Below are 570,945 nucleotides of genomic sequence, written 5' to 3' on the forward strand. Positions count from 1 at the left end.
GAAGGCAGAATTAGGCAGAATGAATACGGATACCAACGGATACGGAACAGGACATTCGACATTGGAAAGAAAAGGACACAGACAGCTTCTGTCTTTCTTTTGCTGTTCCCGTGTCCGTCTTCATCTCTTCATTCTGCCTTGGCCCAGAGGTGCTCAGAGGCATTTCGTCCCCGACTATTGTGCTTAGGGCTTTACGTCTGATTTCCGTATTTCGGATGTTCTACTGTAGTTTGTGTGGCAGACATTTTGTGAAGCGGCTCGAAAATGTAACCTTTTCTTAAGTAACACTATCTCTGTCTACCTCATGAAAATGTGTTATGACTTTCACAAAAGTTTCGTAGTAATAATGACAAGTTGTAAAAATGCAGTTTTTAACGCCTATTTTTTACCTACGAATAAATCAACAGCCTAATTGATTTTGTGTTGCATTACACTATGAAACGAATTTCACCGTTTGAAAATTACCCACACGTAATGATATAATTCGAACACATTAATTGGTGTCGAGCAAGTCGGTCCTCATCCTCATATAATGACTAAATGAGACAAGTGTTATTAGCATCGGTTCTGGCACTAAAGAAGCAATTTTCTAGTATTTTCACAGATCAAACATATCATTAAGTGAATAGACAATGTGAGAATTCTCTTTTCGTTCTTAGGAGAGAACATTTAAACCCCATCTCTGCAAAAAGTTCGTTAGCTGTGGATTACGCGGAATAAATATCACGAAGATTCTGCTGGTTAATATTGAAGGTAAATATGTGTGTTTTCTTTTACATTGTTTACATTTAATCTTTCGCACACGATTAAAATTAATTGAGCAGTTGCATATTACTCCAGTGTTTAAAAATAATAATAAATCTTAAATATCAGCGGACAAACAACTAAAGTGAATTCAAACCTAGAATGCAATATTGTGGTGGCTGTGGAAAGAAAGTTGCGCACAGTTTTTCTAATTAGTGACAATTTGAATCTGCATTCGGCAGCATAACCTCGAGCTTTTTCAGGGGATAATAGGATGGAACAATGTAATTTCGCACTCACCCTTCATCTGTTGATATTTTAAATTTATATTTTCTCAAAAATAGAAATTTCAAGTTTATCGGTGTTCTTATTTTGATGTTGCTTAATACGAATCTAGCATTATATAAGTTGAATAACTCGGACAAATTACGGGATTCATATTACATCTAAATTTTGTGTAGATTAATTTTCGACATTTCATACTTTTTAGTTCCAAATTTAACTATAATTATGTAAATAAACCTACAAGGCTCAATCCATTATATTCATCACAGTGTCTTGTTGGCCTATTTTTAAAAAACTTGATTATTTCTGCAAATATTTTTAAGTGTTTGTTGGGTAACATTTCTTATGACCGTTTTTTAAAAAATCTCATTTTTTTATTAAAAACGTCCGACTAGACGGACGAAATAAATTTGTCCGGATATTGATGATCCGAATAAAATATTTGGAGTCTAAAATGTCGCGATAAATTATTAAAAGAAATTTCATCCGCATAGTGAGATAAATAATTCACTTAGATGTCATATAATCAGAGTGGCCACAAAGTTTCATTATCTAAATTCCCTGTCTTATTTTTCATTTTTCCGGTAGTATTTTTATTTTCTGGCTTTAAAAAGAACATGAAATTCTGTAGAGTAACTGTATCAGGAAATGAACAGATAAATGAACCACTGAATAAACAAAGTTACACTTTTTGAAAAAAAATGGTTAGTTAGTCATGATTCAATTACTAATTACTTTTAATCATAACTATTTGATTAAAAATATGGGGCGCTCATTCAACGTTGGTGAAATTTACAACGATTATAATCAACGATTTAGAAGAAAAAGTATTTTTCTACTTATATTTTTATATAAAAAATGATTTGCATAATTATTTGTTTATTAATTTGAAAAAGAAAAATTTGTAAGTAAAACATTTTGTTATTTTTGTTAGAAAAAAATTTTTTTTTTGTTCAATCGTTGATCATAAACGTTGTGAACTTCACCGAAGTCTCATTCACTGGTGCTTCCATAAATAACTAGTATTTTTATTAATTTTTCAGTTTCTTTTTTCTTATTAATAACCAATAAAAATTTCTATTAATAAATTACAGTCTTCAGGAGTATAAATCCAACTTTTTTAATAACAATTCATCTATCTTTTAAGAATGAGAAGCAGACAAATAAAAAATTATTAAAAGTGCATCCCCTGGTGTACGAACGCACAAATAGTAATTTCCTTAATTTTGTCTGCTTTTTATTCTCAAAAAGTGGATAAATTATTATTTAAAAATTGGTTGATAATTAATATAATTTTGATTAGGGGTCTAGTGATGAAATTATATAAAACAATTGAAAATTAATAATTGGAGAAAATTGATATTATAGTTGTCAAAGTTGAGCCCTTTTCGAAATTCCTGAACAAAATTTTATCGTTTTAATCATTAAAATATATTATTTAAATGTTTTACTATATAGAGAAACAATTTACTTATTTTTTTATTTCATTTTAAAACGTATTACATTTTTTTAACTCAAATACAATTCATGCTTGTCATCTATCAAGTAAATTGTTTACATGTATGTAAAATCGAATTTCATAATTAATAAAAAAAGAACCTTTTTTCTCTAATTGAAGCTCCGGATCTTAAAAGGGCACTTTTACCATTTAAAATCAATACTGAAAGTGGCCTTTTAAAATCCGGAGCCTCAATTGCAAATATAATTAATAAAATTGTAAAACCTATAATTTAAAAAAATTTTAAATAATAAAGAATAAAAACATATCGTTATATATATTCACGATAGTAATAATATATACTAGGGGGATATACTAGATTATTGAAGTTATCATCGATACTCAGCATCGACTTCATGTGACAGGCCTTTTAATCTATAGGTCAAATTTAATTTTATTTTTGACGTAATGTAACGACCCTTATGGAGGGTTTTAATGAGGTTTTAAATTAGGCCATGGGGCCTACTTTTGACCTGTAGGTAAAAATAGATCAAAATTGGTATAAATGTTAACTTATCGTAACAGCCTTTTACGGAGCCCTTATAGGGTATCTTTTTGACCTGTAGGTCAAAAATTAGGTCAAGTTTGACATAGATTTTGACGTATTGTGAAAGCGCTTATTGGTCAAAAAATAGGTCAAATTTAACATAAATTTTGACTTTATTCGGACGTCTTTTAGCCTGTAGGTAAAAAAATAGGTTAAATTGTACATTGATTTTGACGTAATGTTAGGCCGTTATTGGGCCTCTTTTTGATCCTCTTGGGAGAGGGAGCCCTTATAGATTACACAGGCACACAAAAAAATAAAAAAGTCAAAACCCAGAGGTCACACCCCCCTATCCCCATGTTTTTGGGGTCGCTGAAACCGAATATGACCATGAAAATTTTTTTTCATCGGCCATTTTCCCGCTACCACCCCCTTACATCTGCTCCCGGGGGTTGGAATTTCAGTTTAAAAAAAAGTGGAGTAGGGTGTCTATTCCTATGTTTTTTGGGTCGCTAAAACCAAAAAAGACTACTAAAAACAAATTCTTTCCTCACTTAACCCCCTTAACACCCGAAAGGTGGGGGGTCGGAATTCGAATTTCCACGAAAAGTCGATTACGGTGTCTAAACCTACGTTTTTTGGGTCGCTTAAACCAAAAAAGACTACCAAAATCAAATCCTTTCCACCCTCGACCCCCTACAACCCCCTGAAATAATTTTTTTCAAATAAAACGAACCGATTTTTGGGAAATTGAAAAGGAAATATTAAGTATCAAAAATTATTGCAGGGGGTTGTAGGGGGTTGAGGGTGGAAAGGATTTGATTTTGGTAGTCTTTTTTGGTTTTAGCGACCCAAAAAACATAGGTTTAGACACCGCAATCGACTTTTCGCGAAAATTCGAATTTCGACCCCCCACCTTTCGGGTGTTAAGGGGGTTGTAGGGGGTTAAGGGACGGAAGAATTTGTTTTTGGTAGTCTTTTTTGGTTTTAGCGACCCAAAAAACATAGGAATAGACACCCTACTCCACTTTTTTTTAAACTGAAATTCCAACCCCAGGGAGCAGGTGTAAGGGGTTGGTAGCGGGAAAATGGCCGATGAAAAAAATTTTTCATGGTCATATTCGGTTTCAGCGACCCCAAAAACATGGGAATAGGGGGGTGTGACCTCTGGGTTTTGACTTTTTATTTTTTTGTGTGCCTGTGTTATTATTGAAACCAATTGAAACAGCGAAGGCGGCGATGTCTGTTTGTAATGTAGGTAGACAATAATAATGTTTGACCTTTTCATTAAATAATAAATATATATTAATAAATCAATTTATTATTATTTCATATCGTATTCTCTAAATATTCAAATAAAAATTTTATTATTAAATAATATGTGATTTTAACCCAAATAACCAAGGAAAAATTGCTTCTTTCAAGCAATTTTTCCGCAAAGCAATTGCTTTGCGTGCATTGCTTTTGTACTTAGACCAACATTGTCTGAATAAAGAGCACATTCTGCTTATTCTTTCAGTGCACAGGAAAAAGTAAATCTCAATTTAAGACCAGTCCTAAATTACTTAACATTGTCTTCTTCAATGTCAGATTCTCCAAAACCCATTGAATAAATTCAGCATTGGCTGTCTTAAACATGTTGCATCTTAATGTAAGGAAGGATCTGACAGACAGTCAAAACGGTTTATTATTAAATAAAAGACTGGGCCAAGAGTGTGAGAGAGATGGAGATATATCTGCACTCATGGCCTAGTTACAAAACACGGGGCAAAACGCTGTCATGGGATTCCACCCTTAGCATAACAATGCTAGTAACTTTCGTGGATAACGAAAACAAATTTAAAGACACTTTTAAGTTTTATGTACAAACAACTCCACACAGCTCTGCATATTTTCTGTTTTGAGCAACATTATACATATAAGAAAATTGAAACCTGTAGTATACCTACACCTATTATATATACAATTAATATTTTTCTGTTTCAGGAGTATTAACGTACAAACATGGTATGAGGGAAAACTCTGGCAACATAGCTGAGGTGGTATGTAAATATTATTTTCCACATTGTAATTTATTGAATAGACATAAACATAGGAAAACTTAAACTTGCAAAGCTGAGAGTAGTGTTTGCGCTGAAGAATATCGATGTCATGAAGAAAGAATTTAATTTTCCTTGACTTTGCAGAAGAATCTCGGATTTAGAGGAACATGTGTTTTAATTTCTAAAATTAAGCAGGTGCCAGTTTCAGCTTCATCATGTATCATATTTTTTTATAAAGAGCGAGAAAAAATATGTGAAAGTCCACATGAAAAGGGCCCATTCTGGAACTGTTGGACTTATCTATATGAACGAATTCCTTGCAAAATTTAGAAAATTTTTAGCGGTCTTGGAACTTTTTTGGTGAAAAATTCGATAATTAATTAATTAATAATTAATAAATAATAATATTATATTATTATTATTATTATTATTATTATTATTAATAATATTTATTAATTAATTAATTAATTTTTTTAATTCGTAAAAAATTCGATGAGTTACAGAGTTTCAAAGTTTAGAATGCCAGAAACCTCATTTTGAGAAAAACGGAACTAAAGATAAACTAAAGATTGTGAATATCTTTGGTTTTTCTGGGAAGATATTCAAAAAAGAATTCTTTCCAATTCTCAGAGCACCTTAAAGATGAAAAACCAAAAAAATATGTTTGCATTTTTAAAATTATTTTACTGTTAATAAGATTGTATTAAATTTTTTGAATTTTCTAAGAAAAAAATTACACGTTAATGCCTGTAAGTAATTCTAATTCTGTAGAAAATGACCTTTAAAATAAGCCTAAGATTATTTTAGAAGTTATTCAAATTTTTGTTAAACATTCAATTTCGACCAATATTGTAAATTTATCAATTTTTTATTATATACTTTACTGAAATAAAGATCTATTACAAATCAAAGTCATTAGATAATTTAATTTAGATATTTTTATTTTGTTTGACAATAGTTACCAGTTGGCGGGGGAGAGGCTGTGCTTCTGCTCAGCGAACTTGAAAGCATGGCATCTAGACAGCAGCGAGAAATTGTGCAGCAAAGGCGAATATTGGAACAGAGAGAGGCTCGACTAGCTGTACTTCGAGGAGCACAGGTATTACTTTCATAGCGTTCTTTTAACGTTTCCAAATAAAAATAGACTTAGAGGATTTTGGCAAAAAACTATAAATACACTGAGAAATTTATATTGAGACTTACCATTGAAATTAAATGGACTGCGTTTGATTCTTTCATCAAGACCTCCGACTATCACCCAAGAAGATCTAAATTCGTTAATCAAAAATTATATGTTACAATTTTAAACTTCATTATCTCGAAAAGTAGCCTCAGGACCAACGCGAATTCTTTTTCAGTGTGTGTAGTCATCATTTGCATATTTTCCAAGTTTTGTAGTTATTTATTTTTCTGCAAGGAAGTTATTTACATTCAAAAATCCCGAAAATCAGTAAAGTGGCAATTTTCAATTCTTGTTTCTTTACATTTATAAAGAAGTAAGAAAAAATGCTACGAATTTGGTATGGCTCTATTTAATTTAATGATTTCCCTTTCTCACAATTAATGGATAGAAATTGCAAAATTAGTTTTTTTGACAGGTGAACTTTAAAATCATTGTAACTACCAGAAAAATGGTCATCTGTGCTTAAGCGTTTGTATTTAAATGAACTTCAAGTGCCTGTACATGTTCGCTTTAAACTTAAGAAATTAAGTTATTATTAATTAAATAGTATTTCAGATTCTCGGACTGGACATAAAAATGACATTTTAATTTTAATCACCCTTGTACTTTAATAAATTTAATATAAATTAAATTTAATTACAACAAAATTGTGACTAACTTATTACAGAACAATTCTGCAATTGTGATCGAACACTATTTTGTCACAGTTACGTAACAGAGAGATCGAAAATTTATGTAGCACATTTGTAATAGTTGTTATTTTTTACTGTCTGTGGGGAAACGGAGAAGTTCATTTCTTTAAAAGTTTTATCAAATTAAATGAATTTTTTAACCATTTGGTCATTCATGTTTGAGTTCTTTGTTCTTTTTGTTTTAGGAGCCATCTCAACAAGACAGACTTGCAAGACTTCGACATCGCTTAGATCAACAGCAAACGAAATTGAATCGTTTACGTTTAATAAGATCACAAACAGATCAGTCTCGAGTTAACAATGCCACCTTAAGTAAGTTAAATATTTATAATTCCTAGCAAATTTACGGACCTCATAAGAGGTTCATTAAAATGTATTGACCCTCCGTCCGACACCTGTTCCGACCTCTATCAGATGCTATATTTCTATGATTCATAAAATATTCTAGAGACAGATTTTTTCGATTAATTTTTTTGCAAATCCTTAAGTGCCGTCCATATATTACGTAACGCTAATTTTTGAAAATTTTGATGCAGAATCTGAAGAGTTTTCGAATAATATCGTTGGAGTTATCATTACTTTATTTGTTTACATGTACTTATATTTTTACAGCCTCTGATTTGGACTGCATAAGAGCTCTTTTCAATGAAAAGGAAAAGGAATTATCACTAGCTGTAGCTAAGGTCGAAGAACTAACTCGTCAACTGGAAGAACTTCGTGGACGCCACAGTCTCAATGGAAATAGTATCGGTATTCATTTACCAACATCTGCCAGTACCGAACTGGAGAAGTTGCGGAGGGAGTTACTGGTAATAAAAGTTGCATAATAACATTATTTTTTTCAAACGAAAATTTGAAATATCAAAAGGTCCTCATTTCTGAATATTTACTATGTTTCTTAGTATCGTAACAAGATGAATGAGCAACAGAATCAAGTAGTGTCTCAACAGAGATTGGCTTTAGCTCAGAAACAAGCAGAAATGGCCTCAATTGACGCGCGAATTGCTCAGCTCCAAGGTCGACTTCAGCGTAAGAGAGCTTTAAATCAGCGATTGAGTCAACAACTAGGATCTATTAATCTGTCCACTTCGAACCAAACCTATCTCGACTCTAAAGTTGATTTCTCGAATGGCGGAAAGTCTCGCCCAATTGGCAATATTGCTGCGATTGAGCCTTACTCTCATATTCCGAACGACGATTTCGCCTTGAATAAGAACGATCCAAAGTACCAAACACTACCATACAACACCAAATTCACTGTTAATTTTAAAAATTCAGAGGATGATTGTAATATTAATAAAATTCAACACAGTGCAAGCGCTTTGCAAATTGGACAAAGGTCGACATACTATCAGTTGGGTCATCAGATTGTTCACAGTCAATCTCAATCTCACATTAAAGGTGAGTAAATTTTATAAGCAGTTGTAAATTTGTAATTGCAAGAAGAGCCTTAAATTATGTTAATAATATTTTTCTCATTTCAGACAAATTGCAACCTCTAGGCACAAATCAACAACATTTCTCCTACAATACGAATAATAAGAACAACAATAACATTTCTAACAATAATAATGAGAATTTCATTATTGAAAATCAAGCTTCCCAAGGTCTTCGAATACATAACATTCAACAAGCTCAGCAGCATGCAAACTTGCAGCAAAAATATCACAATTGTATGAATTTGTCAAACTCCAGTGCAGGCTTAAATACTCAAATAATTTGCACCAAACAAAATCTTCGAAACATCCAGTTGCACCAAAAGCCAATATCCAGTGTTGCACCGAGTTTCCCTGTAAAGTCGCCCATATACAAGACGTCGTCGACTAAAATCCATCCCGTCATGCCACAAACTTTGAATCTACTAAGCAGAGGCCACACTGGATACAACACTTTAAAGAATCAAAATCAATCAAACGAAAATGTTCAGAATGTAACGCAGGAACTGAATTGTGTAATAAAGTCTAATCCACCCAGTGTTTCAGCAGCGACAATATCGGTTTCCGAACAGTCAAATGAAAAGCCACTGTCGAAACTCGAAGTTCAAGTACGCATCGAACAAAACGGAGTCAAGTATGAAAATAGTGCAGCGCAAAACAAGTACGAAATGCAACAAACAAAGGTGTTCGACAGCAGTGGAAAGCACGAATTGAGTGGCAAGGAAGACGGTAAACGCGAACCGCCTGCCAAGTGTGAAACAGTAAAGGGAGACTCAAATGCCAAGTTTGATTTGAAATCGGACCAAGTTCTCCTAAAGAACGACTCAGTAGGAAGGCACGATTCCTCAGTGGAGCTACAAGGAAAATTGGATGCAATAAAGTACGATAAAAGTCAAAACGCATTCGACAATTCTGCCTTGTACGATCACAATGTCGAGCTTATACATGCAGACGCTAACGCTAAATTCGAATTATCAAGTAAATTGTCAGAAATGGTTGCGGATCAAGAAAAATTCAAACCTGACGTTGAACGAAAGATATTTCTTTATAATGAGATGAAAAACGAGGACAAACCTAAGCCGACACTGCCGCCGAAGCCAACTAAATCTAATGCTCCTCCCAGACTAATTACTCACGAGAAGCTTGACTTCGCCACTGATGTTGACGAGTATGCAGCAAACATTGACAGGTATTTGTTATGATTTTTATTTACTTCTGTATATACATTAAGGTTGTTCGAAACCTAACTCCTTAATAAAGGAGTCAACAATATGAATTTTAATAATGTCATAAATTGAGCTACCGGATCAAAGAAGGGCACATAAATTCTCCGCGATGAAAAACTTTGGCCCCCGGACACTTGAAATTCAACTACATAATAATTTTAGATATTTGTTATGCATTTATAGAAAATTTTAATTACGCATCTTTTTTTCTAAAGAAATTTTTTTCCATCTATTACCGCTTTCGAAATAGATATTCAAGAAGACCCATTTTTTTTAAAACATAAAATTGTTAGTAATTTTTTTCTGAACAGTTGCAAAAATCGTACAATTGAACAATTAGTAACAAATTGGTGAATGTTTTAAGTTGCGCGCGCGGCTAAACCTTTGAATGCGTCAAAATGGGATTGAAAATAAAAAACCATCCTTTTTGAAAAATTACAGCTTGGGATATACCTTTTTTTAATTAAAAATTTTTATAAGACAATATAGCGTTATAGATAAATAAATGCTAACAAACAAAATGAATAGATTGTTTCAAAATTTTCAAATTTGATCGAATTCGCTTAAAACTTGTTACTCGGGATTTTTTGGGGTCGCTGATTACAAATCTGAAGTAATTTTAAAAAATTTTAAATGGTGGAAAAAATTTTCAAATTTGTTCCGATTTCCTTAAAACGTATTACTAGGGGGTTTTCAGGGTCTTTGATTACGAATATAAAGACACTTTTTAGATTACGGTTATTATCGGTTTTTGAAAACTTGCTGATATTCATTCGTTTACTGGAGTAGAAAATAAAATACTTTTCATTGATTGATTAAATTTAACATGTTTAAAAATTTGTTTATTGTAGAGAGGAAAAGAAAGAAGAAATTCCACCTATGCCAACATCAGAACCTCCGGAATCCCCAACTGACGGTCAATGTCTAAATAAGCAAGCTATCACATCTCGCCCTTTAACACTGAAAAAAGTACCATTCTTAGAAACTCCAAAACTTAGATATTCTAAATCCAATATTCACGTGTCAATAAATCGGCGAATCGAAATGCCACCTGCTTTCCTGTTTCCTGAAACAGAGATTCCAGCAGATCTTATGCAAACCGATGTGAATCAGTATCAACACGCTCAACAGCAATCTCAACAAGCTATTGAAGCACTAGATTCTAATATGAAGAAAATATTGCCAAATGTTCTAACAAATAAGGAATTAAATCAAAAAGAGAAAGTAGAGCAAGTTGATATTGTAGATGCTATAAGCGTTATTAATATTGAAGAAAAATCAAAGTTGAAAAGTGACAAGGACAGAAAGTGTGAAGCGGAGTTGGAGTGCAAATCCATAGAGGTTACTAAAAGGAAAAAAGGCAATTTGAAAATTTCTACGGGAAAAGCAAATCTTTCGAGGCGTGTTTCATTTGATCCTTTGGCTCTTCTATTGGATGCCAGTCTCGAAGGTGAATTAGAATTAGTAAAAAAGACTGCAAAGGAAGTGTCCAATCCTAGTTCCGCTAATGACGAGGGCATAACAGCTCTTCACAACGCCATTTGTGCGGGACATCTTGAAATCGTCAAGTTTCTTGTGGAATTCGGTTGTGACGTCAATGCACAAGACAGTGATGGATGGTAATATTTTCTTATCATTTCAAGTAGAATATATTTTCAGCAATTGTACTGCATTATCAGATCAATATTAAGAGGCAGAAAAAGTACAATTTCAAAATTACGTATGTAAAGATTGATCTAATTTTAAATTTAAAAAACAATTCTCAACTAATCCGGTTGATAAAGAAATTCAATACTTTCCAACTCGTAATTTAGCGAACTTTTCAAGACTCTGGTGAAATGTCCTACCTTCTTTCAGTAACGTACACATAAATTTACCAAAAGTCCATATAAAATCTTTAACATAATTTTTTAGGACACCACTACACTGTGCTGCCAGTTGCAATAATTTAGCGATGGTTAAATTTTTGGTCGAACATGGAGCGTGCATATTCGCTACTACCTTATCGGATCACGAAACAGCTGCAGAAAAATGCGAAGAAGATGAAGAAGGTTTCGATGGCTGCTCTGAATATCTATACAGTAAGTACTGACTCTTGAATGTACATATACACAATTTTAACGGATATTGTTAATACCTATGCATTTCCTTGTTTAGGTGTCCAAGAAAAGTTAGGCATCATTAACAATGGACAAGTGTTTGCAGTATTTGATTATGTGGCACAACATAATGATGAACTTTCCTTAAAGAATAGCGATTCTCTGGTTATAATCAGGAAAGGCGACGATGATGAAAGGGAATGGTGGTGGAGTAAACTGGGACATAAAGAGGGATATGTACCACGAAATTTACTTGGCGTAAGATAAATCTTTTAAAAAAAATTTTAAATAAAAAAAGTAAATTTTTTCTAAGTAATGAATTTTATTTTTCAGCTCTACCCCAGAGTTAAATTACCTAAAACGGACTGAAGTCTTTGCAGATCTACAAAACATAATTTTCATTCAACACGTACTAGAAGCAGTATTGAGTTTGCAATTTAATTTTATTGTATAGTGTGTAAGTTATTCAAACATTTATAATTTAATATTTCTGGGCGTCAGCATATTGTAGATAACATTCGTCATATATTGTTTCATATGATTATGTAGAATTTTCTAATAATTTAAAAAGTCGATTTGAATAAAGCTTTAAATATAGTTTTTCATAAATACGTTTCATATGCAAAATGCTTTTCAGGTGAATGACAGTTAAACTTTCTGCAGTTTTTCTATAAAATTTAGATGATATTAATTTATTTAACATCCTTAACTTACTACATACTTGACGGCTGTCACACAAATTTTTACAAAGATGTAAGAGTTGCACGTAATCAAATGGAATAACTTAAATGGAATATTAAATTATCAATAAATATGAGAAGTATTGTACAATACAAATACAAATATTTTTGTATTGAAAGTAGTTGTAAAGATTATTATTATCTTTTAGTGCAATATTTCTTATTATAAAATTGTATTAATTATCAAATGATAAATATTGTATTACAAAATATATATTATGTTTTTAACCTTGTTATGACGTTTTTCATTTAAGTTTTAAAAGCATTTTTCACAATATTCTCAAGGTATAGTAATCTTTTTCCATTCTACACTGTTTCGCGATTGCGAGCGGTGATAAAGAAATTTAAAAAATTCATAATTTCTTTTAATACTTCATAATAAAGTTTATTACAATGTAAAATATTCGTTCATAATTGCTTTTATAGATGTACAGTGGAACTTATGAATACATATATGCAGTACGGTCGCGCTAATCCTAATCCGAGTTAGAGGGAGAGAGGGTATAGAGTTAAATATTTAATTAATTAAAGGTGCTAAACTTGCTAGTATTCATTGACACTTGAATTTTAATCTAACGTTCTGTTTTGATTTAGTTAAAAAAAAACTAGTGAATATGTATTTGAATTATTAAAATTATATTATCATGTCGCAAAAGAATGGCAAAAGAAATCAATTAGTTTTATATTAGTCCGAACTGGAGGAGTTCGTATAAGTTTTCAGTAATCAGTAATGATGCTTCAAAAAGATGACATATTAGACTAATTATAGCTCATACTCAATACTTCACAACACTATGTTTGGCTAGTAGCTTTCACCAAGTTCCAATAAAAGATATAGCTAAAACCCTTCGATCTGAAAGATGCCCTTGCCTTTCAAAGACTCATGAATTTGATTCTTTTTGGTTAGAATAAAAATCAGTGTTTTGTGGAATCCATCCAGTGATGCTCTTTCGATGATTTTAATATGACTTTATAATATAACAATAATAAACAAGTTGGTAACGATAATTTTAAAGTTACTTCTACATTTCTCAACAAAATTTTCAAAAAAGTCTTATTTTCCAAAATTTTTTATATTTAAAACTTTAATATCTCCGGTAAATATGGACAGAAAATGTTCAATAAGCGCTCAAAAAATATGTCTAAAAAGACTCTACAAAATTAGAGAAAAACATTTATAGGTGTCCTAACATTTTTTTTAAGTTATGGCCAAAAAACGATTCTTTGAAAAATTAAAAATCCAAAAAAATATAGTTAAACTTTATGAATCGGTCAGAAAATACTCTTATATTATGTCCTCACGTGAGACCTACAATTTAAAAAAAATTCGTCCCTAAAGCTCTTCATAATCTTGAGATATTTATGAAAATGTAATGTTTACATACACATACGGAATGACATTTTTTAAAAATGTCATTTTTGAACGCCTGAGGTCAAATAACTAAGTTTTGACTTCAGCTTCTGAAAGTACTTATCAAAACTAGCAAAAACCTATTTCAGTTTTGCTAGATTAACTCGGATTTGAATTTTATCGACATTTGAATTTTTTTTTGAATTTTCACATTTTTCAGTTTTCTGATACGGGCGAATGGGAACACTGGCTATTAAAAGTTTATTAAAAAAATTCGCAATGGTCACAATTTGAAAAGCTACACTGAAAAAAAAAAAGTATTGAACCAAGAAAATTTTTCTTGGTTGAAGCAAATCGTGGGATTGAATACGGCCAAGACTATTAAAGTATTGATTCAAGAAAACGATTTTCTTGACATAGTATATTTGGGAGAAGAACATATATTCTTGATCCAAAAAAAAGGAATTCGACCAAGAAGTTAATCTTCTTATACGAAGTATGAAATGTATTAAATGAATAAAATATTTTCTTGTTCTAAGAATATATATAGATAATTGAATTATTTTATTTGATTCATTCAATTTTTTGTAACATTCGTTCAAGTAATTCAAGATTTAAATGAAGAAAAAATTTATTTTGTGAGAGAACGCAGATATTCTTGATCCAAGAAAATATGGAATTCGATCAAGAAGTTAAGTAGCATGTAAGAAATGCAGAATATATTAATTCAAAATCATTTATGTATCAAATCAAGAAAGTATGTTCTCTGTCCAAGAAAATATTTTCTTGATTTGAGAAAATTTATAGATTTCAATCAAAAAAATACTTTCTCAATACAAGTAAATTATTTACTTAAATTACCCCCCCCCCTTACCCCATCCCATCTTTTCTAATACTTAGGTCAAACATTTTTATTATTTAATTAATTAACATTTATATTTTTTATTTAAATAATTAAATAATTGTTATTTTACATATATATTTACATTTAATTATTACTTAACACAAATACAACAAATATACCTTGAAAGAAAATTTTCCACGGTCGGAGGAATTGAACTCGGGTTGCACGCACCAGAAGCCGTCACGCTACCACTATGCCATCCTAGCCTCAATGGACAGTTTTCAAAAACTGATATTTAAGTTGCATATACATTTGAAGAAAAATATTTTCTTGGATCAAGAACACCGGCATTGTGTTAAGTAAAAAAAAGTTTCAAAGCAAATAAATAAAATGATTCGATTCAAGAAACATGAATTCTCCACACAATACTTTATTATTTCGCTTAAGAACATGATATTCTAGATTCAATACTTTTTGGTACTTCGGAAAAGTAAAATATTTGGTTGAAATAATTACATATTGAGTTCTGACAAATACTAAATTGTTAATTCAAGAATTCTGTTCAATGCTAATAATTACTTGACACAAGAAAATGAATTTCTTTCTTCAAATAAATATGGGATTAATTGAATGTAATTTTTAATCAACTTGAAACAAATATTTACTTATATTAACCTTCGTATTTTCTTGAATCAGGATTATATGAGCGTTGAATTAAGTAAAAACTTTTTTAAAGGAAACAAAAGAATGATTTAATTCAAGATCTTACACTTAATTGAATTGAATAAATAAAATATTTCATTCCAGAAAATATAACATTCTCGCAAGAAATTAATGTATTTGAAACATGAGAATATAGAGATGCTTCAAGTAAAAGAAATGCTTAGATTAATTAATATTTCTTTGAAACAAAATAATTTTTAATTGAGTTGAAACAATTATTAACTTGTATTAATCTTCCCATTTTCTTGGCTCAAGACTATGGGTGTTGGATGAAATAAATAGTTGCTTTAAAGGAAATAAAAAAATTATTTGACTCAAGATACCAAATGACTCAAGGAAAATTACTTGACGTGAGAACATGATATTCTTGATTCAATACTTTTTCGAGACTTGGCGCATGTAAAACAGTTCGTTTGAAACAGTAAGATATATACTTATGTCAAACCCACATTTTCTTATTTCAATAACTTTGATCAATGCTCAAAATTACTTGACACAAGAAAATAAATTTCTTCCAATAAGAAAATATGGGTTTGTTTCAAATAAATCAGGTCAAGAAAATGCATTTACTTGATTCAATGAACTTTTTTTTTCAGTGTATAATCCCTCTTTAATTACAGAGAAAGAAAAAAAATTTGGTCGAAAATTGTTCCAGTTACGAATTTTTTTTTGGCTTTTTTACATTTTTTGGTTTTATGAAAAGGGCGGGTGAGAAAGCTGGCTATTAAAAGATTATTAAAAAAAATTTCGCAGTGGTCACCATTTGAAGAGCAATAATTCCTCTTTAATTTCTGACATTGAAAAAAAATTTGGTCGAAAATTATTTGAGTTATGAATTTTTTTTTGTAATTTTTCAAATTTTTCGGTTTTTCTAACTCTCTAAATTTGAATCAGCGAAAAGTCGCTGATTCACCAGCCCAGAGTATGCAGCTGATGAAATAGCGTATATACACTGATGAAACAGCGTATATGCACTGATTTTCCAGCGTATATACGCTGTTTCATCAGCTGCATACTCTGGGCTGGTGAATCAGCGACTTTTCGCTGATTCAAATTTAGAGAGAATACGAGAGGGTGGGAACGCTATCTATTAAAAGTTTATTACACAAAATTCCCAATTGTCATAATTTGAAAAGCAATAATCGCTCTTTAAATTCTGATAAAGAAAAAAAAAATTTGGTCAAAAATTGTTCGAGTTATGAATTTTCTTTTGACTTTTTCACATTTTTCGGTTTTTTGATAAAGCGGGTGGAAACGCTGGCTATTAGAAGTTTATAAAAAAAATTCGCAATGGTCACCATTTGAAGAGCAGTAATTCCAACCTAATTTCTGACATTGAAAAAAAAATTTGGTCGAAAATTGTTCGAGTTATGAATTTTTTTCGTACTTTTGCAAATTTTTTTTGTTTTTGATCCAGGCGGGTGAGAACGCTGGTTATTAAATTTTTCTTTTTTAAAAACGCAATGGTCACATTTAGGAGAGCAATACTTCCTCTTTGATTTCTGACAAAAAAACAAAATTTGGTCAAAAATTGTTCCGCTTATTAATTTTTTTTTGACTTTTTCACATTTTTCAATTTTTTGATCAGGCGGGTGGGAATGCAGGCTATTAAAAATTTATAAATAATTTCGAATGATCACAATTTAAAGAGCATTAATCCGTCTTTAATTTCTGCCCAAGAAAAAAAATTTGGTCAAAAATTGTTCAAGTTATTAATTTTTTACTTTTTTTTAATTTTCGGTTTTCTGATAACGGAAGTGGGAATACTGAATATTATAAATTTATAAAAAGAATTCGTAATGGGCACAATTTAAAGAGCAATAATCCCTATTTAATTTCTGCCCAAGATAAAATATTTGATTCGAAATATTTGGTTTCGAAAAAATTAAAAAAAAATCAAAACCCTCGGTTGCACAGGACCGCGGGTATACAAATGTACAGAAATAAATAAATAACACGAATAATTTTCTACCAATTTTTTTTCATTTATCAGAAATTAAAGAAGGATTATTGCATTTTAAAATTTGACCGTTGTGAATTTTTTTAAATTCATTTTTAATAGCCAGCGTTCCCACCCGCCCGTATCAAAAACCGAAAAATGTGAAAAAGTAAAAAAAAAGCATAATTAGAACAATTTTTGACCAAATTTTTTTTCTTTGACAGAAATTAAAGAAGAATTATTGCTCTGCAAAATGTGACCATTGCGTTTTTAAAAAAGAAAAATTTAATAACCAGCGTTCTCACCCGCCCAGATCAAAAACAAAAAAAATTTGAAAAAGTACGAAAAAAATTCATACTCGAACAATTTTTGACCAAATTTTTTTTTCAATGACAGAAATTAAAGAGGAATTATTGCTCTTCAAATGATTACAACTACGAATTTTTTTTTATAATCTTTTAATAGCCAGCTTTCTCACCCGCCCGTTTCATAAAACCAAAAAATGTAAACAATCCAAAAAAAATTCGTAACTGGAACAATTTTCGACCAAATTCTTTTTTCTTTCTCTCTAATTAAAGAGGGATTATTGCTTTTCAAATTTTGACCATTGCGAATTTTTTTAATAAACTTTTTATAGCCAGTGTTCCCATCAGCCCGTATCAGAAAACTGAAAAATGTGAAAATTAAAAAAAAAAAAATTCAAATGTCGATAAAATTTAAATCCGAGCTAATCTAGCAAAACTGAAATAGGTTTTTGCTAGTTTCGATAAGTACTTTCAGAAACTGAAGTCAAAACTTAGTGCACATTTTATGTGTTGCACTGTGTTATTTAGATAGGAAATAATTGCTGGATTATTGAATTAAACGTCTTTTTCTTCCAAACTTTGAAAAAATAAAAATTTTTATAAATTGAAATATTATTTTCTAAGTTCAACTAGGATTTAGAAAATGCTAAAGATAAAACTGGGTACAACGTTATTTTTCAGATGAGAACGACAATCTCTCTCTTCCTTCTGCTTCCATAGCATTTATCCTTAATCAATTTTATACAAATTTTATACAAACCATTAAATCATACAAGTGGAATTCTTTATGACAAAATGGGAACAGCCTGAATATCTAATTCAAAGCTAACTCTTCTAGCTCACATTAACTTTGGACATTTAAATGACGACGCCCGTATGATATTAGCTAATAATCTGATCCAACGTCAATATCGTTGCAAAAAATTATCAAACATGCCTTTTTTACGAGGACATGTTATTTATAATTACGGAAAATCTTTACGATTATTATTCGAATTATTAGATGAAATAAACAGAAAAAGATGATCATCTAGCAATTGATTATAAGAACGTACAAGCCGCGGATTAATTAACGGTGTTTTTACGCAATCAATTGGCTATTCGGTATACCCGATGCCAAATATTATTCTGAAAATATTCAGAAGTTAGTTAATGATAATAATCAAGTACAAACTCTTTTAAAATCTCAAATGCAAGTTATTTCTAATACTATTAAAAATTTCAACAATTGAGCTTGTTCTCTAAAATCTCAAAAGGGAATATTAAATTTTAATTCATAAAAGATTAATGATTTCGTGACAAACATTAATTACATATCAATAATTTTAGAATTAGCAAATAAACTTTCTAACGATTGTAGTGAATATAGGGTGAAGGAACCAGTTGTCGAGTCGACACCAGTTTTCGAGTCCTGGTGACTATTTATGTCTATAAGTAGTAAATTATATTAAATACGTAAAATAAAATAATATAACAATATTTCCAATTAATATAGTTATTCATAAAAAAATGTTTTATATTGTAATGTTAAATTGTTTTTCTTAAAAAAAATAATTTTATATGCAGTACTCACGAAATCAGAGGACGAATGACACCATTTGCTATTTTCATTCGTAATGTGACTTGTGTTATTAAACTTCTAAAAACAGTATATTTTTTAATATTTGAAAAACTTCTTTAATACCATTAAGTTCAGAAGAAAACAAAGAGTATCTAACTGTTGATAATTACTTTATATGACTATTTATTAGTTTAAATAAAATTAATACTCGGTAACTGGTACTGAATTTTTATTGCTCTCCAATTGTCGATTTGTTGACACTCGAGAAATGGGTTTGGCATATTTTATTATTTGACACAATTTTTCGATTGTCAATTAAAACCGTAAGCATAAATATTATCTGACATTTTCAAAGGTTAATATATGGTTAGGTTTATGTAAACATCATCTATTAATTAATTTAATTTTTTAAATACTTGAATTTCGATAAAAAAATTTGTATTAAAGAATTAAATTCATGGAAATTTTGTGAAATTATATTTAGAGTAATTAAATTTGTTATATATACAGTTTTTTTTAATTTCTATTATGTGACAGAAAAACGACAACTGGGTCAAGAAATCGAGCAATTGGTATCTGAGCCTCGACAAATGGTATTTTACAAACAATTTCTTTTATATTAATTATTTAATAGATAATTTATTTTTTTAAACGAAAGTTTATCAAGTATACAAGCTTAGATACTCCTCTTACTTAAATCATATTTTTTAATTTACATGGATGGCCTTGATTGCATTGAAATTCCAAACCTTCTATTCTTACTAATTCAATGGACAAGTTTTGGGGCCTTTAATTTTTTTTAATTCGTCAGCACGAATTCAATGCATGCCTTGGTCATTTCTTTCGAATGCGAATTCGTTTGCACAAATTCAGGCAAATTCAATCGAATTCAATCGAATATACAAAAAGCTTGAATGAATCCCGCTTTCTACCAAAAATCTTAATTCATTTCAATCCGTTTGAATTAGTTTTTTTTTACTGGGTATTGGTTTTTAATCTTTTAGGTACCCTGAACTAAAAACAATTCTTATCTGAATAACTTCCCAGAAGAACCAGAGATATTGATGTTAGAGTCTTTTTTTCGTAATTGTCGAAATGAAAATTTGGTTATTGCGTCAATTTTTTCATAAGAGGTCGTCCATATACCACGTGGACAGTTTAGGGGGGAGGGGGGATTCGCAAAAAATCCACGATTTTCCACGAGGGGGGAGGGGGGGGTCAATACAAATGTCCACGTATGGACACAAAAGTTTAATTTTATATCTTTTTTTTCTTTTTATTCAACTTTATTATTAGATTGTGATCAGACAATATTTGTAATCCGAAATTTATTTAACTGTCAAAAAAACGCCAAATTCTTTTTTAATTTATATTACAAAATCATTATCGTAAATGCACAAATATGAATATATGCAAATTTGACAATTAGGAATACAAAGCAACCTCTACAAACTCTTACAAATTCTAAAAAAAATAATTTCTATTATTGTTTATGTGAAGGCTTAAAGCTATTGGATTTTAGAAAATTTAAGATTTGTTACCGAAGAGATTAAGTATTTCTACTAATATAATAATTGAAGATATATATTATGCTGCCAAAGTCCTCTCCATAATACTAAAAATGGTATATTTACCTATTTAATAATATTTTAAGATAAATAATTTAATCTTTATTGAATTTTAAAGAAGTTTGTTATAAAAAAATTTAAGGATTTCTTATTAATTATCTTTTTATTATTCACTATTTTAAAATAAAAAACCCGATTGTCCACGTGGACAATCAGGGGGGGAGGGGTTCGTCAAAAATCCACGATTGTCCACGAGGGGGAGGGGGGGGGTCAAAAAGTGTCTAAAAAGTGTCCACGTGGTATATGGACGACCCCTAATAGAGACTGTCAAAAACTTTTAAATAAGTTTAATATCTATTCTTTTTCTTTGAATGACACAATAAAATTGTACCCAATCATCTTGTACGAAAATGGTTTTTTAATAGAAAAACTGTCCTTTTTAGAAAAGGGCCCATATTGTCGGTTTCTCGTATTTTTAAAATTAAGAGGGGGTGGTGGTTTTAAAAATTTAAAACCTGTTGGTTTTTTATCTTCAAGGTGCCCTGAACTGGAAACAATTCTTATCTGAATAACTTCCAAGAAGTTTGTGGCGTTCTAAACTTTGAAATTCTGTAACTCAGCGAATTTTGAACCAAAAAAGTTCTAAGACCACTCAAAATTTTCCAAATTTTGACAGGAATACGCCCATACAGATAACTCCAATAGTGCCAAAATGGGCCCTTTTCATGTGGACGTCCACAAATATTTATTAAAGTTTTATTAAATTCATTTTTTTATCATCAAGCCTAATTCCGAATGTGTCACAGTAATGTTACTCATTGAAAGATCGCAAAATTCCGTAATTACTAACATTATATGTGGACGTTCACATGAAAAGGGCCCATTTTGGCACTATTGAAGTTATCTATATGGGCGTATTCCTGGCAAAATTTGGAAAATTTTGAGTGGTCTTAGAACTTTTTTGGGTAAAAATTCGCTGAGTTACGGAATTTCAAAGTTTAGAACGCCAAAAACTTCATTTCGAGAAAAACGGAATTAATAAAGATTGCGATACCAAATAATTGTTGTATCTCTCGTTTTTCTTGGAAGTTATTCAGATAAAAATTGTTTCGAGTTCAGGGCACCTTGAAGATAAAAAACCAACAGGTTTTAAATTTTTAAAACCACCCTCTTAATTTTGAAAATACGAAAAACTTTTTTTTTTCTAAAATGGACAGTTTTTCTATTAAAGAACCATTTTTTTACAAGATTAATGATTGGGTACAATTTTATTGTGTCATTTGAAGAAAAAGAATAGATATTAAACTTATTTAAAATTTTTAGACAGTCTGTATTATGGAAAAATTGACGCAATTTTACAGTCCAGGATACCTTAAAGATGGAAAATCAAGAGGTTTTAAGGGGAGACCCCACCTTAATTCTGACCCCTTTAAAATAAAATTATTAAACGAGGTAATATTTTTTTTCTTACATCATTTTTAACCTGAAAACATATAAGATGGTCAAAAATATTTAATTTTAATTTTTGAAGAGGTTAGAATTTTTTTCTTCTGACCTATTGCATATTATTGCAAATCCATGCGAGAAGTTGTTTAGAATGGTAAAATATGCGTGGAAAAAAATTTTCGTTAAAAAATATTAAAAACTGTAAGAGAAGATCGATTTTTAATATTCAAATCTTTAAATTTTGCCGAAATTTCGGAAGTCCTGAACCTTTATTTTTTTCCACTTTGATGCTCTGAGTCGAAAAAACATCGTTAAAATTGACGATTAGCTTATTTTCATGGTAAATACTATAAAAATCATGCCTTTTTGCATTTATTTCGGTATAATAAAGTATACCATAAAAGCTTCGGACTATGATTTTTATGGAATTTACCACGAAAATGAGCTAAATATAAATTTTAACAATGTTTTTTAATAGTAGCATCAAATTACGTAAATATACACAATTTGGAAAAAAATTAAAGATTTACGGCTTCCGAAATTTCGGCAAAATTTAAAGATTTGAATATTAAAAATCGATCTTCTCTTACAGTTTTTAATATTTTTTAACGAAAATTTTTTTCCATGCATATTTTACCATTCTAAACAACTTCTCGCATGGATTTGCAATAATAAGCAATAGGTCAGAAGAAAAAAATTCTAACCTCTTCAAAAATTAAAATTAAATATTTTTGACCATCTTATATGTTTTCAGGTTAAAAATGATGCAAGAAAAAAAATATTACCTCCTTTAATAATTTTATTTTAAAGGGGTCAAAATTAAGGTGGGGTCTCCCCTTAAATTTTTCCACACCACCATTTTTAAAATACGGATTACTTTTGCAAATGACCGACAAAATGGGCCCTTTTCATTTTTCTAAAGAACCAATATGAAATCAAACAGTTAAATTATCGATAAATTAATGAAAACCGCATGATTCGACTTGTCAAAACATGTAGATTCAGCACCAAAAAAGAGAAACTTCCATGACGCCTGAAACGTGATTTTTGAATCGAATTGATCTCTAATCACCCTTGAAGCGAAAAAAGAACCGTGGTGACTTCTTATAGCTGTATAGTGAACTTCAAGATTATACATGTCATTTAAATACTCGAAATAAGAAAATAACATTCAAAAAAGGAAAGCACTCTTTTCTTCTTCTCCTTTCTAGCTCACTGCTGCCTGACTATATAGTATTAGGACATGCGTCCGAACGTTGATCGAGTTCCTCGAGTTATAGAATAATACATAATCTACAAGTAACTCAAAGTTCGACACATTCCATGTAATACAAAGATTTTTTAATTTAATTGAGAAACATTGGTTCACAGACTGATTCAAAAGCAAAAAGAATCATTTATCAATAGGCTTTCAAGTTTTCAAGTATTAAAAATCGTTTGTTTATGTAGAGACAAGTAAAATTTATTTTTTAATCAATCTTTAATCATCCTATAATCTCTACTTTTCAAACATATGAGTATATTTAACTTAATTATCACATATTTTCTAGCACATAATGTTAATAATAAGTTCGCTTTCTATAATACACTTTTAAATTGAGAATTTCGAACAGTGAATACGGTCAAAAACGTGCCTTTCAATTAGCATTAATATAACATACCCTTTAATTGGTAAGATGACAATTTTTTCAACTTATAGTGACAGCCTTGAAAAAATTTGTCTTGGAAAATAGTATGATATTAAAATATCAACTGCAATTTACATTTTTGGTAAATAGAAAATAGTAAATAGAAATGTTGGGGGCATCCACATTTCAAGGAATAATAGATTTTCAATTTTCAACAAAAAAATAATGCATTAAAAGAAATATTGACTTTCTGACGGACAGAATGTTTGTTCTTAATTGCCTAGTTCTACTTACTTATTAAAATTACATTAAATTCACTAAAACCTGAGAATCAAAGCCACATGAACTTGCAGCTAATCGTCCTCACTCTCCTTTGTACGTAAAATATAAATACTTTTTATCATAGAAATACATATTTACATATTTAATATTCTACTGGGAAGGCGATTTGCACTGTTCGCAGTTTTCCATTTTCTCGTTAAATTCTTCTATTTGAAGCGTCATTTCAAAGAAATTATACTTTTCATGAATACTTCTTGTTGCCATTCTTAAAACGTGTTGAGGACTGGTACCGGGTTCTGAAACAAAACAATTAGAAAAGAGCTACAAATCAGTTCAGTTTTATAAACCTCAGTTAAAAGTTTCTGTTGAATTGTGCAACACTAAAACTAGTTTTTGTTAATTATTTTAGATGTAATGAAGACCTGAATCCACTTACGAATTGCGAGGTGAGCTGAAAGGGCTGTTTTGTCTAAGGAAAGAGCCCAGATTCTTAAGTTGTGAACCTTAACAACGCCGCTAATTTGCATGAAAGTACTTTCAACTTGAGAATAATCAAAACCTTTTGGAATTCCCTCCATGAGGACGTTCATAACATCTTTAATAATAGCCACTGTGGTCAAGACTACCAAAATGGAAAACAAGAATGTACAAATTGGATCTACTATTCTCCATTCAGGCTAGAAATTAAAACACATTTCATTAGTTTTTTCTAACAGAAATAACATATTATGATAATAAATTCCGAAAATTGTTACCTTAAAGTAAATGATAAGTGCAGCAACGAAAACTCCGACGCTTTGGATAAAGTCTCCGAGTACATGAATATAAGCTGCTCTAACGTTTATATTTCTTTTCTCTTTCTTTTCCGAAACTCCTTCTTCTCCACATTTATCGTTATTGCTCTTTTCTTCATGTTTGTGCTGATCGTTACTGTGACCATGACTGTGACCATGACTATGGCCATGACCATGTTGATGCAAGGTCAATCCCATTCTGCAAAAATAGATGATTCATTTTCAGCAACCAAATAAAATACATACATATTGATATTGGTAATCAAACTTGGAGGACTGTTAATTCAACTTACACAAGGTTCACTGCGACACCTATCGCTGAAGTTATTAACATGGCAGTAGAGTCTAAGTTGAAGTTTTCATTAATAATTCGGTCTACTGCAAGGAAAAATAAAATGCCAGTAACCACCCATATCATCAGAACGGATGTTAATGCACCTATTACCTATAAGTGGAATCATTTTTTTGGTATACAAGTATTTTTAGACTAGAGAATTCAAAGTGGCAAATTTAATTAATAATATAAGATACAACAAAATTCAAAACTGTAATTCTAATAGAAACCCATTCAAACTTTGTGAACAAGTGTGTATGGATTTACTTATTAAAATTTTATGGAATTTAATAAATCGATCTGCAGCTAACGTCAGATTTTTAACAACAAAAGGCTTGGAATATTAAAATATTTATTTATATAAACATTTATTAATGTTTATTTTTTTAGAAATATTTTTTATCATCTTAAGCTTATTTTAAAGGTCATTTTCTACAGAATGAGAATTACTTATAGGCATTAACGTGTAATTTTTTTCTTAGAAAATGCAGGTCGTCAAACTTGGACCAAAAAAATTCAAAAAGTTTCAAACAATCTTATAAACAGAAAAATAATTTTTAAAATTCAAACATTCATTATTTTAGAAGTTATTCAAATTTTTGTAAAACATTGAAAATGACGACTTTTAAAAATATCTAAATAAAATACTGGCCAAATGACTTCTGTAAGGTCTTATTCTCATCTTTCAAAACATACCGAAAAAATTTTAGTTTTTATAAATTTTATGTTTAAAAATTGTTTTCATTCCCCTGAAAATGGGTGGTCTGTCAATTTTGACCGGTACTGTAAAATTTGAAATTTAGAAATATTATTTAGCTAATTTCAATTTACACTCTTTACAAAAATTGAGTAAATGCTACATTTTAACTGCTACAAAGAATTGTTTACTTTCAAAAATATATTAATTAACATTTTCTCTCTCTAATAGTTAGTAATGTGTTTTTCCTTGTTACATAACTTTAACTATTTATGTTAACTATTAACTTAAACTATTATTAACTATGTCTTTTCTTAGTTGTTTTTGAACAATAAACAGCAAATATACAAGAATAAAAATAAAAACTACTACGAAATAAAAAAGGCAAAACTTACTTCTGCCCGATACCATCCAAATGGCATTTTTCTTGTTGCAGGTCGACTTGCCATCCATATTGAAAAAAGAGATATCATAAAGGATGCGAAATCTGTTAACAAGTGTGCAGCATCTGTAGCGATTGCTAAACTGTTTGACCAAATCCCACCTATGAAATGTAAGAATAATAGTTGAGTAGGTGCATTAAACGGATTTGTCGATATAGCAAACTTAACTTTTTGCATGGAACTGAACGCGGTATTGAATGCTAGGCAATATCAATATTTTACTGCAAGTCTGAGGCAACATTGTCAGGTAACATTCATACAATACTGAGGCAATATTCGAGTGACCTTTAGTTTTTAAGAAAAGAAGACTTGAACTCTCAAACTATAATGCGCATTTCTCCCGAGTTTAACGAATGAAACAAAATTACTAGTGTACATATTTACATAATTTACGAAGCATATACCCGGTACTAAGGCTATAATGAAAAAGAATTTAAATTTTTTCATATTCTCTAAAATTTCATTTTTTTTCTTTTATTTAATCTCGAAAATTCTCCTTTAATTCTCTACCCTCAATTCGGATAGAATTTATGCGAAAAATTAATTCCTTTCTATTCCAAAATGCAACTTGTATTCCATCAGTAGAATATGTACGTTGTAAATTTTGAATTCCAAAAACTTTCGTTGAATAACTTATAAAACTAGATGACTTTAAATGACATTAATGAAGAATATATTTATAATTTTTTTAATTCTAAAAAATTCCATTCTATTCCAGTTTTCATACCGCACCGGGTGTTTTTATCCTAAAGTAAAAAGTCATTGTAATATTATCTTAGTATTACCTTAGTGTTGCAATACAATAATACCAGAAAATGTTACCTGGCAACCCACACACTATCGAAACTTTCATAAAATTTTATTGGAGAAGAGGCGAATGGGTGCAAACATTCTTATGTTCATAAAAGAATTAATTACTTACCTACAATTTCGCCTATCATAAATAGTACACATAACACACTGGCAATTAGTAATTTTTTCCGTGCTTTCTTATCTATATCTTCATTTCTATCTCTATGACAGTGATCTTCACCTGAAATTTAAATTAATGTTTTCAAATTTAAATTATGTAAAACATCAAAAGGTGAATTTGTTAAAACAAACATTTTGTTGTATATAAATGTTGCCCGTATTTGCTCTTTGAAATCCCTTTCAAAAGAGGACTTTTACAGTGGTCACCATATATTCTAACTGCGCTTAATCGAAAATCAAAAAACCAAATGTTTTCTGTAAGTGGGTGAGCAATTGAGCATAGCTCGTGATTGAACCAAAGAATTTTTGTTGTTGTTTAGAAATAATTTTATTTGGTTTAAATGTCCGTTAAATCGTAAATTTTTATAAAAACGCTTGAAATTTTTAAAAATTCGTTCAATCACGAGCTATACACATCCACACAGAAAATATTATTTTTATTTCAATTGAAGCAGTCAAAAGGTATCGTAACCTGATTTTTAATATTTTTTGACAACAATTTTATATGCTGCATATTTTATAGTGTGCTTTCAGATATGAAAGTGTTTAAATAAAAAATTTATTTATTTAAAACAAAAAAGATAGTAAAGCTTCCAGTGAAAATAATCATATGTGTAGATTTGGACATGTGTAATGCACGTGTAAATACACGAGGAAAAGTTTTTACAAGTGTAACAATTTTTCCTCGTATATATATACGTGTATTTGCATGTTCAAATCGACACATGATTATTTTTAATACACGGAGAAAAATATAATGTACCTTTTACTACTTTCATAGTAAAACATTTCTGGTAACTTTTACTACTTTCGGAGTAATTTTTGCCACGTTCGAAGTAAATTTTACTACGTTCAAAAAAACATATTTGTAAAAAATTAATCAAATTTACTTCGAACGTAGCAAAATTTACTCCGAAAGTAGTAAAAGTTACCAGAAATGCTTTACTATAAAAGTAGTAAAAGTATGTGAAAATCGACTTCAATGTAAAATACACTTGAATTTTTTTTTTAATTTTGAAAATTGGAAAAGTGGATAAAAAAGAAAAAGATAAAAGATGATGTAAACTTAAATTAGTGAACATACTGAGAATCGGATGTTGATAATCATTGACTCCTTTATCATCAGTCTCACTGCCCTTTATAAGAGTACAGCAACCAGAAAGTTTTCCATGCACACAAAAAATAACTTTTTTCGATGTCATAGCACTGTCATTAAGTTCGTTGTTATTAGGAGCAACACTTGTTCCATAGCCAAAAGTGGCTTTATCTTTGAATCTGAAAAGAGTGAATGATTAAGTATAAAATACTCCTGTACCAAAAAAAGTTAGAGAAGTGCTAAAAATTCAATTGTAAGTTTAAAATTTTACATAATATAGGTATACACCGGTGGTAATTGTGCGATCTTTATCTTTTTTATGACTTTTTTTTTTTTCTTTAGGATTTAATAATCACTGTACCTATACTTGAAAAAAATAATATCTAAAATTTTTTCCTTTTTATAAAAAAAACTGATAAAATTCTGAAAAAAATGACACCTTATTTAACGACAAGAAATGTTAATTATTCTATCAGATAATACTTGAGTGACTTGCCTATAATTTCTTCAGAACTCCCAAAAAAATTAACGTTTTTAACGTTCATTGGCTTATTTTAAACGTATTTTTCAGTATAATTGAGATTTACTGCAAGAATTTATCTACAAACATTTCTTTAGAAAGTGCAAGTCATGAAAGTTGTTTCAAGAAAAAAAAGAATTTGTAAAATGCGTTATTTTAAAAAAATGTTTAAACTTCGAATCAAGTTTTGGATATTTTTATGACATATAGTATCTTGTAAAGGAATGTATGTCACACAATATTACTGCCAGTAGTGTATTTTCTTATAATACAGGATGTGGAAAAAGAATGGAACCCCTTAAATAATTTTTAAGCCCAACAACTTTTGTTTCAAATAGATTTTGCCCCGAAATATAGATTTTAAGAAATATTTAAGAGGTAAACATATAATTGTAAACTAAATTCCACTTTTTTACTATCGGAAGATTCAAAAACGGCGAGATTCACGACCTGAATTAAAAATATTCAAAACCGCACACAAATTTTGAATAACAAATTTATTCACCAGGTTTCTCCTCATTGCTTTGTGTTTATGGAAATTTTCTGATCCATTCGATAAATATTTTGAACCAAGATCATCGATTTCGATTTACTCTCTATATAAATGTGAAGATTCACTCTAAATCTACTTATGGTAGAAGATGAATATTAATTTTTACTTTTAAACCTGATAAGAATGCACTGGTTTTTCCAAATTCTTCCCCAATTTTATACTTTGTTTTATTATTAACAATAAATAATTATATAGAGTATTTTAATAATAATATTAGCAATTATAGTTATGAAATTGAGAATGTAAAGTACACAATGAAAATAAATTATTACTGTTCAAAAATCAATCATAATTAAAGCATACTTTTTAGGGTTCTGAACCCGATAGGAACCCTATTGAAACGGTTACGAAAATGACAATGTACACATCAAGCGTAGATTTCAGAAAAAATATAGCGAAATACTAGAAATTTTTTTCGATTAAGTAAAAAAAGTGTTTACCCTTCCTGGCGCTCACAATTCTTGGCCTAGTGGACTGCAGTTTTACATTCGTGTATATTTTTATATTTAGACTTCAGAAAAAATGTAATGAAAATGATTAGAGTTCAGTACGTGCACGGCACCCTCGGCTTTAGTACGAGTTCAACTTTGTCCAGTTTTATATCTTATCTTGGTAATTCTTTAAGAAATTGTCACTTTTATACCTGACACTACTTTAAAAAACATTTTTCTGTTAAGTTTTTTCAAACTAATATTATCACTCTATAAATTTGAATAATAAGCGAAATTCACTCACTCGCACAACGTTCACAAGCATTTTTCCCGGTTTTTCGGAAATATTTCCCTCTATTTTCTACCTACTTTTAGAAAAAGCTCCAATATTTTTTACAGAAATATCCACTAATTTCAAAAAGCGTACATGCGCTAATTAATCAGTGAAATTTCACAAATTGGTAGCGTATATACACTAAATGGAAACTGGTATACCTTAATTCTCATCCTTTTCCAGATTTAGAAAGCGTTGCTTAGTATGAAAATAAATAATTTAATAATTTGATTTTTTTTCGATACTTATATAAAACTAGCTGTCGTACCCGTCTTCGACGGGTTTTAGTTTCTACCAATACATTTAAGTTTCTACCAATCTGGAAAATCAGGAAATAGCTAGGGAATTTAATTTGACCGGAAAAAAATAATAATTAGTTACCATTATAGCTATTTTAGTAGGAAAATATTACTATTTGAATCAGTGATTGACTTTTCGTTATCAAATTAGTTATTTTAACCAATTCAAATGCAGAGAACAATATTTATCAATTTGTAGTACTTTAATTAATGTATTAAAAAAATTAAATTTTCCATACAGTTTTTGGAGTTATAGTAGAGTCTAATTGGAACTAATTGTATCGCAAGTAGACCCTACGTTACGACTGCTAAAACCTAACATAAGACCTAAATTTTAGGCTGAAAGTAGGGCTTAAATTTTGACTCGGGTCTGTTTTCATAAATATTATACATCAATAAAAATTGAAGTAAAAAGCAATTTTTTAAAAGCGAATTAATATAATGAAACTTTTTCTTAATTTGATAGGAAAATTCCCGGTTCGGCATATTCCCAGCTTTTTACAGTTTTTCCCGTTTGGTAGATACCCAGTTAAATGTATTAGTATAAACAGAAAACTGTACGACAGCAAGTAATACAATCTATATTTATATGAACTTAAGAAACAGTATTTTCATAAAATAAGTAAATTTTTATAGCCATTTGTAGATTTATTTATGGATAAAATCAAGTAAATTTAAATTTGACAAAAAAGAGATAAACCGTGAAAAGTTTGGACAAAGCAGGGAATTTTGTTAAACAAAAATAGACACCGTGTTAACTTTTGTCTTTACATTGCTCAAAACATCTCTTAAAGTTAAATCTAGAGTTAAAATGAAAAAACGTTTTAACATGTAAGTTTTTGCCTAGTGGCATAATATGCTTGTATTGTATCACAGGTGACTTACAATTCTTGACATCCTGCGAAATCATTTTAATCATAAAAAATTTCCATTTTCAATATTTCTGAACTTCTTGAAAATATTAGATTGATTTGATAAATAATTTTGAATTGCACTATTTTGACATCAAAATATTAATCAGAGACTCCAAAAATACTACTGAATTATACTTTATACTTCATATAGTAATTAGTATCGATTTTTTGATATATTGAAAATTTTTTTATATTTCTTGTAGGATAGTATTTTTTGCAAAATTATGATAAAATCTGACTAAATAACATATAATATTCATTTTTAGAAAGTTTAAAAGCTATCCATTAAAAATTGTGAAATTTGGAAATTTTCCATTTTTCAAGTTTTTAAAAATATTTTTATATTTACATCTTAGTTGTAGAATAGTATTTTTTGAAAAATTATGCTAACATGTAATACTCAAATATAGAAAGTTTAAAAGCAATCCATAAAAAAATGTAAAATTTTGAAATTTTCGATTTTTTGAAAACATTTTTATACTTACATATTAGTTATAGGACTTTATTTTTTGCAAAGTTATGCTATAATGTGACTAAATAACATATAATACTCAAGTATATAAACTTCAAAAGCAATCCATGAAAAATAAAAAATTTTGAAATTTTCGATTTTTTGAATTTTTTGAAAAAATTGAATATCTCCCGTTCTAATTAATATTTTTTAAATCTGTAAATTTATAAACCTTCCTTGGGTCAATACCTAATAACCTACCAAGTTGGACTTAAATCGATTCACATGTTTTTGTGTGATTGGGGTACAAAGTTTTTGTGACAGACAAACATACATACATACATACATACATACATACATACATACATACATACATTAAATTTTTTAAGAACATTTTTGGAATCTCTGATGTCCATAATAACTAATCATGTTAACATTTTGAAGTTTTAAGCAATGTACAGACAGACATCTGATTTTATTAATAAGGATTTATTATCAGACATTTTTTCTTTTATGTTTAAATATTAAACGAGCCAATATTTTTTCTCAAGCAAGAGAGGATGTTTGATTTTTCATTAATATAATAATCATAAGTACTATACCTACATTTGCGATTGTATTAATGAACTTTACTGAAATATTCAAAGAATTGACCTGAATTTAAATTGAAGATTACTATTGTAATATAAAATATCTACAAAATAAATTTATTCCAAAACTGCGCATATTTCCCAGAACTTCCAACAAAAAAATATTTTTTAATTTTTATTATATTATTTAATTTAAATTTTTGAGCTTCCTGAAAGACAATAAAAGTAATATAATCTATATAATTAATGGTCCAATAATTGAAGATTTGTAAAATTTTGGCAATGTTTGCTCTAAAACATTTCGTCTAATTATTTGTGGCTTCAAAAAAGCAAATTAACATACTCTTGAAAAATAGGTGTCTTTGATTCATCTGTGCTGCGCGTCGATGCTCCAAATCTTTGACTAAAATCACAGGTAACCTTGGTATAACCACATGGTTTCCCATAAATTCGAGAAATGCTCGATATCCAACGCCAATCGGAATATTCACGTTTGCGCCTCCTTTTGTATGGCCTCAAATAGTCTCGCGAGTACGAAAACTCATTTCTTTTTATTAGGTGCGCCATTTTAATTCATTCAACGACACTCTTGCACTTGGAATCTTCGTTCAAATTTTTCATTACGTTTCAAGTTGCAAAATTCATTCACTTTTCGATATTTCTATGACTTTGACACTAATAAAAAGCGCACTGGTATAAATGAGAATGAGAATGCCACTGTTTTTGGAGAATAATTATTTTTGCTGTTGTGTAAGAATAAGAATGTCTTCCGCGAATCGCTTTTCAATTCATGGTTCGTACTTGTTAGAGACACTGCGACAAACAAGCCGGTTTCCTGGTTGATGAATCTTTATCTGTGACGGCTTTGAATGTTAAACATCACTAACCGTTTTCATCCGTGAAAGTTGCGAGCAGCAGTACCAACTAGGTGTCCTTGTGCAACAAGGACGGTACAGAGATGTATTTTTATTAAATATTACTCAAGCAAAGAAAGTTTTTCAGCATTTTCGGAATCGAAATCCTATGAAATTCTTTTTCAATAACGCTATATTAAAAATAATATAAAATCTCAAGAGGTTTATTATTTCTTCTATTCATTTTAACTTATTTATTTTTCACTTTTAACTCCACTCTGAGAACAAAACTTTAATTGAATCGGGAAAATTTTACTTGGTTCAAGTAAATTTTGGTATTGCATATGTTCTAGGTTCAAGAAAATATGGAATTCGATTGAGAAATTAATCAAATGTAAGAAACAATGACATAATAATATCATTAGGTCAAGAAAATATTTTCTCGGTCAGAGAACATATTTTCTTTACATGAGAAAATTTAGAGACTTCAATAAAAAAAAATTTATTTTCAGTAGAATTTCACTTTAGAGTGAATTTACTATTGCCAGTAATTTTTTTTTACTACATGAACCAGTTAATCTGTTTTATCAACATTTAATAAAACAGCTACTGACTACTGCCTCTCAGTGACAGTGAAATTTCACTGATTGTCAGTAAAGATTTTACTGAATGATTTGGTGGAAGAGTTTTCATTATTTCATCAGTAATGAAAATAAATAAAACGATCTAATTTAGGAAATAAGAATGATACAAATTTTGCACAAATTTGACGATTTTTTAAAGTGTTAATTAGTTGTAATAATTAATATTCTTATATGGGTAGTTCTACAAACGAAGGACGAAAATGAAGAAAATTTTGGCACAATATTTTTTTTACGTTCAGGTTTTAAAAAGTAGGTTAAATTAAAGTTAAAAGTATTATCAAAGTTACCTAAAAGTGGCCAGTCAAAAAAATAAAAATTGTAAATTTTACATCTTAAGCACATGTGTATTCTGTCAGAAAGTGCCAGGAAACTGAGAATTTGGTCATTTTTCATCTAAAAAATTTAAAAATAATGCTTAATAAAAAAATAAAGCATACTGGTCAACAGGGAATAAGGTTCTACGACACCTCGAGCAACAAAAGTATAGAAACATAAAATATTTTTTTTAAAAATGCGTGCCAGGAAACTGAGAATTTGTCTGACCAAATGCCCATTTCGATCACAAAGTACAAAATTTTAGTTAATTGAACTGCAAGTTAAGTAAAATGCAAGTGATATCATATTTAGTTAACCTTTACTAAGCACTGTGAAAAATGGTGAATTAATCGGAATGAAAATTCTTAATAATTTTAACGTTTTTTATGATGCCAGGAAACTGAGAATTAATTCGATGGACAAAATTCAAGATAATATCTTTTAAATAAAATATCAAGTAATGTAACAATTATTTTAATCTTTGTAAAGTACAACTATTTGAAATTATTATCAAAGTGTAAATTTGTATTTAATCGCTTAAAAATAATATTTATATAATTTATTAACTTTCATTTTCACATTGGGACATGCCAGGAAACTGAGAATTTAGCACTTGAATGCTTATTTTTTGCAAAAAATATTTTTTGAAACCGGGTAACGTTTTGTGGGATAATAGTAATTATTAAGTACTACAGTTCCCATTGAAAATAATTTTATTTCTTTCAAAATTAATGTAGAAAAAAAACCTTGGACATCATATATTCCCTCGTTTGTAGAACTACCCATATTTTAATAAATTAATTTACTTGTAAATTAGATTTTATATATTTTCTTATTAAATTTCAATTGACATCAAATTGCCGTCAATTTGATGAAACAAAATTTTTCAATTTAATGATAAAGTGTAATATAGAAGTTTATAAATTAATAATATATTCTAATGTTCATTACAAGATTTTTATTTAAAATTAAAAATGACAAAAAATTTCGTAAAAATAAAAATTTTTTTTTGAAAATAATCACTTGTAATTTCTAAGATTAAATTTTGTTTTTTAACTGAAAAGCAATTACTTTAACTATTATTATTTATTTTACAGGTCTTGATTAAAGTTTTTCATCTTTAAATAAAAATTTGAAAATGAACAATTTATTAAAAATGAATTTAGTACTGAAAAATATTATCGTTACATTAATGTCAAAAAATGGTCAAAATGTGAGATACATTTTTGTCAATACGAGTAATCAATTTGATGTTAATTATAGACATCAAATTGATGAGCCACTTCTGATTGGGCAAATAGATCCAGGTTCCTTATAAACGTACTTTTTTATTGTTTATAAAAGAAATAAATATTGAAATAGATAAAATGATAAATAGAATAGATAGATAGAAAAGTAGATAGAATGATAGATATGAAACAAAATATCCGATAATATGACTGAAATAGAAAAGAATTCAAAAATTTTAACATCCTGTGAAATTTGAAATTTTTTTATTCTTTTTAATCACGAAAATTATTTTTTCATTTCTATACTCTCAAATTCTGCAGTATATGTAAAAAATTAATTCCTTATTTCTATTCCAAAATATATACATATGCAACTCTTGCAATTCTAAAAACTTTCGTTAAATGATGATGTATAAAAATAGATGATTCTAAATTCCGTGAAAGAGAATACATTTATAATCTTTTTAATTCCAAACAAGGCCTTCTAGAAACAGTACATGTAGGTATTTTCTGCTCCAAAAATGGAATAGATTCAAGATCCTTCTAAATACCTTTTTATGCTGAAATGAAGAAATCTCCGTTCATATTTTGTCTCAATCTCAAGTGAATTAAAAATTAATAAAAATGTGCAATTTTTTATTTTCAATGACAGTTTACTCTCTCGATTATTATTTTTTTCATATTAAGTTCACTAAATCTATTCATATTAGTTAAACTTTGTATGAAATAATTTACGATAGAGGATTATCTGATGCATATAGTGTCCCGTATATAGCTATAAAATAATAATTATAACTTTACCAGAAAATTACGTTTAGATTGTATGAGGTAAGAAGCTTGACATTTTTACGAAATCAAACATGAAAGAGCCGTGTGAAAACAGATATCACGAATGTAGTACCGTCTGCAAAATGCAGACATATCTACTGTCAATCTGTTTTTGTAAATCTTTTATGCATGTGCTTATTTTATTTATTAAAAGCGTATCAAGCATTTTTACATTATTTTCTTTAAATGAAAATTAAATGGTTTCAGAAATAAATTACTTCTGCGTTCAAATGAATTTAATGAAATTTCTCATTTTTCCACATTTTTAATACTGCATTATACAGACTTCGCACTCGATAATAAATTTTAAAAAAGTAACTTTCAAACTAAAAAAAGTAGTCAAAAAGTAGCTATCGAAAAATTAAACTTGACGACCAAAAGAACTCGTTTTAGACACTTCACAAAACTGACGAAAATTCCATTCCATATTTTTTATTTTCCTGACTTTTTCCTAATTTTCATCAAAAATATTTACTTCTTTCTTATCCTGATAATAAATTGAATTCCTACAACGAATTTTATTATTCATGAAAAAATTTAAATATTTATGAAAATAATTGAATTTTGCAAAGGATTTTATTAAAATGCCTCAAAATAATGGAATTTTCGGGAATAATTTTGTTATTTATCTTTATTAATAATTGAATTCTTCGGAAGAATTTTATTAAAATATTTGAAAATAATTTAATTCCTGTGAAAAATTCTAATATTTTTGTACCTAAATAATTGATTTTTTTGAGAAATTACAATTAAGTTTTTAAAAATAATTACATTTTTTTTATCAATTCCTGTAAAATTATAGCTATTCAAAATAATTAAAAATCCTGCGATCAATTTTATTATTTATGAAAATAATTGAATAGAATAGAATTTTAAAAACATTGTTTTAAGGGGTTAAACCACTCTAGAGCGTCAAAAAGAGCTTCTAATTTCAACATTTTTTTTAAAGAAAAGTTTAAAAGTAATGAAAAATATGTTTACATATCTCTATTAGGTACACTTTAAAGAGAAAAAAATATACTTTATAAATTTTTTTTTTGTTTAAAAACAGCAGATGTACATGTACGTGATGGAAACCCTTTGTAAAAAGAATTCCTTCGCGGCCGGAAAGGTTTTTGGTATAATTTTCATCCTAGAACAGAAAACAAATTTTTTTCTATTTTTACATCTCAAAAGCTAGAGAAAGACGTAGGGGATTTTTTTTAAATCGATTTTTGCAAAAATGGTGAACATTTTATGGAAAAACTGAGTTTTTGACTGAAAAAATAGGCACTAAATTGTTTATAACTAAAAAAATATGCAACATAAAAAAAATCCCCTACGTCTTTCTCTAGCTATTGAGATGTAAAAATAGAAAAAAATTTGTTTTTTGTTCTAGGATCAAAATTGTACCAAAAACCTTTCCGGCCGCGAAGGAATTCTTTTTACAAAGGGTTTCCATCACGTACATGTACATCTGCAGTTTTTAAACAAAAAAAATTTATAAAGTATATTTTTTTCTCTTTAAAGTGTACCTGATAGAGATATGTAAACATATTTCTCATTACTTTTAAACTTTTCTTTAAAAAAATGTTGAAATTAGAACCTCTTTTTGACACTCTAGAGTGGTTTAACCCCTTAAATAATTAATTTTTTCGAAATTTAATAAATATTATGAAAATTTTATTTTAAACAATTGAATTCTTGTGGAAATCTTTATTTGTGAAAATAATTGAATTTTTCGATTAATTAAGTTAAAATATTATTAAAAATAATTGAAATTCTACGTTGAGTTTTACTATTTATGAAAATAATTGAATTCTTACTTAGAATTTCATCAAAATTTAAAAAAAAAAATTGAATTTACATGTAAAATGTTATTATTAGTGAAAGCATTTGAATTATTGTAAAGAATTGTATAAAAATTTTGTTAAATAATTGAATTCCTGTGGAAATTTTAATATTTATGAAAATAATTGAATTCTTTTGCGCAAAATTATATATGAAAATACTAGATATTGTAAATAATTAAATTTCGAATAGTTTTTGAAAATAATTGAATCGTTTTAAAGAATTTGATTATAATTTTTGAGAATAGTTTTTTGATTTCTAGTATTAGCAAGTTTAAAGTATTCGAAAGCAAAAAAAAATAGAAATACTAGTTTTTAGTTGCTGAAATAGAAAAAAAGTACCCAAATAGTAGCATAAAAAAGTAGTAAATAGCAGGTTTTAGTAGATGAGTACGAAGCCTGAATATATAAATTTTGTTAAAGTTATTTTCATTCGAAAGTACACTAAAAGATTAGTGTGATTACAAAGTTTAAACCAAACATTTTAACGTTTAATATTTGTTAAAGATCGCACAATGTTCATTGTCATGAAAAATTAATAACCCTATATGGTTTCTTCACTGTTACTGACTTATTTTTAATAAGTCAAGTTAGTAATTAATAACTATTTGTGTGTTGAATGATATTTTATATTCACAGCTTGTAGGGAACTTTTACGTGATGGGGACAACAAGAAAAATTATTCTCATTCTTTTTATAGAGACCTAAGGGGCCATCCACACATTACGTCACACTATTTCTGGTCATTTTTGACCGACCCCCCCCCATCCCCCATGTCACACTCTATTACATACATTAGCGCCATTTTTTCTGCAGAGTGTCACAAATTGTTTGACCCCCCCTCCCCCTTAAAGTGTGACGTAATTTGTGGAAAGCCCCTAATAAGGCCTTTCTTGGGGGCAGCTCTTTCGACCTACGGCTGATTGAGGGTGCTTGTTATTTGTTTCTTTCTTTTCTTGCCTATGAAGATCAATTTACTTTCACTATTGATACTCGATGGGAATACAACATTTATTTTCTATTTCAGAATACATACAATAAAATAAAATAATTTTAAGAGTGAATTGGGATAACAAGACTTGTATATTATAATCTGGTAGTGCCAAATTCTGACAAGATTTATGCAAAGCAGAAAAATCATCCTATACAACAAGCTTGCATAGCCTTAAAACAGGGACGATATTATAATAGAAAGTATCCGTTGTTAAAAACTTGGTTGTTGATCAGTTATATTTGTTATTTTACATGCAGTAACATTCAGCATAATTATGAATTCAAAGTTCAATTTTAAAGCTAGGAAACTGTATTTAATATTGCTATAGCATTGCAGAGAATAAATAATTTCCTTTCGCATAGCATAGTAAGCATAAGAACATTTATTTGACGAAGAACCATTAAAATGAGGACTTACTATTATTCTATTCAAAGTTATTAGTCTTCTAATTAGTAACAAAATATTGTCTGTCGGTAGTTTACTGAAGAAAAATTTCTCCTTTTGAATGATCTATAATTGAAAGTGAAGGTAGCTAAGTCGTGCAATTTAACTGTTGACTCATAGAAAGACACATTAAATGAATCATAGAAAGTCATATCAGCCAATGTCAATGTTAACAGTACTTTACATTTGTACTTTTAATCTTACACTTGAGTGAATAACTATAATTTACTGTGCTACTTGCAGTTATCGTTTGTAAATTTTTGAAATTGTAAATAAAAACCTTATAACTACATGGTTCGTTAAAATGTTTCTCGAAAAAAGTATTACTTTAACAAAAATCACCTGATAAAAAGAAATAATTAAATAATTGAATTTTGAAACGAAACTAAATAATAAAAAATATGTATTTTGTTCGAGTTGTGTGTTGGAGTGAAATTTAAAATTTAAAAATAAAAGTCCAAACTCACAGAGAGATATTTTCACCGTCCATGTCTAGCATTTAATTGTCACTACACTGTAAACCAAAGGGCGAATAATATTAAAGTAGTTGAAAGCAGACTTTATCCAAAGTTGTTAAAGGACTGCGCACGCCACTATTTAAATAAATAAAAGGCCACATCATATCAAAGCCTTAAGAAGAATGCCTGGACTATCCAGTTGTTCTAACTAGATAGTCCCTCTGAAAAGAGATAGACAGATAGAATCTAGAATGGAGGGACAAACTGAGAGGAAGAACAAGAGGGAGGGCAAAGATATCGTTATCCCTCTTTGTTTGATAAATCACGTCTACATACCTCTCCTGCATTTATGTTTCATTTATCTGATATTTTCATTTATTTATGTACATACTGACTCTATAGACTCCGCTCGCTTGTCGACAGATATTTCATTTCATTTCACTTTATTTTATTAAAAAGCAACAGTCATCAATTTGTACCATTGCATATGCTATTGTTTCCTAAAGATTTAGTGAGCTTGCAACTTGAAACTACACTTAAACTTAAACGACTATTTGTATCAAAAATAAGGTTTAGAATCAAACTTTAATTAATACTATTTTGATACTATTAAATATGTAGAATTTCTCGCAACTAAAACGAAACATTTATCTACAATAATTTATAAAATTATGTTTGTAATCTAAGAAGTAAAAATTATTTGAAAGTTACTCATGGAAAAATAATCATTTTTTTTAAATCCTGGCGATTATCTGAAAGTAAAGAACAAAGTTATGTTTCCTAAAGTTGAAGGAATTGTCTTGAAGAGATAAATTATCAAGACACTGAGACTGCGTGATATTCCGTGAGGAATTTTATCGTGGCTCTATGACGCTTCCATCCAGTTTGGCTGTTTACTATATTGGCACTACAAAGTCCAACAGACTTGAAGCAGGCAATGAAGGAAACGATCATGTATGCGTTAACTAAAAGTCTTACATCTAGCAATTAGTTGGTAGTACTAGACAAACCAATTTTTGTGTTCAAATTTCATTTTCTATCTTGTTTTCATCCAAAAGAATCAACATGAAAACATCGAACATCTCAAGCCCACATATAGCACGTTGTCTGAGCACAGAAACTTGCAGCAACATTGGCAATATTGCTGCAAGTTTCGGTATGCTGCTTAGGACTGTAAGTTTACGTATTTTTGTGAAATACTTTATACATGAAACGCATTGAAAATAAGCTTTAAAACGTTTTTTCGACACTTTGAAACGGCATCAAAAAATACGCATTCAACTTGATGAAATTGAATACAAGCCAACTATTCTGAACTGTTCTGGATTTTTTTCAAATTCAGCTATCGACTAAGTCCGTTTTTCATTAACGACTTTTCCAACAAAACAAATTGGTTTGTAAACAGTTATTTTTAGGAATTTGGTGTTACCTATAATTATAATACAACCTTCTTAACAAGTAATTTTACAACTAATTTTATCGGGTCCAAACCGCAAACGATCCTAGCCAAGAGTCGAAGTTACCCAACATTTTTGTAATTCATATTAGACTCGTTGAAAAAAATATAATAAAAAGTTCAAGTTTGTCTGTGATTTCAAATATTGCATCAAAAACGTCTAACCATTAATCGAAATTTGATCATTTTTATTGTAAAACGTAACTACTTTATAAATTAAATAACTTTTAAACCATAGGTATAAGATGCCATTCTGCCTGCCTATAATCTACATACTTTAAACTATTTTTTAAGACATTATCAAATGACAATTTTTTAAGTGGTCGAAGGTCTATAAGAATAAACACGAAACTTTCGTTTTTACTTTTTTCAATGAAAATTTATAAAATTTTAAAATTAAAAATAATGAAATTAAAGACAATTAAATTTACTTTAAAAAAGTGCCTTAATTATTTAATTTCATGCACTTTAATGGAAATAACAACAGCATTTTAAAAATAAGGATTTTACAATAATTAAAAGTTCTTGGTTGTCCGCTTCACGCAGAATGCCCCAAATGGATTTTAGATGAGAATAAGATAATATTTTTTGAAAAGTGAGAATCTTGACGAATACAGTGATTCACAAATAGAAAAAATATAATTTTTCTTCATAAGCAAACACAAATGATCTCCTTTTTCCTAATCGCAATGATTCTTAAATTTAAACTTTCAACTGAGTACCATTTCTCCAAAATAGGAAATTTAACGCATGTTTTTGTTTCCACCGCATTTAGAGCGGATAAAAACCTTCAAGAAGGTCGATATCCTATAAGTATATCCGAATTATTTTTAAATAAAATATTGTCGACCTCGTCGGCGTTTCATTTGATTAAGTATCTCGGTCACTGAGTTAACTTAATTAAACAGCTAGCAATTTATGTTTCCTTCTCCCTCATTCATATTTATTATACAAATTAATATAATTAAATCAATTACTGTCCATAATATTTAATTCATATATGACAATTTTTCTTATAAACAACAATCATAATAAACCAGTTTAAACAAGTATTTCACGAAATTCATATTTTTTCTAATAATTAAAATTTCATTCAAATTTAGTAGAATTCATGGAAAAATTCTATAGAATCGTTCTAGCGAAATACCTATCTGTGACCTGGTTTATGAAAAGGGACCTTACGTGTTAAAAAATCATTTTTTACTTTTTTGTTGATTCGGATAGAGTTTGAAACGCTCTTTAAGATGGTGAAAACCAAAAAGTCATAAGTTGATTAGAAGTTTTTTTAAAGTCAAAAGAAACAAGAGTATAAATTCGAAAAACTGATTTTTTTGTTATTATACAAATTAAAATAGCGAAGACGATAACTTTTTATTATCTAGAAAAGTTGACAGTTTATTTGACAACTACTGTCAACAGTTAAAATTCAAATTTGATATCATATTTCGTAATCAGCGACCTCAAAAACCTTATTACTATCTTTTTTTATAAAAAAACGATCACTTTTTAGAGAAGTTGGCAGCTGTCAACTGTCAACTGTCAAATTGTCAATTTAACATCATATTCGTAATCAGCGACCTCGAAAACCTTTACAAACATGTGTCACTTATTTATACTTATTGTTGCTATTTAGAAAACTTTGATTATTTTTTCTGTGTCTGGGGAGTTTGTTATTAATTTATATAAACAATTATAAAAAAATTTTTTTTATTACTTGTATGTTTTTTATTTTGATACTATGATCCACGATGAAGAAAATAAGCCTAACTTGATTAAAAATATTAATATTTAAAAAAGTTACAAGGGTTTTTCTAAGTTAAACTTTAACTGCTGTTTTCTCGAAAACTTGTTTTCGCACGTAAGGTCCCTTTTCATAGACCAGGTCACATATAGTATTAAATGCAAAATTAGTGATTTTTTCTTCATTTCATTCATTTAAATATATTTTTTTGCTTTTCTTTGGCAAAATACATTTTTGAAAATAATAAATTGTACTACAAAAAAATTGAACCCCTGATAACAAAGTGTTTTTCAACAGTCTTCACAATGAGAAACTTTTATCAATTTTTAAAATAATCTGGAGTGGGTTATGCTTAGAGGAATAATAATATTCAAGGGATTTATGAAATGATTAGAAAAATGACAAATGAATATTAAACTGGTTCAATTTAACAGTGGTTTCGAAAATTTGTTTTAAAAAAACTTTTTAAAAAATTCCAACAGTTATTACACTAAATATTTAATTTCTTAAACATATTAATAATAATAAGATAAAGAAAAGTTTGAATAATTACTCAAATTCGTCTACTGTTATGTCCATCGGATAAATTGGAAACTGCTAAATGTGAATTCCTTTAAACTAACTGTAATACTGATCTGTTTCAAGTGGCTTATCTTTTGCATCCAACTTTGAAAACATTAGATAATGTTAAGATATCATAGGATACTTGTACGTCTAAATTTAAATACCTCAACATATTGTTCTTATATTGTTTATAATGAGGTTAAACTGGGTATCTGAACACGGAGAAAAATGAAACTGAGTTTCGAGTAAAAGCTCTTATGAAATAGTAATAATAAATTATATTTTTCTGTTAAAAATTACTATTTTGTTTAAAAAGTACTTTCCGTGAAGTAAATAGGTATTGCAAATTCTGTAATAAATGTTATTAATAGTAATTATTACAGTGGGAAATTTTAAAAATTGATGCACTTACAATAGAAATTACTTTAGGGTCATTAATTTTTATATGACCATTTAAATTTAAATAATTTTTTAAAAGAATGGTAAATCTTGTGGCCTACTGGCTTTTTAAAAGAAGATAATGTTAATCTTCGGAAAAATTTATTCTTCAAAATTAAGTAATTAATATTGGAGAATATACAGATTGCTTCTGCGAGAAACAATTTTTAGGGGAGACCGAGGAGGAAAAAAAACGCTTATAACTTTTAAAAAAATAAGTGGATTGAAATTATTCTGATGCAGTATTAACCGCAGCAGTGGCTCCTTCAATTTTCTTATAGTGTGTGAAAACTTCTGCGGTCATTTTATGTCTAATTTTGATGTAGAGTCGAAAAATTTTTCAAAAATATAAAACAGGTAGTTTTATCAAATTGTTTGAAACTTCATATTTAGTTCGATTTACAGTTTTATAAAATCTTCCTTTTGTTTTTTTGTAGCTTGATTATTAGTTATCTTTCAATTGTATTATAGCGAATAATCAAATAGTCTTTAATACTTTCAATATACTCCAATTTTACTCCAATTTTTCGAGTACTCGATTGGATTCGAGCGTTTAAATGACTAAAAAACTAATAATAAGTAGAAAATTTTCATTATTATTGGTATTTTTTTATTTGCATCGCTGAAAATCGAAAAAAGTGATTTTTTAAGTTTTGCTGAAATTTGCAAATAAATTATATAACAATTTTTTCTGAATATTTTTATAGTTGCAGATGAAAAATAATTTGAAAAAGTATTACAATTGCGATGTCCTGGTGAAACCTTTCTTCCTGCTCATCTCTTTCAGCTCCTAAGTTTGCAAGAAAAACATCTAATTAATTGTTTAAGGAGTGCATTTTCAAAGACATGCCACATGCGGGCACCTGTATTTAATACATAAATAACAAGAGTTATAAACTTCAAGCTCTTCCCCCGCTGTCTTCTTTGAAATACTGTCCTACAGTGGAGATCTCCGATGTTCCAAATTCCCGTCCAGAAGTTGATACGAATAAAAACGGGAGAGAGAAAATACTTATTCTTCATCATTTTTATAATGTAAATAATGTATACTTTCAACAGGTTAACAGGTTTTATATTCAACACAATTATTAAAACAGTTAACTTTTCTTTGCCTAAAACATCCAATATAAATCCGTCGATGTTCATGTCTCAACTGAAAGATTAGATCATTTATTCAAGAAGTAAAGGGAAAATTTAATATCGTTATTCAACAGAGAGACAACGACTCTATGCATTCCATAAATGCCACAGCATGCCACAGTGTTTAAGAGGACAGTTTGCTAATAAATATATAATTCGAATAAAAGAAGGCTTTTTAAAACTTGCATTTCTTAAAAAATAATTAATTAATGATGTTATCGGATGTTATTATTAGTAAAAGGTTAAAGCCTTTTATTTAGTGATAAACACAGATCCAAAAAAGTACTATTTAAGGGGAGACCCCACCTTAATTTTGACCCCTTTAAAATAAAATTATTAAAGGAGGTAATATTTTTTTTCTTGCATCATTTTTAACCTGAAAACATATAAGATGGTCAAAAATATTTAATTTTAATTTTTGAAGAGGTTAGAATTTTTTTCTTCTGACCTATTGCATATTATTGCAAATCCATGCGAGAAGTTGTTTAGAATGGTAAAATATGCATGGAAAAAAAATTTCGTGAAAAAATATTAAAAACTGTAAGAGAAGATCGATTTTTAATATTCAAATCTTTAAATTTTGCCGAAATTTCGAAAGCCGTAAATCTTTAATTTTTTTTCAAATTGTGTATATTTACGTAATTTGATGCTATTATTAAAAAAACATTGTTAAAATTTATATTTAGCTCATTTTCGTGGTAAATTCCATAAAAATCATAGTCCGAAGCTTTTATGGTATACTTTATATATACCGAAATAAATGCAAAAAGCCATGATTTTTATAGTTTTTACCATGAAAATGAGCTAATCGTCAATTTTAACGATGTTTTTTCGACTCAGAGCATCAAAGTGGAAAAAAATAAAGGTTCAGGACTTCCGAAATTTCGGCAAAATTTAAAGATTTGAATATTAAAAATCGATCTTCTCTTACAGTTTTTAATATTTTTTCACGAAATTTTTTTTCCATGCATATTTTACCATTCTAAACAACTTCTCGCATGGATTTGCAATAATATGCAATAGGTCAGAAGAAAAAAATTGTAACCTCTTCAAAAATTGAAATTAAATATTTTTAACCATCTTATATGTTTTCAGGTTAAAAATGATGCAAGAAAAAAAATATTACCTCCTTTAATAATTTTATTTTAAAGGGGTCAAAATTAAGGTGGGGTCTCCCCTTAAAATCAATTTACACTGTCCAAAAATCATCAACAGACAAATTGCTTTTCTTTTATCTATTTGAAATCTTTATTACTTAAGAAATGATGTATAAATTCTCAAATTGAAATAAATGTACAAACAGAAGTCTAATTCTATTAATAAAGATAGTTTCTGTTCTGAAGGTTTACTGGGTAGAAGTAAGACAAAAATATGTACAAGAAGGAAAATACATGTCGTTTAGAAAAATTCTGTTGGCTTTTTACTTACACAATAAAGATAAAATTACAAAGTCTTGAAAAGTATAAATTCAATCAATTACACATGTATACACGTTGTAAACCATTTGTTACAACAAATTTACCTACATTTTTAGAAGAGATACCTTCACAAATTTCAAATATCTAGAGTTCTTCATGGCTCGTGAAGGTGTCAGGAAGTTCTGCAAATTAGCAAATTTCAAAATTTATATTCTTACTTTTTAAAATATCACGATATGATAATAATTATGATAGGTACCAGTGCGTAGAGATTGTGATTATACAAATATGGAATTTGCAGAAACTTTGCATGAAAATCATACTTGTGAAATAAACTTTTACGCACAAGTGTCAATAACATTTTTTGCAACGTTCACTGCCCTCCAAAAACCAACTTTGTAAATATAAATATATTTCTATTTAAATCAAATAATTTCAAGACCTTTATAAGTAAGGGGGAAAGAACAGTTGTAAAATCCCATTGAAAGGTGCCTATTTTAAGGTACCATTTTCTCAGCTCCAAATGATTATTTTTCATCAAACTTAATTTTTCTGACGGTTTTATATACAAACGACTGAAATCTTATCGTTCGATAAAGCCAAATTGTTATTTTTTAATTTTCTATGCCATTTTGAACAAATTATTACTCGTTTTCTTTATTTTTTTGTTAAAGAATCAAATAACTTTAAATAAACTAATTTATTTCCAAAACCGAACAATCAGATTACAGTCCATTAATGTACAAGTATTTAAAAAAAGATAACCATATCCGTTAAGTTGTTTTTGAGAAAATGATACCTAAGTATGGAAAAATGTGATTTTTCAGGAGGGCTGTAACTGTTTTTTCAAAATGGCACAGAAAATTGAAAAATAAAAATTTGCCTTTATCGAACGACCAGATTTTAGACCTTTGTATATGTCGTAGGCAAATAGAAGAATCAGCCAATTAGCTAAACGCCTAGGCGACTAGCTAAGTGGCGGCCAATAGACAAATATGCTTGGAAATTATTTGTATTTGTCTACTGGTCTAACAAAATTCGTCATTTAGCTAACTGGCTAGGCAGTTGTCTAATCGCCTAACACGTTTTAGGCGAATAGAAAATATACATCATCCAATGCATGTAAGATTAAAGAAATATTTCACTTTCTCATTTATTATTTTATATTTTAATGTAATATACATTGATACATGTCTGAACTAAACGAAATGTCAATTTCAGCAAAATTATATTGACATAAGTTTTTAAAAATTTTCGTAATTGAAAAAGGAAAATATTAATATATACTAAAATAAAATAAAATTTATTTCATAAATTCATAATTTTTGAATTCTTGTTTTTCATTTTATAGTTTTGTTTATTTTTCTCTTTTCAAAATTATTTATTCTTTGTTTTCGTAGATATATTGTTTACTTTTGCTATATATTTAATAACTCGTATATTAGATTTAATAAATTAGCATTATTAGTATTTTCTGCACAGCCGTTGAAAGTAGATGTATATTGACATCTTTATTTTATACATGTATTTACTTTTAAAAAATATTTGACAAAGTGCTTTATACTTATTCGAATAAAATATGAGTGAGTGCAGTGTAAACAGTGCAGAATTTAACGAAAAATTAAAATCATTTTATTCCAATAAAAAAAGTAATAGAACTGTATGGAATAAAAGTCGTTTGGAAACTGTGATAGAAAGTTTAAAACATTTTGAAGGAGCGGAGTCGAAGAAAAGTTGTTCTTTCTATCACTATACAAAATTATATGAGCTTTTAAAGGTTGGTGTGGAGTACTGAAAATGATTCATTTATTTATGTGATTCCAATCGAAGATTATTACGAGAAGTTGTTGGAAGCACATATCCAGACTGGTCACGGGGGAAGAGACAAAATGTTGTACTACGTAAGAAATAAGTACAAAATTATGAAGTATGCTTGCGAATTGTTTGTCCAGTGCTGCGAATCTTGCACTCGCAAAAAAGCTCTTCCAAAAAAGGTGTTATAAAGCCCATAACAACAAAAGGATTTAATATGCTCTGTCAAGTGGACTTAATAGATTTTCAGTCCTGTAGTGATGGAGAATATAAATGGATTTTAAATTATCAAGACCACGCTACTAAATTTCTTCATTTGCGTCCTTTAAAAACAAAACATGCGATAAATGTAGCTGATGAGCTGTCAAAAATATTTTTTATAGTGGCAGAAGAACACTTCCAAACATAGAGCAATAAATCGGACTCCGTATGAAGCAGTTCTAGGACCAATTCGTGCTGGATTGTGAAGTACTTTTTTACCGAACGATATCTTAAATACACTAACCACGGAAGAAGACTTGGAACACGCTTTAGAACAATTTTCGAATTCTAATACTGATGAACAACCATCTGCTAGTTCAGTTAATCCTCCTGTTGTAAATGAAATTTGTAGTTGTAAATGAAATTATTTCAACTTTTATGACTTGTGTAATTTCCAATAATCCATTAGAACCAGATCTATCAACTAATTGCACAAAATTTAGTTTGCAAATACACATAAATTTTGCAGTTCTAAATTTAAGTACTGAAAATAGCCTAATATGTTCTTTGCGTATTAGAGGTCAAAACTTAGTTGATGTTCAAAATGATTGTTTTGACAGGCAACAAATTGAAGCTAAAAAAATGGTAACTTTTTCTGAACAAAATTTTCCAGTTTTGAGTGTAGGTGACTGTGTTACATTAGTTGTTCCTGCAGTAGATCGAGGACCACTTGACTATAATAATATTTTAGGGGTTATTACTAATGTCCAAAATGATGTTTATCAAATTGGCACAAAAGATGGTTTACTTAAGGGTTGGTTTCCTCGAACCGAAATTCAGAAGTCATCAACTGCTGCAATGAAAATTAGTGACGTGCTACAAACTACTTCAATTACTTTAAGAGAAGTGTAAAACAAAAAGATGCATTTGCTATAAATCAGGCACATTGTGCAATTCTCGTTGTCATCAAAGCTTGTCGTCTTGTTGTAATATATAACACAATTCCAAGTAAAAAAAGTTAACTTAAACTGTTATATATATTTCTTTTGACATATCATTTCGTTTAGTTCAAACATGTATAAATATATATTACAATAAAATAATAAATGAGAAAGTGAAATATTTCTTTAATCTTACATGCATTGGATAATGTATATTTTCTATTCGCCTAAAACGTGTTAGGCATTTGGAGCTGAGAAAATGGTACCTAAAATAGGCATATTTCAATGGGATTTTACAACTGCTCTTTCCCCCTTAAAGGGACATTTTATTCTTCTTCTCTTAAAGTTATTGCCCTCCCATCATGAAATTTACACGAGTTATTTTTAACATTATAAACAATAAGAATAACTCGTGTAAATTTCATGATGGGAGGGCAATAATTTTAAGAAAAAAAAATGTCCCGCTTTGCGCTTTTAAAACGAATCCGATGTCGCGTCATGAATACAACGGTAGGTACTGTATTATGAAAAATCAATTGCAATTCCTATTTCTTATTCGACTCTACTGCTTTAGCAATACATATGTATAGGAATAATTTTTTTGAATTAAAAAAATTAATGTAATTAAATGTTACTGGACAGGGTTAAAAGCTTTAAGCTTTTAACATTATATCTTGTTTTATGCTTTTTGTATTGTTGAAAAACGTTTGATTAGTATATCAGTTCGTGAAACGGAAATATTTCAAGTTCAGAATTTTTATAGTAATCTACAAACGGATAAAAAGTAGCTTGACTACTAGTCCAGTGATAGCTTTGAGTACAATCTCGAATGAGAAAAGAATAATTTTTAGCGAAATCGCAAATGACTAAAAATTCTCCTTCATGTAATGAATTTTTAATTTCTTCGAGAAATTTATTTTGCTCTCTCGCAATAAAGCTATGTAAAATTAATTTTTTGCTTTTGTACTAGATGCTCAACAAACTCTTCGGTACATTTTTCCATTCTTGTAAGATTAGAGCGGTCAACTTGAACCTACTGTTTAAAGTTAATCGTTTCAATACTATTTTTTATATACGCCGTTTGCAAATCGTGGTTTGGTTTTAAGTCATGCGTGCACTGAAGTAGCACTCTACTTGTGGAGGATTGCAAATAGATTGTGCTACCCAGTGTTGATAATTATGTGGGAAATTCTAAAGTGTAACTTTTGGCTAAAATATATATCTTTCCTCCTGAGAGCACTAATTTTACGTTTTCGTTTCAAACTCTTCAGTTTTAGGTTTAAAACTTTTAAAATCTTATTTTTTCACTGGGGCATAAACCTTTAAAAGATTTATGCAACTCTTTAAGATTGCTCCTACTGATGCTGTTAATAAAGGTGTTGTACAAATACAAATAGGTACAGAAAAATTAACTTTTAGCCTGCAAGAGTTGTTATGGTAATATATAAGAGCAAGAGAGTCAGTGCATTCAAATCTGACTTTACTGACTCAATCGAATAATCAAATGGAAAAAGTGAATACGACTTTAACGTGTATTACATCTTCAAATACTTAACTTTTTTGTAATGAGTTTTGTGACTGATACTAAATATTTGAGTTTTCCAAACTTTAGTTTCTGATCGACATGAAAGTAAAGTTTTAGTTTCGTTTCGGCATCGATACCCATTTTAAACAATACATTACCAAATTAAGATTTTTTAAGGTATTAGTCGCGCAGCTGGCTCTGGCCAAAAGTTTACCGGGCCTGAACGAAAAGTGTGTTATTTCGGCCACTTAAGACGGGCGTAAAAGTACTTTTACTTTTTACTTTTCTTTAATAAAGTTGGCGCAAAATAAGAAAAAGTCCTACGTACGGATACGGTGACAACTCGTCAAGCAACTCAACTATTTAAATTCCCAATGCCAATGTACATCCAAATGCGTTTTCTGTGTTTTTATTTGTATTACTCAGAAAAGTTGAGTCCCTAATTGACATACTTTTCGTGCAGGTAGGGCAAAAAATTATGTTCGCAACATGGGCGCAAAAGTTTATTCCGACGAAGGTGAGATGAAGGGACCTCGACACCTTCGGTCCCTTCATTTCGCCTTCGTCACAATCACCTATTTTTTGCCCTTGACTCGAAAATAATTATTTTTTAGTATGTTTAAGTTAATAATTTTATTTGTATTTTAAAATTGTAGGTAGGTACTAATTTTCTTACCATCTTTCACGCTTTCACTTTCTACAGAAGCATTTTCTATTTTTTGTTGCAATGCTTTTATTTCCTCATCGTAACCAACCCATTCTGGTAAAATTCGCATAGCTGCCTGTAACTTAGCTTCCTTGGTCATTGGATTATTGCACTAGAAAAATAAAAACAAATTAATCTTTGCGTATAGATGTGATTTTGAAAAATAATTAAAATCATTTGAATTTTTGACAAATTTAGGATGAAAATGTATACACTTTTATAAATTGAGCTTTGATCCTTCTAGTAAACTCCACAAAATTTTTGTGAACTTGTAGAGATTTATCGTTCTTTAGCCCTCAAAAAATGTTTATAATTTTATAAGATTTTCAAATGCTTGTTACATTTTATTTTATATTACACGATGAGAATGTGCACAAATTACTTTTGGTTTCAGGAAGTTACTGATGGTAGAGACTCACAGAAATTGGAAAAACCTTAAAATCACAGAAATCCAAAACTTTCTCATTGCCAATGGAAATGGATGCAGTAAAGAGTAGCGAACTTGATTTTGGATATTCTAAAATACCTCGCTTAACACATTTAGCTTAATGCTTAGGCAACAATAAAAATGATTAACTAAATTTACGCTAATAAAATTTTAATACAATTTGTAGTTTGTATAAACCAATCGACTTTTTGATAAAGTCAAAAAACATTTTTTTCTAAAGGTTTTTAAAAACTCTTGTGTACATTTAGAGATATTAATATGATAAATATACCAACCACATTACTGAAATACCATTTACATCGCTAAAAATGTCAAAATTTCAAAATACGGATAGATGATTTTATTACATTTTGTACAGTAAAAATGAAATGTTTCTTACCAAATCAATAGTCTTGGCATGTTTCTTTGATGAATCGTCGCACCAAGTTTCACACCACAGCCACTCTTGAGGTAGTGATTTTATAGAAACTTGGTGAATCATGTTGTTTGGAAGATCCTGTTTGTAAAAAGCATTTAAGTATTAGGATTTATGAAAATTAAAATAAACTTAGTGTTAGAATGCGTTAGAGATTAACCTGATCCAAATTAGAAAGACTGTTAGGATCCTGACTTAGAGCTTGGTACTGTCCTCTTAACCTATCTCCGGCTGCAATTCGACGAAAACGTTTCAAGTCGACAACATACAAAGCACTAATGTGGTAAGAGCGACCTTGAAGGTGAGTCCTCCAATAACCATGCTTCCAAAATCGAAAGCCTTCCATTTCTTTCCTGCTGTCGCAGAACGGAGTGTAAGCGTACGGAGATCCCCCTAAATCTATATTCACAAGTTCTTTCAAGTCTGCTCTGACAACCTTAAACAGACAATAATAATAATTATTCTTTTTAGATCTCAAGAATAATTTCATTTTCAAATTTCAAAAATGCATTAAAATTAAACCAAAAGCAATCATTTATTTTCATACATTTAAAAAATTAGTGTTTTTCAATAATCAAACATTATTTCAAATACCTGATCAGCGTCTACGAAAATGATTTTTTTCACATCAAGAGGAAACAGGACATCTAAGAACAATATCTTGTAACCCCAGATAGTTCTTTGTTTTTCTGTTTGTTGGTGAAGCCAACGAGGCCATTTGTATTGTACAAGTTCATACTCAAATCCATAAGCTTTTGACATTTCAGGAAGAAAATCCTGAAAAAATTAATTCTATTGAAGACATCTTGTATCTGCCTTTTGAAAAAACAAAAAAACTGAATAAACTGCACCCATAGAAATTAATATATGAGGCATTCCATTTCAAAACGACCCCCTTCGTAAACAATTGCCAATGTAAGACAATTTTTAAATGAATATTTCTTCCATTCTGTAGAACCAAATTACTTTTTATATTAGTGATTTCGAAAGTAGAATTTCTGAACTTTCTGATAATAAAAAAATATATTTTTTTAATAATTTAATTTAAATAGAAAATTGAGTTTAAAAGTTAAACTTTGAAAAATCTCAAAACACGTTACCTCCGATTTTAATAAAATTCATATCAAACGAAAGCTTGAATATTCTTCTTTTTATTTATCAAACGATAATAATGGACATTTCAGTGGATTTTGAGAAAATAATTAAATTTCACAAACATTTCGAAGGTTATTATGCATAAATTGGGAAAAACAAATGCCGCCCTATACTTAATAAATGCTTTTCTCAATATAACCTTCGAAATGTTTGTGAAATTTAATTATTTTCTCAAAATCCACTGAAATGTCCATTATTATCGTTTGATAAATAAAAAGAAGAATATTCAAGCTTTCGTTTGATATGAATTTTATTAAAATCGGAGGTAACGTGTTTTGAGATTTTTCAAAGTTTAACTTTTAAACTCAATTTTCTATTTAAATTAAATTATTAAAAAAATATATTTTTTTATTATCAGAAAGTTCAGAAATTCTACTTTCGAAATCACTAATATAAAAAGTAATTTGGTTCTACAGAATGGAAGAAATATTCATTTAAAAATTGTCTTACATTGGCAATTGTTTACGAAGGGGGTCGTTTTGAAATGGAATGCCTCATATACTACGCGGAAAAAGAGAATGTGAAATTATGCTTGACTTTTGAATAGGGTTTTCTTTTTACAGAAATAACCATTTCTTTGACATGCAAGGTACTAGAAATTTTCTAGTACTGTGTCTTAGTTACCAATTAAAATGTTAGAATTCTTTTAGGACTTTAGGACCTATCCAGAAGTCAAGCACTGAGTCAATGGAAATTTCAGGTACTTTTGTCCCGTGCAATTGTATGCAAGTTAATTTTTAAATTAAATGCAATACATTATAATTTTGCCGTACACAGATATTAATAAACCCAATTATGCTAGAAGCTTACAGAAAATTATTTGAAATTATGAGGAAATTTCGCTACTTGCAGTAATTATTTGATTTAAGGGTATGTATTAATTTGTTAGCGATTTTTTGCACATTTTCTTATTTTGTGTTAATCGAGATGGTATTTTTACTAGATCTACAGTTCAATATTGGGAAAATTGGAGCTTTACTTTATCTCTTGAACAGTTAAATGCAAAATTATAAGAAAACCATGGAGTTCTTATTTCTTATAAATCTTCATTAAATCGATTTATGCATTGCGTATTTCGAAGTTGAAAATAACAATTTAATTAATACTTACTTTTAAAGTAGGGGACAGATAGTTTTTGAGAAACCAAAATTTGACAGGCGTCTTTGTGTGTTTAATAACACTCAACATCATGATTTTCAAAAAACGTTCATATAAATGTCCAGATGCGAGAGAAAAAATGTTAATTTTTTCATCTTGTTCTTCACTCTCCTCATTTGTAAATGTCCTGAGAAAAAACATGACAGACAAGTTAGTAAATATTTTTGCGTTAAATTAAATTTTCCATTAAAAATATGCCCCCACCAACCACCTACAAATGCGCCCTTGTTGCACAAATAACTATTGTTCTTCTGATAAAAAAACTGATAATAATATAAAACTGCAAACTTTTTTCAATTTTGAATTAAATATTTCTACAGGAATTATTAACTATTAGATTACACATTTTGATTTGTAGGTTCAATCAATTCAATCTTTATGAAAATCGAATAAAATAAAAAAAATATTTGAAAAATAATTTATTGTATAATTGACACCGGTATGTTACTAAAACAGCGTAACATTGTGTGAAAGTGAGTTACGCAAAGTTTTTTCTATTATGTACTTTCTCGAAAAAAATAAAAAAATACTTGATTACCTGGAAATAGAGTTCCAAATTCCAGAATTATTATCATCATCCGAAAGTAAGTCCATTTTAGCTTTGTCCGGTTTCTTTGAAACTTTCAGTTTGAGAACATGACTCCTGAGAGAACTCAAGAGAACTTTAACTTCATTTTCCTTATGAATAATATCTTGACCATCGACAGTTACTATGTCATATATGTCAGAAGATCTTCCCTGTCTGAGGCGCAAGCGCCATTCACCAGGATTGGCTTTCAATTGGAAATATCCTAAATTCGCCATCACAATTGTGTCCACCATCGTTGGAATTCTTTCTGTGCCTAAATTTATTTGCAAACCCCGGGGAGTGTTTCCTACTGCTGCTTCGAAGCAATGCCCTTCAAGAAGCAAATGTTCCAACTCGAATTCACTGCAATGACACGATGATAAATTATTTTTTGAATAAGACTTTTATAACACTAAACCTAATAAGACTAAAGTTGAATCACTTACCTGTGTACGCCCATTGCAACATTGTCCAGTTTAATGTTGTCCAAATCGTAAACACTGCGAACAACTTCTACAAGCCAATTTTCTGGTGCATGAATATGTTGAGTTAAAAGTGAAGAAGTCGGTAACTTGGTAAATGTAGCCACAGCCCCTTTCATTTCTCCATCTGCACCAAACTGAATTTCCGGTTCCAGGACGAAGCGATAAAAGCTGAAAGTTAAAAAGAGTTTTCTAATTTAATTTGCTACGAGAAGCAAAGAGTGAAAGTATCTGATTAGATGCTTTGCTGATTTCAAATCTAGTGTTAGTTTTTAAAAATTCAAAATCTAATTGGATTTGCTTAAAATTAAGTACTTAAGGTTTTGTGAGGTAGCCGATTACAAATTTTAAGGCAAATTTTTGAAATTTACAATAGTGAATTCAATATGATAGATTTTTCGTAACTAAAGTGATAAATACGAAAAAAGCGACATGGGTAAATTTTAAGGATGTGGTTGAAAATTATCTTGGGAATCATAAGAATCATGATTATGAACAAAGAGTTACGAAAAGGCTTGAGAACTATGGAAAACAACGAACAATTTGTTCGAAACATTTCAGAAATTCGACTTAATGTAAGATTAACGATTCCAAAAATCCCTGTATACTAAATTTCAAGCGAATCAAGGCTGTGTTATTAGAAAAACATAAATCGCAGAATTGAAATTTTACCAGTTTAACAAGAAACATAATCAACATAATTAATAATAATAATATTTCAAAAATACGTAATTTTTATGCCATAATTTAAAATGGGAAATGTTTTTCTCGTTCATAGGACACGTTTGTGTTTTGTTTAAAAAAATCTTTGCATTATTTGAGATTAACCCTCTATCCGTCGCATGGTGAGAATTTCCCTCACCCAGTTTCTTTTTTAGGGTTTCGTGGCCAAGGGCCAAAACCCTTATAGCGAGACTTCGGTGTCCGTCCGTAGTTTTTACGTCTTAAGTCTTATGTAATAAGTCTTAAGTCTTATAGCGAGACTTTGGTATAAGAAGGTCTTAAGTCCTAAGTCTTAAGTCTTATGTCTTATGTCATATGTCTTAAAAGTCTTAAGTCTTAAGACAACATAACAATCGTTGCCATGGTGACCGTTACTATGTTAATGGTTGCAATAACAACCGTTGCAACTTTAAAAAACTTTTTTTAAACAACTTTTAAAATTAGAGCTGTGCAAAATTCGAACCGAACCGAGTTTAGTTCGGTTTTGGGGCGCCGAAATGTCGAATGTCGAATATTCGACATTCGAACTGGGCGACTGAAATGTCGAATTTTAGAATTCGACATTTTAGCGTACCAAAACCGAACAAAACTCGGTTCGGTTCGAATTTTGTAGTAACTCGAATGTCGAATATTCGACATCCGTACTGGGATAGTTCGAATGTCGAATATTCGACATTCGAACTGGGCGAAAAAATTCGAACAGTTCGGTTCGAATTATTTTGCACAGCTCTATTTAAAATACAAAAATTATAATTTCTTCTCAGCTTCTCAGTACCTTTCACAGCACTCTTCTTATTTACATTAAAACAATTTTTGTGTTTTTTTATATTTTAATTTCTTTGTTATTGAATTTGAAAGCAGCTTGTAATCATTTATTTTAAAGTTATTACGAAAACTTGGAAACAAGTTTTCAACATAAATTTTTTAAATTTTACTTAGTTTTTATACATTTCAGTTTGGCATTTGAGTAGAAAGTTATATTTTGTAACAGTTTTGAGATTTTGAGAAATATTTAAAGATATTTTTGAACTAACCTTTTGAGTGGCATATCACTGTTTTTGTCCAAGCAATTCAAGAATATTTTTATGTTGCAATTTAGAGACTTCTTTAATGCATCTAAAATGGGACCTAACTTTTGAGCTCCTCTTGAAACTGGATCAACTATGCCGACTATGTTGAAAGCTACCTCGTCTGGTATCGGCGCTGAAATCTTTATGGCACTAAAAATTAAAATAAATAGTTTTTCAGTGAGAGGGTTAATTAAACAACTTTAAGGACAATTTTAAGACTTCAATGTCTAGATTAAACTTTTATGACTTTGTTTTAATTTTGTAAAATATTCGAAAAATATTTTCAGATTAAGTTATTAATTTATTACCGTCCAACATTTCGTTTTTTTAAATGGCAATAAAGCCAAGTAATTGTTTCATTTAAGATAAAAAATAAAGATCATTTTATTATTTACCTGTGCTCATCGCCATTAAACAGTACATCGTATCGACTTCGTGTTTGTGGTCTTGATACAAGAAGAGATGAAATTTTCATTATCACATCATCTGTCACTTCATTTTTTCCTTTAAAAAATAATAATTTATTCATTGGGATAGGTTTGCATACTGTTAAGAATAAAAAATTGAGAACCCATTTTCATGATACTTTGAAACAAATTAGATATATAAATTGTATATTACCATAATCGTCATCGTCTTCTTCAAGAAAATTGTTTTTCATCAAAATATTAAATAGTTTATCGCCATAAGTATTTTGACTGTATCTTTCCAACAGAGAAAAATCTTCAGTTGTGAATTCCTCATTTTCGTCAAATGGGCCAATTAATCGACCGTTACAAATGACCGCTCTTTGACTTGAAGAAACTCTCAACACGTTTCGTGCATAATGACTATGTACGTTATTAATGCCCCACAAAAGTTCCACATCGTTTAACATATTTAAAATTGATTCATCCTGTAAACAAGTACAAGGATTAGATAAATAAAATTTCATGACTGCAGACTTCGCACTCAATAATTAGTTTTAAAAAAGTAGCAAAAAGTAGCTGTCGGAAAATTAAACTTGACGACAAAAAAAACTCGTTTTAAACACTTAAAAAACTGACAAAAATACCATTCTATATTTTATTTTTCTGACTTTTTCTTAATTTTTATCAAAAAAATTTACTTTTTTCCTATCTTGCTAATAAATTGAATCCCTGCAACGAATTTCATTATTCATGAAAGAATTTAAATATTTATAAAAATAAAATTACTAGATATTGAAAATAATTGAATTTCGAATATTTTTTTAAAGGAATTGAATCGGTTTAAAGAATTTGATTATAATTTTTGAGAATAGTTTTTTGATTTCTAGTATTAGCGAATTTTAATGTAGTGGAAATTCTAAAAAAACAAAAATAGTTTGTTTTAGTAGATGAGTACGAAGCCTGTAACTGTAAAAAAGTAAAGTTTTCTAAGCATTACCTCTATCTCATAATTATTGTTTTCAATTTGAGCTACAACTTCATCTTTGATTAAATTCCTTAAGAAGTTTATTGCCTTTTCTGGAGGCAGAACATTCATAGCGGCAACTGCTATTGCATTAATAGAAGATTTCGATAAATCCTTACGAGCACTATTTACTATTATTGAAGCTCTCGCATACGCATTGCCTTCCTGTTGAATATGAGCAAAGAAATGTTGGTAAATTACGTTTAAACATAGACACGTTTTGTATTAATTAATGAAACTGCATACCAAATACTCGAGTGTTTCGGCGAGCAGCTTTCTACTGTCTGCCTCTTCGAGGTCAAGAACAATCCACAAAGAATACAAATGACGAGTGGTACTCTTCCGCGAAACGTAAAGATATCGCGAGTTCTCCATAACCCAAGCAGAGGAATCTTCTTTGCTCCATTTTGTAAACTCCTTGTCCTTGGGAACATTTCCATTCAGCTGCATCCACATGTCCTTGTCCATCTTGAGCACTCGTTCATTTAATCTCGGCATCACATTCGGTAAATTCATCAAGTATTCCACTATATCATCTCTATCAGTCACTTCGCGTTTGTACACCGCTTTCTGAATCGACGGTGTCTGAGTCATCACAGTAGACAGAACGGCATCTTCGAAGGAGTCGGAGTGCAATTGGCTCGAGGAAAGAGGCACTCCGTTCAGTAATGCCTGAGGAAATGTCTTGAATCCCGTGCGCTTCACAAAGTCACAAGCTAAATGTCGACCTACATCATACTCAGATTCTTCACTTAGAATATAATTAACGTCTGCTTTCGGGTCTCTGTCCTTTATTGCTTTCTTAATGTCATCAACTGTTGCTCCATCAGGCCCAATGAAGTTTCTCAACTGTAATTCACATGCGCAATTATAAAACATTCTTTTCAATTGGTAATTAGTTCTTAGTGTACTTACATTGGATAAAAAGTATAAAGCCTCTTTGGGTTTCTTCTGGCTCTCGACAAAGTAATGAAAGGCATTATTCACTGCAATGCTGGGATCTTGGAGTCCAGTGATTGAAGTGTTGTAATTTATGACAAAAACAAAACCGATTCGAAGAGGAGTGTAATGTGCATAAAGGGATTCAACGAGGGAAAACAGAGCCATTGAATCCGAGTTCAGAGGGTCAATTATTAAAACTAAATTGTATAAATTACGACGAATACTCCTCAACATTCCAGGAAAAGTTGGACGCAGAAGTTCAGTGAGAAATTCTGGCCATCTTCTGTACTGAGAGTCTTTTTCAATGTCGTTTACCCAGATGATGGCTGAATCTCTTATGTCTATTGCAAAGTCCTGGTTGTCCGCATCAGTAGATGAATCCAAGTATAAAAGCTTCTGAATTTTCTTATTACTAAAACCTAAAAAAATGCAATGCTATCGTAATGTAATCGTAATGTAGTTTTCAAGGACAGATACTAAAATGAAACTCAAAATTAGTGACACGTGAATATGGTTTCGTGTCACTTACATCTCAACAGATTTTTATTTTTTTCGCTTATTTCTTAATTTAGTTTTGATTTAACACAAAACTAAAACCGGTTAATTGTTCATTTAGTTTCGTGGTAACTAAAAAACTAGAACGAAATTAAGCTACTTTTATTTGTAATCTAGTGGTTCAAAAATATTAACAATAATATCAAGGCTCCAACAAGTTCAAGTATTTAACAATACGGACTTTACGGACCAATTACTGACAAAAATATAATATAACCAGTCCGAGTCAAATAAAAGAACATTTTACTTAAAACTAGAAATTCAATTTTTTTTCTTCAAAAATTTATTTTCAGCATTTCAATTCAATTATTATTTTCTACAATTTTTAACTAAAATTGTATTAAAAATAATTGAAATTCTGCAATGAGTCTTATTACTTATTTATGAAAAGAATTGAATTCTTAAAAAGAATTTTATTATTTCTAAAAACAATTGAATCTTTTTAAAAAATATTATTATTTAAGAAAATAATGAAATTATGGCGAAGAAATTTATAAAAAATTTGTAAATAATTTTTTAAATATTTGAATTCTAGCGAAGAATTTTATAAAAATCATTTTAAATAATTGATTTATTTCGAAAAATTTTATGAAAATTGTGTTTGAAAATAATTAAATCCCTGTGAAAATTTTATTATTTATGAAAATAATTGAATTCCTAAAAAGAATTTTATTATATAATTTACGAAAATATCGTTTTTTAGTAATTGGAATTAAACATTTAATTCTTAAATTTTCTTGAAATTTTTTGAAAATAATTGGATTCTCAAAAATTCTCCAAATTATATCGTTCAATTTACCAACTTTTCTTGCTTTCTCAATGAAATTACGGACTTTACGGACCTTTTTGAAAAAAAATTGACTTTTACAGGATTTACAGACCTAGTCCGAGCCTTGTAATATTAATTGAAAACGAATGCAACACGTAAAAAACTACTTTATTAAATAGAAAATTACCAATTCTATAAAGAGGCTCCATGACTCTAAGTTCAGCTCTCAAACATTCTAGGAGAGTAAGAATATCAATTGTTTCAAGATCAAAGAACAAGCCATTAATAAATATGGCTGTATCAGTTGGTTGAATATTTAAAGTTGCTGAAAAATTTTGCTGATTCAAGTTCATTTCCATTTTCATGTCAGCATTCACTTTTGTTTTTATCAGCGACTTTGCCTAAAATGTTCAGATTTGGAAAATGTTTTTGCACATAATGTTCCCAGTAAAAAATGTAATTGAGAATCGAACCTGCATTGGAAAATTTTGAGCAATATCTAATAGAATTTGAATGGCTTCATTCGACGGGGAATTCATTATTCTTTCTGCCGCCTGATGACTTAAATCCTGAAACTGCCAAACCTTAAGGGCACCGATTTCATGGCTAGTGTCTAAAAGATGATTTTGCAGCTTCTCTAATTCCTCCTGTTTATCCGCATAAAGTTTTCTAGAAATTTATTACAAATTCTCATTTTCATTTAATGTGTTGGAAATTAAATGAAAAATATTCTATGTTTGTACACATTTCTCTTTTTTCTCAAGTTAATTAAATTTTGTAAATTGTTTAAAAGTTACTGGTTCAATATTATATAAAAATAAATTCGATTAAATTAAATTTCTTTTGTGTTTTCCCATGTATTTTGAGAAATATCAGACCGAGAATACAATTAGTTTTACAGTCTTTATCTCATTTTATCTTCAGGCTTATTATCACTTATTATGACTTTTACAGGGGGGCCAGCAAGGACTGAGAAAAAAATATGGTTAATCACACACTGTTTGCAATTTTGCTGCAAATGTTGAGGGAATACCTCGAGGGATACTAAAAATGTAAAAGTAGTTTCGTTCACTAAATCTAGTGTAGAATTATCATTTTGCATCCAATCCGGGTTAACAAGGGATCCAAATTTTCATAATATAATGAAATAGACTATTAATACAAAATTTAAAACCCAAACATCTTTTACTGCTGGATGTGGAAAAAATTAGTAGAAGTTACTCGAGTGTCTAAAAATCATGAAAATTGTCATAAAATTTTATCTTTAATCGACTGTAACTCTTTCAATTTTCATTGAATTTTATTCTTTGACCGATGGTTCGAAAGGTAATTTAGGACCAGTTTTACCAATACCGATTGAAAGTTAATCAATGCTTAAATCCTCAATTATTCAATCATTGATTAACTATTAATTGAGGTTGGTGGAATTAGTCCTTAATTACCTTTCCAACGGCAGTTAATCATTATATTTTGATAAGCTGATATTCCTACAGGTAAGTTTAAGTGATTTCGTGCCTCGAAAATGAAAAAAATTGAAACTACGATTTTCTTACTCAAAAAACACCTACTAAGCGAAAAAAAATATGTTTTGTTCGAGTGACAATTTCACTGTAAACCAGTGTTACATATCATGTCGCCGAGTCTCATCGATAAATTTAAGGGGATTTTTTCATTTCACGTTACATGTTTTTCTGATAAACCTGTGGAATTAATTCAGAACTTGATTTTTTCGGTATTCGAAATTCTATTCGATATCACATGAGTTTTATAAGGTAGAAATAGATTAATATTTTTAATAAATAAGAACATTTTATGATACTTACTTTAAAATGGAAAAATTGATTCCATCCAACTCCTCAACGCCTTTATTTCCTTCTTCTGATTCTTCCTTCCTATTCTCCTTAATATCGGAATCATCTGTTGCTTTATATTCCGTAGATTTCATTTGTAGCTCCACTCCATATCCAGACAATCGAAGCTTTCTATCCGGCCTATTCTATATTTATTAAGGAATTTGGAGATATAAATTTTTAAATTAATTTTAAGCAATTCTAATACTTGAAAACATTAAATTAACTTTTCATTTATGCCGTGTAGAAATTTCCATACGTTTAACCGATCCTGGTTGGAACACGATCACGAGAATAGAGTCATCAGATTTTTAATTATTATAACAAAATAAAAGTAACAGATTATTTATGATAAATAAAAAACTTATTTAACAGTAATTACAATCAAGGGGCGTTCATCAGTTGCAACTTTCGAAGAAATAGTGAAGCTACACTGATTCATTAGCGCGTATAAGCTAATTGAAAATGGCGGAACCAATATGGCGACTGAATTTAAAACAACTTAACGGATTCGCTTAAAAATTTTGATTCCGGAGTTTTTAGAGTCTCTGATTACGAATCTGATATCAGATTTTCAAACTAAAAAGTGTCGAGTATAATAATATTATAATATAATTTTAGATAAGTATTATCTTTCCGTGCATTCAATGCAGTATTTTTATTTGTATAAAGTCGAAAATCATACTCTTAACTTTGACTTTTCGCCATTTACCTAAATATGTATATTTTTTAAATCTTTTGATTAGGAACTAGATAATCTTATAATAAATGTTAATCAATTTCATTTTTACATTTCAAATAAACTATACTTGCGGAATGCTGGTGATTGCGGGACTTGATGGTTTTCGCGAAAACGTCTTATACATAAAGTTCTTGATAAAAAAAATTTGTTTTAAATTAAAGCTCTAGACATGTACTTTTAGATAATAAATAATATTTAAAAAAATTTAATAAATTATTAGAAAACATTTTTTGAAAAAAGCTTTTTTTCACGTTACAACTAGAGGGTCTCCCTTAAGAGCAATCTTTTAAATTTTTATTATTTTTAAATTAATACTTTCATTAAATCATGTTTTACTAAAAAAACATCAAACCTCTGTTAAAATTTTTTACGGTCGCGACCAGGAATTTTGACCGATTGTGCCCTGATTGAGGCTCCAGTTGTTTTTCTACACATAAATAAACCTTTTTCTGAAAAACAGTTAAAAATTAATTTACCTTTGCATAGTGACGAATAACATAATTAATTTTCTGCTTGTCAGCAATAGATTTCAAAGCCTTGTGAAACTTAGCAAAGTTTTCAGTTCCCAACTGTCCGTATAAAACAATGCATTTGTTTGTATTTTGTTTTCCTGAGTAAAAGTGATCTATGCTATAAGTATCTATGTGTTCCCATTCATCCTATAAAGTAAATTTTGTTTAATCAAATAATTCGTCAAATTTAAGCCACTTAGTCCCAAACTTGAAAAATTTATGTAGGATAAATCTTATGCATATTATACGAACTTATACTCCGACACAGGCGAACTTACCCGCACCTCAGACTATTTCGACAGTATTATCATCAATACTTTCATTGGAATTTAATCAATGCTTTCATTAATAAATTATTCGAAGGTTGTCTGTTTAGTATATAAAATGCTTTGTTTGCTAACAAACTAACAATAAATAACTTTTTTATTTTTAATTTTTTGGGAGAACTTGCTCGACTCTCCCCACACATAAGATTTATTCCACAATTCATTAAACTTTTAAAATAGTGCAAATATGTAGAAAATAAAATGAAAATTTGGGACTAAATGGACAATTTGCAAATTGTGGGGTACAATGCATGTGAATATACAAAAATTTATAATTCCTTTTTAGAAAAAAATTAAATAAAACAAAAATTTTCAAACCTTTTGTAACAACTCTTCCAAATTTTCTAGGGAGCATGTTAATTTCCCTCCAACATCCACAAAAGCATCGCAGTTCAAATTGAGATCATTCTTATTTTCAGCCATTTGATGGAACATTTCAACACGAGCCGAATAAATTCGCAATGATAGGCCCAATTTAAGTACTGCCATTTCGGCAGACGAAAGAAATTGGGCAGCCAATTGAATCGCTGCTTCATATTGGTCTTTTTCAGTTCCTGAAATTAAATTGCAAAAATCTTTAACATTACAACTAACAATATTATTCATAAATATAACAAATTTTTTTTAGATAAGCTAATATGAAAACTTTATAATGATTCATTAGATATTTATTTACTCGCATATCATATAAAAGAATAAAGAATTTAATTTTCAACAATTTAAATTTAAATTTTTTGTCAGTCAGAAATATTTGTAAAATATTAGATTATGTTACTTAAATTATTGATAGAAAGTTGTTTATTAATTTATCTTTTTCATACAACATAAGCAATCATGGCATTAGATTAACTTTTCTTATGAAACTGAAGTTAACAATGTTTACGTTGACGCAAATTAACTTTAGAATCGAAACGTGTTTAAAAATTGAATATTATGATTTTAAATATTTTAAAGCAAGGAATCACTTAAAAGTAACACCGCAGATTAACTTCAAGATCTCTTTAAAAAATTATTAAAATTTTATTGAAAATTAATAAAAATTAAAATCTAAAATAAAGCTTTGACTGTTCATAAAAACATTCACTGTTAATGACTTTAAGTTGTATCTCGAACAAAGAAAATATTTTCAATGATACATTTTTGGTTATAACGTTTTCCTGGATTTATTAGATTAAATAACCGATAAAACCCTTAGAAACCGATATTTCTTATTGGGAAAAGTGAGATATTCTTTTTGCATTTATTTATATCTCTTTTAAAAATTCACCCAATAATTATGATCTGAGGATTTATCGTGATTTTATCTATTAGTGCCTTAAAGAGACAGGAGATGAAGCTGTTTTGGAAACGTATAAAACTTTTCAAATTTTTAATGAAAACATAAGTTTGAAACATAAGCCTAGCAAAATATCCACCAAGTATAAAAATAGTAAGTAAACAACTTAAATGTGAATAGAAACTAACCATCACTCTGAAGTCCATTTTCGTTTTCGGTCACTGCATCGACAAATCTCCAGAAATAATTTGCGTTTTCATCGTTCAGATACTCAGCTACCTCAAGAACAAGAGGAGTGTCATTCCATTTAGCGTTGATTAGTGTAGTTACATATTTATTGATTTTCCTATCTGCTTTAATTGGTTCTAGTCTTAAAAGTAGTAGAGGAAGTATAAACAAAGAAATCAACATCTGAAATTTTAAAAACAAATTCATTACAGAAAGCACGGTGCTTATTTCATTTGCAAAGAATACAATGCAGAATTAAAGTCAAAAATAATAATAATTTTCTTTCACAAAGTCAATTACAAAGCATAAACATTATGTCTACCTGGACAACAAGTTATTCACAAAAAGAAATTAAGAAAGATAGAAAACTGTTGTATTTAATGATTAGGAATAAAGTAATAGAGCTTTGTTGTTACTGCACATACGTACCTTTAATTTTTATATTATCATTTATTTAGAAAAGTTTGATAAACAACAACAACCAATCCACAGAATGCACGTGCCTCCATGCCGCAATGCCACAGGGGTGCTACTCTCTGTACCAAAAACATAAGTTCGAATGCTCATTATGCCGAATTTACAATTTAGAAATGACCAGATACGCGAATCCTCAATAACCTAAATTGTATATTGAATGAAATTCAAAAGTAGGGAATAATCATTTGATATATTCTGCATATGGAGAATATTATTTTAAACTAATTCTTTTTTTCCACAATTTGAAATTATTGCAATTTTTATTTTTGGAATTTCCACTTTACCTACATTTTAATAGATCGAAATGTAAAATATCAGAATTGACATTTAATTGAAATATGATGGAGAATAAATATATATTCACTGAATAAAAAGATTAAATAATTATTAAATGTTTGAATTTAATAAAAACATATTGTTCAAAAGTTACAGTGCGAATTGTACAGAATATATATTAATAAGAAATATAATTTGGCAGAATGTCGATTCGATCGATTTTATATTTGCAAGAAATTCAATTTGACAGAATATCAATTTATAAGAAACACGTTTTCGTAGAACTTTAACTTGTCAGAATTGTAATTTTGTAGAATATTAATATTGGCAAATCTAATTTTGGTAGAAATCTGCTTTATCAGAATGATCACATGTTCGAATCCTCAAAAGTTAGAATTCCATTTTTACCGAAAATGGATTCCACATAAATATTTGGCGCAAATTTTAAAATTCTGATTTCTGATTGGTCGATTTTAAAATTTGCGCCAAATATTTATGTGGAATCCATTTTCGGTAAAAATGGAATTCTAACTTTTGAGGATTCGAACATGTGATCATTCTGATAAAGCAGATTTCTACCAAAATTAGATTTGCCAATATTAATATCTTAGATAAATATACTAGATGCGGCGAGGGTCGATGGTGGGGACTACCGATATATATAGCATACTAAATTTTCAGTGTATGTTAGTGCTGCCCTCTTCAACTTTTCGCCGTTTCCAAGGATACCGCTTGGAAATCGCGTTTTTTGAGTCGTGAAAGGCTAGAATTTCATTTCTCGCCAATATCACTACTTTTTTTTTTGAAAACAACGTGTTTTTCAATAAAAACTAATAAATCAATTTTTTAAAATAAAATTTTTAAAAATAAAGAACTTTTAATTGAAAATAAAAAAACCTAATTATTATTTTTAATTAACTTTCTTATAAATAAAATAAAATATTTTGATTATTAATTGTAATTAATTTCCTTTATATAATAAAAAGTTATTAATTAGTTTTTTAATTGAAACAAAATTTTTTAATTATTAATTAAATTAATTAATTTAGTTATTAAATGTATTATTAAAATAATTTATTTAATTATTAAATTAATTATTAATTAATTTTTTTAATTAGTTAAATAACCCCACATAACCTTGGAGTGTAGAATCCAAGGTATCTGTAGGCAGATTTCCCAAAATTCCCTAGGCAAAAAAATAAATAATAATAATAAAAATAATTTAAAAATAAATAAAATAAAAATCAATAGATAATTATAATGTTCATTATAATGTAATGACTCGATAGAGTTTGGAGCTCAGTTTTAAATTTGACGTTGCAGTTTGAAATACGTAGCTATATTTTTACTTAATTTGAGAAATTACATATTTTTATTTTATTAATTTATTTTATTATGAATTATTGTATTGTGAACCGTTATTTATTTATTTATTTATGGTATTTTATTATTTATTTTGCATGTGCTATTTATTATTTTTATTTATTATTAATATTTTCATAATTGTATTTTTAATGTTTCATAAATTTTAATTTTTTTTATTAATTAATTTTTAATTTGTTATTAACTTTTTACTAAATTTATTATTGATTATTATTTTTCACAATTTTAAATTTAAACAATTTTTTTCAATTATTTTTAAATTTATTTGATGAATATTAATTTTTTTATAATTTTCTTTTACTCGAGACTCTACTCCATCGTCAGGGCATAAAAATTTAAGTCTTCATCTATTTTAATTATATTTTTTTTTTGGTAAGATAATTATCCATTAATTTTTATTTTATTTATTTATTGTTAAATTATTTTTATTTTAATCATGTATATAATTTTTATTATTATTTTAATTTTGTATATTTTTTTGGATAGACTTCCTGAAGAGGAAATCATTTAGATTTCTGAATTTTAATTTAAAAATTTTGTTTAATAGAATAGGAAAGGCTAAAAAAATACATAAAGTTTGAAAAATGAGGAATACTTTATAATAAACGATAATAAAATTTCTATAATGCAAAAATTTTTAAATTTTTAAACAAATATTTTCTGTCTGAAAAAATTTTACACTGAAAAAAATGTATTTGATTCAAATAACCGATTAATTGACCGATCAATTAAATCAATGTAAAATGTAAAATTTTTCTTTTGAAAATTGTTGATTGAGAAATGTTTAAAAACATTTGTTTGGAAAAATCGCCCCCAAAAAGTGTTTTCCCGCGTTTCATATCTCACTCCTAAATAATTAGAGATACTTAGTTCCGATTTATCATGATAATTAGGGGAATTCATGATGATAAAGAATATTCTCGGAATTTGCAAGTAATTTTTGAAATAAATATTGAAAAACAAAATAACAAAAGTTGGATTTTTGGCAAAAGTGAGATCGTTAATAAAATAATTTTCTCGCAAAATTTTATCCTCTCAAAATGAGACCGTGATATCAAACCGTTTCTCTATATTTACCAAAAAACCCTGACTGAAAATATTCTTTTCTTATTTCTTTTTAAATGAGAACGATGAGAACGCGATCACGAAAACATTATTTTTTCCCGGATTCACACATTTAAATATACAACGAAATAAAAGAATTTAATTTACTATAATTAATTATATATAGTTAAGAAAAACAACAATTTTTTTTATAAATTGTATACAATTTTAATCTTAAATTTGAATGAGAAATGATCGCTTTGTTAGTATTTTCAAACATTTCCGCCTTTAATAGACCGAAGATTGACGAAGTAATCCGATTGGTCCGATTATAAGAGGCACACGAAGGGCACATGTGGGCACATGATCTACACTAACGCCACCCTGGATTCATGTGCCTAAACTAACGCCTCGCCGCATCTAGTATATTTATCTAAGTTAATATTCTACAAAATTACAATTCTGACAAGTTAAAGTTCTACGAAAACGTGTTTCTTATAAATTGATATTCTGTCAAATTGAATTTCTTGCAAATATAAAATCGATCGAATCGACATTCTGCCAAATTATATTTCTTATTAATATATATTCTGTACAATTCGCACTGTAACTTTTGAACAATATGTTTTTATTAAATTCAAACATTTAATAATTATTTAATCTTTTTATTCAGTGAATATATATTTATTCTCCATCATATTTCAATTAAATGTCAATTCTGATATTTTACGTTTCGATCTATTAAAATGTAGGTAAAGTGGAAATTCCAAAAATAAAAATTGCAATAATTTCAAATTGTGGAAAAAAAGAATTAGTTTAAAATAATATTCTCCATATGCAGAATATATCAAATGATTATTCCCTACTTTTGAATTTCATTCAATATACAATTTAGGTTATTGAGGATTCGCGTATCTGGTCATTTCTAAATTGTAAATTCGGCATAATGAGGAGCATTCGAACTTATGTTTTTGGTACAGAGGGTAGCACCCCAATGCCACACAGGCCAAAATAATTTATATTTACACTCTAGCAGGAATGGGAACGTACATCAGCAGAATTGCACAATTAAAGTGCGTTTCCAATATGAACCTCATGGGGAATCCACACTTCTGTCACAGCTTGGCTGCCTCATGCCTGCACTGTAAAAAAATCTGCTGTAAATTTACTATGTCCGACGTTGGAAAGTTTGGTCACTATGTCCGACGTGGTATTTTTACACGCCGACTGTAATCTACATAACCTGCAAATATTTTTTGAAATAATATTTTCAGTCGTAACTTTTTGTATTTATGAAATATAGCCCAAAACTTTTTGTTATATTATTATTTACTTATAAATTAGCATATACTTTCTATAAATGTACATTATATACACTTTTTTAGAGTTATTTATAAAAACTTGAAAATTTTTTGAAAATCTTAAAGGAATAAGAAAATTACATTCGCCATGTAATTGTACAGATCGTGCGACGTAATATTACGTCAAAGTGTAGAAATACACGCAATGTAAAAATACCACGTCGGACATAGTGATCAAATTTTCCTACGTCGGACGTAGTAAATTTACACAAAACTATTAAATTACATAGTCGTATAATGTAAAATTATTAAAAATAGTAAAACTACTTTTGGAACGAAATAAATTTACTACGTACAACCTATAATTTTGATGTGTGAAATTACAAGTTTCGTGTTATTTTACACCAGATTTTTTTACAGTGTGCCTGATGAAAAGAACAACAATACCTACCTATCTCTTTTGCACTCATCATTTTCTGCTTTTGGTCGACGTATTTGCTCACATGTGATCGCACCCTTATTCAACGCAGACTTTTGGGATTCTATTGGAGAAAGGCCTTTAAGTCCAACGCACAATAGGTTCGTGAAAGTCGTTCGCGAAAGAGACGCATGAGATAGACAAGGACACAAATATATCTCTGTCCTTTTCTAACTCATGCTTTGCGTTCGCGAATGACTTTCGCGAACCTATTGTGCTTAGGCCTTTAGGGAAGTCTCGAGAAAACGAGCTGTGTTGTGCCTGCACCTTTAAGCACCTTTATGTTTGTTTTGAAAAATGTTTGCTTTTTATCCTTTTAATCCTTTTAATCAACAATCACTATAGTCAATTAGTGTGATATGTAGATGTTTATTTCCTTGGCTACCTGCTATGCAACAAGCCATGTAACCAACAAAAAAAAAGATGTTTATTTCTTAAAGAAAAAATAATACTTTTCTTATTTTTAAATATTTATTGCATCAAGTAATAATAATTTTTTTATTTTAAAATAAGTTCCAAGTGTATTTCAGCTATACTATAAAAACGTCAAAAGCAATCCTCAAATGCTTCCTAACCTCAAAATTGTACTATAAATGTTTAAATCATTCTTTACATTAGAAGCAGAGAAGTTCGTACTTGTAAATTCATCTAAATAGGTATTTTATTGTTTTATTTTTATTTTATTACTTATTTAATTTGAAATAGAAAATAATTGTAAAGTGGAAACATACCTACGAATTTTATGTAAAAATTCTAGATTTATTCTAATTTTTGCTAGATTTTAAATAATGTTAAAAAGTAATACAGATTATTGCAAATTTGTTTTAGAATTACTTTACAATTTTACAAGCGTTTAAAAGTGATTCCTCTGTGTAGCACATTTTGAAGGCGACAATATTTTGGAAAATCAACAATTGCAGGACAATTGGGTATGTATTGTGAATAGATTCTATTTTTACTTTAAAGTACAAATTATAATTGACGAATACAAGTGCAGTTATACTTTAATGGATAAAATTCAAATCTTTTATATATCATGAAAAAGTTGCGGCAAGATTTATGTAGAATTTAACATTGCTAAGTGTGTATAAACGGGACTGAAAGATAGTTTTTGTAAATGAAAAATGTACCGAAGAGAGTGGTATTATTGTGACTTTGGTTATGTCAGTGAAAATGAAAAGAACAGTGATGAATCGTATTTTTCTTGCCGTTCACAATGGTGATTTAAATCGCTTTAGTATTCTACTAAGTGAAATTGATTTAGAAGACAATGTATTGAGCAGAAGAATGTTGCACGAGGCCACCTACACATTGTTGATTTGCTGATAGAAAAAGGTGCTACAATTAATGTCAAGGATTCCGGAGGAGGAACACCTTTATTCATTGCCTTACACGAAAATAAAATTGAAGTAGCCGAATTTCTTTTGGAAAATGGTACCTGTCTGGATATTCCAAGTAAAGACAGCATAAAGATCCTTAATGTCGCGGTTGCAAGGCAAAGTATTAAAATTGCCAAACGTCTTTTTAAAAAAAGTGTCAATGTGAATGAATCAAATTGTCCATGCTTCTGGAAATCAATGGACATTGCTGCTAAATTTGGAAATTTAGAAATAGTCAAATTATTAATGTCGAATATATTTGACAATCGAATATATTTAAAAAAAATTATGAATGTTCAAAACCTTTACGTTTGGCATTAGATAATCGTCATTTAGACATTGTGAAATATCTGCTTGAAAATATATCAAAAATAGATACAAAAAATCCTCTCATATATTACTGCACAACAGATTGTCATGTATATATCTTGAAATGTCTACTTGATTTCGATTTAAAACAAAATGTTACTACAAATTTAAAAAATACTCTACTTCATTCATCATTTACAAGAGGCTCATTATGCTCCCAGGAAACTGAACTTCATTCCGCTGTACGTGCGAGTCAAGTCGAAAATGTGAAAGAAATCCTTCGCAAAGTAGAACTGAAGTCTAGCTGGTGGATTGGGACGATTCGCTGTTGACATTGCCGTTGAAAGGAAACGTCCATAAACTACGTAGACCAATTTTTTGGAAATTTTAACCCCCCCCCTCCCCCCACGTGGACGCAATTACATGTATTAGCGCCATTTTTTCCTCTTATGGTAGACAATTGCTTGACCCCCCCTCCCCCTAGACGTGCTACGTAGTTTATGACCGTTCCCAAAGCGGTAATGAGGAAATTTTAAAAATTCTTCTAGAAGCAGGTTGCTCAGTCGACAGTTGTTTTCGTGACAATATAACTCCTCTCCATACTGCAGCTACCTTCGAACATACACGTTTAGTTGAAATTCTTCTGAAGCATGGTGCAAGAATTAACTCAGAAACAAGAGATGAATGCATTGTACCATTGGATTTTGCAGCAGCTGCGAAACATTTTAAGATGATTAAATTTCTCTTAGCCTCTGGTGCTAAGCCCCCTAAAAAGAGAGAGAGAGAGAGGGGCCAACACTAGAACATGTACTATGTAAAACACGATCAACAATTACACCTTCGATGTTTCAAAGTATATTTAAAATAACAGAGATGTTATTAATTGCCGGAGATCTCAAGGAAGAGGACATGCTCATTGTAAATGTTTTATTGGATAAAGTCATTAATTTAAGAATTTCTGACGAGAATGATCAAACTTCGATCAGTGACAATAAAGAGATTATAAATATAGTGAGGGAAAAAATGGGAATTTTGTACTGCAATTGTCACATGCATTCTGAATTATTTGAGGAAAGAATTAGTTGCATGTGTTCTAGATTTGCTGTTAGTGCAACGTAATAATTTAATTATTCTTGAAATTATTAGCGAATACTACGATTTTAAATGACTCCTAACCGAAATTGGTTCTGCTGTATATAATTGGAGTTATTTATTTATAGTCATGAACGTATATTCCAGTGTTTTAAGAGGCAAAGATAATGCACTTTTAAAGTTGATAATTGGACGTCTTGAATTATTAGCGAATACCCAGGGACAAAAGAATACTTGAATATTTTAATTCAAGAAAAGATGTAACAAAAATTCAAGAATTTCAAAATGAATGTCGACTACAGATAATAAATATGCAGAAAACAAAAGTTGTCGATGAATTAAATTTTTACAATATTTTGGTAAAGCCTTTTGATATAATTACGAGGTGCATAAGAGATGAGACATTATTACACAGGAAAAAAGTCTGACTCTGTTTGCACCTTAAATTCAGCCTCAAAAATAGGCTAAAAGTAAAACTTTTTTTAGTGTGTAAACACCATTCGATTGTCGTACCGTAGAAATTTTTCCTTAAAAAACATTCTTAAATTACTTAATACTAAATTTTTTTTTGCGCCTACAGAACGACTTGAAAATTAGGAATACTCGCATTTGCCTGGACCACCCGTCTAAAGGCGCTCGCACAGCTCTACTGCCTGCCTGCAGGTCGTCATGGTAACACATAAGAGTAAGAGAGTCAGAAAATTCAAATTAAATGTTTTTCCTCCCTTACTCTTCTTGCGCCTGCCTGCGCAGGCAGACAGTCAGTAGAGGTGAGAGAGTACCTTAATACAAGTCAAAAATTGTCTAATATTTTATTATTGCAAATGTTAAGAAGATTTTATCCACAATTATAATTATTATTTTTCAACATTAAATTACGTTTCGATTTTTATTGACAAATGATGACTAATCAAAATACTAATCAAAATATATATATATATATATATATATATATATATATGTGTGTCCGTCGCGAAATATTACATAAAATTAATCTCTAAAAACCATTCATACTTAATTTTACACACACTACATACAAATGTCCACAATACAATTATTTTAATTTTAACTAATGTTGACTTTTATTTATAATTTTGTCAATTTAATTTCTCCAAATAAATCTCTAATATATTTTTGCATAAACTCACTTATTGCAGCCTGATTGGTTTACTAACTGTCAATATGGATGACACAATAATCCAACGTGGAGTCGTTCACCGACACTTCATCTGGTGGAATTAAGTATCCAATTGCTCGTAACTAACTCGATAGCATAAGAAAACGATTTGAGGGGATTGGAAAATCGTGTTCTTGCAACTTTTGATACGCAAAGAAAACCACACTGTAACAATTTCAATCACAATTTCCAAATATAACATTGTTTCGATATAATTTATATTACACTTCCAATTGCAAAATATAGCTTACCAATTGATGGTGTGGCTTTCTAGATTTATTTCGGTACCTCCGCTTTCGAAGCGTTGTCCTTATTATTTTAATTCGAAATTTATATTTAATTAATAGCAATTTTCAATTTAAGTCAACTTAAATTTGTATTTAAATTTATTTATTATTTTATTTATTTAAATTTTAATTTGTACGTCAAGATATTAAGTGATTGTCAGTGCCGATTACATTCAAATTTACTCTCTATGACAATCTCCACCTTTGACTTGTTTGTGGATCCACACATATAATTCTCAACTCTCATTCGTCCATATCCCTCACTCTTATTTATTCTCTTATTTACTATCATATTGATATCGTTACAACCTTTATGGGTTTTCTCGACAGTGGAGAGGGAAACTGTAAAAAACCTCTCCTGACTAATGCATACGAGAAAACTATATACAAGTAAATTTAAAAAATAAAATTATGTACACTACCGTCCACGAGTATCAGGACGGTTGCACATTACACTATGAAAAAACATACCATCACTTTTTCAATCATATCTCGGAAATAAAAGGAGGTACAAAAAAAACTTAAACACGGTTAGAAAGCTGATTACATTCTGCGTAAAATAAGCCATCTCTGAAGTCATTTCGTTAATTATTTTTTAAGTTGTAGAGTGAGAAAGAATTAAAAAAAATTATCAAATTTTCTACTTTTTGTCTCTTGACTTCAACTTTTTCAAAAATTTAGATAACATTTTTCTAAAAACACAATAATCTTTGTTAGAATTTTAGCTTTAAAATAAGCCTTCGAAAATTAAGGGGTTACACCACTTTGAAATTTTCAAAAAATTGAAAAAAAATTTTTTTGCTTAAAATACTCCTTATGGTCACCAAAATGATATGTCATTAGTTATATATCGATATCTCAAGTAAAAAGACAATTTTCGAACTGTTCAAGCAGGGTCGCGCGCCAACGTTTACATTGTAATGAAAACTTTAAACGCGTTTTTCTCAAAACTGTATTTTAAAAATCGGTGGACACTTTGGATGCCACAAATTTCAATCGATCCTCTTAGTTCTTTTTTATTTTGTTTGTGATATAATTATCTAGCGAAATACGTACGGATTTTTCGAAATATTAATATTTAAATTTTCTAGACAACTTTAAATAATGAAATTTAGGCAAAAATACGGACTTTTTCCTTCAAATCGATGCCATTTTGTGAAAAATAAATTTGTTTTAAAACGGATACGTATTTTGCTAGATTTTGAGCTACAGAAACTAAAGCATTTTTACTTTTTGGTCTAGCTTAATTCTGGACCGAGTTATAGTGTCTACCTTATGGCGATACATTTTTAAAGCACTTTAACATATCATCTGTCAAACCGACAATTTAAAAAAAAGAAATTTGTATATATTTTTTTGTAGTTCAAGAGTAGTACAATACCCTACTGTAATTTAATTTTCCTAAAAAAATTTCTATTCTTCAATAAAAATGGTTGAAAAAGCTTTATGTTTTGAACGGGTCAAAGTGGTGTAACCCCTTAAAAAAGGTTAATCCGTCTTTGATATATCATTAAAAATGTGAAGCCGTGTTTCGACCGATTGGTGCATTGAAATTCAACTGTGACGACTCGATTGTGGCTTCGCGCGGCAGCGAATGAGAGAGAAAACAGGGACGAATTCATGCAGGGAAACGATGAACTTTTGAGTTTCTTTATATTACTCGTGAAACATCATTATTTAGTATTCCCCAGTATAAATTCGTCCCTGTTTTCTCTCCCTTTCGCAGCCCCGCGAAGCCAGAATCGAGTCGTCACAGTTGAATTTCAATGCACCAATCGGTCGAAACACGGCTTCACATTTTTAATGATATATCGCCTTAAATGAAATTGTCCTTTTTTGGGTTGCTCATTTCGTTGACTGTGAGTATCAGGACGATTACATTCGACTCTATGAAAAAACATGCCATCACTTTTTCAATCATATCTCGTAAATAAAAGGAGATACAAAAAAATCTTAAATACGGTTTGAAAGCTGATTAAATTTTGCGTAAAATAAGCCGTCTTTAAAGTCATTTCGATAATTATTTTTTGAGTTGTAGAGTGAGAAATAAATAAAAAAAATTATCAAATTTTCTCATTTTCATTGGACTTTTTGATCAGGACAAAAAATCCGAAAAATAAGTCCAAAGTGTACACGGAGAGAAATTTATAGTAGTGGGTAACATAATTGTGGTTAGGGTGACCATCTTTAATGCTACGTATACAGACAGCTATCTAGATAGTCACCGTTACCATCAATATCATCAGGAGTAACATCTTGGTAGTACGGGGTAGCATAACTATATTTTTTTTAGCATCTGTGATGGTTGGCAGTAGCATAATGATAGTATCGTGTAACATCATCTTTTTAACATCAAAATCTGACTATCCATTTCTCTCAGTGTAACTATTTTTTTACTTTTTTGGATTTCTTTTACTTTGGAATTTTTTAATTGACTTCTTGTCCGGATAATATACAGTTAAAAATAATTTAATTCTTCATTAAAATTTGTAATTTCTAATAGTGTGCAGTTTTCTCGTGGTTAGTTTACCAATTTGTTAAAAAATTTCATTAGAAATTAAAAAAAACCAAAGTCTCAAAGAATTTTTATTTAATAATTTATAAATAATTGAATTGATTTCTACAAAAAGTTACAATTACAATTTTTATTAATTAGTAAATTTTAAAATGATTTAAATTAGGTAATTTTTTTAAATAAAAGTCTCGAAAAATTTTATTTAAAATTCTAAAAATTTAAGTTTTTAAAATATTTTAATTTTGTTATTATTAATTAAATTGAAGATGATTGAAATTTTATAAACAAATAATTGGAAGTTTGTAAAATAATTTTAATTTCCTAAATTCTATTAAAATTTATTGAATTTTTAAAGAATTTTATTGTAATTTTTAAAAATAATAGACAGAAGTTTGGTACAGTAACAAATTTTATTTTTAGCTGTTTCAATTTTTTAAAGAGGGATCAGGGAAAAAGTCAAAATTCTATCTAGAAAACGTACACTTTTCGTTAGAATTGACCAATCATAATAGAGAAAGTAATGTTATTTCTTCTTCTTCTTCTTAAATGACTTTAGGCTTTGCCAACTGTCAGAACAAACACTTAGAAGAATAAGAGTTAAGAATTAAAAGTTTCCATGAAATTGGTTAATGTGAACAAAAAAAAAAAATGGCGTCAAACGCGATTCGGTAAACTATATAAATCTATGGCGGTTGATGAACACGTGTTGTGAGGTAAAAATGTGAATTAAATGTTTATGCTATTGCAAACATGAGTTTAAGTTAAAAAAAAGTCTGTTTAGAATCATTTCCTCCGAATACTTGAAGTTAGACACTTTAAAATTACAAATAATAATCGAACCTTTAACTATGAGTTGGTGGAACAGGGAATAAATATTTAAATACACCATTTACAGTTATCGAGTAATTTCCATAGAGATAATATAAATAGAGTGGGGATGGTTTGCATGTATGCGTCTGCTTGATAGAAAGAGAAAGAAGATTTAGCACCAGTAGGTGTCTCTCTTGCACTGGAGCTCATTGAAGGACAGATACTGGTGTTAAATCTTCTTTCTCCCTCCAACCCATTCTGTTTATAGCAGGACACTTCCCCCACACGCTGCCGCCTATACCTTCCCCACTCTATTTATAATATCTCTATGGTAATTTCTCTTGGAGGGAAAATGAGTTTATGCCGGAAGGACAAATTAACCATCTTGAGAAATCCCTTCTTTATCCTGCGCGGAATGAATAAATATGGCAACCTAACCCATAAATTAAATACATTATGCTGGGTTAGTAGAAATGAAGAAAAAAGGACACCTCGCTTTTTAGTTGAAGAAAAGGACACCCTGAAAATATTCATTTAAAATGCATTTTTGTTTGACGATAACATGGGTACTGTAATTGATTTATGAGATTTTGTGTTCAAAAAACTATGAAGACAATATGTTCTTAAATCTTCTATTACAAAAACTCAAAAAACAATTACATTACACATAGTATCCCCAAACGAAAATTGATGTAAAATGAATATTTTCGACGTGTCCTTTTCTTCAACTAAAATGCGAGGTGTCCTCTTTTTCAACCAAAATTCGAGGTGTCCTTTTTTTCCACTAACCCAGACATTTAATTATTAAATGTCACAAAAATAAACAACTACACAGAAAAAAATGCGAATGGTAAAAACAACCACATTTGTGTAGTTAGAAAAAAAGTAGTTAAAACTACCATATTCAGCAGCATTTTAACTACACTTCCTCAGTTAGTGGAACCAAAATGAAGTAGTTGGTTTTATGTAGTTAAAATAACTACTTTACGTAGTTGAAATAACTAACAGATGCTTGTAAATGGCTCAACTATAGTGTAGTAGTAAAAACTATTGTTAAAAATAGTTAATTTTACTATTGTGGTAGCAAAAATAACTATTTTGTGTTAGTTGCAAACAAAATGAGACTTACTGTTTTTATATAGTAAATACAACCTCTGAAAGTTGTTACTTTTATGATTTATGTAGTTAAAACAACTATTTATTACTAGTTGCAGAGAAAGAAAGAAATTTACTGTTTTCATATAGTAAAATCAATTGTTGAAAATAGTTATTTTTACTATTTATGCAGTTGAAAAGATCATTTTTTTCTACAGAGAAAAAACGTGAGTGGTAAAAACATCCACATATGTGCACCCAACGGGAAGTTGCCAATGTTAACGATTGGTTCAATAATGGGCCATGCTTGGTACCCAATGGTTTTTTCTTGGCAAAACAATTGGCAACCATCATTGGACCACCAATGGTTTAAACTTGGGATGATCACGCTACTGCCAATGATCGGTAGCCAAGCATCGGGCCAATATTAGTTGCCAAGGAATTGCCAAGGAAACAAAATCGATTTTCAAAAGCTTGATTTTTTATTGGCAGCCAACAAAAAACCAAGGTTTTGAAAATTGATTTTTTTAAATTATTAATTAAAATATATTTTTCAAAAATTTATTTAAAAAAAAAAATATTTTTCAAAAATATATATTTTTTTTTTAAATTGATAGAACATATTAATTTAATTTTTCACCTCTGGTAAAACAAAGATGAAAGACTGATAAATTCCCTCACTTTATATTTTACAGTGGAGGGATAACTGTGAATGTCTTTGCGGGAGAGGAGCAGGTACTTATAGAGCCAGTGTAACAGGTCACAAGCGAGAAGAAATCACTAGCATGCACTCTGGCGGCGCTTGTCGGAACTGTTTTCTGGCGCGCATGCATATCGTGGCATTATCGACACAGCGCTTGGCAACCAACGTTGCGCCACTTCCGACAAGCGCCGCCAGAGTGCATGCTAGTGATTTCTTCTCGCTTGTGACCTGTTTCACTGGCTCTATATAAGTACCTGCTCCTCTCTCGCAAAGACATTCACAGTTATCCCTCCACTGTAAGATATAAAGTGAGGGAATTTATCAGTCTTTCATCTTTGTTTTACCAGAGGTGACAAATTAAATTAATATGTTCTATCAATTTAAAAAAAAATATATATTTTTGAAAAATATTTTTTTTTTTAAATAAATTTTTGAAAAATATATTTTAATTAATAATTTTAAAAAATCAATTTTCAAAACCTTGGTTTTTTGTTGGCTGCCAATAAAAAATCAAGCTTTTGAAAATCGATTTTGTTTCCTTGGCAATTCCTTGGCAACTAATATTGGCCCGATGCTTGGCTACCGATCATTGGCAGTAGCGTGATCATCCCAAGTTTAAACCATTGGTGGTCCAATGATGGTTGCCATTAATGTTCCAATAATGGAACGGAGTTCGCCAAGCATGGCCCATTATTGAACCAATCGTTTACTTCCCATTGGGCAGTTAAAAAAATATAGTTAAAACTACCATATTCAGCAGCATTTCAACTAAACTTCCATAGTCAGTGGAACTAAAATTGAATAGTAGGTTTTATGTAGTTAAAATTACTACTACACGTTATGATTGTGAATAACTCAACAATAGTGCAGTAGTTAAAAGTACTGTTAAAAATAGTTATTTTCGGAATTTCTGTAGTAGAAATATCCATTTCTTGTTATTTGCAAAATAAATTAAAATTTACTGTTCCAAAGAGTAAAAACAACCGCTGGAATTTGTTATTTTTGTGTTTAATGTAGTTAAAAGAACCAATTCTTACTAGCTTTTAATAATTTATCTCTATGGTGGTAAGAAACATTTATTTTTATAACTACAAAAGTCATAAAAGTAACAATTTTTATGTTATTTTTACTATATGAAAATAGTAAGTTTAATTTTTTTATAACTAGTAAAAAGTGGATAATTTTACTACAGAAATTCTGAAAATAACTATTTTCAACAGTACTTTTAACTACTGCACTATCGTTGAGTCATTTAAAATCATATGCTGGCTACATTTCAACTAAGTCCTTGAGCTTAAAAAATTAGTTACTGCAACTAAACGGAGTAGTTACTATGACTGAATATAAGAAGAATGTCCTCAGGTACAATGTGAGTCATCGTAGCGAGCGAGCGTGGTTAGGTGGTTAGGTTATCGGTTTGCGAATGTTTTAGGGTCGTGCGTTCAATCCCCGGCGTTTGGGGATTTTTCTCTGTTAGGTGTATAAGAATTTAATATATAAATTATATATGAACAAAAATAGGTAAGAGAAAATATAAAAAAATGGAACTCAATAATAATAAAAAACAAATAAATAAATTCATTTTACTACTTTAAATAGTTAATTTAACTATTTTTTACAGTTGTTACAACTATAATTTGTTACGGGCGCCTATAGGAACTATGAAAATTTAGTTACTGCAACTAAATGAAGCAGTTAGTATGACTAACAACAAATAGTTAAGATAACTGTTTTAGTAGTTAAATTTACTGTAAAAATGGTATTTATTACTACATTTTACAGTTATACTAACTATTCTGTCATAGTTCATTTTACTAAATAATGTTACGGGCGCCTATAGGAACTACAGGAAATAGTAAAAAAGTAGTCAAATTTACCATATTTTTTTTGTGTGTATTATATTAATGTTAATCAATTATTAAGGAATCAATAAATTTATTTAAACATTAAGAGGGGACTGTTTTAATTAATGATTTATATTTTTTATTTAGTAACCCATCTATTAAACGACAAAGAAAATAGAATAAACATTTTCAATAACCTAATCTCATTATCAGTGGCATATGGTGCTTCACCTTGATAATGTTCACGCGCATCAGATTGTTTGCATTTTTTGCGCAGCTTTTAACCCTCAGATATAATGGGAGAGAATATGCAACCAGATTTCCTTTATCAATTTAAAATTCATTTTAGAAGGACTATCCAACTCTTTTCATAAGCAAAAGAAACATACACTTTTTGAACCTCTGAATTTGACCATCCAGTTTTCTCAGTGTGGTACTTGTCAAAGTTGGACAAACTTTGTCAACCAAAACTTAGCTTGCCGAAGTTAGGCCAACCTTGGGCCAACCTTCAAACTCTGTCGGCCAACCTAAATTCGTACCTGGGAGATTGAAAACTTTAAATCTAGTTTAATATGATTTCCCCCGTTTTTCAGGAAAATTAAATTAATTTATTAATACTACTATTAATAATTAATTACGACATATTAAGATTAACCATATTTTAGCACGTAAGTGTGTGTTTATGTCTTTAATTTAAACGGAAAGATAAAGTGAATAATAATCCTATTCATAATACAAAGCTGATAATTATGTACTAATGAATGGACAAAGCCACATTGATTGTACTAAATTTCAACTCAAGTTTAGATTATTATATAATGTCTGTTATTTCTTACTAATTTTGTAAGAATATACATACCAGTCTAATTTCCACGCGAAATTTAAAAACAAAAGCTTTTGTTCGTAATTTGTATACGAAATTATAACGAAATTCTACATAAAATGCAAGCGAAGTCCGCAAGGAATTTGTGTAGATCTACACAGCACCAAGAATTTACTGGAAATTTATTAAAGATTTCAGTTCAAACTTTGAAATACAATGTTTTACCATGTGTACCCCATGTAATATTACCTCAACATTATCATATTTAATATTACCAGATAGCACAACATTTTTCATCAAGTTTGCAATGCAAAGTTCGAAAGTTTCCAGGAAAGTTTACAAAAAAGTTCCAAAATGTTTTTCGTTATGATACATTATATGTACTACAGAGCATGTAAGTCTTCATTTCGGAAAGATGATTAAAAATTAGTGTGCAGCTGTAGATATGCCGTAAAAAATTACTGCTCATTTGAATTTTTACTTTTTAATCCAACCTTTTTGCAAGTTTACACCGCAAACTTGTCTCCAAACGACATTTTTCTATTTTCCATAAAGGGCTTATGGGGTTAATTGTACAAAAAGTGCCCCCTCATCTTTTTTCCTCAAATAAAGTAAAATCAAGAAACTTATTTTCCTCGAAAACATTTCGTTTTCTGAATGTAGACCTATTTTTAATGTCAGACAACCCGAAAACTTATATAACTTTCTTCGCAGAAACATTATTTTGCTAAAGAAGCTACAATATTTTTAAAATACTAGTATTAAGTTCTTTGTGTACGTGATTTGTAAATAACAATTATTTGATTAAACTATTGCTAAAATTGATAAATTCATACAATATCTTCATGCTTTTTTGCCCACCTTAATTATTTGCAAAATTGAAAAATAACCTTAGTTTTTAGGTGCTTTATATAAAGAGCTTAATGAACTAATAAGTATTTATTTCTTTATTACTTTTATTTATTAAAAACAAAAAACTTTACGAAAAGGGTATACATGAAAAAAAATTAAAAAGAATAATATTAAATTAGGCTATAAAAAAAACACGTAATTTATTGTTCTAAAATCTAAAAGTACATTAAATATCTTAAATTAATGGAACCTAAAGGTGTTGATGCAAAAAAATAAGAAAAATTTAAAATTTCAAAAAACGGTTAAAAGATTTTGTTACATTGTTGTAAACTACAGATTTTTATAAAAGTTTTAACATTTCTGAAAATTAATTGAAATTTTTCTAACATAGTTGAGCTGGACTGACCCAATAACTTTAAAAAAAAACCCAAATTTGACTTTCTATGAAAAAATGTTATGGAGAAAAGTTGTCAACAGCAAAGTTGTAGCTGATGGTAAGACGAGAAAAAAAGTCTGCATTACCAAGGAATATGGGTTTTTTGTTAAAAAAAATGATAAAATATATATATATATACAGCGGTTTTTCCGGAAATTACTACACGGAAAAAAAAAGTTCCCAGATATTTCAGGAATTATTTCCTAACTCTTGGATACGTGGTAACAGCTCTGAACTAGCGTCGAACATTCAATGGTAATCAATGAATGTTTGAAAGAAATTCGGGAACTGTATTAGAAAACGCTGTAAATAGTCCAATAGTCTTTTTTTCATTTCTTTCTCATGTAAAGTCCATGGCACTGGCCGCAACTGTTTCTGAAATTTTCGGGAACTCGTCAAGGAATCTTGGTGCGCAGAAACTGTGCGCACCAGTCTCAACGTCAGTAAGACTTGCGTGCCTTATATATTTATTTTATGCTGAGGTATTTAACGCTCCTGTTTAGCTCACGTGGATAAGACGCCGGACTTCTATTCCTCGGGTACGCGAGTTCTGTTCCAGCCGCCGTCGATTTTTCTCTCATATGGTTTTTTCTATTTCAGAAACTTAATAAAAAATAAAAATTGTATGTGATCTTCAAGGATAAATGTGTGTGTGTGTGTGTGTGTGTGCGGACGTGTCAAGGAGGGGAAGTGGGAGGGGGGAAGCAGAATCCATTTTTTCTTGCATTCGCCTAACTTTTCGATTTTCTTGAACAGTTCCCGACTTTTTCAAGAACAGTTTGCCGAGAAGTGGTGAAATAGTTATAATTTCTAGAGAAATAGTAAATGACATATTTAAACGAGGGAACCTTTAGTTATCTGTGTACTACCCGCCGTATCCAAGAGTTAAGAACGAAGTTCCCGAATAATCCTCGAACTTTTTTTTTCCGTGTAGTTTTTGGTTAGTGTGTGTGTAGGGTATCCCAAAACGTCGAGATTTCATGAAATTAGCGAAAGTCAATTTTCGACCAAAGCTAATACTTTCTCACGTGACGAGAATGTAAAATTTTTTTATCATATCCAAAGTTAAACAAAAATTTTCTTTTCTTGTCAAAAATTGAAAAGAAACAATATTTTTCGAGAAATTTATGATATTAAAAATAGGTCTAGATTAAAAAAACGAAAATTTTGAAAATTCATGACTCAAAAATTTTTTCCTATTTACATTAATGTATTTTTCTAATCACTTGAATGCTTGGACATATTTCCTATTGCTTTGACTAGGATTCTAATTATATAGTCGGTTCTTCTCGTAACTTGGAAACCTGGTCAGTTTCCGGTAAACGAGTCCTAGGAATTTTTTTCGTTAAATTAAAACATTACATTTTTTTGAAGTACACATATAAAATAACAATTTTTATATTTCTAGTTTCTACGCACTAAAAACATTTCTTTAGGTAATGAAAATTACCTCACATATAAATTATATAAATTACCTCATATAAAAAAAGTATTTTCTGAAAATTTTAATGATGTTGATATTAATGTGTTTATAGGTTTTTAAACAAAATTTTTGTTTATGTTGCTATAAGTCAAAAAATACTTGCAAGAGGAAAATCCTCATATGTAAAGAATATTACTTTTGATACCATATATATATATACAAAAGGAAAATATGCAATACCGACTCCTGCATGTCCTTAAAATGAGATGAATCCTCTGGAATGAAGTGTAACTTATTTTTCTAAGTTGGAAGAAATATGTTAAAATAACGTAGAAAGCATCTTAGCAATCAACAAGATTGTTGTATGTGTATATAATATGTTAACATTATGTATGATGATCCATGTTACTTATCCCCTCTCAAGTTTTAATTCTTGAGGACAACGCATGCCATGCTCCTCACTTAAGAATGATTACTTATATTTACGTCTTAGAAGAAGAAGCTCATATCGTGCTCATGATTTTTTGAATGATGCTGTGAATATTATTCTATAATATATCGATATAATGGCAATAGTTTTAGTGTCCGTATTAATTTTAAGTCACTTGTTAGCACCCGAGGGATTTAAAATTTTAGGAATTTGTCCCAGTGCTAGTTACAGTCATCAGCAACCATTTCAAGCAGTAATGAAGGCACTTGCAAATAAAGGTCATCAAGTTACTGTTATTTCACCAGTTACACTTAAGGTAAGTTAAAATTATTTTATTATTAATATAATTATTCATAAGTAATATTCCTGATATTGTTATTGGTTTCAAATTAATTATTTTATTCAGTATTTAAAAAATGATTGTTTCCTCAAAGGGAGCTTTGTTCAATTTTATTATAAATCAGTTTCAATATCAAACATAAAAAAATGTTTTTTAAGAAATATTTGAGAAGAGGCACAAATTTTGTAGCAAAATATTTTACATTAATTACAATTATTTTATATTAATTACCTAATCTATTTAAATCAGGGTGGCCACCACACCTAGAGAAATGATTTATTTGAATTAAATAAAATTCATTTCAAACAAATAAAAAAGGATATTTGTCACAGAACCAACTAAACTTTTATTTAGCTCAAATAATATTTTTTATTTGAATTAATATATTTCGTTTAAATATCCATTTTTATTTAAATGAAAAAAATTTTATATTTTCTTTAAATATATTTTATATTTAGAGCAAATAAAAAACACTTTTCATTTTAATAAATCCTGTAAGCATTCTAAAATATTAAAATTCATTTATAACCTTCAAATAAATTTAACAATCCCAATCACTAATGGAACTTTTAATATTCATTAAAATAAATGTTTATTTTTATAAGAATATTTGTTAAATAAAGTCAGGTTTTTTTATTGTTAGTCATTTTACTTTACTTTTTCACTTCATATGTAAAAGTCTACTGTCACATTTTTCTCACAAAATCTCAAATAAGACACTAAAATGTAAATGAAATCACATACAAATCTGTTACTTTGTACTAATTAAAATTTTCACTTAAAAAGAAAAATTCTGTACTTAAATCAATTAAATTTGTTAACTATTCATGATGAATAAACCTCTTATAATTGTACGCGTTAAACTGTTAAAAGCAAAACATCTTATTGTTTTACTATAGCAATGCAATATGCGCAGGCGTCTACATAAGTCAAACAAACATTTATTTGAATCAAATATATTTTTTATTTGCTACAAATATACTATTTCATAAATTGCAAATATATGTCTTTATTTTAGATTAATTAGTGCATTTATTTGAAATAAATATTAGTTTATTTATTTTAAATAAAATATTTATTTGCAACAAATAAATTTTTCTTAAATATACACTTTTAGTTAAAATAAATAACTTTTTTCTCTGGGTGCAAAACTCGTGAATAAAATTCATGTCTATTTCCCGGTTTTTTCAAGGTTTCTAAGAAATTTTCAAGGTTTTTTTTATTGGTTCAAATTTTACTATATATATATAGTAATACTTCAAAAATTTAACTACTTCCACATTTTTTATTATTTTTTATTGCCGAATTTTTTATAGGCTTTTTCACGATTCTGAACAATCAATAGTACAAAACTTCAATTCAATATTTAAATTAATTTTTTTTATAAATATATCACTTCACAATTTACTTCCTATAAATTCACTTTAATTGTTAAATTCACAGATCAACCCTTCTTTTGGGGATAAAATATAAACCTCCAACTTTGCGGGAAATACAAAATATAAACTCTACCGATTTTCGGTAGAAACAATATATTACGCAGCCTTACTGCGGGAGGAACAAATTCAGACTCAATCGTTTAATCGATTGAAGTTATGGATCATACCCTGAAATTTCATAAAAATGTTAATAGTGGGGAGACTGTTGCACACAGTTCATTAAACTTCTTTATTGCCAGGCAAGCTTTTCGCAAGCTTGCAAATTCCTAAAGTTGGCTAACACGAGTTCAATGCTCTAAATCCACTATACTTTTAATATGCATGTTTCTTTTCTTGGTATTTAAGGTACTACTACACTTTAGAAGGCTCTTAAAAGACCAAATTTAAAGAAAAAATTTTTAGGTCTTTTATTATAAATATTTTTAAAACAAGATTGACAAATCGGAAACAAAAAATCCAAAATGCTTTTTAAAAAGGAAGGTGTGTTGCATAGAAATCCACCACCATTAATGAAAAATAGACTAAAATAAAAAAATAGCAGATGTTTCAATAATTTTTGTCAAAATACACTATATTTTTCAGTATTTTTCAAGTCTGCAAAAATGTTTTTTTTTTAATTTTTTGACCATTTTCTGGTGAATTCTCACACAGGACATGCTAACAAACAAAACGAGTTATTATTTATTAAAATCAGTTCAGTAGATTCAGAGATAAACTGTCCGCAATTTGAGAAAACGTTATTTTGAGAAAAACGCGTTTAAACTTATATGTATCGTTAGAGGCCATCCATAAATTACCTAAAATTCTTTTGCAAATTGAAACCCCACCATTTTTTTTATGTCAGACACTGTTACATACATTAGCGAAAATGGCGTTCCTACTTGAACTCAATTTCAATATTAGTCTGTAGTCAAGTTAAACTTGCCAAAATTAAATATTCTTATTATTTTAGATAAATGAAGATGAATAGAACAGGAAAAAATTATTATTTGGAGGCCTTAAATGGTTCTATAAAGGTTTTAATGTAGGCAAGTTTTAATACTTTTTATGAATGGCGTTCCAATATTCACCCAAAATAATTCACAATATTGGATCCGCCTATTTGAATTTTTGAAAATAAATTTAAGATTCATAATCTCAAATAATAAAAAACATTTGGTTTGGTAAACTTAATTTGTTTACAGAGTTTAAAAATCAAGTTTAAATAGGAATGCCATTTTCGCATTTTTTGACGCCTCTGTCACCTACTCAAGCGACGCCAATTGGAACGCCATGCAGCTGAAGTGGTTGACGATTCTTAATTTTAATAAAATAAAATGTCATTTAATATTGTCGGTACAAATAAAATAAATCCAAATTACTATTTAGGTAAAATTAAGAATAACAAATAGTAAATTTGTTACTTTTCAATGATAGATAGTTTAAGAAAAAACACATGTTTTTATTCAGAATATCTCTTATAAATAAAAAAAGAGTTGGAAATGTTCCAGTTTTTGATGTTCCACTTATAGATATGATGACGATGAATCAAATGCCGTTAGATTTTTCAAAATCTTTATAAATAAGATCAGACTTTTGTCTGTACATTGCATAGAATTTGAAAATTCATGTTTAGTTTTTCTATTCGAGTAGTAAGAACTCCAAAAATGACAATAAAAAAAATTATGTATGTATGTATGTATGAATGTCTGTGTGTATGTATGTATGTATGTCTGTACGCAATATTTTGTCCGGGATAAACACAAAGACTACTTGACCGATTAAAACGAAACTTTACAGGCTCTTAGGTATTAGTCTAACTTAAATTTATAGCCATACCCGATTGAAAAATATGAAACTGAACAAAAGTTATGACTTTTTCAAAAAATATGAAAAATAAAAAAAAATTAATATTTTTTAACTTTTGACGGATTGATGCGATACTATTTGTAGTTAATTTTTTTTAGATAAATACAATTCCTTTTTGCAATAAAATAAAAAAAATAATGAATGTAAATTTTTAATTAATTTTTTTAATTTTCGAAAAAAAATTTTAATTAATTTTTTTGATAAATAATATGTAATCTTTGTAAATAAGATCTGAATTTTGTCTGTACATTGCATAGAAATTGAAAATTCCTATTTAGTTTTTCCATTCAAGTAGTAAGAATTCCAAAAATGCCAATAAAAAAAATTATGTATGTATGTATGTCTGTCCGCGATATTTTGTCCGGGATAAACACAAAGACTACTTGACCGATTAAAACGAAACTTTACAGTCTCTTAGGTATTGGTCTAACTTAAATTTCTAGCCATATCCGATTGAAAAATATTAAGCTGAACGAAAGTTATAGCTTTTTTCATAAATTTCAAAAAATTGAAAAAATGAAAATTTTTTAAATTTTTGTCAAATTGATGTGACACTTTTTGTAGCTACTTTTTAATATAAATACAACTAATTTTCACTATAAAAATGAAATATAAATAATTAATCCGAATTTTTAAGCCAAAATCATATTTTTGATTTTCGACCAAATTTTTAATGAGTTTTTTTCAATATTGTTTAATTTTTTATGAAGTTGGTATTGATATCGGTTGATGTTTTAAAATTTTAAATTACATTCATTACATTTATTTTATTAACAAGTTTAGAGTCATGAATTTGATGTCTATTACAAATTGTCTAAAATCAATTAACGTGAGTTTGCAAATAATTTATGTATTGTTATTTTAATGTTTTAAGTTTGGAAATTTCATAGCATGTATTTTATTTAACTTCAGCGGGCACGGTAACATATAAAGTCCTTAAAACGCCATTAGGGCAAATTGGGATTTATGAATCAAAATTTTCTTATATTTGAATTCTAGAAATGTTTTAAAAATGACTATAAAAATAAATAACAAATTCCTATTTATGAATTAAAATTTTGTTTCTTTAATTACATTCTCATCAAAAATGAGAAAGTCTTGGATTTGTGCGATTTTGAGCAATGTCTAATTTTGCTAAATCTTTACGTTTCATGACCCCCTGATTCCAAAAAAATGGTTTTTAGAAAAGTGTCTGTCCGTCTGTCTGTCTGTCTGTCTGTCGTCTGTCTGTAGAAAAATTTGTCGCCACGATAACTCGAATAAATTTTTATGAATCGTCTTGCAATTTGGCACACTTTTTTAGTCCATAAAAATGAAGCCTGAGTTCGTTGGGCAGCCCATTTCGTCAAAAAACAACAAAAATACAAAATTTTGAAATTTTCAAAATTTTGTATTTTTTACAATTTTCAAAAAAATATTTTTTTAAAATTTTTTCCTTAAATTTGGTGCAAAAACAAACAACTTTTCCTTTAGACACTTTTCAGTACAACAAAAAACATAAAAGTTATGAATTTTTTAATTTTTTAAAAATTTGCTATTTATTGCTTTTTTTGGACTTTTTGTCAGCCTTCTCTTCAGTAGAAAATTTGTCATATTGGGGCCGTGTTAATAAAAATTAGTTCACATTATGCTAATACACCTTTCTTAACATTAGAATCGACAATTGCATCTTTTACACAAATTAAAAAAAATTTTTTCCAAAAAAGTGCAAAAAATTGAGATTTATAGTGAGTGAAGCATTAGCCGAAACATGAGAAAACATTAAAAACATATCGAAACCTTACTTTTTTGCTTTTAGATGCCAAATTTAGGTAAAAATACAAAATTAGGAACAAGAAAGAACTCAAAAGTTTCAAAAATTCTGCCTTTTTTTGATTTTTTTTTTACATTCTCATCAAAAATGTGAAAGTCTTGGATTTGTGCGATTTTGAGCAATGTCTAATTTTGCTAAATCTTTACGTTTCATAACCCCCTGATTCCAAAAAAATGGTTTTTAGAAAAAAATATGAAAAATAAAAAATAAAATTGTATTTTTTACAATTTTGAAAAAAATATTTTTTTAAAATTTTTTCCTTAAATTTGGTGCAAAAACAAACAACTTTTCCTTTAGACACTTTTCAGTACAACAAAAAACAAAAAAGTTATGAATTTTTTTTTTTTTTTTTTAAGTTCTTGGGCCAGGTATATTTTTTAAGTTTTTGGGCCAGATTTAGCCAAACGGTTTATCTAGAATTAAAAAATTTTATTTTCATATCAAAATATTTTTTTTTGTCTCTCAACATTGTTTAGAAATATTGCTTTACATATTACTCAGAAATTTTTTTTTTAAAGTTATTAAAAATTTAATTTTTTAGTATTTCTAAATTAAACAAATTTTTTTTGAGTTCTGGTTAACCGATATAAAATTCGAAATATGATTTTTTCATTTTCAATTGCACTATTTGAATATATTTTTTGTTTTTAATCATTTTTACATTATTACCACATGAGAAAGTATTAGTATTGGTCGAAAATTGACTTTCGCTAATTTCTTGAAATCTCGACGTTTTGGGGTCCCCTGAGTCTGTTAAACATGGTCTAGAAAAAGTGTCTGTCCGTATGTCTGTCTTCGTGTCTGTCTGTAGACACAATGGTGTCCCTACGATAACTCTTGAAAAACTTATTGCATCAACTTGCAACTTTGCATGCACAAAGTTACTGTTAAAATACAGATCGAGTTCGTTAGCCAGCCATTTTCGTCGAAAACTACACAAACTACAGTAGTTTCAAAATTTTGAAAATTCAATTTTTTCAAATTTCAATATTTTTAATTTTATATTACTTTCGATTAGAAAAATACAAACAACTTTTCTCTACAACATTTTTTCATAGAAACTTAATTTTTTTTTAAGTTTTTGGGTCAGGCGAGGTCAACTGGGTTAAAAAAATGTTATTGGTTTTCTAAAATGTTATAACTAAAATATATTCATAAAAGATATAACATTTTAGAAAATCAATGAAATTTTTTTAATACAGTTGCGCTGGTGTGACCCCTTTTTACATTTCAATTTTTGGTCCTATCTTGTTGGAAATGGTTTTTTACATTCTCATCACATATGAGAAAGTAATATACCAGAGTAACTTTTCTAGGAGATAAACACTTAATTAAAACAAAAATGTCTGAGTAAATAAACAAAGAGTGAAAAGTTAGTCATTACGCTCCGGTCTACACTACATAAAAAATTTGATACTAATTCTTTAAAAATATTTTAGCTGCTTCTGCAAATCATGTTTTTACTAAGAGAGTTAGTATAATTAAAAATAACTTTACAATTTTAATCATCAAGACCAAAAATATACATTTAAATTCACTTAATATCGCAATCATCAGCAAACTAAAACATGTGATGAGAATGTAATCCTTAAAGTCGTAGTAACTTTAAGAAAAAAAAACTGTTTTATGAAACATATAATAGAAAACAAGAACATAAATAATGCACAACAATTGCAGACCCCGGCGAGCGAAGCGAGCCATTTGCGCGCGAAGCGCGCAACAACACACGGAGCGCGAAGCGCGACGTGCGAAATAATTGCCGGAGCGCGAAGCGCGACGATCAATAATCGCGCGCCCCGAGGCGCGCTGAAACTTGCGAGCGAAGCGAGCCCCCGCGCGAAGCGAGGATGAGAATGTGTCCGCGCTTGCGCGGACAGATTTTTTTAGAAATGTTTGGGGTATGTTGTTGCTTTCCAAAATTCTATCTGGGCATTAAGCAAAAACGGGTAAAATGTAAAATCCCATGTGGAAATTTTCAATAGGGATATGGAAAAATTATACCTACCTAAAAAATAAAAATAGATTTTACATGGGATTTTTTCTTAAATAAATATAGGCTTTTTGGGTTTATTTAAGGTATAATTATCACTCAAAATCGTGTCGCAATTTACCATACGTAAATGTAAATTCGTTTTTAAAAATTGCTTTTTGCTTTACTTTTTATTGATGTAATATTTTTATTTGTCAAAATTTAAGCCCTACATTCAGACTATAATATAGGTCTTATTTTAGATTTTAGCAGTCGTAACGTAGGGTCTACTTGCGATACAATTAGTTCGAATTACTCTACATAACTCCAAAAGCTGGTGGAAAATTAGGATTAATTTTTCATATATTAATTGAAATACTACAAACGCATAAAGTACTACAAACTGACAAATACTGTTCTGTAAATCTGAATTAGTTGAAAATAGTATTTGATAGGAAAAGTCATTTACTGATTCAAACAGTAATATTTTTCTAATGAAATAGTTAATGTAACTAATTATTAGTTTTTCCCAATCAAATTAAATTCCCGATTGGTAGACACCTCTTCAAATATATTAGTAGAAACTAAAACCCGTCGAAGACGGGTACGACAGCTAGTCGCTTCATAAAAACTCGAGATATCACTTTTACCAGATCAAAAAAAGACATTTTGAGATAAATGCACTTATAAAGTTTTGATTAATAAGTTTAAACAATTTTTTAAAAAAGTCATCGGATTTGCTTGAAAACCGTTACTCGGGGGTTTTTGGGGTCGCTAATTACAAATATGGTATCAGATTTTAAAAATTCAAAATGGCGGATCCAATATGGCGGACAATTTTTTTTTAAAATCACCGGATTTTCTTAAACATCGTTACTGGGGAGTTTTTGGGGTCGCTGATTACGAATATGATATTAGATTTTGAAATTAAAAATCGATTAATTTTGAAAAATTGTCTGCCATTTTGAATTTTTAAAAACTGATGTCAGATTCGTAATCAAGAACCCCGAAAACCCCCGAGTAATGATTTTTAAGCAAATCCGATGATTTAAAAAAATGGCCGCCACATTGGATCCGCCATTTTTAATTTCAAAAATCTGATATCAAATTCGTAATCAGCGAACCCAAAAACTCCCGAGCAACGATTTTCAAGCTAATCCACTTGATTTTTAATTTTCTCTTCCGCCATATTGGATCCGCCATTTTGAATTTTGAAAATTTGATATCTAATTTGTGATTAGCAACACCAAATACATTTTTGTTTGTCTTTTTTACAAAATGCAAATAAGAAAATATTTAAATCATTCGATTGGGTTCTGCTTATCCGCGTACAAATCATCTTTGACATGGCGAAGAATAACCTTTTAGCTGCGGGAAAATTTCAAAACAAATTTACCTACACAAAATTTAGAATTTATATATAGATTTACTGGATATATCAGGTAGAGTCCCCGACCTGACGTCTGGTCGATATATCGACCAGCCCCGCAGGTTAAAGGATAAGTATGTATAACTTTTGTTTTACTTCGAATTTTGCAATAAAATTTTTGGAGAGTATTCTTGACACTATAAGAAATCTGAAAATAAAAAAAGTCGATTTTTTCACATTTTGAACTGGAATGTCCTCTTAAGGAACAGATGAATCACGAATGAGTCAGTCACTAAATTATTACTACCGTTATCACTTGAACCGCCGGCGACCAAATGGCTTACGCGTGACTTTCGTTGGCCCCGCGTTCAGTGAGTCTCCGCTTTTCGAGGGGCCAACGAAAACCGTGCGTAAGTCCTTTTGGTCGCCGGCGGTTCACTTCTTCTTGCAAAGTGTACGTAATATTGATTTTAATAAAGCTATAGTTCTAAATGTAATTATTTTGAACACTGAAAGTTATTTTATATCAGTACTTTCTACAGTGTGGACTGAAGGTTATATTTAAATCAATTTTAATTCTTTTTGTCTGTTGCAGAATCCTATTGAAAATTACAATGATATCGATGTTTCATTCACATATCGGACAAAAGATTGTACAAGATTAAGGTTACTTCATTACAAATAGTTAGATTATCAGATTTATTTTTTGAATAGGCTAATCTGATCTTAAATTTTAATAACAGAAATAAATACTTACAAAAGAAAGTATGTTTGTCGATTATTAAGAGTTTGAATAAGTGAAGTTTCGGTGGGTTCCTCTCTACTGGAAAATCCCATATCCTTCGCGCTCCGGAGCGGTCACCCGGGGTGACCAAGCAATAAATATAATGTTGTAAATCTGCTCGACTTTTGCATCAATCGAATCGCAATTTTAATTCACTAAACAAACTATTATCTACTTTTGAAAAATGACAAAATTATTTTTTTTTACATTTCTTCTTTTTTATCTGTAGAAATTAAAAAAGTATGTACGAGACTAAAAAAATCGTTGGTAGCGCGAAGGATATAGGTTTCTGCAAGGAATCCCATGTATATTCTTATAGGATTCTTTATAGGAACCTATGTAAGTTCCTATGTAGGAAATTTCCTACAGAAACAAAGAATATTTCCCTAGTCCACAGCCCCGGGCACGGATTCGATTATCAAGGAAACAGTTATTTTTCCAAGAAGCGTGACATCTACCACTGGTAAAACCATTACAAGTGCGGTTAAAGTAAAATTTTTACCCACTAAAAGCACATGCGCATTTGACTTCCTAAAAATTTCATGCGTATTTGTTTTCCTCTAATGTAATATTGTAATGAAACTGGGGAATTAATATTAAATTTGAAGAGAAATAAATAGAAGGTTAAATAAAACAATCACAAATAATAATTTTGGTCACTGAATTATAATAATTTATTCAAAAAAATTTTAACGATTATCAAAATTTCCCTTTACAGTAATTTGCTTTTCTAAATCCCATTACTTTATAGTTAATTTTCTTTTAAAAAAATGATATATTCAAAAATAAGAAAACAATTGATCTACTAATAAGACGAGATATTCGCAAAAACATAAATCATTACTCATAAAACTGAGGGGATAAAAGTTTTACACGCATGACTACAACAATGGCTGAAATATCACGGATTATCGCAGAACAATCTATCATTAATAAAATTCACACACAATTATAAATATACATACACATACGCACACCTTTAAATAAACATATCAAAAATACAAATTAGGTACTATAAAAAAAATACTTAGCGAAATTCGTCGTGAGATTCAGTATGGGAAATTGGTGCACCGTGTTGATGGCCAGATGATAAAATAAGATGAAATCCTTCAAAACATCCTTATTAAGAAATCCAATTGTTAGATTGCTCGAATATGAAAATGTTGATCGTTGAAAAGTCCAATTTATTAACTTTGGGTGATATCACAGTTATAATTGAATACACAGTATTAGTCAATTTAATTTGCTGAGTTGCAAACTATCACAATTTATTCAGGTGTTACCACCGTCGTAATATAAAGATTATTACGGGAAATAGAGTATATTTAATGCTAATGTATCACTTCACAAATAGCAATCACTAAACTCGCGGATCCGCGTTAATTATAATATTGTTTATTAATAGATAATAGTTTATAAATGATCATAGTTTATAATATAATGTAGAATTTCGATTCTCATAAGAGTATAGTACACGTGTTAATTATTCAGTTTTTCGAAAAGATGTGTCCCTTTTCTCACACCTCTTTATAGATCTCCCACCATATCATCTTTCCCTGAAGCCAAGCGATATATCGGCGTCATAATTGGACATCCCCCTTTCCGGTGAATCCCCCAAAAGCATTCTGGAAGTAGGAACTCCCTGTATACTTGGCAAGCAATAGCGATATCCTCACAATATATTTAATGATGAGTTTTGATAAAGTGGTATATTGGGCAGAGTAAACAATATTAACCGAGATCTCTAAATGATAAAAGTTTATTTAGAAAAGAACAAACTGCGTGAACAGACTCAAAGACTCTAATGGAGCAAGCTTCAGCCTTCGTCAAACAGTTGCGCACATGTGCGCTACTGAGATTGACTCTTAACAACTATTAGCTTACGTACTAAGTTTATAAAAGTCAAACTAACGAATTTTTAACTTGTATGATCTTTAATGATCACAAGCTAATCACAGCTCCTTGGTTATTCGAACATATGGTTGAGTCTCCGTTCATTTATTTTTTATCCCACATGCACAAAAATGGCGCTTTTTGATAGCTGACGACAGGGAGTAAAGTCACTCATTTGTTCGACCATATGAAAATGGCGTCCATTTTCGCCCTTGTGCAAACATAACCGCTGATCCCATGCGTTATTTTTGCCCAAGGGAGAAAACGGCCGCCATTTTCATATAAGTCGAACAAGTAAATGACTTTTACTCCCTGTCGTCTGCTATCTGAAATCGCCACTTTTGTGCATTAGGAATAAAAAATATTGTAAGTAACACGGGAATAAAGGCAGCCAATTTGTTTACGCTGATTTTTATTTTTTTTTACCTACGGCGCCCTCGACCTTCACTCGTGTCACAAAAATCACCGTAAACAAATGGCTGCCTTTATACCCTTGTTGCTTAATATACTATTAACTCGTCCTTCGTTTATGAAAGTTGTCAAATCAACTGATGGTCCGCTGTCATCTATTTATTCTGATTTCTGAAACACAGAAAAAACGTTAATATATATTTTATATATTCTAGATATTTATATTTATATATAAATCTATTTATATTATTATTATATTATAATAATATATTATAATAATATATTATTATTATATTATATTAATATATTTATATATCTATATTTTATATATTCTAGAATATATATTTTAGTATATATTTTTCTTAAAATAAGAATATATTCTCATTTTAAGAATAGTATAATACTTAATTTAAGTATACAATATACTTAACTAGGAGCCAAGAAGATATTCTTAAATTTAGATTAACGTTTTTTCGGTGAAACTAATTAAAAGAAACGATATTTATTATCATTATTACAGTCGTTTATCTAAATAAATAAATTATGCTTTTATTAAAGATCGTTATTTAAGATTTTATTTCTTAATTTCGCATGATTTTCATAACAAACAGGGTGGCCACCGGGCCTTGAAACCTTGAAAACCTTGAAATGGACGTGAATTTTTTTATTAACTTTGAATTTTATTATTATATATTATTAAAACTGAAAAACAAATTTTTGACCATTTTTCAAATTTTATTTTTCGAAAAAATTAAAATTTTTCAGGGTTGCCACAGGTCAGGGAAATCAGGGAATTCAGGGAAAAGTCAGGGAAAGTAAAATTGGTCAGGGAAGTTAGGGAAAAGTCGGGGATTTTTATTTTAGTAACTGGAAAAAATTTGAATTTTAAAGAAGTTACAAATGATTGCAGAAATTCAATTATTTTCAAAAATAATAAAATTCTTCGCAGAAATTCAATTATGTTCAAAAATTTTTAAAAAATTCTCATAAAAATTCAATTATCTTTAAAAATAATAAAATTCTTCTCCAAATTTCAATAATTTTCTAAAATTTTAATAAAATTCTTTGCATAATTTCAATTATTTTCAAAAAATTTTCCTCAATTCAATGATTTTCAATATCTACAGTTTTAAAAAAAATTTTCAAAAGAATTCAATTATTTAAAAAAAAATTTTTGATAAAATTCTAAGCAAACTTCGCAATAATTCAATTATTTTCATAAATAATAATATTTTTTACAAAAGTTCAATTCTTTTCATGAATAATAAAATTCATCATAGAATTTCAATTATTTTTAATACAATTTTAATTGAATTCCTCGAAAAATTTAATTATTCTTAAAAATTTGATTAAAATTTCTCGACATTAATCAAATTTGTTGATAAAATTCTTTATGTTAATTTAGTTTCGAAAAACATTCATTTATTCAATAAATTATTTATTTTTGTATTTAAATAATTGAATTCTTGTAGAATTTTCCAATAAAAATTTATTTGAAAATGAATATTAGTTAAAATTTTAGATAATAATTGAGTATTATAAGCATTATAGCATGAATTTTTAAAAATACATAATTAAATTCTTTCGAAGAATTTTAACAAAATTTTTGAAAATAGTGACATTTTTCGAAGAATTTACTTAAAATTGTATTAAAAATAATTGAAATTCTGTGAAGAATTTTATTATTTATGAAAATAATTGAATTCTTGCAATGAATTTTTTCAAATTTTTTTTTAAATATTTGAAATAATGTAAAGAATCTTATTATTTATGAAAATAATTGAATTCCTGCATCGAATTTTATTACATTTTTTAAATAATTGAATTCTTTTGAGAACTTTTATTAAAAAAGCAGATTGTGAAAATGTTTGAATTTTCAACGAAGAATTTCATTATATTCGTGAAATGTAATTAAATTCTTACAAAATAATTAAGAGAATAATTCCATTTTTCTAGGAATTTACTTTAAATTGTATTATAAATAATTGAAATCCTCAGAAAATTTTTTTAATTTATGAAAATAATGGAATTCTTACAACGAATTTTATCAATTTTCTGTAAATAATTGAATTCATATGAAAAATTTTATTACTTATAAAAATAATAGAATTTATGCAACTAATTTTATTATATTTTATTTAAATAATTATATTCTTTTGAAAACTTGTATTAAAAATGTAAATTTTGAAAATTTTTAATTTCAGCGAAGAATTTCATTATTTGTAAAATGTACCTACCTAATTTAATTCTTGCAAAAAATTTTTGAAGATAATTTTATTTTTCGAGAAATTTATTTAAAATTGTATTAAAAATAATTGAAACCATGTGAAGAATTTTATTATTTATGAAAATAATTGAATTCTTGCAACGAATTTTATTATAATTTTTGTAAATAATTTAATTTTTTTTTTAAATTTTATGGAAATTAAAATTTTTATAAAACATGAAGAAATCGATCACTCCGAGTCTTCGACTCGGAGCAATCGCCATCTTCATGTTTTATAAAAATATTCTTATAAAAGTTGTTGAATTTTAAAAATGTTTGAATTTGAATGTTTCGAAAAATTTTAATTCCTATGGAAAAATAATAATTAAATACTTATTTAAAAATTTAAAAATTTAGTTATTGATGTTTGCGAATAATTTTACAATTTAAGAAATTCGTAAGTAAATGTAATAGAATGTTTTTTTGAGTATCTAATAATTTTTAGAGTGAATCAGAATATTCTTTATGGTCAGGGAAAGAGTGAAAATTTTGTCTGGAAATCAGGGAAAAGTCAGGGAAAATAAAATTAAATATTTGTGGCAACCCTGAATTTTTTAAAATCTATTCGATTGATTGTTCAGAATCGTAAGAAAAGCCTATAAAAAATTCGGCAATAGAAAATAATAAAGAATGTGGAAGTAGTTGAATTTTTTAAGTATTACTATAGTAAAATTTGAACCAACAAAAAAACCTTGAAAATTTCTTAAAAACCTTAAAAAAACCGGGAAATAGACGTGAATTTTATTCACGAGTTTTGGTGGCCACCCTGACAAAGTGGTTTTGTCATTATATCAGCCCATTATGTCATATGTCTGAGTTTGTGAATGAACAAGGGTCGTAATCATTACTTACTAAGCCCAAAAAATTAGCTACTTCAATAAATTTCTTATTCCATCTTTTGGAACTGACTCCTAAGCCGTAAAGAGCTTTATTCATTTTACAAACTTTTAACTGTCGTATTTTACTCGAGACGTCAGTCTGGAAACTGGTGCATATGTTTCTTTCAGATCGTATGCATTAGTGTCTTTAAACCCAAGAAATTACTAGTCTTGCTTTATATTTTATTGGCCCTGAAGTATGGACAACACATCATTTTTTGCTAATAATTTAATTTCGTCATCAATTGCTTCGTTTCACTTGTCTTTTTCTTCAGATTCAATTGCTTCTTTATATGTGACAAGATTCTGCGTGAAGACATTACAAAACTTCATCGTTAATTCAGGGTGTCTAGCGACCTGGAATTCCTTGAAAACCTGGAAAAGTCCTTGAATTTTTTTTTACCTGGAAAACCTGGAAAAGTTCTTGAATTTTTCAATTGGTCCTGGAATTTTTCGAATAACTAAATAAGAATTTTTTTCTCAACCACTTTTGGATACAAAAAATTAGATGAAATAGTTCATAAACGTTCCACCTAAACATAACTTAATAATGTTGTCAAAATTTAAAATAAACTTATAGTAAACAAACACCCCTAACCTTAAAATTTTTATTTTCGTCCTGCGTCCTGCTGACCGACGATACATCTCGAGCTTGCAAATATCGATGAAGTGAAACAGTGTAATATCATATCTACTCAAGTTTACTTCTGGCGCGTGTTTACCGTTCGGGTTTTGAAACCCTACCCACTGCCAAGCAAATTCACATACTACGTCCACTGCCTTGTCTTTATATTCTTACAAGTGTTCCATTCTACATAACTATACTTTCGGACAAATGTATACAACTTAAAGAAAAAACAAAGCTGCAGGAACGTAAAAAACATCTGTCAAAAGTACATGTTGCAATATTCATTAATGGATTCCTTTTTTTCACACTTTTCATGAAATATCAGTCATCAGAAAAATAATTGAAATAAAAGGTTTAATTTTATTTTAAAAAATATTTTTTCCTTAGTGTAATTTAACACGTTCTGAATAAAAGGATCTAAGAAGCAAATAATTTTAAGGTTATGTTTGTGTCAGTTTTAAATTGATTATACGTTTTTTGTTTTTTATTAACAGTGTAATAGCAAAATTAGTTTTTATTAAATATTTTGTGAGTAATGAAGTCCTAAATATCAATGGTTTATATTTTGAATTGATCTCTTGTAAATTTTAATTTTAAAATAAAAAAGTAAAATATTTAGCTCCTTAGTCCCTTTTTCGGAACGCGTTACAAATATAATAAATAAATTATTAATGTGAACCCCTTTTTGAAACAGGAATCATATCATGCCGAAATCGAATAAAAAATGCACTTATAGTGAAGATTATATTAACCAATTTCCGTGGGTTAAATCAGTCCCTACAGATAGACATTCTGCACTTTGCACTTGGTGCCATGCAACTATTCGCATCGATAACATGGGGAAGTCAGCTCTCGAAAGTCAGGAAAAAGGGAAGAAACATATGGTAAAATTTAAGTCCCGTAATACGAATGCACCACTGTTCAACTTTAATATAGAAAAAAGTAACTTTGTTGAAAACAACAATTCAAATATTCAGACTCCTGCTGCTCCATTAATAACAAATAATGAAAATAGTACCTCACAGCCTAAAACTATTGAGAAATACTTGCTCTCTGATGAGGTAACAAAAGCAGAGATACTCTGTTGTATTCATGGAGTAATGCGCCATAGCTCATTGCGTGATATAGAATCAACTGTTTCTATTTCTAAAGTTGTGTTCCATGATAGCAAAATTGCTAAGCAGATGAGACTTGGTAAAGATAAAGCATCCTACATAATGAATTATGGCATAAGCAAATATTTTCAAAAAGAATTAGAAACAAAACTTAAACAATGCGAAGCTATTGTTGTAGGATTTGACGAGTGTTTAAATTCCGTAAGTCAACGAAATCAAATGGACATTTCAATTCGTTTTTGGGACGACCAATGTGATAAAGTAACTACGCGCTATTGGACTTCTGCTTTTTTGGGTCACTTAACAGCAAATGACTTGTTACAGGCTTTCATGGATTGTATACCGAATGATTTGAGATGCAAAATAATTCAAATATCTATGGATGGACCTAATGTCAATTGGAAGTTTTTTAATGATTTGCAGACGGAATTTTCTGAAAATTTTAATCGATTAATGTTGAATTTAGGATCTTGTGGTTTGCACGTTGTAAGCGGAGCTTTTAAGACTGGCATAGAAAGTACTAATTGGAATTTGATTAGTTTCCTTCGAGCGCTTTATAATTTTTTTAAAAATCAACCTGCACGTCGAGCTGATTATTCTGCTATATCTGGTTCAACTAAATATCCAATGAAATTTTGCGGAACTCGTTGGTTGGAGAATGTTGCTGTAGTTCGCCGCACTATCGAAATTTTGCCACATGTGAAACTTTACGTAGAAAATTCGAAAAAAGAAAAAAAATTTCCAAAAACCACAAGTTTTAAGATAATTCTTGATAATATAGACGACAAACTTCTAGAAGCTAAGCTTGTATTTTTTGAGGCATTCGCTTGTGAACTGCAACCGTTTCTCACAATGTTTCAATCGAATGAACCATTAATTCCATTCCTCTATGACAATTTGCTAAATATTTGTAAAAACATTTTGATGAGAATTGTAAAAGAGGAAGTCCTGAAGAAAGCAGATTTAGCTAAATTAGACCTTCAATCCGAAGATAATTTATTGCCAGCAAATAAGATAAATGTCGGTTATGCTACGAAACACGCCTTAGACTTGAGTCGACGTGCAGGAGCTACTTCTTTGGAAATTCTTCAATTTAAGAATGATTGTCGTAAGGTTATGAAAACTTCCATCGATAAAATTCTTAAAAGATCTCCATTAAAATATTCAATAGTAAAAGCAGTATCGTTTTTAAATCCGGATGTAGCAATTTATAAAGAATCGTTTAAAAAACGTTTGTGTGCAGCTTTGAAAATTTATGTTGACAACCAGCTAATATCAGGATCGAAAGCTGATAAAATTGAACGAGATTTTTTACAACTTTATTCTTTGTCTAGTACGAGAGAAAAATTAAAAAAGTACAATTTGTTGTCAGATAAACGTTTAGATAATTTTTGGACGGATGTGATCAAAACTCATAAAGAAGGAAGCTACGAAGATTTATTTTGGTTCGTGAAAAGCATATTAATTCTTTCACACGGAAACGCTGCATTAGAGAGAGGATTTTCAGTAAACAAAGAAATGATAGTAGAAAATCAGAAAGAAAAATCCTTAATTGCTCAAAGATTAATTTATGACAGCATAAAGTCGAGCGTAGTTAATGTTGAAGATTTTGTTGTAACCAAATCTTTAATTCACTGTGGTCTCAATGCGTATAAGTGGTACCAAGAAGATCTTACTAAACAAAAAGAAGAAAAACAGCTCACCGATAATAATAACGTCCTAAAAAGCAAAAACAAAAAAGCAATAAATGATCTCAAGTTACAAAAGAAAAAAGTTATGGATGAAGAATTAAACGAAAGTGCTCGAATCGAAAATGAAATTTTATTACTTGAGTTGAAACGTTAAAAACTCTAATTTAAGAAGATTTTAAAAATTCTATTTAATTTTTTGTCTTAATTATAATCTACCAAAAATTGAATGAGTGAATTAGGTTTTATCCATTCTTCGACGTTTTTATGTACCTTATGCAAAATACCAAAAATAAAGTGTATTAACTAGTTTTTAAATTAAAAAGGTATAGAATAATTTAATCTTGTACATTTAATGTATTTTTGACATTAAAATTTTTCAAAATAGTACCTGGAAAAAAAATATTTTTAACCTGGAAAACCTGGAAAAGTCCTGGAATTTTATTTGCCGACAATACTAGACACCCTGTAATTCTCTCTTTTGTCCGTTAAAATTTATTTCAACGATTTATTCAAAAATATATTTATATAAATAAATAGTGCATCATCGCACTGTGAAGGACCTCGAAATTTCTGCCCGTGTGATGTATACTATTTTTCTTTATATACGGTCAAAAGTACGCCCGTTAATCTATTTTTTAAGAAAATTGCAATCGTGATTAATTTGACCATGGAGAATAGACTACAGGAGACCAATCTAATGTATTTGAAATCGAACACTTTTGCGTCTGAAGTTAATTGTAGTTCACCAATTTCTCGCCTGTAGTGTATGTATCGGTCGTGTAAGTTGTGAATAAACTAACCAAACTTAACCTCTAAGCACTTTGTTTTTTTGAATATATTCTATACATTTTACTTTTATTTGTAAAATAAAAGTAATATTTATTATTCTTCTACATTTTAAAAATTTATTATTCAATTGTTAACAAAATTTAAAAACAAAAATTTGAATTTTGTGTCACAACTTACACCTGTGGGATAATTATAGATATATATATATATATATATCAAATTATATATTTCCCCACTAAATAGATATTATTATAAATCATAATAACTCCAATATTAATATACTTTTCCTATGTGATTATTTATTACAAAATTACATTGATTAGTCATTTACGTATTGTACAGACACTACAATAAACACGACCTAAAGGTGCCGTCCCATGTCGGCGTAAAAACGTCAAAGCGTCGGCGTCAAACCGTAAATGCATGAGAGTGAAAGAAACAACCTTATATCTCTATCTCGTTCACTCTCATACTTTAACGCCGACGCTTCAACGCTTTGACGTTTTTACGCCGACATGGGACGGCACCTTTACATTTACAAGTCCAAAGACAATCTGAATCTCTCTAGATTCTTTTACACTACGACGCATGAGTAAAGTGAGAGAGAAACATAGGGAAACGTGTGACAGAGACAAACTCCCCACACACCACCGATTCATGCGACACAGACGGAAACTTTTGAACTAAGATTAACTTCCGACGCAAAAGTGATCGGCTATATTAAAGTACGAGCATGGGGAGTTCGGTTTTGACCGTTCCCAAGTATAGTTCTCAAGCACTAAAATGGCGTTTGACGCCATTTTTTTTGTACACATTAACCAATTACATGGAAACTTTTAATTCTTAACTCTTATTCTTCTAAGTGTTTGTTCTGACAGTTGGCAAAGCCTAAAGTCATTTAAGAAGAAGAAAGTACGAGCATAGCAGTTTGGTCTCCTGTAGTCTATTCTCCATGAATTTGACAGCCGGCCGTCTTTATTTACTTTCGCTCCCCGCTTCAACGCCTCTAGCGGATGCTCGTGAAGCTCTGTTCGTACAAAATTAATTTTATATTTCGGAAATTCTAAACGTTCTAATAAACAAAATGTCGTTATTTCTTTAAATTATTAAAATTTTATTATAATATTGTGGCACGTATAAAAAAATAAATTGGTATCTTTACCGACAAAGAATTCTTTTACTCCCGCTGTAATAGAGGGCGTGTGTGTATATCAACCAAAGCGTAAATGTTTGACTTTCTGCTGCGAAATCTAAGAGGGAAGTACGCACTTTCGACCGAGGTATTAAGGAAAAACATTTAAAATTGAAATATTTCTATAAAACCTTATAGAAATCACCGAGGGGGTAATTACTGGTTAAAATAGTGTACACTCTAATACACAAAATTTTCCTGCTACTACGCGTATTATCTAGTATTATAGGTTATTACAGAACTATTACAGGGTATTACTGATTATTACCTCTATATTATTTCTTTTCTTTATAATATCAATAAAAGACTATCTATAGACTTTTTGGTAAAAACTTTTAATTCTTTTCGAGAATCATTGAGAATGGCATCTTCTAAACTATTTGACAAGCCTTCTATTGAATTCTTACCAGGAACCTCGACAGAAACCTTTATAGTTATTTTATTTGTTTTATTATCCACACGGAAAAAAAAAGTTGCCAGATATTTCAGGAATTATTTCCTAACTCTTGGATACGTGGTAACAGCTCTGAACTAGCGACGAACATTCAATGGTAATCAATGAATGTTAGAAAGAAATTCGGGAACTGTATTAGAAAAAGCTATAAATAGTCCATTAGTCTCTTTTTCATTACTTTGTCATGTAAAGTTCATGGCACTGGCCGCAACTGTTTCTGAAATTTTCGGGAACTCGTCAAGGAATCTTGGTGCGCAGAAACCCAGTGCGCACCAGTCTCAACAAGGGTGTTTTCGACGTCGTCGGTCGTACCGGTCAGTTGCCACATAAAGGTGCTCAAACTGTTTATTTGAGACTATTTAGTTTAACCTAAATAGTCTCAAATAAGCACCTTTTTGTGGCAACTGACCGGTACGACCGACGACGTCGAAAACACCCCAAGTCTCACAGTCAGTAAGACTTGCGTGCCTTATATATTTATTTTATGCTGGGGTATTTAACTCGCCTGTTTAGCTCAGCTGGTTAAGACGCCGGACTTCTATTCTCGGGTACGCGAGTTCTGTTCCAGCCGCTGTCGATTTTTCTCTAATATGGTTTTTTCTATTTCAGAAACTTAATAAAAAATAAAAATTGTATGTGACCTTCAAGGATAAATGTGTGTGTGAGTGTGTGCGCACGTGTCAAGGAGGGGAAGTGGGAGGGGGGAAGCAGAATCCATTTTTTCTTGCATTCGCCTAACTTTTCGATTTTCTTGAACAGTTCCCGACTTTTTCAGGAACAGTTTGCCGAGAAGTGGTGAAATAGTTATAATTTGTAGAGAAATAGTAAATGACATATTTAAACGAGGCAACCTTTAGTTCTTTGTGAACTACCCGTCGTATCCAAGAGTTAAGAACGAAGTTCCCGAATAATTCTCGAACTTTTTTTTTCCGTGCAAAAAATTGTTCTGATGTTTAGTTTTTTTAATTGATAATTTTTTACTTTTTTGTTACACGCTTTACACTTTTCCACATGTTCAGACATTCTTGTCAGATTTTTAAACATTTCCTTCCACAAAATATACTTCGAACATACTCTTTAAGTTTTTCGTCTTTTTATGCGTATAAACTAGTTGAAAATATTTACAGACAATTGTTTTCCTTTTGCCCATCATTAAAAATGATTAAAATGATTAAAAAATGATTAAAAATGATTATTTCGGTATTGATCAAAAGTATATGTATATATCAAAATTACTATATATGTATGTGGTTTTGAATTTCAACAAATACTGCCAACGTCTAAACATGATTGAGTCTTGACTTCACCAAAATACCAACCTCATCATTACAATGCTCACACTCCTTCCCTTTACCGAAAGTACACGATCTCTCACGAGCCCCATCACTCATACAATCTCTTATGATTATAATTGTTACAAACTATATATATATGCAGAGAAGATTTACGAAACTTTGTTAAAAAGTTAAAAAAGTTTTAACTTATTTACCATATAATTCAGTGCTTTTTACAACCTAAGTCATTCTATCAACAGCTAACAGTCTTTTAACTTTAATCATTTATTAAAAATTTCAGACACATGAATGCGTTTTCCATTCTTCAAATGAACATGGATGAGTCAAATAAATTGTGTGAAGAACAAATAATGAGTACGCCAGTACAAAAACTAATGTAAGTAAAAATGTAGTATCTTCAAGGGTGGCCTGACTTTTAATACTTTTAACATAAAGAATAATATGTTATAGAAGCAGTGATGCAACATATGATGCAATAATTATAGAACAATTATGGTTTCAATGTTATTATGCCTTAGTAAGACGGTTTAACTTTCCCCTTCTAATTGGTTTATCGAGTGTTGGAAATTTACCATATGCTATGGACTCTGTGGGTAAGTGAAATATTATTTGCCCAGAAAATAAAAGTTATAATTGCACCGGCACACAAAAAAAAATTTGGATTGCCAGGACTGCCATGTTGTAGGTTTTCTTCCTTAAGGTGTGTCTAAAGAGAAAAACATTCAGTGACTTTAATAACATAAGAATTGAATATATAAAAGAAATAAAAATGGCGGATTCAAAATGGAGGATCTAAAATGGTGGATTTAAAAAAATTGTTCAGATTTCCTTGAAACCCCTACTAAAAATAAAATCACAAAACGACAGAAATTTAGTCAGAATCTCTGATGATTTTAGGCTGCATTTGTTACGATTGCAGCCAGAGAACTTCAGGCTTGAGTCATATTTAATCAGAAAGCTTCAAAAGTAGTCAGGTTTTTTATACAAAGTCGACACCCTTTTTTACCTGGAAAAAGGTCAACTGACCGTCATAAAATTGAAGGGAAATCTTTTTATTTGTTTATATTCATATTTATTTAAACATTATACTTGTTTTTCATCGACTTAAAATTCATCCAACAATATGCTCTTATTATGTATGCAATATATCCTTTAGAACTTAAATTCAAAAATGATATCTTTTTTTATTTACTAGCTCCTCCCACGGCCGCAAGCGGCCGTCTATGGTGCTAGTTTTTATATGTCCATTGTCCAAGTCCATTATTTCATTAATAATAATAATATTCAAATTTTTTCAGTTAATAATTTGCTTATTTATATTTGAAATGTTGACGTTTTTTGACAATGCAAAATAAGATTTATTATGAGTACTTTCTCTTAACAAAAATAAAATTTATATATTCGCGCTCTTTTTAAATAACATACAACTGCAGCGCCACCTTCACATGTACAAACAATTTTAAAAACACCCTTCTATTAAGATTTTACATTCTCATTGCCCATTCTTTACTTCGATACTTTTCGATACATTCGACCTTTCCACTCCATGTCTTTTTTAAGAAAGGATCAATTACGGTTTTCGAGATACGTTACAGTTTTCTTAAAAAAATGTTTTTTATAATAAATTTTAGATATTTGTAATTGTGGAGATTTCTAGATTTTGAATTTATATTCATTTTACTTGAAATTTAAAAAATGCAAAACTTTTGAGCAATAAAAATTAGGTTAGAAACCCGAAACTCGTAACAATAGACCCGCGATTCTATTGAGAAAAAAGGGCTACGCACAAATTTCAAGTTTTAACGATACTTTACATTTACCGACTATATTTCGGTGAGGGGCTGTAAATAAAAAAAAAGATTTCAATGCTCAATAATCGCAATCCATAAACATCAGGATTCAACAGGAGCATAAAAAATCCTTTAGTCAGAATTAACCAAAAGCTTCAGGAAACGTCAAAGTAGTCACAAAACATCAAAATTTTTGACGTTTTCTCTTTATTCCTGATTTTATTTTTAGCAGGGACTTGTTACTCGTGGGTTTTTGGAGTCGCTGATTACGAATATGATGTTAGTTTATAAAAATTCAATATGGTGGTTCCAATATGGTGGACAAAAGAAATATCAGATTTCTTAATTTCTATGTCTTGAGTACCTTAACCTCTTGGTTTCATATGATCTCCGGAGAGGAGCTCTTTTTCTCTTCTTTGAAGTTTTAGTGTCTGGTATATCTCTTTTTAGCGTCAAACAATAGTCCGCTAACATATTCTTACTCCATTTTCCTTGTTAGCGTTTAAATCTTGGTGAAATCTCTCGCCTTGTTCCTCGCTGAAATCACTAAGATTTGTAGGAAATTCATCTAAATGAGAATCAAAAAAGTGAATTTGACAAGTCATCAAACATCCAAGCTTTTTAAAATTCTCTACCATTTTTCCTACAATTTCTCTATATCTGTGGCTTTTTTTATTTCCTATAGAAATTCCAAGCAAACTTCTTTCAAATTTGTCCAGGCTGCTTTTTCTTTAAGCTTAATCGTTTGTACAAATTTTTCGTCATATAACAACTTACGTATCTAAGGCCCATCGAACACGCCTTCTTCGATTTTAGCGTCAGACAGTTTCGGAAACTTTTTCGCCAAATACTCAAAACATTTACCATTTTTGTCCAAGGCTTTTACAAATCGCCGATACTGAGGTATTCCTCCTCTGCATCGTAAACTTCTTTCTTACTTTTGCCATAAAGGCATAATTTTAACCTAGAAACTTAGCCGAGAATTCGTTGCCCGCCTTCACCACGGGGAGGTGTCCTAGTTGCAAAAATAGAAAAAAAGAAAATAAATAAACACGGAAACTAATTTTACATAGGTCAAAAACTTTTTGAGATTGTAGTATCACAGAAATGCGATTAAATTTCAGTAAATCATTTACAGTAAACCATTTCTAGATTATGAAAAATTCAGATTTAAAATTAGCGACTACAGGAAACACCTAAGTACCAAGAACCAAGAAAATCTGAGAACAATTTCATCTTAAGTCGTATTGGATACACCATTTTAGATCCGCCATTTTTATTTTTTTTATATATTCAATTCTTATATTTTTTAAGTCACTGAATTGAAAAAACATTCAGAAGAAGCAAAAATTCAGCTTCATTTATATAAATAAAAAGTAAAAAATTTCTTTATATAAATTTATATAATTAAGTAAATTCCCATAAAAATCAGTTTCTCAAACATCACCCCCCCCCTTATTTCCTACTAAATATTCGGAAAACCGTAATTTCCACCTAATTTCGGAAAAATATCCTAGTTTTTTATCGGAAAAAATTCCGAAATTTTTTACAGTGTAGTTAAAATTAACAGATCAATTTCGGGCTTCATCAAACTAATTCCGGATTCACTAGTTATTCACAAAACGCATAGAGTTCGGATTTATTCGGATTAATTTCGGGTGACAAAAACCTGACCATAAACCGCACTGTTTCGGACAAATTGCGGATTAGTCCGAAATCTGTCCAGTTTTTTAACCAGGGATATGATTCCCTTAAATTCAGCACATTCAGTGCTGATAACCAGCTTGCTTGGATCTTTAAATTCAGCAAAAAAATATGATTTGAAATTAAGTGAAGGCTGTCTTAAAAATGTTGCATCTCTTAAATTAAGGTACCTTTCGTGTCTGAAAATAAGACTTTCTTTTAACTGTGCTGAACCGTTAGTGCCCATCAAGGAGATATTAAAAATAAACGTTAAAATTTTATTTAATTTATATTAAACGTTTAGTTTAAATTTTTTTGAACTTTTACAGTAAATTTTAAACATTATTACTGAAAAAATAATTTAAAAATTATTAAAAATTACGATTATGCCATTATATCCCAATTTTATTGAAAAATTCGGTAAAATATATCAGAAAAAAATTTTCTCCGTGCATGTATGAGAAAGCAAAATGTTTTCATAAACTGATCACAAAGATAAAACTTTCAACATAAAAAAATTAAATTGATAAGTCACCTAAAAATCATAGCAAAAAATGATTTGAATTTCTTTAATATTTAAATTTAGGTAATCCAGATGATCCTTTACTTAATGTCGATATGGCGTACGCATTTAATGATAAAATGACTTTGAATGAACGTTTATGGAATGTGTTTTATACAACATGGACTAGACTGTATTTCAAATTTATTCATTTACCACACGCTCAGATAATTGCAAACAAAATTGCCCCTGGTACGTCTGTTTTTGAAATTGAAAGAAATTTCAGTTTAGTAATCCTAGGAAATAATCATATATTTGGCTATCCCAAGCCATTGCTACCTAATGTTGTTGAAGTTCAAGGTCTGCACATAAATGACAATCTGGATCATTTACCACAGGTAGATATTTTCAATATTTATATTAATTTGCAGTTTTAAGTTTTTAACCTTACGAGTGTAATTTTGGAAAAAAGAAGCTGAAATTTAGGCCAGAAATACATGGAAAAAGGTTTTATTGCAGTAATAATAAAATTGTAAACAGTGGAATATTTATATATACAGTCTTTCGTTTTATGGAAATTAGAGTTTTTATACATTAAAAAAAGTACGTGAAATTGTTCTTGACAATGCTTAACTTTTGGATGGGATTCAATTCACTTGGAATCTTACATACTTTTTATAAGAAAATATAGTATTTTTTACCTAATTTTACGAAATAACAAAAAGAGTATTAAAATTGAGGGTCTGATAGTAAAAATAGTTTAAAATAATAACAGGGACAAAAGTAGAACAAGGGATTTGGGAGAAAAACGGGTTAAAATGATTGCGTAATTTATTGATAAATTAAGTCACGTTTTTCTATTTTGCTCCTGTAGTTTTTATGAAATATTTTTACTCTCGACCTCTCACTTATTTAAGTGCTGTCATGGAAGCTATGTTCTTCTATCTCAATCTAATTTGATCATGACTAACATGATACAAAGAATTTACCTCAAACTATTAAGATTTTGATAGAAATTCCACGGTTTTCAAAAACGTGTGTATACCAGAAGGACAGTAGAACAAGACTTAAGTGCGAAATGCCAAGACTGCAAAAACGGCCCATCATTGGTCCAGTAATGTCTGCCGAGAATTGTCAATAGTTACTGGGCCATTTCTGGTGTTTAAAATGTCCCATTGCTGGGCCAATGATGGCGCCGATTGTCAGATATTCTAATTTTCTAAGACTGGGACAGCTCTCGACCCAATAATGGTACGTACACGGCTAAGTTGATCAATCTTTAATGGCAAAATTCAATTGCCAGTAATGAGACGTAGCTCGGTCCAATAACGGCACATTAATGGCTAAAACTTTTTATCTATGATGTCAAATTATAATAGCCAATATTAGGAAGTAGCTCGGTCCAGTAATGGAACATTATTGGCAATTTAATGGCAAAAATTTTGTATCTTTGTTGGCAAATTATAATTACCAATATTAGAACGTAGCTCGGCTCAGTAATGACACACTAATGGCAAAAATTTTATATCTTGTGCGTCAGGTTCAGGTGTCAATCCCCGCGAGCGGTAAGAATTTTATTAAAAAATAAAATTATTTTGAATATTTTTTTAATTTTGCCAATACTGAGGGAGTAATGGCAGCCAGTATTGGGAAGTGACACCTTTGACCCGAAAAAAATTGATTTTATTTTGTTTGCTTAAACGATACTTTATGAGGTGTAGAATAGAAATTATATCATGAGAAGTAATTTCGAAGTTATTTTATGTGAAAAAAATCGAAATCTGTAAAAGGTGTCCAAGAGTGCTTCGAGTGCTTTTTAGCGCCATTGGATACTTTTTCTTTTATCGCAGCAGCTCAAGAATACTGAAGACAGCTTGAAATTGCTCTAAAGAATCGAAATGAAGGAAATATTACTGTAGAAAGTCTCTTATATGAGATTTTGTTTGTTTGTTTATCATTTACTAATGCTTTTGAGTACGTAGCGGATTTTTTTTTGCTTTTTATTTTTGACAATAGATATTTTGAAAAAATTTCGCCCTAAAAATCGACTTTTTGCTTCAAACAACTGCCATATATACACAAAAATTAATATTTTTAAAATATCCTACGTACTCGAAAGCTAAATCTATCACAGTTGCAGAAAAACTTTTAATTTTTGTATTAGATTAAACGGTCTAACCAAAATTTTTGTGCCCACCGATTTGCCCTGCAGAGAAACGAGACCAACTTCGGCTTCCTCTGTAGGCAACAAATTGAAACTTTTTTTAAGTATAAATATATTTTAGTAAACTTAAAAAGTTAACAAATAAAGTCTTCGAAACCAAATTTTATTTTCTTTATTCCTGTGTCTTAAAAAAATCCATGAACAACAGGTTCAAAAGGCACCTTAAAGGTGTCACTCCCCCTTAATGTCTGCCGAGATCTGGCTGCCGACCTCGGCTGACGACCAACCGCGGTTAACCTCCCAAGAGACGGTTGAGTACTGTTTGCCAAGATTCGGCACCAGCTTTGCCAATACTTGGTCATTATTGGGCCGTTTTTAATTTCACACTTGGGGAGTTTTAGAATTATTTTTAAATTAAAAATTTTGAGAAGTGCTTAGAAAATATAAACAAATTAAAAATATCATAATTTTAATAATAAATAAATATCTTTGTAATCTTGTTTAGTACTTCCTAATAAATATGAAGAATTCCTTTAATAATTTTTTATTAAAAAATGTATTGCAGGACATTCAAGAATTTCTAGATAATGCTCCTCAGGGAGTCATTTATTTCTCTTTAGGATCAAATTTACAATCAGATCAGTTGTCAAACTCCACATTAACTGAACTTTATTCCGCGTTTGGAACATTAAAGCAAAAGATTTTATGGAAGCATAGAGGAAGTAAAACTACTGAATTAAAAAATATCAAATTTGTAAAATGGGTACCACAGCAAGCTGTTTTGGGTATGATCTTGTCAGCATTTAATATCACAAAACTGTATAAAACCTTACATTGAAAATATTAAATGAATATTTTTCAATGTACAAAGTAAAAAATAAATTTTTATTCGGACATTTACATTGAAACCTCTCTATTACAGCTCATAAGAATATCAAAATGTTTATGATGCAAGGTGGGCTTCAGTCTTTGCAAGAAGCGGTATATTACGGTATTCCGGTAATATCAATACCATTCTTTGGCGATCAGAAGTTTAATACACGTAAAATTTTGGATTCTAAAATCGGTCTCTCTTTGGATATAGATAATTTGTCTAGCAAATATATTATTCAGATTGTGGAAGAAGTTCTGCAAAACCCACAGTAAGTTACAGTGTTAAGTTTTTATCAATCACAAACCGTTTATTTAACGCCTAGTGATGAATAAATTTTAATATAATAATTATATTGTAATAAATATAATTTGAAATTGACTAGCAGATTTATAATATCGAAAAAATCTTCAATTTAAAGTACTGCTATTGTATTCAATTATCTGAATTAACAATAAGACTAAGTTGGTGACATGTAAATGTAGTTTTATATATAAGACCTCAAATGCAGATTACAGTCTGGTTTATCTCAATTTTCTGGGAAATTAAAAATAATTTCCATATTGTAGGCTAGATTTTAACAAAATTTTCTAGAACCTATGAGAAATTTCACACATTGACACAAAATTCACAATTGTTTAATAAAACAAAATTAAGAGCATACCGAAGTAGCCAATTACAACATATTACTTAAATAATATTAGAAACCATATTTAATAATTAAATTGAATACCATTGAAGTAATCTGGAGCATTATCCAAGCATTTGCCAAAAACACACATATAGTATGTATAGTTAAAACGTCGTTTTTGAGTAGCTTAGCATTTCGGAGAGTGAAGTATTTTAAATTAATTAATTGGGAGAAGATTCGTTGTGGGGAAAGGGTGTGCGATTTAAAATTTATGTCAACTCATTTGAACAAACATGGACACTGAACGGAACTAAATACGAATATACATTATCGTGAAGACTTAGGGGTCGTCTATATACCAAGTGGACAGTTTAGGGGGGGATTCGTCAAAAGTCCAGGATTGTCCTCGAGGGAACACAAGAAAAATTTAATTTAATCTCTTTTCTTTTTATCCAACATTCAAATTTCGCGTCAATGTATTATAACAGAAAACAACCTCTCTAAATAATTTCTCTTTTTGTTTATTTGAATGCTTAAAACTATTGAATTATAGAAATTTTAAGATTTGTTACCAAAGAGATTAAGTATTTCCAGTAGTAGGGGAATGTAGTCAAGGTTGGTCTACTGTCTAGGTAGGCCATCGCGATTTTTTGGACAAGTTCACTAGCGCCACCTACGCGCATGCTTGTCGAAGCTTGTCTTAGTGAAACCTAACTTTTTGTTCAATTACATTTTCGGAGGATCGAAAATTGTGTTTTCTGTGACGTCGGTACAAAAAAAGCTCAAAAAAAGTTTTGTGCATAATGTGAAAAACCATTAATAAAAGATAAAAAACAAATTGAATCGTCAAGGCAAGTATGCAGAAAATTTGTGGGACTCATGGTTGAAAGGAAAACAAAGTAAAAAATCGAATTCCGAAACGTATTTCTTTATGGTTACAACAATTCGGTAATGTTACTTACTGTCAAGGTCGGCCACTATGTGTTTAAAATGCGCAAAGATGAGGACGAGCTACTTCATTTGCAAAAACTGAAATTCTGTATAACTCATAATATAATTGATCGTCTTATTAATATTTTTATTTAATTTTATTAATATTTTAGTGCAAAATTTTTTTTTTATTTATATATTTATTTTTTTATATTGTTTATTGTTATTATTTTGTTATTTCATTAAGTTACAAGCTGTAAACAATAAAGAATCAATTTTCCGTAACTCCAAACATGATATTTTATTTTTTAAAGATTAATGCCCTTTGAATTTTAAACATGGCCGACCTTGACTGTAATGGCCAACCTGGACTACAAATTTTTTTTTTTTAAATCTTTATAACTTTTTCATTTTTAAACCTGTCAATTTACTTTGTAAAGAAAAAATGTTCCTATTAAACAGGACTTTCCAACCATATACTTCAATTGTCCAAATTCATTTTTAAAAAAAAGTTATAAACAAAAGTCAAAAAGGTGGCCGACCTAGACTATGTTCCCCTATAATAATTAAAGATACTCCTGATATATTTTTTTCTACGTAAAAGATATCTTGGCAGCAATGCCGCAGAAATTAGTGCACTTACCTTATAAAAACCTTTGTAGTTATAAGTTTTTAGAACCATCAAAAAATGGCCACGTGGACAATCGGGAACGGGGGGGGGGGGGGGGGGATTCGGTCCGAGGCCTCAGTTGTAATCCCAAAGACCAACGGTCGTATAAAATTTTGTATAAATTATCAGACGTTAAACGAAAAAATTAGGAAATTAGCTTACCGCTTGCTTATTTAATAAGGAAAAAAAATTATTTTTTAAATATTGAAACATTTAAAAAATATATTTTTTAACCAATTCTCTACACTTATTAAAGAAAAAATGAAAAAATGTCTCAACTTTTAGAAACTTTTTTACAACTAAATTTATTTAGAACATAGAACTTAAATTTTTACAGCTTAGGTAATTACTTATGATTAAAAGTAAAATAGATTTCAATATAATAATTTATTTTCAGATATGTAACCAACATTAAGAAGATGTCTGCTATGATTAAAGATGAGTTGATTAAACCAATAGAAAAGACAGTGTGGAATATAGAACACTTGATGAAATTTCCAAAAGCTCCTTATTTCTGTTATAGAGGAAGAAATATAACTTGGTTAGAATACTATGGCACACTTACAGTTATTTTTGTAATTTTTATAATTTTAACTTTGACTCTGTTTTTAACTTTAAAATTATGTAAAATGTTTTTGGTAAAAATGTTATTAGTAACTACGCTTAAAGAGAAAAAATTTTGAATGTAATGCAAAATTGCAAATGATTGTAAGTTTTAAAAAAAGTTAATAAAGTTTCTTGGTTACGTTACTTTAACATTGTATTTGTAACCAGGAACTATCAACAAAACAAAACAAAATGTGCAATCAATTTTGCTTTGTTTAAATATATAAAATCCCAATTATTTTTAAACATTTTAAAATTTTAAAATCGACTAAAAATTGTTACTTTTTTTTTACTTTTTTTTTTTTTTTTTTAAATTTTTACTTTTTTTCTTTTTTGTTGTTGTTACTTTTTGGGGTCGCTGATTACAAATATGACATCAGGTTTTAAAAATTCAAAATGGCGGATCCAATATGACAGATGACAAATGTAAAAATGTATTAGGTTGTCACGAAACTTGTTACTCGGAGGTTGTTGTAGTCACTGATTACCAATCTTTAGTCTATTTTTAAATTTCGATTGTGGATTAATAATGAGAGGAGAAAATTTTAAAATCAATAAACTGGAATATGTTTATTATAAAACTCCTGCTAATTTTACAACAAAAATTTCTAATTATTTAGCAACTCAGTTTTTACAATTATCCAATTGATCTTAGATTTTTAAAAAGCATTAACTCTTGAAAGTAAGTATCAAGCAAATCTGAATAATCTGAATAATCAGTGACCGGGGTTTATCCGAGATAACCAACATTAAGGTCAATTGGATTAATTTTGTAAAAAGTCATCCGCCATATTGGATCCGCCATTTTGAATTTTTAAAAACTGATGTCATATTCGTAATCAGCGACCCCGAAAACCCCCGAGTAACAATTTTCATGTTAATCCGATTATTTTTTACATTTGTCTTCAGGCATCTTGAATCCGCCATTTTGAATTTTGAAAATCTGACTTTAAATTCGTAATCAGCCACCCCAAAACTATGAAAATCGTTACATTTATGTTTTTTTAACCGTACAGTTTTGCCTGGGTGTGAAAGGGTTAAGGTAATATTAAAATTAAAAATTTGCAGAATTTCCATGGAATCTTCATGGAAATTTCGTGGAGAAGTTCCACGGAATTTCCAGGGGGGTACTTCCATGAAATTTTTCGACTTGGGAGAGTTCTACTAAATCGTCATTCATGCAAATAGGAGAAATGAATATTCGATATAATAGAATTTTTAACATTTAAAAGTTCGACTCAGTTTCTATTATAGGCTTCGTCCATAAATTACGTCACACGTTTTCAGCCCATTTTTGACCCCCCCCCCCCTTTGTCACGCTACTTAACATCTGAAGGAAACCTCTCCCTCTAAATTACGTCACAATTCGTAAACCCCCCTTTAATAAATTTTTTCAAAATGAATCACTGTCAATATCTAATTTTATATAAATAAAGTGGATTACTTCCGAATAAGGGGAACCTCCGATTTCAATGAAAAATGGTATACCAACGTATTTTGATGCGCTGATTACGAAAATGATAATGAAAATTGGCGCTAAGTTGATGTTCATGGTGAAAACCATAAAAAAACCATAAAATTCTAGTTTTTGCGTATAATTCGTTGGATTGGATTAATCATAATTTTTTGTGTTTAAAAATATTTGTAAATTTTTCTCTGCTTTTATATGGAGGCGGAAGGAGTCATTCACCTTGGGTTGAAATTTTTTTTTTTATCAAAATTTAATTGATTGGAGAGATAATTGTGATATTTTTTGTTTTCTATTTAATTCTGAAAAACCCAAGGTGGATGACTCCTTCCTCCTCCATAACTTTTGTGTTTAAAAATATTTGTAAATTTTTTTTCTGCTTTTATTTCGAGAAGGAAGGAGGCTTGGATTTTTCAGAATATAAAAGCAGAGAAAAATTTACAAATATTTTTAAACACAAAAAATTATGATTAATCCAATCCAACGAGTGAAACGTAAAAAACCACAATTTTATGATGTTTTTTTTATGGTTTTTACTATGAAGATGACCTAGTCGACAATTTTCACTATGATTTTCGTGATCAGGGCACAAAATTACGTAAGTATACCAACTTTCATTAATATCGGAGGTATGCGCTTTTGCTTTTCGGAAGTATATCCTTCGTTTTTTACGAATTATACGCAAAAAACCACAATTTTATGGTTTTTTATGATTTTCAACATGAACATCAAATTTGCGCCAATTTTCATTATCATTTTCGTAATCAGCGCATCAAAATACGTTGGTATACCAAGTTTTATTAAAATCGCAGGTCCCCCTTATTCGGAAGTACACCCAATAAAGTTACTTATATAATTGGTACATTTTTTAATATTTTAAAAACAAGAAATATATTTTATTTTTTTATTTATTACAATTTTCTCATTATAATAAATAGAGTATAAAGTGTGACATAACAAAATAAAAGGTCCCCCCTCCTTTGTCACATTTTCATGGACCCCCTCCCCCCTAAAAAGTGTGACGTAATTTATGGACGAAGCCTAAGTAAAAATTTTCGTTTATTTAAAATTGATTCTTTCCAAAATATCACTATTAATTCAGTGATTCCGAATAGACAGTATTTACTTTAGAATAGTAAAGGAAACACATTCAATAAAACACTATCAGAATAATTATATTAATAGAATAATATAATGTATATTATAATTCCCAATTTGCTCAAGTAATATAACAGTATTTATTAAACTTACAATTGCTATTATTGTAAAATATTCTATATATTTAGAAAAATTGACATTTCAATCATTTAATTATCCCCAATAATAATGGGAAATTACTTTATGATTATATGAAATTCTGCTTCCTTATTTTGTTCTGTTTCAGTCAACTTTTTCCAATATTATTATAAACAACTCTTACTCAGAGTAACCAAAGAATACATACAATTATGGATCACACCCTGAAATTTCGCTAAAATCTTAATAGTGGGGAGAGCTGTTGCACACAGCTCATTGAACCTCGCCATTGCCAAACAAGCTTTTCGCAAGCTTGCAATTCCTTAGGTGGTGTGATACAAGTTCAATGATCTTCCTTCACTAATAAGTTTATATGTACGTGTTGTTTTCTTGGTAATTAAAACAATACATTTAGAGTCTTTTAATAAAAAAATAACTCTTTCGAAATTCAGAAATTTCGTTTTGAAACCTGGGCGTTGACCAAGACTTTCTCAACAATTCCATGAAAAATATTATAATAATAGTTGCTATTGGAAAACCAAAAATTGAACAAAGGTCATTATTTAAAGAAAGTCTGAATACATAGTTAATTTGTCATGTCTTTGGTGAATTGTCTTTCTATGTTGCTTTTAATCCCCTATTGTTCTTACATCTAATTACAAAATTCTAGATCTTCGTTCGATTCTATATATAGGTAATAATAAACATTTTTAATATATTAAAAAAAAAATTAAAATAGTTGCGTACCTACTTCATACGTAACAGAACTGAACATTTAAAATAAATTTTTGATAAAGGTGGCGAAAATATTTGTGAAAAATATAGGAATGATCCTATATTTGCTCAGTTTTGCAACTGAATTCTTCAAAGATTGCCCTTAAACATTTAATAACTTTTCAGTAAATTCTCCATGTTATGAGCGACATCATTCAGTCTGTTAACGGAGAAGTCTACTAGAACATTTTTTAAAAAGGGGAAAAAGTTTAAATAATATCATTTCGATTAGTTAAAAATAGTTTTCATTTTTTACTTATGGCATGTGTGCAAAGCAAAATTAATAATAAATTTTGAAAGCAAGATCTAAAAAACTTATCGTGAATTTTTAATAAAAAAAATGAAATCAAATTTTTTTTATGAAGTTTGAAACATGCGCACTTTCTCTAAATTTTGTTGCGCACCTTCAGTATACACTGAATCTCATTGCGCATAAAAGTAATTCCAATTTTGGGACACATTTTTTTAACTTTTTAGTGGTAAAGTGAAACTGTTTTAAAATGAAACTTTTAAAATACAACTGTACTATAAATTCTATATCACAATACATGTAAATATTTCTGAGTACCATGGACCGCATATTATGGAACTCAGGCTGGGTTTCAAAGGATCAATATATGTAGGCTATGGAGAAACAGAGTAGACAGGAGATAGATAGAAGTGATGCCTTTTGCCATTAATAAAATAAAAGTCTGGAATTTTTAAGAATTTAAATTAAACTTATTTGAATGAAATAATTTACATAATAATAATAAATGCAGGCTTTATATTATTCGAATGTATTGAAATTTTTACTATATATCAAAGTCACGTGTAAAATTAAAAATCTACTTTATACTTTTAAATGAACTTGTATTTTAAAAGAGTATACTACCAGAATTTTTATGAAAATACAATTATATTCCACGAAATTAAGACGTCATAGAAGTTCAAGAAGGTAATAATATTATATTAATATTTTATTGAGTTTTTACTTAAATACAATAATTAAAAACAAATCATGGGAAAAATTGTCTAAATTTGATAATAGTTTTAAATCATTAAAAACCAAGCATCTTAATGTATTACAATAAAGTATTGAAAATATAAATGTCTTTCTAAAAAATTAATTAGAATAAAGTTTTACGCAATGATAAGAATTTTTTACTTAAGATTGCTTTTAATCTTTGTGAATGTACGTTATAATATACTACTATTTATGTTCTTCAATTAAATGAAAACAAATTCTTGAAAGATGCTAAAGCTGATATGTGATTAATATAAAAATTATGTATAAATTTCATAAAAAACATTATTCAATACAGACATAATTATTCAAAATAATTATATTAATAATGGTAATATTTATTTTCACAACAGCAAAACTTAACTTTCAAGATTAATAACTGTTAAGTTTTCACTAACTTTGAAGTAATTTTATATCAATTTCTAAAAAATGGGTTATGCATTGTTAATTTTATACCCAATCAGAAATCGACTACTGGCGTAGTACTGGTGCTGTACCGACCACTACTGGCGCAGTACTGGTCCCCAGTATTGGCGCCAGAGATGGCGTAACTTTGGGATGATAACATTTTGCCAGTACTGATTGCCAGAGTTAGTAAAGTACTGGCAGCCACTACTGATCCAGTAATAAATATTTGTACTATTGCATTGAAAAGCAGTAGTAGCTTAAAACGTTTTCGCCTTTTCCTGCTTGTTTGTCCATAATGGAATATCCCGAATAGCAATATAACAATATGGGAAAATTAAAATAATAGAAGTAAATTATTAAATATTAATAAATATTATCATTAATAATAATAAATAAATATTATTATTATTAATATTAACAATGATGTAAATAATTAAAATTACTTTTGTTGAACGAAATTAAAAAAAAGGTTTTTAATATTTTCTAGTATAATTTTTAACAGAGCAAGTTATACTTATATTAATATTAATTATTAATTAATTTTTTATGATTTTTATTATTATTAACTATTTAAAGTTACATTTTTATTTAATATTATTAGTACTATGAACATAGAAACTATGAATTAAGATTGAAAAATATCGCATGCACGGGGATCGAACCCTAGACCACTCGGACGCAAACCGAATACGCATACCGCATAGCCACGCAAGCTTGGAAGTTATTTTAAAATAACCGGTTATTTTAGAAAAATCGGTTATTTTTGAATAATCGGTTATTTTAGGATAATCAGTTATTTTAGAATAACTAAAATAAACTAAAATAAAAATTTCATAATGAATATATAAATTAATTAAAAACAGAACTCTCTTTCCAAAGCGTGAAATTCGTGTATTGCGGTTTTTTGCGAGATTAAAATAGACATCAATTTTTAGCTATTTGCTTGTGTAATCTGTTCATCAGTTATTTTTCTAAAAATAAATTATCAGTTATTTCGTGTTATTGGGATATTCTGTTAATTCAAAATGTTCGAATAAGCGGTTACCCTATAATTTCAAAATAATCGTAAAACCGGTTATTTATCTGTAACCTGTAAACCGGTTACAGAATTCAATAACCGCACAGGCCTATACTCTATGATTAAATTCTTGGGCTTCATTTGACTTAGAAGCAGTATTGCAAATTATTTGATCCTTACTTTGTTAATAGTAACATGTATTTTATTTTTTATGTTTATTAAATAAGTTCTTTTTCAAATATGAGTTATTTTCTTCATTACAAAATTCCTCGAGACTTTAACGAGACTAAGTCTCGTCTCGTGAGCAGCCCTAGTGTACTTGCTCCTTTTGTTAATTTTATGGTTCACGATTGCAGTAGCATCTTTAAAGAATAATTTCAATTTTCTGGTTAACATAAAGGAATTTTAAAATTTCTGCGAAATACTGCTGGGTTTTGGAATATTAATTTTTCATTCCTTTTAAGATTGACAGAGTCAGTGAATTTAAAATTTGGCTGTTAACAAGAAATGGAAACATGTTGGATTTTCCTGTCCATTTTTACTTTTGCATATGCGCTTCCAGACATCATAAGAATAGGTAAGCAATTATACTTTTTTGATACATTGAGGTTGGGTACACCGGGAGGCATAAGTTTATTTTCCGCGCGCATATATTCGCGTCTGCGCAAAACGCGTTTGCCGAGCCGAATCCGAGCTCGGCTGGATGTACCGAGTACTCGAATTTTTGGGATACCCGAATCCACTCGACTACTCAAAAATTTCGGGTACTCGAATAATTCGAGTACCTGTAATTTTCGAGTACTTGCAACAGTTTCAGGGAATTTAGGTTCCCATCAAAATAATCATAGCTATAGACTAACTCTAAAGTGCACCCGGCTGTCCAGGAATCAGGTAAATGTCATCTTCAGGGAATTCTGTTTGCTTCGAGTCATCATGCTGCTAAAATAACACTAAAGAACACTCGGATGTCCAGGAGTCAGGTTAACACCATTTTCAGGAAATTTTTGTTTCTTCAGAATAATCATAACTATAGACTAACCCTAAAATGCACCCGGGTGTCCAGGAGTCAAGTGAAAATCATCCTCAGGGAATTTTGGTTTCTACTGAATAGTCATTGACTCAGACTAACCCTACAGTACATCCGGGTGTCCAGGAGTCAAGTTAACGTCATCTTCAGGGAATTCTGTTTGTTTCGAGTAATCAAAATAATACTAAAGATTCTTTTAATTATTCAGCAAATATATTTTATTTATCTTTATACATTAAAGCAAACGGTCCGCATACCTTTAGTAGCCAAGCTTGAGCCGACTATGGTTGCCAAAGTCATGCCGACCATAGTTGGCCCAATACACTGCAAAAAGAGGTGTCTTATTTTGAGACGTTTTTAGTGTCTTAGACACATCTTTTTGCAGTGAACTATTTAACCACCCCAGATAACAAAATGCCTGCATATAGGCTGGCTATGTTGTGGACCGTGGGCCGATTGATCGGACCATTGTGCCAGCTAGAAAGCAGCTCAATGTGCGTGCTATTGCTGGCTATAATGCCGGACCGTGTGTCCGATACACACGTGCCGGCAAAATGCAGGATAAAAATGCCGAATATTATTGTGGGGTATTAAAATAACTAGAATTTAAAGTTTATAATTAGTGAAATAAGAAGAATAATATTTACAAAGTATAAAAAGATAATTTATTAGTAATGGTTTCTATATATTACTAAAATAAAATACAAAAGAAGCGAAGCAACATTATAAGGGCATATCTCTAGAACCTTTAACTTTTCAATGAGAAAAAATTTGTTAATTTTTTATTGAGCACAGTATTGAAACTCTGTCTACATAAACTTTAAGAAATAAGCTTTCAAAATATCCAAGTGGACAGATAAAATGATTCGTCTTCAAAAAGTTATAAACTATTTAAAATTGCGAATTATTTTTAACGTGCAACAAAAAAATATTTAACAGGTGTTTGTTTTTTAGAATCGAAAACAGTTGAAAGTAATTAACTGAGGGGTTATAATTTATAATATAATAATTGTATTATTATATAATATATTACTTTTGTATTTATTATATTATTACTAGTCATTAACATTACTTTTCTTTTATTTTTTGTTTGAATTACTAAAAAATTAAAATTGTTTTTATTTTAAAAATAGATTTTAATTAAACTGAATTGTAAAAATATGAAATTATAATGTATAAAGTTTACCTTGCAATTTCCAGATACATTTTATTTAAATTTAACACTCATAAACTTTCCAATTTCTATTCATTTTTTTCTATTTTTCTTTTTTCTTATATATCTTATTTTTTTCGATCATTTATTCTGTCTAAAAAATCAAAATATAAACATTGAAACTTAACCTTCAGTTTTATTTATTAACAGTTTCTATAAAAAAGTGAGAATCGACAACTTCATACTTAACAATTTCTTTTCTAAAAACTTTTGGTTGATTACGGTCGACCGTAATTGACAAATATTTTTACATTATCTTTGCAATAAAGTATTTTTTCTTGAAGCACATTCACGGGATGTTAAATGGCACATGCGAAAATATTTACAAGTACTTTTAAAATACTTTTATTTGATTTTCGTGGAGTATCACTCGAATTACGGTCGTTTTCAAATTTTGTACGCGCGTGTTTTCTGTTATTTAAATTACAACAGTTTTTTGAAGACACGAGGCACATCAATTTACTATGTCTCAAAATAATTCTAATAATTTGAACTTTTATTTCCCGTAAGTCATTTTGATGTGCCATTTGTCTTATTAATGAAAAATGATAAATATCTCGATTACGATCAAAAAGGTTAAAAGTGAGGGACAACGTTTGAAAGCTTATAACTTTTTTCAAAATTAACAAATTTTTAATTTTCATACGGAAAAGTGTTCACTGTTTAATTAACTTTAAAAAGATGCGTCTTAGAATTAGTAACTCTTATTCATTACAAAGTTTTATCGTTTAACCCATCCGAGAGTATGGTTAGGGACAAGTAGATATTGTAAAAAATCGGGCACTCAGATTGGAATAATTATTGATATATTTAATAAATTAATGTAAAACCTTTTGGAACTGATTCATCTTATCAAGCTTTAATATTTCCAACAAAAATAAAGTAAAAAGTTATTGAAATTATCGAAATATATGCGAGGGACATGAAAGTTAAAGGTTCCAGAGATATGCCCATAAACGAAAATGAATAATTTTCTTGATATTTTATATAACAAACAAATATTTAAATCACGAATTTGACAACATTAATATTAAAAAAGTTCCAATGATTAATCAAAAATTCTCGTCTTCTTCATAATCGAATGAATCCATTTCTTCATCTTCATCTTCCACATCTGCTTCTGAACCATCATTGCTTGCTTCTGGTTCTAATAAAGCACTTATTGTATTCTCTATTGCTTTTTCTACTCTTTTTTCAAGGTCGTGGTTAGGAATTTTTTTTAATTTGTTACGACACCTTTGTTTTGCACTTTTCAGTACTCCTAACATAGCTTCTTTATATGCTGCCTTACTATCCGGTCCAATAAATAAGGGGCAGTTCACAGCAGCTTCTGTAAAATATTCATTAAATAAAAAATGAGAATTCCGCTAAGATAAAAGGAAGTTTTAAAACTTTGCACATTGATGTTTTTTCACTGACATCTTAATTAAAACTTTATCCAGAATATTAACAAATCTTGTGTAGTATTACAATATAAAGAACTAATTTCAATGAGAAAAAATTTCAGCCAAATAAAAAGAAAATATTGTGTTGAATAAAAAATATAAAAACTTACGAAAAAAAATATTAGAAATCCTTGTGTCCCCAAACTTTTCAGTGTCTTTCTGCTTCTGCCACGTGAAATTTAAGACCAATTCATCGGTCATTACTTGACGGAGTGCACAACTCAAGAATTCTTTTAAACTTGTACCACCTAATTGTATTAAATGGTCATGCTAAAAATTGTATAAGACAAATCAGCAAATGAAACTTTTAATTTTCGATAAATGGAAGTTTCTGTATTTATTGACTTACCACTTTTTGTCGTTCGGGTTTACTTGTTATTTCCTCTAAATTAGAGAACTGCTCTACAGTGCTAAGAGGAAAACCGTCTAAGTGCTGATATAATTTATTAGCCAGCTGTTCAGTACTAAAGCGTGACCTCAATAGTTGAAGGATTTCTTTATTTTGATTAAAAATCTCATCGCTCTTTTGACGAATTTCATCTACACTCGATTGCAGGACCCTTTTAAAAAATATTTTAATATAAAACAGTTAAAAATCAATAAAAATGTAAGGAAATTAAATGTTTACAAAATTTTATGTTTTAAAACAAGTTATAAAATTTATACTAACTGCAAATGTCTGGAAATTTCACCAAAACCTTCAAATGTTCCTGACGGAATGCTTAAAATAGGCAAATCCACGAAAGTTTCAGTTCTATTGCTGGTTTCAGAGAAGTTGGAAGCAAACATTAAAGGTTTCCTCAAATTATTATTAAACGATTCTTCAGACCCTTCCGAATTTGTTGTTCCATTCGGTGGAAATTGTGGTGCCTTAGAAGAACCAGCTCTAAGTTTTGAATCAAAAATTTCAGAATTCTTTACTTGCGACCTTATAATATTAAATTTATTGATAGCCTTAGGAAAAGAAAGTTCCAAAAACTATTTTATTTGTAGTTTATTTCAAAATGAAATATCAGTTCTTTCGGATTTAAAATAATTTAAAAAGATTTAAAGATTAACTTACATATTATGGGAATTTTTCTTATTCAATTTGTCAGGTATTTTACCAGAGTTGGAATTAACAGAATTGGGTATTATTAATTCAGCATTAGCAGAAGAATTCTTACCGGAAGTCCTAAAAAATATCGAATTGTAATTAGTTTAAATTAACTATTTACGAAGATGAAAAAAGTAAATTCACTCACAAATTATCAGTCTTTGTCTCATTTAATTTTGATATTTCATTTCCTGAGTAGCCAACCATTTGTGAATTACCTGAACTTGTAGCTGTTAAGTCATCAACAATACCAAAATCTTTTCCTTGAGACCTTACAAATAAATAATATTGAGTTATATAATTATAGTTCACTTTATAAGAGTTTATAGTAAATTATAACGTAAAATGCAAAAATGAAATAAGATAAGTCCACTTACAAATTATCAATTTCTTTTTGGTTTGACTGATTTGATTTTCCTTTAGAGACATGAAGCAATGATGAATTGTTGGAACCAGTTGTAATTACAGGATTAACAAGAGCAGGAGAATTTTTTTCACCAGATCTGGAAAAAGAATCAACATATATTTTGAAATCTACAGTTTAATGTATCTAAAACAATTCTGAGTATACATTTTGGGGTATACATATAAATATTCTTCTTTTTGGTTGATAAAAATTTTTCAATAATAAAGCAGAAAGTATAAAAAAGAAATAAAAGGTAAATTGAGGAAACTCAGAATAATATTTTGAAAAGATCAATTATTTTTTCACGGTTTAACAGCTAAGGAAAGCAAAAAAAAACATTTCTTTGAATCTGCAGATCAATAATTATATAAAACATTTTGTATTATATACCTAACACTACAAGTAATATTGAGTTATATAATTATACATCACTTTCAGCGTGGTTACAAGATTGAGTTTATAAAGGGCTTATCGGGTTAAGTGTGCAAAAACTGCCCCTGCATCTATTTTTCTCAAATTTGGCCCATATATTACTATCCATATGACTATAACTTTCTGCAATTTGGAACTCGAAATTCGCTTTTTTGGGGGAGTTATGGAGGGGGAACGAAAAAACAAAAAACTTATATTTCTCGAAAACTACTGAATCGATTTTAATGAAATTTAAATATGTTTTAAATGTGGACAAGATAATTCTAGAAAAAAAATCAAAATTTTTCTTTCAAAAAAAATTTTTTGAGGGTTAGTTTTGAAGTTATCACTGTAATTTTTATAGAAAATAGTACCGTATAATGTCCCCTTTGACACATATGTACCCTACCCGGTACATTTTTATGTTTTATGTAAATGGTTAATTAATTATTCATTTATTTAATTACAAATTAATACTCAGTGATTTGCTGAATACAAGTCTGAAATCGATGTAAAAAAAAATTATTTCCAAAAAGAAAACCAAAAATTTTTATTTTTGCATTTAAAATTTTTTTCTTTTTGGATCATTGAAGCGGTGCATCAGACTTTTTTTATTTAACTTGTTTAACAGTCTTACTTTTTAAAAAATAATGGCCTAGATGATTTTAGAGTGCGACACGGTATGATAACTAAAAAAATCCTAAAATTTGATTTTAAAATTTTTTTATTTGTCTGAAAAATATTGTTTTATATCAACTTCAGATTTGTATTTAGCAACCTCAATAACCCCACTATTAATAAGTTGCAAAAAACTTTGAAGGATTTTTTAAAATTAACCATTTACATACCACATAAAAATGTACCGGGTAGGGTTTTTGAGTTATTTATCGTGACACACTTTGAAATCATGTCGGGAAAAATTTTTTATTAAGTAGATCACATAAGAGAATGAAATGAGAAAATACATAACAAATATCACATATTTAAATTTCATTAAAATCGATTTAGTAGTTTTCGAGAAAAATAAGTTTTTTGTTTTTTTGTTCCCCCTTCATAACTGCCCCAAAAAAGCGAATTTCGAGTTCCAAATTGCAGAAAGTTATAGTCATATGGAGTGTAATATATGGGCCAAATTTGAGAAAAATAGATGCAGGGGCAGTTTTTGCACAATTAACCCCCTAAGCTCTATCCCTAACAATTTACTGACATTAAAATTATTTTCTCTGACAAAATTCTGACTAATGAAACTTAATAATTTCTAAAAATTACAATTATTACCCTTCCTGGATTCAATTATTTCGAATTTAAATTTAATTTAATCTAAATTTCATCTCCAAATAAATTATTTTAAATAATTTTAATTTCATAATTCAATTAATTTTTAAAGTTTCCAATTAAAATTCTTGAAAAGTTGATTTTTAAAAATTCTACCAAAATACTTTAAGTTATTAAGATGATGAAAAAAATCGATCACTTCGAGTCAGGATCGAGTCAGAATTTTTTTCATCATCTTAATAATTTGTAGACCGAGTGATAGAATCATTACTATATATAAAATACTTTTAAAAAAATAATTCTTTTCAATTAAATTTTACAAAATCGTTTCAATTGTATATTTCGAAAAATTTAAGTAGAAATATGATTCAAAAATAATGTTTGAGATATTTCTTTAGTTATTTTTCGCACTATAAAAATCGAAATGAGTTGTAACTCATTTAGTACTAAAAATATGATATTTTGTTGCAATATTTGGAGGAAAGATCAAGAAAGTCACAATTTTTAATAGTAAGTCGAAAAAATCTCAATTTTCTAAATTTCCCAGCAAAAAATTTTGTTGTATTAACATTTTTCGGATTTTACTGACATGTGGTTACTCTGACTTTTTAAGGGTTTATAGCAAATAGTGTAGCATAAAAATAAAATAAGTTCAGTCCACTTACGAATGATCAATTTTTTTTTGTTTCGACTGGTTTGATTTTCCTTTAGAAACATGAAGCAATGATTAATTGTTGGAACCAGTTGTAATTCCAGGATTAACAAGAGCAGGAGAATTTTTTTCACCGGATCTGGAAAAAGAATCAACATATATTTTGAAATCTACAGTTTAATGTATTTAAAATAATTCTGGGTATACATTATGGGGTATACATATAAATATTCTTCTTTTTGGTTGATAAAAATTTTTCAATAATAAAGCAGAAAGCATAAAAAAGAAATAAAAGGTAAATTGAGGAAACTCAGAATAATATTTTGAAAAGATCAATTATTTTTTCACGGTTTAACAGCTAAGGAAAGCAAAGCATAACCCAAAGAAGAGAAATAGATAAGTTAGGAAGGAATTTTTAATATTAACTTATTTTGCTTTGTGAGATATAATAAAATGAATGTCAAAATAACTTACATATTTGTAGTTTCTCTTAACTGAAATTGTACTGCAAGATTCTTTAAAACCTTCATTTTTTCATCTAATGAAGATGATTTCTTAGACTTTTTTATGGTTAATTCATCCTCGGAAGTGCTCAAAATATTTTTTGGAGTTGTTATGTTTCTTCCTTTACTCGATACTCTCGATTGATTTTTTGAAAACATGTTACGCTTCTTCGCTTCCTTGGCATTTTCCATGATCTATACAATTATAAAAACTTAAATAAAATGGATTATTTTTTAATAAAATCGTAATTGCAGAACAAAAATTCCAACACTTTAATGTTAAATGCTAGCGAAAAAATAAATATTAAAACTAAAAATAGAAAACCATGTACAGGGCTCGAACCAGTGAAAGTATTTAAAAATACGGACTTTACGGACCAAAAATGAAAAATTACGGACCATTTACGGACCAATTACTGACAAAAATATATAAGAGAACATTTAACTTAAAACTATAAATTAGATTTTTTCATAATTAAAAAACATGAAGATATCGATAACTCCGAGTCTTCAACTCGGAGCGATCGATTGCTTCATGTTTTATAATAATTAAACAGCATGTGCCTGTTACAGAAATCAATGTTAATTTTTTCGACCACTTTTCTCTTAAAATATTAAATAAATGAAGCTAGTTTTTTGTGAATAACTCTGAAATATAATAAAGAAGAGCAGTGATGTGCAAAAGTTTTAATAATTCTAAAATAAATTATAAAAAAATACTTTGAAATCGGAAAAGACGAGAAATTGATTAAAAGTGATTTTGAGAACTGATAATTTTAAAGTTATTTTTTAATAAATAATTTTAAAAATATTAAAACTTTTTCACATCACTGCCCTTCTTTATGATATTTTAGAGTTATTCACAAAAAACTAGCTTAATTTATTTAATATTTTAAGAGAAAAGTGGTCGAAAAATTAACATTGAATTCTGTAACAATCACATGCTGTTATAGATAGAGTGATAAAATCATTATCAAATTCAATTATTATTTTCAAGAATTCTTAACTAAAATTTTTCTTAAAATCGATTATTATTAATCATTTTTGAAGAAGTTCTTTGACAATTTTTAAATTCATTTCTTTACAATATTCAATTTTACGAAATTTAAATTCTTTGTAAATTCTTCAATTAAAAATATGTATTAGAAAATAAATACTAATACTTTTAATATTCAATTATAATCTACAATTTTAACTAAAATCCATTTTTAAATCAATTTTTATGAGAAAATTCTACCAGAATTTCATTATTTAAATACAAAAAAAAAACAATTTCTTGAAAATTTATTGAATAATTACATATGTTTCTTAAAATTGAATTCTTTTAAAGAATTGTATCAATCAATTTTCAAATAATTTGAATTCTTTTGCAAAATTTTATTAAAATAGTAGATATTAAAAATAATTAAATTGAGGAAAATTTTTGAAAATAATTGAAATTTTGCCAAGAAATTTATTAAATTTTTTGAAAATAATTCAATTTTAGAGAAGAATTTTATTATTTATAAAGATAATTGATAATTTTCGCAAAGAATTGCACTAAAAGTTTTGAATGGAATAATTTTATTCTTTAAAGAAATTTAATTGAAAATTTATTAAAAATAATATTTAAATTCTAATAAATAAATTGTAGCAAAGGTTATTAGAATAATTAAATTTCTTTGATAAATTTTAATACAATTTTTAAGAATAATTACATTTTTCGAGGAATTCGATTAAAATTGTATTAAAAATAATTGAAATTCTGCATTTAGCTTTATTATTTATAATTGAATTCCTAATAAGAATTTTATTATTTGACAAAAAAATTAAATAATTGTAAAAATTTTTGTTATTTATGAAAATAATTGAATATTGCGAAGAAATTTATTAAAGAAATTTGTAAATAATGAAATTCCTGTAAAATTTTTATTATTTTTTGAAAATAATTCAAGGTTTGTGTAGAATTTTATTAGATTTTTTTTTAAATAATTGAATTATTTTGGACAAATTTATTAGAATAGTATAGATACCTATTAAAAATCATTGAATTGATGAAAAATTTTGAAAATAATTAAAATTTTCCCAAGAATTTTATTAAATTTTTTGAAAATAATTGATATTTCGGAGAAGAATTTAATTATTTCTAAAGATAATTGAAATTTTGACGAGAATTTTTCAAAATTTTTGAACATAATTGAATTTTTGCGAAGAATTTTATTACTTTTTAAAATAATTGAATTCCTTCAATCATTTGTAATTTCTCTAAAATTATCCAAATTATATCGTATAATTTACGTACTTTACGGACCTTTTTTCAAAATATACAGACTTTTACGGACTTCAAGCAAAGTTACAGACTTTTACGGGATTTACGGACTTAGTTCGAGCCCTGCATGTATTAAAGTACATGAATTGTTAAGGTTTAACATATTTTTTCAAATTATTTAATTAAAAATATTTGATGTTAGAATTAAAATTTAAATTGTGTTATTAAATGCGGTTGTTGCTTAAAATCAATCGTATGACTATTACTCAACTGCTAAATACTAATTTAAATCGTTTTTTGAATACTATGATTTTAAAAAAACAAAGCTACACAAGCCCGAAATTAATTTTTAATCAAAAACTTACATGTGACTTATAAAATATCCATCTTTAAAAGATAAATTTTGATGAATTTAATTTCGGTTTAACAATGAGCAACATATCCATTCATTTTCAAGTGCTTGCTCTTCCTGACCTTCAACCTCGCTCCAATAAGGCATTCTATAACACTTGTCTTTGACGTTGTTTAAGGATACACATTCAACTATATTTGATAAAAACGAACAATGGTAAACCCCTACAACATCTGAAGTGACTCCAACATCGTATAATGAATTTTTTCTACGAAATGCTTCAAACATTAAGAAAAATTCTTCATCTACTTTTAAAATGTTTCTTATCATTCCTACTCTTGTGTCTTGAAGAATGCAGCAACTATCACGTTCGTTTGTGGCAAATGTGAGTTCTCCAATTTCCAACTTTTGAAATTGTTGACATCCATTGGCAGGAATGTTTTCAGGAATTGGGCCTTCTGCATGAGGCAATGATGGTCTTACGTGGATATTAATAACCGGAGCAGTTAAATTTAAATCGTTTAATTCTTTCGATCTTTTATAGTACTGTTCAAGTGGAAGACCTGGTTTTCGAATTAGCTTACGAAACTCAGGCATACTATTTTCGTACGCGAATGCACTGAACGACTCTAAATCCCCAAGATTTTCCACGTCAGAGACAAGATGAAGTAAACAATGTATATTATAGGATAAGAATTGTAATCCATAGATTTCTTCACACAATGTGACGTAAGTTTCCAATGCCTTCTGACAAAACGATAGCTTCTCAGGGGACGTTGCCTTAGAAACTAGTAGGCGTGAGACGACGTGAAGCAACAGGAAATGTTGATAAGGATCATCCTCGAAAACATTCTTGAATATAGATGGAGCAATATAAAGAGCTATTTGTCTAAATTCTGTTGCTTTAAAAGCAGAAAAAGCACTCATTTTTTGAGGTCTGCGGTTGAAGTCAGAAGGACAAAACATTGCAAGGTTCAACATTCTGGAATTAACAATTTCCATCTTCCTAACACTCATTCTTCGGAGTTTGAATTTTCCATATATATTCGCTGATATCGCTTTCTTTACATTTCCAAGCCAAAGGGAATGCATTGCTTCGAACGGTACTCGTGTTACTAAGTCTAATAACATGCAGAGGACTTCTTCCTACATGATGATCTTCGTCTATCATATTTCTGTATTCATCGTTGCTCCGTAATTGATGCGTTGTTCCTTCAAAAATTTCCCTGTCCATATAACGTCGACCTTCAACTTTGCATTTAGAACAAGGTTTGCTTGAATTATGTCCAGCATGACTCAAAGCAAACGCTCTAGCAGGGGCATCGGCAATGAAACAATGAATCGTCAAAAAAATTCTTCTGCCTTCAATAAGAATACCATTATTTCGCACTTCAGAAACTTCACGAACAAACTGTTCAAAAAATTCAAACACGTTAGATGGCTTATGATCACCAAGAAAAATTCCTGCTATCATAGGTCTTTTATCTTCAATATTCAGAACTCTGTACTGAATGGGCCAAAACTGCTTCGAACCTTTATTAACTTTAGCACCATCAGTACTAAAATCAATTATTATGCTATCTGGTAACATATTTGCAGGAATTTGTTTTAGTTTTTTCATTAGAGTCAATTTGAATCCAACGTGTAAATATTCTCCACCTGATATGTTCTGAATAACTCCATTAGCAATAGTTGTAGGAGTCCCTAAGATGGTTCTTGCATCTTGAGGAAGACAATTTAAATGAAAAGGGAATTCTCTTAAAGTTCTTAGAATTGTTTTAATTTGAGTATGTTTCAAATTAGTAACTAAAAAAGCATTCTTAAGAGCCTTTTTTTAATCTCATCTATATGAATAGGGGGAGGAAGAGGTGGTTGATCTGCGTCATCGTTATCTTCGGAATTTGTTTCGAAGTCCAAATTTTCTTCCATTTGTTCTGCAGGTTCCAGCAAAAATGCCTCTTCTTCTTCTTCTCCTTCAGCAGCACTACTTCCTTCGCTAGATGAAATCATCTCTACATCGGACACTTCTATGTCATCAGAATCAGTATAATGAGTTTCGATGTCTTCGTGTGGAATATTCGCTTGGTCATGAAATGCTTCGTTTTCTGAAGACGAATTAGATTGATCTGCATTCTGCTGAGAATCCAAATCATTTATACAGGATCGAGCCATGTTTAAACGCCTTCTCTTTTGACTCTGGCTTAGAGCCACAAATAGTTTGTGTTTCCCTTTGTCCATGGTCTCTATTATCCTGCAGTTATATGATTACAAAGTTATTTTTGTGAATAAAATAAGACAAAAAAATTTTTTTTGCAACACTAACCTGTAAAATTGAATTTTACACACAGAAAACTGTGTGTAAAGTACTTCTTTTTATAGCGGTGTGTAAAGTGTTACTTTACACACCGCTAGCAGTGTGTAAAGTGAATTCCAGTGTGTAAAGTGATTTTCAGTGCGTAAAAAGGTTACTTTACGCATTCTTGTGACTGTTTGATGAGAAACAATGAAATAATGCTTTTAATTAACAATTTACAATCACATTTTTTTATTTTAGCTTCTAGAATACTTCATTTAACAGTTCCCCACTACACCTAAAGTTACAGTAATATTAGCAATATTGCGCAAGTATAGTTGCTTTAGTGTTGCAAAAAATTTTGTATGGCACTCGTGCGTAAATCAGATTATACTTGTGTGACTTGCAGCACTCGCCTTCGGCTCGAGCTGCAAACGTCACACTCATATAATCAACGATTTTACGCACTTGTATCATAAATAACTATTTTTAAATACTCAGACAATGATATAAACGAAAAATCACTAAGGAAAGTATAAAATAAAATTTAGGTGGTAGTTAAACACAATCGAACTTGACACGCACAATTTTTTCCACAAGACTAAACTTCGTCAAAAAAGAGAAAGATAAATAGAAGCCTCATAACATCCTTTTGATAGTAAGAGAAAAAACATTTTCAAAGAATATGAAAAAACAAAAAAAACGTTAAACTTTCTGAATTAAATTCAAAAGTCTTCCAGATGAGATCTACGATTTTAAATAAAACTCAACCCTAAAGCACTGAAAAAACTCAAAAATATTCTTAAAACTTTATTGTATATACATACACATTTTTTTGCATTTTTACATATTCATTGACGTTTTCTCATTAGGAAAACTTAATGTGCAGTATTTTCAGCGATTTTTAGCAGAAAAAAGATAATTATGTCGATTTTAAATGAATTTTAAAAAGGGCTTAACTTTGTAAAAATATTTCGATTTAGGGTGTTTCTACGTTCCCAGTAACAATCAGTAACAAATCCAACAATACAATATGGCTGTTTTAGCCAGAACTCACACAGTAATCAAGAATAATTTCTTTCAGTGTATGCAGCATGTAAAAACCAGAGTGGGACCTTGGAAATTTGTCAAGAAAATAATAATTTAGCACTATTTTATAAGGAAAATGATGATAAATTGTTATATTCTTGAAAAATTTCCAAGGTCCCACTCTGGTTTTTACATGGTGCATACGAAAAAAGGTAAGCTTTCGATTGGGATAGGTTAGAAAAAAATTTTAAAAATATATTTTGAGCTCGTGAAAAAACCTTTCAAAATCACTATTCACACTTGTAATTTGATTAATTTTACTTATCAATTTAATAAATCAAAAAAAATATATTTTCAAAAAAGTCAAAATTTTGAAACTCTGTAACTCAAAAAATATTTTATTAAATTCAATAATTTTTTATATCTACACTTCTACTAATAATAGTAACATTTTAGCAAAGTTTCAAAAAAATTCATTTTTTGACCTGTGCAGTTGAGAAATTTTGCCCCATATATCAAATTTCTAAAGCACAAATATTTAAACGTTTTCTTATGTAAAATAATACCTATTTCTCATGAAAAACAACTAGACTCAAAATAATTTTTTCAGAAAATTTTACAAGTATTATACTTTTCAAACTTTGATAAAACAATTTTCAAATAAAGTTTTATAAATTTGTTGTTAGAAACAATAATGGATTAAGGTTATATTAATAGGTGGATCCATGGAAACAAGAGTAATTGAAAATTTTGGCTGTTGACTAAATTTTTAAACTTTCAATATTGTTAGGATATATATATGTAATAACATGCAGAGATTTTATTTAGTAAACTAAAACTTCTTTTTTGAACTTTTTGTTATTAGGGTATAACGCAATATATTTGATCAAATATTATTTTCGATGCTGAGCAACTTCAGGGACTTATTTTGATAAAAAAATTTCTGAACTTTACAAAATCAACATGAATTTTTAAGAACTAACAAAAATCATGTAAAAATTAAGTATAAAATTATTTTGAATCAAAAAAATATGTTTTTTTAAGTATGATGTTTGTATAAATTTATTAACCAAAATATAAAAAATTGTTTTTTATACGAAAACATAAATATTTAAAACCTTGAAGAGACATTTAAAAAAATTTTAATTTTTAAATTTCATAATCATAAAATTTACAAGTTTTACGCACTTAAACCTCTGACATGCCTGTGAAATTAATTAATTTCTTAAAATCCCCTAAATTGTCCATTATAATTAATAATATTTACACTAAATACAAATGGAATATTTAAGCTTTTATTTTAAAAAGAAGTATAAAAAACGGTAGTTTTATTATAAATAAGATAAAAAATTATTTAAAAACAACCTCACAGTAACAATTGTTGATGAGGAGTGTTGTTTTCAATTAAAATTAATTGCCTAGTATGTAATTTATTCTTAGATTGATAGATGGAAAAATAAACACATAAATACCAAAACAATAGCTTTTTTAAATACCAATTTTACTTAAAAAATATTTTATAAACAGAGCGATATTAAAAACATTTAAAAATAGGGTGACCATATGTCTTAGTTGACAAAGCAGGACATTACCCCCACTTTTTCCCCCTCTTCTTCTCGTCGTTAATAAAAATTATAATTGTTGCACGCTGTATAAATAAAATAAATATTATTCCTGTAATAAAAACAGTTATTAATTAATGACAAATTTTAATTAGTTTCAAATATTATATTCCTGAATATGCTTGATATATTCTTAAAAATAATTTGCCATAATAGGTACTTAAAATTGTAAATACAAAAAAATTTAACTAAATATCAAAAAGTACCACAGAAGTCTTTTAGGTTTTTAAATACTTTTTTAACTTCAAATTTTTTTAGTAAGTCATTGTTATACTTATTGTATATTAGCCATAAAAGCTGTGTTGCTATTCGAATATTATCTAGTGCAAATATTAAAATTTTTGAAAAAGCAGGACATTAGTAAAAGAGGCAGGACAGCAGGACAGACGTTAAAAAATAAGGACATGTCCTTCCAAAGCAGGACGTCTGGTCACCCTATTAATTTAAAAATTGTTAATATTATAAAATTTCCAAAGGGAAAGTGTCAACAACAAAAATGTTACAAATTATCAAAATAGGTTAAGTGTCAATGCGCAAAGAAAGTAATTAAAAATATTAAACAGTAAAATCATAAATCAGTATCAAATGTACTTACCGAAGTTTTAAAAAATTCTTATCTGTTTTTCCACAAATCTTGTAAAAATAATTGTGGATATAACCAAGAATAAAACTTCTGATGCAAACGATGCAAAAGATTAAAACACATGTAACTATGTAACTATGTAACTATGTAACTATATACATTTATGCTAAATATTTTATACACTAGTTTTTATTATTAATATAATTTAATTAAAATATAAAAATTAAATTAGGAATTATTTTTAATAAAAGCTGAATTATTTATTGTATCTTATATTATTTACATATACACATAATTATGTGTATATGTAAATAATATAAGATACAATAAGTAATACACATTATTATGGGTATATGTAAATAATATAAGATACAATAAATAATTCAGCTTTCATTAAAAATAATTCCTAATTTAATTTTTATATTTTAATTAAATTATATTAATAATAAAAACTAGTGTATAAAATATTTAGCATAAATTTAAAAGTTTGTAAAAATTAGTTAACTAATAATTTATAATAAAAATAATATATACTGCTTATTTAATTATAAAATATTATTATTTTTATTTAATTATAAATATAAAAATTACATTATTTTTAATAATATAATTACGGTATTTATTGTATATAATATACTTACATATAGCTAATAATGTATTTATTTATAATTAAAAAGATATTGTTTATTTATTAAAAAGTTGGAAGCAATGAATTCTATCAAATTGCCCGACTAGATCGGGCACACGATCTGTATAATGAAGAAACGTATATTCCAGCAGATTGTAAGCCTGCTTGGTCCTCTAACATTCGGCTGGCAAAAGTGCTGCGTTATAGCAGGCACACGGTCCGGCGCCCGCTACGTGCCGGGCGTGCCAGACACAATTGTTATCTGGGACTGGTCGTAGTCGTACAGCGTTATCAATTCACTAGTTGGTGTGACCATCGACTGCCAGAGTTAGGCCGACCGACAATTCGCGCATGGGTATAAAATTTTTACAGTCCAGGAATTGTTCCTGATAGGAATTTCCGGGAAAAATTAAGAGTGCGGATCGAAAAACTGACGCTTGACATCCGTTAGTGTTTTTTTAATGAAGTCGTAACTTTTACTTTAAAAATAATTGTAAATTCAATAATATTTAATTTTTATTATAGTAGTTATTATTATTATTATTACCGTAATAAAAAATGTATTCTTTTTATAGGTGGTTTATTTCACCCTACAGATGACAAACAAGAAGTAGCTTTTCGATATGCTGTAGAAAAAATAAATGCAAATAGAGATATTTTACCTAAGTCGCGACTAAGTGCACAAATAGAGCAAATATCTCCACAAGATAGTTTTCACGCTTCCAAACGCGGTATGTATAATAAATAACAAATATATAGCAAATAATAAATTATGAATTTATTAAAAGAATTTCCAATATGGGCATGGAATATCTTTAGAAAAAATTTCTTTTCAAACATATGTTGAATAGATACCCGAATAAAAATCTAACACGGACTATGTAAATACTACGTAGGATTTATGTAGCCTTAAAATCGGCCTTCTATGTAGGCCAAGTTATGTACATTCTATGTAGAGTGTACGTAGATTTCCCTATGAAGGCCTATAAGATGTAGTATCTATGTAGGATATACGTAGGCCTTTCTATAGTCAATTGATGTAGGCCTTACAATGTAGTGTCTACATAGGTTTTGTGTAGACATATGTATGTAGGCCTGCAATTTCTGAATCTATGTAGGATCTACATCAACATTCCTATGTCTGACAGATATAGGTCGTCCAACATAGTATTGAGGTAATATTTGGGTAGGTCTTTCTATGTAGGCCCATATATATTAAATTTATTTAGGATCTACATTAGTATTCGTACATAGGAAACATATAGGCCACCCTACGTAATGTTGAGGTAAGTTTTGTATAGGCTTTTCTATGTAGGCCTTTAATTCGTAAAATTTATGTAGGATCTACATCTACATTCGTATGTAGAAAAGACACAGGCCACCCAACGTAATATCGAGATAAGATATGAGTAGGTCTCACTATATAGGCCTAGAGATGTAATATCTGTATAGGATATACGAACACAATATGATATTCATTAATATAATTTAGAAAAAACCCTGATTGCATATGAGCAATCAAAAATCAAATAAAAAAAGCTATTTTTTTGTTAATAGAGAATCATTTTTATCCAAAATCTTATTAAAAAATGTTGACTGCCAAAGAGTTAGAAATATTTTTAGAAGTATTTAAAATATATTTAAAAATATAATTATTTTACAAACAATTAAAAGCAACTTTTTAATTTATTAATATTATTAAAACTGTAAAACATTTTTCATATGAAGGTAAAAATATAAAATGTTAAAAGAATTTTCTTGTTTTCAAGAGTTGTCACATCTGGTTAGTCGTAGTTGACCATCTTAAGGGTTCCTCATTGTAAGAGGGGGACTATTCTATAGCTTTTCCAGTTCTCTTTTTTTCTTATAGATTTACTTAGACAAAAACTTAGAAGTTTTTCAGATTGAAATATACAGAGCAAATGTTAAAAGACTTCAAATATTTTCTGTAAAATCTTTTTCCGAAGGTCTTTCGAGCGTCAGTTGCTCTTTAGCATTCGTCACAAAGAGTCTAAAACCGTGTGTGACAATATTATTTTGAAGTTAATATTTTGTTGTGAAGTGAGTTTTTTTGTGAATTGTTGCATTAAAATGGATATTTTTAAGTGAACAATTTGTTGTAAAGTGAATTGTTTAAGTGTTATTGTGTGATATCGAATTTTAAAGGACTGATACATTTTAATTATATTTTACAGAAATTATTAAATTGATTTATTCAATAAATTTAAAAAAATGTATATAAAATAATTATAAATAAATTGTGTATCATAAATACGAGTTTAATTTTTTTTATCTTATGAAAAACTGGAACTGAATAAATGTATATAAATATAATGAAATTGTTTTAATTTTATTCTTTTATTTAATTGTAATTTCTGTTTGTTTATTAGAACTAGAATAATAAAATATTTACAATTAATTTTAACACCAAACTAAACTAAATATAAATCCCTTATATTTGTAGAGAACAAATTACACTCTATATAGACTGTATATTATTTGGCCTAGATAGATACTACATACACATAGATTTGACATCAGTTTGTATATGTAGAGATGACATTTACACTCTATGTAGATTCTATATTATTTGGCCTATATAAATATTACATTTTAATCCTACGTAGATCGTATGTATATTTACCTACATAGAGCCTATGTAGAACTTTTATGTAGGTCCTACATTGTTAAGCCCATGTATAGTCTATGTAGCCGAGCGTTACATTTCCGTCATAGACTGTATGTTAGTTTTAACTCGCAGGCCTATGTCGCACAGTAGGCCAGATGACATAGAGGCTACATAGATCGGAGCTTAATTTTTATTCGGGATGTTGATCAAATTTGATACTCGGGGACTTTTAGAAACTTCTTACTCGGAAAGTTTTTAATTGTTTTACAAACAATTGCAAATTATTTTGTCTGACATTTTGAACCTCTGAAATCTGACAATACTATTAAAATTACAAATTTTAATAAAGAAATAAAACTAATTTAAACTGCATACAGTTAAAGTGACCACTGGAATACTGCATATACCAGCTTATTTTTAATAAAAATTGAAATAAGCTTGTGTGCATTTTTCCAGTGGTCAGTTTAACTGCGTATATACTGTTGAAATTAATTCCAGTTTTTATTAAATATGTAATTTTTATTAGTGTGCAGTTTCCTCGTGGTCAATTTACCGGTATACAGTTTAAATTTGTACAATTTTGAAATTTAATTTAATGATTTTATATTATAAATTTGCTTGTATACAGTTTTCCTGTATGCACTTTAATGCCCAAGCAGCACGTAATATAACCTTAAATTAAAGGAAATATTACATTAGATATTCGGAATGTTCCAGGGTTCTTTAAGTAATATTAAAATGTCCGCCTCAAAGGAATATTCCAAGATAACATCCCTGGGAGCTTTTTCTTTTTTAAAAAGCATTACTAATTTTACAGTAACAAATTGACCATACCACCCTCTCAAAAATATCGCGATTCTTACATTATTGATAAATTATCATATACCGGTTGACTTTCTACAAAAATCTAACTTAGCTTGTGATAGTCCTTTTGTAAGAAAATCCGCCACTTGTTTTTCACTCGGAATATATCTGACTGAGAACAATTTTCTACTTAACACATCTCTAATAAAATGGTGACGAATATCTATGTATTTGGTTCTTGCATAGAAAGTTGGATTTCCTGCTGAGATAGACAACAGACTGTGAGTTCAGCTAAATCATTGAATCTAAGTTCTTTAACGATCCTTTGTAAATAGAGCGCTTCTTTTACACATTCAGCCATTGCCATGTATTCTGCTTCTGTTGTTGAGAAGGCCATTGTTTTTGCTTTTTGGAATCCCACGATACAGGTCTGTGTTAAAGCATGAAAATGTAACCAGATTGGGATCGACGTTCATTAGGACAACCACCCTAGCGAACTAGTCTCTTGTGATGCACAAAACTAACTAGTAAATTGCAAAAAGAAAAAATGAGTAACCTCTAATATATATAAAGTTATGCACATTCTTCTGGCTCCGTGAAAGTAACAACTAAAAGAAAATTGCATTTCCCAAAAGTATATTTCGAAAATATAAAAAATTTTTGAACAATATTTTAGGGGGTGAAAGTACCTATGTTCATATATCTAATAAAAAACATACAGTCCACATGAAAAGGTCCTATATTGTCGGTTCTAGTTTTCGAGATAATCGCAATTTAGTAATTTTTGAGCAAAATCTTAATTTTTTTTTTATTTTTTATTATCAATCTACATGTTTTGACAAGTCGAATCATGCGGTTTTCATTAATTTATCGATGATTTAACTGTTTGATTTCATTGGTTCTTTAGAAAAAAGAAAGGGGCCCATTTTGTCGGTCATTTGCAAAAGTAATCCGTATTTTAAAAATGGACGTGTGGAAAAATTTAAAACCTCTTGATTTTTCATCTTTAAGTTGCCCTGGGCTGTAAACAATTCTTATCTGAATAACTTCATAGAAGAACCAGAGATATTGATGTTAGAGTCTTTGTTTTTGTAATCGTAGAAGTAAAAATTTCAATATTTCGTCAAATTATTCGCAATAGAGACTGTTCAAAAGTTCTAAATAAGTTTAATTTCTATTCTTTATGTTCAAATGACACAATAAAATTGAACCCAATTATTAACCTTTTAAAAAATGGTTTATTAATAAAAAAACCGTCCTTTTTAGAGAAGGGCCCATTTTGTCGAATTTTCGTATTTTTCAAAATGGAGGGGAGGGGGTTGGTTTTAAAAATTTAAAACCTATTGGTTTTTCATCTTTAAGGTGCCCTGGACTGGAAACAATTCTTATCTGAATAACTTTCCAAAAAAACCGGAGATATCACCATCAATTGGTATCATAATCTTTAATTCCGTTTTTCTCGAAATGAGGTTTTGGCGTTCTAAACTTTGAAATTCTGTAACTCATCGAATTTTTCACCAAAAAAGTTCTATGACCACTCAAAATTTTCAAAATTTTGCAAGGAATTTGCCCATGTAGATAAGTCCAATAGTGCCAAAATGGGCCCTTTTCATGTGGACGTCCACATATAACTTAAAAATCAGAGACAAAATTTTTCAAGGTGCTGTATTCACTTATTTTGACCCCATAGTAACATCAGAATGTACTTAGAATCTACCGTTAGCATCTACAGTAGTGATGTGAACATCAGCGCCTCTTGCAGTCGATATTTCAACTTTACTATGAATTTGGTATATTTTGCCCATTCCGCGAACTACTGGTGGTTTACATGTGGAACCTTAGTCAAGGCCAACGCAGAATAGAAACTTAACCGGAACCGCAATTGTAATCAAAATTTTGTGTTTTTCTCGGAAAACTCTATGAAGATCTACTCTAATCACGTCTGCTATATTTTTGCTGAAATCTTTGCTTAAAAATACATATATTTCCAAAATTTTAACACTCTGGGTGAAAAACTGTGAGCGTTAGGGGAGAAGGGGTACACGATCATTTTTCGTAACCGTTTTAACAGGATTCCTACCGGATACGGAACCCTAATAATTAAACGGAATATAAAAATATTAATTCAATTTTAAATAAAGAACACGGAAAAGAGAAAGTACGTCTTAAAACGTTTGAAGAAAAATTACATGTCGAATGGATACATAGAATATCGAAATCGTCAAATAAAACAGGACAACAACAGAAATGATAGAAATTTTTCTTTAACAGATCACTTGTGTATATTACAGTGGAAACTCTATTACGAAACTCTTTATAAGATAAAACTCCCCATAACGTAAATATCTGTTCAGTTTGGTTGGTTTGTATTAAAATCTGTATATAGATACACTCTCTCTAGCGAAGCAGTCACTCACTATAACGAAAGAGAATGAGAATATTTTTCCCCCAACTTTATTTCATTTGTTTACTTCTGTGTGCTGTTATTGCTGTCAGATAGTTTCTGATGGTAGATAGATAGATAAGAATGTATTTGTAACTGTGAAAACTTAATTTAGTCTCTATTTGAGTTAAAAAAGAAAGAGTGTTTCTACACATTTATTCCTGAAGACTTCCAAAACTACGCAGGAATCGACGAGAGCCTTGTTACAACGAGTACACTTTCGGATGAAGATATTTTAAACTTACTTAAAAAATGAGGAGGACGAAAAGGACGAAGATGCAGAGGAACAAGTAGAAGATGTTGCAACAACACAACCTACTACAGAACAAGCTCTTGATGCAGCCAAATTATTACAAAAATTCTTTTTATTTCTTGAACATGATTTGAAATAATCTCAAGAAATAGACAAAATAGTTAAACAAATCCAAATAACATATTGGCAAAGCAGAAGCACTCAATCTAAAATCACAGACATATACATTTCTTCTGGTTATAGGAACCTTTCATCGATGTTTTGTGGTTCTGTAATAATGTTTAAAGAATGCAAAATGTTCTAAAAATTAATTGTTAGTTTTTACAATTTTTATTATTTTGGATTTTAGTATGTTACTTGCTAAGAAATGGAGTTGCTGCAATTTTTGGACCCCAAAGTTCTCATACAGCTAGTCACGTGCAAAGTATTTGTGATACTATGGAAATTCCGCATTTGGAAACTCGGTGGGATTATCGTCTCAGAAGAGAAAGTTGTTTAGTTAATCTCTATCCTCATGCAACAACCTTATCAAAGGTATATCAAACATTTAGATATTGCATGTTAAATAGGCGAGAATCTACTCCCGAAAGGTAAGCAGCAACTCCTCAGGGGCAGCAGCTCACCTTTCGGGAGTAGATGCTCGCTTTTTTGAGGTGAGCTGCGAGCCCTGCGCAAGGGGCACCAATTTCGGACATGAAAAGCCAGCAGCCTGCCTAAAATTCTTTCAGTGTACTTGTGACGAATACAAAAACATACCAAATACCACAAGATTTAAGCTCAATATTATGTGTTTTATTGCACTAAAAATATTTCATACCATTTTTTTTATTTATGTTGGATAATTTTTAGGCCTACGTTGACCTCGTTAAAGCATGGGGATGGAAAAGCTTTACTATTATTTATGAAAATAATGAAGGATTAGTACGTCTGCAGGAACTTTTAAAAGCCCATGGCCCTAGCGAATTCCCAATAACGGTTAGACAGCTTGGTGAAGGACCGAACTATAGGTAAGTGCTCCTTTGTGGAAAAATGTCTCTATTAAAATTTATAATACAAATTCAGAAGTTATAAATAAAAAACGTAATTGGAAACGATTTCATTTGAAACGAAACAATTGTTTTCCAGTAAAAGAAGAGGTCTTGAAAGTGGGTATTTTGTGCAGAAAGAACATTATATTTTATTATTTTATATAGGTGAAAAAAATCATTCTTTCCGAGTCAAATGAAAAGAGAAATAACTTCTTTTTAACGTTTCGACGATAACAATCGTCCTCATCCGAAACTAAAATTTATTTAGAAAATCATTTTTTGTTAATACATTTTTATATAATTAAAGGATATTATATAATTAATAATAATATTAACATAATAATATAAAATTTATCATTTTATTTTATATTTTCTATTCTTTTTTTTATTATACCTACCTCACATAATCTTGGATGAGTGCGGAATAAGGACATCTCCTCATTCAGGTTCTCACAAGATCCTTAATAGGATGTCTGATCGCGTGTTCGAAACCGAAGTAAATGGCGAGAGCAAGCAAGTTTCAGTAAAAAACCTGAGGCCAGCTTATTTCACTTGCTACGATTTGCTAGTATCAAATAATCTAGAAAATATTATTGCGACTAATGTTCCTCCTAACAACGTTATGTTATCCCTTCTCAAGATAGTATTTGCCCTGCTAGGAATAATGATATCTCTTCGACTGGTGATAGCAACCCTACTAAGACTAACCAAATTGTATTAATGTAACTCCTCTCAAAACGCATGTAAATAAAAAGAAGAGAGTTACCTTAGATTTTTCTAAATCAAATCATAATTATTCTTGCGTGAGAAATTAAAATTTATAATAAGTTTAAGGGGTTGTACTACCTAGGCGCATTAAACAATCGACGTTTTTTGCGGGAATTTTTTTCTTGAAAACTATTTCATGAATCATAATAAAACTTTGAGACTTTACGATACTTTTATTGAGGTATAGAAAAAGAACTTGAATTATAACATTTAACCCTCTGCCTACGCTGACTTATCCCCACTCTAGCGCTTTTGAATGTAATTCCCATAGTCCCCACCAGGCGTCCACATAGACGATTTTAGACGATAACGGTCACATGAGTAGGCAGAGGGTTAATACATAATAGCGTCTTGGCTAATGTTAAAAGGAAAATCATATTTACAATTCTATTTATTATTTATTATTTCTTCTGATTTGCAGAGAACTTCTAAAGCAAATAAAAAATTCTGCAGAATCGCACATTGTTTTGGATTGTTCAACAGAAAAAATATATGATGTTCTAAAACAAGCACAACAAATAGGGATGATGACTGATTATCATAGCTACCTTATTTCATCCTTGGTAAGATAATTTTATAATATTATAAGTGCAAAAATTAAACTAGATCATCGTAAATGTCTGCTATGTACTAGAGTGAACTACTCTCGAAGTTGAGGTTAGATCTCGCGCGCAATTCTTTGCTTTGCCGGCGTGCCTTAGGGTACAGTCCCATGTTGAGCAGAAAACAATGCAAAGCAGAATTTCGTGAGAGTGCGGAAAGGATAGTGATATCTGACTATCTCTCTTGCACTCACGAAATTCTGCTTTGCATTCTGTTTTCTGCTCAGCATGGGACTGCACCCTTAATCAAATTGTTTTGTGAAGGTGACTTAAGCGCAATTCATTACAGTCGCATTACGTTATCACGCGTGAATAGCTACACGCTACACGCGTTTTTAATTATTATGATACCTGTAAACAAATTTTAAATTACCTTTTATAAAATCATAATATAAACTAATGTAATATATAATATAATAATAATATATAATATTACATAATAATAACTATATTATGTAAACGTATATTTATTGATGTACTATCAGAAATATGCTGTTCCGGCAACCTGCATATTTCAGATTGGTACATTTGTTAAATTTTGCCCCATATATGATATATTTAATACATTGGTTTTATTTATTTATATACTTTTAGGATCTCCATTCAGTTGATTTAGAGGAATTCAAACATGGTGGAACGAACATTACCGCCTTCAGATTAGTAGATCCTGAGAAAACACAGACTGTGGTTCTTGACTGGATTTATGGAGAACAACGCTACGATAGAAAACTAGAATTGGGACAGAGTACTAATAAGGTGAAGTAAGATTAAGTAAAAATTTTAACAAAATTTTTAATTCAATTATAAATATGAAAAGAAAACTATTTCTCGAATAGCTTTCACCTACTTAGCATAGTTATTATCTTTCTGTAGGATTACCTTTGAGTATATCCTAGCTTTTGTTGTTTAATTCATAATAATTTACATTATAATTTAAGTATATAAATATAATAATAATTGAGGTACATACCTCTACTAAAAAGAGAGTGAAAGAAAGAAAGAAAGGTTTGCCTGAGCTCCTGTAGAGCTTTACTTTAAGACGTTATAAAACTAATTTGAATTTAGTTAAAATCAGAGTTATATATTATACATACACACTGAGAAAAATGGATATTAAGGCTTACTATCTAGATATTACCATTCAATATCTATGAAAGTGAACTATAAGACAAGTATCTTGGATATTTAATTTCACTATCTAAATATATTGGACAGAATATATTAACCTATAATATCCAGGATGTTAAAATTCAATATCTATGAAAGTGAACTGTGAGACAAGTATCTTGGATATTTAATTTTACTATCTAAGATATACGCAAACGTCATTTCAAATTATAGGTTAAATGTACCTTATTTTTAAATCTTGCAGTAAAATAACAACATTTGGTTTCTGAAAACCACGAAGTAGAGCTCAAAACTTGACAGAAATTCTTAAACATATAATCAAATTCCTAAAATATTTCAAAATTCGACAAACAGCGCATATAATTTACTATTCATTATTACCAAATAATTACATTATTAGTGCATTAATAATTATTAATTTATTCTATAATATAATACATAATTGGTTAATTAATATTTATAAATGATAATAATAATAATAGAATTATAGCAATTTTTTAATTTTTATAAATAATCAGGGTCCTAATTTAAAACAAAAATCCTGATCTTTTTCCGGTTATTTTTCTTGATGAGACTGCGGGAAAAATTATTATTTTTCCCAGTCATTGCAAGAAAAATTTTAAAAAAACACATGAAATTGTAGTCAATATTTATTAATTCGTATGTCATATATAAATTTGAATTATATCCTCGCGACATTACTACTAAAGAATATTATAACATGTTTTTTAGATTTATTATGGGCATGTGGGAAAAACCACATACAAGTTGGGTCTATGTGTCAGTGGTCCAGGAGGTGGCGCCAATTCTGGTGGCCGCGGTGAACTAATGAAACTCAAATTACTCCACTTTAAAACTGTAATAAAATAATTTCCTTGCCAAATTATTGTAATTTTGTTTAATTTTTTGCTTCATTTTGTTAATGAACTTAAAAAGTATTAATTTTCGCTTGCAGTTACGACGTAAGTTTTTCCATTTTGATGCCCGCGCATGTCGCACATCAAAACAGGGTGATAATATAACCTCACTTTTTCTTTATTGTAGGCTGTGACCATGAAGTGCTGTGGCTGCTGTAGGCGCCTTAGACGCGCAAACGCCCAGATATTATATTTGAATATATTAGATTGTCAATATCTAAACGTTATATTCTGCAATACACTACATATTAAATCTAAACATCTGATATACTAAGCGTTAAAATCTAGATAATATATTTAAGTATCTCATTTTTAATATCTAATATATTAAGAGTTTTAATATCCATTTTTCTCAGTGGCAAAAAAAGAAATCCAAAGTCAAAATTCGACCAAAACTATTACCTTCCCATGTGACGAGAATGTAAAAATCCTTTGTCCAAGTACCGGCCAATTATATAACAAATAGGTGGTAAAAATGTCAAACCGATCGGTAAGTTCTTTCTCAAGTTACAGTGATCACCGTCTCCCAAAACATGGTTTTGAGAAAAACGAGTTCAAAGTTTTGAGTACCGCCGCCTGGCCACAGTAACGGCTGAGACGGCTCCATTCAAAATTCTATATCTCCACAAATAATAGTCCGATTTGTCTCAAATTTTCAGAGAATATTCTTGAAATATTATATTTTTAGAAAATGCAATTAAAAAAATAGAATTTTTGAAAATTCTAACTGTACGTAACCCCTTAACAAATAAATATTAAACGATTAAATTTATGCTTTAAACTGCTATAGATATTCATTATCCCGTTATTTAAACTATTTTTGTTTGTAACTTTTCAAAAATCAAATAAAGACTCTACTATTGGCTCAAAAAAAGACTTAAAAGCTCATAACTCAGGTAAAAAATTCATATGATATTAAGACAACCTGATATCATCAATGACACTACTTCTACGTTACCATACAAAACTGTAAAATACAAAAATTTTTTTTGCATTAATTATGAATGTTTGAATTTTTTAAGTACATGGTTTGTTCTCATCATTATGAAAAGGGTCTACTCCCATGCAAATAAAGACACAGATTTGTAAACATAAAGTGCAAATTGTGAAAAATAATAGTACAGTAAAGAAAAACATACTTTTTTAATTTTCAAGAATTACTGGCAATAATGATAATTATTTTTATATAATATGTTGCAAAAAAGTTCAAATATTTTATTAAAAAAGTTTAGAATGCCAATAGGATATATTTATTCCATTATTGATATAAAAATTTTTTTTTTTGCAGTTTTGTATAGTAAGGTAGGAATAGTGCCTCTTGATACTATACTTGTAGGTTGTTTAAAGACCATAAGAATTTTTTTTACTTAATAATGAGTTTTCAAAGTTAGGGTATAAAAATTTTGTAAGTCGATAGTAGCTTCCTATTTTGTGAAAAATCTGAAGATAGATAATATTTATAAGATTTGTTAAATATTATAATATAATAAAATAATGTCCAATATAGCGATCAGTCAGACTGCACAATTAGCGTTAGTGAAATTTTGCAGGTAATTAATTTAACGGTGCTCGACGGTCTCTGAAATTTCTAGATTACATTCGACAAACCGCTATCACCCAACAAATACGGCACTGCCTGGTTTAAATGACGTGAAATTGGTAAACAATCATTTTCGAACGAGTTTTTCTCTGCACACAAGCACTTTTTGCAAAATCTGAATCCTAACCATTGACACAAATGTTTTTAATTGTCTGCATTCAAAAGATTTTGTCAAATTCCTGTAGAAACGCGGTTGCAGGATTGGAATTACCATAGCAATGTAATGCGAATCATTTTGACAGCTGAGCCTTTACGCTCCCTGCATGCTTCTGCCCTCTAATGGCAAATGGTTGTAACAAACGTCTTGCCGCCTGTCATTACATTACTTTTGTTGCTTTTGCATTTACCATTTTGCAACTCCGTTTCTGCATGGATTAAAAAATATTTTGGATTTAGGTAATTAAGAAGATTTGTGTCATTGGTTCGGATTCAGATTTTGCAAAAAGTGCTTGTGTGCAGAGAAAAACTCGTTCGAAAATGATTGTTTACCAATTTCACGTCATTTAAACCAGGCAGTACCGTTTTTGTAGGGCGAAAAGTGTAGGTCGCTCATAACCTACAAATTTCAGAGACCATCGAACGCTCTTAAATGTAATTTTTTTGACATCTACAGTTACAGGGTAGCCACTAAAATTTGTTGATAAAATTCAATGTCAATTACAGGTTTTTAAAAAATTTTTAAGGTTTCAAAATTGCATTCTGCATAAAAAATGTAAATTTGCCAAGCAAAAAAAATTATTTATTTACCTATCAATAAAATTAGTAAAATTCAAGGTTTAAGAAAAAATCAAGCATAATTCCAGGTTATTTCAAGGTTTGACAAAATTAAACATTAAAGGTTAAGAGTTAAACATGTGAGTTGAAAATAGTGTATTTAGTGGCCATTTTTTTACAAAAAAGTGTCATTGGTGGCATTTTTTTCAACATAGTAGCTAAATAGTGGCATCAACTTAAAAAAGTGGCATGAGTGGGTGGCCTGTAAGTGCTGAGAAAAAGATCCCACACTTGCCAAATTAAAAATGCATTATCCCAAAAAGTTTATTTATAATTTAGAAGACGCTTATTCAGTGTATGTAAGCAGATTTTGTAAAAAGTGTCTGTGTTCAGAAAAAACTTTGTTGGAAAATGTTTGTTTACCTATTTCAGGTCTTTTAAACCAGTTAGTGTCGTTCTATTGGGCGATAATCGAAAGTCTCATTTAATGGTGTTCCGCAGTGATCGCCTTTTAAAAGTGGCTGCTTAAATGTATACTTGATTTGAAAATGATTTTCATTTGCGCGCAAGAAGTATACACAAAAAAAAATATGGTAAATTTGACTACTTTTTTACTATTTCCTGTAGTTCCTATAGGCGCCCGTAACATTATTTAGTAAAATGAACTATGACAGAATAGTTAGTCTAACTGTAAAATGTAGTAATAAATACCATTTTTACAGTAAATTTAACTACTAAAACAGTTATCTTAACTATTTGTTGTTAGTCATACTAACTGCTTCATTTAGTTGCAGTAACTAAATTTTCATAGTTCCTATAGGCGCCCGTAACAAATTATAGTTGTAACAACTGTAAAAAATAGTTAAATTAACTATTTAAAGTAGTAAAATGAATTTATTTATTTGTTTTTTATTATTATTGAGTTCCATTTTTTTATATTTTCTCTTACCTATTTTTGTTCATATATAATTTATATGTTAAATTCTTATAAACCTAACAGAGAAAAATCCCCAAACGCCGGGGATTGAACGCACGACCCTAACATTCGCAAACCGATAACCTAACCACCTAACCACGCTCGCTCGCTACGATGACTCACATTGTACCTGAGGACATTCTTCTTATATTCAGTCATAGTAACTACTCCGTTTAGTTGCAGTAACTAATTTTTTAAGCTCAAGGACTTAGTTGAAATATAGCCAGTATATGATTTTAAATGACTCAACAATAGAGCAGTAGTTAAAAGTACTGTTGAAAATAGTTATTTTAAGAATTTCTGTAGTAAAATTATCCACTTTTTACTAGTTATAAAAAAATTAAACTTACTATTTTCATATAGTAAAAATAACATAAAAATTGTTACTTTTATGACTTTTGTAGTTATAAAAATAAATGTTTCTTACCACCATAGAGATAAATTATTAAAAGCTAGTGAGAATTGGTTCTTTTAACTACATTAAACACAAAAATAACAAATTCCAGCGGTTGTTTTTTACTCTTTGGAACAGTAAGTTCTATATACAGTAAGTTATTCCGAAAATAACTATTTTCAACAGTACTTTTAACAACTGCACTATTGTTGAGTTATTCACAATCATAACGTCTAGTAGTAATTTTAACTACATAAAACCAACTATTCAATTTTAGTTCCACTAACTATGGAAATTTAGTTAAAATGCTGCTAAATATGGTAGTTTTAACTACATTTTTTTAACTGCACATATGTGGATGTTTTTACCACTTACGTTTTTTCTCTGTAGAAAAAAATGATCTTTTCAACAGCATAAATAGTAAAAATAACTATTTTCAACAATTGACTTTACCGAGGACTTTACTATTTGAAAACAGTAAATTTCTTTCTTTCTCTGCAACTAGTAAGAAATAGTTGTTTTAACTACATAAATCATAAAAATAACAACTTTCAGAGGTTGAATTTACTATATAAAAACAGTAAGTTTCATTTTGTTTGCAACTAATACAAAATAGTTTTTTTTTACTACCACAATAGTAAAATTAACTTTTTTAACAGTAGTTTATACTACAGTATTATTGTTGAGTCATTTACTACCATCTATTAGTTATTTCAACTACGTGAAGTAGTAATTTTAACTACATAAAACCAACTACTTCATTTTGGTTCCACTAACTGAGGAAGTGTAGTTAAAATGCTGCTGAATATGGTAGTTTTAACTACTTTTTTTCTAACTGCACATATGTGGTTGTTTTTACCATTCGCATTTTTTTCTGTGTATAAAAGATTTATTTAGATTTACAATGACAGGAAGTAAAATAGGAAAAAGTTAAACAAATGCGCGATACATAAAATTGCCACCAGAGGGCAGCACCTAATGGGCACAACTAATTTTCTCATTTTACTTCCTGACGTCGTATATTATATTAGACTTTCAATTTCTTGTGCACAAATGAAAGAACAAAATTTCAGGATAACTGGGATTTTTCCCTATTTTCCAATAATTGTCCAAATTGGGAGAAAAATCCTTTTGAAATTATGTTTACGTTCAATCAGCCATTTTTAAAAGGCAACCACTGTTTGAAATTGCGCAACACCGTTAACCTACAAATTTCAGAGGCTTTCCAATACTTTTAAAAAATTTGATTGTAAGTGAACTTGTGCAGCATTAACCTGTCATTTTAAAAGAAAATTGAATCGTTTAAAATTTTGAGGTTATAAACATGTATAAATTTTATAGTCTTTCATTACACAGCCACACAACAAAATTTTTGGTTCTGATCTGGAGGTCTCACTAGGTGTACCTTATGTTTTTTGGGTCGCTGAATCCGAATCCGAGGTCCATTTAACCCCATCAGATCAGGGTGTTTACATAACCCAAAAAACCAATATGACGGACACCTTTTGGAAAAATTTATCGGATTCGCTTGAAACTCGTTACTCCGGAGTTTTCGGTATCGCTGATTACGAATTTGAAGTCAGTTTTCAAGTATTCAAAATGGCGGATCCAATATGGCGGACACTTTTTTTGCAAAATTCATCGGATTCGCTTAAAACTCGCTAGTCGGGGGTGTTCGGTGTTGCTAATTACAAATTTCAAGTTAGTTTTCAAAATTCATAATGGTGGATCTAATATGGCGGACACCTTTTGGAAAAATTCATCGGATTTGCTTAAAATTCGTTACTCAGGGATTTTAGGGGTCGCTGACTACAAATTTGAAGTCAGTTTTTGAAAATTAAAAATATCCGACCCTTTTTTGAAAAACTCATCAGATTAGATTGAAACTTGTTAGTCGGGGGATTTTCAGGGTCGCTGAATCCGAATTAGATGTCAGTTATCAAAAATTCTAAAGGACGGATTAATATGGCAGACACATTTTAAGAAGAAATTCATATTTTTTCGAAACTTAGAAACTAAGAGTTTTTCTGGTCACTGATAACGAATACTATATTATACTCTAAAAATCTCACAACTCCAATAACATTTAGCTTAATATGTAGACGTATATGACATGCCTTTCCAAATGCTGTTATTCATGTTCTTTTATGAGTCTTTGTACATACAAAAATCCGTCGAGGAGACTGCTCGGGGGTAGTGTTTACTTAATTGATCAAAATAATCAAGTCCTTTAGAATTTTTGAAAGCTTACATCTAATTCGGATTCAGTGACCCTGAAAACTCCCTGCCTATAACAAGTTTCAAGCGAATCTGATGAGTTTTTTAAATAAGGGTCGGACATGTTAGATCCGCCGTTTTTAATTTTTATAAACTGACTTCAAATTCTTAGTCAGCGACCCCTAAAATCCCTGAGTAACGAATTTTAAGCGAATCCGATGAATTTTTCCAGAACATGTCTGCCACATTGGATCCAAAATTTTGAATTTTTGAAAACTGTCTTCAAATTTGTAATAAGCAACACCGAACACCCCCGACTAGCGAGTTTTAAGCGAATCCGATGAATTTTGCAAAAAAAGTGTCCGCCATATTGGATCCGCCATTTTGAATACTTGAAAACTGACTTCAAATTCGTAATCAGCGATACCGAAAACTCCGGAGTAACGAGTTTCAAGCGAATCCGATAAATTTTTCCAAAAGGTGTCCGTCATATTGGTTTTTTTGGGTTATGTCAAATCCCTGATCTGCTGGGGTTAAATGGACCTCGGATTCGGATTCAGCGACCCAAAAAACATAAGGTACACCTAGTGATACCTCCAGATCAGAACCAAAAATTTTTTTCATGTGGCTGTGTTACCTATAACAAAAATAATTAACTACCCAGTAAAAAAAATTCGATACACGGACCGCGGAGTTCGTATACGAGCTCGGTAGCTCGTATGAGAAATATGAGAAAACTCTCATACGAGCCTTTTCCGTAATGAGAAGTGTATAGATGCTTGTATACGAGGTGACTTTTAAAGCATTTTTCTTAATAGGTATAACACTATTTTAAAGTAAATGTAGATAATAGAAATGAATTTTCAAAGTAAAACAAAGCTAAATTTATAAGGGAAATGAAGTTTTAAGAAAAAAAGGATAATTTTATTCAAAAAATTTATTCACTCTGAAAAAGGTTAGAATTTGATAATTTCTTGTTACTCTAACTTACCGACATTAAATATTTCTCTGATGCGTAAGCACGATTTTGTATTGGCGGTAGAATAAATAGGTTTTCTTCATTACTAATTAATAATATATTATTATTTATTTATTATATAAATGTTCTTATATAAAATAATTAAATTTAATACAAAATCGTGCTTACCGCATCCGAGAAATATCTAATGTCGGTAAGTTAGAGTAACAAGGAATTATCAAATTCTATAACCTTTTCAGTGTGAATAAATTTTTTGAACAAAATTATCCTTTTTTTCTTAAAACTTCATTTCCTTTATAAATTCAGCTTTGTTTTACTTTGAAAATTCATTTCTATTATCTACATTTACTTTAAAATAGTGTTATATTAAGAAAAATGCTTTAAAAGTCACCTCGTATACAAGCATCTATACACATCTCATTACGGAAAAGGCTCGTATGAGAGTTTTCTCATATTTCTCATACGAGCTACCGAGCTCGTATACGAACTCCGCGGTCCGTGTATCGAATTTTTTTACTGGGTAACTGACAAAAATTGGAATCAAAGATTCCATATTCTACAACACTGGAATATTTTTTACAAAATTGTCCATTTTTGATTAATTCGGAAACACTCACGAATTTTTTCAATTGCATTGAAACGTGTTGTCATAGTCAGTGGATGCGCTTACGTTCAACTTCGACAATACTTGATAGTAGTGACTACAATTAGAAAGTTAGCATATGTATATGTTCTCGGGTAACATCTTAGATTGTAAAAAGTGGATAGTAGATTGTACCCAGTAACATAATGATGGTACCACGTACAATCTTCTTTTTAGCCATCAAATCCTAACTATCCATTTTTCTCAGTGTAACAATTATTGCAAGTGTTAAAAACTGTTGATTGTTATGTGGAGTTGACACAAAGGAGCCTCTGGTTCGTGTCTTCAATAGTTGATTTACTTTTCTTCCAGACTATCGCCTCCAGAGCAAATTTCGATTCTTCGGAAATAAATATACTGTTTCAATGTTAGATATTAAAACTTTTACTAATACTTGGGCTTATTTCCAAAATAATTCTTTTTGAATTTTCACTTGTTACTCGTAGTTAAATCGGTGTATTTTAGTAGATGTTTTACCGAAGTTGGGTTTTGAAAAATATTACTTGGGGATGTAGTTCAGTTAACTTCTAAACTGTATTTTCTTTCTCAAAGATGTTATTAGGTTGATTTCCAAAAAAATACTCTCTGGTCTAAAGAAGATGCTTTCCCTTTTTATATCAAATTTTCTAATGCAAGCTGATTCACGAATACTACACGTGCCGAAATACTACACGTGCAGGTAGGTGCAGCGATACATCACTGGACCAATATCAATAGAGTTTTCTTCATTCATCTGGATCTGGTATGTGTCTTTCTCTCTCTTTCGGAGTGCATTCTTCTTTCCTCATGTGTGGTCTAGTTTGTAGAAGGTTGTCCACTTGATGCGTAATTGTTATTCTTTTTGCATTATTTAAAATATAACTTTTTTTTCTTGGATTTGTTATAACTTATTAATTTGTTGGAAATACATAGAAAATATACAATAACAAATATCACATTCATAGAAAATGTACTGAATATAATGTAATAATATATGTATGACATACACATACACATACACACGTGAATATTATAGAAAATACATAGTTCAATCAAGAATATTAATAAGAAAATACATATAGTTGAATCAAGAATATTTAATAAGAAGTTACGGACGTAACAATAGACAAAAAATAGAGGAAATTTTTAAATAACGTCTTTGGGGTGGTCTTGTTAAATCTTACGAACAACAAAAAATGTGTACGGCCTCTTGCCCCACTCTCCATAATTCCGACTTTATTTTAAAAGTTTGTGTTTTTTATTAATTTATTATAAAACATTTTTCTGATAAATAGTTTAAGAATATATTTCATAAAAGAACTTTTGACAGTTGATTACTTCAAGGTTTGATTTGAATGTTATACATATTAAGTAAAAGTATTACAAAATTGTACGTTTTTTTATTTCATGCTTGACATTCAACAGAATAACTTAACATTCATCAAGGTAAGAAAATGTTTAGTATTTAATTATTTAAGGCGAATTTACGGAAAAACATATGATAGAAGTTATTACAAAAATGAAGCTGAAACTGGTACCCAGTTATAAGCACCCACTTAATTTTGGAAATTAAATTTAAAGGTTAAATATTTTTTTCCTTAAAATCAATATATAATTTTGAAAATCGCATTGACTTTGACACCGCCTTAATGAGCGTCTTCGGTATTTGAGTCTAACATATATACATAATTTATAAATTTCTGGTTCTACCAGAGGCAGACGATGATAATTTTTTTTATAAAATATCATTTGAAATAATAAAAAGATACTAAATAATTTACTTGAATTGGGGGCTTAATAGTTTAAGTAATTTATGTTTTATATAAATTACATCACAAATACAAAATTAAAAAATTTTCAGACTGAAACTGCTCTTATGTATGATGCTGTTTATTTATTTGCAAAAGCTCTTCATGTTTTGGATGCATCTCAACAAATTGATGTAAAACCATTGTCCTGTGAGTCAACTGTTACGTGGGATCACGGATATTCTTTAATTAATTATATGAAAATAGTAAGTTGCATAAATATTTATTGCTTGAATAGATATCATATTTATTTATTTTATTTATAATATTATACGTCTTAATTAAATTTGAGCCTTTACAAGTATGTATTAGTAGTATTTTGATAATTTTTTATTTATTCATAATAAATCAAATTATACCTATTGTTACGGCCGAACTCCGTAACTTTTTATATTGTTAATACCTTTTTAATTATACTTAAACTAAAATTACGCACATCATTCATTCAAACAACACAATATTCCCGGTAAGAAGAGGTTGATTAAAACAGATTAAAATGTTTAAACAAAATTTCAAAAATGACATTGGTTTGGCATTGAAAGGATAGTGAATTTTGACCGCACATATGCAGTCATTTTAATGCATTTTATTACCTTTTCATTAAAATGAATTAAAGTGTCAGCAATATTTAAGTCACAAATGGAATTCTAATGATTACAAATTTTATGGTATTAAACAGAATTAAATTGTTTTTAATTCTAATTACCCAATAAGAAATAACATGCATACCGAATTAAATAGAATATAAATGTATGAAGATGAATGATCTTTAAAGGAATTAAAACATGGAACTTCATAAATGAAATAAGTTTGTCATTGAAATGATTCATAATTTAGCGATTTTTGTATACATTTTAATCTATTTTAATCAACCTCTTCTTGCTGGGATTTGTTAACATATCTTAAACATTTACACAAAAACAACCCTTTGTAATTTCACAAAAAGGACGTTCTTCTTTTTGAATATTTTAATCTAAAGTATTTTAATCGGATAAAGATCTAATTCTATATAAATAATATATTTAATTGAATTTAACATTCCTTTGAGTTTCACAATTTTGAGGTGAAAAACCTAAGAATATAACACGGTATTTCTTAATAAATTCCTTTTCTTGGACAAACAGTTTGTTGACCCTTTTGAGGAGTAGTTAGAAAATAAAAAAAGTAAATTGGTCAATATAAGAATAGTGGTGCATCCAAGTCACTGAACTCGGATCACACCACTGCCTAAATCTGCAAGCTTGCAGAATTGGCTTGGCAACAGTCAAGTGCAATAAACTTAACATAGGATTTCCCCACTAAATCGTCTTTCAATAAAATTGATTGACACTAGGAAATCTAGGTAGTTTAAGCCAGGCCGTAGTTGCCTATTGTTGTAGCCGGCAGTTTTTGGCCAGGCAAGTCTAAGTCCGGCAGCTAGCCGTGGTATTCGTGAAGAATAAAATAGAGATAGTTCTCAGAAGATTAAAGAGATTAATAAAAAGTTTGTTCAGAAAAGTGAATTTTTAATTGAGAAAAATATAAATCATTAAAAAGTAGAAAAAGAATGAATTTAAAAGTCATATTGAAATATAAAAATAATAAAAGTGAAAAATAAAAAATAAAAATAAAGTGAGTAAGAAAGTAAATATAAAAAATTTGTGTAAGAGATATGAAATAAAAGAATTAAAAGAAAATATTGAAAGAATCTAATATCAGCAAAAAGAAATAAAAGTAATTCTATAAAAGAATATTAATTAGAATATATTTTTAAATACAACGTTTATTTATGGGGTTTGGGTCTTAAATTTTGTATAATTAAATTAAAAGGAATATTAAAGTTCATAGTAAAATATCAATCTAGAGAATCTAAATTAAGTATTTCTTAAATCTTTCTAAAAATCAATTTCAACTTGACGAAAAAGCAGAGCATCAGATTCGTATTTCAAAAGGATTGAATTCCCTAAAAGTGAGTAAAACTTTTACAACACTTTACACACATACCACTTTTTCATTCACACGCATATATATCTACTCTATTTTACACACACTATCATTTTATTATTTTAAAGATACAAAAGTTATATATTTAATTGTATTAGGGACTTTTGGGAAAAATACATATTATCATTGTTCTCAACATAATTTTGCATTATAATTTCAACATCCTAAAATTTTCCTATCTTCTCTTAATATCACAAGAATAGAGTTCTCAACCTCTTAGTTGAATAAAAACTAAGTAGAGGGGGAATCCACTACCTTTACGTTTTTTCGTCCGAAGGACACGTTAGTTAAAGTTTTAAAAATTAATCTTTTAAAATTAAAATTAAATTTCTAAATCCTACTTTAACACCGTTTATTCATTGCTTTATTAAATATACTGAATCTCAATGTGGTGGTAGATTTACTATGTTAAACCTATATTTTGTTGGTAGCTTTCATATTATTAAATCATTTTAAATTATAGGTTGAAATGACAGGTTTGTCAGGAATTATTAAGTTCGACCACCAAGGATTCAGATCAGACTTTGTTCTGGATATAATTGAGTTAAATACAAAGGATGGTGTAAAAAAAATTGGTACATGGAATAGTACAAAAGGTGTAAATTTTACACGTAGCTATGGAGAAGTGTATACTGAAATAGTTGAAAGCCTTCAAAACAAAACTTTTACCGTTACAACAATTTTGGTAAGTCTCAAGAATTCTTGTATAGCATTGACTCTTTAAAAACTGTTTAAAGCTTTATTGATTTTGATTCAATTTGGATTTTTAATTCCTAAGCACTACTGTACCTGAAGACCCTTAAAATTATTTTAATTAAATTTTTTCAACTATTTAACTAAACAAACAACTAACTTGTTTAGAAACTTTAAAAAATAAAAGGTGATCTATCGTCTTAATAAAATTCTTTAAAATGGGTAACTTTACAAAAGGTTTAACCTATTGCAATAGGTTAAAACTTCTGTACCTAAAGATACTAACTTATTAGTAATATTAATAGACTAAGTTTGTGAATATTAAATATGGTCCTAGTAATTTAAATTAAAATGATGCTCTATTTTCTTCAGAGTGCTCCATACTGCATGAGAAAGGACTCTAGTGTACAGCTGGTTGGAAATGCTCAGTTCGAAGGATACAGTGTCGACTTAATTCGTGATATATCTCGCATTTTGGGGTTTAATTATACTATTCATCTTGTTCAAGATAATCGCTATGGATCTTTAAACAAGGTTACAAAAGAATGGGATGGCATGATAAAAGAACTTCTTGAACAAAAAGCTGACTTAGCTATAGCAGATTTAACAATAACATATGATCGAGAACAGGCAGTTGATTTTACTATGCCATTTATGAACTTAGGTAAGCTACATTATGAACGTGTGTTAAATCGCAAATTAAGTTTTAACCTTTAACCCCTTAACTGTTTTAGGAAAATACAACATGATTGTCCCAAACTGCCCAGCGGAATCTAATACTTTTTCAAATAGTATAATATATTTAAATTATAACTAATTATTCAATTATTTTCTAAAATATCATTAATGACCCTTATAATTTCTTATAATATTGATATAAAGAAAAATATCTATCAATTTATAAACAAATTATATTTATTTTGATTTTTGAGTGATAGTGAACACGACCCACGGGTGGGACGGAAACAGTTAAGGCCATACTTTTTCACGACCCACCCGTGGGTCGGAAACAGGCAACGGGTTAATAATTGTGACCAATAGAAATTATCAATTTGAATTATTTAATAAAATTATTATTTGCAATTATTTAAAAGAAATCAATAAATAATCTCCTAGACTTTATCTGCTATTTTATTATTTTTAATTAATCAGATAATCTTTCAGTCTAATCAGCAATTAATTCTCATGTCTCTCACGAACAATTTTACCAAAAATATAGCTCAGTTGAGCGCTAGTTATTTTACTTTTTTTTCAAATTACTAAAATAACAAAATAATTTATCACTTAAAATTTAACTTGACAAAAATCAAAATTGAGTCTCTAATGTTGGGGGGGGGGGATTGCTATTGAAACCGCCATGGAAAGCACATGGCGTGAAGCACAATTATTAAACACAAAAATTTCAGGTTAACTCGCCGTTGTTGGTAATGGTTAATGAAATAAAGAACGCTGGTTAATCCAAATTAATTTATTCGTAACAACGCTGGCTCTCGAAGCATATTAATCCACTGTTAATCAACGGTTTATTAATCGATTTAGAAATAGTCACTCAAGTCTAGTTCACACAACGTTCGACTATAATTACCAAATTATAAATTCACTCTATTTATCACAAAGTATTCTCTCAAATTTTAGATTTCGTTCCGTAAATTTATGTCTCAAATTAATGATTCTATAATGACGAAAACTACTTTCTTTCTTTCAAACGAACAACGCGTCCTTTCTCTTAACTCACAATATCTCAATATATCACTCTCCGTACACACAGTCTCGGTAACACAGTAGTCAAAATCAAACTATAACTTTAAATAATATTAATTAGTAATTTAAAAGTGCAACGGAAGCGTCCATATTAATGTGCAGGGGCGGAACTATAGTTGGCACTAAAGTGTCATAGAGAAAATTCAGTGACAGTGACGAACCACTTTGTCACACAATATAGGAATACATGTATACTTACCAGAAATGGATTCTTTGAATAGTTAAATTGACTACTATTTTCTTCATTTTTTTAATACACCTGTCACATCTTTTTTAAAAGCAAACATCTTCATGCAACAAAGGCATATTATGGTCACTCTCCCTAAGTGTACAAGCTCATCCAAAGAAACTTTGTATAGTCTGCAGGTCTATAAAGTACCCATTATTTCTAAAGGGTAATATTATATTTCAATAAAATACTCATTCTTATCTTAGGGTAATAATTGGCACTTTATTGACCTGCTGAGCAATAAGCGAAAGGTCAACATGCGCCCATATAGGTAGCGAAGAGTGACCACAATACGCCTTTGTTGCAAAAAGTGTCGCATGTACTATAATGTTAACAAAGTTTGTGGTAATTATGTTTCAGGTATCAGTATATTATATCGGAAACCGATAAAGCAACCACCAAATCTATTTTCATTTCTAAGTCCTTTAAGTCTAGATGTTTGGATTTACATGGCAACAGCATATCTTGGAGTATCTGTTCTACTATTTATTCTAGCAAGGCATGTATAACATTATTGTTTATAAAGCAAATTTTACTATTACAAAAAATATGAAAATAAAAAAGACACTTGAAATATTGTCTTTCCACTAACACCGTAAATCATAAATATTAAACACCATACTTCTTTTAAAATGGAGTCAAATATAAAGGTAATAATCATTAATGCGATGTGATCGCTGCCCTATTGAAAAAGAACGACTGTAAATACGGGCGTAAATGTGACTGTGAATACGACCCTAAATACGAGCCTCAGTAGGGTAGTGTAATTGAAACAGTACATACAGCAGTATTTATGCCCGTATTTAGGGTCGTTTTTACGGTCGTATATGAATACTATTTTTTTCCATATACATTAAATACAATATTAGGGGAGGATGGGGCAAGGATAGTTAGGTAAGACCTTTTCGGATCTAGCGGCCAAACTTGATTATGTATCTGCAAATAAAAAGTATTTTTGGAAAGCCTGGTTATTTGGCTATAATTTTGCTGTACATTATTTTACTGTAGACTCAAATCCCTACGAGATATGAATGAAAAAGTAAACAAAAATTTTTAACTATCCTTGCCCCAGTACCGGGGCAAGGATAGTTAAAAGAATTCGAATGCTAAAAATGTTATAGAAAATCAGTAAATTTTTATTTTCTTTATTTTATTTGATGATTTAGACTATTCAATATTGTTATCTTAAGTATTAAAAATATGTATTGAACATTTTCTGAATTACAATTATTGTATTAAAATTCATCTGAACTAGAATCAGAGGTTTAACCAATTTTTTTCAGACGACCACCAATTTATTGGAAATAAGCTTCGTTTTCCGTATCCCAATGGGAAATTGCCAATGCTCACCATTGGCTAAATAATGGACCAATATTGGCTGCCAACAGTTTTTTCTTGGTCAAACATTGGCAGCCAATATTGGATCACTATTGGCTGCCAAGGCAAATGCCGGACTTTCCAAGCCTTGGTTATTCATTGGCAACAAAGATTGGACCAATATTAATGACCAATTATTCACCAATGCTTTAAAATTAAATTAATGCTTGGTTATTCCTTGGTTACCAATATTGAACCAACGTTTGAAATCAATATTTTACAAATACCAACACATAGCAAAAATTTTTCAAAAAAAAAAAAAATTAAATTACTAATCTAAAGAAAAAAAAATTAATTTAATTAGAACACTCTGTTAAAAACAGAATGTGATAAAAATCAGACAAAGACAAAATTTGTCTAAGTTTGAGAATGCAAGCGTCTCTCCTTATATAGAACTGGTAACGCCACTTGCTAGTGAGTGAAAGAAGCTCTGGCGCACCCTGGTGTTCGATTTTGAAATGTCCCGCGCTGCTTCAAAGTATATGCTCGAAATTACTTTGGATAAGTGCCACAAGGGTGCGCCAAAGTTTCTTCCTCTCGTTAGCAAGTGGCGTTACCAGTTCTATATAAGGAGAGACGCTTACATTCTCAAACTTAGACAAATATTATCTTTGTCTGATTTTTATCACATTCTGTTTTTAACAGAGTGTTCTAATTAAATTATTTTTTTTTCTTTAGATTAATAATTTAATTTTTTTTTTTTTTTTGAAAAATTTTTGCTATGTGTTGGTATTTGTAAAATATTGATTTCAAACGTTGGTTCAGTATTGGTAACCAATAAATAAGCAAGCATTAATTTAATTTTAAAGCATTGGTAATTAATTGGTCACTAATATTGGTCCAATCTTTGTTGCCAATGAATATCCAACGCTTGGAAAGTCCGGCATTTGCCTTGGCAGCCAATAGTGATCCAATATTGGCTGCCAATGCTTGGCAAAGTCGTGATCATCCCAAGACTCTGGCAATAGTGGCCCAATATTGGTTGCTATTATTGCACCATCATTGGTACTGCTGGCTCCCAATATAGGACCATTATTGCGCCAATGGTTAATTTCCCATTGGGATATAATAACGCACTATTATGTATATCAACCTAAAAAGAACAATTAAACACTTTTTTAAAATTTTCAATAGTATTAACACGCTTTTACCGTGCCGTATTATCTCTAACTATCCTTGCCCCATGAGCCCGTATTTCAGTTATTTCTAAATTTTAAGGAACGACGTGAATTAATTTGAAAATAAATACGATATTCGTGTTCAGCAGGAAATTCCACTCCGGAAAACACTTACGTAAATAAATATTCGGAAGCACTAATAAAGAAAACAATATGATAAACATTACGTTGATATTTTAGCAAAACAGACTTTTTTCAAAAATAATCTCCCAACTTCGCAAATGGTGACAGATTGACTTGCAATTTTTACAATCATCTTTTGGTGTTAAAACGCGAATATACTATGAATTACGCGATTTTTGAGCAAGCCGTCTAAGCATAACAGCAACTAACTATCCTTGCCCCTTAACTATCTTTGCCCCATCCTCCCCTACTCTAAAATAATATAATTTTTTAGATAAGTATTAAAATATAATTTATTCTTAAATAATTTGAAATTTTAAAGCGTTCAAATAAAAGAAATGCAAAAAACAATTTAAGGATATGTTAGGAATGAGGATAATATTATTTAACAGTAGTAGAAGATGATGTTTTATTACTATTATAATTATACTATAATTATAATTGTTATTTAACATATAAAAAATATAACACAAACAAATATATATAGGTATATATCACTTTATTTTACTCACAGCCACAAAAATACATATAATATTAATTCTCCATATTGGATCCACCATTTTTAATTTTGAAAATTAAAGACTAGTATTATTCCGTGCGCTCTCGTGCTCCGCGACCCAGTGTGCAAAGTTACAGAGCAATTCTATAACTATTCTAGAACAAAAAGAACAAGTTCTATAACTGGTGAGGAACAGGTAGGTCAAAATGTCGTTTCCCTGGAGGCACAAAATAGGAACAAAAGTCTGTAACAATTCTAGAACAAAACTAGAACATTGTTTTAGAACAAATATATAACAATTCAATAACAAAAGCGATTTGTCAAAAATAATACCCAAGTAGAAATCTAATACTTGTATAGTACAAATAAAATTTTACAAGTATGAATAAAAATATAAATAATTAATAGAATTGTTTTTTTGCAATAAGTTTTTAAAAAATATTTTTCTTATTTTCTTTAATTAATTTAAACGGACTATCTTATTTATTTAAATTAATGACTAAATTCTTATTATCATTGTTAATAATTATTTAAACTTATACTTTATGTAACACTACTATTATGAATTATACACAGAACACTTAAAACTAAGAATGAAAAACTTCGCACGCACGGGGAATCGAACCCTAGTCCTTGAAGACGCGAGTCGAATACGCATACCGCATAGCCACGCAAGCTTGAAAGTGATTTCACTTCAACTTCCTTCAGAATTGTTCGACTGTTATATACAGTACAAAAATGATAAATTGACTGTAACATATTTATTAAAAACAAATAATTATAAATGTATGTTTTATATTTGAACCCTAGTAAAAATAAACACGTGTTTATAGTAATAGAACAGTTATATTAAATTTTGTAACAGTGTTCTAGAACACTGTAGGAACAATGTTACTTCAAAATTTTATAACTTATTTAGAACAAATGTTACAATCTTCATTATAGAACAGATACAGAACAAATTTAGAACAAAGTTCTTGAACTGTTCTTTAATAAAATTGTAACACTTTTCTTTTTTGGTCTAGAACAGTTATAGTACGTGCACACTGGGGAGTTCTTCTTCCCGGCTCCTAATTTAAATGTTTCTTTAAAATTACTGTTAAATATTATTATATTTAAATGAAAACTATTTCTCAACTGTGTCTTAATTTTTATACACATTAAAAATAGTTATTTATGATGCAAGTGGGTATCTCCGAGCGTCGGGCGAGTTATTAGATCCGGAGCCTCAATTTTATTATCTTTTATTAAATGAGTCGAACAGCAGTTTTTCGTAAACTTACTATATTTTCTTTCATGTAAATGATTACGTTTAAATAAAAAATGAACACTGAAAAAAATGATATTGTCGATTTTGTGATACGAGTACAGTACGAACTCATAGCTGAAACAGCAATACTGTATGGCTGTCCCATGTCCACCAATATAATATGTGAGTATTGGCCATATTTATGGCAGTATCATAAATATATTTTTTTCAGTGATATAAAAACAAATATAACTAGGTTGTGAAGAAAATAGATTTCGGTTGTTTTAAAGGAACTATTGAACAGTAATTGTTTTAGATGACCAACATGAAAGAGCCCGAGTCGAAATTTAGATCCCTTGCTAAATAGTAAGTCGAATCTCTTTTAAACCTGCTTACTTTTCAAAACCTTCCTTTCACTCTTATTCACTCTCTTTTTAACGTCTTTTCAACCTCTATCAAATTGTTATAAAAAACTTGGAACCCTCTTTTAAACCTCTGTTCACTTTTAAGAATTCCTTTCATTTTTCTAACCTTTATTGAGATACAAGAATAGTAATGTTATAATTATTAGTCACTTTTCTATAACAAATTAAATATATTGTTAAAACATTCTATTTTGGAATCACTTCTATTAAATAATGTAAGTTGTTCGTGTCAAAGAACACCTTTCTGTTTCAAAGAGTCTACTGATTTATCCGCAAATTTCTATCTTCTTTCTAAACTACCACTTTTTTATAAGAGAATTTATGAAAAAATTAGATTATTAAACAAGTATTGTTGCAGAATTAATCTGGGTAAATGTTCTTATTACTTTAGAAGCTAAAGAATTTATTAAAAATTTTGTTAAACTAGTGTCTAGCATACTGTCCGCTCGTCGTACCGTTTAAGTTATTTTTGTTTTATTTATGTTACTTATCCGCTATTTTATTTATGTTTGGTGCTCATGGCTTTTCCCCGCTTATTGGTACTGTATTGTCATAGAACAAGTGTAATCTTTAAATAAATAATTTAAGTCGCGAATTTATTAGAAATACACGGAAAGAAAAGGTCTGGAAGAGATATCCATAAAAATATTGTTGAGCAGAATATTGTTGTGTTATCCAATTCATTGGAAGAGACAACTTTCAGAATGGAAGCACATTCCATATTCAATGGATGAGGGAGCCATATTATATTGTTGAATCAAATATGGATGTGACATCCTTAGGCATGGTTGGGCTTACAATTCATGCTATGGATTTTCACATATGGCTGCCTCATCCATATAAACTTTGGTTGGGAGATCCATAGTTAGTTCAAAATTTCGATACATGTTGCGCGCAATTCATTATCATGGCATCCATTTAAAAATGGTCGTCTCAATTTGTCCGTCGCGTCGGTTTCCTGCCACGTCTATATAATCACGTTGTGAGTTTATTGTGTATAAATAGTGTTATAATTGTTTATTATTTATTATCGTTATTGTCTATTAGTGTTTATGTAAATTCATTTTCATGAAATATGTGTAGAGTATATAAGGAATATTATATGCTCAAATATTGTAGTTGTGTGTATAGTGTAGTGGATAGCGTTAGTGTTTAGTATGCGTTAGGTCTAGGGTTCGCGTCTCCCCCATCGGTTAATAATTTATTTCGTAAATATGCGGTTATTCTATAAGTGGTGTGTATTAATTAACAAAAATGTGTATAAAATATCTCAAGTGACATAGAATTTAATTAATTGAGTGATTCTAATTTTTTTGTTTCCCATTTCCATTACTATGGATCACCCAACCATAGATCTTTTGCTGCTTCAACAATATACAGCCAGCCATAGAATATGGATGCAGCAACCTTAACTATGGATATCCCGTATTTTTCAATATAATATGGCTGTGATATCCACGTATCTGGATGTGTCAACTATTCCTTTTTCTCCGTGTAAAACAAACATATAACTATTTTCATTTCACGAACATCTGTTTCATCGTTGCAAAAAAACTATCTGTCTCCTCTTCTAAACTTCTATTCACTTTTAAGAACTCTTTTATTTTGAAAAGTTTTTTGATTGTTTTTGGTTTTGTGAAAAAAATGTTTTTTGATGCTCAGCTCGATACCTATTTCAGAGATTTTTAAATACTCCACAAAATATTGAGATATCCAAATCTTTAATTATTTAATAGTTTGAAAATTATTTTTGTTGATAAAGAAAAAAGTTATGTATATGATTCACTTCAATTATTTTGAATAAATTTATGTTTACTAGCAATGCTTAATATATCAGATTCATGAATCGTGTCATTTTAATAAATAAAACAATCTTATTCTAAATTGTGTATGCCCATTTAGAGGTTCGAAAGAGAATCTCACTTGCATGCAGTGATGGGTAAGTAATATACGTCACGTAAATTACACGAGTATTTTACGTATATTACGCATGTAAATTATCTCAAAAATTTCAAACACAATGCATTTTTTATGGTTTTTTTGATTCACCCTAAGTCAGAAAAGTAGGAGGGTAAAGAGGTTCAAAAGAAAGTCGAAATTTCGACTCGGGGGGATTTTTTAAAGGAAGGTATGGATTTAATATGTAAAATTTCACATATTCAGATTTAAAGAGCATTAAATGTTGAACAAAATATAAAACTTAGTTTCGATAGGTGGCTATTTGCCACAGTCAACCTAATTATCCATATAAATATAGCAACGTTTTTTAAAATTATATTTAGATTTACACCATATGAATGGTATAATCCTCACGTATGCAACAATTATCCGGATGTTCTGGAAAATCGATTCAAACTATTGAACTGTTTGTGGTTTACTATTGGATCCTTAATGCGCCAGGGTTGCGATGTTTTGCCCAAGTAAGATTACATTAAAGTTTATAATAAATCCCCAATTTCTCAAATAGTTATTTCATGAATAAAAAGGTCATGTATAATGAAAACAATATCTAGTATCTATACTATAATTGAGGGGCCGGATGTAGCAACTGTCCCCACGTGCTGTCGCAAGGGATAATACCAGTCAGGTAGCAGAGGCGCTCACTGCTCGCTGACTGGTATAGTCTTTTTGACAGCGCGTAGGGGCAGTTGATACATGCGGCCGCTCAATTAAGTTGCCTATACATTGTGGCGAACGTGAACGTGTGACGTCACATTGTTAATCAAATGGGGGAACGTACACGTTCACGTCGCGTACCATGGAATGTATAGCCACCTTTATAGGCGACGTACAGTTTGCCCTAAGGTTCATTACGTTTTAGAAAACTTTTTCTAAACTCTTAGATATGTGCGTCAATTTATTAAAAACTCTTAAAGCATTGTTCTATAAATTGTCAAATTCCCTTCTAAATGTTACTACAATTATCTATATACATAATTTTTGTTGTTGATTAGAATCAATTCACTACCCAAGTGCCACGCCAGGATTGACCTCCTCACTTAAATAGTATATGGACGACCCCTAAATAACGGACACCAGCTATTGAATTTTTGGTTGCCATTTTCAATTTTAAAAACCTGACATCAAATTTGAATTCAGTGATCCCGAAAACCTCCGAAAAAACATTTTCAGTCGTTTACGATGAATTTTTAAAAACGTTGATCATTTTTGTTATTTGTGGCTGAATATGGTGAAAAATAAACCTAAAACACCTATTTGCATCCCTTAAAAAATCATGTCTGCCGAAACAAAAAAACACTTATCAAATATTTTTCATTATCATAGGAAGAAGTCAATCCCGGCGTGGCACCTGGGTAGTGTTACTTGTAAGTTTTAATGGTCGTAAACATATTTTTTGATAGAATACGTAAAAACAATCAAATTTCAATTTTTTAAAAACCGTTTCCTTACTTTTAGCAAAAACAATTCAATTTGACAATTTTAAAACAAATAGATTTCTTCTTTACTTATAGAGCAATACCATGCATATGCTAAATTCGTAAATGTTTGTGTAATTAAAATCTGTGGTGCAATAAAACATTTCATTTACAAACTGCGTATCTATTAATACTTCTGCTTCAGAATAATACTAAACTGCGTAAATAACATTGCAGAGAACCGATAGATATTTCCTCAAATATATTATAACATGATATAATACTTTGAATGCACTAAAGTAGAGGAAACTGAGGCACCTTTTTGCAATTGTCAGTTACCAGAGATAGGGGCCGTACACATAATACGTCACGCGTCTAGGGGGAGGGAGGGGGTCTGAGAATTGTGACTAAGTGTGACATGGGGGAGGGGGGGGGGGTGAACTCATGTGTTACGTCACAATCTTTTAAATTCAAAGATTATAAGAAATTATATGTGACAATGTCACTTTTTCTAAATAAAACAAGTTAAAAATGCTTTAAACTATTTAATATCTATTATGTACCTGTTTAACATCTATTGGCATATTATTTATAATATGATGATAAATAATATATTCTCTTAATTTGAATCAGTTAAAAATCATGGTTTTAACTGACAATCAGTAGTGACTGACTTTTTGCTTCTGAATCAGTTAAAAATAACTGAAAAATTATCCACAAAACACCGAAATTTTTCTAAATATTGTATATTAAAGATTTGCTTGCATAATTCGAAAAATTTACTTGCAAAGTTTATTTTAAAATTGTGTAAAGATTTAAATTTCTCACTCCAATAAATGTCTATCGTCAAATTTTCTTAAAAATATAGCTTGAAACTTTCCTGAACATTTGAATTGCATTTTCGACTATACTTTCGTGAAAATTTTCCTGAAAATTTAACTTAAATTTTCAGGAAAGTTTCGCGCTACACATTTATTGAAGTGGGATATTTAAATCTTTACACAATTTTCACTAAACTTTGCATTTAAATATTTCAAAGCTTAATTGCGAGTAAATCTTTAGTAAATTTTTAGGAAAGTTTCGGTGCTATGTATAGGTAGTTAAACGTGACTAATTGAATCAATCAAAAACAATTGTATTGAAACATCAGTTATTTTCAACTAATTGTCAGAAAAAAAATATTACTATTTGAATTAGTGACTGACTTTTTGCTTCTAAATCAGGTATTTTTAACTGCGATTCAATAATTTATAGTGTAAGATATAATATATATATTGTCCAATGTATAAAATTTACAGTGAAATTTACGTGTGTGACGTGACGTAGGGGGGAGGGGGGGTTCAAGATTTGTGACGAAGTGTGACATAGGGGGAGGGAGGGGTTAAAAAGGGTCCAAAATCGCGTGACGTATTATGTGTACGGCTCCATACATACATGGGAACATATTTAAAAACACGTTTTTTGAGTTCCTGAGGTTGAAAAACATCATAATCAATAAAAAAATTACGGTTGAAAATGGTTTTAAATCTTTTTATTTCAGCATCCTTAGCAAGTCGGTATATGTGCATCCTCTTAGACAATAAAGTGTATGTATAACCTCGCGAGATGGAAACTTCGCTGTGGTCACATAAGACTAATGTGTGGTTTGAATCAGAATCGGTTACAAAACTGTTAAATGTGGTGTGTGTACGCCTGACGTGAAAGTGTATGTAGTGACTTCAGAAAAATATGTTACTACTTTCTTGGCATATAAAATTGACATTGATCGCAACTGATGTTTAGGGTTTCGTGGCCAATGGCCGAAACCCTTATAGCGAGACTCCGGTGTCGGTCCGTAATTTTCCCTATCAGCCGTTGCCATGGAAACCGTCGCTGTGCTAATGGTTACCATAGGAACGGTTGCTATGGTAATGGCTACCATGGCAACGGTTGATATAGTAATGGTTACCATAGCAATAGTTTCTATGGTATCCAAAGAAACTACTAGATGTGTTTAAGATTGATTTTATTAATTATTTATTCTTTTTATCCTTTTAGGCCTTGAAACACTAAGATGTAAGCGCCTTGTGCCTGCTTCTCTCACTGATTTTTTAAAAGCCTGTATTAATCTTTAAATTTAAAGTTTTATTAAATTAATAAACTTCTTATTATTTTTAAGGTAAATAATTTTTTTTAGCAAAATAATTTGAGAAGTTAATATATATATATATACAGCAGTTTGGAATATAGTGATTGTAATAGTACAGTGCGTCCGTGTTTATACTGCGTTAGTTTAGGTTAGTTTTAGGATTATACATATAAGCGAGCGAAATTAAATGTACGTGTGAAGTAAGAATGTGAACAAAATCGAATGTAGTTGTATGCGAGGTTGGTTCATATGTGAGTAAATTCGAAGAAAATAGTTTTTAATTTTTACTTCATAGAGTATTGCAGTTGTGATCCGTTCTGATTACAAACCTATCTGTGCAGGCGTCACCAGTTGCTTATTTTACAAAACTGATCTGTAGTGAGTAAAGGTACGTTCATATTTTTCTCCATTTCCATTCCGTCTTTATTAATCTTTATTAGTAGCGACCTACTGCCAGTCCTAACCCACTATAACCCCTAACCCTTCTTTTGGAGTCCTTTACCCACCTCAAAACTGTCGAAAGACTAAAGTCTTTGGGGGTGAGTCTCCAACTCTGTCGCAAATCGCGTTTTTAAATTTCTGCTAATATTCTGTGTCAATGGTTGAAAGAGGAATGCAGCAAATTAAAATAAATAAAATCAATAAATAAAAGAAATATCCAAAGTAAACATTATAGAAAAATTAAATAAATAACAATTATAAATAATAATAAACGAATAATAAATTTGTATGAAAAATTATTTCCGCTCTTTGTCACTATTCTTCCTTTTCTACTTTTGGTTCTTGTGAGATTCTAGTTAATCTCTTTCTTTTCGTCAAAATTTTCCTGTAACAAAAAGCAGTATGTACTCTTCTTACACTGTGCTGCCTTACGATCGGCTTAAACGCTCTTAAAGCACACAGCCTTGCATTCTCTGTCTTCGCGGCCGTAGCACTTTAATAAATAACAAATTTTATTTTCAAATAAAAGTCTTATTTTTTCAATTGGTAACAAAAAATCTACGTAACACCCTAGAGAGGGGGGAGGGGACAGAAAGAATAAGGATCCATTAGATGGTGTATATCACAGTATTGAGGCTTCGTGTGTCTTGCGATAGACGAATTTAAGCGCACTTGATACAGCGGGTCTTTGACGTATAGTTATTATGATGTGCATTGTCGACTTTTGTCCAGTGCACACCATTAGATCTCGGCTGTCCTGGTCGACAAACTGATTGTACCATTAGACGGCTGGTCCAGGCAAATACGAGTACTCCCAATTTTCAAGTCACTCTGTAGACGCAACATTTCGTGACAAGTAGGGGAGACTAAGCACGGTTATTACAGTGGGCAGTTGTTACAAATGGAATATCTCAAAAACAGTGAATTATAGAGATGGGGTTCCAAAGGGAAAAATGTTTAGTTTTTATGTACGAACTTGCTGCAATATGTTTAAAAATTATATGCAAGCTTTACAAGTAAAAAATAGATACATTGGTTTTTAGAGGCCAAAAGTAAATATTTCTCTGGTTGATATTTTTTAAATAACTAATAGACCTTTATACTTAACAAAGTAAATTTTTTTAATATAAATTCTATGAGGATTAAGTTTTCAAAAACTGTCTTGGTTGTCCACATTTAGTGTATTCTTTTTTAATAAAGTGATTTATTGTAAACAATGTACCTGTTGTGCAGTTGTTACAAGTATTAATGAGAACGGATATTTTTAAAAAAATCGAAACAATATTAGTGCTGCCATCTCTATGACACTGTCACGCACTATTACGTTGAGTCAAAAATTATGAATAATTAATAAAAGTTGTTATAAGAAATTGTTTGTCTTCAATTTGGAAATATTATAGATGATTCTTGGTATTGTAACAACCGACATTCACTTTGTGCAGTTGTTACAATTTACACGCTGTCACTCAAATTCCTCCAGCTAATTAAATAATAGTTGTAGAGCTAAATCAATTATGGCCCTTAAAAACTAGATAATATACCTTTGATTTAATTGTATGACCAAACAAGTTACAAGTCATCAGAAAGTGAATAAATTGGATAATTTGTAACACGTTCTTTGTGCTACAGGTTCTCAGATTTTGAATCATCTCAACAGCAAGAGAAATTACTTTCGCTACAAGGCGGTAAAAGTATTGGAGCTACAGTAATCAATACCATTACTAAGGAAACCATATGGGATCCCATGTAGGATTCCATATGGTTTCCTATGCGAAATCATATATCGCATCTTATATGAAATCCTATGTGACTTCTCATATAAAATGCTATGTAAAATCCTATGTGAAATCCCAAGTTGAAATTTAATTTAGGGTTTGACATGGGAAAATTTTCCCAAAAAATTAAAAAGGATTTCACTTGGGGGCAGGGTTGAGCGCGTAAAATACCTCAGGTAAATTACATGGATTTTTACAGTAAAATACTTCGTATTTTACTTCAAAAGTTTTATACACAATGTATTTTTTGGGGGAGGGGGGTAAAATACGTATTTTACCTATGTAAAAAACCAAGTATTTTACGTCAAAAACCTCGAGTGACGCGTCACTTCCCAACACTGCTTGGGGGGTAATAATGGGGGAAAAATAATTCTAGATAAATGTTACTGTTTTTCACATGGGATTTGGTTTAGGATTTGACTAGGGAAATATTTATTTAAAACTTTCTTCAGGAAATAGTAAAGTTTTTTCATAGGGTTTCTTTAAGGAAACTGACGTAGGGAATTGATAGGGAAAAATATGCAGGATTTCATGTGGGAATTCATATGGTTTAATGCATAGACAAACTCGCTTGCTGGGTGTAAAATCATGATACCTCGGATTTGATTTGAAAAATATGACATATCGTCGTTTGGTTTGAAGAACACGACACGTCGAAAACAATAATTTCTTATTGAAATTTTAGTTGGTACCACTGACCGCGACATTTAAAATGATTTGATATATTAAATTTTTAAAAGATATATAATAAGAGATTAAAATAATAAAAGTAAAATCTTGCACTTTACTCATATAATTTTAAATATTTCACGACATGAAATTTGTTTTAAATCAGTTGAGACTAGTAGAAATTGAACATGGATCCACTGGTGTCTACTGGTTTTAACTTCGAAATTCTATTTATGTAACTGAAACGAATATCCAATATAAAATTGAAATGTATTTACTGTGGATTGTCCTCTTCAATTTTTGTTTCGACTTGTTTTAACATGGATTTCTAATCTTATAATTTCTACTTGCATTTCCAAGTTCGCACATACTACAAGTATCAGCTTGCAATTCCAAATACAAAAATTAGGTTTAAGTATCTACTTGGTTCAATTTGGATTCTCGAATACTACATTCTACTTCATGTCAAATTAAAAATCATCAAGCTAAGTTTAATTTGAATCGGGGATGCATTCTATTTGGAATTTCAAGTTCAAATTTAAAGAGTTTAATTTATAGCGAATTGGAAGTCACAGAATTGTTATTTTTGCCAATTTTTATTTTGTAAATTGTCATTTTTGCAAATTTCCATATTTACAAAATATTTATTTTTGTTAACTGTTATTTTACAAAATGTTATTTTTGCAAACTTGCTTTCTTCGCATTGACAGTTTAACGAATTGACAGATGCTTCTACTAATAATTGTTACTTTTTGCGAAATTGTTTTGTTGTGAATTTTTATTTTTGCTAATTGTAGTTTTGCAAATTTCCATTTCTCGAATTGATATTTTTATGAATTGTTACTGTTGTTATAAACAATTTTTAAATCTAATTCTCCTTCGATCTGACATATTATGAAGCGAAATCATTTGTTTCAAATATTTGACACATATTAAATTTCGCGGTCAGTGGTACCAACCAAAATTTGAATAAAAAATTTTAGTTTTCGACGTGTCATGTTCTTCAAACTAAACGACGATATGTCATGTTTTTCAAATCAAAAACGAGGTATCATGTTTTTCAACGCAAATCCGAGGTTCATGATTTTACACCCAGCAATACTGTTCAAATTTCCCATGTCTATTCCTAACTAAAATAATGTCTCAATTTCTTATATGGTTTGACATGAGAATCCACATGGTTTTCTTGATGGAATCAATTATAAATATTACAAAAAAGAGTTCGAAAGGCTTATAAAAGGTATTTTTCCATTTGCTTGCGTTAACTGTAGAAACTGTGACAACTCTGGGAACAAGACAGTACCTTTTACCAGTGATCTGTCCACTTTGTAAAGAACACCAGACTGTACCGCGTCTAGTGGTCTCATTAGTTTCTGTTAAGGTTGCCATTGAATAGGGGCAAAAGAAATATTTTAATAATACCATACTAAAATGGCATAAATGTTTAATAGTCTTGTAATTTTTTGTTTTTTTTTATAATTATAAACACGTCAGAACTCAGTATTGAAATAATTATTGTAATTATTACTACAATTACTGTAATTATATTTGATCGATATGAAATTGTTTCTTAAAGCATTTGTATATTTAATAAGTTTTGTAGTGTTACCAATCAGTTAAGATAATGTTATTATGATATCGAATCACTTAAGATAAGATTTGGTATTTGAAGGTTCAATGAAGTTTTGTATGTCACGAGCATGATGTGGGGTTTGTTTTTTAGCAGAAGAGGTTAGTTAGAAATGATTTCATAGTTTTCTGTAAGTTTTACGATAGTGGTAAATAACATTGTTCTTATAAAAAGAGTGATCATGACAATAAAATTAATTTTTTGATATTTTAGGGCTTTAATGAAGCACTCAGTTTATCTCAGAGCTATTCAGGCTCCTTACATATATGCCTCTTGTTGAAAACGCCATTCTTGTCGAGAAAGTTTGACGTTACCTAAGTAAAAAGCCTGCAGACAGTCAGGTGTTTTCAAAAACTGAGAAATGATAGAATACCAGTTTTTCGTATTTTCTGAACCATTGTACATTCTGCTGACTATTTTACATAAGTATCCTCTGCTTAGTGCAGAATGTACTATTACTTGAAATATTGTTGTTCAACCCTCATTGCTTTAGTTTCATATTTCAGTGTATAAAAAACGAAGCTTGAAATTGTGCTATTACAGCGTTCAAAGATGTTCTTAAATGAAAATTGTATTTACATATTTCAATTTTTCATTCCATTGTCTGCAGGTTCAGCCCTTATGAATGGGAAAATCCTCATCCTTGCAGGAGCAAATCAGATGTCATAGAAAACGATTTCACTCTTCTTAACTCTCTCTGGTTCACCATAGGCTCTCTTATGCAGCAAGGTTCTGATATAGCCCCAAAGTAAGTTTGCTCTTACTGTCCATTTTTAAAAAAATATTCTTTTATATTTATTAACGCATTAAACATGTTGTAACATTTTTTAAAAAATATACATAGAATGTAAGAGAGAGAGTGATTCTGTTGGTTTTGGATTTATGAAACCCTTCTTCTCATATAGAACTGATTTGTACTAGATTTTTACTTATAATAGCTTCAACTTAAACATGGGCACCATTTCGAAGAAAGTGAAAGAAACTGGGGTAGACTTTTAGATCGATATAGGATCACTTTCCCTTGAAGCTCATTTTATATAAAATATGCTTTTCTAATGCGAATTATCAATAATTTTATAAAAAAATTCAACATGAAACAAATATTCTTTTTCTTAAAATGTAATATAAAAACAAGAAAATTATACATTAAAATTCAGAAATTCACTCTAAACAATGGTTGCTACATCTATGTCTTGTGAAAGGGACGTTAAGTGAAAAAAATTAATTTAGAGTTATTTATATCATTCTATATTTTTTAAGATGCTCTTTTATATGCAAAAGGCAAAAATAATTTCTACGTATAGGTTTTTTTTGTTATTAATGTTTAAAAATAAGCATGTTGAATGTTTACACGTGGTTGCTCAGAAAAGCAGCCCCTCTACTTTCCAATACTACTTCACTGGTCATGTCTGTGCACTTCGTTTCAATGCAAAGTCTTGACCAATCAGAGTGGCTCCGCTTTAAATGCCTTTCCTGTAAAATTCGTCTATTAGCAGCTAAGGTCACATTTGTTTTTGAACAATGCGTTAGAAGAATTCTAACATTAACTATACAGCTCTCGACTAGTGTATGGGCTTGCTCTGGGAATATAAGAAGCTTATTCGTCCAGGCTATGTTGGCAAGGTGCGTTGACAGGCGTAGGTCCCGCGACAGGCAGCTATGAAGTGGGGTTTGAGTCCTCACATGTCCAAAATCCAAATAATTATCGTATGAAACACCTAACTCTAAACCAAAGAGTTTAATTGACTTCTGACAGATGTCACTATTTGCTGATAAAGTCGAAATCTTCATTCGTAATTAAAAGATTCTCAATCAGCGAGAAATTCTAACATTAATATATGTATTACAGTTTGCAGGTCGTATAATTCCTTGTAATATGTCCGGACAAATTAAAAGTCAGAATTCATTCGGATTACAGGTTCCAGTTATTAATTCATTTCAATTCATCGTGACGAGTAGGAAAACGGAATTTAAATGAATTCAACCAAAAATCAATTCATTTCTATTCAGTTTAATTTGTTTTCAGCCCGTTTCATACCTAATATTTAACTACATTGTTTTGCATAGTCCATTTTGTAAAACAAATTTTTGTCACAATTACAAAAGAAATGGGTTAACCTGTCGAAGTAAAAATTCATGCATTTTCAAAGTCAAATACGGCCATAATAATAGATACAATTGAGCCTCCGCGGGCAATAACTCTATCTGTGCTCGGATACAGAATTTCAATTTCAAGCCAGTCAGCTGTCAAAAAATGAGAAAAAATAAAAGTAGGAAATTTTTATTTTGAAACATACTACCATATAGAGCATAAAAATGCGCAACGTTTCTGTCTTTGAAATTTCTTTGTAGGACTTTTATTTTTAATAATAATGGACGAAAACTGAATTTTTTGTATTCTTTAATTTCATTGAATTTTAAAACATAAATCGACTTTTCTCAAACAAATCTTCATGGAATTAATTAAAAATTTATATACTTATCATATTTTCTTAAACATTATGTATCTTATTGTTAATCCGATTTAAATAAAATTTTCCAGAAAACATCTTCACATATTAATAAACAAATGTCTCACTGAAAGATTCGTCAACTCGAAAGTTCCCCGCATACTTTTTCTCGTCAAAGTTGAGAAAACGAATTTACCGACAGGTCTGTATTTATATTAACAAATAATTTTTAATTAAGTCCATGAAGATTTGTTTGAGAAAAGTCGATTTATGTTTTGAAATTCAATGAAATTAAAGAATAAAAAAAATTCAGTTTTCGTCCATTATTGTTAAAAATGAAAGTCCTACAAATAATTTTAAGGACAGAAAAGTTGCGCATTTTTATGCTCTATATGGTAGTATGTTTCAAAATTGAAATTTCCGACTTTTATTTTTTCTCATTTTTTGACGGCTTGACTGGCTTGAAATTCTGTATCTGTATCTGTAATTCCTGGATGAATTTGAAACTGAAAATAAATAATATGGAGATTTCATCACTGAAAACACAACCAATAGTCGTTCCACCCTTTTTCCTCAACACAAAGAAAAATGTATACCTCGTCAGACGGAAATCGGTCGCAACGGAAGCCCTGATAATGTAAGGGTGCAGTTTCATGTGAGCAGAAAGCGTAAACAAATTTTCTGACGACGAATAGCTCGAACGAAGAAAAGCCAGACTTGTGGCACAGGGATTTTCCGTCGCGTGGATTTCGTCGATATCTTTGCCCAAGTCGAACGCTTCACCTCTCTCCGACTCCTGATCAGTTTATGTACTAAATATTTTTTGAAACTACACTAATTAGATGTCCAGATATTGCCCGCACATAAGCTCACTCCTATGTATAGAAAAATGTCTGGTCAAACTACATAATTATATACGAGATAGAAGCTCTACTGCAAACATTTCGTGAAACAAATCACGTAAAACTATACCGAAATGGTCTAGATTCTGAACAGTTTCATTACATTTCATTTCATTACATTACATTCATTACATTTTTCTTTTAATATTTTGTTTAAACAGATTTCCTCTTAAGACAGTCTTTTAAATTATATCCTTTACTTATTAAAAGAATTTTAATTACTATTAAAAGAACAGGTTTTCGAAAGAAAAATTAACAAATTGGTTATTAATTTATTAAAATATTGTTGATAATGTATACGATCTTGGGAAGGTAAGATTTGAATAAAAATTCAAATTCAAAAGTGTGTCGTTAAAAGAGCGACGTTTCGTTGGCTAGGGTTTGCCAGTCTCATCAGGCTAAAATTTATTAAATAGATAGGTTACACTTCAGTATTTTTTTTTGTAAAGGTCTAAAAGCACTATTTCTACACGAAAAAATGTTGGGTGACGAGCCGTTCCAAGTAGACCAAAAATTTACGAGCGCGATATGACTTTAGTTTGGAGGACTGCATTTCTAACTCGGGCGTGCTGAGCGTCCAAGATGCGGCTATTGCAGTCTCAAGGTTTTGAGTCTCAAATCTTGGGTGTTCAGCGATACCGACATAGGAACGTAGATTTTCCGAATTGAGATCGTAGCACATCCAAACTATAGTTCCTCCACTTTCCTACGATTGGGATTGCACGGTACTTAACATTCTTTCAGTGTATAAATTAACAATAATGATATACCTAAATTTTGTTAGAACATCGAACACATGACAACTTGAAGAAAATTAAAAAAATTCTAAAGAACAATAGTTATCCTTTAGATTTAATCGAAAAACATATTGGTATTAGAATGAACAAATTAAAATATTCGAATGAGAATAATAACAACCAAAATAGAGTTAATATACACTACCGTCGGGAATTATCGGTACGGCTTCACGCGCACGGCCCAAAAACATACCAATCTTTAAATTACGATTTTTTTGTAAATACAAATTTCAGAAAATTAACAAATATACCATTCGAAAGATTATTAAATTCTGCGATTAATGATACAAAACTGAAAATTTTAATAATTTATACAAAGTTTGCAGCAATCGGCAAATTTGACAAAAAAATTTAAAAAATAAAATTTTTTTGGCAATTTTTTCAACCCCTGCACATTTTTTAAAAATTGTAGAAAAAATTTGAAACTTATGTAGGTGTAATCATTCAAGTTTCATCTTTAATTTAAGACCAAAAAAGTTTAAAAATCTTATTCGATTCGTAAGATATCATTATAAATGGCCGAGCATTTTCAGCCAAAATCCGTTCAAAATCGACTAATTCAATGTATTTGTCAAAAAACATGCTCGGACGTTTATAATGATATCTTACGAATCGAATAAGATTTTTAAACTTTTTTGGTCTTAAATTAAAGATGAAACTTGAATGATTACACCTACATAAGTTTCAAATTTTTTCTACAATTTTTAAAAAATGTGCAGGGGTTGAAAAAATTGCCAAAAAAATTTTATTTTTTAAATTTTTTTGTCAAATTTGCCGATTGCTGCAAACTTTGTATAAATTATTAAAATTTTCAGTTTTGTATCATTAATCGCAGAATTTAATAATCTTTCGAATGGTATATTTGTTAATTTTCTGAAATTTGTATTTACAAAAAAATCGTAATTTAAAGATTGGTATGTTTTTGGGCCGTTCGCGTGCAGCCGTACCGATAATTCCCGACGATAGTGTATATAGTCAAATCCCCAAGGTCGCTTTGCCCTTTAACGAAAAATATTTCTTTAAGTTGCATGGGTTCGATGTTCTAACAAAATTTAGGTATATCATTATTGTTAATTTATAGAAATAGTGCTTTTAGACCTTTACAAAAATAAATACTGAAGTGTAACCTATCTATTTAATAAATTTTAGCCTGATGAGGTTGGCAAACCCTAGCCAACGAAACGTCGCTCTTTTAGCGACACACTTTTGAATTTTTATTCAAATCTTACCTTCCCAAGATCATATACATTATCAACATTAACTAACTATGGAAGGATATATTTCTAACAACTTATTAAAATATTATTAGTATTATTAATAAATAATTAGTTAGTCAACTACAACTATTATTTATTAACTTTAATGATAAATCGCCCAAACGCCCATCCTGCCGGAAGGACGTTCCGAAAAAAAAGGCTTTTAAAAAAAGGGAATTCAACTTTTCTTTTCTGGCACTCTTTGGTGTTAAAGTAGACGAAAAGACGAAAAAATCCATATTTTTGACTTTTTAAAATAATAATATTAAACCATTTTTCAAAGCCTTCAAACTTGCTATGTCTCTAAACAGTGAAAAAAACATTTTTTCGTAAATTTAATGTAAAATCCCCAAAAATCAATATTTTTTGACCGGACAAGTCTCTTTCTCTTCAGAAACGTTCAAAGAATGAAACCTAATTTTTTAATTAAAAAAAATTCATTTTTAATATTTTTCAGTATATTTGAGTAATACTCAGGCGCGAGTCCCTTCGAAATTGCTCTATAAAATTAATATGGAAGCAGATAAATGTAAAACTAAGTATATCGTTGGAAAGGTAATGAAACAAGCTTTCAAATGATGTAAATATCGAGTCTTTAAATTTATAAACCTGGGCTAGGTAGTCTCTTGAATAAAGCGAAAAGCGTCCTGCCGGCAGGACCGGGCTTCGTCATTCTGTGACTAAAAATTAGGTGAATTTTTGGAATATGTAACTTCTTCAAACTACCCAGCCCTTAGTTTTGAACTTACAAGCTCGATATTTATATGCGCTGAAAGCTTGTTTCGTTACCTTTCCAATGATATATTTCGTTTTTTATTTATCTGAATCCATGTTAGTTTTCTTTAGTGATTTCGGAGGGACTCACCTGAGTCTTTTTCGTCCTGCCGGAAGGATGTTGGACGATCTATCATTAAACAAAAATAAATTAAATACTCCCCGACGTTTTCCGGAATTCAATATCACGAAATCATTTTTCCTGACATAGTCTTTCCCGAATACAATTTCCCGACAAGTATTTTTCACGACTCGAAATAAAGTGTACTCCCTCTCAAAATTATTCGCACCAGGCTATAAAAGATAAGTTACATTACACAAAAAAGGTGGCGTAAAGTGTGTATTACAGTGGTGTGCTCTAATTAATCAGTGAAATTTCACTAATTCACAGCGTATATACGCTAATTGAATCAGTGATATACTTATCGCTGAGAAATTAGTGGAATTTCGCTAATTCAGATTTAGAGAGTGTTGAATAAAATTTTTAATACTATTAAATGTAGAATTTGAATATTGCTTTCTCATAGAAAACTTTGTTTTAGTGAAAAAATTTTAATTATGATTTCTTTAATGATTTCCATGTTTTAAGAACTCAGAAAATTATAAATCGTGTTTTTGGAAATGTTCTAATGAGTGCGTATATGTCACTTTGGAGGACAACTTATAAAAACGGTTACTGAATTATTATAAATATTTCATTCCTTTTTTGGCTGATATTTAAAAAAAAATGTATTTGCTAATAACACTAGATGGGATCTGTTCAAGAATTATGTAAGCCTGTTAAGAAGAGAGAAGGACTCTGATTTGCTTATATTTTCTTAGTCAGGGGAAGGGTATTTAGAATCAATGAAAATTTCATACGGTCGAACAAATGAGTGACTTTACTCCCTGTCGTCAGCTATTTAAAAGTGCAATTTTTGTTCATGTGGGATAAAAATTAATTTTGAAAAATTAAGAATGTAGGATAAAGTTCATAGAAATATATAAAATTTCCTTTAAATCTACTTTTTTCATGATAATGCTAATTGATTTTTTTTCAAAAACTTTCATTTGCGATATTAAATTTACCATTTTGATTATTTGTTAAATGACTCTTTCTGCATCAGCTAATAAATTTTTTGCAGACTCTTGAGACATTTCACAGATATCTGCAAGACATTTTACAAAATTTCAGAAATATCCCCTGGTCATTCTAAGGATATAAAAAGTTCCATCTCTTATTAGGATATTTGTGAGAATACATACACAATATATCTTTGGGATGTCTTTGCCTTGATATCTATAGATCTATCAGGGACGTGATTTGTATATCCATAGAATAACTTGTTCTGTACGGGTTGCTTCTGGAATTTAAAGTTGAATATTTGGGCTCTCCCTTAAACCATATTTAAATAGTTTGTAATATTGCATTACTTGGATAAAATGCCTTTAATAGTGCCAAAAATGAGATTTATTTACACGATTTAAAGGAATTTTCCATAATGCTGGTATACTACAATTTCAGAAAAGTACAGAAATCAATTTTGAGTTTTCGTGAAACTTTAAATTTGTTTCTCTGTGATTATAAAATATTTTCTACATTAAAAGCATAAGTTAATCATTGAAATATACTTTTTGTCTGAATTGATGCGCAGCATTGGATACATGTTACAGGGCTATGTCGACAAGAATGGTTGCTGGAATGTGGTGGTTCTTCACTTTGATAATGATTTCGTCTTATACAGCAAACTTGGCTGCCTTTCTCACAGTTGAAAGAATGGATTCGCCAATTGAGAGTGCGGATGATCTAGCAAAGCAAACTAAAATAAAGTATGGTGCTCTTGAAGGAGGAAGCACAGCTACATTCTTTAGAGTAGGTATTTAATAGCACAATATACATATTAGGGGTGTACAAAAAGCTCGAAGCTCTATCTTTTCTATCTATCTATTCAAATACTCGTCGCATATGTTACTTATAATTAGTAAATTGAAATACAGTTTGAAATTGAAGACTCATAAACTTTATTGATTTAATATATCTCATAAATTCGAAATTTTCTATTTATTAATAGTTTTTTTTCTAATTTAGAAGCTCGAATTCACTCCACTATTAATGGAAAATTTCGAGTACTAGATGCATCGATCTTAGTTAGAGCTCGGCTATTCGAGCTTTTTGAACAACGCGTCCTGCTAAAAGAATTTGTTAAAATATGCAGAATAATAAAAAAATATTCTCTTTACTTTAATTGCGTTATTAACTTTATTGAAATTGTTTTTATGATTTAGGATTCTAATTTTTCAACATACCAGCGCATGTGGTCTTTTATGGAATCTGCAGAACCATCTGTATTTACTAAAAGTAATGTAGAAGGTGTTAACAAAGTTGTTAAAGGAAAGGGAAGTTATGCATTCTTAATGGAATCTACATCAATAGAATACGTAATTGAGAGAAACTGTGAACTCACTCAAGTTGGAGGATTACTGGATTCGAAAGGATATGGCATTGCTATGCCTCCGAGTACGTTATATCTTTAAAGCGAGGGGCATTTGATTCTGAATCATGTAGAAACAAACAATAGAATAAACCGCAAACCTCTAGCTCCATTAAATTTTTTACAAATGCACTTCGAAAATGGACGCAATTTACTAAAAAATCGTAAAAACATCAGTACAAAAGCAATGTATAAAAATTCATCGGATTTGGTTGAAAGTTGAAACTTGTTACTTGGGGTTCTCGGGGTCGCCGATTACAAATCAAGCATCAGATTTCCAAAATACAAAATGTAGCATCCAATATGGCGAAAACTTAACTTAAAAAGTTGTTGATTTTCTATGACACTTGGAATGTGGAGGTTTCCGGTCTAATTACTAATCTGGAATTAGATTTTTCATATTCAAAATGTGTGTTCCCATATAGCGAGCAAACTCTAAGAGTGCAGTCCCATGCTGGTAGAATAGTGGAGTAGTGTAATAGATTTGACCAATCAAAATAAGTGTTAAAAAAATCCAGTCATCTGATTGGTCAAAACTGTTCCACTATTCTATTAATCTACCACCATGGGACTGCACTCTAAAAATCAATACGATTTTGTATTCTGAAAATCTGATGCCATATTCGTAATCAGCGACCCCAAAACCCCCAGAGCAACCGCTTTCAAACCATACCAACGTGCAGGAATATCAATATCGACTTGTTAAGTTGAAGAGAGTTTTTCTCGAAAATTTATTTTGGACGTAAGGTCCCTTTTAACTTACCACGTCACATCTTGTGATTTTAAAAGATTTTTGTTCTAATAATGTTAAAACGATTCACATGTTAGTTTAGTAATTCAAGAATAGATTGCAGTACAGTGCTTTCGTACTCTTTGCTTCAAATTATTCTATTTCTAATTGCGAGCAATTTTCAATACCATATTTTCGTTAATTCTTTTGTTATTATTTGCAATAAATATATTATAACATTCTGTTTCTATAAGAAGCAGAGTTAATTTTAAAAAAAAAATAGTTAAATTCAAATTAAAAAATATTACGTTAGTGTTTTTTCTTAAATAGGATTTTTATTATTATTATTATCAATTTTTAAAAATAAGCAAAAAAAATTTTATATTTTGGATTTTTAAAAATTTTTCACAGATTCGCCATACAGAACTGCTATAAGCGGAGCAATATTAAAGCTTCAAGAAGAAGGTACATTACATACATTGAAAACAAGATGGTGGAAGGAAAGAAGGGGAGGTGGTGCTTGCAAAGTAAGTGATATGATTAAGATAATTGCTTGGTTTAGTCGTTTTCACAAAAATTAACCATGAAAAAAGAATTAGAACGTAGAGTTTTTCGAATTGTGATAATTCATGATCTCGAGAAAGCTTCATTTTTAAATTGGAGTGAATTCTCAATTCAGCAAATGTAACAACGAACGTTGAAAATACCTCTATTTAAAATAAAGTTTGATTTAAATAAATATCAGATTAACAGTGTTGGCAATATGAGTTTAGTTCTTTAAACCCATTATTTATAGACATTTTATTAATGAAATTTAAATTTATTTTCAATCCTGATTGAAAATCCCCACATTGGAAACTACATGAGACTCTATGTGAAAAACTACGTGAAAGCCCACTTCCATAATGGAAACCATGTGGATTCTCATGTAAAGCAATATGAGGAAATTGAAACACGATTTTAGGTAGGACTTGACGTGGGAAATTTAAAACGCTCCTCTATGTATAGAACCATATAAATTCCTACGTGAAATCGTGCAAGTTTTTCTGAAACTGTTTCCTTGTGATAGCCTCTAGAGTGGTATTACCCCTTAACATATATGAATTTTGCCGCGTTACTTCGGCGCTTCGAATGAGCCTGAAATATCAATAAAATTGATCTTTCTTTTCAGCACCAATCTCAATTTCCTCTATCTTAAAACGTTTAACAATAACTTCTTGAATTCTGCAACAGAAAACTAAAAACCGCTAAGATTATGTTTCCTGATTATTTTCTGTCTCATCAAAATTCTTCAACTCTTGAAAAGCTCTATTCATCTCCTCCTCCAAAGAAGCGGTTCTTTTTCTTCCCTTGTACTCATGATAATGAAAATTTTAACTGTTGCATCAGTTAAGATTAAAAGAAGAAACGAATGAAACAAGAAGCATAAGATGTGAGATATACAGAAGGTGGATGGGACACTTTTCAGGTTTCATCTACGATCTATCTGTAAACTGTGCAACGACTAACCTTACGGGAGAGAAATTAGAAGATTAAAAAGGAAATGCATATAATCATGGTGTAATCATCATACATTTTTAATAAAATAAATAATTCTTTGCATTTTACGCGAAGTAAAGTTAAATAGTATAAGGTTAGGAAAACAACTGACATGAAAAAAGATGAGGTTTTGTCACCTTAAAACAGATTTTTGAGCAAAATTATAAATTTTTAGAAGAAACGACTAGACTTTTATTTGCTATCATGGAGATCAGCTTTTCCCATTAGATTTATTACAATAATATGCAACTGATTTCTTAAAAATATGAGAGACATTAAATTTTACCACCCACATCTGATGAGTATTGACACAACTCCAAAGAATATTTCACTCTTTAAACCGGGCGATTGCATATATCCTAAACACTTTTAGTCGCCAGACGCTTCCAAACAGTTCAATGCGTCATTATCTCCCTTATAAAGAAGCCCTTATCTTATTATTCATCATCTGCAAGACCAAGTCTATGAACTGGACATATTCAGTCGATGAACAAACGCTCACGCGTCTCCTTTAATTATCAAAGTGATCAGAAACACTTCCCCTCATTCTATAAACAGTAGAGTAGAACGGGGCGAGGCAGCCAAGACGGCACATTTTGATTTGCGAGGCAGTAAAGGTACTGCCACAGCTCTCCATTTACAGCTGCCTGCGCAGGCAGCCGGGCTCAATTAGGCGGCAGATTTGAATTAATATTTTCTTTTTAATTAAAATTATTATTAAAACTGAATAAAAAATAATAATTATTATTATTTTTATTATTATCTTCAATTTAATTTAATTATTAGAATTAAAAATAAAAAATTATTAATTTAATTTTAATATTAATTTAAATCTGCCGCCTAATTGAGCCCGGCTGCCTGCGCAGGCAGCTGTAAATGGAGAGCTGTGGCAGTACCTTTATTTGAAAAGATTTTTTCAATTTCAATGTCGCGTTAGAAACCTTGTGTTTTGGGCTAAAAAATCGCCATAGGATATTCTGATGTAGGTTGCACTTAAGAATTTCTACAACCGTTTTTCCAAAGGACCATGTTTTTTACATAGTTGCAAAAACGTGGGGTGAGACAGCCAACTGTTTTATTAGTGAATTTAAATAACTTAAAATTGAAATTAGTGAAACATAAAAAAGTAATTGTCCTTAATTTACTTTTTTTTGTTCAAAAAAATTTGCATTTAAATAATATTATAATAATAACATTAATTAAATTTAATTTCACATTTTAAGGAAATATAAATTTTTTTTCTTAAAAAGAAAATGGTTCATAAAATTCAATGTTTTGAAGTTTAATATTGATTGGAGTCGGAAAATAAGAAAAAAACATTTAGAAGAACCAATAGAATCAACACAAAAAGACAAAAAAATTAGCGTTGGCTGCCTAAACCCACGAGCACTTTTTCATAAAAACCTTCACAAAACTTGTAATATTAAAAATTTCGCAATTTCATTTACACCATCGTCTTCAGCACTAAATTCTGCATTAAAAAACACTTACATGAATTTTATTCGTGTAACTAAAATTAACTAAAATCACAAAAATAACTCTTGAAAAAGTTACATCCAAAAGTCTGTTTTTCATAAATTATACTGTCACTGCTAAACTGCTGCAGCAATAACGCTCATCTTTTAGCATCTAAAGTAAACGACCATAAGCACTATAAATTATCAATGGCTCACTATTTGAAAAAGTTATGCAGAAATAAGAAGCAATTGGCTGTCTCACCCCGTTGGCTTCCTCGCCCCATTCTACTCTACCGGTTGTCGAGAGCGACCTAAAGCTAGGCTTTCTTCAGATCCCACAGTGATCCGCCGACGAGAAAGACCTAGGAAATGTCCAATTGAACGACATCAAGGGAAGTCTTCCTTACCACTCTTGTTTGAGTAAAAGCGACCAAGGTGAATGGTCACAGTTGTTTGTCGAGGAACTCCTCCTCACCGGTCCCAGCTCATTGACATGTGATAAATTCTAAATAGCGTTGTTAGTTGTTAAGTCTTCGGTTTTGTATTGCTTCAACTTCTGTAATCCTAATGGATTTATATAAACTGAAATATACTTCACTGAGAAAAATAGAGTTTGAAAAACTGGGAGTCAATATTGAAAAAACAGGACTCAGTCCAGTAAAAGTACATTAATTCATTTCCATCAAGCATCTTAGGGTATTGCGTATAGTGTATAGAGGGCCTTAGTTCCAAATGTCACTGTAAACAGCATTGAAACACAGGCGAAGATTACTTACTTCGAAACTTTCACAATAAAGGAACACAGGCGCGTAACCTGACAAAATAAATGGCCGACGCGACGCGAAAAGAGTGTTTCCTTTTATTCACTTCGTCAATTTTATATTAAAAAAACCGGACAAGTGCGAGTAGAACTCGTACTAAAACCGAGGGTTCCGTACCCACGTTTAAAACTTCTACTTTTTTGCTGAAAAAAATATAAATATCAACTCCAATATTTTTCGCTGTATTTTTTTCTGTAATCTACAGGTGAAAATAAATAAATAATTAATTTTCATCTCTTCAGGTAAAAAACTGTGGGCGCTATAGTAAAAAATACGCATTTTTGACGAAATTTTTAAAAACTTTGAGTTTTTCGCTAAAAAAAATATGAAGATAAAATCCAATCATGTTCGCTATATTTTTCCTGAAATCTACACATGAAAATTCATAAAATAAGCAAAACTATAGCCAAGAATTGTGAAAACCAAGGGGGGGTACACACTTTTTTTTTAAAACGAAAATTTTTTTTAGTTTTTTGCAAAAAAAATATGAAGATGAATTCCAATAATTTTTTCTGTATGTTTGTTGAAATCTGCACGAAAAAACAAATAAAAATGTATAACGCCAGTCCACTAGATTAAGAATTGAGAGAACTAGCAAGGGTTAAAGTATTTTCGAGCTTGCAAAAAGAGATTTTAGTTTTTCGATGAAAACACCATGAAAATAAATTCTAATCACTTCCGCTATATTTTTCCTGTAATCTATGCGTAAAAATACATACGTGTACCAATTTTTAGCTCTCTAGGTGTAAAACTGTGAGTGCATGGTACATGGTACATGCTGTGGGTACATGGTCATTTTTGTCACCGTTCCAATAGGGTTCCTACCGGGTACGGAACCCTAAAAAACAATAACCAATCATTAAAAAAAGAAAAATATGTTAAATGCACTCTTTATATATTCATATTCATTAATTCACAAGTTTTATTCTTCCCACATCTTCATACTTACAATTAACAACTAAATGCATCGGAAATCTTACAATCATACGCAATCGATGGGGGAAATTTCCTATTTAAGAAACATCCCTTACCAATGAAATAAATTAGATCATGCGTGGATTTTACTTTGTAATTAATGTAAGTATGGATGTCAACAATATTCATAATATTGAATAAATAATATTGTCAACTAGTTTAAATTTGATACGGTTATTAGAATTTAATAATAAGTAAATTAAAAACATTAATTTTTTCTTAACCTTTTTCAAGTTTGACACTCCTCATGGTAAATTTGATTATTCTTTTTTTTCCGTGTACAAAATATTGAATTGACCTTGAATGAAATGTATAATTAATTATTCTCACAGCAATATTTAATAATTTAATTAACTTAACTGCACTGCATAATAGTTGAGAGTAGTAAGAGTAAGTGAAACGGTAAGATAAGTGAACGACCATTAGTGTGAGAGAGAGAGAATAACTTGTGGTTTTCGAGTAGGTATCTACTTTATGTGCACGGCGTTCATTTTTCGAAAGAACTGGACTGAGTACTAGTTGTTCAATATCTCATTCCAATTTTTTATACTCTTATTCCCTCTTAGACTATATAAACAGTCTTGTTTAAGCTGATAAATGGGATAACTTGTGTTGAGTCCCAAAGTGTTCAGCTATGAAACTTCTAATACTATAGTGTGTACCTGTCACATATTATTCTATAAAGGAGTACTATACTGACTGCATAAATCATTTTTCCATTTTTCTCCGTGTTGAAAAGAAGCGATCTTACGGTCCCACGAAAGCTGAAATGCAGAATGCAAAAAAGGAAAATAATTTGTACGAGAGAAATAAACATACAGCACTATCCTTTTTACATACATGGTTCTTCTATTTTGCATTTCAGCTTTCATATAATGTTGATTTTAATAAAAAAACACGAATTTTATTGAATAGTAGTTTGAAGAGAGCAAAACGCCATTAGTTGAAAAGTATTAAAGATTAGACAATTTCAACGTTCGAAAAAACATTTAAAATTTAAAAAACTGACATTGCTATAGTGATATACTTGTTCCCTGATGTGTAAAGTATAGAAATATTGGCGTTAAGAAAAATGTTGATGCAGTGGTTATTTAAAATTTTTTTATTTATTAAGACATCAGGTATCACGGAACAAGAATATGCCAAAAAAAATTGTTTTCATTTTGTCAGTCCCATTAAAAACTATCTTAAAGTGTCAAAAAATCGCAATTTTAGCACTTCTTGAAACACTATAAAATAAAAACACATGATAAAAAACTCTAAAAGGGCTTAAATGAAAGCTTAGATTATTAAATTTAAGGCTTATGATTAACAATTTCAGAAACCTCCTAGTAAGAAATTATAAGAAAATTCAATATTATGAACATCGATATTTACCATAACCAGACTATCTCATCAATTATGATGTTACGTTTATAAAATTGATAGTCGCGGGCGTAAAGTAATATACTTTAATTCGGAGGTCGTTAGCAAATTTTCACAAACAAAATCGAAGTCTTGATTGTAAAAATATATATATATTATATGGTATGGGACGTTTCAAAGCTCAGCTCTAAGGGAGCTGTTATTGATATTGTTCTTATTATAAAATAGGATAGAGGAAGGAATAAAATAAAAGAGTTTAATTAAATGGAATAATATGGTTTTAATAAATTTGTCTTACCGATTACAACAGTAATCTCTCTCGAGAGATATTCGATTCGCACAAGGGTGATTTGTTTGGAGTCGTAGGCTGATTTTATTTTGAATGTTATCGCTTGACGAACGTTTTCAAATAAAATAAAGCTTTTGACTAAAAATGTGATGCAGGATTTTGGTTAAACACGAAGATAAATCACAAAATATAATGACAATACTGCAAAAAAAAATTAAACCCTTTTTTTCTGAACGAATCTACACCCATATGTTGCTCTTCGAAAACAATACAAAATTACTTTTTTATTTATTTTATGCAAATTTTTTTTATTATGCTCACAGCTATTACACAAATGCATATATTTGTTTCGTTATCAATACGAAAAGTCCGTATTGTCAACGAACACGACTTGCAATACTTATAGCGAATTCGGTTATCTGCTCTAGAGTGCTCTAAGAGTGCTCCAAGGTTACTCCAAGAAGGATTCCCAGGCGCGAAGTGACGCCGAGTTCAGGCTTTATAAAGATTGGCCGAGCATTGGTTAACATTGATTGAGCATGAGTGAATCAGCGAGAGCAGGACTGATCGAAGCTTTAATGTAACACCGATTCCAGACTGCAGCGCGAGCCTTGATTCAGCATTGGACATCAATGCTCAATCAATGCTGCGGACGCCTAACGCAGGACTGAAACAAGACTGCTTCCACTGTTCCCAAATTTACTCGTTTCTCACGTTTATTCAATATAATGTGAATATATGAATTATTAATAATAATAATAAATATTATTGTTATTATTTTAATTCATGTATGAGTGTATATATACATTTAATGACAATAAGTTATTATTTGTAATAATTATATTATTTTCATATAAATAATAATATATTACTAACAATAAATATCATTTGAATAGTAATTTTAAAAACATAATTTTAGTAAAAAAAGACAATTTTTCTGTTAATCGTTACATTTTTTTCTTGATTTTTAACATACTTTTAACATTATTTATAAACATGTTCACATTTTTTATTCACGACACAACACACAATTTTATTTTTTTATATAAACGCTTATAACAAAGAATGAAAAATATTCGCTCGCATGTGGGATCGAAACTCACGCACCCCGCCCCCCTAACGCATACCGGAAGTTCTCAACGCACGCATTTAAACCGCTCGGCCACAGAAGGCTGGAAGGCTTCTCGCCTAATCTACTATATCAATGCCAGTGCCGTCACTCAGTATGGGACACCAATGTTCGTCCCATGCTCGATTCAAGACTCGGTCAATCTTGTTACAATATTCAATTCCTTTATTGCCGTGTGCACTGTACAATATTAAATATAAATATTTATAAATTATTTAATATTAAAATATTTCTTCTGATAATTTTATAAGTTATATTATATATTATTTTTTTTCTCGCACAGTGTCAAATTATTATTTTCAAAGTTCAAGAGTTTCGTTTATCTGTAAAATTTTCAGTGAAAAAAATGTTCATTAGGTAGTAGTAAATATTTATGCCTAGTAGTTTTGCACTAGGATTAACTGTTTACTGAATATTATCAAAAATATATTTTTCGTCAAACGCGCGCGACTAAACACAAATAACCTTGAGACTTTACAGCGTGACGTTGCGATTGTCGTGCTCCCACCATCCCATCTACTCAATACACTCCCCGCCTGTGACGTCATGAGAGGAAAGCATTGAGTAGATGGGATGGTGGGAGCACGACAATCGCAACGTCTCAAGGTTATTTGTGTTTAGTCGCGCGCGTTTGACGAAAAATATATTTTTGATAATATTCAGTAAACAAATAAACCTAGTGTAAAACTACTAGGCATAAATATTTATTACTACCTAATGAGCATTTTTTTCACTGAAAATTTTTCAGATAAACGAAACTCTTGAACTTTGAAATAATAATTTGATTCTGTGCAAGAAAAAAAATAATATATAATAATTTAACTTTATTGATATGAATCTTATGTAATTAATATAAATATTATACACTAAATAAATATTAATATTTATTTACCAATTGATATCTTAATAACAATAATAATAATACTTATTATATTATTTAATAATAATTAATAATAATAATTTTTAAATAGTATAAAAAATTACTAAAAATTATCAGAAATAATATTTTAATATTAAATAATTTATAAGTATTTATATCTAATATTGTTAAGTGCACACGGTAATAAATAAACTATCAAGATTGATTCAAGCTTGAATAAAGACTGGATGTTGAAGCTCCACTCACGAAGATTGACCGAGTGTTAAATCGAGCATGGGACGAACATTGGTGTCCCATGCTGAACCAATATTGAGTGACAATGATATAAAGACTGCTTCAACTCTGGGTTACCCACGCTGGGCGTTCAAGACTCAGTCAAGTTTCAACCCATCGTCAGCACTGGTCTTTCGCGCCTGGGTTTGCATGTTCGGTTTGACAAATCTGCACCGGCGCGAAGCGTTTGGAGTATTCGATTTGTGAACTGCTCTGGAGCATAGTAAGGGCGTTTTGTTCGGTTTCCCCACTCTACTCTTTGACGAGTAAACGGAGTAACTGAATTTACTCCACTATTTTTGACAGAGCACATATTCGTTATGTCTGAAATGGCGGGAAACATGAAAATGATCACGTATTTAATGGAATGTTGTGACAGTAGTAATGAAAGTGATGAAGAGTTATTTAATGAAATTTTAAATAATTTTAATGAAAAAATAAAAACGTCCTTTAATAGCTGATGTAAACTTAAACAAATGATAACAGTCGAATATTTGTCTATTTTTTTAAAAATTAAATTAAAGAAAAATTAATAAAATATATAATACAAATTAATAAAATTAAGTAAATAAAAATAATTAATTAATTTATAATTAATATATACACTACCGTCGGGAATTATCGGTACGGCTGCAAATGTCAAAAAAATTAACAAATATACCATTCGAAAGATTATTAAATTCTACGATTAATGATATATAACTGAAGAGTTTAATAATTTATACATAGATTGCAGCAAACCACAAATTTGACAAAAAAAATTTATTTTTAAAATTTTTTCAACCCTTGCACATTTTTTAAAAATTATAGAATTTGTGATTTATGATATAGTTCAATATACTATATTTTAACAGTTTAAATTCCTAGAAAGATATATTTATTTATTAATCAGAGTTATCTCTGCGCATGGCTTCTCATGATTTTGCTCTGCTCCGAAACAGTTGAACTCTGTCAGTGTTTATGACGTCATAGAGTACCTCAGAGTAGAGCAGAGCATTTTGAGAGCAGAGTAAACTGTACTCTTACTCCGAGCAAGATCACTCTGGGAGCAGATAACCGAATTCGCTATTAGATCAGTAAAGTCTGCTTGCCGTCAAAGTTTACATAGGGGTGCCCACAACCGGCGCACTTCCCCTAACCCTAGTAGAAAAATTTGGTGGCGCTAGTAAGGCGCCAATCTCGCACGCAATTGCGCTGTAGTGGCGCTGACAGCATTTGAAACACTTTTGTGCTCTAGCACCTTCCTCGCATTCTGCTCGCAGTGCTAGAATGCGAACATAACAGAATGTACATAACCTCACCTGCCAAAAATTTATTTCGCGAATTAAACAATTATTCTTATATGTCATTTCATTTGATGACTTTAAATAAAAGTATATATAAAAAATATTTACTAATTATCTGTTTACAATGGAAATTATACATATTTAAAGAATTAATTACACTTTTCGTTTTAATAAATGTAATCACACTTCTTAACCTTGTGGAATTATATATACATATTAGTTTATGAAAATTATCTCCAAAAGTTTAAATTATTATTAAAAAATCACTTATAATTTAATTGCAAAAGTTATGTTCTTATTTAAAACCAATAAAACTGTTCTGACAGGTCAATTACAAATAAAGAAAACATAAATCCAGACGTTCGAGGTTATGTTTTCTAATTTGAATTTAGAGAAATTAATATGTTTAATTCATCAAAAGTATTTATTGTTATTCTTGGTGATAAATTGTTAGATTAATTACTTAAAATATTTTTTAAAATTTCCTTAACAAAAAAACAAACACCGTTGATACCTTATGCAACAGCGATATTTGTGGTTATGTTGCATTCTAGCAGAAAGTGCTCGCGCCATGCAAGGCGCTAGAAGACGTCGGCGAGATAAACTGCCATACAAATTCCAGTGGTGGCGCTAGCATATATCTAGGCTTCCATTAAATTTTTCTACCTGGGAATATAACTGATATATAAATAATGTTTTTGGTTACTGTCAATACTCATTCTTTAGCAATAATATAAAAGATTTAAGCTTATAACCATGTACATGTTTTTTTTTTTTTTTTTTTTTTTTTTTTTTTTGCTTAGGGAATTTTGGGAAATCTGCCTACAGATACCTTGGATTCCGTACTCCAAGGTTATGTGGGGTTGGTGTGATAAAACAAAAGGAGATAAAAAAAGAAAAATAAATATATAAAATAGTAAATTTAATAAACTGGCGACCTACTGCCAGCCCGACCCACTAAAACCCGTAACCCTTCTTCTGGAGCCCTTTACCCTCCCTCGGAACTGTCGTAAGACTTTAGCCTTCGAGGGTGGCGCTCCAACTCTGTCGCTAATGCGACTTTCTGCTTTTCTCTGCGGTTATCCTGCGTTAATAGTTAAAAATTTAAAACTATTTCAATATAAAGCGGAATTAACAGCACAACAATAATTAAAAATAACAAATGTGTAATTAAGTGTAAAAAGTCAGAAGATAAAATTATAAACGGATATATAAAAAAAAGAAAAAATAAACGCGTATAAAAAATTCAAAAACATAAAACTGTACAAAGATGAATAAAAAACACAAACAATTAAAAAATGTATAAGGACAAATAAATCACAAAATAAATTAATAAAAAACAAACGAACAAAATTAAAAGCTGTTTAAATTACGCTTTTTGGCGGCCGTCGAGATCCTTCCTCGACATAACCGAGATTATGAAGTTCTCGACTTGCCGCCAATTCTCTTCCGACTGGGTCATCAGCGATACCATGTTCTCCGGTGTAACTTGTCTGTTTACACCTTCGAACATGGCCCGCCTCTCCAAGTCCCAATTCTTGCATGAGAAGAGGGTGTGCTCCGCGTTGTCCACAGGGAACTGGCAATATGCACACACCTCGTTCTCGCGTAATTTAAAGCGACACAGGTACGAGTTAAAACACCCGTGACCTGTGAACGCCTGAGTCAAGTAATAGGAAACCTGACCGTGTTTCCTATTCATCCAGGTGGCGAGTGCCGGGATAAGGCGATAAGTCCATCGACCTTTTTCCTCACCATCCCATCTTTCCTGCCATCTTTCTATGAGCCTGTGCCTCGCTTCTTTGCGAATCAGGCCCTTGCTTGGTCTTAACTCCTCATCCAAGGAACTTCTTTCTTTAGAAAAGAGAAACATTTCTTCCCTTTCCCTCGCCAAAAGATCTGCTGGCGGGACACTTGCAAGGACCTGCACAGCACTCGTAGATACCGTCTTATATGCAGAGATGATACGCGTTGTTATCGATCTCTGCGCCGACAGTATCTTTTCACAGATGGTAACACATCTTTTGCTCCTCAGGGATGGGGCCCATGCTGGTGCTGCGTAGAGCATTTTAGCATGGGCGACACTCGCCACCAGTCTTCTTTTTTGTTCACGGGGTCCGCCAACATTTGGCATTAACCGTGAAAGATTAGCCGCACACTCCATAGCCTTATTCGACGCCATAGCCATGTGGTGGTGGAAGTTTAACCTTCCATCCAACTCCACACCAAGGTATTTAATTTGTTTACTCCACTTGACCTCGAATCCGTCTATCACGATTCGTGGGAGCTCATAACCACGTCTGTCTGTGACCAGCAGTGCCTCGGTCTTTTCCAGGGCCATTTCAAGACCTCTGGTATCCAGCCAGCTTTTTGCTAGTCGCAGACATTCGTTCACCAATGTCCCAAGAGCCTCCTCACTCTCGGCAGTGCACACGAACAACGCGTCGTCCGCAAAGCCGATGATCACCGCACCTTCGGGCAGATCCATTCGCAGAAAATCATCGTAAGATACATTCCATACAAATGGACCCACCCTCGAGCCTTGAGGAGCCCCACGCTGCATCTCTTCCCTGAGAGTGCAGGTGTCTCCCTCATATATAACCCACCTGTCGCTAAGATAATTATCCATTATCCGCAACAAGTAGGGCGGCATGTTTTTCTTTTCCATCGACTCGATGAGATCTTTCCATCTTGCGGAATTAAACGCGTTGCGTATGTCAATTGCTACCAACGCGCAGAAGCTCTTCTTTTTCCCAGGTCCCAATTTGTTTTTTCCTGCTTTGGCTATGTCCACAACTGCCTGGATGGCATCAACCGTGGACTTGCCTTTACGGAAACCAAATTGGTGATCGGATAGACGATTCTCTTCGGTCAAGTGGCTTTGCATTCTCTGCAGAACCATATCCTCTAGAAGTTTACCCATCGTATCTAGCAGGCATATAGGCCTGTACGATGAAACCTTATCTAGAGGTTTTTCACCTTTCCTTAGGAGGACTAACCTCTGTCGCTTCCAGTCGCGGAAGAACTCTCCTCTCTCAAGGCAAAGATTGAAGCATCGAAGCAGAATCTGGGGTGAAGTGTCGATTACCAACTTTAGGATCTCGTTACTTATCCCATCGATTCCAGGCGCCTTGCCTGTTTTCAATCTTTTGCCTGCTTTTTGCAGTTCACTAAGTGTGAAGAGTTCTTCCTCTTCGACTTTGCAAAAACTCCAGTCCCTTCTAAGGTATGGCTCCGCAGGAGGAAACAAAGAACTTATTATCTTTCGGACCCAATCGGGATTGTCCAGGCCGGGGGTCTTTTGCCTCGTCACTAATTTCTTAGTCACGATTTTAAAAGCCAGACCCCATGGGTCCTTATCGACTTCCTCGATTAGGTCCTTCCAGCTATGGCGTCGCGACTTCCGGATCTCTTTCTTGAGGTTCTTTTTCGCCTCCTTGAAAGCCTGTTTCAGCAAGGGATCTCCCTTAGATCGGGTATATGTCCTTCTTGCTTTGAGGCATTCCTTTCTCAAGGAGGCTAGCTCCTCTGACCACCAGTGCAAGGATTTTCTTACGGGAGTGGCGCCTTTGCGTGGCATTGACGCATTGCAAGCGGTGACTATCATGTTCCTCACCGCTCGCACCTCCCCATCCAGACTGCTCGGCCTCTTCACCCAGCCCAAGTCCTCAATTAAAAGGGCTTCTCTTAGGGACCGGCCGAACTTTTCCTTGTCGAGTCTCTTCATATTCCACGAGGAGGTTTTGCGACTAGGAGCATCCTGTCTTTTTCCTCCTCGTGTGTCTCCCATCGAGACTGACCATGTACATGTTTACATATATATGCAACTAGAAGCTCGTTAGCTTAGATAACGTAAAAAAATGGTACAATTTTAAGATGTAATTTGAATCTTTTCGTCTCCCATACTTCCGTTCTGACAAGTGCACTCCGCGGCACGCGTGAGGTCATTGTTTTTGTTCTCGAGAATATTCCTTTGGGAAAAAGGCCTATACCCAATACGTATATTAACAAGATGTTATACATATAACATATATGGTAATTGTTAACTATAAAATAATCTATTAAATGTTTTGATTATTGTATATTAACAATTGAAAAATGTTTAGTGCAAACGTAACAATGACTGTTAGATAAGCGACTTCTTGATAAAAATAGGTTCCCGGTAATTCTCAATTATATTTCAGTTCTGCACCTTAAATTTTATAATGGAAGCTTTTATTTGAGCCTTTTTAGAGTTTTTTATCATGTGGTGTTTTTATTTTACAGTGTGCTTCAAAAAGTGCTGAAATTGCGATTTTTTGAAACTTTAAGCTAGTTTTTTATGGGACTGACCAAATGAAAACAATTTTTTTGGCATATTCTAGTTCAGTGATACCCAAAGTTTCAGTAAACACAACATTTTTTAAATAAACACTACATCAACATTCTTTGTAACCCAGTGTAATTAAACGTAAACGGACCCAATACCCAAGTAGCACGTAATATTACAGTAACTTAACAGTAATATTTCTGTAACACTTCAGTAACATTACTGTTATATTACATTAATATTATCTGCTTAATCTTACTGTAAAACTACTGGAAGGAGACTTAAATATAATTCAGTAATAAACCTGTTCAGTTAGATTATCCAACTTTCTATTATTTTCAGGATGACATTTCCAAGAACAGCTCTGCTGCTAATGAACTTGGCTTAGCAAATGTTGGAGGGGTATTTGTCGTTTTGATGGGCGGTATGGGCGTAGCTTGTGTTATTGCTGTTGGCGAATTTGTTTGGAAAAGTAGAAAAGTGGCAGTAGAAGAAAGGGTAAGAAAACTTAATTTAGTTCGATACTCGAATTATAAATGATTCCATATGAAAATGTCAATATTTAAAAACATATCGCTATAGATAGTGTTGCCGCAAGACGAGACAAGACGAGATTCTCTACAATCTCGTCTCGTCTTGAAACGTCAAGACTAACAATGAGTCTTGTCTTGAAAAAGTCTCGTCTCGTCTTGAATAGTCTCGAAATTTTTTTAACAAAAAAAAATTGTTATAATAGAGTACCTATTGATATTAATGAATAATATTGTATTGATTTTTATATAATGTATTTTGAAGTTTGAAAAAGTATAAAAATTTTAAATATAAGTAAATTATTTATAAGCTTGTCTCCAGTAATTAAATCTTCAAAGCAAAATGATCGGAATGACGGAAGTGAAGAGTCAGAAATATCTCCAATTGTTGATATTGAAGCTGAAAGTTCATCAAATACAACAATTTCTGATAAAAATAACCGTCCCAACTATAGTGAATTCTTCGACTTTAAATATGAAGATAAAATTAAAAATGGTATTTGTAAAATGTGCGAAAAGAAAAAAATTGTGGCTTAGGTAATTTTTTAGCTAACTAAAATCAAAAATGAGTTTAAAAAAGTCTAAAAATTTCAGAAAAAAATAGATTTCTATTTTATAAATATTTGTGTTTTAAAATAAATTGAAAATTTTATTGTGCTCTCCATATTAAAATTATTAATTTTTAGATAAATAAAAATTTATAAGAAATAAAGTATTCATTTATACTGAACAAAATTATGCGTAATACTTATTTTTCTAGTTTAAGTTTATTCTATCAGTTTAAACTCGAGACTCTTGGTCTTGTCTTGGTCTTGACCCAGTTGATCTCGACTCGTCTTGAATAATCGAGACGAGATATAGGGACGGTCTTGTCTTGGTCTTGTCACCTTCAGTCTCGTCTTGTCTCGAAAAGTCTTGAGTCTTGCGGCAACACTAGCTATAGAAAACAAGGATCGATTACACAGCCACACCAAAAAAATAAAGTGTCTTGATCTGGGATCGAGACATATGTATTCCGATGTATTTCGATGCGCTGAATCCGAATCCGCCATCAGAATTTGGCCAATGGGTCCTGGTTTCGCCCTAACCTCAAAAAATACCATAAAATCGTTAAAATGGTCACTTTTAATTTATCAAAATTGAATCAAATTGAATCTAACCGCATATTGATAATTTTCTAAGATCCCTTAATTTAAATAAACTATTCTATAAGCTTTTTAATTGAAAATTCATATAAAACTTTAAATCTATTGAACCTAACCTCAAAAACACATCTAAGATTCCAAACGAACAAATTATACCATACGCAGCGCAATAAAAAATAGGTAAGCTCATGAAAGTTTCAACTTAGGTGTTTCTATAACTGCTGATTACGAAGCCGGTGTTAGTTTATCAAAATTCAAAATGGCGGATCCAATATGGCGAACAATATAATTAAAATTTGTTTGGACTGGCTTGAAAATCGTTACTCGGGGGTTTTCGGGGTCGCTGATGACGAATCCCATGTCGGTTTCTAAAAATTCAAAATGGCGCATTCAATATGTCGGTCTTTATTATTTTAACGATTATTTTAAATTTATTACTCGCGGTTTTTTGGGACCTTTGATAACGAATCGTATATCAATTTTTATAATCTTAAAGTCTTACGAATTGTTAGAAAAAATTGTTAGAAAACAATTCGTAAGACTTTAAGATTATAAAAATTGATATAGGATTCGTTATCAAAGGTCCCGAAAAACCGCGAGTAATAAATTTAAAATAATCGTTAAAATAATAAAGACCGCCATATTGAATGCGCCATTTTGAATTTTTAGAAACCGACATGGGATTCGTCATCAGCGACCCCGAAAACCCCCAAGTAACGATTTTCAAGCCAGTCCAAACAAATTTTAATTATATTGTTCGCCATATTGGATCCGCCATTTTGAATTTTGATAAACTAACACCGGCTTCGTAATCAGCAGTTATAGAAACACCTAAGTTGAAACTTTCATGAGCTTACCTATTTTTTATTGTGCTGCGTATGGTATAATTTGTTCGTTTGGAATCTTAGATGTGTTTTTGAGGTTAGGTTCAATAGATTTAATGTTTTATATGAATTTTCAATTGAAAAGCTTATAGAATAGTTTATTCAAATTAAGGGGTTAAACCACTCTAGAGCGTCAAAAAGAGGTTCTAATTTCAACATTTTTTTTAAAGAAAAGTTTAAAAGTAATGAAAAATATGTTTACATATCTCTATCAGGCACACTTTAAAGAGAAAAAAATATACTTTATAAATTTTTTTTGTTTAAAAACAGCAGATGTACATGTACGTTATTGGAAACCATTTGTAAAAAGAATTCATTCACGGCCGGAAAGGTTTTTGGTACAATTTTCATCCTAGAACAGAAAACAAATTTTTTTCTATTTTTACATCTCAAAAGCTAGAGAAAGAAAAAAAAGGAAGAAAAAAAAGGGAATTTTTTTTAAATCGATTTTTGCAAAAATGGTGAACATTTTATGGAAAAACTAAGTTTTTGACTGAAAAAATAGGCACTAAATTGTTTATAACTTAAAAAAATATGCAACATAAAAAAATCCCCTACATCTTTCTCTAGCTTTTGAGATGTAAAAATAGAAAAAAATTTGTTTTCTGTTCTAGGATGAAAATTGTACCAAAAACCTTTCCGGCCGTGAAGGAATTCTTTTTACAAAGGGTTTCCATCACGTACATGTACATCTGCAGTTTTTAAACAAAAAAAATTTATAAAGTATATTTTTTTCTCTTTAAAGTGTACCTGATAGAGATATGTAAACATATTTCTTATTACTTTTAAACTTTTCTTTTAAAAAAATGTTGAAATAAGAACCTCTTTTTGACGCTCTAGAGTGGTTTAACCCCTTAAGGAATCTGAGAAAATTATCAATATGCGGTTTGATTCAATTTGATTCAATTTTGATAAATCAAAAGTGACCATTTTAACGATTTTAGGGTATTTTTTGAGGTTAGCGCGAAACCAGGACCCATTGGCCAAATTCTGATGGCGGATTCGGATTCAGCGCATCGAAATACATCGGAATAAGTATGTCTCGAGCCCAGATCAAGACACTTTATTTTTTTTGTGTGGCTGTGTTATGGTTAAAAAAATATAGCACATGTAATCAGGTGGTAACAGGAAAATTATTTTACGGAGAAATAAGACTATCGCGGTTTAGCACTAAGCAACACTAAGTTAATTGCCTTTTCTAGATTATGAAATGTGTTAAACCGCTGTTTATATTTTACATTTCCGTCATGGTTACGAAATACCCTACTGAAAATCCCTGTATAAGATCTTGTACAAGAAAATGCACAAATTCAGCAGCTGAACTTGTACAAGAAAATGTACAATTTCTTGTACAAGGATGAAAATGTATATGATCTTGTACGGTTCATGTACATGTACAAGTACATGAAACCGTACAAGATCATATACATTTTCTTGCACTAGCTTCTTTTCTTGTACAAGTTCTAATACAAGAATTTGTTTCAAATCCTTGTACTTTTGGAATGATTACGAAGACTATGTAATGTGTTAAGAATTGAGTAGGAACGATTACTATAGCTGTTGTAAGGGATACCTTCATGTTTGTACTCCTTACAACAGCTATTAATCATAACAGAACAGTAATATGGACTATTGTAATCAGTACGAATAAATTTTTCTCCGTGTAGAGCTAAAATAACGCGACTTGTTTGTTATTAAAATCATTTCATAAAATTTAAAGCCCAAATATATACTGCAATTTATTGACGTAAAATTTTTCTTTATATTAAAACTCCTTAATTTACTTTACATATTTATCTAACTTTTTTATAACATGTTATTAATATTATATTAAATTATTAATTATATTAGTTTGGGAAAACCGGAAATTCAGTTAGATCAAGAAAAAGTCTGCAAATTTCCGTGAATTTTTGAAAATATGTGCTACTTTGTTATTTATAACATCAATATCTCTGGTTCTTCTGGGAAGTTATTCAGATAAGAATTGTTTTCAGTCCAGGGCACCTTAAAGATGAAAGATCAAGAGGATTTAAATTTTTCCACGCCTCCATTTTTAAAATACCGATTACTTTTGGAAATGACCGACAAAATGGGCCTTTCTATTTTTTCTAAAGAACCAATGAAATCAAATAGTTAAATTATCGATAAATTAATGAAAACCGCATGATTCGACTTGTCAAAACATGCAGATTGATAATAAAATTTTTTTAAAAATTAAGATTTTGACCCAAAATTACTAAATCGCGATTACCTCGAAAACTAGAACCGAAAAAATGGGCCCTTTTCATGTGGACGTACACATATTATTTTTAGCTGTCAGTTATGGGAAAGTCGAGAAGTTCGGTCGGTGACATAAAATTAGACGATACACTGAGAGAAAAATGCTATTGAATCAATGACATATTTGTTTGTCGCAATAAACGGCATATTCAATATCGTTCGAATACAAATAACATGTTTTAATAACATGGTTTAATAACATGGGCTATTGATTATTTCACTATAGATTTAAATATTATATAATATTATTACAAAAGTTATAGTATTAACGAAAAATACTATAATATCAAGAAATACATTTCTTAGATATAATTAAATCTGTTATAAATTTAATAGCATGTACTAGTGATTTGATTTCTACCTTATTTTGAATCAATAGCGCATGCTATCAATTTTAAAGTACATGAACAAGAATTTATAGCATGATGCTATAGTTTCAATGATTAAAACTGTTGCTTTTATACAAAAAATGTTTTAAGAAATAAACATAAAGAGCCTCTGGAAAGTATAACCACACATAAAATTCTGACGCCCATTGAATTAGCATGGCGGTCAGAATTTTATGTGTGGTTATACTTTCCGGAGGCTCATATCTTTGCTCTCTTATACATCTGAATCTTATTTCAAGATACACTTTTTTAAAGTTTTGCACGCAGCATACACAATTTGAGATAGAAAATCAGAACTTGACCTTAACTCATAATTTATCACAATATAAACTTAACACACTATTTAACATTGCACATGCATACATACAATCATAATACATTTAAATGATTTCGATTTGAACTTCCTTATATACAAAACTGATGAAATTATCACCGCTTGTGAGAGAAAAAATTAATTTTTTAAGTAGGCATAGCAAATATTTAGTGAAAAAAATGTTTAATAACCTAATTACCTTATTTTATAAATCTTCTTTAATCTTCATTTTTATCATTGTTAAATAAATAATTTTTTTTAAGTTTAAGACATGATATTTTTATATTAAATGCAAATGCTATTAAATAGTAGAAATATGTTTTCATATTGAAAAATCATTTTAAAAAAACAATACCTAACATCTTTCATTTAAATAAGTATGACTACAATTTTACTGCACGGTACTGTCAATTTTATAGCATTGCACTGTAAATTCTATAGCATGGCACTGTCAATTCTATAGCATCTGTTTTTGAACATATTCGAATACATCTTTTGTAATAACAAAAGCACGTGCTATTGATTCAAAAGCATATTTCATCGTCTAAAATGTACATCTATACAAACTGTAAATACTATTTAATAATTTAACAAAATTGTATTTAAAATAATGGCAACAATTATTTCAAACTAACTAATATTTTTTGAATCAAAATGGTATCAACCCTACATTTCAACCATTTTACATGTGAAATTATATTATGAATTATTATATTTTAACATATATTTTCTTAATTCAATGCAGAAATTATTCTCTCAACAAAATTAAATTCAATAGCATTGGTGCTATTGGGCCAACAGTTTTTTTTCTCAGTGTACGATTTGACAATTAACAAAAGAAGAAACGAGCCCTGTCATCGAAGCTATTTAAAAGCGACATTTTTGTGCATGTGGGATAACAAATAATTTTTATCAAATCAAATAAACAATATAATTTACTTCGCACCATTGTGTTTTGTCAACCTAAGAAAATGAAAAAAAATTTTGCATTGCTGAAAAGGCATTTTCTTCACCTTTCGCCCGAAAAGACACTTTTTTCACGGATCGCGTGAAACAACACAGTCTTCCCCCTAAGCGACTTATTATATCCAAAACTCGAAGTTGGAAAAATTTTGGTATTACAATACTTCCTTCATGAGGCAGCAATATGTTTTATAAGACTTTAATTTTACAACTAATACTTTCAAGCGAATAGTTATGTAAATACTAAAAAGCAATATAATCATTTTTTCAGAAGCAAAAGACGTCAGGGATGCCAATATGCGATGGATTTACCGATCTTCACTAATTGGTTGTCTGAAAACTTATCAAATATAAAATTGAATATTGCATGAACAATGAAAAAAAGATTGATGATCAAACCGATTACAAAAGTCTAAAGCTCGATTTAGTGGAAGGGAACTACTAAATATATAAAACTATTTATAAGAATAATATGAATTTGTAATTATAGGTTAATGTAATAATAAATTATTAAGAAACATATGTGACAGTGCATTCTTTTCAAAATCAATTTTGTTGTAATTCATTTCTCTTATAATTTTCAATTTTATTCTGAATAATTAGTCGGCTGAAAACCAAATGTTTTAATTCCAAGTTAAAGAGTAAAGGGTCCCAAGGTGGCCACCCATCTTTTGAACGACTGTAAATCCTAAACGGTATTATATAACTTGATTATCAACATTAAGCCTTGAAACTTTATTTTATTAACTAATTTTGTAGCTACAAGACTTTTTCATATTACTAAGCATAATAAAATTAAGACGATTTTCGTAAAAGAGATGATATTTCGACTTTCAAAAAAGTGGCCCCAAACAGGCCACCGTTCAAAAATTCACTTAAAAAATTTTAAAATTAGTTGACATATACAATGTAAGGTACTTTTATTTGAAATTCATTGTTTTTGGTTCATGTTAAAGATGAATTTGATTAATTATTCAATAAAAACAAATTTTTATTTTGAGCAAATTCAACTTTAACTGTATTGAAGATAATTTCAAAAGGTTAAATAGAATAAGACTCAAAACTTATCATCCCAAGGTAAACGTTATTTGCTTTTCGGGAACAAAATTTATATTCAAAAGGTAGTGGATCCCTCTTTTAGGTTTATTATTAATTCAATAACCCCGGTTAGACGGTATTTTTATTGAAAGAAGTAAAAAAAAGGATTAGGGGACAACAGTTAGAAAACCGTAATAAAACACTGCTTGCAATATGATTCAATATAGAATGCTCTCGTTTATTCAATTCTAAGTGATTAAAATATTCATTTAAAAAAATGATACAACTAACAAGAATCTTACTAGATTCTAAATTCCTTGTGCTTATTAATGCATAATAGTTATTATAGTGAAATATTCCTTTTATAAAATACAATAGAAGATTCTTTTTCTTTACGTAATAATAATATAACATTAATGATATCCAATAGTTATTTTTTTGTTTATAAAAATAATAATTGTTATGTCTTAATATAAATCGTAATGTGTGAAAGTGTATAAATGTGTAAAGTGTGTAATAATTAATAATCAACTCACCAACTTATAAATCTTTTATTTATATTAGAGACAGAAAAGTCTCCTGTTACTCTTTATAGGTGAATCACTCAGATTCATACCTGTAGTATATTCCTTATCAAGATTTTCTCTTCCTTGTTTCTTATTTCTTTTATTCTTCAATAGTTTTTATTCCTTCTTGTTAATTATTTATGTTCAGTATAAGACTCTTTGCTTATCTTAATTCAAAATTATATCAAAATTGATTTTAATATTCAAAAATCGGGGTCACCGATTTTGAACTTTTAATCAACTCTGATATTTGCAGTAAAGACAATTACAAAAAAATGCTTTTATAATCACAAGATAGAGGTTTGAAATTTAACACTCTGTCTTCCTTTTTAAATGAATCACTTTTATTTATTTTTTTAATAATCACTTTTTTATAGTAATATTTTCTTTAAACAATTCTTTTTTCTTCTTAAATTTCCCGGCCAAAAAACCGTGTACAAGATCATACGTAAGAACTTATGCAAGAACATTGACAAGTACTTTGTATGAACTTACATACGTTCGGCCCAAGGATTTGGAACAATGAACATATACAAGAATATGCAAATGTTCTTGCAAATATAACTCAAGATAACGAAAAACACGAGTTCTCTCTTGTGTACTTGTACAAGATCGTGTATAAGTTCATGTATAATTAATAATATTATCTTATTATTAGCTTTTATTAACTTTTTTATTTATGCAAAATAGAAGAAAATTTTTAACATTGTCTTTAGTCACGCTCCGCATGTATGATCTAAAAATAACTGCGCAGCTGCAGAAGCCATAGAAAACTACTGCGCAGCCTTTAAAGTTTTTAATTAAATTGTACAGGACCTTGCATATGAACTTATATATGATTTGTACAAGTTCATGAGTCTAATAGATAGTTTTACTTACTCTCGGTATGGACTCTTATGCATGTTCTAGCACATGTTCTTTGTTCCAAATCCTTGGGCTGAACATACACAAGTTCGTGTGCAAGATCATCTTATCAACGTTCTTGCACATGTTCTTACGTATGATCTTGAGCAAGGATTTTCAGCCGGGTTAACTTCTTTTTAACTTTTATTCCTTTTTAATGATATGGTAAATCACTTTTCTCACTTTATTTCTTTAAAATTACTTATTTTTCGTATATAATTAAAAAAATCATATAAATTATCAATTCACTTCAATTCGATTAAAATCAACCCTTATTTTGGGGACAAAATATATAACCTCCGCCTTTTGCGGGAAATAAAACTCAAAAATATAAAATCATCCGCTGTGCGGAAAAAAAACAAATTAACACTCTACCGATTTTCGGGAGGAACACTTAATTCTACGCAGCTTTACTGCGGGAGGAACAAATTCGGACTCATTAGTTAAAACGATCGAAAGTATGGATCACACCTTGAAATTAATATAAAACGATAGAGTGGGGATGCCGGTGCACACGGCTCGCCAAACTTCATTGTTGCCAGGCAAGCTTTTTGCAAGCTTGCAAATTCCTTAAAATGGCGTGATATAGTTCCATGCTCTGTATCCTCTATTGCCAATGTTTAAGTGTATACTTTTTCTTGGTATTTTACCAATACAATTAAGAGTCTTTTCTGTGGAAAGTAACTTATAACAAAGTAGACAAATTCCTTTTGAAATAAGAGTGATGTCCATATTCTTTCAACTAATTTTAGAATTATAATTTAAAAAATAATATTGAATGTTATTGGGAATGAAAACAATTGAAGAATGATTATCGTTATTTTTTAAGTTTGGATATAATTTAATTATAAAAGAATAGTTTTAAGACAAATTAATTGATGAGTTAATTATGTAAAAATCGTTTTATGTCCTGATAATATGTGTATTGAGTACTTAATTCTATTTACAAAAGTCCCAAATTTTTAATGAAATTATACAATATAACCAATTTTTAATTAATGAAAAAATTAAATATAGTTACGAAATCATACGTAACAGTTCATAATCACAGAAAAAATGTTGCTAAAAAATAAAATATTAATTAAATCTTTCAGCATTAGTTAATATTTTACTTAAGAATTAACAATTTTGAATTATCTAATTGTAAATAACATTGTGGACTGCTGTTTTTAATATATTTTAATTTCAATTCTATCATACATTTTGATAAATATTTCACCCTAAAAAATTCAAAATTAATTTTACACAAAAACGCGCAGGTGAGCACTTTAGGGCCAGGAGAAAAATTTTTAAAAGTGGTCAACAAATTATACAATACTGAATTTCAGGGCTGCAATGATTTAAATCAACTTGATTTAAATCATGATTTTAATCTTGATTTAAATCTTGTCATTAAAATTATAATTTAAATCAAACTGCAAAATGCATTAGAAACAGAAAAGTTTGCAAAATTAGTATTTTGGTTTGAAGATTTGAATTCAAAAAAATAAAAAAGAATACATTACATAGATAATAAAGTAAACATAATAATTATTAGTTTTGTTTATTTGACTCAAATTACAGAATAACTGGGAATTAGAGAATTTTTTTGTTCAGGGAAAAGTCAGGGAATTTAAATCGAAAAAAACCACAAATTAAAAAACTTTGATAAAAGCGTCAATTTAGTTTTTGTATAATATTTGATAAACGGGCATTGGCGGTTTATATTTAAAAAAATAAATATAACTTTTTGAGCACGATTTAAATTGTAAATTTCCATTAACTTTTTTTTATAATAAAAGTTTTAAACACATGGAAATTTTTTTTTAACAAACAATTTTTAATTATCTTATGTTTTTCTTTCTAAATAAAATTGTTACTTAAAAAGCATTATTAAATTTTTAATTATCAATGCAGAATATTAAATAATTAAAAAATTTATTAATCAGGGAAACCGAAAAATTAGTCAGGAAATGTCAGAGAATTCTTAAAATAAAATTTTCCATCCACCCTATTATTATTAATTTTATAATTTTTAATATTAAAAAACGAACTACTTATAAAATAATTAAATATTTTAAATATTTAAAAAAAAGTATAAAAAAATGATTTAAATCAAAAAAATCGGATTGTTTTGATTTTTTTAAAAAAGTCATGATTTTTATCAGCCCTGCTGAATTTTATTCGATATTCCTTTACTTTGCAATATTACCTGTAGAAATTTCCACATTTCGTCCAAGTTATACTTAACTGGTCCTGATCGGGCTTTCCAAATTGGGCCCAGCTTGTAAAATATTATGGTCCAGACTGGAGCCAGAAGTGATGGGTCAAAGCAATTAAGGGCTTCATCTGCACCAGGCTTATCAAACTATGACAGTATTTGTGTACTTTGCGAACATCGAATATTATTAATTTAAAATATGTAATTATAATTATTATATTAAAATACAAAAGAATAAAAGTACACAGCGTGTTTGGTTGTACCGGGCACTAAATAAAATAAATAATATTTGTCATCTCGTGTAAAGTAAGTAACCTTTATGCTTCATTATTTACATATATCGTCACAATACAAAGTTAACCTCAAATATTAAAATGTAAATCAATTATTGTTTTGGTTATAATGATACATTATTAATAACACAGGACCACAAAATTTTTTTAAAGGAAACATTGACCGGACTATGTTTTTTATATGTTTTTTGGGTCGCTGAATTCGAACCCGAACTCAGTTTTCCGCCATCACGTCAAGTTTCTTCACAAATTAATAAAATTCGAAAAAAACTTACTGTAAACAAATATTTAAATAAAAATAAGCAGAAGATTCTATTGAAAAACAACTTTAAAACACTGATAAAATATTATATAATGTTAAACAATCAAAGAAACTCGTAAATATTCAAAATTTAGTGTGGCCGATTCAATATGGCGTTGTTTTTTTTAAATTCACCCAATCCGCCTGAAACTTGTTACTCGGGGGTTTTTGGGGTTGCTAAATACGAATTTCACCTCAATTTTTAAAAATTCAAAATGGCGGATCCAATATGACCGACCAATTTTAAAAAAAATTATTGTATTTACCTGAAACGTTATACTCGGGGGTATTTGGAGTCGCTGAATACGAATTTCACATTAATCTTAAAAGATTCAAAATCTGAGAAATTTTTAAATAAATAAATAAATAAATATATATATATATATATATATATATATATATATATATTTTAGCCATTGGATCCTCCATTTTGAAGAAACTTGACGTAATGGCGCAAAACTGAGTTCGGATTCGAATTAAGCGACCCAAAAAACATAAAAAACATGGTCCGGTCAATACTTTCTTTAAAAAAAATGTTGTGTTCCTGTGTAATATATTAATGCAATATAAAAAATTATTATTATTATTTGTAATTGTAATGTGTAATATATTATAAAAAGATTTGGGGTTAACTTTATTCTCATATAAAAAACAAAAGAGACGAGTAATTGTTTTGTTTACTTCTAAGTAATAATTTTCCAAAATTATTATTTCTCAAACGAAGCAAAGTACCCTTTCAAATTTTAAATGGAGGTAAATTATATGAATAATTATTAAAATACAGTAGAACCCGGTTAATACGATTTCCTGCTTAAGACGCTCATTTATGGTGGTCCCTGCAATTAAAGACATACATTTTATATCCCGCTTAATACTTTTTCCCGCATAAGACACATTCTTAGTGCGGTTCCTACAGAATCGTATTAACAGGGTTCTACTGTATGTGCAAAACCAAAAATTTTTTTAAGCTTCAAGAAAAACGTCACAAGTTTCGAAAAATTGTGAAAATTTTTTACGAAAAAATTTTTAAATTCTAATTAATATCTTTTAATATAGAATAATTGCATAATAATTACATCAAATTTACACGCAGAATAAATTGATTTATATTTCTGGTAAGTGATAATATCTAATATTTCATAGTTTTTGACTAAGAACGTTTCCAAAAAAGTGACACTATTTTCATTTGTATTGCATAAATAGGAAGCAAGATATCATGTTAAAGACAAAAAAAAGAATTATATTTTTTTTAAATTTCTTACCCTGACTTTGACTTCTGGAAAAATTTACTCTCTAAATCTGAATTAGTGCGGATTTGTTTACCAATTTGAATTAGTAACATTTTTTACTAATTTTTAGTAGTTTTTTACTAATTGCTAGTAGAAAAATACTAATTCAATTAGTAGAACGTATTTTTTACTATTTCAAATTAGTAAATTTTCTACTAATAATTAGTAAAAAAACTACTAAAAATTAGTGAAAACAGTTACTAATTCAATTGGTAAACGAATCCGCACTATTTCATTAGTAGAAAACTACTAATTCAGATTTAGAGAGTATAAAAGTTAATGAAAAAAATGGTTGCTTTTAATCTAAGCTTTAAATAGAGACCAAGAACAGCAAAAAATATTAACGGGTTTCCGAGATATTACAAAAAAAGTCGGATCGTGCGAAGCAAAATTTTTAATAATCGATTTATTTAATTCGTCGTTCAGTCAGTTTCGTGGCTGTGAAGAAATGGTCGAAAATGAATTTTACCAAGTACATTCTTACTGGAATCCACTTTTTAAATATAATTATATAATAAATTACATTAAAAAGTGCATCCTAGTAAGTATGTATTTGGTAAAATTCATTTTCGACCATTTTTTCACAGCTAAGAAACTGATTCGACAGCAAATTAAATAAATCGATGATTGAAAATTTTGCTTCGCAAGGTCTGATTTTTTTGTATTATCTCGAGAACCAGTTAATATTTTTTGGTGTTCCTGGTCTCTATTTAAAGCTAGATTACAAGGAATAGTCTGAAAAAGTAGCATTTTTTTCATTAACTTTTCTAAATTTTTTCAGGAGTCAAATTTAGGGTAAGAAATTCCAAAATTACCAAAATAATATATCCAAAGTAACATAAAATTATGATTGTCAAATAAAAATTTTCTGAAGGACATCGTAGGGTCCTCGTAAAGCTTTCCTAGTGTTAAAATTTTAGTTTGGCGATATGAGGGCTGTATCATGTAAAATAGGGCCCAACTCAGGGAAAACCATACAGATGATAACGGTTCACCATCTTATGGTGACGATGGTTGTCCCGACAACTCATAAGGAAGTTGGCCCAACTCACAATGCATATGTTGTGCCAACTATACATTTCAATGGTTGGTCCAAAGACTGACGCCACAGTTGGCACAACTTGAGATGCGTAAGTTGGGCCAACCACAATTTTCACAGTTTGGCCAACTTCAACAGCCAAAGGTAAAAAATTATTAAAAAACTAGATTATTTAAACAATTAACACGTTATTATTAGCGAGAACATCGGATATAACCTTTACCTATTATTATTAAACACAATCTAATACATGCATTTTCGAAAATATCTAACGCTCGACGGGATCGAACCCCTAACCTAACGCACCGAAGACTTATACACTGACCACTTCGCTACGCTCACATCAGAGTACATAACGTTAAATGTATATTAAAGCTGCAACAGTCGGGCCAACCGTGGTCCAGAGTTCGGCCAACCGAAACTGAAAGTCTTTTAAACTACGTTCGGATGAGTTGTGCCAACCTTTGTCGCCAAAGTTGGCCCGACGGTTGGTTAAACTCTGCATGTAATGGTTGGCTTGCAAAGTCGGGCCAACTGTGGGCACTAGTACTTGCCAAAGTTGGGCAAACTCTGGCAACCAAAACTTCGCTTGCCAAAGTTAGGCCAACCTTGGGCCAACCTTCAAACTCTGGCGGCCAACCCAAATTCGCACCTGGGAACTGATTTTTTGCTTGGAATGTAGTAGTGAAATAATAATTCATAGAAAAAATAAATTCATAAATATAAACATTATACGTTTTATTGTAGTTTCCCATGAGGACTAGATATTCGCGTCGAAACGTCAAAACCTTTTAAAAATAATCTAATTTACTTAATAAAAGCCATATAGGCCAAAACAAATAGAAGAGTGTTTTATTCACTTTTCTAAACTGAAATAAATTCATAGAATATTTGCAAATAGTAAACTATTTCAACATATGATATTACGAAGTTAAATTTCCTCAATATTGTCATATACACTGTTACCTCAGTAAAACGAGGTAATTTTTCTTAAAAATGTAAGACAATGTTACTTCAAGGAGGATAGAATGTTGAGTCAGTATTTTAACATTATCGAGAAATATCTGCGCAATATTAGATGTTGTGCTATTTGCTAAAATTGTTTCTTTCATCACAAAAGAATTCTAATTAAAATAAAGTACGTAATTTTGTGTCTAGAGATAATGGTATATGCTGGTGTAAAGTGTAACGTGCAAAATCGACCAGTATGGTGTATACCAAGAGAATGCGTTACTGTGTTAGAAGAGGAGGGTGAGCAAGATTAGGTGTGCGCACAAGAGAGACAGAACAGGGATAGAGTGTGAGAGGAAGCAAATGTGGGGGATTGTCAGGAATGATCGGAGTGTCTCCAGTCTCAGTGCGCAGGAGCTTTCCGAGCTTTTCATTTCATAATTTTAGTTCGTCCAGCAACATTCGTGTTGCTTAAGGTGATGATTTGTCTAGGTGTTACATTACCTGTTTGCAGTAAAGTATTTCATTTTAGCACTTTACATATTCATGTACAATATGGACTGACAGTGTGGTATTAAAATGGTTCAAGTGTTTGAAACACTTTCAGAAGATTCACAGTCTTTCAATGTTTTCTTATTGCAAGAGAGCATGCGAAATGTTTTTCTCAACTAACGAAGCTATAAATGAAGTTAAGAAAACCTTCTGAAGTGCTTAGGTTATTATGTATGTATACATAAATTTTTTTGATAATTGCAATACAATTCTTTTAAACACAGATGAAAACTGAAATGTAAAAGTTGTCTTTTTTTAAATTTTCATCAAGTGATTTATTTTATTGTGTGTCAATTGCAACACTTACACTCTACTCTTTGTTGACTCGAATTTTAAAGTTGACTTTTAATTACAGTATTAAATTAAATTAATCAAAATATTATTGAACACAAATTACATTACTTATTTCTAACACTTTTACGCAATTGAAAAATTGTAGATAATAATAAAAAAATTAAAATATTAAATTACTTTTATTCATGCATTAATAAATATATAAGAGCTTAATTAGTACTTATTATGATTGTATCTCAGCTTATTATTTATCTTAAGCCGACTTGATTTTTAAAAATTCATCAAAATTTAAAGATTGGGATGACATTTTTTTAGCAGTACTATTTCACAAAATGCATGTATTTTTAGTTCCTTTTTATAGATTGTATAGTAATAATAAAATAAATTTTATTTGTAGTTTTATGTTTAGTTCAAAATAAATGTAAACTTTAAAGGTTTGTAAACATTAATAACTTAGTAGTGTTATTTAAAATTTTGTATTTAAAATCTATCGAATGTAAGAGACCACCTTAAACATCAAAATTCAATATTCTATTCTACAAACTTTTTGTAATAAAAATGTTTTGGAATTTTTTTAAATATTACTTCCTTTTATTGCTGTGGACCTTTATTTTAAGTCTTCCTATTATTACAAAATTTTTTTATATGAAATCGTTTGTCTGTGTGTACGTATTGTCGGTATACCTATATAATATGTACACATAGACCGATATAGACATAGAAAAAACTTTTACATTTTTCTTTCTTAAAATTTTGAAACATCGTTGATAAGTAATTCACTTTTTTGTGTGTAAATTGAACAGAGAAAACTGGGTGTTGTTTCAACACTAAAATGTTTGAAAAGTATCAAATGTTGAAATGTGAAAAGTATCTGCAACAAATTTTAGCTCGGAAGTGTTATTTTAACTCCAAAAATATGGTAAAATTTCAATTATGAATATTTATTCTCAATAAGATTACCCAACCAAAACATTACCCGTAATAAAAACAACACTCAGTTTTCTGTATGGATGCAATAAATTACAAATAAAAATAAAGAAAGTATTATTATTAGCAAGTGACAATTATTAGGAATCATGCAGAGAGCGAAAACATTTAAACAATATCTTAAAAAATCTTAATAGGCAAATGAGTTTTTTATAATATTAAAATACTAGACAATATCTCAAACGATTTTAAAGACAACGATAACAAATAAAACATAAATAATATATGTTTAACAGAAAACTGAGTGCACTGAAAAAAATATATTTATGGCAGTGCCATAAATATGGCCAATTCTCACATATTATATTGGTGGATATGGAGCAGCCATACAGTATTGCTGTTTCAGCTATACGTCCTAACCATACTCGTATGACAAAATCGACAGTATCATTTTTTTCAGTGTGTTTAAAAGATAACTTTGTTAAAGAAATTAAATTTATTTAAATTTTAAAACTTATTATTTATTGATTCGAACTTTGTCCTTTTCTTACAAATGGGATTTTCTAGTTAGTCCAGAAGCCACCATTACCCACATTTGCTCGAGTTGGATTCTTAGACTAAGCGCGATCAAGGTTTTTAAATGCAATAGAAAAATAGCAAGGTGTTTAATGTTTTCAATCTTTGATACAATTTTATAAATTTAACTTCTTAAAATATTTGAAAGTAATCGACTTATAACTAAATTTTTTTAATTATTAGTAATACATTTCGAATAAATCGAATCACAATCTTATTAAACAAGATTTTTCCAATCTGTATTTTTTGCACTAGACTTTTTGAAATTCTTAAAATAGCTTCGTTATTAACTATTCCGTCAGTCGAATGTACTTATTAAAAATATATTTGAAATAAATACGAACTAAATACGTGTGAGTATAAAGTCTTTGTGACTGAATACAATAGTCTACATAAAAATGAAATCTTGGATTCTATTCACCTTTGTAGTAGTCTAAGGGAATCAGTAATACATGCAAACGTAATCTTTACAACAGGACTATTGTAGAATAAGGTGACCAGATGGTGCCTTGCCTTCTTATTTTCCTATACAGTCCTTCGTAAAGACTAATTTCGCTACATTACTGCCTGCAAATGATTGTTGTAAAGTAAACAAGAAAATTGTTAACCAAAAGAAAACTTTTTTTAATTAGTAACTTCTAATATTATGAAGACCTACACAGAATAACGATATATGGATCATTTAAACATAGATTTGAAAGAACCCTTGCTCACTACAGATCAGTTTTGTAAAACAAGAAACCGGTACGCCTGCGCAGAGGAGGCGCAGGCATACCATTCACAGACGGTTTTGGAATCAGAACGGATCACAACTGTAATACTTTATCTGAGTTTATCAAGTAAAAAAGAAAAATAATTATTTTCTTCGAATTTACTGACATAAACCAGCCTCGCATACAACCACGTTCGAATTTTATTCACATTCTCACTTCACTCATACATTTAATTTCGATTGCTTGTATTTAGTTCTAACAATAACAAAAACTAACGCAGTATAAACACGAACGCACTACAGTTCACAAATTATTTTGTTCTTCTGAGCAACCTCATAAATAATAAGAAGTTTATTAAGCTAATTTAAAAAAAATATCAAAACTTTTTTTATTCTTTTTTCCTAATCTAAAGAGTTTCACAGGTCGAATCATGCATTTTTCATTAATTTATTGATACTTTAAGTATTTTATTTCGTTGTTAGGCAAAAAAATGAAAACGAACCACTTTGTCGGTCCGTTGCAAAAGTTGTTTCTGTTTCAAAATGGAGGGGCGGAAAAATTACAAACCTTTTGATTTTTCATCTTAAGGGTGTATTAAACTTAAAACAACTCTCATCTGAAGAACTTCCCAGAAGAACTAAATAAATTCTCATTACAATTTTTAATTTCGTTTTCTTAGAAATGAAAATTTTGATATTTTCTAAGACTGTTAACAATGAAGTTCCTTCACAGAAAAAAAGATGGTATAAATTTTGTTGCGGGGAATTTTAACCAATGCTAATTCACATAGACAGTGGCGCCCTCACTTAGGGGAAAATTTGTTGCAGGGAATTTTTACCCCAAAATCAGGTTAAAATTTATACTTTTTCTTTCTTGTGTTAAAAAAAATTTTTATTTGCAAGGAATTCGCCCATATGAATAAGTCCAATAATGCCAAAGTGATTCCTTTTCATGCGGACGTCCAAATATGACAAGCAATAAATTAGTAATTTTCTAATATTCTTAACACTAGTTAGTTTATTCTATAATAATAAATTTGAATTAAAATAAATCTTTTGATTATATTTAAAATAATTTCTCTATTTAGTTACAATTATTGTGTGCATGTAGCTCAGTGGTCAGAGCAGTCTACTGACAATAGAAAGGTCGTCGGCTCGTACCCCACCATGCTACCGTTTTTCTGAGTTCTTTGATAATATTGAAATTATTTAATAATTTCGAAAACATATTTTTCAGAAAAAGCAGGTTTCTGTATTAGAGCAGCTGTGCTGTCAATACATGAAATTTAATTCAAGAGCTTATTCAAGAGATTTATTTGTGAGAGATTGATTCGGAAAAATTGTTCACTTCTTCCACCTTTTATAATTATTAAAGTTTTAATTTTAATTTTTACATTATTTCAATGCATTTAAATCTATTTTTTATAATTAAAAACTTATTGTTATGAAATCTAAATTAATAATTTTGCCAATTTTTTAAAAATTAAATATTAATAATTTATGTTCATTTAAATTATTATTTACGTAGGGGAATGTAGTCAAGGTTGGTCTACTGTCTAGGTAGGCCACTCGCGTTTTTTTGTCAAGTTCACTAGCGCCACCTACGCGCATGCTTGTCGAAGCTTGTCTTAGTGAAACCTAACTTTTTGTTCAATTACATTTTCGGAAAATCGAAAATTGTGTTTTCTGTGACGTCGGTACAAAAAAAGCTCAAAAAAAGTTTTGTGCATAATGTGAAAAACCATTAATACACGGAAAGAAAAAGTCCGTCAACCATTAATGGATTAGTATATTACTTTGAGACGGGACTCTTTTTCCGTTGATGGTTACTTAACTTTACTTAACGATTGAAAACGAGTCATGGATTGATTAGAATGCCAGTATGTGACCAATTGTTTTAGATTTAATGCTGAATTGTTATCAATGGCTGTTTGAATGTTTACGAATCATTAGTGACAGTTTGTGAAACGTTAGTTGACTCGTATTCTAAATCGGCGCTCTTCACTAGCGCATTGTTGCGCAGTGTACCGATGCGCATTTCTTCCGGTTTCTCTATAGTCCATGTGTTTTTGCTGTCTGCTATACATATCCCTATATACTATTATGTGTAATGTGAATATTTAACTTAACTAATAATTTGCAGTTGAATTGCGTCTAGAAATTGACCTCGATGAAAATATATTTTCTTTTATATTTCTCGCTAATTAAAAAGTAGTTATTAGTGCAAAATCATTTCTCACAAGTTGTGAAAAATTTTGTTATTTGGTATATAAGAACAGTTCGCTTCTAAACTTAAAGTGTTATAAGTGTGCGTTTCTACGTGTAGTTATTATAAGTGCGAAAATGTGTTGGTCTAAACTTCTAAAGCGTCTAAGAGTGTAAATAAAATATCGGAACTGTGCAACGAAAAAAATGTGTTCATTCTGTACCAAATAGTGTCTAAAATTAGGGATAATTTTGAAAGAAGTTGAATTTTTTGAATGCTTTTGATAGTCATAGAAAATTTAATAGACAGTTTTCTAAATTTTAGTGAATGAGTTTTATATATTGATGACAGTTTTCTAAATTTTAGCAAGCAACTCGTCACTGATTGTGACTCAAAGTATGTTATCCATTCAATGATTTTGTGTCCCGTCTCAAAGTAATATACTAGTCTATTAATGATTGACGGACTTTTTCTTTCCGTGTAAAAGATAAAAAACAAATTGAATCGTCAAGGCAAGTATGCAGAAAATTTGTGGGACTCATGGTTGAAAGGAAAACAAAGTAAAAAATCGAATCCCGAAACGTATTTCTTTATGGTTACAACAATTCGGTAATGTTACTTACTGTCAAGGTCGGCCACTATGCGTTTAAAATGCGCAAATATGAGGACGAGCTACTTCATTTGCAAAAACTGCAATTCTGTATAACTCATAATATAATTGATCGTCTTATTAATATTTTTATTTAATTTTATTAATATTTTAGTGCAAAATTTTTTTTTATTTATATTTATTTTTTTATATTGTTTATTGTTATTATTTTGTTATTTCATTAAGTTACAAACTGTAAACAATAAAGAATCAATTTTCCGTAACTCTAAACATGATATTTTATTTTTTAAAGATTAATGCCCTTTGAATTTTAAACATGGCCGACCTTGACTGTAATGGCCAACCTGGACTACAAATTTTTTTTTTTTAAATCTTTATAACTTTTTCATTTTTAAACCTGTCAATTTACTTTGTACAAAAAAAATGTTCCTATTAAACAGGACTTTCCAACCATATACTTCAATTGTCCAAATTCATTTTTAAAAAAAAGTTATAAACAAAAGTCAAAAAGGTGGCCGACCTAGACTATGTTCCCCTATAATATGCTTTTATAAATAATTGAATTCAAATTATCTTAATTTATAATATTCTATCATGGATTTAAAAATAAATATAAGTTATAATATAAGTTGGTAAATTCATTGTTACAAATGTTATTTACAAAAACAATTATAACTCTAAATTAAAATATAAAAAGACACTACATAGTTTACTAGGGCAGACTACCCAGTGAGAAATTTCTCACCTGTCCAATATCGGTCCAATATTGGGAGCCAAGAGACCGATCATCGGTCCATTAAAGGCTCCCAATATTGGCTGCTGCTTGGGATGTAACGGGTTCGCCAAGCATCGGTTGTTAATATTAGTCCAATATTGGCCGAATATTGACAACCAAGAGAAATTTTTTTTTTAAATACATTTTTTTAATTAAATAATAATAGGGGAGAGTCTCCAGTTGTGAGACACCTCCAGTTGTGAGACAGTCAATTTTTTTTAACATGCAATATTAAAAAGACGATTGGTTTATATAAAAACATTTCTTTTTATATGAGCCAACTTTTTCGTGTACGCCGAAGCGGATATATAAACTGTTTTTGTTAAATACCAACACTGTGTGTGATAATCGACTAAAAAGCGTTTTTTCAATAAATGTAAAGTACTTTTTTCCAAGTTAATTAATTGGAAAAGGTAAATGTAATGCATTTTCTTTTAGTGTTTTCCTTATATTTTGTGATGCAATATTGCATTGTTCCAATCTACGGTTGAAAATAATTTAATTTTCCTTTTTCAAAATAGCGCCAATTTCTGGGTGTGAGACACAGCATATCACCAGTTGTGAGACGGTGTCAACACCCATCTGGGCAGCATAAAAAATACGACTTTGCAGGCATACTATTTAAATGTTGTTTTCATTTCTTTTTCTAGTATTTTTGAGCATGTCAAGTGGAAAAAAGTCAATTGATTCAGAAGAAATCAATTTTAATGCTCTTGTTGAAGCTATTAAATGATGTTTATTTGATAGACATATTTTGGCGAATAAATATTATTATTTGGTATATAATAATATATATTATTAATATATTTAATTATTTCTACTAGACATAACGTTTTATGCCAAACTTATTAAATTTTAGCACTTTTTAATGAGTGTCTCACAACTGGAGACATTTTTTTTTTTTGAAAAAAGCGATGTGCTCGGAAAATGTATCGTAAAATTTTCTGAGTTCATCGAAACACTACACTTTCTTTTAATAAAAGTTGCGTATTTCTGTTACCTTTCGAACGGTGTATTTTATTTACAATTTTGTTTACCCGTTTACAATTTACGGGTCAAAAATGAAACCCGTCTCACAACTGGAGACTCTCCCCTAATAAATTAATGTCTTTAATTTTTATTTAATATATTTATTTGTTTAATTATATATTTTTAATAATTTATGTAAATAATAAATCTTCTTTATAAATAAGATCAGACTTTTGTCTGTACATTGCATAGAATATGAAAATTCATGTTTAGTTTTTCTATTCGAGTAGTAAGAACTCCAAAAATGACAATAAAAAAAATTATGTATGTATGTATGTATGTATGTATGTCTGTGTGTATGTATGTATGTATGTCTGTACGCAATATTTTGTCCGGGATAAACACAAAGACTACTTGACCGATTAAAACGAAACTTTACAGGCTCTTAGGTATTAGTCTAACTTAAATTTATAGCCATACCCGATTGAAAAATATGAAACTGAACAAAAGTTATGACTTTTTCAAAAAATATGAAAAATAAAAAAAAATTAATATTTTTTAACTTTTGACGGATTGATGCGATACTATTTGTAGTTAATTTTTTTTAGATAAATACAATTCCTTTTTGCAATAAAATAAAAAAAATAATGAATGTACATTTTTAATTAATTTTTTTAATTTTCGAAAAAAAATTTTAATTAATTTTTTTGATAAATAAATAATATGCAATCTTTATAAATAAGATCTGAATTTTGTCTGTACATTGCATAGAAATTGAAAATTCATATTTAGTTTTTCTATTCAAGTAGTAAGAATTCCAAAAATGCCAATAAAAAAATTATGTATGTATGTATGTATGTATGTCTGTCCGCGATATTTTGTCCGGGATAAACACAAAGACTACTTGACCGATTAAAACGAAACTTTACAGTCTCTTAGGTATTGGTCTAACTTAAATTTCTAGCCATATCCGATTGAAAAATATTAAGCTGAACGAAAGTTATAGCTTTTTTCACAAATTTCAAAAAATTGAAAAAATGCAAATTTTTTAAATTTTTGTCAAATTGATGTGACACTTTTTGTAGCTACTTTTTAATATAAATACAACTAATTTTCACTATAAAAATGAAATATAAATAATTAATCCGAATTTTTAAGCCAAAATCATATTTTTGATTTTCGACCAAATTTTTAATGAGTTTTTTTCAATATTGTTTAATTTTTTATGAAGTTGGTATTGATATCGGTTGATGTTTTAAAATTTTAAATTACATTCATTACATTTATTTTATTAACAAGTTTAGAGTCATGAATTTGATGTCTATTACAAATTGTCTAAAATCAATTAACGTGAGTTTGCAAATAATTTGTGTATTGTTATTTTAATGTTTTAAGTTTGGAAATTTCATGGCATGTATTTTCATATTTCATTTAACGTAGAAAATAAAATATACATATGTATATGTTCAATATAAAGGGTACAGTAAAAGCATCAATAAAACTGAAATTTAACTTCAGCGGGTACGGTAACATATAAAGTCCTTAAAACGCCATTAGGGCAAATTGGGATTTATGAATCAAAATTTTCTTATTTTTGAATTCTAGAAATGTTTTAAAAATGACTATAAAAATAAATAACAAATTCCTATTTATGAATTAAAATTTTGTTTCTTTAATTTTAGAAATGTTTGGGGTATGTTGTTGCTTTCCAAAATTCTATCTGGGCATTAAGCAAAAACGGGTAAAATGTAAAATCCCACACTGCAAAAACTGGTATCTCACTCGTGTCTTAAAATGAGTTGCTTTAAGTGTTTAAACCATTGAGATACAAAATCTGTTTTATATTGAGACATTTAATTTCATCTCGTGTCTCATTTTAAGACATTAAAGGTAACTCAATGCGTATAAAACACGTAAAACGACTTCTTAGTGTGAGACGGATACTCGAAACACATTTCGTGTCTCAAAATGCATTGCTAAATGTGTAAGACACTTTGAAACGTCTTAAAATGAGACACATCTGTTTCAAATATGTGGACACAAGACATCTCATGTGTTTCAAATATGGGACAAAACGTCTCAAAATGAGACACTTGTTTTTGCAGTGCATGTGGAAATTTTCAATAGGGATATGGAAAAATTATACCCACTTAAAAAATGAAAATAGATTTTACATGGGATTTTTTCTTAAATAAATATAGGCTTTTTGGGTTTATTTAAGGTATAATTATCGCTCAAAATCGTGTCGCAATTTACCATACGTAAATGTAATCGAAAACGTGTTATACTTTCTACCAATACATTTAACAGAGTGTCTATCAACCGCAAAAGAAAACCGAGACATAGCCGGAAATTTAATTCGACCAGGAAAAATCGAGAATTTTTTGCTAAACCGGGAATTTTCTTATCTAATTAAAAAATGTTTTATTATATTAATTCGTTTTTAAAAATTGCTTTTTGCTTTACTTTTCATTGATGTAATATTTTTATTTGTCAAAATTTAAGCCCTACATTCAGACTATAATATAGGTCTTATTTTAGATTTTAGCAGTCGTAACGTAGGGTCTACTTGCGATACAATTAGTTCGAATTACTCTACATAACTCCAAAAGCTGGTGGAAAATTAGGATTAATTTTTCATATATTAATTGAAATACTACAAACGCATAAAGTACTACAAACTGACAAATACTGTTCTGTAAATCTGAATTAGTTGAAAATAGTATTTGATAGGAAAAGTCATTTACTGATTCAAACAGTAATATTTTTCTAATGAAATAGTTAATGTAACTAATTATTAGTTTTTCCCAATCAAATTAAATTCCCGATTGGTAGACACCTCTTCAAATATATTAGTAGAAACTAAAACCCGTCGAAGACGGGTACGACAGCTAGTTATTTATAAATTACATTTGCTTTTAAAATGCAGCAGCTATTGGGAAATAGCATTCTGCAAAAAAGTCTATCATTGGAAAATCAATGATAGGCGAAAGATATGGAAATAAATTCGAAGCAGTCAATTCAAAAGAATAGAACTCCATATTTTTTTCAAGAACTTTCAATACCATAAAACTTTGCGCATTAAGGGGGAAAGAGCAGTTGTAAAATCCCATTGAAATGTACCTATATTTATATATAGGTACCATTTTCTCAGCTCCAAATGATTATTTTCCATCAAACTTTTTTTCTACTGATTTTATATACAAAGGACTAAAATCTGATAGGGGGTCGTCCATATACCACGTGGACACTTGGGGGGGGGGTTACGAAAGTTTAAAAATGTCCACGATCCCATATATTTTTATGTCCACAAGGGGGAAGGGGGGTCAAGAATCTTTGAGAAACTGTCCACGTAGTATATGGATAAGGGGAAAGGTGTACGAGATGATCCCCTAGGGCAAGATGATCCTTTTAAATTTTGGAGATCCTATTAGCGCCACCTTTTAGGCAAATACGGTAATACGTTGCCAATGACATACCTATGAATCAGTCAAACTGTCATGACAACACGCGTCATTAAAAAAATTCTATTGGAAAAAATAAAAATTTCATACTTTTGATCTAAGGAAAGCTTAACTTTGGGCTTAGATAACTTTTGTTGTAGTAGATGAAATTCCATGTTTTTTGTACTCACGGCTTCAGTATATCTTCAACTAAGTGTTCTGATTGGTATTATGGAATAACAGAACTCGTAGGTTAAGTTACGAACAAATTACAAAATAGTGGCATTTGGGGCAAGATGATCCCCCAATGGGTGTACAAGATGATCCCCCCTGATTCCCATGTATTTCGTCTCACCTCAAAGTGAATTTTCTAGTATTAATAAAAAATTTAATTTTTCTCGCTTCTTATATGTTTTTATCATGAAAACTAACTTATCTAAAACAAAAAGTTGACATCTACATCTATTTTGTTAATTTTCTTGTTGTAGACAATGCCTCGTAATTATAAAATAGGAAAAAGAATCGTGGTGAATGGTCAAAAGCGTTTGTGGACTAAATAAAGCATATATATTTTAATATTAAGACACTGTTATATTCCTTCAATTTCGACTCCTTTTCCAATAGTTGGGGTAAGATAACCCTACGGATCATCTTGCCCATACCATGGGGATCATCTTGGACACCCCGGTGTCCAAGATGATCCTTTTGTAAGGTTTTAGAAAAATTAAATTTAACAGTAAAATATTAATTAGCTGCATATATTTCAAATCAGAATAGTTAGACAGAATAATTATATAGCAGTGCGTACAAAAAAACTCGAATATGTTGATTTTTCTTTGAATAATAGGTTTTTTCTCTTAGGGGGACGATCTCGTACACCTTTCCCCTACCCCTCGCTCGATAAAGCCAAATTTTAATTTTTATGATGAAAAATAATCATTTGGAGCTGAGAAAATGGTACCTAAAGATAGGCATATTTCAATGTGATTTTACAACTGCTCTTTTCACCTTAAAAAATAGAAAGTTTGAATTCTATTTTATCGCCTTCCTCACACGTAGTGACGTAGAATTCAGAATAATAGAATATTCTAAAATCTTAATGGTTCTAGTGAAATAGATCTCCGAGGTAAATTCGCGTATTCAAAATAATTCAAAATTTTCGTTTACAAGCAAATTTTCTAAAATTTTAATTATTCTCTATTCTAGGTTTCTTACCTAGAATGTAGGAATAACTTTAAAAGTCGCATAACCAACTTTTAAAACATCAAAAATACTGAGATTGACCTATTTTTGAACCTAATTCGATTAGAAATTACGTAAGTATTGGTATATTTAAAAAACAAAAAATGGTAAAGAAATTTCTTTACAATTGAAATTTTTTTTAAATGTGGAAGTAACTTTTAAAGTCTTATAAATAACTTGTCAAACTTTAAAAATCGCTTTGAATCAGGTATTTTTTAGCCTAGTTCGATCAGAAATACGAAATTATTGTTATTTTAAAAACAAAAAATTATGAAAAAAAATCATTTTCAAAATTTACAGTAAAACTAATTTTATAAAACCAAAAGTGTTTAATGTAATAAAAATGTGTGTATTAATAATTATGGTGTAGCACAATTTTCAAGAAACACCCACTGCTAAAAAGTGCATCGGTGCCTTTTTTTTGCAACTGTGTAAGGCTCGCTGAATACTTAACCCGTCAGCAGTCGCGCCTTTTTTAGTGTCTCACTTGCACTCTAAGAGCGCCCTATAGGTCGAGTAGTGTTGCGTGAGACTTTTTCTCACGGCGCGACCGCTGACGGGTTAAAAGAAACGGCTTAGCGAATGAGCGCTAACATTTTTCGTCCATATTAGTATTTTAAACTTTAAAAATCAAAAGTTTTGAAAATTTGGTTAAAAAATGTAGAAGTACACTACCGTCCAAAAGTATCAGGACGATTACATTCGACTCTATGAAAAAACATGCCATCACTTTTTCAATCATATCTCGGAAATTAAAGGAGGTACAAAAAAACTTAAATACGGTTAGAAAGTTGATTAAATTCTGCGTAAAATGAGCCGTCTTTAAAGTCATTTCGTTAACTATTTTTTAAGTTGTAAAGTGAGAAAAAAATAAAAAAAATAATCAAATTCTCTCATTTTTGTCTCTTGATTTCAACTTTTTCAAAAATCTAGAAAAATTTAGAAATTTTTTTTCTAAAAACACAGCAATCTTCGTTAGAATTTCAGCTTTAAAATAAGCCTTCGGAAATTAAAAAAGGTTAATCCATCTCCGATATATCATTAAAAACGTGAAGCCGTGTTTCGACCGATTGATGCATTGAAATTCAACTGTGACGACTCGATTCTGGCTTCGCGTGGCTGCGAATGGGAGAGAAAGCAGGGACGAATTCGTACGGGTGTAACAAGGCATTTGTTACTGGGATAATAGCTGTTTGTCTGTGTCGGAAAAGTCAATGTGCTGGTTGGTATCTCTTTCTTAAATTTCCAAAGTTTATTTGATTCTGGTTGCGGCTCACTGTATGTGATGAAAATAAGGCGTGGTGACGAGTTTCCACGATTGATAGCGACCAGGGCCGAATTTATTTACAGGTGATTTTCCGTCGTTTGAGGGTCAAGGAAGGATTTATCAGATTTGCGTGACCTTAGGACAAGGACAGGAATACCGGCGTCTCAGCTGACGAATTCGTTACAAGCAGTTATGATATTATTTCATTCGTTTACCGGCGTGTTTAAGAGGTTTGTTTTACGCGGAAGTGTAATTTCTTTGTGGTTTAATAAAGAGAGGTGTTGTTAAATTGTGTGTTTCATTGTTTTCAACGTCTAAGCATCAGCGTCGTCTTGGCGGGAAAGTTCCACATCTTTGAGGAAGTATTGTTTCGTGGTGTTATTGTTAGTCGAGTTGTTTCGGTGAAATTACAGGAAAGCGAACTAACGAACGGATTAGATGCTCGTATTAAAAATATTATTTTTAACTAAAATATCCGGTCACACAGGGGAACGATGAACTTTTGAGTTTCCTTATATTACTTGTTAAACATCATTATTTATTATTCTCCAGCAAAAATTCGTCCCTGTTTTTTCTCATTCGCTGCCGCGCGAAGCCAGAATCGAGTCGTCACTGTTGAATTTTAATGCACCAATCGGTCGAAACACTGCTCACATTTTTAATGATATATCGAAGACGGATTAACCTTTTTTAATTTTCGAAGGCTAATTTTAAAGCTTATTTTTCTAGATTTTTGAAAAAGTTGAAGTCAAGAGACAAAAATTTGAAAATTTGATAATTTTTTGTATTTCTTTCTCACTCTACAACTTAAAAAATAATAAATGAAATGACTTCAAAGACGGCTTATTTTACGCAGAATTGAATCAGCTTTCTAACCGTATTTAAGTTTTTTTGTACCTCCTTTTATTTCCAAGATATGATTGAAAAAGTGATGGCATGTTTTTTCATGGAGTCGAATGTAATCGCCCTGATAATTTTTGACGGTAGTGTAACTCTAAAATTATTATTACCAACATGTAGAGAATTAAAAAATGCTTCGATTGACCTATTTTTGTACGTGATTCGGTCGGAAATTACGAGTTTATTACTTTTTCAAAACCAGAAGTTGTGAAAAATATAATTTTCTCAACTTTCTTGTTTAAAAATTTTTGTGTAATTATTAAACTATTATAACAATCTTATAGAATATATAAAGATACATTTTTTGAATCTACATTTAATCATTTTTAACCCGCTTATGAAAAGTAATTCTTATATTTGAATTATTAACATTTCAATGAGGAAGCAAAGTGTCCATGAAATAAACACAAAAAAAAATTATAGAAACATGCAACTTGGCAGCGACTTTTATTTATATGACTGTCGAATTAAAGTTTTTAAAAGAAATAAATGGAGGAATCACCCCGAGTATATACTGCTCGGATTAAACCGTAGGGAGGTTAATAATAATAATAATTTATTTTAGCCTACACGGAAAAAAGTACAACTGAAATGAAGAAATTTTTCGCCATAACAGCTAAACATTTCGTCAAAAACGAGCGAGCGATATTGAATTTTACTTGAAAGACAACCTAACCCTAAAATGATTTTTAATTTTTTTCAATTGTATGTTTCAAATTATAACCATATGAAAGTAAATTATTGAAATTAATACTGTTTTGAAACTAAAAAACACAAAACTGATATTTATGCTGTCAAAAAAATTTCTGGGTAGGAGCCGTAGGAGCGGTAGATTTCCATATACTTCCAATATGGCTGACGAATTGCACTCAACCAAAGCTCACCATCACTAAATTGGCTAAACTTTCGGCTAATGTAGTTAAGCTTAATTTCAAACGTGGGTTATGTTGTTCTTCTTTTTAATTATATTCCCAATATTGCTCGTTCGCGTCATGAAATTTTTTTCCGTGTAATGACCCAGAAACGGACTTGGTTTACATTTTTTTAACCATACTTATATTATATGTACATTTTAAACATACATTATAAAAAAACATTATATGGGCAAATCCATGGAACTGGTCGATTTTCACTTATAAAAATGAAAAATTCCTAATTGCAAGCACAGCTTTCATTTATGGTTCATTTTTTTCGAAATTTATTTTAGAACAATTATCTTTTTACGTGATTCATTTTATTTTAATGCCGTGCAAAGTAAAAGCCAAATACGAAAATGAGTTTTTTCAGAAAATATAATTAAAAATGTGTATTTCTTTCTTCTTTTGTTTTCTATATATATTTTTGTAATATGTGCAAAAAATAAAGAATAAAATAGGATTAATTATAATTATTTGTGTAAGATAATTAATATTGACATATTTTAGATTAATATAATAATTAATTAATAAATATTATTTTGGCATTAATTTTTTTTAATTTTATAAGTTGAATTATCTTAATTTTGACGCAAGTTTCAAAAAATAACAAATGAAAAGACAGTTAATTCTTTACATTGACTGATACATTCATAATGAACTAAATGAAACTAAACTAAATGAATGAAAAATTGATTGTAATTCTCAATTTTTTGACATTATAAATTAGAAATAGAATTTGGCATTTTAATAAAAGAATTATAATAACGCTTTTAATAATCACGCACGTTTTCAATTCATTTCATTCCAATCTGTAGATGTGCTCCTAGAAAAAGGCAAAGTTTAGAGTTGTTCACGGTCATGTTTCAGGTGATAATTATTTTAATATTTTCTTTATTTCTAAAGACACATTATTTTACAATACGAAGATTTATTCGTCTGATGAAGACGAATAAGTACTGTTGTTAGAAATTTTAATTGATCAAACGCCACAAAAGTTATTATGCAAAGTTTCCAGAAATTGTATTATTCAAAAATAATGAGTAACACTATTTACCTCTACTACTATTCCTTTGTAATTAAGAGCACATCTTTTTTTTAACCTTTAATACTTTCTACAAAAAGTAAAGTATAATTCACCATCGTTTAGAATTGTTTCGTTGTATGCCAAAAAAGTTATGCCTATAAGAATAGAAAAAAGTACCTTGAGTAACTGTCGTATTTGGAAGCATCAATTCGAATATCCATTTTTCTAGGTTGATTAATGTTTTCTAGAATTAATCTAGTTATTTTGTAAAGTATTTATACTTTTTCAACTGTCTAACAACTAGTTGTCCGAAGGGTTACAAATGACTATAGGCACAATATAGAAAACTGTCTAGAAACAATAAAGAATCAAGTAATACTATACAGAACCAGGAAACTTCCATGACAAATTTCCACATATTGAGTGGAGCTAGGAAGTTAGGAAGTTAGTAGGAATTGTCAGTAGTTAGGAATTGTCAGTAGCTCTGAGCCAATGCGGATTTGTGTAAAAACCGTATTTTCACGTTTGACTAAATCTTTTTTTCGTCCACTGATTACGGTCTTCTTTTAGTATTGAAATTAAGATCACATGAGCAGAGTACACATCATAAATTTAAAGCACAATTGTCCTGCTGTATAATAATAACGATTTCGAACCGGAACAGTGAAAAATTATTAAAAAGTGGTAAAAGCAAGATTTGACAGGCGCGACTGCATTTACCATATGAATCAATGAAAAACATAAGGTTTAAATGGATTAATAGGAATTAATAGTGAATGTAGTCGCACTGTGATCTTAGTTTCAATGCTAAAAGAGGACCGTATTCAGTGGACGAAAAAAAGATTGAGTCAAACGTCCCAATACGGTTTTTCCACAAATTCGTATTGGCTCAGAGCTACTGCCAATTCCTAATTGCTCCACTCAATACTTTTTTTTTACTGGGTAAAAGTGATTTACTTCACAGTTATCTTTTCTGGAAGCGCGTCACAAATTGTTTTTAACATTTTCTCATTTTTAATTAAATCTCATACTATTTTAGTTTAAAAATTTACAGGTTGACTACAGCAAACTCATGTCCGGCCAAAGTCATATTGAAGTGGTAAAACATTTTCTTGAAGATGGAAGAAGGCTAGCTCTATAGAATCAATCTTAATAAAGCTTTGGATGAATATAGAAATTCCATGGTGCCTGTAAGGAAAGGAAACAAATTTTTTCTCCAGAACAGACTCACATAATACTATTCCTTATTTATGATAACTACTTCATTTATTGAGATCCATTATTTGCATCATTAATAATAGGTATGTATTTATTAAAATAAAAACCATTTGCTATTTTCTCGTATAATCAGAAATGTAATTAACCTTCTTTATCAGGACCTGTGTTTTTAATATTTTTATACAACTCAGGCGTATTATGGTTACTCTATGCTACCTGTACCGGTGCATGCTAAGTTCTCCCATATAACCCAGCTGGTCAATAAAGTAACCATTATTGCCCTAGGGAGATAAAGGGTACTTTATTGACCTGTGAGCGGTCAATAATATACCCTTTATCTCCCTAGGGAAATAATGGTTACTTTATTGACCAGCTGGGTTATATGGGAGAACTTAGCATGCACCGGCACAGGTAGCATAGAGTAACCATAATACGCCTTTTTTGTATAAAGCAAAGTATGGAACAAGGGAGGTAACCTCGTTTATGACCTCGCATAATATTGAAAAACTCGTCTTCGCACTCGCTTCGCTCGTGCTACGACTCATTTTTCAATATTGTGCTCGGTACATAATCTCGGACGTACCTCCCTTGTTGCATAATGTACTATTACAAATGTACGTTTTATAATTTTGCCGATCGAAATAAGTGTGCACACACAGTGCAAGATTTTCTGAGATTATAAGTCATTTTCAATGAACGCGTAAGTTTGAAAAGTCGTCATACTCACAAAAATGGGGGCATGAATATCCCATAAAATTTATTTGTTAGAATATTTATTTGACAGAATTTTATTAGATAGAATTTTCATATAGCTGATTTAAAAAATTTCGATATTAAATTGACTCAAATTCTTACATAGTAAAAATTTTACTTAACAGAATATAAGATTACTGAATTTTTATTTAACAGAATCTTCAATTGATTAAATTACCAATTAACGTTTTTTTATTTAAAAAAATGTAATCTAATTGAATTCTATAATTTAGAAAAAAAATTTAGGTAATTTAGCTGAATTTGAGTGATATATTCGAAATTTTAAATGCACAGTAAATCGTGAGGAGTTAAAATAACAACAGAATGGATTAAAATAATCTGCAACAGTAATAAAGTAAGCAAATAGAAAATAACCATGTAAGTAAACAAGTAAGAAAGCTAGTAAGTAAGCAAGTAAGTTAAAAGAAAATAACTTGCTTACTTCCTTACTGGCTTGCTTACTCTCTTATTTCCTTTTTGCTTCCTTGTTTACTTGCTTATTCCCTCTTGCTTACTTGCTTACTTTTTTACTGACATATTTTCTTCTTGCTTTTTACATATTTCCTTTTTGTTTCCTTGCTCACTTGCCTATTTCCTTTTTGCTTCCTTGATTACTTTGCTTATTTACTGATTCAGATCAGGATCTATTGTTCCTCGTAAAGCTAAAATCGGTGAATTTTGACAAATTGTTGACTTGGTTTTGATTTGAAGTAAAATTTCATTCATTGTCAAAAATAACGCCAAAAAGTATTATTTTAATTTTTTTGTTTGTTAATTTAATCTGCAACGCTTTTAGGAGTTGTACAACGGGTTTTGTTTTCTGGTCGAAAATACTATAAATCTTTTTTTCAAATTCTGTCATTATAAAAGTTTTAATACATTTACTAACATATCTTTTGACATTATTTATTCATTAAAATTCCAAACGGACTCAAAATTTTGCTTGTTTTTCAAAAACACTGTTTTTTGACCTTTCAGAAAAAGGTGGGGAGTTGTGCAACACATAAAAATTTGAAAAATTCCTCCATATTGGATTTATATTGGATAAAAACCTTAGAATACCCACCGATACTATAATCGAATTACCCAGGTAGAAATTTCAACTCTATAATGATCAGTCACTGGGAAGTTTTTCTTGATTCTGGCCAGTGATTGACCAGAAAATCTGGCAAGTGATTGATTAGAAATGTAACGCTCTGCTTTAGCAGTCACTGGTTAGATTTTCTGGCCAGTGCACAGTGGGGCCAAATCAGAAAAACCCGGACATTAGACAAAAAGTAAAGTAATCATCTTAAAAGTTGTTACTCGGGGGTTTTGAGGATCGCTAATTACGAATCTGGCATTGGTTTTTCAAAATTCAAAATGGCGGATCCAATATGGCGAATGATAATATTAAAAATTCATCGGATTCATTTGAAAACTGTTACTCGGGGGTTTTCGGGGTCGCTGATTACGAATCTGGTACTTGTTGGAGAGAGATAGCAATCTTTGGAGATAGAGAAATGAGAAACTAGTCAAAGAGGGGGACAGATGTTTGTACTCAGGTCTCTTAGTGCACACTATTATAAATACATGTACATTTGCAAGGGAAACCAAGAATTTCTATGCATAAGTGTATACTATAGCCACACTGAAAGAAATGCTTTGCAATTGTCAACAATAAAAGTTTGGTTAGGAAATTCTTACTAACTTGAAAATAAGGTTTTTCTATTTTATATAAACGCATCATAATAACAATAAACACAATTTCGAAAAACATAAGTACTAATATAGCTGACAAAGTTATTCAGAGGAAACATTAATTTTATCTATTTTAAGTTGAAAATATTATTAAGTGTATAAATTATAATTCTGTTTCAAAGATTTATGAATGACAGTATCAATCATATTTAAATGTAACTCTGATTTGTCTCTTCGTATTACTACAATTTTTATGTCAGTTTTGCCTATTCCGTTTTCTGACTGATTCAACCATACTGAGCGTCAGTATTAAGAACTCAGCTTTCGTGTGTGAAACAGGAGGTTAGGTGCGTTTGTTAAAAGCGTTGTGCGCAGACGTATTCGAAACAAACAAAGTAGAATGGCTAAAATGGTGATATCGTATACGGTATCTGAAAGAATTTTGGGGAGGCTGCAGGCTTTACATGGGTGCCGCTAGAGCTCGCTGCCTCAAGACTCGCAGTTTACCTAAAAAGGCGAAAATCTACTCCCGAAAGGTAAGCAGCAACTCCTCAGGGGCAGCTGCTCACCTTTCGGGAGTAGATTCTCTTTCTCGCCTTTTTGAGGTGAGCTGCTAGCCCTGTGACAGGACCTCTAATTTCAGACATGAAAAGCCAGCAGCCTCCCCAAAATTCTTTCAGTGTATCACAGTAACAAATCCAACAATACAGTATAAAAAAAAGATTTGAAATTTGAAAAGTCCATTTCAGGTGGCCTGTTGAGAAATTTTCACCCCATTGCTACTTTCAATACATTTTTCTAATTGCCTGAAACGTCTTTGGCAGTATGTAAACTGCCTAGGTACTTTGCTTATTACCTGTTTTTATACATTCAAATTTAGCCATTCTACTAACTGCCCGCGGTTTACAAACTGCCTAGGCAGTTTGCATACTACCGGATTATGCTATCTGCCTACGACATATATGAGGGATTTTACGTGAAATGTCCTAAGTTGAAATTTCAACTTCTTGAAAAAAATTGAAACTCGAGCCCGTGTAGAAATTGCCATATCTAGGCCAAATCGTGGCATGAAACACCCTTCCAGATCGGGCCCAAGTCTGGCCAGACTTGGGCCCGATCTGGGAAGGTGTTTCATGCCACGATATGGCCTACACAATGATAACAAGATCTGGCCCCTATTTGGGCCATGGTTAAATTTCTACACGGGAGGAATTTGTTGTTGTATCAAGTAGAAATGTGACCCAAAAAATATTTTTGATTTTTTCGAAAATTTGGAGGGGATAGAGGGGGGTCAATTTGACCAATTTTGACAACACCGGCTACTTTGTGAATTTTTTCTGAACATACTTGTAATGGGAAAATTTTTTTAGAGTATGTTTCTGAAAGGTTTTTTCGTCCTCTTTTCAGTGGTGTATTTTATTTTTTAATATTTAAAAAATTTACCCTAATTTTTGAAAATTAATATTTAATTTTCAATTTCCCAAAAATCGGTCCGTTTTTTTAAAAATAAATTATTGCAAACGAAAGCTGAGGTTTTTTCGTATCGGCATGTAAATTTTCAGAATGCCCTTTTTTGTTTTTAAGTTATTAAATTTCAAAGAATAAATTGCGGCGCGCTGCGTCGCGGTTGCACTGAGCCGCGAGGCAACCGGCGTGAGACGAGGCGCCCGGGACGCAAATTATTCTTTGAAATTTAATAACTCAAAAACAAAAAAAGAGCATCCTGAAAATTTACATGCCGATAGGAAAAAACCTCAGCTTTCGTTTGCAATAATTTATTTAAAAAAAAAACGGACCGATTTTTGGGAAATTGAAAATTAAATATTAATTATCAAAAATTAGGGTAAATTTTTAAAATATTAAAAAATAAAATTCACCATTGTAAAGAGGACGAAAAAACCTTTCAGAAACATATTCTAAAAAATTTTTCCCATTACAAGTATGTTCAGAAAAAATTCACAAAGTAGCCAATGTTGGAAAAATTGGTCAAATTGACCCCCCTCTACCCCCTCCAAATTTTCGAAAAAATCAAAAATATTTTTTGGGGCACATTTCTACTTGATAGAACAACAAATTCCCTAAGTTTCAATTTTTTTCAAGAAGTTGAAATTTTAACTTAGGACATTTCACGTAAAATGCCTCATATACGTCATGAAAAAAACTGGCCCAAACAGTGGATGACGTGTATACCCAGGTAGAAATTTGTCAATTATTATAATAATATTTAGTATTGTTGAATACTAATAATATTAGTATTTATTATTATATTATAATAATAATAAATACTGGAAGGAAACAGGTATACTTGTTTTCTTCCAGTAGCTCTAGAGTCGAGAGCGAGTTTTGCTTGTCAAGACAATCTGGCCAGTCCTGAATAAGTGACTGGCCAGTTTCACTGGATAAAAACAATTCATCTTTGTAAACAGTACTTTTGTCAAGTCACTGACCAGAAAATCTGATCATAATCATGATAAGAATTTCTTTCCAGACACTGGCCAGTCACAGATTTGAAGAATTATTTAAGATTCCTCCTAGAAAAAATGGTCCACCATTGATCAGAAAAACTTGCCGAATCCTACTAAAAGAATTATTCTAGATTTTTTCAAACCTCTAGCCAGAAAATCTTGACACTATCAAAAAAAGAAACTGCGGACACATAAACTGACCAGTTACTAAGGAAAAAAACAAAGTACCAATCCATACATAAAATCCATAAAAAGAGAAAAGTCTAAAGTCACTCTAATTAAAAGATATGATCGTTTCTCTGTCACATTACCAAAGTTTAAATTTTTCTAAATTTTGACAAGATAAGCCGTCAAGCCTCTGACAAGTGACTAAACAGTTTATCTGGTCATGATTTCTGAGCATTACTTCTGACAAGTCACTGGCCAGAAATTCTGGTCACAATCGGAATAGAACTTTAGTTCTTAAACTTGTAGTTATGATAAGTTACTATCTAGTCGCCGTGGCCGCGTGGTAACGCACATGCGTTGTGTCTCTAGGGTCTAGGGTTCGTTCCCCCATGCGTGCGAATTTTTCATTCTTAGATTCAAGTGTTATTGGTAAAGTAATTGTTCATATATTATTAATTGTTCATATTTATAATATTTAAATAAGCACAAAAATATAAATAAATATGTAATTATAAACAAATAAAAAGAGACAGGAAAACTTATATTTTATTCTAGATTTTGAGCAGAAAACTGTCCAGTTACTGGTCAGTTACTTGTCAGTCACTGGCCAGATAATCTAACCAGTGACTGCTAAAGCAGAGCGTTACATTTCTAATCAATCACTTGCCAGATTTTCTGGACAATCACTGGCCAGAATCTTGAAAAACTTCCCAGTGACTGGTCATTACAGAGTTGAAATTTCTACCTGGGTACACGTCTTGGCCCAAACAAGAAAACATCTTAATGTATATTCGCAAAAATTCTTACTCAGGGGTTTTTGGGGTCGCTGATCACAATTCTAATGTCAGATTTTCAAAATAAATAATTTTTCATCCAAAATGGCCGCCAAAATTTTTGAAAAATTTCAAAAGTGGATAAATTCTTTTAAAAATTCTTACTCGGGAGTTTCTGAGGTCGCTGATCACGATTATGAAGTCAGATTTTCAAACTACATGAATTTTTATCCAAAATGTCCGCCAAAATTTTTTCAAAATTTTAATAGTTGTTAAATTTTTCTAAAAATTTTTACTCGGGGGATCTTCAGCTCGCTGATCACGATTTTGAAGTCAGATTTTCAAAATACATCATTTTTAATAATTGTCTGCCATATTGGATACTCTATGTTGAATTTTGAAAACCTAACATCGGATTAGTAATCAGCAACCCCGAAAATTCAAGATTAACAATTATCAGGTCAATCATGTGAATTTTTAAACATTAGTTGCTTTATTGGATCTGACACTTTAAATTTTGAAAAACTAATAACAGATTCGTAATCAGCAACCACAGAAACTCTCGAGTAACAAATTTTAAGCGAATCCAATGAATTTTTCAAAATCGTGACCGTCATTTTAAATTTTAAAATACTAACACCGGAATCGTAATCAGCGACCCCAAAAACCCCTTAGTACCTATTGTCAATATAATTTATTCACAAGAAGGTCTTACACATTTTGGGCCAATTTTGTTATATTTTAGCTACTCACTGGAGGGGTTAATGTTTGGAGTTAATTCCGCTCCAAAAATATTTCAGAGGGTTCTAGAAGAAATATTATCTCCTTGCAAGAATTGCTTAAACTTTTTGGGCGATTTAATTATTTTTAGCTCTAATGAAGGAGAACATGACCGATGCTTAAAAAAGTAATGGAAACACTCTGTGATCATGACATTCTTATCAACAAAAACAAATGTTTAACAAAAGCCAAAGAACTCGACTTTTTTAGGACATCATATATCATCAAATGGAATTGATGTAGATGAATGCAAAATAGAAACAATCAAAAACTTCAGACCACCAAACTTTAAACAAGCAGTTCGTAGTTTTCTGAGGCTCGTTACTTATATAGGAAAATGTATTCCATACTTAGGAAATACAATAGAACCTTTGCGATAGTTAACAAAAAATTAAGGAAATTTTCTCAGGGCCAATATGCGTCAGGAACACTTTGGCCAACTCAAATTTGCTTTGGCGAGACTACCTATTTTATCATACTTTGATCTAAGGAAGGGAACGCAGTTAATTGTTGATGCAAGCCCAGTAGCCTTTAGAGCTGTATTGTTACAGTTTGATGAAAAGCAAAATCCACAGGTTTTTGAAAGATTATACTTACACTTTACAGGAATAGAATGTGAATTAGAAACAGATCTCAAACCTCTGGAAGCAATTTATAAGTAGGTATACTTTAAAACCACATGCGCGAACCGATCTTTGGGTAGTAAATATTGAAGTTTTAGTGACTCCATTTCATATTTAAAGTAGTCTATAAAGCAAGAACATCAAATATTGCTGATTCTTTGTCCAGACAAACAAAATGAGCTCAATGATGCTCAATGAGAGCATTATCTCAGAGGTAACAAAAGCCAGCAAATTGGATAAAGAAATAACCCAAGTGGTAGAGAAAATTAACCAAAAATCTTGGGAATCATCTCATAAAAGCAGCTACTATGCATTCCACCTCGAACCTTCCACATTAGGACCAATGATAATAAGAGGCAACCAGCTAGTTATCCTTTCATCAGAAAATGTCAAAATTATCTCATGAACATCATCCAGACAAAACTGTAATGCACGGAAAATAATTAATAAATTGTCTGTGAATGCTAACAAAAGTTCGCTGGGCAATGTTAGTTGTCAGATCTAAAAAGTTTTCAGGTTAAACGAAAAATGTTACCGTGTAGGGCGAACAGCAACAAAGAGGCACCCCAGTCCGACTCCTATGTATTTTGAAGGAAAAATATGTCAGCTTAGTGGTTTGTGTTTTCATGTGCCAAAAAGTAACACGTGATGGCGCTGTTCTCAACACTCGCTCAAAATTCACTAAAGCAATAGAAAAATATCATAGAAACGAATAAATTATTTGTTTTTATAATGAAATCTTGTTGTTAGTGATGTTAAAAATACACGATAAGAAATAATATTGTATTTTTAACTCATAAAAGATGATAGAACAAGTGAATAATTAGTATGAAAATACATAAATGTGTTGTACAATAAACTGATGACTTTCGTTTAAATCGTTTAAATTATCAGATAAACTGATTTATAATAAAAGTTAAAGGAAAGTCATAGATAAATAGTATATTTAAAATAAAGAAAACAAATTTAGATAATATAAATAGCATTAACCCTCCGTCACACACATGAGAAAATATTCCGACCTTACACACGTTCAGAGGGAATCGCTCACCACATTGTAAAATAAGCAACATTACAACATAAACGAAGGAATCAACAAAAATTTAGTTTTAACACAAACTTACAAATATGTAGTAAATTATTCTAAATTATAAAATTAATCAAATTAATTTTCGGTCTCAAAAATAAAAATTAATTACACGAATGCACATCTTCAAAGAAATTCCACTCGACATGTAAAAATAATGTAACATTAACAAATAAGCAAAAAAATCATTAAACAATTTATTTTAATTATATTTATAATATAATTTTGTCATCAACCAACAGTGGAACAAAAAATGTTTTTAAAACTTGATTTTTTTATTAAACATAACCTGACTTTTTCGAGTTTTTTCTGGCTTTGAAGCTTCGTAATTAAATATTAATTATGTTTAAACTAAATGTTTTTTTAGAAATGTGTTGAGGAGTAAATTGTCGAAAGGTATAGAAACTGATTTTATTTTGCAATGAGGAAAACAAAAGTTATTTAAAAAATACTGAAACCGTAGAGGGAATCCCTCCCTAGGTGTGTGACGGAGGGTTAACTTTAATCCATTTTTTTATTTATTATTTGAGATGAAATTTTACTCAAGACAAAAACAAACATGAACGTATACAATGAATAAAAAATATAATATTAAATAAAAATTTAAAAGTTTTAAACTTTTTTTAAAATTTTTAAACTAAGGCAAGCTTTGCCGGCTACTTATTAAAAACATTTTCACTTTTTAAACAATATGCTCTTTTTACAACATTAAAATAGTTTTTAATGTTAATACTTTTTTTACTTTCACATTTTTTTATAAAATTTAGTTGAGATTTCTAACCGATTTCAACACAACAAATACAATAATGAATGAGGTAACGAATATTGCTGACGAGTAGTGAGTACTGCGCCATCTCGAGGAACTTTTTTGCACATTAAAGTGCAAACCACTAAGCTGACTACTTTCTGGGAAAGACGGACAGGGGTGAAAGAGGCTAAGAATAACACTGCAAAAAAAAGTATCTTAATTTAAGATGTTTTGGTATTCATTTCTAAGATGTTTTGGTAGACACTTTTTAGTTACTTGAAACATCTTAATTTAAGATGTTAAAAGTATCTTCGTACACATTTTCTGTGGTATTTTTGGGGAAAAAAGTTTTGAGGTTAACTATGGACTCTTATGGAAGACATCTTTATGTATCTTAGTTTTTAGTAACTTACACTTATGGCGCATCTTACGATTCTCAAGTAACTTAATATCGCTAAACATTATCTTATTGCAACACAAAAACATCTTAATTTAAGATACTTTAAAGAACTTACAAAAGTATCTTACTTTTCTAAGATGAAAGAAATATCTTCATTACTGCTAAAACGTATAAAGCATCTTAAATATCAGTAAGATGCTTTAGAAAACATCTTATTTTAAGATGTAAGATACCATTTTTCCATCTTACATCTTATTTTAAGATATCAAAAAAGACACCTATTTTTGCAGTGAACGACAGTAGCAATAAGCAGAAAGGAAAGGATAGAGAAGACCTCCCATAGGTGCTAAAAAGAATGATTCAAATCCAGGAGATATGGTAGTACTTAAAAACAGAGTTGTTGCAAACAAACTAACACCATGTTTTGACAAAGCAAAATATGAAATATTAAAAAAGGAAGGAAATGAACTTGTCATGTGTCACATGTTAAGAAACTGTTTAAATCTACGAAGAATAATCCAACGCAATCCTTACATCATCCAATAAACACTGGTTCACAGAAATCATCGTATTTTGAAGTAGATCAACAATGGTTGTGACAAGTCAAATAGACCAAAGATAGGACCACTGAAACTGATAAGAAAGGAGGGAATGCGGAGACCGGTAAATGACAGAAGTGGAGAGAGGGACGAGCTGAGATGCTGACAGTCGAAAGTGCTCGTGTTTAATATGATAACTGAACTCCAATAAGTGTTCGGAGTTCAGTTGCATTCGTGAAGCATTATTGTTATATTATCGATTTATATTAACTAATAAATATTTGTATTCATTTGAATCAATAAAGATATATTGGTTAAGAACATCAAGGTTGCACAGGTTTCTATAAAAACTCCCATAAGAATTTACATGGGATCCTTATGGGATTTCTTGTAGGAAGCTATATTGGATTTTCCAGTAGGGAATCAACTAAAATGAGTAATAATAAAATATTAAAGTCAATGATCACTCCGGATCTAGGTAATGAAAGAATTAAAAGCAATTCTTTATATTTTAACAGCACATCTATCTTCAATCGAAACATGTCAATTTTTAGAAATTATTTTAATTTCACAATTATGTTCAGAAAGAACGTCTTCGTTTTAATAAGAACGATTAGGCACTGTGTTCCACGCTTTTGACGCTTCTCTATTTTAATACCTGAATAATGAAATCATCATTTACATAAAATGATTTAAGATTCTAAATTTTTTTAATAGATAAATTACTGTGAGCACTAAATCAGCCATAAACAATTCATTACAATTTTTCTGCTTTAAAATTAATTTTAATAATTATATAAGAAATGTCTTTTGCTTAATTTTTTGAAATAATAAAATATTTTATTTCAGATGTGACAATATACGTGGGATTAAGGAAAAACAAAATGTAAAATATGTTGTACCAATGAACTTCATAACAATTTTTTAAAAACTATCTTAATAGGCACATTACCTTATGATTTAGTGATATGTGTCATAATGAAAAATATTTTTATTCTTCTCTTCTTATACGTTTCAATTTCATTTTCAAAAGAAATTAAAATTAAAATTAATCCACGTATTATTAATACAAGGTATGGTAAAGTTCAAGGATTAATTCAATCGTTTGAGTACAATAAATTTCTGAAACCCATCGATGTGTATCTTGGAATGCCATATGCTACACCGCCTACTGGTAATAATCGATTTTCACCAACTAGAGCACCTAGTCCTTGGGATGGAATTAGGTAAGCAACATAGTAGAGATTACAAATATTTGATATTGCCTCTTTTGAAATAAAAATATTTATTAATATTACCGTTAATTTTTAGATTATTTGATTCAGTAGGACCTGTGTGTCCTCAGAATTATCCAGATATTTCTAATGAACCAGAAATTTTAACACAAATGCCAAGAGGAAGGATAGAGTATTTAAAAAGACTTTTACCCTACTTACAGAATCAAAGTGAAGATTGTCTTTATCTAAACATATACGCTCCTACAATGGGTACGTTATGAAAATTGTAATTATCATTGTAATTAAAAAGATGATATGTAGTTGTTGTAATTTAAAACAATGATAAAAAATATCCTTAGGACATCCTTGAATATTTTAAAATATATGTTGCTATTAGGAAGGTGCCTTATTCAAAAGATAGTTAAAATTTCTTAACCTATGTTTAACACTATAATTATATGACTTGTCTCAAGTAGCACAAAATATATCGTCAATGTTGGGTCAACCCACACAGCATCGAAGTATTGGAGATATCTCTGGGATGGCATAAAAAGATCCTTTTTATTCTGCGGTTAGATATCCATAGGATGCTACATGGATATGTATGGACATTCCTGCGCTATCGTAGGGATATAAAAATAACCTAATGAAAAAAAGTATTTCTAGGACATCCCATAGATATTCTTAACATTCCGATACTATGATATACTATTAGGTGATAGCATAGGCATGAATATTTCCCAAACATCAAATAACCGAAGTGTCACTTAAGACAGTAGTCTCCTTTAGAAGCCAAAAAAAGCGTTTTTCAGCAATTTTTTGAAAGGGAAGGAAATGATTGCGGTATACAAAATTTTTAGGTGATATTCTACTGTATTTCAACTTAAAAAACAATTTTTATTATTCAAAAATATTGAAATTCTTCTAAGTTACAACGATTTTTCTGGAGCGCCTGCAGTCTGCACTTGCAAATCGGTGCCGGTGATGGAGGTCGTGCGATGCATCTAAAACAGTCAAACCATTTTTTTTTCAAATTTTTATAAGTTTCTTTTCTATTTGAACTAGAAAATAACGAAGAAGTTATAAAATTCCAAATTTTTTCAAAGTTTGAAAAAAAATTACTTTTTAAAAAAAAAATTCGGGGCGCATGTTTATTCCCCAAAATTCAATTTCATAATATTCAAAACATCGAAATTCTTATTATCGAAACGTCAATTCACATAATTTTTATATTTCGAAAGGCTTCGTCCATAAATTACGTCACACTTTTTAGGGGGGGAGGGGGTCTATGAAAATGTGACTAATTGTGACAAAGGGGGGGTGGGGATCTTTTATTTTGTTATGTCACACTTTGTACTCTATTTATTATAATGAGAAAATTTTAATAAATAAAAATATCAAACATATTTCTTGTTTTTAAAATATTAAAAAATGTACTAATCATATAAGTAACTTTATTGGGTGTACTTCCGAAAAAGGGGGACCTCTGATTTTAATAAAACTTGGTATACCAACGTATTTTGATGCGCTGATTACGAAAATGATAATGAAAATTGGCGCAAATTTGATGTTAAAAAAAAAACCATAAAAAACCATAAAATTGTGTTTTTCTTGCGTATAATTCGTAAAAAACGAAAGATATATTTCCGAAAAGCGCATACTTACCTCCGATATTAATAAAAGTTGGTATACTTACGTAATTTTGTGCCCTGATTATGAAAATCATAGTGAAAATTGGTGACTAGATCATCTTCATGGTAAAAACCATAAAAAACACCATATAATTATGGTTTTTTACGTTTAACTCGTTGGATTGGATTAATCATAATTTTTTGTGTTTGAAAATATTTGTAAATTTTTCTCTGCTTTTATATTCTGAAAAATCCAAGGTGAATGCCTCCTTTCTCCTCGAAATAAAAGCAGAAAAAAAATTTACAAATATTTTTAAACACAAAAAATTATGGAGGAGGAAGGAGTTATCCACCTTGGGTTTTTCAGAATTAAATAGAAAACAAAAAATATCACAATTATCTCTGCAATCAATGAAATTTTGATAAAAAAAAAAAATTTCCAACTGAAGGTGAATGACTCCTTCTTCCTCCATATAAAACAAAAAAAAATTTACAAATATTTTTAAACACAAAAAAATATGATTAATCCAATCCAACGAATTATACGCAAAAAACCACAATTTTATGGTTTTTTTAATAGTTTTCACCATGAACATCAAATTTACGCCAATTTTCATTATCATTTTCGTAATCAACGCATCAAAATACGTTGGTATACCAATTTTTATTGAAATCGGAGGTCCCCCTTATTCATTTTGGAAAAATTTATTAAAGGGGGATTTACGAATTATGACGTAATTTAGAGGGAGGGGGTTCCTTCAGATGTTACGCAGTGTGACAAAGGGGGGGGGATCAAAAATGGGCTAAAAACGTGTGACGTAATTTATGGACGAAGCCTTAAGGGGGGGGGGGTAGGGTCAAACAACTTTCAAAAAATCGTTTATTTTTATTTTTTTATAGTAGAACATCTCAGAAATGTCCCTTGAAATTTTGAAGTCATTTGGAGCAAAATTGCCAAAGTTATGGAGCTTTTACCCCTTGATTGTCTCCGTACCTGAATTGACAAAAGTTATAAATAAACAATAAAAAGTGATAAAAAAAATTTTGTTTTTACATTTTTCGGAAGCTATTAAGATTTTGTTCAGGGACACAAAATAAAAATTAAATTGATGCAAAACTCTAGTAGATATTACAATATTAACATCGTTTGAGCAGGTGAATATTTTGTCCAGCGAATACTTTTATACGCGTTTTTCTCAAAACGACCATTTTCAAAGTCGGTGAACATCATAACTCAAAAACTACTGCACCAATCTTCACAAAACTTGGCATACTTTTTTAACACATAAAATACCCGACCCCAACGTTTTTCTTTTGTTTATTTATTTATTTTTTTCCAAGATATAGCAACAAAATGGCGGATTTTTTGAGTGAAAATAGCGTTTTTTGCTTCCTTTAGTCGCAAAAAATACAAAATTCAAAAATTTTCAAAAAGGAAAACGTTGGGGTCGGGCAAAATTATTCTTCTAAGCAAATTCACTTTAGTTTTTGAATTTCGTTAATGTGTTAATTAATTATGATGTTCACCGCAAATCATGTTTTTCAGAAAGTGTTTTGGAAAATGCTCCGTCAGCAGCATAATTCTTAATATTTTTAAACAAAAATTTTACAAAATCTTCTTCAAATACTAACTAATAACATGCAAAAAAATTTAACATATAAACTTTTACCATTTCTTCAATAAAAATTCACAAAAAAGATGCTTTTTTCAGCCGTTAGACCCTACCCCCCCGCTTAATACTTCTAACCAACAAACATTAGTCAGAATAAAAATTATGTTAAAAAACAATTCGATTATTTAAAAATTAGAATCAATGATTATTCGACAAAATGAAAATTATGTTGAATGGTATTTCGAAATATGAAAATTATGTGAATTGACGTTTCGATAATAAGAATTTCGATGTTTTGAATATTATGAAATTGAATTTTGGGGAATAATCATGCGCCCCAAAAAATTCACTTTAAGTTGCAAAAGAAGTAATTTAAATAATACTTTTGTCCAACTATTTTAGTTCAAATAGAAGATAATTTAATACTGAAGCTAGATCACATTGATTTTTGTCGATTGGTAGAGGTGTGCAAAAAGCTCGAAGCTCAAAACTCGATCGGGTATTTTCGAGCTTTTCATTTTTCGAGCCGAGCCGAATCGAGCCCGAGCCGGGCTCGATGTATCGGGTACCCGAAATTTTCGAGTACCCGAAACTTTCGGGTACCCGAATTCACTCGGGTACTCGAATATTTCGGGTACTCGAGTGAATTCGGGTACTCGAAATTTTCGAAAACTCGATTTGATTCGAGTTTTTGAGAAAATCCAAAACTTCCTACATTAATTTTTAATTAAATTAAAAAAAAAAATTTTCTTTTTAAATTTAAAAGCTTGAATCAAATTGAGTAGGTTCTCAAAAATTTCGAGTACCCGAATTCACTCGAATACCCGAAATATTCGAGTACCCGAGTAAAATCGGGTACCCGAATGTTTCGGGTACTCGAAAATTTCGGGTACCCGATACATCGAGCCCGACTCGGGCTCGACCCGGCTCGGCTCGAAAAAATTGCGGCCCGGCTCGGCTCGGCTATTCGAGCTTTTTGCACACCTTTATCGATTGGACAAATATTCTTTCTTATCCCACATGCACAAAAATGGCGCTTTCTGATAGCAGACGACAGGGAGGAAAGTCATTCACTTGTTCGACTTGTATGAAAATGGCGGCTATTTTCATACAAGTCAAACAAGTGAATGACTTTCCTCCCTGTCGTCTGCTATCTGAAATCGCTACTTTTGTGCATTAGGAATAAAAAATATCGTAAGTAACACGAGAATATAGGCACAAAAATCACCGTAAAGAAATGGCTGCCTTAATTTATCCTCTTGTCGTTTAATATACTATTTGCTATCGCCGGCACCGTTTTCTATGACGTGTGAAAATGAAAATTCGAGAAAACGCGCTTTAAAGTTTTCGGTCCAAAAAGATATGTTTTTGGATACTTACACTAATTAAATGTTAATCAGCTATTCCTGGGCCATACAGCAATTCTTCCTCTTCTTCGAAGAACTCATTTTGGCGGAGGTTTTCTGATAGTCGAGCTGCGTGAACCTCCTTGCTCGAAAACCTCGAAAATGATGCGCGCCGGTTTTCCCACGTTATGCGCTCAGCATCGATGTTGTCTGCAAAATTCTTGCATTGCTGCCCGATGACAATATCGAGGAGCTGCATAGTGGAAAGCACAGATGCATAGTTTTGGCGTTAGGCGCCACACAAACGAATTGAACGCTTCGTTCGAATTTTGAGTGTATGTATACACCTTTTCAGGTGTATACAAGGTTAGGTAAAGAATAGAACGCTCTAAAATTTTAAAGACATATTCTTCGATAGTTTTGGAATAGATTTAAGACAAAAAAAGTTGATTTTTAAGCCTATAAAGGAGACTACTGCCTTAACCATAGTGCATATTACATTTTGTAAATACAAAACTCCCATGAGACAAGTTTCAAGCAAATTAGATGATTTTTGTAAAAATTCCCTGGTGGAAAAGATTTTATAAAGTGTGAACTAATACGTTAATGCAACGATCTTAATCCAGGACTCCCAAACAACTTAAATGGAAAAAGGTTATTAATTTTGTTAAAAATTGTTGAAGTTGTTTAACTTTTCTTAAAATTGAATCCTTTTTTGACAGTATTTAAGGCTATGTAAAAAACTACATATAGTTTAAGTGACAAAAGTTGCACCGTATCTTATAGTCCTACATTTAAGCTAAATTTTAAGCGCAAGGATGTTAAAATGCAAAAAAATTACGCCGGGGAAACAATTTCGTGCGCTTTTTTGCTATTTTCTCCCACTGTGAGGCAGATTCAACTTCTACCACATTTTCTGTAAAATTCGCTTTTTCAAGTTATGGTGCCTTTTGAATCTGGAATGTCACATATTTAGAAATAATAAAATAATTATAATGTGCACAGAAATAATTCTCCTTTATTATTATTCCAGGTACAATTGATAGTGGTAAAAGATTTCCAGTAGTATTATATATTCATGGAGAAAGTTATGAATGGGGTAGTGGCAGCCTATACGATGGTAGCGTTTTGGCAAGTTATATGGATCAAGTGATTGTGACAATCAATTATCGATTAGGAGTTCTAGGCTTTTTGAATACTAATGTTTCTCCACAAACACGAGCTAGAGTAGCTAACTACGGTCTAATGGATCAAATTGCAGCCCTTCATTGGATTCAGCAGAATATATTTTTATTTGGCGGTGACCCAGGTAATGTTACATTAATGGGACAAGGAACTGGTGCAGCCTGTGTTAACTTTCTCGCCATCAGTCCTACAGTTATGAATGGTAATGTTGCTCTAAATATTTATATGAACTCAAATAGCACAAAATATATAAACAATATTATGATATATTATTGAAAAATATTATTCAGGGTTTGACATATTTTGGCTTTTTTGGCGGTTCATAAATTATGTCCCATGCAGTAAAGGCATACAGTCAGGTCATGGTTATATGGCTGTTTTCGGCGTTCACCCGGTGTTAACAAAAAAACACTTACTTTTTTTATGAGTTATCGGAATGGTTTCCGATGTATTTTTGGAGGCTGATCACAATCCTGACTTCCAACATTGCCCATCACGTCAGGATTTTTAGAAAAGTAGAGGTAAAGACCCCAAAAACGCTTTCTTGAGGACTTTCAACATTTTTTTTCTCTTTAACCTGACGTGTTAGATACTTCCACAAGGTCTTAAATTAAAGCTTTTGATGTGCACTACAAGACCCATATCCATAAAATACAAAAAAAATTCAAAAAATGGTGTTGAAGACACCAAAAATGTGTGTTTTTGGATTACTTTAATAAGCTTCTTGCAATTGCTTGGATTCGCTTGAAAATAGTTACTCGGGGATTTTGGGGTCGCTGATTATACGAATCCTATATAAGTTTTTAAAAATTTAAAATAGCGAAACCAAGATGGCAGATGTAAAAATTAAGAATCGCTTGAATTCGCTTAAAAATTGTTACTCCAGGGTTTTTGGGGTCGCTGATTACGAATCTCTAACACGTCAGGTTAAAGAGAAAAAAATGTTGAAAGTCCTCAAAAAAGCATTTTTGGGGTCTTTACCCCCACTTTTCTCAAAATTCTGACGTGATGGGCAATTTTGGAAGCCGGGATCGTAATCAGCGTCCAAAAATACATCGGAAACCATTCTGATATCTCATAAAAAAGTAAGTCTTTTTTTGTTGACCTGTGTAATTATTAAATTGGGGTTAACACCGGGTAAACGCTGAAAGCAGCGTAAGTAAACTTACTGTAAATTTATTGTAAGGTGATAATGTAATGCAATACAATAAAGTGTGAATAAATTAAAAAATTATAACCATAAAATGAGGCGTTTTGATAAACAATCGACTAATTCAATGCATTTGTCCAAAAAATGGTTCGGCCAGTGTTTCACAACAAATTTTTTTCCAGCTCAGTAAAAAATTTACCAGATTTCATAAAAAGGAAAAATGTCATTGTGGATTTAAATTTACCAATGTGGTACGCATTACAAAAAGAAGAGACTATAATGTGACCCATCAAATCAAGAACATACAATGCCTTCAACACTCCCGTGGCTGAAAGGAAGCATTTAAGTTTGTTACACTGAAAGAATTTTGGGGAGGCTGCTGACTTTTTATGTCCGAAATTAGTGCCCCTTGCTCAGGCCTCGCAGCTCACCTCAAAAAAGCGAGCATCTACTCCCGAAAGGTGAGCTGCTGCCCCTGAGGAGTTGCTGCTTACCTTTCGAGACTAGATTCTCGCCTTTTTGAGGTTAACTGCGAGCTTGAGGCAGCGAGCTCTAGCAGCACTCATGTAAAGCCTGCAGCCTGCCCAAAATTCTTTCAGTGTAGGTGTTTATAAGTATCTAGTACGATTTATCTTGTTGAAATGCTGCTTCGGACCACTTTATTCTTTATCCTATCCACTAAACATAAAACGTGGTAAGAAGAAGCGATTCAACAATGAGAATTAGACTATACACTTATCAGTATCTGTACAACTTAAACAAAGTCTGGCAGCAGGCAGTCAGAGATTTCGAAACTTTAGGCACTGATTCCGGCGGAATTTATTCAAATAATAAATTTTCTAATTTTTTCTCGTTTTATGGAAAAATTCGACGATCTCCAAGAATTCTATTAAGACAAGAGAACTGCGATATGCTATCTTCCCAGATATCAAAAGTGAGCGTATGTTTACGGACAGCACGGAACCCCATAATCCGATCAAATTTTAATATTTCTGATCACTATATTAGAACCGACATTTTAATTTTTTTTAAACTGACCTTAAATTCGTAATTAGCGACCCCAAAAAAACCCGAGTAACAAGTTATAACGGAGTCAGATCAAAATTAAAATTTTTATGGTCGCCATATTTAAACCGTCATTCTGATTTTATGAAAACTTACATTTGATTCGTAGTGAGAGACCACGGAAACCCCAGAGTAACAAATTTTAAGCGATTTTAATGAGTTTTTAAAAATGTTTAATTTTACACTCTCTCCCACAAAAACAACGTGTCTTTTTTCCCATAGTTTTTTTAGATTTTCGGTGTTTTATTACAGTCGATGAGTATTACTTGGGTACTTTTCAGAGCCGTATTATCCAGTAGGCTATATTAGGATGCATACTAAGGGCGCCACGCCAAATGGTGAAATAATAACAGTAAAACGACATAAAGAGGAAATGTAAATGTAGATTCACTTATTAAAAAAATTTTCTTAATTAAACCCGAGGAATCGCATATAAGAACTCATCAATGTTATTGCTAATCATGAATTAAATTCATACCATGGTATACATTTAACGTTGCACTGTTGTAGCTTTACTTGTAAATCTTACTTGGTGCGAGCAAATGAACACACATAAGTGTCATATTTAAAACATATCACTGTGGTGGTACCCTATTAAAAACACCCACATGGGATCCTACATAGGATCTTACGTGGGTTCTTATACAAAAACCTGTATAAAATCCCAGGTCCAACGTAAGAATCCACATGGGATCCCATGTTAAAGCACATGTATATTTGGGACACGATTTAGAGTAGGAATTCATGTGGGAATTTAAGTTTGTGTGTCTACATAAAAATCTACATGGGTTCCTATGTGAGAACACATATAGGATTCCATAAAGGATTTCATATGGGTTTTCATGTTACGTATATAAGATTTAACATAGGATTTCACAAAAGATTTGATATCTTATTACATTAGGGATCCATTGTGAGAATTTTCAAAGCTTTTAAAATTATTTAATTAAAAATTAAATAATAATTTGCATTTCAAATCATCAGTAAGAAAAAAAATTCGATAATTTGAAACACTTCTTCTGAGCTTCTTCTTCTGAATCCCACGTAAGATCCCATATATGGTTTCATATGCGGGAAATAACATGGGATCTTACGTGGGATTTTACACAGGAATGGAAATTATATGAATTCCCAGGTGAGATCGTATATTATTTCCAATATAATTTTCCACATGGGATCTTACATAGGATCTCACGTGGTTTTTTTTATTAATGGTACAGAGTACCACAGTTTATATACTTTCACCGCCAGGTGGCGAGTGCGACTTCTCCCCCTGTTAACATGATTTTTGAACACTATATAACTGAGAGTTTACAGCTCAGAAGAAGTGTTTCAAATTATCGAATTTTTTTTCTTACTGATGATTTGAAATGCAAATTATTATTTAATTTTTAATTAAATAATTTTAAAAGCTTTGAAAATTCTCACAATGGATCCCTAATGTAATAAGATATCAAATCTTTTGTGAAATCCTATGTTAAATCTTATATACGTAACATGAAAACCCATATGAAATCCTTTATGGAATCCTTTATGGAATCCTATATGTGTTCTCACATAGGAACCCATGTAGATTTTTATGTAGACACACAAACTTAAATTCCCACATGAATTCCTACTCTAAATCGTGTCCCAAATATACATGTGCTTTAACATGGGATCCCATGTGGATTCTTACGTGGGACCTGGGATTTTATACAGGTTTTTGTATAAGAACCCACGTAAGATCCTATGTAGGATCCCATGTGGGTGTTTTCAATAGGGTATATCCTAATGTTAATATAATATTTAGACCCATAAAAACTTAAAACTGCGGGGAAGGTAAACATACGAGAAATAATATAAATATCATTCATTTACAGGACTTTTTAAAAGAGCTATACTTTTGTCTGGAAGTGCTCTATCATCTTGGTCATTAGTAGAAGATCCTGTGACCTATGCTGTAAAGTTAGCAACGTCCATTAACTGCTCAATTCCAGATGATCTGTTAAAAGATAATGAACTTATAGTAGATTGTCTTAGAGAAAAAAATCTCCAAGAATTACTTAATGTACAAGTAGAAGCACCAACATTTTTAAGTGCCTTTGGACCAAGCGTTGATGGAGTTGTAATTAAAACAGACTTTCAGAAAGACCTATTATCTTACTTGGATACAGAATTCCAAACATTTGGGTAGGTATTTATTGTAATAGTTAACAACAACATCCTAATAAAATCGTTTAGGAACATCTATTTCAGAGATGATGTGATCCTTGAATTAACAATCATAGAAGAGAAAAAACAAAAAAAAAACTTCCTAATTAAAGTATCAAACCCAAAAAAGACCCCCTACGACAACAAAAAATTTTAAAAAGGCCTTATGTATAGTTTACGATTTACGTCTTACGATTTTCAATGTTCTTCCTAATGGTGTACACCAGTGAGAATTAAGAGGTCTAATCGAAGTATAAGGGCTGGTTCCAGCACAACTGTATTAGCCAGAGTTTAAATCGATGAACTTTGTCTAATTACAGTACTGAACCAAGTTCACCGACCTAAACTCCGGTTAAAACAAGTTGTGGAACCGGCTCTTAGATGTCATTTAGGCATCGATTAGACATCTACTTAGCATCCAATATGTCTAATAGATCACTAATTTTTCTTAAGTGTAAAGCCTAATTCTGCGCATAAATCTATCATAAATATTTATTCAAATCATCTGAAAATAATATTGAAAAAAATTAGAATCATCACAGTTTTTATTGATTTATAATAAATGATGTTTCCTGAAAATGGTGTTATTTTAAAATCAGTGATGTCAGTGGAACTGACAACTGATTATATGATAGCTCTTTTTTGTTTTTAAGTAATAATACAATATTGTTATTAATAAATAAAGTATAGAAGTAACTCCTATATTTAATAAAGTAATATATTAGATTTGCCTTCCTAAATAAAAAAGCCTAGAACTGACAGTGGTTTTAATATTGTTTTGCACGAAGCTTTACAACCTAAACTCAAATTATAGTTATAGACTTTTTACTTTGTACGGCAGAGATATTCATACATTTTTTAAAACAATTGTATAATTGAAAATTCTTTCTAATGCAGTCAATTTCACAAAAAGTCTGAACATGGAACCCCAATTACGAGTAATAACAAATATGATTTGCTCTTTGGCGTTACGACAAATGAAGCACTTTGGAAATTTGCTGATAAAGACATTCAACAAGGATTTGAAGGAGACAGAAGGGATCGAATTATTAGAACTTACGTGAGGAATTCCTATTCTTATCATCTGACTGAAATTTTTTATACGGTGAGAAATTAATTACTTATATTTTGAAGCAGAATCATTATGTCACTCCAAAAAAACTTGAGTTATATATGGTGGATTCCAAACCAGTTCAAAATATTATTAAAAATTTAAACGCGTAGATAGAATGAGATAGAATAGGACACAATGATATATCTATCCTCTTTTAACCCATTTGTTGCTTTAGGCATTTGTTTTTGATTATCAACAATATAGAGGTGTTCAAAATTCGATTCGAACTAGTCAATTCGAAAATCGGCGTTTCGAATTTCGAATTGCAAAACTCGACTCGTTATACTTTCGATTCGAATCTGCCAATTCGAAGTTTCGAATTGGAATTTTCGACTTTCGAATTGCACAACATACTGCACACACATCATAGCACATTACATAGCAATTCGAAATTCTAACTTCGATTTTCGAATTGGCCGACTTGATTCGAAAATCGAGTCAAGTCGAAACTTCGAATTGGCCGATTCGAATCGAAAGTTAACCTAGTCGAGTCGTGCAAATCGAAATTTCGAATTCGCCGATTCGAATCGAAAGTAGACCGAGTCGAGTTGTGCAATTCGAAACGCCGATTTTCGAATTGATTAGTTCGAATCGAATGATATCGAATTATCATCTCTCCGATTGGAATTTTTTCTTGTCGAGTCGATTAATGTTCGGTTCGACTCGATTAAATGCACACCTCTACAATAATACCGTTAGTCATTTGTTTAACTATAAAATTTTTTTCAATTTAAAAGAAATAAAAACTTTTAGGTAAATGTCCCTATTTGTGGACTACTTAATTTTCTACTACATTTAAAAGTGAAAAATGCCCTTTTATGTTTTTTTATAAAAATCTTCTTTTACGATAAGAAGATATATTAATTTTTAAAGCAAATTGTTCTATTGTCAATGTATAGGGCGTTTCATATGAAAACGACATATGATGTCTTAGATTTTTCTCATATTATGAGAATTGAGAGTGATTAGGGTCCTAATGAAGTATACTAAGTAACAATAAAAAATTATTTTTATTTTTCTAGATATTTGCATTAAAAAATTTTTGGAAAACTTTTTTATTTTGGAAATAACTTTTTGTTGCTTTGAGATACAAAAAATTGTTCTGAACATTTTTTGTGCTCAAAATATTAAACTTTTAGAGAAAAATTACTAAAATTAAAAATGATGAATTTTAGGTTCATTTGTTTAAACAATAAAATTTGTTTTTAATATTTAAACCCTTTCTCCTTGTTTCTCAGGTCTGAAAAAATTATGAACATTGTTGATAATAATATAATAAAACTTTCCTGAAATTTTTAGCTTGCCGTTATTTTTTGTTTTTGAGAAAACAATTCCTAAAGATTACAATGCAAGCGCTCCGCCCAGCGGGGGGCTGTCCGCCAGGTGTGAAGAGGCGCCAATATAGAAGTTATTATTGAATAAGGAAAAAAATGTTAATTTGCACATTTAATATATTTGAAATATTTACTAATTTAACAAAAAACGGTATGCTGCCCCCGAAAATTCCAGAAGACCAACGAGTGATTTTATTTTAAATTCAAAAAATTTTTTATGTCGTTAGCAGAGGAACAACAATAATAAAATTTAAACATTGTAGTAAAGAAGAACACAAAAAATTGAACATAATTTAGTTGATCGATTCCAATAGGATCGTTTATGCATGGAGAAACATGAAATATACAATTAGGATTATAGAAAAAGAAGATCATACTAAATATTATCTGATTAATACTCATTATAATGTATTATCAACCTTTCAATGTTTACAATTGTTAATTGTAACCATTTTTTCATTCCTAATTAAAAAATGTTTTATTTTAATTATTACAGAGATTATTATATATTTAACCTTTTTTAAAAGTGTTTTTATTTTTTGTAAAATATTAATTTTGTGTCGAATAAGAATAATAATTTTTTACATTATTAGGTTAGTACTGATTTGTAAAAATTAAATTTTTTAAAAATAACTTCAAGAAAAACAATTATATTGAAACCAGTTATACTGTTAAATAAAATCAGTTCGAAGCATCCTTTCATTTCCTGTTCTTTTTTATTCCTTTAATATTTAGAAATGTAAATAAATTACAGTTAAAAATTACATGAAATTATTTAACGTTTTTGAAAGTAATGAGATGATTGTACCTTACAGGGGAGGGAAAGGCAGGGGTCTTCTTTTTTCGAACATTTAAATACATTTTTTTTTAATAGTAAATATTTAAAATATATTAAATGTGCAAATTAACATTTATTTCCTTATTCAATAATAATTCCAATATTTACCTGAAAAACAGGGAGAAAGGGTTTAAATATTAAAAACAAATTTTATTGTTTAAACAAATTAACCTAAAATTCATCATTTTTAATTTTAGTAATTTTTTTCTGAAAGTTTAGTATCTAGAAAAATAAAAATAATTTTTTATTGTTACTTAGTATACTTCATTAGGACCCTAATCACTCTCAATTCTCATAATATGAGAAAAATCTGTGACATCATATGTCGTTTTCATATGAAACGCCCCATATTGTAAATTATTGTATTTTTATGAAAAAAGGTTAATGTACCAATTTGTGAACCGATTAGTATTTGTCATGAATACGCTATAATACACTCACCTTTATATGCATCAGCTGTTTGAAAAGGTAAATTAATATTAAATCTCATAAATACTAACTTTAATTTATTATACTTTAGTTTTTTTTGCTCTGATAAACTCTAAAACGTTAACCTGTCAAATGACTTGATTGCTTGCAGATGGCAAAATGCAAAATTGAATTATTAAAACATGTGTTTCATAAAATAATGTTTCATGACAACAAAATACCTACGTTTCTGGATAAAAACTTACTACTTACAACAGTATATTTAATTGATTTCTATATAAATTTGCACATATATGCGCAAAGTCCACAAATCGGTACACGTGCATAAATAGGGACATTTACCTTAATACAAAAGTTAAAAAACATTAAAAATAATTTTTTAAATATGGGATTCCTAATTAGCGATCCCGAAAATCTCCGAGTAATCATTTTCATGAGTTAAGTTCAACTTTTTTAATTATTTCGTTAGAATTATTATACAAAATAAAAAGGTAGGCAATATAGGACGGAAAGTAAATTTGAAAATCTGTCCGTAAAGCCAAAAAAAATGTATGAAACTTATCTGGTTTGTAATTTGAAATATAATGTCTTTTGGTAAGATTTTTGTAAGTGATCCATCACTTGAGCAGCAGTGATCCACATACGGAGAAAATTTTATCTGTAGCTATTATGAAGACTTATATATATATGTTAGGCTCAAATCCCGAAAACGCTCATTGAGCAAAAAAATCGACCACAACGCATTCTCGACCCTTTAATGTATCAAAAACCCGAAATTCGTGTCGTGGCACTATCAAAAACGGCCATAACGCATTGTGGCAAACTCAAACGGTCAAAAAGCAAATTTCGTTTTATTTATCTTCTCATATTGGACCGCGACGCGTTGTGTCAATAAGAAAATGCCACAAAGCGTTGTGGGCGTTTATGCAATTCTACACGGAGAAAAATGGATAGTTAAAAGTAGATAGTTAAAAAAATATAATCAAATTTATTATCTGTATAGTTAGAAATACTATCTTCCTGAAATATTATATATTCCCGTTTAGTATATCTAGATAATCAAATTTATTATCCTGGATAGTCAACTTGCCGAGCGCTTGCGCAGAAGTTTGATTACCGATTACAACCGTTTTCGAATGAGTTTTTCTCTGCACACAGGCACTTTTTACAAAATCTGACAACGTACATTTGTCACAAATGTTTTTAATTGTCTGCATTCAAAAGATTTTGTTAATCCATGCAGAAACGCGGTTACAGGATTGGAAATACAAAAGGAATGTAATGACAGGTGGCTATACATATGTTGCAGCCACTTTGCCATTAGAGGGCAGAAGCATGCAGCGTGCGTAAAGGATCAGCTGTCAAAATGATTCGCATTACATTGCTATGGTAATTCCAATCCTGCAACCGCGTTTCTACAGGAATTGTCAAAATCTTTTGAATTCAGACAATTAAAAACATTTGTGATAAATGTACGTTGTCAGATTTTGTAAAAAAGTGTCTGTGAACAGAGAAAAATTTGTTAGAAAATGATTGTTTACCAATTTCACGTCATTTGAATCGGTCAGTGCCGTGTTTGTTGGGTGATAACTGCTAGTCGCACATTATCGAGAAATTTAAGAGACCATCGAACACCGTTATGCAGTTTTATATTATTAGAAGTTTAAAAACATTGCCAAGTTTTTTTATACTGAATTTCAGATATAATATTGCTTAAAAAATATATAGAACTTACGATTAGCAACATAACCTTTAAACCTGTCAAAAGGATTTAAACATTTCAAGGGTACCGTTAAATTAATGTATTTTGTTCTTTAAAATTTTCAGATTTTCCATAAAAAATTATTTATCCAGGAAAAATGTTCACTAATTTCTAAAAAAAAATTAACTTTTATCTTTAAATATTTCTTATTGATCAATTTAGATGTGTATAAACACAGCAACTTGCGTTTATTATCTAGGATAGTCAAAGTAAACATCTTGGATAATGGCAGTTAGTATGTAAGTTTGATTATCCCAAGATAGTAAATTTAACTATCTAGATGGTTGTCCTATAGTTAAGTATCCAAGATCGTCACCCTGACTATCTAGATAGTAAATTTAACTATCCATTTTTCTCCGTGTATAAATCGAAATATAATAGTCTATTAAATTTAACTATTTAAATTACACTACCGTCCACGAGTATCAGGACGACTGCACATTACACTATGGAAAAACATGCCATCACTTTTTCAATCATATCTCGGAAATAAAAGAAAATTCAAAAAGAACTTAAATACTGTTAGAAAGGTTATTAAATTTTGCGTAAAATATGCCGTTTTTGAAGTCATTTCGTTAACTATTTTTTGAGTTGTAGAGTGAGAAAGAAATAAAAAAAATTATCAAATTTTCTCATTGATTTCTCAATAATTCTCAATGATTTCAACTTTTTAGAAAATCTAGAAAAATTTAGATAAAATTTTTCTAAAAACACAGAAATCTTCGTTAGAATTTCAGCTCCAAAATAAGCTTTCGAAAATTAAAAAAGGTTAATCCGTCTTTCATTTATCATTAAAAGTGTGAAGCCGTTTTGTGACCGATCGGTGCATTGAAATTCAACTTTACACACTAAAAAAAAAGTTTTACTTTTAGCCTGTTTTCGAGGCTGAATTTAAGGTGTAAACGGAGTCAGCCCCATTAAACAAGGACAGACTTATGTGAAATACATGGGCTGAATTTAAGGTGTAAACGGAGTCAGACTTTTTTTTTCCTGTGTAGAAAAATTTTATCTAAATTTTTGAAAAAGTTGAAGTCAAGAGACAAAAATGAGAAAATTTGATAATTTTTTGTATTTCTTTCTCACTCTACATCTTAAAAAATAGTTAACGAAATGACTTCAAAGACGGCTTATTTTTTTACGCAAAATTTAATCAGCTTTTTAACCGTATTTAAGTTGTTTTTGTATCTCCTTTTATTTCCGAGATATGATTGAAAAAGTGATAGCATGTTTTTTTATAGAATCGTGTGTAATCGTCCTGATACTCGTGGACGGTAGTGTATAATTAGTTTATATAAACTTTTCTGTACTTTAAATTTTCTTTAAGCAAAATTTTCATTTTCCTAGAATATAGACTGTAAAAAAGCTGAACAACTACAAGTTCTATACCTTCATATTTTTCTACTTTAAGATTTTTATAAATTAAAATACAGTCAAATAAAAAATGTCTTTCAAATATTTCTTTAAATACTAATTTCTTGTGATTAAAATTTGTTTAACAAAAAACTCGAATTATTGCAGTTCTGATAAGTGGAAGTTCTAAGATTTTTATTTCGATGCCACAAAAATTATTGCAATTTCCTGGTGGGGAATAGTCATGCGTCCCCGCCTATCTTTATTGTTTCCAACTGTTCATATTATAAATTAATTGAAATATTTATTAAAAGTTTACTTTCTGCTTGTGATACAATCATATAATATATAACTATTGTTAAATCATTATCCTTTTCTGTATAATATTCTAAAAAGTTACTTTATTCACAGATTGTTAATGAGTATACTGACTGGGAAAGAACTGTGCAGCATCCTGTGAATATTAGAGATTCCTGTGTGCAAGCTCTTAGTGACGCTCAATATGTAGCACCATTGGTACAAATGGGAGATTTATTTACGTTGAGGCATACGAAAAAAATGAATTCGCCACACTCACTGCAAGTACATGAAACTGATAAGGAACCAGTTCCAAAAACTTACTTCTACGTTTTTGACTATCAAACTAAAGATGGTGATTATCCACAGGTAATTTATAGTTTTAAAATTCTTAATATATATACGTTTACTTTTAAAATAAATGAAGAAAAAAATTTTAAAGTCATTTTTTGTATTCATATTTTTAGAATATTATTTAAAAAAATTTATATCAAACAGAAAGCTATTTTCAACATTTATTTTATTTATTTATACACTCGTCTTTTTGCCTTAATACTAGCGTTTACAAGTGTCCCCGAGGAAATCTTCTTACATACTATAAACTTATTCTAAAGTTTTGCGCCTACGGAACGACTTGAAAATTAGGAGTACTCGCATTTGCCTGGACCACCCGTCTAATGGGTTTTCTCGCCAGTGGAGAGGGAAACTGTAGAAAACCTCTCCGAGTACAACCGGTTTTATCGACAGTCGAGTTCTAATGGTGTGTACCGGACAATAATCGACAGTGCACATCATTATACCTCGACGTCAAACCTCCCGCTCAGATTGTCTCACGTGCCGGAAAAATACCAAGCCAATTGGGCGCGAACCAAGGGTACTTACCCTTGGTCCTTAAACGACCGCCAATGCGAGGCATCTACTATCCGACTGAGCTAATCTGTCGGTCTATTTTCAACATTTAACATAAATTCATTTGTAAAATAATTAAAGCTTTTAAGGGCATGTCCAGGTTGTGAAATGTAAACAAACGAAACACAAAAAATCTCAATTTTGAAACAGCCTTTTCTCCCACAAAAATTGACGTTTTTACATATTCCTTACGAAAATGGAAAATTGGAGTGTCAAAGTTTACAGTGAAATCATTTTTGGCTAAAAAATAGCATTTAAAAGCAAATAGTAAAATAACCAATTAAAATGACGACTAAAATAGCATTTTTGACGCGTCGCGAAAAATAAACTGTTTGACACAGGCCATTTTCGGCACTCGCCCCGGGTTAACTCCCGGTTAACGGTGATTGGTTAGATCCAACAGAATGTTGTTGATGATTGGATAATTGTTAACTCGGGGTTAACCCTGGGTGAATGCCGAAAACGGCATTTATCAACCGCACGGATGATGAAGAAGTCGGCCCTGTCAGCGATTGGACGATCAACATGTGGAAGAGGAATTTTTTCCCTTTCCTCCTTGTAATTACAAGGGGAAAGGGTAAAAACTTGTTCATCATCCGTGCGGTTGATATTGGGACCTGAAATCACGTGAAACTGACCCACCCCTTAGCCTTTTTGTGGCAACCATCTTGGATTTTATCTTTTTCTTGAACGTATATCAGAAAGAGACGAAACGAAAGATGGCTACCACAACAAGGCTCTCACTAGATGGCGTATCGTAGTATTTCAGATCCCAATAGCCAAACACTTTTCGTTTTCGCGACGTGAACTTTGTAGCTCTCGGCGCATAAGCAGTAGACGGTACTACGAACGCATTGACAACACCATGCGGAAGTGCACATTTTGTTTTAGATTAAAACTATTAGTGATAAATTTTGCCCAGTTTTTTATTCCTGTTACTATTTTTTGTTTTAATATCAATTGTAATGATATTCTACTTTCTGTTCCTAAATAATTATCAAGAAAAGAGAGAAAGAATAGGAATGTTTAGTGTACTAAAATTTATCAAGTTATAAATAAATTGAACTCTAATAAGAAAGATATTCTTTCATAAGAATAGAAATGCCACTTTGTATGAATACAATTTTTTATTTCAGAGAATGGGTGCAGTGCATGGAGAAGAACTTTCATTTGTTTTCGGTGCTCCTTTAGTAGAAGGAATAGGATATTTTCTTAAAAATTATACGAGAGCTGAAGTTTCATTATCAGAAAGCATTATTCAATTTTTCGCTAATTTCATTCGTACAGGGTAAGAATAAATCAAATTTATGGCTTGCTAATTTTTTTTTAATAAATTATAAATTCATTTCTTAATTTGCTTGTATATGGGTGATTACCAAATAATTTTTAGTTTTTAAATTTAATTTCGTCCAATTGAAGAAGTGAATTAAATTTGACCCTCAGTATATTATATTTCACTTCATATAATTATTATTTAAATATACATTTCGATGGAAACTGTATTATGTAAAATGTGAAGATTATCCTCAATAATCGCTCGAAATCATAGAAACTTTATTTACGCAGTCAGAGTCATTGTTCGTGTTGCTTCATATCATCTCGACTAACTATTATTTATTAATTAAATATTGATTATATATATAATCAATAAATTTTTTTTTGATAATTATATCACTTTATATTTATTTATTACATATGTAAGAATATTAATTTTGTTTTAAATTTTTATAGAAATCCAAATGCTGCAGAAAATTATGTGAAAAATGATGCAGTCTTGCCTATTAGTAGAGAACGTAGCAGATTTCGAAACATAAACTGGGAACAGTATGATCCAGTCCATCAAAAATATTTGGAAATTGGTAAGAATTTGATTTCAAGAAACGACAAATCTATTTTAGAAAATAGTTTGTTTCTGCAAAGCCACTCTTATTTTATCGTTATTTGTCCCTTCACAATTTATTATGATAATATTATGATATGCTATTTACATCAGTGAACAGGTAATCAAACGATTTATTTTGTTCTCGAGTGTCTTGTTAATTCGGTACCAGTATACAACACTGACAATTCGGATGCTCCAGACCAATTTTAAGACCGAATTTTCAAAATCTTTTATTATTCTTTCGGCATTGGCCTTTCTGAATGGTGCTATCTCTATACATTTATCTTCGAAAATCATTATGCATTGAAAACCCAATAAAAAACCTAATAAATAAATTGTCCTTTGCAATGAAACCATCACAACCAACGCTACGGACCACGGCTGTTGTGCAACTGAAAGACCCGTTAATCCAGTTGCTTTTTGCTAATCAGCCTTTACTCTTTGGCAAGTGTTACATTCTCGTACCAATTTGGACAAATCCTTATATATTCCAGGCCAGGAATAATTTCCTGAAAGCTCTACTACTAATTCGTTCATAGATATATATGGATTTCACTATCCCCATGAAGCGACCCGGGTACAAATTTGAAATGTTTGGGATCAGGATAAAACTGCACAAATAGTAGTCCTATTAGATACAAGCGAAAATACTAAATATTATTAATTTATTTAAGCAAATGTAAAAACTGGAGGGAGTCAAAGTATAAACTTTTTGTCTTACATGGTAAAAAAATGTGCAGTTTTTTTAAGGTAATACTACACTTTAGAACGCTCTTCTAAAAGACCAAATTTTGTTTTGTTCAGGCTTATTTCTAGATTAAAACACCGTTTGAACCAAAATCCTATCAAGCTGCGGTTACACCTCTGCAGGCTGCCTGCCTGCGCAGGCAGGAGCAACGAGAGTAAGGGAGAAGTTTGAAGTCACTGACTCTCTTACTCTTGTACTTTACCATGCCAACCTGCAGGCAGGCAGGCTGCCTGCAGAGGTGTAACCGCAGCCTCATTTCCTTTTTTCGAGATATCGACCTTTTCATTTTTCAATCTTTTTCTGCTAAGTCGAAGGTAAGTAAAACTAATTTTGTTGCTGTAAAATCACAATAATAATAATGTATTAAAAATAATGGATTATTATTATAATCTTATATAGAAACGTAATTTAACAACATTCAGTGTTGATCATACTTCAAAAATTTTTTACAGTAAGTTCAATTCAAAGTCAAAAAAATTTTAAAAGGAGTGACAATGAGTCACCCAGGTACTAAATGTACTCACGAAGAAAATAGAAAAAAAGTATGTGCACCATGTGATAAGATAATTTTGTTTGATAAATTAATTTTTTCGATTTTTGGAAGACGTATATAAAAGGTATATTATGAAACTTCTTATAAAAAACGATTAATTTCTGAGATGACTTATATTAAATGCAATAATTTTACTATTAACAAGAAGGAAGATATACAGTTTCTTAGTAATTCCTATTTTCCTTTGCTTAATAAATTGAAATAATGGTTATAATTCATAATATTTCGATTGCGGGTAATTGACCCCATCGACCCCATCGACTGTATATAACGCGAAAATTGTCACCGGCTCAGTCAGTTTGACTAATCACTCGTTTTAATATGTTTGTGATTTGTAAATTTAAATATTTTATTTTTTTGAAGTATTGCGTTTATTTATGGTTTTTAATTTATTGACGTGATGTTTATTTTGTTGACTTTAACTAGGTAAAAATTGTTTTTTTTTATTTTTTGTTTAAATTTAATTTATTTAAAAATTGTGTTGTATTAATTTTTATATAAAAAAATTTTCTATTAAAGTGACCTGATGATGGTGGCGAACCTGACCACCGAAACGTCGTCTATTTTATAAAAAAGTAAAAGAGTGTTTTTCTTTTACCTTTTATATACGTCTTCCAAAAATCGAAAAAATTAATTTATTAAATAATTGTGGAAGAATTTACTAAATATTTAAATAATTTTGTTTGGAAAAAAGAAATTAGAGCATTTTCTTATAAATGCGAAGCACGAAAAGTTAATTCAAGACTTTTATAATTCTGATTTTTCTTTGACGGATTCAAAATACCCGATAAGTATATGTTCAACGTGTCGCAATACTAATTTAGAACACGAAAAAGAAAATCTTAAGAGACCTCTTCAAAAAATGCCAAACTATGGTGACATGATTTTTCCTATTGTGACGAGAAAAAATAATTACGAATGTTATATTTGTTTGACCGGTCGAAATCATCCAGGAACAGTATAGTAATCGAAAAAGAACGGGGCCATGTACACAACCTTTTGAATCAAATTGATCAATCTAATGGACTTAAAGGAAATTCTAAAACAAACATCACCGGTTTCCCGGAAAAACAATAGTCAAAAGCAATAAAAAAATTCACTAACGTTATGTTCATCTTGTTATCAAGAAATTAGAAAAGGTATATCGCATCAGTGTAGATATCTTGCTGTGGCTAGTGAGAATGTGAAAAATTGCCAGAAAAGCAGCAGGAGCAAATTATTTCTTCAACTATCAAACGAAAAATCTCTGGTCCAGCAGAAATTTTGGAGGCTGAAAAAAATAATTCCATTCACTATAATAACGGTGAGTATCTTTTCTCTACGAGGGGATCAAAGATGAGAATTCTAGTCAATTCAGAAAAAATCGAACCTGAAACCAAATTTTCTAGTGAGTGTTTGAAAAATTTCCAAATTATCATGGGAATGTCAGACAAAACATTGAAAAAAACTTTAAATTTTTTAAGGTGTAACGTAGGTAGAAAATCCGTACCTGTTTATTACGAAACGCAAATGACTTAAAATTCAAAAATTCTCGAAGACATTTATAAAGAAGAAGTACTAGAATTCGATGTTAAAAACAGTGCTACAAAAGAAAAAAGGCCTGTAATTTATGCCGATGCAGAAGAATTGCTAGACTGTATTATCACAAAACGAAACTCCATCGGGAATGTTAATGTTAAAATAATGGCAGATGGAGCTCAAGGATTTTTTAAAGTTAGCATGTCAGTTCTCTCAGACGATTATGGAATTCAAGAAAATCATATAAAAAAAGGCATTTATATTCAGAAGAAGGTTCAACTGGACAAAGAAGTATACTGACTAGTGTTAACAGATTAATTATGTTATGCATAGTTCCTCGAAAAGAAGAGACGTACGACAATGTGAAGCTTTTATTTGACTTAACAAAGCTAAATAACATTCCATTCAAGTTTGCTTCAGATTTTAAGCTTCTACTTATTGTTAACGGGCAGCAAATAGCCTCAGCATCGTTTCCTTGTCCATTTTGCTTTGTACCATTAGCTAACACAGCCACACAAAAAAAAAAGTTCTGATCTAAGGGTCTCACTATGTAGACTTTATGTTTTTTGGGTCGCTGAATCCGAATCCGAGGTCCATTTAACCTCATCAGATCAGGATTTTGACATAACCTCAAAAAATATGGCGGACACCTTTTTGAAAAGTTCATTGGATTCGCTTGAAATTTGTTACTCGGGGGTTTTTGGGGTCGCTGATTACGAATTTGAAGTCTGATTTCAAAAATTCAAAATGGCGGATCCAATATGGCGGACACATTTTTGAAAAATTCATCGGATTCGCTTGAAATTCGTTACTCTGGGGTTTTTGGGGTCGCTGATTACGAATCTGATGTTGGTTTTTCAAAATTTAAAATGGCAGATCCAATATGGCTGACACAGACATATTGGATCCGCCATTTTGAATTTTTGAAATCTGACTTCAAATTCGTAATCAGCGACCCCAAAAACCCCAGAGTAACGAATTTCAAGCGAATCCAATGAACTTTTCAAAAAGGTGTCCGCCATATTTTTTGAGGTTATGTCAAAATCCTGATCTGATGAGGTTAAATGGACCTCGGATTCGGATTCAGCGACCCAAAAAACATACAGTCTACATAGTGAGACCCCCAGATCAGAACTTTTTTTTCTTTGTGTGGCTGTGTAATTTAAGTAACAAAGAGGAGGTTAAAATAGTTTGTGATTGCACTGATGATTATACACGACCCGTTCATCACGTTCCTTCTGATTTAAAAACTTACGGACATTTAAAAAAAGACTACGACAAGTTTTGTAGTTTGGGAGCTAAAAAGAAGTTAGCGAAGAAATCCCATATAGTACAGTGAATTCTTCATTATTTATTGAAGACGATGACGTTTCCGTGATTGAAAAGTGCTTTATCCCCGAGCTACATATTTTACAAGGTTTTGTGAATCACCTCTTTCGGAATGTACTTCTTAATTTGCTTGGTAAGGAGAAGGCCTTGCTTTGGCCCTCCAAAATGGGTCTCCTGTCAAAAGAATATCAAGGCGAAATTTTTGAAGGTAATGCATGCAGGAAACTATTGAAGGAAGCTGACATACTAAATGATCCTGAAATTTATGGAAATATTGGACCCCTTGGAATCACGCCGTTTATTTCTGTATTTAAAGCAATGGACAAAATCGTGAATCTCTACTTTTCAACGAAGAAAATTTCTGCTAATGACGTCAATGAGATCGATAAGCACGTCAGTGATCTACGCAAATGTTTTCAGGCAACAGAAGTTTCTGAAAGTTTAAAAATACATGTTGTATTAGAACATTTGTCGGACTGCTTGCAATTTCTGGATGGAGATGGTCTAGGAAAGTGGTCAGAACAATGTGGCGAATCGATACACCGAGTTTTTCTGGACCAGTTTTGGAGTAAGTACAAAATTAACAAGATTGACCACGAATCGTATTCGAGAAGGTCAAAACAGGCAGTAGTGGAATTAACACATTTTCAAAACACATTTGAGTTTTTTATAGTTTAATGTTTACATGTTGTTAACTAATAAATACTTTTCAAACTTTTACTTAACTTTACTTTTCTTGCAATCTTCCAATACCCGTTTCAATACCCGTCATTTCACTTTCCACTCATTTAAATATATGAACCTCAATAAAATTAATGGTAACATTTTAAAAAACAAATATATTAATCAAAATATACTTCTTTAATATACTTTTAATAATAAATTAAGAAAAATTAAAAAAAACATTTTTAAAATTCAGTTGAAAGTGCGCTTTTGGTCTGATTTAGAGAAAGAAAATTGAAAACCTTAAACATATAAGCTTAAGTAATACTTGAATAGCCCTAAATAAATAATTAAACTTTTGTGCTTGCCAAAATTGACATAAATAGTTTTGCTTCACAATTTTAGGAATGAAACCGAGAGTTAAAAATCATTATCGTGCACATCAATTATCTGTCTGGTTGCGGTTAATACCAGAACTACACCGTGCCGGAATGGAAGATGTTGAGCCAAGACACAATTTATTTAAAGGATATTCAGACCAAAATATGTATGATGGCTTAGTGCGGCCCGATCCTTTACACAGACTGGATGATGAATTCTCAAAGAGAAACTTAACAACTGATGTATCGACTACAATCGACTTGAGTATTACAACTTGTGTTGGTCTGATACAAAGTACGAAACTTCAAAATATTAATAACTCTACTACAGATACACTTGCCAGTTTGGATGCTGCTGGGTAAATATAATATACATATTATATTCCCATGTGGAAGAATTTCTAAAAAGTTTTCAGAAGTAGGTTTCACGGAGAAAAAGGAATTGTTGTGGTAACTAAAAATTAAGGGGTTATATACAGTCAGGCGGTCGGAAAAATGCAGGTTTTCGGGATTTTTTTTTAAAAGGAATATTTATTTATTAAAGCGAAAGTTTTACTATAATGTTTTACATCTTTTAAGTTTAAAAAAAATATTTCATTTGTAAAAATTTTTTTTTTTGGTCTCTGTACCTTATCTCACAAGATAACAATTGATAGAATCATCTGAGATCAAAAAGTTAAATAGATTCTGTTAGTGTATAAAAAAATGTAGTCTTTGATCGTTGGAATTAAAAAAATATCACTTTTTGACAAAATGTCAGCCAAAAAAAAAGTTCATTTTTATGAAACAAAAAATCGTATTCAAATGTTGATTAATATTATAATTTTTTTTTAAAAAAAACTGCGATCAAGGACAGCAAAAAGTAGTTGTTGAGCTTGTGTGAAAATCAGAGCTAAATCGGTTCAGCGGTTTTTGAGAAATCGTGTTCAACGACTTGAAAAACATAGTTTCGAGAAAAGTGAGCTTAAAGACCCTGCCCTGCTCTACACCCCACGGCGCGCCTTTCTAGTTTTGTCTGCAACTTCGAAAATATAAGTCCTTAAGTCCACATAACAATTCTGGATTGTCAATATAGAACTAGCAATTCTATTTGTTGTTGAGACAGAAAATAATTGTTAAAATAGAATTGTTAACAATTAACCTGTCAGTCCAACAAATCCAAATTGTTCCATCAGCAATCGGTGGGAGATTTGCTTCTACAACAATATGAAGTTGTAAACTGAACAGGTTGATTGTAACTAATTTGTATTGTTGCTAAAACAAGATACATTTGTATTGACAACAATGCGAATTGTAATTTCAACATTCCTAATTGTATCAAGAACAAATCTACTAATAACAATCCAAAAATTGTTTGCACAACAACACCTTTTTTCTCCGAATTCGGTGCACATCCAGAAATTTCTCTAAAATCCAACCACATGGGATTTAAATATCTAATAGTTAACAATGTAGTGCTATTTAAACTTTTGAATACTGCAGGCTTATTCGTATGCTTTGTAAGGTTACAGTGTAAGTTAATTGTAGACTTAAGGTAAACTTACAATTTTTGCCATAGAGTAGGCTTACACAGGCCATATGGTAAACTTACACGGTAAAGTCTTGGTAAGCTTACATGGTTGAGTCACTGTAATCTTACAATTATTAATAAATAATTTTTTTAAATATTTATTCGCTAATATTTATAACCTTATGTGCTAATCTCACAATAACCTTACAGTGACTTTACCTTGTAAGCTTACAATGACCTTACCATGTACAAGCGCGGATCCAGGGGGGGCCACAGTGGCATGGCCCCCCGAGAATTCAAACTTCCTGGAATTTTTTAAATAAAAATTCCATTCATATAAGGTCATCAAGCTAACGTCTAGCAGATGCCCCCCCCAAGAACCTTGTCTGGATCTGCCCCTGACCATGTAAGTTTAATATGCAGGGGCGGCGAAACATATGTGGAGAGTGTGGATTACTCCACACACCAGATCCATTCGTGTATGGATTTCCACACTCTAAATATTGAATTAAAAAAAATTGTTATCATTATACACAGTCACACTCAGAAGAATATATTACAATTTGTTAAACATTTTAATAAAATAATTTAAATGTTTTGATGTTTCCGCGCCATCAAAAATTCACTATATATCCCAAATAGAAATGTCCGGAGCTATAACGGAGTTAAACATCGGCATGGTACAGACGTCCAACTCAGGACGTCTGTACTGACTCTCGAAACCCGAACAGTACTAGCAGTACGAAAGTCAGTACTGCTTTACTGTTAGTCAGTACTGGGTCAGTACTATGCCAGTATTACATTTCTACTTGGGTAAAGAGTAAATTAAACTTAAAAATGTACTAGTCATAAAACTTTAATAATAAATTAATATAATATTATTTTGAATATTTAAAATTACTAAGTGCTTTGGCCTTTCCCCCCACACCAGCTCCACACACCACTGAGACCTGTTTCGCCGCCACTGTTAATATGGCCTTACTGTGTAAGCCTACTGTATGGCGGAACTTTTAAGTTTAGGTTAAGTCTACAATTAAATTACGCTGTAACCTTACAAAGCATACGAGTAAGACTGTAAATGTTCTCACGTAGGAAAGATATCGTGCTATGGGGATACTGTTCCATAATATGGACGAAATTATGAAAACATTCCATATCTGGGACCTTCACCTTATATTATGTCTTCCTCAATAATTCATTTTACTTTACTGTTCTTACAGATATGCTGCATATTCTACAGCACTAAGTGTAACAATAGCAATAGGTTGCAGTTTACTTATTCTTAATGTACTAATATTTGCTGGTGTGTATTATCAAAGGGATAAAACTAGAATGGAAGTGAAAAATTTACAAAAAAAGCGAATTTTGAATCAAGCTTGCGGACCTAGGACATTCAACGAGTTAAAGCAGATACCCCATTCACACTTTATTGATAATAATCCTATTATTGTGGATGTTGAAAATGAAATACTTAGAAGGTAAATCTAAAGTAATTTATACTACAGTTGGGCACGGCCCAAAAACATTACAATCTTTAAATCATAATTTTTTACATTCTCAACATATGAGAAGGAATTTGTAATTTCAAATGTCAGAAAATTAACAAATATCACATTCGAAACTCTTGCATATTTTTTAAAAATTATAGAAAAAATTTAAAACTTATACAGGTATTAGTGTTGTTGCGATACGAGACGAGGCGAGAATTCTATAAATATCGTCTTGTCTCGTAATTTTAAGGCGATTTATCGCATAGGATCGTCTCGAGCGTCGAGAATCCTATGCATTATCGTCTTGTCTCGTCTCGAACGTTGAAAATGCATGGAAATCAAGATTTCTCATCCTCGTGACTCCTCTCTCGTCTCGTATCGACTTAACGATATTTAAAAAAACACTGTCTCGTCTTGTCTCGTGCAATGGTTTTCTCGTCTCGTCTCTCGCCATTATCGCGGCAACACTAACAGGTATCATCATTCAAGTTTCATCATTAATTGAGGGTCTATTCTATTTATTAATAGTAGATTTCCGTAAAAAAATAATTTCGACTTGTTCACAATTTTTCTAAAATTCACTCTTTCATTCACAGATTTTAATAATCACTCAAATGAGAACAATTTTCGTATCACTTTTCGACGTTCATCAACACTTTAACAATTATTATTATTTCTTTACTTTGTCCCATGAAAACCACGAGAACAATAATTAAAGTACAACGCAATTCATACAATTTTAAAGTTAAATAACAATTATAAAGATAAAAAATTTAACAATTTTCAACCAGAAACAAACTTCACTACTTTTAAGAAAGCAAAAGTCTAACAATTGCAGAATAGTATTAAATAGAATAAAATTAATAATTTAAAGTGTATTTTGTTAAATTATTAAATTATAAATACAATTTCCTTTTCTTTAATTTTTGTTTGCTTTATCTGGAGAAAATTTAAGAATCTGAGCAATATTTTTTTAATTTGTACACATTGTGCATATTCTTCTTTAAATAGATGAAAAATACAATTATTTTGATTTATGTTAAAATCAATTCAGTAGGTGGTACAGAATTATTTTTTTTAATATTTAGAAAGGGCATGTCTCAGCGGTATTTAAAATGTTTCAAGACCACCGTGACTAACTTACTTACTAACTAACTATTTTACTAATAAAATAACTAACTTTCTATTGTTAACTTTAAGAATGATTTTCTCAAAAACACAATGTTGGACGTAAGGTCCCTTTTAAATTATTAGGTCACGCATAGGGCTGAAACCAATTAATCTTTTGATTACAAATATTCTATGGGCAAAGAAATTTACCACCGCGGGCATAGTGGCGCAAGTGTTTCAAAACAAATATGGCGTTTCCACGATTCTTTTTACCCTTTCGATCCCAGTAAAAAAAGAAGTATTGAGTGGAGCGTTTAGGAATTGAGTGAAGCTCTGAGCCAATACGGATTCGAGTAAAAACCGTATAGGGACGTTTGACTCAATCTTTTTTTCATCCGCCGAATACGGTCTTATTTTAGCATTAAAATTAAAATCACATGAGCAGAGTACACATTATAAATTGAAAGCACAATTGTCCTGGAATGTAAAAATGCCGATTTCGATAAGAAACAATGAATATTTGTTAAAAATTGGTAAAAGCAAAGTTTGATAAGCGCGACTGAATTTACCACGTGAATAAATGAATTGGTAAGTTTAAATGGACGAAAAGAAATCTACTGTTACCGACAGAAAGTTCCTAGAGAATTGTAAAACAATGAAATTTCATTGTTTTGTTGAATTTACCACAATTCTCTAGGAACTTTCTGTCGGTAACAGTAGATTTCTTTCAGTCCATTTCGTCCATTTAAACTTACCACTTCATTTATTCACATGGTAAATTCAGTCGCGCTTATCAAACTTTGCTTTTACCAATTTTTAATAAAAAATAAAAAATATTCATTGTTTCTTATCGAAATCGGCATTTTTACATTCCAGGACAATTGTGCTTTCAATTTATAATGTGTACTCTGCTCATGTGATTTTAATTTTAATGCTAAAATAAGACCGTATTCGGCGGATGAAAAAAAGATTGAGTCAAACGTCCCAATACGGTTTTTACTCGAATCCGTATTGGCTCAGAGCTTCACTCAATTCCTAAACGCTCCACTCAATACTTCATTTTTTACTGGGATGCTGTGAATCGAATTCCATGACTTTTATTAAACGCGAGCTATATTGACAATCTGACAATATACACCCATGGTGGCAATTTTTTTAATTCACTTCATGTCCACTAGTGTCGCATAGCAATTTTAATTCCCCAATCAAATATCAGTTATTCCTGCAGATGATTCTTCTGTTTTTCTGACTACTTTACACGAAGAAACCTTTGAGAAGTCTGTCTTCCCACTGCATGGGAAGTCTGATCGCCCGCCACTGGGTGCGTAGCGTTACCGCTTTCGATAGACAAGCTTTCCAAAAAGTTGAGAAAATGACAACTACTGGGTACGTGGATCAACTAGTTTAAGAGTGGAGATGAACAAGTGTCGTGGTGGCGCTGACGCATAACTTTCGGGTGAGCAGACTACTTAAAGGTTTCTCCGTGTACATGTCGAGCGATTCTCGATCAACAAACTCTCGATAAAATCGAATATGTCACCAAAGTAACTATTAAAGTATTTGAATTTTAACTCTCATCTTTATAATAATATAAATCTGGAAACTAATATTTATTTAACTATACAGTTAATTAATAATTATTTTATAGGAAAACTTTTACTGCCGTTGAGCCAGGATCGTAACACTTAATTAATATTAATTAAAAGATAGACTGATGTGGAACCTAATTAATGTATCATAAAAGGGTAAACAACAAATTTTGCACGTCAACACGAAAGTGAGAAGGAATTACCTTCGATAAACTTGAACCAAAATTCAACATGTAAAGTGGTTACCTAAAGACTGGAGAATTTAGCGAGCTGCTTTCTGATTAAGATGTGACTGACTCCTGAGAAATGGGCCACTATTAGTCCATGTCTTGAAAATTTTGATTCTTTTCATTTGTGAATCGTAAAAATGGTGACATTAATTGATGAAATACTTTTGTAATAAATAGTGCGCGCAGATTAATATCTGAAACACTTGCGAATGATTCTAATATTACGTATTTAGAAATCAAAATGAATGAAAATCATTGATGAATAATTTAAGACTTATTTTCAACAGCTGTACGGATCACTAACTTACTGTATAGTATTAAAAGTCGACGCTAAAATTTCTTTGTTAAATAAGCACTCCGTTAATATATATCTTCAGTATAGTGAATAGCATTTATTACACGATTACAAAAAATTCCAGTCTTAGTAAAATAAAAACTAAAATAATTCTAAATTTAATAGAAAAGACATTAAAGAGATTTTTGGTGACCGTGAGATAAACTATTTACTAAGTTGTGAAAATATAATATATGTTACATTTTAGTATAAAAAATTATGCCACTGATTTTCTCGCAATAGATCAATTATAAATCGCAGCCTTTTAATTTGAAACTTCCAACATAGAGACGATGAAGAATAATTACAATTAATAAAAGACTATGCATAATTGTAAATTGTATGTAGCCTTTTTTAAATAATGAAGTGAATGTCGCAACTAAAACCCATCTTTTGTGAACATAAATTAGGAATATGATTTTTAATTATTCTAAGTCAATCATCACACGCATGATAGTGCTATTAAAATTGTTTAGGATTAATTATGTTTTACAAAAATCGCTCAAATTTTTACTTACAGAAAATAATAAGGTTGCTATTAAGGACTGAAAATTATGTTACATTAAGTAATTTTGTTTTGATTAAACAATTCTTTTCTTTGTAAGGGATACGTTTTCAAATAAAACATATTCGAAAACTCAGTAATATTTAATTTCATTAATTGGTGAATATTAGCCACCAACATGGAAATAAAATTCTTTTAAAACAAAAAATACCCATTTCGTGAGATTTCCCCATAAATGTTCAATTTCTTAACAATGGGACTGAAAGGGTTTGATATTTCATATCAAAATATTTTAATATGAAAAGAATTACTGTTAGCCTTTCCAAAACTTTACGTTTTATTGAATATAATTAAAGTATTAAATTAGTTAATTATCCAGATGGTAATTCAAATTTATTCAACTTTATTAAACAGAATTTTGTTTCTTATTAGATTACTCTGCGCTGCTTAAAGATACACAAAGATAGAATTCAATTTGAATTTATGTTTAATCTATTTTCATGAACCTTATCAATAATATGTAAAAAATTGTCTCCAATATTTATTACATCCTGCAATGAATAAAACTTTTCAGCCGAAACACAATGTGATCCTTTGATGATTTTTGGAAGAGATTCCTGAAGAAAGGTACCAATTGAATATTTTGTAGTTTCTTCCCATGTCTAAAAATTTTAAAATCATTTAATAGTTTCATTTATTAATATAATATAATTAACTTAAGATTTATAACGTTTAAGATTGAAGAGCTGGATGCAATAAGGGGACGAACGCGTGATTGAAAGGGATAATACCAGTCAGGTAGCAGTGAGCGGCTCAAGGCTTGTCACTGCTACCCGACTGGTAGTATCCCTTCCAAGTCTCGCGTTCGTCCCCTTATTGCAAATTATTAATAATGTATTGAACGACTTTTCATTGCTTCAATTTCTGCGACGAGAACTTGTGCATAAATATTAAGTGCCCTTATACATGAACTTATTCTATTATGTTAACTTGCTTTTTTTTACCGAATCGATCGACGATCGTTTCCATTTGCAAATTGTGTGCTACACTTATGTTTTCAACCCAAATTAATTTTATTAGTCTGCGGGACTTTAGGTTTCAGTGCGAGTGCTATTCAATCTTATCCGTTTATCTTAATGATTAATTTTAGAATATTGTTTAGAGCTGTGCAAAATTCGAACCGAACCGAGTTTAGTTCAGTTTTGGGGCGCCGAAATGTCGAATATTCGACATCCGAACTGGGCTAGTTCGAATATTCGAATATTCGACATTCGAACTGGGCGAAAAAATTCGAACAGTTCGGTTCGAATTATTTTGCACAGCTCTAAAATTGTTTTCACTTGGAAATGTAATCAAATCAAACACTAATATCAGACAGAAGGATTTTCAAAAATATCTAAAAGAAATTTTGTAGCAATTTTTTAATTTTTGAAAGAAATTTATTTTTGCATTTTTTGAAATAACTTTTTTCTTTATTAAAATTTCTATTAATTCTTGTCCAAATGATATTACTGGCATAAAAACTAATCGATTCATGTATATAAAGTATATATGAGCGGATGGGAAGAAGAACTCGCCGAGCGCGAGACCGTAAGGGATAATATCAGTCAGGTATAGCAGTGAGCGCTATATGTTATCAATATTTATAAAATTAATCGATATTTTTATATTTAACAAAATAGTTATTCAATAATAAAAAATTAAGCAATTGGTATATACTATATTAATTTAAGTATATAAAAAACAAAGTTTTTAAGTAATAAAATAAAGTGAAAAGCATTTTTCTCAAATTACAAAATTAAACTATTTGACTATGTTAGAAGCACAAACCCTGAGAAAAACCCAATGTAGACTAGAAATTTACACTAATGGTTTCTATTTCAGATTTGATTAAAAAATTTAACAATTAATATCTTTTTAATGAAAATAAGCAATAGTTGTAGTTCGATAACTTACTGCACAATTCTCTGCTTGCAGTTGAAAGCATACTGCTGAATCTAACTTGGACCACAAATCAATAGGAGTATTTATTCTTAACAAGTTTAATATTATCCTTAGTACAGAATAAAAATTGTCAGCTGCAATACTGCATTCCTAGGAAAAACATGATATCTTTAAATGTTTGTCAAACAATTCTCAAGCAGCACTTAAAAATATATCTTAATATCACTGTAATATGACATTGGATATTCGTAATATTATACTTCTAATATTATTTCTAATATTTCAGTTATATTATTGTCATCAAAATGTATGCTGCAGGGTGGGGCAAAATTGGGTTTAAGCACTTTCTCACAAAATACGATATAAGTTTTTTCAAAAACTTTTTTCTCCGCTATTATCGTAATTTCCTTAAAGCTATAAGTGTACAAGGAAGAATTCTTATGGTTAGTTGAATTGGTTTATTCGTTTGGTTCTCTGTAAACAGACAATTTCAAAAAGGTACCCCACTTTGTCCCACTCTCCCCTATTTCATAAATTCTCACAATTCACTCTTTTTTAACAAATGAAAATTAAGAGCTTACCGAAATAACCAATTACAACATATTATTCAAATAATAATAGAGACCCCATTTAAAAATTAAACTGATTACTACTATAAGTGATCCAGATCATAATCCGTGAGCACGCTGATAACACCCATTGTCGGCATATATATTAAACGTTTAATAAATTTTGCTTACCTCTTCATGTTTCGCAAAAAGGTCAATTTGTTGAATTATGGATTGACAAATCATTTTATAACAAATTAACAATTTAGTATTTGTCGATGAAAGATGATTTCGATCTTTTGATAGCATTATTTTCTTGATAATACTTCGCAATTGTTGCATTAATAATGTAAGTTCATTCTAGAAAAAGAATTTTACGTTAAATTATAAGATATAGTAAGGTGGGAATGGGTGGGGCTTAGGGTAAAGTAAGTAATCAGCAGTGCGGTGTGCGTCGATGTCAACTTTAGGAACCAAAACGTTAAACAATATAGAGTTTAAAACAAAATATCTAATTTACCTTAATTTTTTTAACATTATGGCGTGCTTCCCAATAAATTTGTAGATATTCCATGAGAAAATATATTTTAGAAGGCTCAATGGATGTTCGAAAACTTCTAGTAAATTTTTCTGATATTTTATTGATTAAATAGCTCGTAAAAAACAGCATCAGCAATTCATCGTCTGAGTTGAGCTCAACTTGAGTGAGTAACAAGTTGCGACTTAATGTTACAGAATGTTCTTCTTGTGCAAGCTGAATGCTCACAGGTCTAGTAAACTCAGTAAGTGGATAGTCGCAGACAAAATCTAAAAATATTTTCAATTTATTTTCTATAGACATTATCTTTTAAAAAGAAATTATTCACTTTAAGTACACTAGAACCTCGATTATCCAAATCAATTCAGGCAGAATCTGATGGTTCAAACTTTCACTTTCACCCAAAAAATTTTCACTTTCATTCAGAAAATTTTCACTTTAACGTAACAAATTTGCACCTCCACTTATAAACAGTTGAGTTAAATAGTTCGGATAATCGAAGTTCCATTGTAATAGTAAAATATCATTCAAAATTGATTTGTAATCTATTGAAGAATACAGAAATTCAAAACTTTGAAAAACTACATCACAACAGAAGCAAATATTTATTATATAAAAATACCATTCATCAATTTTGCACAAAGTTCCCGACCAGATGAACCTAATTGAATATCTGTACTGAACTTTCTTAAACCAGGTTGCGAAGAAATTTTACATAGTGGCTTTAAGTCCAATAAATAAACTGCTTTTAATATGTGTATATCATGTTTATCAATTTCATATGTTACTGTAATGTCGACTTCAGATGATAGTATCGGAGTATTTGTCTTCAACTTAATAGGTATCCTATAACAGAACTGTCCATCTAACAGAATCAAAATTTAAAAAAATTTGATGATATTAAAGTTTATAAATAGGTATTTTAATTACAAAATATCAGAATACAGTCGAGTCGTAGAACTGCGTGCTTTCATTCTGCATGCTACCGTGACTGTGTAAGCTGTGTACTCTTTTGTTACTTCCAAACACCTCCACATTTAGCAAATGTTTCATTTCACGCGTTTCTTAGTTATCATATTTAAATAATTTATTGTTTTTTTGATTCTATTCTTTAAACGTCACTTTTCTACTATTATTTTTTTTAGCATCATCGTACTTTAATTGTTATTATTATTTTTACGATCTTCTCAAATTGTTTTGGTGAAAACACAGTGGTCCTCAAATGCCAAAAAGTTTCATAAAAATGTCAAAGAAAACTGCTAATGCCATCTTATTCTAATCATCTCACACTTCTAAACCTATTTTTGTTCGAAATCCTACTTGTTCGCATTTTCAAAATAACCAAAAAACAGTTTCAAATCATTTTTAGAAATTTAGTTCATATTTGAATTTAATACAAAAAAAGAAAATTCGAATGTCAATTACTTTTAAGTTTAATAAAATTGTAAATTTCACCGTAAGAGTGATATTAAGGAAATGGCTATTTTACTTTTTTAACTTTTAAAATGATAAACATAGGTATTTATATTTATTGTAAAAACATTAACCCTTTAACGCCGGGACGGACGCTTTTTTTCAATCATTTTCAACGTTAATTATTTTTGTTATTAGGCAATTAGAAAATTATCGGAATAACATTTTCTTACGTATTTTTTATCGCTCTTTCAGAATTTGTCATCAAAATTGCAAACAACAAAAATTCCAAAAAATGTTATGGCATTTAAAATGTTATTGACATTTTTGATTCAAAAATGATTTTTTTTTTCATGTAACCAGTAACCAGAAAAATTCTTCACAATAAAATATCGCGTCCACAATATCCAAGCTTCAAGTGATGGACCATACACTTAAAAATTTCAAGATGGCGGATCCAAAATGGAGAAAAAAGAATTTTTTTCACATAATTGACACCCTGTGGACGTTTTTTTAATTCTCCTTTTATCTATATGAAAAGGAGTACCTGAATGTTTTTTGGGTCGCTGATTACGAATATGAACTCAGATTTCAAAAATTCAAAATGGCGGATCCAATATGGCGGCTATCTTTTTAAAACTTATCGGATTTGCATGAAACTTGTTACTTGAGGGTTTTTAGGTCGCTGAAAACGAATATGAAGTCAAATTTCAAACGTTCAAAATACCGAATCCAATATGGCGATCAAAATTTCAGAAAATGATTAGATTGGTTTAAAATTTAATACGTTCTTTAGCTATTGAAAATATTTTAATGTTGTCCGACTCAAACCACGAGGGTCATTTGTTTTACAGCAACATTAAATTTCATTTCCTTTAAAAACTATATAATTTCTTATTTAATTCATTTAGCAGAATGCATTGTCTCTATCAATACACGAGGATGTACGTTTACCTCCTCGTGGTTTGAGACGGACAACATTAAATAATTTCAATGGCTAAAAAACATAAAATTTTAAACCATTCTAATCATTCTTTAAAATTAAGACCGCCATTTTGGATTCGGTATTTTGAATTTTTAAAATCTGATTTCAGATTCGTAACTAGCGACCCCAAAAACCTCCCGAGTAGCAGTTTTCAAATAAAACCGATCAATTTCAAAAATATCGACCGCCATATTGAATCCGCCATCTTGAAATTTTTAAATGTATGGTCCATCACTTTGAAGCTTGGATATTGTGGACGCGATATTTTATGGTGAAGAATTATTCTGGTTACTGGTTACATAAAAAAAAATCATTTTTCAATCAAAAATGTCAAAAATTTGCATTTTTTCGAAATAAGCGGCCATAACTTTTTGGAATTTTTGTTTTTTGCAATTTTGATGACAGATTCTGGAAGAGCGATAAAAAATACGTAAGAAAATGTTATTTCGAAAATTTTCTACATGCCTAATAACAAAAAAAATTAACGTTGAAAATGATTGAAAAAGCGTCCGTCCCGGCGTTAAAATTGGTTAATGTTTTTACAATAAATATAAATACCTATGTTTATCATTCTAGAAATCAAAAAAGTAAAATAGCCATTTCCTTAATATCACTCTTACGGTGAAATTTACAATTTTATTAAACTTAAAAATAATTGACATTTAAATTTTCTTTCTTTGTATTAAACTCAAATATGAACTAAATTTCTAAAAATGATTTGAAACTGTTATTTCGTTATTTTGAAAATGCGAACAAGTAGGATTTCGATATAAAATAGGTTTAGAAGTGTGAGATGATTAGAATAAGATGGCATTAGCAGTTTTCTTTGACATTTTTATGAAACTTTTTGGCATTTGAGGACCACTGTGAAAATATATGTTTATACTTATGCGAGGCACGAGACTCTCGTAAACTTCATATCGAACGGCCAAATTACAATTTTATCAACTACTCTTAGTGGAGTAATAAACCATCCAATTCTATAACTCGATCAGTTATCTCGGTAAAAATTGAGGAATAGAGAATAACTGTACGATGAAACGAACATACCTTAATTGAAATTCGATCTTCATTCTCACATAGGAATTCGTATAGGATCTTATAAATGTTTTCTCACATAGGAATTCATATAGGATCTCATTACGTTAGATCATATATGTTTTCTCAAATAGGAATTCATATAGGATCTTACGTAAGACCTCATAAATGTTTTCTTTTATAATGTTATAAATCTCTTTAGTTCCTATAATTTCACCGCTAGGTGGCGAAAGTGACTTTTTTCGCTGTTGAGATGATCATGGAACTCTATACAAGAGCTGAGAAACTGTAGTTCACAAGAGTCTCACTTGAGCTGTCGAGCAATACAGACGTGCTTTGTTTACGGTCTTACTGTTGGTTCTTAAAGTTTGTTTGTGTCAACTTTTAACTGTACTTTCAAGTGAAGATAATTAAGAATATTCTTAAATCATGTCTGAAAATTTTGAAGAAAAAATTGTGCATTATCTGATTAATTTGGTGGACGAAATAGCTAAATTTACGGAGGCTCAAAAAAAGTTTAAAAAAAGAGTTTCATTCCATACGTGTGGATAACTTGGCAGCAATTGATACACAGGTAGTGCTTGAGGAAGATGCAAATCTCAAAAAACGTCGTTTTATATAAATTACGGAAAACGAAACTTACAGCTCTGATGTTTTTAAAATGGTGGCAGAGATTTTTACAAATCTCGATCTTCAAATTCCCGACTATACAGTGGAAGATATGTACAGACTAGGTAAAAAAGCTTTAAATTTACCCCTACCTGTTCTCATCAAATTCATGGGATCAAGATGGTCAAAAATGGTTCTCGAAAAAGCAATGGATTTTAAAAAACTCAATTCAATCATCGCAAAGGACCGATCGGCCGAAGAAAGATCTACATGGAAACTGTTAAATGAAAGAATACGCCTACTTAAAGTTTTAAACATCTCTGCAGCCATTAAAAACAATAAAATCCTTGATGATAACTTTGTATCCATGGATGAAGTTGACGCTATTCTAAAGGAAAACCGTAAGCGTTCAATGAATGCCGAAGAAATAAAATTGTCTTCAATATCACCATCTACATCAACAAAGAAAAGAGAGAAGGGTCGTCCTAGGAAAGATATTAGTTGTGTATTAAAAGACAGTGACATTGTGTGTTTGTATGAAACCAGGATACAAACCGAAAAGGTAAATATTCCACATAATGTTTGGAACTATAATTATATTATAATTCCTGCGAAAAAAAATTATAATTTTGTACAACGCAGATTTTTATATACTATAGAAAAAATTATAGATTTCGATAGCTTTGTATTTGTTAAAATCAAATCAAAAAATACTAATTTTATAATTGGTGTGGTATAGCGCTCGCCTATTTTAAATTTTTTGAACTTCTTTAAAAATTTTATACATGCTTAGGAGACAGTAATTGAACTATTTCCGGACCTTGTGATTTTATTAGGAGGCGATTTTAATTGAAGAGTGTCTCGTCGTAATCAGTAATACAATGATTTTATATTAAATGACTCCAATTTTACAAAAAGCAGATTATCGTTGTATAAAGTTAATAATAATAATGGCAGCATTTTGGTACGACAATTAGAATTACATGGTTTTATTTTGTTAAATGGTAGAAGTATAAGCGATTCGTCAGGAAATGTTACGTTTGTTAGCTCGGTAGGAGAAAGTGTGATTGACTTAGTTTTGTTCGGACTAAATGGTGTAAATTTAATTAAAGATTTAGAAGTGAGTCATATAATCACACAGTCAGACCATTTCCCGGTATGTGCGTATTTCTCAGATATGGTTTCAAATAAAAAAAATCCCACAATGTGAGCGATTATAATATAGCGTTAGAGATTTCACATTTATATTATATATAAATAAAGCAGATGATTATTACCATTTAATGACAGAACTTCTTGATGTATCAAAAACTGCAAATGATATAAATCAACTTGATAATATCTTGAATTTAGCAATTGTTAATGCAGCCACTTCTTTAAACATGAAAAAATAAAGCATAAATCTTTTAATTTAAAAACTACTGGTTGTTTGGCAAGTGCAAAGAAGCAAAGGAGCGGGTAAAAAATTCTTTATTTCAATGTAAAAAATATTCATTTCAGGAAAACAATAAAATACAGTTTATAGAAGCTAAAAAATATTATTAAAACTATTATTAAAAAGAAAAAATCTTACGAACTCGATAAAATAATAAAATTATCACGGGCAAAAGATTCTAATGAGTTTTGGAAAATTATTAATGAATCTAGACCAAAAGAATTCAAATCAAATAATATTGACTTATCTGTTTGAACCCAATTGTTGTGAAAAATGTTTATAATATATATATATATTATAGGTTACTCAATAAGGTCCTTCGTTATTTAATTAATAAAACAAAAATTGTAGCTTAATCCTCGGTTCACAACAACCACTTTTTTTTGCTTAGGGACTTTTGGGAAATCTGCCTACAGATACCTTGGATTCCGCACTCCAAGGTTATGTGGGGTTGGTACAATGAAACAAAAGGAAATATTAAAAAAAAGATAAATAAATAAATGTTATAATAAATTTAATAAACTGGCGACCTACTACCAGCCCGACCCACTAAAACCCGTAACCCTTCTTTTGGAGCCCTTTACCCTCCCTCGGAACTGTCGTAAGACTTTAGCCTTCGAGGGTCACAACAACCACTTAAAATGAATTTAAATGTTTTTATTTATGGCGATACCTCCATGTATTACAATCCTATCTTATGGTGAAGGTTAATACAGTCCTATCTTGCGGTAACGTTCTATACAGTTCTATCTTGAAGTGACCGTTTATACCATTCTATCTCAAATTTGCCAATTTTGCGTAAGAGCCAAATTAAAAGTAAATTCCATATTAAAAATATTAATGACAGTTTGATATTCATAAGATAATTTTTATGTAATTCTTTAAAGATTTTTCTATCATAATATACATAAATAAAACACAATTATATAAAATCAAGCCAAGAAAATGCATTCTTAATACGTCTACAAATGTTAATTAACCTAATTTTATGACAGGTTAATATTTCACGGGATAGTGGAATGATAAAAATAATGTTGTTAGTTTTCTTGTTTAATTTTAATTATCAATTATTATTAGTTAAAATAAACGTATCATTTTTATGAGTTTTAAGTATAGATACAAATATTTAAATAAGTAAGTAAACGAGGTTTTGATTGTAGAAAATTTTTACACAAGTGAGAATACAAATAGAATAATAATAAAATAATTTAAAAATCTACATTATTTTACTTTAATAAACGTTGAAAACGTCACTCCAATATAGAATTAATAAGTATGTTTCAAGGATTATATTATACTAGTATTTTATTATATATTTCACAAACGATAACAAGATTATAAATTACAATATAATTATAATAATAAAAGTATCTGTAATATTAGTCAAAATAGTCAATCCGAGTCTGAATTCGAATGATCTCAATTTCTACGTCAGAACAAGTCTCTCCTGGTGTAAGAAAAGTTAAAATAAAGCAAAATTAACAGATATAATAATCACTTTATAAATTTATATATTTTTATTATTATTCAGTAAAGAATTTTTTTCCTGATGGCATACTTAAATCCAAAGGGATATCCATTTTCTACCTTTTGTTCTTTTTTGCTTTTCTAACGCGATTATACGAATCACATGTGTATATTTTTTTGACAGATACAAAAACAAAAGAAAGATAGAACACTTTTACTTGGAAGATAAAACTTGTTATTATTTCTAATTACTGTTTTTTATAAATATCCTAATTAATATAACTATTTTAGGTGTTACCATCTAATACAGAATATTTTCTTCTATAATTTTAGCAAAAAACTGAAAAATTGAAAATTTTGAGATAGAATGGTATAAACCGTCACTTCAAGATAGAACTGTATAAAACGTTACCGCAAGATAGGACTGTATTAACCTTCACCGTAAGATAGGATTGTAATACATGGAGGTATCGATGGGATCGTGTATTATTCTCCAATAGGTATATCTCGATTAATTTAATATTCAAACTATTGTTAATTTAGGAATTTTAGGAATTTCATTAAGGATTGCAGATAAGAACTATGGGTTCAGAACAATTTAGCATCTTGTTTAGACCATATAAGATATTATATTTATTTAGCAATAGTTATAATTGATTCTTACTTACAATTATCTTTATATTATGTAACCTTAATCCCTACCGCACTGAAACAAGAAGAGAGAGAGAGAGGGGGTCATTTAAAACTAACCCTTCTTCTGGTCAGAACGGGCAAAACTTGTTTTTAAACATTGATTTTATAAGCATTATTTATTCGCGGTTGTATTTATTGTCCATTTCTTTGGAAAGTAAACCAAGAATCGTTCACTGAAAGTTAACACGTTGTACAAAATTTCAATTGTTGTAACAATTTAATTGTCATCACTACACAATAGACCTTTTCATTTAAGGAGTCTGTACTGCGCAAGCGCGGAGTATATATAGATCTTCCGACAAAGTTTCGAGCACTTTTTGTACAAAATGCACAGTGCCAAATAGTGAAAAGTAATTAAAAAATATTACTAATGAATGTAGAAAGAAAAATTAGCGTGTATTAAAAATGAGCAGTATCCCTGAGAAAAATAATCCACAAAGGAAAAAAATTGATGCACAAAAAAAATATTGTTTTGGGAATTGCAAAAGTGATGCTCGTTGCAAGTCTTATTTGACTGAAAATTATTACTTTATTTCTTTCCCAAAACCGTTTAACATTTAGAAAATGAAATATTAGGAATGAAAATATTCGAAGTAATTGCAAAACTTGTCAAGTATATCGAAAATGAGACCTTTGGGTAAAGTTATGTTCATAGCATAACATAACCTTATTTACATGTAAACAATATAGACTTTTTTTACCCTTTAAACACTGACTTCGGCTTTATAACCATATTTTTAATTGACAGACAGTATTTTTCTCTACCTGTTCAAACATTAATTTTGCTTCTGGAATATCATTTTCATCGAGTTTTTTATTTGAATTGTTATTAGCACAATATACATTCTGACACAAAGTTGCTCGAGAATTTTGAAATCGCGCCGTCTGTCATGGCGTAGCTTCAACTTCCGGTCTTAAATGAAAAGGTCTATTTCGACGACTCCAGTACAAAATAAAATTTTATTTGTATGAAAGTTTTTGACACTACGATAATTTTTCTTTAACGACAATATTCACAATTTCGCAAATAAAATAATACTTGGTTGAGACGATTTGAGATTTTCACGTTTGCCCGAATTCGATTGCCCGTGGCGAACCTTTGAATCGGCCGAGTCTCACAGACGGTCAACCTCGCGATGACCTGTCTCCAGGAGTTAACTGTCGCGAAGAAGCGAATTACATCGTAAGCACACCAGTTTTATTGCATGAAATTGAGGCTTGGGTGTCAACAAACTACAATCTGGTCATTGAACCAAAAGAGTCTTTGACACTTAAATTTTCGAGTTAATGCATAAAAGTGGTGAAATCATTCTTGTATTTTGTGCTTGTCAATTATTTTAAATTATAGAATCGTAAGAAAGAATAGAATATGAAAGAATTTGGAATTTCTTGATCATGCAAAAAGACTGTTATGAACTCGAAGCAATCCTTATGTTATTGACCTGTTTGCGACACTACGGCTTTTACAAATAAGTTCATTGAATTTAATAATCTATTTAAATTTCTAATAACAATTAATTATTATATATAGCACATGATCAAATAGATATCCGATTTTTCAAAGTATTACTTTTAAATCAATAATAAAAAAAACGATACTTTGAATGTATCGTAACAGCAATATTTAATGGATAGTTTCCCCCCAGAAAAGTTGAAAGTTTTGGGTTTTTCGGTACAATGCTTATTTTGATAATTTTTTTACTCTTAAACAATTAAACATAAAAATTTGTCCGAGTACAGTTTCGAAAGGTTTCTTCATGCTCTTTCGATTTGAAATAAGTATTTTGAATAAAAAATTTGTTCGACCTAAAAAATCAAAATTAAAAATAAATTTTAATTTTTGGGGGGGAAGGATACGATTTTTTTTACGAAAGCTTAGGTTTTTTCCTAAAAATACATACATATGCAAAAGTGGGACTAGAATCTTTAAACACTGAAAAAAAGAGATTTCTTCCAAACGGAGCCAAAACCCGGGTTTTGAGCACTCCGATCAGTAGAAATCTCTTTTTTTCAATGTTTAAACATTCTAGTCCCACTTTTGCATATACATATATGTCCTTTTAGTAAAAAAAACCTCAGCTTTCGTTTAAAAAAAATCGTATCCTTCCCCCTAAAAAATTAAAATTTATTTTTAATTTTGATTTTTTTAGGTCAAAAAATTTTTGTTTCAGAATAAGTTCTTTTACGCAATATTTGTTGATTTCAAGTCTGCCCTTACATCGATAGATCACGAATTGTTATGGCAAACGTTATACGCATTGGGAATGAGCACGAAAGTTTTAAATATATTGCGAGATTTTTATTCTAAAACAAGAATATGTATTAAAACTAATAAGGGTAATACAGAGGAAGTGCCTGTCTCTAGAGGCGTTATGCAGGGAGAGGTCCTTAGCCCAATTTTGTTTCTGCTATTTATAAGCGACTTAGAAGATCTCTTGAGAAGAGAGGGATGTAGAGGTATTTTATTATTAATACCCGTGTAGAAATTGCCATATCTAGGCCATATCGTGGCATGAAACACCTTCCCAGATCGGGCCCAAGTCTGGCCAGACTTGGGCCCGATCTGGGTAGGTGTTTCATGCCACGATATGGCCTACACAATGATAACAAGATGTGGCCCCTATTTGGGCCATGGTTAAATTTCTACACGGGTAAAGTTACACAAATATCTTTGTTGGCATACGCGGATGATTTAGTGATTTTCGCTGACACTCCAATGGAATGCGCTCAAACACTAAGGTCCCTTTCTTTATACTGCAAAGTAAATAAATTGGTATTAAATACTGAAAAAACAAAAATAATGTTATTCAAGAACTCTAAAAAAGATAATATCTGTTAAAGGCATTCAAATAAGAGGATAAGTGTATCGAAGTAGTTAAAGAATTTAATTACCTCGGTCTTGTTAAAAGCATTTCTTATATAGGATTCAAATATGGGGGCTTGAAATCTTGGAAAAATTATAACAAATTCAATCCTATGTCAAATCTGACTTGAAATCCTATGTCAAATCTCACTTGAAATGCGACGTGAAATTCTATGCAGGAAATCATATGAGAATTGACATGGATTTTCAAGTCGTATACAATGAATGCAAACTCCTATATGAATTCCTATAAAAAATCCTGTGCCAATTTCATATGTGAAAATCCTATATAGGAATTTTCAGTAGGGGAAAGTATTTTTAATGAAACTGTTCAAAAATTGCAATTAAATTTCTTTAAAATTTCTTCCACGTGATATTATTCCTCATGGTCTGACAAAACAATTATATTAATTATGTTTACAAAAAAAATTTCTTATTCGTTAAAAAACTTTGCAAATAAACAAGTACGAATACGACAGTAGTCGGCCACCTGAAGCAATCTTTTTAATTAACACTGTTTAAAAAGTGTAATTCATATTTTTTCAAATTCTTTCAGGTGATGTTGAGCTTTACAATCACACAGAATTATTAAATCAATCATGTTTATGAGAAAGAAATGTCTATTCGATAAAAAAATTATTAAATAAACAAGTAAGAATGCGACAGTAATCGACCACTTAGAAATGCTTTCAAAAACCGTACAAATTTTTTTTTTCATTTACAAAGGTTTAGATTTGCTTATAATGACTTTAGAAATGATTAGAAAAAAACAAATTATTTTCATCTCATATGGTTTTATAGCTATTCCAAATTTAAAAGTGATCGACTATTGTCTGGTTTACGCTACAATAAATGTTAGTTCGACAGTTTCGTATACTTTGAGAAAGCGATGCATATCTTCTGAAAAAATGTTTTTTTGGAGAAATCAATGACATATTTATAATGATTATTGCGCATTATTTGTTTTACTTCTCATTCTTTTAAAGGCGCGTTTCAAATTTTTGTCGAGAATTAATTCAAAAGAATAGTTTTTTCTAATTTTCTTACTTTACCGTAAAATAAGATGGCGTCATAAAGCTTTGTAACGTGGCGTTACAAATCTTCCCGCGTTTGCTTCGAATCAGGCGATTGAACCCGGAAACGCCCGAAGGGCATCGAGGGTGTCAATCGCCGGATTGGCAAGTAGACGCGACACTTGTTGCTTTGCTCTGTTTGAGGAAAAACCTCTCTATACCTCGTTGTGACAGTTTTCGCCGTTATCATTGTGTGACCATATTCCCAGGTGGAAATAAGACAACGGATAAGTAAGCTAATAAACATTTGTTATTTTAAAGTATTGTTGTCTTCCACTTTACTCTCCTTCCTCCCCTTTTCCCCTTAATTATAATTGGAGATCTGGGCCTCCAGTTATAGCTTACTTAAAAGAATTCAACTTTTCAATTGTTTTCGATTCTCCCCTTCTTACCGGGATAGTGCGCAAATGCCTGGTTGAAGTAGGTGATTTTAGAGAGCGTAGATTGAGTTATAGAATTAGGAGGTTCAATTGCTGTTTAATCTCTCTAAATAATGTACTTATGGGAACGTTCATAAACTACGTAGACCAATCTTTTGAAAATTCGAACCCCCCCTCCCCCACGTAGACTCAATTACATGTATTAGCGCTATTTTTTCGTCTTATGGTAGACAATTGCTTGACCCCTCCTCCCCCTAGACGGGGGAGTTTATGACGGGGAACGTTTATGAACGTTCCCTATCTGTAATAAGTTTTTAATGTAGAATATCTCTCAATTACTTACTTAACGAAATTAGTATTAAGTTATCTTGTTCTAATCTCCATGGCTTAAGGACATCAACATATAACTGAATATTGTTAACAACTATATTAGAATTCAGGTTTATGTCAATGCTGAATTCCACATTACTGTCATCATTTCTCATTGTAACTGTTGAAACTTTCTTGGTAGCAGCATCATGTTTTTTATCAAGATTCAGCTGTAAACAACTATCAAAAGATGCACTAATATTTTTACTACTGCCTGAAATGAAAAACATTAATTTAAATACGAAGGTCAGAATTGTTTGTGTGCCTAATGTGACCTGCTTGGTAGGGGAACGGTCAAACTGCAGATTACTTGCCTGGGATTGTCCACACTATAAGAAATAATTCGTCGGAACTGACATAATGATAAAAATGAAAAAGAAGCACCATGACATTTTCTCTATTCTTATTGTCTATTGTCATTTTTGTATATCTCAACATAGTATTTTTATATTTTATATAACAGTAAAAATTTAACTTTTTAATAGAGCTGTGCAAAATAATTCGAACCGAACCGAACTGTTCAAATTTTTTCGCCTAGTTCGAATATTTAATTGTTATGCAGACGATTTAAAATTATATCTATTGACTGAGCACTTGACCTTCAAGATGTCTTGGAAAATTTAAATGGTTGGTCAACTATTAATAAACTTAATTAAATTTAGAGAAATGTGAAACAATTACTTTTGCAAAAAGGAAAACTCTTCATTTTTACTACAATATTAATATGGTATCGTTTTCCGTAAACTACATGAAGTGAATGATTTGGGTATAGTTTTACACAGTACTCTCACACATATATCAATCTTATAAACAATATTGTAAAAAATGCCGTTATAACTTTAAGTATGATAATGATAGTAGGTTCTAAATTTCATAACCTTCGTGTATTGAAAGGACACTTTCAGTATACTTTGCTTTTGTTCGACCTATCCTTGAATCCGCCTTTGTGATCTGGTCATCTGAATACTAAGTCCATAAAATTAGGATTAAAAGAGTGCAGAATGTTTTTCTTAGATTTGCGGCTAGACATTTTTTTTGTATAAGAACTGCGGATTTTATTTTTGTATAAAATTTTAAATGTCAAGAGAATGTAATCCTTAAAATCGTAACAACTTTAAAAAAACAAGATCGGCATTATTTGTTATATATTAGTTGCATAGAGAGAACAATGTTTTTCTAAATGAAACATGGATTGACAACGAAAATAAAATAATATCTTACTGCAATGAGCAAGTCTTATTTTAGCCCGAAGGGCGGACAGATTTTCTATATTATAGGTTGTATACATTTCAACTGTTTGCAGTTTAGTGTATGCAGTTTATTTGTGTGCAAATTGTAGGTACTACTCCGATCACCATATCCTAAAATATAAAAACACTACGTTTAGATACATGAAAAATGACAACAGACAATAATTGAGTCCACAATAGACAACTATTCCTTACGCAATTGATATTTTCTACATTGACGATAGGTTTCTGTGTATTGTTTCCTTATTATCAGCTCTGCAGAGAATATGCATTAATCAAGATGAATTTGTACACCCTGATGCTTCAATGCCTTCTTTCCGGTTTTGACGCCGTTTTAAAAAGTCGTGACATATCTATCTAAATTTAGTTACTTCGTGACGTATGAAAGAACTTATACGTCATGAACTAACAATATTTTTATAGATGTGTCACGACTTTTTAAATGCGGTCAAAACCGGAAAGATGGCATTAAAGCATAAGGGTGTATATGATGGACTCAACTTTACGTTTACCGCTCCTGACCAGGTCTCGCTTGACGCCTTTTTGGCGTTACACGATTGAAGTGGTTAATACCAAATTTTACCAAATAACACAAGCGCCTTTGTCTTTGTCTAACATGACAATATTACAAATTCTTACGACATGAAAACTCCTACAAACAAGCAGCAGCAGAGCCGTGAGAGTACTTTTAGGAGATCATAATAAGCTTAAATAGTTACATAAGAAAATAAGATGAAAATTTTACATACCATGAACAAGAGAATTTTTAATTTCTGTTCGCAAATGCAGTAGTTGTTTCTCTGCATCGACATAATTGTACCGCTTACGGTTAATAGATGGAGCAATATTAAGTGATGGATGAGATCCTAAGTATCCTATTTCTAAATTTCCATCTTCTGATAACATTACTATAAGACCATTAATTTCCTAAAATATTTTTATATTTAAGTATTTTCAAAATAATCATACATTTATTTAAATAAAATGTAGTGGTGTGCAAAAAGCTCGAAGCTCGATCGAGCTTTTTCGAGATTTTCATTTTTCGAGCCGAGCCTAATAAGTTCGAGCTCGAGCCGAGCTGTGTAAAAAGCTCGAATAATTTTGAGTACCCGTATATTTCGAGTAATCGATTTATTTTGAGTATTCGAATTTTTTCAAGCTCATGCGAATAAACTCGAGTTCTAGGGAAAATTCCTATAATTTTCGCATGTATTGTAATTAGCAAATTGAATTAAACTTTGAAATTGAAGACTTAGGGTGATGTGGGGTGATGTGAAACATGGGGGGATGTGCAACACCGCCGATTTCTGATCTACAGTTCGATATTGAACAGAGCCAAGTATTGCCATTTGTTTGTGTCCTCAGTAGCTTGTATTCTATATAAAACTCACGAGATAGCTCGCAGCTAGGTTTGCTGTACGTAAGTTGACTTAAATTTCTCGAGAAGGAAATATTTCTCGCGCTTTACATTTCTAGTCGTTTCGTGAAGGGTTTTAATTTATTTTATAGATAAGAATGTGTTTATTGTTGGTTTTTTAAGTGTTTTTAAATATCTGTTTATATTTTGTGTTTCCATTGCATTGTATTGCGTACAAATCATTTTTCGCAAAATATTATATTTGGGGTGATGTGCAACACTTTTTTTTGGGGTGGACGTAACTACTCTTTACGTGCCATAACTGCGATTCACATGATGAATAAAAAATTCTTAGTTATTTTCCTTTAATTATATTCCTTATTCACACAGTGGTCCTCAAATGCCAAAAAGTTTCATAAAAATGTCAAAGAAAACTGCTAATGCCATCTTATTCTAATCATCTCACACTTCTAAACCTATTTTTGTTCGAAATCCTACTTGTTCGCATTTTCAAAATAACCAAAAAACAGTTTCAAATCATTTTTAGAAATTTAGTTCATATTTGAATTTAATACAAAAAAAGAAAATTCGAATGTCAATTACTTTTAAGTTTAATAAAATTGTAAATTTCACCGTAAGAGTGATATTAAGGAAATGGCTATTTGACTTTTTTAACTTTTAAAATGATAAACATAGGTATTTATATTTATTGTAAAAACATTAACCAATTTTAACGCCGGGACGGACGCTTTTTCAATCATTTTCAACGTTAATTATTTTTGTTATTAGGCAATTAGAAAATTATCGGAATAACATTTTCTTACGTATTTTTTATCGCTCTTCCAGAATCTGTCATCAAAATTGCAAAAAACAAAAATTCCAAAAAGTTATGGCCGCTTATTTCGAAAAAATGCAAATTTTTGACATTTTTGATTGAAAAATGATTTTTTTTTATGTAACCAGTAACCAGAATAATTCTTCACCATAAAATATCGCGTCCACAATATCCAAGCTTCAAAGTGATGGACCATACATTTAAAAATTTCAAGATGGCGAATCCAAAATGGCGAAAAAAGAAATTTTTTTCACATAGTTGACACCCTGTGAACGCTTTTTTAATTCTCCTTTTGTCTGTATGAAAAAGAGTACCTGAATGTTTTTTGGGTCGCTGATTACGAATATGAACTCAGATTTCAAAAATTCAAAATGGCGGATCCAATATGGCGGCTATTTTTCTAAAACTTATCGGATTCGCATGAAACTTGTTAATGGCGGTTTTTGGAGTCGCTGATAACAAATATCAAGTCAAATTTCAAAAATTCAAAATGGCGGATTCAATATGGCGGTCGATATTTTTGAAATTGATCGGTTTTATTTGAAAACTGCTACTCGGGAGGTTTTTGGGGTCGCTAGTTACGAATCTGAAATCAGATTTTAAAAATTCAAAATACCGAATCCAAAATGGCGGTCTTAATTTTAAAGAATGATTAGAATGGTTTAAAATTTTATGTTTTTTAGCCATTGAAATTATTTAATGTTGTCCGACTCAAACCACGAGGAGGTAAACGTACATCCTCGTGTATTGATAGAGACAATGCATTCTGCTAAATGAATTAAATAAGAAATTATATAGTTTCTAAAGGAAATGAAATTTAATGTTGCTGTAAAACAAATGACCCTCGTGGTTTGAGTCGGACAACATTAAAATATTTTCAATAGCTAAAGAACGTATTAAATTTTAAACCAATCTAATCGTTTTCTGAAATTTTGATCGCCATATTGGATTCGGTATTTTGAACGTTTGAAATTTGACTTCATATTCGTTTTCAGCGACCTAAAAACCCTCAAGTAACAAGTTTCATGCAAATCCGATAAGTTTTAAAAAGATAGCCGCCATATTGGATCCGCCATTTTGAATTTTTGAAATCTGAGTTCATATTCGTAATCAGCGACCCAAAAAACATTCAGGTACTCCTTTTCATATAGATAAAAGGAGAATTAAAAAAACGTCCACAGGGTGTCAATTATGTGAAAAAAATTCTTTTTTCTCCATTTTGGATCCGCCATCTTGAAATTTTTAAATGTATGGTCCATCACTTTGAAGCTTGGATATTGTGGACGCGATATTTTATTGTGAAGAATTTTTCTGGTTACTGGTTACATGAAAAAAAATCATTTTTGAATCAAAAATGTCAATAACATTTTAAATGCCATAACATTTTGGAATTTTTGTTGTTTGCAATTTTGATGACAAATTCTGAAAGAGCGATAAAAAATACGTAAGAAAATGTTATTCCGATAATTTTCTAATTGCCTAATAACAAAAATAATTAACGTTGAAAATGATTGAAAAAAGCGTCCGTCCCGGCGTTAAAGGGTTAATGTTTTTACAATAAATATAAATACCTATGTTTATGATTTGAGAAGTCAAAAAAGTAAAATAGCCATTTCCTTAATATCACTCTTACGGTGAAATTTACAATTTTATTAAACTTAAAAGTAATTGACATTCGAATTTTCTTTTTTTGTATTAAATTCAAATATGAACTAAATTTCTAAAAATGATTTGAAACTGTTTTTTGGTTATTTTGAAAATGCGAACAAGTAGGATTTCGAACAAAAATAGGTTTAGAAGTGTGAGATGATTAGAATAAGATGGCATTAGCAGTTTTCTTTGACATTTTTATGAAACTTTTTGGCATTTGAGGACCACTGTGTTCAGTTATGAATAAATAAAAAATTAAACAAAAAAATTTCTTTTTTTTCTTTGGTGAAATCTTCACTTTTTAGAGGTCAACTATACCTTAATAAATTTTTTTTTGGCAGATTTTGATTAGTTTGAATTGAAAAAGCCTAAAATTAATAAATAAAGAAATTTTCATCGACATTTATGCCTTACATACCTTAATTTCTGGTGTTGCACATCACCCCAACTTTTTTGGAAAATACAAAAACAGACGTTTTTGAAAAAGTGAAAAATTTGTAGGATAAATTTAAAATTCTGAAAATCTAATAATGCAGAAATATTCTATTATAATGCCTTAAAAATTTAATTATTTGACATGTTTTTTGTCCAAAGAAAAAAAACGTTGCACATCACCCTAGGTATTTACTTTATTCATTCAGTAATTCGCATAAATTCGAAATTTTCTGCTTAATAATAGTTTTTTTAGAGTACTCGATTTCTCTCGAGTACTGGAAAATTTCAAGTGCTCCAATTGAATCAAGTACATGAATTCACTCGAGTGCTCGAATTTACCCGAGTACAGAGTATCAATAGTAATTTGAGGATTTCCTCGTGAAAAGGGCCCAATTTTCTAATCCAATAGTGCCAAAATGGGCCCTTTTCATGTGGACGTCCACATATGTTCTTGAGAGTGTTAATAAATTTTCAACAAAATATTTAATGGAAGAAACTGTAATTTATTACCTGTGACCGAACGATTGACACAGCTGCAGGTGTAAACGCTACCTCGGCAGACCACTTTAATGATAAGTTTTCATAAACTTTTACTGTCTTGGTATCCGTTACTAGCATTAAAAGTAATTTTCCATCAGGTTCTAAAATATAAGCGATTTCATTTTTATTATTTACAAAAAGGAACGGTTTATGACAAACAAACTTCTGAGTTCTGACCCTGGATTCGGATTCAGCGACACAAAATATGTAAAACAAGTTGTAAATCCAGATGTTCATTACATTAATATTTTGCTTCCTCGCAGAGGAAGTATATTTAATTTTTAAGTAATTTTCTATACAATCTAACATTTAAAAAACAAAGATCATTCGTCTTAATGGAAAGAATAGAATTTTATTATTATATGATTTTAAATAAACAAAAACATTTTTAGTAAAAAAGTTAATTTTTCAACTTTAATTGTAATTAAATCTACACAGAGGGAAATTTATAGTATTGGGTAACATAATTGTGGTTAGGGTGACCATCTTTAATGCTACAAATACGGACAGCTATCTAGATAGTCACCGTTATCATCAATATCATCAGGAGTAACATCTTGGTAATACGGGGTAGCATAACTATATTTTTTTACCATCTGTGATGGTTGGTAGTAGCATAATGATAGTATCGTGTAACATCATCTTTTTAACATCAAAATCTGACTATCCATTTCTCTCAGTGTATAAATTCCAATATAATATATCTATAGGTACTTTATATACATCAATCGATTCGTCTTGATGCAAAGAATAAGTTTTTTGATTCGTTTTTAAATAAAGAATAATATTTTTTTCACAACAACATAATTTTGATAAGTAAAAAAAAGTTTCTGAGGATTTTTTTAAGTCCGTTAATTTGTTGAAACCTCTTCAAGTTATCGTGTTCACAAAAACGGAATCTACACACACATACATACAGGGTCTTATAAAACACATTCCTATATATAGAAGAAAATTTGTTTAAAGCTTTTTTTAAAATTTTATAAATTAAACGACTACAAAGCTTCCTCCACAAGGGAGAAAAACGACTATTCTAGTTCGACAAACAGAACAATTTTTTTAGCTATGTATGTTATAAAATTCTCATGAAATTAGACTTGGTTACACTTTTGTATCCATTTTTAATCATTTTTTATTTTTAAAATACTCAGATAAATAATCTTGCGTGTCGAACATAAATACGTAAGTGTTCAAACTTGGTTAGGGAGATGCAGCTTATAAATATGTAAAACATTTATCAATTATTGTGCGAGTTTGTATTAATAACACCTTTACCCTTGGGCGGCAAAGCTGAAATCATTAAGCAAGAGGGCAAGCTTACGTGGAAAAGGGTCCATTGGACCCTAATAAAATTTAGATGCTTCTGTGAATTAAAAACGTAGATTTTTGTATATATTTGGTTTTCTTTTTTTATCTTATGAATTTAAATGCATTGAAGTATAAAAAAATTATTGAGATTTTAAATTTAATAAACAGCAAGCGGTCAATTAAAAAAATTATGATTTTGATTTTCTAAACATTGACTTTAAAAGGACACCATTTTCGTTTTTTAAAATTATTTTTTAACATCATCATACATATACGTCCACTAGGTATTAATGTATACAAAAAAATAAATTTTCTTTTTTTAGACTGTCAGGAGCGGCTCTATAGAGGGCACCGCAAACTCTTAAAAATTTCAGACATCCATTTGAGACGCCCTCTACGAATCGTAAATAACAGTTGAAAAACGAAACAATTTTTTCTTTTCTTAGTTTTAATATTGTACTTTAAAGTGCGAAAAACGTTTTCAATCATTCAAATTAAATTACTGCGAAAAAAACAATAAAGTGGGGCCTATTTTTTGCCTTCGCAAACGCAAGTAAGCCTGGATTCTTTTGAGCCAGTGAAATTAATAAACATTTCATATGAGATTTGTAATTTTTGTTTTTCTTTGACCGTATTAATTAATTTGTTGAGTAATAAGAAGGCCTAGATACGGTTTGTTTTTTTTCAAAAAGAAATTTATTAAAATCCCAACTAGTTTCGAACAATAATTAATTATTGAACAGATATTGACAATTTACATAAAATATATTACAATTTAATTACATCTTTTAAAACATAATTTAAATAAGTCTAATAACATAGATATCTACTTTATCAACTATACCTGCACCCTATTATCAACCCAACCTTTCTGTCAAAACTCTCTCAAAATAGAAGCACATTTTCAATTAAAAATGTGCTTCTACAAAATCTTTAAAATTAATTAATTTAAAAAAGATTTAATTATGAGAAACTATTTAAGTTTCTCTAATGATAAACAAAAAAAATTTTTTATTTTATATTTATAATGTTCTTTTAAAAGGTAAGAAGCTTTTATTTTCATAAATGAAAACTTAACCTATAAATTCAATTTAAAATTGAAACAACTTTTCATTTTGTTTTTTTCTTTCAGATCATTTAGTTTAGTCCTTTTTGAAATCTTATAAACTATGTCCGATGTTTGGATGATAAAATGTTTATAAAATTGTTCATCCCCTGATGAGGAACTATATAGTTCGAAACTAGTTGGGATTTTAATAAATTTCTTTAAAAAAAAAAACAAACCGTATCTAGGCCTTCTTATTACTCAACAAATTTCATATGAGAGGTTGAAAATCCAACTAGAATTGAATCCACTAAATTCTTAACTTATATGTCCGTCATAGGGTAAATGCTCCAATCGTTGGCACTGCTCTAGTGATTAGCATCCTCCTTGGAGTTTCTTTAAATAACAAGATATAGCAAAAATCTAGCATGTTTTGCATACGATTATTAAATTTTTAAAACATTTTTTACAAAAATCTAGTATAGAAGAAATTTTCGGTTTTTCTAAAGAAAATCTTAGGAAAACTGAAATATTTAAACTTAATTTACTATTATTAGAAGTTGGTAAATTTGCTTTTTTCTTTGCAAATATATTAGTAGAATATTTTAATATTGATTAGTTTAACACGTCTTGTCTTAAAAATTATTAATCCATTTATTTCAATTGGGTGCCAATAAAAATATTTCAAAAAGGAACTATTCCAATCGTTGGCACACACATGCCAAACACTGGACAAGCATTATTTTTAACCTAACAGCTCCAGTAGTTGACACCCCTTACTTCGCAATGAAAAGTGAGTTTATGTAACAATGTTAACGTCTACACTGTAAAAATTTTAAACAAATTTCACAGATTAAATGTGACACATTTTACAGATAAGGGAAAAAGTATCGCATTTAATGTGACAACATAACCTTTTTTTATGCGTCACTTTTCCCCTTATCTGTAAAATGTGCCATATTTAATCTATGTGTAATTTTCTTAGGATTTTTACAATGTAGTCAATAATTTCAGTCTCTTTGAAAAATTATGTAGGGGAGAGGGTCCCAAGATGGACACGTCTTCGATTGATGGCTCTAAAATCTAAACCGAATAAGATATGTTAACATTTTTTATACTAAATGAAAGTACAATTTATTAGGTAACTTATGGCCATTGAGATAAAATTTTATTTTCAACTTAAACATTTTTTATAGCATTTTTTCTAATTGTTAAAATTTTTAACCAAAAAAAAAGTGGCCCCAAAATGGACACCTTCTTAAAAATCACTTTAAAGTGTGGTAAATTAAAGATAAACATCCTGTATTAATTTTTAAACTAATGTTTAATCATTTTATTCTATTTACTAGGAATAACATTATTAAAAATCTTAATTTTATAACTTGAGAATAAAAAAATAACATATTTAACTTTAATTTGACAAGTTAAGAGTAACAAAGTAATAAAATCTGCAATTCTAAGCAGAATCGTCCTAGTCAAAATTCGGACATTCGTAACGATATTAAACGAGTTTAATTTTATTTCTTGACAATAAATAAAAATAAATACATTGAAATGTGGTGTCCATCTTAGAGTCTCGAAAGTGTCCATCTTAGGGTAAATAATGACACCATTTTTTGAAACCCAGAAAAAAATTGTATACAAACAAGATATTAATAAAATCATTTTAGAATATTATTATATGATAAATAAATAATATTATAACGATAAATACCGATCTAAAATCAAAAATTTAAATAACTTTATTAACTTGAGAAAAATCGGAAATAAAACTTTTTTTGACAAAAAATTCAGGTGATATGCGCAGTTGAAAAAAAACTGGTTTTATTTTTCAAATTGTTACGGCCGAACTCCGTAACTTTTATATTATAAATGATTATTTATAATACTTTAAAAACCAAATTACACACAACACAATATTTTGTTAACACGTCATAAAACGCTTACACAAAATAACCCTATGTAATCTCACAAAAGGACATTCCCTCTTTTGAATATTTTAATCCAGGGCATTTTTAATGACATAGAAATTCTAATTCTATATAAATATAAGATTTAATTGAATTTAACATTCCTTTAGGTTTCGCAATTTCGAGGTGAAAAACCTGACAATATAGTAAAGTGTTTCTTAATGAATTCCTTTTTCTTGAAAAACAGTTTAATGACCCTTTTAAAAATTAGTTAGAAAATATCAAAGTTAAATTGCTCAATATAAGGAGTGGTGCATCCAAGTCACTGAACTCGGATCACACCACTGCTTGAATCTGCAAGGTTGCAGAAATTGACTTGACAACAGTCGAGTACAATGAACTTAACATACGATTTTTTTGTCTTTCAATAAAATTGATTGACACTGGGAAATCTGGGCAGTTTAAGCCAGGCCGTTGTAGCCGGCAGTTAGCCCGGGCAGTTTAGGCCCGCAGTTTTAGTCCAGGTCGTAGTCACCTGAAGTTGTAGCTGGCAGTTTTGGGCCAGGCATTTTCTAAGTCCGGCAATTAGCCGTGTTAATCGTATTGAAAGTCTAACGGTTGAATAAAAAGTTTGTTTAAAGAAAGTGAATTTAGCTGAGAATAAAAGAAAATAAATAAAGAGTAAACAAAGGTTGATTTTTAAAAGAATATATCGAAATAAAGAATACAATAAAGTGACAAGTGAAAAAAATAATTAAAAAAAGTAAAGAATTAAAAGATATTGAAAAATAAAGTGAAAAAAAAATAAAAATAAAGAATTTGTAAAAGAGCTAAAGATTAAAAGAAAGAATTGAAATAGTATTAATGAAATAAAGCGAATTTAAAAAAAGCATAAACGTAAAGAATTAAAAGAGTGTATTTAAAAAATCTAGCATCAGCAGAAATAAACCAAGCATATCTTAAAAAGAATATTGATTTTTGAAATACTTTTAAAGACAGCCTTTATTTACGGGGTTTGAGTCTTCAAATTTGCGCGAGCCGAGGAATATTATATTGGAAAACGAAATATCAATCTAGTGAACCTAGATCAGGTATTTCCTCGTTTTTTTTTAAATAAACAACCTAAATTCTGTAATACTAAAAGAACAGAATAAGTCATTGGAATAACATTTCAAAGGATTGAATTACCAGACAGTGAGTATAGAAATCTTACTAATCACTACACACACACATACTATTCTTTCATACACAAGTATATAATTACTCTTTACTCACACCAATTTAGAATTACTTGTATTAGGGATTTCTTTGGGTAAAATATATCTTATTTGTTTAATCTTATTTTTGCTTATAATTTAATTATTCCTAAAACTATCCTATCTACTCTAAATTCAAGGAGTAGGGTTCTCAACCTCTTAGTTGAATCAATAACTAAGTAGAAGGGGAATCCACTACCTATACGATTTTCGTCCGAAGGACACGTTAGTTGAAGTTTTTAAAAATTAATATTTCTAAATTAAATAAATTTCTAAAATCCTACTTTAACACAAATATACATAAAAATCTTCGTCTATACAAACAACACAAATAAAAAATTTGAGAAGATGCTGTCACTTTAAACAAAAATTTTATAGGAAATGTCCATCTTGGGGCCCTCTCCCCTACATTTATTATTGAATTATATATATTAAGTATATTTTCTTGTATTTGTTTATTACTTAAAATTATAATTATTTATTCTTGATTAATCAGAAAATAAAAAATTGTTTAATTTACTTGTTTGAAATATAAGGAATTTAAAGGTTATGTATGGGGTGTCAACCACTGGAAACTGGTGGGTGCCAACGACTAGTGCTTACAGTGCCTACGACTGGGAATTTGTGTCATTATTAGATAATTATTGTTTAATTATGTTATTAATTATTGTTCATTATTAGATAATTTAAAAGTTTCAGTTTATTTTTATTCAAAATTGATCATTTTATTGTATTCTGCATCAAATTCTGAATACATACATTACTATAAGTATTATATTATAATATTAGTTTTTATCTGTTAAAATAACTCTTAAAGTCAAAATTTGGCCTTAAGGGTGCCAACGACTGAAGCAGTTACCCCATCGGAATGTAAAAGCTGAAAAAGCAGTCAATGAAAATCTTATTTAAACTTTAAGGGGGAGTGACACCTTTGACCCGAAAAAAATCGAATTTTTTTTTGCTTATAAACGATACTTTATAATATGTAGAATAGAAATTATATCATTAGAGGTGATTTCGAAGTTATTTTATGTGAAAAAAATCAAAATTTTCAAAAGGTGTCCAAGAGCGCTTTAACTGCTTTCAAAACTTTAAACGCGTTTTTCTCGAAATGACGTTTTTCAAAACGGTGGGCAGTCTAGCTAGAACAGTTTTGATCGGATTGATATCGGACAAAGTTTTTTTTATCATCATTTACTAATGCTTTCGAATACGTAGCGGATTTTTTTTTGTTTCTTTGTTTTTTTAGCAACAGATTTTTAGACAAATTTTCGCCCTAAAAATCGACTTTTTACTTCAAACAACTGCCAAATACACCAAAATTAATATTTTTAAAATATCCTACGTACTCGAAAGCTAAATCTATCTCAGATTCAGACAAACTTTGATTTTTTGATTTAGATTAAACGGTCTAACCGGAATCTTGCCCACCGATTTGCTCTGCAGAGAAAGGAGACCAACTTCTGCGCCCTCTATAGACAACAAATTTAAACTTTTTTTTACGTATAAATATATTTTTGTAAACTTAAAAAGTTAACAAATAAATCCCTTAAAACCAAATTTTGTTTACTTTATTCCCGTGACTTAAAAATATTCATGAAAAACAGGTTCAAAAGAGGACTCAAAGGTGTCACTCCTCCTTAATAAATAACAACAATTATTTGCTTAAACAATTCAATTGCAAACTTTGAAAGAGGCTTAACCATATAAAACATAAAAATGGTATAATTAGCTTACCTACAATATAAGTATGTATGCAGAGTACGTTAAATGATATTCGCTTTGCCTGCTTTAAAGATAAATTTACATCGTGAAAGATGTATAATCCTTTTTCACTTACAATGACAATTCCAGTAGCAATTGAACTAAGCTTAACACAATTTACAGCTAATAATGTTTCTCCTAAATTGTACTTGTAGTCCGGCTCTATTAATTTTGCACTTTTAGCTTTCTGATTTAAATTTTTTCCAAATTCTACAATGTTTTGGTATCTATAACAAATTTTTTACATTTAATATGACATACATACAAGTAGACCAGTATTCATGCGATGCGTGATCGGGTTTCCACCCCACTATATAATATACTTTCAAATTGTGAAAACAAGTCCGTTCTTCCTTCATTCTTTTTTTTGACATTGATATAAAAAAGTTTCTCTTTTGTACCTGTTTTGGTCAGATAAAGTAGCAGCTTTTGATTACTCCAATGTAAAGACTTTATAAGGCATAATTTACTGCCGCATAGTATAAAGTCTATATTTGTCAGTAAACTACCGCATAAAGATTTTATAAGTCAGTTTACCACTTATCATTCTAGAAATAATTTCAAATCTATCATAATTTCGTTTTCTTTTAAAATGCTTCACTTTTTCATATTAAGGGCAAAAAATAGCATTCAGGTGAAATATAATAGATTGACTTTTATACATATTTTATATTTTTTAAATAAAAATAACATGTTGAATATCTATTTCCTCTAACAATAGAGGGTATGGTAAGTAAAAATACTATCACATAATGTCCTTTGAAGAGTAAAACAAATTTTTCTTCTCATTTTGCTCTGTTGCACTGAAAAAAATGCCTAGGATCCGTATACCAGGAATTGACTAGGGTTTCCTAGTTACGAGAGGAACCCACTATAGAATCCTAGTCAAAGTAATAAAATTCAAGCATAGTTAAAGTGACCAGGAAAATTAGTCGATGTAACCAGGAAAAATAGTCAAATTGACTAGGATAATATTATTAGATTTAGACCGGGTCCCAGGGGGAAATTTCCCACTGGCAGGGTACCGCGCCAGTACAAACGTCGGTAAGACTGTACTGGCATGGGTCCGCCTGACGACCGGATCGGTGCAAACATTGTACTGGAACCTGACAATGTGTTGTAGTGGCTGCGCGCCTGGCTCGGTACAGATTTAATACCGCCAAACATCCGGCGTTGTACCGGCATTCGTCCGTCTGGCAACCAGGACGGGCCAAATTTTGTTCCGAAAGATGACTTTCTACTGGCATTCGTCCGCCTAGCAAGCGACGCGGGCCAAATTATATTCTCTATTGAAAAATAAAATAAAAAAAATATTTAATTAACTATGCATGGTGCATGTTAATTAACATTTATTTATAGATCATTTGAAGCATTTTTACACATTTTACATTTTTTTCACACATTAAAATTCTAAACGCTCGCAGTGGGATACGAAGCCCAAGCCTATCCTAATCTACGCACCGAAGTCTAATACGCTAACCACTACGCTATTCGCTCGCTTGCGGATGTGAGCATAACAAAACCCATATACAGTACCGCTAGGGAGCAAACAATTTTAGCAACTTATGTACAACAATAAATAATAATTTAAAAACAAATTGAATATTTTAGCATTTTATGAATATTATGTAAATAAATCTAGTGTTTTATATTTATAAATAATTAGTTGTATACTTTATTTACAATTAAAATTTTTTTTTGCAATTATATTCAAAATAATTTTTTTTAATTTGTTTAACTTTCATTAAGGAAAAATTAATATAATTTACCAAATATTTTTTGATCAAATTTATTTATAAACCGTAAATTTTAAAACATTAAGATTTTTTAAACATTAAGATTATTATTAATTATTTTTAAGTTTAAATAATTGAGTGTAATTGAAAATATTTCATTAAAATAATCTGTTATCGGAATTTCCTTATATTTTTCCAGGTGAATTTCTATAATTATTATAGAAACTTGAATATAACAAAAAAATTAAGTCTTTAATATTTATTAATTATTATCAATTAATAAATAAATAATAAATATTATTAAAATTATAATTATAACCTATTTTTCAAATTCATTCATTTTTACAATTAAATTTTATATTCTTGCATTATTAATTCCTTTTTTAGTATTTAAACTTCAAAAAATTCTCCTATACAAAAGTTTTTACAACGTAAAGGATTTAAAATTTTTATTACTTTAATTATTATCTTATCCATTTTATTTCATCAATTTTTATTGGAAACAATAAAAATATAGCTAAATTTTCACTTTGTAAAAAATCTATTTTAGAAGATTATAAATAGTGTGTTGATTAAAAAAATAATTATCCTATGAAAAGCATTAAATTGTTTTGAAAGAATAGATAACAATAACCATATTCTTAGCTTATTATTATTAATTAAAATCTTATTAATAATAATATAAATTATTTAGTTCTCAGTCGGTAGAATGCCTGTACCGCTCGGGTCGTTAGACGGACGAGCGCCAGTACAACTCCGGTTGCTAGTTGGTATAAATTTTGATCCGGCGTCGGATCAAATCTTGTACCGCGCCTGTAGTGCCGACAGTAGAAAGAGTGTACCGAAAGTCGCATCCGACTTTGTACCGCGCCAGCAAAAATTCTCATCCGAATCGGTACAAACTGCCTGTACTGGCATTGACTCTCCAATTCTACCGGCGCGGACGCTAGACGGTTGGACGATCCGGCATTCGCCCGACTTTTCCCCCTGGGGTATTATAATTATTTTAAATTCTTAATCGAATGCTTATTATCCAGTAAAAGAGAAAAAGTAAATATAATTAAAAAAATAATTAATTATTTTATTAAACATATTTATATATTATTTTACATTTATATACCTTGGAGTTAATTTAAACTTATGAAATAAATATTTGACGCAGGGGGGACGCGAACACCTGAACCTAACGAATACGCACTTTGAAACCCGGAACGCTAACCACTACACTAAACACGACTTTTTTTTTAATTTTTTAATAGACACTAGATTTTCGAGTCAATATACAATACTTAATCAGATGATGTTTTATACATTTCAAGTACAGAATTTTATACACTTGTCAAAAACTATTAATTTTTAATTATTTATGCCATTTAAATGAAAATAAATTTAAATACACAAATTATTGTAAAGGTAAATTTTCAAACACACTGCGCGATTAAAATAGTAAAAATGTTGTCACCACGTGCGTAACAATTTCGACGATTTATATTGAAACCTAACCAAAAAAGTCTGAAAGAATTGACTAATATAATTAAATAGTTTACTTTCTAAAACATGGACTATCTATATTTCCAGAGGTTCCGAGAAACCAGCAATTTTGATATATGTAAAAACTCCATTTTATGTACAAAAAATAGACGCGAGTAATGATAAGCAATTGTTTTACGAAATCACGATAAATGACGCGAAAGATATAGAGGTAAAGCCTGTCAAAACAGAAGCAGACGTATGCGCATTATGGAAATAGGCAAAGTTGACTTGTTCACTAGAACAAATTCTTTGAAAACTTGTTACGGATGGAAGGTTTGGCGTTTTTTTTTGTCTTAATGAAGTAGTACACCATAGATTAAAACTGTATTCCTTCTATGGTCAACTCAGTTGGATTGAGTCAAGTAAAATACCAGAAGAAACACTTATCGTTACATTAATTGTATAATTTCTCAAGTAGCACCTAATACAGTTAATATTAGTGGTAACATTACTGTAATATTACAGTCATATTTACCAGATGGGCTCGAGTCTAATCTCTTGATATTTATATACTTTATTGGACTGATGTACCACATCTTTGCTCCCCATTATGAATCATTATTGGACAGATAGAAAATTTCTCACTGGGCACTTACAAATATAAAATTTTAGAAGAATATTCAATCTTATCTCAATGTGCGTTCCGAGAATTAACTATAATAATCTTCGTATCCGGATTTCACGATCTCTGTCCACACCTGAAGTTGGACTTTTGTGGATTCTTTTGTTTTATTTCTAGGTTTGAGATTTCTTTTGTATACATTTTGCACAATATATTTTCGAGGTTATTGGAAATCAAAATTTATCGCAAGAATTCAAATACTTTGAAAAGTAATAAAATACTTTGCAGAAATTAAATTATTTGCAAATTTTTTAAAAAAATTTCTACAATTAAATTATCTTTATAAATAGATAACGAAATTCTTCTAAAGCATTCAATTATTTCCAAAAATTTTAATAAAATTATTTAAAAAGTATTAAATTATTTTCAAAAGTGGTTATAAAATTCTTTGATGTCATCAATTTCAGTAAAACTTTAATTAAATTTCTTAAAAGAAATTAATTTTTTTCAAAATAAAATTCTTCGTAAAAATTAAATTTTAAGAAACATTCAATTATTGAACAATTTATTTATTTTTGTAATTAATAATATGTAATTGAATTCTCGTAAAATTTTCTAATAAAAATTTATTTAAAAATAAATTCTTGAAAATAATTTTAGAAAATAATATTGGAATTTAAATGATAAAAATAATTTAGAAAAAATTAGAGTAACAATATTCTTATATAAAATAATAATTTTATCCCTAGGTTATTTTTAATTCTTAAAAAAATAATAAATTGATCACTCCGAGTCAAAGACTTCCTAATATTTAAAATAATATTCATATAAGTTTTTAAATTTCAAAATTATTTTTAAAATCTTAATTCCTACAGAAAAATAATAATAAGTAAATATTTCTTTAAAAATGAAGTTTTTTGTATTTTTGAATAACAGGGTTCCTACAGAATCTGGAAATCATGGAAATGGTATGGAATTTTTAAAAGGCTTCTGGAAATCATGGAAAAGGCCTAGAATATTTAAAAGTTTCTTTTTTGCTGTTTTCCATTTTTTCTCTTGAATAGAAATTCAAATAATAATAAAGCTAAATCCCATAAAAGAGGAGAAAAAATGTTGAATTTTAACAAATTCGGATTTTTGAATTATTGATAATTTTCAATTTTTTACCAAAGGGTGGAGACTATTAAATAAGTAAAGTATTTTCCAAGAGCACAATAATAATGAAGCTAAATGCCATAAAAAAGAGAAAGAATGTTGAATTTTAAGAAATTCGGTTTTTTGAATTTTTGATAATTTTCGATAATTTTAGATTTTTTACCAAAGAGTCGAGACTATTAAATAAGTAAAGTATTTTCCAAAAGCACAAAAACAACGAAGCTAAATCTCATAAAAGAGAGGAAAAACTGTTGAATTTAAAAAAATCGGTTTTTCGAATTTTTGATAAATTTTGATAATTTTAGAATTTTTACCAAAGGGTGGAGACTATTAAATAAGTAAAGTGTTTTTAAAGAGCCCAAAAATATTGAAATTAGATTTAAAATTCCACTGGAATTTCGTAAAAAATTGACCGGGATATCATGGAAAAGGTATGGCGGAACAGTGTTTGGAAGTAACGCGTTACTTTTAACGTCGTTACCGTTTTCGTTACTTATTTTGGGTAACGGTAACGATAACGCGTTATTATTTTAGAAAAGTAACGGTAACGGTAACGAGTTACTTTTTTTTGTAATTTGTAACGAAGAGTCGTTACTTTTATCGTTATTTTTTAAAGGGTATAGCGGAATAAGAATGGAAAATCTGCCTTTGCTCCAAAAAAGTTTAAATTATTACTAAAAGTTGGTACTAATGAGATGAAAATTTCCACCAAATATTTTTTGAAAAAATGCATTTTTACAGGAGTTATGGAGGGGGAAAGCAAAATCAAAAAATTGATTTTTCTCGAAAACGGCTCAACCGATTTTAATTTCAAAAATATGTTTTTTTGTAGAATCAAAAGACGAATTATAAAAAAAATACAAACACTGGTATGGAATTTTAATTTCGGATTTCTGTAGGAATCCTGTAATAATTTTTCAATTAAGAAAATTCGTAAATAAAAGTAATATAGGAATTTTTTGTGTGTACCTATCTAATAATTTTTAGAGTGTATCAGAATATTCTTTATGATCAGGAAAAAAGTCAAAATTCTATCTAGAAATCAGAGAAAGACAAAATTAAATATTTGTGGAAACCCAGTTTTAGCAAGTATTGAAAAATTCAAAATTATTTAAAAATGAAAAATCTTTTATTTTTATTCTCAAAAATTTTAAAATATTATTCGAAATTTGGTTATACAATGCAACTAAAATAATATACCTATTAAGATGGTATTCTGGTCTGTTTTTTCGAGTAGGATAAAAAAGAAAGTTTAACACTTTTAGTATTGACTTTTGTTGCAAATTGTTTATTAATGTTTAAAGAATACAGAAAAAATTAGGAAAAATAATAAAAAATTTTTTAAAGTTATAAACTGGTGAAGTGGGGACTGAAAAAAAGAAAGTGCGAACTGGTTGACACTGTGGAGACTTTTGTAATTCCCTAAAAAAACCCAAAAAATTCTTGATTATTACAGGCTTCGCTATGATCGGTACATTGAAAAAGAGAAAATTTTTTTTTAGCAAAATGGCGACGATTTAGAAAAAAGTTGTGTTTTTTGAGATTTTTGAATTTTTTAAAAATAAAATAAAATATATTTTTCAAAATCCAAAGTTCCGATCATAAAGGGATATACAAAGAACATTTCAGCAAAATTTGAAGTAAATCGGTTGAGTAGATTTTGAGTTATCGTGTCAACCAGAATTTTTTTCAGTTACAAACTTCAACAGTTTATAACTTTTAAAATTTTATGTTATTTTTTTCTGTATTCTTTAAATATTTATAAACAATTTAGAAAAAAATTAATATTAAAAATATTAAACTTTTTTTTTATCCTAATTTTTCAAAAAATTATCATAAAAAATTATTAGGTATACAAGGCATCAGGCTAAAATTAAAACATTTAATTTCTGAATTCTGATTCATGTTCACATCAGAATTAAAGTCATGTTATTTAATGTGATATATTTTTCCATAATAAAATATATCGGATACGTGAATAACATATCTTTAATGGTTTAATACACATATCATAATAAGTTTTTCATTGTGAAATAAGAAATATGATATGCGCGCGTAGCGCGCAAAGTTTGCTAGTAAGTATAATAATAATACCTACTTGTAAAATGATAGTACCCAATCAGAATTTTGCGTAATAAATATGTCGTTTGCTTCCAAATATAATAATGGCTCATGTTGTAAACGGCATTGCAAAATTTGAGTGAAAGAATTAAGATCCTGGTCCAAAAAAAGAAGAGAGCCATCCGCAAATTGAATGCACAGAAGATCTTTATCTGAAACCCTTCCAAATGGTCCAGTTGTCAAAGACATAGAGTTTGATGACAATTGTCGTTCGTATTTAACTTCTAAGCAGTATTTTGCACCTGTAATAAACACGTCTTTGTTTAGATATCCTTAAAAAATTCGGCGACATTATTAAGTTAATAATTAAATCAGAAGACATAAAATTATATTTCCTTCAGTGTCGAATTATTATAATAATACCCGTGTAGAAATTTCCCTAAGTTTCCCTACCAATGGTTGGATTCTAGCTAGAACCACGCCAGAAAATCTAGCCTAGGAAAGCCTGACTAGAACTGGCAAGATTCTTGTGAGGAAATTCGGATTAGAAATATCTCCCTAGATCCCGCTTGGATTCTAGAGAGGAAATTCGTATTGGAAAAAACTGGTAAGGCCCCTGATAAATTCTGGACAGAGATATCGAGTCGATATCTCAATCGCAAACGTTGGGTTAGGAAATCCAATTAATAATATTAATTAATATTTATTAATTATATAGATAAAATAATAAGTTATTTTAATTTTTTAAACAATTTTCTCTCAAAATAGTAAACTGTCGAATTATCGAAATTTTCTCAAGTAGAGTTTAGGATAATTTTATACTTTGTTTTAAAGATAATAATAAATGAATAAGCAAAATAAATTAAAAATAAATTTTATAAGTTACAGGAGTGTTGTTTTCATTTTTTGTTTCAAATAGTTCTAATGTAATTATACATTGTTTGAGTATATAATTTTTTATTAAAAAATAATGTTCATATTGTACACAAATATTTTTCATAATTTATATACAGAGTTAACTAAATTAACTTCTTTAACTATTTTTGAAATGTAACTACAAAAAGATTTTTTTTCCCTTTGTCAACATAAAACATAATTATTAATTAAATAATAAATAAATAATAATAATAATAATAATAATAACAATAATAATAATAATAATAATAATAATAATAATAAATAAATAATAATTAATAATAATTGTTAATTATTGTTATTATTATTATTTATTTATTTATTATTATTATAACATATTTATTTAATTACTGATTAAATATAAATTCCCTGAAATATAAATTTTTTTATTACTTAATATAAGAGAAAAATCTCAAGCACGGTATTTAACTATAGAGTAAGCGGTCAATATTAAAAAGCGGATGTATTACAATGCAGCGCGCCGGTTCCCGTCGATCACGGAAGTTAAGCAACTTTGGTCGCGGTTACTACTTGGATGGGTGACCGCTCGGGGGATATGCCGTATTACCGTGTTTTTCTGACGAAAAAAAATAAATTTGTGTGTGTGTGTGTGTTTTAGCCGTTTAGGGGAAATTTGTTCGATTAAAAAAATAAAAAAATTATAAAGATGTGTATGTGAGTGTGTAAGTTAAAAAAAAAAAATTTATATAGAAGTATTTGTAGCTATGAAAATTAATTATAATATATAAAAAATATGTAAACCTAATTTTCTTTTTTCAATTTATCGTTTGTATATTTTTATTACAATCAGTATATTTTTGTTACAATATTATAGTGTTATTGAAGCAATAGCGACAACTAAAAAAATTTTTGTATCATAAAAATGCCCGGGTGTCATTGATTCAACAGCATTTGTTTCTCCGTGTATTTATTCGAATATTTAATAAACCGAGCGATTGAAGGGAACTAAAAGTGTCCTAGCGGTGGCTTTCTATTTCTGGTAGGGCCATCACAGGGAAATCAAGCTAGAGCCCGATCTTCCATTCCTCGCTATCCGCGAGCGTGACGAAAGGTGCCGGGGCCCGACCAGATTTTCCCTTCCAGAACCCTGCTAGCCGTAGGGAAATACAGCGAGGACCCTATCAGAACCCAACTCAAATTTCTACACGGGATATAAATGTAATTTTTAAATTTATAGATTTTTGGACGCCACTGTAGTACGCATAAATATTCCTGAAATCTTATTTTTCATTGCGCCGCATTTAACATAAATTTAATTTAACAAAAAATTTAGTTGCTATAAATGTCATTTTGACAAAAAATTAATTTTTCACAATTTTTATTTGGGATAAAAATATGGACTAGAACTTTTATATCAAATGATCTTTATTTCAAATGAAATAATAATAAAGTAAAGTAACCGCAAAACAGTACTTTTCTGCACCCCACATAGCACATTATCTTGCTGAAGCTTCCCTTAAGCTTACTCTCTAAATTTTAATTACTAAAAATGTTTACTAATTTGAATTAGTGACTGACTTTTTTCTTTTAAATAAGTAGTAAATTTTACTAACAAATTAATAGAAATTACTGTTTATTAGTAAAATTTACTAATTTAAAAGAAAAAATCAGTCACTAATTCAAATTAGTGCACATTTTTAGTAATTCAAATTTATTTCATAACAAGAACTCACAACAGAAGGTAGACAAAGAGCGTTAAGTGTTTTAATACTATTTTGTACACACATATACATAGATCGGAACATTTTCTAAAAATACGATTTTCGAGTTCCTGAATTTGTAAAACTTCAAAATCGACAAGAAAATCACAATTGAAAATTGTCAATAAAACTAAGCTTCCTATGAAGAAGCAATAGCAAAAAATTTCCATACCTAAACTGGAAGATTCTTCTTTAAAATTAATATCAAATATGGATAACTTATTTGGCATTAAAACAGCTAAATAACATTTTTGTGAACCTCTGAAACATAAAATATTAAAATAAATATGTAACATAGATATATAAAAAGATTGAATATACCGTTATTTTAGAAAGAGGAAAGAGTTTTTTCAAGTAAACGAATTCAGTTTTGTTGAAAGTGTATTATATTTATGTTTCTCTGTAGATAATTATAAGCAAAATTAACTATAAAATAATATTCGTATTTATTCATTCTTTCATTTTTTGTATCCCTCACACTCTGAAGTTAGTCTTTTGTGTACACTGCGTTCGGAAATTATCGGTACAGCTGCGCGTGCACGGCCCAAAAATATACCAATCTTTAAATCACGATTTTTTTGTAAATACAAATGTCAGAATATTAACAATATACCATTTAAAAGCTTATCAAATTCTACGAAAAATGATACATAACTAAAAATTTTAATAATTTATGCAAAGATTTTAGCAATCGACAAATTTGACCAAAAAATTTAAAAAGCAATTTATTTTGGGAATTTTTTAAAAATTATAGAAAAAATTTGAAACTTTTATAGGTGTGATCATTCAAGTTTCAGCTTTAATTTAAGACCAAAAGAGAATAAAAATCTTATTCGGTTCATGAGATATGCCATTTATATTTACAAGAAATATAAATATAACAAATAAGGGAAAAGAGAAGGAAAAGAAAGAAAAAAGGGAAAAAGAAGCAGAATACAATTTGAAAAATTGCATCAGAGAAAGAAATTGTTAAAGTTATCTAGAAAAAATATTGCAATTAAGATAAATTTAATTAAATAAATAATAATTAAATTCACTAATTTTTATTAAAATATTTAAATTTGACCAATTTAATTTAAATTTAATATAACTCTAATAGAGAATATTTAAATATTATAAAAAAGTAAAGACAACCTAAATATTTAAATCCAAAACAATTGAAAACAATAAATTTTAACCTGTAAAAACCGTCTTCCCAATGGGAAAAAAACCATTGGTGCATTAATGGCCCAATAATGGGAGCCATCATTCCATTATTGTCCCATTATTGGCACCCAATAATGGACTACTCATGGTAAAATCGTGGGATGTCCACGCCGATGCCAATAATTGGCAACCATTATTGGGCCAATAATTAAAAAACCATTAAGCCATTAAAAAACCATTAATCAAAAAAAAAATTTTATTAACTTTTATTAAATAATAAATTTATTTATTTAATAATTATTTCATTTATTATTATTATTATTATTATTTATTATTATTAAAAATATTAATTTTTTTAATTAATTATTTTATGGAAATGGTTATTATTTTCTATCACATCGAAATGTGAATAACCTTTTCGTTCAGAGTCTAAAAATTATTTACCTCACATCCATCAGTGCAAAAATAGGAGAGGACGGGCAGAATAAAATTCTACAAATATCCGTGAGAATGCTGCCTCCTTATATACTTTTCAAGTTTCATGTTAGTTGCGAGAGAGTTTGAAACAACAGCTCCTACGGAGCGTTGAGCGAACTACATACAATTACTTACCGACGCTGCAGAAATTATCATGTAGTAAGTATGTAGTTCGCTCAACGCTCCGTAGGAGGTGTTGTTTCAAACTCTCTCGCAACTAACATGAAACTTGAAAAGTATATAAGGAGGCAGCATTCTCACGGATATTTGTAGAATTTTATTCTGCCCGTCCTCTCCTATTTTTGCACTGATGGATGTGAGGTAAATAATTTTTAGACTCTGAACGAAAGGGTTATTCACATTTCGATGTGATAGAAAATAATAACCATTTCTATAAAATAATTAATTCAAAAAATTAATATTTTTAATAATAAATAATAATAAATAATAATAAATAATAATAAATAAAATAATTATTAAATAAATAAATTTATTATTTAATAAAATTTAATAAAAAATTTTTTTTTATTATTGGTTTTTTAATGGCAGCCAATAATGTGCCAATAATGGTTGCCAATTATTGGCATCGGCGTGGACATCCCACGATTTTCCCATTAGTGGTCCATTATTGGGAGCCAATAATAAACCTAGAGAAAACCAATGGCTCCCAATATTGGGCCATTAATACACCAATGGTAGACTAATGGCCATTTCCCATTGGGTTATTAAAAAAGAATAAAAATATATGAGACTTTCGAAATATTACATTTTCAACTGCAAAAATAAATTCTAAATGCTAATTTTAATTTATATACAAATTTTTATTAATGTGCTAGTAATATTTTTTTTAAGTCAAAAGTTAAAGGTTCCAGAGAATTGCCCTTATGACTATACAAAATATATTTATTTTTAATGGAATATTCAATTTTAAACGAATTGTAAAATTTAAAAATGAAATAATTAAAAATATTACAATTCTTTGAAATTTAGAAACTTCACCAAAAAAATGTAAATCTGAATTTAAGAATACCATCTTGGCTCCTATTTAAGAATATTATACACGGAAAAAATAAATTCTGTAAGAATTCCTGAATTTGTTCCATAATTGAGAATTTGTGCAAAGTTCCAGAAATTTTTAGAAATTCAATGTAAGTATATCTGAATCGTTCCGAACTAATTACGAAACGGTTTTTGTGAGACTTTCAAAATCAGCATTGTAAATAAATTCCTGGAGAAATACAGGACTGGTCTATAATATTATCGAAATTTTGTCGTAGAAATTATATTTCTTCTAAAATAGTATTTACAAGCGTCTAATCGTGTACTTGCGTTTATTTGTGTATAAATTATGTGTGCGTTAGAATATATGTAGGTAGCTATAAGTGTATTATGTATGTATGTATGTCTGTGTATCCTCCTCAACCAATCACAGTTCGCCTTGCTTGACGAATGTCGATCAAGTATATACGCGTATACACAACTTCTTTTTTTTATTTTCTTTGCTACGGAATTGTTCCGGAACTATTCTGTAGCCCTTATAAGAGCTTCTTCATATATGAAGCGACCCTCTGAATTTTTGCCGAACTCATCGGAAGTTCTACCGTCCAGACTATCTGAAATACTCAGCCGCTACATTTCGTAAAAACTATCACATAAATACCGAGTTCTTACCATATAATTTCTAAATATCTATTTTGAAAGTTCGACATTTCTTCCAAATAACAGCTCTATAATAATTACCGACTTTTGCTCATATCCTCAATTTCGGAACGAATTCAGGAACTATTTCTGAATTATTTTTTTCCGTGTATACTTAAATTAAGTAGATACTATTTTTAAAATAAGAATATATACTTAATATCAGAAATATATTTTAAGTGTATATTCCTCTTAAAATTATTTTTCTAATATTAAGAATATATTCTTATTTTAAAAATAGTATCTACTTAATTTAAGTATACAATATTCTTAAATAGGAGCCACGATTGTATTCTTAAATTCAGATTTACATTTTTTCGGTCTCCCCACGATAATAGAAATTATACTCAAATGATTTTATATTCAGTCCGAAATCTGAATTTTCATTTTTCTCCGTGTAATTCAAAATCTTGATGACAAATAGAAATCATCAGAATAAACTAAAATTTTCTTAAATAATATTTTTTGTCAAATTGAAATCATGCACTCAGAAAAATAACGTTGGTGAAGTTTACAACGTTTATAGTCAACGATTTCAGAAGAAAAATATTTTTTAAAGCAACTTATTATAAATTTTTGTAAAGAAAATAGTACGAATAATTTAATGAATAATGATTTACAAAAAAAATATTTGTGAACAAAAAATGTTATTCTTTTTGATAGAAAAATTATTTTTTTTCTTTCAATCGTTGATCATAAACGTTGCGAACTTCACCGACGTGAAAAATAAGTTTAACCCCCCTTCACACATCTGCGGAAGGATTCCAACCCCGGTTTCAGTATTTTTTAAATAATAACTTTTGTTTTCCTCATTGTAAAATAAAATCAGTTTCTATACCTATCGACGGTTCCCCCCTCAACATATTTCTAAAAAAACAATTAGTTTAAACATAATTAATCTTCAATTATGAGGCTTCAAAGCTAACAAATCTCGAAAAAGTGAGAAAATTGTAAGGCTATGTCCAAGTTGTGAAATGTAAACAAACCAAAAGGTTACTACACCAGCACTAAAAACGCAATTTTGCGACAGCCAATTCTCCCACAAAAAATAACAATTTTACACTTTCTCTACAAAAATGGAAAATTAGAGTTTCAAAATGTCCAAAAATATCATGTTTGGCTATGAGCAATAAAAAGCAATTAGTAAAATAACTAATTAAAATGACCTGTAAAATGGCATTTTTGACGCGTCGCGAAAAATAAACTGTTTGAGTATATCAACCGCACGGATGATGAAGAAGTTCCATGTCAGCGATTGGACCTTCAACATGTGGAAAGGTAAATTTTTCCCTTTCCTCCTTGAAATTACAAGAGAAAGGGTAAAAACTTCTTCATCGTCCGTGCGGTTGATATAGTCAAACAGTTTAATTTTTCGCGACGTGAACTCTGTTGCTCGCTGCGCGTGCGCAGACCGTACCAAGGTCGCAATGACATCACCATGAAAAAAGGCACATTTTGTTTTTGACTGAAACTCAGTGGTTTTCTCATTTTTTCAGTTATTTAAAGTTTAGTAACCAAATTCGGTACTTTAGTTCACCATTTCCATAAAAAAAATGTGAATTTATATTTATTTACGCATATGGGAACGGCGAAAAAATGCTTCACTATTTGGTCTATAATGAAGCATTTTTTTGCTGTTCCCATTTGCGTAAATAAATATAAATTCACATTTTCTTTATGGAAATGGCGAACTAAAGTATCGAATTTGGTAACTACACCTTGCATAGCTGAAAAAATGAGAAAACCACTGAGTATCATTCAAAACCAAAACTAAGAATACATTGACAGCACCATGCGAAAATGCACATTTTCTTTTCGACTGAAACTTAGTTATTTTCTCATTTTTTTCAGCTATGCAAGGTGTAGTTACCAAATTCGATACTTTAGTTCGCCATTTCCATAAAGAAAATGAGAATTTATATTGATTTACGCAAATGGGAACCGCGAAAAAATGCTTCACTATTCGGTCTATAATGAAGCATTTTTTCGCGGTTCCCATTTGCGTAAATAAATATAAATTCACATTTTCTTTATGAAAATGGTGAACTGACGTATTCTATTTGGTAACTACGCCTTGCATAGCTGAAAAAAATGAGGAAACAACTAAGTTTCATTCAATACAAAATGTGCACTTCCACATGGTGCTGTCAATGCATTCTTAGTACGCTCTGCGCTTGCGCAGAGAGCAGCAGAGTTCACGTCGCGAAAAAATAAACTGTTTGACTATATCAACCGCACGGACGATGAAGAAGTTTTAACCCTTTCTCTTGTAATTTCAAGGAGGAAAGGGAAAAATTTACCCTTCCACATGTTGAAGGTCCAATCGCTGACATGGAACTTCTTCATCATCCGTGCGGTTGATATACTCAAACAGTTTTATTTTCGCGACGCGTCAAAAATGCCATTTTACAGGTCATTATAATTAGTTATTTTACTAATTGCTTTTTATTGCTCATATTCAAAAATGATTTTTTTGGACACTTTGATACTCTAATTTTCCATTTTCGTAAAGACAGTGTAAAAATGTTATTTTTTGTGGCAGAATTGGCTGTCGCAAAATTGCGTTTTTAGTGCTGGTATAGTAACCTTTTGGTTTGTTTACATTTCACAACTTGGACATAGCCTTAAGTAAAAAAAATCAAGTTTTCAAAACATTTTTTGTTCCACTGGTGGTTAATGACAAAATTAGATTATACACTGCAAAAATAGGTGTCTTTTTTGATATCTTAAAATAAGATGTAAGATGGAAAAATGGTATCTTACATCTTAAAATAAGATGTTTTCTAAAGCATCTCACTGATATTTAAGATGCTTTATACGTTTTAGCAGTGATGAAGATATTTCTTCCATCTTAGAAAAGTAAGATACTTTTGTAAGTTCTTTAAAGTATCTTAAATTAAGATGTTTTTGTTGCAATAAGATGTTTAGCGATAAGTTACTTGAGAATCGTAAGATGCGTCATAAGTGTAAGTTACTAAAAACTAAGATACATAAAGTGTTTTCCATAAGAGCCCATAGTTAACCTCAAAACTTTTTACCACAAAAATACACAGAAAATGTGTACGAAGATACTTTTAACATCTTAAATTAAGATGTTTCAAGTAACTAAAAAGTGTCTACCAAAACATCTTAGAAATGACTACCAAAACATCTTAAATTAAGATACTTCTTTTTGCAGTGTAAATATAAATAAAATGAATTATTTAAAGATTTTTTTGTTTATTTGTTAACGTTACATTATTTTAACATGTAAAGTGTAATTCCTTCGAAGATGTGTATTCGTGTAATTTATTTTTATTTTTGAGACCGAAAATTAATTCTATTAATTTTATCATTTGGAATAATTTACTACATACTCTCTAAAACTGAATCAGTGAAATTTAACTGAGAATCAGTGACTCTATTCTCGCGATTTGAATAGAGCATGATAACACTTATAGGCATGATAACGCTGAATCAAAAGCAGTTTGATTTTTTAAAATCGCTTCAGAAGAACTCGAGATATCACTCTTACCAGATCAAAAAAAGACATTTTGAGAAAAACGCATTTAAAGTTTTTATTCATAAGTTTCGAAATTTAAAAAAAAATAATCGGATTTGCTTAAAAATCGTTACTCGGGGGTTTTTGGGGTCGCTAATTACGAATTTAACATCATTTTTTCAAAATTACAAATGGCGGATGCAATATGGTGGACGAAAAAAAAATTAAAATAAAAAAATTTTCTTTTCCGCCATATTGGATCTGCGATTTTGAATTTTGAAAATTTGATATCTAATTTGTGATCAGCAACACCAAATACATTTTTGTTTGTCTTTTTTAAAGAATGCAAATGATAAAACATTTAAATCATTCGATTGCTTATCCGCATACAAAAACATTTTTGACATGGCGAAGAATAAGGATGTATAACTTTTGTTTTACTTCGAATTTTGCAATAATATTTTAGGAGAGTATTCTTGACACTATAAGAAATCCGAAAATAACAACAACAAAAAATCGATTTTTTGACATTTTGAACTGGAATGTCCCCTTAAGGCTTGATTCGTTAAAATTTTATACAGTAACAATAAAAATAATAAAAATAAAATTATTTGAAATATATTAAAAGTTTTTATTTAAAATTACTGTACACACATGCGTAAGATAAAAGTACATACGATACGAATTTTCCAGCTTTTAAGTCCATAATACTGTCCGGCAACTGTGTTTCAATAATTAAATCATTTGATGTATAAGAAATTGGAAATTTCATTTCTTTCCAGCGAGGTAGTATATTATATATTTTTAAAACGCCTTTGCTGTTACTAATGATAATAACATCTTCTGTTTGGAAACTTAATAAAGATGCTACTAAAAGCTTTTGATTATAAAATCGTTCATTAGTATTAAATTCAGTCCTCCACCATTCTTTTGTTTTAAACAATGACATAATAAAGCGTTAACTGTCATGTAATTTCAATAAAAGGTTAGAATAAAATAAACTGACACTTTATATTATTCTCCCTAGTTAAGCCTAACTGTTACTATGGAAACTACGTATGAAACATTGTGTTTACAGAACTTGTCGAAGGGTTGTGATAACGTGTATACACGTCGGCGTCGTGGACAGTATACTATGGGCATATCTCTAGAACCTTTTTACTTTCATGTGCATCGCATATGGGCAAATCCATGGAACTGGTCGATTTTCACTTACAAAAATGAAAAATTTCTAATTGCAAGCACAGCTTTCATTTGTGGTTTATTTTTTTCGAAATTTATTTCAGAACAATTATCTTTTTACGTAATTCATTTTATTTTAATGCCGTGCAAAGTAAAAGCCAAAAACGAAAATGAGTTTTTTCAGAAAATATAATTAAAAATGTGTATTTCTTTCTTCTTTTGTTTTCTATATATATTTGTAATATGTGCAAAAAATAAAGAATAAAATAAAATTAATTATAATTATTTGTATAAGATAATTAATATTAACATATTTATGATTAATATAATAATTAAATAATAATTATTATTTTAACATTAATTTTTTTTAATTTTATAAGTTGAATTATCTTAATTTTGACGCAAGTTTCAAAAAATAACAAATGAAAAGACAGTTAATTCTTTACATTGACTGATACATTCATAATGAACTAAATGAAACTAAACTAAATGAATGAAAAATTGATTGTAATTCTCAATTTTTTGACATTATAAATTAGCAATAGAATTTGGCATTTTAATAAAAGAATTATAATAACGTTTTTAATAATCACGCACGTATCCAATTCATTTCATTCCAATCTGTAGATGTGCTCCTAGAAAAAGGCAAAGTTTAGAGTTGTTCACGGTCATGTTTCAGGTGATAATTATTTTAATATTTTCTTTATTTCTAAAGACACATTATTTTACAATACGAAGATTTATTCGTCTGATGAAGACGAATAAGTACTGTTGTTAGAAATTTTAATTGATCAAACGCCACAAAAGTTATTATGCAAAGTTTCCAAAAATTGTATTATTCAAAAATAATGAGTAACACTATTTACCTCTACTACTATTCCTTTGTAATTAAGAGCACATCTTTTTTTTAACCTTTAATACTTTCTACAAAAAGTAAAGTATAATTCACCATCGTTTAGAATTGTTTCGTTGTATGCCAAAAAAGTTATGCCTATAAGAATAGAAAAAAGTACCTTGAGTAACACTGCAAATTTCATGTTTTAAATTAATTTAATCTGTTTTATTATTAATATAAGGGAAGTAGGTTAAAATTTATTTAATTTTCTTAATTCAGTACATTCTCAGAGCTTTTATAAAGTAGTAAAAATATGAAAATAATTAATACAATACTTTAAAAATAGAAAAATTTGTCAGTAACATGAAATCGACCGGTTCTGTAGATTTACCCATATAATTTGATAATAGGGTCAAAATTTCTCAAACGGATCACCTAAAACTAAAAAATTTTCTTTTTGAACCAAAATAGTTTTCTTTACTCTTAATATGGTTAAGAAGAATCCCTTAAAATATTAAGCCAAAAAAATTTTTTTGTAAAAGTTATTAACAATTGAATTTTTTAGTAGGGGAGGGTAGGCTACATTGAACCGGGTATTTTATAAAGTCCAAGAACTAATAAAATTTTACTAATTTCGATCAGGTTTTTGTATCAAAATTAAGCTGAAGTACTCCTTTAGTTAATACACACGTTACAAACACAAATTATTATGATTAAATAATTAAATTAAATTTTTTTCTAACAAGTCACACTTTTCTTATTTTGAAGGATGTGTGTCTACATTGAACCACCTCTAATAAAACACTACAATTTACTTCAAAAATAATATTTCCACTTACACATTGTAAAAAATCTTATTTTCCACTCAAAAAAATAGAAAATTGTTATTTAATTGTTATTACTTGTTAATATAGGAGATTAATGTATTTTAATGTCAGGTTAGGTAGGTAAAGTGACAGTTTGAGTTTATCTCGTTCACAATTGTGATGAAAGCATGTCTTCCAGTATTTTTCTTACTAATTAGTAGAGCAGACAATTTTACAACTCTTAAAATTGAAAATTCTTTGCTTTTTCGGGTGGTTCAATGATGCCGCACTCACTGTATTCACATGACATTCACAACAAAAATTGTTTATAATAAATTTGTGTAAGATTTAAAGTTCTTTATCACATCGGAATATTGAAGTTGACACCCTAAGCGAAATAAATCGCAAGTTTACTAATTTTTAAAACTTCTTATTTCAATAAAAAAACGTCATTATAATTCCACCAAATTTTTTGTTTTGTACGTGAAAAACAGTTTTTTTAGTTTTTCTTTGTAAATAATAAACCTACGTGCCCGAAATTTTTGGACATAGTTTGTTTCAGTAAAACTAACTTATATATTAAATATGAAAAAATTTCACTCAGTCATTTCTCAGAAAATTGAAGTGGTTCACTGTTGACGCTGGTTCAATGTAGCCTACTCTCCCCTACTGCTAAATTAACAATTTTTTTCTCGAGTTCTAGTTGACGGATTTTAAAATTAAAATATGGGGTTTTTTTATCTTAAATTGCACTAATTGAATATATTATTTGTTTAAAAAAATTTTTTTAAATAATTTTTTATATAATTTATTTATAAAAATGTATTCTATTCCTTAAATGTCTCCGAGTGTAAAACCGTTTCGAAAAAAATAAGCCTCAATTCGAAAAAAAGTTATTAATTAAAAACTGCAGCTGTGTAGGGCTTTATATGACGTTAAACTCGCCTCGCGTACATTCCCATTTTTTACAATTTACTGTTCAAAATTGTCTGTATCCTACAAATTTTATCGGATTTTCATGGGCTTGGTCTTTTAAATTAAAGGGGATAAAATTTCTAAGCGATCTCACTAAACCAATTTTTGAATATTAAATTGTTCATATTTTTTTGTTACTCAAAGTTAACACTTTACAATATTTTTAGAAAAAATCATGTTTATTTTTTTATTTTTTCATTGCAGATGATTGGAATCAATTTAAATAAGTCCAGCATGACCACCAGACAAAAAATAATGTACACGGGAAAAAATTAATCTCTAAACTTGAAATAATATTAATTTCAAATCCAATGAAATATAAGTGTATCTAAATTAAACATTGTAGTCACAATTACTGTGATAAGTTGTGTTTGATTCTGTCAAACTTTATACCAGAAAACGCCATAAATTCACATCTCTGATTTAGAGATTTGTTAATTTATTTCACAACTTTTTTTATATGAATTACATACAATTACAGTTTTCATTTTCCGTATTTTTTATGAATGTTTTTCGCGTCATCACGTGGAACATATATTTTTATTTATTAGACTTATCGGCGTTGGAAGGTCTGTGAAATTTTAAGGTTACAATTATCGCCCGACAAAATACGGCACTCACTGATTTAAATGACGTGAAATAGGTAAATAAACATTTTTCAACCACTTTTTCTCTACACGGAGAAAACTCGAGTATTCAACTAACTATCTGGAGGGACAAACAGACTATATTTGAGGTTAAGTTTTTCGTAACAATCATCTCGGAGGGATAAATAGACAACATACAACGAGTAGGAATCTTCTTAATTACCTAAATTCAAAATATTGTTTAAATTCATGCAGAAACGCGGTTGTAAAATGTAAAATTGGAAATGATTGGAAAGTAATGTAATGACAGTCCAGCTGTTATATTCTTAGCATTACATCACTTTCCAATTTTACATTTTACAACCGTGTTTTTGCATGAATTTAAACAATCTTTTGAATTAAGGTAATTAAGAAGATTCCTACACGGAAAGAAAAAGTCCGTCAATCATTAATAGACTAGTATATTACTTTGAGACGGGACACAAAATCATTGAATGCATAACATACTTTGAGTCACAATCAGTGACGAGTTGCTTGCTAAAATTTAGAAAACTGTCATCAATATATAAAACTCGTTCACTAAAATTTAGAAAACTGTCTATTAAATTTTCTATGACTATCAAAAGCATTCAAAAAATTCAACTTCTTTCAGAACTATCCCTAATTTTAGACACTATTTGGTACAGAATGAACACATTTTTTTCGTTGCACAGTTCCGATATTTTATTTACACTCTTAGACGCTTTAGACCAACACATTTTCGCACTTATAATAACTACACGTAGAAACGCACACTTATAACACTTTAAGTTTAGAAGCGAACTGTTCTTATATACCAAATAACAAAATTTTTCACAACTTGTGAGAAATGATTTTGCACTAATAACTACTTTTTAATTAGCGAGAAATATAAAAGAAAATATATTTTCATCGAGGTCAATTTCTAGACGCAATTCAACTGCAAATTATTAGTTAAGTTAAATATTCACATTACACATAATAGTATATAGGGATATGTATAGCAGACAGCAAAAACACATGGACTATAGAGAAACCGGAAGAAATGCGGTTCGGTACACTGCGCAACAATGCGCTAGTGAAGAGCGCCGATTTAGAATACGAGTCAACTAACGTTTCACAAACTTTCACTAATGATTCGTAAACATTCAAACAGCCATTGATAACAATTCAGCATTAAATCTAAAACAATTGGTCACATACTGGCCTTCTAATCAATCCATGACTCGTTTTCAATCGTTAAGTAAAGTTAAGTAACCATCAACGGAAAAAGAGTCCCGTCTCAAAGTAATATACTAATCCATTAATGGTTGACGGACTTTTTCTTTCCGTGTACTCGTTGTATGTTGGCCTATTTTGTAAAAAGTGTCTGTGTTTAGAGAAAAAGTGGTTGAAAAATGTTTATTTACCTATTTCACGTCATTTTTACAATTTACTGTTCAAAATTGTCTGTATCCTACAAATTTTATCGGATTTTCATGGGCTTGGTCTTTTAAATTAAAAGGCATAAAATTCCTAAGCGATCTCACTAAACCAATTTTTGAATTTTAAATTGTTTATATTTTTTTGTTATTCAAAGTTAACAATTTACAATATTTTTAGAAAAAATCATGTTTATTTTTTTATTTTTTCATTGCAGATGATTCGAATCAATTTAAATTAGTCCAGCATGACCACCAGACAAATAATAATGTATAATATAATTTATTTAAATTGTTGCAAACAATGTTAATTAACAAATAGAAAACTTTGGTTCTTTTTTATAAACAAAATTTTTTTTGCAGACAAATTTATGTTTATTTAAGTAATCTATGTCGATTTTAATAAAAAATGATTTTAAATTTAAAAATTATTATTGTTATTGACAATTATTACACGGAAAGAAAAAGTCCATCAACCATTAATGGATTAGTATATTACTTTGAGACGGGACTCTTTTTCCATTGATTGGTTACTTAACTTTACTTAACAATTGAAAAACTTTATAAAAGTTTAAAAAACGAGTCATGGGTTCATTAGAATACCAGTATATGACCAATTGTTTTAGATTTAATGCTGAATTGTTATCAATGGATGTTTGAATGTTTACGAATCATTAGTGACAGTTTGTGAAACGTTAGTTGACTCGTATTCTAAATCGGTGCTCTTCACTAACGCATTGTTGCGCAGTGTACCGATGCGCATTTCTTCCGGTTTCTCTATAGTCCATGTGTTTTTGCTGTCTCCTATACATATTCCTATATACTATTATGTGTAATGTGAATATTTAACTTAACTAATAATTTGCAGTTGAATTGCGTCTAGAAATTGACCTCGATGAAAATATATTTTCTTTTATATTTCTCGCTAATTAAAAAGTAGTTATTAGTACAAAATCATTTCTCAGTATAGTTGTGAAAAATTTTGTTATTTGGTATATAAGAACAGTTCGCTTCTAAAGTTAAAGTATTATAAGTGTGCGTTTCTACGTGTAGTTATTATAACTGCGAAAATGTGTTGGTCTAAAGCGTCCAAGAGTGTAAATAAAATATCGGAACTGTGCAACGAAATAGTATATTTTGATACAAGTGGCCAAGAGAGCGTTTTGCGAATTGCGAGGCGAAGCCGAGCCTCGAGTGACTGTGCTCCACGAGCAATGAGCAAATCGCTCTCGCGGCCACGAGTATCGAACACTATTTTTCTTTATAAATACATGCAAAATCCGAGAAATACTGACAATTAAACCGACATACTATCAAGAACGCAGAAGCTTCAGGTCGAGCGGGGGGGTTCGGGGTGTCTCCCCCCGACGGGGTCCAGGGGCAGCGCCTCGATCGGGGGGTTCGGAGGGCGAAGCCTCCCGACCACAAAAAACCAACTTGAAAGGTTAGGTATTAAGTATAATTATTTTTCATATTTTAATATACCGGCAACATGAATGAAGAGAGCGAAAAACAAATAACTCGAACAAACACAAACTACCTAACCTTAAATATGTCACCGCCAAAGTCGCCAACCCTCACAAAACGAAAGTGCGTTGGTAGAACTGCGCGAGTTGATTTGAAATGTTTAAAAAAAATAGTTTATAATATTTAAAATATTGTTATTTTAAGTCAAATAAGCTTAACAAAATATATTTTATGTAAATATAACGGATATATAGATTTTAAACATAAAATTAATTAAACATAAAATATTAAATTTCAAATCAACGCGGATATTTCGATCAATTTCCGTAAACGCATGCGCAGAGCAGGATAAGTAATATTAACATTAGTTTGGTAACAGCTGATGGCATTTTGCTAACCGGTGAGAGCATTTTGCTCACCGCCTTTCGTCACAGTGAGGAAATCGGCCATTTTGGATAGCTGTGAACGATTAGCAAACGAGGATTTTGCATGTATGTATAAAGAAAAAATGTGTTCATTCTGTACCAAATAGTGTCTAAAATTAGGGATAATTCTGAAAGAAGTTGAATTTTTTGAATGCTTTTGATAGTCATAGAAAATTTAATAGACAGTTTTCTAAATTTTAGTGAACGAGTTTTATATATTGATGACAGTTTTCTAAATTTTAGCAAGCAACTCGTCATTGATTGTGACTCAAAGTATGTTATCCATTCAATGATTTTGTGTCCCGTCTCAAAGTAATGATTATTATCCCGTCTATTAATGATTGACGGACTTTTTCTTTCCGTGCAGTAGAGTACCTATTACTGAATCCTTTTTTCCCCTTGATATAACCTACTCTCAAAATTGTTAGTGAGCTATCGGACAATATTAATTAATTTATTTATTTGTCTACAAATGCAATTTAATAAATTCAAATTATCAATTTTACACTATATTAATAAATTCTAAAGATATAAAAAAATTAGCAGGCGACTCCGTATAACCAAGACTTCAGTGTATGAAAAATGTAAATTTGATCAATTTGGAAAATTTTATGATGAATAATAAAATAATTTAGTTTTTAATATATGAAATATAGGATAAATAATTATCAATATTTCAAAGTTGCTTCTTATAAGCAAAAAAAAGAATAATCAAATTTACCATGAGGAGTGTCAAACTTGAAAAAGGTTAGGAAAAAATTAATGTTTTTTATTTATTTATTATTAAATTCTAATAACCGTATCAAATTTGAACTAGTTGACAATATTATTTATTCAATATTATGAATATTGTTGACATCCATACTTACATTAATTACAAAGTAAAATCCACGCATGATCTAATTTATTTCATTGGTAAGGGATGTTTCTTAAATAGGAAATTTCCCCCATCGATTGCGTAGCCGAGAGAGGCATAATGTAAAAGCGTGCGATTTATAATTATACGTATATTTAGTTGTATGGTTATAGGTAGGTGTTCAATCCCGTATGATTGTAAGATTTTCCGATGCATTTAGTTGTTAATTGTAAGTATGAAGATGTGGGAAGAATAAAACTTGTGAATTAATGAATATGAATATATAAAGAGTGCATTTAACATATTTTTCTTTTTTTAATGATTGGTTATTGTTTTTTTATATAAAATTGACGAAGTGAATAAAAGGAAACACTCGTTTCACGTCGCGTCGGCCATTTATTTTGACAGGTTACACGCCTGCGTTCCTTTATTGTGAAAATTTCGAAGTAAGTAATCTTCGCCTGTGTTTCAATGCTGTTTACAGTGACATTTGGAACTAAGGCCCTCTATACACTATACGCAATACCCTAAGATGCTTGATGGAAATGTATTCACTGAAAGAAATAATTCGCCGGTACAGCTAGAATTATGTCTATTTTTCCCATAAGGAATTGGTAATAACCTGATACCGGCTACTGACATAAATTATAGGTAGTTCAGCTATACTGATCGGAGCGTTACACATACATATGTCAACGTCAACACACCAATGTGTAACATAACCTTTATGGATTGCTAGTTCAAACCAAAACCACCAAACATACGCGTTTGTCTGTTCTTTCCAAAGCCTTTCTTTCAGTGTTAATGAACTTTTATACTGGACTGAGTCCTGTTTTATCAATATTGACTCCCAGTTTTTCAAACTCCATTTTTCTCCGTGAATATTTATGAAATTTTAATAAAAAATTAAAAAAATTGCTGGCCTAATGACAGCTTTGGCTCTTAAAAGTTTTTTTAAATTTCCAAATACCAGAAACTTAATAATTACGAGCCAACAATTTTTTTTCCGTAGAGATTTTTATATGGCGATGACACAAAAATTTTTCAATTTTAAATTAAAATTTTGTTAAAAATCTTTAAAAACAGGCGAAATTCCAGAAATATTTTTAAATTTCATCCTATTTCCAGGTTTTCCATACCCTTTTCTAAATTCCATACCTTTTCCAGGATTTCTAGGTTCTGTGTCAACTATGTATATTACCGTTTAGGAATTACAGTCGTTCAAAAAATGAGTGGCCACCTTGCGGTCCCTTACCCTACATTATTTCACCTTAATTAGCTAAAAATTGGTATACTAGTGTATTTTTACAGGCTGATCACAAATAATTAATTTCAGAAAATTAAAAAAAAATTTTTTAATTAATTTTTTGTAATCAGCTAATTTGGTTCTTCTACTTATCGCTTACAAAATTAGACATACCATACTTCAATATTTCTTTTTTATTTCTTAATTTTAACCAAATAATTTTAATATTGGTGTACGAAACCCGTAATTTTAGTGCGAGTGCAACCCTGCGCACTTGTCCGACTTTTAGTTCAACTCAGTTTTACTTTTATATTTAAAACCGATAAAACGAAAATTACGTTTTAAAATAAAGGGTTTGAAATTTTTATAATACGGATTTCGGTAAACGGTTTTCTGTTTCAGATAATTTTTTTTTGGTTTTGGTTTCTGCTTAAATTTTTTTTTTAAATTTTTCTGTTTAAATTCATGCAAAAACACGGTTGTAAAATGTAAAATTGGAAAGTGATGTAATGCTACCCAGGCGCGAGCTGACAGTGAGTTCAGGCTTTACGAAGCTTGACTGAGACTTGGTCAGTATTGGTTGAAGATTGGTGGGACAGCGAAAGCAAGGCTACTTCAGTCCGGAATAGTAACACCGATGTAAACCTGACGCTCAGTCTTTGTTGAAGACTGGCGTTCAATCTTCAATCAATGCTGCGGAAGACGAAAACAGGACTGAACAAGATTGCTTCCACTGTTCCCAAATTTACACGCTTCTCACGCGTTCATTCAATATAACGTGAATATATTAATTATTATTATTAATAATAAACAGTATTGTTATTAATATATATGTATTTACATATTTAATGACAATAAGTTATTATTATAATAATTATATTATTTTCATATAAATATTATATTACTAACAATAAATGTCATTTAACATAATATTAATAATGTTGAAAAATAATTTTAGCAAAAAAAGACAATTTGTGATAATTGGTACATTTTTAACAGACTTTTAATATTATTTACAAACAAGTTCACAATTTTTTTTTAACAACACTTATTAATTATACAGATTAAATAGTAATTTTATTATTTTATGTAACGCTTATAATGAAAAAATCCGCTCGCATGTGGGATCGAACCCACGTCCCCCCGCCCCAAACGCATTCCGGAAGTCCTTGACGCAACCACTTAAACCGCACGGCCACTGAGTCCCGATGAGAAGTCGGGCTAATCTAATATATTAATGCCAGTGCCGTATATTTTGTTACTTATAAGGGCAAAGTGAAAACTATGACTAAAAATTTTACACATAGGGGAGGATGGGGCAAGGATAGTTAGGTAAGACCTTTTCGGATCTAGCGGCCAAACTTGATTATGTATCTGCAAATGAAAAGTATTTTTGGAAAGTCTAGTTATTTGGCTATAATTTTGCTGTACATTATTTTACTGTAGACTCAAATCCCTACGAGATATGAATGAAAAAGTAAACAAAAATTTGTAACTATCCTTGCCCCAGTACCGGGGCAAGGATAGTTAAAAGAATTCGAATGCCAAAAATGTTATAGAAAATCAGTAAATTTTTGTTTTTTTATTTTACTGGATTTAGACTATTCCATATTGATATCCCAAGTATTAAAAATATGTATGGAACAATTTCTGAATTGCAATTATTATATTAAAATTTATCTGAACTAGAATCAGAAGTTTAACCAATTTTTTTCAGACGACCACCAATTTCTTGGTCATAAGCTTCGTTTTCCGTATATAATTACGCACCATTATGTATATGAACCTAAAAAGAACAATCAAACACTTTTTTAAAATTTTCAATAGTATTAACACGCTTTTACCGTGCCGTATTATCTCTAACTATCCTTGCCCCATGAGCCCATATTTCAGTTTTTTCCAAATTTTAAGGAACGACGTGAATTAATTTGAAAATAAATACGATATTCGTGTTCAGCAGGAAATTCCACTCCGGAGAACATTTTACGTAAAAAATATTCTGAAATTCTAATGTAGAAAACAATATGATAAACATTACGTTGACATTTTAGCAAAACAGACTTTTTTCAAAAATAATCTCCCAACTTCGCATATGGTGATAGATTGACTTGCAATTTTTACAATCATCTTTTGGTGTTAAAACGCGAATATACTATGAATTACGCGATTTTTGAGCAAGCCGTCTAAGCATAACAGCAACTAACTATCCTTGCCCCTTAACTATCCTTGCCCCATCCTCCCCTACTAATCCTAAATTATTTTAATTATTATAAATGAATATTAAATAATTCATAATAAAATTGTAATCATTACAAAATTCAACTTTTAAAACATTTTACAATTAAAAATATTTAATGGATAATTTAATAAACATCGATAAATAATTGATATTTTTTATTATTCAGTAACAAAATTATTAACATTTATTATTAGATATATTAATAATATATTATTTAAATAAATATAATTTGGAATAATAATTAATTATAATGTTAAATATTGTAATTATTATTAATTATAATATTTATTAATTGAATAATAATAATTAATAATTATAATAATTAATTAATAAATAAATAATAATTAATTAAATTAATATTAAAAATTAACATAATTAATAAAATTATTAAATATGATGCAGTGTCAGGAATATTTATTGCACATTTTAATTATTATTTATTAATTATCCATAATAATTTTGAAAACATTTATAAAAAAAAATTTTCCATTTAACTTTTTTTAAATATGAAAGTTACAAGTAATAATATATTTATACTAAATAAATATAAATATTTATTTATCAATTGATAACTTAATGTTAATTATTATTATTATTTGAAACAATTATTATAATTATAATTATTATAATATTATTTAATTAAGTGAACACGGTAATAAATAAAGATAAACTGAATATTGAGTAAAGATTGATTCAAGCTTGAATCAAGATTAGATGTTCGAGCTTCACTCATAAAGATTGACCGAGTCTTGAATCGAGCATAGGACGAGCATTGGGCCCAATGTTGAACCAATATTGAACTAATATTGAGTGACAGTGATGTAAAGACTGCTTCTACTGTGGGTTACCCATACTGAGCGTTCAAGACTCAATCAAGGTTTAATTCATCGTCAGCATTGGTCTTTCGCGCCTAGGTAAGAATATAATAGCTGGACCATTGTGCTCTCTGCATGCTTCTGTCCTCTTTTGGCGACTGTCAGTAAACCGCTTCTTGTTGTTTTCCAATCATTTCCAATTTTACATTTTACAACCGCGTTTCTGCATGAATTTAAACAATCTTTTGAATTTAGGTTATTAAGAAGATTCTTACCCGTTGTTTGTTGGCCTGTTTTGTAAAAAGTGTCTTTGTTTAGAGAAAAAGTGGTTGAAAAATGTTTATTTACCTATTTCACGTCATTTAAATCAGTCAGTGCCGTATTTTGTCGGGCGATAATTCCCAATGGGAAATTTACAACTGGCGTAGTACTGCGCCAGCACTGGCAGCACTGGCGGCAAGGCTGAGAGCCAGCACTGGCATGGCACTGGGATGATAACGCCGTCTGGCGCTGCCGAAGTACTGTCTGTCAGTGCTGCCAAACAGCGCTGGCGCAGCACTGGACCAGTGCTGGCTGAGAATATTGCCGCAATAAATGCCGTATTGTTATTAATTAGTCGTAAATTCATAATTATAAATAATTTAACAACAAAATGGTAAATAATATTAATAAATAGTTATTATTCATAAAATATTTCTCTTCTTAAAGAAATTGTATTAAAGATGGAGACTAACAATGGATATAGTAAATGAAGTAGAAAAAAATTGTTTATAACATTTAAAAATTAAATAATAAACAATTACAGTAAGTGTGCATTAGATTTTCATATTTTAGTACCTAACGATTGGAATCTAGAAATATCGCAAACCTATGAAAATAAACAAAATTGCTGACGAGGGGAATCGAACCTACGACCTACGGACTAACAGACTAACGCTCTAACCACTATGCTAACGACACATGTGTACAGTAAAGTATTAACATCTCAGTATCATTCAGACATACAATTATTGAGTCAAAGATGAGAAAAAAATAGGATACGTTAGAAATAATAAATTGAATTAAAATAAATTAAACTAAATTTTTAATAATTAAATTAAATTACTTATTGCATTTAACATTTTACGTAATTCTTAAATTACGTGGTAATTTTTTAATAATTTTTTATTCATAGTAAGAAGTATAATAGTATTTTAATAGGAACCAAATTATTATTGAGATTAAAGTTTAAATTTTGTTTATAATTTTAATTTGTTTAAATAATTTATTATTTACAAAATTAGACAATTGTGTTAAATTGTTATTATTAAATTTAATAAGAATAAAAAATGAACAACTGAAAAGTAAAATATTAATTTTTTTCAATAAATTTATATTTATAAACATTGATAAACTTTTTTTATAATTTTTTTCAAGTTTATGTCAAAAAAGCAATGTTGGCAAAGAGCGTTGTGAACAATTTTTCTATACTCAGCCAGCACTTGCCGCCGTGGCTTGTCCAAGCTTTGGCGAAACAAAAATTCTGTACTGCGCCAGCACTAATTGTCGAGGCTCGGCTAGACTACGCCGAACAATCGTCTGAGTACTAAGCCAGTGGTGAACATCGGCACTACACTGGCATTTCCCATTGGGTTGTAACCTTAAAATTTCACAGACCTTCCAACGCCGATAAGTCTAATAAATAAAAATATATGTTCCACGTGATGACACGAAAAACATTCATAAAAAGTACGGAAAATGAAAACTGTAATTGTATGTAATTCATATAAAAAAAGTTGTGAAATTAAGAATTAACAAATCTCTAAATCAGAGATGTGAATTTATGGCGTTTTCTCGTATAAAGTTTGACAGAATCAAACACAACTTATCACAGTAATTGTGACTACAATGTTTAATTTAGATACACTTATATTTCATTGGATTTGAAATTAATATTATTTCAAGTTTAGAGATTAATTTTTTTCCGTGTAATATGAGGCATTCACAGGAAAAAAAAGTATGACCGCGTTTATACACCTTAAATTCAGCCTCAAAAATAGGCTGAAAGTAAGATTTTTTTAGTGTGTTCTCCGTGAAATTTTCACTCAAAATTTTATTTTGATTGAAACAATTTTTTTCGAATTCTATATGAAAAATAAGTAAATACGAGTATTTTTATTTTTTTATTTGATCAATACACTGAAAAAAAAAGTTCATTGAATCAAGTAAATGCATTTTCTTGACCTGATTTACTTGAAACAAACCCATATTTTCTTATTGGAAGAAATTTATTTTCTTGTGTCAAGTAATTTTGAGCATTGATCAAAGTTATTGGAATAAGAAAATATGGGTTTGACATAAGTAAATATCTTACTGTTTCAAACGAACTGTTTTACATGCGCCAAGTCTCGAAAAAGTATTGAATCAAGAATATCATGTTCTCACGTCAAGTAATTTACCTTGAGTCATTTGGTATCTTGAGTCAAATAATTTTTTTATTTCCTTTAAAGCAACTATTTATTTCATCCAACACCCATAGTCTTGAGCCAAGAAAATGGGAAGATTAATACAAGTTAATAATTGTTTCAACTCAATTAAAAATTATTTTGTTTCAAAGAAATATTAATTAATCTAAGCATTTCTTTTACTTGAAGCATTTCTATATTCTCATGTTTCAAAATCATTAATTTCTTGCGAGAATGTTATATTTTCTGGAATGAAATATTTTATTTATTCAATTCAATTAAGTGTAAGATCTTAATATAAGTAAATATTTGTTTCAAGTCGATTAAAAATTATATTCAATTAATCCCATATTTATTTGAAGAAAGAAATTCATTTTCTTGTGTCAAGTAATTATTAGCATTGAACAGAATTCTTGAATTAAGAATGTAGTATTTGGCGGAACTAAATATGTAATTATTTCAACCAAATATTTTACTTTTCCGAAGTACCAAAAAGTATTGAATCTAGAATATATGTTCTTAAGCGAAATAATAAAGTATTGTCTGGAGAATTCATGTTTCTTGAATCGAATCATTTTATTTATTTGCTTTGAAACTTTTTTTTACTTAACACAATGCCGGTGTTCTTGATCCAAGAAAATATTTTTCTTCAAATGTATATGCAACTTAAATATCAGTTTTTGAAAACTGTCCATTGAGGCTAGGATGGCATAGTGGTAGCGTGACGGCTTCTGGTGCGTGCAACCCGAGTTCAATTCCTCCGACCGTGGAAAATTTTCTTTCAAGGTATATTTGTTGTATTTGTGTTGAGTATTAATTAAATGTAAATATATATGTAAAATAATAATTATTTAATTATTTAAATAAAAAATATAAATGTTAATTAATTAAATAATAAAAATGTTTGACCTAAGTATTAGAAAAGATGGGATGGAGGTAAGGGGGGGGGGTAATTTAAGTAAATAATTTACTTGTATTGAGAAAGTATTTTTTTGATTGAAAACTATAAATTTTCTCAAATCAAGAAAATATTTTCTCGGACAGAGAACATACTTTCTTGATTTGATACATAAATGATTTTGAATTAATATATTCTGCATTTCTTACATGCTACTTAATTTCTTGGTAGAATTCCATATTTTCTTGGATCAAGAATATCTGTTCTTCTCACAAAATAAATGTTTTCTTCATTTAATCTTGAATTACTTGAACGAACGTTACAAAACATTGAATGAATCGAATAAAATAATTCAATCATCTATATATATTCTTAGAACAAGAAAATATTTTATTCATTTAATACATTTTATATTTCGTATAAGAAGACTAACTTCTTGGTCGAATTCCATATTTTCTTGGATCAAGAATATATGTTCTTCTCCCAAATATCCTATGTCAAGAAAATCGTTTTCTTGAATCAATACTTTAATAGTCTTGGCCGTATTCAATCCCACGATTTGCTTCAACCAAGAAAAATTTTCTTGGTTCAATACTTTTTTTTTCAGTGTATTATGAAAGTTATAGTTCTTTTTAGATTTAACGTTTTCAGATGCAGAGGACTTTTAAAACACTTTTTTCTCTGTTATACCAAAAGCTAAAAAATTATATAATATATGGAAATAATTTATTTTTTCATGAATATTTTTTTTATATTTTTTTTAATAATTCAAATATGTAATAAAAAATAACATTAATAAAGCGAAAACATTAAATAAACTAAAATTTCGTCTAAAATGTGACTTTTCTCAAAAGCGAAGTAATTGATTTTCGATTTTTTTCTTTCATTACAACCACTGACAAATAAAGAAATTTTTCCCACTTATGCCAAAGTGGTATTCTTTAGGGTTCAAATTATCCTTTCTTAAAAACGAGGTGCGTAAGATCGACTAACTTCAAGTGTAGAACTTTTTCTTAATTGGCTATTTTTTCAAAATCCATTATTCCTTTATTTTGATTGGATAAAATTCAAAATCCTTTATTTTGATTGGATATAATAGAGACGACATTACTTACTGATGTCAAAGCAGCTAACTTCAAGTGTAGAACTTTTTCCTCATTGGCTGATTTTATAATGAGTGTTCCTCATTGGCTGAATTTTATAATGATGGTGACCTCACACTTTTAAATTTTTGTTTTTCTCTTTTTTAAAATTAAAATAAATTAATTAAAATTTATTTATTAACTAAAAGTTAACCAAAAGTAGTCTAAGATAAAAATAATTTTTATTTATGATTTGGTTTGTAATAAATGAAAAGTTTTTTAATAATAAAATATATTTAATTTTATGATTCATTTTAGACGCTTCAAAATTGTTGCGCGCGCATCTTTTTTTCCAAACAATTGTTTGTTCGCTACAGCCATGTAACCTCACCTCAGTGTGAAACGCATAGTTTTTTTTGGTTGGTATGAAAAATTACAAAATATTACAAGTGTCAGCAACTGTCAGCCATTTGCAAAGTGTGACAAGTGTATCGTTTCGATAAGAAGTATTGGCTGTTATTTGCTGAGTGATTTTTTTCTGAAAGTGTTGATTGTGAATTTTGTGGTTTTGTTTTTTTGTACATTTGAAAAAAGTTGCAATTTTTTTGTACATTTGAAAAAAGTTAAAGTACATTGCATACGTTACGTACGTAAGTATTAAAATTAAAATACATGTAAATACAAATTAAATTTTTTGTTAATATTATTTGTATATATATTTATTAGGAAGAGTTTGTAAATATAATGTGTGAATTATTTGATTTATTAATTTAAAGGATTTAATTAATTTTATTAATTAAAGTTAAAGGTTAAAGTTAAATACATTAATTTAATTAAAGTTAAAGTTTTAAAGTTAAAGTTTAAAGGATACATTAATTTAATTAAAGTTAAAGTTTAAAGGAATAAAGGACATTTGCCTGTTATTTTGATTTCTAAATGTAGAATATTGATTTTTTAAATTCTGATGTTTGTACATAATTATATTATAGTGGTAATAATTATTATTTAATATTGATTAATATTTGTTTTTTTAAATCTTTATTATTGATTTTTTAACATTTTGTTTTTTAACATTATGGTAGTTAGTTATTATTTTTGAAAAAACTTTATGAATATTAAAGATGTACTAAAAATAACATGTGATTACGAGATACCAGATACTTGATAAACAGAGATTAAGTCAAGAGGTACTAGATTAACAGATACTAGATAACCAGATACTATATTAACAGATACTAGATTAACAGATACTAAACAGAAAAATTTACCAAAAATATACTTATATTTAATAATATTAATAATATTAATAGATGAAAATACATTCTTTGCATTCCTAATAATCTTCAATAAGAAAGGATAAGATAAAAATTCCAGTTACTGTTAAATGTGACAATAGTAACATTATTTACATGTGTTCTGAATTAATTAATTTTATGAAAAACTATTTTTCAGAAGCGATATCTTTTCAATAAATTGAAAGAAATCATGTCGAACAAAGAAGGAACTGTTAATTTAAGTGTTACAGATTTTAATATTATACTTACTGAAAAAGGAATGTTAAATGATACTCATATTGATGAATTCGAAAAATTATTGATAGTGGACCTATCAAGAAAGGTCATTGGATTTGTACTTATTATGATGGAATGAGACTTTATATTTCTAATAGTCTTAATGAAGGATGTTTAAATGAAGATCAAAGAAAATATTTAAGTAGATTATATCCTTTTAAACCTCCAGTAGTTTTCACAACTGTTGATCAACAACCAAACAATAGTCTTGCTTGTGGAATATATGCAATAGAATTCGCAACATCGATATTTTTTAATATTATGCCCCACTCTGTCAATTACTATTATTATAACATGAGAAATCATTTAATGTTAATGTTCAAAAACAATCGTTGAAGTAAATTTCCGTCAGTAAGGTCGACTAATATTAGAACTATGACTGTTGAATATAATTGGGAGTGTCTTCTGAGGAATCGAGCTAGAGAAAACAGTTTCCAAAATGAAGAAAATAAAATTGTTAACAATAATTTATCATTGTTAAATTCAACCAGCAATGTTTGTAAAAAAATTTTGTTGATAGTTGTTTAGAAAATTTGCCTCTAATTCCAGCAAATAATGTTAATAATATTTCTATTGATTCAAGCAATGGAATGAAAGATACAAGATTAATAATAACTGACGAGCAAGGAGAAAAAAGAGCTATGGTTCATTTTCCTAAAAAAGAAGAAAAATATAAAATCATAAAACGTCAAAAAAAAGCTGCTTATCAAAAAAAATATCGACAAAAAAAGCGAGAAAATAATAAAATTGTTCGCTCTGAATCATTGCATTCTAATGAATTCATTAGTGCAGAGCAAACTTTAAATACGAGGCCCCAAAGCACATCTACAGCTTTATCATTAGCAGAAGAAAATATTTCTACTTCTAAAGTTAAAACGTCAATTCGTGACAGAAATGTTGCTTACAAGCGCACCTCTCGACAAAATAAACATACTTCTGTTCAAAAACAAAATCAGTCTGATATTATTTCAAAGTCACATATAGAGATAGGTTATTGTAATGAAATGAACATTACACGTGATCATTCTTATGTAAAACTTTGTGAACATAAAGTTAACAGTGAATTATTTATAAAATCAAAAACTACTGATGATTATAATGATTCAAGAAATGTTACAAAATATACTAATTTAAAAAATTAAAATCAAGTAAAAAAAAGATCAATAATAAGTTCTTTAGAGGAAGAAGATCAACATCAAGTCATGAAACGTCAAAAGAAAGCTGCTTATCAAAAAAAGTTTCGACAAAAAAAAACAAGAGAATAATAGAATTCTTAACCCTCAATCACTTCAAACAAAGGACAGTATTATTACAGTGTCAAAATCAAATATAAATTCAGAAAAATCTTTTACAACTGTTACTACATCTTTGGCAAAAGATAATGTAACTGTTACAGCAAATTTATCAAATAATTTCCGGTCGTCAAAAAAATGTAGCTTTTCAAAAAACTCATAGCCAAAAAAAAGGGATTCTGCACAGAATCAAAATTTCTCTGACAGTATTTCAGTCTCGCATATAGAAGAACATTTTGCTGGTGCGATGAACATTTCATGTGAGCATTGTAATGCTAAACATTTCCAAGCAGAAAGAGTATCTAATAAAAAAATTCATTTCATGATTGTTGTAAACATGGCGAAGTCATTCTTGAAGATCTACCTGCTCCTCCACTCATATTACAAAATTTATTTAATGGCACCCACGAATTATCTGGGCATTTTCTTCATAATATACGACCTTACAATAATTCATTTGGTTTTGCTTCTTTCAACGCTAACTTAGTTAATTTTAACAATAGACGACCAGGACCATATTGTTTCAAAATACATGGTCAGGTTTATTATCAAATGAATACATCTTTGTATGCAGAAAGAAACGATACTCCTTCATTTGGACAGTTATTTATTGTTGATCAAAACGAAGCTTCCGAAATTCGTTGTAAGAATAATGTTCACTTAAACCGAGATATTGTTGATGGAATTGATACAGCCCTTCGGGATTGTAACCTATTTGCACAGTCCTACCGTATGATGCAAGAAGAAATTAAAAAAACAATGACTGAAAATAATGCAGAAATTGAGCCTGAGATGCAATTATTATTTTCATTAAAGCCTGGGATGGATAGTAGACGTTATAATTTACAAAGTGTCAATGAAGTTGCAGCAATTTTTACTACAACTGCTGATGGTGATATTCCAGAATCATATGTTACCGTACATAATAAGAATACAAAAAGTTTACAATATATAAGTTCTATGAATCCCAATGTTGAGCCATGGATATATTCTTTATTTTATCCACATGGAACAAGAGGTTGGAACAAAAATCTGACCTGCGCTAATACAAATAAACGTGTATCAAGAGCTGCATACATCAGGCATAGAATGGCTTCTAGGGACAACAATGTATTTTTAAAGGGTGGTAGATTATTTCAGCAATGGATTGTCGACAGTTATGTGAAAATTTAAAAAGATAGGACAAATTTCTGTCGAAATAATCAAAAGAAACTTCGTGCAGATACTTTTTCAATTTTTCTTTAAAACATTTATTATATTTGCGCCATTATTCTTATTGTAAGTACTTTTGTTAAAAAAATTTAAAAATTTAAAAAAGGATTGCGCAAGAGAAAAACGCGCGCGCGATCGTTCTCGTATATAAAATTATGTCAGTCGTTGCACAGAGTTTTATTCGACTTTTACACTTTTTAAAAAATTAATCTTCAAAACCAAAAGAAAACGAATGTTTTGTGGTTAATTTTTTAATTTCCTTCTCAAAAATCTGTGCGACGACTGACATAATTTTAAATATAATTTGAACCCTAAATTTTGATCAAGTAAAAAACACATACGTATTTACTTATTTTTCATATAGAATTCGAAAAAAATTGTTTCAATAAAAAAAAATTTTGAGTGACACGGAGAATGCCACATATTATGCACTATATCCCAACTTTGTTTAAAATTCGGTAAAATATAAGGAACAAATTTTCTCCGTGTGGCATAACAAACGAGCGCAAATTGATAATAAATAACATTAGTTACGAAGAAAGATTTCGACTTTATCAACAAATAGTGAATCTATTAGATGTCACTACGTAATTAAAATTCTCAATCAGCGAAAAATTCTAACTTTAACAATAACTTTAATATCTTTCTCATAATCTACAAAGAAAGTTTTTCTACTTTTTTCATTAAATTTTGTGTAAAAACAAACGACTTTTCCTTTACACACTTTTCCGTACAACAAAAAACAAACCATTTTTAAATATTTCCATAAAAGTACAAAAAATTGAGATTTATTTATTTTGAAAATTTCCAACTTTGATACTTTTAAAAGTATCAAAGTTGGAAAAAATTACCAATTTTGAAAAAATACTTTGCTTTTCAATCTGAATTTTTAAACAAATTCATTTAAATTATTTTGAAAATAATTATGATTAATTAATCATAATTTTTGAAAATATTTGGATTCCTCAGAAGAATTTTAATATTTACAAAAAAATTAATTTCTTGTCAATAATTTAATTTGCTTTGAAGAAAATTAAAATAATATGAAAAATAATTGAATTCTTGACACGAATTTTATTTAAATTATTAACAATAATTGAATTTTTGAAAGGAATTTTATTATTTATGAAAATAATTAAATTGTTGCAAAGAACTTTGTTGACCTTTTTGAAAAAAATTGAAATTCCTTGAAAAGAGAGAGAGAGGTAGAGGGAGGCGCTTGGGAATGTTAAAGGTCCGCACCACCTCTTGCGACGCCGATGCATGAATTCATCCCCACTCCTGCCATACCTCTCACTCGGCAGTAGACTCGCGCGTAGAGAGAAATTGCAGGTTCAGTCTCGTTTTAGCAGCGCTTGTGAACGGTCGTGTAAACGCGTATTAAATATTCTCTTAACCCTCCTGCGTACAAAGCCGAATACATTCCTCCAATCATTTTTGTTAATAACTTTGCTTTTGTTGAAATTAACATTAAGTGATCTATCAAGATCATGTTAATTAATAGTGTGTTTCTTTAAGCTTAAAGTCCCTTTTATGCAAGTGTTAATTGCGGTTATGTGTATTGTGATTTCAGTATAGTTATAGTTTGTTTTTAAATAATGGTTTTAGCAATTTTAAACATTTTTGCTTGAAGTGAATAATAGTGTTTTTAATTTTACGGGAGTGTTGGATCTAAAAGTGCGTATTTTTTCTTTTTTTAAAATTCGAAACGCATTTTAGGCAAACAATTTCTGTCATTTGTTATTTTCTTTACTATGTATATGTGAATAATTAATTTATTTTAAACTTTCAATTCATAGAGATTAATTCAGTTTTATTTATTTTACAAGTGCTTTTTTGTGTAAATGTGCGTGTTTCACTTTTTTAAATTGAAACGGAATTTGGAATAATGGAGATTGGTTAAAGGCTGAGAGACTAAGCACTGTAAGTTTAAACAATTTTCTTCTTCTTCAACTACATTAGTACTACATTAGTACTCTTTTTCTCAATGCAAATTGTACAAACAAATAAATGTTTGTCTGGTTTTGAATGTACATTTTTTGTCTTTAGGAAAAAAATTAGATTTTCTTATACTCTGCAAACAAATATTGCAAATTTTCTCTTTTCCCGAGAAAATAATAATTTTTTTCAAAGAAATTACAGTTATTTGTCGATATTTTTACAATTTGTGCAAGCAAGTTTAAATTCTCAGTGCGAAAATACGGAAAATACTTACATGCTCATTTGTTTCTAACAAATGTTCTTTGTAAATTTTATTTTCTGCTACCCCAACAACAAAAAATGCCGAATTTAATAATTTTTCGATAATTTAATTTCTTTTTCAGTAATAATCACAATTTTTTAATTTTCCTTGAACTTTGTTGGACAGTCTCGGTTCGAATTGCAATCAATTTTTTTTCCTTATTGCTAATAAAGTTGTATATTTTTCATTTGGATAATGCTTTTAAATATTAAACTTACTGAAGTAGCAACAGAAAAAATGTATATTTTCTCGTTTCTCTGAAATTTTCTTTTTCTTTTATAGTTTTTCCATTTTTAATTTTAGTTTTAGATAGAAATAACGGTAACGAAAAATTGTTAATTTTTTTTCAATTCTCGAAAATATTATTTCTTTTCCAGTAATATTTTATAACTTTTAGCTAATTTCTCTTCAACTTTATTACAGCAAGTTTGATATTTTTGTGTTAATAATACTGAGAATATTCAATTTATGAAATAGATTTTCTTTTTAAATTTCAGTTTTTGAAATAACACTACGAAAAAATGTCAAATTTCCTCATTTATTGATAATTTTATTTCTTTTCAGACAATTAACAAAATCTAGACACTTTTTCTGCATTTTTGCAGGCAAGTTGAAACAATGATGTATATTTCTACTAATTTTAAAACTGTTTTTTTCTTTTTGAATCTAATTTTTTCTATTATATACGGTGACAAAAAATTATGTCAAGATTTTCCCATTTCTCGAAAAGTGCGTTTTTCTATTCTAGTAAATTCCATTTTTAACAGATTTTTTTGAATTTTGACGGACACTTTGCAATTTTGAATGTGGGATTTTGACACGGCAAAGAGAAACGTTCAATATTTCAAATTTTATAAAATAAATTTTTTTTTAATAATTACCAAGTTTGGTCAATGTTATTATTGCAAGTTTGACATTCTTGGTGTCAACAAAGCAGTATATATTTCATTTTTTAAACAAAAATTTTCTTTTTAGTTTCACCTTTTTAAACGCGCACACGGTAAAGAAAAATTGGCAAATTTTATCATTTCATGAAAATTTTATTTTTATTTATTTACCTAAAGTTTTGAACGTTCAAATGAACGAAATATTTTTTTATGCTCTAATATTTTCAAAAATTAATAGACTGAAGTTCAAACAATATTGTAATTAATTATTTTTTAGCTAAAAAAGATTTTTTTAATATAAAAAGTAATATTTTGTAAACAAAATTCAAATTAAAAGAAGTAATAAAAATATTGTCGTTCATTTGAACGTTCGAAACTTTAGGGACATTTTTATTTAAATAACTGTAATAATTTTTGAGGATTTTATTTTATATTTTATTTTAATTTTCCAAGAAAATATATTTACTTCAAAAATTTCAAACTATACTATCTTTGTCAATTTCCAATAAAATTTGTTTTTCTGCTTATTTCCTTTTTTTCAGTAAAAACCTCGGGAAAAACAAACAACTTTTTCTTTAGAAACTTGTCTGTATACAACAAAAAACAAAAAAGTTAGAAATTTTTTTCTTAACCCTCCATCCGTCGCACCTTTTTTTGTAACGCGATCCGTCTCAGGTGAGGGAAATTCTCACCCTCATAAATTAGTCCAAACTTGTTCTAAAATGCCAAATTTTTTTTTGAATGTTCATTAGAATTTCTAAACAACCTATTGGCAGTAAAATGAACTTTTATTTCCTGTTAATTATTTAAATAAAAAATTAATGACAGGGGCCATCCATAAAGCATGTGATATTTTTTCCCCGATTTTTGACCCCCTCCCCCCCGGTTGTGATAGGTCATGATATTTACAAAGCCCCCCTCAAAAAGCATGTGATAATTTACTTACACCCCCCTCTCTATCATGTCAAAGAAATCAATTTAAATTTTAATATTATTAAAATAACAAACGTTTTTCAGCAAGAATATTTTTTAATTTATTATTCAATATTAATACTTATTTTATTATTTATTTAATTTATTATATATTATTTAAAATACATTACCGGTAAAAATTAAGAGACCACCCATTTTCAGACGAATGAAAAACGTTTTAAAACATAAAATTTATTGAAACTAAAATTTTTTTCTGTTCATTTTTTGAAAGATGATAAAATTTGGAAAAGAACAAGATATTTCAGAAGTCGTTTTTTAAAAAATTGTCATTTTTAATTTTTTTACAAAAATTTGAATAATTTCTAAAATAATGAACACTTTTTAATGATTTTAGACTTATTTGAAAGGTCATTTGCTACACTATAATAATTTCTTATAGGCATTAACGTGTAATTTTTTTCTTAGAAAATGCAGGTCGTCAAACTTGGACCAAAATAATTTAAAAAATTTGAAACAATCTTATTAACAGAAAAATAATTTAAAAAATTTTTTAATATTTTTTTTATAAAATTTTCTTGAAAAATCTACAATGTATGATATGTTATATATTTTCTACAATAGTTTTTAGTACAGAAAAATTATTCCAAATTTTTTGAATTTTTTTGGTCTAAGTTTGATGTCCTGCATTTTCTAAGAAAAAAATTACACGTTAATGCCTATAAGTAATTCTTATAGTGTAGAAAATTACCTTTAAAATAAGCCTAAGATCATTAAAGAGCGTTCATTATTTTAGAAGGAATTCAAATTTTTCAAATCTTTCAAAAATAAACAGAAAAAATTTTTAGTTTTAATAAGTTTTATGTTTTAAAACGTTTTTCATTCGTCTGAAAATGGGTGGTCTCTCAATTTTGACCAGTAGTGTATATTATTTTTTTCTTCTCTGAATTATGCATTATCTTCACACCAAGGAGTTTTTAGTAATCATTCATGCTTAATAGTGGTGCGTTTTCTTTCTCCTTAAAGCCTAAATTTTCATTGTCCACGAAACTTTCATCATTTAGGCAATCATCCAACCACATAAATATCTAGATACATAAAAGTATAGATTTTTTTCAAGAGTTATATCACATGACAAGAAAGCCAATACCCCCCCTCCCCCTCGTGATAAACCATGACTATTTTCTTAACCCCTACCCCCCCCCCTAACAATATCACATGCTTTATGGACGGCCCCACAAATAAAATCGAGTATACGCGGTCAGTCGCATGGTGAGAAGTTCCCTCACTTCGCGTCAAAAATCCCCGACATTTGCTGCTTTCAAATTCAATAACAAAGAAATTATAATATAAAAAAACACCAAAATTGTTTTAATATAAAGAAGAAGAGTGCCGTAAAAGGTACTGCGAATATGAAATTATAATTTTTTGTATTTTAAAAGTTATAAATAAAAAAAGAAACTAGGTGAGGAAAATTCTCACCATGCGACGGATGGAGGGTTAAAAATACAAAAAATTGAGATTTCTTTTAAACTTTAGCAATTTTGAAAAAATAATTTGCATTTTATTTTGAATTTTTGAAGAATTTCATTTAAATTTTTGAAAATAATTGCCAACCTCTGAAAAACTTTATTATTTACAAAAAAAGTAACTTCTTTTCAATAATTTAATTGCTTCGAAGAAAAATAAAATTAATTAAAAAATAATTTAATTCTTGCCGCGAATTTTATTTAAATTTTAAGAATAATTGGATTTTTGAAAGGAAATTTATTACTTTCGAAAATAATTTAATTGTTGCCAAGAATTTTATTAACATTTTTAAAAAAAATTGAAATTTTTTGAAAAGAGAGAAAGGTAGAGGGAGGCGCTTGGGAATGTTACAGGTCCGCACCACCTCTTGCGACGCCGATGCATGAATTCATCCCCACTCCTTCCATACCTCTCACTCGGCAGTAGACTCGCGCGTAGAGAGAAATTGCAGGTTCAGTCTCGTTTTAGCAGCGCTTGTGAACGGTCGCGTAAAATAGAAATATTCTCTTAAAAAAAGTAATATCAAAAAGTGTTTTTCTTTAATAGTGTGTTTCTTTAAGCTTAAAGTTCTTTTTTTGCTAGTGTTAATTGTGGTTATGTGTATTGTAATTTCAGTATAATTATAGTTTGTTTTTAAATAATGTTTATAGCAATTTTAAACATTTTTGCTTCAAGTGAATAATAGTGTTTTTAATTTTACGGGAGTGTTGGATCTAGAAGAGCGTATTTTTTCTTTTTTTACAATTCGAAACGCATTTTGGGCAAACAATTTCTGTCATTTGTTATTTTCTTTACTATGTATATTTGAATAATTAATTTATTTTAAACTTTTAATTCATAGAGATTAATTCAGTTTTATTTATTTTACAAGTGCTTTTTTGTGCAAATGTACGTGTTTCAATTTTTTAAATTGAAAAGGAATTTGGAATAATGGAGATGGGTTAAAGGCTGAGAGACTAGGGTAAGTGTGCCAATTATGGCGTGGTTTTGGTTTAGCCGTCTTTGAAATAGAAAATTGAAAAATTATAATGAAAGAAGTAAATTTATGGCTTATTAAACTAAATGCTAGTGTCATTCAGATAATAAAACATTAATAAAAACTTTATAAAAATTAATTGTTTAAACAAATTAAAGCAATAAAAAATAAAATCAAAAACTTCAATTATGGCGCGATTGAGTCAATTTCGGCGCGCCAATTACGGTGGGTAAAATAACGTGTATTTAGAGGTTGTGTTGCGCGCCATAACTGAAGCACGTGCTTTCAATGAAAATGTGCCAATTATGGCGGGGCGCAATTTTTGTTATTAAATAATTAAATTAATAATAGTTTAATTGTGTTTCTTTTCGTACAATTATATCGAGTTAGGTCGAAAATAACTTTTTCAAACATTTTCAAATAACTAAATTATTCTAAAATAGTAAATAATTGTATTTTTCACAAAGTCGCCATAATTGGAGCACTCGCCACAATTGACGCACTTACCCTAAGCACTGTAAGTTTAAACAATTTTCTTTTTCTCCAACTACATTACTACTGATAATTACGTTAATAAAATACTATATAATTAAGGAGTAAAAAGCCATCACAAAAGTACTCTTTTTCTCAATGCAAATTGTACAAGTAAATGTTTGTCTGGTTTTGAATGTACATTTTTTGTCTTTTTATTTTAGGAAAAAAATTAGATTTTCTTATACTCCGCAAACAAATATGGCAAATTTTCTCTTTTCCCGAGAAAATTATAATTTTTTTCTAAGAAATTACAAATTTTTGTCGATATTTTCGCAATTTTTGCAAGCAAGTTTAAATTCTTGGTGCGAAAATACCTACATAATGTGCATTTGATTTTTTTAACAAATGTTCTTTGTAAATTTGATTTCTTGCTACCGCAACAACAAAAAATGCCAAATTTTATAATTTTTCGATAATTTAATTTCTTTTTCAATAATTATTATAATTTTTTAATTTTCCTTAAACTTTGTTAGAAAGCTTTATTTTTCGGTTCGAATATAGCTGTATTCATTTTAATTGTTTATAAAAATAAATTTGCTTTTAAATTAAACATTTTATTTGAAACATTTACGAAAAAATGTCTAAGTTTCTCATTTTTACACAACTTTATTTTTCTTTTAGTTTTTACATTTTTTGGCTATTTTTTCAAATTTTTGCAAAACAGTTAAAGACTGCATTTATTTTGAATAAACTTTCTTTAGTGTATCTAAAAAAAATATACAATTAATATCTAAATCTTGCCAAATAAAAAAGGGTCTTTATTTGGCCAGTCACAATAAACTGTTTTTAATATCGAAGTGTCTATTTCGCCCGTCAACTGGCGAAATAAGAGGAATAGATTATTTCGCCCGTCAAACGGTAATAGCATTTAATGCGTATTTTACTTTTATTAATGTATATAAGGTAACCCAGGCGCGAAAGACCAATCCTGACGATGGATTGAAGATTTATTGAGCCTTGAACGCCCAGCCTGGGTAACCCAGTGTTGAAGCAGTCTTTATACCACTGTCACTCAATGTTGATTCAGCATTGGACACCAATGTTCGTTCCATGCTCGATTCAAGACTCGGTCAATCTTCGTGAGTGAAGCTCGAACATCTGATCTTAATTCAAGCCTGAATCAATCTTGACAGTTTATTTTTTGACGTGTGCACTTAAAAATATTAAATATAAATATTTATAAATTAATTAATATTAATGTGCCTGAAGTTGCCATCGATGCTCAGCATCGAAAATTTTTTTTCATCAGACCATAAATTTTTTTGCATTTTCTTACTCAAGTAGGTACCCAATAAATACCTATTAAGTTTCATCCCATTATCGATAGGGAAAGTTGTCAAATCAACCCCTAAATTTAAAAAAAAATTTTAAATAGGAAAGAATTGTTATTTATAAACCAATAACAAGACCACAAATTTTATTGCATAAAATTCAATCACTCGATGCCCAATGAATACAAAAAAATTTTGACCCCCATATCGATAGGGGAAAGTTGTCATTTTCAACCCTTAAAATTAAAAAAATCGAAAAAAAATTAGAAAAAAATTTATTAAAATTGTAGTTATCCTTTGACCAGCAATTTTCTTTTTGTTTATTGTTTCTACATACTCCACCAATAAGTAAAAATAATTTCAGAAAAATCGCCGCCCGGATAACTTGATTTTTTTGCCCGTAAAAATTAACAAATTGAAAAAAATTAGAAAAAAATTTGTGAAAATTACAGTTATCTTTTGACCAGAGATTTTCTTTTTGTTTATTGCTTCCACATACTCCACTAATAAGTAAAAATAATTTCAAAAAAATCGTCGTCCGGAAAACTTGATTTTTCTGCCCGTAAAAATTAAAAAATTGAGAAAAATAACGTAAAAAATACAGATGTCTTTTGACCAGAGATTTTCTTCTTGTTTCTTACTTCCACATACTCCACTAATAACGAAAAATAATTTCAGAAAAATCGCCGCCCGGAAAACTTGATTTTTCTGCCCGTAAAAATTAAAAAATTGAGAAAAAATTAGAAAAAAATTTGTGAAAATTACAGTTATCTTTTGACTAGGGATTTTCTTATTGTTTATTGCTTCCACATACTCCACTAATAAGTAAAAATAATTTCAAAAAAATCGTCGTCCGGAAAACTTGATTTTTCTGCCCGTAAAAATTAAAAAATTGAGAAAAATAACGTAAAAAATACAGATGTGTTTTGACCAGAGATTTTCTTCTTGTTTCTTACTTCCACATACTCCACTAATAACGAAAAATAATTTCAGAAAAATCGCCGCCCGGAAAACTTGATTTTTCTGCCCGTAAAAATTAAAAAATTGAGAAAAAATTAGAAAAAAATTTGTGAAAATTACAGTTATCTTTTGACTAGGGATTTTCTTATTGTTTATTGCTTCCACATACTCCACTAATAAGTAAAAATAATTTCAAAAAAATCGTCGTCCGGAAAACTTGATTTTTCTGCCCGTAAAAATTAAAAAATTGAGAAAAATAACGTAAAAAATACAGATGTGTTTTGACCAGAGATTTTCTTCTTGTTTCTTACTTCTACACATTTTTTTAATGTATCTACATAATTTCAAAAAAATCGCCGCCTGGAAACTTTTAATTTTGCCCGTAAACACAACAAAAAAGAAGAAAATATGCGTGAAAGAATTGTAAAAATTACAAACATCTTTTGACCAGAGATTTTCTTTCTGTTTCTTACTTCTACATATTTCCCTAATGTATCCACAAAATTTCAAAAAAATCGTCGCCCGGAAACTTTTAGTTTTTTGCCCGTAAAAACAGAAAAATTAAGAAAAAATAGGTAAACAAAATTGTAAAAATTACAAATGTCTTTTTCTCCATTTTGTTCTATTGAACCCATGAATAAAAACTAGCCTTCTTTAAAAAGGAGGAGTTCAAATTTTATTTTAATTGGTCTAAAATATCCATTTTTTCTTTTGGAGGTTGGAATTATATGTTTTATTTCTTAAATATTAATTTTTTTCCATTTTGTTTAACTGAACCAATGAATAAAAATATAGGAGGAGTTAAATTTTTTTTTGACTAATAGTAGTATATTATTTTGTAAGGGGTTGGGACTAAATTTTATATTTTTTAAAGTTTAATATTTTCTCCATTTTATTCTATTAAACCCACGAATAAAAAAAAACTTTTATTAAGAAGGAGGAGTTTAAATTTTAGTTTAATTGGTCTAGAACATCCATTTTTTCTTTTGAGGGTTGGAATTATATGATTTAAATTTAAATATTAATTTTTTCTCCATTTTGTTTAACCAAACCAACAAATAGTAAAATTGATTTTGAAAATAGGAGGAGTTGGTTCATTATTTTTATTGGTCTAAATCATCCATTTTTTCTTAGGGGGCACTTTGCAAATAGGAGGGGCTTATTTTTATTGGCCAGAAGTTTTTTTTTCTTAATAAGTTAAGAAGAAATGTGAGTTTTTAAAACTTAAATATTCACTCCCTTTTTGTATACTGTTGAACCAACGAATAAAAAAATTGCTTTCTTAAAAAGGGAGGAGTTAGAATCTCATTTTAATTGAAGAAAAAAAAATTTTTTTGGTGAAGAGGAACAAAAGTTAACTATTTGTTAATTAACAAGGTTTATAAAAATTTAAATAAGTTATTTTTAAACAAGAAGGACATATATTCTTTAAACGAACCGAAATAAAAAATAAAAACGATAAGAATACCTTTTTAGTTAACAGATATCAATGTTATCTATTTTTCAATTATTATTGTTTACAACAATTTAAAAAGTTATTATATGTTTCATTAAATTGCCTAGTGATCTTCTTGGATTATCTTGAACTGATTTAAATCATGTGCAGTAACGGAAAAAGAAATAAAAGTACATTTTAAAACATTGTATTAATTTATTAACTTTGATTAAACTAAAAAATTATAAACAATTAGAATTTCAAAAATCAGTCTCAAGGGATGTCTTAGGAATTTATTCCCCTTTAATTTAAATACAAGAACACTCAAATCGTTCAAAAATTGTAGGCTGAAGACATTTTTTAAAAGTAAATTGTAAAAAAATCCCACTGTGTGTAGGACAAAAAAAATCATTTCATAGTCCCTATTCGATTTTCGTTCGTTGTGCTAAACGTGGAAAACAACGTAGCGAGTCTTTAAATCTCAAGGTAAGCCGAAAATTGCCGAACGCACCCGAGCTAGGACCCAACAGGCAAACACTCAAGTTCGCGGAGAGAACAGGCGACGTTGAGTGTTTGTGTTGGAGAATTACTTTGGGTGTATTCGGGTAATCTCGTCTTCCAGTAGGATTTAAACTATCGCTGCATTGCCCGAGCACGGAACGAAAACCAAAAGAAGACACGAAAAATAAAAATCTTCCCTTAAATTGCAGAATTCGGACAAATGGCAACTGTGATTTTAACAATTTTTTTTCTTATTTTTCTTTAGTTTTACTAATATTTACGGGCAAAAAGTAAAAGTTTCCGGAAGGCAACTTTTTTAAAATTATGTACACATATTAGGGGAATGTGTAGAAGTAAGAAACAAGAAGAAAATCTCTGGTCATAAGACATTTGTAATTTTTACAATTTTTTTTTCATAATTTTTTTTGTTTTTACGGGAAAGCAAATCAAAGTTTCCGGGCGTCGATTTTTTTGAAATTGTGTATATACATTAAAGGACTATGTAGAAGTAATAATCAAAAAGAAAATCTCTGGTCAAAAGACATGTGTAATTTTTACAATTTTTTTTCTTTTTTTTCATAATTTTTTAATTTTTACGGGCAGAAAAATCAAGTTGTCCGGACGACGATTTTTTTGAAATTGTGTAGATACATTAGGGGAATGTGTAGAAGTAAGAAACAAGAAGAAAATCTGTGGTCAAAAGATAATTAAAATTTTTACAATATTTCTTTCTTTTTTTCATAATAGGTATTTTAATTTTTACGGGCAAAAAAATCAAAGTTTCCTGGCGACGATTTTTTTGAAATTGTGTAGATATATAAGGGGATTGTATAGAAGTAATAAACAAAAAGAAAATCCCTGGTCAAAAGATAACTGTAATTTTCACAAATTTTTTTCTAATTTTTTCTCAATTTGTTAATTTTTACGGGCAAAAAAATCAAGTTTTCCGGGCGGCGATTTTTTGAAATTATTTTTAGTTATTAGTGGAGTATGTGGAAGTAATAAACAAAAAGAAAATCCCTGGTCAAAAGATAACTGTAATTTTCACAAATTTTTTTCTAATTTTTTCTCAATTTTTTAATTTTTACGGGCAGAAAAATCAAGTTTTCCGGAAGACGATTTTTTTGAAATTATTTTTACTTATTAGTGGAGTATGTGGAAGCAATAAACAATAAGAAAATCCCTAGTCAAAAGATAACTGTAATTTTCACAAATTTTTTTCTAATTTTTTCTCAATTTGTTAATTTTTACGGGCAAAAAAATCAAGTTTTCCGGGCGGCGATTTTTTAAAATTATTTTTAGTTATTAGTGGAGTATGTGGAAGTAATAAACAAAAAGAAAATCCCTGGTCAAAAGATAACTGTAATTTTCACAAATTTTTTTCTAATTTTTTCTCAATTTTTTAATTTTTACGGGCAGAAAAATCAAGTTTTCCGAAAGACGATTTTTTTGAAATTATTTTTAATTATTAGTGGAGTATGTGGAAGCAATAAACAATAAGAAAATCCCTAGTCAAAAGATAACTGTAATTTTCACAAATTTTTTTCTAATTTTTTCTCAATTTTTTAATTTTTACGGGCAAAAAAATTAAGTTTTCCGGACGACGAATTTTTTGAAATTATTTTTACTTATTAGTGGAGTATGTGAAAGCAATAAACAAAAAGAAAATCCCTGGTCAAAAGATAACTGTAATTTTCACAAATTTTTTTCTAATTTTTTCTCAATTTTTTAATTTTTACGGGCAGAAAAATCAAGTTTTCCGGACGACGATTTTTTTGAAATTATTTTTACTTATTAATGGAGTATTTAGAAGCAATAAACAAAAAGAAAATTTCTGGTCAAAAGATAACTGTAATTTTCACAAATTTTTTCTAATTTTTTCTCAATTTTTTAATTTTTACAGGCAGAAAAATCAAGTTTTCCGGGCGGCGATTTTTCTGAAATTATTTTTAGTTATTAGTGGAGTATGTGGAAGTAATAAACAAAAAGAAAATTTCTGGTCAAAAGATAACTGTAATTTTCACAAATTTTTTTCTAATTTTTTCTCAATTTTTTAATTTTTACAGGCAGAAAAATCAAGTTTTCCGGGCGGCGATTTTTCTGAAATTATTTTTAGTTATTAGTGGAGTATGTGGAAGTAATAAACAAAAAGAAAATTTCTGGTCAAAAGATAACTGTAATTTTCACAAATTTTTTTCTAATTTTTTCTCATTTTTTTAATTTTTACGGGCAGAAAAATCAAGTTTTCCGGACGACGATTTTTTTGAAATTATTTTTACTTATTAGTGGAGTATGTAGAAGCAATAAACAAAAAGAAAATTTTTGGTCAAAAGATAACTGTAATTTTCACAAATTTTTTTTCAATTTGTTAATTTTTACGGGCAAAAAAATCAAGTTTTCCGGGGGGCGATTTTTCTGAAATTATTTTTACTTATTGGTGGAGTATGTAAAAACAATAAACAAAAAGAAAATCGCTGGTCAAAGGATAACTACAATTTTAATAAATTTTTTTCTAATTTTTTTTTGATTTTTTTAATTTTAAGGGTTGAAAATGACAACTTTCCCCTATCGATATGGGGGTCAAAATTTTTTTGTATTCATTGGGCATCGAGTGAATGAATTCTATGCAATAAAATTTATGGTCTTGTTATTGGTTTATAAATAACAATTTTTTCCTATTTTAAAATTTTTTTTTAAATTTAGGGGTTGATTTGACAACTTTCCCCTATCGATAATGGGATGAAACTTAATAGGTATTTATTGGGTACCTACTTGAGTAAGAAAATGCAAAAAAATTTATGGTCTGATGAAAAAAAATTTTCGATGCTGAACATCGATGGCAACTTCAGGCACATTAATATTAAAATATTTTTTATGATAATTTTGTATACTATTTAAAAATTATTATTATCATTAAGATATCAAGTGGTAAATAAATATTAATATTTATTTAGTGTATAATATTTATATTAATTATTAATTTATTAATAATAATAATAATAATAATAATTATTATTATTATTATTATTATTAATATAATAATAATATAATACAATAATAATAATTATTATTATTATATTATTTATTATTAGATATTATTAATTATATAAGATTCATATAAATAAAGTTAAATTATATATTATTTTTTTTCTTGCTCAGTGTCAAATTATTGTTTTCAAAGTCCAAGAGTTTCGTTTGTCTGAAATATTTTCAGTAAAAAAATGTTCATTAGTGTGTAATAAATATTTATGCCTAGTAGTTGTACACCAGGATCAACTGTTTAGTAAATATTATCAAAAAACTATTTTTTGTCAAACGCGTGCGACTAAATGCAAATAACCTTGAGACTTTAGCATTGCCAACTCAAGAGTTGAGTTGGTAATGCTGGAGTTTCAAGGTTATTTGTGTTTAGCTGCGCGTGTTTGCTAAAAAATATTTTTTTGATAATATTTACTAAACAGTTAATCCTAGTGTAAAAACTACTAAGCATAAATATTTATCACTACCTAATGAACATTTTTTTCACTAATAATTTTTCAGATAAACAGTCATAATTTTTCAAAGATAAATATCTTTGAAAATAATAATTTGACACTGTACAAGAAAAAAAATAATATATATAATTTAACTTATAAAATTATCATAAAAAATATTTTAATATTAAATAATTTATAAATATTTATATTTAATATTGTTCAGTGCACACGGTAATAAAGAAAGTGAATACTGTATCAAGATTGACCGAGTCTTGAATCGAGCATGGGACGAACATTGGTGTCCCATGCTCAACAAATATTGAGTGACGCGCCGTATATACAGAATATACGGCTCTGGCATTGAAATAGTAGATTAGGCGAGGTGCCTTCCAGCCTTCTGTGGCCGAGCGGTTTAAATGCGTGCGTTGAGAACTTCCGGTATGCGTGAGGGGCGGGGTACGTGAGTTTCGATCCCACATGCGAGCGAATATTTTTCATTCTTTGTTTTAAGCGTTTATATATAATAATAAACTTGTGTGTTGTGTTGTGAATAAAAAATGTGAATATGTTTGTAAATAATATTAAAAAGTCTGCTGAAAAATCGAGAAAAAAATGTACCGATTAACAGAAAAATTGTTTTCTTTTACTAAAATTATTTTTTTAATATTACTATTTTAAATGACATTTACTGTTAGTAATATTATATTTATATGAAAATAAAATAATTATTATAATAGTAACTTAATGCCATTAAATTAACAAACGCATATAATATGAATAAAAATAATAACAATAATATTCATTACTATTATAATAATAATAATTATTATTATTATTATTAATATTATTATTAATATTATATACAATTCATATATTCGTATTATATTGAATGGGCGCGAGAGACGCGGAAATTTGGGAACAGTGGAAGCAGCCTTGTTTCAGTCCTGCATTAGGGTTCCGCAGCATTGATTGAACATTGAACGCGAATCTTCAACAAGGACTGGAGCGTCAGTCTTAAATAAGTGTTACATTATAGCTAGAAACAACCTTCGTTCCGCCGTCCCACCAAGGCTTGATCAATGTTGACCAAGCCTCAACGAAGGTTCCGTAAAGCCTGAATCCACCGTCAGTTCTCACCTGGGTAAGTTAATATTTTATTATTAGAAAAGTATTAATTATCTTTAGCATCTTTCGCATCTTTTACATGTAAATATATATATATATATATAGATGTAACTAACCTCAATTTTTTGAAAAGTTATTCTATAGATGTGTCCATCTGCTTATTGTAAAGAGGCGGGAATTTTCAAATTTATTTAAAATTTTTCAATTACATTTTTATGAAAAAAAACAAAATGATAACCATTTTTTTATGTCAGGCGTCGCACTCAATAATCAATTTAAAAAAAGTAGCATTTAAAAAGTATCCGTCTTGAAAAATAAAGTTTTAAGACTAAAAACTGGTTTTATTCGATTCACAAAAATTTTATTCTGTATACTCTGGACTTTTCCCTCATTTTCATAAAAAATATTCAGTTTTCTACCATGGTAACAACATTAATTCTGAAATATTATTGAAATTCAATTATGTTCTGCAAAAATATGCTTATATTTAAAAATATTTTTAAGAAAAGTTCTTTAAAATTTATTTCAATTAAATTTCACAAAATTTTAAATAAATTGCAAATTTAAATAACAATTTTAAATTTTTATTACAGTGCAACTATATATTCAAAAAATATTAATTATTCATATTTAAATAAATTTTGTTAAATAAATATTTAAATACTTATTCTTATTTATTTTCCGGAGGAGTTGAAATTTTAAATGATTTCAATGTAAAACTTTTTTGAAATTTAATTCTTCCTAAAAATTACAACTATAATAAATTCTTTTAAAACTCAATTATTATTTTTATTCTTTTTTGAATTTTTATATCAAATTATTTAAATCTTTAATAATTTTTTTCGAAAAATAAAAAATTAATAACTTTTTTAAATAAATATTTGAATATAGGGGAGAGTCTCCAGTTGTGAGACACCTCCAGTTGTGAGACAGTCAATTTTTTTTAACATGCAATATTAAAAAGCCGATTGTTTCCCTAGCAAACGGGGATCGCTGTGCGATCACTGGAATTTTTTGTTTTTTTTTGTATTTTGTTAAAAAACCGCATTAACATAACTTAAAATGATGGTTTAACTTATGACATTTGTATAAGTAACTATTGTTAATGTTTGTATATAAAAGAAATTACCAAATTAAGTAAATTAATATTAAAAAACTAAAAAAATGAAAAATAATAGACTGGCGATGATACAGTGATGAGCAGTGATTTACAAAAAAAATTACAAAATAACAAAGTTTATCGCTGAAAAACATTACGATTAAAAGTAAATGTTTTATACTTATGCTCAAGAAAAGCCAAATGATAATTTATATTATTTTCTTTGTAAAAATAATGTAAATTGTGAAATGGGTCAGGATTATGGAAATATATGTATCAAAAACATAAAGGAACTGTCAGTGGGAAAGTAGAAATCGTAGAAATAGATAGCAGCGCCAAAACGTGCAAAGATTTCATTAAAATTCTTTTTTCTCTTTACAGGTTAAGACAAAATGTTATGTCTTTTAAAAATTTTGAATATTATCCTTTTTAAAAATTAAAAATTCTCAGTATTTTTAAAATTGACAAAAATAGGAGATTAAATCTTACTTTTATTGGATACGCAAACGAATTAAAAAATAAATGTTTTTATAAATAAAAATTTAAATCACATATTCACACATTTATTCGATAAAAGTATTTATTTTGTTTTTATTCTCATCATTTTTTTCAATTGACAGAACGTATACGGTATAAAAAAATTTGATTTGAAAATAGGAGTCTTATTTTCATTTGGACAAAAATCTTTATTTTCTTTTTAAAGATTGAAACTAAATTTAACGTATTTAAAAATTGATTATTTTCACCTTTTTTTTCTAGTGTACACAACAAATAAAAAAATTTATTGGATTCTGTAAATAGGAGGAGTTTAAATCATACACTTATTTAACAGAAGTCTTCTGTTTCTCTTTAGAGGTTGACACAAAGCGTTATTTTTTTATTTGCTAAAAGTCTCCTTTTTTCTTTAGAGGTTATTATGATAAAACATAAGTTTTAAAAATTAAATATTCTCACAATTTTTCTCAACGGACACAACGAATAAAAAAATTGCTTTTTTGTAAATAGCAGGAGGTAAAAATATTTAATTTTTAAAAAATAAAAAAAATATTCTTTCAACCCTTAAAGAAAAATAGACAAAACCATGTTTTTTGGGTTCAGGGGACCCCAAAACGTGAAGATTTCATAAAATTAGCAAAAGTCAATTTTCGAACAAAACTAATACTTTCTCATGTGATGAGAATGTAATAAAAATTACTTTTTTTGAAAATAACTCGAAAAGTATAGAGTTTGGCGAAATGGTGTCCACAGCAAAGTTGTAGCTGACGATGAGGCGAGAAAAAAAGTCTCTGGTAGCTAGTACGCATATGTAATAGATTTAGAGATAATTGAGTCGGAAAATCGATTTTTTGCCAAAAAAATAATAAAATATATATATATAGAGTGGTTTTTCGAGAAATTGACAGTTTTATGTCTATAAATATGTTTCTTGCTTGTATTTGGGTGAGATTATGTGAAAATCGTTGAACTTACTTTTATTTCTTTGAAAAAATGTTGTTTTTTTGCGTTATTTTGAGATTTTTGAGTTTTTTTGACCATTTAAAAGCTTATAACTCTGAAATTTGACTTTTTGACAAAAAAAGTTGTAGAGAAAAGTTGTTTGTATTTTTCTAATCTAAATTAATATAAAGTTAAAAATTTTGAAATTTGAAAAAATTGAATTTTCAAAATTTTGAAATTACTGTAGTTTTTGTAATTTTTGACGAAAATGTCTGGCTAACGAACTTAGCCTTCATTTTTACACCAACTTTAAGTGATTTAAATTTAAAAACGATCCGATAAGATTTTCAAAAGTTATCATGGGAACAACATTTTGTGTCTACAGACAGACAGACAGACATACAGACAGACACCATCGCCAAACCATGTTTTTTGGGTTCAGGGGACCCCAAAACGTGAAGATTTCATAAAATTAGCAAAAGTCAATTTTCGAACAAAACTAATACTTTCTCATGTGATGAGAATGTAATAAAAATTACTTTTTTTGAAAATAACTCGAAAAGTATAGAGTTTGGCGAAATGGTGTCCACAGCAAAGTTGTAGCTGACGATGAGACGAGAAAAAAAGTCTCTGGTAGCTAGTACCCATATGTAATAGATTTAGAGATAATTGAGTCGGAAAATCGATTTTTTGCCAAAAAAATAATAAAATATAGATATATAGAGTGGTTTTTCGGGAAATTGACAGTTTTATGTCTATAAATATGTTTCTTGCGTGTATTTGGGTGAGATTATGTGAAAATCGTTGAACTTACTTTTATTTCTTTGAAAAAATGTTGTTTTTTTGCGTTATTTTGAGATTTTTGAGTTTTTTTGACCATTTAAAAGCTTATAACTCTGAAATTTGACTTTTTGACAAAAAAAGTTGTAGAGAAAAGTTGTTTGTATTTTTCTAATCTAAATTAATATAAAGTTAAAAATTTTGAAATTTGTAAAAATTGAATTTTCAAAATTTTGAAATTACTGTAGTTTTTGTAATTTTTGACGAACATGTCTGGCTAACGAACTTAGCCTTCATTTTTACACCAACTTTAAGTGATTTAAATTTAAAAACGATCCGATAAGATTTTCAAAAGTTATCATGGGAGCAACATTTTGTGTCTACAGACAGACAGACATACAGACAGACACCATCGCCAAACCATGTTTTTTGGGTTCAGGGGACCCCAAAACGTGAAGATTTCATAAAATTAGCAAAAGTCAATTTTCGAACAAAACTAATACTTTCTCATGTGATGAGAATGTAATAAAAATTACTATTAATATTACTATTATTAGTTATTACTATTTATTATTAGTTATTTTACTATTACAGTGAGTTCTCGCAAGTCGTTCAATTCTCGAAATTTTTCAAGATCATAAAACTCACGAGTCGTTCAACGCATAAGCCACGCCTCCAAGGCGATTTCAGGGATGTGTGAAACATATTTATCGCCCCGAAAGACACAATATTCAATGACTTTCGTCCGTTTAAATTACACAGCACTGAGCACCGGCGCGGGCATGCTAGAAATTGAACGACTCGTGAATCGGACACTGATCAGCTGTTGAACGACTGGCGAGTTTGAACGACTCGTGAGTTGAACGACTCGCGAGAACTCACTGTATTATTAATATTACCATTATTAGTTTATGCGCGGAGAGATTTTCAATAATGTGTTGGAAACAAACTAAAAAAATGGTTTCTTTTTAAAAAGTTGAACTTTCCAGTGATATGCCATTATGTGTTTCCATTTTTCGAATCGCTCAAGAGAGAGAGAGAGAGAGAGAGACAGAGAGCGAGACGCTTGGGAATGTTATTGGCCCGCCTTGGGTCCGCCTCTCCTGACAACGTCATTACATGAATTCATCCCCACTCCTTCCATACCACTCACTCGGCAATAGACCAGCGATGAGTGAGAGAGTTCGCAGGTTCAGTCTTGTTTTAGCCGCGCTTGTAAATTGTCGCGTAAACGCGTTTTAAATATTCTCTTGAAAAGAATAATATACGAAAGTATCGTTTTTTAAAAGTGTTTTTTTATACGAGTGTTAATTGCGGTTATGTGTATTGTGGTTGCAGTATAATTTTAGTTAATGTTTTTTGCAATTTTAAACATTTTTGCTTCAAGTGAACAATAGTGTTTTTAATTTGACGGGAGTGTTTGATCGGAAAGTGCCAGTTTTTTTTTAAATTCGAAACGCATTTTAGGGAAACAATTTCCGTTAGTATAGTTATTTTCTTTACCATGTATATATGTGAATAATTAATTTATTTTACGGGTGTTTTTGTGAAACGGAATTTGGGATTTGAGATTGCGGTTAAAGAGTGAGACTATAAGCACTGTAAGTATTTTTCTTTCCCGAAAAATTTATAATTCTGTTTTAGTAATTACAAATTTTTACCTATATTTTCTCAACTTTTTTGCAAGCAACTTTAAAAATTCACTGTTAAAATGTAACTACATTTTAATTTTTTTAAATTAATGTTCTTTCCGGATTTAGATTTTCTTTTTCAGTAGTAATTAAAATTTTTCCAAATTCTAGTAATTTTTTACATCATTATTTTTCTTTTAGTAATTACATTTTTGAACGATTTTTTAAAAATTGTTTGCATTCACTGTGTGAAAAAAATGTTTATTCAATTATTCGAAAGTTTTTTTGTTTTTGAATCAAGAGTTTCTCACGTGCATGGTGACAAAAAATTGAAAAAAAATTGAAAGTGTTGTTTTCTCTTCTTCTCCGCATCGCCGATAGAAAATTCCCTTCTTTAGAGGTCACAACGTTTGTTTGAATCTTCCGCAACGCCGATAGGAAATTTCCTTCTTTAGAGGTCACGATGTTTGTTTTGAATCCTCCGCAGTCATGCGTAACTAATATGATTCTCCTTAATCGTTATTTCTTTGACATTACTTTGAAATATTATTCTTTCCTGGATTCGTTTTTATTAAACACATAATGTAATTACAATATTGTTAGAAAATATACTGAATATAATGCAAACTTAAAACCTAAGAATTACAAATACTTAATATAATATAATGATAAAATACAATATTTAAATATAAGATACATGCATTTATAAAATATAGATCTAATACAATATATAGAAAATAAATACATAAGTAATAATATATAGTAAAAATAGAAATAACACTACTTTCAAAAAATAAAAAAAATACAATTTTTTTTCATTTCTTCTTATTTATTTATAACAATTAAAAAAGTATGTACAAGACTGCTAAAAATTGCTAGGGTGTTTATTTTGTACATTGCAAAAAAAAATCATCAAAGCTTTACAGTAAAATTGTTGTTTCAGATCAATAAATACAATATATTTTCATAAACAAATTATTCCCGTTACTTACCAACTTTTCACAGAATGCACCTAAAAAGTTGCAATTTTTTAATAATTTTGCAATTTACTAAACTCTATATGATTACACATAAAGAATAAAAAAATGAATTATTATTTTAACAATTTTTAAACAAATTATTGTTGATATTTACCAACTTTTTCCAGAATGCACCTAGAAAGTTGCAGTTTATTCCTAATTTTGCAATTTACTAAACCTTATGTTATATAATTTCAGATTACAATTCATAAACAAATTATTAATTTGTTTAAATATTATTTAAATAATAATTCAATTTTTATTCTTTATCTACAATATGCATAAAAACATGATTAAAATACAATATTCGTATTAACTTACAATTATATGGAAAAACTTTGCTGAATTTAAATCATTTTTATAGAAAACAAAAATAAAAAAGAGTTTGGTCACCCCGGTTAATCGCATCGGAGCCCGCGTTATAAAAAATTGTTGGTAGTGCGCAGGTTGATATTTTTTCAGCGAAAAAAGCTGTATACTACATTTTGTAAAAGAAATATTTTAATACAGAACCAAAAAATTATAAAATTTTCTCATTTCTTGATAATTTTATGTCTTTTCTAAAAGTATATTTTCTTTTTTTTTAACTTTTTGGTTTTCTCAATTATTTTGTAATTTTCTTTTAAAAAATTGACTTTAAACCAAATTGAAAAATAGCTATGTGTGTTGAGTGTTAAATTTGTTTTTTTCAGTGCACATGGCAGTTTGAAAAAAAGGACAGGAGGAAATATATGTGCAGAAGAAAAGTGGTCCCTGCACACTGCCGTGTATATTAAATTATTCTTTTCAGTTTAGTCTATTTTTTTTATTTGGCTTCGTCCATAAATTACGTCACACTTTTTAGGGGGGAGGGCTCTATGAAAATGTGACTATTTGTGACAAAGGGGGGGTGGGGACCTTTTATTTTGTTATGTCACACTTTATACTCTATTTATTATAATGAGAAAATTGTAATAAATAAAAATATCAAATATATTTCTTGTTTTTAAAATATTAAAAAATGTACTAATTATATAAGTAACTTTATTTATAAAAAAAATTCGAGGGGGTACTAGTGATGCAATATCGAAACAAAAATATCGATATCGATTAAATCGATATTGCTTATAGTGAATATCGATATGACCAATATATCGTACCAACAATATCGATTATTCGATTAATCGATGTAATTTTAAAACTTTCTACAAAACTATTATTTATAAAGGTTTAGTTAAAATTAAAAGTAATTAAATATGTGATACATATAATTAAAGCAATATTTATGGTACAATAATTATTGTGAAATTTTTTATTTTAATCTTAAGAGAGAAATATTAAATTACAAAAATAGAATTACAAAATTTATTTATAACTCATCATATTCGCTTGCCGATCATCCTTCCGGGTCATAAAACTTCAACTGAAAAAATTTGTTTTATTATCAGATTAAGGCAAATTTTTTATGTTTTCATGTCTATTATTTTTAATACTTACTCAAAATATGTACTGTCAATTGCAAATGACTGCACTAGATCCGAAGCCACCTTTTTTCGAGATTTGCGAATTTTATTAGAACCATTAAACGCTTTAATTATCCTAGAACAGAAAACAATTTACATTATCTTAAGGTTCTTAATGTAAGATTTTCAATATGTTACAAAAATGAAATGTAAGGAAATAAAGGTAAGGATTTACTTTAAACGCAAGGTCTTCACGCAGAATACACGGTCTTTAATTTACCAAAGAGCTTCGTCGACTGCTCCCAAAAAAGTTGCTTATGAAGTTTACTTCCTTCAAGTCGGTTTCTCTTTTCGTTCATTAAAATGCCAGTTTTCGAAAACAACCTTTCTGAAGGTACTGATGTAGCAACTACTGTCAGATATTTCAACGCAATCTGAGATAATGTAGGGTAAATATGCTCCATTTCCACCCAAAAGCGTATAGGATCAGTTTCGAAGTGAGAAACTTCAGATCGAAGATAAAGCGTTAGTTCATCTGCATAGCCACTATCCGATAGCTCCTTTCTTCCTCGTTTGGCATTTTGCACGCAATCTGTACAATATTTCCAAAGTGAAGACTTTTCTTTACTTTCTGTAAAAAAGATAGTTATGGTTCAATAAAAAAATTTTGTTTAATATGATTTTAAATAGTAATTATTTTGTTAATATTTAATTTATTTAATGTTATTTGGAAGTACAAAATAAACATATATTAACTGACCTTCTGACTCATTATTCGTATCTCCATCAGAATCGAGTTCTCGTTCAGTAGAATTGTTACTCTTGATTTCCAGAAATAATCTGTTGATTTGACTTATTGCACGTGCACACTCTGTTGGTTGCTTAAACACCACTTTTTTGAACCTCGGATCTAAGATTGTAGCAATAGCAAAAAAGTGGCAGGATTCCATGAGTCCAAATCTGCGAAGAATTTCTTTTAAAAGATTTTCTTTCAAAACTGAAGCTACTTGGTGTTCAAGAACTAGATTCTCCAACTCTCTCTGCAATCCATTTATTAGTGGTATCACCATGCTGGTTGTGACATATTTTTGACCACACAAATCTCTCGTAGCTGATTCCAAAGGACGGAGTACATTTGTCAGCTCTTTTAGTATCTCTAATTCGGCAGCAGTAACCGCAGGAGGCGCTGAGGAAAAATCATCTAAAATTTCGTTTACAATTTTTCGTAGTTCGATGAATCTCTCGATCATGTAAAACGTAGAATTCCAATGTGTTTCAACGTCTTGAATTAATTTTAATTTACTTTTTTTGCGCAGCAAATCGGTAGCGTTGACACTTCTTTTGAACCATGTTACAATAGTTTTTACTTTTTTTATCACGTTATCCAATCCGTCAATTTTCTTGATAGAATCCGTTGCTACTAAATTTATAGTATGAGCACAAAATCCCAAGCGATGATTTTTCCCAAGAAATAATTCAACGGCAAGCGCCATATTTGCCGCATTATCAGTAACGATGGCTGTGATAATACTTTTATCTATTTCCCATTCTGCGCATACTTTTTCGAGTATTTCTTTGATGTATATTGCAGTGTGACTTTCAGTCAGTTCATGTACACCCAGTATTCCCGACATAAATTGATCTTTATCACGAAAATGAACGGTAACACCAAGAAAGCTCCGTGTGTTTTTACTTTCTGTCCAAATATCTGTAGTTAGTGTTACGCACGTTACGTTTTTCAGAAGTATCTTATACTTTTGAGATACTGTGTCGTATTTTGAATCCAAGTGATTAATAAACGTTTGTCTAGAAGGTACTTTATAATTCAGAACTGCATATTTCATCATTTTTATAAATCCCTTTCTTTCTACCATTGAAAACGGTTCACTATCTTCACAGATCATAAATAAGATTTTATCTGTTAGATTTTTGTGTTTAGTGCCTCCTTCTTGAAATGATGAAATATTTTTAAATGAATATTTAATATTTTCCCTGCCTGATTGTTCGCTTGGCTCAGTAGTCGTCAAAGATTCGCTTGCACTAGAACTAACAGATTCATTGTTTTGAGCACTAGTTGATTTGTTAGTCGACGATGAATTTTCCTTATTTTCGTGTTTCCGTTTGAGGTTGGATTTTTTTTCATCAATTTCTATCATAAGAGCGTTATAGATCTCAACATGATTCGCCTTTAAATGGTTAAACATATTTGTAGTGTTTCCAGAACATTTTACTAGCGAATGAGGACCTGAGCAATATTTACATTGCATGAGGTTTTTCTTATCTGTAGGTAAAAAGTGCTTTCGCACAGGACTTGGACCACCGCTCATTTTATAAATGCATAGAATTTAGTGATCTGTAAATTAATTATTTAATTATTAATTATTTAAACTTGTAGCAATATATTTACTGAATTATTAACACTATAAATATAATCTTTCGAATGAAAATTTTTTTACATTGTATAGCTAACGAATTAATAACGCGAAATAAGAAATTATAACAATCACTAATAACACAACGTTTAATACAAATAATTTATAATAAATCTCTATAAAAATGAGGTTGAAATATAAAAATGATACGATTTTATTGTATTTTGTGGATCAAATGTATATATATTCACTTGGAGGTTATGTCACGTAAAATGTCAAAAAAAAGTTTTTTTCAAGTTTCACAATGCTTTTGGAATTTTCAGTTAAGATAAAATAAGGTAAATAGAACGAATTTTATTCTCTAATAATAATATTTTTTGTATACTCGAGTTTATAAAAATTATCATTCGTGTTGTTTCTTGCGCTCAAAGTCAAAATTTTTAGTCGTACGTACCTTTTTAATTGTTCTTATCCTTCTATTTGCGTAGTGATCATTCAAAATATTATAAAATTAGTTCGATTTAATTAACTACACGACATCAATGCATTAATTTTAAACGTTCAGTTGTTTGTAACTTGTAACTTGACTAAAACTTGACATACAAATACACAGAATACATGCATAGAATATAAATACAAATTACGGTCAGAAGCAGTGCTTCGATATACATTAACGTTAAGTTCACAATCTGCCACACAAAGCTTAAGGGTAGAATCACATGGCGGTGTAAACGTGTGTCGACAAACGATATGTAGTTCAATGTGCAAAACCTCAACGCAAAAAAAACTTAGTCTTTGTCCATACTGAAAATATCGATATCGACAGACCAATATCAATATTTGAATCGATATATCGTTTGTAAGATATCGATATAAAATATCGAAATATTAATACCAAAATATCGATATTTCCGATATTTCGATATCGATATTGCATCACTAGGGGGTACTTACTGATTAAAATGGTGTACACTCTAATACACTAAATTTTTTTTGCTATTACGCGTATAACGTCAAAGTTGGACAAAAAAATTGGAAAAATTTGAAATAAATTGAAACTATTCTAGAACATATATAAAACATGATATGGTGTAGATTTTTCAAGAAAATTTAATAAAAAAATATGTTTGAATTTCAAAAATTATTTTTCTTTTAATAATATTATTTCAAATTTTTCCTATTTTTTTGTCCAACTTTGACGTCATGCTTATTCCAAGTAAAAAATTACAGGTTAATGCCTATAAGTAATTCTTATTCCGTAGAAAATGACCTTTAAAATAAGTCTAAAATTATTAAAAAGCGTTCATTACTTTAAACGTTATTCAAATTTTTGTAAAACATTGAAAATGACGATTTTTAAGAATATCTTCTACAAATTTTGGCCTAATGACTTCTGTGAGGTCTTATTCTTTTCAAAATTTTATGGTGTTTCAAAATATAAACCAAAAAAAATTTTAGTTTTCATGAATTTAATGTTAAAAAATTTTTTTCATTCCTTTAAAAATAAGTGGACTGACAATTTCGGACGGTACTGTAATTTAGAAGGAAGGGGTTCCTTCAGATGTTACTTAGTGTGACAAAGGGGGGAAGGGGGTCAAAAATGGGCTAAATCGTGTGACGTAATTTATGAACGAAGCCTTTTTTCAAAGCATTCCATTCAGTCTATTTTTTATTTATTTTTATTTCAAATTTTCTAATTTTACGGTTCCGTGTGGCTCCAAATCTGGCGCAGAAGTGCAATCAAGAGCCAGGGATCTTTAGGGGTGGCCCAGAAGATGTGATGATGCAAAGATAGAACCCATCCCTACAACGAAGGCTCAGCATTTACCGAGGGAACAACAAAGTAGACCGTCACAAACTGTGATGCCACTTGACAAGTTAGTTGCATGCATACTATTTACAAATATGTATTTTATTTTCATTAATTAACCTTTCCTCTTTAAAACATTTTTTGAAAGAATTTTTTCAATTTGAATTAGCAGAGTAAATAATACACTTTGATAAATTATGAATAAATTTTTTATTTATGACTTTAAATTTATAAATTTACTATTTGCCTTTTTTTTCCAAAAAAATTGCTAATTTTTGATAATTTTAGATTTTTTACCAAAGAGTCAAGACTATTTGATAAGTAAAGTATTTTCCAAGAGCCCAAGAATAATGAAGCTAAATCTAATAAGGGAGCGTTCACAAATTACGTAACGCTAATTTTTGAAAATTTTGACCCCCCCCCCTCCCCATGTAATACACTGCAACATACATTAGCGCCATTTTTTCTGCTGTACATAACAAATAGCTAGACGCCCCCCCTCCCCTTTATAATGTTACGTAATTTGTGAACGCTCCCTAAAAGAGAGAAAAAAATGTTGAAATTTAAGAAGCTAAATGCCATAAAAAAGAAGGAAAAATGTTAAATTTTAAGAAATTCGGTTTTTTCAAATTTTGATAATTTCCGATAATATTAGATTTTTTACCGAAGAGTCGAGACTATTTAATAAGTAAAGTATATTCCAAGAGGCTAAAAATAATAAAGCTAAATGCCATAAAAAAGAATGAATAATGTTGAATTTTAAGAAATTCGCATTTTCGAATTTTTAATAATTTTCGATATTTTTAGATTTTTTACCAAAGAGTCGAGACTATTTAATAAGTAAAGTATTTTTCAAGAGCCCAAAAATAATGAAGCTAAATCCTATAACAGAGAGAAAAAATGTTGGATTTTAAGAAATTCGCATTTTTGAATTTTTAATAATTTTCGATAATTTTACATTTTTTACCAAAGATTCGAGACTACTTAATACATAAAGAATGACCCGAGAGCCCAAAAATAGTGAAGCTAAATGCCATAAAAAAGCAGGAAAAATGTTGAAGTTTAAGAAAATCGGTTTTTTCAAATTTTGATAATTTCCGATAATATTAGATTTTTTACCGAAGAGTCGGGACTATTTAATATGTAAAGTATTTTCCAAGAGCCTAAAAATAATGAAGTTAAATGCCATAAAAAAGAATGAATAATGTTGAATTTTAAGAAATTCGCATTTTCGAATTTTTAATAATTTTCGATATTTTTAGATTTTTTACCAAAGAGTCGAGACAATTTAAAATGTAAAGTATTTTCCAAGAGCCCAAAAATAATGAAGCTAAGTACCATAAAAGAGAGAAAAAATGTTGAATTTTAAGAAATTCTCATTTTTAAATTCTTAATAATTTTGGATAATTTTAGATTTTTTACCAAAGATTCGATACCATTTAATAAGTAAAGTATTTTCCAAGAGCCCAAAAATAATGAAGCTAAATCCCATAAAAGAGAGAAAAAATGTTGAAGTTTAAGAAATTCGCATTTTTGAATTTTTAATAATTTTTTATAATTTTAGACTTTTTACCAAAGAGTCGAGACAATTTAAAATGTAAAGTATTTTCCAAGACCCCAAAAATAATGAAGCTAAATCCTATAAAAGAGAGAAAAAATGTTGAATTCTAAGAAATTCGCATTTTTGAATTTTTAATAATTTTGGATAATTTTAGACTTTTTACCAAAAAGTCGACACTATTTAATATGTAAAGTTTTTTCCAAGAGCTAAAAAATAATGAAGCTCAATCCCATGAAAGAGAGCAAAAATTATGAATTTTAAGAAATTCGCATTTTTGAATTTTTAATAATTTTAGATACTTTTAGATTTTTTTTACCAAAGAGTCGAGACTACTTAATAAGTAAAGAATGACTAGAGAGCCCAAAAATAATGAAGCTAAATCCCATGAAAGAGTGAAAAAAATGTTGAATTTTATGAAATTCGATTTTTATATTCTTTCCTTTAGATTTTTCATACACTCTCTCTCTCTCGATCAAGTATATTTTGGTTTATTTGTAATATCAACACACACACACAATAATAGATAAATAGCTAAAACTCGATTGCTTTTATATTGGCCACAAAAAAGGGGGGTTTTATTCAATTTGAAAAAGTAGAGGTGATTCTCACTTTGTACTACTACTACGTACAGAAAGTTTTTCAATTGAGTTGTTGTTGTTGTGAACATAGGGAAAAGAAAAGGTCAATTGTGTTATTAGAAAACTAAAGTAAGAAGAAATTTTGCAAAAATATTTTACAATATATTAATTATAAAATCGTATACATTAATTTGTTTGTAAACAATGTTATATATTTATAGAATCAATTTTATAAATAAATTGTTTTTATTGTTTATGAAAACAGAGTAGCATTGTAAAAAAGTAATAATTCTTATTATAATATTTATAATTATTGATATAATAATAAGAATTAATTTAATTGAATAAAAGGAATAATTTCTCTTTCCAATCTAAACACGTGCACGCAACATTATTAGGTTATATTATCTTCTATATATAATTATTATAATGTATATTTTTTTACTTACATATATGGCGCTCTCTCTCTCTTTGTGCTTACACACACGTGTCACAATCACCACAATTCTCTATTTTCTCAAAATTTTTTTTTTTATTTTTTTTCAATTTTCTATTTTCTCAATTCAATTCTCTATTTTGTACTATTACACACTGTGTAGTGACGAATATATCGAAACGTTGATTTTAAAAATGTTATCGATATCTTTGTCACGATATTTTAACGTTTCGATAATTCAATAATAACAACACAACTATTACTAAATAAGTGTAAACTCTAAATGCTTATAATCTTTTATTTTTTAATAACTTTGCCCATATTTTAATTTTTATGATAATTATTATCCATCTAATAAGTAAAAAAAAATATCATTCTTGTCGTGTTTACACTAAAACAATATTATTTTTTTTAAAAGGCTTTAATTTTATTTTAGTTGTTAAATAATAAGGGAATCATTATGTGTTTTAACTATATTTGTTTAAAAACAATAGTTATTTTGTGTTTCGCGATTGAATGCAACCAGACTTGCATCACTGTATTTCTGAACTTGTGTATACTACTTATTGATGATAAGTTACCAACCACACACGAGTGCAGATAATTGTGTACTTTGATGATAATTTACCACTACCTCACACGAGTGCAGATAATGCTGTATTTTGATGATAAGTTACACGAGTGCAGATAATTCTGCCGTGTGTATTTTACTATCATCATACAAAACATTGATTACAAGTTACTACCACGGTGCCGTGTGTCTTTTTTTTGAAACACAAGCTCTACACATTATTATTATCAAGTTGAATTATTCATTTAGTACAACACACACACGAAAATATTATTGTTCAAACAAGATTGTAACGCATCACACGTTTTAAATATTTCTCTCTCTCTCTCTCAAATGAGACACACACACACTCGCTTTTTGCAACACTAATCGTCGTGTTTTTGTAATTTATTTATCAAAAAAACACGACGACAAAGTTTAAATTATCACAAGTAATTTTACCGTTCTTCACTTATCCATGATAACTTATCATGTACCGACTGCCGTTCTTCACTTATCCATGATAAGTTACCACTACCTCACACGAGTGCAGATAAATTAAAGACGTGTGTATTTTTTTCAACGACGATTATAATTTCTAATTACAGATGGTGTTAGCGTGTGCAATAATTCAATTCTTTCTTATTATAATTTGCTATAATAAGAAAGAATTGAATTATTATTTGCAAATAAAATGGGGATAGAAATAAATAATATTAATTCTTTCTTATTAATTACATTTTATTTAATTTGTTCTGTTCATTTTACAAATGAAAATAATAATTCAATTATTTTCGTTTTGATGATAATGTTGATGTTGATGCTACTACTCATTCACACACACACACATCATTCATTCATTTAATTTTTGTAAATTTAAATTTACCTCACATTCATTCAACACACTATACGTTTCATAGAGGCTACGCAATCTCTCGCCATCCACAGATTTATTGTTAAATTTTTCATACATATACGTCACATTATCCTCGTAGTTTTCTGTAAATTGACCAGGATAATTGTGACGTAGTACATTAATCAATAAATTTGTGGGTACTCGATTTGCATAGCCAAAATATGACTCTGTCATGCAAATCAAGTTCATCGTAATCTGGATTGTGAAATAATTTGTAATAATCCTTGGGAATGATTGGATCATTTAAATAATTCATCATTTTTTCCCATGGATTATTCCATTTCTTTCTACACAATCCAGGATTACAAATGACATTGACGCATGACAGAGTCAAACGTACTTTTGCATCATTCTCATCAACATTATCAACATTATCATCATTATTAACATTAATAATGTAAGAAGAAGAAGATGTTGATGAATTGACTATTGGAAATTCATCAACGGTAGTGGTGTGGGCAGCAGTAGCAGCAGCAGCACTATCATTTATTCTCTTCAATACAATTCGCACTTCCTCTCGTATGAGGGCAATTTTTTGTTGAAATCTTTTTTCCTCCTCCTCATCCACTTTGAGAAGACTACTGCTCCTGCTTCTGCTTCTTCTTCTTCCCCCTCCTCCTCTTCCTAATCTCAATTCCTCTTCTCCGTATAATGAGAAGGAATCTGATAATGAGGAAATGGAATTTGAGGAAATTGATTTCCTCAATTGTTGAAATTCGAACAATAAATCTTCTTCCTCATTATCCTTTGGAAATTAAATTTCCAAAGGAATTTCAATACTCGCATTTGGCCACCAGGACTTTAAATTGCGTATAATTCTGTTGAATTCCCCAGATTTTTTCTCTTGTAGCAAATTTCTGTAAAACAAAAAAAGTTGAATTCTCCAATTTCAATTAGATTTTATTTTATTCATATATTTGTAAAATTGAATTTGTAAATTTTTATAAATATAAAATTTTCATCTTTTCAGCTAGTATTTTTTTTTTTTTTTTGATTAATAATTTATCATTAATCATCAAAATCCATCTCTTTCTCTCTCTCTCTATCTCTTAATTACTCATCATTCACCTAACCCTAAAAATTCATGCACTATAAAATTTAAAATTTTCAAATTCTATACTCACATTTCCAATGTGGAATATGGAAATTCCGGAAAAATTATTTCCTTATTAATATTTCCCATCATTTTTTGTTTCTTTTTTTTGTTTTTTTTTCAAATTTCTATTATAGATTTTTATTATCAATTTATATGTTCAATTTTTCTTTTCTTTCAACTTTTTTGCATTAATCACAATTTATAATCAACTACAATTTCTTTTATTAATATCCATTTTCAAAAATTCAATTCTCTCATTTCTCATTTGACATTCATTCATATATGTGACGCTCCACGAGAAAAGGGACCTTATGACTTACAGACGAGTTTTGCAGGAAAGGCATTTAAAGTGGAACCACTCTCATTGGTCAAGACGTTCCATTGAAAGTCAGCCCCACTACTCACTACACATTGATAGTTATCCATGTTACACGAAGCGCACGAGTTGTTCGTACATAACCTGTGTAGTTGTGTTAGAAAGTAGAGGGGCTGATTTTCTAAACATCCGGGTGTAAACACTCAAAAGGTTCATTTTTAAACATTGATAACAAAAAAACCTGTAAGTAAAAATTATTTTTGCCTTTTGTATATGAAAGAGCAACTCAAAAAGTACAGAATGATATAAATAACTCAAAATTAATTTTTTTGCAGCTAAGGTCCCTTTTCTCGTGGAGCGTCACATATTATTTTCTACACCAATCAAAGTAGATTCTCTCTTTCTCTCTTTCTCTCAATCACTCACTCACTCTTTCTTTCTTTCTTTCTTTCACACTTACTCTCTTTCTCTCACGATAATATATATAGATACATGATTTTTTTTTTGGTACAAGAAAAAGAAATTGTAAACGACAAATTTTCCGTGAAAATTCGCCCCAATTTTTTTTTAGGGTGAAAAAAATTGGCGGAAAGTATAAATACAGATATTCTACATTTGTATAAATTATTTTTTTTCCTATTTATATTTCAAATTTATTGTTAATCTTTATTTTTATTATTGTATTTTGTTTTTGATAATTTAGAATTAAAAACTTTTTTTTGGTAATTACAAAAAAATTAAAAAAATTATTTGTGAATAATCATTTTGAAAAATATTGACTTTTATAAAATAAATCTTAAAGTATAGTGTGTGTGACGAGAAAAGTAGGGGAGGAGGATGTGGTATATAATGGATATATGAGATGTGAGGAAATATTTAAGAAGAAGAAGGATAAAAAGAATAAGGATAAATAGAATAAAAAGGTGAGGAACACAAAAAAGGCATGAGATGATAATAATTTTTTTACATATATTTTTATCATCGAAATGATATTAAAAATTTTTTGAAAAAACGAGATTGGAATAGTATGCTAAAAAAAACAAACAATTGTCATTTAAATGAAAAGGCAAAGTTTTTTGTTTTCAAATAATTTAAAAATATAATTTTTATTTTCCAATTTCCTTCTCCTCTTTTTACAACATTTTTTAAAAAATTTTTTAATCATTCTCTCATTCAGTTAAATTTAAATTTATTATCCTCTTATACACTCTTGAGAAAGAGTAACTTGACAGTCTTCGTAAATGACCAACAACAACATCATTGTAATGTTGGTAGGAGCTGATTGCTTCTGTTACATTATGCAATGAAAATTGCTCACCAAAATTCCATTGCATTACGTTTAACAACATATGCAATGGAACTCGGTTAATGTAACAAAAGTCTATCATTATTTGATTTAAATAATAATCATTTTCGACATTTGTGAGTGCTTTTTTGAATATTGATGGAATTTCATTTACATCAATATTCAAATAATTCCAAATGTCGAGAATTGGATTATTATTTAAATCAAATTTTCTCCTACCAACATTAGGGATCAACGCTACAATCCCAGCATTTCTCCTCAATGATGCTGTTGCTGCCGTCGAGTCATCATGGTCGTCGTCGTCGTTGTCGTATGTCCTCCTCATTCCAAATTTGCAACAATAATTTCCCCCCCCCCACAATTTCAACGAAATCTTTATTAAAATTTTTTACACCACTTATTGTTGTCAATCCTTCTACTGGTAAATTAGAATTTTGTGAGAGAATGGTGTGCATTGGCAGCCATTCTTGTAGACGTGCACACCATTCCTCAACGATGAATTCGTTTGCATTTACCAGTAAATCACTGTAACAAAAAAAAGTAGAAAAATTAAATTTTATTGTCTACAATTGTGTAAAATTATGAAAGAAATTATTTTAAAAAATTTCTTTTTTTTAAATATAATACTTGCATTTCTTTTCTGCTGAAATCAAATAGTGGAATAATATTCCTCTCGCCAATGTAAATTTCTGCAGCTGCCATTCTTTTTTGAATTTTTATTCAAGTTTTTTCCTTCTTCTTCTTCTTCTTCTTCTTCTTCTTCTTCTTCTTCTTCTTCTTCTTCTTCTTCTTCTTCTTCTTCTTCTTCTTCTTCTTCTTCTTCTTCTTCTTCTTCTTCTTCTTCTTCTTCTTCTTCTTCTTCTTCTTCTTCTTCTTCTTCTCTTCTTCTTCTTCTTCTTCTTCTCTTCTTCTTCTTCTTCTTCTTCTTTCTTCTTCTTCTTCTTCTTCTTCTTCTTCTTCTTCTTCTTCTTCTTCTTCTTCTTCTTCTTCTTCTTCTTCTTCTTCTTCTTCTTCTTCTTCTTCTTCTTCTTCTTCTTCTTCTTCTTCTTCTTCTTCTTCTTCTTCTTCTTCTTCTTCTTCTTCTTCTTCTTCTTCTTCTTCTTCTTCTTCTTCTTCTTCTTCTTCTTCTTCTTCTTCTTCTTCTTCTTCTTCTTCTTCTTCTTCTTCTTCTCGGCAACGGCTTTCTTAGTCTTGGCTGGCACGGCATTCTTCGGAGAAGTTACTTTATTGGCCTTTGTTACGACAAATTTTAGTTTTTGCGGCAGTCTTGATCTTGGGCTTAACTTTGACATTGCTCTCAGCCTTGGTGACGTTCAACTTGAAGGAACATACAGCGCAACGACAAAAAGTGTTGAATAACTTGATGATGCTTTCAACTCAAGTGTTCATACAGTAATGAACACATTCCCCTACGCTCGTCGACATAGTAATACGCACGGACGGTGAAGAAAGGCCCCAGTGCTCGTTGGCTTTCTCTCGTTAAAATTATTCTCGGTAACTTTTGTACAGTATTGAAAATTTTGTACAATTTTTTTTTATAATTATTTGCTCTTCCCCATTTGCAAATAGATCAAATTGCAATTATATAATTATTCTATTTTTTTAATATTAACAAAAACATAACAATAATGCAGTATAGTTGAAAGTATTGTTAAAAATAGTTATTTTCGGAATTTCTGTAGTAGAAATATCAATTTTTTGCTATTTGCAAAAAAAAAAAATTAAAATTGACTGTTCCAAAGAGTAAAAAAAAAAAACCGTTGGAATTTGTTTTTTTTTTTAATGTTTAATGTAGTTAAAAGAACCAATTCTTACTAGCTTTTTGATAATTTATTTCTATGGTGGTGAGAAACATTTATTTTTATAACTTAAAAAGTCATAAAATTAACAATTTTTAATGTTATTTTTATTATATGAAAATAGTAAGTTTAAATTTTTTAAAACTAGTAAAAAATTGATAATTTTACTACAGAAATTTTGAAAATAACTATTTTCAAAAGTACTTTTAACTATTGCTCAATTGTTAAGTCATTTAAAATCATATATTGGCTATATTTCAACTAAGTCCTTGAGATTAAAAAATTAGTTACTGCAACTGAACGGAGTAGTTACTATGACTGAATATAAAAAGAATGTCCTCAGGTACAATGTAAAATTTTTTTATTTTTTTGACTAGCAACTTTAAAACATGAAAGTAAAAAAAATGTAGAACCAAAAATATATTAATTTTTTTGCCTTCGTTTGTAGAAATACCAATATATATATATATATATATATATATTTTTGAATAAGAATTCAAAAATAATTCTCACGTAAAAACATTTTTTGGCCCTGAAAAGGGCCGATTGATAATTTTTTTTTCTTCTTTTTAAATATTTTTATAATAATTAAACAAATTCTCCAAAAATACGACGAGTTACTTCCAAGTCCTTCGTCATGATGGAGATTTTGTTTTCGTTGATGACGAAAGAAATACTTCTTTCATAAAGACTTACGAGGTAGTTCTCGCTTCCATACTGGAGGGCCATCAAAGCAGTGTTGTCAAATTGAATATCAGTCTTAATAGACTGTATTATTTGACGGATCAAAGGTTGGAAGGGCAGTTTGTCAATAATGATTTGGGTACTATTCTGATGTCGAAAAATATCACTTAGAGCGACTGTTCCCGGTGTGCAGCTATGGGGCTTCTTCATAATACCAGTTGCAGGCGCGCTCTTCTTCACATCGTTGGTACCAAGTTGTTTCCTAGGTGATATACCACCGGTGTATTTACGGGCGGTTTGTTTCACATGAGCCATTTCTTCGACGTGACGAGTACAAGGGAGAAATGAATAATAATGCTTACGAATGAAAAAACGCACATATTTATACGTTTCAGAAGCACATGCAACGATTAGTCAGAGAGAAGGGGAAACTAACAGCCTGATTGGTCGGTCAAATGGTGGAGGGGATGAGTGAAAGTAGACATTTAATAAAACTGAATACTTTCACCGCCTCAGTATCATTCCGAGCTTGTTCTCCTACATTACGTTAAAAAAGAAATTAAAAATAATTATTATTTTGATAAACATTATTATGATGAAAAAAAATAAAGCAATCTGCCCTTTTCAGGGCCAACAAATAATTTTACGTTTAAATTATTTTTTCAATTCATTTATAATAATTAATAATAATCATAATAGATTTATAGATGAATTTTTTGGCAGAATTTTCTAAATTCTATAAATAGTTTTAGTAAAATTATAAATAATTGTGAATAAGGTTACTTTTAAAAAATTTAATTCTTTGAAATCTGAAATCCAAATATTTGTAAACTAATAAAAAAATGCAGATGTACTACTTTTCTGTAAACAGAAAATAAATATTTCAATAATAATTTAAAATTTATATTAAAAGGAAATTTTAAGTCATTGAAAAAAAAAAAAAACCATAGCCGTATGAGCTATGAATTATTTTAGACTTGAATAATATTAAAAATATTTATGTTTGAGATACAAAGAAATTCTTTCGTAAAAAAAAATTGATGGCCCTGAAAAGGGCCGATTGTTTTCAACCATCGACTAAGAATTTTATTTAACTTAAAATTCTTGGCAACACTTTTTGTCACGGGCTTCCTCGCCTTGGGTGCCGCAAACTTATTGGTGTTCTTCTTCTTCTTCTTCTTCTTCATCATCATCATCTTTTTCTTCTCCATCTTCTTCTTCATCATCATATTCTTCTTCTTCATCATCTTCTTTATTTTGGTTTTGATTTTGATTTACTCAATTTGATAAAATTAAAAAAAAAATTAAAAAAAAAATTTTCACTTTTTAAAACAATTTTTAATAGTATTTTTATAAAACCACAAACCACACTCCACTACTCATAATTGTTTTCTTCATCAATCACTATCATCGCTACTGTCGTCACTATTGGAGAATTCTAAAATTCTCCGACGTCCAGGACAAATTTTTAAACTTTTAACACTTTCCGGTTGATGACGAGGACGAGAGGGACCAGCAATTGGCAGACGTTCGAGTACAACAAAGAGCTGCATAGCAAATTGAATTGCTATTGGTACTCGAGTTGTTGCAGGTGCTGCTGCTGCAGGTGTTGTAGGTGTTGTAGGTGCTGCTGTTGCTGAAAGTGTTGTAGGTGTTGTAGGTGCTGCTGTTGCTGAAGGTGTTGTAGGTGCTGCTGTTGTAGGTGTTGTAGGTGTTGTAAGTGTTGTAAGCGTTAGAGGTGCTGTAGGTGCTGTAGGTGTTGTAAGTGTTTGTTCAGCCAATATTGGTGTGGCAGCAGCAGCAGCAGCAGGAATTGCTGGTGGGGCCTCTGGTGGTTGTGGTTGTTGCGGCCGTTCTCCAATAATGCTCAAAGCCTTGTATTGACGAGTTACATTCAATAATGCATTGTCATAAGGCTGAATAGTGTTCTGTGGATTATTGGAGCAGCATTGTTGGTATTCTTCCATGGTTTCTGGCAACACCTTTGCTAATGTACGCAATCTACGATGATTGCGTACAGCATTGGTTTGCTCATTGTACTTATTTACCGACAATTCTGAACCCATCGCAGACAGTTCCTTGTAGCATAAGCTACTTAGAACTTTTGGAGTTTTCTTTTTAAAGTAATCCAACTCGTTTTTTGTTAGAATAAAATGGATCTGAAACAAAAAAAACAAACAAACAAAGAAAAGATTAAAAATCAAGTTTGAAATTAATTGAAATTAATTAATCAATTTTTTTTTTATTTCTTTTCAACAAATTTTTTTTTAAATTTAAATTTTTAAAAATACTTGCCTCTAAAGGAACTCTGTTTGGAATATTATCCTCCTCAACAATTGGCAGCTGTTGTTGTTGCTGCTGCTGCGGTTGTTGTTGTTGCTGCTGCGGCTGTTGTTGTTGTTGAGGAGGATCGTCTGCGATGGTAACGGCATGGGTGACATTGGCATAATGACCTTGTTGTTGCTCGACCAACACGGGAGGTTGAGCATGGTGATTATTTGCTGCAGTGATCATCACTGAATGATCTGTATTGATCGAATTTCTTTCCATTGGATTTGGTGAAAAATCTAATGATAAGACACCATTACCCAATAGAGTGGCAAATAATCGCCAAATTTGTCCATCTTTCCAAGAGGTCAGGCATCCGAAATTTACATTTTGACAAAAGTGCGGCAGTCTATTTGTCGTTGTCGTCTTCCCCAAAAGAAAAGGTACAAAACCGTTGATGTTAAGTCTATTATTTCTAGGAACATTTGTGTTTTCTAAATTTATAATTAAACTTTTCATCTCTGTCGCAAGCTTAGAAACGTCAATACGGTGTTTATCTGCAAGAAATATTTTTTTGCAAATATCACAGTTATGACATTGCCAATTTGGATCCAAGGATTTTTCTGCAAGAGGATCAAAATGTTTAATTATAAATTTATATCGACATTGCTGTTGATTTTCACAGTATCCTAGTAATAACAGCATTTCTTTTATATATTTATCTTTAATTTCCCGACTATACGTGTAAACACCAATGAATAATTTCATTTTTGTAAAGATATCCTCGTAGTGGTAAAATAAAATGCAATCACCCGGAATGTTATCGCGACCAACTCTTCCCGTCTCTTGGCAATAATTTGCCAGAGAATTGGAAACGGTGGTGTTGATGACAAATCGGGTGTCTGATTTATCAATACCCATACCTAATGCTATTGTCGCGCACAAAACCTGAATACGATTCTCCTTCAACTGAAGAAAAATCTCATTCTTGTCTTGTTTCGACAATTTTGCATGGTACCGTTCGCACGAATAGCCATTATCCCTTAGTAATTTACAGTATAGTTCGGTATCTTCAATCTTCCCACAATGAATGATACCCGATTCCCCATCATTATATTTTGTTCTCATCAAACGGATAATTTCTCCTCCCCTCTTTTCTTTGCTCTTGATGTTGAAATTTAGCGAATATTTTAAATTCGCCCTATACAAATCTGCAAACAACCTATATTCATTTACAAAAAAATTAAAAAAAAAAATTAAAATTTTTTATTATTATTATTAATAAAAAAGAAGGATGAGAAAAAAACATTCTTTTTTCTTTCATTTTTTTTTCAAAATTAAAAATTTCGGAAATTTATCCAAGGAATTTATTGAAAAATGATATGAAATAATTAATGACATTTAAAATGAACCAATATAGGCTAAAATTACATTTTTTAGATATTTTCTACTTTATTTCCTTCATTTTTCCTTCAATTAAAAAAAAAAGAAAGAAAAGTTATCAAAAAAAAACTTACACCATGCAATTTTGGTCGAGTTCCAATGTTGTTTGTAAAATGGGAATTTCATCACGTGTGATTGTTGCTGAAAAGCCGCAAATTTGGATTCGAGAAAAATACGTTTTTAAATATTGTAAACTGACATAAGAATCTCTGAATGTACATCCCTAACCCAACATGCAATGGATTTCATCAATAATTACACGCGATAATTTTCCCCAGTCATATGCCTTCCGCAATTGATCCAACACTTTTTGATTATTGAATAATTTCTCTGGCGTTATAAATATAAAATCAATTTCGTTGATTTTATCCTCCGTTGTAAAAATGTAGACTATTACAATTTGAGGAAACAAATTAATATTTAAAATGGAAGAAATGATTTTTTAAACTTTTTATAAAAATATAATTACTTACGTGCAACTTTTGTAGATAATTATCTTGATCTTCTATAAGAGCAAGTAATAGAGAAATTATGATTGCTGTACGTTTATTAGTAGTATGAGCACCATTGTCATCATAATTCTCCAGGTATGTGGGAAATTGAAAACATAATGATCTGCCACCTCCCGTTGGCATGACATATAGTCCATCATTACCATTTGAAATATTGGTAATGATTTCCACTTGGGGCCCTCTAAATTTATTCAAGTGGAATTTGTTTTTCAATTTCTGAATCCACAATTGTTGCGCCATTGCGATTTTACTTGCTGCTTATACTAAAAATAAAAGAAGAAAAAATTTTTTAGACATTTCAAAATTTTTAAAATTAAATGTTGCAATTGAAGAATTAACAATTAAAGATAATTAAAAAGAAACTGGCTGAAAAAGAAGGAAAGAAGGAAAGAAAAGAAAAAAGAGAGAAAGATAAATTGACAATAAAATTGATTATGTCAAATATTTTATAAATTGATTTTTTTTTTCATTGAACGTGAGCGAAATGAAAGGTAAATTTTTTTTACTTTTGCGCGCTCATCATGGTATATTTTACAAATTTATATTGTTGATAATAATCATTTCTAAAAAAAAGGAAAAATTTAATCATCTCTCTTTTTTTTATTCATGAGAGTAAATTAAAGGGCAAAAGTAAAAAAGTGCACCTTTCCTTTTTTACACTCTTTTGTTTTAACTTTTTTTTTTTTTAATTTTACATTGTTCGTAATGTTTCAATTTTTTAAATTGAAACAAAAAATTCATCATAAAAAACAAAAAGAAAGAAAGAAGGAAAGGAGGAAAGAAAAAAAATTTTCCTTTTTTTTTTAATTTCAAAATATTTACAAATTTGTCCAAGGAATTTTTTCATTTAAATTTCAAAATGAAGGCCAATGTTTTAATTGAAAAATGGATCATGGGTTTAATTGAAACGTGTTAAAATTTCAAATTTCCCAAACACCCGCTTTTTGAAATTGCAACATTCAAGGATTTACAAAATTTACTAAACCAACTAAACTAACTATACTAATTAATCAACTAATTAATAAAATAAACTATCCAAGTAAGCCAACTAAATCAAGCAACTAAACAACCAACTTATTTGTACACAATAATTTATTGTGTCATCTTCGTGTTTACTTTTTATCAGGGACCGTCACGAAGCAAAGGTATCGTGTCGGTATCGTGTCACGATACGATAGGATTCTACCACATATTTACAAAAAAGATTGTTCACTTTTTAAATAGTTTATAATATTATTTTTAATAAACCACAAATCACACTCCACTACTCGTCATTGTTTTTGTCATCATTAATCGCTACTATCACTGTCATCATTGGAGAATTGTAAAATTCTCCGACGTTCAGGAGAAACCTTTTCACTTTTATTTTGCTGCTGATGACGAGAACGAGAGGGACCAGCAATTGGCACACGTTCGAGTACAACAAAGGGCTGCATAGCAGATGGAATTGCTATTGGTACTCGAACAATAGATGGTGCTATAGACCCTGATGTTGATGCTTTTGCAGATGTTGATGCTTCTGCAGATGCTGATGCTTCTGCAGATCCTGATGCTGGTGGTAATCATCCAACCGCTGTTGATGCAGCAACAGTAATTGCTAGTGGAAGCCGTGATAGTTGTGGTTGTTGCGGCCGTTGTCCAATAATGCTCATAGCTTTATAACGACGAGTTACATTTAATAATGAACCATCATAAGGTTGAAGCGTGCTTTGAGGGTTATTGGAGTAGCATTGTTCGTATTCTTCCATTGTTTCTGGAAGCACCTTTGATAGTGTACACAATTTACGATGATTGCGTACAACATAGGTTTGAACATTGAACTCATCTACGGACAATGCTGCACCCATCGCAGACAGATCTTTGTAGCATAAGCTACTTAAAACTTTTGGAGAGTTTGCCTTGAAATATTCCATCTCGTTTCTAGTGATGAAAAGATGCACCTGGAAAAGAAGGTGAAAAACAAGTGAGAAATAAAAAATTTTTTCAAACATTACAAATAAACTTTTTTTTCTCTCCTTTCTTTAATTTTGAATCGTTAATTAATGTTTGATAATGTTTTTTCAAACGACCAGACAAAAACGACTTTATCGACTTGATGGTCCGATTTTCCAATAGCTGAAACATGAAAAAAAGAAGAAAAAAAATAATTTTTATAAATCTTTTCATCAATTTCAATTAAATGTAATTAAAAAGAAAAAGAAGAAGAAGAAGAAAAAAGAAAAAATTTAAACTTACGGAAGAGAGGACAGTGAGGTGTGGTTTCGATATTTTTACCTCATTCTCCATGAGGAAATATTTAAAGATTTTCAAAATTTCCCCGGGCTCAAATATCCTCGCGTTCTTCTTGATGTTCGCTTCGTTTCTCACCTTCCTTCTCTTCTTGATGATGTTCATTTTCTTATTGAAATGTTTCATTGGAAATCGGACTCCATTTTAAAAAAAAAAGTGGACACCTTCAACCAAGCTGGCAGTAAATTTTTTCAAGTCGTTTTTGTCGTAATAGTCGAATTTTTTCTCATCATCGGTATTGTCATCGTCGTCGTCACTGTCTTTGTGTGTGTGTTTGTGTTTAAAAATGTGTTCGTCGTCTGTAGTAATGTCAGTGTCGTTAATTGCGGTAAAATAACTGTCATCACTGTCGTCGTCAGTCTCGTCTTTTTGTTTGATTCTAATGTTTTTGTTGTCTGTGTCAGTATCGTCACTGTCGTCATCAATAATATTGTTTTTTGTCATTTTAATTTTTTTTCTGTGTATGTCATTGTCACTGTCATTGTCTGTCTTCCGTTTTCTGTCCGTCGATGGCCCCGCAATTTCATCTCCTTCTCCTTTCATTGAGCTTTTTGGCACCAATTTTTGGAGATAGAAGGAATAGAATTTCTGAAATTAAAAAACAAGAAATTGTGAAATTTAAAAAAGAAAATTAGAATTGAAGATTAAAGAGAGTAAGAGTAAGAATAAGAATAAGAGTAAAAATAAAAGTAAAAATAAAAATAGAAATAAGAGTAAAAATAAGAATAAGAATAAAAATAAGATTAAAATTAAAAATATAAGATGGAGAATAGGAATAATATTAAAAAAGAAAAAGCACTAAATGAATATTGAAAAATGAAAAAAGCAAATAATTAAAGAATATAATAAATTAATAAATTAATTTTACTTTTGTTCATGTCATTGTCATTTCTCTTGCGTTTTCTGTTCGTCGTCTGTGTGGTCGATGGCCCCGCAAATTGCTCTTCTTCTTTACTTTATATGGGCTATTTGGCACCAATTCTTGTAAATAAAAAGAGAAGAAGAAAAAAGGAAAAAAATTTCAACTTACGCGAGAGAGGGCAGTGAGGTGTGGTTTCGATATTTTCACCTCATTCTCCATGAGGAAATAATTGAATATTTTCAAAATTTCCCCGGGCTCAAATATCCTCGCGTTCTTCCTGACGTATGCATCACTTTTCACCTTCCTTCTCTTCTCCATCTTGTTCGTTTTTTTATGTAACATTTCCATTGGAAAACGAATTTCTTCCGAATAATAAAAATCGACACCCTCCACAAGTCTGGATGTAAATTTTTTCAAATCGTTTTTGTCATAAAAATCGATTTTTTCGTCTTCTTCGGTAATGTCAGTATCGTCATCGTCGTTACTGTCACTATCACTGTCACGTCTGGTTTTTTTTTTTTAAACTTGTTCGTCATCTGTGGTAGAGTCACTGTCGTCGATTTCTGTGAAGAAACTGTCATCACTGTCGTCGTCAGTTGTGTCTTTGTGTGCGATTTTAATGTGTTTGTTTTCTGTGTCTGTGTCAGTGTCGTCCGTGTCATCGTCAATAATATTATTTTTTTTTATTTTAATTTTTTTTCTGTCACTGTCATTGTCACTGTCATTGTCTGTCTTCCGTTTTCTGTCCGTCGATGGCCCCGCAATTTCATCTCCTTCTCCTTTCATTGGGCTTTTTGGCACCAATTTTTGGAGATAGAAGGAATAGAATTTCTGAAATTAAAAAACAAGAAATTGTGAAATTTAAAAAGGAAAATTAGAATGGAAGATTAAAGAGAGTAAGAGTAAGAATAAGAGTAAAAATAAAAGTAAAAATAAAAGTAAAAATAAAAATAGAAATAAGAGTAAAAATAAGAATAAGAATAAAAATAAGATTAAAATTAAAAATATAAGATGGAGAATAGGAATAATATTAAAAAAGAAAAAGCACTAAATGAATATTGAAAAATGAAAAAAGCAAATAATTAAAGAATATAATAAATTAATAAATTAATTTTACTTTTGTTCATGCCATTGTCATTTCTCTTGCGTTTTCTGTTCGTCGTCTGTGTGGTCGATGGCCCCGCAAATTGCTTTTCTTCTTTACTTTATATGGGCTATTTGGCACCAATTCTTGTAAATAAAAAGAGAAGAAGAAAAAAGGAAAAAAATTTCAACTTACGCGAGAGAGGGCAGTGAGGTGTGGCTTGGATATTTTTACCTCATTCTCCATGAGGAAATAATTGAATATTTTCAAAATTTCCCCGGGCTCAAATATCCTCGCGTTCTTCTTGAAGTACGCTTCGTTTCTCACCTTCCTTCTCTTCTTGATGATGTTAATTTTCTTATTGAAATTTTTCATTGGAAATCGGACTCCATTTTTAAAAAAAAGTCGACACCTTCATCCAAGCTGGCAGTAAATTTTTTCAAGTCGATTTTGTCGTAATAGTCGAATTTTTTCTCATCATCGGTATTGTCATCGTCGTCGTCACTGTCGTCACTGTCTTTGTGTGTGTGCTTGTGTTTAAAAATGTGTTCCTCGTCTGTAGTAGTGTCAGTGTCGTTAATTTCGGTAAAATAACTGTCATCACTGTCGTCGTCAGTCTCGTTTTTTTGTTTGATTCTAATGTTTTTGTTGTCTGTGTCAGTATCGTCACTGTCGTCATGAATAATATTGTTTTTTGTCATTTTAATTTTTTTTCTGTGTATGTCATTGTCACTGTCAGTTTCCGTCTTGCGTTTTTTGTCCGTCGATGGCCCCGCAATCTCATCTCCTTCTCCTTTTATTGGACTTTTTGGCACCAATTTTTGAAGATAGAAGGAATAGAATTTCTGAAATGAAGAAAAAAAAATGGTGAAATTAAAAAAAGAATTGGAATTGAAGATTAAAAAGAGTAAGAGTAAGAGTAAGAAAGAGAGAGAAAGAAGAGAGAAAAATCAATAGACAATAAAATTCATAATGTCAAATATTTTATATATAGTTAATTTTATTTTAATTTCTTTAAACGTGAGCGAAATGAAAGGTAACCCTTTTTTACTTTTGCCCTCATCATTTGTGCGCTCATCATGGCATATTTTACAAGTTTATATTGTTAATAATAATCATTTCCAAAAAAGTCAAAAACAACAGTAATGAAAGAAAGGTACCCTTTTTTACTTTTGCCCTTTAATTTACTCTCGGTAACAAAGAAAAAAGAGAAATGATTAAATTTTTTTTTCTTTTTTTTCAATTTTAAAAATTTTACATTTTTCGTAAGGTTTCAATTTTTTTATTACTCTATGTAATTTATAATGTATATTCTGAGCTAAACACTTTTTTATATAAACAAAACTTTTTTATTCTTGTTTTCATTTCAAAAAGTAAGTTTTCCTTTTTTAAAAACACAATAATTAGTCTAGGCATATGGAAATGAACGCACACACAGAAATAGAATATTCAAAATAATAAGAGAGAGAGAGAAAGAGAATAAAATAGATTAAGAGAAATGTTAAAAAGTGTAAAAAGAAGAAAGAAAAAACACAAGATAATGTGTGAATAATGTAATCAATTGCGTACAGCATTGGTTTGCTCATTGTACTTATTTACCGACAATACTGAACCCATCGCAGATAGTTCCTTGTAGCATAAGCTACTTAGAACTTTTGGAGTTTTCTTTTTAAAGTATTCCAACTCGTTCTTTGTTAGAATAAAATGGATCTGAAACAAAAAAAACAAGCAAACAAAGAAAAGATTAAAAATCAAGTTTGAAATTAATTGAAATGAATTAATCAATTTTTTTTTTTCATTTCTTTCCAACAAATTTTGTTTTAAATTTAAATTTTTAAAAATACTTGCCTCTAAACGACCTCCATTTGGAATATTATCCTCCTCAACAATTTGCGGCTGTTGTTGTTGTTGTTGTTGCTGCTGCTGTTGTTGTTGCGGTTGTTGTTGAGGAGGATCGTCTGCGATGGTAACTGCCCGGGTGACATTGGCAATATGACTTTGCTCGACCAACACGGGAGGTTGAGCATTGTGATGATTTGCTGCAGTGATCATCACTGAATGATTTTTATTGATCGAATTTCTTTTCATTGGGTCTGGTGAAAAATCTAATGATAAGACACCTAAACCCAATAGATTGGCAAATAATCGCCAAATTTGTCCATCTTTCCAAGAGGTGAGACATCCGAAATTTTCATTTTGATAAAAGTGCGGCAGTCTGTTTGTCGTTGTCGTCTTCCCCAAAAGAAAAGGTACAAAATCGTTGATGTTAAGTCTCTTATTTCTAGGAACATTTGTGTTTTCCAAATTTATAATTAAACTTTTCATGTCTGTTGCAAGCTTAGAAATGTCAATACGGTGTTTATGTGCAAGAAATATATTTCTGCAAATATCACAGTTACGACATTGCCAATTTGGATCCAAAGATTTTTCTGCAAGAGGATCAAAATGTTTAATTATAAATTTATATCGACATTGCTGTTGATTTTCACAGTATCCTAGTAATAACAGCATTTCTTTTATATATTTTTCTTTCATTTCCTGAGTATACGAGCCATCACTAATGAATAACTTCATTTTTGCAAAGATATCCTTGTAGTGGTAAAATAAAATGCAATCACCCGGAATGTTGTCGCGACCAACTCTTCCCGTCTCTTGGCAATAATTTGCCAGAGAATTGGAAACTGTGGTGTTGATGACACATCGGGTGTCTGATTTATCAATACCCATACCTAATGCTATTGTCGCGCACAAAACCTGAATACGATTCTCCTTCCATCGAAGGAAAATCTCATTCTTGTCTTGTTTCGACAATTTTGCATGGTACCGTTCACAAGAAATTTCATTCATTCTTAGTAATTCTTTGTAATATTCGGTATCTTCAATTGTCCCACAATAAATAATTCCCGATTCCCCATCATTATAATTTCTTTTGATCAAACGGATAATTTCTTTTACTTTTTTTTTTTTACTCTTGATGTTGAAATTTAGCGAATATTTTAAATTCGCTCTATACAAATCTGCAAAAAACCTATATTTGTTTCAAAAAAAAATTAAAAAAAAAAACAAAAAAGAAGGGAAAAAAAGATTAAAAATTTTTATTATCATTATTAATAAAAAAAAAAAGAATAGGAAAAAAAATTTTTTTTATATTTAATTTTTTTTTTTTAAATTAAAAATTTTGGAAATTTATCAATGGAATTTTTTCATTCAAGTTGCATTAGAAAGATAATGTTTCGCTTGAAAAATGGTTATTGGGTCATTGACACGTTAAAATTAAATTTTCAACATGAAAAAAATACTTGAAAAAAAAAAAAGAAAAAATTTTTTAATTTCTCTTTCCTTTTTTTTTTTTAATTTCATTGACAAGCGTTAAAATTATAAATTTTTATAATTAAAAAAAAAGAAAAGAGAAATTAAAAAATTTTTTTTTTCAAAAATTTTTTCTTTTCTTTTTTTTTCAAGTATTTTTTTCATGTTGAAAATTTAATTTTAACGTGTCAATGACCCAATAACCATTTTTCAAGCGAAACATTATCTTTCTAATGCAACTTGAATGAAAAAATTCCATTGATAAATTTCCAAAATTTTTAATTTTAAAAAAATTAAATGTAGAAGAATTGGGAAGTAAAAGTTTTTTAGAAAAACAAATTAATAAAGAAATGACTCAATTTTTAAAGAAACATGATGTAATTACTCATGGTTTTATAACTCCAGATACATTAATAGAAATATTAGATAATCCTCTAACGAAACAATCGCAATTATTTAAGTCAACTTTTGGTGTACTTATTGGTTTACATGGTGTCTCTCAAAAATTTTCAAAAGAATTGAAAGAAATTTTAAAAGAATTTATAATAAAAAATATCCAATATTGGCCAAATTATTATTTTCTTGAGAATTTGTCGAAAGAAAATTATTCTTTTTTTCAAGTTATTGAACCAATGAACATTAATCAAACCTTTAGTTCATCTTTTGAATTGTCAACATTACCATTATTAGCGTCATCATCATCATCGTCATCATCGTCGTTAATAAAAAAAAATTCAACAACTTCTCATGTTATTGAAAATAAATCTTTCTTTTCAAAAATTAAAGTAGACGACAATGAAAATAAAATTTTTTTAAACGATTTTGAAAAATTCACTTTTATTGATTTTGAAACAACTGATTTAAAGTACAAAGAAATAGTAGAACTTTGTTTATATACTGTGACAAAAAGAAATTTCATTAATTTAAGGCAATATTTAAAAACAAATTTGAAAATAAATAATTATGAAAAAATTAAAATTAACGATATCACAGAAATGTTAGACATAAATAAAATCAAGTTAGTATTTAAATCAGACGTACAAATAACAGCTAAGGCTAGTAAAATTAATGGAATTTCAAACACGTCACTAAATTCTTATAATAAATTTTCAAAAGAAACTTGTTCTTTATTAAATAATTATTTAAATAATGATCAATCTTCAACACTTATTATTGGTTTCAATAGTAATGAATTTGATTTACCTATATTGAAACGTAATTTTAATGAATACAACATCAACTTAAAATCAAATTTATTTTCATTAGATGTTTTGAAAATTGTTGAAAAAAATAAAAGTAATTTAAAATTAGTAAATGAAGAAATATTAAATTTAAGTAAAGTAAATTTAAAATTTATTTCAAAACAATTGTTTGATAGTTCTCCAACTTCAAGTTCAAATTTCATTAAAAAAACATTTATTCACGATGAAGAAATGGATTGTTTGCAAACGTATTGTGTTCTAGCATCATTAAACGATGATATTTTAAATCAATTAAATAAAAATATTATAAATGTTGATAAAATAAATTCATTACCTAGTATTGAAGAATTGAAAGTTATTAAAAATATGCAAAAAATTGAAGACGATGATGACAGTGATGACGAACCTACAATTGATTTTTTGAAATTATTAAAAATTAAACATATTAAAAGAAAAGAGTATTTAGATTTTTCAAAATTTGAAACAATAACTTTTTTAAATATCAATAACAAAAATAATATTAATAAGAAAATAAATTTTCAAATGTCAAATTCACAATTAGAAACATCATCGCAATCAACATGTTCAACACAATCATCATCATCATTGTCAGTTGAAAATTCTTTTTCTACAAATTATGAATTATTTCTTGAAGAGGAAATTAAAAACTTAACATCATTAACTATAAGTAAATTAAAAATGAATAATTTTTTGAATTCTTTAGAAGAAAGTAATTTGAAACAATCCATCATTGATTATTACAAATTAAATGAAAATTACATTTCACCCACTTTATTTACTCAAAGTAAAATTTTCAATAATTTAAATTTTAAAGAAAAAATGTATTCTTCAAAAATACCAAGATTGGATGAAGAAATTATTTTATCTGTTGTACAAAATGAGAATGTTTTAAATAATTTTGAAAATAATTTGATTAAATTGAATGAAAAATCATTAAATTTATTCAAAGAATTTGTGTTAAATAATAATACAGAGGGAAATAATTTAATTGTCGTTACAAAGGAATCATTGGAATTTTTTGAAATTAATGATTTATTCAATATTTTAAATTTAGAATTTAAATCAATTATTAATTTGACAAATGTTTTAAATGAAATTATTGATAGTAATTTAACAATAATGAATACTCACACAACAGAAATGATAAAGTTTATAAAAAAATTTTCCGACAATGAAATTATTTCTTCAAAAAATTTAATTGAAATTTTTACATTTCTTTCTATTAACTTTCAGTCACAGGTTTTAAAAGATATTAATTACTTGAAGCAGTAATTTTCCTCTCAATATTAAGTTATAATGACAATTTGAAAAATGAAAACGTTTAGTAATTTAAAAATTCATTTGTGGATGTTATTTCGATATAAATAACGTAATAAAAGTGTACTTGACGACGAAATTAATCAAATTAAGATTAATAATGTAAATATCGTGTAAATAGATTTCGAATACGTTTAGTAATTTAAGAATTGAATTGAGAATGTTATTTCGATATAAATAACAATATATAATATGCGAAATGAAAATATATGGAGAAAAAGAGAGGTTCTTTAAATTATATTTCACCCATTGCGAAGGAGAAGTATGATTGTTTATTATATAACGATCATTATAATCATATTGGAAATAAGAATTTAATTATCGTTTATATTGTTTTCTAAAACGTCAAGTAATTAGAAAATTGATTTGAAAATGTTATTTCGATATAAATAACAAATTAAATGTATGCGAAATGAAAGTAAACAATTCTGACGACGAATGATGTTTGTTTGTTTATTATATGGCGACGAAATTAATCACATTAAGATTAAAAATGTAAATATCGTGTAAATAGATTTCGAATACGTTTAGTAATTTAAGAATTGATTTGACAATGTTATTTCGATATAAATAACAATATATAATATGCGAAATGAAAATATATGGAGAAAAAGAGAGTTTCTTTAAATTATATTTCACCCATTGCGAAGGAGAAGTATGATTGTTTATTATATGACGATTATTATAATCATATTGGAAATAAAAATTTAATTATCGTTTATATTGTTTTCTAAAACGTCAAGTAATTAGAAAATTGATTTGAAAATGTTATTTCGATATAAATAACAAATTAAAAGTATGCGAAATGAAAGTAAACAATTCTGACGACAAATAATGTTTGTTTGTTTATTATATGACGACGAAATTAATCAAATTAAGATTAATAATGTAAATATCGTGTACATAGATTTCGAAAACGTTTAGTTTGAACTTTCGACTTTCGACTTTTGGACTACTTTGAACTTTTTTCATAATGTACTTCAGAGTAATCCCAAAAATTGTTCTAAGAGTAACATCGACTTGTTTTGAGTTTAATAAATGTATTGGGTTTACTCGCGAAGTTGGTTGGATTAATGATTAATTAATATTATTAATTATTAATTGATCCTTCTAATTCGCGAGGTTTCTCCCTCCGTTTTAACGGAAATTCACTTATTTTATTTCGAATATTTCCACCTTCCTTTTCAAATTTTGTAACATTTTATTCGAACTTTTACATAAATTTGTGAACTTTAAGAAGAATGGTGAAAATAATTAATTCATGGTTTGTGAAATTAACAGTATTAAAATTTTTAAAAATTTCATAAATAATTATACTAAATTAAAACAAACTATAAAACAGTGTATAAATATTAAAAATTTTGAAACAATGAACATTTAGAGAAAAAGTTGAGACTGATAAATTAATTAGTGAATTAATTGAAAGTGTGAATTTTATTTTTTTTACTTATATTAAACTTTTTTAATTTTACAAAATTTCTCGTGTTTACTTAATAAAATTAATTAAATACAATGAAACAATAGTTGAAATTGCTCTGGAAAAATTAGCAAAAAAAAAACGGTTGCAACGAAATATAATATCTATGGTGTAACTTAAGGAGGACTTTTAGAAAATGTACGAAAAATTGGCAGTGCAAATCGAAAACAGGAAAATTTAACATAATTTTTAATTTTGTTTGTTATAAATTTTTTAAAATTCAGGATTCCTACAGAAATACGAATTTAAAATTCCATACCTTTTCCACGATTTCCAGGTCAAATTTTTAAAAAATTCTAGTGAAATTCAAAATCTAATTTCAATATTTTTGGGCTCTTTAAAAATACTTTACTTATTTAATAGTCTCCAAGCATTGATAAAAAATCTAAAATTATCTAAAATTATCAAAAATTAAGAAAACCGAATTTCTTAAAATTCAACATTTTTTCTTCTCTTTTATGCCATTTAGCTTTATTATTATTATTTGAATTTCTATTCAAGATAAAAAATGGAAAACAGAAAAAATTTAGAAACTTTTAAAAATTCCAGGCCTTTTTCATGATTTCCCTGATCTCCAAAAGCCTTTTAAAAATTCAATACCATTTCCATGATTTCCAAATTCTGTAGGAACCCTGCTCAGTGACATATAAATAAAGGAAAACTATAAAAATAAGAAATTTAATAACATATTTTGCTAATATCTCGAGGTGGCTTTTTCCTCCTACCAGGTGGTAAAAAAAGACATTTGCAGTACTCTTGTAAAACTTAAGTAACTCAGTCCATTCACTGGATACGAAGATTGTCTTACAATTGTGTTTTAAAGTTGAGAAACTAAACTTTTAGAATAATAAATAAATAATAATAAATCTATAAATGGATATACTTTTTATTTTCTTTCAACTGAAAACTATAAAGAAGAATTTTTGACAAAATTAATCAAATGCAAAGCCAATCACAATCAGCAAGTAATTTTTACTCAGTTTTATACACTTTACACACACGATGACGTCAATGATAAATTTCACTCTTCTCAAACAAATCACGCTTTTAAAAAATGTATCCTCCTGAAGTACATGTGAAAGATGACCAAATAACTACAGCAAATGCGAGCATACTTTAAAAAATCAATAATTGCCTCAATATCTATACAAAAAACATCAAGCATAAAGATATATAAATATTGGTGCTTTCCATCTATCAAGCAGTGACTGCAAATTATCAAAAAATGTGTAATCAGCGTGCGTCAAATAAGTAACGCTATCCCAGAAATGCATAAACATATTCATTGACACATAAATGAAAAAAGAACCATTAGTCACCTCATTGTGGTAAGCAACTTTCCATGGAATTTTATCGGCAAAATATTACTTCCTCAAGTAAATAAAAACAATAACGAATCTTTGCTCGAATCTGTAAAATAAAAACAAATTATTTTTTTTTTGTACTTTACAACGATTCAATCAACTTTAATATCTCCGACTAATATCAAAGAAAATTTCTCAATCAGGACTCTAAAAAAGAATATGAAAAAACTCTAGAAGATTGAAAAAAAAATATTTCTACTTGTACTATCATTTTTTACAATAATGAAGAAAAATTATAATAAAGTTTTTCATTGATAAAAAAATTATTCTTCACTGTGAAATCAACATTCCGAATAACACAAACCAAAGTGCACAAAAACCAAAAATATTTTACACTTAACACAACAAGTAGAATACAATAAATTTAGTTACCTTTTCATTTTGATGATCCGTTTTATTGCGATTCAAACTTGATTTCAAAATTTGTATTGAATATTTTGTTTTTCTCCTCAATAAAATGATTCAACATCTTCTGTCCTTCTAAAATATCTTTCTCCAAATAATTGATAAAATGCTTATCTTTGTCACGAGGAGAAATAATAATACTTGTACACACAAATCATGTGCTGAATAATATTAATGTTACTCAAATGTTTCACACAACTCCATCATGAATCAGCAATTAAAATCACGAATATTACATTAAATCTCTCGAATTGAACCTTCTCAGCTATTCATTCCTGTAACATATAAAATATTTAAAATTAATTAAATTATTTTCCAAAATTAATTATATTGCAATCAAATTGTAAAAAATATTCAAATATTCATTCAACTTTTAATCGAAAGAAGACGCAAGAACTGACTTATGAATTGCCTATCATCAACATGCCAAAATTACATTTTCAACATGAAAAATACCATCAAAAATGACAGTAAAAAAAATTTTATAAAAAATTTTTTAAAAATTAATTATCTCGAAAAATTGTCCACAGAATTTTTTCATTCAACTCTTAATCGAAAGATGACGCAAAAACTGACTTATCAATTATGTACCATCAACATGCCAAAATTACGTTTTCAACATAAAAAATTCCGTTAAAAATGATAGTAAAAAAAATTGTCTTCTTGGTTCCGTAACTGAGCCACATAACGAAAAACTAAAGAAATTTAGTTATGTGTCCTGCCCGGAAACGAAAATAGCAGAGCATTTTGTTTTGTGTCCTGACACGACACTATAACAACATAAATAGCAAAGGTTTCCGACTTGAAAATGCATATAAACAAGGTTGGATGCTATAAGAGAATACGCCCAATGTAATGCAAATGGCGCCTATCCAGTTATAGCATACAGCACCTCAGTGAAGGCTTAAACAATAACTAAAAGAAATCTAGTAAATACAATATGAAGGACATTCTTATAATTATTTCCATTTGTTTAAAACTTAATATTAAAAAATGAAAAATTAAATATTCATAAACATTGCATTTTATTTACTAATTTTAAGTTAATTAATTAAATTTATTTATATTCTTTCGAAAATGTTTTTAAAGGCGATTTATTGTTGAGCGTGCAAAATTCAGTGGCCGCTGAAGAAGTGGAACAAGTAACGACATAATTCCAAACGATAATACAACAAATTTACACTATTCAGATATATAAGAAAATTAATTTTCATTAGTGAAATTTAAATTTGATTTAAGTTTCATCGAAAGAGAAAATTTTATACGTCGTTAAAATTTCATTGTAAGGAAATAATTTTTCCAAAATTGTCAGCATAATTGTAAATAAAATTTTGGGTTTTTACTTCAAAAGCATAATATTAATTGTTTAATTTTTTTATTGACAATTAATAATTTTTCTTTCGAAATAATTTTACCTTACCTTACCTTAAATTTACAAAATTTATTTTCAAAAAATTGTATTCAATTTTTTTTTTTTATTAAAATGAAAATTTTATACTTATTTTTTTAATATATTTGAATTTATTTTATTTATTTTTTTTAATTTTTTTTTAAATGATAAAATTTACAATTATTAAAAAAATATAGTTTTTTTAAAGATAAATAATGAACGAAAAAAATTTTTTGGTATTAAAATTTTACGTATATTAATAAGAAACAACAATTTATAAAAATTTATTAAAACAAAAACACTGAAAAGCAATAACAATTAAATAATTTTTCTGTTTTTTCCAAATAGAAATTGCAATCACAAAAATTAAAAGTCAAATGAGAAAGTGAGAATCTTCAGCCAGGTCGTTTTATTAATGAAGAAAGCAGGAAACAAAATTGCTAATTCCCAAAAAAACTTATCAAGAATATTGACGAAAAAAATCTATTTTCTCTAAGTGAAACTTGTTATAATATTTAATTTAAATATCTAAATAATTACGTAAATATTATCTTACTAAAAGAGAAGATTAATTATAATATCGAATAATTCAATTACTAACTTGTATTGCAAATATGAGTCTCAATCTATAACAAAAAATTACTACAATTATGAATATCAAGATTCCTGAGATTTGTAATAAAAAATTAAAATAAAATTAGATATTAATAAAAATATAAAATTACAAGAAAAAAAATAATAATAAAAAAAAAATTAAAAAAGAAAAAAGAAAATGAAATAAATTGTCCTTTAGTTGAAAGCCCCACTACCACGACAAGGTCTATTAAATATAATAAGAATTTCTATTTTCGTATTTATTGAAAACAAAATTTTTAATAAATACGAAAATAAAAATTGTTATTACATTTAATAGTGGACAATTATTAGTGGGGTTTTTCTTTTTCTTTTTTTTATTTTTTATCTTTTTAATTTTTTAAATTTTTTTTTACATTTTTTTAAATTTTTTTTTTGTAATAATATAATGAATTAATATCCTATTAATGAAATAATAATATAAAATATATTATATAATAGGACTTTTTTTTCCCCCAAGGTGCTTAGAGACGCACCCAATTGTAATTGTCACAATTGTCGTGACGTCCTCTAATGCGGTCTGGAAACTGAGAATGGGTTAAACCCACTTTATAATTACAATTTGTACATCGCCATTTAAAACGATGAACATGTTGAAATCGCTTGTAGGGGATGACGGTTACAACTTTCACCTTTAAACCCGTACCCTCCAATTTCGCATTTAAAGTTTCCAAATACTCCATGTAGATTTTTCCATGTACAATGTAATTATCAACATTCGTTACATAATGCTTATACACTTGTACATGGAGCATCTCATGGAGTAATGTTTCTTTAATGGAATTTACATTCCATTGGCCATGAACATTCAAATGAAGTTGAAGGCTAATGGTAATTCTCCGTTTGGAAATGTCCGTCATCCCACAACTCGCGCGCAAATTAGAATAAGCGATCGTGAATCCGAGTACTTTCAAAGTTGAATCAAAATAAAGCCGATCAAACTCAAAATACAACTTGCCGACGTCAGGTTTATCCAAAGGATATTTGGATCTTTGGCGAACTTTATTTAAAATTGGGTTCACCAATGGAGGTGGTGACCCGCTCGAACGTAAAGTTCGCCTTGATGACATTTTAATTTTTTTTTCCTTTTTCATTTCTTGTGAAAATTTTTTTTTCTAAATTACAATAAATATTGTAAAAAGAATGAATTTAAAAAAAAAATTGTCACAAACAATAAAAACGAAAAAAAAAATTGAAAATGATAATTACAAAAAAATATTAATTATAATAACTTTCTGCGAACCTCTTTTTTGTGATTTTAATTTAATTTATGTAATATAATTTTAATCATCTGCGGGAACAAATGTAAAAACCTTTTAGGTATACATGGAACAAATAAATAAATAAAATATAAAGATTTTATAAACATAGCGCGAAATTAAAATAAAATAAGTTGAATCAAATCATTGATTTCAATCATTTTTAATTAATTTAATTAATCAGTTTCTTAATCCTGCGTCATACACTTAGTGTAAAACAAATTCATGCTTTTTTTTCTATTTGTGTATATTAAGAATTTCAAAAATGACAAAAAAAAATTATGTATTTATTAGTATGAGAAATAGCCTGGAATTTTATTCGACTTTTAAAAATGTTGAATTTCCTTAACTAATTAAAAAAAGTTTTATTATATTAATTCATTTTTAAAAAATTGTTTTTTACTTTAATTTCTATTGTTACGAGTGTAAAGGCGCTTGTATACTTCCATGTTTCTGAGTATATGTAGAAACCTTCATCGTTTTGATTTGTTTCTTTGGAAATTCTTTATAATCATAGTCAATCATAACGTTGGACGTTTCTTATATACTTATAAATGTGGTGGTATTCAAGCGCCTTTATTATTGATACTGTGAAACTTTACTCTTATTTAATTCTCTGATTTATTCTTAGTGATATCCCTAAACAAGTTGTAAATCCAGATGTTCATCACATGAACATTTTGCTTCTTCTTTACGATCAGCAAAAAAAATTTGCTTCCTCGTGGAGGAAGCATTAACAATAAGTATATTTAATTTTTAAATAACTTTTAATACAATTTAACATTTATAAAATAAAGTGCATTCGTCTTAATAGAAAGAATAAAATTTTCTTAAACAGTAATATGAATCTAAATAAATAAAAAAATTGAGTAAGACTCCGTCAGAAAAAAAGCGATTTGCAAGTGGTCTTTCGATTTCTTCGAAACCTTGGGAAATAGAAGTCTTATATGAATTAAATTTAACCCTAACAGGATTTTGAAAAATTTTCAAAATGGCGGCCGCTACGCCATACTGAAAATGAGTGTTGCGTTTTTTTCAAAAATTAATAACTCTGAAACTTTTTGATCGATTTTAATAAAATTTACAGGTGATATAGTTAAAAATACGTAGTTTAATTTGATATTATGAACAAAAAAAATTTTTCAAAATTTGTCAAAAAAAAAGTCAAAAAAATTTTTTGAATTAATTTTTAGTTCAGTTGGCCTAATTTTTGAATTTTCTAATAAGTAAATATCGATTCCTTGTAATTTCACCTTTCATTTCATAAAAAAAAATTTATGGAGACTCTAATAGTTCTCGAGATATTGCGACTTTAGTGGGAGCGCGTACCGCGGAATTGAACTCCGTAGCGAGGCGGAATATGAAGCGAGCGTACAAACGTGCACAATAGGGTGTCCGTAACAATTAATTTTCAAAATTTTGGATCCAATATGGCAGGTTCAAAATTTTAATTTTCTACATTTTCGAAGTAAATATTCTAAAACAACGTCAAGGGCGATATTTGGAAGCGCTATTTACGAATCTAATGTTAAAAATTTATTTTTTAAATTACCGAATCTAATATAGCATGGCGGATTCAAATTTTTTTTAAATATTCCTTTAATAATCGATTTTTAAGAGCAGAGGTATAAAAAGTTAAATTTCTATAAAAGAGTTTCTAAAACATCCCAATAATTATTTTTTGTAAATATTAATCTATAAATTAATATTTAGACTATTTACTTAAAAATGTAGAAAACCATAATTTTGAATCCGTCATAGTGGATCTAATAATTTGAAAAATAAAGTTTTAACATTAGATTCGTACACTCAGAAAAAAATTTGTTCGAATCAACCAAATTTTGGTTGAATCAACCAAATAAATGCATTGTTATACAGTCAACCAAACGTTTGTTTGATTCAACCAAAAAATTTCTTCCAATTCGTTTATTTGTATTAACCAAATGCTTATTACACTTAACCAAAAAATTTTATTTAATATAACTAAAAAATTTGTTTATTTCAAGAGAAAAGATTTGTTTGATTCAAATAAATAGTTTTAGTAAACGTATTTGGTTCATTTAAATAAATACTTTTTGTTTACTTAATTTTGTTATTTATTTTCCTCTAATAATATTTGAATTTCCTAATTTAATATTTTCTAGTACGTATTATTGGTTAATTTATAATTTATTATATAATTATTGATATTTTAAAATTATACATATAATAAATTATAAATTAACCAATAATATGTATACTAGAAAATATTAAATTAGGAAACTCAAACATTATTAGAGGAAAATAAGTAACAATTAAGTAAAATATTATATATGTATTTCTTCATATAATAAACAAAATTACTTAATTATAAAAAAACATTTAAAATATTACATTAAACATATTATAATTATGATTTTTATACGTGCACTCAGAAAAAAGTTTATTCGAAACAACAAACTGAAAACTTCACAAAACCTTTTTGTAAATATTCTTCTCACTGGTACAAATTAAATATGCAGTAAGTCAATGAACACAATGTATTTAATATTTATTTAACCGACACTTATAATTTTTTTTCTTTGATTTACCGATTTAACAAATAAATTTGACGCGAACGCGGACTGTAGACAAGTGAGATCGCCATTTTTAAATTCACACATGTACTTTTTGAGACAAGCAAATATGTTTGTTTGACTCAAATAAAATGATTTGGTTGAATCAAACAAATTTGTGTGTTGTGTCGAACAAACTGTATTTAACTTAACAATAATCTCTATTCAAAACACAAATTTGGTTAAATGAAACAAACAACTTCAAATAAAAAATTTCTTTCCAATAACCAAACAAATTTTACGTATTTATTAAAATAAACCAAATTTTTATTTAAATCAACAAAATTGTTTTATCGTGACAAATAAAATAGGTTAATTAAACAGTTTGGTTAAGTGAAATAAACTTTTTCTCTGAGTGTAAATAGCGCTTCCAAAAATCGCCCTTGACGTTGTTTTAGAATTTTTACTTTAAAAATGTAGAAAATCAAAATTTTGAACCCGCCATATTGGATCGAAAATTTGGAAAAATTAATTTCTGATATCAGATTCATGATGAACGATCAAAAATAGCCCCGAGTAAGTAATTTTTTTGAATTTTTGACAACACTTATGTGTTAAAACCTTGGATATATTGTAATGCATTTTTATGACCCACTTTAATCATCCGCCATTTTAAAAATTTTTCAAAATTAAATTTTTGGCAAAGTGCTATCTTATAGTGCAGCTAAAAATGAAGGCAAATGTGACCTGGAGAATTTTTTGCATAAAAATTAAAAAAGTTATGAATTATTTTTAAAAAGTGCATTTTTCCTATGTATTTTTAATGGGAAATTTCGATGGATCTCTGGCACGTGTTAATATTAATCAATCGGCTTCAAATTTTAGGAAATTTTTTTTTATTTTATTGGAACTAAACTGGGGGGTGGCGTAAACAAAATTCGAAAGTCGCATTGTTACGGACACCCTATTGTGCACGTTTGTACGCTCGCTTCATATTCCGCCTCGCTACGGAGTTTAATTCCGCGGTACGCGCTCCCACTAAAGTCGCAATATCTCGAGAACTATTAGAGTCTCCATAAATTTTTTTTTATGAAATGAAAGGTGAAATTACAAGGAATCGATATTTACTTATTAGAAAATTCAAAAATTAGGCCAACTGAACTAAAAATTAATTCAAAAAATTTTTTTGACTTTTTTTTTGACAAATTTTGAAAAATTTTTTTTGTTCATAATATCAAATTAAACTACGTATTTTTAACTATATCACCTGTAAATTTTATTAAAATCGATCAAAAAGTTTCAGAGTTATTAATTTTTGAAAAAAACGCAACACTCATTTTCAGTATGGCGTAGCGGCCGCCATTTTGAAAATTTTTCAAAATCCTGTTAGGGTTAAATTTAATTCATATAAGACTTCTATTTCCCAAGGTTTCGAAGAAATCGAAAGACCACTTGCAAATCGCTTTTTTTCTGACGGAGTCTTACCCAATTTTTAGTAAAAAAGTGAATTTTTCAAATTTGATTGTAATTAATTCTATAATTTTCAATAGATTATATACTTTATATACATCAATCGATTCGTCTTGATGCAAAGAATAAGATTTTTGATTTATTTTTCAATAAATAATGACATTTTATTGTACAGCAACATGATTTTTAAGAAAAAATGAATTTTTATTAAAAGTGCAAATTTTTTGTCTATAATTTGTTTTAATTCTATAAATTTAAATACAATATATACTTTATATATACCAATCGATCCCTCTTGGTGCAAAGAATATGATTTTAGAAATAAAGGAGTAAGATTTTCTTATACGGCAACATAATTTTGCGGAAAGCACTCATTTTTTGATAAAAACGCGAATTTTTCAGCTTTAATTGTGATTAACTCTGCAAATTCTCATACAATTTATACTTTTTATATACCAATCGATTCGTCTTGATGCAAAGAATAAGATTTTATTATTTATTAACTTCAATAACCAACTTAAAAAAAATTTTCTGAAAAAAAATTTTTTTTAGAAAAAAGTCAAAAAAAAATTTTTTTCTGAGAATTTTTTAAAGTCTATCAATCCATTTCGAGATATTTTTAGGATAAATATACCTGGTAAATTTTAGCCAAATTCGTTAAAACTTCTTCGAGTTATCGTGTTCACAAAAATCGGTATCCACACACACACACACACACACACACACACACACATACATCCGGACAATTGTTCAGGGTCTTATATAACATAGTCCCATATAGAAGAAAATTTGTTAAAAGGATTTTTAAAAATTTTGTAAATTAAATGACTACAAAGCTTCCTCACGAGGAAGCAAAAGGGACCGGGAAATTTCAAATAAATAAAGAAGTAATTTCTTTAAAACGAAGAGAAAAAATTTTTACGAATAAGAGGAACCAATTAATGATTAGTATTTTTATTATAATATTATAATATATATTAATATTTTACTGTACATTTTTATACATTTCTCTTCTCATCAACTGTACATTTTACACTCATACAGTCATATTCATTGTTTTTAATTGATCTCTATATACCTTTGGAAAAACGTATATCAATCTCACTTTTATATTTAAAAATTTACGCCATTTCTGTAAAAGTGGACATTTAAAATTTTGCGTTTCCGGTCTTTTAATATTTTGTAGCTTTAGATATAGTCGCCCATCCAGTTATATATATAGAGATCAGTGTCAGTGATTGTTTCTATAAGTTATACATTTATCATATATTACAAATCAAAAATATATTACATACTGTCTTATTCTATTTCATTAATTAATAACAATTATTATATTTTATACACTAATAAGTTTAACAATTTATTTACATCTTTTTAATCATTTTCATATACTTTATTTTTAAAGTTAAGACTTGGCAGTAAATATGGAATTAAAATTTTTAATTATTTTATTTTTATTGTGTTTTTATAAATACCTATACTTTTATAAACTTTATTGTAAAAAATAAAAGAAATTTCAAAAATCTTGTCAACATTAATCTCATATGAATTATTTTTAACTACAAAGAATAAATAATAAATAATGTTACTTTATTCACTTTACTACATAAAAATTATTTTACAGAAGTAAAATATACAATTGACCGTACCTATCATTAATGGAGTTCAAAGGATTAATCACTTGAAGATTGTTAATTATGTAGAACATGTTCTACGTAATTATATGTAAACCATGATTTCGTAATGCATTTTCAATTGTCTCGTTTTGAAATGTCTCCAGAGATTAACAATTTAAGAGGTAAAATTATGTTATTACATTAATAAAATGAACATGTAGTATTTAAAAAATTTTCTTTTCATCGATGGTTTTTAATATTTTTTTCATTTTTTCAGTTTTTGCGGGATTTTCAACCAATAACATCAGAAAAACATATTTTCCGTTAATTGTGGTTCGTTCGACTTCAAACTTCTTCATACAAACTGAGAGACCTTTGGGGGTCAGCAGCATACTTTCGATAGGCTGCTATTAAACATTTTTGTGGTACGCTGCAGGACTATAGTTTTGGTTTTGCTGCGGTACAATTTTGAGCGCGTTACAGTACAAAAGTTGATTAGCTGCAAACAAATGACGGTATCCTCACTATTTCGGTGAGTTTTTAACCAATATTTTAGACTGTCACGCGCCCAAAATTGTATCGCAGCGCACTAAAACCATAGTGTATCTGCTATCTCATACGTTGTTCCGCTACAGTTCAAAAGGTCTCTCAGTGCAGAGACGTTGTAGATCGTTTTGGAATAATACTCAGTTTCAGTTACATAAACGTATGTGCTAATAATTTGTCGGGCCATGATCGCTCCGACCAAGTGGATAGTCGTGCCTACCTTGTCAGCTAAAGGTTGGCCGACCGTTTGCAAAAAAAAATATTAGCTTTACAATTAACAGGTTTTGGTTGATATTTTTAATTATTTATTTACTTAATTTATTGCATAAATCTTAACACTAAACGTTATCTTACACATAAATATAAAATAAAATTTTTTAACTTTTGCAGATATTGAACTCGAAACCTAACGCACCAAAATCTAATACGCTAATTATTGCATTGGTTGATTTTCAACATCGGGACATGAGATGCCTATTAATAGCTCATCCGCTGTACGCCAATGTCTAAAACATTTGTCATTTTTACAAGTTGTCTCTGTAATATCTGTAGCTGTTGCCGATAAAATGAGCCGTTGCTATATTTTGTCTGTAAAAACGCCGTTCCGAGGTAAAAAATACATAATTTAAAACAAAAAAATTTTTCCGTCTACGCTACGATAACATGAAACCCTAAAATCAAAAATTGGTTTTATAAGGTTAAACTTACAATAAAATGAAATTTTTAATTCATAATGATCAATAAATCAGTTAACGTTTATAATTTTTTGTTTATTTCATTTCAGTTTTAATTAAAAATTAACGCAAAAACTTTTAATTTTTACCATGGCTGTATAAGAAATGTTTTTGAAGTTGTTCAGACAGATTCTGGCCATATTCTGGTAGATGGTCGTTAAAACTATGACATCCAGAGATTAGAAAACTTAATTTCAATTTGCTAGCTCGACTCTGGTATCGGTTGTTTTATTTTTTCATACTTGGACAAATATATATATATTTTTTTAATTTTTTTAATTTGCGTCAAAAATCAGACTCCATCGTTCTTAATCAGCCGAAAGTCGCCCTGATCAGGTAGAATTAGTTTTTTAAACTTTGGCTGCCATAGTTTTGCCAAACATTGGCCCGACTATGGCCGGAGTCTGCCCAACCGAATGAAAGTAGGCTGTTGACCAAAATTTGCACTTCTATTGTTAATTAAAATAATGTAGCATCAATGAATGATTGATGTTTATTCCGTTAAAGTGAACCGGAGTAAAAAAAAATATATTAATCAAATAAATAATTTAGTTATTAAAGAATATTAAAAAAAAAAACAATTAAATTTTTGATAAATTTCAATTGAAAAATAATCGAATTTTTTCTTGAAGATTGTTTATAACAATTTTTGAAAATTGAATTATTTCCAAAGTTTTCAATAAGAATTTTTTAATTGTTAATTTTTCAATATTATAATAAAATACTTGTAAAAGGGATTTATATTTAATTAATTTTACTATATTTTATTTATTGAAAATGTTTTTAATATTGTATTTGAAAACTTAAATTAGAAAAAATTTTCGAAAATAATATTTGAAAGAATTATCTACAGTTATTTTTTATATTTTGCTTAAAAATTTAAAAAAATTTGCATTATTTAACCTTCTTTTTTCCCAAAAAAAAAGGTTAAAAGAAATGTCCAAACAGTCGAAATTTTTTGAATTCGGTTGATAAAAGTTTTATTATTTAATAAAAAATCTAAAAAATTATAATATCTGAGTCCTGTATTGTAATATTACTGACTTATTACTGACATTTTTATATTAAAACCTTTGAAGTGGTTAAGGTTGTAATGATTAGGTTATCATTGATATTAAACAACTAATTGTTTGTTTATTATAATATATTTATATTCGTTTTTACTTTTATTTACTTCTTTTAAGAAATTTACAGATTCGTTAATTTTTCAAAATTTAAATAGTTTAAAATTATTTTTTCATTGTTAATTTCTACTTCAATTTTATCGTTGTACATTAATAACTGTTTGGTAATATTTTTGAGATGATTTTGTATTGTACTTTTATTTTGTTTGTAGTAATTTTTGTCTTTTTTAATGTCGTTAAGTTGTGAGGCAGACATTCCAATCAATTTATTAAGAAATTCTGAAGAGAAAGTTACATCCAATTCTCCTGTTTCATCCTTTAGTGTTCCATTTGCTGTCCACAAATCTTCTTCTTTCTGTAAATCTTGAAATTTTATAATTTTGGCTTTAAAAACTTTTGTTACTCCTTCTACGGGAATTTCCATAGTCAATATTACTGACAATTGACTGCAATGTACATTCTCATCATAGATTATAGATACATAGCCTTCATCTATTGTTTGTTGTTTTTTTTTTTTTTTTGATTCTGTTAGAAGGATATAAATATAAAAATTAATAAATTTTGAAACAAATTAATAATAATAATAATAATAATAATAATTAATTTCAATTTTAGTTAAAAATTTTATAAAACAATAAGTGAATGAAAATAAAGAAAATTTATTTTAAATAAGTTGCATTAACAATATATACTCAGTAATAAGAAGTGAATTAAAATGTGTAGGGCATTTTTATGCCCTAATCTTCATAATTAATTCCTTTTTTGTTTGCAATCTCAATGAATTTCTTTTCTATAGTTAACTTGTTTATTTTTAAACAATTTAATTTTTTGTAACCAATTAACAAGAATTTTAATATCTCTTAATGCTTTTTAAAGAATTCTATTTAATTAAAAGCTATTATTTCCGCAATTTATAATTCCCTTAAATTGAATTAAAATTAATTTACATTCTGATCATGTAGTTATGAAGAATTGAATTTGATAGAAATGAACAAGTTAACAATAGAAAAAGAATTCATTAATATTGTGGAAAAAAAATGGGATTGCTTTTGAATTTAAGGGCATTAAAGTGCAAATCAACTTTCATTCACCCCTTATTATTAGATAGTATAATTTTGTATTCTTTTAAATATATTTTTATGCATTAAATAGGCAAAAATTTTAATAAAATTTTTAATAATAATTACATTTATTGATGAATTACATTAAAATATTCTATAAAAATAAATGATAAAAATAATAATTAAATGAATAATTAAAATTTCAATAAAATAATAGAATGTCGGAGAAAAATTTTATTATTTATAAAAATAATTGAATTCATGAAACAAATTTTATTCAAGTTTATAAAAATAATTAAATTTCGTTGAAGAATTGTTTATTATTTATAAAAATAATTGGATTTTTATGTAGCATTAAAATTTATATTTCTTTTGGTAATGGAGGCACGGTATAAAGTTGATTGAAAGTCAAAGGCACGGTACATCATTTTAACTTAGAGTCGAGTGGGCCCGTCTCACACGCTCCGTGTTTTCAGCTCGAATAAACTATCGCTCCAATTCTATCGGACAAACCGCGCAGGCGCCAGCAGCACCGTGTGACGTGATTGGCCACGCGCTCTCGCCGCCACTCTGGGCCAATAGCGCACACTTTTTCTCTCTCTCCCTCTCCACTCTGCGCGGAGCAGGGTGGGAGACTCCTTAGCGGCAGACTCGCGTAAATATCCAGCGTTTCTTTCTTTTTCTCTCACTCTTCCCTCGCCAGTCTTCCTATCAACACGTCTCTCATTTCGAGAGACGCCAATGTGCTTGTCTCGTCGTCGTCGTTGATGCTACTCTCTAGCCGTCATCTGTTACTCAGCCGAGTGACGCTCTCGGACTCTGACACGTCAAATAATTAACAATCGGCCCTTTTCAGGGCCAATAATTATTTTTAACGAAAGAATTATTTTTAATTTTTATACAAACTGCATATATCTTACCACTATTATTTTATTAACAATTTTTTTTAAATAAAATTTTATATAAGTAAATTATATTACATATATACTATTTTAGTACATGCATTTACGAATTCATCTTTTAGGTATTCTGCAAATTCGACTTATACGAATCATTGACTCACTACTCACTGATACACATTAGCCTTTTATGAATCACTGATTACTAATTATTGATTATAAGTGATGCAATTTCTAAAAAATATTTTTGCTTCATCAACAAACTGTCAAGTATGAGAAACATTTTGAAAATTTTTGTCGGCTGTACGATTGGCATAGTGGATAGCGTGCTTGCTTCCAACATCATGGGTCCCGTGTTCGCTTCCAATAAGATGCATTGGATTTTTCTTATGATGACTACCAGGATTTCTGCTGCATCACTTTACTTTAAGATGTAATGACTTCCGCAAAATGAGTTCTCTCTACCTCTGCTTCCAAGACGACTGCTTTATAATTTTCGTTGTATTTCATTTAGTTAATAAGTTATAAAAAATATTCAATTAGTAATGTAAGATTATATGCGATAGTAATATTGATAGAAATAAATTATGTTCAGTTCATAAACACACATATGATGTATGATTGACGAATATTTAAGAATATGTACAAAAATATAATATAGTAGTAGTATGATAAAGTTGGTGAATAAAAAACAATTTTTTTTCAACATCATTTATCTTTAAATTTAATATATCAAATCTAATTATATTATCATTGTTACCTATTAATGTTACACTTATTGCTATGAGGCACTCCTTTAGACAAATACCACACACCATTGTTAAAAAATTCTATGCTACAAAGAACTGACTGACTGACGACCACTGCTACATTTAATACTACAAATAACTGTTATACATTCATTGCTACTATTTACTGCTACGAACGACTGCCATATCACTGCTACGAGCAATTTACTTACTCTATTGTTACGAAATACTTACACATACACTATGCAACACACATCATTGATATGAATCACTACTGCGAACGAGTTGAACACGCTACGAATGCTACGACTTTAACAACAGCACTGTTACATGATGACTGTTACGAGTGCTACATGTTCTCACTGCTAAGGAGAGTCCAAAATAGAGTCGAACGCGCTGATAGTAACGCGCTCGTCCATATAGAATACATAGGAAGACGCGTTTGTATCAACGCGTTAACACCAACATTTACTCTATTCTAGACTCTCCTCTACAAAACTGTTACAAGAGTACTGACACACTATTGCTATGCTCACTGTAACGTTCACTTCTAAAAGAGCATTCCTACAACACGACTGTCACGGTTATTTTTTTTTTTCAATTTTCTTTCAAATATTAATATCAAATATTTAATTTTCATATTTTAATCAAATTTTATAAATTGGAATGTAAAAATATTGTTACTTCACATAGTTTTACTATAATATTCTCTCTGTAAGAGGTTTTTTTGCAAGAGGTAAATCATCTTAAAAAAAGAATATAAATTTTTATACTAAATATTAGAGAAAAATATGCATTCATTTTAGAGAAAACCGCATTAAATCAATATTACTTTTTTTATGGTGTATCTCACTCTCATTATTTTTATGATATGAAAATATTTTCTAGTTCTTAATCAAAATGTTTCTAATATATTTGTTGATTTCTTCAATAATCAAAATTAACTTTAATTTATATTAAAAATCTTATAACAAAAAAATACATATTTAAAAATATGAATTTAATATTTATTTTTGTAAAATAATATGACAAAAAAATTACAATACATACACTTATACAAATTGTTTATTTAACGAAATTCTCGCTTTTACGATTAAATAGTAGATAAAAAAGAAAATTTCCATTAAAAGTACATAATGACAATAAGAATATCTATTTATGCCACTTTTGTAATCGATAGTTTGAAGTTGAAAGTAAAAATAATAAACATGAAAAAATTTGCACTATAATATAATATTATAATATACTATTAATACATGTAAACTATTTTTAAAAAAGTAGACATTTAAGAAATAAAAATTATTAAATTAACCAAATTAAAAAATTTCAACAAATCTAATAACTTTTATAACCATTTTTAAAATGCTATAGAAATATAAAAGTTGAAAATTGCATTTCTTTAATTTTATTAGTTGAGTATGCTTTTTGAAAAAAAAAAATTCAAACGTATAATTATTTTGTGGCCCTGAAAAGGGCCGATTGTTTTTTTCATGATGGCGATGATTTTGGTTAAATTAACATTTTAAATTGTATAGCATACGGCCTTGACGCTTTAGAGCATCGACGATGTCCATGGTGGTGACGGTCTTCCTCTTGGCGTTTATTGTGTAAGTTACGGCGTCACGGATGACGTTTTCAAAAAATATTTTGAAAACATCCATTGTCTCTTCGTAGATCAATCCCGAGATACGTTTTACTCCACCTTGACGAGCCGAACGACGGATGGCAAGCATCTTTAAGCGTTGTATGTTATCACGTAAAACTTTATTGGGATGCTTGGATACGTGGTTTACGTGGATACGTGGTTTACGTGTAAACAGAACAGAGAACAAAGTCTGAATGATGAAAAGCAGTCAAAGTACACAGTTTTATTTCCTCTCTAGTTACAATGCTCCCCTCCACGATCTAAACGACCAATCAAAGTGTTAGTTTCCCCTTCTCTTTGACTAACCGGTGCATGAGCTTCTGATATCTATAAATATGTGTGTTTTTTCCGCTGAATGCATTATTCTTCATTTCTCCTTCGTAATCTCAACGTCGAAGGTATTGTTCGTAAAAAGCAAACTGCCCGTAAATCAACTGGTTGGAAAGCGTTATGGAAACAACTCGCCACCAAAGCTGTTAAGAAGAGCCAGGAACCGTCGCTCTCTGTTAGATCTGTCACTACCAGAATAGCACCGAGGTCCTCATCCGCAAACTTATCGACCTAAGCTTCACGAGCTCCACCGTTATGTTTCTCCAGGAGGACAGCGAGGCATACCTCGTCGATCTGTTTCAAGACACCAACATGTGTGCAATGTATGTCAAGAGAATCACCATCATGCCAAAATAAAAAAAAAAAAGGAGAAAAATAATAAACAATCGGCCCTTTTTAGGGCCATCAATAATTTTTTACGTTAAAATTATTTTTATCTCAAAGTTTTCAAAAAATATTTTGAAAACATCCATTGTCTCTTCGTAGATCAATCCCGAGATACGTTTTACTCCACCTTGACGAGCCGAACGACGGATGGCAAGCATCTTTAAGCGTTGTATGTTATCACGTAAAACTTTATTGGGATGCTTGGATACTCGTTTCCCAAATCCCTTTCCTTCCTTTCCACGACCAGTCATTTTTCCAGAGAATAAGTTTTACGTGTAAACAGAACAGAGAACAAAGTCTGAATGATGAAAAGCAGTCAAAGTACACAGTTTTATTTCCTCTCTAGTTACAATGCTCCCCTCCACGATCTAAACGACCAATCAAAGTGTTAGTTTCCCCTTCTCTTTGACTAACCGGTGCATGAGCTTCTGATATCTATAAATATGTGTGTTTTTTCCGCTGAATGCATTATTCTTCATTTCTCCTTCGTAATCTCAACGTCGAAGGTATTGTTCGTAAAAAGCAAACTGCCCGTAAATCAACTGGTTGGAAAGCGTTATGGAAACAACTCGCCACCAAAGCTGTTAAGAAGAGCCAGGAACCGTCGCTCTCTGTTAGATCTGTCACTACCAGAATAGCACCGAGGTCCTCATCCGCAAACTTATCGACCTAAGCTTCACGAGCTCCGCCGTTATGTTTCTCCAGGAGGACAGCGAGGCATACCTCGTCGATCTGTTTCAAGACACCAACATGTGTGCAATGTATGTCAAGAGAATCACCATCATGCCAAAAAAAAAAAAAAGGAGAAAAATAATAAACAATCGGCCCTTTTTAGGGCCATCAATTATTTTTTACGTTAAAATTATTTTTATCTCAAAGTATGCATACTTATATATTTTTTTTTTTAAAGAATTTTAATATATGTAATATTTAAATTTTTTAATTTGCTATAAAAGTATTAATATTTTTAAATATTTATTTTAAAAAATTATTATTTTTTTATTTTTCTAAAAAAATTATTAAAATTTTAAATAATTTCTTATTAAAATTAAAAAAAGAATAATAATAATAATTGACTTTTAAATGAAATTATTATTATAAATTAGAACTCGGTTAATACCATTTTATATAGAGATCACGCTAAGAATGCGTTTTATGCAAAATTTACTTGGAGCTGGTGTATTTTTTTGACAGTTTTTTTCCCTTGAGAGAAAGCATAATTTGCGAGTTTACCATAAGGATTTCCTTCTTCTTGCAATTCTTCTTCTTGTCGGTTACTTGCTTTTTGTAGGCATCATTATTTACAGAGAAAGAATTTTTGAAGTTGAAGACAATATTAAGTGAATTGATGTTAAACAGCCTGGACTTCGGGTTGACCAACATGAAAAAATTTGCACTCGCAATTTGAGGATTGACGAAATTTTATTACGCTACAGAATTTGTTGTTATAATTTTGGCAGCAGTATCAAAAAAGACTACAATTCATACCCTCATGAAAAATCATATTGCTCTAACATTCTCAAGTGTAAAAAATGTTTAAAAAAATTGTATTCAAACCTACTAAATTTAAATGTGCATAACTAATAATTACTTTCAATAGTTTTTCATAACATTAATCTTTAACCAACAATTTATATATATCCAAACAATATATATTCTTCAATATATTTTTTTTATCTTTTTATTTTACAGATGATAGAGATGTCATAAATGAAATGCCACTTATAAAAATAAATATAATATTACATCTAACTCCATTAAAAGTACATAATGACAATAAGAATATCTATTTATGCCACTTTTGTAATCGATAGTTTGAAGTTGAAAGTAAAAATAATAAACATGAAAAAATTTGCACTATAATATAATATTATAATATACTATTAATACATGTAAACTATTTTTAAAAAAGTAGACATTTAAGAAATAAAAATTATTAAATTAACCAAATTAAAAAATTTCAACAAATCTAATAACTTTTATAACCATTTTTAAAATGCTATAGAAATATAAAAGTTGAAAATTGCATTTCTTTAATTTTATTAGTTGAGTATGCTTTTTGAAAAAAAAAAATTCAAACGTATAATTATTTTGTGGCCCTGAAAAGGGCCGATTGTTTTTTTCATGATGGCGATGATTTTGGTTAAATTAACATTTTAAATTGTATAGCATACGGCCTTGACGCTTTAGAGCATCGACGATGTCCATGGTGGTGACGGTCTTCCTCTTGGCGTTTATTGTGTAAGTTACGGCGTCACGGATGACGTTTTCAAAAAATATTTTGAAAACATCCATTGTCTCTTCGTAGATCAATCCCGAGATACGTTTTACTCCACCTTGACGAGCCGAACGACGGATGGCAAGCATCTTTAAGCATTGTATGTTATCACGTAAAACTTTATTGGGATGCTTGGATACGTGGTTTACGTGGATACGTGGTTTACGTGTAAACAGAACAGAGAACAAAGTCTGAATGATGAAAAGCAGTCAAAGTACACAGTTTTATTTCCTCTCTAGTTACAATGCTCCCCTCCACGATCTAAACGACCAATCAAAGTGTTAGTTTCCCCTTCTCTTTGACTAACCGGTGCATGAGCTTCTGAAATCTATAAATATGTGTGTTTTGTCCGCTGAATGCATGATGATCATCATCATCATCATTCTGTTCTTCGTTCGATACGCACGTATGAACCGCACTCTTATCTTTTCCCACACTCTATTGTATATCAACGAAGGCGTTTGGCGCGCGTTATGCAAACAGTAACAACGAAGGCGTTTGGCGCACGTTGTTACCAATCTCTGGAAGGCGCTTCGGCGCAGGTGGACGTATGTACACAAAAATGCATCAAAGGAAAAGACCATCTGACAATTTATTGAACATGGCTAATCCAAAGAAACAACAACCTTCTACAGGAGTTGAAACCCACAACAAATTCGATCTTCTGGATGACTTAGAGGAAATGGATGTAATTTCGGATAAGACTGATGACAAAGGGGCCGGAAGACCGCCTCCAATAGTTGTCACGCAAAAGCTGGCAAATGTACAACAACTCATGCGAGAATTAAACAAAAACAGCACCGAGCAAATCTCCATCACATTGAAGAAGGAATCCTACACTATACATACAAAAAGCTACAAAGACCACCGCAGTATTATTGAAATATTGGAAATTGGAAAAACGAAATTCTTCACTTACGCTTCGAAGGAAGAAAAAAGTAAAAGTCTCGTAGTTAAAGGCCTACCAACTCTCACCACGAGTGAAATAATTAGTGATCTCAGTGACAAAGGTATTGGAGTGTCAAAGTGTGTTATAATGAAACAAGCAGCAGATAAACCACAAATTAACCCATTTTACATGATAGTATTGGACAATAACACCAAATCCAGTGACGCATTTAAAGTGAAGGACATTTTGTTCGTGAAAGTGAAGTGGGAAAAGTTTAAAAGCAAAAGAAAAGCTACACAGTGCCACAGATGCCAAAAATTTGGCCATGGATCCAAATTTTGCCATGAGGACCCAAAATGTGTAAAGTGCATACAAGATCATCTCACCAAAGACTGTCCAAAAAAGAAGGAGGACAAAGCACAGTGTACAAACTGTAAACAATCCCATCCAGCCAACTACAGCAAGTGCCCAGCTTATCTTCAACATGTGACCAAAATCGAGGAAAAAAGGGGCTTGACTTGGGCCCTGCCGCCCAAAATTAAGGACCCTCCGAAATTTACTGCCGAGGACTTCCCTCAACTGAAGGTCAAACACACAATAGCAAACGCCGATATCAACCCCATCAAGGAAAGCTACAGCAGACACACAAACCAAAGCAGAAGTGATGACAACCCAGGTAAATTCAAGGAACTACTGGACGTCTTAGCTGAGATAAACAAAATCTGTGATTTAAACAAGGTAATCAAATTAGCATATAATTTGAAAGACTTATTAAAAAATTGTGATAACGATTTAGATAGAATAATGGCCATATCCAAAATTGCTCAGGAATTAGATGGATAATAGCCCAAATAATTTTCGTGAACTTAGAATAGTACATTGGAATGCAAATGGACTAAATAATAAAATGCATGAATTGCCCATTTTTCTCCAAAGATACAATGTAGACATATTGTTAATTGGAGAAACATGGTTCAAACATGACATATTTCCAAAGCCTCCATCAGGTTATAGATGCTATAGGAAAAATAGAGTTAACAAAAAAGCTGGAGGAGTAGCCCTGTTTGTTAAAAATGAAATTCCTTGTATTGAGATTCATATAGATAACCTTGAAACTATAGAAGCACATGCCATTAAATTAGAAAATAATATATTAATCGTTTCTTTATATGCTCCAGCTCAAAATATTTCCAAACAAGATCTAGACAGTATTTTTAATTTAAATAATAAAATAATAGCTGCCGGAGATTTAAACGCAAAACATGTTTGCTGGAATTGTTATAATAATAATAAAAACGGAAAAATCCTCTTTAATTTTGTTGAGAATAGATTACTAAATATCGAAGCACCCTATAGTTTTACATTATATCCTTTCAATCGTAAGGCAAAACCTAGTGTTGTAGATCTATCTATTGTTAAAAATATTACTAATATCCAATCAGTCATTACATTAGATGAACTAAATTCAGATTTACAAATATAATTGACAATGCAATGGATGGGTCTATACCTAGATCAAAACCTTTTAAATATCAATATCAATTACCTTCAGAAATAATAAAACAAATAAATGAAAGGAATAAGCTTAGAAAAATTTCTCAAAAATACAGATACCAATATTTGAAACCATTTATAAATGAAGCGAGTAGGAAAATCAAAGATGCTATTAATAAATTTAGAAATAAAAAATGGGAAGAAAAATTAGTCTCACTAAACATAAAAGATAATTCGCTCTGGAAAATGACAAGAGCTTTAAAAGGTAAAAATAATTCTTTTATTCCTCCCCTAGAGGACAATAATAATATTATTTTCAAAGATGAGGAAAAAGCCGAATTAATAGCAAGTAATTTTGAGGGTGTACACAGGTTGACAGCAAACTTTGGTAGCGCTAAATTTGAGAAAGAAATAAATGATAAATATGAACAAATTTTAAATCCAATAATAAACCTTGATGAAGTAGAACTATCTTCACCAAGGGAAATCAAAAAGATAATTACAAAAACTAAGTCTAAAAAAGCCCCGGGGCATGATAAAATTCAGAATATCATATTGAAAATGCTACCAAAGAAAGCTATAGTTCAACTGAACTACATCTTCAATGCTTGCTTAAAACAGGGCTACTTTCCTCAAAGCTGGAAATGTGCAAAAATAATCCCCATACCAAAACAAGGTAAAAATCATAAATTAGCATTAAGTTATAGACCAATCAGTCTACTTTGCAGCCTAAGTAAACTTCTTGAAACAATAATATTAAATAGAATTAAAAATTTTGAATTCGAACATAAGCTACTAATTCCTGAACAATTTGGATTTAGATCTCAACATTGTACTGTTAAACAACTAGCTAGATTAGTAGATCATATATCGACAAATTTTAATCTAAATAAAAGCACCGGCGCTGTTTTCCTTGATATGGAAAAAGCATTTGACACTGTCTGGCATAAAGGTCTGATAGTTAAATTACATGATTTAAAATTAAATTATTACTTGATCAAAATTGTATCAAACTATCTTAAAGATAGAAAATTTGTAGTAGATATAAATTGTCAGACATCTACCGTAAAAGATGTAGTAGCCGGAGTCCCTCAAGGATCAGTATTAGGCCCAATCCTTTTCTTATATTATATTAATGACATACCAAAGGATGACAAAGTCAAAATAGCAATATTTGCTGACGATACTGCGTTATATAATTCCTCTTGGAGAAAGAAACAATTAGCACAAAACCTCCAAAAATATATTTTAGTTTTAGAAGAGTACTATCTCAAATGGAAGCTCAAAATTAATGCAAATAAAACAGAATTTATAATTTTCAGTCACAAACCAAAAGATAGTTTTATCCCCGAACTTGAAATGTACAAAGAAGTAATTAAACCTAAACCTAAAGTAAAATACTTAGGTATGTTTTTAGACAACGAGTTAAATTATACTCAGCATATTAATGAAACCCTAATTAAAACTTTTAAAGTAATTGGACAATTATATTGCCTTTTAAATAGAAAAAGCAAAATGAGCATTCAAAACAAAGAGATTATTTACAAAACGATAATTAGACCTATTATGTTATATGCAGCTCCCATCTGGGGTAGTACTTATGAAACCTATATTGAAAAGTTACAAAAACTACAAAACAAATGTTTACGATTAATATTAAATGCTGAGAGAAGCAAAAAAGTCATTCTTATGCATAGAAAATTAAAAATTAAAACTGTTAAAGAAATAATATATAGTTTGACTGAAGATTTTTATACTAATAAGTTAAATAATTTAGATATTTTAAGCAACACATGTAAAATTAAGTATAACGAAGCGCCATTCAAAATTAAATATAAATTACCTAACCATCTAATACAATAGCTTGTAAATAATGTAAATAGTATAAATAAGTCCTACATAGTTATATTTTTTGTTAAATTTTGTTATATAGAAAATCAGATCAATTAGGTTTTTATAAAACTTTTCCTAAAACACATAGATATATATATTTTTACTAAAAGAGAAATATTAAGCATAACATAAAAGAATATCTATGGATAAATCGCAATAAAGATAGGAGCCATAGTTTAAGTTACAAATCTACATGTGTATTTTTTACTCTGTATTTTACTGATCTCAATAAATATCTTTTAATGGTAAATGGCTGAATGCATTATTCTTCATTTCTCCTTCGTAATCTCAACGTCGAAGGTATTGTTCGTAAAAAGCAAACTGCCCGTAAATCAACTGGTTGGAAAGCGTTATGGAAACAACTCGCCACCAAAGCTGTTAAGAAGAGCCAGGAATAAAAGAAAAAAAAAAAAAAAAATATTAACATACAAAGTCTAATTGGAGGTGTTGGGTTTGGATAATGGTTGCTTTCGTCCTAATAGTATTTTTCAGTAAGTAGATAGTAGCACACAAAGAAAAATAAATAACAAATATTTAAGAATTTAATTAAATATTTTATGCTTTACTTTTAGATATGATTCTGTTCATGAAGGTCGCAAGAAAAAAAACGTAATGTTCTTGGATATTGTTGCTACTCTTGAGTAGAATGGAAAAACCTTTTTTTTGTTTATAATATAGGAAAAAAGTAAAATAATAATAAAGTTAAAAATTAAATCTTGATTTGATTAATATAATTATGTATTTATTTAAAATTATTGTCAAATAATAAATATATTTACAACTTTAATGTATTTTAAATACAGGCAAAAACCTCTCTACGGCGGAAACTCGACAGGTATAGAAGTAGAAGGGATTATATCAGTGAGAGTTGTGACTGTGTGAGTGCCATGAAATTCAGGGTCGAAAAGTTACGAATTCTAATTTTTATACAAATGTTTTTTTTATTGAAATTGATTAATTTATATTTGATTTATAATTTTTGTTTATTTTGTGATATATTTTATATATTATAAAAAATAAACATGAAAAATGATAAAATAAATAGAGAAACAAATCAAAGTAATTTAAAAAAAAATAATTATATTTAAAATTCATCGCAAATATTAAATTATTTTTTATAAATAATAAATCTCTTCTGAGGAATTCAATTATTTTCAATACACTTTTAATAAACTTTAAAAATCAAATATTTAAAATTATATCAACAGACACGATTATTTTAAAAAGTTGAAAACACTTTTTGTATAAAAATTTTTTTTCAAGAATTCAATGATTTTTAATACATGTTTAAAGCGCCGCCATGCGCAGAAAACCCGTGTATTTACGCGTACATGCTTAAAATTCGGGCTTTATATTATTAACACTATTTAAGTTTTTCAACTTTTGATTTTTTCACGTGAAAGAGCAAAGAATAATCTGTCGAATAGCACCATAATCTCAAAATCGATTTTTTAACGATAGGTCCCTTTTCTCGTGTCGCGTCACATATTGTTGCGTTATCCAATGAAATGTGGAAACAACAACTTTTCGCATGGACGCAGTTTCCAAATGCTATGCACGGAGAGAAAGAAAAGTAAGCGGCTCTACCTGTCGGTAGAGTGGTTGCGTTAAATGCGAAACAGCCGTTCAACTTGAGGTTAAGCACGCTGCTTACTCTCGAGGGGAGAACGGTTCTCCTTTTTGGGGAAAGCGGGTACACTTTTTGGAAAGTAACCGGCTCTATTTGTGTGGAGAAGAGAACCGATACTCCTCAAAAAGTATAACCGTTCGACGTTTGCGGCGCTACTGCTGTGCTTTATAAAGAAAAAACAGCGCTCTCTTGCCAAATCAAACGGCTAGGACAAAATTTCTAGACACGGAAAAAAAAAAAGTTCGAAGATTATTCGGGAACTTCGTTCTTAACTCTTGGATACGGCGGGTAGTTCACAGAGAACTAAAGGTTGCCTCGTTTAAATATGTCATTTACTATTTCTCTACAAATTATAACTATTTCACCACTTCTCGGCAAACTGTTCTTGAAAAAGTCGGGAACTGTTCAAGAAAATCGAAAAGTTAGGCGAATGCAAGAAAAAATGGATTCTGCTTCCCCCCTCCCACTTCCCCTCCTTGACACGTCCGCACACACACACACACACATTTATCCTTGAAGATCACATACAATTTTTATTTTTTATTAAGTTTCTGAAATAGAAAAAACCATATGAGAGAAAAATCGACGGCGGCTGGAACAGAACTCGCGTACCCGAGGAATAGAAGTCCGGCGTCTTATCCACGTGAGCTAAACAGGAGCGTTAAATACCTCAGCATAAAATAAATATATGAGGCACGCAAGTCTTACTGACGTTGAGACTGGTGCGCACAGTTTCTGCGCACCAAGATTCCTTGACGAGTTCCCGAAAATTTCAGAAACAGTTGCGGCCAGTGCCATGGACTTTACATGAGAAAGAAATGAAAAAAAGACTATTGGACTATTTACAGCGTTTTCTAGTACAGTTCCCGAATTTCTTTCAAACATTCATTGATTACCATTGAATGTTCGACGCTAGTTCAGAGCTGTTACCACGTATCCAAGAGTTAGGAAATAATTCCTGAAATATCTGGGAACTTTTTTTTTCCGTGGACTACAGTAGAATTCCAATTATCCGGACGTCCGATATTAACCGGATTGTCGATTTAAAGAAATACAGTTTTGCGGATTTGAAATTTGCTTCTGATTTGGAATGTATATACGGATAGAAACGCAGCGTTTTAAATAGCAGATTGAAATCTTATTACTCAAAATATATACATCTTATGCTCATTTCGATTATCCGGATCGGGCCTGGTCCCAATTGATCCGGATAATTGGAATTCTACTGTACATCATATTATACTTTCTATTAGAAAATATAACAAAGTCAATAAGGAAACAATGTCGAGTTATACCGCCCCGGTTCTAGGACAGCTAAATAAGTTATAAAATTAATGATTTCATTGCCTACTATAATTAATGCTATATATAATTTAATACCTAATTTATCGATAAATATACTTTTAAATCAATTCTAACTTAAATGATCGAAATGTACCAAAGAGAAGGCACTCGACAGCACTGGAGGACTTGTTTATTTAATTTTTGTAGAATTTTAACGTTCAAATTATAATTATAATTGTGCAAAGAGAGCATTAGATATTATAGATTCTAGTAAAAATGATCAAATGTAGTACCTAAACAAATTTATTCCCTTTAAGGACGCTGCACGGTGGGAAATATTTAAAAGTACGCATAGGCGTAGCGAGCGATTTCTCCTCAACTTCCACTCTTTTCCCCTCGTTTCACCTCTCTTGGTGCAATTTTTTGACTTTGATAATTAATTAAAAAAAATCCAGATTGAAAATGAAAAAAAGGGCGATTTAAGGAAAAATAATATTTAATAGTGAATATAAAACAAGTTTTCATATGACGATTAGATGTTTCTATAGGCGTGAATATCAATCCGCGTTTTACAAAACATAGCAAACTGACAGCTCAATATGGGAGGTTAGTCATGGCCGACTATATCAGGTTGCACCGTTTGCGTAGTACAGTAGGAATGAACGTGAGGAACAAAAATATTAAATATCAATTACTCTTATTGTTTTCTATTATATTTATTATTTGTTTACTTATTTATTATTGTTATTATATCTCTTATTATTTATTATTATACTTACTTTTTAAAAAAAGTTTTTTATAAAAAATTTTTTAAACAAAATTATTTTAAATACCAAGATTACATTTTTTATAGACAATTTGAAAATTATTACACTAGGAATAATATTGACACATTTAGAAAAATTACATTTAAATGGATAATTTTTTTCTTTATTCTTCATCAACTATAGTTTATTCCTAAAAAGACTATTTTTAGAAAAAAAATTTGGTTTTTTATTTCTAATGGTTTAAAATTTGATGCTTCTTTTCCCAAATTTTTCACTTTGATAATTTATTTTAAAAAATCCTGAAACTTTTTTAAAAGAATTGGCTTTTAGAAATAAACAACAGTCAATAAACATTCTAAGAAAATGTTTTCTTTAATTATTTAATGTTTCTATGACACTCAATATGAATCCGGGTTTTACAAAGCAATACAAATAAATTGCTGTCTCTATATGTGACGCTCCACGAGAAAAGGGGCCGTACACATAATACGTCACACGATTTTTGACCACTTTTAACCCCTCCCTCCCCCTATGTCACACTTCGTGACAAATCTTGAACCCCCCCTCCCCCCTACGTCACGTCACACACGTAAATTTCACTGTAAATTTTATACATTGGACAATATATATGCACGGAGAGAGATTTTGTATTAATATTTGTTAAAATTGGCAATAGAATTTAATATATTCTTTTTCAATTTAGGGAAATCGTGTTTTATATTAAAAATTAATATTGTGCATATTAGTAGGCAGCCCTTGATATATTTTACAAAAATTAATAAAATTGTAATACAATTTAATAAAAGAATTATAATTTTTAAAAATGACTATATTAAAATCACAGTCCGTGAAAGTATCGAAAGAATAAGAAAAATTGAAATAGTTCTTTTAAATTTTAGAATAAAATACATATTTCAATCTTTAATATAGTCAATACTAAAAATTATCAGTGAGTCGAAAAGGACAGGAAATAAAAAGACGTAGGAAGGAGGAGGATAGAATTATCGTTTCGAAAGTATTTCCCACACACACCAATGAGCTAACGCAAGCATCATACTATACAAACACAAACTATATACAATTTCGGAGATCTATGTTAAAACCTATAAACGCATACATATAAACTTAACTTAAATACAAATAAACGCAATAACGCACGCACGCTGTACATTGGGAGATACAGTTCTCAACTTCCTTATATACTAAACTCGAGAAATTTTCTGAACTTGTGAGAAAGTGATATTTTCTCCATATTTTGTTTAAAAAAGTTCTTAATTTATTTTACATTGTTGGAGATTTATTATCTCATCAAAATAAAACTATACATTTATCGAGTTTGAATGTAGTATGATATATGTATTTTTCTATATTACGAATTGAGTAGATTTGTATTAGTTTCTTTTATTTCGGCTTCTTATATTTTCTCGCATTATTCTGAAATAAGTCAGTAGGCAGAGAGCGCCTAGAATGTAAACACCTCTGAAGTTCATGTCTAATAAAGTCTTATAATTTTTGTTAAGCTGAATAACTGTTTCATAATTTATTTAAAATACAACAGGTTATGGGCCCAGGTCCTAACAAAAAATAGTGGTTGTGCGAGAGTTTAATAAACACTTTTTTTTTTGAGTTTGTGAAGTACAAGTTTTGTGTAAAAAAAAGGAAACCAGTTTTTTTACAATGGACTCATCACAGTTAAAAGTGGAAAAACTTCGTGACAAGGATAACTGGCATCAGTGGCGTTTTGTGGTTCGTACGTTGCTAGAAGATGATGAAGATCTATTAGACGTGTGTGAGGGTAGACTCCGTCCGCCAACACAACGTGAGGAGGGGTATGATCAGAAGCTGAAAAAGTTTAAAAAGGCTGATAAATCAGCAAGAAAAATTATAGTTACAACAGTTGAGAAAAAACCGCTGGATCTTCTGTTAAGTTGCTCAACTGCTGCGGAAATGTGGTCGAAATTAAATGCAGTATATGACATGAAGTCTGACGAGAATTTGGCATTAGTGCAGAAGCAGTTTTTTGAATGTTCCTGGGATTCAGGTGAGAGTGTGGCTCACAATTTGTCAAAAGTCGAGCAATTAGCAACTAAGCTGAAAGCTCTTGGAGGAGAAATTCAAGAATCTATGATTCTAGCACGTGTTTTATCAATTTTGCCACCACATTTCAATTATTTCCATAGTGCATGGGACTCTGTAGAAGATTCAAAGAAAAATCTAGAAAATTTAACGTCGAGGTTGATGACTGAGGAAATTCGAAATCAAAAACACAACTCTGAAGAAGATCCTAAGATAGCCATGTATACAAACAGCAAGTCAAAGTCATCGAGTTCATCATTTGGCAAGAAAAATACTTTTAATAAAGGAAATCAAAATGATAATTCGAAACGAACGAACTTTAAATGCTACACGTGCGGTAAACAAGGCCACAAGAGGAAAGACTGTCAAGGTTGTTTTGTTTGCGGTTCGAAAGCTCATTTGAGGAGAAATTGTCCACAAGCAAATCAAAATCCAAATAATAATTCGAGGAATCAAGCGAATTGTGTGGAAGAAGATGCTACAGTTAAACAAGCATTTATGGGAATTGGAAATGCAGTTGATGATGATGGCTGGCTCATCGATTCCGGTGCATCAAATCATATGTCGGTGAGAAGAGATTGGTTTCACGAGTTCGAAGAGTTTCAAACAGCTGTGAAGGTCAAGGTCGGAAATGGGGAAGAAATTGAAGCAAAAGGTAAAGGTAAAATAAATATTATAACTTTTGTAAATGATAGAAATATTCCGGGAGTGTTGAATGAGGTTCTGTTTGTTCCTAATTTGAATCGAAATTTGTTTTCTGTCAGAGTCGCAGCGAAAAAAGGGATTGATTTTTCGATTACAAATTATGGGGAAAATTTTGTTTTAATAAGGAATAAAGAAGTAATTGCAACAGGGTCGAATAGCGGAAATCTTTACAAAATGAATTTAAAAGTTGTTATGCCAGAAAATTGTATGAATGTTACTAAATTAGACACATTACAATTATGGCACGAAAGACTCTGCCATCAAAATAAGAAACATGTAAAATTATTTTTAAATAAAAAAGGTATTGATCTTGATGTAACTGATGAGTTTTGCGAAGGATGTACATATGGTAAACACCATAGAACGAGTTTTCATGAAAGAGTCGATCGTGCCACGAAAGTTTTAGATGTCATACATAGTGATTTGTGCGGTCCTATGCAGACAGAATCGTTGGGTAAAAAGAAATATGTACTTATTTTCAAGGACGAATTTTCGGGGTTTAGAAAAGTTTATTTTCTTCGTGAAAAGTCTGAAGTTCTAGAAAAATTGAAAATTTTTTGTCTGGAAGTAGAAAATGTTTTTGAAAAAAAGGTAAAAGAGATTCATTCTGATGGTGGCAAGGAATATGTGAATAAAGGAGTTAAAAGTTTTTTAGAGAGTAAAGGCATAAAACACACAATAAACGTTCCATATACACCCCAACAGAATGGAATCGCAGAACGAGAGAATCGTATCTTAATGGAGGCTGCTTGTTCTATGATTCATTCTAAATCAAATTTGCCATTATTCCTTTGGGCTGAATCGGTAAATACTGCAGCTTACGTAATAAATAGAACAGGTCCGAGTAAACAAACTGATAAAACTCCGTATGAGTTGTGGTTCGGAAAATCGTGTGATGTTGAAAACTTAAAAATTTTTGGCACGGAGTGTTTTGTACATGTACCCGATGAAAAAAGGAGAAAATTAGATAGAAAATCTTTGAAGGGTTTTTTCACCGGATACATTGAGAATGGTAAGGGTTTTAGAGTTTATGTACCGAGCATTAGAGATGTTGTTTTGAGCCGGGATGTTATTTTTACTAAAGAGAATTTGGTTCCGTGTTACGTCCGGACGTGTCGGTTCGCCCTTCTTCATATCTTTTGGAAAAGAGACCAATGATAAATCAAATTACTAATTATTAATTAATATCGTTTAAGTATGTATGTTGCGTGCATTGTGTGGGCCCACTGTGTGGATTATAAATTGTCTAATGTTTATTTCTACATATGTACATTTATTTAATATGTAATATTATTAATATGTAATATTATTTAATATGTCTTCTAATATGGACTCTTACTAATCAATATTATATTTTCTCTTACATCTGAGGCCTGTGGGAAATTTGGCAACAGCTTCAGTAACAAATGAACCATAAAACTCTAAAACCAAAAAAACTTAAGAAACAGAGTTCAAGGATTGACCATCTTGTCGACACCTTTTTAAAATCTTGGAATCTTTGGATCCGGGTCTTGGCTTTGTCAAGCACGTACCATTTTTTGTTGCTTACCCTTATAGGTTAATCCTATCATAAAATTAAGAGCACTCAAACCTCGGAATTGGTAAAAACCAAGATCTGTGGAACAGATGCTTGGTAATAAAACTTAGGCCCACGCGGTCCTTGCTGACCCTCTTGGGGCCCCCGATTTACCCTCTCCACGATTTTCCTCAATTTTCCCTCTTATGATATGATTGGTGGAAAATCGGTTGAAGGGAGGAATTTTGCAAATGGAAGGGATAGTTTTTGCATATCCTAGGTACCGAGGTCCCTGTGTGACGCTTAAAAAAGCAGTCTAAGTTGGAAGCTTCAAGGAGCTGGCCAAAAGTCAACAGAGAAAAGTTCCGGATCTAAAGTGCCCTAAGATAAGTTCTCGCTGGACTTGTCCACCTATAGAAGAACCTCTGTCGCGCAAGTCGATCTTTGAACTCGTTCCTCGTTCTCAATAAACTAATTCTTGCCCGGAATCGCGAATTTCGGTAGTGTAGATATTAATCTTTAACAAGGAGCCAACCAACCACTTCCCATAGGTCCAGAGTTATATAAATTGTAAGTAGAACGATTTCTAAAGAATAAATACCACTTGTCCACGCATTTTTCTTTCTAATTACTTTTGAACCATTATTTACAAATAAATATCGAGCAGGTATAGTATCTTACAGTGTGGGCTGGTACCCCCTTTGAAAGAGCAAGGATCCACAGAGGGTTAAATTTACCTCTTAATAGTTATAGTTTTAATTTTCTAAACGCCACCTTCGGTGACGTAACAGAAATTTTGGTGTCAGAAGTGGGATCATTGTTCATAACCCGCTGTGAGATTAATACTTTCTTGATGTAATTTGTATATTATCTTCATACTTGCAAAATATTACGTTTTCCCCTGTTCTAATTTCGAATTTAGTTATTAACTGAATATAAATTTATTGTCAAATGTCCGTTTATGGAAATAGGAATATAAAATATTCTTATCCTTGCATTGAGAAAACGATTTATTTTATTTGACTTGTAGAAATTGTTATATCAACTTAAAATACTTTTGCTATACAGTCAACTTGTTTAAATATAATTAAAATATATATATTTTTTGTTATTCAAGGGAATAATATATTTAATTCAACACAAGTTATGATTGATCTGAAAATATTATAATCAATTCTTTTCTGAATCCACGTGAATTTTAATCATGTCTTTAGTTTAAACCAAAACAGAATATACATTTAAATTATTGGGTCCATCCATACAACTAGTTTTAATTATACAAGTCATCTAAAATTATTCTCCATTTTGTTTAACTATAACGTATTCTCAGTTTAACACGGGCCGAATAAGTTATTAAATATCCGATTTCTTTTAAATTTGAAATGTTTTCTTTTGCAAGTAATTTTCTGTATCTTACATAATGTTAGAGTTTAACACAGTTCAAATTTAATTTTATCTCAAATATTCCGGAAATACGAGTCATTTAAAAATTTATTATTATATCTTGGCAAAAGGAAACATTATGTTATAATTTATGTATATGTTTAATGTGTCTCATTGTTTAATGTGTTTACCAATTATTCTCTGTTTGCCTACTTATTTTATTTAATTTCCCTGACGATCGAGTTAATTCTTATTTTCAATTATCGAATTTTAAACTTCTCATCACGATGGCAGAAAGTGCTGCACTCGCTGTCACGGCAATGACAGAATATTTAGAAACTCAAACGATTCTGAATCAAATTCCCTTGTTCGACGGTAAAGACTGTGACCTCCGTAATTTCGTGTTAGAAATTGAAAACGCATACTCTTTACTTAGTGGAAATTATGATCAGGCAAAATTCGTGAAACTAACACTTCCAAAACTAAGAGGCACCGCTCGCGAATCCGTGGAAAATAAAACCTTTGCCGATATTCAATCTTTCATAAAACATCTTAAAGAACATTTTGCGGCTACCACTCTCCCTTTTGCTCATTATCATTCACAATTAGGCCAAGCGAAAATGTCCAACACAGAAACGGTTAACGAATTCGGATTTAGAATAAAAGATTTAATCAAAAAATCGAAAGCCGCGTTATCTAATCAATTTAACCCAGAGGAAGTCAAATCTTTCGAGCCCCTCGTAAATTCAACGGCATTAAATGGCTTTATTAGAGGTTTAAGAGGTGACTTGGAACTTCGAGTAGCCATACAAAAACCGACGACTTTAGACGTAGCCCTCGAATATGCTCGCTTAGAAGAGCAATTATTTGCCGAACGATATACGACACGCGGACCGTCAATTGCTAACCCACCATCTTTCCCGCGACCTTTTCAATCGCTTTATCCTGACCAACGCAACTTTGGTTACGCAGGTCCAATTCGTCCCCCCTTTCCGACCTCTCGGCCAAACGAGCGATTTGTTCCTCGTGTTCCGAACACACAAACCACAGCCGCAAATAATGTATCTCAACGTGAAGAAGTTAACCGACCCTTTATGGTCCCTCGAAACGCCGCACTCCCTAGTGGCCATTTTCGCCCATCTATACCACGCTATGCAGAATACCCAACAAGAGGAGCACACTTTATACACGAATGGGACGCGTATTATGCCGAAAATCCATCCTATCAACATTTCGACAATTTCCCATACGTCGAATCTCAAGGCAACTATATGCCGTATTATCCGCAGTATTACACAAACGAACAGCCATGGAGCGCTTACACACCTCCTTTTTTCCCACAATCAGCTGTATATCCAGAAAATAAGGAAGGGGAAATCGTCCATCCGTCTGTCAGCTTCACTGACCCTGCTTCCCCCTCTACTCTTTCTCAGATTACCCCATTGACGTCTATTAAACAGCAAACCGAAAATTTAAACTCAAACTGCGCTCGTCCCAATCTGACGGAGACGAGCGCTCCGTCAACGCATCAACCATTCCCCCAAACCCAGACCTACACCATAATGAAGGCCTCGAGACTGCAAAACAAACCACTGAATTAATAAAATACCCGGAAGTAGTTGCAAAATCAGGTTCTTTTGCCGGCGGACAGGCTCGTCTTCTAGTAGACACTGGATCACAAATTAATCTTATCGACCTACACTCTCTTGATCCGTCAACTGACGTTTATATGGACGAAAAACTCACGGTTACGGGAATATCTTCTGCGAGCTTGAATAGCATCGGATTTGCCTTGATAGAATTGTGGGGAGTTGTTACGAAATTTCATGTTTTTGCGGACCCTTTTCCCTTACCGGGGAACGGAATAATCGGATTAGAGTTCTTGAGAGCCGAAAAAGCTGAGTTATCTTTTCATCACGATACAATGGTTCTAGATAGTAATCCCATAAAACCGATTCCGTTTTTAAAAATGGTTCCGATCGCGGAGGAAGCTTCGGTAACGGCAACAATACCGTCGACCCGCAATCAGGCGTGCGAAAATTTGCCGTGCTTGCCTCATGAAAATGAAACACTAAATGAAAAGCGTTCCCCTCGCTCATTGTCCACCTTCTTCTTAAAAGCTCGCGCGCGTCAAGTTATTACGATCGACGTTTCAAACAAAGATATGAAGGAGGGATATTTACCTCGTATCGATACCCCGGAAGGCGTGTTTATAGGCGAGGCAATTGTCCGCGTGCGAAATGGTCGTTGCTGCGTTATGGCCATAAACACAAATGAAAATGACGTTAGTTTACAAATAGAACCGCAGGAATTATCGCCGTACGATGTATTCGACGAAGAACCGGACGATATTCAAGATACCATATTGGGTAAACAGACAACTCTTACTCGAGAGGAAAGAGTTAATGAGATTCTAAAAAAAATCGATTCAAATAAATTGGGACCCCATCGTTTCGCTCGCGTTAAAAGTTATGTAGAATGTTTTCCAGAATTGTTTTTGCTGCCAGGCGACGACTTACCAGGTACTAGCTTAGCCGAGCATCGTATTCCGACTACAGATAACTCTCCGATCTATAAAAAACAGTACCGTTATCCACCTATACATAAATTGGTAGTGCGAAAACAACTTGACAAATTGCTTAAAGCTAATATAATTAGGCATTCAAATTCACCTAATAACGCACCCTTATGGATAGTTTCAAAAAAACCGGATAAGGACGGAAATTTGCAATGGCGTCTCGTTATCGACTACCGCGACCTCAACGAAAAAACTGTAGGAGATGCGTTTCCCCTTCCCCTAATCAATGAAATCTTAGATCACCTCGGGAAATCGAAATATTTCTCGGTATTTGATATGGCTTCTGGTTTCCATCAAATACCAATAGCAGAGGAAGACAAATGGAAAACCGCTTTCTCGGACGGGACAAATCATTATGAATTTAATCGCATGCCCTTTGGATTAAAAGGAGCACCAGCGACCTTCCAAAGATTAATGAATAACGTTTTGTCCGGTCTAAACGGAATCGAACTCTTTGTATATCTCGACGACATAGTCGTATTCGCTGCGACTCTTGACGAACACGACGAAAAAATTTTCCGTCTCTTTTCTCGCCTCGCGACGGCCGGACTTCGATTTCAACCAGAGAAATGCGTTTTCCTGAGTACCGAAGTTAATTATTTAGGCCATGTGATTTCAGGAGATGGAGTGCGACCGAATCCCGATAAAATCAAAGCTGTCGCGAAATTTCCCGTTCCTAAAACCCCAAAAAATATTAAGGAGTTTTTGGGATTGATTGGATATTATCGCCGTTTCATCCCAAATGTCGCTTCTCGAGCCAAACCGCTCACTAAACTCCTTAGAAAAAATGAACCCTTTTTATGGGGAACGGAACAGCAAGCGAGCTTCGAAGACTTACGTCAATGTCTCTGCGAGGAACCGATTTTGAAATTTCCTGATTTTTCTCGACCATTTATTTTGACGACTGACGCATCGAACATTGCGATAGCCGCGGTCCTGAGTCAAGGTAAATTAGGTTCAGACTTGCCGATTGCATACGCTTCGCGATGCCTAAACAGGGCAGAAATGAACTATTCGACTACCGAGAAGGAATGCCTCGCCGTGACTAATTTTGTGAAGTATTTTCGTCACTATCTGTATAACGATAAATTCACTATAGTCACTGACCACCAAGCTCTCGTGTGGCTGCATAACACTCGCGACCCATCTTCGCGACTCGTTCGTTGGCGACTAAAATTGTTAGATTTTAACTACGAAATAAAGTATCGCCCCGGAAGAGTTAATTCCAACGCGGATGCTCTTTCGAGAAACCCCGTGCAATCAGAGCAGCCAGACGATAAAATTGCCAGTTTTCCGATCGTGCCTACACCGAAAAAGCGCGGAAGACCGCCGCGTAATGCCACGCTCATTCCAGTAACACCCACCGAAACCCAACCGGACGACGAAATCGGGATAGCAGACAGAGTAAAACAACGTCGAAGAACCAATGAGCTCCGTTATTACTCATCTTATTCGTCAGAGGATGAAGTAGATCGTTGTAATGTTTCAGCGCGTCAAACAATGCGAAGGAAGAAAACGAGGAAAAGAACTGCCCGCTTACCCGGCGACACTGAGTATCTTCCCCCTCAAAACACTCCCCCCCTTCCTTGCGTGTCTGCATCAGACGAACAGGTGTTAGTGTTGCCTCCTATACAAAGCGATTCGGAAAGTGACGCGAATGACAACACATTAATAAATCTCGATGAAACTGTAATTTCGGCCGAAAATGATTTAGATAACACGATTGTCAATTCACCGATCTCATGTGCTCCATTGAAATCGCCCCTAATTAGACCTGTCACATCTTCGGGAAAGGAACAAAAGATATTGGGATTGTACGAGTCCATACCGCCTGTTGAGAAAGGGACAGAGTTACGCGACGAACTACCTAACAACACAATCGTAGTCGACACTCCTTCCACTCTGACTATCAGAATAACACGGGATTCCCTCACTTTGGCTAGAGATAACGTTGCTCACTTCATGTCCGCGGATTGCACCTTCAAGACTACGATTGAACGTACACTAATTGATCTCGATCTAATCAACCCTACTATGATAAAATCTAGAGATCCGAAAAAGGGGCAAGTTCTCGTTACAAAAGTTGGAAAATTGTACATTTTCTCAATCTTTGTTAAGAATAGCTTCTATGATCACCTCCTTCCTGAAGATCTTTATTCAGCAATTTGTAGCTTGAAGGTGGCTGTCGGAAAAATTGATACCACTTCGATCAGGGTCTCGTTGGTAGGAAATAGTCTCGAGAAATTGCCCCCGAACACATTACGTGACACTATTCAACACGTATTCTCAAACAGCAATATCACGTTCGCTCTATGCTCGGGAGAAATCCAAACCCCGCCCCCCGAAAGACGTAAAGCTATCATAAACGAATACCACACAAGTCTGGTAGGAGGACACAAAGGGGTAACAAAGACATATCGATTAATTAGGAACCGCTTCGTTTGGCCGGAATTAAAAAGAGACGTAGAAGATTTCGTTAGATCTTGTATTAGTTGTCAACGACAAAAACTAGTACGAATAAAAACAAGACAGCCAATGGTTATCACAGATACACCGGCCGATGCTTTCGATAAAGTTTCCATGGATCTTGTAGGCCCTTTGCCCATTACTCCAGACGGGAACCAGTACGTTTTGACAGTACAAGATAATCTAACAAAATTTTGTCTGGCTTTCCCCCTAAAGAACAAACGAGCGTCGACAGTAGCCGATGAATTTGCGCGCAAATTTATTGCAACCTTTGGTTGTCCCCGTGCCATCCTAACCGATCGCGGAAAAGAGTTCATAAATGACCTTCTAAGCAATTTGGCTATTATTTTCAAAATCAAACATGTGACCACATCGGGCTACCACCCGCAGAGCAACGGCAGCCTCGAGCGCAGCCATCAGGTGCTTGTAGACTACCTCAAGCACTATATAGAGGATTACGAAGATTGGGACAGATTAATACCTTTTGCCATGCTATCCTACAACTGTGCTGTTCACGAGGGTACTCAATTCTCCCCTCACGAACTCGTCTTTGGCAAACCAATGCGCATACCTTCATCCTTCCCACACACGGAACAGCTACAAACTTACGGATCCTATATTCAAGAGATGATTACTCACCTCTCTGACATTCGCGCCCGAGCAAGGGAAAATTTGGTAATTGCAAAAGAACGATCAAAAAAACGTTATGACAATCGAATCAACCCCAAGGAATTTATACCGGGCGATTTAATATTTGTCCTATCAGAACCTAAAAACGGTAAATTAAGCCCGTACTATAACGGTCCATATCCAATCGTGGAAATCCTAGATCATGAAACCGTAGTCTTCCTAAACGACGAAGGCAAAAGGGTTGGCAAACACATTAATAAAATCAAACTCGCACATATCGACGAGTCTTCGGAAGAAACTGATAACAGCGATTAAGAACGAAGTACTAATATAATTTATTTTCACAGGACACTGCCGTGCTTCAATTTCATAAATAAATTCTTTTAAATAGATTAGTCACAGATTTAATTTGCATAGCTGCATTTCCAACGAGTCGTCAATTATAAAAATCTACTCTTCAGCCTGCAGGAATATCCTTTACAATAAAAATTTGTTGTGAAAATTTAATTGCACGTATCTTACACAACAAAAATTAAGTCTTGATTCAAGGTCAGTCTTAAATTCAGAACTGTCTGCTATAATGTAAAAGGATACAAATTCCATTGAGTAAATTAGACGTTGACTGTCCCAAAAAAAATAATGCATCTTAATTTGGCACTGCTTTACTGCCTTGAAATAAGACTTCCTTTTTACTGTTAGATCTCATAAGCACGCAATGCATGACTAGTTAATTATTTCAATATTAATTTAAAGAAATAAAATTAAGATTAGCACGTTAATAGTAATTAAGTTTCGCAATTTTACGAGCGTAGTAGTTAAACAATTGGTGACGGGTAATTCGGGGTACTAAAGGAAAATGATAAAATAAAATAAAGAAATAGAAAATATTTTTATGTGCATAAATATTTGTGTATACGTGTGTACATGCATGTCTATGTGTATATATGCACGTATCTATGCATGGACGTGAATGTACACATCCAAGGTAATAAAAATTCATTTATATAAGCAATTTCTTTAAACTTCTCTAATATTATTGCTTTAAGTTATGAAACTTAAATTAAATAATATAAATTCGATTTATATCTTCCTTTTCAAAAAAAAAAAAAAAAAAATTACATATATATAAGAGGAAAGGGAAGAAATAAACATATAAATATATACGCGAATCGAATATAACTTTATTAACTGTTATAAAGTCAAATTCGAAGAAATGCTGCGGATCTCTACATTTGTCTCTTTTCCTGTTTTTCTTTTATCTCTTCATGTATCGAGTCATTCATTGAAACCACATGGGGACCGTGTAAAACTGCCCCGGGTGTAAATTATTTTAAATTAAGTGAGATGCACATACACTGGCCTCTGGGAGCCGTACGGGACCATCAAATTGTTTGGATTGCTATAGAAGGACGTCACCACACGCAAAACGTTATTGTAACCCGTCTCACAAGTCAGTGTCCCTGCCATGCTCACCGGGATGGAAATCGCCTTCAGCGTATTCCCATTCTAAGAAAGGGGATCTGTTACGTCCGGACGTGTCGGTTCGCCCTTCTTCATATCTTTTGGAAAAGAGACCAATGATAAATCAAATTACTAATTATTAATTAATATCGTTTAAGTATGTATGTTGCGTGCATTGTGTGGGCCCACTGTGTGGATTATAAATTGTCTAATGTTTATTTCTACATATGTACATTTATTTAATATGTAATATTATTAATATGTAATATTATTTAATATGTCTTCTAATATGGACTCTTACTAATCAATATTATATTTTCTCTTACATCTGAGGCCTGTGGGAAATTTGGCAACAGCTTCAGTAACAAATGAACCATAAAACTCTAAAACCAAAAAAACTTAAGAAACAGAGTTCAAGGATTGACCATCTTGTCGACACCTTTTTAAAATCTTGGAATCTTTGGATCCGGGTCTTGGCTTTGTCAAGCACGTACCATTTTTTGTTGCTTACCCTTATAGGTTAATCCTATCATAAAATTAAGAGCACTCAAACCTCGGAATTGGTAAAAACCAAGATCTGTGGAACAGATGCTTGGTAATAAAACTTAGGCCCACGCGGTCCTTGCTGACCCTCTTGGGGCCCCCGATTTACCCTCTCCACGATTTTCCTCAATTTTCCCTCTTATGATATGATTGGTGGAAAATCGGTTGAAGGGAGGAATTTTGCAAATGGAAGGGATAGTTTTTGCATATCCTAGGTACCGAGGTCCCTGTGTGACGCTTAAAAAAGCAGTCTAAGTTGGAAGCTTCAAGGAGCTGGCCAAAAGTCAACAGAGAAAAGTTCCGGATCTAAAGTGCCCTAAGATAAGTTCTCGCTGGACTTGTCCACCTATAGAAGAACCTCTGTCGCGCAAGTCGATCTTTGAACTCGTTCCTCGTTCTCAATAAACTAATTCTTGCCCGGAATCGCGAATTTCGGTAGTGTAGATATTAATCTTTAACAAGGAGCCAACCAACCACTTCCCATAGGTCCAGAGTTATATAAATTGTAAGTAGAACGATTTCTAAAGAATAAATACCACTTGTCCACGCATTTTTCTTTCTAATTACTTTTGAACCATTATTTACAAATAAATATCGAGCAGGTATAGTATCTTACAGTGTGGGCTGGTACCCCCTTTGAAAGAGCAAGGATCCACAGAGGGTTAAATTTACCTCTTAATAGTTATAGTTTTAATTTTCTAAACGCCACCTTCGGTGACGTAACATCCGAATAAAGTTAATATTAAAATTGAAAAAGAAAATGAAGAATTAGAAAACGAAAAAAATGAATCTGATAAAGAAAAAAATGATAGTGATGAAGATTCTTTTAAAAGCGCATCAGATTTGGAAGAAAGCGAAAAAAGTAATAAACCTTTACCATCCTCAAGTACAACACACTCAGATAGAAAACTGAGAGATAGACGGTCAATCAGACCGACAGATTTTTATGGCTGTCCCATTTCCTTCTTTGCTGAAGCTATACCTTCAAATTTTGAAGAGGCTGTCAATTCGAAAGAAAAGGGGGAATGGGAAAAAGCTATGAAAGATGAAATTGAATCATTAACCGAGAATAAAACTTGGGAACTAGTTAGTAAACCTGATGACGTAAAAATTATTAAAAATCGGTGGGTATATTCGAGGAAATTTAATTTGGATGGAACAATGCGTTATAAAGCGCGTCTCGTTATAAAAGGGTATTCTCAGAAGGAAGGGATAGATTACAAAGAGACGTTCAGTCCGGTAGTAAGATTTGATACGGTAAGAATGCTTTTGGGGATGGCAGCGAGTGATGGACTGCATCTTGGCCAATTTGACATCAAGACAGCTTTTTTATATGGAAACTTGAAAGAAAAAATTTACATGTCGCAACCAGAGGGCTTTAATGATAAAAGTAAAAAAGTATGTAAATTGTTAAAAAGTCTCTACGGGTTGAAACAAGCCCCAAGATGTTGGTCCGATCACTTCGCTTCTTTCGTAAAATCCTTTGGTTTCAAACAGAGTTCTGCAGATCAATGTTTTTATGTTTTGAAAAAAAATAATGAGGATATGTATTTGGCTATTTATGTTGATGATGGACTCCTTGCAGCCTCGAATGAGTCTCTTATTGATCGATTTATTGAAGAACTGAATAAATGTTTTAAAATAACTAGCACAAAAAATGTTAATAGTTTTCTCGGGATAGAAATCAGTTGTTTAAATAATGGATGCATTTTTGTTAATCAAAAGAAATATGCGGAAAAAATAGTTGAAAGATTTAATTTGCAAGATGCTAATATTGTATCAACACCGATTGATGTAAGTTGGGATCTGAATGGTATGGATGAGAAAGAGTGTTCAGCTCCATACAGGGAAGCAGTAGGAAATCTTATGTTCCTACACGTAGTTAGTAGACCCGATATTGGTTTTGCTATAAATGTTGCGGCGAGAGCTTTAGAAAATCCTACAAAATGTCACTGGTCACTAGTAAAACGTATTATTAGATATATTAAGGGTACAGTTGACTTAGGATTACTTTATTGTAAAAAGGGAAATTTCGAAGCCTACAGTGACGCAGATTTTGCAGGGGACAAAATTACACGTAAATCTACATCGGGAATTGTGTGTATGTACGCGGGGGCAGCAATTGTCTGGCAAAGTAAGAGACAACAATGCGTTTCTCTTTCTACAACTGAGGCAGAATATGTCAGTGCCTCGTCAGCGGCAAAAGAAATAATATGGTTAAAAAAATTGTTCTCTGATTGTGAAAAAAGAAATGTGTACACACTGTATGTCGACAATATGAGTGCGATTAAGCTAATAAAGAATCCTGAGTTTCACCAGAGAAGTAAACATATTGATGTAAAGTTTCACTTCATTCGAGATTTGTATTGCAAAGGAGAGTTGGCTTTAGAATATGTTTCAACTGAAGATCAATTAGCAGACGTGTTCACGAAAGCTCTGGTGAAGCCCAGATTTTTAAGTTTGAGAGAAAAATTAGGATTAATTAGTTTTAATTGTATTAAAAATTTACTTTGAATTTCATTTGTTTAATTCTTTTATGTAAAGTTTTAGGGATAGTGTTGGAGATTTATTATCTCATCAAAATAAAACTATACATTTATCGAGTTTGAATGTAGTATGATATATGTATTTTTCTATATTACGAATTGAGTAGATTTGTATTAGTTTCTTTTATTTCGGCTTCTTATATTTTCTCGCATTATTCTGAAATAAGTCAGTAGGCAGAGAGCGCCTAGAATGTAAACACCTCTGAAGTTCATGTCTAATAAAGTCTTATAATTTTTGTTAAGCTGAATAACTGTTTCATAATTTATTTAAAATACAACATACATTATAAATACATACTTTTGTATGCTGGGTCAAAATTTTATTCAGAAATGTTTATCATAATACTGTTTTTAAAATTGTTTGTTTCTGGAAAATGATTTCTATTGAAATTATATCCAATTTTTCGTTATATAAAAAAATCCATCATTTAATTTATTGGCATAAGAAAATGCAGGTAGGTGAAGTTCACAACGTTTACGATCAACGAATTTAAAGAAAATAGAAGTATAAAAAGTTAATATGTAATGAAATGTATTAAAATATATTTCCTGCAACGCGCGAAATTTTTTTTTTGGAAATCCTTTTGCATTGAGCCAAGATTACAAAAAAAAAATTTGACCCCAATCCCAGTGGGGGAACCACCCCATTTGCCTCCCCCATGTAATAAAAATTATTAAAAAATACAATTTTCGCAACGCGAGAAATTTTCTTTTTGGAAATCCTTCTACATTGAGCCAAGATTACAAACAAAAAATTTGACCCGAATCCGAGTGGGGGAACCACCCCATTTGCCTCCCACCATGTAATAAAAATTATTAAAAAATACATTTTTCGCAACGCGAGAAATTTTCTTTTTGGAAATCCTTCTACATTGAGCCAAGATTACAAACAAAAAATTTGACCCGAATCCAAATGGGGGAACCACCCCATTTTCCTCCCCCCATGTAATAAAAATTATTAAAAAATACATTTTTCGCAACGCGAGAAATTTTTTTTTTGGAAATCATTTTACATTGAGACAAGATTACAAGCAAACAATTTGAGCCAAATCGGAGTGGGGGAACCACCCCATTTGCCTCCCCCCATGTAATAAAAATTATTAAAAATTTTATTTTCTGCCACGCGCGAGATTTTTTTTTTTGAAATCATTTTCCATTGAGCCAAGATTACAAACAAAAAATTTGACCCAAATCTGAGTGGGGGAACCGCCCCATTTACCACCCCCCATGTAATAAAAATGATTAAAAATTATATTTTCTGCCACGCGCGAAATTTTCTTTTTTGAAATCATTTTACATTGAGCCAAGATTATAAACAAACAATTTGATCCAAATCGGAGTGGGGGAACCACCCCATTTGCCTCCCCCCATGTAATAAAAATTATTAAAAATTTTATTTTCTGCCACGCGCGAGATTTTCTTTTTTGAAATCATTTTCCATTGAGCCAAGATTACAAACAAAAAATTAGACCCAAATCTGAGTGGGGGAACCGCCCCATTTACCACCCCCTATGTAATAAAAATGATTAAAAATTATATTTTCCGCCACGCGCGAAATTTTCTTTTTTGAAATCATTTTACATTGAGCCAAGATTATAAACAAACAATTTGATCCAAATCGGAGTGGGGGAACCACCCCATTTGCCTCCCCCCATGTAATAAAAATTATTAAAAATTTTATTTTCTGCCACGCGCGAGATTTTCTTTTTTGAAATCATTTTCCATTGAGCCAAGATTACAAACAAAAAATTAGACCCAAATCTGAGTGGGGGAACCGCCCCATTTACCACCCCCTATGTAATAAAAATGATTAAAAATTATATTTTCCGCCACGCGCGAAATTTTCTTTTTTGAAATCATTTTACATTGAGCCAAGATTATAAACAAAAAATTTGATCCAAATCGGAGTGGGGGAACCACCCCATTTGCCTCCCACCATGTAATAAAAATTATTAAAAAATACATTTTTCGCAACGCGAGAAATTTTCTTTTTGGAAATCATTTTACATTGAGCCAAGATTATAAACAAAAAATTTGACCCGCATCCGAATGGGGGAACCACCCCATTTTATCTCCCCCCATGTAATAAAAATTATTAAAAAATACATTTTTCGCAACGCGAGAAATTTTTTTTTGGAAATCATTTTACATTGAGACAAGATTACAAACAAACAATTTGATCCAAATCGGAGTGGGGGAACCACCCCATTTGCCTCCCACCATGTAATAAAAATTATTAAAAAATACATTTTTCGCAACGCGAGAAATTTTTTTTTGGAAATCATTTTACATTGAGACAAGATTACAAACAAACAATTTGATCCAAATCGGAGTGGGGGAACCACCCCATTTGCCTCCCACCATGTAATAAAAATTATTGAAAAATACATTTTTCGCAACGCGCGAAATTTTTTTTTTGGAAATCCTTCTACATTGAGCCCAGATTACAAACAAAAAATTTGACCTTAATACGAATGGGGGAACAACCCCATTTTCCTCCCCCCATGTAATAAAAATTATTAAAAAATACATTTTTCGCAACGCGAGAAATTTTTTTTTTTGATATCCTTCTACATTGAGCCCAGATTACAAACAAAAAATTTGACCTCAATCCGAATGGGGGAACAACCCCATTTTCCTCCCCCCATGTAATAAAAATTATTAAAAAATACATTTTTCGCAACGCGAGAAATTTTTCTTTTTGATATCCTTCTACATTGAGCCCAGATTACAAACAAAAAATTTGACCTCAATCCGAGTGGGGGAACCACCCCATTTTCCTCCCCCCATGTAATAAAAATTATTAAAAAATACATTTTTCGCAACGCGAGAAATTTTTTTTTTGGAAATCATTTTACATTGAGACAAGATTACAAACAAACAATTTGATCCAAATCGGAGTGGGGGAACCACCCCATTTGCCTCCCACCATGTAATAAAAATTATTAAAAAATACATTTTTCGCAACGCGCGAAATTTTTTTTTTGAAAATCCTTCTACATTGAGCCCAGATTACAAACAAAAAAATTGACCTCAATACGAATGGGGGAACAACCCCATTTTCCTCCCCCCATGTAATAAAAAGTCTTAAAAATTCCTTTTTTTGAAACTCACGAAATTTTCTTTTTGGAAATCATTTTACATTGAGCCAAGATTATAAACAAAAAATTTGACCCGAATCCGAGTGGGGGAACAACCCCATTTTCCTCCCCCCATGTAATAAAAATTATTAAAAAATACATTTTTCGCAACGCGCGAAATTTTTTTTTTGGAAATCTTTCTACATTGAGCCCAGATTACAAACAAAAAATTTGATCCAAATTGGAGTGGGGGAACCACCCCATTTGCCTCCCCCTATGTAATAAAAATTATTAAAAAACACATTTTCCGCAACGCGCGAAATTCTTGAACAACTATATCATAAATTTATTACTTACATGGAGAGAATAGTTATAGGCAGTGCCGTAACAAGGGTGGTGCCGTCGGTGCTGTGGCACCGGGCGCAGGCTTTGGGGGGCGCAAATACTTAACTAAATTAAACTCGCCTAAATCGTAATCACCTTTGCGCCCATGTTGCGAAGATAATTTTTTGTTTTAACTGCATGGAAAGTATGGCATTGAGAGTACGAGGAGTGCATTTTTTTTAATGCTAAAAAGTTATTCTTTTTAAGTAAAAACTGATTTTTATGTAATCCAGATGCGTTTTAACATTTTATAGCGAGAGCGGGTGCAAAATAATTTTTCATCCTACATGCGCAAAAATGGCGGTTTCTTACAGCTGACGACAGAGAGTAAAGTCATTAATTTCTTCAACCGTATGAAAATAGCGACCGTTTTCATACAAGTCGAACAATTGAATAACTTTTACTCCCTGTCATCTGCTATCTGAAATCGACACTTTTGTGCATTAGGAATATGTTCCATATGAGCACACACACATTCATACGTCTGATTTCTTCTCTCGTCGGTGAGCTTCTTTTTCGATTTCGTCGTTTTCCTTGGCTTGCTCGAAAAATGAGGCGCGAAATTTAAAAATAATATACTTTTTTAAGAAGTATTTTTAATAAACAATTTTATTATTATTATTTTATTTCTATTAAACAATGTTTATAAAATTCTTATGAGAAATTCAATTATTTTGAAAAATAACAAAATTTTTTAGAGAAATCCAATTCTTTTTAAACATTTTAATAACATTTTTGCTATAATTCAATTATTTACAAAAATATTAAAATTTTTTACAGGAATTCAATTATTTTCAAATATTTTAATAAAATTGTATGAAAAAAATGAAATATTTTAAATACAATTTTAATTACATTTTTTTGAAATAATTTACTTATTTTCATAAATATTAAAATGCTTTTCAGAAATTCAATTCTTTTTGAAAAGCTTTAATAAAATACCACACAGACATTCAATTATTCTTAAAAATGTTAATAGAATTCTTTGTAAAATTTAATTATTTTTAAAAACTGTTCGCAATTCAATGATTTCCAATGTCTATAGACATTGGAAATCATTGAATTTGGATTTGGAAATTTGAATTTCCAAACAGAAATCAATTTTTTAAAAAAATTGTTGATAAAATTCTAAGGAAAAATTCAGTTATTTTATAAATAATAAAATTTTCGAAGAATTTCAATTATGTTAAATACTACTTTAAATTAATTAATCGAAAAATTAAATTATTTTTATAAATAAATTTTTGACAAGAATTGAATAATTTAAAATAAAATTTCCATAATATTTATTATATTTCAAAAAAATTAATTATTTAAAACAGTATTTATAAAATTCTTATGAAGAATTCAATTATTTTGAAAAATAACAAAATTTTTCATATAGAAATTCAATTCTTTTCAAACATTTTACTAAAATTTGTCGCAAGATTCAATTATTTCCATAAATAATAAAATTAATCGCAGGATTTCAATTAATTTTAATACAATTTTACAGAAATTGTTCAAAGAATGTAATTATTTAAAAAAATTTAATTTTAATTACTTGGAAAATTCAATTATTTAAAAAAATGTTTTTTTAAGTTCTTTGGAAGAATTCAATTATTTTCAAAAAAATTAGAAGTTTTCACTGGAATTCAGTTATTTTCAAATATTTTTATAAAATTGTTCAAAAGTAATCAATTATTTTAAATACAATTTTAATTACATTTTTTAAAAATAATTCATTATTCTTTTAGATTTTAAAAAATTCTTCCCAAGAATTCAATTATTTACATAAATAAATCTACGAAAGAATTCAATTATGTCGATAAATAACAAAGTTATTCCCAAAAATTCAATTATTTTGAGTCATTTTAATAATATTCTTTTCTCAATTACAAGAATTCAATTATTTTTAAAAGTAAAAATTATTTTTAGGAAATTTAATTATTTTCATAAATAATAAAATTATTTTTAGGAATTTTATTATTATTTATTTATTATACATAGTTCCTGCCTTTCGGCTTTGAACGAATTTCCGGCATTCTCCTTTACCTTACACTTTAGATTAATTAAGGAATTTTATTATTTTTATAATGAAAATAATTTAATATTTTTTCTTAATTTGAAGTTAAACGATTATTAGTAAATATAAAAAGTACAAAAAAATAATAACTTTTAAATTGAAATATTTAAATTAATCAATAATAGATTTAGTTATTAAAGAATATTCAGGGAATAAAAAAATTAATAAAATGATAAAAAATACTTTCATTAATATATAATAAATGATTATTAATGACTACTTATGTATATTCATTAAGTATTGAATTGTTTACAATAATCTTGGAAATAATACTTCTCTGATAAGTATTATTTTCAAATTTCGCGCCCCATTTTTCGAGCAAGCCGAGGAAAGGTGAGAAGAGGCTCACCGATGAGAGAAGAAATCAGACGTATGAATGTGTGTGTGTGGATCGACACTACAAAGAGTGGGGGTACTACAGTTCCAAGAACCGACTGGTATTACAGCTTGCGTTCATATGCACGACCGATTATTGCAGCGACATGCTCAATTTTACGGCACTATTGAATAGACTTGACTGTTACTCTCTTTTTTGTGTGCGCTAACATCTTCTCGTAAATCGTATGAGAAGGGGTTGAGGGGGGAAATGACTAACAGGAGACAATGCTAATTCCATGCTCGAAGAGAATTTTCTCCGCCCTCCCCTCTAATACTTATACATATGCAATAACACGATCTTGAATTATTGTCCACATATTGTTTACAGTAATGTGTTTTTATATTATAAATTATTTTATTATTATTATTATTATTATATATTATTTAATATTATTATCTATTTTTATCATCAATTTCAATTTTTTAAAATAATATTTAAATACAATTAATTAATAATATTAATTAATTCATGTTTAAAAAAAAGAAAATAGTTGTCAATTTAACACATCATTCCACATTCGAGGAGAATTTTCTCCCGCAACCCTTTATGTGTGTTTGTATGTTTATTTTGATGCATTTAGTTGCAAGTTCGGCGTCTAATTCCTGGAACTGTTTTTCCTAGTAAATAGGTAGCGGGAATTCCCTCCTCTCTCATTTGATTGGTTTTTGTTTTTTGTCGTCTTATTCTGCACTTCGCCGTGGACACCGAAAGTTCGTTTTTTGCAAATAAGTCGATTTTTACGGAAAATTTTTTATTTAAAAATAAAAATTGTTTATTTTCCAAAATGTTAAAAAGAAAAGTTTTAAAAGCAACCTGTGATGTGATTGTGGAGAAATTTAAATGTCTTGACGACATAAGATTGGATTCCACTTTTTTCATGACGGTAAATAATTTTCTCTATTTCTTCTATACTAAAATTACTATTTTCTATGTTGATGTGAAGAATAAGTTTAATACCAATTCAATTTTTTTCAATCATTATTATATTACTATTTAAAATACAAAATTTCCAATTCATTGCAAATTAATTTAATCTTGTTATACTATTTGCAGGAATTTAAAAATGTTTAATTTGAATTTTTCAAAAGATAATTTTTTTCTCATAATTTTTAAATTATATTATTCAAAACTTGAATAATTTTTATAAAATATATATTTCAATACTTATTATTTTCCACAGTAGGTAATTAAGATTTTAAATAATTTTAATGGAAAACTTTTAAAAAAAATATATACGCCTTTGGTGATTTAAAATTGCCTATTGAATTAATTTAAATTAAAAATTTTTGTACAGAATAATTTTTTTTGAACTTCTTTGCTCTTTGTCTATTTAAAAAAAGGAATACATAAATTAATCTTAATTATGGTTTTAATTTTATTAAAGTAATAATTGATGTTATAAATTAGCTTTTTTGTTGCACATATATCTATCCAGTGAAATTATATTTTTTCAATTATATAAAACACAATAACTTTCAACTTTTATTCAATTATGTATTATATATTTTTTAATAATGTATATTATTCAAATATATTTATTTTAATAATGTCGGTAAAGGAAAAAGTGACAAAAATAAACTTTTAATCACAAAAATTCAAAATTGAAATTATAGTATAGGTTTAAAAAATTTGAGCGTATAATATTTTGAATTTTTTTTTTATTACAACAGAAAAGTATATGAAATTAAATAATATAATATAAGAAAAAAAAATTTACTTTTTAATTTAAAATAAGTTAAGTAAAGAATTAAAATAAAAAAAAATAATAAATAATATAAGTAATAATAATTAATTAATTAATTAATTAATTATTATTATAATATTATTATATTAATATTATTATTATTTATTATTATAATAATAATTATTATTATTATTATTAATTAATATTATTTATAATATAAATTTTTTTGTTTTTGATGAATAATCAAAAATAAGATTTAAAGTTTTTTTTAATAAAAAAAAATGGAATTTTTGTTTCTTTTGTGAGTATATAAAATAAAGTAAAATATTTTTCGAAGGGTTATTATTATTATTTTTTAAATTTTATTTTACTAATTAATTTTAAATTATTATTGCTAGGGGAGAGTGGGGCAAACCGGACCGGTGGGTAAACCGGACTCCCCTCAATATTTCTGAAATGGCGAAATTGGAAAAAGTGTTGTTTACAAATTTAAAACAACCATGTTTAGTATACCTTATTTTTTCAATCTGACAGTTTTAGCTTGCGTTTGTGCTACGAAGGGAGTAAAAGTTTTTTTTTTAGTTTTTTTCTACACTTTTACGAATTTTTTCTTAAGGAAATTCTGAGGAAATCGTGTAATGTTTCCAAATATTAGGTCTTGGGTTTTGAAGGTACACACCTCAGGAATATTTACCACCAAAAACTTTGATGAATTTGCAAAGCGTTTCTTTTTGACAAACATTTATTCTCAAAATGGGCCTATGGGGCAAACCGGACCGTTTTCGGTGGGGCAAAGCGGTCATAGGATATTTCCATTGAATTAAAGTTTCATAAAAATTATTTTTAAATAAAATGTTTCTTTCATTAAAATATTTACTTACAATGAAAAATAATTGTCTTCCAATGAGAATTGGACCCTTTAATATTGTTTCTCTGATAATGACAAACATTTTAATTTTTTATTAAAAAAAATATTTATTTTGGCTCGGATTGTGCGACTTTTTCGACTTTTTTCGACTTTTCTAAGGAAATGTGACTTTTTTCGACTTTTTTGTGAAAAAATGCGACTAATCGACTTTTTCGAGATTTTTTTTAGCAAAATGCGACTGATATTTAAAAAATTTTTAAAATTTAAAGGAAAAAGTTTAAGTAGAAAAATGTCCGGTTACATTTATTTACAAATTTCTTTCAAATTCTTCAAAAGATTCAAATTCAAACCTTTTTGAAATCAAACAACTTATAAAAAATTGTTATAAAACATGAAGTTATAAAACATGAGTCTTCGACTCGGAGCAATCGATGTCTTCATGTTTTATAATATTTCAAAATGACCGAGTGATAAAATAATTATTTTATATTATAAAACTTTATAAAAAAAAAAAAATTTAATTATTTTTTATGAAAATAATTGAATTATTGGGAATAAATTTATAAAACATTAGTAAGTAAATGAATTTTGCAGAAGAATTTTGATATTTATAAAAATAATTGAAATTTTGAGAAGACTTTAAAAAAAATTTTTGAAAATAATTTAATTTCTGCCAAGAATTTTGTTACTTTTGAAAATAATTGAATTTTGCAAAGAATTTTATCAGAACTTTTGAAAATAATTAAATTTCCAGTAGGAATTTTATTATTTATGAAGATAATTAAAATTTTGACAAGAAATTTAAAAAAAAATTGAAAATAATAGAATTTCTAGGATGAATTTTATTACTTATAAAGATAATTTAAATTTAAAAGAAAAATTTAATAAAAATTTAAAATAATTAAATTTACAGTATGAATTTTATTATTTATCAAGATAATTAAAATTTTGACGAAAAATTTAAAAAAAATTGAAAATAATTGAACTTCTAAGATGAATTTAATTATTTATAAAGATAATAATTGAAATTTTGACAAGAATTTTATTAAAGTTTTTGCAAATAATTGAATTTCAGAGAAGAATTTTATTATTTATAAAGATAGTTGAAATTTTAAACAGATTTTTTAAAAAATGTTTAAAAGGAATTGAATTTTACAGAATTTTGATATTTATAAAGATAATTAAAATTTTTAGAAGAATTTAAAAAAAATTTTGAAAATAATTGAATTTTTGCAAAGAATTTTCTTACTTTTGAAAATAATTGAATTTTGAAAAGAATTTTATCTGACCTTTTAAAAATAATTAAATTTCCAGTATGAATTTTATTATTAACGAAGATAATTAAAATTTTGATGAGAAAATTAAATGAAGATGAAAATAATTGAATTTTTAAGATGAATTTATTATTTATAAAGATAATTGAAATGTTTACAAGGATTTTTGCAAATAATTGAATTTCAGAGAAGAATTTTATCATTTATAAAGATAATTGAAATTTTAAACAGATTTTTTTAAAAATGTTTAAAAGTAATTGAATTTTGCAGAATTTTGATATTTATAAAGATAATTGAAATTTTGAGAAGAATTTAAAAAAAAAATTTGAATATAATTGAATTTCTGCAAAGAATTTTCTTACTTTTGAAAATAATTGAATTTTGAAAAGAATTTTATCAGAACTTTTAAAAATAATTAAATTTCCATGATGAATTTTATTATATATAAAGTTTTGATGAAAAATTTAAAAAAATGTTTAATATAATTGAATTTCGGAGAATTTTGCTATGAATTTTATTTAATTTTTTAAAAATTTTATTTTGGATTGTTCGATACTAATGTTTCTGTTGTCGAGAAATGTGATTTTTTTACAATTTTGACAGTTACGTGTTCTCTTTGTCGTTTTTTTTATTTTTTCTAAGATTTCATGCGACTTTTTTTCGACTTTTTCGGAAATTTTATGCGACTTTTCGTGACTTTTGTTGAAAATTTATGCGACTAAAGCGACTTTTTTTGAGTCTTAATGACGATCCGAGCCCTGTAATTTAATTAAAATGCAATCCTGTATTATTATTTTCATTACTACAACCATTGTTTACATGATTCTTCATGTTTTTTATTATTGTAGATTATGTAAATGCAATATTATAAATAAAAAACCAAACGGTCCGGTTTACCCCAGGGGGTGGGGCAAACCGGACCGTTTGCAAAATTTTTTAAAGTTAACACAGCAACTAAACAATAAAAGATTAAGTATAGGTGCAGGGTGGCCGCTGGACCGGGAAACCGGGAAAACCGGGAAATGACAGTGAATTTTGATTTTGACCGGGATTTTGGAATTTTTTTTTAAAAACACACATTACTTTGTGAGAAAAAATAGAAATATTTATTTTAAGTTTTAGAAAAGTTGAATTTTAAAAGATTTTAATTAAAAATTCTGAATAATTTAGTCTTTAAAAATATTTTTATTCACATTTTTTCAAATTAGTTATGTTTTTAAATATGTAATATTTAATTGAAAAATTTTCAAATTATTCAAAATTTCATGAAATTGTCTTGTAAACAAGTGGATTTTAGAAATATTTTAGTTATTTCTAGAATATAATTGAATTGAAATTTTGAAAATAATTTTTAATAAGTTACAGTAGCAATTCTTAAAAATTATTCAAATTTAAAGGATTTGAAATTTGAATTTTTTTTTGAAATTTGAGTATCTACTATATGAAAAAATAATGGATAATAATTAAATATTTATTTCAAAAAATCTATTTAAGTTCAAAATTATTTTTAGAGTAAACTAAAATATTTTTAGGGTTTGGGAAAAAGTCAAAGTATTGTCTAAAAATCAGGAAATTCTTTCAATCTTTCATTGAATAATTTATTTTCAGAGTTATTATTTATGACCGGGAAAAATAATTTATGACCGGGAATGGACCGGGAAATGACCGTGAATTTTTTTTTACAAAAAAAGTGGCCACCCTGAGGTGTCTCTGGGAAAAAGTTGCGCAATTTAATGATCTTTCAAACAAGCCATCGAAAAATGAAATCGGTTGATTCGTTTAGTCACAAGAGTCAGAAAACCGTTAGGGTTTGCCCCACTCTCCCCTACTTAAAAATAATTAATAATTATTATAAATTTAAAAAAAATTTCAACTAATATATTTATAATTAAAAATTAATATAAATTAATATAAACAATAGAGAAAGAATACAAAGTCATTTTATAATTAATTAGATTTAAAAAAATTATATTTTAGGAAAACAATTTGGTTCGGTGAAACTAGCGACCCGCTGGACGCCAGCCATCAGAAGAATCCATAGGCGCCGACACACATAGCAGTGTGGTGGCCCTATATGGTTCAATCAACGCAAAAACAACGTACTCCAGCTATTACAGTTTATAGAAAAAAATTGCAATAGTCACATTTTAAAGAGCCCGTATTAGAAAAACGAAAATGGAAAAATAAATCGAAAAAAAATTTGTAACTCGAACAATTTTAGACCAAATTTTTATTTCTTGGTCACAAATAAAATAGGAATAACGCTCCTTAAAACATGACGATTGAAAATTTTTTAAATAAATTTTTGATAGCCGGCGTCCCCACTCGTCCATAACAGAAAAACGGAAATTGGAAAAAGAATCGAAAAAAATTCATAACTCGAACAATTTTAGACCAAATTTTTTTTGGTCACAAATTAAAGAGAGATTATTGCTCTTTAAAATGTGACAATTGAAAATTGTGTAAATAGATTTTTGATAGCCAGCGTGCCCATCCGCCCGTATCAGAAAAACGAAAATTGGAAAAACAATGGAAAAAAAATTCATAACTCGAACAATTTTAGACCAAATTTTTTTTTTTGGTCACAAATTAAAGGGAGATTATTGCTCGTTAAAATGTGACAATTGAGAATATTGTAAATAAATTTTTGATAGCCAGCGTTCCCACCCGCTCGTATCAGAAAAACGAAAACTGGAAAAAAAATTCATAACTCGAACAATTTTAGGATAAATTTTTTTCTTGGTCACAAATTAAAGGGAGATTATTGCTCGTTAAAATGTGACAATTGAAAATTTTGTAAATAAATTTTTGATAGCCAGCGTTCCCACCCGCCCGTATCAGAAAAACGAAAATTGGAAAAACAATCGAAAAAAAATTCATAACTCGAACAATTTTAGACCAAATTTTTTTTTTGGTCACAAATTAAAGGGAGATTATTGCTCGTTAAAATGTGACAATTGAGAATATTGTAAATAAATTTTTGATAGCCAGCGTTCCCACCCGCTCGTATCAGAAAAACGAAAATTGGAAAAAAAATTCATAACTCGAACAATTTTAGACCAAATTTTTATTTCTTGGTCACAAATAAAATAGGAATTAACGCTCCTTAAAACATGACGATTGAAAATTTTTTAAATAAATTTTTGATTGCCAGCGTTCCCACCCGCCCGTATCAGAAAAACGAAAATTGGAAAAAAAATCGAAAAAAATTCATAACTCGAACAATTTTAGACCAAATTTTTATTTCTTGGTCACAAATTAAAGGGGTATTATTGCTTTTTAAAATATGACTATTGCAATTTTTTTCTATAAACTGTAATAGCCCAAGTAGAAATGTAATACTGGCATAGTACTGACCCAGTACTGACTGCCAGTATAGCAGTACTGACTCCAGTACTAAATCAGTACTGGGAAATCCCTGGCTGGTAACGCTGTCCAGTACTGATTTTTTACCGGCAGTCAGTACTAAGTCAGTATTAAAATATCACTGACAGAACACCGCCTAATTACTGATTCGCAGTTTATTGAATACTAATAATTATTATTAATATTTCTGTAGTAAATAAACTTTTATGAGTAACAATAAAAATGTAAATAATTAGCAAAATTGCTTTTATTGAAATAAGTTTTAAAAAAATTTTGTTCTTATTTTTTTTCATTAATTTAGACAATCTTATTTATTTAAATTAATTACTAAATTATTATTGTTTATAATTATTTAAATTTATATTTTATGTAACACTGTTGAGAATTATATACTAAACACTTAGAACTAAGACGGAAAAATATCGCACGCACGGGTGATCGAACCCTAGACCTCGAGGACGCAAGTCGAATACACTAACAGCACAGCCACGCAAGCTTGGAAGTGATTTTACTTAAACTTCCTTTTGAATTATGGGAAAGATATATACAGTGCTATAATAATGAATTCACTGTATATTATATTTATTTAAAGAAAAATTATTATAAATATATGTTTTATATATTTATATACATTTTAACAAGACGTTATATATTAATAATTAATAGGTATAGCATAAAAATATGATAAAAATTTATACTTTAATTATTTATTAATTATTATTTATTTATTATTTTTAAATTATTTAATTATTTATTATTTATAATTTAATTATTTATTAAAATAATAATAAAAAATATATAAAAATATATAGCCCGAAATGACATACTTTTCGTGCAGGTAGGACAAAAAAATTATTATTAACTATAGCTACATATACCTCAATCGCTAACGCTCGTTCGGTTGTAATTAAACTTATTTGTTTTTACTTATTTCTTTTTTTTTATTTATTTGTGCTAAGTAAATTTTTACTGGATATAAATATTTTAATTTATAGTATCAAATATATAGTTATTTGTAGCAAATTTGAATTATTTGAGTGAAATGAATGGTATAATTGGATCTAATAAATATTACTGTAAATCAGTTATAGGAAAATTACTTGATTCAATAATGCATGGTTTTTAATTCAAATAAATATTTATTTGCATCAATAAAATATTTTTTTTTAAATAACTACACGGAGAGAAATTTATAGTAGTGGGTAACATAATTGTGGTTAGGGTGACCATCTTTAATGCTACGTATACAGACAGCTATCTAGATAGTCACCGTTACCATCAATATCATCAGGAGTAACATCTTGGTAGTAAGGGGTAGCATAACTATATTTTTTTAGCATCTGTGATGGTTGGCAGTAGCATAATGATAGTATCGTGTAACATCATCTTTTTAACATCAAAATCTGACTATCCATTTCTCTCAGTGTAAATATTTATTTGTATCAAATATGCAATTATTCTTCATAATTAATTATTTTAATTGAGACTAATATACTATTAAGGCACTTTTCCTATGTTACTGGGTTCAAAATGGTGGATTCAATATGGCGGACCACAAAATTAAAACTTCATATGTTGGCTTCAAATTTGTTACTCGGGGGTTTTCGGGGCCGCTGATTACGAATCTGAGCATATTTTTAAACTAAAACTATCGGGAATACATTTTTTAAACTTTAGATGACTTGGAAACATCGGTATCACAACTAAAATTGGATTTTAAAAAAAATTACTTCCTAAAATTTTATATTTTTTGAGTATTTTTGAAAAAAATAAAGGTTAAATGTCACTTTTTGGAAATTTTGACCTTGCCATTCGAAAGAGCGACCCCAAAAACATATGGACATGTCCTTGTAGAATTTTTAATAATTTTTTAAGTCTGCATGTAAAATGTAAATTATGAAAAATATTAGTGTACAATATGATAATTATCCTAAAATGTACTTACGAGAATTTCAACAATTCGACAGTTTACTATTTTGAAAAAAAAATTGTTTAAAAAATTAAAATAACGTATATTATTATATCTATATAATTATTTGGATTTCCTAACCTAACATTTGCACATCAATATATCTACTCGATATCTCTGTCCACAATTTATCTGGGATCTATTCAGTTTTTTTCTAATATGAATCGCCTTTCTAAAATCTAAGCGGGATCTGGGGAGATATTTCTAATCCGGATTTTCTCACAAGAATCTAGGTCGATTCTAGTCAGGCTTCTCTAGACTAGATTCTCTGGCGTTGTTCTATCTAGAATCCAACCATTGATAGGGAGACGAAGGGAAATTTCTACACTCCAAGTAGAAATGTAATACTGGCATAGTACTGACCCAGTACGGACTGCCAGTATAGCAGTATACAGAAAAAAATGTGTTAAATTTGTTGCGTGTAGTTTTCAGGTGATGTTGTTTTAACACAATTTAGGTGTTATTTTAACCCCATTTAAAATGTATATCAATTTAACACCCTGTAATGTTAATTTAACATATTCCAGTGTTAATTTTAACACCAATGATGTGTTAAAATCACACACTGTCGGTTAAAAATGTTGCGTGTAGTTTTAACTCTACTTTTAATGTTATAATAACGCTTCTTTTTTCCTGTATACTGACTCCAGTACTAAATCAGTACTATGAAATCTCTGGTTGGTAACGCTGTCCAGTACTGATTTTTTACCGGCAGTCAGTACTAAGTCAGTATTAAAATATCACTGGCAGAACACCGCCTAATTACTGATTCGCAGGTAAAATTTAACAAATTTGGAAAATGCTGTAACGCGTTCTCTAAAACAAAATTTACCTTTAGAAGCTCCCGTGTAGAAATTTCCCTATTTATCCCTGTCTCTAGTAGGGCCCTCGCTAGATTCTGACTAGAACCTCTAGTCTAGAAAAACTAGTCAGGTCCCTATCGAATTCTAGTTAGATAATTTAGAGTAGAAAAACTCACTAGAAAACTATCAGATTCTAGTTAGGATAACCTAGACTAGAGAAAACTGATCAGGACCTTATTGATTTCCAACTAGACAAACTAGTGTACAAGTATTATACATAAATTGTCTTTTTAGATAAATAATTCAGATTAATTAACAGAAAAATTTACCAGCATTATTTATTAAAAAATTTTGCAAATTATTTGATTATTTAATTTTTTAACATACTTTAAAGAAAATTTCAATATTGTAGAATATTCTTGCAAAAAATTCAAATAAAACAATTTTATCTAATAAAAATCTTTTTGACAATTAATAAAAACATTAATTAATAATTAAAATTATGTTATTTTCTTACAATTACAATAATAAATTTAATAATATAATTATAATAATTATAGTAAATATAAAAATATAAAAAGTAATGTAATTAGTAATGTTATAATTAATTATTATTAACTATCATTAACAATGCAGAGTTAAATAAGAGTGAATAATATCTCTCCATAATTCATAATGTAATTTAAGCAAAGGTCCTTCCAACCTAGCGTGGCTGTGAGGTATGTGTATCCGACTGGAGTCCCCAAGGTCCAAGGTTCGATCCCCCATGGGCACGAGATTTTTAATTCTAGTTCCAGGTTTTACGTGTACAACATTCGTTAATAATGTTAATGTGAATGAAGAATTCAATTGTAAATAGGTTAAGTTGAAAAATAATAATTTTTAGAACCGGTAGAAGTAAACTAGAACTTCTAGTCGGGACCCTATCAACAGGAGCGTGACAAAATCGACTAGAACCCCACCAGTTTCTCTAGTTGGAGCCCTATTTCAAATGGGATAAACTAGTGTGGTCCCCACTAGAACCCAACTACCATTTCTACACGGGCTTATATTAATTTGTTATTTGATTATTAAAGAAATCATCCGAAGCTTTTTCCTTGAAATGTTCGAATTTTTCTTTTGTTTTTAGTATTTACCTGCATTGATTTGAAAATATTAACCTAAATAACCATCAACTATAGATTTTTATTTTAATTAAACTGAATATATTTACACTGAGAAAACTGGAGAGTCAAATTCAGAGGTTCAAAAAGTGTATGTTTCCTTTGCTTATGAAGAGAGTTGAATAGTCCTTCTAAAATAAATTTTGAATTGATAATGGAAATCTACTTGTATATTCTCTCCCATTATATCTGAGGGTTAAAAGTTGCGCAGAAAATGTGTACGATCTGATGCGCGCGAAATTATTTTTCTGACATTTTATGTATTTAATTTAGGGGTTAGGTTGCCATATTTATTCATTTCGCGCCGGATAAGGAAGGGATTTCTCAAGATGGTTAATTTGTCCCTCTGTTATAAACTCATTTTCCCTCCAAGAGAAATGGCACGAATATCTGTCAATGGTGTATTTGAACATTTAGATTGTTATCCAATACCTAACTCTCAAATATCAACGATTTGTCCCTCCAGATGTTTAGTCCAATAAACCAGTTTTCTCAGTGTAGTATTAAAATATGCAAATTATTATTCTTTTAAACAGTGCAATTTTATTATGAATTATATTAGTATGTATATTTCATAAAAAAAAATTACGAAACAAATAAAATTGATCAATTGGAGCAACAAAATCAATCTTCTTTAAAGAAAAAAAAAACTTTAATATTTTCAACAATTAATTTCGCGGAACTCGAAATTCTTACTCTTGAGTATGAAATAAGGTAAGTTCAATAAAAAACCATATAATTTAAAAAAAAATAAGTTGAAAAATCTAATTTCAAAAGTGGCACTTTTAGAAGAATCACCCATATATTTATATATACATTTTAACAAGACGTTATGTATTAATTAATAGGTATAGCATAAAAATATGATAAATTATTTATTTAATTATTTAATTATTTATTTAAATAATAAAAAATGTATATATATTTATACATTTAAAAAAAATGTATATATGTGGACGTCCACATGAAAAGGGCCCATTTTGGCACTATTTGAGTTATCTATATGGGCGTATTCCTGGCAAAATTTGGAAAATTTTGAGTGGTCTTAGAACTTTTTTGGTTAAAAATTCGCTGAGTTACGGAATTTCAAAGTTTAGAACGCCAAAAACCTCATTTCGAGAAAAACGGAATTAAAGATTGCGATACCAACTAATTGTTGTATCTCTGGTTCTTCTTGGAAGTTATTCAGATAAGAATTGTTTCTAGTTCAGGGCACCTTGAAGATAAAAAACCAACAGGTTTTAAATTTTTAGAACCACCCCCTCCCCTTAATTAATTAATTAATTTAAAAACCGACAATATGGGCCCTTTTCTAAAAAGGACAGTTTTTCTATTTAAAAAACCATTTTTTTACAAGATAAATGATTAGGTACAATTTTATTGTGTCATTTGAAGAAAAAGAATAGATATTAAACTTATTTAAAAATTTTTGACAGTCTCTATTATGAAAAAACTGACGCAATATTAAAATTTTCATTTCGACAATTACGAAAAAAAGATTCTAACATCAATATCTCTGGTTCTTCTGGAAAGTTATTCAGATAAGAATTGTTTACAGTCCAGGGTACCTAAAAGATGAAAAACCAATAAGTTTTAAATTTTTAAAACCTTCCCCCCTCTTAATTTTGAAAAATTTCGTACTTAAGTACGAGAAACAGACAATATGGGCCCTTTTTTAAAAAGGACAGTTTTTCTATTAAAAAACCATTTTTTTACAGGATTAATGATTACGTACAATTTTATTGTGTCATTTGAAGAAAAAGAATAGATATTAAACTTATTTAAAAATTTTTGACAGTCTCTATTATGAAAAAATTGACGAAATATACAAATTTTCATTTCGATAATTACGAAAAAAAGACTCTAACATCAATATCTCTGGTTCTTCTGAGAAGTTATTCAGATTAGAATTGTTTACAGTCCAGGACACTTTAGAGATGAAAAATCAAGAGGTTTTAAATTTTTCTATACCTCCATTTTTAAAATACGGATTACTTTTGCAAATGACCGACAAAATGGGCCCTTTTCATTTTTCTAAAGAACCAGTGAAATCAAACAGTTAAATTATCGATAAATTAATGAAAACCGCATGATTCGACTTGTCAAAACATGTAGATTGATAATAAAAAATAAAAAAAAAATTAAGAATTTGCTCAAAAATTACTAAATTGCGATTATCTCGAAAACTAGAACCGACAATATGGGCCCTTTTCATGTGGACGTCCACATATATTTATACATTTAAAAAAAATGTATTATTAATAATACATAATAGTAAAAATATTTAATAAAATGTTAATAAACTGTTGGATGTTATTGTTGATGAATAATGTTTTTAAAAATGTTCGAAAATATTTTAATAGTTAATAAATCAAACGATGTTGTTATTAATACCCAGGTGCGATTTTTTGGTCGGCCCATAGTTGGGCCAACTTTTACAAAGTCGGTCCAACTTCTCGTGCCAGAGGTTGGGCCAACCATACAGATGATAACGGTTCGCCGTCTAATGGCGACGATGGTTGGCCCGACAACTCATAAGGAAGTTGTGCCAACTATACATTTCAATGGTTGGTCCAAAGACTGACGCCAAAGTTGGCACAACTTTAGATGCGTAAGTTGGGCCAATCACAATTTTCAAAGTTTGGCCAACTTCAACAGCCAAAGGTAAAAAATTATTAAAAAACTACATTATTTAAACAATTAACACGTTATTATTAGCGGGAACATCAGATATAACCTTTACCTATTATTATTAAACACAATCTCATACATACATTTTCGAAAATATCTATCGCTCGCTGGGATCGAACCCCTAACCTAACGCACCGAAGACTTATACACTGACCACTACGCTACGCTCACATGGGAGTGCATAACGCAAAATGTATATTTAAGCTGCAACAGTCGGGCCAACCGTGGCCCAGAGTTCGGCCGACCAAGAAAGTTTAAGTCATTTAAACTGCATTTGACAAAGTTTTGCCAACCGTCGGGCCAACCGTGGCCCAGAGTTCGGTCAACCAAGAATAATCAAGTCTTTTAAACTACGTTTGGATGAGTTGTGCCAACCTTTATCGCCAAAGTCGGGCCAACTGTGGGCACTAGTACTTGCCAAAGTTGGGCAAACTCTGGCAATCAAAACTTCGCTTGCCAAAGTTAGGCCAACCTTGGGCCAACCTTCAAACTCTGGCGGCCAACCCAAATTCGCATCTGGGTAATGGCCGGTTTAATGCCATTATAACATATTTTGTTTGTTTTTTAACTCCTTCGCAGTACTGATTTGGTGTTATGCCAGTACTGATTTTAATACTTTTTTAACTCCGACGTATTACTGATTCGGTTTTGGAGTCAGTATACTCCCAGTACTGATCGGCTTCCGAAAGTCAGTACCGACGGTCAGTACTGAGTCAGTACCACCGGCAGTACCATGCCGGTGTTTAACTCCGTCCGAAATTCGGACATTTCTACTTGGGACGGGATACATAGCATAAATTCGAAATTTTCATATTATTGATAGTTTTTCAGTAATCTAAAAAATCTAATTTAATCGAGTACCCGAATTTATCAAGTATTCGAAATATTCGTGATATCGCATGCAATCGAATTCTCGAAAATTTCAAGTATTCCATACATAGCTTTTGAAATGAAATTTAAAAAAAAGAGAGTTGAAATATCATTTTGAAGCCCGAATAAACTGACAGTTGATATATCATTTTTCATAAAAGTAACACTTTTAATAAAAGTTTAATTGATAGTCATAACCTCAAATTATTCCTTGCTTATATCTCCATTCATGGTTTGGATTGTTTTCCGCACTTGGGGAATGTGAAGTTCAATATGAAAGAAATCTCGAATTGGTATTTTATTTATTCAATTCACATATTTGCTCCGTTGTCGTTTAGATACCCAATAATTTTTAATTGGTTCTAAATGTTTTTAAAGGTTGCAGCCAAGGCAAAAGTAGGATTATCATCTGAAGTGCAACGGATAATTAGATATGCGGTTGAAGAAAATGAGGAGTTCAAAAAAGAATTAGCTTTATTATTACAAAAAAACAAAAATGCATCCTTTACTAATACCACATACGATGTTAAGAAGGTTGCAATCAAGAAAAAGAAGAAAGGTAACGAAAATAAAAGTAATGGGTTCCAAAGCGAGGCAAGATGCGTCAGAGATAAAGAGAATAATATGTATGTTATTAGAACTGTTCCTGGTGATGGAAATTGCTTGTTTCACTCTCTTGCATTATGGCTTACTGATCAAGAGAATCATATATATAAAAACGATACGCATAAAATAATACGCCAAAGAATTGTAAATCATGTTCAATGTAACTGGAATGATCTTAAATATAATTTACATGCTACTCAAGATGAAAACGAAAAAAAATGTAACACTTTTGCGGATTATAATGAGAAGATGGGGGGAAATGGAAAATATGGTACTGATTTTGAAATTGGAATGTTTTCACAATTATACAATGTCAATGTACAAATATTTAAGGAAACAGAAAATCATGAAATTGTGAAAAATATTGGAAGATTCAACACTCCGGACATTACAAATAATTCAACAATTATGTTGTTTTTTTCTAGAAGTGATAGATCGGGACATTTTGAACTAATAGAAGAATTCCATTATTACACAAAAAAGATGGAAATTAAGAAACAAGAGAAGAAGAGAATGGAATATAAAGAAGAGATATTAAAAAAAGGAAAAGAGAACAATAATGTGTCAGGGAAAATAGCAGAAGATGAAATAAAGAAACCAGAGGAGAAGAGAGTAGAATATAAAGAAGAGAGATTAGAAAAAGGAAAAGAGAAGAATAGTGTGTCAAGGAAAATAGCAGAAGATGAAATAAAGAAACCAGAGGAGAAGAAAGTAGAATGTAAAGAAAAGAGGTTAGAAAAAAGAAAAGAGAAGAGTAGCGTGACAGGAAAAATATTAGAATATGAAATAGAGAAGCCAGAGAAGAAGAGAATTGAATGTAAAGAAAAGAGATTAGAAGAAGGAAAAGAGAAGAGTAGTGTGACAGGAAAAATAGCAGAAGATGAAATAGAGAAACCAAAGGAGAAGAAAGTAGAATGTAAAGAAGAGAGATTAGCAGAAAGAAAAGAGAAGAGTAGTGTGACAGGGAAAATAGCAGAAGATGAAATAGAGAAACCAGAGAAGAAGAGAGTAGAATGTAAAGAAAAGAGATTAGAAGAAGGAAAAGAGAAGAGTAGTGTGACAGGAAAAATAGCAGAAGATGAAATAGAGAAACCAAAGGAGAAGAAAGTAGAATGTAAAGAAGAGAGATTAGCAGAAAGAAAAGAGAAGAGTAGTGTGACTGGGAAAATAGCAGAAGATGAAATAGAGAAACCAGAGAAGAAGAGAGTAGAATGTAAAGAAAAGAGATTAGAAGAAGGAAAAGAGAAGAGTAGTGTGACAGGAAAAATAGCAGAAGATGAAATAGAGAAACCAAAGGAGAAGAAAGTAGAATGTAAAGAAGAGAGATTAGCAGAAAGAAAAGAGAAGAGTAGTGTGACAGGGAAAATAGCAGAAGATGAAATAGAGAAACCAAAGGAGAAGAAAGTAGAATGTAAAGAAGAGAGATTAGAAGAAAGAAAAGAGAAGAGTAGTGTGATAGGGAAAATAGCAGAAGATGAAAAAGAAACACAAAAGTTGTCTGCAACTACTTTTAATGAAGAATTAAAAGAGACAATTTGTACAGAAACACAAGTAGTAGTAGACAATGCAAAAGATTTTTCAGCTTTTGACTTCAATGAAGAGACAGAAGAAATGCATTCTTCCAAATTTCCAAAAAGTAGGGACACAAGAAAGGAAAAAATCATAATTCATCAAGAAGAATGGATAAAAATAAATAAAATTATAGACCTTAATGATAATAAGAATGAGTGCAATGAGAATGTTATTGATGAGTGTGATGAAAATAAATATAGTTGCAATAAAAAAGGTGTGAATGTACGTCGTGAAAATAAAATTACTTTTGACCAAAATAGTTGTAATAAAAATATGAAAGAGGACGATAAATTTGAGAGTAATAGTGATTTAATAATTGTCAAAAATGGTAAAAATGAGAGTAGTCGCAATGATATTAATAGTATAAATAATAATGAAAAAAAGAAGAATAATAATGAGGGGAGTACTTTTAATGATATTGATGCTTATAATTATGATAATTATAGTACAACAAATAATGAGTTTAAAACGAATGAGAGTGATGTTAATGAGAATAGTTGGAACAAGTCAACCGACGATAAAAATGAAAATGTTAAGAATTGTTTTGATAGAATTAGTGATGATGAGTGTGAAAATAAGGATTATTGTCAGAATAATAAAAACGTTGAGAATAGAGATTGTGATGCAATTAATGTCAATGATGAGACTACTAATTATGAGAATAGTGAGCATGATTATGATGAGAAGTATTGTGTTAAAGATGATGATGATAATGTTAGTATAGGTAGCGATGATGATGAATATGATGATAAATATGATTATGAATATAATAATGGTGATGGTAACGACGGTGATGATGATGGATATGAAAATAATGGTGATGATGATGAGAATGGCGATGATGATGAATATAATGAAGATGGTGATGAATATAATGAAGATGCTGATGGTGACTGATACAGCAAGAAAGAAGAAATTAAGAAAAATATGTCACAAGATAGAAAAGAAAGATAATAGTAAAGCAAAAGAAGAAATGGAAAAAACTAGTAAAACAGCAAAAAAAGAAAGGATAAAATATGAAGAGTTCATAGGTGAAGTACAAGTCGATCAAAAAATGTGGAAAAGTAATACGGATACATATGACAGAGATACCATATATGGTTCTATTAAGAAATGTTTTTTCGAAATTTTAGAATGCCCATGTAGTTTAACATTTTATAATTTTAGATTTAATAACAGTGTAAAAAATACAATTATTATATACGCATTTTGCTCTCAAAATCATATTCATTCACAACATTTTAAATGTGAAATAAGAGATTTAGAGCTTAAACATACAACGTTGAGAGTATTAAGTAATAAAAAAATGTTAGTTTCACATGATGGCACAACAAAAAAGTATAAACAGATCAGAGGTAAGCAACGAGATGAAATGAAGAGACTTTTACAACATCAATCTGCTAGAAAAATTCAATTGAAGACAGAACTATCATTAAACAAAGATATGTGGCAAAATGGTCATCCACAAAATATGATGAAAATAAAAACGCTACACAAAATCAGACAAGAAGATAAAAGTAAACATCGATTAACTTTGGAAGATAAAGTACTTTCAGATTTATGTCAGCTGTGTATAAATGAAAGTAAAAAAGATGATCCTTATCTTCGTAATGTATCAGTACCTTTGAGAACAGTCATGTATAGCAAACGGCAATTACAAGCAATAGTCGATAATAAATCAACTAGAATTGGGCATTGTGATTCTACAGGATCCATAGCTAGGAAACTAGATGACGTTTCTAGCAATAAAGTCATGTACTATTGCATAGTGTGCAAAGTTAATGAATCCGAAATTCCAGCAATAGAGATGTTAACGGTGAATCATGACGCTTTTTCTATAGGCAAATTTTTGATGGATTTTGAAGAATTTGTTCTGAAAGAAAAATTTGAATGGCCATTTTTTAAAGCTATTGTTGTCGACTGGTCTTGGGCATCAATAAACGCCATAACATTACAGTGGAATAAAATGACAGTAGTTGATTACATTAATATGACTTATGATTATTTAACAAAGAAAAAAGACCTTCCAAACCACTTAACATTCCTATTGACGTGTTTTGCTCACGTAATGCATCGAACATCAAAAACTATAGACAAAAATTATATACGTTTAAAAGATAAGAAAAGTTTTGTTCTAGACATATTCAGTTTGTTATTATTAAGTCGAACTATTGATGAAGTAGACGTTATATTTGAAGATATTTTACACATTCTGTTAACGAAGGATGCAGAAAAAGCTAATAGGTCAATTCTCATTCTCTCCGGCATGATAACAAAAGATATAAAGGATGAAATGAAAAGTGTTTACAAAGAAGTAAAAGTTATTGAAAATGCTATAGAGGAATATAAGATTGAAAAAGAATTCGAGTACTTTTATAAAGACAGCAAAGCAGTATTTACCCAATCAGAATTTTATAAACGGTTTTATATAAAATTAGTAAGATTGCAGAACAAATACAATGAAGAAGAAGCTTTACTCGATGATGAAAACGATGAAAATTTGAATAAATTTTATTGTCCTAGATTTGCAGAATATTTAACACTGGAGTATATGCCTTTCATTTCTATTTGTGGAGCATTGATGCTCGATACTATTGATAAAAATATCTCTCGCGTTAGTAATAGTTACGTAGAAACACACAATGCAACAATAAAACATTCTATCTTAGAAAAGCGAAAAAATTGTGCAGCAGGACAAGTCATTAGGGAACTTGAAGACTATGTTGATGAAATTGTAGCAGAATGTAACCTGGGGGAAGATGCGAGAATAAAAATGACTAAGAAAGAAAAAGAAAAGCCAGCTTATCCAGATACAGCTTCTAATCCTTTAACTGTTGACGTGTGGAGAAGAGGTAAACAATCGGTTCAAAGAAAAGCTAATCATGCGTCGGCTAAAACTTTGACGAAACTGGTAAAAGAAATCATTGATAAGAAAATAATAACAGCAGAGGAAAATGAAGCAGAGCGACTAGTATCTAAACACGGCACAAAAAATTTTGTAAGAAAAGAATTTATTCAAACTAGTAACAATAAACTGACTGGATCAAATTACGAAGTTGATGACCTGAAGAAAAAAAAAGAAATAGTCAATCTAAATAAAGAAATATTTAAAAATGAGAAAACTGATTCACGGAAAAGGAAAATAATTAATGAAAACGGAAAACACTTAGAAGAAAAACGTCAAAAAACAATTCACGAAGAATGTGTAGTAGAAAACATAGGCGATAATATAATCGAATATTCTCAAAATGAGAAAAAGAATTTAGAATATTATTCTACTTCGAAATCGAATTACATAATAGTTGGAAAATTCACGTTTGGAGATAGTGTATTTTCAACAACCAGCGAAATTCATATTACTTGCAAGCACTTAAAATCTCTTACAAACGATTCAGGTTGGATTGACGGGCAAATCATTGACTCTTATTCTGTGTGTAGAAAACAATTTTGGTCAGAAAATATTACTTACATTCCAACTGATAATACAAGTATATTTTTAGGGGATTTTTATAATAAAAGGAAGGATACCATTCACCCATTTTATAAAATGAATAAACCTCTGAATGATATCATTCTAATGCCTTACTTGTTCCTTGGACATTGGAGATTACTATTTGTTAATGTAAAACAATTGTTCATAACGTTAATAGATCCTTATATGCAAGGTAGTGATGAAGACAGAGTGGTAGAGGCATTTTATCAATTTATAAAAGTTTGCGACGTTAATTCTTCTTTTGGAAAATTTAAAAAAGGGAAATTTGAAGTAAAACAATACGTAAAAAGAAGACCATATCAACCAGTAAACGATGGGTCTAACTGTGGAGTTTACATCCAGTACTATTTGGATAGTATTGCAACTGACACAGAAATGGAAGAAAACTTCAACCCTCTTAAGTTTAGAAATAATGTTGCTAATCAGTTGATTATTTGTGCTGAAAAAGGACCACAAAATTGTGCTTATTGCGAATTTAAAGTTAAAGACAAAAAATGTATTGTCTGTGAAGAATGTAGTGTAAACGTTCACAAACAATGTGCGTATAAAGGAGAAATTAATTCTGATGATGAAGAAAACATTAACTATCGGCCAAATAAAAGAGTTAATAAAGATATCTTAGATAAATATAAATGTAAACTGTGCAGGCGTCAATCACAAAAAAATAAAAAATGAATCTTTGTATTTTAAGAAAAGAAAACAGTGTTTTATATGTAAATTGAACAAAAAAGTGTGCAAATAACAAATATAGTATGTAAATGAAAAAACAGAAATTTATTCTTTAATTTATTACAATTTTTAAAATATAAGACAATAAAGTATGTTTTTAATTGATTACAATGTTATTATTTTCCTTTAATAATTGCATGAATAAATTTATAAATAAAAAGTAATGTATGTTAAAAATTTAAGTTTATCATACAAAATTGCAATAACTTATTATTTACATTTAGATTTATTTTGCATAATAGTAACAAGAATCCAGCTAAAAAATTTCGATCGTAGTAAAAATTGTATTTTTTAAAAAATTTAATTGCATAAAGGGGGGGGGGCAAATGGGGCACTTCCCCTACTCTGATATGGATCAAATTTTTTTCTACCCTCTTAGTATAATGTAAATTGATATCATGGTAAACAATTTCGCGAATAGTAAAAGAAAACGTATTTTTGTAGAATTTTTATTAACTAGGGGGTTGCGTAATTAGGGTGGTTCCCCCACTCGGATAGGGTTAAACTATTTTTTCTAGATTCTTGGTGAGATTTAATTTAATTTTTAAGAAAAAATATTCCATGCGTAGCGAAAACGGTATTTTAAAATCATTTTTTTATTACTTGGGGGGAGGCTAATGGGGTGGTTCCTACACTCGGATTCGCGTCAATTTTTTTTGTAATCTTGTCTCAATGTAAAATCAGGGCTGCCACGCAACCTGGAAACCTGGGAAACCTGGAAATGTCAGGGAATTTTTATAAACCTTGAAAAAACCTGGAAAAGTCAGGGAACTTTGATTGGAATCCTGGAAAATTATTGTTTTCTAAAGTTATTGTACTTATTCTTGAAATCTAATTTTTCTTTAATTCAATTTTCTTAATTCAATTTTAAAAGAGTTGCCTTTACAATTTTTCTTCGCAATAATTCAATTATTTTCATAAATAATCAAAAAATTTATAGATTTACAATTATTTTCATAAATAATAAAAACTCATCGCAAAATTTCAAATATATTTAATACAATTTTAATGGAATTTCTCGAAAAATGTATAATTATTCTTAAAAATTTTATTCAAATTCATCAAAGAAATTCAATTCTTTTCAAAAGTAATAAAATTCTGCGCAGAAATTCAATTATGATCAAAAGTTTAAAAAATTTATCGTCAAAATTTCAATTATCTTTATAAATATTAAAATTTTTCTCCAAAATTCAATTATTTTCAAAAATGTTAATGAAATTCTTTTTAACAAATTCAATTTTTTTTCAAAAATTCTCCTCCAGTCAATATTTTTAAATATATCTACTATTTTAATAAAATTTTCCAAAAGAAATGAATTATTAAAAAAAATTTTTTTATAAATTTCTTCGCAATAATTCAATTATTTTCGAAAATATTCAATTTATTTTTACCGAGATTCAATTATTTTTATAAATATGTAATACAATTTTTTACAGGGATTCAATTATTATTTTCATAGATAATAAAACTCAATGCAGAATTTCAATTATTTTTGATACAATTTTAGTCGAATTCCTCGAAAAATGTAATTATTCTTAAAATTTTATTAAAATTCGTCAAAATAATGCAATTATTTAAAAATTTGTTAATAAAATTCTTTATGAGAATTCAATTATTCAATAAATTATTTATTTTGTATTAAAAATAATTAGGTATTTAAAAAAGAAATATTATTAAAAAATTCGTCTTAAGAATTCACTTATTTTTAAAAGTAATAAAATTCTTAGCAGAAATTCAATTATGGTCAAAAGTTTAAAAAAAGTTATAGTCAAAATTTCAATTATTTTTATAAATATTAAAATTTTTCTCTAAAATTCAATTATTTTTAAAAATTTTAATAAATTTCTTGGCAATATTTCAATTATTAAAAAAATTTTAACAAAATTCTTGACAAAATTTCAATTATTTTCAAAAACTTTTCTCAATTCAATGAAATTTTTTTACAGAGATTCAATTATTTTTAATACATTTTTAATCTAATTTCTCGAAAAATGAAATTATTCTTAAATTGTTGATAAAATTCTTTAAATGAGAGTTGAATTTTAAAAACCATTCAATTTTTCAATAAATTATTTTTTTGTATTTAACCCCTTAACTGTTTGAGGAAAATACAACATGATTGTCCCAAACTGCCCAGCGGAATGTGATACTTCTTCAAATAGTATAATATATTTAAATTATAACTAATTATTCAATTATTTTCTAAAATATCATTAATGACCCTTATAATTTCTTATAATATTGATATAAAGAAAAATATCTATCAATTTATATACAAATTATATTTATTTTGACTCATAGTGAACACGACCCACGGGTGGGTCGGAAACAGTTAAGGCCACACTTTTTCACGACCCACCCGTGGGTTGGAAACAGGCAACGGGTTAAATAATTGAATTGTCGTAGAATTTTCTAATAATAATTGATTGAAATATGAATTTCAGTTAAAACTTTAGATAATAATTGAGTTTTGAAAAGATTTCAAATTATAATCTTTGAATGTTTGAATTTTTCATACTTTTAACTTAAAATTGTGTAGATTTCATTTTTTTGTAAAAGTTGAATTGAATTTTTTTGAAGTTATTTCAAGTTTTTATTTTCTAATATATTATATTTGATTGAAGAATTTCCGAATACCTGAATAATCGATGAAATTTCGTAAAATTGAATATTGTAAACAAAAGGATTTGAAATTGTTGAAAGAAATTTTTCAGAAATTATTAATAATAATTAATTTACACTTTATAAAGAAGAATTTTAGTTAGAAATTGTGGAAAACAATAATTGAATTAAAATAATAAAAGTAATTTTGAATAAGTTACAGTAACAATATTCTTATAATACGTATAAAATGATGATTTTATCAGTCCCACATTTTTAATTATTATAAAACATATTTAATTTCAAAAAGGTTAGAATTAAAAATTTTGTAAAATATAAATGTAGTTTTAAAAACCTGGAAAAATTCCGTTTTTTAACCTGGAAAACCTGGAAAAGTCAGGGAATTTAAAATGAGTAAAAGCGTGGCAACCCTGAAAATGATTTACAAAAAGAAAATTTCGCGCGTTGCGGAAAATGTATTTTTTAATAATTCTTATTACATGGGGGAGGCGCAAATGGGGCGGTTCCACCACTCGGGTTGGGGTCAAATTTTTTTCTTGAAATCTTGGCTCAATGTAAAATGATTTCCAAACAGAAAATTTCGCGAGTTTCAGAAAAAGGAATTTTTAATACTTTTTATTACATGGGTGAGGCAAATGGGGTGGTTCCCCCACTCTGATTCGGGTCAAATTTTTTGTTTGTAATCTTGGCTCAATGGAAAATGATTTCAAAACAGAAAATTTCGCGAGTTTCAGAAAAAGGAATTTTTAATCATTTTTATTACATAGGGGGTGGTAAATGGGGCAGTTCCCCCACTCAGATTCGGGTCAAATTTTTTGTTTGTAATCTTGGCTCAATGGAAAATGATTTCCAAAAAGAAAATTTCGCGCGTGGCAGAAAATAAAATTTTAAATCATTTTTATTACATGGGGGGTGGTAAATGGGGCGGTTCCCCCACTCAGATTTGGGTCAAAAATTTTGTTTGTAATATTGGCTCAATGTAAAATGATTTCAAAAAAGAAAATCTCGCGCGTGGCAGAAAATATAATTTTTAATCATTTTTATTACATGGGGGGTGGTAAATGGGGCGGTTCCCCCACTCTGATTCGGGTCAAATTTTTTGTTTGTAATCTTGACTCAATGGAAAATGATTTCCAAAAAGAAAATTTCGCGCGTGGCAGAAAATAAAATTTTAAATCATTTTTATTACATGGGGGGTGGTAAATGGGGCGGTTCCCCCACTCAGATTGGGATCAAAATTTTTGTTTGTAATATTGGCTCAATGTAAAATGATTTCCAAGAAGAAAATTTCTCGCGTGGCAGAAAATATAATTTTTAATCATTTTTATTACATGGGGGGTGGTAAATGGGGCGGTTCCCCCACTCTGATTCGGGTCAAATTTTTTGTTTGTAATCTTGGCTCAATGGAAAATGATTTCAAAAAAGAAAATCTCGCGCGTGGCAGAAAATAAAATTTTTAATCATTTTTATTACATGGGGGGTGGTAAATGGGGCGGTTCCCCCACTCAGATTTGGGTCAAAAATTTTGTTTGTAATATTGGCTCAATGTAAAATGATTTCAAAAAAGAAAATCTCGCGCGTGGCAGAAAATAAAATTTTTAATCATTTTTATTACATGGGTGAGGCAAATGGGGTGGTTCCCCCACTCTGATTCGGGTCAAATTTTTTGTTTGTAATCTTGACTCAATGGAAAATGATTTCCAAAAAGAAAATTTCGCGCGTGGCAGAAAATAAAATTTTAAATCATTTTTATTACATGGGGGGTGGTAAATGGGGCGGTTCCCCCACTCAGATTGGGATCAAAATTTTGTTTGTAATATTGGCTCAATGTAAAATGATTTCAAAAAAGAAAATCTCGCGCGTGGCAGAAAATATAATTTTTAATCATTTTTATTACATGGGGGGTGGTAAATGGGGCGGTTCCCCCACTCTGATTCGGGTCAAATTTTTTGTTTGTAATCTTGGCTCAATGGAAAATGATTTCAAAAAAGAAAATCTCGCGCGTGGCAGAAAATAAAATTTTTAATCATTTTTATTACATGGGGGGTGGTAAATGGGGCGGTTCCCCCACTCAGATTTGGGTCAAAAATTTTGTTTGTAATATTGGCTCAATGTAAAATGATTTCAAAAAAGAAAATCTCGCGCGTGGCAGAAAATAAAATTTTTAATCATTTTTATTACATGGGGGGTGGTAAATGGGGCGGTTCCCCCACTCTGATTCGGGTCAAATTTTTTGTTTGTAATCTTGACTCAATGGAAAATGATTTCCAAAAAGAAAATTTCACGCGTGGCAGAAAATAAAATTTTAAATCATTTTTATTACATGGGGGGTGGCAAATGGGGCGGTTCCCCCACTCAGATTGGGATCAAAATTTTTGTTTGTAATATTGGCTCAATGTAAAATGATTTCCAAGAAGAAAATTTCTCGCGTAGCAGAAAATATAATTTTTAATCATTTTTATTACATGGGGGGTGGTAAATGGGGCGGTTCCCCCACTCAGATTTGGGTCAAAAATTTTGTTTGTAATCTTGGCTCAATAGAAAATGATTTCAAAAAAGAAAATCTCGCGCGTGGCAGAAAATAAAATTTTTAATCATTTTTATTACATGGCGGGTGGTAAATGGGGCGGTTCCCCCACTCAGATTTGGGTCAAAAATTTTGTTTGTAATATTGGCTCAATGGAAAATGATTTCCAAAAAGAAAATTTCGCGCGTGGCAGAAAATAAAATTTTAAATCATTTTTATTACATGGGGGGTGGTAAATGGGGCGGTTCCCCCACTCTGATTCGGGTCAAATTTTTTGTTTGTAATCTTGACTCAATGGAAAATGATTTCCAAAAAGAAAATTTCGCGCGTGGCAGAAAATAAAATTTTAAATCATTTTTATTACATGGGGGGTGGCAAATGGGGCGGTTCCCCCACTCAGATTGGGATCAAAATTTTTGTTTGTAATATTGGCTCAATGTAAAATGATTTCCAAGAAGAAAATTTCTCGCGTGGCAGAAAAAATAATTTTTAATCATTTTTATTACATGGGGGGTGGTAAATGGGGCGGTTCCCCCACTCTGATTCGGGTCAAAATTTTTGTTTGTAATATTGGCTCAATGTAAAATGATTTCCAAGAAGAAAATTTCGCGCGTGGCAGAAAATATAATTTTTAATAATTTTTATTACATGGGGGGTGGTAAATGGGGCGGTTCCCCCACTCAGATTTGGGTCAAATTTTTTGTTTGTAATCTTGGCTCAATGGAAAATGATTTCAAAAAAGAAAATCTCGCGCGTGGCAGAAAATAAAATTTTAAATCATTTTTATTACATGGGGGGTGGTAAATGGGGCGGTTCCCCCACTCAGATTAGGATCAAAATTTTTGTTTGTAATATTGGCTGAATGTAAAATGATTTCCAAAAAGAAAATTTCGCGCGTTGCAGAAAACGGCATTTTTAAATAATTTTTATTACATATTAACTTTTTATACTTTTATTTTTTTTAAATTCGTTGATCGTAAACGTTGTGAACTTCACCTACCTTTTCATTTTTCATTATTTATCAGATATACTAACAGCATCTATTTTCAAATCTGGCGAATTTTCTTCTTTGGTGTCAGTAATCTTTTCCTCTTCTTCGTCCTCGGATTCACTGCTTTCGGAGGGTGGAAAATCTGGCATTGCTGAAAAATATAAATCACTATTTTAGAATCATCGCATAATTATTATCTTCGTACAATAGGAAATTTATTCTTTTTTACTTCTTTCTTTCCCTTCTCTTAATAAAAAGACTGTGAACTATTAATTATTAATTAACTATTAAAAATAAATAAAAGACTACGAATCGTAAGATTAAATAAACAAAACTCGTTAGTGAAGTTCAAAATATAATCAACGATTTTGAAGAAAAATTTCAATTTTCATTTCTCAGATCTTTCATCAATTTTTTAATCCAATTATTAAAAACTTCAATAATTTTGTTAGAAATAAATATTTAAAATACTTGTTATTTATTTCTTCACTAAAACTAAAAATTTTTTAATTTTCCAAAACTTAATTATTTTCTAAATTTTCTACCAAAACTTATTATCTAATTCAAATATTTTGAATAGTTTGCCGAAAGTTCTTACAAAAATTCAATTCATTATAAAAATTATAATACAAAAATTTAAACAATCAGTTTTTTAAATAAACACAACTTTTCGATAATAATTGACTTTCTTAAAAAAAATTTTGGTTAATTTAAAAATTACACTGAAAAAAATTTATTTGATTCAAATAATCGATTAATTGACTATTATCAATTAAATATCTACTCGAAACAAAAAATATTTATTGGAGTCAATTAAATGGTATTTAAACTAATAATTTCAGTATTTGAAGCAAATACCATTTAATTGACCTCAATAAATATTATTTGATTCAATTAAATATTTAATTGATAATAGTCAATTATACTAAAAAATTTTTAAATTGTTTTATTTCTCTAACATTTGAATAAAAAATTATAAAAAAATTTTTAAAAACTTTAATGTAAATATTTTTTATAGATTCTTGAATTTTATTTATTAATAATAATAAATAATTTTATTTGAAAATTATAAATGAAAACCTATGAAAAATAAACAAATATTTTAATTTTAAAAAATTATATAAAAAAAAAAAATTCAAAAAATTACTTTCTTAAAAAACATTTTTAAAATAATTTTTTGAAACTAATTTTTATTCGAATATTTTTCATTAAATTTTTTAAGAATTAAGAATTTCAAGATTTTAAAAATCTACAATTAAAATTCATCAATATTCTTTGAGAATTCAATAAATTAAATGCAGAAATTCGTTTTTCTTTTATAAAGATTACATAAAATTCTTCATAGGTAGGTACTTAAAAAATATTTATTACGGTAAATTTTTAAAAATACTAAAAATAATTAATTTTTAAAAATAATATTGAAAAAAATGTTAAAATCAATTCTTTAAAAATAATTTTAAATAATTATTGAAACATAATTTCCATACACTTGAAATTTAGTAAAACATTTTTGAAAATAACTGAATTTTTCATAGAATTTTTGAAAAACACTTAAAAAATAAACAAGTTTTTTAAAAATTTTAATTACAAATAAATTTGGATATGATTGATTTCTCCAAAATTTTAATAATAATTCTAAAAAATTAGATTTTTCAAAAAAAATGTTAATGTCATTTTTTGTAGCAATGTGAATTTTCAAAAATATGTAATTAAAAATATTAACAAAACTTGAATTTAAAAAAATTATGAAAAAATACCAAGAATTTCTTTATTAAAAAATAATTTAATATAATTATTTATGCTAATTGTTATTGATTTTCGTTTTAAAATTCTCATTTGATAATTTTCCACATTAAAATTATTGAGAGTTTAATTTTTTTCAAAATTTGCAGTTAGAATTCTTCAAAATGTGATTTTCAATAAAAGTTTTCCAAATTTCAATTATTTAAAAATTTTCTAAATCGTCTATTTCAAAAATTTAATACCTAATCTTTAAAAAAATATAAATTTTAAATGATTTTATTGTATTTATTTTTCATCCTACAAAAATCGAAATAAGTTGCAATTTATTTGTTATGTGATAAAAATGTAAAAAGAAAGTTTTTAAACAAAAAATAATCACTAAAAATATTCTTATTCTTGAAATTATTAACTATAATCGTTGTGAAGTTTACCTACTTATAGAAACATTAATTTTTTCTAACCTTTGCAATTTTAAATTAAATTAAATACTTAAATAAGTAAATAAATGAATAAATAAGTGAATAAATAAATTGAATAAGTAGATGAATAAATAAATAAATAAGTAAATAAATGAATAAATAAGTGAATAAATAAATTGAATAAGTATATGAATAAATAAATAAGTAAATAGATTAATTAACAATATGGAAAGAATAATAATTATAAAAATACAAATTTACCAAGTCGATCAATTTTCTCCTGTCGTGCATCAGCGAGAAATTTATCCTGAACTTCAATTATTTCCTCGACACTCGTGCATTTAGCGTATTTTTCAAGCAATTCGGCATTCAATTCAAGAAACGAGTGTCCCCAGGAAAATTTATTGAGATAAAATTCAGCCTCCGTGGAAAAGCCAGTTATAATTAAAGTCGCAGCTATTGCCTCAACGCAACTTAATTGACACGGTTTTCCATAATTTATAGGATTCGCCGCAACCAAAAACGGCAATAATCTCGGATTTGGCGTTTTCATTCGAGAGAACGGCGTGTCTTCCAATCGTGCCCAACTGCAATCAACAACTGCACAACCATGTTCCTCGACAATTTCTCTATCCATCGGACTCACACACTGCAAAAGAAAAAAGAAACTGATGAAAACAAATTTTACGTGTTTATTCTGTTTATTTACAATTTTTCTAACTTTATCCAAAAACAGCGTAAAAAAGTTTATAAGACAAAAATCGTTGATTATAAAGATTATAAATTTCACCAACGTAAAATCAATAAATTAATACTGTTCCCCGTATTATATTAAATTTCAATTTTTTTGAGAATCAAAAAATATAATTCTCTCACGATCTTTTATTATGTTCTTTAAACAAAATTTGAATTTATGATTAGATTTAGTTTAATCCAATGAATATAATTGAATAAATAATAATAATAATAATTCAATAAATAAAAAAAAAATCTTTAAAACGCTAGAGTATTAAAATAGCGTATTTCAAAAAGAAAATAAAAATACTTTTTTTCCAACTGGTGTCAGGACAATTCCTGCGAAACGTGCTCCAAGTCGTAATGTTTTCACTAAACCGTGTCTCGCCAATTTTCTGCCAGAACATTTTTTCGGATCACAGTGTTCCAAGTCCCACATGGCCACAGGAAAAGAAATAGTCGATTCTTCTTCGGATTCTGCAATTAAATTTGAATGAATTAATTAAAAGCCTCTTTTCTTTTTGCCTAAAATAAAAATTTAGGAAATGATAGCAAATATAAAGAAAAAAGAATACATTTTTAGGTTATGTCACAAATGATGTCAAATTATGTCAATAAATTTCAATTCTAAAGCAATTGCACAAATACCAATTAAGTAAATTAAATAAAAAGGATAAAAACTTAAAAAATAATATAAAGAAAAGGAAGAATACATTTTTAGGTTATGTCAAAAACGATGATGGCAAACATGACAAATAACCCAAATAATGTCAAAAAGGTCAACAAAATTTCAATATAAAGCGTGAAATAACAAAAGTAAAATAAATAACAATTTATTAACAATAAATAACATCAGAATATGAAATAATTTTGAATAAAATTAATTCGCTTTCACAATTATTATCAAAACTAACCTGATCCATCTTCCCTGTCAGATCTGTCTTGTTCCTGACGATATCTCTCCTCTTTGCCAACAACTTGTCTTTTTCTCCTCTCAGCAACTCGATTCCTTAATTTCTTTCCTTTTCCCGACATTCTTCAAGGTGTTCAACAGCGTTCAATTAACTATACACGATTTTTAACCTTCTGCAAAGGCACTTGTCACTTGTCACACGCACACGCACATGTATTGTTAGAAAAACATTTGACCAACCCTTTCTATTTTGAAGGTTATGTTCTCTGGTTCAGAGTCTGTGTCAGGGGAGTACTTTGGACCAAAAGATTTATTCTTTTTATCTCACATGGAAATTTTTACCCAATTTTTTTTCTTGCTTATTTTTCAACAAATAATTCTTTCAATTTACTAATTTTTTACTGTAAGTCTGTAAATTAAATTAAATTCTTCAGTCTTATTTATTTTGGTAAAAATTTTTACCAAAATTGAAAAAATATTTTTAATAAAGTTTTTTTAAAATAAATTTTCGACTATTAATAATAATAATAATATTTAAAATTTTGCGCTTTATGTCCTTTTTTTAAAAAGTAAAAAAGTGAAATAATTCCAGTAATAAATTAACGAGTGGAAAATATTCATACAGATAAAATTTATTTTACGATTTTTTAAAAGCAATAAACCAAGAAAAAAAAATTCGCAATTTTCTTGCAAAAATGTCAAAAAAAGGGAAAAAGTGATAAAATTATTTTCAAAAGAAAGGAATAAAACTTGAAAAATACAACATTGAGAAATTTTAGTGTGCCAATTACATAATTAAAAAAAGAAACTAGTTTAATGAGAGAAAAAAAAACACTATACGACTCTATTATTTTATAATTGTGTACAGCACTGGATATTCGTGGCACTAGTCGGTGTGTATCTTGCACACATGTATTATGTCACAGATGAGCAAACACGTCGCAAACAGAAATGCAGGGACCGCATTAACAAGTGGCTGCTTCTCAATAGCCTCAACAACTCGAATCGTTTTAGTCGTAAAAACATTTTACCACAATGCACAACAAACTGTTTTAACACCCGATAAAGAATAAAGGTCATAATAGTGTAATTTTCATCGGGAGAAAAAAGGTGAGTGAGTGTTTTTGAATCTAAACTCGAGTATAATGATGAAACTTGTCAAACTATCACATTACACATTTAGCTATTTAATGTGATCCAAAAGCATGTATCACTCTCTGCTTTTTTATCAACTGTATATTTTTTAAAGATTTTCTTTTTAATTTATCCATTTCTTTAAACACGACAATTTTTTTATTTTTTTTTTTATTCAATTAATTTATTTTCCTACAGTAAAAAAAAATTAAACACAAAATTTTTATTGTCAAGCTGGTCGAAATGGATCCATCAGGTACATTTTTAGATTTTAGAACTATAGAGCATGCTATTTAAATAATATAGTGTGTCTTAAAATCAAATACACTTTGTGTAATATTCAAAATCATATTCGCCAGATATTTCTCCTTCTGACCGAGTAATAGTTTATCAAAAAATATATTGTAATTAATTCATCGAAATTATTATTCTTGGTTATACTCGAAAGAATTTGAATAAATTTAAAAAATTAGAATAGAGCTTGAAAAAATAGTTTCTAAAAATTCCCAACTTTCTGTATTTATTATTATTATCATCATCGTCAAGATTATCATTTTATTATCGTCATCATTAAATATTGACAGAAAAAAAAACTTATTTCAATTTGCTATAGAGTTGTCGATTCGGAAAAATATGCTACCATCTTAAGAGGAATCTTGCTCTGACCATAAGTTGCAAACTAAAGTTCTCAATTTCAAGGATAACCCAAAATTGTTTTTTTCTCCATGACCTAAAAATATCAAAACATTTAATTTCGAAAAATCGCAAAATGTTCGATTTTCAAAAACTAGAGATTTTATTTTTGAAAATCAAAAATTTAATTTTTACTTCTTTTTTTTTGAGAAATTAAATTAACATTTAGCATTCAAAAGGCAAAAATACGAAAAATGGAAACAGTAATCAAAAATATTTTTGACAAAGAAGGAGAAAAGTAGGCAAAATAATTATTACTTAGAAAATTTAAGAAGTAGAATGAGAATTGCTAGGATAATTAATTTTTGTAATTTAAAAAGAAAAAACTCCTTTTTTTATCGAATTTAATTTAATAATACCTTTTTTTCACAGATAGAAAAGAAACAATAATAAAAGTGAGAACGTGGTTACGAGGAATTTGGGAAATGCGACGTCGTACTGGCCCAGTGCAACAATGGGTCGATTCTATTCCTTCACCCACAACATCATCGCCTTCTAAATTAATCGAAGCAAAGGATATCAGTAACACTTCAACGCCATCGGTACTTTGTGTATTGTCAAAGGAATTAACTAAGCAAACAGAAGAATTAAAGCAAACAACCATGACAGCATCGACTCCAATAGCGGTTCCTAATTCACCAGCGACAACATTATCCGCACCATCCAAGTAAAAAAGAAATAAAATTATTTTTAAAAAATTTTTTTAAATTTTAAATAAATTTTCAATAAACTTCTTCGTAAAAATTCAATTATTTTCATAAATAATGAAATTTTTCGCTGAAATTTAATTATTTTCATAAATAATACACTTTTTTGCTGCAATTAAATTATTTTCCACAAACAATAGAATTTTTCGCTGAAATTAAAATTTTTTTCAATATCCATACTATTTTAATAAATAATAAAATTTTTCAAAAAGAATTCAATTATTTAAAAAAATGTTAAATAAACTTCTTCGCAAAAATTCAATTATTTGCATAAATACTAAATAGGGAAAAAAAATAAGAAAAAAAATTTAAAAATTTTTGAAAGAAATCAATATTTAAAATATTTTAATAAAACTCTCGAAATAAATCAATTATTTTATTCATTTAAAATTTTAGTAAATTTATTCAGAAGAACATTATTATATCAATAAATAATAAAATTCATCACGAGAATTCAATTATTTTGAATACAATTTTAATTAAATTCCTCGAATTCAATTATTTTTAATTCAATTATGTTTAAAAATTTTAATAAAATACTTGGAAAGAAATTTACTTATTTTCAAAAATTCTAATAAAATGTTTCACTAAAATTCAATGATTTTTAAAATTTATAATAAAAAGTTTTCGAGAAAAATTTATTTTAATAAAATTTAATTTGATAAGAATTCAACTTTAGAAATCTTCCGTAATTCTATGAATTATTTATTTTTGTATTTAAATAATTGAGACGATGAACAATAAATAATAATTAATAACAACAAAAGGGTAAAATAATAATAAAAAATTAAAAAACAGTAATGAAAAACTAATATTAAGATAATTAAAATTGTAATAATATCTAAATATTTAATAACAATTTTTAATAAAGAATAATATAAACGATAAAATGAAAATTTTCAGTCCATTCCCTCAACATCGATTGATACGCGATCCCAGTCTACAATCGGACAGCAGTCACTGCAGCAGTGTCGAAAGTTTTCTAGAGCAACGAAAAGCAGATCCAGAAGCTGTATTGTTAAATTTAGGATTCGGTGGCTATCCAAGTAGTCCCCAAGAAAATGGTCCACTCTCGAGAATACCAAAACGATTTCTACAACCATCAAAATTAAAAGGAATTGCAATCAACGATTTTATGAAGCAACAACAAGAAACAAATGAATCTCTCGACACTGCATCCCTTGGTTATCGAGGCCTAACAGGTGCGATTTCAAATTATCCGAAATTTTCCCATAAGATCATAAAAATATCGAAGAATTTTGTTTTTTTCAATATTCGATTTCCCTAAATTCAAATGTTCAAATGAGCGAAATTTATTTTTCTTTCAACTATTTTTTAAACTTTACTAAGAAATATTTTTATTACAAAAAATCGTCTAATAGACTGCAAAATAAAAATTTTTCAGTTTATTAGACGATTTATTTTAATAGCGAAAATAATTAACAGTAATCGAAAATTGCATTTTATTAGACGATTATTTTCTGTATTAAAAATTTAATTCTTAACAATCGTCTAATAAATAAATTTCTTATAAATTATTTTCGATATTAAAAAAAATTAATTCTTAACTATAGTTAAGAATTAATTTAATTATATTTAAAAAAAAACTTTTTTCGAAAATAAACGTCTAATAAAATCCAATGTTTCATTATTAATTAATAATTCTTAACTACAGTCAAGAATTAATTTCTTTAATATCGAAAATAATAAATAATAATCGAAAAATTCATTTTATTAGACGATTATTTTCGATATTAAAAATTTAATTCTCAACAATCGGCTAATAAATTATTTTCGATATTAAAAAAATTAATTCTTGACTATAGTTAAGAATTAATTTAATTACTTTTTAGTATTTTTTTTTAAAGATAAACGTCTAATAAAATGCAATTTTTGATTATTAATTAATAATTCTTAACTATAGTCAAGAATTAATTTTTGTAATATCAAAAATAATAAATAATAATCAAAAATTTCATTTTATTAGACGATTATTTTTCACATGAAAAAAATGTATTAGAAATTTATTTATCAAACAATTATTTTCGATATTAAAAAATTTAATTCTTAACAATCGTCTAAAAAATAAATTTCTAATAAATTAGTTTTCTTATTGAAAAAATTAATCCTTGACTATAGTTGAGAATCAATTAATAATAAAAAATTGCATTTTATTAGACGTTTATTATCAAAAATAAAATTTTTTAAAGTAATTAAATCAATTCTTAACTATAGTTAAGAATTAATTTTTTTAATATCAAAATTAATCGTTTAATAAAATGAAAAATTAAATGTAGTAATAAAAATATCATTCTTCATTTGAACGATAAAAACTTTTGGAACATAATATCCGCAAAGTTTGCAATAACCTATTGTACAAAAATTATCTTCCAAAAGAAAAAGAAAAATTAAAAAAAACGTATTTTACAATATTTTACTATTGTCATAAATGTTCTAAAAGAACAAAAAACGCTTTTTTTCAAAAATTACAACAGAAAGCGAAATAATCCTAATTTTATATAGGAAACGATGACAAAATAAGTGTGTCATCACACACTAGACGACGTCGACATTCAGGACCTATTAATTTTGTAAGTTTTGTAGAAATGAGTGTCGTGAAAGTATATATAAAATTTTTGTCTTATTTCTATATTAGAAAACTTTATATTTTCTTTTCCAAAAAGAAACATTTTTGTCAAATATTAGTACATCTTTTTTTTGCGCTTTATTGGCTTGTTTATATGCCAAGGCACGCGCAAGATAAGTTTCAATTTTTTTTCTGCTTTATTCACAGACACTTTTTTAAGTTAGGTAATTACTGTGTGAATATATACATTTGATGCAACACCAAAATTACACATTCAATGTTTTTGATCGAGAATTCTCGTTACGTTTATTTAGCACGTATTTAATTACTTATTTCCTCTCTTTTTCTTTCTTTTATTTCTCACGAAAGATGAACGAATATTATTTATTCTTTTCATGGTGATTTTTTTATCCTTTCAATTTATTTTGCAAAATAAAATAATTATTTTTTTAATTGTAAAGTTCCCGTTTCTAATTAATGATTGACAGTAATTTTTGAAAAAATATTTTTCTTTCATTTGAAAGTTCTAAATTTTCTGAAAACTTAAAAATTTTCTAGAAAAATATTTTTTTTTCTAAATCGTTAATTATAAACGTAATGAACTTCGGCAAAGTAATTATTCTCTAATTCACTTTTACAAATTATAATTATCATTTTTTTAAAAATAAGACAGTAAAAAGAAAATCAAATTTTCCAACTTTCGAGAAAAATTCGAGACGTATTCTAAAATGCGATTTTCTTTTTACAATTATTTTTAATGTTATTTTGCTTGCAAAATATTCTTTTACTAAGTGGGCATGCTATTTTTATCAATGTTTCAGTAGGTATAGTAATTTTGGAAATTTCCGTAATAATGCAATTAAATTTTGAATACTTCAAACAGAACAGGAGTAGAATGTAAAATATAAAAATATAAAAAATAAAAAAATAAAAAAATAACTGAAATTATACTATAAACCAAATGGGAAAATTTCCATATTTTCCAAATAATGCAAATATTTCTTTTTCAAGGTTCACCATATGTAGCTCCTTCGGAAATAGTCCAAAAAATTATGGAACGATTACGAGAGCACGAAAGTCAAGAAATTGAAACACATTCCTACAATGTCGGTATTGAACAAAATATACAAGAAGGAAGACTTTCTGTTTTATCTCCAGATAACAGACAATTTTTGGATCAGCCGCGTGCGAAAAGTCCCGATATGCGCAACAAACGGATGATTATAGGTTCGTTATTGCATTTATCTTTTTTCGATTCAATTCAAATTAAATTCAATTCAATTCAATTCAATTCCCTTGCTTTTCAGATAAAATTTTACCTTTTTCCCTGACTCTAATAAAATATTCTGATTCACTCTAACAATGATTAAATACTCAAAAAAATTCTCTAATACAAATTTAGTAATTTCTTTAATTGTAAAATTATTCGAAAACATCAATAACTTCTTCTCTAAATAAATATTTAATCATTATTATTTTTCCATTGGAACTAAGATGTTCAAAAATTTTTAATTTAAACTTTTTTGAAATTCAAAAACTGCGGGAATTATTATAAAACATGAAGAAATCAATCACTCCGAGTCTTCGACTCAGAGTAATAGCTTTCTTCATGTTTTATAATAATTAAAAATGACCGTATGATAAAATCATTATTTTATATTATAAAAGAATATTTTTACTTTAACTTTGTCAAAATTATTTCCATCATTTCAATTCATTTCAATTTTCTAGAATTTGTAACTACAATTCTTCTTTAATTCAATTATTTTTGATAATTATTGAAAAAGTTCTTTTTTCAAATCCATTTGTTTGTAAGCTTCAATTGTACAAAATTCCAATTATTCGTACATAAATTCTTCAATTTTAATTCAATTTTAATAAAAATTCTTTTCCAAAATTCAATTACTTTCATAAATATCAATATTCAACACAAGAATTTAATTCTTTAGAAAAATAATAAAATATTTTGAAGAAATTAAACTATTTTCAAAATTTTTTAAAAATTCTCGTCAAGAATCAAATTATTTTTATAAATAGATAGCGAAATTCTTCTTAAGAATTAAATTATTGTCAACAATTTTTAATAAAATTCTTGGCAAAATTTCAGTTATTTAAACAAAATTTAATAAAATTCTTCATATGAACCCAATTATTTATATAAATTATTATTTAAATTCTTCTCAGTAATTCAATCATTTTTAAAAATTTTAATAAAATTATTCAAAAAGTTCTAAAATCGAATATTCTTATCAAATTCAATGTTATCAAAATAAATTTTTTTCGAAAACTATTTATTAAAAATTTTAAAAATCATTGAATTTCAGTGAAACATTTAGTTAAATTTCTTTTAAAAAATTAAATATTTCCAAAAGTTGTTAATAAAATTCTTCGTAAAAATGAAATTTCAAGTTTTTATTTTCTAATATATAAAAAAAATTTTTTATTAATTAAAATCTTACTAAAATTTATTATATAAAAGAATTTTATAACAATTTTTGAAAATAATTGAAAACTTTTTGAAGAATTTTATTAAAATTTTTAAAAAATAATTAATTTCCTGAGAAGAATGTAAATAAATGAACTCATGCGAAGAATTTTATTAAATTTTGTTTAAATAACTGAAATTTTGCCAAGAATTTGATTAAAATTTTTGACAATAATTAAATACTTCGGAAGAATGTCGCTGTTTATGTATTTATAAAAATAATTTGATTCTTGTCGAGTACTTTAAAAAAAATTTGAAAATAGTTTAATTTCTTCAAAGTATTTTATTATTTTTCTAAAGAATTGAATTCTTGTAATGAATATTGATATTTATCAAAGTAATTGAATTTTGCAACGAATTTTATTAAAATACCTTAAAATAATTGAATTTTCGGGAATAATTTTGTTATTTATCAAGATAATTGAATTCTTTGGCAGAATTACTTAAAATTTTTTGAAAATAATTGATTGTCTGCGACGAATTAAAAGTTATTTATGAAAATAATTGGATTTTGGAAAAAATTTTTATTAGAATTTCTTAAAATAATTGATTTTATGGGAAAAAATTTGTTGTTTATCAAGATAATTGAATTCTTTTGCAGAATTACTTTAAAAATTTTTGAAAATAATTGATTTTCTACGACGAATTAAAAGTTATTCATGAAAATAATTGGATTTTGGAAAAAATTTTTATTAAAATTCCTTAAAATACTTGATTTTATGGGAAAAATTTTGTAGTTTATCAAGATAATTGAATTCTTTTGCAGAATTACGTAGAAAAATTTTGAAAATAATTGATTTTCTGCGACGAATTAAAAGTTATTTATTAAAATAATTGAATTATTGCAAATAATTTTATTATTTTATTGAATAATTAAATGTTTCTTAAAATTAAATTTTTTCGTCAAATTTTAATAAAGTTTTGAAAATTAATTGCATTTTATGAAAATTTCAAAATTTTTTTTTATTAATTAAATCTTTTGATAAATTTTATGAAAAATAGTAAATATTGAAAATTATTGAATCGCGAAAAACTTTTAAAAATAATTGGATTTTGCAAAGAATTTTATTTAAATTCCTAAAAATAATTGAATTTCTGTGAAAATTTTGTTATTTATTGAGATAATTGCGTTAAAACTTTCGAAATAATTAAATAATACTTACAAAAAAGAAAAAAAAAGAAAACAAAAAAAGAAATAATTTTCCCATTTCTTTCTGTTACCACAGGACAAAGATCATTCGCCTTCGGCTGTGATGGAGACTTAATAGAAATCGACTCAAAACCATCAAAAATCAACTCCTCAAATCCCGCAGATGTGATAAAATCAGACGATCCAAAAAATCAACTAGACAATCAAAATATCAATAAAATAATAAAACCCCAAAATAGACGATATTCTCTCAACGACAATTCCCACCATCAAGCATCCAGTTCGGATATAAATCTCGACGACAAAAATATTTTCAATGCAAAAAAACTATTTACAACCGAGCACAAGGAATTGAAAACCGAAAACAAAAAGCAACAATCAATTATCGATGACAATCATAATTTACCAAACGTTTCACGACAATTAAGCGAATGTCTACCGGAATTCCAAAACAGATCAATGACCTTCGAAGAGGGTAGAAGGTCCAGTGGTGGTACGACATTTTCCGATGGCAGTGGCGACACAGTAATACCAAATCGAAAACGAAGTCTAAAGCGACAGGCGAAAATACGCGACGAATTCGAATCATTCGACTCGAATGCAACAATTGAAAACGACGAATATCCCGATTCTGTAGATTTAAATACAGAAGCAATCGTGAAAAGTCGCCAAAATCCGTTGCAATTGGTAACGAATATAAGAGATCGAGTGTGTGAAAAAGTTTCCGAAATGGAGGAAACTCTAAATATGGATTTAGAAGATGTTTGCGAATCCGAAAGTGATACTAATTCGAGAGCATCCGATGATGATAATAATTATGTGGAAGATGATAATGATAAAGATGGCAATGATAACGATAATGATAATGATGATAATAATACAAAAAAATGCGAGGAAGCAACCGGTGATAGTCAATGTTGCTCGGAAAATCATCAACTCTGCTGTCAAAGTGATAAACTCGGTCAAATTTGCAAGCACGACGCGAATCACACCGGTTGTTGTTATCACGAGAGTAGCGAAAGATGTTGGCGAAAAATGGAGAAAATAATGGAGAAAAATAAGAAACTCGAAAAAATGGTTGTCAAAAGTAAACGAGGAATTGTTGAGATTCGAGAAATGTTAAGTAGTGTCCTTTCGGTTAGAATGGAACCTGGTTTTTAAATTTATCTCTTTATTGAGATGCTGCGCTGAAGGAAAAATCTATTCGATTCAAATAGATTAGTTAATTATTAGATTAATTAGATTTGCTTATTATCAGACAAATATTTACTCGAATCAAATAATTTTGATTTCAATCGATTAAACAGTACTAAAATCATTAGATGAAGCTGAAGATCGCGACGTTTTGAAAAACATGAGGCGAACTACAAAAAAAATAAATTTTTAAGCCAATAACTTTGGTTTCAAAATTTATTTTTTTTTTTTGTTTCCTAAAAACTAAATAATTTCTTCAAAATTTGTTGAACGAAAATTGACAATAAATTAATTAGAAGACAATTTCTAAAATTTTTGTTTTTAAAAAACGTTGCATACTATGGTTCTTATCCTAAAAATTGTTTTATTATTTTCGATATCGTGACAAAAATATTTGTCGACTCTCAGCGTCGATGCCAAATTCAAGGACGTGATTTCAATTAAATTATTTAATTAAAATTGTTTAATAGAAATTATTTGAATCAAGTAAATACTAATTTTGATAATACTAACCGGTTATTTGAATCAAATAAATTTTCGCCTACTCAGTGTGATAATTTGCATTTGGTCACAGGGTATTTAGAAAACCTTAATAAGAAAATTTCACTCATAAATCAAAGATATATTACCTCGTTGATTATTTTTAAATTTATCTACAGATAACAACATTTTTCAAAAAAATGTTATAAATAATATTAATATAACATTTTTTAAAAAAATGTTACAGTTACATTATATTGATATAACATTTAAATATTATTTTCCCATGTAATGGGAAAGTAAAAAAATGTTATAATTATATTTTATTAATCACACCCTAGGTGAACTATGGTCAAGCACAGTAAACATATTTATGACGCTTAAAAAAAGTGTGTACGGTCCATTTTTATAATAAGTAAATAATTAAGTTATAAGTTTATTATTAGAAGAGTTATTGAAAGTTTATAAAAGTTGAGGGAAAATTTAAAGAAAGTTATAGAATTGAAAAATTTTAAAAGTTTAATTAAAAATGTTAAGTTTTTAAAAAGAGGAATTAAAAATTTACAGCACGGGGAAAAATGGATTTTACAAAATTATATTGTAATCTAGATTTTAACATTTAATATAACAATATAATATTGTTAATAATTTTTGTATAGAAATTTTTTAAATTTTCATCGAACCTAATACAATTTGTTATTAAAAAATTATTATTTCCGGAGCATCTACTACTACCGAAGTAAATTTTTCTAATTTTTGTCAAGAAATTTTCTTCGGAAATAATATAAAAGATATTCTGTAAATAATTACCAACTTCCAGAAATTATTTTTAATTTTTAGAAAATTAATTCTAAATTTTGCTATTTATATTGTTAATACATTGTTACAATTGTTCCTTATATGTATATTCTCTATAATCTAGATTACAGCCAGTAAAATTCTTTTTTTCCCGTAAATAATTAATTATTCGCGAATAATTAATTATTAACTCAGATTATGTTGATAATAAACTTAAAAGTAGATTAATTGTTATTAAGCGAAAGTATATTATATAATAATTATATTTTAATTAATTTTAATATTTTTTAAACGAGAATTTTAAATTCTCACAAAAGGGAACAGAATTAAAGAAAAATTGCATTTTAGTAAAAAATACTAAAGTCATTGCACATATTCTCGACCCATTTCTAAGGGACCACACCCGTCAATTACTTCTGTAATAAATCTCATCCTATTTATTGCATACCTATACTTAAAAATTGTTAATCAATTTAAAAAAAATATTCAAAAATTTTCGACACAATTTTCCAATACACAATTATTAATATAAAAACAATTTTCCGAATTTTCTTTGTAAAATAGATATAAAGATCAAAAAAAATTTTCGTCCTTTATAAAAAAAGATACAAAAAGGATTTTTATTCTCTACAAAAAGGATTTTTTATCCTCTATAAAAAGGATTTCTATCCTTAACAAAAAAGGAGGGATTTTTGTCCTTCATAAAAAGATGGATTAAAAATGAAAAAATCCATTTAAAATTAAATTCACTTTGAGAAAAAAATTTTTTTAATTGATTTCAAGATTAAACGTTCTGTGAAAGTTTAAACAAGGAGCTTGTTATTTTTAGTCTGTATTTTTCTTTCATGCAACAATTAGACTGCTGATGGCTTCCACTAATAGTTAACACCAGATAAATCCTCTCGAGCCTAAATATATATATATATAAATATTATTCCTTGTCAAATAAAAAACGAGACAATTTTTGTTCTAATGGATAGGCGTTGAATGTAAATTATTTTAAGTTGAATTTACGTTGAATCGAAAATTGTAAATTACATTTCGAAAATGTAGAAAACTTCTTATGTACAGAACATTCCGTTTGCCATTTGGCTACTAACTACATTTTCGACCTCCAATAACAGTAAATTTGCTACTGTCTTCTTTTTTTTCTTTAGATAAATTGCCAATTATTCCAATTACTAAAACATTTTTCTGCATTTATCACGGCTGCTTAAACCCCAGTGACACTATTGAGGTTTGATCTTTTGGAACCAAGTTCAAGTCCACAGCGTTGATCTACGAAAAAAATTGTCCAAGTGTAATACTCAATAAACATAAAATTTGCCACAAAAATATAAAAAAATACAAAAACTCCTCATGAGGAAAAAGAAAGATTTTTATTTTTCAAACAATAATTGTTGTATCAACAAAATCAAATATTATCAAAAAATAATATTCGAACACTGAAAACAATTTTTTTTCGTCGATCAACATCGAGGACTTCAACTTCGTGTTGTGGATACATATATAAACTAAAAGTTTTGGTGTTTCTACCTCGTGAATAGTCGAGGTAAATTTACCAACGAGACAGACATTTTTATACGTCTAGAAATTTAATTTTATATGTTATATTTAGAATAAGCGTTTAAAACCAGTTTCGTCAGCTCTAAAAAAAAAATTACTGTGATTTCTAAACCAGCTGTAATACACAACTTAGGGAACAATAGTTTATATCAAATTATATTGTATATTATTACAGTCGAACCTGGATAAGTGGTCCCTTGATAAGTGGGAATCCTCTTTAAGTGGAACTTTCTTTGCAGTCCCTGCACAAGTAATTTGACCTTAACTGACCTGGATAAGTGGAATACCTCTATAAGTGGAACAAGAACTTTGGTCCACTTATCCAGGTCAGTTAAGGTCAAATTACTTGTGCAGGGACTGCAAAGAAAGTTCCACTTAAAGAGGATTCCCACTTATCAAGGGACCACTTATCCAGGTTCGACTGTACTTATATTTGAAATATAAGTCCAAAATTTCTGCTCATATCACGTTTTTTATTTCGCCTTGTCCACAAAAATGTTTGTTCTTATTTCCACAAAATTGTTTTAAAACAATTTCATTCAAATTTTTGAGAAATCAATTATTTTCCAAATTTGCACTTAAAATTCTCCAAAAGTTGATTTTCGAAAATTCTAATAAAATACTTGAAAAAAATCATTTAATTTCAATCAAATTTTACTAAATTTCAATTATTCAAATTTTTTTAATTGTATGTTTCGAAAATTTAATTAGAAAAATTATTCAAAAGGAATTTTGTGAAAGATTTGCCTATAGTTATTTTTCACACTATAATTTTTTGAAAATAGTAAAAAAAAGTCATAATATCCGAGGTCTGTACTTTTCTATATTTCTATGATGAAATAAAAAAATGAAATTCATAAAACACTGAAAAAATCATTTTCCTTCAAAAAAATAACACACAGAAAGAACAACATTCGATTCATTTTCATAATTTAGATTATTATTAATGTAAATCAATGCGAATCATATAATTACAAAACTTTGCTAAGTTTCGAATAATACATAATGTTTACGTTACAAATTAACTTTTTTTGCGGATTTGCTTTCTAATAACAAATCATGACACAAATTATGTAAATGCTTATTATACCTTTTTGTCTGCTTTTACTGAACATTAAAAAAAAAAAGTTTAGTTAGATACAAAGCACAATACATTAAAAATAGAACTGAGCAATATGCTACATTAAGTTAACGAGTCCATAATGTACAAAGAAATTAAAAATTCGCAGAACACTGTGGTATTTCTTCTTCTTTTTTTTCAGATACACATAGAACAGACACTCGTTTACATAACTTTAATTTAAGTGTATATATGTGTGTATTTTTCTTTTAATTTGTAAAGAAAACAAAAAAATATGTTTTGAGCTCAAAAACTATCAGTCATACAATTTCGTCCAGTCGTTAGCACATAATTTGATCATTCTTTACTTCACAATTAAATTTTTTCTTCTTCTTTTTTTATTTTCTTTTTGAAAATACCACTTTGTCCACTGCGTGGATGTGTCCATATATTTGAAAAATGTCTTATTGTACCTTAACTCATATAAACAGACAAGAACGCATTCGAGCTATACTTAATCCTCCTTCTCTTCTCTGAAAAAAGAAAAATATTTTTTATTCAAATTTTTCTTTTTTTGGTTTAATTTTATAACAGAAAAAGGCGTTAATGAAGTTCAGAATATTTTCGATCAAAGATTAAAAGAAAAAAAATATTCTTCACAAGGCAAGTAAAAAAATTTTTCGTTTTTCAATTTAATTTCAAATTACTGATCAAGAAAGTATGTAAAACATTTTTAAAAGATTTATAAAAAATATTAATGGAAAAACTATTTTTTCTTCTTAATTCTTGATTATTTTGTGAACTTCACTAACGCCTGGAGAAGAAATTGATCCACAACGTTGATCAACGAAAAAAAAGTTTTAATAAGTTTATTATTCAAAAATAACGCAACAATATTGCCACTATTATTAAAAAACTAGATTTTTATTCATGTTTCAATATTGTTGTATTTTTAAATTATTTTTTAACTGCATCTTAAAATTAATATTCGAATATTATCAATTCTTTTTCACTCATCAACATTATGGATTTCAATTTTATGGAAAAGAAACTATTTTCTTTTAAAATGAAAAAAAGGGGGTAAATAAAACTTCGCTTTTTCGAGTAACTCACTTGACTACTTCTTGCTGCTGTGTATCGAGATGTAGTTCTACAATTGTTTCGGACCTATTTTGCACCTTGAAGGTAACTTGTGCAGCAAGATATTTATCCTTGTTGTTTACAGACCATCCAGAATACTAAAAAGAAAATACCCGTTAAACATGAAAATTTACAGCAAAAAATAACAAAAAAGGACAGAAATTAATACTAAATTACGAATATGAAATTAATACTAAAACTATTAATAGGAAATTAATACAAAAACTATAAAAAATCATTATCACTCACGGTCGATGTGCTTTTATACAATGTCTTTCCATCATCTTTGAAGGGTAAATACTTTTGAAGAAGTGCTTTTCCGTCTATCCTCCACAAGGTGGGATCTGTGTTTTGGCCGATATCTGTTTTTGCGACGACAAAAGCCCCAGACTAAAATTTAAATTATTTAATTAATTATACAAAAATTTGAAAATTTCTACTCGAAGTAAATATAATTAAATAGAGGCTTTAACTCCATTATTTTTGATAATTTTCATTAGATTCTTTGCCAATTGAATTAATTCGAAAAAGTGAAAGAAAGTTGAAAATTTTTTACTAGTAACTCTTTTAAAATTCAATTATTTTCCAGAATATAATTTCTCTGTCAAAATAATTGTCACACAGAGAAATTAATTTTTATTCATACTTACAGTGTAATCTTTGGGTGGAAATCCTGTTGTGTTCTCAAAACCATTGTCATCTGAATCTTCCTCCTCCTCTTCCTCTTTCTTAGAACGTCTCTTCTTTTTTGGTTTTTGTTCTGGATCGGAATCAGACTCATCCTCTTCATCGTCTTCCTCCTCCTCGTCATCTTCCTCCTCTTCCTCTTCTTCATCTTCATTATGTTGTCGTTTTTTTGCACCCCTCTGAGGTCGTTTCTTAGTAGCACCCTAAAATTAATTTGAAAAATAAATAACAATTCTTATTATTAAACCAAAAAATTTTTCGAATAAAAACAAAAAAATTAAAATCAAATAAGTATTTTGTTATTTTAATAAGTAATAAATTAAATTTTTACCACAGAAAAGTTTTAGAATAAAAGGAGTAAAAAATAAAAAACAAATTAATATTAACTATTTTGTTGTTATTTCAATAAGTAATAAATTTTCTTCTTACCACACAAAAGTTTTAGAATAAAAATAGAAAAATACAAAAGAAAATTAATATTAAAAATACATAAGTAAGAATCTTTATTTTAACCACACACAAAATTTCAGAATAAAAATAGAAAAAAAAATAAAAAACAAATAAACTTTAAAAATAAAAAACAATCTTTATTTTTCCACACAAAAATATCAGAATAGAAATAAAAAATATAAAAAACAAATTAATATTATAAATGAGCAACAATCTTTATTTTTTCCACACGAAAATTTTAGTATAAAAATAGAAAAAAATAAAAAAGACTTTTACAAAAGAGAAAAATAAAATTTACATAAATAAATAAATAATATTTCCTACCAATTATTCAGAATTTGCTCAATGAACTTGTGAAATTTTTTTCTCAAAAACGTTTCTTAAAAATTCTGTTCAAATTCACTTGATCACTTAAAAATTCAACACTTCTTCTCTTCTTCAGTGTCAGTTTCTCAAAAATATTTTATCACAAAACAAATTCAGGTAAAAGACTAAAAACACAATGTTTTTTCAATAATGACCTTGAGTGATAAATTTAAAAAAAAAACCATTTCATGCAATAGTGCTGAATTTTAATACACCATCTACAAAATTAGATGAACAGAATAGAAAGTTTTTCTGTAATCAATTTAAATGATAAAGAAACTTCTATTGATTAATGACGCACTCTCGTCTTACTTGCCTCAAAGCAAAGCAAAATCAATAAACAAACAGCAAAAATAAAAACAAATTTCATCAAAATGAACTTGCAGATAAAATAATAATTATTCAATTTGCAAAATCCAACAAGAATTAAATCATGAAGGACGCTACTTTGTCAAGCAAAGATAGATGACAAAATTAGTTTGAAATAATGAATAAAGCCGGCGCCATTGGCCGGCCGGCAATGAAAGCTCGTGAATGCCACAATTCATAAAGCTAAAGAACAAAAGCTCTCAAATATGACATTATCACTCACTACCCAAAGTTCATAAATTAAACTCAATAAATAAATTTCATCCAAAAAAAAACACAAATATTTTGTCTGTAAAAATAAAACTAATATCTCCAAGAAAAACAAGAAGCGTGGTACACAAGCATTGGGCGGAAGTCAAGTATATAAAACTTGCTCAACTTTTCTCAGTGAATAACTCATCATAATAATCGATTTAATGAGAATCAATGCCAAACGTACAATGTTTATAAAACAAAATCAACACCCTCTCTTATCTCTTTAAACTCTAATTTATCCTAACAATAAAAAAAAATTGCCAAAATTCATTGTTGCAAAATACTTGTTGAAAGTTTATTCTCGAAATCACAAGTTATTTTTTTTATGGATTTTCGATCGCGACCTATGTTTGAATATCGGTTCGAAATAATGTCTCGTGAATGAGAGAAAAATGGAATATTTTTAGCGGAGTCGAGTAAATTTATTAATTAAAACATGGATCGATGAATAAAGCGATAGAGAAGTATTAAAATTAAGTGGCGTGGGGCTCTTACTTCTGCTCCTGCCTCCTGTGCCCAATCTTCCTCTGAACCTCCACCTTCGACTTCTTCAGGATCGTCCGCAGAATATTCGTCCTCTTCCGACACGTCCTTTGTTTTCTTCATATTGCGCGGAATTTTTGTAGTTTTCCCAACTGGGGCACACGAAACAAACAAAATACAAAGTGCGATGCACGATATCACACAAACGACTTTTCAAACAATATGGCGTCGTCCGGCGCGAGAAATGCAACAACCGCGTCACGAGTACGCATGTCGTTTGCGCATCTCGGAAGTGACACATTACGGCGCGAATTTTTCAAATTCTTTTCCGACAAAAAAGACAAAAATAAAAAATAAAAATATAAAAACTACAAAAAATTATTCAAAACATAGAAATATGGGAATAATGCATTAATTCAGAAACTTTTATTCATTTAGAAAAATAATTATACTTTTCGAAAAAAAAATAAATCAGGGTTGTCAGAGAGGGGAGGGGGTAATTAATACTAATTATCACTAATTACGTTGGAAGTATAATTAGTCCTAATTAATTACTTTCTAAAAAAATATATAAATTATAAATATTCGACTTATTGTAATGAATAAATTTGCAACAACTTGAATTATTAACAATCTAAACAAATTTATTAAAAAATACTCATTGAATTAATTTTTAACGATAAAATAAATATTAAACGATATAATATTTAAAAAAAATTCAACACTTTCAAAATAGCAAAATAAATAAATAAATAACTAATTAACTGCAAATTAAATTCCCCAAAGTTTGAAATATTTTACGGTTTTGGGTCGATAAGGGGTTGGCGCAAGCGCCTCTATTGATTCAGAAGATGAGTCTGGCACACCTTGTTGTAAGAGAAATACGTTGTTAATTTCAGAATTACAAAAAATAAAAAAATATATTATGTTTGACTTGTATGGGGTCGGTAGGGATGGGACAGTTTATCATTCAGGACCACCAAGACGAAATGAAGTCGACATCCTAGAGGTATTGTTTGGTGAATAAAAATTCTATAATCAACAGTTTATTTATATATATTTGAAAAATTTCTTTCTATCGGCCACTGATTATAAAAAACAAAATCAACCGCAAAAAAATTTTTTTTTCAAATTTTAATAAAAATTATTTGTTTTTAATTATGGAAGAAAACAATATTCCATGTAATAATAATTGGAAATAAAATTTTACTGAAAAAAATGTCAAATTCGAATAAAGTTTAATTTTAGAAGTAAATTTTAAAAAATGAATTTTAAAACTATATTTAAAAAATAAAATTTTACTACTAAATTTTAAAAATTACAATTTTAAAATTAAATTATAAAATTAAAGTTTAAAAATAAAATTAACAAATTATATTGTAATTTGTATTCAAATAATAAATTGTATCAAAAATGAAAATTCCAACTAGATATAAATTTGTGGTCATTTTTTGATACGTTTGCTTATTTTCAATTAGAATAAAAAATTCATTTATCTCTAAAACTGCCTCTAAACTGCACTGGAGAAAAATTATGTATTTAAAATAATTACTTGAGTATCAAAAAATAAATATTTACTTGAAATAACAAATTTATTATTTAAATAAAAAAAAACTGTATATTTGAACCAACAATTTCTGTATTTAATTTAATAATTGTATCAAATAATAAATAAATTTTTATTAAAAAGAATTACAAATTTATTTGATAATTATCAGAAAATAAATTATTAAATAAAAAAATTAATTTTTTAACTTGAAATTTCGAAATTTAGAACAAAAATGAGATATTTAAAAATAAAAAAATAATATAAAATTTTTCGTTCTTATTCCTCAGAAATGTTCAACGAATAAATATTAAAATTTGAAATTATTTTTGAAAAACAAAATTTGAACTATTTATATAAATAAACAAAACTCAACTTAATCAAATGTAAATTTGAGGCTATTTATAAATAAACTAAATTGGAATTATTTTTAAATAATCAAACTTGAAATTATTTTAAAAAAATTAAAATTATTTATAAATAAACAAAATAGAAATTATTTATATAAGTAAACGAAATTGAAATTATTTATAAATAATCAAAATTGTAATTGTTTATAAATAAGTAAACTAAATTTAAACTTCTCTATATAAATAAACTAAATTGAAATTATTTATGGGTGAGTTCACTGACTTTCCTCTGACAGTCGTTGCGACCATATTTTCAAAAAATTTCATATTAAATATCAGGTGTTGGTACTCACCACAAATATAAAACATTCCATTCTGCACGTACTAATATGATAAAGATAAAATAAATTTTTTTTATTATTTGTGGACGAAAAGTGATTTTAAAAATTAAAAAAAAAAAATTCCACATTTTTTATCACTTATAACTTTTTTGTCGGACCTCTAAAAAATGTGTGGTTTTGCAAATATTTTTCAAACAACGTTATTTATCTTCTATTGAAATTTGACGAAGGTGTTTTTCTTCGTTTTCGAGATAATATATAAAAAATTTATTTAATAAATTTATTTATTTATTCAATTTTTTTTATAAATAATCAAAATTGAATTTATGTAAAAAAAAATTGAAATTATTTATGAATAAAAAAAAGTGAAATTTTTTATAAATAAATTAAATGAAATAAATAATTCTATTACTAATTTAAAATAATATTTAATTTCAGACGTGTTTACAACATTCTTCAGAAGAACTATTGAGGAAATTACCCAACGGAGACGCTCTGCATCATCATGTAAAAGACACAGTGATCTCAACCACTTTAGAAAAAAATAAAGTTGCACCTCGAGAAAAAAGTAACTATAAATATTTTACTAATAAAAAGTAAATACCTATTTCAATAATTAATAATTTATCTTATTTTAATTTTTGCGATCCATTTTTAATTTTTTTTATTAATTTACTTCAAATTAAATATTTATTACTATTTTTTAAGCATAATAAATAGTCCGGTAATTACTGTTATCATTTTTTGTTTTTTGTTTCAGGACGAAGTGTGGGGCGAAAATGTGCAATGACTTTTGGTGCATTTTTACTGGGCTGTGCATTAATTGCAGGAGTTGGATTACCATTAGCCTTAGAATTAAGTAGCTCACATTTACTAGAAGCAAGACTTCAAGTCGTCAGGAGGATTTTATCAGAAATTCCTCTCATCGACGGGTTAGTATAAAAAACAAATATATATTAAAAAAATAAAATAAATAAACAATAATTAAATACCTACAACAAAAAAGATACAACACTAAAAGCATGTTTTTAGTGTTGTATCTTTTTTGTAAAAAAAGTTCAATACCAAAAAAAAATTACAATATATAATAATAAAAACAAAAAAAAATTATATCAATATTTTTCTCCTCTCTGAATCAAAATTAGCAATTTTCTACTAAAGAATTAAATTTGAATAAGGTTGCCACAAAAATTTAATTTCAATATAACTTCATTTTCAAATAAATTTTTAATCACTATTATTTTTCCATGGGAACTAAGATTTTAAAAATTTCTAATTCAAGCCTTTTAAAATTCAATACCTTATAATAATTAAAGGTGACCGAGTGATAACATTATTATTTTATATTATAATATAAGAATATTGTTTCTGAAACTTCTTTAAAATTATTTTCATAATTTAAATTCAATTATTATTTTCTAGAATTTTTAACAAAAATTCTTCTTTAAATCAATTACTTTTAATAATCATAAAAAAATTTTTAAAAGAACTTTCAAATCCATTGGTTTACAATTCAATTTTACGAAATTTCGATTATTCGGAAATTTTTTAATTAAATATAAGTAGGAAAATAAAAACTTGAAATAATTTTTAAAAAATTCGATTATGTTTCTTGAAAAAAATTAGTTCCATAGAATTTTTAATTAAAAGTATAAAAAATTAAAATTTTCAAAGATGTTTATTTGAAATTTTTACAAAATTAAAATATTTCTAAAAATTTCAATTATTACTGACTTCTCAAAAATTCAATTATTATCTAAAACTTTAAGTGAAATTAATTTTTCAATCAATTTTAATTAGAAAATTCTACAAAAATTCAATTATTTAAATTCAAACATAAATTTTACTGAATTTTTGAATTTTCAACAAATTTTTAAATAATTGAATTCTTTCGACGAATTTTAATAACATTTTTAAGAATAATTAAATTTTTCGAGAAATTCTATTAAAATTGCATTAAAAATTATTGAAATTCTGCAAAGATATTGAAAATTATTGAATTGAGAAAAAATTTTGAAAATAATTGAAATTTTGCCAAGAATTTTATTAAATTCTTTAACAATAATTGAATTCTATCACTTTTGAAAATAATTGAATTCATGTGAATTAATTAAATAATTGAAATATTGACGACAATTTTATTTAGATTTTTTGAAAATAATTGAATTTTTGCGAAGAATTTTATAAATTTCGAAAATAATTGAATTTTTGCGATGAATATTGTTATTTATGAAAATAATTGAATTTTACATTGAATTTCATAAAAATTTCTGAATATAATTGAATTTTGAAAAAGAATTTTGCTATTTAGAAAAAAGATAATTGAAATGTTGACGAGAATGTTTTTTTTTAAATTTTTACGAAAATAATTGAAAATTTGCCATGAATTTTATTAAAATTAAATAATAGACTAATAATAATTGAATTCTTGCGAATTAATTAAATAATTGAAATATTGATGACAACTTTTTTTTACATTTTTGCGAAAATAATTGAATTTTTGCAATGAATATTGTTATTTTTGAAAATAATTGAATTTTTGCGAAGAATTTTGTAAATTTCGAAAATAATTGAATTTTGTCGATGAATATTATTATTTTCGAAAATAATTTAATTTCACAATGAATTTTATAAAAATTCCTGAATATAATTGAATTTCTACGAAGAATTTTGCTATTTAGATTTAGAAAGATAATTGAAATGTTGACGAGAATGTTTTTTAAAATTTTTGAAAATCATTGAATTTCTGAAAAGAATTTTAATATTTATTATTTTTTTGAAGTTATCACTTGGTCACTATTTTAATTATAATATTTATTAAAATAATTGAATTCTTTTAAAGAATTGCGTTGAAATTTTTAAAATTGAAACTAATTTCAACAGAATTGAAATTAAAATTTTTCAAAAAAATACTTCACTAAATGTTTTATAAATAATAATTTTATGTCAGTTCTTCAATAGAATTAAGTTATTTAAAATAAATTATTGTCAAAAATAGAAAAAATTAAGGTTTTTTTAGAATTTGAGGTAGTTTCATAGTTTATGAGGCAAACAAAGTCACAAAAATTCAGAATTTTTTTATAAATTCTAAACATTTAATTTTTTCCAGTACTTTTAATAATAATCCCAGACTTTTCCCTGACCTGTGGCAACCCTGTTAAATTTAACAAATTGAAGCAATTACTAATAATAATTTTAATTATTCCGACATATATCTTGAAAGTGAATTAAACTAAAAATTAGTCATTATAACTATTAATTAAGAAACAAAAAAAGGGTAAAGTTTAAGGTACAAATTTTTTTCCTCATCATAACTAAAAACTCGTAAGTTTCTCTATAAAAAAAAGGAAGAAAAGGGGAGAATATGCTTAATTTTAAATGTTTTAGAGGATTATTAATTGAATGTGATAAAGTAGAGGAAAAAAGGGGTTGCCTAATTCAAATTTAAAATTTAGAGAGTTAATTAGGAGAAAACTACTGATTCAGATGAGTGATTAAATAATTTAGAGAGTTATAAATTTCCAGTCACAACGATTTCGCGTGGAAACTGCGAAAATATCAGGGAAGTGTGAGAAACATTCCTTTCCAGGATGATCTGTCTCAAAATATCACTTGGGGACCGCAATGGCAAACTGACCTAGTTCGCCTTCACCAAGGCATCGTTGGTGCACAATTTTGGTCGGCCTACGTACCATGCGAGGCACAATTTTTAGACGCAGTGCAATTAACATTAGAGCAAATAGACGTTGTTCGTAGACTCGCCTCAAAATATCCAAGAAGGATGAGGTTGGTGACCTCGAGCGATGAACTAAAAAGGGCACACAAGGATGGCGTTATTGCCAGTTTAGTTGGCATTGAAGGTGGTCACAGTATAGGATCATCAATGGCTGTTTTGAGAAGTTTTCACTTACTTGGCGCCCGCTACATGACGCTAACTCACAAATGCAACACACCATGGTGCGTCTTTTTCACTCTAAACCCAAAAAAAAATCTGTTCCTAAAAGCTACTCAAGCTATCAAAGAAAACCTTAATTCTTTCAATCACTTCTTTCAAAAATTATTTCTAACCTGTTGAAACTTTTCGCATAGTACAATTTGAACTCAAAGCAAAAAACAATTCCTTTCTTGCTTAGAACCAAGAAAATAAAATAGTTTTCTTTCGAAAACTCAAAGACAACGAAAATCATAAAACAATTCGTTTTTGCTTAGAACCAAGGAAATAAAACAGTTTTCGAAAGAGCTCAAATCATAAAACAATTCGTTTTTGCTTAGAACCAAGAAAATAAAATAGTTTTCGTAAGAAAACTATTTTATTTTCTTGGTTTTTATTTTCTTGGTTCGAAGCAAAAACGAATTGTTTTCGTCGCTGAAAGTCGACGTCGACTTCAGAGACTTTAATCTCTGATGATATAGGTGTAAATATTTAATCTCTAAAAATTTCGATTTCAGGGCCGATTCATCATCAGTCGAAGATCCGAATAAAGATGCCCCAATGGATTTTCACAGTGATGGTCTCTCTGAATTTGGAAAAGCCGTTGTCAGAGAACTCAATAGATTAGGAATGTTAGTTGATCTCTCTCATGTTTCGATAAGAACCATGAAGGATGCACTGGCTGTTACAAAAGCGCCAGTTATTTTTTCTCACAGCGCTGCAAGAAGTCTTTGCAACTCATCAAATAACGTTCCAGATGATGTGTTAAGAAATCTAGTAAGAGAACTTCATTTCGTATATCAGTAACTTACTCGGAAAATATTTCTTTTTATAATCAATGCTGCATTCAAAAGTACTGACCATTCCCAACAGTCCCCTCTATTTTTCTCACAGTACCAGACTTCGCACTCGATAATTAATTTTTAAAAAAATAGCAAAAAGTAGCTTTCAAATTAAAAAAAAAAAGTAGCAAAAAAATAGCTATCGAAAAATTAAACTTGACGACCAGAAAAAAATCGTTTTAGACACTTCACAAAACTGACAAAAAATTCCATTCCATATTTTTTATTTTCCTGACTTTTTTCTAATTTTCATCAAAAATATTTACTTCTTTCTTATCCTGCTAATAAATTAAATTCCTGCAACGAATTTCATATTATTAATGAAAGAATTTAAATATTTATAAAAATAATTTAATTCTTGCGAAGAATTTTATAAAAATTTTTAAATAATTGATTTCTTTCGACTAATTTTATGCAACTTCTAAATTAAATAATTGATTTTTTTCGACTAATTTTAACCATGTTGAAGTCCACAACGTTGATCAACGAAAAAAAATTTTAAACTTAGTAAATTAATTAAAAATGACGCTGCAATATTGTCACAAAAATAGTTCGAAATAAAAGATTGATGTTTATATTTTGATAATAATTATTTTGCAATTAAATATTAAATTAAAAATAATACTTGAATGCATTAAATAAATTTATTTCGTTGACAAACGTTATGGACTTCAACTTCGTCTAATTTTATGCAAGTTCTAATTTAAATAATTGAATTCCTCAGAAATTTTTATTATTCATGAAAAGAATTCAATTCTCACGAAGATTTTTACAAAAAATTTTTAAATAATTGAAATCTGTTTGGAAATTTTATGAAAATAGTAGATATTGAAAATCATTGAATTGCGTAAAGTTTTTAAAAATAATTAAATTTTACAAAGAATTCAATTAAAATTTTGGACAATAATTGAATTCTTACGAACGATTTTATTAGAATTTTTAAAGACAAGTGAATTTCCAAAAAGAAATTTATTACTTTTAAAAATAATCGAATTCTTGTGATGAATATTGTTATTTATGAAAACAATTGAATTTTGCAAAGAATTTTATAAAAATGCCTCAAAATAATTGAATTTTCGGGAATAATTTTGTTATTTATCTTTAATAATTATATTAATTATATTATTTATGAAAATAATTGAATATAGTTGCTAAGAATTTTATTAAAATTTTCAAAAATAATTGAATTCCTGAGAAGAATTTTATTATTTATGAAAACAATTGAATTATTGCGAAAAACTTTATTAAAATGTTTAAAAAGAATTGAATTCCTGAGAAAAATTCTAATATTTTTATAAATAATTGAATTCTTCCAGAAAATTAAAAAAAACATTTTTTAAATAATTGATTTTTTCGAGGAATTCAAATTAAATTTTTAAGAAAAATTACATTTTTTGATCAATTCTTATAAAATTGTATTAAAAATAATTGAAATCCTGCCATGAATTTTATTATTTATGAAAATAATTGAATTATTACGAAAAATTTTATTAAAATCTAAAAGAATAATTGAATTATTTCAAAACAATTTAATTAAAATTGTATTTAAAATAATTGATTTTTTTCGAACCATTTTTATTAAAATATTTGAAAATAATTCAATTTCTGTGATAAATTCTAATATTTTTGGAAATAATTGAATTCTTATAAAATTTTTTTTAAAAAAACATTTTTTTAAATAATTTATTTTTTTGAGAAATTGAAATCAAATTTTAAAGAAAAATTACATTTTTTGATCAATTCTTGTAAAATTGTATTAAAAATAATTGTAATTCTATGATGAATTTTATTATTTATGAAAATAATTGAATTATTACGAAAAATTTTATTAAAATATTTAAAAAAAAATTGAATTTCCGTTAAAAATTCTGTTCATTTTTAAAATAATTGAATTCTTCATAAGAATATTATAAACATTGTTTTAAATCATTAATTTTTTCGAAATATAATAAATATGAAAATTTTATTTTATATAATTGAATTCTTGTGAAAAGTTTTATTTGTGAAAATAATTGAATTTTTCGATTAATTAATTTAAAGTATAGTATTAAAAATAATTGAAATTCTTCGATGAGGTTTATTATTTATGAAAATAATTGAATTCTTACTTAGAATTTTATCAAACATTTTTTTAGAAAATAGAATTTCCATGAAAAATGTTATGATTAGAGAAATATTGAATTGAGTATTTGAATTTTTGTGAGGAATTGTATAAAAATTTTGTTAAATAATTGATTTTTTCGAAATTTTTTGGAAAATGCTATTCTAAATTAATTGAATTGCTGTGAAAATTTTATTATTTATGAAAATAATTGAATTTTAGATAAATTTTATCAATTCTTTTTTAAATACTTCAATTCTTTTGCAAAATTTTATGAAAATACTCGATATTGAAAATAATTGAATGTCGAATATTTTTTAGAAATTAATTGAGTTGTTTTAAAGAATTTTATTATAATTTTTTACAATAGTTTTTTGGTTTCTAGTATTAGCAAATTTAAAGTACTGGAAATTTTCAAAAAAAAAAAAAAAAAAACAGAAATTGTTGCGTTTAGTGGCTGCAATCTAAATAAGTATCCAAATAGTAGCATAACGTAAAAAAAGTAATGAATAGTACATTTTAGTAGATAAGTGCGAAGCCTGCAGTACAAAAAAACAAACAATAAATAGAAAATATCTATTTTCTATTTATTCTATTTTTTTTTTTTTTTTTTTTTTTGTACTTATAAATACAATAAAAAGTCCTCATTGTTCATTTCTTCCATACATAAGATTACATTTCCATGTACAATACAGAAACAAAAAAAACTTGTTTGTACACAATAGTTATCAACAGTATTTTTCTTTTTCACTCGATAAAATTTGACGATAAGTTAAAAAAATTTATCTGTCAAGAAAGATGACGAAGAAATTTATCGAATGTATAGAAAAACTTTTGAACTATTCTCTAAGAGATAAGACATTTGAGATTTTTCTGTTCCAGTCTCTTAATGGTGGCCTCGTTATGGTTAGTTTTGATAGTGCTCATCTCAGTTGTGGAGATAAAGCTTCTCTGTTCGACGTTATAGGTAATTACACAAAAAAATCATTTCCAACATCGATAAGAAATCATCGATGATACACTTTATTTATTTCGTCTTACTGATTATCTTTTATATTGTTATTTAGCACACATAAACCACATAAGAAATACGGCCGGCGTCAATCATGTCGGCTTCGGTGCTGGTTATGACGGAATTTTAAGGTAAATTATAAAATAAAAATTAGCGTCGACGCTGAAAGTCGAACATTTTTTTTCCAGAATCGAAAAGAGTCAAAATCAAAGTTTGAGTTTAGTTTTAAAAAATTTTTGGTTCTGGTTCAGGCCCTAAATTTTCGACACTAATGGACCTAAATTCTGCAAACAGAAAACCTATCTTAATGAATAAAAGAATTTTTTCTTTTGTTTCTTTATTTTTATTATTGCACTATTTTAAAATGACTAAATCACATTTATTACAGTCCTCCGACGGAACTTCCCGACGTCTCCGGCTATCCTCTTCTATTAGCAGAATTAACAAGAGACAGAAGATGGTCGGCTTCGGACATAAAGAAACTTGTAGGTGGGAATCTTTTACGAGTTCTAACCGAAGTGGAAAATCACGCTCTAACACTTTCAAATCAATCGCCAGCTGAAGAGTGGATCAACCAAAATCTCATAAAAGACACTGCCTACTGTCGATATGATGTCACTTAAAAAAAAAAAAGTTTCAAATTTAAAAAAAAAATCAAAACAAATTTTTTATTTTTTTAAACAAATATAATGTGTGTAATTTCAACAAGAATGACGAGAATTTCTTAATAATCGTATTTTTTAAAATCGAAAGCGAATGTTTTAATATTAATACGCACTAATTGCATCTCATTTATTCATTACACACGTAATTTCATGTTCGAATGATTTCAATTTTTTCTGTAACTGACAGAACAAGTTAAATATGAGTGATTTGTAATTAAAATCAATAGAAAATTTTTATAAATTATTATATCATAATATCACACTTTTTCTACAGATATCAAATTGAGACAAAAAAACGAATCAAAACGTTCTTTCGCAACACTTTTGATTCGTTTTTTGTCTCAATTTGATATCGGCAGAAAAACTGTGATACAGTGAAACCTGTCCAAATAAAACTCGATTTTTTAAATTTTATTACAATAAGCAACCCTTAAAAAATTGTTTTATAATTCAATTTTGTAATATTTTTACAATATTCTGGAACTATGAGCAATTCTTGTTTGACATTTTTGAATGCAAACAAATTTTTAAAATAGAGTTGCATTCCAACAGGTTCGACTGTAATATTAATTTATATAAATAAAATGATTTTATTTGAGTGAAAGAGAAATCTCATTTGATTACATTCTTTAAATATTATTTAAACTAAATTGTACAGTTTAATAAGTTAGTTTATAAAATTAATTTTATTTGTACAACAATTTACATGAGAGGAAAAATAACAAACTTTTACATTTTTAATAAAATTTATGTAAAACATATCAAATTGTCCAATTTTTTTCTATTTAAACAACCCGATGATATTTTCTGCAAGCTTCGAACTCATCTACTAAAATCTACTATTTATTTATATAATAAAACTCGTCCAAGAATTTCAATTATTTTTAATACTATTTTAAATTAATTAAAAAATTTAATTATTTTCACAAATAAAGTTTTACACAAGAATTCAATTATATAAAATAAAATTTCCATAATATTTATATTATATTTCGAAAAAATTAATTATTTAAAAAAATGTTTATAAAATTCTTATGAAGAATTCAATTATTTTAAAAAATAACAAATGTTTTAACGGAAATTCAATTCTTTTTAAATATTTTAATAACATTTTTCGTAATAATTGAATTATTTTCATAAAAATGATAAAATTCATCATAGAATTTCAAATATTTTTAATACAATTTTACAAGAATTGATCAAAAAATGTAATTTTTCTTAAAAATTTGATTTCAATTTCTCAAAAAAAAAAAAAAATAAATTATTTAAAAAAATGTTTTTTTAAAAAAAATTTTATTAGAATTCAATTATTTCCAAAAATATTAGAATTTATCACAGGAATTAAATTATTTTTAAATATTTTAATAAAATTGTTCGAAAGAAATCAATTATTTTAAATACAATTTTAATTAAATTGTTTTGAAATAATTCAATTATTCTTTTAGATTTTAATAAAATTTTTCGTAATAATTCAATTATTTTCATAAATAAGAAAATTCATAGCAGGATTTCAATTATTTCTAATACAATTTTATAAGAATTGATCAAAAATGTATTTATTCTTAAAAATTTAATTTCAATCTCTAGAAAAAATCAATTATTTAAAAAATGTTTTTTTTTAATAAAATTTTTCGTAATAATTCAATTATTTTAATAAATAATAAAATTCATGGCAGGATTTCAATTATTTTTAATACAATTTTATAAGAAATTGATCAAAAAAGTAATTTTTCTTAAAAATTTGATTTCAATTGCTTAAAAAAATCAATTATTAAAACAAATGTTTTTTTACATTTTGTTGAAAGAATTCAATTATTTACAAAAATATTAGAATTTATCACAGGAAAATAAAATTGAATTTCAAAGAAGTTTCTTCTTGAAAATTCAATTATTTTAAAGAATTCTAATTAAATCATTCCCAAGAATTCAATTATTTTAAAAAATTTTAATCTTATTTAATATTTAATTCTTTGTAAAATTTAATTATTTGTAAAAACTTTTTGCAATTTAATGATTTTCAATATCTACTATTTTCATAAAATTTCAAACAGAATTCAATTATTTAAAATTTTTTTCTAAAAATCTTCGTAAGAATTGAATTCTTTTTATGAATAATTAAAATTTCTCAGGAATTCAATTAGTAGGTATTTAAATTAGAATTTGCATAAAATTAGTCGAAAGAAATCAATTATTTAAAATTTTTTATAAAATTATTCGCAAGAATTAAATTACTTTTATAAATAATTCAATTATTTTGAGGCATTTTTATAAAATTCTTTGCAAAATTCAATTATTTTCATAAATATCAATATTCATCACAAGAATTCAATTATTTAAAAAAGTAATTAATTTATTCTTGAAAATTCAATTATTTAAAAAAAAATCTAATAAAATCGTTCGTAAAAATTCAATTTTTTGATTTTTATAAATAATAATATGGTTTTTAGGAATTTAATTATTTTCAACAAAATTTAATAAAATGCCACACAGGCATTCAATTATTCTCAAAAATTTTAATAAATTTCTTTGTAAAATTTAATTATTTTTAGAAACTTTTCGCAATTCAATGATTTTCAATATCTACTATTTTCATAAAATTTCCAAACAGAATTCAACTATTTAAAAAAATTTTTGTAAAAATATTCGTAAGAATTTAATTCTTTTCATGAATAATAAAAATTTCTCAGTAAGAGAAAAACCTTTGACAAAATTGCTAGTAAAACATTTTTAATTTAATAAATCATTTAGTATTATATAATTAATAAAAAATAATGTTAATTTCGAAAATTATTTAATTATATTTATTATTCAGAAAGGTTTGAAATTTTTTTGTTTAAGCATCAATTTACAAACTTATCGGAAAACATCTTCTTTCTACACTTGGTGCAAAATATGCCCATTACCTAATACTTTAGTTTTTATTTCTTTAAAACGATACAAAAAATTTCAGATAAAAAATTACACAATTGAAATTGTTCTGCATGTTCTAAAATTTTTCTCTAGATTTTTTAGTTCAACTTTTATTTTTGTTAGCACTAAAAAAATTACAGTATATTCGATATATCCGGAATGCAGCTGCTGCAGTATTATATATAGGAAGTGTTTCTTTCTTTCCTCTTTTGAAAATGACTCATTTTTTTTTAAAAAAGCATTATTGAGCGAAACTCTTTGTGAGAATAAAATGTATTATATATTATACATTGCGGGCGACGACTTCTTAAAAACGTGACAAGGAACCTTTAATAGTGTTATAGTGCATTAGTCGCGATGTAAATAAAATTGAAAATAAGATGGAAATTTAATTAAATAAAAACCGACGACTCTTGATTTCATTAATATATTTATAGGATATTCCTCCCACCTGTATAAATACATGAATTATTCAGACCAAATGCATTTCGAAGGTGTTTTGCTTTTTTTTTATTTCAGTAGCTCATGCATACAAAGAATTCAAGTTTATTGTTGATCTGATTTATATTTAAATGGAAAATTCTACAAAACATTTTGGAATGTTAATTTTTAGATATAGATATAGGTATTCATGATCAAGATGAAGTTTATGTATTTTAATTTCCTTTTTTTTCATTTTGCGTTAAATGGGAAAAAATTCATTAAGTTTTTATTTTTTTCGGTTGATGGAAGTAATTTGAGTTGGTAATAAATTAGTTTTGTTATCACATTATTTATTCAATGAATATTCGAGTGAACATGGAAAATAATTGATTTATCACGTGAAGATTATCTTTTTAAAGAAGGAAATTTTTTTCCTTACATAATAATATCCTCCTGAAACGGTACAATAAATATTACATGGTCACACACTGTTCTTTCTATAATGTTTATGTTTCCACCACTATTGTGTAAAATTACCATTTATTATAAAAATAAATTTTTCAAGTTCACGACATTTATGATAATCGAATTAGGACGCTATTCTTGTTACACAAAATAATTGTTGTGGAAGAATCAACTGAGAGTCAAATCCGTAAGCCACATTCTACCAAATTCTTAATGAAGCATTAAAAAGAAATTTTTTGTAAAGAACTTTGTTTCAAATGTAAAATAATTATAATTAATAAAAATATAAGAAAAATTTTAGATGAAGAACATTCTCAACATTATATATAATTATTTCTCCTCACGTTAGGAAATCAGAAAAAAGATTTTTTTCTCTTTTTGAATCAGAAGTTAAATATTGTAATATAGATCGATAAGTGAGAACGGAACGTTCTGATAAGACGTGAACGAATCATCAAGTAGAAGTAGTAGTCTATATGATCAGCCATCCGAATTTTTTTTTGAGAAATTTTTCAAACATCAAACTAGTTATGCCACTTTCCATCTCAAAATCAGAGCACACCGTTTCAGAAAATAAACAATGTGTTATAATAGTTATTTATTTTACAATTATTATTATCATTATTATTAATATTATTATCATCACTGTTTTTATTATTACCATTTTTTATGTTGGTATTAATAATACTATTATTGTTGTTGTTATTATTAATATTATTAAACAAATAATAAAATTATAATAATTTTAATTTGTTTTTAAAAAATCGCTTTTTATTTCAATTTTTATAGATATTTATACTATTCTCTAAATTTGAATCAGTTAAAAATATATTTAAAAAAAGATTATCGAATTAATAGAAATTTTGTGAAATTCAACTGAAAATAATAAAATTTATCAAAGAATTTCATTAAAAACTTTTTAACGAATCGAATTTTCAAAGTATTTTATTAATTTAATAATTGATAAATAATTGAATTTTATAAAGAGTCACATTCCAATGTATTCATGTTTCTTAGTGCGAAGATTAATAATTAAATTTTTTATTAGTTAATTTAAAGAAAGATACACACTTAAATTTTTTTTAATAAAATTGAATTTTTGCAAAGTTTTTTTGAAAATTCTGAAAAAAAAAGATTTTTGAAATTTTTCAATTCTGTTGTTTCAAGATAATTGAATTTTTATTAACAAATATAATTGAAAATTTTTGAAATAATTAAATTTTCTTTACATTCTATTAAAAAGTAATTAAATTTAAATTCTTTTAAAGAATTTTATTTAAATTTTTCGAAAATAATGAAGGGAAGTTAGTCACCGTAATTGTAATTTTATTTTTAAAAATTTCTTCGCAATATATTCAATTATTTTCATAAATTTCCATAAAATTCTAAAAAACAATTCAATTATTTTCAAAAGTAATAAAATTCTTCGCAGAAATTTAATTATGTTTAAAATTTTTTTAAATTCTCCTCAAAATTTCAATTATCTTTATAAATAATTAAATTGTTTTCTACAATTCAATTATTTTCAAAAATTTTAATAAAATTCTACGCACACATTTAATTATTTTCATAAATATGTAATAACATTCTTTGGAAGGATTCAATTACTTTTATAAATAGTAAAATTCTTTGCAGAAATTCAATTAGTATCAATACATTTTAATAAAATTGAAATTATCAAATTTCCAATTATAATTATAAACAGACAAGATTATTTTTAAAAAATTGAAAAAATTCTTTGTTCAATTCAATTATTTTTCAAAATTTTAATTAAAATTATTAAAAGAAACATTATTTTCAAAAAATTTAAAGAAACTTGTCAAAAGTATTTAATTATTTATAAGAACTCTAATAAAAAAATTTGGAAGCCATTTGTAGATTTATTTATGTTCGAAATCAAATAAATTTAAAGATGAGAATAAAACCTGAGAATTTTGTTGAACGAAAATAGTAGACACCCTGTTGAATTACTGACTGACTTTTTGCTTTTGAATTATAGTAAATTTGACGAATTTGACTAATAAATAATAATTTCTACTAATTTAATAATAAAATTCACTAATTTACAATCAAAAAATCAGTCACTAATTCAACTTAGTAAATATTTTTACTAATTAAAATTTAGAGAGTACTGACAATAATTGTAATTCCAATTTATAGTCATAATTATAACAATTATAAAATTATTGTTATATGAGGTAGGTGAAGTTCACAACGTTTACGATCAACGAATTTAAAGAAAATAGAAGTATAAAAAGTTAATATGTAATGAAATGTATTAAAATATATTTCCTCCAACGCGCGAAATTTTTTTTTTTGAAATCCTTTTGCATTGAGCCAAGATTACAAAAAAAAAATTTGACCCCAATCCCAGTGGGGGAACCACCCCATTTGCCTCCCCCCATGTAATAAAAATTATTAAAAAATACATTTTTCGCAACGCGCGAAATTTTCTTTTTGGAAATCCTTCTACATTGAGCCAAGATTACAAACAAAAAATTTGACCCGAATCCGAGTGGGGGAACCACCCCATTTGCCTCCCCCCATGTAATAAAAATTATTAAAAAATACATTTTTCGCAACGCGCGAAATTTTCTTTTTGGAAATCATTTTACATTGAGCCAAGATTATAAACAAAAAATTTGACCCGAATCCGAATTGGGGAACCACCCCATTTTCCTCCCCCCATGTAATAATAATTATTAAAAAATACATTTTTCGCAACGCGCGAAATTTTCTTTCTGGAAATCATTTTACATTGAGACAAGATTACAAACAAAAAATTTGATCCAAATCGAAGTGGGGGAACCACCGCATTTGCCTCCCCCTATGTAATAAAAATTATTAAAAAATACATTTTTCGCAACGCGCGAAATTTTTTTTTTTGAAATCCTTTTGCATTGAGCCAAGATTACAAAAAAAAAATTTGACCCCAATCCCAGTGGGGGAACCACCCCATTTGCCTCCCCCCATGTAATAAAAATTATTAAAAAATACATTTTTCGCAACGCGCGAAATTTTCTTTTTGGAAATCCTTCTACATTGAGCCAAGATTACAAACAAAAAATTTGACCCGAATCCGAGTGGGGGAACCACCCCATTTGCCTCCCCCCATGTAATAAAAATTATTAAAAAATACATTTTTCGCAACGCGCGAAATTTTCTTTTTGGAAATCATTTTACATTGAGCCAAGATTATAAACAAAAAATTTGACCCGAATCCGAATTGGGGAACCACCCCATTTTCCTCCCCCCATGTAATAAAAATTATTAAAAATACATTTTTCGCAACGCGCGAAATTTTCTTTCTGGAAATCATTTTACATTGAGACAAGATTACAAACAAAAAATTTGATCCAAATCGAAGTGGGGGAACCACCGCATTTGCCTCCCCCTATGTAATAAAAATTATTAAAAAATACATTTTTCGCAACGCGCGAAATTTTTTTTTTTGAAATCCTTTTGCATTGAGCCAAGATTACAAAAAAAAAATTTGACCCCAATCCCAGTGGGGGAACCACCCCATTTGCCTCCCCCCATGTAATAAAAATTATTAAAAAATACATTTTTCGAAACGCGCGAAATTTTCTTTTTGGAAATCCTTCTACATTGAGCCAAGATTACAAACAAAAAATTTGACCCGAATCCGAGTGGGGGAACCACCCCATTTGCCTCCCCCCATGTAATAAAAATTATTAAAAAATACATTTTTCGCAACGCGCGAAATTTTCTTTTTGGAAATCATTTTACATTGAGCCAAGATTATAAACAAAAAATTTGACCCGAATCCGAATTGGGGAACCACCCCATTTTCCTCCCCCCATGTAATAAAAATTATTAAAAAATACATTTTTCGCAACGCGCGAAATTTTCTTTCTGGCAATCCTTCTACATTAAGCCAAGATTACAAACAAAAAATTTGATCCAAATCCGAGTGGGGGAACCACCCCATTTTCCTCCCCCCATGTAATAAAAATTATTAAAAAATACATTTTTCGCAACGCGCGAAATTTTTTTTTTGGAAATCCTTCTACATTGAGCCAAGATTACAAACAAAAAATTTGATCCAAATCCGAGTGGGGGAACCACCCCATTTTCCTCCCCCCATGTAATAAAAATTATCATTAATACATTTTCCGCAACGCGCCGAAATTTTCTTTTTGGAAATCATTTTACATTGAGCCAAGATTATAAACAAAAAATTTGACCCAAATCCGAGTGGGGGAACCACCCCATTTTCCTCCCCCCATGTAATAAAAATTATTAAAAAATACATTTTTCGCAACGCGCGAAATTTTTTTTTTGGAAATCCTTCTACATTGAGCCAAGATTACAAACAATTTGATCCAAATTGGAGTGGGGGAACCACCCCATTTGCCTCCCCCCATGTAATAAAAATTATTAAAATACACATTTTCCGCAACGCGCGAAATTCTTGAACAACTATATCATAAATTTATTACTTACATGGAGAGAATAGTTATAGGCAGTGCCGTCATTAATTTCTTCAACCGTATGAAAATAGCGACCGTTTTTATACAAGTCGAACAATTGAATAACTTTTACTCCCTGTCATCGGCTATCTGAAATCGACACTTTTGTGCATTAGGAATATGTTCCATATGAGCACACACACATTCATACGTCTAATTTCTTCTCTCGTCGGTGAGCTTCTTTTTCGATTTCGTCGTTTTCCTTGGCTTGCTCGAAAAATGAGGCGCGAAATTTAAAAATAATATACTTTTTTAAGAAGTATTTTTAATAAACAATTTTATTATTATTATTTTATTTCTATTAAACAATGTTTATAAAATTCTTATGAGAAATTCAATTATTTTGAAAAATAACAAAATTTTTTAGAGAAATCCAATTCTTTTTAAACATTTTAATAACATTTTTTGCTATAATTCAATTATTTACAAAAATATTAAAATTTTTTACAGGAATTCAATTATTTTCAAATATTTTAATAAAATTGTATAAAAAAAATCAAATATTTTAAATACAATTTTAATTACATTTTTTTGAAATAATTTACTTATTTTCATAAATATTAAAATGCTTTTCAGAAATTCAATTCTTTTTGAAAAGCTTTAATAAAATACCACACAGACATTCAATTATTCTTAAAAATGTTAATAGAATTCTTTGTAAAATTTAATTATTTTTAAAAACTGTTCGCAATTCAATGATTTCCAATGTCTATAGACATTGGAAATCATTGAATTTGGATTTGGAAATTTGAATTTCCAAACAGAAATCAATTTTTTAAAAAAATTGTTGATAAAATTCTAAGGAAAAATTCAGTTATTTTATAAATATTAAAATTTTCGAAGAATTTCAATTATGTTAAATACTACTTTAAATTAATTAATCGAAAAATTAAATTATTTTTATAAATAAATTTTTGACAAGAATTGAATATTTTAAAATAAAATTTCCATAATATTTATTATATTTCGAAAAAATTAATTATTTAAAACAGTATTTATAAAATTCTTATGAAGAATTCAAATATTTTGAAAAATAACAAAATTTTTCATATAGAAATTCAATTCTTTTCAAACATTTTACTAAAATTTGTCGCAAGATTCAATTATTTTCATAAATAATAAAATTAATCGCAGGATTTCAATTAATTTTAATACAATTTTACAGAAATTGTTCAAAGAATGTAATTATTTAAAAAAATTTAATTTTTATTACTTGGAAAATTCAATTATTTAAAAAAAATGTTTTTTAAGTTCTTTGGAAGAATTCAATTATTTTCAAAAAAATTAGAAGTTTTCACTGGAATTCAGTTATTTTCAAATATTTTTATAAAATTGTTCAAAAGTAATCAATTATTTTAAATACAATTTTAATTACATTTTTTAAAAATAATTCATTATTCTTTTAGATTTTAAAAAATTCTTCCTAAGAATTCAATTATTTACATAAATCATTTTTCGATAAAATTCAATTATGTCGATAAATAACAAAGTTATTCCCAAAAATTCAATTATTTTGAGTCATTTTAATAATATTCTTTTCTCAATTACAAGAATTCAATTATTTTTAAAAGTAAAAATTATTTTTAGAAAATTTAATTATTTTCATAAATAATAAAATTATTTTTAGGAATTTTATTATTATTTATTATTTATTTATTATACATAGTTCCTGCCTTTCGGCTTTGAACGAATTTCCGGCATTCTCCTTTACCTTACACTTTAGATTAATTAAGGAATTTTATTATTTTTATAATGAAAATAATTTAATATTTTTTCTTCATTTGAAGTTAAACGATTATTAGTAAATATAAAAAGTACAAAAAAATAATAACTTTTAAATTGATATATTTAAATTAATCTTGGCTCAATGTAAAATGATTTCCAAAAAGAAAATTTCGCGCGTGGCAGAAAATATAATTTTTAATCATTTTTATTACATGGGGGGTGGTAAATGGGGCGGTTACCCCACTCAGATTGGGGTCAAAATTTAGGACCCTAAAGTTTTGAACGTTCATTTGAACGAAATTTTTTATTCTTCATGTAACAAATTTTTCTCAATAATCCTCATTAGAATAGTAAATAAAACAAATATCAATCAAAAAATTCCAAAAATTTTAATATTAAGGGTGAAAAACTACCCTTAATCAAATAACACATATATGCACAATAATAAAGTGCACAATATCACTACTATGCGCTCGGATTTTTTTCTAACAACAATTCCAAAAATTCCCAAAAACTATACCAAGCAATTTCCAAAAGGTAAGAATGCTCGCTCGAACCCCCGAAACCCACCCCTAATTTAAAATACTTAAAAATAAAATATAAAAGTCCGAAAGCGAGAGAATGCGTTCGTCTTTCATTCTGAAAATATTTCTAAAAATTCCTTAAAAATATACCAAGCAATTTCCAAAAGGTTAGAATGCTCGCTCGAACCCCCAAAACCCACCCTTAATTTAAAATACTTAAAAATAATATATAAAAGTCCAAAAGCGAGAGGATGCGTTCGACTTTCTTTCTGAAAATATTTCTAAAAATTCCTTAAAAATATACCAAGCAATTTCCAAAAGGTTAGAATGCTCGCTCGGACCCCCAAAACCCACCCCTAATTTAAAATACTTAAAAATAATATATAAAAGTCCACAATCGAGAGAATGCGTTTGTCTTTCTTTCTCAAAATATTTCTAAAAATTCCCTAAAAATATACCAAGCAATTTCCAAAGGTTAGAATGCTCGCTCGAACCCCCAAAACCCACCCCTAATTTAAAATACTTAAAAATAATATATAAAAGTCCACAATCGAGAGAATGCGTTTGTCTTTCTTTCTCAAAATATTTCTAAAAATTCCCTAAAAATATACCAAGCAATTTCCAAAGGTTAGAATGCTCGCTCGAACCCCCAAAACCCACCCCTAATTTAAAATACTTAAAAATAATATATAAAAGTCCACAATCGAGAGAATGCGTTCGTCTTTCTTTCTCAAAATATTTCTAAAAATTCCCTAAAAATATACCAAGCAATTTCCAAAGGTTAGAATGCTCGCTCGAACCCCCAAAACCCACCCCTATTTTAAAATACTTAAAAATATTGTGTAATTGTCTAAAATTGAGATTCCTTAAAAATATACTATTTTCTAAAATTTCTCATTATATTAAAATCACATATTTTTTTGGTGGATATGGGACTGCCATATAGTATTGCTGTTTCAGCCATACGCAGCGTAGAACGGCCATATGTATGTGAGAGGCAGTAATATGTATGTGGAGAACACCAATACTGTATTTTAATGGGAATAGCAATACAGTATTGCTGTTTCAGCTATACATCCTAACCATGTACTTGTATGTCAAAATTGACGTTGTCATTTTTTTCAGTGAAATTTTTTTAAAATTTAATTATATTATCAATATTTTCACTTGTATATCTTTGAAAATTTAAATGTGTACGTCAAATAATTGCAGTAAATTTTGATTTTGTAGTCTATAATGTGAGATGAATTTTGTCGAGAAAAGCGGATAGGAAAGTCAAAAATTGTAGTTAAGAACAAGCAACCATCGGGTTTTTTCGGCAAAGCTCGGCTCTGTAGTCTCTCTCTCTGTCTGCACTTGCGCATATACACCGAAGGAAAGGTGTCTTGCATGGAATGAATGAAACGCTTTTTATTGCTCTCAAGTCTTAGATCGACGGGGCATTATTTGGGATGAATAATATTTTTTAAAAAATTTTTAAAAAAAAATATTTTTAACCGAATTTTAGATACTAATTTTTAATGATTATAATTCGTTCCCGAATTTCTGATTCCTTACATTTATGTTTGTGTAAGTTCAATTGTATATGTAATACACAAAAAATACATAAAATTTGTAATAATGAATTAAAAATGAGGCAGGGAACTGAACTGAGATAGCAGAGAATGAGAGACGAGGAAAGGAGGCGGCCGTCGAGTGTCGACAGAGATAGTATTTTGTACTAGGTTCTACTTCGGTAATATTCGGCGTCGCTCGACTGTTGTCGACTCTGAAGCCCCGCCACACTCCCCGGAAGTTAAGAAGGTTAAGAACATAGACATATAAGAATAGACTGCGCGAGTTTCATGATTCCCATGAGAGGAGCAAGCCGGTGGTATGAAAAGAGACGGATAGAGCGTAAGAACTCTCTTTTTTCTCCCTCACTCCAAAGCATGCCGTGCGCTAGAAAGAGTCTGACAATCGGTTCTTCTGCTCTATCCGTCTCGGTCGAACGCATTGATGTCTCTTTCTATATCACAAGCTGAATTTGAATCCTCTTGCGCAGTCTATTCTAATATGTCTATGGTTAAGAACGAAAAGAAAATCTTCTACGCTTTCAATAATCAACGTATTTCTAAATCTTTTGAAGAAATTATGTCTCTGTACTCCACCCTATAAACAAGTATATTAAAATTAGTTTTAATTCTTAGTTTGTATTCATAGAGGGCATATAATTATCAATTTAAATTTACAATTTATAAATATTTATGCATTAATTTGTGATACATACAATTTGTAGTAGAAATTAAAAAATAAGTTTTAATAATATTAGGTATAAATTTTATTAAATATTTAAGGCCGATTTAGAATGCAATAGTCTTTTTTTGTCTATGTTGTTTAAAAAAATTTTTCTTTAAAAACTTTAAAAAATCTATTACATCTTAATAAAACAGTATACTTTTTTAAATTAAATATTAAAATTAATGTTTTTAATATGAAATTTTTTTCTTTTCCTTTACTTTTAAAAAATTATTATAATTTCTCTTCATTAAAGAGAACAAATAACAGAAACTTTTTTCTTTTTTTCAAAATAATTTTTTACTATCCATTGTACAAAATTTTTCTTCTCTCTTTAATGTTATAATTTAATTACGAAATAGTATATTACGATACTAGGCCAGAAAGTTGGATTTCCTGGCCGGCGTGATATATAAGGCCGAGGCGAAGCCGAGGCTTTATATATCACGCTCGCTAGGGTATCCAAATTTCTGGCCGTGTGTCGTATACAATTTTTCTGTATCCCCAGCCGAAAGTACGTTAAATAATTATTGTTTGAATAATAAAATAGCTGAATAAGTTGCCCGCCCGACTTTTGCAAAGTCGAGGCGAAGCCGAGACTTAGCTGGTCGGGGCGGGCATGAAAAAAAAATTATAAGTAAAAAATAATTGTAGGGGAGAGTGGGGCAAAATGGGGTACCTTTTTGAAATTGGCTGTTTACAGAGAACCAAACGAATAAATCGATTCAGCTAAACTTCAGAATTCTTCTTTGTACACTTAGCTTTGAGGAAATTATGATAATAGCGGAGAAAAAAATTTTTGAAAGAACTTATATCGTATTTTCTGAGAAAGTGCTAAAATCCCATTTTGCCCCACCCGTGGGGCAAAATGGGGTGTCATCAAATAACTATACAAAACATGGAATATTTTTCAAAATTCATTAAATTCTTGTTGTATGAGATTATAAATACAAACAAAAAGTAGGATTCTTTATTACTATGAAAAAACAAGTAATATTTATTGGAATTTAACAAAAAAACATCTATATTGCAAAATATCGATATATCGATAATGAAACATCAATGGTATAAATTTCCAAACAAAAATATTGATTCTTCTGCAGGAAACCTTTAAATATGCATAATATAATGTTTTTAAATAGTTTTAATGAAGCGGCGTAGCTTCCGGCATGCCCCACACTTAGGTACCCCATTCTGCCCCACACTGCATATTAAAACAAAATGCAATGTTTACAAGTTATTGTAAACAATTAAACAATCTATTCTATTGGAAATTACTCTAGAATAAGTACTGAAAAAGATACCACACTTGCCAAATTAAATGCATTATCCCAAAAAGTTTGGTAAGCACTTTAATTTTGAAAAAAATTCATATTTTTTTTGCTTAAAACTTAAAAGTTGTATAACTTTCAAAAAAAAATTTTCTTTGGAGTGTCTTCATAATTAATAACAGTTTCTTATCAACATGAATGATATATGTCGAGGATAAAAAAATTAAAAGTACCTATCATGGAAAAACAGAGGTACCCCATTTGACCCGCCTACCCCATTTTGCCCCACTCTCCCCTAAGTAAAATTTAAAAAATAGTAAACAAGAAATTTTCTTTTACAAATAAATATTTAATAATTAAAAAATAATAAAAGAAAATAAGAAATTTCATGCATTATTTTGATGACTGTCAGTTGTTTTCAAAACGTGAGCTCTGTAAGTAACGTGTTTGTGTGGTTGCTATGCTAACATGTACGTGTGTTGAAATTCTTGTAACCAATAAGAGCGCTCGTTGGGTCTGTCGAGCCGGCCACAAAAGTCGCTATTCCCGGAGCCAAATCAGACCGGGAAGGCAGTACTTTCGGCAAAGGGATACAGAAAAATTAATTTGTATTATTTATGAATAGAAAAACACGAGATTGGAATATTTTCCGTTTTCCTGAGCTTAATTTGAGCTGCCGGAAAGTAAAACCACATATAAAATTTCCACAGGCGTTTGAGTTGGTCTCTGAAGGTTGACAAGTCGATTATGATAAAAAATAATTTTTGAAATCACTTCCTTATATTGGAAGTTGTATTGGGCATCATTTTTCTTCTTTAAAGAAATTGATAACTTACCATTTTCAAGAAAAATGAAAAAAATGGATTTTTTGAAAACACATTTTTAATTGAATTTTTTACTTCAACTTGATCTAAAACATAAAGTTATGAATATTTTCTTTTGATATTTATAAGGAGTATAGTTTAAACTGCTTATCTATTTTCTGACAAACGCGCGCGAGTCAGGAGTCTAGGTTGTTTATGTATAGCCGCTCGCGTTGGTCAGAAAACAGTTTTTTAATAATATTTACAAAACGGTTAATTCTAGAGTGAAACTACTAGGCAAAAATATTTATTACACCTTAATGAACATTTTCTTCACTGGAAGTTTTCGACCACTAAAAATTTTTCAGATAAACGAAGCTCTCGAACATTGTAAGTAATAATTTTGACAATGTGTATGATAAAAATTAATAACTTTTTTTAAATAAAATATTTTACTTTCTTCCAAAGTTTGTTATTTTAAAGATAGTTTAAACTATACTCCCTGAAAATATAAAAAGAAAATATTCATAACTTTATGTTTTACAGCGAGTTGAAGTCAAAAATTCAATTAAAAATGTGTTTTGAAAAAATCCATTTTTTTCATTTTTCTTGAAAATGGTAAGTTATCAATTTTTTATGGAAGAAAAATGATGTGGAATCCAATTTCCAATAAGGAAGCGATTTCAAAAATTATTTTTTCTGATAATCGATTTGTCAACCTCAACCATCAGAGGCCAACTGAAACGTCTGTGGAAATTTTTTGTGTGGTTTTACTTTCCGGCGACTCATTTTTTAATTCACAGTTTTAATGAAAATATAGAACAATCTTCATAATTTCAATTTTTTTGTTACAATACCTACTTTTTAACAAAACTTAAATTTTTTATTGAAAGAAATGAAAAAAACTATCATGATTAATATTAGACAATTACAATGTTTATTACAAAGTATTATTTTTTTCAAAAAGAAATAAGTTTGGAATAAGTAAACACGATTTCCTTCGCCGAATAGCATCTCTGCTAGTGCTTAAAGAAAAGCGAAAAAGAGGCTCACGGACAAGAGCGAAAGTCTGGCATATGATTGTAGGAGTAAGCAGTAAGCATGTTGGAAGGAGAAATTCTACCGCGAGAGTGGGAAGCCGTTTGCCTCCGCTGTCTGCCAGAACAGCTGGTTACAGAGCGGAGTGGGGAGGCTTGATTTTGTCGAGTCTTCGAGAGGCACGATGCTCAAGAAAGTCCCGCGTGAAGGAATCGAGAAAATGTAGCCTTCCCCCACCATGCGGCACACGTTGATTGTTGAAAGCGCTGACGATTCTCCTTTCACTTCGCGGTATATGTGAAAGTGTCGAGGCTTTGAAGCCGACAGAAGTCGAGCTTTGACGAATATACTCGAAACAGGACACAATATAACTTGAGTACGTTCGGCACAGCTTGGCTCAGCTTCGCGTTTTTAGAGTCGCTGAATTGTCTCAGTACCAACTCGCTTTAATAAAATGTTTATATCTTCTTAAATTTTTATATTTTTAAAAATATTTTAAAACAATTATTGAAGAATTTTTAAATCTGTATTATATGATTGAAAAAAATTAAATAATTGTCAGAAAATTCATTAAAATATTTGAAAATAATTATTTAAAAAAAATTAGGAATTTAAAAAACTAATTAAGTTTTTATAAAATTTTGAAAATATTTGATTACTATACAAATGCTGAAAACAATTTTTATAAAAAATTTAAATTTAAAACATTGTGAAGTACACAAGGAATTTTATAAGAGTTTTCGAAAATAATTGAAATTTTGAAAAGAATTTTAATAAAATTTTAGAAAATAATTAAATTTCAGAGAAAAATTTATAAAGATTATTGAAATTTTGACGAGAATTTTTGTAAATTGTTGAACACAAAATAAATTTCTGCGGAGAATCATATTAATTATTGAGCCGCCGGATCGTAGAAGGGCACGTAAATTTTTCTCGGCCGATTTCTAAGTCCCCTGAACACTCAAAATTCAACTTCTGAATTTCAATATTTTAAATACACATCCTTATAGAAAATTTCATTCCGCATCTTTTTTTCTTATGAAATTTTTTTCTATCTATTTCCGTTTTCGAAATATTTGGGAAAAACTGTTTTTTTGAAAACTGTAAATTTAATGACATTTTTCACTTCAACTCGCGATATTTTAGACAATTTAAAACATTTTTTAATGAAACAAAAAAGAAAATACGTCTTAAGGTATTCTACGAATAATAAAAAAAGAAAAAAGTGGTTTTCTTTATAAACAAAATTGTTATTAATTTTTTTCTTTATTAATGTAAAAATCACGAACTACAATCTTCACGGCTCTCGTTTAACGGGCGAATTTTGAGTAACAGAGAACTTTGAGTGAGAAAGTTGTTCATTATGATCCAAAAAAGTTTTCTGGAAAATCACAGGGCTAATAATTAATTAGTGTTGAAATGGTAAATGTTTAAAGTTGCTAGCAGCCAAACGTGTAGCACGCGCCACTGGCCATAACCTATGAAACAACACTCCCATGCAACCGTGGCGAGTGACGCGTTCTATACGTTTGCTGCTAGCAACTTTAAACATTTACCATTTCAACACTAATTAATTATTAGCCCTGTGATTTTCCAGAAAACTTTTTTGGATCATAATGAACAACTTTCTCACTCAAAGTTCTCTGTTACTCAAAATTCGCCCGTTAAACGAGAGCCGTGAAGATTGTAGTTCGTGATTTTTACATTAATAAAGAAAAAAATTAATAACAATTTTGTTTATAAAGAAAACCACTTTTTTCTTTTTTTATTATTCGTAGAATACCTTAAGACGTATTTTCTTTTTTGTTTCATTAAAAAATGTTTTAAATTGTCTAAAATATCGCGAGTTGAAGTGAAAAATGTCATTAAATTTACAGTTTTCAAAAAAACAGTTTTTCCCAAATATTTCGAAAACGGAAATAGATAGAAAAAAATTTCATAAGAAAAAAAGATGCGGAATGAAATTTTCTATAAGGATGTGTATTTAAAATATTGAAATTCAGAAGTTGAATTTTGAGTGTTCAGGGGACTTAGAAATCGTCCGAGAAAAATTTACGTGCCCTTCTACGATCCGGCGGCTCAATTTTTGAAAATAATTGGATTCTTCAAATGAATTTTATTAAAATGTCTTTTCAAATAATTGAATTCTTTTATGAAATTTTATTGAAATAGTAGACATTAAAAAGAATTTAATTTTCACAAATTTTTTTCAATTATTAAAATTTCTATGAAGAATTTTATTAAAATTATTTTAAAAAAAAATTTAATTATTATGTACAAAGAATTTAATTAAAATTTTTGAAAATAATTAAATTTTTTGAATCAATTTAATTAAAACTTTATATAGAAAAAAATACTTAAATTGTAATAAATGAATTGTAGCATAAAGGTTTTTAAAATAATTGAATTTCTTTGAGGAATTTTAATCAAATTTTTAAGAATAATTTCATTTCTCGACGAATTCTGTTAAAATTGTATTAAAAATAATTCAAAGTCTGCGATGAGTTTTATTATTTATGAAAATAATGAAATGTTAAATGTTTATTAAAATTTTTTCTAAATAATTAAATTCTTTTGGAAAATTTTATTAAAGTAGTAGATTTGTTAAAAATCATTGAATTAATAGAAGTTTTTGAAAATAATTAAAATTTTGCCATGAATTTTAATACAATTTTTGGAAATAATTGAATTTCTCAGAAGAATTTCATTACTTTTAAAAATAAATGAATTTCTGCAATCATTTGTAATTACTTTAAAATTCAATTTCTATCAGTGTTTTTAATTAAAATTCTTCTATAAATCCATTATTATTAATAATCAATTAAAAATATATATTAAAAAATTTAATTAATTTCAGAAGAGTTGGAATAGGTAATTAAAATTTCTCAAAAATCCACGTTCTTTAAGGAGGATGGTGACACCATACATAACCTCAAAAGTAAAATATTCTCGAAATTGTTTGTACAACAAATAAAAATATAATTTAAATTAATTTGATCACACTTTGAATGATTTAGTTATAAAATGTTAATAAAACATTTATATTGAGTTAAAATATTTTTACAAATAATAATTTTTTAACATTCTATATTTTTTCTTTCAGCTTTAGAGAAAAACTACAATTTTTATCCAAATTTAACGAACAATAGCTCAGTTTACTCGTTGAAACATTATCTATAATCGTAATCTTTTTAAAATTGTTGAAAATATTGTGTTTAAAAAATATAAACAATTTAAATATTATTTTTTAAACAATTTTTTAACAACGTATTTTCAACAACATTAAAAAGATTAAGATTATAGATAATGTTTCAACGAGTAAAATGAGCTATTGTTCGTTAAATTTGGATAAAAATTGTAGTTTTTCTCTGAAGTTGAAAGAAGAAATATAGAATGTTAAAAAATTATTATTTGTAAAAATATTTTAACTAAATATAAATGTTTTATTAACATTTTATAACTAAATCATTCAAAGTGTGATCAAATTTATTTAAATTATATTTTTATTTGTTTTACAAACAATTTCGAGAATATTTTACTTTTGAGGTTATGTATGGTGTCACCATCCTCCTTAAGACAATTTCTAATTAAATTCATTCATAAATGAAATTTTACAAAATTTCAAATTAAAATCTTTTAAAAATCATCTGTACTTATGATAACTGTAAACGAAAATTATTTAAAATTTAATTAATTTTGAAATATTTATTTAAAATTAGATTTCAAGAATAAACTTTCAAAAATAACAATTCTAACCTTTTGGAAATTGCTTGGTATATTTTTAGGGAATTTTTAGAAATATTTTCAGAAAGAAATACGAACGCATTCTCTCGCTTTTGGACTTTTATATATTATTTTTAAGTATTTTAAATTAAGGGTGGGTTTTGGGGATTCGAGCGAGCATTCTAACCTTTTGGAAATTGATTGGTATATTTTTTGGGAATTTTTGGAATTGTTGTTAGAAAAATATCCGAACGCATAGTAGTGATATTGTGCACTTTATTATTGTGCATATATATGTTATTTGATTAAGGGTGGTTTTTCACCCTTAATATTAAAATTTTTGGAATTTTTTGATTGATATTTGTTTTATTTACTATTCTAATCAGGATTATTGAGAAAAAATTGTTAAATGAAGAAAAAAAAATTTCGTTCAAATGAACGTTCAAAACTTTAGGGTCCTCAAAATTTTTGTTTGTAATATTGGCTCAATGTAAAATGATTTCCAATAAGAAAATTTCGCACGTTGCGAAAAATGTAATTTTTAATAATTTTTATTACATGGGGGGTTGTAAATGAGGCGGTTCCCCCACTCGGATTCGGATAAAATTTTTTTTTTAAGTCTTTCCTCAATGTAAAAAGATTTCCAAAAAGAAAATTTCGCGCGTTGCGAAAAATGTATTTTTTAATAATGTTTATTACATGGGGGGTGGTAAATGAGGCGGTTCCCCCACTCGGATTCGGATAAAATATTTTTTTTTAAGTCTTTGCTCAATGAAAAATGATTTCCAAAAAGAAAATTTCGCGCGTGGCAGAAAATATAATTTTTAATCATTTTTATTACATGGGGGGTGGTAAATGGGGCGGTTCCTCCACTCAGATTGGGGTGAAAAATTTTGTTTGTAATATTGGCTGAATGTAAAATGATTTCCAAACAGAAAATTTCGCGCGTGGCAGAAAATGTATTTTTTAATAATTTTTATTACATGGGGGGAAGAAAATGGGGCGGTTCCCCCACTCAGATTGGGGTGAAAAATTTTGTTTGTAATATTGGCTCAATGTAAAATGATTTCCAAAAAGAAAATTTCGCGCGTGGCAGAAAATATAATTTTTAATCATTTTTATTACATGGGGGGTGGTAAATGGGGCGGTTCCCCACTCGGATTCGGACAAAATTTTTTTTTTGAAGTCTTTGCTCAATGTAAAATGATTTCCAAAAAGAAAATTTCGGGCGTGGCAGAAAATATAATTTTTAATCATTTTTATTACATGGGGGGGTGGTAAATGGGGCGGTTCCTCCACTCAGATTGGGGTGAAAAATTTTGTTTGTAATATTGGCTCAATGTAAAATGATTTCCAAAAAGAAAATTACGCGCGTGGCAGAAAATATAATTTTTAATCATTTTTATTACATGGGGGGTGGTAAATGGTGCGGTTCCCCCACTCGCATTCGGATAAAATTTTTTTTTTAAGTCTTTGCTCAATGTAAAATGATTTCCAAAAAGAAAATTTCGCACGTGGCAGAAAATATAATTTTTAATCATTTTTATTACATGGGGGGTGGTAAATGGGGCGGTTCCCCCACTCAGATTGGGGTGAAAAATTTTGTTTGTAATATTGGCTCAATGTAAAATGATTTCCAAAAAGAAAATTTCGCGCGTGGCAGAAAATATAATTTTTAATTATTTTTATTACATGGGGGGTTGTAAATGGGGCGGTTCCCCCACTCGGATTCGGATAAAATTTTTTTTTTTGAAGTCTTTGCTCAATGTAAAATGATTTCCAAAAAGAAAATTTCGCGCGTGGCAGAAAATATAATTTTTAATCATTTTTATTACATGGGGGGGTGGTAAATGGGGCGGTTCCTCCACTCAGATTGGGGTGAATTATTTTTGTTTGTAATATTGGCTGAATGTAAAATGATTTCCAAACAGAAAATTTCGCGCGTGGCAGAAAATGTATTTTTTAATAATTTTTATTACATGGGGGGAGGAAAATGGGGCGGTTCCCCCACTCAGAATGGGGTGAAAAATTTTGTTTGTAATATTGGCTCAATGTAAAATGATTTCCAAAAAGAAAATTTCGCGCGTGGCAGAAAATATAATTTTTAATCATTTTTATTACATGGGGGGTGGTAAATGGGGCGGTTCCCCCACTCGGATTCGGATAAAATTTTTTTTTTGAAGTCTTTGCTCAATGTAAAATGATTTCCAAAAAGTAAATTTCGCGCGTGGCAGAAAATATAATTTTTAATTATTTTTATTACATGGGGGGGCGGTTCCCCCACTCGGATTCGGATAAAATTTTTTTTTTGAAGTCTTTGCTCAATGTAAAATGATTTCCAAAAAGAAAATTTCGCGCGTGGCAGAAAATATAATTTTTAATTATTTTTATTACATGGGGGGTGGTAAATGGGGCGGTTCCTCTACTCAGATTGGGGTGAATTATTTTTGTTTGTAATATTGGCTGAATGTAAAATGATTTCCAAACAGAAAATTTCGCGCGTGGCAGAAAATGTATTTTTTAATAATTTTTATTACATGGGGGGAGGAAAATGGGGCGGTTCCCCCACTCAGAATGGGGTGAAAAATTTTGTTTGTAATATTGGCTCAATGTAAAATGATTTTTAAAAAGAAAATTTCGCGCGTGGCAGAAAATATAATTTTTAATCATTTTTATTACATGGGGGGTGGTAAATGGGGCGGTTCCCCCACTCGGATTCGGATAAAATTTTTTTTTTGAAGTCTTTGCTCAATGTAAAATGATTTCCAAAAAGAAAATTTCGCGCGTGGCAGAAAATATAATTTTTAATCATTTTTATTACATGGGGGGGTGGTAAATGGGGCGGTTCCCCCACTCAGATTAGGGTCAAAATTTTTGTTTGTAATATTGGCTGAATGTAAAATGATTTCCAAAAAGAAAATTTCGCGCGTTGCAGAAAACGGCATTTTTAAATAATTTTTATTACATATTAACTTTTTATACTTCTATTTTTTTTAATTTCGTTGATCGTAAACGTTGTGAACTTCACCTACCTGTTATATGATAAAACTTTAACAATAATTTATTTATTATTACTAACTATTATAATCATAATTTGTTGTTGTAGTTTTATTAATTTCACTATAACACAATAAATATAACATTTTCTTATTGATTTAGGTACTAATAAATAGTTAAAAAAAAAACAAAATGCATGTCCGGTTTTTTCATAATTTAAGACTAAGTACATATAGACAAAAGAGAATAAAAATTACAGTTTACCACAAATATTAAACAGTTCAATAATTCTCTCAATATAACTTGAATGGTTTTGCATTCTAACTTTCACATATTTCCTAAACAAAAAAAAATTATGTCACAAGAAAAATTTTTGATTGTCCTCCTCAAAATTACAAATAAAGCCGATGAAATGAAATCAAGCAAGAAATAGTTGCACTTTCTATATTAGTAACAGTGTATATAGTCAGGTTCACAAGAAGAACGTTTAGAACCGCATTTTTAACTGAATTTTAACCTTGAGAGAATGATTTTAAGTCCTAAAATTGACTTAATTTAGTTTTAGACTTAAAAATAGGGTAATTTTCAATCATTTGAGTTTTGAGATGCGTACACGGTTTCAGATTTTATTTTTCAGTAATTTAAATTACTGAATTTAAATTATTGAAAATATTTACTAATTTAAATATTAGTGACTGTCTTTTTGCTTTTGAATTAGTACGTTTTTACTAATAAATAGTAATTTCTATTAATTTAATTGTAAAATTTACTAATTCAAAAGCAAACAGTCAAACACTAGTTCAAATTAATTACAGTAGAGACTCCATTATCCGGATGACTAATGGATGCAGGCACTTGTCCGGATAATCGAAAATCCGGATAATCGAGTAAAGTACGAATTAAACAAATTTTGGATTCATAATTTTATGTATTTATTTGCATATGTATTAAAATAAGACTGAAACAAACTAAAACTTTTAAAGTCAACATTAATAAATATTTAGTTAGAAATATTTCAAAATATTTACATAAACATTTTCTTAAAATAATTAAAACACTTTAAAACGCAACATTTCGTGTAAAGAAATTCAAAATAGAAGTTAACGGCTTGAGACCTTATAAACTTTATATTAAAAAAAAAAAAAATTAATTTTAAATTTGTCCGGATAATAGGGGTCCGGATAATGGAGTCTCTACTGTAGTTAATTTTCACTAATAATAAGTTAATTTCTACTAATAATTAGTTTTTTTTACTAATAATTAGGTTTTTATATTAATGTTTAAAATAATTAATAATCTTTCAAGTAATAATTAATTACTCTTTTAATTTGAATTAGTAAAAAATGTTTACTAATTTGACCTTACTCTATAAATTTGAATTAGTAAAAATGTTTACTAATTAGAATTAGTGACTGATTTTTGCTTTTGAATTAGTAAATTTTACTAAAAATTTAATAGAAATAACTAATTATTAGTAAAATTTACTAATTCAAATACAAAAAGTCAGTAACTAATTAAAATTAGTAAAGATTTTTACTAATTCAAATTTAGAGAGTAGAGACTATAACTTTTTGTTTCTGAATTAGTTAATTTGAATAATAAATAGCAATCTCTAGGAATTTATTACTACATTTTATTAATAAACAGCAATTTATAATACTTAATTAGTATATTTACTAATAAATAACAATTTCTACTATTTTATTAGTAAAATTTATTAATAAATAACAATTTTTACTATTTTATTAGTAAAATTTGCCTGTAAATGTTAATTTCTACAAATTTTTTATTAAAATTTACTAATTCAAATACAAAAAGTCAGTACCTAATTAAAATTAGTAAAGATTTTTACTAATTCAAATTTAGAGAGTAGAGACTAACTTTTTGTTTTTGAATTAGTTCATTTTTACTAATAATTAGTTATTTCTACTAATTTATTACTACATTTTACTAATAAATAGCAATTTATACTAATTAACTAGTATATTTACTAATAAATAACAATTTCTACTATTTTATTAGTAAAATTTACCTATAAATGTTAATGAGTGATAAGCGTTAAATCCTTCCATAGTTTAATTGTTAGTAGTAAAATAAATGATCATGGGAAGGTGAAGAATTGAAAAATTCAATGTTAATTTCTAATAAATTTTTATTAAAATTTACTAATTCAAATACAAAAAGTCAGTAACTAATTAAAATTAGTAAAAAATGTTACTAATTCAAATTTAGAGAGTATATAATTAATATTGAAAATAATTTTCATACCATTTAGATATATTTAAAAAAGTAATGGCAAAGTATATCATTAAATGACGCAGTGCTCTTAATTCTATTGACGCTCATTCGGCGAAGTTAATCAGGTAAAGTTTCAAACAATGTGATGAGTCGCAGATGCAGAATCAGTCCTATGCAATAAAATATAGCTATACATATAGAGAATATTTTCCACCATATTCAACTGCGCCTTTCTATCGTAACCGGTCATTTGAAATTATTACGCTTTATGTGCATTATTACGCTTTACAATATAAGTTCAATAATATTGGAAAATTTTATATATGTAAATTAAAGCGTAGTTTTAACCGGTGATAATGACACACGTGCAATAAGGATAACGGAGGAATCCTGCGCTCAAGATCAAATTTAACCACAGATGAACCTACCATAATGGAATCCATGAAATTCGATATACACTCGAAATAATCTAAAATTTCAAATAGTACACGTCAAATATTTCTATTTTTATTTAATTCTATAAGTGTCAAGATCACTGAAAATTTAAACATCTAATTTTAAAAATTACACTCAAATTTAAAATTGTAATTATCAAAATATTCAAAATTATACTAATTTCCAAATTCTAATTTTCAAAATTACTTGTATATTATAATTAAAAAGAAAAAGAACCTTGAGAATTAATTTTTTTTAACAAAAAATTATAATTAATCACGTTTGTATAAAAAACCGTATGTGATGAAAATTTTAATATTATTAAATATTCTGCGAATATAAGAACAAAATATACTTTCTGAATTTAACTAATGATATATACTCATGCTAATTTTTAAAACAACTAATTAAAAAAAATTCAATTCATTATACAATTAAACTCAATACGTGCCAAAGCGTTAGATAATAAATGAAAACAGACCAAAAGATGTTTAATTGTTCTTTAAAAAGCGACAATCAAATTTTTATATTTTTAATCCTCTATTTGTATTTCCTTAAATACAATTCGAGGAAATAAATCATTTTTCTTATGTAAAAAAGATTTTGAATAAAATTATTTATTCAATTCAATAATTTATAAGAATATTATTATTATAAAACAAGAAGAAATTGATCACTCCGGGTAAATAATTTATTTAATAATTGAATGTTTCTCAAAAGTTAAATTCTCTTAAAGAATTTTATCAAGAAATTTTTAAATAATTAAATTCCTTCGACGAACTTTAATAATTTCTAAGAATAATTACACTTTTCGAGGAATTCAATTAAAATTTTATTAAAAATCATTGAAATTTTGCGATGAGTTTTATTATTTATGAAAATAATTGAATTCCTGTAAAAAATGTTATTATTTATGAAAATAATTGAATCCCTGTAAAAATTTTTATTACTTATTAAAATAATTGAATTATTGCAAAAAAATTTATAAAAAAAAAATTTAAATAATTGAATTCTTTCGACAAATTTTAATAAAATTTTTAAGAATAATTACACTTTTCGAGGAATTCGATTACAATGTTATTAATAATTGAAATTCTGCGATGAGTTTTATATTATTTTTGAAAATAATTGAATTCCTAAAAATAATTTTTTTATTTTTTTAAAAAATTGAATTATTTATAAAAATAATTAAATATTTGCGAAGAATTTCATTAACATTTTTTTTTAATAATTGAATTATATTGGAAAATTTTATTGAAATAGTAGATATTTTAAAAATAATTGAATGGAGGGTAATTTTTAAAAATATTTGAAATTTTCCTAAGAATTTTAATAAAATCTTTGAAAATAATTGAACTTTGGAGATGAATTTTATTATTTATAAAGATAATTAAAATTTTGACGAAATAATTAAAAAAAATTTTGAACATAGGTAATTGAATTTTTGCGAAGAATTTAATTATACTTTTGAAAATAATTGAATTTCGGAAATGAATTTTATATTATTGTTTATAAAGATAATTGAAATTTTGAAGAAAATATTAAAAAAAATTTTAACATAATTGAATTTTTGCGAAGAATTTTAATTATTTTGAAAATAATTGAATTTTTGTAATCAGCTGTTGTTAAAATTTCTATTTAAATTCATTAAAAATTGATATTTTGAAATAAAATACGAAATAAAATAAATTAAAAAAAATAAAATATTTTCTAAAATTTCAAATTGAAACTATTGAAGTTAATCTATTTCTGAAAATTGTAAACACAATTCTTTTAAAAATTTAAAATTCAATTAATTTTGAAATAGTTAAGGAAAATTATTCAATTAATAATTCATAAGTCATATTTTTATAATAGTTCTTTAAGAATTAAGTTATTTAAAAAGAAAAAAATTATTGTCAGAAATAGAAAAAGTTGAATGTTTTGTATAAGAATTCGTGATAATTTCATAGTTTATCAGGCAAACAGAAAAGACACCAAAATTCAGAATTTTCTTATGAATTCTAAAAATTTAATTTTTTCCAGTACTTTTAATAAAAATCCTTGACCTTTCCCTGATTTTCCTGATCAATTCTATTTTCTCTGACTTTTCCCTGCATTCCCTGACCTATGGCAACCCTGCAGTGACAGTATTCTTACGATTTGAATCAGTGAACTTAAATAAATAAATAAAAAATAAAGATCAGTTAAAAATGTCTGAAATTTCAGTAATTTTTTACTGATTTTCAGTAAATTCACTGAATTCAATTTTAGAGAGAAATTATCAGTAGAAATATTACTATTTGAATTAGTCACTGAGTTTTTACTACCGAACTAATTTATTTTTACCTGACTCAAATTAATCATTATAATGATTAGTTTGAGTCAGTTAAAAATAAATAATAATATATATATTAATAATTTATATAAATAAAAATTAAAAAAGAGAAAGGTGAGAGAATGAACACATTTCTCAATATTAATAATCAAAAAAAGATATTTTTCACATTCCCTCTCGATATCAAACAAAAAAAATTCCAAAACTCAAAGATTATTCTAAATCAACAAAGGAAAAAATGATTATTCACAAATAAACAAAAGCTTTTTTATCCATCAGAATATTGTAAATTCTTTCACATTTATAAATAATTCACTATCACTTATAAATAATTTATTCATCAATGCGAAAAAATTCCTTCTTATAATAATTGAATTCTTTATTTATTATCTAAACATTTCAGAAAGAAGAAAACACCGAAACACCTTTTACGGTATATAAATACATTTCTTTTTTTGCCTCAAAGAAAAATTATGATAATATACTTGTAATAATATCAAAAAAAGGCCATGCGGAAAATGTTGATTGCCTACCGGTAGCTTCTTTTATAAGTCATTATATTATCTTTAAATATATACATATATCTATATGCACGATAAGCGAAGAAGCATGAAGAAGTTTTATGAAGAAGAAGGCTGCGAGGGTGGAGAGGAGTGACTGCCACGAGGGTGGGGATTTCAAAGATTAAAGTTACGCGCCTAGCAAAGTCGTGCTTTGCTTTAGTTGAGAATTGGCTACAAAGCGTATACGTATTGAGGTTTGGTCCATTTCCCTCAATTCAGAGCTTTGTAACAGAACAATTTTTTCCGCACAGAAAAAAATCTTTATAACAGAAACTTACATTGAAATTTAGTGATAAAATAAAATTAAGCATTAAAAATAAATTAGAAAAAAATTATGTTAACATAAAATCGAAAAAACTTTTTTTTATTTTCTCTCACATTAATTTTGAGATATTTTTTTCCGCTGATAAATTTTTTTTCTTTTTTGCAACGAAACGAAAAAGTCAACAACAATCGATTTCCAAACACTTGTGGATGTCAATGTCCAAGTGCACACGTTTTCATAAGAACTTTCTGAATGAAACACATTTTCCAATTAGAGGAGAAACTATGAGATCGTGATTCTTGAAACAACTCTTAGAACCAGTTGGTAAGTCCAACAATTCATGTAGATTAAATATTAACTATGTAAATTAAAATACAATTCAAGTTATCTTCCATTGTCATCGCCTTACATTCAATGTGAATTAAAATTCATTATTTATTGTTATTCCACTAAATTAAAAAAATATGCTTCATTTCCTTCAAACATTACTTATAGAAAATAATTCTTTTGTTTTCCGAAAGCAAACTTTATTTTAGTAGAGTTTAAAAATAAAAATACTTTTTAAATTTACTTTTTCTATTTTTAAAACCTGTAATTAATTTTTTTCATAAAATAATAAAAAAAATAATACACGAAAAAAGCATCACCTGGAACTGCTACAAATTTCATTATATTAGCGAAACTTTTAGTTGCTTTAATTAAAACTTTCGCTATTTTAAAGAAACTTATCGCTGTTTCCAAGTAGCTTTTTTCGTGTAACAAAAAATGGTAATAAAAATAATAAAATAATAATAAAACAATGGCTATAATAAATATAGTGATAATAATAATAATAATAATAATAATAATAATAATAATAATAAAAATAAAAATAATAATAATAATAATGATATTAATAAAAACTGAATAATATTAAAAGTAATGATAAAAAATTATAGTAAATACAATGTCAATAACAAAAATAATAACAACAACAAAAATGCTAGGAAATAATAAAAATAACAAAAATAATTAAAATAGTCATAATAATAATAGTAATAATAAAAGTTTCCCTAAAAAAATTCTCAAAAATGGTCCAATTCGTGTTTTTTACACGTCATTCAGTTTTCTTTGTAGTTTGTTTAACAACTTCCTGAACACTAATTTTGAATAATAATATAATGTAAAATAATTGACACTATAAAAGAAATACAATTGATAAAGGAAAAAAATATGACAAACTACAAAAAATTGCAAATTTTCCAAAGCTTTATAATTATAAATTATGGAATTTCATTCGAACCGGCATTGTAACGCACGTGCATCGTTTACATATATATATATATTTCTTTACTACACTAACTTTGATTGTGCGAGACTCACGTGCGTTCCACACAATGACGACTCTTTTATCGGAATCTTGAATAAATCTTTGAATCGACTATATAGTGTAAATGAGAATGATCATTGAATTAATTACAAACACTGAATAAGATTTCCTGTTCTATATATAAATTTTACTATATTTACATATTATAGTTTCCTATATTTACATCCATTTATTATAGAAAGAAAACAATACTCATAACATAATAAAAAAAAAATTGCAAAATTCAAATAAAAAATTAATAATAAAAATAATAATAATAATAATAATAATAATAAAAAATTATTCCCCCAAAGACTTGAACATTCAATTGAACGAAATATTTTTTTAGTATTCCAATATTTTTAAAACTTACTAAAATGAAATAAAAAATTATTATTATTATTATTATTATTATTATTGTAATCGAGTATTTATTTAGTTAAACGTTAATTTTTTAATTATAAAAATATTATAAGCCTCTTCTCTATAAAAAACAATATTTTGTAATGAAATATTATTGAAGTTAAAGTTATAAGAAAAAAAAGTATTGTCGTTCGTTTGAAGGTTCGAAACTTCTCTATAAATTTTAAAAGTAAAAATGTTTACTGATTTGAATTAGTGTCAGACTCTGCTTTTGAATTAGTAAATTTTATTAATAAATAGTAATTTCTACTAACTAATTTATAAGTAAATTTTCATTTTAATTTCATTTGAATTATTAATTTTAATTTCCATTAATTCTACTAATGAATAGTCATTTCTGCTATGTTATTAATAAATTTTACTAATTCAAAAACAAAATTTCAGTAACTAATTCAAATTAGTTAAAAATAAAATATAAATATTTGTAATTTAAATTTTTACAAATAGTTAAATAAATAATTTACAAATAATAATACTATAAATATAATAATAGTAATAATAATAATAATAATAATAAAAAAAAAAAATATTAAATATTTTTATTATAAAAATAAAAAAAATTGGCAAAAGAAAATAACTATATACACTAAACCAAATAGAAAATTGATACATATATTTACACAAGCAAAAAATATTCCAACAGAAAAAAAACTAAAAAAAATGCCTTTTTTCCTTAGAGAATTGGATACATTTTTCGTGAAACAAAAACTTGTGTAAATATTTTTTTTATAAATATATTCAACATTCTGGGAAAACTTTATTCTAAATTTAGGAATAAACCTTGACTCTAATTTTAAAAGTCAAATATTTCTATTATAAATATTTAATTTAATGTAAGAATTTGCTTTTTCTTCAAAGAATAATATAAATTCTTACTTTTGTATATGGTTTCAAATATGAAATTTCATGAAGAAAATTGTCTGAATTTGACTCCTGTAAAGAGCGAAATGAGGACGATTTTTTTTACAAATGAGAGGCGACGTATTTTTTTCTGTAAATTTAGAATGAAATTTTTTCAATGTTTTCTAAAAGTTTAATACTATTATTTATTTATTATGCACTGACAACAAATTTATTTTATTGAAATAAACTCGAGTACATATCTGTTTTTAAGTTTTTATCAAATAAATATTTATTCGAATTAAATAATTTTTAATTAAATCAATTTGAAAAATTTTTGCTTCAAATACCGAAATTATTGGTTCAAATAAAATTTATTTGATTTTAATAAAAATTATCTAGTTCAAGTAAATATTTATTTGACAGTAAGACAAGTAATCGGTTATTTGAATCAAATGTTTCTAAAGTTTTGAACTTTCAATAATTGAATGGCGATATTTTTAGCACTTCTGTTAAATTGTATATTTGTCTAAAAAAATATTTTGTTAATTAAAAAAATTAACTTATAAGGAAGAAAATTTCCTTATAAGGAAATGTTTAATTTACATTATTTCTTATTACACTATAAATATTACTAAAATAATATAAATCAAAATATTATTAATAAATATTATTAATAAAAATTCTATTATTAATAAATTTCCTTTAATTTGAACATTCAAACTTTTGGGAAAATAATATAAATCAAAATATTAATATAAATATTACTAAAATAATGTAAATTAAAATACAATTGTAATAAAAATAAAAAAGCAAATTAAAAATTAAAAAAAAATTTCCTTTAATTTGAACATTCAAACTTTTGGGAAAATGAATCAAATACATTTATTTTCAGTGTATATTTAGTTAACATAATTGAATAAATTTAAAGAATTGGTAACAAATATAACTTGATTAGAAAATTATAATATTAGGGTATAAATAAGTTTTCTAATTGTTCGCAAAGAGAATAATAAGAGAGCTTTACGGGTTATTTAAAATCTTCAAATGAATATAATTTCAGGTAGCGGAACTGTCTTCCACTAAGCGTAGCGTCAACCCATTTGAAGTTAGTGCGGAGACAGTTTATCTTTTTTTTCTTTACTATTCTTATTCTCGCGGCCTTTTAGACAGTAGTTAAAAATATTACTGTTAACAATTAACAAACACTTCCAATAGATTCACATTTTTTCCCCATCAAAAGTTTGCTTTTAAAACAAAAACAATATATCATTAAATAAAATTGACTGTTAAAGCGCACTAAATTTTCTAATTTTATTGTTCCCATAAAACAAAAGTTCGATAATTTTTAACTGAATTTCCGATTTCTAATCTATATTTCCGATTCGATTCAAAACAATTTACGAAACTAAACTAAATAAGTATTTTTTAAAAATAAATTAAACTCTCTTTAGATAAAAATAATTAAATTTGAACTCTATTTTGAAAATAATTTTTACTGATTCGAATTTAAAGCGAGTAAGAAGGAAATTTATCATTTCGAAGACAATATATATTAACAAAAATATTTTCACATAATAAGAGCACGTAAGATGCTAAAATATTTCACACACATAAAATATTGCGTTTATAAATTTTTTTTTTTCTTCAAAGTCGTAATTTTGATTTCCGTTTTAAATAACAAGAATAAATATTAATTAACCCATAAAGTACTCTCTCTTGAAAAGTATAAGTAAATTATAAATAAGGAACAAAATGCGTATAGAGAAACGCAAATTTACAAGAAAAAAAAATTACTATATGCATACATATTTTTTTACGGGAAGAGTTAAGAAGATGAAACTCATCTTCCAGTTTAACTCTTCCTTTCGAATAAGATATAATGTATGAAAAAAAAAATTATCTGAAAAATCAGTTGAATTACAGAAAACTCTTATATTACATGTGCGTCACGGTCACAAGCACGAGAGTGAATTGATGTTTAACCACGTACGAATCATGTACATATGAAAAGATGCGTTCGAAAATGAAAGCTTATCTATATTTAAAAGAAAAAAAAAGTGAAGAGCACATTAAGGAATTCTTAGAGCAAACATATTTGCTTTATTATTGAATATACTCTATTGTTTCGCAAATTAATAAATATATTACGAATTTGTCTCTTATTTTCGCAGAAAAAAAAATGTTTAACAAAAATAGACAATTTCACCGCATTTTTGCAAAAGTTTTTTTGAAAAAAGATAAAAATTGTGGGCTTTTCCGAAAAATCAAACAATTTTTTTTCTATTCAGAATAGATTATTAATTATTATTATTATTAATTATATATTATTATTAATTATTATTATTATTTTTTTTTAAATTTAGCGTGGTCTTCATGAAGTTTTTTGGCTTTGAAGTTTACAAAAAGTTTTCTTCTCTTAATTTAATTTTTATTCATTTCCATTATGCAATTTGTCATTTAATTGAAATACAAAGTTTTTTGCTACAAACATTAATTAGGTAATAAATAAAGAAAAAATATTAAATATTACATAAAATAAAAACAAAATAAAAATTTACTTGTAAACCTTTTATAACTATATACATCTACTTAAACAGACATTGACGTTTAACCCTGACTTTCAGAATTATTTTTTATATTGTGCAGAAATATGCAGACTTTTAAATGTTCTCGTTAACGATGCGAGTTCATTAGTCTATAAATTATTACTATACAGAACAACTAACTCTAATCTTAAAGCAATTTTTTTTAATAGCGAAATAATTTTAGATAATTAAGAACGGAGTTCTTAATTGAAAAAACTTAGACTCTTCTTAACAAAAACTTAAGAATATAGTATTCTTAATCCATTTTCGAAAAAATAGCAATTCTCTTATCAATCTCTCTAACTTAATTTAAATTACTTTTTCCGCCAATACACAATAATCACTATTTAATTAATTTTGAACATGAAATTAGAATTTACTTTTTTCTCGCGCACCAATTTAATTTTCATTTCATCAATATACCTTGATTTCACTAAACAGCTGTTCTATATAAATTACTCATGTAGAAACCAAAAAAAAAAAAAGTTCTGTGTGAATAGTTAAAGTTAAATGGAACAATAAAAGAATGTCGAAGAATCAAGAGAGTCTGCACGCTTCATCTCTAGAGAAAATTAGTATTATTTGCTTCGCAAGACAACACCGCGATAATACTTTTTCTCTAGATTTTAATACAAAATAAATATTTTTAAGAAAAATTTAATAAAATTTAAACAAAAAATTAATAAAATTTTAAAAAAAAATTAATAAAAAGAAGAAAAAAGTTAATAAAAAATAGAAAAAAAATTATAGAAAGTAATTGGCTAAAACTGCAGTTTTTCTGCAGATATCAAATTGAGATAAAAAAGGAATCAAAAGTGTTGCGAAGCAACATTTTGATTCGTTTTTTGTCTCAATTTTATATCTGCAGAAAAACTGTGATGACAATTTTCCATTTTTCCATTTCAAACATTATAATTATGCTCAGAGGGAAAATTTCATTTTCAATGAACAAAATTTTTTTAAAAACCATACACGCATATTATGCAAATATTTTTTTTGCATTGAAAATATTTTAAATGAATAAATTCGACGTCAGTAAAAAGTCATTGACATATGTTCGTCGGTCATTCAATCTCATCTTTTGAAAGTTTTAAATTCCGATTAGAAAGTCGAAAACAAAGAAATTTTCTATTTCATTATTTTAATAAAACTTCCGATAAGATAAACTTATAATAAAACTGCATTCAGTTATCAAAATTAACAAACCAAAAAACTATTTTTTAAATCTTAGAAATTTTGCTATTACTATTATTATTACTCTATACTGAAAAAAAAAATTATTTGAATCAAATTGACTATTATTAATTAAATATTTACTTGAATCAAATAATTTTCATTTCAGTCAATTAAATACTTTTGGCTTCAAGTACTTAAATTATTAGTTGAAATACAATATTATTCTTCTATTACTTTTTTTTGAACAAAATATAAAAATGTTAAAACTATTAAAACCTACTAAGAATATTGTTCTATTAAAAATATTAAAACTAAATAAAATAAATAAAATAATAAAATAATATTAAAAATAGAACATTAAATATTAAAAAAATATTAAGAAACAGTTTTCGTTTCTCTAAATTCCATTAAATTTACCACCCACAGATTTAAAATTATCATATAAGATAACTTTATATTGAATATAGAAGAAAATTTGAATTAAACCAAATATGATTTGCAACTGAAAGAAATGATAAACATTTCTATATACTGATAAAAAAAAGTGCATTTCACCCTGTGGTAAAAGTTGGGGAAAAAAAGGGGGTCACAAACATCTACTTCTTCAGTCTCTTTGATCTCAAAGGGTCGCGTCAGTCGCTCGAGTCAAAACGAAAAAAAAAGAAAGAAAGAAAAATAAAAGTGCACTCACGCATTCAATGCAAAACAGATGCATGATTCACCACAGGGAACGCACCCGCAATTAGGGCCTCGACCTGGGACAATTTTAAGTGATGATTGTGATTTGTCTTTGTTACAGGATCAAACGCAAAGAGAGGGTGAAGAGATTCTTTCAAGATGAGATACAAGGTAAGGACACTCTGTGTTTTTATTTTTCTTCCACTTTTTTATCAACAATTTTCAAGAAATTTTTTCCTAAATAAAAGTTATTGTCTTCCACATTTACTCTTATCTCAAATCTATCTTAAATCTAAGTTTTATCATTTTTCCCTTGAATAATATTTTACAATTCTTTTTTGTTATTGATTATTTTAAAGGGAAAAATTTTATTATTTTCCATGTGAAAAAATTTTTTTTTAATTAAAAAAGTTATAAACGGTGTACTAAACATCTTTTTTTTGAACGAATCCAACAAAAAAAAAACTGAAATTTTTAAACCCAAGTTTCCGACAACAATTCACAATTTATTTTGCATATTAACCGTGAATGCATACAGAATGAAGTTGCTGACGATAACTTGCTGTCAGTTCCCTTAAAAAAAAGTCATTGAATTTTGAGACTTAACTTTTTCTCTTCACTGCACTGAATTTGAAAATAACTTTAAAATACGTACACACGCGTATTTTAAAACTATTTTTAAGAGTTCCTACGTGATAAGAATTTTTATTTCACACAATAAATATATCCTCTTGCATAGAAAGAAAAATTTTCCTTTCTTCTTTTATATACTTTTGCAAAATAATTTATCAATAATAATTGTTAATAATTTATTATCAACAATAATAATTTAATACCATTAACATTCCATTCTACGTGATATGTATTTATTTATCGAGAAACAATTCACATGTTTAGATTACAACTGTCAGTTTAAAACATCCGTTTGTTCAGTTAATCATCTCTTTTACTGGTAAAGTAACTGCATCCAGTGAACCGCATTGCTTGTCATGGACACCTTCTTCAAGAATGGAGAAAAATTAATTTTTCAATTACAATTTTTAATTTTAGAAAATAAATTTTTAATTTTTTTAATTATCCTCTTCTTTTTTTTATTAAAAAATTAAGACTACTGAACAAAATAATACAACCGACTCTCAATAAAATTGAACCTCAAGGAACATAGCAAAAATGCAATTTATCGAGAAATTTATTTATCGAATGTTTTTTAAGTATAAAAATTCATACCAAAAAAATTTTTTTTACTAGAAAACTTAATTTTTTCTATGTCCCTTGAAATTAAATTTATTAAGAGTCGAATTTATTTTTAAATAGCGCAAACTTAATTTTTTCTATGTCCCTTGAAATTAAATTTATTAAGAGTCGAATTTATTTTTAAATAGCGCAAATTGAAGGAAAGGAAAACTATAAACATTTTTTTATAGAGAAATTTTCAACTTTAATTTTCGAATTTCTTGAAAATTGAATATATTTTATTTTAAAGGCGCACATTGACCTTTTCGTTATGTTTAAAGAACCACGGTTAAACCAATTGTTTCGTTGAGAAAAGAAGTGGAGCGTATATATGATCATTCGTCTCTAAAGCGAGAGAGTTCAAAATTGCTTGGGAAATTCTAGTCAATGGCAAAATCAGCACTTGACACAAATTTGTACGTAACCTCATCAAATCTAAAGTATCAACGTCGTGCTATTCACTTGGCGAAAATTTTAATCAAAACTCCAAATTCTGATTGAAAATTATGGAAACTTTATTATTCATCTCGATTCATTAAAAATAATCGGATAACAATTATTATTTACTAAACTAATAAAAGAATAAGAATTATTATTTATTAAACTAATGACTAAATAAAATTAGTTATTAAACTATAACTCCTCATTTTTTCGATAAATTGAATTTTGTTTTTCTGATCCTTTGAAATAATGTTGTAACATAAAATATTCGGTGAATAAAACCCTTCATACTTGAGTGTAGACTTTTGAAAATCCCAAAATTTAAACAAAAGCATATCAATCACAACAAAACAACCAATTGAATTAATTGGTAGATAAATAATTATATAACATACGAGAAATAAGAAACAATAAGTTATTTGATTTGATAAAAACCAATAACAAACAACTCGAGAGTTGTAAAAACAACAACAATCAGAAGAATAACAAACAAGATTGAAAGAAATCAACAACGCCAACTGTATATATACACAGTTGATACATTTTAGTTCAATCGTCAACAAAGACTTTTCACACTTCCTCCTAACAAAATACAATTCGAAATACGTGCAATGAAATTGCAATTGCAAAAAAAAAGAAACAGTAATAAATTCCATTCAGACAGGAATGATTGATTTTGAATTTTAATGAGCATTTAATGCTCCGATTTTAATGTGCAGAAAAGAAGGAAGAGAGCACACAATACATTATCATCCCGGTGCATCTTTAAGGTCATGTGTGTGTGAAATGAAAATCTAAGACGCGTTATTATATACAAAATGTTATCAAAGGCATTGACTTTGTCATTGAACGTAAACGTCATACAGTGTAGGGGAACATAGTCTAGGTCGGCCACCTTTTTGACTTTTGTTTATAACTTTTTTTTAAAAATGAATTTGGACAATTGAAGTATATGGTTGGAAAGTCCTGTTTAATAGGAACATCTTTTCTGTACAAAGTAAATTGATTGGTTTTAAAATGAAAAAGTTATAAAGATTTAAAAAAAAAAAAATTTGTAGTCGAGGTTGGCCATTACAGTCAAGGTCGGCCATGTTTAAAATTCAAAGGGCATTAATCGTTAAAAAATAAAATAACATGTTTGGAGTTACGGAATATTGATTCTTTATTGTTTACAGTTTGTAACTTAATGAAATAACAAAATAATAACAATAAACAATATAAAAAAATAAATATAAATAAAAAAAATTTTGCACTAAAATATTAATAAAATTAAATAAAAATATTAATAAGATGATCAATTATATTATGAGTTATACAGAATTGCAGTTTTTGCAAATGAAGTAGCTCGTCCTCATCTTTGCGCATTTTAAACACATAGTGGCCGACCTTGACAGTGAGTAAGATTACCGAATTGTTGTAACCATAAAGAAATACGTTTCGGGATTCGATTTTTTACTTTGTTTTTCTTTCAACCATGAGTCCCACAAATTTTCTGCATACTTGCCTTGACGATTCAATTTGTTTTTTATCGTTTATTAATGGTTTTTCACATTATGCACAAAACTTTTTTTGAGCTTTTTTTGTACCGACGGCACAGAAAACACAATTTTCGATCCTCCGAAAATGTAATTGAACAAAAAGTTAGGTTTTACTAAGACAAGCTTCGACAAGCATGCGCGTAGGTGGCGCTAGTGAACTCGACAAAAAAACACGAGTGGCCTACCTAGACAGTAGACCAACCTTGACTACATTCCCCTACATATAACGTGATGCGTTCATTGACAATTTTATTGTTAGAGCAATCCATTAAAAGGATTACACTGGGCCTTACAATGATGTACACTAGAGCTATAGACATTGTTATACACTCTATTACGTTGTTTATAAATGTTTTATATAATTCTCTTAAAATTTAAATGTTTCAATCAAATGCATACATTCCTCTTTGATAGGTCTTACGTTTCGTTAAATTCGTATATTACTTACGTTTCGTATTTTATCATATACGAATTTATACCTGAGACTTATCAAAAATATTCATCAAGAATTATAATTTTTAATTTTTCAAAGAAATACCCTTTCAATTGAAAATAAATTTGTAAAAAAAGATAAAAACTTAAACTGTTAAACCGAATATTCATTAAACAGCAATAAAATCAATTTAAATCGTAAATACACATAATCTCTCACTTGAGAGAGAGATCATTGACTCATAATTAATTTACATTTCAACAACGTATTTGAAAGATTATTAAAGCATATATATATACGCGTCTATTTATTAAACCCTCGAAATGTTATTAAAATGAGCTATATTATTAATGAAAAGAAGAAAAAAAACTTTAAGTATACTAATTTTGCGTGACTGATCTTCAAAGACTATTATTCGACTTCTTTACTTTTTTTTCCTCTAATACAAATTAATAAATATAGATATATAAAATTTTTCTCAAACTGGGTTTATAGGTCTATAATGAACGCTGATTATCTCTTTGACACAAAGAACATTCCACTCAAATGAACCATTTCTTGATCTAAGATCTCTTTAGTTATAATTTAGAGATCTGAGTGTAGCTTCCGACCATTAAGAAAGATTAATGTGCTTTCAGTTCAATATCATTTAGTTTCACATAAAATGAAAGTCTCTTCATTTATTATTTGTGAGATTTGCTTTGAAAATTAGCAACATTTTCATTTAACTAAATTATCGAAGAACTTATCCAAAATTTTTCAAAAACTTTTCCTTTACATTTTTATTTTATTTTCTAATTTTATAATTCACAGTTTTTCTAAGGATATCATAATGAAACAAAAAACGAATCAAAAGTGTTGCGAAGCAACATTTTGATTCGTTTTTTGTCTCAATTTGATATCCTTAGAGAAACTGTAAATAACTCTAACTAAATTATTCTTTTCTGTTAATTAATTTGTAAATAATTGAACTGTTTATTAAACAAAGCCATTTTACAAACCAAAAATTAAAAAAGCAATAAACCATATATAACACCTAATTACAATATTCTATAAAAAGCAATTAAAAATAGATATTTAATATTTTTTTTACCGAAAATATAAGTCATCTAAGGCGATGCTAATGAATCGTAAATAGTGCCAGACATAATAAATATAATTATAAAAATTATGTAAATTTTCTAGTTTCATGACACCTCATAATTTAATTTTCAACTCTGTATATTCACAACAATTTATAACTATAAAGTATAATAACTTTTCAAACCCAACTTTTATTCTTCTTTCAAACGTCGAAACGTAGAAAACACGAAACGTAATAACGTATAAAGCGTAAAAAAACAAAAATTCGAAAGAAACCCAGTCAAATTGTTTTTAATGACTCAATTAAATAAACCAATCAACTAAAATAAACGAAACTAAACAATTAAAATAATTAAATTAAACTCCATTGGATAATTCAATTAATTTCCAAAAAAAGAAGTTGACCATGAAAATCACTTATGGTCCTTTTACAAGATCCTTTTTTTCACTTCCTTACAACCCAGAATATGCTTCGATTTTTACTGGTCAAGGGTAGATTTTCCATTAGCATACAACAATGGTTCATCTAGCCAAAATGAGGAATAATGATATCATACTGCGTGAATAAATTACAACACCAATTTTTGTTTCATTGATTTCATCATTTCTCAAATCGTACTTTATCCAAGTTCAAAATTAAGAATTAATCTTAACTCAAGAATTAGGCTCTTAAGTCAATAAAATACTGTAAATAAATAAAATACAGGAAACTATACTACATATATGCAATAAAACGATTCTTGAGAATTCAAAATGATAATGAGACAAAAACTTGATATATAGCGAGGAAAAAGTATTTAAATACTACATCTATATACAATTTTACACAATGAAGACAAGCTCTTTTCAGGAAAAGAAAAATACTCTTCTCTGGCATTAAAAAATCCTTGTTCAACAATAAACTAGAAGCATGCAGGCAATTATTTAAGATCCTCGAGAAAACTAAGACTGCGTATAGTCTCTCTCTATATATACCACACATACAGGAAGGTCGATTGAGATAATGAAAAGATTGTCGATATTGAACAAACTGAGATCATTTCATTGAATTATCTGCATCCATTACCTAATATTTCTCCAACTTACATAATTATATACAAGATTCTCAAAATACTTCCGATATAAGTACTCTTAATAAAAAATTCTTTCTTTCCTGCAAAAGAATTTCTTTGGGAAAACATTTTTTAAAAATATTATCAAGCACTAGAGATTTATAGCAAACCAAATGCTTTTATAAAATACCTAGCGAAATTGGCGCTTTTATAAATAAAGCGAGAAGTTATCCTTGCAAACCATTTCAACGCACAGAAATGCATAATAGATGCAAACCGCGAGCACAAGTGCGCGAAACAAATGGACGATAAAAAAATAGTACGAAAATTTTTAAAGCATTGTGATAAGAAAATAATGAACGATAAAAAAAATTTAATTCCACAATTAATTGACCACAAAGATTCCGAGCAATGCAATTACACTCTTATCTCTTTGCTGTTCCCTTTGCCATCTTCTATTCTACAAAAAGATGGTTTATTTTTTTTGAATTTTTTGAGAAGAAATGTTTTCGCCAACTTCATAGGGAGCTTTGTCTATAATTTTCTAAATTTTCCTACAAAAACAGTTCCTTTAATTCGAATAGGTAAAAACGGATGACAATCCGCGTATAAAATTGTATGATTTGTCTCTCAAACTATGAACTTCTAATAGAATAATGACAATTGTCCTGACAATGAGCAGTGCAGCAGGATATTGCTTTTTAAGAAATCAATGGTTACAATGTAAACGATTCTGGCACAAGGTGAGAGCATTGATCACAAAGTCAGATGACTCTCTCTCTCTCGCAATGATGATACATATATAAACATCAGCATCATATAAAATTAGGCGTGTCGATTAAATCTGTCGCAGCATTATTTTGATGCTCTCGAAAAAAACTGACCCTGCCCTAAGATAACAAACGTAACACAATCTATCAGATAAAAATTTATAACACAATCAATCCGATAGAAATTAATAATACCACATCTGTTAAGTCTATCATCTATTAATCATATAAAGCAAAAGGCTTATCTTTCTCAGCATCCTTTCTTTTCTCAAACCAAGGTCCTCATCTGTCGTTTTCCTTCAATTTTCCCTGTTTAACGAAGTTATACAACGAAAAATTTAATAAAGTTTAATAAAACTACACGCAAGCATCTATATAACGGTACAAAACTAATAAATTTCATACACGGAGTTTCCTGAAGTCAAAGTTGTTGACGCTGAACGTCAATTTTTTTGCGAAACCAAAAACAATAAACATTTTATAGTGTCCCTGAAGTTGAAATCGACATTCAGCGTCGAAAACTTATTTCGGTTTTTAAGAGCCGCAAATGACACTATAATTTCCATTATTTCATTCACTTATTAGAAAGATAAAAGAATTGACTTTCAGAACCTAAAACCTTTGTTTCTTTTCGATTACGCGAAAAAAATTATTTTCATCAAACAGCGTCGACGCTAACTTCAGGGATAAGTTTGAAAAGTCACATCAAATAAATCTGATCATCAGACTCATTAAAACGTAAAACCCCAAGTAGAGGTTTTCGATAGGAAGGAGTTCAAAATATACACAGTAAACAACTTCTATTATTGCAGTGAAGATAATTTAGTAATTAAGACAAGATAAATAGTCAGGAAACTTGAATCTCGTATTTCTTACTCAATATGTAAGGAGGAAACTTTTATGCAAGTCTCACTACTGCTAAAACAAAATTTATACAAAATTAATCAAAAAAATTCCGAAAAAATTTCTGTCAAAATTTCCCTAAAGTTTTGAACATTCAAATGAACGCCAATATTTTAGTTACAATTTGTTTTGTATTTTGACTTTCATTTTGATTCAAGTTGATTTAAGATGTCTCTGAAGTTAACGTCGACACTAAGCACCGAAAACAATTTTTTTTTCACGAAATCCAAAAGAAAAAAATAACTTTCAGTACAACTGTTATGAAAATGCGAACTTAAAAAAAGAACTAAAAATCAAACCAAAATAACCGAAATTCAATTTTTAAAATCCCAATTTCAGAAAAGAAATCCATAAAAAATTAGGTAAAAATTTCTAAAGACTCAAAGACTCAACGTCTTTAGAAATTTTCACCTAATTTTTTTCGTTCTTATTTGTATAAAACAAATAAACCATTGTCATCATAAATTGAAGAATATAAACAATACGTTCCAATAATAGCACACAGTTCACTTATATCGTTTTACTTGAGTAAGCAAACAGGAGCTACTGATAAATCTTTGCCTTCTGTCCTCGTCCCGGTTCATCGGATATTCCCTCATCCTTCGTAAGCTTTATTAGGAACAAACGTTCCTTCCTAGTATCGTCAGCAAAAAACACACTCATTCTTAATTGTCGATAATTTTACTATTTAGATCAAGCCTCTCTCACTTGGCAATTAAGTAATCTAAATTCTATATAATCAGCACTTAACATCCGATCTAATCTGTCTAGACATTTATTATACCTTTTTTCCTAGGTAAACGACCCGGAAAGTAATGACAGAAGTTCAGATGGCATCAAAATTGGTGCGGAAGCTTCATGGTAAGTAATATCGCTTCGCACTGAAAAATTTAACCCACATTTTCAGAAAACAAAGAATTTTTCAATTCCGGAAATAAGTAAATTAGCAAAAAAAAAAAAAAACAAATACATTTTGTAAAAATATTAATTCAATTAAAACTAAATTTTTTCATATTAAAAGGATGTTCACTGTACAGATATTTATAGCCACTTCATGAAAATTACGTAAAGGTCATTTCAGTAATTCAAAACCCTATTATTAGCCCTTGAACTAGAAATACCATTTGTAAGAATTATCAAGAAGAACATAAACGAATAATAGACCATTATTAATAACAAAGTGTGGTGATAATTTTCCAGTAAAATATACAAAAAAAAATAATTGATTTTCAGTATTGTTCTTATGGATAAAAGTAAACAACGTAGAAAAAATTAATGAATACAAATTATCTTCTATAAATATAATTCGCGAATATAAAAAAAATAATGTTTATATTTCTTTGAAATTACGTTTATAACTCATTAAAATGACCCAACAGGCAGTACAATGAAAAAAGTTCAAATACGAAGGAAACAAAACTCATAATAGTTGTTGGATTATTAGCTGTCGCTGTAATTGCACTTGTCGCTACTTTAACAATACAAATGGCTGTTTTTCGAAAGGAGGAATACAAAGAAATGTGCCAAAGCGAAGAGTGCATAAACACCGGTAACACCTTTTTTTAGACCTAAACCATTTTTTTATATTTCTTTTCTTTCTAAAATTTCTTTCTTTCTAATTTTTTATTTCTCCTTTTAGCCTCTAAAATATTGGACGCAATGAATAAAACAGTAGATCCTTGTCAAGATTTCTACCAATTTGCCTGTGGTGGATGGATTGATAAGCATCCGATTCCACAAAGTCAAGCAGCTTGGGATCAATTGAGTCTTATAAGAGAAGAACTAATACAAAAATTGAGAATACTTTTAGAGGAACCTGACAGAAGTGACGATCTCAGACCTGTAAAACTAGCTCGAAGTCTTTATAGAACGTGCATGGATACTGGTAAGATAGAAAATCGTCTAAAACACTACAAAAGAAAAAAATACAACTGTTTAAATTAATTATTATCTCCTTAAAGTTCTGGAGGTTTAAATGAACGAAATTTTCTTCAAATTTTATTGCAACAATACTGCGTCACGTATTGGAAAAAAAAATTATGATCCTAAATATTAAATTTTGTTTTTCGATACTGTTGAGCATCGTGGCTAAATTCAGAGACTTATAATAGCAAGTAATTGTAACATAAAATTCGATTTCGAAAAAGAAGCGTTATTTAAAAAAATTTTCAATTTCAGCTAGTGTAGAGGCTCTTGGACTGAAACCAATATTAGAGATTCTCAAAAGAATTGGACTGACAGGTGAGATCCCAGTGGGCAATGATACAGAAATCATGAACATTGCTGAACTATCAGGAAAATCGCAGAGAATCATAGGTTTCAATATGTTAGTCAATTTCTACATCAGTGAAGATGTGAGAAATACTTCGAGAAACAGAATGATGGTGAGTACCTTTGCGCTTAATTAGAGAAAGCAGATCATTTCGTTCCAAAAAGGAAAATTAAACCCAAATAAAAAATAAAACTTAACTAAACATTTACTCTTAAAGTTAGTAAAGTTCAAAACGTTTACAATAACGAATTAAGAAGAAAAAACATTAACTTTACCCACGTTGTATTTAGACAAAAAGAAAAATTAAACAAACTCAAAAATTAGACAAAGAAATTCGACAAACAAGTATCCTAAAAAAAAACCTGAAATCCCAAACAAAATAAAAATTCTAACGATTCTTTATTTTCGAACAAAACAGATAGAACAAGCATCACCAGGCATCAGCGAACGATATCTATTAAATAAAAAACGATTCGAAACGGAATTAACAGAATATAAAAAATACGTAATTGCCATGCTGGAATTAGCGGGAGCTGGAGAAAAAAGTTCTGATCTAGCTAATGAGATTTTAGACTTCAGTACTCAAATTGCCAAGGTATTATAATTTCAACTTCGAAAAAAAGACACACAAGATGAATCATTTATAATACATTAGAATAAATTAGTTCAACGTGATAAAAAAAACCTACTACGCATTCAATTCTTCAAGACTTAACTACAAATTATTTTCAAAAACTCCACACTCAGAGAAATGCTTTTTTTAAAACCAAATATAATATTTATTTCAGTCAGAAAAACTATATTTGTCGTCAATATATTTATTTGAACCAAATAAAATTTAATTCGAACCAAATAAATAATTCAATAGACTCTGAGTAAAATACACCATTTTCTGATTGCAACGTTCATTCTTTATGACACATAAACAATAAAATTACAAATTGACAACAAAATAATAAATAAAAATAGGGTGGAGGTTTATAACCTTAATTTGTACTAGATAATTTTTTTTTTTAGATTATGTCGACACAAGAAGAGCGACGAAGTGAAAATCACTTTTTCCACGATGTAACGATCAATGAATTACAACAGCTCACTGACCTTCATGCTCAAAAAGTAAGCTTATTTTTCTTTTTGTCGCAAAACTGTTATTCCTTGTTTTCAATTGTAATAATATAATATTTTACAAAGTCATTGAAATTAATTTCAAAAATATTTACAGTGGAACTGGACGAGTTACGTGAATGCAATTTTTAATAATACAAATGTCACAATAGACACAAATGTCGACAGAGTAATTGTTATGGATTTACTCTATTTGCAAAAATTACCGAAACTTTTGGCAGAAACACCTCCAGGAACAATAGGTATTTTTTCATTAAAAACATATACCAATTTAATACAGTTTCACTAAAGTCTCGAATACGGAATTAACAAAATTTTTTCAAAAATTATTAAACAAAAAGGAAAAGTGATGTAAATTTATCATTCATTTAATCAAAAATTAGTTTTTTTTATATACAACATAATTTTTTTTTACTTCATAATTGGTTTTCTAACTTGCAAGCACTTGAAAGAAAAAAAAAACAAAACCCAATTCACATCTTTTGATGAGAGACGGAGGAAGTAATTCCCTTGAAAAAAGATTAAAAGACTAATTTTAGAAGCATCCAAATTTATATTGAAGTGTCTAATCTAGAAGGAATAGCGCAGAACGTTTGATATCTGTTTCTCTCACAAAAGGGAATAGAAGAAAAGAAGAAGCAGGAAAGAAAGAAACAAATATATTCCTTATTGCAATCAAAATGAGGCCACTTGAAAAGTCAAAGATTATCAGACTTAGAGCCAGAAGAATTTATTATTTCCAACTATTATTTTGATTCAATTTTATTGTAAAATATTCATTATCGCATATAGTCAATTCAACCATCCATGAAATATGGTTGTAAAGGAGTCTAAGATTATTATTAAATTCTGCAAATTATTTTAGCTCGATTCCTCTGGTGGAATATCTACTCGACAGTTGCACCTCTCACATTACAAAAATTCCGAGATTTGGGTTTCCAATTTTCGCAAAAAGTCTTTGGATTAAAGGAGAAAACTCCCAGATGGAAGGGTTGCACCGGAAATGTGAATTCAAACTTTGGCATGGCTCTTAGTTATATTTATGTTCAGAAATATTTTAACGATCAAGCTCGTGATAAGGTACAGAAATTTATCCAATTAAACTAATTAAAATACGATTGGAAAGTAATTATTTCCAATTAAATAATTCCATTTTTTGCAATGAATTAAATTTATTCATTACAAAAATGGTTATTATATAAACGTCTAAACTATTTTTAATTTTTTTCAGGCTCTAGAAATGTTATTGGATATTAAAACTGCTTTCGATGAAATGGTAGCCGAATTAGATTGGATGGATAGCACAACAAGGGCTCGAGCTCATAAAAAATTGCAAGCTATTAGACCGTTTGTTGCTTTTCCCGAATGGATCAAAAATCCGGACAAGTTAAACAAGCTATACGAGGGAGTAGGTTTTAATAAAACATATTTTTTATTTAAAGTCGACGCTTAACGCTAAAAACTATTCTTCGCTATTTTTAGTAATGAAAATAGCTCTATTTTTCACTGCTTTCAATTATGAAAGTTTCCATTTAACGATTTTAACACAAAATCTTCAAAAAAAAAAGGTTCTGCTTCTAGTTTCACAGAATAAAATTATGCTTAGCGTCGACGTCAACTTCAGAGTTTTGATTTTTTTGTCATTGTGACAAGACTTATTTTGAGTATAAAAAATTAAAATTAAAAATTCTACAGGTGGACATAATTCCAGGAAAGTTATTCGAAACATTTTTGAAACTCACCGACAGGGAAATAACAAAGAGTCTAAATAATTTAAGACAAACGCCAAATAAAGACAGATGGATAACAACCTCAACGACAGTAAATGCTTTTTACAGCGCAATTCTCAATTCAGTCAGTAAGTGCACGACTTTTTTGTTTTAGTAGAAAAAAATTCTAAACAATCATTTATCCATAAATATAAATGAAAAAATTACCATTTCTATTATCCGAACTAGGTCCTGATTGAATTAGTTCGGACAATCGAGATTTCACCGTAATTTAAAAATACAATTAATTAAATTAATTTAAAATTCAACGAAATTAATTTCTTCCATTTCTATTCAGCTTTTCCAGCAGGAATACTAAGTCCTCCATTCTATGGCAATGGATTAGAGTAAGTTCGCAAAATTTCACCTCCGACAATAAATAATTAATATTCCCTAATAGAGTATACAAAGTTTTGATAATGTGATAATTTCTAGGTCAATAAATTACGGTGCCATAGGAGCGATAATGGGTCACGAGTTAACGCACGGATTTGACGACCAAGGTAAAAAGAATTTAAAATAAAAAATATACCATTTTAATAATCCAAACAGAGCTTCTATTTTAAAAATCTACGTACAATAACTTTTCTCCTCTTAAATAATTATACGAATATTAAATCTTTTCCGATAGGTCGTAGATACGACGAAAACGGTAATCTAAGACAGTGGTGGAGCGATGAAACATTGCAACATTATCACAAGAAAGTCGAATGTATCATCAAGCAATACAGTAATTATCATTTACCGGAGCTAGGTACCAATTTTACAGTAAGTACACTTTAAAGAATATGAAGGTCTCCAAAGCCTGTGTCAAGGCAAATCAACATAAATATTTATCCTTTTAAACAATTCATTAAAAACAAAATATTTCCCTTGAAAACACAATAGGTAAACGGATTTAATACTCAGGGTGAAAATATAGCTGATAATGGAGGAATAAGGGAAGCTTACAGAGCTTATCAAAGATTAAAAGCTAGAAGTCCAAATCAACAAGGTTTGCCTGGTTTGGTAGATTACAGTCATAATCAACTTTTCTTCCTCGGGTTTGCGCAGGTATTGTGTTTTTTTAATTAAAATTATTACTATAAAGATTTCTAACTTTTAAGAAAATGTTTTTTTCTTTCTAGAAAATTTTTTTCTCTTTTTAAGAAAACTATTTTATTATTTAAAATTTGCATGTAAATAAAAATTATCAAAAACAGTTTTATTTTTACTGTTAACAAATCAAAAACTAACTTTTAAACAAACTTTTTAACAAATTGGAAAAATATTAAAAATAGTAATAAAAAAAAAGTGAAAGTGGAAAACCTCCTCATCCTCAGCCTCACTTTTTTCCTTCTTTCATTTTTTTTCTTTATTAATTTTATATTATTAACTATGAAAAATTAAAAACAATAAATTTATAAAGAAAATAATTTAAAAATTACATAGAATTTATTTAAACAATTAATTTCAGACAAATACTAAACAAGAATTTACAAAACTTTAAGCAAAAAAATTGCAATGTTTCTAAAGTTTCGAATATTTAAAATTTTAAATGAATGACGGCAGATTTTTTGACTTCTCTTAATTTGTATTTTCGTATAAAAAAATTCTTAACTCAGTAAATTTTCAATTTAATTTACTTTTCTTATCTGGATTGTAAATTTTCGAAAATATTTTATGAGAAGAAAAATTTCATTCATTTGAACGTTCAAAAATTCAGGAAAATAATTGCAAAATATTACAAGAAAATTGAAAATTAAAAAACAATTTTAAAAATTAGAAGTCTTATTAAAAATTTTTGTTATTTTTCTAAAGTTTCGAATGTTCAGAATCAGGTGAACGACATTTTTTTCTGTTTAAATATTTTTAAATAATTTCTGTACAAAAAAAAAATAATTAAAATCCAACGTTTCATTATGCAAGAATTTTTTTTTTAATATACAAAATTTCATATAGAAAAATACAAATGAAAAGAAGTAAAAAATATTATTTTTCATTTGAACGTTCAAAACTTTTTAGGAAAATAATTTCTTTTAAAAAAACAACAACTACGAAAAAATAGCTCAAAATTTTATAATTTTCAACAATAAATTAAATAACTTATAAATTAATAAACAAAAAAGTTGCAGTGCTCAAAAAGAAACCCAATTAAAAAATTCGAATGCTAAAACGCTTTTTTTTAGAAATAATCAAAATTAAAAGAATTATTCGAATTAATAACAACTTTTCTAAAGTTTTAAAAATTCCAATGAACAAAATATTTTTTTTCAATCCAATAGTTTTAAAAATTACTAGACTAAAATAAAAAATATTGCAATTAAACATTTATTTAGTTAAAAACTACATTTTTAATTATAATTATAATATTTTGCAAATAAAATTAAAATTAAAAGAAGTAATAAAAAAATATCGTTTTTTTGAGTGTTCGAAACTTTAGGAACATTTAATAACAAACAAAATTGCATAATTTCAAAAATTACAAATATTAGTAATTTTATATAAAAAATATCCAAAAATAACCCAAGAAAATTTACAAACAATTTAATTAAACAACTGATTTCAGACATGGTGTGGAAATTATACAAACGGTGCATTAAAATCAAAATTAGTCGAGGGAGTACACGCTCCAAATCATTTTCGAGTAATTGGAACATTGTCCAACAATATCGACTTTGCTAACGCTTGGAAATGTCCCGTGGGAAGTCCAATGAATCCTCACCACAAATGTATTTTATGGTAGAACGTACGACGAAAAAACAACCCGAAGATAAAAATGATAATAATCAATTAAAAATACTTAAATAGAAAATTTGTTACTAACATTCCTCAAAAATCCAAATGAAAGAAAAAAAATCCTTCTTGTTTCTAATAATGTAAAAATTAAAAAATACTTATTCTCATTCAATGAGAATGGAAAAGAATATTTATAGAAATTATCAAGCGACGAAGAAATGAACAAAAAAAGAAATGAATCTCGTTAAAATTAATTGTTCTCAAATATATTAATAACAACATTGTTTGTGAATTTGTTTTGTGCGTGAATGTGTGAATATCAATTTTGTAAATAGACTGATTAAAAAAATAATAATAATAATAATAATAATATTGTAAATAATTTATGCATTTAGACTGAAGGTTTATTAACGTTTACACTTTGTAAATATTTATACAACCAAAATAAAAAATATACAAGTCTTTAACCATCACATTCATGGTTCTTTACATTTCTTATACATTAAGACTTTAGCGTCGACGTTGAGCGTTAGAAAAAAATTTTTCTATGAAACTGAAAATTTGAAACGACGGTTTCACATTTAAAAAGTGTCTTGGAAATTCTTTTTAGCTCCTTAGGTGAACGAAAGTAATCAAATCTCTAGAAATCCAAGATAATAATTTTTGGACGCTGAGCGTCGACACTAATTTCAGGGACCTTGAAAATTTCCCTTATACAGTATTATATTTTAATAGTTATTTAATTTTATTTTAATAGTATTCTTTTTGTTATTCCTGGAGAGAATTTTTATTCTTTTTCTTCTTCTTTTTAGAGAAATTTCCACTCTTCAGATTCAAATCTTTGGCGAATTTCTTTTTGGGAGAAACCTTCTTGTCATCGACAATAACTTTTTTATTCTCCTTCATTTCTTTTGATTTTACAATCTTATCCTGATTATCGGAATTTGTTGCAAGTTTCTTTTTAATCGGTGTCTCCTCAATTTCCTCCTCCAACCATTTTGAATCCTTCCTTTTTTTCGAAGAAGTTTCTTTCATTTTTTTCCTCTTCTGCTTCGGAGGCGAATCACCATCTTCATCATCTGACGATCTTTTTAAACCACGCTGCTCTGAATTATCAATATCCTCCACTGTAAAATCATTAATTTTCTTCTTTTTCTTAGTAACTGGAGAAACTTCCTCGGCTGCTTCCTCATTCAATCGAACTTTACTCTTCTTCTTCGTCTCCTTTACTTTCAAATGACTATTGTCCTCTTCATCTTCAATAATCACTTCTTGCCGCATTCTCAATTTCTTTATTTTCTTTATTTCCACAACTTCTTCCGTCGTCACTTTATCCTCTTTTTCACGAACATTTTTGCAAACGGTCGCTAGTGTGAGACACAATATTCGCGAATTACAAGTGACTTGATTGAGTAATGACATTGAATCTTTGGTGAATTGCCAAAGTTTTATTTCACCGGAACTCGAAGCTGTTACCAAGAGATCGTCAATATGTTGCATACACTTCAATCTTGCGGTATGTGCAACAATGTCCAAAGTTTTTGAACTCTCCTCAAGATCGTAGAAACTTATTTTCCCATCGTCATAGCCAATGGCAATTAAATCATCATTAAGAAATTCAACGCAAATTACTTTTGAGTCGAGATTTATTTCTTCGTCGACGCCTGCCGTTTCTACTGAGTAAATATCAATTTTCCTATTTGACGCAATTAAATACTTTTCACCATTTGGACTCCATTTTAGTATATTGATATTTTTCGCAAGCGTTCGCCAGCGTGGTATTAAATTAGTGGCGTACGCTTGTTTTCCTTTGACTAAATTCCAAGTTCGAAGTGTGCCATCGCCTCCAGTTGAAAGAGCCAATTTTCCCGAGGGGTGCACAGCTAGTGCCTCGATTGATTCACCTTTGTGTGGTTTTTCCCAAAGTTTTTCAACCTGCCAATTGCCACATCGAACAACTCCTATTTGTCCATCTCTGCCACCGGTTAGAATATGCGAAGCGTCAGGTGTAAAAGTGATGCAATTCACGGAATCTAAAAAAAAAGGAATTTATTAAAGTAAATTTTAACTCTACATCTCTACATTTTTATACTATATCCCATGTTCCTGAAGTTAGGATCGAACCCTCAGCGGCAAAAACTATTTTCTAGGGTCTTTAGCCGAATGTTTTTAGTTTTTTAAATAAATGAACAAAATTTATTCATTCAAAGTTGCCACAAATATTTAATTTTATTTTTCCCTGACTTTTCCCTAATTTCCAGACAAAATTTTTACTTTTTCCCTTTGAAACAGTTGTTTGATTTTTTTTTTATTTTGCGGAAAAAAATTGTTTTTGATGCACAGAGTTGACGCTAAATTCAGGGATATTATTTCCAAATGAACATAATATTTTTTTTTATTACCATTGTGATGTATTAATTTTCCATTTTCTGTTCGATAACGCATATCATAAAGACAAACCACTTCATCTGCTCCTGCAGATGCTAAATAATGTCTATTGCTAGCAACACTTCGTATGCTTGCCAGATGACTGTGAGTTGCAAAAGTTTGTTCCAATTTATACTCCTGAAATTTAAAAAAAATTATTTAAATATATATATATATATATTAAAGCAATACTTTCTAGAGAATAAAAATGGAAAAAACAAAGAATACTCATTGTTAAAATAATAGAAAAAAAAGAAAAAAAAATGATTATATAAAGTTACTTATTTTTCATAAACTTTTGAAATAAAGTAAAAATTAGTAAAATTTACAACGTTTACAATAAACAGTTAAAAAGAAAAATATATTTTTCCACTCAAATTTATGTCTAAAAAAATTTTTACAGTGTTTCTTGATCTAAAATTCAAAAAAAAAAATTTGTAATAAAAAAATATTGTTCTTTTTGAATAAAAAAGAATTTTTTCTTTCAATCGTTTATCGTAAACGTTGTAAACTTTGCCCACTTTTCCCTAAACTCCTCGAAACTCTTTTAATTTTTCTTTATTATCTTTACTTTCATTATTATCTTCAATATTCAAAATCAAAAATAGGATTTTCCTAAAGTTCTGAACGTTCAATTGAACGAATTTTTTTTTCTATATTTAAATATTATAAAAAATTACTATTCTGTAATGAAAAATAATCGGAATTAATCATTTGCTTAGAAATTAATTTTTTTAATTTACTGACTTTTTTTAAAAAATTACTGACTAAAAATATTTTGTTCATAAAAGGAAAAAAGAAAATTAAACATTTAGAATCTTTGTATTTACTTTTTTCAACACGTGACGCAATATTACTGCATAAAAATTAAATTTGAAGAAGTAAATAAATTTCCTTCATAATAAAGTTCAGAACTTTAGGAATATCTTTAGAATAAAATACGAAGAAATTGTAAAATTCATTGTAATTGAAAATTAAATACAAAAAATAGCTTAAAAATAAAAAATTTAGTTTACTTGTGCATTATTAAATAAAAGCTTGAAAATAAATAAATTAAAAACGAAAACAATTATTCTAAGTATTGTTTTTTCAATAATTAAAATATTCAAGACAATGTGAATTTAACACTTTTGATTCTTTCTTTCGTGATAAAGATTCTAAAATGTAAAAACAATTAAATTTTACTGTAAAATATAATATAATTTATTATAACCTACAATAAATTCAATATTGTAAATTAACAATAAAAATACTTACATCAACGATTTTATTGATTTTGTAACCGAGCAAAAATTGCTCATACGTCCCTACAACAACCTCCAAGTTTGGTGTCATTTTTAATATATAAATTAACACATAAATTAATCAATAGTCTTGTTTTTCAAACACGTGTTAATGCTCAAAACACTAACAACTTTTGACTAGAATAAACATGAACTAAATTGCACATAGAAACACAATTTTCTTCCTAGTTATAAAGTGGAAAAATTTCACTATAGATGTCGTTACGGTATTTTTGCGCGAAAATTCAAATAAAATAATTGAACTTTTTGTAATTATTATTTATTTTTCAATAAAAAAATAAATCTTTTTAAATATTCCAAAAAAAAAAAAAAAAATGATGAACTATTAGTTAACATTTTATGGTTTTAAAATTAATTATTGAATAGAAACTACTGCACTGAGAAAACTGGATATTAAAAATCTTAATAATCTATAAATGTGAGGTTATATAAAGCTTAATATCCTTTTCTTACATGTAAGGAAAATATATTCGTGTAGAAAAGGTAAATTAAAAATTACAAGAATAACAGACTATTTTTCGTACAGAAAAACTTTTTTTTAAAATAATTTTTGCTTTATTAATATTTTACATTTGAGCGATTTAACAACAATATTTGACATAATTGCATATATAACATATCAAAAATAATATTATATAATCATAATTATGCATAATCAAATAATGCATTTTATTGTATCTTATCAGGGTAAAAAATGTTAAAAAAAGAAGTAAACATTCAGAAGATAAGAACTAAATAGGCCTTACAATTGATTTCAAATATCAGTTGATGTTTAAGTAACTTTTCATTCACAACTCGGTAAAATAACGATTTTTTTAAAATAACAAATTTTTCTCTTCACTTATTTGCATTTCAATTTTCCAACAAAATGGATGAAATAGAAATAAATGAAATTGACGTAAAGGACATACGATTTCCAACATCTTTATTATCCGATGGCAGTGATGCAATGGTAAATTTAAAAAAAAAAATTTTTTTTCAAAAAACAAATAATAAAATAAAAATAAAAATTTAGCACGTTGACCCCGATTATTCCTGTGTTTATGTGACAATAAAAACCAATAAACAATATGAGGGTTACGGTTTGACTTTTACCTTGGGCAGAGGAACAGAAATCGGTAAATCGAATTTATTCTTTATAATCACTGATTTTATTATTATAAAAATTATAATTTATTAATAATAATTCATGACAAAATTAATTAAATTTTGAAATAATATATTTTCTCCAGTGGTACAAGCATGTGTGACTATGTCAAAAATTCTAAAAGGCGTAAAGACGAAAGAAATTTACTCAAATTTCGCCGTTTTTTGGAGGAAACTAACAAGTGAAAGTCAAATAAGATGGGTATAAAAAAATAATTTACAAATACAATTTACTTGATTCAAATAAAAATTATTTGATTCAAGTAAATATTTATTTAATAATAGAAATGTAATAAACAAAGAAATTTAATTACAAAATAGAAGCTAATTAAAATTTTTAGATTGGCCCAGAAAAGGGCGTGACACATTTAGCAACTGCAGCAATAATAAATGCATTATGGGACTTATGGGCACGAATCGAGGAGAAACCTCTTTGGAAATTATTAACAGATCTCTCGCCCGAAGAACTTGTTTCAACCATCGACTTTAGATACATGTAATTAAAAATTAAAAAAAAATAATAATAATATTAATTGGTAATTATTATTACAATAATTATAATTATTCTATTATTTATTATTAATAAAATAAAAAAATTACAATTTTTTGAAGAAATAAAAAAAAATTACAGAACGGACGTAATAACAAAAGAAGAGGCTTTGAAGATTTTACGCGAAAAACAAGTGGACAAAGAGAAACGAGAGAAACTCTTGCTCAAAACTGGATATCCAGCGTATACAACACAAGTTGGCTGGTTGGGCTATTCAGATGAAAAAGTTCGTGAATTGTGTAAAAAATATTTGAAACAAGGTTTCACATCATTTAAAGCAAAAGTTGGTCAAAATATCGACGACGACATTAGACGTTGTCGAGTGATTAGAGAGGAAATAGGAAATAAAAATAAACTCATGGTGGACGCAAATCAAGTTTGGGACGTTCAAGAGGCCATTGATTGGATGAAGAAATTGAGGGAATTCAATTTAACCTGGATTGAAGAACCAACATCGCCTGATGATATTTTAGGACACGCGACAATTGCCAAAGAACTTCGTCCCCTTGGAATTGGCGTTGCAACTGGAGAAATGTGCGCCAATCGTGTTATATTTAAACAATTATTACAAGCAAAAGCCATTGATTATTGTCAAATTGATTCAGCGAGAATTGGAGGTGTCAATGAAATTCTTTCAGTTTATTTGATGGCCTACAAAATGAACGGTATATTTCTCTCGATATTATTATTATAACTTTCGTCTCTAAATATTATTTTTGAAAAAAATTATTTAATTTTTGAATAATTACAATTCAAGATTTGAAAAAATTCATTTATCAACTAATTAACTGTTTAATTATTATTATTATTTAATTTCAAACATTTTTAATAACATTCTTTATAAGAAGTCAATTTTCATAAATAATAAAGTTCTTCACAGAAATTCAATTATTTCAAAACAATTTTAATTAAATTCCTCTAGAAAGAATTGAATTATTTAAAAAGAAAAAATTGAATAAAAATCCTTGAAACAATTAAATTATTTTCAAAAATTTCTAATAAGATTCTTTATAACAATTCAATTATTTTCATATAAACAAAATTGTTCACAAGAATTCAATTAATTCAATGTAATTTTAATTTAATTCCTAGAAAGGATTTATTTTTAATTGAATTCAAATTTAAACGATAAAGTATCAAAATAATTGTCGTTTATTTGAAACTTTCAAAACTTTATAGAAACATCTTATTAACGCCAAATTATGGAAGCTAAAATAATTTCTAAATTAAAAAAAGTACATTTTTAATAACAATTTTCATTTTCAGTACCAGTCTGTCCCCATGCGGGAGGCGTGGGCCTCTGTGAAATGGTGCAACATTTACAATATTGGGATATGATTTGCTTAAGTGGAACAACAAAAGACAGAATTATCGAATACGTCGATCAACAGCACGAACACTTTGAAAATCCAACAGTTATCAAAAATGCCCATTACATACCACCAATGTCAATGGGATATTCGACAAAATTAAAAAAAGAGAGTATAATTAATTTTGTTTACCCCCATGGAAAAGAATGGCAGCGAATGTTTAAAAAGGGAATTTTTCAGGCGCCAGATAATTAGGATAAATTATCAAAATCATTACATAAATGTGTATTTGTTAGTTTTAAAACTTTAATAAAATATTCAACATCATAAAGAAATTATAACAAATTTAAACAAATTTCTTTTAACTAATTGTATACAACTCATTTGTCTTAAAATATTATCACAATAATCAAATTTTATATCGATAATAATTATTAATATTAAGAGGAAGTTTAGGATATATAATTTATCTATAGAACATTTTGTGAATTTTTTTTCATTTCAAAAGAAATAAATTTGTATGAAAAAAAAATTTCTATAAATTGCTGGTCGCAAAGCGTGATTTCACATAATCGGTCTGAAAAAAAGAAAAATTGTTTAATAATATGTAGAAAAGTCAAATTATTATATCGGAAATATTTTGTGCAGAAATAATAGAAATGACTAATTTAGATAAATTATGTGATTGCTGAAAATAAATAATTATTATTCTAAAAATAATACAGCTATAAATGTTGAGTAAATAAATCAAAAATATTCTGCCTGAAAAATAGCAAAAGTAATATAACACCTTAAATATTAAAAAATTTGCCAAATTAAATAACAAATTCAAAAACCTGACGTCCAATTCTCATAATCATCACATGTGTAAAATCTACAATCGACAAGAAAAAAAGAAATAATTTATCCACCGAAAATTTCGTTTTATCTTCATCAAAAGTAGTTTCAAAATTTTTAAATTACCAAAAATATTTACGTACACTAACAAACCAAAATGACTCGGGTTTAAACATTTGTCTTTGCAGGAAACCCATCGATTCCACAGGTGAAATTACATGAAGATGCAAATGATTTACAGTATTAAATGGCGGCCAATGAAATCCAGTTCTAATAGATGAATTTTCAAAATGCTCTTGTTTGGCAATTACATCCACTGTTGCGACCATTTTATCATCTGTTAGAAAAATAGAAATTAAATATTAAAACAAAAATTACAGAATTGAATATTAAAACAAAGAAATTCTAGATTTTCATATTATAACAAAAACAACAAAAATAATAAAGAAATAAAAAAATTCAGAATTAACATTTATGAAAAATAAATAATTGTTTAAAATTAAAAATAATAAATTGTTAAATTTTTTAAATTAATTTAGTGAAGCAAATAGAAACATTTATTACGCACTGATAGGTACATTCTAGAAATGTCAATATATTTTACGTAAACAATAAACAAACTTACAAAGTTCTTCATCCTCTTTTTTTAAATCTTTTGGTGTCGAAATATGCCTTTTTGGAATTATTAAATAATGATGAGTCGAAGCTGGTTTAATATCCTTTATACAAATTAAATCATCGTCCTAAAAATTGTGTAAATAATTATTAATAATTATTCACAATAATTGATAATTCACACTATCTTATCTAAAATATACTTTTAAAAAATGCAAAAATAAACCAAGAAACAAAAATATTTATTTTCTACAAAATATAAACAATTTTATAGGTTAGTTTTTTAAAATTGTTTGCCTACCTCAAAAACATATTCAGCAGGTCCTTCTTTTCTTATTATCTTACAAAATATACAATTTTGTTCCATTATAGACACTAAATTTATAGTTGCTCGTGTTAAACTGACACTAAAACGCATTCGCAGTGAAATTATCCTTATCGCACCTCTTCTTTTCACAAAAAAAACAAATAATCCACGTCACCGTAACGAACGTAAATATGTTTACGTCACGTATTTACGTCAACTATGTGTATACGTAAACACGCATATTTCACGATAACTATTCGCGGTTTCCGATTTTTAAATTGTACGTAAAAAAAACAAAGAAATAACATTAAGTTAAATCTCATAATTTTTGTAATAATTCGAAGAAAGGGAAATTATGATGGTAAACAATGTAAATTGTAAAATGTAAAAATGTATTCAAAAATGTAAAATGTAAATTTTTATATTTTTATAATTAAATAAAAAAAATTAACGCTCATTATTAAACAACAATATTATTGTCAAAACAATGGCGATTTATTTTTCAATTTAATTATGTTAAAAATTAATTCACCCCCCGTTGTTTAAATTTAATAAATAAAAATAATACTTTGCGTATTATTTAAATGATTGGATGTGAAAAATAAAAAAGGGAAGAATCACCAAGTGACAGTGGATTGATATCAAAAGCCAATTATTTGAAAATAATTGACGTTTAATGAACAAAATATATTATATCTAAAAATACATGCACCTGAAAGAAAATAAATTATACATCCTATTCTATTTTATCAATTTAATATTTTAATTTCCAACAAAATTTTAATAAACAAAAAAGTATTTGCAAAGAAATCAATTATCCAATAAATATTTTAATATATTTAACTGAATGAAAAAAAATCATGTATACCACAAGTTTTTAATGTTCAAATGAACCAAGTATTATTCATCAACAATACTTTCAAAATTTTTTTTTAATAATAAGAAAAAAGAAAAAAGACAATAAAAGACAAACGTATTTTTAAATTGAGAAATTGCCAAATTGTCAAAGACAAAAATTAAAAACTAAAATTTAACATTTAGACACTTTAGAGTTAATTTTTTTACTTGACGCAAAATTATTGTAATAAAATTTTAATTTGAAGAAGAAATAAATAAATTTCGTTTATTTGAACACTCAGACTTTAGGAACATAAAAAATTACTTTAAATAAAAATGTTCATTATTTTTTATAAAAAATAATTTTTAAAAAATAATTTAAAGTGACAAGAGAAGCGGAAACCTATTCTAAAAAAAATATAATTAAAATAAATCCACTTGCTAAGTAAATAATTCAGTTTAATTTTATTTTTAATTAAACGTGAATTGATTATAATTAGCTGTCACTAAATGATTCACCAAAATATTACAACCTGGACTCCATCACATCATTGGAGGCAGGAGGGACTAACCAGGATCGCGGATATCCTCGACGCGATATATCCTTTCCTCCTTGTGGAATCTGGACCATTTGGTAAAAAACATCCTTCCCGTCCTTCCTTCTTGTATCTCAGAATCAGCAATAATCCAAAAAATATTCAGAAACGCCTGATGGTAATCCTTTTCAGTTTTAGCACAACACATCACTTTCATATTATTTCACATTTAAGTCTTTTTTTTAATTTTAAGTTTCTTTTAATAGTTTCTTATATTTTATTTCACGCTTGATTTCAATGTTCACTTTATTTCACATACACTTAACACTTATTTTGATCACTTTTTTTTAAATTAACCGAAGTCCCGACGTTTTAAATTTGCACTTTTTTTTAGTTATTTCTAAACAGAGATATTTTTATTTTTATTATTATCCGAATTTTCATTAAATTTTTTATTTAACTGGTAATTAAGATTTTCACTTCACTGATAATCATCTTTTTATTTAACTTATTACAACTCTAACCTTTATTTTATTATGGAAATATATCAAATTTGCAACTGAAATGTAAATATTTACTCGAATAATGATTTCTGAGATTTCAATTGAAAACTATTTTTCCAAAGTTGTATTGAATTCAAAACAATAATATCATAAAAAACTTTTAAACTTGCAGTGAAATTATATATTCTGAACAATAAAAACCAAAAGACTTTAAGCAAAAAAATTAAATCGATATTAAAAAATGTGACAAAAAAACTTTAACAATTTTAATGGAAACTTTTGCAGATGGCTGTCCCAAAAGCCACATGTCAACATGCTTTTCGGATGAACAAATTTTTTGTTAATTTTTCAGAGAAATACTATCACACTAAAGTCG

At 28.8% G+C, this 570,945-nt stretch overlaps 22 protein-coding genes and 1 long non-coding RNA gene across 50 annotated transcripts; 10 read left to right on the plus strand and 13 right to left on the minus strand.

Moving 5' to 3' along the window:
- The first annotated feature begins 216 nt into the window (after positions 1-216).
- Positions 217-24,601, plus strand: LOC122503025 (apoptosis-stimulating of p53 protein 2). Of its 3 annotated transcripts, none has more exons than XR_006301696.1 (12): positions 217-753; positions 5,001-5,056; positions 6,015-6,155; positions 7,117-7,243; positions 7,544-7,740; positions 7,834-8,332; positions 8,416-9,556; positions 10,445-11,212; positions 11,508-11,674; positions 11,751-11,950; positions 12,026-12,149; positions 24,489-24,601. XR_006301696.1 is itself a non-coding variant. In XM_043613420.1 (11 exons), the coding sequence occupies exons 2-11, from the start codon at positions 5,024-5,026 to the stop codon at positions 12,059-12,061; spliced, it is 3,309 nt and encodes a 1,102-aa protein (XP_043469355.1). In that variant the 5' UTR covers positions 660-753; positions 5,001-5,023; the 3' UTR covers positions 12,062-12,555. The 3 variants fall into 3 exon arrangements, 1 of the variants encoding a protein (XP_043469355.1); XR_006301695.1 differs by lacking the exon at positions 24,489-24,601 and adding an exon at positions 12,330-12,553; XM_043613420.1 differs by lacking the exon at positions 24,489-24,601 and having other exon boundaries at positions 660-753; positions 12,026-12,555.
- LOC122503027 (zinc transporter 2-like) lies at positions 23,610-43,922 on the minus strand. 4 transcript variants are annotated; one of them, XM_043613423.1, is made up of 8 exons: positions 43,853-43,922; positions 28,404-28,594; positions 27,270-27,380; positions 26,300-26,448; positions 25,167-25,318; positions 24,835-25,072; positions 24,516-24,756; positions 23,610-24,375 (listed from the first exon to the last, which is right to left on the minus strand). In XM_043613423.1, exons 1-8 carry the CDS (start codon positions 43,876-43,878, stop codon positions 24,230-24,232), a joined length of 1,254 nt encoding a protein of 417 aa, XP_043469358.1. In that variant the 5' UTR covers positions 43,879-43,922; the 3' UTR covers positions 23,610-24,229. The 4 variants fall into 4 exon arrangements, with proteins under 4 accessions (XP_043469358.1, XP_043469357.1, XP_043469360.1 ...); XM_043613422.1 differs by lacking the exon at positions 43,853-43,922 and adding an exon at positions 40,112-40,349; XM_043613425.1 differs by lacking the exon at positions 43,853-43,922 and adding an exon at positions 39,618-39,755.
- Positions 43,923-46,837: 2,915 nt separating this feature from the next.
- On the minus strand, positions 46,838-67,252 carry LOC122503024 (UDP-glucose:glycoprotein glucosyltransferase). The gene is made up of 21 exons (XM_043613419.1): positions 67,127-67,252; positions 66,658-66,880; positions 65,512-65,747; positions 64,832-65,014; positions 63,587-63,759; positions 62,237-62,432; positions 61,951-62,164; positions 60,413-60,858; positions 59,744-60,346; positions 59,471-59,662; positions 58,685-58,958; positions 58,459-58,567; positions 58,028-58,213; positions 56,235-56,441; positions 55,759-56,151; positions 55,173-55,347; positions 53,502-53,684; positions 53,068-53,343; positions 52,872-52,988; positions 52,015-52,156; positions 46,838-47,041 (listed from the first exon to the last, which is right to left on the minus strand). Exons 2-21 carry the CDS (start codon positions 66,878-66,880, stop codon positions 47,004-47,006), a joined length of 4,566 nt encoding a protein of 1,521 aa, XP_043469354.1. The 5' UTR covers positions 67,127-67,252; the 3' UTR covers positions 46,838-47,003.
- Positions 67,253-71,950: 4,698 nt separating this feature from the next.
- On the plus strand, positions 71,951-118,996 carry LOC122503017 (UDP-glycosyltransferase UGT5-like). 7 transcript variants are annotated; one of them, XM_043613403.1, is made up of 9 exons: positions 71,951-72,312; positions 72,485-72,585; positions 96,205-96,275; positions 109,286-109,381; positions 109,456-109,598; positions 113,065-113,378; positions 115,710-115,929; positions 116,067-116,286; positions 118,644-118,996. In XM_043613403.1, the coding sequence occupies exons 4-9, from the start codon at positions 109,290-109,292 to the stop codon at positions 118,927-118,929; spliced, it is 1,275 nt and encodes a 424-aa protein (XP_043469338.1). In that variant the 5' UTR covers positions 71,951-72,312; positions 72,485-72,585; positions 96,205-96,275; positions 109,286-109,289; the 3' UTR covers positions 118,930-118,996. The 7 variants fall into 7 exon arrangements, with proteins under 7 accessions (XP_043469338.1, XP_043469340.1, XP_043469339.1 ...); XM_043613405.1 differs by having other exon boundaries at positions 72,533-72,585; XM_043613404.1 differs by lacking the exon at positions 96,205-96,275.
- LOC122503003 (ankyrin-1-like) lies at positions 72,781-74,463 on the plus strand. Its single transcript, XM_043613384.1, has 4 exons — positions 72,781-72,851; positions 72,921-73,156; positions 73,893-74,099; positions 74,216-74,463. Exons 1-4 carry the CDS (start codon positions 72,781-72,783, stop codon positions 74,461-74,463), a joined length of 762 nt encoding a protein of 253 aa, XP_043469319.1.
- On the plus strand, positions 102,717-105,688 carry LOC122503016. Its single transcript, XM_043613399.1, has 2 exons — positions 102,717-102,821; positions 103,164-105,688. Exon 2 carries the CDS (start codon positions 103,174-103,176, stop codon positions 105,427-105,429), a length of 2,256 nt encoding a protein of 751 aa, XP_043469334.1. The 5' UTR covers positions 102,717-102,821; positions 103,164-103,173; the 3' UTR covers positions 105,430-105,688.
- Positions 118,997-122,727: 3,731 nt separating the features above from the next.
- LOC122503018 (glutamate receptor ionotropic, kainate 2) lies at positions 122,728-211,693 on the plus strand. Of its 6 annotated transcripts, XM_043613408.1 has the most exons (19): positions 122,728-123,267; positions 125,227-125,339; positions 142,121-142,276; positions 148,024-148,208; positions 148,524-148,681; positions 149,892-150,033; positions 150,667-150,828; positions 161,045-161,065; positions 161,481-161,633; positions 163,874-164,095; positions 164,476-164,767; positions 166,454-166,592; positions 173,227-173,364; positions 181,575-181,712; positions 188,797-188,995; positions 189,409-189,640; positions 190,756-190,871; positions 205,010-205,165; positions 211,443-211,693. In XM_043613408.1, exons 2-19 carry the CDS (start codon positions 125,270-125,272, stop codon positions 211,494-211,496), a joined length of 2,733 nt encoding a protein of 910 aa, XP_043469343.1. In that variant the 5' UTR covers positions 122,728-123,267; positions 125,227-125,269; the 3' UTR covers positions 211,497-211,693. The 6 variants fall into 6 exon arrangements, with proteins under 6 accessions (XP_043469343.1, XP_043469346.1, XP_043469344.1 ...); XM_043613411.1 differs by lacking the exon at positions 181,575-181,712; XM_043613409.1 differs by lacking the exon at positions 161,045-161,065.
- On the minus strand, positions 126,925-128,737 carry LOC122503020. The gene is made up of 2 exons (XM_043613414.1): positions 128,558-128,737; positions 126,925-128,332 (listed from the first exon to the last, which is right to left on the minus strand). The coding sequence occupies exons 1-2, from the start codon at positions 128,646-128,648 to the stop codon at positions 128,055-128,057; spliced, it is 369 nt and encodes a 122-aa protein (XP_043469349.1). The 5' UTR covers positions 128,649-128,737; the 3' UTR covers positions 126,925-128,054.
- An 8,476-nt stretch (positions 211,694-220,169) lies between the features above and the next one.
- On the plus strand, positions 220,170-280,798 carry LOC122502936 (neuroligin-4, X-linked). Its single transcript, XM_043613288.1, has 13 exons — positions 220,170-220,474; positions 237,220-237,466; positions 248,249-248,625; positions 248,711-248,886; positions 254,240-254,593; positions 258,469-258,778; positions 259,697-259,904; positions 266,038-266,292; positions 267,969-268,120; positions 268,564-268,691; positions 273,931-274,264; positions 276,636-276,893; positions 279,664-280,798. The coding sequence occupies exons 3-13, from the start codon at positions 248,378-248,380 to the stop codon at positions 279,695-279,697; spliced, it is 2,457 nt and encodes an 818-aa protein (XP_043469223.1). The 5' UTR covers positions 220,170-220,474; positions 237,220-237,466; positions 248,249-248,377; the 3' UTR covers positions 279,698-280,798.
- A 301-nt stretch (positions 280,799-281,099) lies between these two features.
- Positions 281,100-377,595, minus strand: LOC122503032 (protein PTHB1). 6 transcript variants are annotated; one of them, XM_043613433.1, is made up of 12 exons: positions 377,280-377,595; positions 319,234-319,322; positions 316,463-316,727; positions 309,352-309,605; positions 302,066-302,196; positions 298,028-298,205; positions 296,003-296,242; positions 284,326-284,568; positions 283,686-283,972; positions 283,358-283,525; positions 282,630-282,767; positions 281,100-281,335 (listed from the first exon to the last, which is right to left on the minus strand). In XM_043613433.1, exons 2-12 carry the CDS (start codon positions 319,289-319,291, stop codon positions 281,144-281,146), a joined length of 2,154 nt encoding a protein of 717 aa, XP_043469368.1. In that variant the 5' UTR covers positions 319,292-319,322; positions 377,280-377,595; the 3' UTR covers positions 281,100-281,143. The 6 variants fall into 6 exon arrangements, with proteins under 6 accessions (XP_043469368.1, XP_043469369.1, XP_043469365.1 ...); XM_043613434.1 differs by lacking the exon at positions 377,280-377,595 and adding an exon at positions 348,398-348,506; XM_043613430.1 differs by lacking the exon at positions 377,280-377,595 and adding an exon at positions 326,541-326,845.
- On the minus strand, positions 369,863-373,898 carry LOC122503033 (zinc finger BED domain-containing protein 4-like). Of its 3 annotated transcripts, XR_006301698.1 has the most exons (4): positions 371,270-373,898; positions 370,745-371,140; positions 370,544-370,645; positions 369,863-370,469 (listed from the first exon to the last, which is right to left on the minus strand). XR_006301698.1 is itself a non-coding variant. In XM_043613437.1 (3 exons), the coding sequence occupies exons 1-2, from the start codon at positions 372,834-372,836 to the stop codon at positions 370,761-370,763; spliced, it is 1,947 nt and encodes a 648-aa protein (XP_043469372.1). In that variant the 5' UTR covers positions 372,837-373,898; the 3' UTR covers positions 369,863-370,645; positions 370,745-370,760. The 3 variants fall into 3 exon arrangements, 1 of the variants encoding a protein (XP_043469372.1); XR_006301697.1 differs by having other exon boundaries at positions 370,544-371,140; XM_043613437.1 differs by having other exon boundaries at positions 369,863-370,645.
- A 6,241-nt stretch (positions 377,596-383,836) lies between the features above and the next one.
- Positions 383,837-384,534, minus strand: LOC122503035 (histone H3-like). Its single transcript, XM_043613440.1, has one exon. The coding sequence runs from the start codon at positions 384,246-384,248 to the stop codon at positions 383,838-383,840; it is 411 nt and encodes a 136-aa protein (XP_043469375.1). The 5' UTR covers positions 384,249-384,534; the 3' UTR covers position 383,837.
- A 551-nt stretch (positions 384,535-385,085) lies between these two features.
- Positions 385,086-388,396, minus strand: LOC122503004. The gene is made up of 5 exons (XM_043613385.1): positions 388,118-388,396; positions 387,719-387,867; positions 386,361-387,423; positions 385,339-386,092; positions 385,086-385,183 (listed from the first exon to the last, which is right to left on the minus strand). Exons 1-5 carry the CDS (start codon positions 388,394-388,396, stop codon positions 385,086-385,088), a joined length of 2,343 nt encoding a protein of 780 aa, XP_043469320.1.
- A 1,617-nt stretch (positions 388,397-390,013) lies between these two features.
- Positions 390,014-394,136, minus strand: LOC122503034 (pheromone-processing carboxypeptidase KEX1-like). 3 transcript variants are annotated; one of them, XR_006301699.1, is made up of 5 exons: positions 393,991-394,136; positions 392,425-393,236; positions 391,476-392,138; positions 390,392-391,033; positions 390,014-390,271 (listed from the first exon to the last, which is right to left on the minus strand). XR_006301699.1 is itself a non-coding variant. In XM_043613438.1 (2 exons), the coding sequence occupies exons 1-2, from the start codon at positions 394,006-394,008 to the stop codon at positions 392,763-392,765; spliced, it is 492 nt and encodes a 163-aa protein (XP_043469373.1). In that variant the 5' UTR covers positions 394,009-394,136; the 3' UTR covers positions 392,384-392,762. The 3 variants fall into 3 exon arrangements, 1 of the variants encoding a protein (XP_043469373.1); XR_006301700.1 differs by lacking the exons at positions 390,014-390,271; positions 390,392-391,033 and having other exon boundaries at positions 391,252-392,138; XM_043613438.1 differs by lacking the exons at positions 390,014-390,271; positions 390,392-391,033; positions 391,476-392,138 and having other exon boundaries at positions 392,384-393,236.
- Positions 394,137-400,385: 6,249 nt separating this feature from the next.
- LOC122503036 lies at positions 400,386-416,050 on the minus strand. The gene is made up of 3 exons (XR_006301701.1): positions 415,736-416,050; positions 401,454-401,761; positions 400,386-401,127 (listed from the first exon to the last, which is right to left on the minus strand). It is a non-coding gene; the product is annotated as an uncharacterized LOC122503036 (long non-coding RNA).
- Positions 416,051-476,824: 60,774 nt separating this feature from the next.
- Positions 476,825-481,943, minus strand: LOC122502866 (18S rRNA aminocarboxypropyltransferase). The gene is made up of 5 exons (XM_043613172.1): positions 481,820-481,943; positions 480,950-481,357; positions 480,346-480,512; positions 479,562-479,949; positions 476,825-477,289 (listed from the first exon to the last, which is right to left on the minus strand). The coding sequence occupies exons 2-5, from the start codon at positions 481,068-481,070 to the stop codon at positions 477,162-477,164; spliced, it is 804 nt and encodes a 267-aa protein (XP_043469107.1). The 5' UTR covers positions 481,071-481,357; positions 481,820-481,943; the 3' UTR covers positions 476,825-477,161.
- On the plus strand, positions 481,922-491,896 carry LOC122502865 (uncharacterized protein DDB_G0286591). Of its 2 annotated transcripts, none has more exons than XM_043613170.1 (5): positions 481,922-482,058; positions 483,148-483,442; positions 484,386-484,684; positions 487,081-487,296; positions 489,781-491,896. In XM_043613170.1, exons 2-5 carry the CDS (start codon positions 483,201-483,203, stop codon positions 490,863-490,865), a joined length of 1,842 nt encoding a protein of 613 aa, XP_043469105.1. In that variant the 5' UTR covers positions 481,922-482,058; positions 483,148-483,200; the 3' UTR covers positions 490,866-491,896. The 2 variants fall into 2 exon arrangements, with proteins under 2 accessions (XP_043469105.1, XP_043469104.1); XM_043613169.1 differs by lacking the exon at positions 481,922-482,058 and adding an exon at positions 482,311-482,338.
- Positions 491,897-494,660: 2,764 nt separating this feature from the next.
- Positions 494,661-498,783, minus strand: LOC122502867 (nucleolin-like). Its single transcript, XM_043613173.1, has 5 exons — positions 498,565-498,783; positions 496,593-496,832; positions 496,192-496,332; positions 495,916-496,040; positions 494,661-495,335 (listed from the first exon to the last, which is right to left on the minus strand). The coding sequence occupies exons 1-5, from the start codon at positions 498,673-498,675 to the stop codon at positions 495,317-495,319; spliced, it is 636 nt and encodes a 211-aa protein (XP_043469108.1). The 5' UTR covers positions 498,676-498,783; the 3' UTR covers positions 494,661-495,316.
- A 603-nt stretch (positions 498,784-499,386) lies between these two features.
- Positions 499,387-510,050, plus strand: LOC122502868 (dipeptidase 1-like). The gene is made up of 8 exons (XM_043613174.1): positions 499,387-499,561; positions 501,228-501,357; positions 501,550-501,721; positions 504,315-504,746; positions 505,239-505,497; positions 508,546-508,630; positions 508,731-508,806; positions 509,064-510,050. The coding sequence occupies exons 1-8, from the start codon at positions 499,478-499,480 to the stop codon at positions 509,296-509,298; spliced, it is 1,473 nt and encodes a 490-aa protein (XP_043469109.1). The 5' UTR covers positions 499,387-499,477; the 3' UTR covers positions 509,299-510,050.
- Positions 510,051-537,689: 27,639 nt separating this feature from the next.
- On the plus strand, positions 537,690-560,303 carry LOC122502838 (endothelin-converting enzyme 1-like). The gene is made up of 17 exons (XM_043613127.1): positions 537,690-538,131; positions 544,982-545,031; positions 553,110-553,174; positions 553,693-553,862; positions 553,953-554,198; positions 554,492-554,697; positions 555,004-555,180; positions 555,603-555,701; positions 555,808-555,952; positions 556,576-556,790; positions 556,942-557,118; positions 557,406-557,568; positions 557,778-557,826; positions 557,915-557,982; positions 558,111-558,247; positions 558,368-558,532; positions 560,028-560,303. Exons 2-17 carry the CDS (start codon positions 545,020-545,022, stop codon positions 560,202-560,204), a joined length of 2,271 nt encoding a protein of 756 aa, XP_043469062.1. The 5' UTR covers positions 537,690-538,131; positions 544,982-545,019; the 3' UTR covers positions 560,205-560,303.
- Positions 560,304-560,579: 276 nt separating this feature from the next.
- Positions 560,580-564,057, minus strand: LOC122502839 (p21-activated protein kinase-interacting protein 1-like). The gene is made up of 3 exons (XM_043613128.1): positions 563,882-564,057; positions 562,600-562,762; positions 560,580-562,230 (listed from the first exon to the last, which is right to left on the minus strand). The coding sequence occupies exons 1-3, from the start codon at positions 563,957-563,959 to the stop codon at positions 560,966-560,968; spliced, it is 1,506 nt and encodes a 501-aa protein (XP_043469063.1). The 5' UTR covers positions 563,960-564,057; the 3' UTR covers positions 560,580-560,965.
- Positions 564,058-564,364: 307 nt separating this feature from the next.
- Positions 564,365-567,269, plus strand: LOC122502841 (mitochondrial enolase superfamily member 1-like). Its single transcript, XM_043613129.1, has 7 exons — positions 564,365-564,411; positions 564,615-564,880; positions 564,944-565,046; positions 565,161-565,276; positions 565,416-565,570; positions 565,706-566,289; positions 566,891-567,269. Exons 2-7 carry the CDS (start codon positions 564,797-564,799, stop codon positions 567,187-567,189), a joined length of 1,341 nt encoding a protein of 446 aa, XP_043469064.1. The 5' UTR covers positions 564,365-564,411; positions 564,615-564,796; the 3' UTR covers positions 567,190-567,269.
- On the minus strand, positions 567,221-568,866 carry LOC122502842 (histidine triad nucleotide-binding protein 3-like). Of its 2 annotated transcripts, none has more exons than XM_043613130.1 (4): positions 568,688-568,862; positions 568,397-568,514; positions 567,915-568,108; positions 567,221-567,511 (listed from the first exon to the last, which is right to left on the minus strand). In XM_043613130.1, the coding sequence occupies exons 1-4, from the start codon at positions 568,802-568,804 to the stop codon at positions 567,470-567,472; spliced, it is 471 nt and encodes a 156-aa protein (XP_043469065.1). In that variant the 5' UTR covers positions 568,805-568,862; the 3' UTR covers positions 567,221-567,469. The 2 variants fall into 2 exon arrangements, with proteins under 2 accessions (XP_043469065.1, XP_043469066.1); XM_043613131.1 differs by lacking the exon at positions 567,221-567,511 and adding an exon at positions 567,653-567,808 and having other exon boundaries at positions 568,688-568,866.
- Positions 568,867-570,945: the final 2,079 nt, after the last annotated feature.

Source organism: Leptopilina heterotoma, unplaced genomic scaffold (assembly GCF_015476425.1).
Source record: "Leptopilina heterotoma isolate Lh14 unplaced genomic scaffold, ASM1547642v1 Lhet_24, whole genome shotgun sequence".
In the NCBI taxonomy this organism is placed as follows: domain Eukaryota; kingdom Metazoa; phylum Arthropoda; class Insecta; order Hymenoptera; family Figitidae; genus Leptopilina; species Leptopilina heterotoma.

What these genes read in the sequence shown, in the direction of transcription:
- LOC122502867 (XM_043613173.1), bottom strand. Translation starts at nt 498,675, where the DNA reads ATGAAGAAAACAAAGGACGTGTCGGAAGAGGACGAATATTCTGCGGAC. An exon ending in CACAGGAGGCAGGAGCAGAA is followed by an intron (nt 496,833 to 498,564) that starts GTAAGAGCCCCA and finishes AATTAATTTTAG; the next exon opens with GGTGCTACTAAGAAACGACC. An exon ending in TGTATAAAAGCACATCGACC is followed by an intron (nt 496,041 to 496,191) that starts GTGAGTGATAAT and finishes TTTTCTTTTTAG; the next exon opens with TATTCTGGATGGTCTGTAAA.
- LOC122502936 (XM_043613288.1), top strand. Translation starts at nt 248,378, where the DNA reads ATGAAAAATATTTTTATTCTTCTCTTCTTATACGTTTCAATTTCATTT. An exon ending in CAGTCCTACAGTTATGAATG is followed by an intron (nt 254,594 to 258,468) that starts GTAATGTTGCTC and finishes ATTCATTTACAG; the next exon opens with GACTTTTTAAAAGAGCTATA. An exon ending in GCCAGTTTGGATGCTGCTGG is followed by an intron (nt 274,265 to 276,635) that starts GTAAATATAATA and finishes CTGTTCTTACAG; the next exon opens with ATATGCTGCATATTCTACAG.
- LOC122502865 (XM_043613169.1), top strand. An exon ending in ACATTATCCGCACCATCCAA is followed by an intron (nt 483,443 to 484,385) that starts GTAAAAAAGAAA and finishes GAAAATTTTCAG; the next exon opens with TCCATTCCCTCAACATCGAT. An exon ending in CAACAAACGGATGATTATAG is followed by an intron (nt 487,297 to 489,780) that starts GTTCGTTATTGC and finishes CTGTTACCACAG; the next exon opens with GACAAAGATCATTCGCCTTC.
- LOC122503035 (XM_043613440.1), bottom strand. Translation starts at nt 384,248, where the DNA reads ATGGCTCATGTGAAACAAACCGCCCGTAAATACACCGGTGGTATATCA.
- LOC122503024 (XM_043613419.1), bottom strand. Translation starts at nt 66,880, where the DNA reads ATGTTGATTTCTTTGTTTATACTTCCTCTACTACTTTTAAGACTAGAA. An exon ending in TTTAATGGCGATGAGCACAG is followed by an intron (nt 58,214 to 58,458) that starts GTAAATAATAAA and finishes TTTAATTTTTAG; the next exon opens with TGCCATAAAGATTTCAGCGC. An exon ending in TTTTCGTAGACGCTGATCAG is followed by an intron (nt 53,344 to 53,501) that starts GTATTTGAAATA and finishes TGTCTGTTTAAG; the next exon opens with GTTGTCAGAGCAGACTTGAA.
- LOC122502841 (XM_043613129.1), top strand. Translation starts at nt 564,797, where the DNA reads ATGGATGAAATAGAAATAAATGAAATTGACGTAAAGGACATACGATTT. An exon ending in GTGAAAGTCAAATAAGATGG is followed by an intron (nt 565,277 to 565,415) that starts GTATAAAAAAAT and finishes TAAAATTTTTAG; the next exon opens with ATTGGCCCAGAAAAGGGCGT. An exon ending in ACCATCGACTTTAGATACAT is followed by an intron (nt 565,571 to 565,705) that starts GTAATTAAAAAT and finishes AAAAAATTACAG; the next exon opens with AACGGACGTAATAACAAAAG.
- LOC122502842 (XM_043613130.1), bottom strand. Translation starts at nt 568,804, where the DNA reads ATGCGTTTTAGTGTCAGTTTAACACGAGCAACTATAAATTTAGTGTCT. An exon ending in AAAAGAGGATGAAGAACTTT is followed by an intron (nt 568,109 to 568,396) that starts GTAAGTTTGTTT and finishes TTTTTCTAACAG; the next exon opens with ATGATAAAATGGTCGCAACA. An exon ending in AGTCATTTTGGTTTGTTAGT is followed by an intron (nt 567,512 to 567,914) that starts GTACGTAAATAT and finishes TCTTTTTTTCAG; the next exon opens with ACCGATTATGTGAAATCACG.
- LOC122502866 (XM_043613172.1), bottom strand. Translation starts at nt 481,070, where the DNA reads ATGTCGGGAAAAGGAAAGAAATTAAGGAATCGAGTTGCTGAGAGGAGA. An exon ending in TGACAGGGAAGATGGATCAG is followed by an intron (nt 480,513 to 480,949) that starts GTTAGTTTTGAT and finishes ATTTAATTGCAG; the next exon opens with AATCCGAAGAAGAATCGACT. An exon ending in GGAGAAAATTGATCGACTTG is followed by an intron (nt 477,290 to 479,561) that starts GTAAATTTGTAT and finishes TATATTTTTCAG; the next exon opens with CAATGCCAGATTTTCCACCC.
- LOC122502839 (XM_043613128.1), bottom strand. Translation starts at nt 563,959, where the DNA reads ATGACACCAAACTTGGAGGTTGTTGTAGGGACGTATGAGCAATTTTTG. An exon ending in AAATCAATAAAATCGTTGAT is followed by an intron (nt 562,763 to 563,881) that starts GTAAGTATTTTT and finishes TTTAAATTTCAG; the next exon opens with GAGTATAAATTGGAACAAAC. An exon ending in AAAATTAATACATCACAATG is followed by an intron (nt 562,231 to 562,599) that starts GTAATAAAAAAA and finishes CTTTTTTTTTAG; the next exon opens with ATTCCGTGAATTGCATCACT.
- LOC122503004 (XM_043613385.1), bottom strand. Translation starts at nt 388,396, where the DNA reads ATGGCGCAACAATTGTGGATTCAGAAATTGAAAAACAAATTCCACTTG. An exon ending in ATTATCTACAAAAGTTGCAC is followed by an intron (nt 387,868 to 388,117) that starts GTAAGTAATTAT and finishes ATGTTGGGTTAG; the next exon opens with GGATGTACATTCAGAGATTC. An exon ending in ATGCCAATGTCACCCATGCC is followed by an intron (nt 386,093 to 386,360) that starts GTTACCATCGCA and finishes TTTTTGTTTCAG; the next exon opens with ATCCATTTTATTCTAACAAA.
- LOC122503032 (XM_043613430.1), bottom strand. Translation starts at nt 326,812, where the DNA reads ATGTCATTGTTTAAAACAAAAGAATGGTGGAGGACTGAATTTAATACT. An exon ending in AGAAGAATCTTCCAGTTTAG is followed by an intron (nt 316,728 to 319,233) that starts GTATGGAAATTT and finishes TGTTTATTACAG; the next exon opens with GTGCAAAATACTGCTTAGAA. An exon ending in TGGGTACTATCATTTTACAA is followed by an intron (nt 309,606 to 316,462) that starts GTAGGTATTATT and finishes AATTTGTTATAG; the next exon opens with ATACCAAAACATTGTAGAAT.
- LOC122503016 (XM_043613399.1), top strand. Translation starts at nt 103,174, where the DNA reads ATGCCGAAATCGAATAAAAAATGCACTTATAGTGAAGATTATATTAAC.
- LOC122503017 (XM_043613401.1), top strand. Translation starts at nt 86,968, where the DNA reads ATGGCAATAGTTTTAGTGTCCGTATTAATTTTAAGTCACTTGTTAGCA. An exon ending in ACGCCAGTACAAAAACTAAT is followed by an intron (nt 109,382 to 109,455) that starts GTAAGTAAAAAT and finishes AATATGTTATAG; the next exon opens with AAGCAGTGATGCAACATATG. An exon ending in GAAGTTCTGCAAAACCCACA is followed by an intron (nt 116,287 to 118,643) that starts GTAAGTTACAGT and finishes ATTTATTTTCAG; the next exon opens with ATATGTAACCAACATTAAGA.
- LOC122503025 (XM_043613420.1), top strand. Translation starts at nt 5,024, where the DNA reads ATGAGGGAAAACTCTGGCAACATAGCTGAGGTG. An exon ending in CTGTACTTCGAGGAGCACAG is followed by an intron (nt 6,156 to 7,116) that starts GTATTACTTTCA and finishes TTTTTGTTTTAG; the next exon opens with GAGCCATCTCAACAAGACAG. An exon ending in TACCACGAAATTTACTTGGC is followed by an intron (nt 11,951 to 12,025) that starts GTAAGATAAATC and finishes TTTATTTTTCAG; the next exon opens with CTCTACCCCAGAGTTAAATT.
- LOC122503020 (XM_043613414.1), bottom strand. Translation starts at nt 128,648, where the DNA reads ATGACCGATGAATTGGTCTTAAATTTCACGTGGCAGAAGCAGAAAGAC. An exon ending in GATTTCTAATATTTTTTTTC is followed by an intron (nt 128,333 to 128,557) that starts GTAAGTTTTTAT and finishes AATATTTTACAG; the next exon opens with AAGCTGCTGTGAACTGCCCC.
- LOC122503033 (XM_043613437.1), bottom strand. Translation starts at nt 372,836, where the DNA reads ATGAGCGGTGGTCCAAGTCCTGTGCGAAAGCACTTTTTACCTACAGAT. An exon ending in TACGAATAATGAGTCAGAAG is followed by an intron (nt 371,141 to 371,269) that starts GTCAGTTAATAT and finishes TCTTTTTTACAG; the next exon opens with AAAGTAAAGAAAAGTCTTCA.
- LOC122502838 (XM_043613127.1), top strand. An exon ending in CGCAATTCTCAATTCAGTCA is followed by an intron (nt 557,569 to 557,777) that starts GTAAGTGCACGA and finishes ATTTCTATTCAG; the next exon opens with CTTTTCCAGCAGGAATACTA. An exon ending in GCACGGATTTGACGACCAAG is followed by an intron (nt 557,983 to 558,110) that starts GTAAAAAGAATT and finishes CTTTTCCGATAG; the next exon opens with GTCGTAGATACGACGAAAAC.
- LOC122503003 (XM_043613384.1), top strand. Translation starts at nt 72,781, where the DNA reads ATGTACCGAAGAGAGTGGTATTATTGTGACTTTGGTTATGTCAGTGAA. An exon ending in GAAAAGAACAGTGATGAATC is followed by an intron (nt 72,852 to 72,920) that starts GTATTTTTCTTG and finishes AAATTGATTTAG; the next exon opens with AAGACAATGTATTGAGCAGA. An exon ending in TAAATTTCTCTTAGCCTCTG is followed by an intron (nt 74,100 to 74,215) that starts GTGCTAAGCCCC and finishes TTAAAATAACAG; the next exon opens with AGATGTTATTAATTGCCGGA.
- LOC122503027 (XM_043613421.1), bottom strand. Translation starts at nt 33,074, where the DNA reads ATGGCGCACCTAATAAAAAGAAATGAGTTTTCGTACTCGCGAGACTAT. An exon ending in GGTGTCGCAGTGAACCTTGT is followed by an intron (nt 25,073 to 25,166) that starts GTAAGTTGAATT and finishes CTATTTTTGCAG; the next exon opens with AATGGGATTGACCTTGCATC. An exon ending in CACTTATCATTTACTTTAAG is followed by an intron (nt 24,757 to 24,834) that starts GTAACAATTTTC and finishes TTTAATTTCTAG; the next exon opens with CCTGAATGGAGAATAGTAGA.
- LOC122502868 (XM_043613174.1), top strand. Translation starts at nt 499,478, where the DNA reads ATGTTTGACTTGTATGGGGTCGGTAGGGATGGGACAGTTTATCATTCA. An exon ending in ATGAAGTCGACATCCTAGAG is followed by an intron (nt 499,562 to 501,227) that starts GTATTGTTTGGT and finishes ATTTAATTTCAG; the next exon opens with ACGTGTTTACAACATTCTTC. An exon ending in GAAATTCCTCTCATCGACGG is followed by an intron (nt 501,722 to 504,314) that starts GTTAGTATAAAA and finishes ATAAATTTCCAG; the next exon opens with TCACAACGATTTCGCGTGGA.
- LOC122503018 (XM_043613408.1), top strand. Translation starts at nt 125,270, where the DNA reads ATGGAAACATGTTGGATTTTCCTGTCCATTTTTACTTTTGCATATGCG. An exon ending in TTACCGTTACAACAATTTTG is followed by an intron (nt 164,096 to 164,475) that starts GTAAGTCTCAAG and finishes TATTTTCTTCAG; the next exon opens with AGTGCTCCATACTGCATGAG. An exon ending in CTACTATTTATTCTAGCAAG is followed by an intron (nt 166,593 to 173,226) that starts GCATGTATAACA and finishes AATTATATTTAG; the next exon opens with ATTTACACCATATGAATGGT.